At 43.5% G+C, this 459020-nt stretch overlaps 2 protein-coding genes across 9 annotated transcripts; one reads left to right on the top strand and one right to left on the bottom strand.

Annotated features, from left to right (window-relative positions):
* Positions 1–277: 277 nt before the first annotated feature.
* On the bottom strand, positions 278–270289 carry CUX1 (cut like homeobox 1). Of its 8 annotated transcripts, none has more exons than XM_030962485.1 (24): positions 270153–270289; positions 220452–220562; positions 165915–165962; positions 151939–152017; positions 137689–137826; positions 134234–134357; positions 132275–132351; positions 131471–131537; positions 101626–101674; positions 90099–90203; positions 87500–87688; positions 81907–81965; positions 76804–76852; positions 75711–75807; positions 73951–74622; positions 72932–72997; positions 71459–71560; positions 68434–69260; positions 66878–67043; positions 66163–66219; positions 48904–49206; positions 44479–44667; positions 38513–38777; positions 32108–32936 (listed from the first exon to the last, which is right to left on the bottom strand). In XM_030962485.1, exons 1-24 carry the CDS (start codon positions 270213–270215, stop codon positions 32246–32248), a joined length of 4593 nt encoding a protein of 1530 aa, XP_030818345.1. In that variant the 5' UTR covers positions 270216–270289; the 3' UTR covers positions 32108–32245. The 8 variants fall into 8 exon arrangements, with proteins under 8 accessions (XP_030818351.1, XP_030818345.1, XP_030818349.1 ...); XM_030962489.1 differs by having other exon boundaries at positions 73951–74316; XM_030962486.1 differs by lacking the exon at positions 270153–270289 and adding an exon at positions 268746–269218.
* Positions 270290–377755: 107466 nt separating this feature from the next.
* Positions 377756–400180, top strand: MYL10 (myosin light chain 10). The gene is made up of 7 exons (XM_030962416.1): positions 377756–377939; positions 386425–386511; positions 389187–389262; positions 390616–390720; positions 394140–394218; positions 399122–399170; positions 399909–400180. Exons 1-7 carry the CDS (start codon positions 377937–377939, stop codon positions 400005–400007), a joined length of 498 nt encoding a protein of 165 aa, XP_030818276.1. The 5' UTR covers positions 377756–377936; the 3' UTR covers positions 400008–400180.
* The last annotated feature ends 58840 nt before the right edge of the window (positions 400181–459020 follow it).

Genomic DNA, 459020 nt, shown 5'->3' with positions numbered 1-459020 from the left:
GGCTCAATTCCCGTGGTCCCTCCATCCCCAGAGGGTTCCTCAGGCCCCTGGGATGCTGGTGTTGATGGCAGCTGGGACGTGGCTGCAGCACATGGGGACAGAGGTCCTGCCCTCGCCGGCGCTGCGAGACATCGCTGCCTTTAGCTGCTGTAATGGGTTTCTAAAATTAGCTGCACACTCTGCCCTTGGACTCGAGCAGGACATTTCTCAGTTGTTTAATATCAAAAGTCCAAAAAAAAAAAGAAAAAAAAGGAAACAGAGCACAAAAGCCAGCCAGTCAATGCATGGCTAAGTTTATTTTATCACTTGTCCAACAGAACTCGACATCTATTTTAAGTCATTTATGAGGAGTACAAGTGTGAATAGCTGCAGAAGTTTTGCAATTCCAAGACACCACATACAGCTGCTAAAAAAAGCAATTTTAACCTTCCCAACAAAGCCTCAAAAAGCAGCCCACCCTTCCCTAGATCATGTTTCCCATCTACTGATTTCAGGCAGCTAAAGCTCATCTCCCCCAGACCTGAAGTTGATTGGTTTGTGCAGGGAGCCCCAGCCATGGCAGCATCACCCCCTCACTGCTTCCCTTCCACTTGGGCTCAGTTTTCCCTGTGCTGAGCAGGACAGGTGCAGCTTGGTCCCTCAGGGTTTATCCCTCCCTTCAATTTAGGAGTATTTTACATTTTGCCATTGGCCACAGCTCCTATAAATAAACCCTGGCTGCCCGTGGCAGATGTGAGGCCTTTCCCTGCCTGCACGCTCTGTTAGAGGCCCTGGCTCCCAGCAACTGGAATGGGAATGGATGGGAGTCTGCAATGAAATATTAATTGGGAGCAATGCTGCTCTGCTGTCTACAGAGGGAAATTTTAATTGAGGGCCACGTTAACAAGCTGATACCTTCCCTCACCATGTGGTCACAGCAGGAAGGAGAGATTGCTGGGACCTGCTCTTTTTAATTGGAGCACCTCCTATCACCTCTGTCTCCCCAAATCAACCCAAATTAGCAGCCCAGTGTTCATCACCCAGCAAACCCGATCACCAGCAGTTGCTTGATTTGACTTGTGGTTTCCTAAGAGGCAGAAACATCTCAGCAAGGAGAGTCTGGAGCATCCCTGTGAGGTCAGGCCTGACCAGCAGCACCTCCCTTCATGCCCTTTAAGTCCTCAGCTATTCCTAATTATTCCCAGACTGAAGGCTCCAGGTCAATAAAGGCATCTGTGAGTGCCCAGCAGAATGGGCAGGAGATCCCAGGGCTGGAGCAAAGCAGGAATTCTCAAATAGCACAGTAACACCTGACAATGCAAGTTCAGGAGGTTGCCTCTCCTCCCCATTTCTGGCTGGATTTAGCCCACCCAGTGCTGCACTGGGCTTCAAACAGGATGGAGAGAGATGTGGGTCTGGCAGGAGGGGAACTTCAGATCTTGCATTTCCCACGTGTTCTGCTAAGGACTGAGCTCTCTGAGGAAAGCATGGGAACTGCTGCAGCTCTCAGGGCTGGAAAATGATTCTCCCTTAGCTGAGGCTTTTAATTTCACGGGTGGGAGTTGGGGGGGATCACTGCCCTCATCCTACAAAGCAGAAAGCAAAGCACAGCAAAGCAGCGGGGACGGCTCCGGCTGTGTGTCCAGCTGTCACTGCCACATCCCAGGCACGTCCCCGTTCCTGTGGAACTCGTGGAGGTGGTCAGCATACCTGGGGAGAGGGCAGAGCCACGTTAAGCTGCAGCCAGCCCCAGGGTGCTCTGGCAGTGCCCCAAGGTGCTCGGGCAGCCCAGCACTGATTCCAAGGGGTCGTTCCTCGAGGACAAGCACCATGCTCTGCTCCAGCCATGGCCAGCAGGGAACTGGAGTCATGGCACGGGTCTGACACCCCCCAGGTCTCCAGGATCACATTTATAAACCTTTATTATAAACCTTGATCAGGATTCCTCCTGGGCAGGAGAGGCTTTGGAGAACACCCAACCGAACACCAGCAGTTGCCCCATTCTGTCAGCTTTTTCTCCCCCCCTCCCTCATTGGGTGTAAAGCCCAATTCACTGGCCTTGTTTCCAGCACTGGGGTGCCCAAAGAAATCTGCTGCAGACCACCAAGCCCCCCAGCAACCAAGCCCTGAGGCCGGGCTGGCCCAGCCTGTCCCCACTCACTTCTTAGCACAGAAGGCAGAGCAGTCCCGGCCCACGCTCTCGCTCCAGGCGGTTTTGTAGAGCACCTGCAAGGGAAGGAATGGGATCAGCTCTGCTCCCACCTCCATCCCAGCCCTCCTCACTGCACCCTGTGCCAGCCCAGCCCTGCCAGCCCATCCTGAGAGGCACTTGTGACATGGGTGTGCAGTGACAGGACAAAGGAACGGCTTCAAACGGATAGAGAGCAGGTTTAGATGGGAAATCAGGCAGGAATTCTTCCCAGGTTTAGATGGGAAATCAGGCAGGAATTCTTCCCTGGGAGGGTGGGCAGGCCCTGGCACAGGGTGCCCAGAGAAACTGGGGCTACCCCTGGATCCCTGGAAGTGCCCAAGGCCAGGCTGGACAGGGTTTGGAGCAGCCTGGGACAGTGGAAGGGGTCCCTGCCCACGGGTGGCACTGGAGGATTTTTAATGTCCCTTCCCACCCACACTGTGGTTCTGTGGTCACCAGCGTGGGGAACCCCAGAGTGCTGCAGGGCTTGCCCTCAGGAGGGTCAGGATGACCTTTCCCAGCGGGTTATTTTTACTGGGACAGTGCTGCTGTGGCTGGGGTGGTTTGGGACAAGGCTCAGGGCTGCACATGGATGGAGATGTATTTTTGGAACAGGCTTAAGGAAGGTCAGTGCTTGGCTGGGCTCCTTTTTGCCCTGGTGCCTCCGCGTTCCCATTGCAGAGCTGAGGTCTGAGGAGGCAGAGCTGGGGTTTGGGAGGAGGGAGAAGCCCTCCCATCCCCAGCTGATGGGTACAAGCCCTGGGGGTTTGTAAGCTGTTATCACCAGGGAATCTCCCTAACCACACAAACACTGCCAGCAAACCCAGACCAGGGTTAATTGAGTTAATTGAAGTCTCCTAGGATGAGTGGCAGAGATGTCACTCCCACTGTGGGGATGGAGGAGCAGGGGCTTCCTCCAGTCCCTGTGGCACACACAGCTCATCCCCAGCCAGGCAGTGCTGGATTTCAGGCTCTTTTGTGTCTAGATGATGTAAGATCATTCCAGCCATGTAATATTTATGAATTTTTTTTTTTTTTTTTTTGGGGTTAGAGCTTTAAAGTTTAATGATGTTTAACTTTTTATTTCCTTTGCTCCTTTCCTCACCAAAATAACTTTGAGAGCAGGACAGAAATATTGTTCTGATTTGGCTTTCATCTCACTTCCTCGTTTAATTATTGATGATTTGTTTGGCTTTCCTTTCCTCCCTGAAATGACAAATAAACTCCCAGAAACTGTGCAAGGATACAGGAGGAGTTTGCACTATGACAAACCAAACTCCCAGGAGATTTGGGCTGACTAAAGCCTCCATTCCTCCCAAACCTCTCTGCTTTCAACCCTAATGGGAAAACTTGAAAAGTGGAGAAAAATGGAGCCACAGGGCACGTCAGGAGCATGGGGAGAGCCAGAGCCCATCCGCGGAGAGGCAGCAAATGAACTCCACTGAGCTGGAGGTTAAGGATGCACCCAGGAATGGGATCCACATGGTCTAGAACCAGGTAGTGTGGGCTCAGGGCCATGTATTTTATTGTTAAAATCCCTTATGGTATTAGATTCATAATAATTAACCCAAATTTTGCTCCCCACTGAGCAGAAGCTTCCTTGGCAGCACATTAAACTCAGTGTGAGCTCCTGGCATGGCACCACCGCGAGCCCATGGCTGACCCCAGGAACAACCTGAGCACCCAGACAGCTCCCAGCTCCTGCCCTTGGGCAAGCCTGTGCCCACCCACGGTGGGATTTGCACCCTGTGAAGCCGAGGGGACGTCCCTTGGCATGTCCCTGTCCCCCTGCAGAGCCACCAACACAGCAGTGCAGCGCTCTGGCTTGGCACAGCGCCTCAAACCAGCCCAAACCCCCCCTGCAGGGGAGGACAGGATGTTTTATGTCAGTGCCCACCCCTGGGGGCCACCCCTCACCAGGAAGACGAGGCAGTGCAGGAGCAGGGTGTAGAAGAAGGCCACGGTCCGAGCGGTCTTGTTGGACAGGATGAGCCGTCCCTGTGGGAGAGCAGAATGGAAAAGCCCAGTTTAATGTGGTTCACTGGGAACCCCTCAAACAGCCCTGGAGAGACCCTGGGCAGGACTGGGAGCCTGTTCCTGCCAGACCCTGCACAGACATGCAGGGAGGTGGTGTTTGTGCCCAGCTCTGAGCAGGGATGCTCCTTCAGAGTGGCTGCACAAGTGCCTCAGCTCTCAGCACAAATGTGCCCAAACCAAGGGGGATTCAGGGCGGGCTTTCCCCCACTGAAAACCCTTCTGGGGGTTGATTCTGAGTTGCTTCAGCCCAGCTCTCTCCAGCAGCTCTCCCTGCTGCTGCTGTGCCAGCCCTGCCTCGGTGCCTGCTCCTCAGAGAAGCCCTGGCAGTAATTAAGCTTTGCTCATTTCTAATTCCTGAGCTCAAACAACTTTGTGATTTGCAGCATCCCCTCGCTGCCTCCTGAGCAGGGCACTGGAGCCAAGGCTGTGCTGGTGTCCCCTTGCTGTGGCTCTGCAATCTCTGTCCCCAAAGCTTTGCTCTCCACCCTTGCAGAGCCACCCCTCGGGGCTGGAAACCTGTGGGGTCAGGATGAATCTCCCTCTCCTCATTTTGGAGAGGCCTGAGCCCTTTTGGCACACCACACCAAGATCCCAGTGGGAAAACCTTCATGCCCATCCCTCCAAAAGCACGAAAATCAGGAGCAGCAGAGGAGTGGCTGGCACAGGACGGGTCCTGCCCTCCTTCACAGCCTCTCTTTATTCCTGCTGTAACCCAGGGACTCATTATGGACATAAGCACATTCCCCAAACACCAGGCAGGCTTTCCAGAGCTGGCATTAAAACCCACAGATCTCCCACCAAACCCATTCCGGGCTGAAATCGTCTTTGCTATTCACGGCCACGGCGGAGGCTGCTGGAACAAACAAGATTATGTTCTTAAATATTCCCAAGGAAGAACTCCCCTAAGTCAGTTTTTTTTGTGTGTGTGAATGCCTTTCATTAATTCTCCGTGGTGCTGGCACGCCACACAATCCATATTCATGTTGGCATTTGCTTGGGTTTTATGCAAATGACAGCTCTGCCTTTATTTACAGGATATCTCTGTGTTCTCTGCAGCCCCACGTTCATCTCCCCTGTGCTGGAGAGCTGGGGGTTAACTCAGCCAAAACCCCATCCTGAGCCTGCTGCTAATGCCACAAATTCCACTATAAGTCAGGTTTCCTCAATAATTTCCACATTTTTAGCTCAGAAAGTTCTACCCTAAGAGATGGCAGCTTGCAGTGGCAGCATCACCTCTGTGGCTCAGGCAAGGACCCTCTGCTGCTGCAGACACCACAGCTCCCCCAGGATTTCCCCTGATGCTTTTTTGGAAGGAAGAGCCAGAGCAGGAAGGAGCAGGGCTTGGGAAGGGGTTTTTAAGCAGAATGCAATGAGAAATCAATGTGTGGAGCAGAGATTTTCCCTGAAGTGCTGGACGCCCTGCAGCCCCTCACACTCCTCCTCCCCACATGTGTGGGGTGCTGGGGCTCTCTGGGGGTGCCCCCTATGCAGGAGGCTTTGCCCCTGGCTGGGGGTGCAGCCCTGAGCCCCACAGCATGTCACAAACCAGAGGAGAGGCGCTTGGAATCATAGAATAGAATCAGAATTGTGTGAGTTGGAAAAGACCTCAGAAATCCTTGAATCCAACCATCACTGCCAAGCCCAGCACTGAACCACGTCCCCAGGTGCCACATGTCCCTGTCCTTGAAATGCCCCTGGGGATGGTGATGCCACCACTGCTCTGGGCAGCAAGGGAGGGAAGGAATTGCTCCTGACCCAAATTCCAGCATGGCCAGTGTGCTCTGCACCCTGCCCAGGACAGCAGGGATGCTTCCCCTGCCCCAGAGCCCCATTCCCCTGCAGGCACTGGAATAAAAATCCCCTCAGCTCCCTCAGTGCTGGCAGAGCAGCCACTCACCATGCTCAGCGTGGCTTTATCCCAGGGACTGAGGCTCAGGTACTTCCTCTGGCGTTCCTACAAGGAAACCAGACAAGATTTTGAGGCTCAGAGGGCGAATTTGGGGTTTGCAAAACATGGAAGGAGCTGTGCGCCCCAGGATGGTCCTGTTTTCCCCTTCACCCCCATGTCACAGACATCTTTTATGAAAAATCCTTTCCTTAGGATTTTTCCTCCTGAGAAGCTGAGAGGCCTCAGGAACAAAATGTAAACATTGGTTATCTGCTGCTGTGGAATGCAACAGGTGGGTCTGTGATTGGTCTCATGTGGTTGTTTCTGATTAATGGCCAATCACAGTCAGCTGGCTCAGACTCTCTGTCCGAGCCACAAACCTTTGTTATCATTCTTTGCTATTCTATTCTTAGCCAGCCTTCTGATGAAATCCTTTCTTCTATTCTTTTAGTATAGTTTTAATGTAACATTTATCATAAAATAATAAACCAAGCCTTCTGAACCATGGAGTCAGATCCTCATCCCTTCCCTCATCCTCAGACCCCTGTGAACACGGTCACAGCCCCAGCCATCATTAGGGCACAGCGACTTTTATTTATTTGTTTTTGCTTTTGAAAGCAAAGGACATTTGAGCGTGTTTCATTCAATCAGAGCTCCCTGGATTTCATCTGGGCATGAAAGAGGGGCTGATGCAGAGGGAGGTGCTGGGAGCCTTGCATACCTTCCTGCTGAAGGAGGAGAAGGGGTCCAGGCGTTCCTCGTACTGGGAGGAGTAGCGCTGCTCCGTGTCATCCCTGCTGCTGCCCTGGGGGAGCAAAGGCAGGGTCAGAGCCACAGGGACACCCAGCACAAGGACAGAGCCCTGAGCTCCCCCATTTGGGAGAAAACACCCCCAAAAAATGGAGCAGCACAGAGCTGACCCACGGGGCTGACAGCATCTGTCTCCTTCAGAAAGGAGAAGCACAACAGGAGCTGTGGAACGAAGTCCTTTCTTCATAGGATTGTGGAATGGTTTTGGGTTGGTTTGTCTCAGTATTTTGGGCCCTTTCCATGAGATAATTGTCACCTGTGTCATCCTCACAGAGCTCACCTGGGCTACTGCAGATCCCACCCTGAATTCCTCTGCTGCTGGGCAGGCAGGAGGGAGACAAGAGGTTTAGGAGGAGGAAATCATTGCTCAAACACAGAGCTGTTATAGGCTGGGGAAGGGCAAGGAAAATGAAGAAAACCCCTTGAAAGAAGGGAAATATTAGGGTGGGTCCAGACAGGATGGATTTTATACTTCTCCTGTATAATTCCCCTTACACAGCCTCGGCTGCAGCGAGCCCCGAGGATGCTCCTGCAGCCTCCCTGCTTCTCCTTCCTCCACCTCTGCAAGAGCTGCAGATTCTACATCATTCCTGCCCAAATCCAGCCTGGGAAGAGCCCATGCTGCAGGCTCTGGCTCCTTGCTGCAGTGCTGATTCCCTGTGCCATGTCCCAGCCCAGCACCGCTTGCTCTGCACTCCCCGAGGCCTTTCTGGACCCGTTCCTACTGCAGAGAGCCCTGCCTGCTCCCATGGCTGGTTGTTACACCTCTGTGTAAACCTTTAGTAAGGCCTCACACACTGCAACCCGACCCTGGGGTCACAGTGATGAGCCCAGAGCCCGATTTAGGGGCGAGGAGCTGCCCCAGCCTGGCCAGTGCAGTGATCTTTGCTGAGTATTTTTAACGTGTCACATGTCCCATTAGGGGGTGAATTATGCAATCCCCTGCGCTGCTGCCACGGAGGGTTTTGCTCTTTAGCTCATGGCAATGGCATTCAGGGGTTGCCTTGTGGCAGAGGATAAACATGGAGATGATATTCCACAGGAGAAAGGGGAAAAAATGTCAGAGGGGACGACCTGGCGTCATCACGGGGACATAAAGAGAGGCACCAAATAAGGTCCCTCGAGCTGCAGGAGTTTCCCACCACCAAATGCTATTAAAATATCCCTCAACAAAACAGGCTCGGTGCAGGCAGCACAGAAAGGGGGGAAGGATGGCAGGGAATGGGTGTCCCCTCTGTGAGTGGCATTTCCAAGGAAAGCCCGAGGTCAGCAGAGCCTGGCTCTGACAGGGAAGTGCTGGCAGTGGAAATGAGCCTGAGCCTCCTGCAAACCCCCAGGGAGGAACCTCTGAGGGACACAGCACGAGCAGAGCAGGCTGCAGCAAAGTCTGGTCCCCCTTCCCAGCCTTCTCCTGGCATTACTGGGATTATTTTGGGCTAATTTCTTCTCTTTTGTCTTCTGGCTGCTCAGGGAGCAGCTCTCTCTGCTGGGTACAACAAGTTCAGGAATGAGCACAAGCGGGACAGGATGAATTATTTTCCAGGCTCTGCTGCAGGGGTTTATTGCAGGAGGTCCCAGTTTTTTGGTCAGGCAGAATTATCCCCACTTGCCAGCAGTGAGCATCAGAGGGGGGTGGAGCAGCTCTGTTAGGGAGGAAATTTGGGTTTCTGGCTTTGAAGATGCCAAAGATCCCTCAGCACTGCTCTAAACTGCCCTTTCCCACCCCACTTAGCTCCAACTCCCACGCAAGCTGCACATTGGAAATGTGCAATTTCTGTGTCTGGGTGCTGCCTGTTGTGTGAGCCCAGCCTGAGCAGGGACAGACAGACGGACAGGGGGACACTCACCCGGCCAGGGTAGCTCTGCAGGAACTTGATCTTCTCGTAGAGCTTGATGTTGTCAGCTCTGAGGGTGTCCAGCTCGCTCTGCAGGGCGTGCACCGTGTGCTGCAGCATCCTGTTCTCCTGCAGGGGTGGGGGGACAAACAATGGCATCCTGACAGGGGGGACAATGGCATCCTCACAGGGGGATCTGGGGCACCCTGACAGGGCTCAGTCCCCTTCACCCCAGGAATTAAACCCCCCTGGTTTGAACTCAAGCTGCTCCCTCATTAAAACTGCCCCAGGTGTGGCAGAAAGGGGCTCCCAGTCCTGACCAAGGAGCCCAAGAAGGGCTGGGGCAGCCAAGGTGGCTGAGGGGGGCTTTGGGATGGGCTGTGGCTCCCACAGGAGGTGCAGACACAGCCAGACAGCTTGGAACAGGTTATTTTGTGCTCTAGTTCCATTTATTACCCCGGAATGTATTCTCTACGTGCTTTTTCCATGGCACCCCCAAACACTGTGCCAGGGGCACAGGGATAAAAGGACAGAGGGGTTTGGAGCTGTCCTGGAGCTGCAGGAGCAGGGAAGGGCTGGGGCAGGCTTTGCACAGGGACAGAGGGACAGAGGGACACATGGACAGAGGGGTTTGGAGCTGTCCTGGAGCTGCAGCAGCAGGGAAGGGCTGGGGCAGGCTTTGCTGCTGCCCACAGCAGGATGTGTTTTCCTTTGGCCTGGCACACAGTTCCCTGCAGGCCAGCACAGCATCCAGCCCAGGCTGAGCCCCTGCAGCCCCCCAGCCCCCCCAGCAGGCTCCTCACCCCCTCCAGCTCCTGGTTCTTGGCCCTGAAGCGTTCCCTCTGGCTGGAGATGATGGAGAGCAGTGAGTCCACCTGGCCCTCAGGGAATGGGGTGCCAGGGGCTGCAGGGTGACCTGTGAACAAGGTTTGGTGTGAGACACGGCCTGGCAGATGCCCACCATCCACCCCAGGGTCCTCCTGCTGTGGGACCTTGGGGGCACCCAAACCAACCCAATTATTACAACATGGACTGCTATTTATCTATATATTGATCTTCTAAAATTTATTTTTGAGGACTCATCCTCAAAGTGGACAGGAAAACCAACTGCATTATTTGGTGCAACCCATGGCTGCCTTTCCCTCCCAGAATCTCTCCTCTGGCCTCTGCAGCAGCTGCAGCATTAAAATAAAACCCCAGAGCCACAATCCTCTCTCCCCTACCCTGACCCCTCATCCAACACCAGCTCGTTTTGCCCCATTTTTTGGGTGTCCCACATGGGTTGCCCCCCTTGCTGGGGCTCTGTGGGTGCCTGGGGGGCTGTGGCCATTCCCTCCCTGCTCTTCCTTCCTGGCAGTGGCATTCCCAGCCAAGCAGAAATGTGTCCCCAAGGCCATGACTCAGCCAGCTGCACCGAGCAGTTATTCACAGAGCAGGATGGGTGGCTGCAGCTTGTTTAGCTTGGTGGGACTGTTGCTGTGATAATGTTTATGTTGTGTTTTCAAAACCTTTCAAAACAAACAAAAAAAAAACCCAAGCAAAAATAAGAAAAAAAAAAAAGGAGAGGATTTTTTTTCCCCCAGAGGAACAAGGAGTTGTTATTTTTTTTTTTTGATTCATTTTCTCCTGCAGACCTCAGTGCAGGGGCTGATGTACAGGAAATGTTTCACTCTGTGGCTCTGGAGGGGTTTGGTGTGGGAAGAGCAGGAGCACAGAGCTCAGGGTGTTGGGCTCACCAGGCCTGGCACGTGCCTGCTGCACCCCTGCGAGGACCAAAGGATGGGCAAACCCTGCCCAGCATGGAGCACATCCCAGTGGGAGCCACCCTGAGCAGGGATGGCTCAGGAGCTGCCAGCCCTGGAGAGGTGACCCTGTTGTCATTATATTGCAGGGGTTCCGTGCTGTTATCTCCTTATCACAGAAGTTTCACACCTTTGTGGTGTTTCTCGTGGGCAGCTCCTCTGTGCTCTGACTCTTTCCTCTTCACAAAGCCACCAACTGACTCCAGTTCCCTTCCTACCCAGCCACCCCACTCTTTTATAGCATCTTCTTCTCACTGCTTACAGCTGTGGCCTGTTCAAGTCAGGCCTGCTGCTATCTTTGATAATTGACCCAGCTGCAACTCCTTAGGGGTAAGATTACTTTCTGCACCATCTTTATTTCGTTATAGTCTATCTCCCTCCACGTGCCAGCCCAGCCTGGCTCCCCCCTCACCATAGAACTGCGCCGTGGCCTCCTTGATGGGCTCGGGGATCCTCTCCAGCCCGGGGGTTGGGGCGCCCTGGGCAGCACAAACAGGAGAAATTCAACATTCCCCACCCACCCAAAGGGGCCTGGGCAGAGCAGCCCCTCCTGCAGCAGGATTGCCCCAGCTCCACCTCACACCCCAGCCTTGCCCAGGAAGGGCTGGAGGGTCCCTGGATGCCCCTGGTGCCACCCCCTCCCATGCCAGCACCGCCCCATGGCACCCATCTCTGCTGGGTGAATTGTCAGAAAGAAAAGGAAATAATAATAATAAAAATAACAATAACAACAACAATAATAATGTAGTTAAGAATAAATAATAATAAACATTAATAATAATTAATAGTGTTAAATAATAATAATAAATTGATAATGATACCAATAAATATTAATAATACGTGAATAATATAATTTAAAGATAACTAATTAATAATGAAATTAATAATAATAATAATAGATGAATAATACTAATTTTAAAATAACTAATTAATAACAATGATGATAGTCATAGTAGTAATAATAAAAATTAATTAAAAAAATAATAATAAACATTAATAATCATTAATAGTGATAAATAATAAGAAGAAATTGATAATGATAACAATAAATATTAATAATCGACAAATAATACTAATTTAAAGATAACTAATTAATAATGAAAATAATGAAAATAATGAAAATAATAATAATAATAATAATAATAATAATAATAATAATAATAATAATAATAATAATAATAACCACCAAAAAAATCCCCCAAAAACTGAAAACAAGAGGAGGTGAACATTCTCCCATGCTCCCACTGGGGAGAGGGAGGGGGGATGCATCCATCTCTGCTGGGCGAATTATCAGAAAGAAAAGGGAGGAAATGAATAATAATTAATAATACTTATTAATAATCCATAATATTAAAAAGTAGTAATTAAGACTAAATAATGATGATAATAAATATTAAGAAATAATAATAATAAATAAGAAATAGGGAGTAATAATAATAATAATAAAAAAAATAATAATAATAATAATAATAACAACAACAAACACAACCCCAAACCACAGAGACCAAGAGGAGGTGGACACTGTCCTCTGCCCCTGGGGGAGCTCAGAGCCCTGTGCCAGCTCGGGGCCAGCCCAGGGCCGTGGTACCTCAGCCTCAGGACGTGGCACAGCAGACAGGGCCTGGATGGTGCTCAGGTCGTGCTCCAGCTTGGCCACGAGCTCCTTCTGGGCAGCCAGGGCGGCCACAGCCTCGCTCAGCTGGATCTGCAGCTCGGCACAGCGCACTGCAAAACAGAGCCAGGGCTGTCACCCCCCCCAGCTGGGCCAGGGGACACCAAAGGGCTGAGAAACCCCACCCGGAGCACCAGACAGCTCAGAGCAGCCCCCCTGCTCTCTCCTCATGTCTGGGACCACAGCAGCAGTCCCGGCTCACTCATGACTTTTATTGTTTCATTTAATTTGTTTAGGGGTATTATGCTTTTAAAGGACCTTTTTTTAAGGCTTAGGGTGGTGTTATGGGCAGCAGGATGAGATACAGGGTAGGTTTTTAACTATCTTGTGGTGGCTTTTACTGCTGTGAGCACGCAGCGCTTGCCTACGTCAACAGCTGGACTAGTTATTAAAGAGAAGGGGAAAAAATAAAAAGTGTTAAACCATGAACCTTTCCATCCTGTGGAACAACCTGTCAGATGCTTCAGAATGAGAAAATGCACATTTGTCATGAAATGAAGGCATTCAGCAGCATTTTTAATACGTGTCTGGGGTAGTGGGATGTTGTTAATTTAATGTGGGGATGCCCAGGGTGGGTACAGTCCCAGTGCCACCTCCCAGTGCCAGAGGCAGCTGCCAGCACTGGCACAGCTGCCTCAAAGGCATCACCCGGGTGTTTTTGGTGCCCTGGCAGCATCCTGGGAGGCAGAGCAGGGGCACCTGGCGAGGGTTAAGGGAGCTGAGCCCATGAGCTGATCCCAGGTCTGGTCTGCACAGGAAAGGGGATGGAAGAGGCTCCCCTGGCTGTGGGGCTGGGAGAGGCTCTCACGGGGCAGATGGTGGGGTGGGGGCCTGGGGCAGGGTGGGGGACACCCCAGGAGGGGCTCAGGGGGATCAGTCCTGCCCCAGGCACGGGGCTGGGCCCTGCAGCCCCCGGCGTTCCCACTCTGCCAAGTTTCTACAAAGGATCCCTCTCTCTTCCCAGCTGCCCCCCAGAGTAAAACCCACACCCTAAACCACAACAGGCACTGCTGGAATGCTCCAGGAGCAGAACAAAAACCTCTTGTTCCCCTCACATAACCCCAGATGAGCCCAGATGTGGAGCAGTGAAGCTGCAGCTCCAGCGAGAGGCACGGGAGCAGCCCCTCAGGGCAGGCCCAGTGTTCCATTGGCAAATCCATCCCAAAACTGTCCTGCAGCAGCAATCGGCCTGGTTCACCTTTTCCCCCTGGCTGGAGAAGCTGCTCAGCCCCAGGTTCAGAGCTGGTGTTTTGCACTGCCAGCTCCTCCACTCTGGAGATGCAGGATCTGTCCCTCTGTGCCTGGATTTCCAGGTGGGTCAGAGCTCAGGGCCCATCTGTTCCAGTCCCTCCCTGATAATTCCTGTTGTAATTATTCCCCTAATTTCCAGACAGCTGGAAGGCAAAAAAAAATTCCTCATTTGTCAACAGCCAGGGAGAAAGAAGTGCAGGGGTTGCCTGGGGAGCAGCAAGGGCAGGCTGTCCTGCCCTCCCTGAGCCTTCAGACAAGGGGTGCAACGTGTGCACAGCTCAACTCCAGCTCTCCCAGTCCTGCCAGGCTGGGAAATGTTCCACACACCCCGAAACCAGCTGTGGATGGAGCTCCTTGCACAGAGAGGGATGCCCAGGACACAGGGCTGGATGGAAAGCAGCAGTGATGGAGGCTCAAAGTGATGCCCAAAGTGACACTGCTTTCCCAAGAATCAGGGTTTTGGCTGGAGCAAATTCCCCTTTTTTTGTAGATGTGGCACTTGGGGACATGGTAGTGATGGGGTAAGGATGATCTTAAAGGTCTTTACAACCTAAACAATAAGAAAGACAATTACTGTGTTGGTGTAATGGAATCTCAGTGGTTTGGGCTGGGAACAAACTTAAAGCCCATCTCATTCCATCCCCTGCCATGGGCAGGAACATTCCACCAGCCCAGGCTGCTCCAATCCCTGTCCAGCCTGGCCTTGGGCACTTCCAGGGATCCAGGGGCAGCCACAGCTTCTATGTGCCAGGGTCTGCCCACCCTCACAGGGAATAATTCCTTCCCAATTTCCAATCTAAACTTCGATTGAATAAACTTCTTTCAGTTTAAAGCCATTCCCCTTCCCCTGTTATTCAGAAGGACCAAGCCTCACTGCAGGGAAAGGGAGGTGGCACTTGCTTGGAACACAACACATGGATTTATTTTTTCCCCCTCTGCATATTTACATTTTAGAGCCCCCAATAAAAGACTCGGGATGGAGCAGTAGTTGTGCTAAAGGCACATCCCACTGGAGGTCAGTGTTTCTCCAGGAATGGGGAATCCCTGCCTGCTCCAAAACATGGGTGGCCTGATGCAAAATATTTGCATCAACAAGATTTGGAAAGAAGAAAACCTCTTCCCTACGGTTAATTATTCAATTGGCTGTGTTTTGAAATTGCATTAAAATGTAATTGGGAAGCTATTGCTGGCCAAACATGGGCTGGGGGGGCCCAATTCTGCAGGAGGCACTGCTGAGCATCCTGCCCAAGGTTCACCCCACCAGGAGCTTACCTGGGGCAGGAATTGTTCCCTGGCCTCTCACCCTGCCAAAAATCCTCTGCAGAGCTGAGCTTTGGAGCCTGCAGAAGGAGATCCAGAGTTCCTGCATCTCTCTCTCAATGATCCTTTTGGCTTCTGAGTTACATGGACTGAGTTCTTTCAATTTAAGAGAAAAAAGGGTCACCAAGGCTCTCAGTTTTAAAGGGATCTGCATCTTTCCTTCCTTCCCTGAGGTTTCACTCGGCCTTGCCCATGAAACCATCCATGGAAACAGAAAAGGCTGGAACCATTCTGACACTGAAAGCAACCAAGCACACAGAGCTTCCCTCTCATCTCCCTGCCAGTGTCACTCCTCACAGCTGGATTTTGGTTTTTTTTTTTTTTAATCATAACTTTCCCTTTTCACAGGGGCCGTGGCCACCCACGGGCTCAGCACTTCTGTGCCAGCAACTCTTCACCTGCAGCAGCAGGAGATGGGCTCTGCCAGAGCAGGGCAGCTCAGGCACTGGATCCAGCAAAAGGAATCTGCCTTTGTGCTCCCTGAGCTGCTGAGCCCTGCTCTGACCCCTCAGATGTGCAAATACCTCAAAGAGAAGAGAAGAGCTGCTGCAGAAGGTAGTGGGACAAAGAAGGTAAAGTCCTGGGGAAAATGGGTTTTAAACCAAATATCTTTAGCCTCAAACTCTGCCAGCTCTGGGTTTTAAAAGCCAGGCTGGCATTGCCATGGCCTTGTGAAGCAAAGAGCAGAAGTGCAGGGACTGGGCAGCCCCACACTGGCAGAAGCTCTGGTGCCACCCTGGCACACACAGGGCTGGTTCCCCTTTCTGATGCACAGAGAATCAGAAGCTGGGACTGGACTATTCCCACCCCTGGGAGTGCTCAGGGCCAGGCTGGATGGGGCTCTGAGCAACCTGCTCCAGTGGCAGTTGTCCCTGCCCATGGCAAGGGGTTGGGCTTGGTGATGGTAAAGGTTCCCTTCCAACCCAAACCATTTAATAATTCTATGACACCTTGCCAGACTCTGAATGAATCCTCAGAAAGAGCCTCTGCTCAAAGAAAATGCTCAGAAGAAATGCCTTTTCTGGGAATTCTGTGAGCCCAAGGGGGGGATGAATATTTCAGGAAATAACATCAAGGACCTGCATGGACAGGCCATGTGGTGGGACACACAGTGAAGAAACAAAACCCAAACTGAGAATAAAACATCGACACGAGTCTCACACTTGTGATCAGCCCAGTCAGTCTCTTGCCATTCCAAAGCTGCAGGTTAAACCCTTGGAGTGATTATTGAAGAGAACATTCCTGGCTGCTGGGGCAGAGCCTGGCAGATGCAGGGGCTCATCAGGAGTGCCCCTGAGCCAGGAGCCCAGAGCTGCCACACAGCAACAGCAACTCTGGCTCCTGGAACAAGCCCCAGCAACTGGGCTCCCTTGGCAAATCATCCAAAATAAACAGCATCTGTTTTCACAGATGGAGAAAATTAAGACATACTAGCAACTTGGTTTGAAGTTATAAGGCCAGACATAAATAAATGAGAGGCAATCTTTCCATAAGATGGTGGCTTGATTACTGAGGATACAGACAGATGAATAAATCACCTTGGGGTGAGATAGGCTGTAACTTGCTGCACATCCATGGGATCAGGGTAACTGCTCATGTGGATCCTCAGAGCCCTGAGGAAATGAGAGGTGAGTGCTGTAGCTGAAGGGATAGGGGTAGGAGCACACACATGGGCAGTTATGGCAAATTAGCTGATGCTCTGCAAGTTCACACCCTGATTTGCCTCGTGGAACTTTTTAATCTCCCTCCATTTACTGTCTGGCCTCCCTGAATTTACATAGCTGTAAAAAAAAAGAAAAAGAAAATGAAAACAAGCTGAGAAGTGATGTGGCACGCTCCCTTTGAAAAGTCAACTGAAGTGCATTGAAAGCCACTACTTCAAAGGTTTGAAGTCTATTTTATTGACTGGAAGGAAGATGATGGTGAGATAAGTAAACCTTGGAGTGCCTTGGCACCGAGGCTCAAAGCTGGAGACTCACTCAACACAAACAGGGGTGTCTGAGAGTGCCAGGGCACGGAGCAGAAGCCAAAGGAAGAAGCAGGAATCTGGGTCTGCCATGGACCCTTTGCTTTTTCCAGCTCTTTCACCTTTCCCCATCAACTGGGCCACTCCAGTTCATGACTGGACAGTTACAGCTGAGTTGAAATCATTGCTCTTCCCCATGAAAAAAAACGTGCCAAGACTTCTTGGCATTGCTCTCCAGGAGCCTTTCCAAGCCAACAAAGTCTTACCTCCGGCTCTGCCTGATGCCAGAGCTCCCAAGGTTCACACATAAACTCAGGCCCAATTTCAGGCTCTTGAAACACTTGGCATTTGGCTTTTAAGGAAGTCTGCAAAAGGCTGTTATTGCCCAAAGTCCTGGAGAATCAAGGGAGATGACTCGACCCTGACCCTGCTCTTTGTAGCTGGAGGGATGAGGAGCACACGATCCAAAGGCTGCAGATTCAGCCCTGCATGCACAACATGATTTTCTCTGCCTTCTTTTTTTGGTCTGTGAAGGTGCCCAGGCAGAAAGATCTGAGCCAAAACCCTTCCTGCAACAGGGAGGTTGTCAGAGGCCTTTCACCATTGCACAGCTTGATGGTCCCAGTTCTGTCTTGACCTTTTCATGGTGAGGGACAACATTTGAGGGACAACATTTCTGCCTGGCCAGAGTGTGTGGGAGTCACTCAATCCACCTCAGCTTCATGCAAAGCCTTTTCCTTGGGGCCACCACTGCTGGGAGCCGTCAGCAGGCTGAGGAACAGGACAAGGAGGCAGGGAATGATGGAATATTTCTCTCTACGAGTCACCAAAACCATGTCTGTGGGCTCTGAGGTGCAAATCTGCTCAGAAGGAAAGGCTGAAGAGGAGGTTGTAGGGCAAAAGCCCAGCTGAGCATCTCCCCTCCCATCAGGCCATGAAAAATCAGTGTCACTTGAAGGGACTGTACTGCTCCAACAATGTCCCCAGAGTAAATAAAGGTCAAGTGCTCCAGAGGTCTCATCAATGCAACAGAAACACAAAGGAATTGGAATTTTGGGACTTTTTAAAGCAACATTTGTAGAAATCTCCAGGGAGGGAGGAAAGGTCAGGCAGCTCCAAGAGTTCCTGAGTAGCCAGAATTCCTGGATTATTAACCTGGGAACCATCTCAGGCTGCAGTGCTGCCTCTGGGCTGTCCTGGTCCATCTGTACCTGCCACGAGGGCATTCCCTGACCAGTCCCTCTGAGGGCTTCTGAAAAGGCAGAAAAAGCAAGGAGAGGATGAAAAGAGAGGAATGATGACAACTCTAAAAGCCATCTGTGAATTCTAACATGATCTCCCTGTCTCCAGGCACAGGTACCAGGCCTGGAAAAGCTGCAGGAGTGCAGAGATGAGGTTCCTCTGCAGATACAGAGCTGTAAGAGAAGACATCAAGACCATCAGTGAGGTCCTTCAGGGATGAAGGAAGGACCTTCAGAAGATGAGCAGCTCCAGGCAGCAAGGGATGGCACTGGCACCAGTGAGGGCAGCAAGAACAGCCCTGCTCAGTTTCACTTCCATGTGCTGCCAAAGAGACAAGAGAAAACAGGGACAAGGAGAGAGCAGGTCATGTCCAACACCCTGAGAACAACATTTGAGACTTATCTGCCCAAGTGCCAAAGGAAGCACAAGGAAAAGCCCCAGCTGCCAAGCTCATCCCAACATCAGCATCCTTCTGAGCTCCTGCTGCCCTCTCCTCAGGGCCAGCAGGGAAAATGCCCTTGGGGAAGAGAGCAGGAGCCACCAAAGTGCAGCATGGCAGGACAAGGGGGGTGGTTTTCAGCTAAAAGAGGCTGATTCAGGTGGGTTCTAGGGAAGTTGTTATTTTTATGATGAGGGTGGTGAGCTCCTGGCACAGGGTGCCCAGAGCAGCTGTGGCTGCCCCTGGATCCCTGGAGGGTCCAAGGCCAGGCTGGATGGGGTTTGGAGCAGCCTGGGGCAGTGGGAGGTGTCCTTTACAGGTCCCTTCCAACCCAAACCGCTCCATGACTCTCTGGGGGCTCCCTCCTGTCACAGACATCTTTTATGGAAAATCCTTTCCTTAGGATTTTTCCTCCTGAGAAGCTGAGAGGCCTCAGAAACAGAATGTAAACATTGATTATCTGCTGCTGTGGAATGCAACAGGTGCATCTGTGATTGGCCTCATGTCGTTGTTTCTAATTAATGGCCAATCACAGCCCAGCTGGCTCAGACTCTCTGTCCAAGCCACCAGCCTTTGTTATCATTCTTGGCTATTCTATTCTTAGCCAGCCTTCTGATGAAATCCTTTCTTCTATTCTTCTAGTATAGTTTTAATATAATATATATAATAAAATAATAAATCAAGCTTTCTGAAACATGGAGTCAGATCCTCGTCTCTTCCCTCATCCTGGGATCCCTGTGAACACGGTCACACCCTCCCACCTCTCTGGCTTTCTCTGCCAGAAGAGGTGCAGCTGAGATTTCTTCTCCTTCTCCTGCTTTTCCCCCTTTCTTTTCACATTTTGAGGGCCTGCTGGGAAGGGAAGGTTTGAAGGATTTCTCCTTCCCCTTCCTCCTGGCCCAGGCACTCCAAAATAAACAGCTCCCAGCAAAGAAACCCAGCGCTGCTTAATAAATTCACCCTGTAAGGAGAGAGATTTCATACAAGAAGGGATTATTTCCAAGGGTACGAAGATAATTACATGGGTAACTTGGAAGAGTTCAAGAAAACAGTTTGAATTTTCTTATCAGTTTCCCATAGCTTGGAGCAAAAAGAAAATAAAATGCTGTGCTGTAATCAAATCATGTTTTCTGAAGCCCTCTGTTGGCAAGTACACAATTCCTTCACCACTTGCATTAAAACAGAAATACTGAGGAGAAAATGACAGCATTTCCAGATGGAAAGAAGTGGGGCTCTTCAGAAGCACCAGCTCCTTACCTGGTGGGAATATGTGAAAAAATATCCTTTTTCCCACTGAAACTCAACCTGGCTCTCACTATGGTGGAGCAGAACCTTGGCACTGAGGTGTGAACTTCCTCCTGCACCCAAGGATGCCACAAATGAGGAGTTTTCCCATCAGTCCAGCAAATCCCTCTAACATTTCCTATGCAAACCTCGCCCATCCAGCCCCAGCAGCAGCTCTGTCCCAGCAGGAACTCCCAGTGATGTCCCAGTTCAAACCAGTAAAGGTCTATGGGAAGACACAACATAAAATTTTTCCAAAAAAGAGAATTTTGACATCCTTTTGAAGGGCTGCCCCAATAAAGTTATGGTGGGAGATGCAGCTATCTCCATGGGAGGCCATAAATACCTGCTCCTGACCTCTTAATGCTTCCTCAGGGTTTGGGTTGCCTCCCTAACTTCCCAAAATTAACTTTGTGAGATTTGGGCTCGAGAGAACCACCTGGCTTTATCCCAAGATGCAAAATTCTGAATTACTGTGAGCCTTCTCCAGGTCAGTGCTTTCTCAAGTTTAACACACCCTTTGTCTATGACCACGTGTGGCATTTCAGGAGTTTCATGCTGACACCACCTGAAGAAAAGTGCAGGTTACAAATACACAAATTAACCTACCTGAGGCATGGCATTTAAAAAGTCTAGCTGTTTAGCATCAAGTTTAAAAAAAATTTAGGGTAAATTATACACCAGATAATACCATTTATAGCAATCAACACTTGGATTAGTTATTAAAGAGAAGGGGAAAAAATAAAAAGTGTTAAACCATGAACGTTTCCATCCTGTGGAACAACCTGTCAGATGCTTCAAAATGAGAAAATGCACATTTGTCATGAAATGGAGGCATTCAGCAGCATTTTTAATACATTTTGAGGAGAATTCCCCCACAACTGCAGAACTAAAGGTGGCAAAGACACAACTGGACACCAACATGGAGCTGCACGAAGTGGGGTGGGAAATCCCAGCCTGACTCCCTGCTCCCCAGCACAGAACCACAGCAAATATCCAACCTGGCCCTCCAAAACTCCTGTTCCACAGGAAACTCCAAATGGGGGCTCACGAGAGCCTGGTAGGAGAAATGTGTCAGGGATGTACTGCAGGGGATGGTGGAAAGCACGGCAGGTCCCCCAAAATAAACTTCAATTCACAAAAACCAGACATGAGCAGGGGAAAGAGAGCACCCAGGTAAGCACAGACACACACACATCCTCCACCTGACACCCAGAGCATCCAAAAAATGATTTCTTCCACTGCTTTTGAAAACATAATCCCACTGACAGATTCCAGCACCTGTTCCTTACCAAGCTCCTCACTCTGTAAATACTGAGAGTATTTATAGGAACATCCCATAAGGCACTAAAGGAGGAATTTATTTTCCTGTAAAGGATCTGTAAAAATAAACAGTGAGCCAAATACCTGGGAAAATTCTTTGACATTTTCATTTCTGAATCTAAAGCATTTCCAACCTCAGGTAACTGACTTTTTTTTTCCTTTTTAATGAGTTGATATGTTGCTGTGGTGCTCAAAGCAATCCCCCTTGGCAGTCTCAGACCCCAAATATGTATTTTCTGTCTGTGAAGCTGGGTGCCCACCTCACACTGACTGCAGCAGGAATGGCCACACTTGGATTTCACTGAGCATTTTGCACATCTAGCAGTTCAATATTTAAGATACTGGAACCACACACACACACTCCCCATAGAAACTGATATACAAAAAGTAAATTTTCCTCCCCTGGCCAAACACAAATCCCACCAAACCATCCCTGTGATCCCCGTGGGCATCACCAAAACCAGAAGCACAATGTAAATGTTTGCTGCTTGGACTCAGGTCTCACCTCAATAAAAGACAGCCCACACGGAATTGTGTTTGTATAAAAGATATTTACTTCAATTATCACACCTAGGGTGCTAGTGAATAATAATAATAATACATCGTGTGAGTTTCATACAGTGATATTGCTTCTCCATATCATATAGGGACCGTTGTACAGTGCTGAGAACAAACATTTTATGGCTAAACCAAACAAAGACAGAAACAATGCCTCTGCTGACGAGGGAGCGCTGCCCTGCACTGCCAGCCAGATAAACTCTTACTTTTTATGTTTAAACAAATACCAAGAAATAAAATGTTACAAAAGATGAGTCACAGCAACACAATGTGGGCTTCTCAAAGCTACTTGTACAAAAAAAATGACACTTTTTCTTTTTTTTTTTTGGTCAATTGGGTCTTTGTGAGGATCTTTTTTTTTTTTTTTTTTTAAAATCCGTGATTGTGAATATAACAAACAAGCTCTAAAAACATCTAAGACTTAGTGCGTTACAGAAAAAATATAAAATACTGCTAAAAATGTAAGACACCACAATACACTGGGGTAAAAACTGAGCTTATTATTAAAAAAAAAAAAAAAAAAGTTCTCAGGAAAAAGTACACCACTTTCTGTTCGAGTTCATCTTGTGCTGTGTTAGTAGTCGGGGCATTTCCAAGGTCTGCCCATTCTCATGGCAAGTAGTTATTGCACAAATGCAAAGAGTTAATTTTTTAATTAAAAAAAAAAAATGAAAAGGGACATGAGGGAAACAATTAAAAAAAGAAAAAAAAAAAGAAAAAGGAACAAAAAAGAACATCCCCCCCTCCCCAGCCTCCATCTGCTTTGGGATCAACATCCAAATTTGTATGTGTGACATTCTCACAGCATTTCCAGCAAGGAATGGGAGAAAATGCTTTTCACCACAGAAATGCATAGAGTATTCCAAGAGGAACAACCTTTTGTTTGGCAGAGCTGATCCAACACTTACACTAGGGCTTTCTTTACTCTCATTTTCAGTTTCTGTTTGGACTACACCAGAAGGAAAAAGAACCTGACGCAGGAAATTCGCCGGATGGTTTTTCCTTTTTTAAGTGGGACACCCTCGAAAGGCAAAGTGCAAATTTGCTTCCCAAGCCACAGAAGTGGCTGCTGTGCCCTACCCATCCTTCTCCTGCCTGGGTTTGGGGCTGCTCTGCTGCTCCCCAGGGCCACCTGGCCAGGGAAAAGCCTGTCTGAACACAGCAGCACAACTGAACCACCCCTGTGTGCCACACACAATGCACAAGGTGGATTTCCAGAGCTCACACTAGGAAAAGCTGCTGCTGCAAAAGGTGAATTATTATTTGAATTATTATTTTTTGCCTTTTCTTTCTTTAAATATTTTTTTTTTTCCTTGACCAGCTTTTGAATGAGAAGGAAATCAGCTCTGAATTCAGAAAGTCAAACATATGGCAACAAAGATGAACATCACAGGAAACCAGTCTCTCATTTTAAATGAACACTTGTGAGTTAATTGCAATGTGCTCTGACCAGGGGCTCCGTGTCTTTAGCAAATTCTCAGTAGAGGCTCTAGGAGGCTCAGGGTATTTTCTCTCTCTGTATATTTTAAGTCTCTTCTCTCACAACTGAGGCTTCTTATTCTCAGTCCTAAATTATTTTTAAAACTATTTAAATAATATTATTTATTAGGCATTTAGATAAAATACTTTTTTTTTTCTTAAAAAAAAAAAAAAAAAGATTGCTCTAGAAAACACAACTGGGGCACAATGATATGGATACTATGAGCCAACACCACCTGCTCCATCTCTAGGGTATCCCAAGCTTTCTCCAACATCCATTTAGGGGACAGCAACCTGGTCTAGTGGGAGAATCCCTGCCCAGGGCAGGGGGTTGGAACAGGACGAGCTTTAAGTTCCCTTCCAACCCAAACCAATGATATGTAAATACTCCTGTTGTGGTTCTATCCAACAAAAAACCCCAAACCTCAAAAAAGAAACTGTTACAAATGGATCTCATCAATAGGAAATATTGGATTGTTGTCCTAATCACAAAGCACCTCTGTGTATTTCACCTTCTGATGCTGCAGAGAGAGCGAGCTCGGGGAGGGAGGGCTGGGGGCGCCTGCTGTGCACAAACCCAAATAAATCCCAGCTGGAATGACTGCACAGGGCCTCACCCCCAGAGCCAGCAGGGCCCTGGCAGGGGCAGTGGGGACAGCAGCTGTGACTGGTGGCACAAAGGAGCTGCCACAGGGGTTTCTTGGACACTCGCAGACCTGTGAGTGCACAGGGCGGGACCGAGCCCTGCGAGCATCAGCTGCTGGGTGACAGCTCAGTCCTGTCCCAGGAACTGCTGGAAGGAACCCACAGGGATTTTCTTCTCTCCCAGGAGTGTGAATTGCCCTGAAGGAGAGCTCACCCTCAGTGGCTGTGGGACAGGAACCCCCCAGGCAGGGACCCAGAGTTTCTATTGCACAAAGACTGCTCACACAGTGCTGGATGTGCCTGGGGGCCAAGCACCTGCCAGTGCTGGGACACCGGGATGCTCCATCAGTGTTTGCTCCCCCCCAAAAATAAATGAAAAGAGTCTGGGAATGCTGCAAGCCAGATCACTGTGCTTCAGATTATTCTCCACGAAGAGATTAGGAAATAAGGCACATAGCTTTCCAAGTAGAGAAAGAGTCAATTTCAGGAAGCAAATCCTAAAGACTTAATGGGAAATGTGGCAACGTACAGGATTTTGATGATAATGCCTATGGAGTGAAAATAAAATAATTTCAAGCTCGACTAAAATCTTTCTCCCACAGAATAAAAGGAATGACCCATGAACTCCATCTCTCTAGAGAAGGTGAGAAGGAAATGGAAGCCCTGATCAAGGAAAAGGAAAAGTACAATGCAGATGTGACCTTGCCTATTCCCCACGCTCCTCCTTTCCAAACCAGATGCTCAAGTACTCCCTGTATCACCTGTACCAGCATCCAGAGGTAACCAGGTCCTTTGGAAACACTTTTAAAGCTAGTAATAACTTACCCACATATAAATAACACATCCAGACAGCACAAAGGGTCCAACACAAGCTAATAAAAGCCAGGGAAGTCTGATTGAAAGACTGATTGCAAAAATATTTTTCCTAGTTACTTGGAGACAAGATTGTACTTCAGAGCAAGTCAAGCGCCAAGTTTTATTTATTCTCTTGAAAGCACAGACACTCACCTTCCAAGAGGAGCTGCCTAACAGAAAATTTCTACCTCATTCCTACAAATACTTGAATTTTCAGCTAAGGGAGAGCAAGGCTGAGCTGCTTGCTTTAATTCCATACTTGGCTTGAATTTACTTCATCAGCTGGTTTTGTGATTGTTTTAAAAATGTCTTTACTGTCCACTGTACATTGATAAAGGAGAGAGCACTACATGTGTGCAAATATCTGGGATATGGACTTCCTGCAGGAGGCCAAACCTACAGACAAGGTTTGACCCCTCCTTTCCAATTCCTTGGCTCTTGCACATCTCAGACCCTTGGAATCATTTTTATGTATTCTGAGCATGATCTTCCCCATCCTCATTAGCTAAACCCATGCATCTCCAGCAGCCTGGTCTCTCCAGTGGCTAATCCCCTCTTTACAGCAGGGAATGGATCTGACAAGTGGGGAATGGCATCCTCTGCCCATTAAAATACATCTTGGTTTTAAGCCCTCACTCACCTACATCCCAAATGATTTCACAAATTCGGCTGCAGCCATTCTGCTGCAGCACTAAGACCAAGCACACAAATGCTAAATACACAGAGGGGCTTTTCCATCCTGGAATGATGCACAGAGACACATTCACAACTCCCAAAAATGCATATTAATTATCCTCACAGACAGAAGAGAACACAACTCTTCTTCTTGCTGCTAAGAGAGAGGCTGTGCTGTTGTGACACTCCCAGGAATTACACAGAACTGTGCAAAAATCAGGTGTGGCACCACAACAGCAGGAAATTCTGGGCATGATTCCCCATTCCCGAAGAACTTTGGATGAAGATTGTACCATGTATTACAAATATCTCTGGAATTCAATCAGAAAGCCAAAGACATCACAGGGGTATTCACTTTGCTGCACTGTTTTGTTATGATAAAGGATTCAGCTGCTCTCTGCACTCAGCTGGTTCAAAGTCCAAAGGAACTGAACTGATGTGATCAAACCAACAGATTTAATAATAGGAAATCTACAGAACTCTGGCTAAAATCTCCCACCACCACTGTGAGTAAAGCAAGCTTGAAACTGGCAGAATTGACCTTTATGGAAGAGCTGGACAAGGACAAAATACAACAATCTTAGTTTTTTAAAAGGAGGCTTTTCCTTTTAATGCACTTAGTGCCAGAAGATGTTTGTGAATAGCAATGAAAACGAAGTCCAGGAATCCCATCAGGGTTTTTTCCATTCACAAGAGTTGCAGAAACACAGATTTCACAGAGAGCCAAGGACTTTGGGATGGATATGGATATGGATGCCCAGGTTTGGGAAAAGCAGGTCCTGGGTTGTACCAGAGGATGCTGGCCAGGGGCTCACTAACAAAGTTCAATGAATGACTTTCTTCAACTGGAAAATGACCTTGTAACTAATAACTGCTATTAAATATGCCACAGTACCACTTGGCTGGGGGGAAATCATCCCTGAGGACAGAGATGGCACCACTTACACACCTGTTTTTAAGGCTTTCTGAAAACTTAAGTGCACAGGCCTAACGCTAATCTTCTCCAAAAGGATAAATTTCACGTTCAGAGCATAAAACCATTTTATCCTTGCATATTAATAGGGAAGGGTATAGTCCATGACCTGGTCATGTAGGACAAATCCGTCCCTAGGCATGGTTTAAAGAGCTTTTCTTGCTATAAAGTCCATTATTAACTATACTTTATATATGGCATAGTCAATATATCCTATAAAAGAGATGGGGAGGAAAGAAGAAATTGGTGAAATTATATTTCTACATTTTAGAGCTCAAATATATGTGAAGGAGACAGGGACTGCTACACCCCTTTTGAACTACAAAGGTTACATCAGAAAAGAAATTCAGATCTTGTACTTCTCATGCCAGTGATTCTCCTTGCAATTTAAAACCAGACTTTAAACTGCTGGGGGGTGTGGTGGGGGGGAAGTCTTTCCTTCGTACAGAATTTTTAAATTCTCAGAAAAGTTGATTGTATATGCAAGACAAAGAACATGTTGATGTTCACAGAACAGAAAGGGGAAGGCAGAACAACACAGGAATCAACCCAGTCCAATGTTTTATATGAGTTAAATTCAGGGATAAGAGGCTACAACCAGTGGGTCACACCAGGGCCAAAACTGCCACACACACTCAGGAAAGCCTTGACTTGGTTTAGGGAATGTTAAATCCAGTCCCCACCTAAGAACCAACATTCCTCCTTCTCCTCTTGTTCCTGAGTCTCCAAGAGGAGCTCTTGGAGAGAGCCACACTCGTGGCTGAAGACAGAGAACATCCAGTGGGTGAAGAGGAAATCAGAGAGAATTTCAGAAACTCCTTTGTAGGAAGAGACACAAATGGAACAAAAATAGTGCCCTCCATGTGCAGGTTAAAAATGTCAACACTCCACTTTCAGTCTGCAATAAACTGCCAAGCTATTGATCTCTCACAACCCTGCTAAAGGCACAGATTACTGTGGTATTTCATAAAACATTTTGGATCCAAGTGCAAAGTGTCCAAACCCAATTACTTTTTTTCATGTATTCTTATAATTTCTATATGGTCAAAATGTGATTTTTTAAAATGTTTCTAACCTGCCCTGTTTTTGCCAGGAGCATTCTTATTCATAAAAGCTTTAAGAATACTGGAAATTATTAATTTTAGAATGGAAGATTACAGACTTCTGACAGCAGCTGTGCTTGTAGGGACTGCAACCACTGCTAGTATTTTCCATTATTTCATCACATTAATTTGTGACATTTCCCTCAATTCTATTTTATGTCAATTTATCAGCTTTGCAGTTTGAATTACCACCACCATGATGCACTTCTCTAACTTACTATTTCTCCTGTTAAAGGATTGAAAAATAGGGACTTCTAAGTAATTGGATTGGAAAATATTGCATAGAATTCTGTGGTGTTCATGGTCCCCCTGCTCTACACCAATCCCATATCAACAAGTTACATAAAAATAATGCAGAGATCTTTTAGCTAATGAGAAAGGCACATACTTTTTTTCTTTTTAACTGTAATATAGATATTTCCTATTACAGCAAGGAGTTTATTACTAAAGGACTCACTAATTCATGATATGGGCAGAGTGCACTGATATGGGCTCCTGTAAAGGGTGGCTCTATTCATAGGCATTTCACTGATGAATAAATAAAATGGTCAAATTTTATGGCATCAAAAGCAACTGTAATTAAATGCATTTCTGCCAATAAACATCTACAATGCTGTTGTCTGAAATCTGTATCCTGAAAAATGGAAGTGTATTGACAATTCCACTGCATGACCCTTCTGCCAGGGGATACTCTTTCCTGGCTTTTAGCAAACAAAGCACGGCACTCTTTTTCCTTCTCTAATCATCCAGAGAGAAAAATCAACAATTTAACTGCAATATAAATGTATTTCTATTAAAACAGCCCTGGCCCTTCATGCACAGCATTGGTAAGAGCAAGGAACTGGAAACAGAGAGAGAAAATAAAATGCTTTTAAAGAACCTCAGGAAAAACAGAATCTGGCATGATGGATTTCCTGAAAACTGCCTGTGCTTTTATCCATCAGGAAAAGAAATGTCAGCAACAAGGGCTCTGCTGCCCTGGGAGATGAGCCCCATGTCATCCTTTCACACATTCCCTTCCCCTGGAATCAGCACCCAAGGGATGACAGCCACTGTGCTGCTCTTTGGCATTTCTTCTCCTTCAACTTTTTATTCTTTGAATTAAATTAAAAAAAAAGAAAAAGTTATTCCAAAGCACATTTTCCTCCTAAGGGTGAGTTCCAAATTGATCCCAACTATCTGTCACACCCTGCAGTGTAAGTTCAGCCTCTAAACTGGGGGGCCTTGGCCAGAAACACCAGCAGGTAACTCATGTCCAACCCGAGAACATCAGCAGTAGTTCAACTAACCCATCCTACTTTCCACTGGAACAGAAAAGCAGCTGTGACCTTGGCTAAACACTGGGACAAAGCCCAGGAGCATCTCTGAGCTCCAGGTCTAAGGGTGCTCCTTGGCCCAGGGGGACTCTGGGCAGGAGATCACCCCAACAGCATCTCAGCAGGCTAATCCACATTCAACACAGATCATTAAATATGAAACAGCAAAAGGAGCTAAGCCATTAATAAAGTGCCAAAAATATAGGAAATACTGACAGCATTTTATTTGATTAATTTTATAATAGATCCCAATGATAACGCCTGGCAGGATGGAGTGACTTCTGACTTCTGAACGCTGTCTTTAACCAGCAAAATTACATGACTCAAATGGAATAATGGAGCTTAGAATTAACAGTTAGTGTTATGAAAGAAAGATTTCCTCTCGGGCAAGCTACAGATATGCTTTTTAAAAATCATTACAGCATTAAAAACCGGGCGGACACTAAAGAATCCTAAAGAACTAGTGGAAACCTGAAAAGCAAACCAAAAATAAACAGGGGAAAAAAAAAAAAAAGAAGATATGTTTCAAGGCACTTACGTATTGCTTATTAAGAAGAGAGATTGACCTTAAGTGCTGCATTTGTGTGCGACCTGTGAATACAGTTCTGCTGTCGTACAATGCAGCCAGAGCTCTCAGTAAGCATCATGGAATGCAATCAGATAGACACAGGCACAAGAACAGTTTGGGGAATATTAACTTAAAAAACAAAATAAAATCATCAAACAGAAAAAAACCCCCTCACTATGGAGAAAGCTGAGAGTAACCACTTGACTGCATCCAGCACCTGGGTCTCAAATCAGCAGACAAGGACAGTAGGAACAGACTGGCAAGTGTATTGCCTAGAATTAATTAAAAAACCCAACCTGAACCAAACAACAACGAAGAAAAAAAAAAAAAAAACCAACAAAACAATTAAAGAACCTAAGAAAATATCTGCGTCTTCTGGGCAGAAGTTTTGCTCTCGGCTGGAGACGCAGCTCGTTGTGACTTGTACTAAGGTATGTGAACTCCTACCAGGACGTGCTTCTCCACGGAGCTGTGCTTTGGAAGTCAGACCAGGACACTGGACAGGTACAGAGAGGTCACCCTTGGCTTCACCCCATTCCCAGGCACTCGCCACGCTCCCAGCAGTGCTGCCACACCCTGGTGTCTGTCACTGCCACTGCCACTGTGTCTGCTCAGCACAGAAAGGGGCAGCTCTCTCTCCCTTCCTCAGCTTCAGTTTCGCACCACGAGTCCCCAGTTACCCAAGGAGGAATCCTGAAACAGCTAGCAGTGAAAATCAGAAATAAATCCCTGCCTTTCAGCCTCCTAGAGCCTTCTTTCCTTAGTCATGAGAAGGATGGATTTTAGTGTACTGATTCTTAAATTTGTGAAAACTTGCGCTAAGTGCTGCTGTCGCATGTTAAGAGACTGTAAATGAAATACATAAGTTCTAAAACATCATGCAAGAAATGTGGTTTCACATCTTACAGTCAAAAATCCTACTAATGAATTAATACAAGCACACTGAGGTGTAATATTGGGAACATACCTTTAAAGTCGGAACTCCTCTCCCCCATCCCTCCCTCCCCCAAAATCAGAAAAGTAATATTAATTAAACTTAAGAAGTAATGAATGCACCATTAAAGTGTCATCAAAAAGATGCTGACCTAAGACAAAAGTTCAATGATACACAATACGGTCAAAAAAGTCTTCAATCAATAATATACAGTATGACAACTACATCTTGTAAATTATACCCAATACTGCCGGCAGTCTATCCCTCTAAAGAATATTTGCCCCCTTTCATCCCTTCCTAACAATCAGATAATAAAATACAGCACCTATAAATAAGCAAAAAAAAATTATATATATATATATTTATATATATATATATATTCCGAAATCATCTATTGTTAGTTTTAAAGATATGGCAATAAAGGAGTCTAAATTAGCAAACTTGTAGAAGCCATAACTGATAAAACAGCTTATTGAAAAAAGGTGGCAGTAATGCACTCTATGTGTGCACAAGTACGTAAGAAAATACACAGACGTATAAAATTGCACGCACACACCCACGCACACACATCCTTCCACGCACCTCTATGCTCACGCATATACATATAGACAACAGGAGGAGTTAGAGACAAGTTAGAATTGGATTTGTACTTTGATCAGCCCTAACCTGTGCATAAAAGAATGGGAAAAGGCTGTAATTCTGCAGGGCAGAACGGGCCGCACTGGGACTCGAGAGCACGAAGGTTTTGGTTTCGAGCTTGGGCTGCTTCCACCCCGGTGAGAGCCCGTCTGGTCATTGCCATGTACTCTTTATCCACGCAAAAAAAGGAGCTTCCCACAACTAAAACGTATTTAAAATCAGTGCTCGTGGTGGGAAGAGAGTCAGTAAATGGCCACCAACAGCAGGAAAAGGGCTGGGTCTGCGGCAGCTCCAGTCCCTCTTAGTGGTGTGTGACAGCAATCGGACACGTGAACTGCATTCCCAAGGATTCCAGGTAAGCTGAATGTTGGGGATACGGGCTGGGCCCCCAAGTAGCAGGCTGAAATGTTACTGGCCAACGTTTTTGGAGCGATCTGTCTTTGCTGAAAGGAAATCCTGTACACTACGAACCAAGTGAAATGATCAAGTACATGCTGCTTCTAAGTTGTCTCCTAAACCTCCCAGATATGAGGTCTGATCAGCGTGCTCTGTGGTTAGAGGTTAAAAAGCAGATTATAAAATACCTAGATTCAGATTTTTTTTTTTTGTCCTGATTTGGCCTAAAATGGAGTGTATTAAACAAATTCTGGGCTGCAAAAGACCAGAATCAGTTAAAGCTATGAAACAATGTGCACTACGTGTCAATATTCTATTTCACTTACAAGAAAACACTAAGTCAGCTACCACAAATTAAGATATTTTCCTGATGTGACTTTTTTTTTTGTTTTGTTAAAAAATATGTGGAGTAAATGTGTTTTTTTTTAATTCAAAGTTTCAAACAACAAGATTCTTTTCTTTTCTTGAAAATATGTAGGAATCCAAACTAGTGTGTTTAGAGTCGGTTGACTGTGCAATCTCTTAGTGGCAACTGAACAGCTACAAAAAACTTTCTTTTTTTTTCTTTTTCTTGAAAAATCTCCCCTTTTTTCCTGGTTTAAGAAGATAATAGTGTATTATCGCTCTGTAGCCATTAGATGGCAGATAAAAAGCCCCCTTTTTATATGTGGGTTGATTTTTTTTAAGGATTTTTTTTTTTTTAGGTTTTTTTTTTTCCTGTTTTTCATTTTTTTAAAGCCCCACACCAAAGAGGAGGGCACAAGGCAAAGCTGTATGAGTTATTCCAGAAATTGTGGAAATCACTTAGGGCAATAATAAAAACACTTCAGGGTACAAAAAAGCTTGACTACACATTTCAGTTTTCTTCCTCGAAAACACAAACATAAATTGGGCTTAACGCTCCTTTTTTTTCATTTTTCCTTTTTTTTTTTTTTGATTTCTATATGCACCTTGGCCTATGGCGTTTTTGCCCTGTGGCCCGCAGGGCGGTTAAGTGCGAACACAATAAAACCAGTAGAGGTCCAGTTTGACTTCCCAGCTCTCCCGAGTTGGGCCAGTTTAATCTCAAAACTCCCACTCGACGGCCTCTTCCCGACTGGCGGCCTTCTCCAAGCGGTGGATGATGTTGTTCAAGTTGGCCGCTTTCTTTTTCCTCAGGGAGCTGTCTCGCGTGTTCCTGGAGCTCGCCGCCTCCGAGAAGCCGAACAAGCTCTGCAGGGAGTTGGATTTCTGCGAGCCTGCGCCCGGCGTCGAGCTCGTACTTGGCACACTGGAGGTTTTCTCTGAACTTTCTTTTGACTTGTAGGAGCTCTCCCCCGTAAGGACTGAGGTGGAGGCAGCTGAGGTAGAGGCATCCCCTTCCGTGGCAGAGTTTGGCGGTGTCTCCAGAGCGTCTCCCGGGCGCGGCGGTGCCGGCGGGGAGCTCTGGCGCGGCGCTCTGGGCCGGCCCTCGTCGTCGGTGTCCTCCAGGCTCTCGGGCTCCGCTCTCTCCGAGGGCCTGGCTCCTCGCAGTGCCTCTTCCCCCGCCTCGAAGGGCCCTCCCTGAGACTTGGCGGCCGCATTGCTGAACTCGTCCGCCTCCGGGCCGCTCGGCTTCCCCTCGGGAGGGCCCTCCGCGTCCACGCCGTCGCAGCTGTCCCCCTCGGAGCTGTGCGCCGCCCTGCTGCTTCTGGCCGAAGGGGAATCGCTCGACCCGGCCTGGCTCTGGCTCCCGGCTTGGATCTCCTCGATGAACAGCTCCCGGCGGATGCGGGACCTGCGAGAGAGGGGACAGGGGGTGAGTTCAGAGGAGGCAGCGAGGTTGGTTATGGCCGGCTGATTTGTACACAGCACAAATCACCAACGGGATGGGACTGCTGGGAACATGCCTTGAGCTGTTTGATTTTCCAGCATCAGTCCCATTACATGGTTATGACAATAGGAAGATGCCATAAGCTCACATCCCAGGCAGCAGACCAAGAATTCAATGTTACAACTCACTTTAAAAGTTTTTTGACCAATCTCACAAAGTAAAAGCACATTGACAGTAGTTCTATCCACGTACCTTTGGTTAAAACAATGCTTGCTTATTTCAAACACAATACCTGTTTGTAAGCCTTAAAACACAATGCCCACAGCTCCATTATTAAGCTTAGAACTTCCCAATACCTTGCTAGATAAACTTTTCTGCAGCTCAGGGAGTTATTCTAGACAAGCATTAATACACAGACCATTGTTCTATTTGTCCTTACTTTTCTACTTTTTACATAATTTTTCTGCTGACCAATCTCATGGCTGCTGCTTAGCTCTAATCACAGTTCTGCTATCTCTGAGGCCTGCCTTTTGCAGCTGTCCCAAAACCCTCTGATTTTATGGATTCCCACAGCTGGTGAGGGGCTTGGAGCACAAACCCTGTGAGGAACCCCTGAGGGAGCTGGGGGTGCTCAGCCTGGAGAAAAGGAGACGCAGGGGTGCCCTGATCACTCTACAACTCCCTGAAAGGTGCCTGTGCTCAGCTGGGGCTGGGCTCTTTCTCCAGGCAGCACTGACAGAACCAGGGCACACAGCCTCAAGCTGCATCAAGGGAAATATAGGTTGGATATCAGGAAAAAGTTTTTTTATCAGAAAGAGTGATAAAGTTCTGGAATGGCTGCCCGGGGAGGTGGTGGAGTCCCCATCCCTGGGTGTGTTTAACAAAGCCTGGATGTGGCACTGGGTGCCAGGGTTGAGTTGAGGTGTTGGGGCTGGGTTGGACTCGATGATCTTGAAGGTATCTTCCAACCTGGTCATTCTGTGAATTCTGTGAGTCTGCCAGGGTGGCAAGGAGACACCCACCTCCACTAAAAATGCCTTCCCACGCCACTAAAGACACCCTTTGTGGAATCATTAAGGCTGGAAAAGACTTCCGAGACCATCAAGTCCAATTTCCAACCAAGTACCACCAAACCCTACTGCCAAGTGCTGCACTGACCCATTGTTGAACGCTTCCAGGGGTGGGGACTCCACCACTTCCCTGGTGAGAAGTTAGTATTTTGAATAAAAAATATGAATACAATTTTAGGAGATCCAGAATGAAGTGGATTGTAAACACAAAACAATTCAGATTTCTATTAGAAATGATCCAGTCTGCTGAAACAAAAACCAGGAAAAAGCTGGACAAGCCCCTTGGTGTTCTCCTGGACAGTGAGGAGAAATGAAGATGAAACCAGGCCTGTTGTGCTAAAAGCACTGTGAGAAAGCCCAGCCTGTGACAGACTGCCAGTCTGGAGCCAGTCTGACTTCTGCCTCATTTTTTATTTAAAAAATCAATTTCAGAACATGAATAGTGACAAGCCAAGCAGTGCCTTTCATAGGAATGACTGCACTCCATGTGTGGGTAGAACTGCCTGGTGTGCAGGGACACCCCAAACACACCACTTCTACCATTTAACTCGGGCCTTCCTCCCTCCTCCTTCTCTGTTTAGGAGTTCCCAAAATCCTCACAAGTACAGAAAAGTTTATGGAATAACCTTAGGGTCTGGGCTAACCCCTTCTCTGTCCTGCTGCATCCATGGGAGAAGTGATGAACACCATTTAAATCCTAATTTATAACCAAGAGGGAGCCCCAGTGATCTGGGGTCAGGGATGGGACCACAGGCCTGGGGAGAGTTTACCAGAACTTACTATTTTTCACAGTGAAGATAAAAACCTCTTGGTTTCAGCCACAGGGAACTGCCAAGGGGCTGCAAACCACAAGTGACACGCTGTCCCAGCACTGATGGCTGTAAGGATTTTCTATTTTCCCTTAACTGTGCTGTGGAAGACAGCACACAATGGAAAAACATTCAGCTAAATAGAGAACACCACCTGAATACTGCTTTTGAAGCTATTGATCTTATTGACTTACTTGAAATGCAACAGAGAATTTCAGCAGTACTCGCTGACTCCACACTTCTGAAGGATTTAGGGGGTCTGTAATTTTCCCTAGGAGAATATTACTCACCTAACAGAAGCCCACAGGTGCTAACATTAATTTTCTATTACCATTAACTGCAGGCATCCTGCAACATCAATTATCAGGCTCTATTTATACCTAAAATCTCCCTGCATGGACATTGATCCAGAACATGGTGCTTCTGTAACATTCCCCAAGTCAGGAGAGGAGGCTGTAAGAGCTCTGTGCCTGCATGGCATTTAAAATACCTCAGCTCCAGCAGGTACTGAACCTCTCTGAGAATCTGACCACAGCCCTGCAAACATCAAACCCAAGTCTGTGGAAATCCCTGGAATTCACACCCAATATATTGCTGCTGGAATCTGGTCTGGCTCCTGATTAACATGGTAATTAAATTCTTATGGTAAAGAAGACCTGGTGACAGCAGCTAGAGGATTCCAGAGAGCATTCCTCTTGGGAAGGTGTTGGCCTTGACATCCACACACCCTGCTGGATTTCACCAGTGGAACAAAAAACATCAGAGATCTCCTGGGTGTTTGCTGCAGCTCCCCAGAGAAGCCTTCATGCAACATCAAAACCAGCACTGTGTAGAGTTCATTGAAAAACACACTCAGAATTTAGGGTCCAAGAGTGCTGGATTACAATTCTAGAAAGTCTGGTTTCATTCCTGATGTATCTGTAGTATAATTTCTATGGCATACTGAGTTTATTTGTCAGTTTCCACAGGTGAAGTGGGATAGAAATTCCTCTCTCCTGCTTTTTTCTACTGTTCTTAAGACATCAGAGCCTCTGATGTGTCCTGTATGTGCTTCACTAGTCCAAAGCAAGGGATATTCATTGTATATTCTGAGAGCTCTGTGACTGGTATGAATGCAAAGCCATAGACTTGGAGAAGCTTGCAGACATGTCAAAATCCTTTATACCCATTTATATTCTGAAGTGAATTATTTCTTTGCCTGCTGAGGATATTTTTTCCCAGTGTTTCTTTTTGCTGTAGGAAATAAATGCTAATGCTGACTTTCCATCTGGTGGATATAAAGGTAGATCCTGCTATAGCAACCACGTTTGGAAAGTGAGATTTGGGCTGAATCTGAAAGGAAAAGCATCACTACAGCAGGATTCCCAAGAGACAGCAAGACAAACTTGTCCAAATCTGTGCCCTCCCTTATCTAAAGCTACAGAAAAATGAGTATTAAAGCACAAGCAGATGGCCTGAGATGTGGAACTGCTTCTGTATAAAAAGTGTTCAGTTCGGAAAAGGAATGGCTGAGGGAGAGTAGGAAAGAGATAAAGTTAAGTGTGGCCTAGAGAAGACTGAAAGAAAGACCACCCATTTCTTGTAACATATGATCAGCAGAACAGTCAGACCCTGCTCCCCTCACAGAACATGGAACCTGTCCCTTTTCTGCAACACCCTCCACGTGATTTAAGAGAAATTCATGCATGACAGCTAACAAAGTTAGCGTCAAGGGGAACAAAAAACAGGTTTGTGTTTTGATTTTTCAGTGCTCAGAGCACACAGGGTGCCAAACAGGCTTGAAACAGCTTTTGAAAGCCCTGGAGTGTCCCAGCAGCACATCTGGGAGAGGCCCAGATCACTCAAAGCTCAGCCTTGTGCTGCCCCCAGTGTGCAGGGTTGGATTTTGTGTCCAGCTGTCAGCACCTCCTCCCCAGGAAGGTGGGACTGGAGGCACCCATCACACGCCCAGGCAGGGCTGGATCTGGTGCTAACGAGGGAGGTGACACCTGCCACCACAGGGAGGTGACACCTGCCACCAGCGCTCCCGCTCGTCTGCCCAAGTGAGAACAGCACATTTTGCTGTCAGGCCGAAGGGAACATATTTTCATAGGCATCCCTCCAACTCGTGTATAATTGCCTGCAAGTGGGAATTGGAAGAGGCCTGCATTTGAAGAACCCTGAGCAGTGAAAAGAGGCTGCATCTGTACTGAATTCAAGGCAGTGAAATCCAGTGTAAATATGATTACTTCATTTTTAAAAATTTTTGAATTGTTTACTATAAACATTATTTAACTATTGTGCATAATATTTCTGAGGTAGCTCATTAAACTCTGCTGCTTTTGCTTCAGCAACTTCCCTGGTAAAAGCTGAGAAGGGCTAAAGTGAAAAACCACCCTTTAAATGTTAGCAGTTTTTAAAAACAAACAAGTTTAGCAATCTGGACTAATTAGGAACATTACTGGCTCCGAGTGAAGGAGCAGAATAGTATTAAATCTGGTAGCTTAACTGTACCTGTTCAATATTCATTAGCACAAATTTCTTGGAGAAAAGTCTGCTGCATTAATTAGGACTTCCAATCCCAAGCACAGCTGATAATATGTTTATTCAAATCCCTATAATTCTTATGTGCTATTCCAGCCTTGTCTCTTTTTATCACTGTCTCTAGGCCAAAACCTGCTTCAGGGGCCCAAATGTGGAGAAGGTTCCTCCTCAAATGAGAGAGGAACTGAAGAGACCAACGTTTTATTTCAGTGCTGGTCTTTAATAATTTAAATCACACCAATGAAATAAATCATAGAATTTTGGAATGGTTTGGGTTGGAAGGGACCTAAAAGCTCACCTTGTTCCACCCCCTGCCATGTCAGGGACACATTCCACTGTCCCAGGCTGCTCCAAGCCCTGTTCAACCTGACCTTGGGCACTGCCAGAGATCCAGGGGCAGCCCCAGCTGCTCTGGGTACCCTGTGCCAGGGCCTGCCCACCCTCACAGGGAACAATTCCTTTCCAATATACTATCTATCCCTGTTCTCTGGCTGTTTAAAGCCATTCCCTCTTGTTTTGGCACTCCAGGCCCTTGTAAGAAGTCCCTCTCTGTGGCCACATCTGACTTCAGGGTTATTGGCTCTGTGTCCTTCAGGACTCCACGAAGCTTCCCAGAAACACAGCATGAACACTGTGCCTATTTTTCAGAGCTGGGTGACTCAAGACCTAAAAGAAAATCCTTTTTTTCTTCTGATGCAGAAAAATGACACAATGAAAGCAGGGCAATTCTGATGGCATCCAATAAAGGATGTTTCCAAGTCCCCTCCACCCAGTGACCCAGGGACAACACCCACCACACACCTGACACGCGTCTGTGCGTGTGCACATGTGAGTCAGAGCAGCCTGGCCTGCTGCAGTGCCTTTATAAATATTCATCAGTGGACATCTCTACATCCACGCCCACCCCAAAAGCCAGACTTTCTGTTTAAAAGCACCACTCACATCAATATGTGAGCACAGCTGCTCCTCAGGGATGACTTAAAATTAGTCTGGAGCATTAGCACTGTGTTAGTGAGAACCTCCCTGCTGTCAAAGCTGCTTGTTTTGCACAACCACCCAGCACAGTCTGCTGAGGCAGAGCAGCACCTGCCAAAGCCAAGCCAAGCCCAGCCCTCCCTGAGGAGCAGAGGTCACTCACCTGTAATTGTGGAACCAGTTGATCACGGTGCTGGTTTTCAAGTTGAGCTGCGTGGCGAGTTCCTCAATGGTTTTTGGTGATGGGTATGGCTTTTGCTGGTAGGCTCGTTTGAGAGCTTCCTTCTCCTCTGGTGCCAGCACCACCCTGGGCTTCTTGAGCTGGTGCTGGGGCTGGGGGCTGGCACCCTGGCTGTAGTCGATGCCAGCGGATGAGGACTCGCAGGACTGGCTGTCGCTGACGGAGCTGTGCCGCCGTTTCATGTAGGCTGAAAGAGAGGCACAGGGGGTCAAACCAGGATGAATACAAGTGCAGAATCAACGGATTCTTATCCATAAGGGTCTTTTTAACTTGGGTGTAAACTTGCTGCTGTGAGAAGGAAGGATGGGGAAAGTGTAGGGATAAACATGGAGATGGCAGGTGGGTGTCACAGACATGTTTTATGAAAAATCCTTTGGTTAGGATCTTCTGAGAAGTTGAGAGGCCTCAGAAACAAAATGTAAACAATGATTATCTGCTGCTGTGGAATGCACCAGGTGCATCTTTGATTGGTCTCATGTGGTTGTTTGTAATTAATGGCCAATCACTGTCCAGCTTAACTCCAGGATTAACTTAACACTTAACTCCACGATTCCCCTCCTCTTTCTCTTTAAAAACATCCCAAGATTTTTGCCTTGGTGTTTTTTTTTTCCTATATGGGGAGAAGAGGGAATATGGGACCAGTCAGAAGCTGCAGAACATCCCACTCAGTTGTGTGGGGCAGGTGGGTCTGCAAAGCTTTCAGAGGAAGCAGCTGTCTTGGACTCTCTGGTCAATCACAATATTTTATTATCATTCTTTTCTATTCCTTGCTAGCCTTCTGATGAAATCCTTTCTCTATTCTTTTAGTAGAGTTTTAATATATCATTTTCTTTTAATATAATATATATCATAAAATAATAAATCAGCCTTCTGAACATGGAGTCAAGATTCCTATCTCTTCCCTCGTCCTGGGACCCCTGTGAACACTGCCACAGGGATGGGCTGCTGGGAGGGGATGGGAAGGATGAGGTGCCACCAGAGACCAACTGAGGGGAGGATGCAAGAGGCAGAAAGAGAAGAAAAGAGGGTAAGTCAGCTGGAAACCTGCCAGAGTTTTCTGCCTTTACAATGAACGTGGGACACGAATGACAGGGTTCAGTTCACACGACTCATTTCACATTCACTCCTTCAAGAGGAGCAAACTCCCACACAGGGCCCTGACTGGGACAGTTGTGCTTCGTTTTGACTGAAAGGGGTTTGGTGGTTAAAACACTTCAGGTGTACACGGAGGTGTCTCTGACGTGAAGGCAAACATGACTGTGGAAGTGGAGCTGCAGCATTCCCAGCCTTCCCCAGCCATCTCCAACACACGATGGCGCCTGGAGCCCGGAGATGCCAGGGATGGGCTGAACAACCATCAGGCATTTGATGCCTTTGCCTACAGCTCTCTGCTGTGGCAGTGACAGGTTATGAAAGAAAAGCAGCCCCCAGCAGCCTCCTCCCCTACACAAAGCTCCTTCCAAAACACAGACACTTTCAAGAAAGCTCTCCCTGCGCTGATGGGCTCGGTGAGGCTGATGGCAGGAGCCTGTGATCCTGCCACTGACCTTCCTCCCTGACTGGGAGTGAATTATCCTGGCAAATTCCACAAGGAAGGAGTCCCAGCAAAGGCTGTCACTGACTTGACTGATTTACACTGGGCATGGAGAGGTGGGATTTACTGCACCTGGCAGTATCATGCACAAGCATTGCTAATGAGGGGGCTGAAAACAGCATATATAGATGAATCTTGTCAATAAAATATTTAATGGCTGTTAAATACCTTCTAGATATTTAAGAGTTTATGTATTCAAGAGCTAAAATTTGATAACCTCGGGTATTAAGTTCCAGATTACACCAGCCTGACATCAATCCAGGAGGCATTAAATCTCTAGGAGCCAGGAGCTCTGGTTGGAGCCAGGGACACTGTGGGGCCAGTCACACTGGTCAGCAACCAAATTCTTCAAAAATTCAATTTTTTCTCTCCCCACAGCTCTGCCTTCAGGCTGAGGCTGCACAGTGAATAAAAAATCAGTGCAATTAAATAAACTGCAGTGCTCAAACCCTGGCCAATGGCTCCTGGCAGGGCTCCCTCCAGGACTGGCTGGGTTTTCTGGCTCCAGTGGGCTCCAGCCCCTGCCCTCTCCATGGTGCCTCCAGTGGGACCTTTGGTACTGTGGCTTTACTATCATGGCAGTGAATTCTGAACGCACTCTGTAACCTTTGGGGGTATCTGCATGGCCCACATTTTGTTTTTCTTGAATATGACAGATTACCTGAGGATTGCCTACTGTGTAAGATCACTGATATGGAACACAACGTGAGCTGCTCGTGATCCATCACTCTGACGTGATACAGTCCTGCACACGTTTGAAATAACCATAAAAAACAAAGTGGTTTTTTTTTTTAATAAATCTCCTTTAAAAATCCACCTATTTAAGTTGTTCCAACCAGATGTAAAACTGCAAAAAATATGCATTATTTCAAGGTGACCCATTGGCCTTATTTTTGCAGTCTTCAAGGAACTGTTACAACCTTCAACCATGGAATTAATCATTCCAGCAAGATAATCTCATGTCTCCATAAGGTGTTTAATCTCAAAACTCCTTCCTGGGTGTTATTTCCAACTCGCATTGACCTGCAAACTACAGCCAAAGCTCCCTTGTTTCCTTGCACAGCAGAACAAGAGGCTGGAGGACAACATCCATCACCTCAGCAACGGGCAGCAGCTTCAAGGAGGCCCAAGACAAACCAGAACCTGGCATGGGAGATGTGACAGGGGCTCAGACCACCTCTGACTGGAGTTTCTGGAATTTGGTCAGGTGACAGAGTCAGCAGAAGACACACAGGGATCAGGATGGGTTGGATCTCCCTTTGTCTGCTCTCCACAGGATGGGATTTCTGGCAGGGCAGAGCTCCTGTCTTAAGCAGCAAAGGACAATCCAGAGCTGTGAGAGCTTGGGAAAAATGTCATTCCTTCCTCTGCTCCTGTAACCTCACACTGGCATCACACAAGGTGCACTGGCTCTCTCATGAGAATGGAACAAATGATAGAAAAGCACATATTTCATTGAAATACAAATAAAGAGGAGGATGTCCCACTGTTCTGTCAGAGCAATTGTTTTCTGGAGGATAATCTACTATCAGGACAAATTTCCATTGGGCCAAAGGCAGAACTAGCACTCAGACTTCTGGCTTTAATGCTGGTCTCTGGAAACTTAGATGACATTTTAAAAAGCTTTTCCATTTTTATTTTTATTTTTAAACATATGTGCCGTATGCAGAAAATGTAAGGAGATCATTCAGCACATTTGCAGTGACAGCAAGGCTCAAACTGCAATCCAAGTTGCAAACACACTTTATTTTTGGAGAAGTTTGATTTTTGTCTGTGACCAGTCTCCATTTCTCAGGAGATATATGAATAAAAAGGAAGCCCAGCTGTAATTTGGGCAAAGGTCTGGATCTGGGTCTGAGGCTGACTGAGTTCCACCTTTCACCCCCCAATCCACGTGTGCCCAGCTATGGATGCCACAGACACCACTGCACAGCTGCCCACTGAGATAAAACAGAGCCCCTTTTAATATAATTTCTACCTTATGTGGTATTGAACAAGATTATTAAAAAGTGAAATAATGGGGAAATAAAGGGAATTCAATTTTCTCCTGACAGCAGTGCTGCTCTGTGAGGAGTGCGATGCTCCAGCAGCCCAACGCCCCGGAGGTTATGGGAGGAATGAACATTTCCAAGGCAGGAAAGGTGTGCAAAAGTCTCAGCCTGGTGAGCATGAAGCCCCAGCTCCCTCCAAAGAGGTTGGTAAATGTACATTGCAAATTTTCAGAACCTCTTAAAAGGGACATTTATAGCACAAACTTCAGACTGGCGGAACAGAAAAAAAAAAAAAAAGAGATATGCAGTTCACCTTTATCATAATTATTAATTTACTCCCTTAATAAAATGTGGCAGAGAAATAATTGATAATAATGTTTCACTGGAAGCAGACCCAGTCGCATTGTTCTTTAACTGACATTAGCTGAAGGGAAAGTTAAATTCTTAATGTGGCTCTGGAGCAATTTAAAAGGTTAAATCACAGGATCCTTACCTGCATGAAAGGATTGTGCAGAAAATACAGGGCTGAATTCACTTTAGACTGCTCTGAGGACAGTACTTGCACAGTTCAGGAGCTCAGAGCAGAGTCTCAATGATTTATAGCCTTATCTCTATTCAGATGCCATCTACAGACCATATGTATTGCTCACTATTTGATAAGAATCCAGTTTAGAAAATCGTTTTGAAAGGATATTGTCAGTACTACTTTTAAATTATTTTTATTTTATTTTGCTGCATTATGGGCAATATTCTCTGTGAGGCTATAAAAATCCAGCTAGTTGACAATTTTATTCCTGCCATGTTTCTAATACAGCAAAACTCCTCATGATTCCCTTTGGTTTACAGTTGTAAGTGGGAAACCCAAGTGGATTTTACTCCCCATGGAAGATCATACACGTGCTAAGATACTGCACTGCTTTATTTTATACTGGTTACTGTGACAAGGGCTTGAATTCCTTCTTAAAAGCCTGCAAGACTATAATTTTCCCAGAAGCTCCCTCACTGCAATTTTAAATATAATCACCAAGTTCTTGATCAAATGTGTTAAATGCTTTCAGAACATCAGTCAACAGCAGAGCTTGCAGTGTACACGATTAATGATGTCTGTGCTAATATCATTAAGGGGTAGCTCCAGAGATGTATATATCATTAATTAGTTAACTGCTGATAATGGCAGCCCACGAGTCTCTCTTGTAAAATCACATGAACATACTAAAAACAGGGCTCTGAATTACCACTGGGTTTTAGTGATGAATTTAAAAAGGGGAGAGTTGGATAAATTTGCAGGATGTACTTCCTAAGATACCCAGTAACAAGTCAGAGCACTCACAGGTCCATCCCCATGACCCTGCTTTATGTGAGCATAACACAAATTTTATTTTATTAACACAATCACCTTACCCCTCACTATAAAGGCTTCAAATATCATTACTCTGCAATAGCCTTTTATAAAGGCTGCATTTTTCTCTCCTCCCAGCAGCCATCAGTGCAGGACTGGCAAGGAGCTTTCCCAGGAATCAATGCACAGTTCTTCCAGCCCAACATCTGTGACCAGCTGCAGCACTATTAACTAATAACCCAAACCCACATTTCTCATTTGGTAAGGCAAGTTATCAGTGATACACCAGGGCCTCAGTAATTAATCTATAGGAAAAAACAGCAATGATTCCCCAGCAGCTGGTGAATATTTAGGGTTTGGGGTTGGCTTTTTGTTGTGTGTCACAGACATCTTTTATGAAAAATCTTTTCCTTAAGATTTTTCCTCCTGAGAAGCTGAGAAGCTTCAGGAACCAAATGTAAACAATGATTATCTGCTGCTGTGGAATGCAACAGGTAGATTTTTGACTAACTCATGTTGGTTGTTGCTAATTAATGGCCAATCACAGTCCAGCTGGCTTGGACAGAGAGTCCGAGCCACAAGCCTTTGTTATCATTCTTTCTTTTTCTATTCTTAGCTAGCCTTCTGATGAAATCTTTTTTTCTATTCTTTTAGTATAGTTTTAATATAATATATATCATAAAATAATAAATCAAGCCTTCTGAAACATGGAGTCAGATCCTTGTGTCTTCCCTCATCCTCAGACCCCTGTGAACACGGTCACAGTTGTGTGTTTGTTTTCCTTTTATTTTGAGACGTATCTGCCTGAGCAAGCATCAAATAAAAGCTCCAAAAAAATCTGTGCTGAAGTCCTTTTGCATAAGCCTCATACCAGTGGATCAATGCTGCCTCTCCACTATTTCTGGAGGGTTCTAAAGCCAGGCTGAAGAGGGGAAGGTGTGAGGCAGCACTCTGCTCCTGTTACCTTTTTTCTCCATGCGCTTCATATCCATCAGCTTCTCCACGTTGTTGGGATCGTTGAGCCACAGCTGCATACGGACAAAGGGCTCCCTTCCCTTCAGACTCAGCTTGTGCCAGGGCTTGGGGCGAGCCAGCAGGTCTGAGACAGAGCCTTGGGTCAGCCCCAGGATTGTCTCCCCAAACAAACGCTGACCTGATGGGAAATTGAGAAGAGCATGAATTCGCTCAGCCGAGACACAGCGAAGAACACGAGATCATTCCTCAATTATTCTTACTTCAGAACTGCTTCAAAAACCCAGAAGAAACATTTAGGAGAATAAATGCTCTGCCCCCCACTAGAAGGGTAAATACTGAGCTTTAGTTTAATCCTCAGGATCTGCCTGGGATAAAGGGAGGAGCTCGACACGTTTGGGGAGCGGGACCTTACAGTGAAACAGTGTGCAAAAAATAAAATTAGGAGAGGAAAAATAAACTGAACTTCTAGCTAAGCAGGCAGCTTGTGAAAGCAGTGAGGCTACACAGCTCTTATGCAGGAGGGCAGTGCCACAGCTTTGTTCCAACAGGGCAATCCAAACATTTCCAGCAATCAGTGAACCAAGAGCAATGCAACCTCCCCCTTCAGCAATGGCCGTATAAATGTCCTCACAGAAACATGTATGGAATTTCTGTGCTGTGCTATCTGTGGGGATCTAACTGTGCCTTACCCACTAGAGATAATCAGAACTTGCAATACAATTTTTGTTTTACAATCTCTACAGTATTTCTAATTAAGAATAGTTAATTTTAGTTCTCTTACAAAATGCTGTCATCTGGCAGGGTAAAATCTGCAAATGCTTGACAGTGTACAGTGTTCATATGTGCATTGCTGACAATGATTTTATATGGGAAAAGCCTAACTTATCAAGGACTGGGGAAAATGCCTGTGCAGCTCAAACCCAACCACAGAGCTGATTTTCTAACCCCCTTCACTTCAGTGTTCTCCCTCAGCTGCACTGCCTTGATACCAACTTCTGTTGCAGGAGAGCCTGGAGTCACCAGAGCCATCAGGATTTAAGATACAAATGCTGCTGCCATGGGATTTTAAGGTAACCCAAAGATCTTTCCACAACCCCCAAATCTGGGGCTCAGGGTCTTGCTTCTGATCTGCAGCTTTTGAGTTTCCTCACTAACACACAACAGAACATTCTCCCTTCACGTCCCAGCACTTGCAGCCAGTGGTAACCAACAGATCCCTAAGGAACAATAGGGAGGAGTGGGGGTTCTGACCCCACAGCTCTGTAGGACAAGCCCAAGCCTGCAAAAGCACCAGCAGCTCTTCACAGCCTTCCCTGATCCTGACACAGACAGCCCATGGCCAATATCTGCTCTACAGACCCATCCCCTGCACTGAACTCCACGATTCCCCTCCTCTTTCTCTTTAGAAACATCCCAAGATTTTTGCCCTCGTGGGGTTTTTTTGCCTGTATGGGGAGAGGAGGGAATATGGGACCAGTCAGCAGGTGCAGAACATCCCACTCAGTTGTGTGGGGCAGGTGGGTCTGCAAAGCTTTCAGAGGAAGCAGCTGAGATAATGAGAGGCAGAGAGGGGAAAGGAGAACAGGGTTTAACATGACACTGCTAATAAGCTCCAAAACTAGCCCTGAAAACAGCTCCTACAGACTGAACAGAAACCTACATTCAGAATTCACTCAAGTTCCTGAGTAATAAGTGATTTGCCACTACCCTCAATATCAGGAAAATCAGACAAAAGAGGTAATTCAGGGGAAATTTTATCAATTTTATCTTTATGTTTTTATCATGTCTTGCTGGAGTAACCCGCTCCCTATTTGTATTTAAAAACATCAGCAAGGCCTCATCCATTTCCCTGTAAACCTGCCAGCTACTAACAAGATAACACAGCCACTTTAAAAATCTGCTTTTGTGTTGCCACACGAACAGGAGTATGGGCACAGATTTGCAAAAGGGTTGGGAATGAGCAGTGCTGGCAGTGCTGCTGAAGGAAATGAACCTTTAAACTACAGCCTAAAACTTAAAAATGCAAATGTGGAAGGAGGTAACATCATGTTCTCTAGGTGTTAAGAACAAAGCTAAAGATGTTTGTGTTGTTTATTTCATGTCAGGATATGGCAGGACAGGAGAAAACACCTGAAAGACTCCCAAGCTCAGGGGGAAGGTGTCAGAAATCATCCCTGGGAGGGAGCAGGTGTATCACGCTCCATATTCAGCACAGCACCAGTAATAACAGGAATATTTTTAAGCACAGGTTTCCTAAAACTCCTCCCCACCTTTCATGCCTGTTCCCACTGATGCAAATCCTAATGGATCTTTCATGGAAAGTCTTGATCCTTCCTACGAAATGCCCCATATGCCCTATCCTCAAACAGCTGAGCGCATCTGCTTCCCTCTGTGAGCTCCCCAGCAGGGAACCCTGAGGATACTCTGACTTTTGGGGCACATCTCAGTGTGAACAGTGTGCTGAAGGCACAGAACCTTCAGAGGATGGTTGGGTTGGAAAGGACCTTAAAGATGACCCAGCTCCTAGTGAAAGGAACACCTTCCACTGTCCCAGGCTGCTCCAAGCCCTGTCCAACCTGGCCTTGGACATTTCCAGGGATGGGGCAGCTGCTCTGGGAACCCTGTGCTGGGACCTCCCCACCCTCACAGGGAAGAATTCCTTCTTAACATCCCTTCTGAACCTACTCTGCTTCCCTTTGAAGCCATTCCCCTGACTGGTGAGGGGAGGAGAGACCCACGCAGCTCAGTCTGAATTGTTCTGTACAACTGTGGTCTCTGGCTGGTGACACTGGGACACCTCAGGCACCACCAGCTGCCTGTGACAGGTTCACAAGGCCCAGTGGCCTAAAGCAGAGAAACCTGTGCACCAGAAAACCTGGTGCACCAGCACACTGAGGGCACAAAAGGAGACATTGAAACTGGTTCCACACCTAATGCAGAGTTTGGGGCACATTTCCTGGCTCTTCTGCTGCTTTTTAGGCTTGTCAGCCACACTGTAGGAAAACAAAAATCATGGGAAATAAAAAAGACTAAGTAAAAATGGCATCAAAGCAAATGTAAACAATTTTTTTTTTCAAACCTCTCTGGAACACCAGAGCAGGTACAGCACTCAATAGCATTTTGCCCAAAAACCAGGGGCTTGGATCTGCAAACCCTTACCATGATTTGGGGCTTTATCTCTACCTTATCTCCACTGAACAAACAAGCACCATCTGCCCCAGCATTCCATGGGCAAGGAATTCTGCTGGGCTCAGTGGAACACAATCTCACTCAGGCTCTGTCAGCGATCAGGGTAATTTCCTTTTTTCCCCTCAAATTATATTAAATGAGAACTTAGAACCTCCCCCATCCCAGTATTTTCCCCCTTAAAAAATGTTTTAAGGAAATAACACATTATTCTGTGTCTAGATGAAAAGAGGCTTCCTCACATACTAAAATAGAGGAGTTTTTACTTTCATAGTCATCACGTTCAGATAATCTGGATTAAATTCTTCTCACATAATTAACATCATCAGTCTAAATCTAAACTTTTGATCCTATTTGTGGTGAAGGAAGAGAAACTCCTGGGGAGCACCAGCCATTCCCCTGAACACCTGATGCAGGTGGGATGAATCCCTTGCTCAGACCCAGAAGCGGGAGCAGGTAACACTGGGACAGCCTTACTGCCCTCCTGCCAGAGCCCTCAAAGGATCCCACAAACATTCCCCAAAGCCTTGGGAGGGAAGCAAGGGTTAAAGACATGAAGAACCAGAGATTTAGAGGCACAGTGACAGAATTAATGTGGATTTCCCATACTCACATCAGGTTATTCCCTGTGACTATTCCAAACAGGCATGGCAATAAAGGCAACAGCCAAAAACCCATCTGTAGGCAAAAGCAGCCTCAGCTTTGCACATCTCTAAGCAGAAGAACTGAGTGGCCCTGCACATTTATCTCAGGCTCATCTAAACCTCAGCTGAGTGTGGATTTTCCCTCCCAGCTCTGCAGGGACACTGTGCTCGTGCTTGTGGTGCACCTTCCTCTCCAACCATGCTGGGCTCCTCTACTTCACCCAAAATGGGCCTGGGATTTGCAAGTGTGGGGACAAAAGCCTTTCCTAAGGGATGATCTCTGTGGCTCTGGGGTTCTGGGGGTGCTGACAGCCTGCTGGACCCTGTTTTGGGAGGTGGGAGCAGTACCTGGCTGCTGAGCCAGGAGCAGAGCTTAGGAAGAACAAGGGTGTGATGGGATTTGGAGTGTGACAATCTGAAAGGAGTTTTCCACCAGTTTAAAAAGATTAGATATCTTTTTAGCAAATTAAAGCTTAGGCCAGAGTCAAACCCAGGCATTCTCACACACATCCACTGTAGCTAACAATAAAAAGATGAACACTTACACACGATTTTGGTCAAGAAATGAGAATAAAGAGATTTACCAAGATTGTTGTCCGTGAGCACTTCCTTGACCCTCTTGGTGATGCCATAGGTGTCCAGCTCAGGGGACATGGCCACCAGTTCTTGGATGCTGAGTGCAGAGTGGCCTGAGAGTGGCAGAGGGGTCGTGGATTGGGATTCAGATGCAGGTGGCTCACTGGATTCCTGGGATTTGCCATCCTTACTCGTCTCTATGGCAGGGCAGGGCTGCTGTACCAACTCAGTCAGGCTTTTCACTGATTCACTGGAACTCATGGGAGATTCAGGAGCAGGACTGCAACTGGCAGAAGTCTTTGGAGTACTTTCTGTAAGTAAAAAAAGAGAAAAAAGTCCCCACTTTAGCATAATTGTAATGTTTTGATTGCAGGATATTTAACTTTCCTCCTCATTTATATTCTACCTACTTAAAGAAATGCCTAAGTATGCAAAATGCTACTTGCTATGACTTGGGTACTAAAAAGCCTCTTTTTAAAAACAAGAATTATTTTCTAATTTTATCTTGAGTCGTCTCTGATTTCTTCTAAAGACAAGATGTACAAATACAAATAAAAATCAGGAAAAACTGGAGTGTAATAGTCTGTAAGTTTGCACGCAATTTCCTTGGTCAGGAAATCTGTTTTGCTTGTCACAACATTTTTATATAAGGATGGTTTTAAAGCTACCATTCTAGACTGGTTTAAACTTCCTTCTGTGACTTGTAAGAAATTCACTCAGCCACTATTTTGTTCTGTCAGTGAGGGATTTTCTACAACTGATACAACTCTCTATCTTGAGAGTGTTATTGATTTCATTTTGTTTCTTATCACACACATTGCATTTCTGCAATTCTCTTTGTCCAGAAATAACAAGATTAAAATACAGTTTGTAATTATGTTGTATTAATTAAAGTATTTGAGAATCCAACATAAAGATATTGAGTGGATCAGGAGACACCCAAATCTGTTATTGTGACACTTGGTTTAAAGAAAAGCTTTCCCAATCTGTTAATTTGCCAACAACAATAGGTTCTGTACAAAATGTTTCCCCCCAATAAATTTATCTCTCACAGAACGTACTGACTGAGCTTATTCAGAGATTCCAGACATCTGAGGGTACAGGCTGAACCTTTTTTAAAGCAACAACACAGAGGCAAGATGTTTTACAAGAATCATTCAGGAGATAAGGAACATGGGCGATTTCTCCACCCACAGCTTTTCCCATTTCTGTGGGGCTGCTTCCTCCTCCTTGCTGCCTCCCACCCATTACTTGCCAGGGTTTATGGCATGGATTCCACCCTCACACATCCCTGGCATGGATTCCAGCCTCACACATCCCTGGCTTTGGCTCCAGCTGCCTGCAGGAGGCTGACAGAGCTCTCAGCTGCTCAAGGAGGAGCCCAGAGTTTTTGGAGCCCTGCAGTGCCATTACAGAAGATTCTCAGGTCCCATCACCTCCCTGGTTTTTAAATTTGTTATCCAGAATATTGTCAGATCATTCCAGAGCATGCAGCCTGTGCAGCATGGAAACACATCCCAAATGCTGAAGGAAAAGTCAGGCCCAGTAGGAGCAGAGTGCAGAGGATAATGGTGTTTGTTGTTCAGGGTCCTGGGAGCTTCCCCATGCTGCATTCAAGAGCTTCCCTGACACACTCACTTGAAGCTGCTCTCTCAAACCTAAAAATCTGACTTTTTCCTTAGTGCTTTATGTGAGATGCAAAAGAGGAAGACAGCAAGTGAGGTGCATGTAAGTCTATAAGGTAAAGGGGATCCTACAAATCCTATTTCTTCTCTCTGCTCGCCCTGGGTCATCATACAACTGAACAGAAACCCTGGGAAATGTTATTTCTGTATCAGGAGCAGCAGAGGAATTGTACTGTAAATTTGCCCTGATTCACCCATGCGAGGGACCAATTTGGCAGATCATCCATCTTGTTCACTGTACACTGTCAGGGATGGCATGAATTCCCCACATGATAAACAGATTTCTTCTCAGGTCTGTGTCCTTTAACCCACAGCAAGGTCAAAATTATGGCTGCCTAGCTAATAAACTGCACAGCACTCGTTCAACTTCCCTCTAATTTTGTCCCTTGTGCCAGCTTATACAAATCTTACTGAATAACTGGAGCAGCTGCAAATTTCCTATACAATTCCTCATCTGTGCACAGTGAGCCACACACACACACAGGGGGAAAAAAAAGGACAAAATAATAAAAAAAACAAACCCAAAAACCAAACCAAACCCAACCACACAGGACTAAACAAAAGCATTTCTAATGCCTCCTTCTCCCTCTCCTTTCCCTGCCCAGCCTAATTATGAACACAACAAAGGTAATCTGTGTTATCATCTATCACTGAGATGCTCTCTGTTCCTCACATATTAGCTTATTTATTTTTTATATCACTCACCAAGAGCTTACTTGAATTTCATTTTTAAGACCAATCTGCTGCTCATTTACTCCAAAAGGTGGGATTATCTGAATCTAATTTTGGAAGGCAGTACAGATGACAAACTGCTTTTTTTCCCCACCAAAAGGCAAGTGTACAGTGATTTCAGGCGAGGCATTATGTACATGTACTACAAATAACTCAAAATATGTTCCCTATTCATTTTTAGCATTTTTCCCTTCTGGAAAAACATTTTCAAGATCACATAAATATTTGAGGAAAAGATCCATTATTTGGGACAGTAAATTCAATAATCAAATAATGCAAACATTTCCTGTTAATCTACTTAAAAAATTAAATAGACATTTAGAGTACAAGTGACTGCTGACAGAACAAAGGGGAAAATTGACTGTATTCACTATTCCAGATTTAACTGTCAATCCACAGCCATTTCACATGGTTTATGAAATAATTTGTCTGTATTCATTTCTCTCAAGTTCCTCACAAGACAAAGACACAAATTCAGGATATCTGAAAAATATACATTAAGATTTCCAAAGCAGCAATTGAACATTTCCAATGAAAACAATACATTGAAAGCTTATTTCTTTAAAACTTACTCTGCTTTTTTAACCCCAGACTGCTATGAAGAATAACACTAACTTAAAAGCAATCCAGTTTCTTAAAAGTAATATTCACTGGATGTTTTCACATTTGTGTTTAAGGAAGAAAGGACCATTTTGTCCATATAAAATAAAACTGTATTACAGAACAACCTGCAAACTCCATGGCCACCATTTATTGATGAAATTATTTCAATTAATTCCAGGTAAACTTTGCTATACCAAAGGGCTTTGTTTTCCAACAGCCTGCATCCAATATAAGATGTGAAGTAAAAGCTCCAAAGCTTCAAAAATGAGGTGCTGGAAGAGCTGGAGAGATCAAGAGCATCACCAGTGATAAGGTCATTGCAGAACCTGGGAAATTTTCAAGTTTTGGGCAGCCAAAGACATCAGTGGTGCCCTGAGCTTTAGAGAGGCTGGGAGAAACAGGGTGTCCCCAAAAATAACTTTATGGGAAGATGGTGACCATCAGACCCTGCATGTGATGAAGACACAGCTTAACATGACATTTTAAATGATAAAAAACCTCATGGAACTTCTGCACAATCATAGGCTGGTGTTGACAAATGCCATTAAAGATGCAAAGACAGCAGAAATGCACTTAAATCATCCAAAATTTTGAAGATGTAAGTAAAACTGAGCCATGAAAGGGTAAAGGTTCTACCAGCACTTTTTACATTATTAATTCAAATATAGTCTGGGGTATAGGGAAGTTAAGCCCTTCCAAGTGATTTTAGGGAGTACATTCAAATGTGCAGCATTTATAATAATTAAAAATGCAAATCAAGTACTAGAAGTGATGTCTGCAGAAATGGGGCAGCAAGCTGAAATGTCTGGCAAGTGGAATTGGGCCCCATTCATGGCCAAGACATGAAGAGAACCAAAGAGCAGCACTGGCTATTTCAGAGCTGATAACAGAGCTCAGAGAAAGCCCCTGCACTGAAGGGGAGCTGCCAGACTTTGGAGGTAAGTGCCTCTCCAGAAAGACAAATACACCTGATTCAGTCTGCCAGCACAGACAGCCCTGCTGGGGGACATGGCACTCCTGGAAGAGCACACAGGACTTATTCTTAAGTCAGGAAATTCTTCCCTTCTGTTTTTTTCTACAATAATAGAGAGGGATGCACAGTCTAAAATGAAGATGTATAAATGGGTGGAAACAAAGTCAACATTACACAAATATCTCCTGTTTTCTTTAAAATACCATTTTCTCAATATAAAATTGCTGCTTGAATGACCATCTAACTGCAACAAAACCCCAAACCATCATCACAGCCTGCCCTTTCCTTCCCCATCCCTTAGTAGCTGTTAAGAAACTAAACTAACTTTGCAAACAGCAAATAGGTCTGGAGTCTGAGTATTTTACAGACCTGGTTGAGAACCATAACAAACTAACTCTGCTTTAATTACACAAACAGAGAAAATCTTTTGTGGTCTTGCGTTCCTTGGCACAACGGATGAATCCAAATGCTGCTCTGGTCCCATCCATCCCCTGCACATTCCCCATAGCATCTGCCATGACAGTGTTTTGGAAAACGTGACCAAGTCTGAAATCAGAGTTCTTGTCTCAGTTCATTGATCACAGGTGGTTTTCCTGGACTCCAGATCTTCTGATTCTTCTCCAACACTTCCCCAGCCCATGTTGGGGTCAGGTCCCCAGTACTGGATCCTGGGACCTCAGCTGCTTGATTATTCTACTGATAGCCTGCACATCAGCTGGAAACACTCCCCCAACATTGTCTCAGCCTGACACCTCCCTCTGCTCCTGTTCTGCCATGGTCATGGGCAGAGTCTCTGCAGTGTGTAAGGAACCCCAGGCTGTGCAGGCTCCTCTCCTGAGCATCACCAGGTCTGCTGGAGTCAGGGGCATTTGGAACTGCAGGGCACTGCTCAAGGGGCACCATTTCTGTGATGTCCAGGAACTCTTCCCAAGCCCACAGCACACATCCAACAGGTGAAGCACAGCTCAGATCCACAGCACTCTTCAGCTGGAGGCTCCTTCTGAAGCTCAGGACATCTCAGATGCAAAGACCTGCAGGTGCCACCTGCTCCAAGCTCCCCAGAAGATCTGAGACATCTACAGGACGTGACACCAGTGCTGCTGTATCCCCTCCAAGGAGGCATTCAGTGACAGAGCAATGTTGAGACACAGATAAGGTTTCACCAGTCCCAGAGGCATCACATCTCCAGCACAGACAGATTCCTCCACTGCAACGTCTCCTGTGCATTTTGAGAGCTGCAGGTTTGCTGCTTTTGCTCAGACCCTGCCTCACCTCTGACAGCAAACTGGCTTTGCATCCACAGAGATTTGAACTAAAGCATCTGAATCTGTTAGCATAAAGCACAAGCCCACTCTCAGTCTGTCCTCCCAGCACATCTGTCCATCCACAGAGACACCCTGTACTCCTGGAGCTGCTGGGAGAGTAACCTGTTCAACCTTTGCTGCTAACACAGGCTCAGCTAATAAACTGCAAAAGGACTCACGGGGAATGAAGTACAGAACATGGCGAAGTTGAGGAAGACCATGCAAAACACAGAAGGTATTCAGGGGCCTCTAAAAGGATTATGAAAAATATTATATTCTAAAGACAGCAGGCAGACAACAGCTGCCTTAAGTTTCAGAGGGAAGTGGATTGAAAAAATGGATCCACTATAATTTTCAGAGACAAATCTCTGTAGTTTATCTGATCCACTATTTAAATTTCAATATACAGTCCTCTATCTGCAGTAATAATAACCTAAATTCCATTTAGTGTTCATTTGAGCAGTCAGGATAAAGTCATTTCTTATTATCTCCCCACTGTGTAAAAAACAGCTTGAAGGTAGGAAGTCAGCAAGCATTTTCACCAAAAAGTAATTATTGTAAGTGACATTTTTACTGCTGGCATGCCATAAGGCGAACTGCGCATTTGGAAGGACAAGTTGCTAAAACAAAATGACAGGGTACTCTGTGACATTCCAACGAGAACCCAAACATGATTTCACTGGTGCTTGCTTTGATGCACCACTTTTCCCACTGTCCAAAGCTCAGGTTTGTGCCAGCCCAGTCCCAGTTGGCTCCTGAGGAGCTGGGGGAACGGGCACATCCATGGGACTGGGGGCATCCCGCGCTCTGCTCGCTCCCAGATCAGCACATCAGTGGGCAAGATGAAAGCAGACAAATGTGGACAGGAGATTTCTCAGCAACCTCTTAAAAGAGCATTTGCTACTTCAGGGCTGCATTTACCTCCTCGTGCCGATGAGTTAATGGACAACAACAGGCCTGGCAGGTTGCCTGAGATCAAAGTGCCTCACACTGGGACTGGATTAGTTTCTGTTTCCCAATGATGAGGCTGCCCATTCCATCCAATTTGTAGACCAAAACCTGGTGAATGCTGCTCTGAGAATCAGGGCCTGGTCACACACAGCTGAGCAACATCCCCAGGACAACCCTAGTACTCAGCTTCCCAGGGTGTGAGAATTTCAGTGGAAGATTTCTTCCCTCCAACCTTCTATTTGATTTTACCTTTAGCTATGTCTGCCCTTGCAGGGTCTTAGCAGAGAATCACAGAATGATTTGGGTTGGGAGTGACCTTGAATCTCATCTGGCTCCACCCCCTGCCACGTGCAGGGACACCTTCCACTATCCCAGGTTGCTCGAAGCCTTGTCCAACCTGGCCTTGGACACCTCCATGGATGAGAAGAAATTAGCATTCTGAAGTTAATCTTTTAAAGCACCATAACAGCAACTCTCCTCACTAACAGTGGGTGCAGCACAAGCCTGAACTAGGCAATAAAGCTGAGCAGCACTTGTGGGAGAGCACTGTAACACATCCCTCTTCTAATTAAAGAAAATACCCGTGAAAGTGCCTTCTCCCAGGTAGTGCTTTTGGTGGATTTACTCTGAGTGAGTGAACCTTGCCTAGTCACAATTTGCAAATTGATGTGGCTCATGAAAATATGATCCTCCCTACAGTTATAAACTCCCCCAGTTCTGTGTAGGGAGTGCACAAAGCTCCCTGCAGTTTGCATCTCTAATGTCAAATATGTAGGTTGGTGCAGTTAGAGTTGTGAGCACTCACTGGAGTTGCCACCACTCTGACTCTGGAGAATTTGTTTGTTTGTTTGCTTCATAAATGTCGTAACTTTGGGGAAAATGTTATTTTGGGTCTTGGCTCAGAGGGAAATTTTATGTGGATGGGGGGAGGGATCAAAGGAAAAACCCCTTTAGGAAAGTGTGCAGATGCATGTGTGTCTGCACGGAAAGGGGAGGAACCAGCCTTGGTTAACTCTGCAATTACTGGGGCAATACAAAAATAAAGGTTCCCACTCTGCATATATGTTAAGTGTCAGGAGGACATAAAACTGAATAATCAGGGTAGATGTTAGAATTACCTGAAAAAACCTGCTTTTGAGTATTGCTGAAGGATTGCTGCAATTTAAGTTGTATTATTAATAATTGTTTTAGCTTTGTGCCTCTGTTAGAAAAATGTGTTTTCAGCTCTGGGAAGCAGAAGGAGCTGGAGAAACCAGATGAAGTTGAGAAAAGAACACGTAGGATGGGAGCTGGTGATAGACTCATGAGGAGAGATTTACAGCTGGATGTTTAAAACTTGGAGAAGTCGGGCAACCAATTCTCCCTTCAACAAACCTGCAGCCACAAACGCCTCTGAGTTTTAGAAATCCCACTGCTGTGCCCAAAGCTACGCCAAGACCTATTTTAAGGCTACATAAAGTGGAACCATCAGACTTCTACTGAGTTAGGAGGAGTGGGGAGCACAGATTGCTCTGAAGGGTGTCTGGAATCTTGTGCAGGAAGATACAACTGGAGTCAGTCAGTTCCAGTGAAATTTGTTCTGAGATCTGACTTTGGAGCAGACACACCAAGGCCTGACACAACACCACCCCTGCAGAAAACCCTCAGAGGAGAAGAATTAAAGGACATTTTTCGCAATAGCCTGGGGGGAAGATGAGGCCTCTGTAACCCTAAGCATTACTTTACAATAAAACACAGAGAAAAAAAAAAAGAAGGGGAAACTTAATAATTTTTTAGCTAGATTTAGACACACAGTTGAAAACATCACAGCAATGCACAGGTCAGGCCAACAGCCCCAAATTATCCTATGACTCTGTGATTCCTGAGCAAAAAGTGGGATCCTGGCATTGAAAAGTGAATTATGATTTTTTGGTTTTAGAGATGACTCTTAACCAATAAAAAACCCCTTTCTAAAAATACACTTTATTTTAAATTAGGTGATTAATGGCAGAATCATGGCTGCTTTAAAAGACATTGCTCTTCCAACTCTTCCAACCTCTACTTAATATTCAGATTTTTCTGTTTTTCTGTAACTTAGCTAGAAATCAATATTTAGAAATAACTGCTAGAAAATATTTTCAATAACCTTATTATTAAAGCAGCTTGTGTGCAGATGCTTTATTAAGGATTTTCTGAATGCTAAAACAAATATGTCATGGAAGCAATCAATCAAGATGCCACAACCCCACAGTGTTATATTTTTAGTATAATCAAGACAAACTTGTGCACAATACCTTTTGGAAAACAGAGGGAGAACCTCCACGAGGAGGTTCTGCTGCATTTTATGGCGCCTTTGTTGACTTGCTGACCTTGTGATTTGATGTGTGAAACCAACTTGCTTGAATGTGGCACCAATTTTATGACTGTTTGTTGTCCTCCTGTGTCAGGAGCCTGAGTGTGAAGGTATTTCCACACCCTCCTCTGAGATTTGAACCTCGTGTCTGCTCTGGAGCAGAGGCTGCAGCAGGATGCATATGTGCACTGTGCACTGCATTTAGAGACATCTCCCCCACTAAACAATGTGGACATTCCCTTGCCACAGGCAATGTCCACATGGGATGGATCCCAGGCTAATGACTGCCCTCTCTCCTTTCCCTTTTCCCTTTCCCTTTCCCCTTTTCTTTCCCTTTTCCCTTTTTTCCCTTTCCTTTCCTTTCCTTTCCTTTCCTTTCCTTTCCTTTCCTTTCCTTTCCTTTCCTTTCCTTTCCTTTCCTTTCCTTTCCTTTCCTTTCCTTTCCTTTCCTTTCCTTTCCTTTCCTTTCCTTTCCTTTCCTTTCCTTTCCTTTCCTTTCCTTTCCTTTCCTTTCCTTTCCTTTCCTTTCCTTTCCTTTCCTTCCATCAAGACCCTCCTTTTTTGGAGGAGTGCTGGGGAAAGTGCTGAAACAAAATGACATTTACATTGCACGCAACAATATTATAAAAGCTATTAAGGTACATTATTTTACACATCCTCATAATCTCTCCATACTGCTTTACTTAATTTGTGATAAAATTGTTGAGAAAGGGTACTTAATGTAGGACAGTCAGTAAAAGTAATTTATCATCTTCCCGCTTCGGTGCTCACGTTATCAGCGAACTCATTTTCTGCATTCATCATGCAATCAGCCTATTATTTGCATATTAATCAGGCAGTGGACCATGAAAGAGCTGCATCCCAGCCAAATGCTGCACTATCTCAGGAGGAACACTCAGTAATTATCATACATCAGTGTTATGATGTGGTAATTGATTATAACATCTTTCTGTTGCCCCTGGGGAGTCCCACTGCTAACCCAGCTTCAGGCATTCTGTGCAGATTTTTCTCTGAAAATTACAGAAACCATTGCTGTCCTTTTATTAATGTTTTTTACCTTTACAATAGACAGCTCTCTGAGCATTTCCAAGGTACTTTTGCCTTTTTCTTTCTTTTTATTTAATGAAACCTTCATTAGGGAAAACACCTGTCTTGGATCAAAAAAAGTAAAAAAACAACCAATCATCCCAATCAGTTTCCTCCAGAAAACCCAGTTGGGCTCCTTCATATTTGTCCTCTCTCTTTCAAGGTCTGGTGGCTTTTTAGGTGCTGCTGTTGCTTATATAATGCCCTTCCCCATCAAACACAACAAAATGTTGCCACTTCAATAGACAGTAATTGCAAAGTTCGCATAAAGGCAGTTAAGTTGCTTTATTTAGGTGCCAAATGAGAGGCTAATTTTGGTCCTCTCATAAAGGACAAATGAAACATCTGCCAGTTCAAACTTGTACTATTTTTAGGACCCGAGCTCCAGAGGGGTAAACCAGAGAAACAAACACTAACCACAGCTGTGGTTACACCATGGTCCATCTCACACCTCCTTGGTGTGGGAACCCATCCCAGGATCCCTTGGAAAACAGCAAGAAAAGGGGAGATGGCTCTCAGAAGGGACCACCTCATGCCAGAAAACAGAGAGGGATGCTTTGAAAAAAGCATGGAGGGACAGGACACAGGGAATGGCTTCCCACTGTCAGAGGGCAGGGATGGATGGGATATTGGGGAGGAATTGTTCCCTGTGAGGGTGAGGAGGCCCTGGCACAGGGTGGCCAGAGAAGCTGGGGCTGCCCCTGGATCCCTGGAAATGCTCCAGGTCAGGCTGGATGGGCATTGGAGCAACCTGGGCTAGTAGAAAGTGTCCCTGCCATGGTAGGGGTGGGACTGGATGGGCTTTAAGGTCCCTCCCAACCCAAATCACTCGGTGATTCTGTGAAAAGTTACCATCAGCAATAACTTTGACAAGTATAAATACTGAACATGTACTATCAGGCCTTTTTTACCTTTCTTGTTGTAATTGTATGTTCTCCTTTTATTGGTTTTTTAATTGGCTGTCTTTCTCTTTTCATTTTTATTTAAATTTGATCTCAAATCCACTTTGCTTTGTTTTCAATGCAAGTTGCATTTCTCATCAGATTTAAAATAATCACTGGATTCTTTCATTTCCTGTTTCTCTGAAAGGTTGTTGGCAAGTGAAAAAACCCTACATGCATCAAATGAGGTGAGACAAATTCCTAAGTTTCTCTCACACCCCAATGTAAAGGACAGGCTGGATGGTAACTTAGAAGACATTAATTTTCTGGTAATATTCTTTTTTTTTCATCTTGGGAATGATTTGCTATCAAGCAATATGTAACTCTATAATCAGAACAGGCTGTTTATGTTTCAAAGCTGCTGGGTGAGGAGGATTTCCATCCCCATTAGAAGATGGAAATAACAACCCGCACATTTGGTGCTCACACACCTTTTTCCCAGTATTTTGGGAAGAAAATAGCCCATTATCTGTTCTTTGAATTGAAAGCAAGGTAATTTTCATCCAGTGGAGGAGCATTTGGCAATTTGCTGAGCAGCAGCTGGGCTGTTGCCCAGGGAGGGCCGAGGGGACCGTGGCCATCTCCACCCCACCGATGGCCACGGGGCTGGACCTGCAGCCCCCTCCTTTTACCACCAGCAGCCAAAAGACCAACATGAACTTCTGCCAGCTGCCAGAGTCTTCTATCCCCACCAGAAAATCATCTGCTCCCTTTGGAGAAGTGCCTTTCCAAGCTCTTGTGCAGCTGCCAGCCCAGGGGGGACAGAGCCCGGCCGTCACCGCGGCTCCTGACCCCGCCTGGAGCTGCCCAGCCCCGGCCTCTCTGGGTGCCTGTGCTGCTCCAGTTAGGCTGGAATTTGCTTTTCCAATCTCTCAGCTCCTCGTTTTCCACCCAGCCCCTCTGTGGTTTGAGGTTGGCAGCGGGGAGGGGGTGAGGGCCCCTCCCCAGGGGAGGCCGCGTGTCTCCGAATGCGCACGCAGAGGGGAAGGAAAATGCTGGTAATTAATGAAGTGAAGTAATAAGTAATGAAATTAACAACAGTGGAATTTACAGAGCTCGACTACTCAATGGCCACGGTTTCTGTCCCTAACTACATCTCCTTTTTAACAGCTCTCATGCTAACTGCTACTCTGTGAACTACCTGAGAAGCCTGAGGCAATAATGGTCAGGAAAGTTTCTTTTTTTTTCACACAGCTTAAAAAACATCTTCATTTATTAATTCTGCTCTTTGAAAAGAAAGACTTGAAGGGTAAGGCATTGCCGTGCCTGGCTCAGTGCTGCTGAACAGCCACACTTGAACTCCTTGCTTGGGGATCTCACACTAAGGGGGAGTGAGTGTCAAGGACCCACATTCCCAAATTAACCACAAAAATAAAACCTAGCTGCAACCTGACTGGGTAACTTCTCCAAAACAAATGCTAGGAGTCCATAACTGCACTTAGGAGTGAATTAAATTTGCCTTCAGAATCCAGCACAGGTCTCCTCTTTGCTGTATTGACAGGAACATTGTAATTGAGTCACAAGGAGTATCAGCCTAGAAAACAGTACTCACTCCCTAATTTTGTGTTTTATTTTAGCCCTTCTAAAAGCCCTTTAACCTTTTTCACAACCTAGAAGTATCAGCCTTGATACTCACAAGGAGTATCAGCCTAGAAAACAGGGTTCACTCCCTGATTTTGTGTTTTATTTTAGCCCTTCTAAAAGCCCTTTAGCTCTTTTCACAGCAAAGCTGTGACCACAGTGAGGACAGAGCCGTCTTCTGCAAATTTAACCACTGGGTGGTTCCATGGACAGAGAAGAATACAACCAGGAGAGGAATTTCTCCACCAATACTGACTATTTGCAAACATCACTGATGGAAAAGGAGCAGGGCTGTGGGAGGCAGCCTGGGCAGGACAGGTCTCAGCAGGAAGCAGGAATGCCCAGCTGATGGCCAGGAATCAGAGCCAATCCTGTGTTCAGAATCAACTTGAGGCACTGACTCCATGCTGCATTCCCAGGCCCCAGTGAGGTGCCTTGACAGCAATTCTCCTGGTTTTATTGATACCAGAAAGGCTGCCAGGGAGCTTTTCATGGTCCAAATGTCAGGGAAATGGCACAGAAGATGATCACACACGTTACAGACAGACTACAACAGCTGCCCTTATGAGGAGCCAACTGATACCCTATGGTTTGAAATCAGCACAGCCACAGACAACTGCTCCTGAGCCCGATCCCAAACCACACAGAAAGAATGTGGAAACTTCACCAGGATGTGCCAGGGTGCTCCAGGGGTAAGCATGAAGGTAACTCTTTGGTGATGTAGTAGTTCAGCTCTGAACTTTAAAACCACATTTGCACCTAGCACAAATGGCCACAACTTTCTCAAGTCCAAGACTCAGTAATTGGTCATCAAACACAAAACATCTCTGCGAGGAATTCCTGCAGTCGGCTGTCTGAGCCATGTGATCTCCCTTCTCTTCCATTTCACAGACTACATTAACCACAAACATTTCATGTCATACATTTTTATTAACCTGGAATGCCAGCAAATGACTGCAAAACCATCTTTCTTTTTTTTTTTGATTCAACAACAAAAACCAGCTCCAATTTGGGAAGGTCTGTCAGCATCACTGCACCAATCATTTTGGTGATGTCACAGTGAAAGGATTCAGCTCTCCCTGTGCTAATCCCAACTGTGCTCTGGAGCACCATTGCACAGCTCTGTCCACCCAAACAAACCAGAACAATGCAAGAAAAGATGATAAAACACTGGGAGATGGGGGTAAGGGCTTCTCCTTTGCCACCACAAGGTTACTGAGCTCTTCTCAGAAGTACATCAGGATGGTGTTCCCAAAACTCGGCTCCCAGCCTGAAACATGCTCTCTCCCTACTTTGTTTCTCCAGTGTGACAGAATTCTCCTGGTACCAGGAAAATGGGAATATCCACCCAGCACACATGAATATCCACCTGCCCACTCAGCAGCTTCTGTACTGGCCAATGTTACAGGAATCTGTGTTACATAAATGAAAATACAGTGGATACCTGGCTCTGCCATCACGCCCCGATCTCTCTGTTAATATCATAACAACACAAAATCATCCCGAGGTTTTTCTGATTTGTGTTCCCAAGGGATGATAAGAAGTAATCTCCCCGTTGTTATTTTGAAAAGAAAGCTTTTATGCATATTTTAGTTGATCTAAATACAGTAGATCTCGGGTTTTTAAATCACCAGATAATACGCAATTATCTCAAGCTAGATTCTGATTTTGAAACAAGCTCTAATTAGCTCCCCATTTTATGCTGCTGTAATCCTTTCTTCAACTCCCATGAGTGTTACTATTGCTAAGCAGCATGAGGTTAGGAATGATGGATGATACCCAGAAAGGAAGACAAACAAAAGGGAAATTCAAAATCCCCTGAGATCACCCGCAGCTGTATCGGCAAATGAAGATTTCCACATTAGGTCATAAGACGACCCTTACAGAAACACACACCAAAAAGGCACGTCTTCTTCCCACTGAGTATTTGCAAGCCTTTAATGTAGTATAGAGAGAGTATATGTCCTTCACAGAGGATAAAGAAAAATGTGAATGTAAAAATTCAGCTTTCCTGAGAGCAGCCACGGACAGAATCAACAGCACCAAAAAGGAAACTCTGTCTCAATCTCCTATAGACACGCAGCACAAACCCCCGAAATAAAACCAACTAATAAAAGCTGTGCACAGTACAAGTATTTAGAGAAATATCTGAGTCTTCTCCTGGCACATGGCAACTGTTCAAACCCACCCTGGCTCCCATCAGCAGTAATGCAACTAAATAAGGGCCAAATTCATCAGGAAAAAATGCTGATGCAGTTGGGTGACACTAATTCAACTTTTTTTTCCATGTGATTTGGTCCATGCTTTTGACACATAAATCATTAAAAAGGCAGATTTACCCAAGGGCATTAGAGCATTTAGGTGGAAAGAAATACACAGAAAAAATGTTAGAAAAGGCACAGCAACACTATTTTTGACCACCTAGGGTACAGACACCGTTTTTGTGTAAAACATGTTCCTTCAAACTTGCACAAAATCACCAAGCCTTGAGAGAAGCTCACAGGGAGAAAATACAGGTATATACCTGGCTGTCATTTTGGTATGGGCTGTTTTTTATAAAATTCATGAATACAGCTTCCAAAGAAGAAAAGCAAGCCTGGCTTCCCTTTGCTATCTCAACAAATATATAAATATGTAAGATATATATATATATATATATATATATATATATATATATATATATATCATTATTTTTGTTTATCCATTCATTATATGAAACACTGATGGGCCCATCTGTCTACAAGTGAAAATGGAAAATTACTGGACAAAAGGTGAGATTTTCATGAATGAGGTGTTAATCAAAACTTCATGATCTAGAAGTGTAACTGACTGGGCTAGAAATCCAGAAAATCTTGCTGGTTTGACAGAATAGAGCCAAACAGTAATGAAAATACTCCCAGCTAATGAAAGTTTGAGTCGTTACTATGCATGTTGACACTCTGTACACTGAAGACCTTCTTGGCAAAGCACTCAGGAGCCACTGAGTGTATTAGTTTAATTTCACTTCTTTCCCTTCATGCATTCAACAAGTTCCCAGCCAATTATATTACACGGAAAAGGCTCCAGACCTTTCCTCGTTTCAAAATTGTTCTGATTAATTTCTGTTTTAAAATTACAAGTATACAACCTTCTCTGCCTTGATTTTCCTGGGAAATGTCTCAGAAGACCAGAAAATTGGAGTTCTCTCTCTCTCTCTCTTTTTTTTTTTCCTTCCTGCCCTGGAGTGATGGATCTTTCACAAATGCATAATTATTATTACCTTTTCCAAACTGTTTGCTGCATTTTTAATTACAGAACAGCTGTTAATAAAAGGAAATTACCAAACTGCCCTTCCTCATTCAAATAACTTGGTTTTTTGCTCTTTTGTTCTGCCTGGTGTCACAACCTTCCTTATGCCTTCACACAGAGAAAGGCACCAAGAAAAGAACATTTTGTACAACAATTCTATTTTTAATCCTCTGAGAGGAGGTAGAAAAGGGCACGAGCCCAATTTCTCATTTGTAAGTCGGCTTTAAGGAATGAAGGAGGACAATCATCAATAACATGATTTTATTAGCTGATAGGAACGTGTCACCTCACAAAATATTAGCTCAAGGGCAGGAACTGACAAATGACACTGGGAGTGTGGGAGGGAACAAAATATCCCAGCAGCAAAACTGAACTTCCTGAAGGAAATCACTTTCAGCTCCCAGCGATCCCCCCGGGAATCCAGAGGGTGGCTGGATTTTAATACTATGGGCTTGTCTTTCCATCTTTTATAATTAGAGCTAGTCATAAATATGAAGATTAGCAATAACAATGCAGCATTTCCCAGCTCCTCTGATTTCAAATTCCCCCTAAAATGGCTACAATTAATTACTCATATTTTCCACGCCGTCTCAGGCGTTTGTAACTGTGACACTCTTGCACGGCATTGATGCCACAAAAAAAGTACTCAATGGCATGTTTTTAATGAACCATCACAGGAAATTTCCATGTTCCCTAAATGCTTGGCTATAAGTAACAATAGGCCTATGATTGCAAATAATTTTCTCCCATTTTGGTTTTGTTTTCATGGCTTGTTTTTACTGGGGGCATTTTTTTTCCCTTTCTTTCACGTATTTATTTTCAACTGTTCTCCTTAAGAAAAACGTGGACTGAATATCATCACGAATTTTCTTCTAGTAAAATCTTTTAGAATGCAAAATAGTTTCCCCAGTAGAGAGAAAAAACCACTTTAGCTGGGATATTTAGAGTAAAGCCAGCGAGCTGCAGAAAAAAAGGAGTATTTCAGAATAGCAGAAAGGTGGAAGAAGAGCACAACCCTTCCCTGTCTGTGCCCTGAAATGCAGCAGTTCTCCAGCACAGGGCACTGGCTGTAAGCACAGAGCAGGGCACGGGTATTTTTCTGGAGTGTTTTACGTCAGTGAAGCATTTCATTGGTAAGAGGCTGTGTGGGTAGAGTTTGGTATCTAACAGCAGGAACACAGCTGTTCTCTCCTGTCCCAGCCTCCCTCCTATCCTGTGACCATCTCTAAAGCCTTCAGCCACTCACTTCCCTGACACTCAGCTTTGCTGCATCTGCTTTTTTATTTATTTTTATTTTTTGAAAATGAAAAGAACAAAAAAATAAGGTCAGCTGGGAATATTTAATGAAGCTTGAAACAGACGCAACGTGGTCTGTTCCCCACCTTTGGATTAACAAAGCAGATTTTGTGCAAAGGAGAGTGGAAAAAAACCTACCAGCAAGTGAGGCAGCTGCAGTATGTGGATCATATTACAAACCAAGGGCTTGTTTTACAGCCATTGTCACATGTCACATTGATAAGCTGAACTATGGCAAAAAAAAACCCCTTACAGAGCCAATGATCTCTAAGATCAGACAGAGTCTCTTTACCTAATATATGCAGCTAAATATGTGTGCTCCCTACATCTGCCATAGCAACAAGGAGAGAAGGAGGAATTAACTGCATTAATAAAAAAAACTGAAGGGACTCCTGTATGATACAACAAAATGTGAGAAACCTCTCAGCATCAAAGCAAACGCAACAAAAGCACAGAGAATTATTTCAGAGCAAATCATTGAAACCAGCTGATTACCTGAGCTTGCACATCCCTGCTGTAGGGAATCCTGTAATGATGTCACAGAGTGAAGGACTAGATAAGAGAGGAGAGGAAAATCAGGGAACAATAAAAGGAGATGCCAAACCACAAACTAAACAGTAAGCAGGCTCAACAAATAGCAAAGTGCTGATCTCTGCAAGGGCTCTCTGCTCAGTTAACTCATGGCACAGAAAGGGGCAGCCAGGCCAGGCTCCAGCCTGGCTCTTCTGTGTCAATAGGTACTAGGGGAAGAGACAGCCACAATAAAAGTGTCATTGCAACCCAGCATTCCCCCTTTAAAGCTCAGTTTTCCAGCTCACCTCCTGAGACAGCAATCGATATTCTCCCTGGAACAATCCAAATCCCCTGTGCAACCCTAGGAAACAGTGCACAACACTTTCCAGCTCTTTGGCCAAAATTTTTGGGATTGTGTGTCATATTCATGCCTAGATAATATCACCCTAATGAGGAACTTGATAACTGCTTCTTATCAATTACATATAAACGTTCATAAACATTCCCAGCATGTCCCCTTAGGGACTGGCTGGGCTGCCAGGGTGGGATGGTGCCACTTCCATAACGCCTGGACCAGCACTGGAGCAAGGCTGGCTTACTGTAAATTTAAAAAAAAATTTAAAAATACAGAAAATAGAAAAAGAAAAAAAAAATCTCCTCCTCCTCAACTCAAACAACATAGTGGAATTTTAATTACCTTGTCCTTGTTGCTGCCCTTGTGCAGGCAGGACACACTGTCCCAGCTCACCATTCAACCAGAGCTGCATACGAATAAATGGTTCTCGGCCTTTTTGGGTCAATTTGCTCCATGGCTTTGGCCTGGAGAGCATGTCACTGACACTTCCTTGGGACAGCCCCAATACCTGAAGTGAAGCAACCAAGAATGGCACGTTAACACACTGGCAGTGGAAACAGGGGGAATTTAAATAATTTTGGTTTTCTTTACTGTATCGCTCAAATTGTTCGTATATGGACAATTATAAAAGCTGTAAAAATTGGACAATTATAAAAACTGTATTCTGTGGATACTCAGATGGAAATGCTTTTCTTCCTGCCGTGTTGCCTTCTGAAGGAAGGTGAGTTTTTCCTGCAGGATCTGGGTGGCAGCAGCCTGGTGAGGGATTTGCATGCTTTTCATATATTGTGTCAAACAGTTTCATCAGTTTTAACAGGAAAAACATCGAGTCCAGGCACACACAGGCAGATGAAACAGGCAATGACTGGCATGTATTTTGTTCTCAAGCAAAAATAATTGGGACTTTTGAGACTAGGCCTATATTTGGTTGATTTTTGGGGGATGAATTATAACGATGTGTGTTTTCACCTGTAGCAGCGGCTGCTCCACATAAGTAAATATTTAAGAGTACAGCTGAATGCAGGGAGGAGGGGGGAGAATTTCAGACAGGCAGAATGCAATTACTTGTCTGGTATTCAGCACAGGTACAAGAGTTAAAAATCATACTTAATGAAAGCTGCCATGGGATCTTTAATGACCCCGAGAGGTCAGACTTTTCATTTTACATCTTAGTGAGAAGGTAATAGTGCGATGCCAGCTCCTATTACACTTTTATATTGATTCAACTCTTTATAGGGAGAAAAAACAACAAATGTCCAACACTTTTTACAGTCTGGGAGGGGTTTTCTGGTGGTTAGGGACCCTCAAAATCCCACGTGCTCAGTGCTTAGGGCTCACAACGTGAGAACTTCAGGGAGCCTTATCTGTAATCAAACATTGCTCTAAAACATCTCAGAGCACACTGAGGTACTGAGCACCAGGTATTAGAAATGACTTGGAATTCTTGACTTCAGACTAAGGAGAGTTAGGGGATTTTCCATGTGTTTGTTTTAATGCCCTTGTGCACATTTCCAAATAATAACGAAAGAGGAAAAATGCCCTTGTGTCCATAATCTTTGCTTATAACAAAGTTAAGACTCTCCAGTCATGACAATGGCATTACTCAAATATTCCACGAATTCATTACATTAAGCATGAAATATTGAGTCTCAGCAACGTTTGCTTCAGCTTTCAAGTTTTCTAAACTCGGGGCCCCATTCCTAATTCCAAGTGGCTGAAGCCAATCCCTGTATAAAAACCCTTGCAATTCCTACCGCACAGGGAAACTAACACTTTGTAAGTTTTGAAATACTTCTCACACGGAGCAAAACCATTTTTCCACAGGACCCCTCTGGCTCTGTAAGGAGCAGAGGGCACAATCACAACACTGGTGAAACAAGAGAGAACCACTTCTTTACCTTTTCCCCAAAGATCCTTTGGCAGATGCCATTCTTTGCTAGCTTTTCCTTGACCTGCCGCGTTAGCTCTATGGTATCCACCTCCTGGTACATATAAATCTCATACTGCTCGGGTGTCAGTGGAGGAACCGAAGGTTTGGATGGCTTGGACAAGGACACGATAGGGGATGAAGGGAGGGGGCTATTCTGTGGTGTCTCACTGCGACTCGCCCCAGTCATGCTCAATTCAGAACTCTGCGAGTACGGAGATTCCGCGTTTGGCCACTCTTTCCAATACTCGGAAGAAGACGGTCCTTGGAGCTGGCTACGATCTGGCCTAGTCTGATTGCTGACCTTTTCTTTTCCACCACTGGCTTCCTCAACTTTTATATCTTCAGGAAGAGCTGCATTTCTTCTCTCATGCTGCACAGTATTCCACCAATGGTCCTTCCAAACACCACCACGTCCCAACTCATTTTTAACATGCCTCAACATACCCTGGGCAGAATCACTTATTCCATGAAGCTCTAAAACAGGTGCCTCCTGAGGCTCCTTTTTGAGCCCAGAGAGGTTCTGCAATGCAGAGATACTGGAATCAGTGACAGATGAATGTTTCTTCAGGGATATGGCCAAAGGAGAATAGCTGGAAACCGAAGACATTGCAGGTGTAGACACTAGTTTGGGGGACAGGATAGAAATGTCAGCTTGAGATAGAGGTGGTGTTTTTAAGGCAGGTTCAAGGGCAGCCTGCTGTGCCTCCATTTCCCGTCGGGCTTGTTGCAGAATGGATCGAATTGCATCATCAGAATTGCCACTGCTAGAGGCAGAAGGCGGCTGAGCCGGCTCAGCTATGAAAAACAACCAAAAGACTAAATGCAACAGAGGAAAATGCTTTGTATTCAACACGTGCTACTGTAAACATTTCCCTGACAGGGAAAAAAACCAAACCAAACCAAACCAAAACGGGGCTGAAATACATTTCTGGATGGGAGGGAGGAGTTTTCACTAAGCAAAGATTTGCACTTTTCAAAATAATATAAGATTTCCAAAGTCCTTCACTGGAAAATTTTGAGAGTTGCCAAAGTGCTGGATGTTTGCACGCACAGACTCAGCTGCACAAGTCTGGGATCACTTGCCCTTCCACCATTGTAAAAATTTTCAAATAAATGCCTTTGAAAATCAACCCTTCACTTCTTCTTCCCCCACCCCCACATGGTCAATAACATTTTATAGCTGCATTTACAAAGTTATTTAACCTTTCACTTCACTCTTTTCTCCACAAATGAATTTAACACGCACTCAGAACTGAACACAGCTGCATTCACCCGGACAGACTATTACAGTATAAATAAGGTGAGACCTTTTAACTTCAAAACCACAACACACAAATTACAACAAAGACAGAACTTTAGGAATAGATGATCATCATTATTTCACTTGACAAACTAAATATGCTCCTGCTTCCTGTTTTCTTGTACCACGGTCCCAACCACTGAAATAAACAGCTCTACCAGAGCCAGGCTGACACCTGGCCATCACCCTCTCCCTTATCTGAAGCTCTAGGATGGAGTCACAGGTGCTTTCAGCAGAGATAAGCCCCAAATGCAGCATTCCAGTGGGGAACCAGCATTTGGGTGGCTGTGCTGCAGCAGTTGGGGATGAGCAGAGACTGGAACGTGGGTGGGGAATTATCTCTGCAGAGCCAGGAGGTTTTGCAATGGCATCTGCTTCTATTTCAGTCTCCACTGAGGTCCCCAGTGCTTGGAAACCAGTTCCTCTGAAAGCTGCTCTGCAGAGAACAGGCAAAGTGAGGCACCAGGTGGGAGCAGGGAACCCCACAGTGCAAGGAGTGGCCCCAAAGTGAAATAAGATTTCCAACACTCTGTGTACTCCAGTAATACTAAAACTCATCTGAATGCATTTCTGAATTTGCCTCCCTACATTCCTTCCTGCACACACATTAAAATACATGAAAAGCTAAGAAATAGGAAAAAAAGACAGTGAGACTATCTCTGCTGTTTTATCTGCTGGTTTCACAGAGAGTTTTGAGGCCAAATTAATATTTGAAAGGAAGTCTGAGACTCTCAGATGAAACATGCTACTGAGTAACATTCTTGCAGTTTCCTGCACAAAGCCCATATTTTTCTCTATGTAATAATTTCCTGCATAAAGTCATATTTAGATCATATGTTAACTAGTGTTTTATACTCTGCCATGAGATTAACTTAGTTTTCATTTGAAAGACAACTATCCAAAACTGTAAACCCATATTTACTTTAAAAAATGAAGCAGAAGTATGGCACAGTAATTTCTACTTCAGCCCAATAGCACTACTGGGAACTCTTAAAGCTGAGAGGGCCGTGAACTAGACAGAAATGTTAATTACATGACAGCATATAATGAGAAATTAGACTTATCTCAGGCTAAGAGGGATTTTTTGGGAAAGGGAATATGCTTTGGATTTGCCAGTTCATTCACTGAATACGTTCTGTAACCAAAAATAAAATCATCTAAGAGTCAGGACTGAGTGTGCCTATATGAGTACAGGATGTACCATGGTGCTGGGGCTGGTAATTGCTGCCTGGAGTGTGACCTTCACCCCAACAAATCCATCCAGCCCCTCTCCCATGCAGTTGTGTCCCTGGGGCCTGAGTGAGACCGAAGGGAAGAGAAAGCAGGAGCTGTTCCCTTCCAAGGAGCAAACTGGGAGAAGAAAGGATTCTGTAGGTTCCTCTCAGTGACTCCTGCAGGTCTGGAGGGCAGCCAGGAGCTCAGAGCTGTCTTTATCACAGGGATAAAGGTGTTCAGAAATCCTGCAGGGAGCAGGGCAGAGCAGAGACCCCACAACACTGGGACACGTGTGACCTTAACTTGGGACGTCTCAGAGACAGAAACAACTCCACTAAATAACAAGAAAAATCTCCAAAAAACTCTTCAAACCTACACTGAATCTTTTAAGAATATAATTAACTGACCAGAAAGCTCATGGCAATTGTTTTAATTAAATTCTGCAGTAAAAGCAGGCAGAGACAAAATGAGGCTGTACCTGTTTTCTGTACTTGCAGCTCCCTTTTGGCTTGTTCAAGGATGGATTTGATGGCTTCATCAGAGCCAGACTCTGCGGTTCGGATTCGGGTGGTTATGTTACCTGGGGAAGAAAACACAACTAATGACACCAGGAAAACTCTTATTTGGCTGTTTTTGTAACACAAACACACACTGTATGTGATACATGGCCAGCACAACCTGAGGACAACTTGCACAGGACCTTTACCAACATTTACATGACACAAAAAAAGTACTTAACATAATAAAAGCAAAATATCCTCGTTGTGCCTGTCTCTAGCTGCCCCAGAATGGTGAGAACACCAGAGGAAGAACTAGGTGGTCATATATTCCTTTTCTATGGTAACATATATAGATCTATTCTTTTTTCCTTTCCTTTTCTTTTTTTTTTTTTTTTTTTGGAGGGGAAGAGGAAACAGAAAGGGAAAAGAACCGGAGGGGAAAGGAAGAAAGCTAAAAAAGTAAGCCCAGGAATCAACTTAAAAATGGCATCAGCTGCTAGGCAAAGTAGAATGAGTATACATTCAGCCCAAAACAGAATTAAAAAGTAACTAGATAAAAATAATTTTTAACTTTCTAGAGGTTAATACATTAAGAGAAAGAGTCATTTAAATGCAGATACCATTTGAAGTACTCTCCAGCTAAGAGCTATTACTTGGTTGTTTGGTTTTGCTTCTCTTTTTTTTTGTTTTGCTTTTTGTTTTTTAACCTCTAAGGGGAAGAAAAGGAGGGAAAACTGTGAGTGCTACTGCACTTAACTGCATTTTCCATTATGAAATTATTTTTTGTAAGCAATTGAGGTAATTTGTGACTGGAGTCAAAATAACTACAGAGTTTTGATGCACCTGCCTTTGTTTTTCCTTCTCTCTGGTCTCACTAGAAGAAAATTTCTGGAACTAATCTATAACAAAAATGTGCAGACTTCCTGTTCAGTGGTAATTTATGGATCTGATGTTCACTTATCTTGTTGTCTATTTAATATATAATACTGAACTAAGCATCACACTAATTTAGCAGTGTATTAAAGTGGAATTTGTCAGCATAAGCCCCATGAGAAGAAAAAAGTAAGCCTAGAGCAGAAGCAGTATGCAATTGATGTTATAACGGTGCAACTTTCTCCCTCCAAAACCATAAAAATAGCAAAGAGAGCATTTCAATAGATCTGATGACTTTATAAAGCCACTTCCATCACTTCTCTCTCTCTCTTGATCTGTTTTGCAGGGGGGATGGGAGTGGAAGAACTATCCAAACAGGGTTACGTTAGTACAGCAGCAGCAGAATTAGAAAAAGCAAAGTGTTCATCTAACCCATGGTTTGTTTTATACTTACTGTCTGTTTTTCTATCAGATTCCAGGCCAGAATCAAACTGCACAGTTTTAAGGAAACACACAGCTAAAGCACACTCCACTTCCTAGGGATTGACTGCAAAGAAAAACACCTGCCTGTGACGTACCTTCAGCCCCATTTCTTCGTTTCGGTACTTCCTGAAATAGTCTGTTCAGGTTCTGGCCTGGATTCTCTGTTGAAAAACAAGTTTGGTAAGAACAAAACAATCAGGGGATGGTTGCTCTGACATCACGGGCTGTGTGACATGAGGAGCTGGCAGCCTGGCCCTGAGCTCTCCCAGCCCCTCGGGCCCCTGAGCAGGAGGAACTGGCTACTTGGGAAGAAGCAAGGCTGGCTGATTTGTTAATAAAGATTACAGCTATGTTCGGAAAGGAGATTAGACAGATATAAATAAATGTCTAGAGATACCAAAAATGAAGAGGTTAAAGATGGGCAGATAATCCCCTCAAGTACAATCATCAAAAGGAAGAACAGATTATAAATCTAACAGTGTGTGCTTCCAATTAAACAAAATCTAGGAAAACCCTGCCTGTCCTTTCCAATATTTCTTGACTGTAAACAACTTACTTTTCAGTTTCTCTAAATGTAAATCTCAGCCTTAAGATGAATCACATTGAAATGCATGTTACTTCTTAAAATCGCTGCCTTAAATATTCAAAGCTGCTTTAAACTGGGATTGTGTTTTAATTACTCATCTCATGCATCACCTACTCTACTTTGTCAGAACACTTTGGGGAAAAAACATAATCACACAAGACACAACAAAAGCCTGGTCTCAGTAAATAACCTCAAATAAAAACCCCCAAGTATTTCTGAGGGCTGATACCCCAAGTAGCTGCTGACCCTTCTGGCTCCATGCTGAGCTGTGGCATGGAGGGGTTGGCAAGTGAGGGCTGTGAGTGTCCCTGTTCCTCACTCCTGCTGACAGGCACCAACCAGTGGCTAAAAAAAGCATAAGCGCAGATACGAACCTGCCTGAGTGCTGCAGAGCTGAACTTGCTGCACCTGGCACCTGACCTGGGTGAGAGCAGCAGCAGCAGCAGTGCACAAACAGCCCTGGATGCAGAAGCTCCTGGTTTGGAATGTCTGGAACTAAGAGGAGTAGGGGGGCTGGGGAGCTCTTACCTCTTTGTCTGCCCTGGATGCTGCGAAGAGCCAGGATGTTCTGCTCGTCCGACAGGAACTGCTTCATCTTATGAAATGGCTCCTTGCCTCTCACAGTCAGTTTATTCCATGGCTTTGGCCGGGCCAGGATCTCACTCACAGACCCTTGTGACAGTCCCAACACATAATGTCCAAATATCCGCTGTCCAATATTGTGCTTGATCAACTGCTCTTTCACCTGACGTGCAATTTCGGCCGTGTCTATCTCCTCGCCTTCGGAGATGCTCCCAGCACTTTCTGACTGGCTGGGAGATGGGGCCATGCCATTTACATCCGGGCTTTGTTGTAATGGACTTTGGGAAGATATGGAGTTTGTGCTGTATGGACCTGTTGGAAAAATCATGCTTGTGCTTCCTGCTTCCTGCATTGCCTTGGAGTAGAAGGACTGCATTAGCTGTCGCTGGAGGAGAGAGTTTAGTGCAAATTTTCCTGTGGAGGCCAGGGGTAAGCTGGGGCTCGCCAGGGATGAGCTGAAAAAGTCTTGACTTAAACCCGTTGGTGAGAACTGGTGTGTACCATTAGTATTGGAAGCCTGCTCCCCCGCGTTGCGGAGCAACTGGGAAGGAGGGGAGGCCGGCAAGGTTGCAGGACGCTGACTCTCAGGCTGGTCTTTCCCTTTTCTCCTGGCTGACCCTACAAGGAAGGTCAAACATAATGCATTATGGGGGGTCAAAGAGGGAAAAACCAAGATAAAAAAATGCAAAGTTTGCCCCGCAAAGGGAAAAAGTGCAGATTGACATGGGCCAATGGAGTGGCAGTGGGAGTTTTGGTTTTTGTTTGTTTTTGCTTTGTTTTCATTTGTTGGGTTATTTTTTTTTTTTAATTTTTATTTTAAATTTTTTTTTTCCATGATTGAAAATTTTTAAGCCAAACAAGGCCCCCAAAACAAACAACATGCATTTCATGTTTGCACCTTTCTTGTATGTTGCAGCCTGGAGAATCCCCCTTACAGACATTAACACTAGAACAGTTACATGAAGTGCAGTGATACAGTTAAATAAATCCAGTTACAGACAGCAAGTCTCTCTGTTGTCTCTCATTCAAGATATGACTCATTGGACCTGACTGAACCCAAATGCAGCAAACATTTACATTTTGGAACAAACCAATTTGAATAAAGGAATAACCATTAGGTGGATGCACCAAGATCGCTCAGTTAAAAGTCATAAAACACTTCAGAATTCAGTAATCCCAGGGCCAGTGGCAACTTTTAACTTTCTTCCAGCTGCAAAAACCATCATTCAAGAATCTGGAAATTCCATGACTTGCCATTTAAAAAATGTGCACACAAGATGTAAAAGCCCACATTAGGAAAGCCAAACAGCAAACACACTTCGCTGGGAAGAAAGGATTTTGCTTTCCCAAGCTGACCTGCTGGTGGTATATCCAAGCGTATCAGACAGGGAGACTGTGATCTACATGCAAACACTTTGCATAACACTGTGTGTGGGGGAAAGAGATGGATTTGTTCCCAAAACAGAAGACAGCCTCAAACACTGGTACAGCCTGTAGTGCCTCTTCCCTAACCTCTACAGACTCTCTAACTTTTTACTTCATCATCCAGCCTATAAAACTACAGAAATCCAACGTTACGCAGTGTTCCTGTTGCTTCTCAATCCTCCTGCCATGCATGAGCTCAGACACTCAGGTCTCACTCAGCCCTCCCTCCCAACACAGGACAGCAGAGGCACCCAGAAGAGCCAAAATTCGGGTGGACCTACCGCTCAGGTCGCTGTTGGTGATGCGCAGCGTGGCGTTCTCCGACTGCAGCGAGCGGTTCTTCTCCAGCAGCAGCACCTCCAGGGGCTTGGATGCATCCTAAAGGAAACCAAAGGGGGAGGTTTGTTTCTCAAAGCACTGAGAATCTCACTCAAGTACTAAAAAGGATTTCAGAGGGAAAAAAATTTTAAAAAAGCCAAGTGTTTGGCTGGTCTCTGAGGGCAGTGAGGGAATTTGCTGGGCAGAGAGCAGCAGGAATCACTCCGGGCTCTGGTGGGAGCCATGGAACAGATTCACTGTTTAATTTTCATTGTAAATCATTCATCAATTCTGCATTATTTTGAGATGTGTAACGGAACATTTTCTTAATCCTACTTATTTTTAAAGGGTTCTGGCACACTTTCAGTTTAAAAGCTGTAGACTTCTTTTAATCTGATTAAAACAGGAGTTAAGATTATACTATTCCTTCAAGGTCAACTGACCCAAGCTAAGCATTTCCTTGACATGCAGAAACAGTTTGTTCAAAATAACATCAGTCAGAGAAACCTGCTATTTACTATCCCCTAAACATCTAACACATGATCATTAAAAATCCCATTGAAAATTAATCCCAGGATATCGATATTCAGTTTGGATTTCAGAAACAGGAATTTAATTCATAACCTTTAAACTGAAATAAGATTAATTTGCTGGAACAGCAGAGCTTTCTCGCTGCTCCAAGGTTTGTTTTCTTTTGTGAAAAGAAATTTTCAAGGCTAACAAATACTTAAAAATGCTGAAGTCCTTGCACAGTGTGCTGCCCGTATAACAACTCCAGTATCTTTAAATGACTCAACTTCACAACATTCTGGTTTACCCACTCCAGCACAGTTGAAATGTCACTTTGTCCTTGACCACTTAAATGAAATTAACAGGCAAAAAAAAAAGTCCAGTTCAGCTTTTTACATAAGAAAACATCAGGGAAAACAAGGATGGACCCAGAAGCCTCAACATCAACAGGAAACTGTCAATGTCAACAACAAGGAACTGCAAGACAAAATTTTTGTTAATCAGCTGAGCTACTGAATAAGTAAGAAAACAAAAGTAATTCAGTACCTGCGCACCAGAGCTTTCAGATGGTGCAAACTCCATGGATTTCAATATACTGTGGAAGGCAGAAAAAAGAAATTATTTTCTATTTCTCCCTTTCATAACAACTCCACTAATGAGCATTAACATTATCATGTGCTGTTCTCCAGTAACACCACAAGTGATGACAACTTTCCTTGCAGTAACACAATCTCCTAATGAATACAGAATAACTCGTCAAACCAGTTATTGGATAAGAAAATTTTCTTGAGCATCATCTAAATCATTCCATATGCAATCCCACCAGGCCAGTTTAAAGTGTAAATTTAAAGGTTAATAAGGATATAACATTTTAAGCTGTCAGAAACAATATAAATTTATCTGTGAAGCTGGAAGGGAATGAGGATGTTGTAGCAAAGCAGCAAAACAGGGGAGTCACCACTACAGTGCAGCACTTTAAAGAATATACACCAGCTCACCAGCAAGGAAAATATGCACAAATAATCCTCCCAACCAAGGCACTACAGGCTAAAAGGCAGTTTTTCATTTTAATAACCCCCTCATTCTATGGCAAAGGGAAGACAAAATGGCTCAATATTTCTTAAGAAATATGAAAGATCCAAATATTTATAAGTACATTAGGAGCAGAATCTGATAGTCTCATTGTCAATATTTTATACAAAGAGTGAGCGGTCAGAGGATGCCTCCCTTCAGAGGCTCTCAGTTAGAGCTGTGTCATCTGGCAAACCAGAATCTTACAGGAATCCAGACTTATTACTGTACTTTGTTGGATCATTTTTTTAAAACCAGCCTGCTGCAGGCAGGACATGAACTTCCTCAGACTGAAGCAATAAATGATTTCAGCTTCTTACTGTACAAAGACAACATTCATTTGGTGAAGAAAAACACATAAACACATATAGATGGTGTTTACACAGCATTTGTCATGTGTAAAACACCAAGAACTCTGTGAGCAGGAACAATCTGGTTAATCATACATTAAACTGTATTAAATGCTGTGGATCATGTATTAAAGGTTTTGGAATTGCCCCTGGATCTCTGGAGTGTCCAAGGCCAGGCTGGATGGAGCTGGGAGTAACCTGGGGTAGTGAAAGTGTCCCTGCCCATGGCAGGGGGTGGCACTGGATGAGCTTTAAGGTCTTTTCCAGCCCAAAACATTCAGTGATTCCATGAAATGTTGAAACAGAGATAAAAAAAGGCAGAAGTTCAGTATCAGGCACAGGAACTGTTTCTGGATGCCATGAGGAGTTAGCCAGGCACCCATTAACTGCCTGAACCTGTCCCTGGATTAATCCAGAGTTAGATGTGCATTAAGTGACACTCTGGAAATCAGGTCTCTGGGCCATTCAAGATCACTCAAAGTCATAGCAAACCCAAAGGAAAAAAAAAGGCATTCTGAGAAAGAGACCTCATGTATCTTACATCTGTACATACTCATTGCACACAGGGTTAATTCTGACAGGCATTCCTAAAATATAGTAATTAATGAAACCACAAATTTCTGGCAATCACTTTCATTACATGGCATCACTCAGTGTCATCTCTTGCCTGGCTGTAGGGTGGAGCCATCACCCCACACACAGCACATAAAGTGATGTTGTGAAGACTCTGTATGGGCACAACAGCTCAGCCACGTGCAAAATCAACTCTTTTGTGCTATCAGTGGACTTGTCCCAGTCAAGGGGACATGATGTGGACTAATGGCTCGAGTTCTCAAAGACCCTGACACCACTTGACACCACAGGTGTGTGACTCAGGTGGCAAATCCCCAAAAGCCAAAGTGTTTCTAGGCACAGCTCTGCATTCCAGGACTCCAAGGTACTGAGGGAGATAAATGCACAGAGACTCATCCAGGGAAAATCCCAGCCAGGTCTCTGTTCCCATGAATTCTGCAGGGAATGACCTCTGCAGCGACAGCCAGTCCTAATGCACATCCTCATGATGCCAAAATGAGGAGACTGATTTGAATTTCAAACCCAGTTTGAACAGTAAATTATCAGGTGGCAAACGTCCCATGGGAAATCCCATTTCGGCTCAGAGCACTTGTGACCCCACTTACCACACGTGGGTTTGCCATGGGGAGCAATCCAGCAGCATTCCAAACACCTTCCTTCCTCCTGGATGAGGCTAAACCAGAAAAAGCTGCTCTCTCCCAAAGGAGCAGGTGTGAGAGGTGCCCTGACCACACAGTGCTGCCCCCAGCACCAGGCTGACAATGGTTGGAAGCATGAACCTGGTTATGGTTATATTTGGTTCTCCACACCAAAAATCTGCCTCTAAAGCCCTGATCCTGTCATCTCTGTCCTTGCACAGGCTGATGCATTTTGGTTCTGAGCACCTGCTGCCAGCTGGCACCTTCAGGGAGGATCCTGAGCCTTGCAGCAGCTGCTTCCAGTGAGATTGGTGCAGGAAATGTGCATTCAAACCTTGGCTGGAAACCTACTGACCTCTGCCTACCTGAAGGGGATTCTTTGCTAACTGAATTAACTTTCTGACAATTTCACAGGTAATTTCCCTTACAGTTGAAACACAAAATATACTAAAAATCAAGCTGATGGCACCTCTAATTGCCCTAAGAGGAATATTCACTCCAGAAGGTTCATTTTTAAAAGAATGTAAAAGTTAAACATGTCAAAAATGACTCTCCAAATGTGTCACAAAAGACACATTCTCCTCAGGAAAATGAGGAAGCATAACGTTTCTTCTTTGGATTCCAGGAATATCTTTGCCCATGAGATCTTGACTCAATCTGTGGCTCAAGATCAGTTACCTGCTTTTTAAAGAAATGATCTTGTGACTTGAATCTGCACATCTAAGAAGACTTGAAAGATCTGACTGTAAAGCAAAGTGTGCATTGGGACAGCTCAACTTTCTGTTTGTCTGATCCGGACTGCAAAGGCAGCAGGGTCAGCCCTGTCGTGCTACTTGAGAGGGAGCAGAAGGCACACAGAGAGCTCTCAGATCTCAAAAATAGGTTTAGAAGCCATTGGGCACAAAAGCCAAGGCAGAAAGTGAAGAATTCTCCCATGCCAGATCTTGACATGGGCCCAGCTAAGTTCCTCCAGGTAGGGTAGGAGTTGGCTGATATTGAGACCCTCAGCCCTGCTTGCCTCTAACACCCCAGGAAGGGTTAAAGAAAATACATCAGTGCCAAAACACCTTAAAAATTAATTCTATTCCCGCTTTACTGACAAGATCTCTTTTCTCTAGGTGCAAATGTTACAAGCAGCTCATTTCTGTCAGTGTTGCAGGGCACAAGGCAGGTGCAGCAAGATTCAGTGTGAGGGCTGCAGATTTACAGCAGCAGACTTCTCCCAGCCTCATTTACAGCAAGTCTCAGTTCAGATCAGACTGTCACTGCCAGGGGATGCACACTGAGCCCTCAGCACACCACCTGGATTAGATGGAGCATGGGAATGCTGTGAAGCAGCTGCTTGGAGGATGCAGCATTGCAAACATCCTCAGTGCTCTCTCAGAGGGTCTCAACCCTCAGACCATCCCACAGGATGGTGATGGACCCCAGGGCCTTTACAAGCCAGATATCAATTCACAAATTAGGGATATAAAAGCTGGAAAACCTGGGAAAACAGGGTTCATTTACTGGCACCCAACCAGGGCCACTTCCAGCAGAATCTCCCACTTATTTCTCTGCAGGCTCATTCTGAGCAGAAGCACCATATGAAGCCTCCTGTGTCACAGCTTCTCTGAGCTGCCTTACCACCCCTGCCCTCATGTAAGTCAGTGTTGTAAAAAAAAACCAAATTAAAATATTGGTATTATCATCAGGAATACAGGGTTTGTAGTTAAAGCACAAATGCAAAGTAAGCTTAAATGAGCATATTCAACGAATATATTGGGTTCTAGGCACCTTAAGTCTGGCTTTAAAGCCTGGTCCTGTTGTATTAAACCTTTGCAATAAAGCAGGAAGGATTCAAAACTCATTTGTTGTTTCAGCACATTTACATTTAATATCTTATGCAAGAAGCTGGAAGGTTGTAGCCTTATTCCCATTCACTGAGGACATAAACTGGCTAAAACACTACACATGAGGACATGAACTGGATAAAACCTGAAGCTGTTCCCTTAACTCAGGAGAGGATGTGGATGTATTTACCCCTAATCACTAAATGATGATGCTATTTTGAGCCCAGGTAATAATCAGGTAAAATGACCAAATAAATGGTCAATTCATTTAATTCCAGTGAAAATTATACCCCTACATCAGGGTGTGCTGCAGCTGGTGGTGAACCAGAACCTCAGCCAGCGTGGCTTGAATAAATCAGCACCAGGGGTTGGGCAGTTGTGGGGCTTGCAAATCCAAATCTGCTTTCCATATTCTCCAGGGACGTGTAAACAAAAGCACATGACTACCAGCCTCATCTGAAATACCTCATTAAACCAGGGAATGGGTTATTTCAGCCTTTTTAAAACACACACAGAAATGCCAGAATGATGAAAGAAGAGATGGGAGTTTCTCGCAGTTATTTAAACCTTGACACTAAACATATTTCCAGTCAGAAAAGTTCTCTTCTGAACCTGACAGCTTATCTTGTTATAGTTTAAAATGAGGCTCTTTTAAGTCTCTTAAGAAAATCCCTTGAAATAGGAAGAAGCTGTTTGTGGCTTTAGTTTAAAACCACAATATATTAGCAAAAATATACAGTGAAACAAGCCCAGCATTAAACTGGTAAGTGCTGAGCACTGGCTGGCAGGAGCAGAGCAAAGGTACCATGGCCAAAGGCTCTGCATGTCATTTTTGGTCCACATTACCCTCAGCTGTTGGCTGGAGACTTTTAAAGAGTGGTCCACCTAAAACACCACAGATTTTGAAACTTTTTTCCCTTTGTGGACAATAGTTTCAGTGGCTTTTCTTCGTGGACATGTGTTTTATTTGCTATTGTGATCCTCTGCTGCAACAAAAAGGAGCACTCTCAGATACAGCAGTTCCACTGGTTCTGGATGCAATTTCTGCCAATATTCCCAATTTCCTCGTCTTTGTGGTTTTGACTGAATTTTTTATTGTTCCAAGAACACAGATTTGTGGCTTCATTTAACAAGTACTGTTCAACCAGAGTTTGTGAAAAAATCATGTAAGCATTTAACACTTACTTTAATTCTTTCTTAACCTCTTCATAATCAGCCTGTCCTTTCAGTTTTTCTTCCAGTTGCTTTAAAAGAAAGAACATGGATTTAATTATTTACATTGTTTTTTTTTCTGCAGGCTTTGAAAATCATCTTCAAATTATTCCATATATACAGCAGCGCACAAGTGAGGGTTAATGACTCATACCTAATTTACATATATTAGAAAACAAACTATAACCAATTAAACGTAAACACAATTATACCTCGCTCATCCTTTGTTTACAGAGTGCCAAGCATGACAGAATTCAGTGGGTCTCAATTTGGCTGCTTGCAATGTCACTGTCATGTGCTCAGGGAAGAGACTGGGGGATGAAGGTATTAAAAAAAAAATGGGGCAGCTGAAATTTTCAGGGAGATTGAGTAAACAAGCAGGATGCTTTGGCACACACTGTATTCTTAATAGGACAGTTCTTGATAACCTTATCTACATGATAAAAAGAGCAGACTGAAGAAGCTGTTGTTGACTGGAATGCTTTAGGCTTGCAAGGCTCCTACAGCACCTCAACAGCTGTACCAGAGGTTTTGCAAGCATTACTGACCACAGAGGGAGCACTGAGGCCACCCCAGCTGCTCTGCCCCACCCAGGGTGGCCTCAAAGGCTTCTCCTGGCTGTGAGGATGCCCCAAAGGCTGAACCAAACCCCCTGCCACCATCCAGAACGCAATGTCACACACTTGGACCTTACCCAGCTCCCACCAAAGTGCTCATCACTACGGGGTAAATGCTTCAGGAGGCCTAAAACATATTGATACATAATTGATGCAGTTATGTTGCTTGCAGAAGCCACATTAATTTCAATAATTTCTTTGCTTAGTGCAGGCACACCTGATCTAAGCAAAGAACAGAACTTACTGGCTTGCAACTTCCATGGATAAATTCAGGCTAACTCTGCTTCAGTTCATTTTTGGTGTTAAAATTGGCACAGAATCCCAAAGGTCACAGGAAACAGAAATAACACAAGGACATATCACCTCAAAGACAGAGAATCTACTTTGAAAAGGAAAGGAATATATGACATGAAAAAGAAAAATAGGACTTTATGTCCAGGAGAGGCTGCCTTCAGGGGAGAAGGGAATTCAAGATCCTATACCCACTCTGGGGCTGCTCTTTGGATGCAGGAGGAGGGCAGGGGAGGGCTGCTGGAACTTGGATAATTTTAGCAAAGCTGTTTAAAATGCAGCCCCACACAGCTGTGCAGCAGCCCAGCTATGGGGCATGGAGGCAGGGCTGGGGAAACAGAATTGGGAACCTGCTCCCTGTGCTGTCTTCCCTATAAAGTCAGTGTGTGGGTATCACAGAGCTGAACAAACCCCAAAATGATGCAGCACAGCAAATCCACGGACTGAGTCATCTCAGTAATTTAAATGAGGCTTCTTCAGATGCCAACAGCAGCATAGTGGGGCTTTGTGGGACCTCCAGCCATTCTGCCATTTTTAAAGGATTTCCTACCCAGCCCTTTGCAGCTCTCACACTGCTGACATGTCTGCCTTGCCATCAGCACAGCTGTTAAGGAGCAGTGACAAAGTGGACAGCCAGGTTACCAATCCACAGCCCTCTCAAGGCCCTGTTCCTGCTGTTTGCCACCACAGCCCAGCATCCTCAGCACTGCTGAGAGAGGAATCTCCTGCAGGAACAGCCAGGCTCAAGGAGCAACTCTTAATGGATCCCAGGAGCTGCTGCTCAGTGTGGAATTTGCACTCTCTGGGACACTGATGGAACAAGTGGCCTCTTAGAAAGGCCTCATGTCTTTTGTCATCAGTGGTTGTGCAGTCATTCAGTTGTGTTGAAAATAAAAATGAAGTGTCTGTTTTAGCTACAACCTTTTTTTTTTCACCTGGAATAAATACAGGGCAAGTTTTAGTAGTTTTTTCTGGTGTGTCCTGCCTTTCCAAATTCCAGTTATTGTCTGGAACTATAGGAAGCACTGACTTTGCTTTAGATAGCAGACACAGCGCTTCAGGAAAATCCTGCTTGATGTGACCAGGAAAATCCTACAAATAATAAAGATGTTGGAGGTTTTGACAATTTACAACACATGCTGAAATCTCATTATAGGGATGTACTGTGTAGTCTCAGGGCCTGAGATCTCACATTTTGAGGAGGATCAGCTACAACAGGCCATGAGCTCCAGCAGCTTTTCAAGCTGCAGCTCAACACTGAGCAAAACACAGTGACTTCAACAAGGTGGAATTTGTAGTGCATCAGGTCAGGCTGGAGAGGGATCTTTAAATGAAACCAGTGAGCCAGAGAGCCCTTGGTACTGGGAGGAGACTCAGCATCAGAGCTGAGCGTTTTCCAAGTGGTCACAGGCAAGGGGAGGACCTGCCAAACCCCAAGACATCCTTCTGCTCTCCTTGGTCTTGTCAGTCTGTCCTTCTGTCTCTGCAAATCCACTGCAATTCACCCTTTCCTTAACTCTGTGACTGGTAACATTTTGGGTCTGGAGCAGAGGAGCTTTTACAGCAGGAACAACTGGAAATTTATACCAGTTCTCAGTATAAAAAGGACCAGAAGAAATTTAAAACAAGCAATACCCTGGATTAATATGTTAGTTACTTATGCAAGGGTATGCCAAGGAAACAGTCTTTTGTAGAAACAGAGATAAACCACAAAAAAGCTAAAGATTCTCATTTTAATGGAATCTGTATTAAATGTAATTCTGTGCAGGGAAGTGCTATACCCTGGAATATCTAGGTACAAAACACAGGTAGAAAAATAAAGAAAAAGAAGAGATATTGACAAAATGCAGCTGTTTTGGACTCTCAGGTACTTGCTACAGCAGTATGACAACCAGCAATATTTTACTTTGGATTGTATAAAAAACACACACATCCATCATTCCCAAGTACCTAATACAGAGATTGTTGCCATGGAAAATCTGCACCTAAACATCTCCTTTAGTAAACAATATAAACTAACAACTGAGGATGCAGTGCCTGTGTAGAAACAGAACATTTAGGCACTTGGCATCTTCCCAGTCAATGACTGTTTTAAAATGTATTAGTATGGTAATTGTCTCCAAGAACCCTGTAAAATGCACAGAACATGGGATAACAAAGGTTCAAGCTGTGAGACAATCTGGAGGAACTAATATCTTGGACTAAATATCAACCTGGTTAATTCAGACAAAATATATTCCAATGACCTCCAACACACAAAAATGCAGGAGCCAGAGGGCAGAAGGAATGGACTGGTGGCTTTTCTGCATATTAAATTTGCAAATATCCCATGTTAAAGAATCACCTTGCATCTGTGGTGTGAATAAACCCATGTCAGAGCATGCAGAGATTGGGTCCCTCCTCATGTTATTTAGAAAATACAATCACTACTGTATTATTAACTGAACTGGCATAGGCAAATAGCAGGGGCTGTGTTGAGTGGCTTAAAACATTTCAATAACCATTAGATTAACATTGTAGTTCAGTTTAGAGTGATCAAGTCACATTACTGAATTTTAACTGGGTAGCAGAGACATTCTAGCACCCTGCCACAAAGGGTTAATACAATTAGAGTGAGAAAAGTCTTGTTACTAGAGGACATGTTTTGATTATTAGATCAGATGAAGATAAAGAAGCAATAATTTTGGAAGTATTTCTGTATTGTTTCATTAAGTCATAGAGTATTAAACAATTCCCCCAAGATACAGGTTGAGAACATTGCTTTAATTTGTGAAACTGTAAGTTGTTTTCTGTGGAGGCAACCATTAAAATCTCTGTTATTTCAGAAGCAATTCCTCCATAATAAAACAGGAGATCAGCACATTATCACTGAGATTTGGTGCTTTGTACAACCTGTGCCTGGCACAGGCTTTCCCAGCACTTTGGGGTGAAAGTAACTATTTGGAAATATTTTTATAGTTGCAATAAATAAGGTTAAAGAGGGTTGAAATGACTAAAACTTTATCAATAGAGGCACTACATCAGCCACTATCAACAGAAAGCTAAATACAGAGCATTAGCCAGGCAAGGCTATGAGAAAATGGAAGGAGATTACTGAAATGAAAATCAAAGACTTGCTCTGTCATTTCTATGATCCTACTCCCTTTGAAGTTAATGGCTAAACTAATACTGACCTCACCAGGAACATGCTTTATTCCAAGAAAATCTGTCAAGTGCAAGGATTCAAGATATTTTCTATCAGGCTTTATAAAAAAGTAAAATAAAAAAATCCCCTGAACATGGGTGTAGCCAGCAGAATGTGTCCCTCAAAACCAGGGCAGCTCCTTTCTCCCTCAATAAATGTGGTGCCCACATGGTGACAGGTGGGCAGGGAGTGATACTGTCAATGGAGTTACATAATAGGTGTCCTTTGCTCCACTGAATTTTCATAAAAATTCTGCAAAGCCAGCTTAAAGCATGCAGAAAACACTGACTGCAACACTTCAGCTTTCATTCCTAACAGGTCTCTCTCCATGTGAATTATGCTCCACCACAGCAAAACCAGTAACTGCTAGAAAATGTCAGAATTAGAGCAATTTGTAAGAGTTTCAATTGAACATTAAATCATTCTGATAGAGCAAAGCTGCCCACGCCACAGTCAGAGCTGAGTGGGAACTATCAGCCTCCTGCTCTCAGAACACTCTCAGACTATCAAACCTGCAGAACTACCAAGACTTTAATGGAACAGATAAATTTATCTTGTTTACACTTTGGAGCTCATAGGTGGTGGAACAATGAAGGAGACAGGAGTTACAGGAAACTGATTCATACCCCACGTCAGGAATCATTTCTCACGCTCACTCAGAGATCAGAACTGTGTGGGCTCAGCACAGGGAAAGTGAAACTGCCCAAGAGAGAGGTAAAAGGGTCATTCAGAGAATTCTTAGCTGCTCCTTCTGGTTCTAGCGCAGTGCTGCTCCTATGCAAATGAGTATAGGGCCAGATTGCTAATTAGAAATGGGAATTATTGTGCAGCAAATACACAGTTAAAAAAATTAAATAGTTATTGGTAACAATAAATAAAGAAATAATTATTATTTAAATAATTAAATTATTATTATATAAAAGCCTTCTCCATGTCCTGATTTTACTTGTTTCTATGCCCTAAATGATAAACTAAAATCTAAATGATACACTTCCCATTTCCAGTGGAGGGAACTGGAGGGGGTAGCAGGGACATTGAAAGATAAACCAATTCCTTGCAAATCTTCAATATGTATAACTGGGATGGGAATTAAAAGTTTGAAAATCTAAGAGGGATTTTCTGTGCTTTTTCAGTTTAACTGTTTCATTACATATCCATGCTCAATGTCTGCTGGGATTTGGTGGTGATTTTAATCCTAAAGGTAGCCTTGTCCAATGTGCAAAAATACATTTCAAAACAGTAAGGATTGGGCCATTTAGAACTTAAAAAAACTGTGATCCCTTAAAAGCAATATACCCAGGGGGTGGAATGGGATGGGTTTGAAGGTCCCTTCTAACTCAAACCATTCTGTGATTCCACGAATGCCACAGAAACCAGAACTCAGCCACACCCTGAAGGAGCCAATGGCTCAGGACCACAGGAAACCCCAATACCATCATCTCTGAGACATCCTTTGGGCACAACCAAACCTTACTTTGAGTGTGCTGTTCTTGGCTGTCAGCTGCTGCTCCAGCTGGGAGATTTGGCTGCTGGAGTTCTCCCTCAGCTTGGTGAGGCTGCCCTGGAGCCTCTGCACATCCTCGACGAGCTGCGCGATCTCGCGCTCCTTCGCCGCCAGCTCCACTTCCAGGCTGGAGCGGGTCAGCACCTCGATGGCCTGCTCCTGCAGGGAAAACACCATCAGGGCACAGAAAGGAAGGAAACAGGCAATTCCTCAATCTAGCACTCCTCTGACTGACATTGGGAATGTGGAAGATGGAATTTCCTACAGCCCAGGACAGCTCTCTGGGAAAGCACGGATAACAGAGGGAATAAATTTCCCTGTTTTGTAAGTGCACTGGAGAGATGCAGCAGTGAAAGTCAAAGGATTCTATTTAGATCTATTTATTATTAATAGCCCAAGTGCTTTGACAACTATGAAAATCTGTGCTTACAAAATACTAATCAGATAAAATATTCTGAAGTAATGGAGCAGAATTTCTTAATAAGGAACGGCAGAGCCATGTGCCTGTGGCTCTCTGCATGCACACTGCACGTTTCAGGCAAAATTGTCAAAAATTGCCCCAAACTGCTACTTCCAATGAACTTGATCCTTGCATGAAAATTGTTCACGTTAACATTATTGCAAGCATCCCTCTATGGGGAAGAAGAGAGATGTGACAGCTCTAAGACAAGGCCATTCTCCCTTTGGTCACCACTTTCAGAAATTCTCTTTCCTAAATCTTCCTTCTTCCAGTTTCCCACAGCTGTAAAATCTGTCCTCAAGTCTGGAACTTCCTCTCTGAACTGACTTCCTGGGAGGAGAAGGAATCAGAGAGGTCTTGAAGGAGGCAGATCCATTCAGGAGAGATAAAAGACTAATTGCACCATCTCTGTCTCCTCCTGTGCTGGGAGATTACAGCTGTGATGCACTGGGGAGCTCTGAGCCTCCTCCATGGATAAAGTGAGGAAGGCCTTGTGCCTGTATGGGGGGCAGGAGGCAGCCCAAGGAGGGGCACACGTTCCATTAAAGAGCCCAAAATGCATCTGACAAAGGTTAATGGCTGTTCCTCAGAAGCACCAGTGAAGGAGGAGAGAATCCATTCAGCAAGAGGCAGATGAAGATGGTGAGCACTAAACCAAAGTTCTGTGGTGAAAGAGCTGAGAATTCACCCCAGTGACACCCTGACAGCTGAAGGTGACACTGCAGCAGATTGAAATATACTCCATACCCTCTTTTCTGGGAATACAGGGACAACAAAATCCCCTTTTCCATATCTTCTAAACATTCAGCTTGATTCTCAGTGACTACACCCTGCTGCACTCACAGAAAGCTGCATGTACTAACAGCAGTTAACAACACTCTCCTATTACACTGAATTATACTTTTAACTTGAAAAAACCTCTAATTTGCTTGCATGAAACATCACAAGTTGTATAATCATCTGCTGCTTGTGCCTATTGAGACTAGAACGTAGAGTCTGAAATAAGATAGATAATGATCATTTTCATCCTGCAGTAGTTGTCATATTAAATATAAATGAAGTGCAGAAGTACTATTAAATACAAGAAAGACCTAATGTTAAAATAATGATAAGACTAGGACACGAGATAGGAAGAGGCAGGTAATTCAGAGTTACAAGTGATATTCAGGCTTTTTTTTTTGTTTTGCAGCCTACTTGCCTATCTTTGGTTGTATTAATAGACAACCAAACAGATCTGGAGGACTTATGGTTTGTTACTCATTCTCTGCAAATGATTTTTAAAGGCAGCCATGTGTTCCTCTGCTATCAGTGTCAAGCACGTATAAGGCTTGCAAAGAAAAAAAAAAGCAATGATTTCTTTTGTTTCTTAAATCTGCTGCTTAGAAGTAGACTAAATTTCACTTAATTGCGTATTTACATTTAAATACTCCTATTTCTCCTTTGGCAAACAAAAATCAAAATAATCTGGCTGCTCATCTGTGATACCTGCTCACCCAGGGCCAGCTGGAGCCCTGGAACAGACCCCCGTGCCTGCAGGTCCCATCAGCAGCCTTGGCTTTATTCACAACCACACAGAGGAGGCAACAAGCAGGAGTGCAGGGTATCTTCTCAGTTCTCCAGGGATTTATAGGTGCAATTCTCAGTTTAGATACAGCCAGTGAAAACTGGAGTGGTATCAAGTTTATTTCCAGTTTTTCTGATAGCCCAGATGGGGAGTTAGGAGAGGCAGGGAGCTCTGGGTGCCCTTGGGATGGAGCCACACCTCAGGGCCCCATGTGCTGATGGCCAGCAAGGCTCTCTTGCTGCCTCCATTTCTCCTCTGCTGATGCTCTCAGCCATGTGAAATGATTTCTGAGAGCTGTGCTGTCCACCTGGAGCAGGGTGTGATGGATCACCCCAGAGCCAAGTGACCTCTGTCCTTCCCCTGGTCTCCTCCAGCCACCAACCCCCTCAGAAGCTGAACCCCATCACAATCCCAAAGGAACATCGTTCCCTTTCAGTTAAAATATGACTTCAAACAGCTGTTTTTATAGCTGTGGGCATAAATTGAAGGAGCTGTACTGCAGGAATGTCAGAAACCTGTAAGAGTCAGTAAATATTTTCTCTCACCACATCAGGTGCCTTCTGGATCTGTGTTGCAAGTTGGAGAGATTTGTTAGCTGATGAGAGCTGCTCCCTTAAGGTCTCTGCCTCTCTCTGAGCCACCTCTGCCCTCTGAAGGAAATGAAAAGGGGTGAAAAGAGAAAGTACATTCAGTTTAACAACTGACAATTATTACAAGAACATTCATCAATTCATGCCTGACTGAATATAATTGATTTTCCTAAACACTCAACCTAATAAATGTTAGAAAAAAACATAGAATGTGATGGATTTTTATTTTAAACAGTACAAGGAAGAAATAATTGAGCGATTATGACAGTAATTTAACGCTAGGAGCAAGGAATCCCCTGCTGATACTAATGCTGCGGCCCACTGAATTTCCCAGACTGAATAAATACAAGTGGAAATGGAGTCTTTTTATTCAATTTCTTTCTATTCTCATAGACCAAGCAGATTTTATTGCAAGGCTCCTCATGGGAATAATTCTCACGGGTAAATGCAGAATTAAAAGATATTCTGACCACTCTCTCAAACACACATACAATGTTGTGGGCTGTCTTTCTACAGTAATTATTCCCTAAAACATGAATTGTTAGATTCTGTTCTTTCAGCAGGTCTATTTGTTCAACAATATTTAACCCTAAAGTGACAATTTTGCACAGCTCAGTTACCAGCTGCTGAGGATTTATGCAATAGTTGATAAGCCTCTGACTTGGCCACTGGTCAAAATGCCCATCTAAATATTGAATAGTGATAGAAAGGAGAAAGAATGATGAGGAAAAACTGTGTGTATGAGAGTTTGGGTAGAGACAGATGGATCAGTAACTTCAGGCAATAAATAGCAGCAAAGTCCTTTTCATAACTGTCTGTAAGCTTCTGTTAGAAATGGAACAAAACCTGGTTCTTTTACAATATACACTCCTCCTGGCAAGACTGTCTTCTCTCTTTTTAAAAAATGTATTTTATTGTTATAAAACCACACTGCTTTCCTCCTTGAGTAATCACTGCTTTTTGCCTGGGCTACTCCATGCAAATCATGCTGTGCTTTTAGAAAATAGCCAAAATAATTTTCTATCTCCACTTCCAAGACCTATCACCAATTCTACCAAACCCATCAGCTGCCACCAGTGACAGTCACAACTTTTCTTGACCAGCTGATGGATCCCTTCCTTCATGGAATGATGAATTCCCACTGCCATTTTTGAGCCACACAAACCTCTACAGACTCCTGGCTAATCCTTTGGAAAACCCAGGTCTAAAATCTAAATATAAATCTAAAATAGTGACTATAGAACATAGAGCAAATATAAAACCTGTAGTGAATACAAAATTATAGTTAATATAGAAGCTGTAGCAAATATGCAACTTATAGTAATATAAAACATAGCATGAATATAAAATCTATAGAAAATATAAAATCTATAGAAAATATGAATCCTACAGTGAACATAAGCCCTACAGCCCTGTGTGTGTGTGGTCTCTGACTTCCTCCCCAGTCAAAGCACTCTCTGCATGTTTAATCAATGAGTAACCTCACAGCAATCAAACACTAAATGCATCATCTGCGCTATTTGCTCACAACATTGTATTAAATGATTTTGCATAGGTTCTACAGCTGTAATTAAAATGTGATTGTAAAAAGTACAGTGACGTGGTTCCAATAATCAGAGCAGGGGACACAGCCTATTGTGTGCTTAGAAAATGTGGAAACAGCAGCAAAAAAAGGCACAAAAAGAGGGATTTATGTTGTTTATGTGGCTGATAATATTAGGATAAATACTGAGCTAACAATACACATTGAGATAAATTATTTTCTGGTACTTTATTAGATGTGCAGCTACATATATTGATCTAATAACTGCAGAACAACTCCAGCAAAGCAGGACAAGTTACTACACTGTGGCACTTGCTCTTCCATCTACTGCTGGATAAGTAATGGGTTTTGCAGCCTTGAGCAATTCTGCTGATGGCTTCCATTCAGTGCAGCATTGTTTGGAGAATCTATTCAGCTCGCATGCGAGCAAACCACAGAGGATATTGCTAATAGGTGCTACATCTGCATATACAGTGAGCTGTCAGCTGCCCTCTCTGCACAGCCTCCCCAGCCAATTCCCAACACCTGTTGTGATCCTCAGAATAATACCAGACAAGATTTCATACCAGGCATTGTTAAAAATACATCAGCACCAACTCTGGGCAATTCTATTTGGGAAATACTGGTCAATTCCCCTCTTTTTCCCCTGCTCTTTACAGAATGGAAGCTTTTTAGAGGCAGAATTACAGATGTGCTCAGTGTCTGGAAAGCACTTTTGGGTGCTATTGCAATGTAAATTATAAATGACACACAAAACCCTGTTAAAAGAATGCTAGTTTCAAATTTGAGCACTTACAAGTTTGGAAAAGCCAAGCCTGAGGCTGGTGCTCAGCCACCCTGTGTGAGGGTTCAGGAGTGGGATGGCACCACACAGGACCTGCTGTGGCTTTCCCAATGAGGTTTTCCCAATGAAATGCCCTGCTCCATCAGCTCTGAGAGAACATGGCTTGGTGAGTGATCTTCTCTTTGTCCTCTTGTTCCCTGTGTGATCTTCATCTGCTCCGAGCTAATCCCACTCCCCTCTGCCAAGGGCATTAACCCTTCCTCATGGGAGCTCTGCTGCACCACCAGAGGTGCTTCAGGACATGAAGGACTGCACTGCACAAGCCCTGTCAGGAGCTCTGTGGGCTCCTGGAGCCCTGGCACATCTCCCTGCATGGCAGCCCTGTCAGGAGCTCTGTGGGCTCCTGGAGCCCTGGCACATCTCCCTGCATGGCAGCCCAGGCTCCCAGCCTGGCAGGAGCTGCCCCTGCCCACACCTGCCCAGTGGCTGTGGTGCTGCTCCCCTGCCAGACCCTCTAGGTTTGCCCTTTCCACTGCCACCTCTCTCTGCTTGTCACTCTGTCCCCTTCCTAATTCATTCAGGAGCCCCATCTCTGTCCTCTCTTTGCTCCAGGGTGCCTTCATCTCCACGCAGGCAAACCCAGCTCATCCCTCACACGACCTAAAGAACATCCACAAACTTCCAGAATGAGCCTTACCCCCACGATTTCCTCCTTCCTCTTTTCCTCCTTTCTCTTTTCTCCTTCCTCTTTTCTTCCTCTTTTCCTCGTTGCTTCTTCTCCAAATGTCCTCACAAAAGGTCCTCCAAGTGCTCCTGTCCTGGTGTCTGTCCCCATGCCCTGCTCACCATGAACCCCTCTCCCTGTCCTGCTCCCGTGCTGATGTCTCCAGTCATGGCAGGGGCAGCCTGGGGAGTGTCTCCCCTCCTTGTGCCCCCCACAAGATCTCACATCACACCCAGAAAAAGCAGAACCTGCCTGGTGGATGCTCACCCAGCCAGAGCAGTGACTGCAGTGTGCCTGGGACAGGCACCAGCAGCAAAGCCTGAACAAATTCAAACCAGATTCTGCTGAGTTTCTGTGAACTCTTTTTTCCAGACTCTTATAGGCTGGCCAAACTTGAGGCTGGTTTTTTTAATTATTTTTTTTTAATTTTTCTACTTGAAGCAACAGAAGATACAACCCTGAGAAAAAAGGGAACCATCCCTCATCAAATCCCTTCTATTAAATCTGGGCACAGCAGGCTCCTCACCAAAACAGCAAGAAAAACTCGTAACATCTGAGAGAAAATGGATTTCCTTTTTCCTAATCTTGTTCTTAAAAATGGTTGAACAATTTTTCCTGAAGTGAGAAAAAAGAGAGCAGCCAGAGACAGGCGCCCAGTATGGAAAATGGCTACATCTGAGGAATCTTGCACAACTGCAAAGTTCACAAAACCTTCTGTTTGTGTGCAACTGTCCCACTTCAGCTGAGAAATACAGACAGATTCACAGAATTACAGAAAGGGTTTGGAAGGGAGCTTAAAGCCCATCCAGTGCCACTCCTGCCATGGCAGGGACACCTCCCACTGTCCCAGGTGCTCCCAGCCCCATCCAGCCTGGCCTTGGGCACTGCCAGGGATCCAGGGGCAGCCACAGCTGCTCTGGGCACCCTGTGCCAGGGCTCCCCACCCTGCCAGGGAACAATTCCTAATTCCCAATCTCCCATCCAGCCCTGCCCTCTGGCAGTGGGAAGTCATTCCCCCCTGTCCTGAAACTCCAGCCCTTGTCCCAAGTCCCTCTCCAGCTCCCCTGGAGCCCCTTTAGGTGCTGGATATTCCACAGCACAGCTGCTTTTCACCAGTCAGTGCTAAAACTCTTGGTTTCTTTCTCCCAAATCCTATGCACAGCCTAAAAAAAACCCTCAGTGACCACTGACAGTCACATTAATGGCCTTGATGAAGCTCATGCAAATCTAATATTACCCAAAATCCTATTTTTCAGCACAGTTCAGTTCTACAATTCCTCCTAATTCCTACACCACTGTTTTCCAGTACAGAACTACCTTCCTGGTAACAAAATATTTCAAAATAGTTCAATTTTCCTTCATAGAGCAGGTAAATATTGTACTGCTCACAGTGGAGCCAGGAGGTCATGATTGTAATGCTGCCGTGTGCTTTCCAATTAAAAATAGAAAAAAAAAAAGCCTTACACAATATATCCAGTTTAAATTATTCTCCTTGTTTCCTGACAAGATAATGAATAGCATGAACTGAGTGCTCTTCTACTTACAGTAAAATGTTAATTTGATCAAAGACCAGTGGTGTGAACAGCAAAATGAGATACTAATGTGAAAAAAAATGTATAACCTTTCCCTTAAAGTTCCACCAGCCCAACTCTATTTCCTTATTCCATGCTAAATTCAGTGCTGTATGTGGGAAAATCTTCCTATGGGCGAGGAGGGGGTATTATCACAAGTAATTCTGCTGCAGTTAATGAGCCTGGTTATGGCAGCAATCACCATGCTTGGAGCTGACATTCAGACTTGCAAGCTGCTGCAAAAGCTGTGTTTCGTGGACTACAACATCAATTAAAACACACTGGTTCAATGTGCTTTAATTTCCTAACTTTTCAGATATAAAAATTTGCTACAAAACCTTTAGATGGCCCTAACTTCCACAGAGCAGCAGCAAGGTTAGCAGAACATCAGGGACATGAAAGATTTTTCAGGGCTCTGGCATCTATTTTTTCCAACAATGGAGAAATACACGAAAAAAGGAAAAAACTCCACCAACCAGAAGAGGTTGGGCTGTCTTCATTCTTGTCTTCAGGCTATTGCACTTTCCTCTGTGTGCTGAAAGGCTGCCAGATAAATGTATTCCCAACTGATAGCCAGGCATTTGCAGGAAACCCATGTTTGCATGGAAATAATATTAACCATATTTTGCCTTTACACAGAACATCTCCCTGCAAGGATCTCAAATGCCCTTTGCAAAGGAAACATTTTTATTCCCATTTTACAGACAGTGAAATCCCAGGATTAAGTGAATGCCTTCATCTGCCATGAAGCAGTGTAACTTAACTGGATCCATGGATTTGGGCTGGGAGGGACCTTAAATCTCATCTCATTCCACTCCCTGCCAGGGCAGGGACACCTTCACTACCCCAGGGTGCTCCAAGCCCTGTCCAGCCTGGACTGGGGCACTTCCAGGGATGGGGCAATTCCAGGATGGAGCAATTCCAGGGATGGGGCAATTCCCCAGGGATGGGACATTTCCAGGGATGGGGCACTTCCAGGGATGGGGCAATTCCCCAGGGGATGGCACACAAAGAAAGCCCCCAGGCCACTGCCAAGGGAGTCAGAAATCCAAGCAAATCCTCTGGCAGGGTCTGTGCCAGCCTTGGTGCAATGCAGGAATGGAGGCAGGATGAATTCCTGTGGGAACCCAGGAAATTCCTCTGGCTGCCCTGGAGGACTTGAGACCCTGTCAGAGGGCTCAGAGACCTTGGCACAGAGCCCAAGACCCCTGTGCCTTTGATTTTGGCCCATGGAGCAAATTACCACCTTTATACGAAGAATTACAAGTTAAGAGAGTTTAAGTAGAATAATAGTTAGGTCGTCATGGGGTGAAAAATAGACTTTTGGGGTTTTAGAATGGGGGCTTGGGGTCCCAAGATGGAGGAATTTGGGTGTACCCTGTCCTTCTTCTTTCTTCTTCCTAGCCTCCATGTTCTGGGTGATGCTGGCACTTTTGGATTAGTTTAAGGTAGAAGCTCACTGTCTAACATAGGTGATAGGTATTGGGAAGTTATTGTAAATAGTGTACATGTAGTTTTTAGAATAAAAAGATAACACCAGTGTGCCTCAACCCAACCTGCCAGACAGACCTCAGCGGGTCAGAGAAAGAATTTTATAGATAAGAAACAATAAACAACCTTGAGAACGAGAACAGAAGAATCCTGACTCCTTCTTCGACAGCTGGGCTGGGAAAAGAGACTTGTACCTATCTCAGAGTCACTCTGACCAGCAGAGATTCTGAGAAATTCCCTTCCTGATGGATGTGCAAAGCCAAGGATGCCTCATCAAGGCTGTGGTGGTCGTAGCAAACCCTCCCCCTGAGCATCAGCACCACCTGTATTGTGCTGCACTTGTACTGCTGAGTGAAAAGGGGAATTTATTCCATCTGCTGCTCAAAACCATACATATTTTATGGCAATCTCACTTAGCAGGAATATCTTTTCGAACCATTTTCCAATGTGATTTGTTGGAGACAGGAAGGTGCCACACACAAGGAAATAAAAAATAATCTTGAGAGCAGCATTTCTGCTAAAACACCCTGGTGAGGTTTTCTTTCTACTTTTATAGCAGACACTGTTTTATGTATTTTAGTGGCAGTTTGGCTCCAAAAATTGCTTAAATTCACTAACTCTTCCTCTACAGACTTTAAACCCAACCCTACATTTCTGTGGAATAAATGATATTGATCCAGTCTAGATTCTTTAATAAAAGCTGCTATATTTTAGAAAGTACACTTTTCTTGATTTATTGGTATTGGAAGTTTCTATATTTGACTTTCTTTCCCCAGAAAAAATAAGAACTAGAAATCTGGGAGCGCTATCAGCACTGTGAAGATGGAAAGAAAACCAAAGGAAACATTTGGCTTTTCCAAAGGGATAACAGAAGAAAAAATAAATTAATTCTTCTTCTATAGCTTATACAACATAATCCACACACACACACAAAATCTCATGTTTTCTTTCTCTTACCACTCTCAGAATCTAAGGATACCTATACTTGAGTCTGCTTTTCAAATAAATTTCCTCCTCTTTCAGATTAAAATACAGCAACCCTAACGAAAGTTCTTCTCTTTTTGTTCTAAAAGTGAAAAAGCACCTTCTTCTTTGCAGGAAACTCAAATTACAAAGCTCATTAGATTTTATTTTTTTTAACTATGTGATCAATGCATAAAGGCAGAAAAGAGACCTGGACACATCAATGACTCAAAGCCACAAATTCAGACTCAGTATTAAAACCTTAAAATGAGCCCAGCTGTAATTTAAAAAAATTAAATGTATTCATATTAAATATAATATATTTAAATATTCAAATATATTTAAATATTTCTGTTTTCACAGCCTAGGAATTATTCTTCCCAACAAAAACCTCTGTTTTTCTCAGGCACAACTGGATGATTCCAGGTTCCTGGATGAAGTACAGAAAGAGAACAACAATTCATTTGAATAAATTTGTCGTCCCAAAAAATTTGTGACTTTGCTGCCATAAACACTGGAAAGGTGTAAACTTGAAAAGGTACAGGAAAGTGCTAACCATAAATATTTGTCTAAAATAAACAGTCACACAACTGTAACTGCTGTGAATGCAGGAATGTATACTGGAGCTTCATTAACTTCCCTGATTGGAAATTAGAATATTCTGGGAATCAAACAATAAAAAATTCAAAGATGCTGTATCCCAAACTATGATAAATCATTTATTTTGACAAGTACGGGTAGTTTAGTTTTAATTATTTATTCTTATACTTCGTAACATATCAGAAAATATGCAGTGATTTATTGTGCAAAATGAAATCTTAATAAAATGAGTCCCTTCACCAAACTACAGCATTATTAAATCTTCATGGAAATGCAGGGGGAACTCTGGGTTATGTTATCAAGTTTTGTCATTGAGCTGCTGGGTTAATAAAGTGAAAAGGAGCCCTTCCTATTTGGCTTTATTGTGCCTTCAGTAGGAACTGAGCCCCAGAGTCCCACAGCCCTGGGGATGAGCAGAGGATGGACAGAAATGGGCAGAAATGGACAGGGATGGACAGAAATGGACAGAAAAGGACAGAGATTCTGCACCATGGCTCTCCTGAGCCTGGACATGATGGAATTGCACCTTTCACCATGAATCCAAAGGGGGTTTTGGCTTCAGACCCCACACCCTTCCTAAAGCCCCATGGCAGGAGCTAACAGCTCCCCTCCAGGCAGCTGCAGCTGGACCAGACATTTAATGCACTATTCTTGTCTTTTTTAGATAAAAAACCCTCTCAGGACTTTCCAAGGGAAGGGTTACACCCACATCACCCTCACAGGGGGTGTAGCTTGGTGCACTCTGATCTCTGCCAGCCAGAATGGAGCAGCCCTGCCATAAAACCCCACTCAAGATTGTGGATTAATGGCACTGAGCACCTGGATGAGCAGCTGAGAAGAAAGGGGCTGTCACCTCCCCTCATCTGCAGCACCCAGTGAGGGATTAATTTCTCTCACTGTTATGTTTTGTGGGAAAATTCAGTTTACACCTTGTGTTAATGACACAATGGAGAGGGAGGGAGCTTTGTGGTCACTACACCTCCCTCTCTCTGAGCAGAAAATTGCAAAGCTCACTGGCATTTAAAGGCAATTATTCTGATGAGCCAGTAATTTGTTCTGGGGTTGGTATTAAGTAGCCCAGAAAGCTCCTGCATGAAAAAACTTGAGGATCCAAGTGAGAAAAAGCATTGGGAGAAGAGAGATGATGGAGCTGAAGGTAAGAATGGTCCCTGCTTCACCCCACAGGACACAGGGCTGGGAGCCACCACATCAGCTCTGTCCCTGTGGATTTGATCATTTTTATGGACACCTGGGCCAAGGTCAGGGGGCACATCCACCCTCCTGTTCCCTGGAGAGGGAAAGGCATTCCCCACCCCCCAGGAGCCAGAGAGGAACAGCAAGGGAAGTTCTGAAGTGCCAGGTCTGGATTTAAAAAGGGAGATAACTGGGAAGGGCATTTTCAAGAAGTGTCAGATATATAAAAATCTACACTAATTTCTTATTCCCATATTTTTAGTGGAAATCTGTGCTCTGAATCCCAGTCATTTGGGTCAGTGCTAATTCCAGAGCAGCAAAACATCACATCCACATCAGCAAGGCAGGCCCTGAGCAAAGCAGGAGTCGTGCTGAGCACTACTCTTTAAAGGTAGCCTTAATAATGGGGAATGAGCACTTACTGAAATGGTAAAAGGAAATGTTAATTTAACTATTAAATACATAATTAGGTTAAGTACTTGTTTCTGCAATTGTAACACTTCAGCCTGATGCAAACTCACTTTCTGGCCTGTGCAATAGATTTAATTTCTTCCAGTAATTTTTATTTTTTTTTCAACTATGAAGAGGTAAAACACAGCAATTGCTGCTACAAAGATTAGATAGAATTCATCAAAGTGCTTTATAAAGGTAAAGCATCACACAAGGCAAAGACTCTATGGGCAGCAAATGAGCTGAGGCACTGTAGCAGCTCCTGCTCCTCTCCAGGTGAACCTGCCCTTCAAGGTATAATCCATTTTTGGAGACAATAAGGAATTTAGAAATACTGTTCTTTGACTATAGCCCCCTTTAGACTGAGGGAAAAAACCAACTACTGGGTAAATCATTGCAAAGTGTACTGCCTTTGCAAAAATCACAAAATAATTCTACCAAAACATTTTTAACACCTACATAATTTCTAAAAAGTCTACATATTTTCAAATAATTACTAGCACTTTCATAAATATTTAATGCTGTCTACAAAAGTTCTTTGACAGAACTAAAAACCCACTGTACAAACACCACTTTGCTTCTACTGACTAAACAATGTGCACATTACTGTGCACACAACTTACAAATATGATTTTGGCTTCAGTAAAACATTAAGATGCTGGAGTGTGTCCAGGGAAGGGAATGGAGCTGGGGAAGGGTCTGGGGCGCCAGGAGTGGCTGAGGGAGGTGGGGGAGCTCAGCCTGGGGGAAAAAAGGCTCAGGGGGGATCTTCTCTCTTCCTAAAACTCCCTGGAAGGAGGCTTTAGGTGAGGGTTGGGCTCTGCTCCCAGGTTACAAGTGATAAGGCACAAGGAAACAGCCTCAGGATGCTCCAAGGGAGGTTTAGGTTGGATATCAGGGAAAATCTCTTCTCTGAAAGGATTGTCCTGCCCAGGGCAGTCCCCATCCCTGGAGGGATTTTAATCCCTGTGGATGTGGCACTGGGGGACATGGGTTAGTGGTGGCCTTGGCAGTGCTGGGTGATGGTTGGACTGGGTGATCTTGGAGGGCTTTTCCAGTGGAAATGATTCTGTGATTTGTATTTTTCCAGTTTTCCAAGAACTAATATAAAGGCCAACAGCACTTGTTGCAGCCTTGACAGCTGCAGCAGGGGAGTGTGGGGGCTGAAAGCTGATCTGGCAAAAGGGAAAAGACAAAACAAAACAGCAGCTGGAGCAGGGGGTACATTTTCAACAGATCAGTGACCTGGTCTGGCTCACACAACCACTGCTGACAGCAGGACCCAGGGAGGGGAAGGAGCTGCCACTATTCCCCCTGGAAGGGAGCTGCTCTAAGGCAAACTCCAGCTGGATTATAAATCCATAGCCTGGGAGATTGGAGATTGCAATCTCTGGTGGTACCTGGCAGAGGGATTCATGAAGCTCACTGATAAGCAAATCCTGGCTGAGCTTTTCCCTCTGTGAAACCAGCAGCCAGTGGCTTGTGGAATTTCCATTATCATGGAATCCATACACATCTCCTCCAACACCCCACTCACTCAGAAGGGTTCTCTGCAAGGCTGGTGGGTTTGGGTTTGTTAAAACTCAGTGTTTCTGCCACTCATGCCAGGAGTGCGTGCACTGGGAGGGGTGGCCAGAGAGACATTTTTTCACAGCCCAAATTAATATCTGCAGGAACAAATGGCAATTTCTTTGTGGTCCTGCACAGAAAGAACAGTCTGACCCAACCCTTGCTAAAAATTAATATGCCAATAAAACATAGCAGAAAAGGAAGGGGGAAAAAAGTCTGGAGAAGTCCCCAAACCTGCACTCCTGCCACAGCCACAGGGCAAAGGCTCTTTAATTTGGGCAAATCTGCATGTCTGAGTAGAGGCCAACATGATGGATTTAGAAACATAAAGCCAAGAATAACTACAGTGGGAAACTTAAGTTTAAATTATTAGAAGGTAAATATATGGCAAGCACTGCTCTACTGTGCACACAATCCTTGCAGAGCATCCCTAAAGAGCTGTATTTTGCTCAAAATTTGCATATTTTCTTACTCCACACAGTTATGACTGCAAAATGCACATAAAAGAACTGTCGTGAAATCCAAAAGAGAATTAAAAAAGAATAATCAAAGTCACACTTAGAATTTTATGGGGGATTCAATTAAAATCCTACCTGATTTGCTCTTTCAAGGTCTGTCATGATCATCTCGATTTCATCAGCCCTGGGAGAACAAGAGAGCAGAAGTTTTGTTATTACACAGAGAATGGCTGCTGCACGAGCTCAGGCACAGCAACAGGCACACAAACACCAATATTTATTGTCAATATTCATTTGTAAAAGGACACAGTAGCACTGAGCCCATCTCCTGACTGGTGAGACCCTCTGCAGTTTTCTGGACCACTCTGCAAATCTCTAATTCCTTTGCCTGTCCCTCTTTTTGCAATGCAATAGGAAAATTGATATTTGAGCATATTCATTGGATCTTTGAAGGTCCTACTCCCCAAAATTCCAGGCAGTGTCATCTTTCCTACATGTATAGGTGCTTCCCAAGTGATAATTATGGAGAAGTCAAAGACTGCAGTTCTTCAGTCAACTCCCCACATATACAAGACCAACCAGCTACTCTTCTGTTTCAGTGTGCCCAGAAGTTTGGTTCTTAATTTGGCCAAAAAAAAAAAAAAAAAAAGAATATCAAGAGGTCAAAGAGACCAAGAAATTCAATTTTACGTTACATGGAAAGGAGGGTTTTTTTGACATGAATTTATCAAACTCTAAATTTAGACCCCTAATGCACTTTGCAAAGTTGAACTGCAAAGTCAAAGGGCTGAAAACTATAAAAATATTCAAGGGAAAAAAAGATCCTTCAGATCTTTGTGTTAGGGAGCAGCTCCCAGACCTGACCCCTTAAAAATCAGCATTTTCTAATACTTCGCTCACGCAAATGGAGCCAATCCTTAAGCAATCTTTTCTTATCTTCATGCTCAATCATGGGCAAATATTTCCCACTCATGCTCACCTGGGAAAGGTACCAGGAGAAAGAGCTGACAGCCCTAAAGAATGTTCTGTATCAATATAATAAGACAGATTATTCTCCCCAGACATTTTGCCTGTCTTGTATGCCTGAACCATATGGAAGCAATAAACACTGTCCTCATCTCCTCTGAACAGCAGCTTTACCAGCAAGTCCTTTTGCAATCTGCCAACACCATAATGTCTGGTTTTTGTTTTTAATCTGCAGCAGATCATTATCAGTAAAAGCTGTGAAATACTGGAATTCCCTTCCCCTGCCCATGCAGAAAAGTCAGGGTTTGTTTTTCTGCTGATTCTCACAGAAGATCCATTTCCCTGTGCAGGTGTTTGTTAGGAAAGATGGTTAATTGAAGTACATCAGGGTTCTGGCACACTCCACACTGGATCATTACAGTGAATATTGACTTATTCCTCAACAGCATTTTAGGCTTTTGGGTGTACACTTAGGGAAATGCAGCAAAAGATCATAATAAGTAAATGTGCATGTATATAAATTAATGGAAAATTATTTTTAATTACAGCCTTTAATGTTGTTGGGGCAACATGAACTGCCTTCTGAAAAGATCTTTTGGACAATAATGGAAAACAGATTAACATGTGTTTTCTTGTGCAGGAGAAGCTAATGTGCTCTCACACTGGGCAGAAATCCTGCACACCATGTTTTGAATTAATAATAAATAATGGTCATTACTTACTGAACTGAACTGAACAACCACTGCCTGGGCAAAAAAAGGATTCAAGGGAGAAGCCACAAGGCTGACCCAGGCACATTAACATCAGCCTGCAATAACACTTTCCATCTCTTTAGCCTCTGCAGTTGTGAAACATCTTTTGTTTTAGACTCCAGGCCCAAAAAAACCTTATTAACCCACTTCTGGAAATGACAGCATTTCATGTGAAAAAGATGTCCCAAAGCCCATGCAAGTGACCCCACTGTGTATCTGTAACAGAGAGAAGAGGGAAGAGAGCATCCCAACACACCAAAAAGATGCTTCCCAGCATTTCACAAATATTTTTAGCCAGGATAGTTTAAGGATCCTCTTTATACAAGCTTCTGCATTCGGGCTCAATTTATGTGTGAATGCCTCAGGTTATATGGAGCCAGTAAATGATGTCTGGGTTATGTCAGAGAGCAGAGCTGGGAATGTCCCACCCCATGCTGCCTGCAGAAGCCAATGCAGCTTCCTCTCCTTCTCTGGAGGGTGAGGAAAACACTAAAATCCCTGCATTTCCACCCAAACAGAGGGGGCAGGTATCAGCCAAAGGTCTGGAACAACACAGCACCTGGGAGGAGTGAAAGATTTGGAAGCAAAAACTCCTGGGATTGAGAGAGGGAGATTGCAAAGGTGGGGTTTGAGCTCAGCCAGGGAAACTCTTCTTTTTTCTGGCAGAAAGGAAGATGACTCTGATGGAGAAAAGATGAGTGGGTAGGGGGGAAAAGTGTGAGGGAGTCTGCACAATCCAAGGACCTTCAGCCACCTTGAAATGGGCAAGGTGAGGGGAGCCAAAAGTTGGGAAACTGGAAAAGACAGAGGAGCAAGGCAAGGAACAGAGGGATATCCAAGGCCAGTGGACCAAGGGGAGAGGGGCTCAAAAGAGCACTAAAGCTCAAGAGCACTAAACTCAAAAGCACCCTGAGCCAGAGGAAAGGTGGGTGGCTGCCAGGGAAACACAAGATGGTGACGGAAAAATAAGGTAAAAAGACTCAACCCTGCATTTAAAATGGAGAGAAATATTAATACTGGTATTTGTGTCCCATTTTGGCCGGGGTCAGGATTTAAGAGCTCTATTACAGCACTGGGATACACAGCCAATTACAAAAAAAAAAGGCAACTGAGGATATAGAATGCCATAAAAATGACATTTGTGCCCTTCAGCGTGCGCAGATAATTCTGACTGAATCCAGGAAAGTGTCAAACTGTAGCCAAAGGCAAAATTGTCCCTTTGTCCTTGTATCCAGACACACCAGCTGACTGATCCTCAACTCCCCTTCCCCTCCTACATTTTTTCTCCCAAGCTTTCCAGCACACCTAATAAAAGGATGCAACATCTCCAAAAAAATTCAAGTGAACACCTCCAGCCTAGAGTCTGCACACAGATGGAGTGTAATGCTGCAACCATAAATGCAATCCTTAAGTAAAGTAATGAATTAAATTACTCTGTATTCTTTCCTAGCACAAGTGTCAACAGCATTCAGGAGAATCTTCAAAAGGAATTCAGGCTTTTCATTTTAAAAGCTTGACTACCACATCAGTAGCTGGCACTCAGCAGCCTAAAATCACTTATTTGAGAAAGTCTCTAATAGCTGCATTCACTGTTTGCTTAGCACAAGTATTTATTATAAAATAAATTACAGTTCTCACACCTTTTATGCACTCACAGAAACAACCTGCATTGATTTATTGTTTACAAAGGACTGTGTCAAATTCAGACCTGTCAGGCACGAGGCAGCTCTGCCTGGCTCACTGAGTGAGTCCCACACAGGTCATTTTTGATGTGTTCACCCTCTGCTACATTTGCTCATTTTCAGCCTTTCCTATTTCAATATTCCTCTTTATTTCAATGGAACAACTTGGCAGGCAAAGCATCACCCAGCTCTGGGCTTGTCCTGCAGGCTTGCACTGAAAATCTGACGGGAATCTTGAAGGGAACTTGGAAGGGACCTTGGAAAATCACTTTGTTCCATCCCTGCCATGGGCAGGAACCTTCCACCAGCCCAGGTTGCTCCAAGCCCCAGTGTCCAGCCTGGCCTTGGGCACTGCCAGGGATGCAGGGGCAGCCCCAGCTGCTCTGGGCACCCTGCGCCAGGACCTGCCCACCCTGCCAGGGAACAATTCCTTCACCTAATCAACAAATTTGTGGTTATCCAGAATCTATCTGTGACAAAGTCACCCCATGTGAACTAAGCTGACTTTTAGGAACCAGAGATCTGATTATTTCACTTTTTACTTTCTTTATTCCTGAAGGAACACACACCTTGGCCCCTCATGAGTGTCTCAATTTCCCCATCACCCCAAGAGATAGAGGCAAGGAGAAAAGTTTTTTCTTCAGATAGATACAGAGAACAAGGGTAATTAATAACATGGAGATATTTTGCTAAAATAGACTGATATTTATGGTGGGTTACACCAGATTTCCACATTGCAACCCAACATCAATCAGGGCTTGGTCAAGGGTGATACTTTGTAAACGTTAACACAGATCATGAGAAAAAGAGTGGGGAAAATCTGTTTTCAGGAATAAATGTTATCTACCCAGTGTTTTTGCATTCCACAGATAATAGAATCATTTATCTGATCCAGTTTCTTGTAATCTCTGTGGTAGAGGAAAAGTAATCATGTAAGCAAGACAGTTCTTCAGGGTGTATTACAGCTTGTTCTAAGTTTCAACATTTTCAGACTAAGGAATTTAGGAAATCAAATTTTAAGCCCAAGCATTTGGAGCTACAAAATCAGCACTACCATGTAAAAAGAATCTGAACTGTTGGAACAGCACGACCATGAAATATTCTATTATTTCTTCTCTCAGTACTGTGTTTGAAGTGAGAAACAAAATGCATTAAAAGCTATGGATTTTACAAGGTATAAGCTTTTACCAGTCATGAAACAGCCCTCAAAGCTAACATGCCATCTATAAAAAACAACTTAAGGAGCTGGGAAAAAAACCCAAACCACCCCACTTTTCAATTCAATTGCTTTGGGGAAATCAAAAGTGCAGAAAGGCTCGATTTTCATTTTAAGATCAAGAAAACAGATTAGGTTTGAAGAGCATAACAAGTCAGCAAATTCAAGGGTTGGTAACAGGGAAGAAGCTCAGTTCCTCTTCTAAATAAAATTAAATCAGATGAAAACCCTCAACATCACAAAGTTATTCACGTGCAAGCAAGAAGAATCTGGACTTCATGATTAAAACCCAGTTGATCCAAGCCCTTCATTTAGCTACTAGCTTAAAGAGGCAGAAACAATTCCTTTTTTATTAACATGACAAGTGAATGGTTTGCCAAATCTTGTGGCTACAGCCCCCTAAACATTCAAACTTACTCAACCTTGAAGGAAACTGCTGTTGGATTCTTTATACATGGAAGGACTGAAAAATACAGATGACACTTTGGAAATTGCAGTCAGTGGCGTGGCCAAGAAACTTCCCTACCAGGGCAGATTAATACTTTGGTTTGGCAAAAAACAAACAACATTTTTTTCCCACACATTTGTTTTCTTTAAAAACATGTAAAAGTTTACTAGTCAGAGCAAACGGTATATGGAGCCAGTGGGGCTTGTTAAAATGTTCTAATTACCCAAACATTTACGCAGGCAATTTCAAACTAAAAGCAGACATTATCAACTAATGTGCATTTATGTTTAATTAAGGAAAAAAAAAAGAAAAAAAATCCTCCTTGTAACATATATCTGTGATCAGCATAGAGCAGATTTTGGCCAAATTAGGTAAACAGCTCAGCCTCTTAAAATTACAGGCAGTGTAACCCAGCACTTGGCCAGCACAAGGCAAAAAATGTGAGGTTATTTGGGATATTTGGGAAGGGAAGGAAAGAAGAACAGGGGCCAAAGCATTTAAAGAAAGGAAAAAAAAAAGAGCAAAAGGCAGTGCAGTGAATTTTTTTCAGGTTTCAATGAAATTTTTATCAGGGAAGGTTCCTGGTTCTAGGAAGCAATTTCGGATCACTAAACAATGGCAGAATTGCCTGCAGCCCAATGATCACGGCATTCACTCAGGGCACAAGAGCATTCCAGCATTTGAATATTCAATTTTATTTTTTCTTTAAGCAAAGCAGAGGGAAGACAAATTCCCTACCCACATTCAAACCACTTCCTAAGCTCTGCTGTGGATGCCCTCATCTAATCCCTGCTCCTCAGTGACCTGCCCAGGTGCCCAGGATTTGTTGCCTGATTTCTAGGAAAGAAAAAAACAACAAACACTATCCTAGAAAGTTTCCAAAGGAAGATAATATTAAACCCCACTAATTGTATATTTTGGCATTTTATTAGTATCACTGTACATACACTTACATGTTTTTTTTAGAATTCATAATTATTCCAATCCAACAAACATCCACAGAGGATAAATTCACCTTTACTTCCAGTACAAGATGGAATAATAGGCAGAAGGGTTGTACAAAGAACAAAATAAAAAGTGATTTCAGCATAACATGTCAAAGGGGAAGATGTCACACACCTTTTAGTGCTAAGTTCTCAAATCTACTTTTCAAATTGCAAGAGCTATAGGTTAATATTTTCTTTCAGAGCAACCCCCTAAGGATCTTCAGATCAGATAATCCTTTTTCCAGTGTCATATAAATCCAGGCCTCTTGTAAAAGAATTTCTCTGTTCAGGGATTCATAAATCCACCAAGTTTAGTAATGAACTGGGGGTTTCCTTTCCTAGGAACTCAATTGAAGGAAAAAATCCCCTCTCTGCTAAGCAGTGAGAGACTGGAGGCTTTAAATTGAGAGATCAAAGGCAGGCTGGGTTCAGGTGCTCCAGTGATTACACCCAACGTCATCTGCACTAATCTGGGAGTGGGAAATGTCCACTGGACACTGCCCAGACTCCTCTGTGCAGACACCCTGCACTAAATCAAGTTCCTCCCTTGGCAAAAAGCAGAGAGCGCCAAGGCTTTTCCCATCTTTTTTTTTGTTGTTTTATTAGAATTCATCCTGGTTTCCTCTCGCCGCCCCCACGCACAGATCCAGCCTGGGGAAATAAATCTCAGGGAAAGATTCCTCATTAAGCACACCAGGATCAAGCAGCCACACCAGCTGCAGGTATGATCTCCAAATAATCCAGGTGAAAGGTGGCAAGTATTCAAATATTCAATATCAAATATTGAAAAAGGTTAAAGAAACTGCTTATAAAGACCAAGATACTGAGCAGTACCCCAACAAAACAAGAATCTTCTCAATCACTAGAAAGAAAAGACCCTATAGAATAAAACAACTTTCACTCCATATGGAAAGTGCTTTCCAAGAAAACCTGAACAGCACTTTGTTTTCTCTTCATGTTTTAAGTCAGGATTTCAAGGATAAGACAATCGTGTTTGCAATTAGAAAATTTTAAAGACAACAGAAATCAGCTTTATTCCAGTGATACACAAGGGAGCAGTTTCTAAAGATCATCAGTGTTTTCTTAATCATTTCTGGAGAGAAATTGATATGACTGACATTAATTGATATGCTCAGTAAAAGGCAAAGAGGAAAAATAAGAATTATATGTAACAGACAGCATCAACTCCCAGCACCCCAGAGCTGTAATTCCCACAGTGTCACACACACACAACCTTGGCACACTTGGCAAACCAGAGAACACTTAATGTAAGCAGCTGGAAGAAAGAAAAGATGTATTGCTTGGATTAAAAAAAACCCCAATATATAAACAGATGATCCATCTTTTTTATTTGATGGCAATACTATTTTCCTATGTGGCACATATTTGCACATGTTGCACCATGGTCAGTATGAATTTTGGCTCCCCAGACTGTTCAACCCTTCATTTAAAAAACTCTTACTCAGCTCTCACTGTGTTATTCTCTCCCTGAGAACAGATCTCTTGTGAACTCCATGACCAGCAGTCATGCTGCACATCACAAAAAGGAAAAGAAATTGAATAAATTATTTTTTCCCGATCAAATCTTTTTCTTTTACAGTGTGCTTTTGCTTCACCCTGCAACGCCCTGTGAGTAGCATTAAAGTCAGAAATTAGGAGTGTCCAGATTTGGATCATTCTGGGTTTCCTCCCAACTCAGAGCACTGGTCCCAATCCTTTGGGCCACAGAGGAGTTCAAAGAAGGTGCTGAAACTCAAGACAATTTTTGCACCTGAAATTTGCAGAAAGAAATAACCTTGTCTCAAAATCCATTTCCACCAAGTCCTGAGGGAGCTGGTGGGAAATGTGGAACCCCTGGAGCTGTGGGCAGGTTCTCCTGCAGGTGCTGCACTGGGACACAAGCAGAGACCCTGCAACTCCACTCTGCTGTGATCCTTCTGACCTGCCTTTGTGGACATGGAGAAGAGCAAGGAAGAACATTCTGACCTTTAATTTTTCATGTATGTATCATGCCAGAATCCCACCCTCACTGAGGCCCTGAGGTTGAGGTGCTGCAGCAGCACCAGCCCAGCAGATTTGCAGGATGGAGTCCTTGGGGTGGGGAACAAAACCTGCAGGTTGTGCCAAGTGTTTGTGCTCAGATTCAGACAAATATTGCCAGCATTGCCAGCTTGCCCTGGGAAGCAGGAGCCACTCCTGATGTGACAGAATTTCCTGACAACGTGAGATGCCATGGATGCAGCAAACTCCCAATTTCCTCGTGCCTCATGGTACAAATTGAAAGAGCTTTCTGCAATTCCCCTCTCCTGACTTCAGCTGATTCAATAACACAGCAGAATTTAAACACAGGCACCCTTCCCTCTCCCCTCCTTGCACACACAGCATATCAAACCCATGGAATTACTCCTGACTTGGCCTTGAGCAGCCAACACGATGTCAATTTTACATGTTTTATAAAGCAACAGCATGTAGAAAGCAACTCAAATGCAGGTCATATCAAGCATGTGACCCACAGAGCAATCAAAGACTGCCTGAAACTGTCATTCAAGGTTCAATCAGCTTCTTGCAGGAAAAATGAAACATCTGTGGCCCAGAGAATTAAGTTATGTATTGCATAATTCATCTGGTGTCTGCCACAGCAGCCATTTTAATGCTCTAGTGATAAACATGTTTGATTATTTTTGTTTTGTTTCCTGTCGCCTCCATGGTATTTCTATTTATCCACCCATACCACAATGCAGAATGGAGATAACAAATATACAAACCAGTGTTATAGTCAGCTGATAAGATGTGGGAAATCAGCAGCCTTATTAATCACATCAAGGCAAGAGCACTGTTAAACCTTGTGTTCCCTGCAACTGTCCTCATTTGGGGTCTTTTGGGTACACTCTGTAGTTAGATTTGCTGATGAAATCATTGTTTCCCAAGGATCCAAACATTTGGATTGAGCTTTAGAGGTTTTTCTATTAGGAAAGCTGCTCTCCTCATACACAAAGCAAGTTTCTTGCTGGTTCCCAGGTTTTTCCTCTCCTCAGTTCTTTCTGATCCTGACACAAGCAGAACAAATGGGCATCTCTCACCAGACACTGGATCCTTCTCCATTCACTTATTCCACTGGTGGGTTTGTGGTCCACGCTGGCAGAAACCCTAGTTCACCCTTTGCAAGTCATTTTGGGATGTGATTGTTTTATAAATGGTAACGTAGTTCACTTTACTCCCAAATCTGTAAATCCTGACACCTTCCCAGCTGCCCTGCACCTCCCTGATTTCCAGAACATTTCCCTGATTTCCTCCCTGATTTCCAGAACACATTCCTGCAGGGCAGGTGGGGATTTGGAGGCTCTGGGTCCATACCCTGCTCTCTGGGGTTTATTCCCCTTGCCAGGAGTTGAGCATTTGAGCAGTCTGCTCACAAGAGCTTCAGCTGGCAGTTAATTTGTTCCCCAATTAAACATCATCTGAGGGAGATTTAATAGACATGGGTGATAGTGATTTACTCCAAAAAGCAGCTTTGAACAGGCTGCTGTAAGAAACCAAGGAGCAGCCTCTGAAGTGGGGGAGTCAGGTGGGTTCTGCCCCATTTTTGTGACTGAATCTATGGGATTCCTGCAGTGAGGAAATCCTCCCTGCACAGAGCAGCTCTGCTGGAGCAGTTTCACCTGACAGCCAGAGCTGCTTCCTGAGGTGCTGCTGGTGGAGGTGAGTCAGGGATAACAAACATCCTCCCCAAACCCCAGGCCAAACAAAGCCCTGCTTCCCACTGACTGTTCCCATAAAGTTGTTTAGACAGCACCTACTGTACCAATATCAGCTGTGCCATCTGGGCTTTTTTAGCTGCCCCCCATTGCTGCTTCCTCTTGCAACATCTCCCTCACCCCTGAGCGTCCCCTCTTCACCTCCCACCCACAAATTGTAGGAAATACAAATTAAAGCCACTCTCCAGACATGGCTGATCAACCTGCAGCCCTCAAATGGGTTATTTTGCCTGCCTTATTTTTCCTCCCATTCCCAGCTCCACCAGAGCTCCCCGTGCCGGGGATTTCTAATGCTGTTAATTACTGCCGAAGTCAATCAGCAGCTTCCAAGTTAATTTAGGAGGGGAACTGATGAGCTCCAAGCAGGCTGGCAGTAAAACAGAGCACAGGCTCCTGGAAGCTCCATTTCCTTTGGAAACTGGGATAAACCCTGTGGTCCTGCAGGGCTGTGGATGCTGCTCTGCTCCCAGGGCACAGCAGCACAACCTGCCAGGTTTTCAGAACTTGCCCCCACCCTTTTCTTTAATTTTACTTGAAAAAAACCATATAACAAAGTATAAAACAAAAACTTCCTAAAAGAGCAAATCTTATTAATTCTGCCTCTACGGCTTCTACAAGCTCTTTTACAATTGTTTATCCAACTAACTAAATAACAGAATTTCTTTTTACATCCAATATTTAATAATAGTTATAACAGTAGAAGTAGTAATATTAATAGTAGAAGTAGTAGTAGTTTGATATTTGGAAAATAAAGACCCTGCAATAATTTACCTATTTTTACTTATGGAGTTAAAATAGATGATTTAGCCAAATTTAGAAATCTTAATTGCAGGCATCTTAAGTGTCATTCTCTTTTATTGGAATGGCAGTATTTTAGATTGAACAATCAGCAGGAGGAATTGTCTGTGCTTTGATTAAAGATCCTCTAAAAATACACACAAATATTTAAATTTACTTAATAATATCACTGCAGTTTCAATGTGTAAAATAAGCACAAATATCTTGTCAAGGATATGGGAGGGATTGCTGGCTTTTGTTTTGTTTTGTTTTTATTAGAATCACCATGTCACATTTGAAAAATCCCTTTAGGTTTTGAGCAGTTGCAACCCTAAAATGAACAATCTTCCCTCATACTACACCACTGCCAAAATCACAGATTTCTGTATGTTTGTTTTCTTTAGAGCACAAACAACCTCAAAAAATTGGAGACTGTTCAGAATTCATATTCCAGATTAATCTTTAGGAGCTTCTTTCCAGAGACACTCAGCATCTCCTCCTTAACCACAGAGAGAGCTGAGGAGCTCAGTAATTTGGAAAAATTAGGTATTGATTGATTTCTGCCCTTATTCCCCTTATTTATTCTGCATCTTTGTCCATCACTGTAAGAACCCATAAAAGCTTTTCTCTAACTCCCCCCTGTTTATATTCAGTACAACAGCTTTAAGTCAGTTTGAAAATGAGAGAGCACAGGCAGAATTCTGTGTGCAGGTGTCACTGCCCAGGCACAGATCAAAGGGAAATTACTGGTTCCCAGCAGAGCAGGGACAGACCCCAGGGACCTGAGCAGGGATAAGGGGCAACACCCCACCCCAAGAAGGGAAAGGCAGAACTGTTCCAATCCCAGCCCAAAGGCTCAAGTTCACTGAATTATCTGTGCCTTTACCCAGTCTGACGTGGAACTGGTGCTGTGCTGTGTAAGACAACATCCTGCACGGCCTTTTGAAGGATTTATTGCCAGGAAACACAATGAATGTGTCCACCAGGCCAATCATCTCCAATTTACTATTTCTTCCCAAGCTACTGATGTATGACTCCAAGCACATGAACCAACAGGCACTCAACACAACAATATCCTGCCTTCATTGTCAAACCACCTGTAGCACCTGGACAGTGGTTTATAGCATTATTTAGGGATGGAATCTGCATTAAAATGCAACCTTTTGCCTTTCTCAGTGTAAAGGACATGCATGTTGTGCAAAAGAAAAGCGCTGCAGAAACACAGCTTTAAAGGATGTATTTGGAGGATGCTTTAGATCCTCTTGGCTTAGAAGTGAACACAGGTGATGTGCCCATTCTCTGTTAGCTCCTCAAGCAAGTTATTTCCTTCTGGCTATTGAAAATAGCATTACATGGTCTTTGATAAAGGCAGCTGATGTCCTTCTATTCAATAAAGGGAATGAAAATTGCAAAAAGCACGATAGACATGTGTGTATTCTATATTTTGAGTAGGTTTTACTTTTCCCAGGAGCTATGCTGAAGATTAACAACCAGGATGATTGCTGTATTTATAATAATGTATTCAATTACCAATATGGTTTTTTCTCTTCCCAATTTGTTCCAGCTTTGCTCTGAATGGAGACACCACTCCTGTCAAATGGCAATCATGTCAGCACTTTGCAGCTTCACTTCAGAGCTATCAACAGCATCAATCTTGCTGACCCCAGTGACAAAGCACCAAAAAAAAAGCAGAAGGAAACAAAGGAGGGAATGTGAGACCACAGAGCACGGAAAACAAACCAGGGTAAGGAGAACAGGCAGGTGTTGTCCAAACCTGCCCAAGTTCAATATCACTTCATGTGGGCAGGGCCCTGAGACAGAGAGCAACCTCCTGGGTTTCAGAGGAAGAAATTGCCTCATTCCTTCTCCTTTCCCTTCACTCTGTGGGACACCCAAAAAGCAGGCTCAGCCCCCAGAGCCCCCAGGAGCTGGTCAAGGAGCTGGATGACAATTTGGCACTGACCTCTTGCTGTGCTGGAGCTTCCCTCAAGCCTCCTGTGCCAGCAGGTTTTGTTTTCACATCTCTGCTGAATATTTAACTCTGCTCATTTTTTTCCAACTTTAGCATCCAGTTTTATTGGATTGTGAGGGATGCTCACTAATAGGACTGACAGATTGCCTGTCTACACAGAATCCAAACTAGACAGCAAAATTACTTTAAATAGTTCTCCATGGCAAACCCCAGCAACACCAGGTATGACTGCAAGCCCTTGGAGGACAACAGAGCAGGATTTTCTAATTTAACCTTTTAAAATGTTATTTGCAGAAATACTTTTCAAATTCTTTATTTCCCTTTCAGTAGTTGTTGAGACTTTAAAATGCTGCTGAAATAAAACAGCCTCAGGCTTGACTAATGCAGTACTCCATGGTTAGGAACTATTTGATTATTCTGGTTTGACAGTTAATAGAACAGATTTAGTATTTCTATAGAAGGGGAGTTTGAACTGGAAATATTAGTTTTGTGTTGCTAATGACAATTCCTCAACATTTCTACTACAGCAGAGTCCTTGAGTGGATGAAAAAACATCTTTCCTACATAAACAAACAGCTGTAGGAGAGAAGGGAAGTAAGGAAATGCCAACCAACCTTTTGGATTTGCCTGGTTTTTGCTGCAGGGTTAATTCTGCAACCAACAGGTCTCAGAGCCAGCATTTGCTCACTGAGTAATTTCACTCTGCTCAGACCCTCGGTGCCAAACACTGTCCCTGCTGCTCCTGGAGCTGGGGAGGTGCAAAGGTAACCCTGCAACCCTGTCTGCTGTCCCACCTGCACCCAAACTCCTCAGGTGTGGCTCCTCTGCCCAGCTGTGGAGCCCCAGGACTGAGCCATGGGTTCAGCTCCTGGAGGAGGAGGCTGGAACCAGGCACAGCCATGGAGCAGGACAATCCCCCCTTCTCTTCCCAAAGCACACAGTTTGTCCCAGCAGTCCTGTGCTGTGTGTGTAAAACTTTGGAACTTCCCAAAAAGAGCTGGTTTAGTCTTGGCTCAGCTCCTTTTATGGCACTGGGTAGTAAATCATTGTTCCAGGGAACCTCACTTTGCTCCTCCAGGGCTCTGCAAACACTGAGGATGGAGCTCTCTGGCTCTGTCTCCTTCCTCATCACGTTTCCTGGTGGCTGCAGCACCTTCCCAAGCCATGGGCTGAAGCTTTCAGCAGGAGTTTAGCTGATGTTATGACTGAAATAAAAGGTGTGGGAGGAGAGGTCTGTATGGGCAGGATGCACAAATACATTGTAAGGCTCACAAATTTAATCCAGGCATGTTTTTTATTAAATTTGTTCCAAGAAATGGTCAATAATTAAGTCTTCCACAGGCCCCTGTAGGTTGTTTAAGGGTACTGAACACAGCTAAACTTACTCAGTCCCACTGCTATGGAGGTAGAAGGTGCAAGGGATCAGGAATTAACTAGAGACAACGTGAGTGTAAATGATAAATAATAAAAGTTTAGCTCACACAGACACCAGACAATATGTTGACTGAAAAACAGCAACAAAAAGTGTTAAGTTGATCCACCATACACTGCACAGAAGGATTGTTAAACACTGCCCTGGGTGAGGACAGGCACGTGCCTGGCAGGTCCCACCACTGCCAGCTCCCTTGATGGCAAGGCAGTGACAGAAATCAATCCAACAGGCAGCAAGACAAATAAGTCATCTGTATCACAGCTAAAATATGGTGTTGATCAATAACAGAAAATGAACTCGCACTCCTTTGCCAAGAAAATAGATTATTTAATCAGAGTACAGACAGATAGAGATGTTACATAATCAAAAAAATAGCTCGTGCTGCTATATTTAGTGGCCACTCTCTTTTAGAGAGGAGGGCAAAAGTACAGCCATTATCAGCTACCAGCCCTCTGCTGAAATGGTTTTCTGATGAGTTAAGCTGGTCAGACATGCTTAACACCATGATATTGTATATTTAAAACTTCAACAACTATGACAGCACAAAGGCAACAAACAGGAAAAAGACAAGGGAGTCACAGCTGTCCTATGGACAGAAATCCTCAGAGTTAAAAGGATCAAGTCCCAGCCAGAGCTTATACACCAGGGGATCTCCAGCAGCCATTTCTAACTTGCACACTACCTGGAGTTTTCCATCAAAGGATGGAACATTAGTACAGCACATTTGCAGTTTATGACTGGCTGCCTTTCACAGTTATTGCTGTGATTTCTTAGCAATAACCAGTGGAATTGCAGGAATTTGCAGAACAGACAGAAAATCACTGATCAGGACCATCAGCACAGAGCTCATTTGATAGCACTGCAGCCTGCCTGGCCATGGCACAGCTGAGAGAGAGCCTTCCTCCACCCCTGAGATCACAGGGTCTTCATCAGCAGCTCAAAGGGAAGTCTGGCCACGGATATTCCCCCAGATGGGAACAACTGCACCATCAACAGGATCATCTCTCCCCCAGCTTCCCCACCCAAAAATAAACACTGGGAAAAAGAGGGACATTAATGCTGAAGCCGAGCACCTCTAGTTTTTATGGTTTCAGGTACAGAAAAATTCAAGTAAGGCACCAGAAAAACCAACAGTTAAACTAAAAGCTTCCACCCTTTTACATAAAAGTGGAAGAAAACTCCCTGTTCTGAACTGGAACATGGATAAAAAGAACATTTGGTAGAATAGCCAGTGATTAACCTTGGTAACCACCATTTATTTTATTGTTTTAGGGTTCAAACCCAACAATGAGTTACAGAAATTGGGAATTACATGAGGTTTATAGAGCTGCTTCACATGGGTGTGCAGCCACAGCAGCTCTTGTTTAAAGCAGTCCTGGAAGGTGGTGATTCTGCAGGACCAAAGCTTTGCCATGTATTTTTCCCTGGGATATCCAGTTTACACATCCAAAGGAAGCAAAAACTTCATGAACACATAAAATTCTTGGTGAGCATTTTAGAGAGATAAGAAAACAAACTGTCTAAACAGGGATCAAAGATGCTGCTTCAGTGTAAAATACATTAAAGACCCCTCAAATGTTCAGGAAAGCCAGAGAGGAAAGAAAGCACTATGCCCATTAATACTACCACTAATAAAAGATAATTATAGCTGGCTCCAAATGTTAACAATTTAATAGTTACAGGATCTAAGTACTGTAAATGACTAACGCAGGCAGCAAATGTATTTGCAGCAGAGTGCAAAACAAAGCCCTTAAAAGTAGATAGCTCTGGGAAAGGAAGGATAAACTGCTTTATAACATCAGCTCTGAGCACATGACATGAAGAAGGGCTCTGTAGTATCTTCCTTTGGTGAGTGGTGACAAGAACATGCCCTTGATTTACCAAGATGATGAAAACCCAATAATGCCCAATTTGGGAGTGCCAGATACCTGCATGATTCCAACAGCAGTGTTGGATCTTTACTGTTCTTATCGGAATGATACATGATGGGTGATTTTTTTCTATTTGTACAAGAAGTCACAGCATACTTCCAGACTTCATCCATATGAAAAGCCAAGGAAAGACTGCTGATGAATTTAAGTGACTACAAACTGGAATAAGCAACAAAACTGCTGATTATTTACTACCTAAAACTTCCAGGTTACATTCTCCTGCCAGAAATTGTGTTGAGTAATGCTTTCATTCGATTTGCTCACGATGTTCTCTGTTGATGAATGTATCTGATTTCATGTAAATGTGATTAAATAAATCAGACAGGGTAAGGCTGTATTGAGTCTCAAGAGGCTCTAATTCAAGATGTGCAATACTTGCCCCAATAAGCACAACTGAGCTAAACCTTGTGCATTATTACCTCCTTAACCTCAAAAACCCTCTGGTTGCCTCATTGCTGTTAACATGGGTGTAACAGCAATTTTGGCATAAATTGCCCATACTGATTCCAAGGTATGTGAGGACTGAAGAGGAGGGGATGGGAAATGAAAAGGAGAAATAAAGAAGGTGGGAAAATTCCTTCAAAACATCCTGACTTCCTTGGAGCTCCCAGCTCCTGGCACACAGAGGGAGCAGGTAACATGGAGTGAGTGCTGGGGCTGACATTTGCAGGTAGCAGAAATCCAAGGGAACAGCTCTGAAACCAAGGCTGTTGATCATCAGTTGTCTACACGTGATGCTACAAGTCTGATCTTACACAGTACAAGTGTTAGACCCTCACCTGCCACGCAGAGTTCAGGTCACACCAATATCTGAGCAAGGAACATCAGCCAAAGAACACAGGGAGCCCATGCCACATATTCCTTGTAAATTAAAAAAGGCTTTTTGGAAAGGTATTAGATGCACGATTCAGAGCAGGAACTGCGTCTGCAAGTGGCAATGCTGCCTTGTTCTGTTAGTCCCCACCAAACTTCTACTCTGCCATGTGCAAAATTATCCTGCAGGTGACAAGGTTGTCACTTCCAGCACAACTATCCTACAAAACTGGGTTTCCAGGCTCTAGGGAATGAAGGATATGGGGACTTTTCCTGACTGTCATTTACTCTCAAGTTCAGACCAAAGCCCTCACTTCTCCTACAGCAGATCAGCACAGAATCACAGAATGGCTTGGGTTGGAAGAGTCCTCAAAGATCATCTCATTCCATCCCCCTGCCATGGGCAGGGACACCTTCCATCTGCTCAGGGCCTGGTCCAACCCAGCCTTGAACACTTGGGTCACTTTTTGTTCATGCCAGGTGCACCTTCTGCCAGAAGGCAGGAATTTTATCCCTTTGAGTCAGTTCCTAGACCTCTCCTAGGGTTTGGCAGAGAGGTGAAGGATCCCACAGCCTACACACATTGTGGGAACAACCCCTGGAATTGTAGCCCATGGCTGGAGCTCTTCCCACCCAAGGAACAGCTCCTGCCACCAAGGCAAGGCTGAGTTTGTATTTAACCAATGGATTAGGGCTCATCCATACCCCAAAAGGGTTTGTTTGCTCTACTGCAGACAAGTTCTGATATGAACTGGCAGACAATGCACTGGCTGAATGCTGGAACAAAGAGGCTGTTGGTGTCTCCAGCAAGTTAGGGACAACACTAAACAACTCCACTTGTAAGCAGAACATTATTTTCCCTGATATCATACACAGAAGCTGCTGTTTAATTAAAACTAAGCTGCTTAAGCCATTAAACTGGCAAATGGCTGTACCAAATGACTTGTCATTGTTAGCATTCCAGCAGCAGGAGTTGTTTGTTGTCACTCAGATGGCAACTTCCAATGCTAATTCACATTTCCCAACTGGCTCCACAGATCTAAACCAGCCCAGGACAGGGAAGTTATTAAAAGTGCTGCTGCACATTACCAAGGAGTACCTTCTTCAAAGACACCCACATCGTGTACTCTGCTGCAATTTAACTATTTCAAACTTCTGCCCTAGAAATATGAGCCATTCCAGGCACTCACTTGCATTTTAAAAAGAAGAACAATCACTTCTGTATCAACTCTGGCTTTGAGCCCCAAGTTTAAGCAAGTCCAGATACAGCCTCCTGATTTAGATCTTGCAGATCTCAGCATCAAAATCTATAATAAAAAGCATAATCTACTACAGCAGCTACTTTATTCTGATTACATGCAACTAAAAAAATAAAAATAAATTTTAAAAAAATCAACATTTTATCTCGGGTCAGTAACAAAAAAAAAAAATCATTCTGGCTTTGCAGACAACCTTCAATGCCATGGACAGTGATCATCCAGGAATCCAAGTGGAGACATTCCAAAGGACTCTGTTTGCTTATCACTTGGATTTGGGTCAAGACAGGGAGCACCAGGCAGAGGTGTCTCTGGAACACATGGCAGGACACTCTGCCTCTTCTCCTCTGCAATCTTTCCCTAACTGGGAAGGACTGTGGTGAGGAACAGAAATGGTTAAATTGAATTTGTCCATCTTTTTACTTCCTGTGAGTCATGTTCCTCAACTCTACCAGTCTGCATATAAAAATCTGCTACAACAATAAATGATATTTCCACTTTGGCTCAGTAAAAGCAGAGGACTCCCACAATAAAGCACACACAGATAAAACAATGAAAAAAGGGTAAAATGATTAAAACTGCCCATCCCAGTGCCCTGAGATGGGGCAGTCAGTGGTAACACAGAATTAATTTTATGGCAGATGCCATTTGCATCCTTTTCCTTTGGTGTGGTCTCCAGGAAAGAAGAATATTTCCATTTACCACAGAATGACCTAATGGATGTCCAAATGAATGATCAGCAAATGCATTTTATGTGCTTCTATTTATGTACCTTTATTTTCACAGCTACAATGCAAGCACCAGAGCAGCACTTCCACTTTCCTACCCAAGGGCTCAAAGACTGCCCACATTAATGAAGTCTGGCCTTACCCTGTGTGCCCTCTGCACATATGGCACAACTGAGTCATCCCCCTTGGTTTAGGTAGTGTGCTTAACACAACAAAAATAAGATGTAGAGCTAATTACCACTACAGCAATAAAAACAGGAGTGTCCTTTTCATAAGCCAGTCTCAAACCAAATTCCTATCAAAATCCAGTGTTTTTTTATAGAAATGAAATTAATAGATACCTAGAATTACTGAATGAACCAACAGGATCACTCTGCATTTAGCAACAAGCCTTGAAAACCTTAATCTTGTGAGTCAGTAATAACAGTGGAGGAAGCCAAGCCAATCTTAGGTCTATAATAATAAGACAAGCTGTTTAAAAGACCTCCTCTGAAACAAATGTGTAAATGTCTCACCAAGGCTGAGATGCTGATTTAAGATTAGACAGTGTAAATGTACTTATTTTGGTATCAGTAAAGAACAACTTGTGTTTCTCATTCACAAAGGTTTAAGGCAAATGGTTTAACAGCACTTGAGCACAAGCTCCTAAGTCTTTCTCCAAATGCCATTGACACCTCCGCCTGTCCTGTGCCCCAGCTAATTCTCTGTTTTATCCTACTTCTCTGTTCTATCCTCTGTTCTATTCTCTCATCTGTTCTATCACAATTTAAATACATAAGGCTCCTTCTTCATTATCAAAGTTCAACCTACAAATACAAATTTTCCCTTGACAAAATCCTGCTAAGGTCCCCGATGAGGCCAGTCCTGGCTGTGACACTGCAGCCAAAAAGAACCCAAAGGCTACACAGAGAGACAGGGGAGGATTTTGAGAGCAATATTCCTCCAGATAGTGCATTAGGAGTGGTGTTGTTTCAGAAGTGAAGGACTGATACAGAAAAGCTGATGATCAGCACTGCAGCATTAACTGAGGAAAAGCAAAATTATTATTGCCACAACTACAGAAGAGTAAAAAGTCCAGACATTAAACCAAGTCAGGTGAAGAGGCAGCTTTACAGCAGATGAAATTCAACACTGGCAAACATGTACTAATGCCCTGAAGAGTATTTGGGCTACTTTTCTCCACCTCCAGGCCCTCCACTTCTCACTAGGTAAATCAGGAGATGGACTAATAGAACATCCACATCTAGTTAAGATCACATTCCAAACAGAGCAAAATCCCCTTGGATGGACTACAATGATTCACTGCATGAACAGCTAAATGATCCAATCTGGAAGAGCAGGAACCTATGGCAAATTCATCTCCATGATGCATTACAGAGCTGATTTAATCTTTTTTTCCCTCTCTGGCCATCGAGCCTGGGTTGTTATCAGAGCCCAGACAGTGGGCAAGACAGGGTCCTTTTATCCACTACAGAATGACTGCAGCGTTGTTGAGCCCAGGAAAAGGGAACAGCCTCAAAAATTCCCATTTTTAAAAGAGGGAAAACATATGCAAGATAATTTTGGGAGTCAAAACCCCAGCTGTGTGGGTGCATCTGGAACCTTCATCCCATGTGTGTTAATCTACAGGGAAATGAAGTGCTACAGCCTGGGTAAGGCAGGGGTTAATTCCAACTGCTGTCGAATGCCCCAAGTCTGTGCTCTGTTCATCAGAGCATTAAATCTGAAAGCTCAAGAGAGTAGTGCAGCCGTGCTGCAAGGGCTATGTTATAAAGTTCTGCATTAAAAATTCATATCCTAGGCTTGCCACAGTACTCTGCTCTGGCTGAAAGGAGAGCTGGCGGGGAAATATTAGACACCCCACTGTCTTTCTGGCAATTGGAGACATTCCTCAACAAACAGCACCTCAGGAAGGGAATGAAAGGGCAAACAAACCGTGAAACAAATCAATGAGTTCAATTATCTCTCTCTCTCTCGGAAAGGAAACTTTTCATTTTTAAGGCTGTTTCATGAAATCTTTTAATGACGGCCCTGCACACGGGTGCTGGGCACTGTGGCTGCAGAGCTGGCTGCTTGGCAGGCCTTTTTATTTGTTTTACATGAGACACAGATTCCCAAACACAGAGGGTGAAACAGAGAGCAGGGTACAGGGATCTCTCTGCAGAACAAGAACTCTGCTTACCCTTTACATTACCACGACCACGTGGGATAAGAGGCTGTAGAAATTGTTCCCACTTTCCCTGAAGTGTCTCCAGCAAAGAGTGAATTTAGATTTATTAAGATGGTTAGTTACTCCATGGTTAAGTTATGTGCTCCTCACCACTGGTTAAGGCTGTGTGCATTTCACAGCGATTTATGGCAGCCCAACTGGTGGATGACACAGTTCACAGTGATGGAAATGGGTGGTATACATTTATGAAAGCCATATGTGCCCCTCAGGTTATCTGTCTGATGTATTCAGGCAGGTTAATAATCCCCATCCCATAAATGAGGAAATACATAGGAAATGAAACATCAGTAAATACAATTTCTTGAGGAAACCATGCAAAAAAAAAAAGTTACCTGCTCACAATCCTCCCCTGCAACTCTGCCTAGCACCAACTGTAATAGAAAGATTCCCTTTTCCCAGAGCTGAATTTTGACTCAAAGGAAGGGAAAGGAAGAAAATAGAAACCACTGGACAAAAGTTGCCATGGCACTTCAGCTGTATTTTTATATATATGTGAATATATCTGGCTGTTATTATAGCTGAAAACCCAAGTGACTTCAGCCCAGCAATCTGGGTTTTGAGGTGCTCAGCCCCATGAGGAGGGGCAGGAGGGCAGAAATTCATCCAGAGGGTGCAGTCCCCAGGGAAGCCAGGAGATTTATGCCCAGCACAAAACAAATCAACACCAGACTAGCCTAAAGCCCCTCACTAATAAAAACCTGTGTGGGGGAGGGAATAAACTCCCACTATTCAGCTGAAAGTTCATTAGTTCCATGAAGGAATGAAGACAGGCTGGAGAACTGGTGATCACCAGTAACCAAAGATCAGCTATTAAAAGGCACTGAAAATCTGCTACAAAAGGTTAATAACCCCAAGGCAGTGCTTCAGTCAAATTTAATTTTTGCTTAAAATTTCTTACAAACAGGCACTTAGAGCTTGCAAGCAAGACTTGATCAGCTGGGGTTTATTCTGGGTTTCAAGCAGCTGCATCCAAGCAAAAGAGGGGAACCAGAAGTCCTTTCCTCTGTGCACTGCCTTGATTTCCCAGTTGTGATCCTTGCTGGTTGCCTTCCAGTGCTCCAGCCCCTGAGCAATCTCCCTGTGACTCAGTTTCTCAAAGTGTTAAAACTCTGAGAGGCAAAGCACAAAATCACAGCCTCTGCTCTGTTCTGCTCCTGCAGAAACACCAGAGAAGCGTTAAGGGTTAATAATCTCAGGCTTACAGGATTTGTGTATTATGCATTTGTTTATTTAATGCTTTACATGAATGCTAATGAAGTTATTAACAGGCCTGCATGTTGTCTATTGTTTTTCTTGGGTTTAGTGTCTGCACCATCCTGCCTTATCCCTTCTGTTCCACGAGCTGGCCAACACCCAGCTCTTCCAAATCCCTGAATCAGTGTTCTATCCTGGACTCTCAGCTTCCTGATCAAAGACAGTATTTTTTTAAGACTCATTTGTTTAAACATTATCTTTTAAAAAAATCTCCTCAAGATAAAGCAATTTTATTTCCCCCACACCAGATATCTTCTGTGACACAAAACTGCAATCCCACATGGCCTGATTGTCTTTTAATTAGATCAGAGATATGTAAATGAGACAATATTTCTTAGGTCCCTTTAAGTGATGTCTCCAGGAGGATCAGAGGGGGCTGAACCAGGCAGGACACGCTCCTCTGACATCCACACCCTCACACTGACCTGCCCTATGCTCCAACTGCTCCTCAGGAAAGTCTGATTTACTGGAAGCGCCACTGTTTTATGGCCTTATTGCTGCCAAAACTGCCCCAAGTCTGCAGATCAAAACCCCTTTTCTCCTGCAACCAGAGCATGGGGCAAATGCAGGGGTGCAGGTGCTGGGGTGACTCCTGCATGTCCAGTGCTGACACCTTCCTCCCAGCCCTGCCTCTGCCACAGACATGAGGAAAAGGGCTCAAAGGGAACTCAAAGAATTATATGGGATTGGGCAGGAGAAATAATTGGGAGTTTTAGAGCAGCGATGACCTGTACAGCAGTGCAGGCACAGGACTTCATTGTGTGGCCTTTACCCTGAGAAATGGGAAGACCCCTGAGCTCCCAACATCAACAGTATGAGCTGATGACACACATCAGAAATACTTTTTGTTTTTAAAGCAACTGTGGAAGGGATAATATCCCTGCTTCTGCAGTCAGGTGGCTGATAGATGAGGCATCACAGCAACTTTTTAAGGCAGGGATGGGTTCAGTTCTACCCACATTTAGGTGTAGATTTAATGAGATGCTGAGAAACCTTGCTAATGAGGAAACAGCATAGAGATACTTCCATAAGGCAAGCTGTGCCAGATGCAGCCTCTGACAGTGATGGCTCACACCTTCCTGTTCTTGGAAAAGGCAAACAAAAAACCCAAATGAAAGCACCGGGGGAATGTGAAAGTTGTCTGTATGAAGCAATATGGGATTGGGGAGCAAGGCTGCCAGCTCTCACAGCAAACACCTGGCTCTCCAAAGGGACAGAGGATCCAGGCAGAAGAAAGAGGCTGTTTGCCAGGACACAGAGTTTTAGTGCCTGGGATCTCACTGAGTTTCCTCAAGTTCCCTTCTCGTTCAGGACGTTCTCGTCTCTCTCAATAAATGAGGGAGCACACTGCACTTTCCTGACTCATTGCCTGCGTGGGAGTGGGAAAAGCAGCTGGAATCCATCCCTGGAGCACAAGGAGAGTTTCCAGCACACACCAGGGCAGGAAATCACCCATTAAACACATGGCCAGGTAGAGACCAGCACTGCAGCACCTGTCAGTTTAACTCAGCAGCTCCTGCAGAGCTCTGCTTTGGGGTGGGAATGGGTAACCCCACAGGGCAGGGCCCCATTGGAAACAGCTGAACCATTTGTTTTTGATGATCCCAGGGTTTCTCTGCTCCCCCTGCCATCCCAGCCCTGCAGGAGCTGGAGCAGGCACAGCCACGTGCCCTCCTGCTGTCACAGACAAGGCCCCTCCAGGAAGCAGTTCTGCACCAAAATAACTCTGTTGATTTGCTACTTTGCATTGAAAAAAAATTAAAAAAAGAGACTGTTGTAATTTGCAGACACACATGAAAGAGCTGTGTGCAATCCAGGCTCAGCTGACTGGCAGCTGCATGCCCAAGGACCCTGTCCCTGCTGGGGGCAGATGTGCCTCTGGCAGGAGGTTTTCCTTCCCTCTGACTCTCTCCTCTTCTTCCTCACACAGCCCTCCCAGGCACCTTCAAAGTTCAGCTACAGGTAAAAGGAGGCGGTGAGATGGCTCAAAAAGCTGCAATGTCCTTTGGCTGGCCTCACAGGAAAGCCAATCCCTGCTGGAGGTTGGGATTGCAGAGCACACTCGTGGTCCCTCTGTTCCTGGACCCAGCAGCTGCACCAGCCTGGAGAGCAAGTGGGGACAGACAGGACAGGGACACAGGGACACTCCTGCCCCTTGTCACTTCACACAGATCCTCTCCACGCAGCTCCATTCCCATGGAGAAGCCCTGGCTGCACCCATGGCTGGGATGACCCCCAGCCTGGCTGGCACAGGAGCCAAAGTGCTTTGCATTTATTTAAAGATTTCCATCTAAGGATCTCATGTCAACCCAAGGTTACAGATAACAGGGTGATGACTAGAATATGCTGGAATACCCTAAGGCTATGTTTTTCTACTTTAGGTTGTTAAATAACACCAGCTTTTAGGCTATGGTAGAAAAAGGAACTGAACAGTCTCACTGGAGGTTAAAACACAAACAAAATAAAAGCCCTGAGAGGACCTAGGGCACTTTGGTGCTGTCAGACAGTTACATTAACTAATTTGCAAGCATTACAAGTCTAACAAAAGAGGCAAGAGAGCCCAGCTACAGCACGAACTCCTACTGACTCCAATGGCTCCATTTATATGGAGTTCTCAGAAATGCAGCCTTAGAAATGAAAAATGAAAATAAATAACCCTTTTGTCAGTTTGTGGTCTATCATTTGCATGTCTGCATATTTCTAGACTCCAGCCAAGGCTTGACTGTTGCCTTTGGGCATTAACCACACTCCTTGTGCCTCAGTTTCCCTATCAAAAGTAAAGGTTAATGCCAAGTGCTTTAGGAACACTGAATTCTTGTCCCATACAACTTTGCAGCTTTTCTGGTGTGACGGCAGGCTGAACCAAAAATGTGACAAAAAAGGTCTGGTTTGCACATGGGCCCTCAAACCCTCTTTCACACCAAAGCTTTTGGTCAAAATAAGAAGCAGATCTCCAAAGTGTTTCCATTCATCTTCACTTGTAGATTTTTAAGGAAAATATTAATGTTATAATGGTGACTTTCAGCCTAGTGATTTTGCATAAGGCACAGTTAAAACTTTGAACCTCATATGTTAAATGCAGACAGAGCTTACTGTAAGATTCAAACCATTCAATTTTTCTTTTCTTTTTTTTTTTAATTTAAAAAACCAGTTCCCTGTAACATCTTCCCTGGTTTTTCATCCCCTCCTTGCCACCAATCTGGGGTTTCACTGGTGGCAGCAGGATTAGGAAACTGAGGGAAAAACTCTGAAAAGAGACATGGCTTATGAAGTTCTCCATCTCCTGTTTTTAGGGGAATCACTTTAAATACAGCAATAATTCCAAAGCTGAGCATTAGAAGTTAATGACTCATCAAAGGAACAGGAAATAGGAAACTTTAAGACCTTAAAGGCACAGCAAATAAAAGCTATTTCATGTCATGTCCAACACCACCACCCTAGCTACAGTACTTCAGGCTCAATGGGGGAAAGCAGCATTAAGAACATTTATCACAGTAATTATGTGATGCTGGAGGGAGCACAACTTTATTTTTTATTCAGTTTGACCCAGAGCACCATCAAAATGGAAGACTACAAACATCTGAGAAGTGATATATTGGCACCAGCCAGCACTTAAACAAGAAAGATTTGTTTAAAAAAAAGTAAATAATTCAATTCTCACTGTATATTGGGAATTATTCTCCTGAAGTCCAAGTTAACTGCGATTTGCCCCAATCTAATAGAAGATTTCACATGAATACTTCAACTCCACCATGTAACTCCAGGCAGAAATAACTCTTCAGGAATTCTCTAAAACTTCTGGTCCCCTGTCTCCTAATCCTGCACTCCTTCCATGCTGAACAGCACATCTGCAGAACTTTATTCTACACTGCTGCCTGAAGGACAGGTCTGTTTGATAATGTGCAAGAAAAGCACAGTTTACCCCAAAGAGCCAAAAACCACAGGCATCTCCTCCTGTTCCCATTGTCCTCCTGTGTCATCCTTAGCTGTGTTGCCAAAATAAACAATAATCAGTCTGATCTATGGAAGGACAACAATTCTCTGCCCATATACTGCAGGCAAAATGTTTTTCTACAAGTTATTGAAAGTAGCTGTGTTTGGATGACTGCTTCAGTAAATATGAAAAGCTCCCTCTCCACTGCATTCCTGTGCTACTTTTAGAAGGACAAAAAGTCTGAATCTTACAGAAAATCCACTGGTAGTGACTGACAACCTTAACCTAAACATTTTCTGGTTTGTGTTGTTTATGAAGGTTTTTTTATTGCAGAACTGGGGGGCGTGAGGGGGGAGTGGGCAGTACCAGAAATCCTCACAAGACTACTTAAAGCTGGCTGGTGAAAATGGAGCATTTCAGTGAAATTCGATATTTTCTTTCATCAAAGGCAGGGAGCCTCAACCCACATGTTAACAGTAATGTAACAAGCCTACTGTATGTGCTGCAACCCAAGGTCCTTTTCCAATTAGAATTCATTTAGGTTGGGGGAGAGCAGGGGTCGGAGCAAAGAGGTGGCTCTGGAATTGATCTAAAACTGGAATCCAACCATTCCAGCTGGGAATCCCAAGCACTTGCTTGGATTCTGCAGCAAAGCAGAAGTGAAAGAGCACTGTTAGAGAGAACAGTTTGTCCCTGGAAAACTGAGGAAATGTATACAGAATGGTTTTTTTTCTACAAAGAAAGAAAGTAAAAGGAAAGTCTGTTGCAGTAGGAAAAAAACCAAACAACCCCAATATTCTTTAATTTTGCTGAAACTCAAGTCAGAGTTTGCTTTTCAGTTCCAGGTCTGATAGAATCTCCAGATCAAACTCATTAGTGCTGGTTAAAGCCAGTTTTGCTGATAGAAATGTGTGGGACAGCAAACAAAATCAGTGTCAGGCCTCGAGAGAGAGGATGTGCCTCTTTAATTGAAAAAGGCAGAGTAATCATTCATTTATTTAACCCAGAGATGATTATAATCTGAAAACCTTGAAATCCTCTTACACAACAACTGTTTTGGCAAGCCCCTCTGTGTTCCAACAAATATTAAACTGTGCTTGCCATTTGTCTAAGGAATCTTGTATTAATAAACATGAAGAAGAACACTTTTACCTCCCACACTCAATGACAGAAGAAAACAAAGACCAGCTGTATTCATCAATGGATCCTTGTTCTGCACATAAAGGCTAATTACATTTTACTTCAAGCCTACACATGGAAAACTTTGCTCCTGCCATCTTGTCAAAGGCAGCTTCTGATATTCCAGCTGACAGACTGCAATGACTGCACATAATAAACTTCTTTTTGTCATTAACACCTTCAGTGCCCGGCCCGGGGCTGTGCTGGGGCTCAGGGAAGGGGCAGGGGCAGCCCACACCCACCTGCTGGGAATTCTGTACGTGGGGATGACAGAATTGCACTGGAAATTTTCATTCCAGCCACTGATCTCATCTGAAGGTGCCTGCCTGTGCCTCTGTCCCTCCCTTTGCACGTAGAGTACTTTGAATGGGACATTGTGAATAGATAAAACAAACAAGTTGACATAATGATTCCCCACTTTTCAGATCACCACAACTGGGCTCCAGGATAAAATCCAGACTCCTTAATGCTGATAATGAAGACTTCTCACTCTGTATTTCTTCTGCTTCTTGGGCGTTTTTTGCCTCGTTTGAAAGTTTCAAAGTTTCAAGTAGTTGAAAGACAGCTTTATTCTGAGACTGAAAATCTTAAAAGTACTGTTAGCTTTTAAATATTGACAATTATCTGTTTTTTTTCCTGAAGGCACTCCAATTCATCTGCATCAAATAAGCGTCTGTAAAACTAACAATTCTGGCCTAAGATAAAAATCACATGTTTTTAAAACATAAAATTAAAATTGGCAATACAAGTAGCTTTTCAGACTTAGATCAAAAGAGGGCTTCTTTTAAGAAAAGAATCAAACTGTCTTTCACCCTTTTTATTGGTGTTTTTTCAGCCTTTCTCCCAGTTTTTACAATTAAAATAGATGACTCAATTTCACTGTCTACATTCAGTTCCCTTTTCATGTTCTTCTAGATTTCCATATTGCAAAATTTGGACTACAAACACTACAGACAACTGTTGTTATGCAAGAACTATTCCTGCCATAAATATCCAAAACAATGATAAAATATTTCTGCTGTTATTAGGACCTACAAGTTTGTTTTCACAGTACATTAGTCTGGGACATAAAGCACAAGCTTAATGTCTGCTTCAGGATTCAGCTCCATGACCATTATATTCCAGACCCAGTCTCCATAATCATTCTGCTACAGAACACAATAAACATCTTGTTACTGCAGATGCTACTAATTTTATGTAATTCTATATAAATTAGGTAAGAGTCACTCTCAAGATCATATAAAACCCAAATATTTCTGTGTGAATCTCCCCAAAAGGTTGAGATTAGAAATGCAAACAAATATTTTAGAGAACAGATTTTGCTCAGTGTAAGATAAATTACAGCACTTAGGGAAATAGTATTAAAAAATGAAGCACTCTGCAAATAAACACATTAAAAAGGGTGAGAGGTTATTAGGTTCAGTGCCTACAATCACTGATCTCTGCAGTCCCAGAAGTGACTGCAACATGAAATAACAACAACAATATCAGTTATGAGCAGGAAAAAACAAAGTCAATCTGCAGGAATTTAAGGCTCCATCTGAACCAGCTTTTGTTTACATCCCTCAGAGAGGGATGAATCAATGAAGGAACAAAAATACTTTTGATCCCTTTGCATGGAACTCATCCTACATGGAGCTGAAAGGAAACTGGACTTCCAGAGCCAGACCAAAATTCACCTGAAAGATTATCCTGAAGGACACAAAACGTGTTTAAACTCCAAGTGCTGATTCTTAAAACTACCATGGGCTGAATTTTGGGAACTCTAGCTGGGCTCCCCACATCCTCAGTGGGGAATCAGATCCTCAACAGCCACAGAACACCACAGGGTAAGAAATTTAAAACTGGTGCCAGTTTGACTGGTTTTTAACCCTGGGCAGTGGGCACAGAGAGGTGACTTTGAGTCCCAGCCCTTCCCCTGAGTGTCCCAACCATCTGAAATGGCTGCTTCATTCCCATCCCATTTCCAGACACTGAAATGACTCTTTGTGCTTAATCCCACTGATCATGAGAATTCCTTCTCATTATTAACTTTCCTAAAATATGAAGAGTTCAAAAGAAACCAGCAGCAGTCTGTCTCTTTTGTTGTTCCCTGCCCTGATGGTTAATAAAACCACAGGATAATTGGAAACAGTAGCTATTAACAAGACAAGAATATATATTTTTAAGACTACCTTCATGTTCTACTTGAAAACAAGGAAAATCTGCCCAAAATGCTGCTCTCTGTAATTAGGGTTGAACCTGGCAGAACAAGGACTATTACCCCAAAAGCAGAAAGAACCAGGGTGCCTAAGAATCAAACAGAAATCCTTTACTAAATGAAGCTTTGTTTTCACCAAGATGGGAAGATCACAATGAATACCTTATTTCTGAAGCTGCTCTATTTCTAAATAAAATACAAGAGCCATACAGAGTAAGAGATACACAGATAAAGCACCTGAGAATGAAACCAGGAACGCAGCAGTGTGTGTGCCAGAAGTGTCTTGTTGGGGAGAAGAAAATATAAAAACTAATAATCTCTCCATAGGAGGCCAAATTATGACCATGTTTTCCAAAAACTTGGATGTCTGAGCCTCCCTCATCTCATCTCTCTCCAACAGACAGATGCAAAACAAAAAAATCAGTGATACCCTGAAGGAAGACACAGAAAGAAAACAGAGAAATCTTACTTTGCAGTAGTTTCTTCATCGTATTTTGTTTTCAGATCAAATAGTTCTGTCCTGGTTTTTTCCAAGGCTAAAAGGCATAAACATGAAGCATTACAGTACTGAAATAGCAGTATTCAGTCATAAATAAGGCTGTACATCTCCTGATGAAAAAAAAATAAAGCTATACATCTCCTTGGCTTTATCCTTCTACCTAGGCAAACCATTATGGCTTAGATAAAACCAAAGGGTTTTGACTTTTTTCACAATTTCTTACAGTATTTCTGTTACATTGCAAAAATTTCCAGTTTCTGCTTAACCAAGGTAGACATTATTAGTTTCTTATTAAGCTGGTTAAATTGCTTATTCCTTTGAAATATTTATTGCAGTAGTTCAAGGAATAAAATTTCTTCTGTTCTCATAGTAAACAAAGCCAAATGTGTCCAGACCTGGAATTTTGAAGTGTACAGAGATGAAAATTAATAGCAAGTCATAGCAACAGGCAAGAAATGGGCTTCACACAGCTCAGTACAGATATTTATCAGAGTTTGGACATGTGTGGAAGCAGAATACACATGAAGGGTAACTTCCATGGCCTGCTGTAATTCCATGGTGCTCTGTGTGTGCTCCATGGCCTTGTCCCTGTTATTTGCCAATGACCGCCGCAACAGGAGTGTTTGCTGTGATTCACAAAGCACATCTGAGCTCTGCTGGACCTCCCTGCACGCCAAGAGCTGCTTCACACCCAGTCCTGACACACCCCCAAGGATCCCTGTCCTCTCACCTCACCCTCATCACCCCGAAAAGGTCACTAAAGCCATGCCAAACCTGTTTGCAGAGCTTGAACTTTGTGTTCGGCTTCCTCCAGCTTCGAGGCTGTCGACATCTGGGTCTCCTGCAATTTTCTGTCAAGAGGAAAGGAGAGGTGAGAGCAGAGCAAACAACTCATCTGTGCCTTGCAGATTTGGGGGATGGAGCCATTAAATGTCTCAACTGGAATGAGACAACTGCCAACACCACACAGGCTCTGAGGTGCTTCCGTGGGACCCATAAATGCTGTCACATTGTGAGATGCTGCTCCTACTTTGTGGTCCCACTTATTAAAATTTTAACAGTGTAGCCACCTCATAACATAAGCTGTGAATGTTATAAAGAGTTGACTGCTATATAAATGACAACTTCAGTGGAAGGTTTTCTTGAGCATAATTTGTTTTGGAAATGTCACACACATTGAGAAAATTGTCACCAAGCACCCTCTGTTGTACAAAGTTAGTACAAGAAGAATGATACATTTCCATTTTAGTGTCATAATGAAGGAATTTGTTGCCATAACTGATAGAGTGAATAGATGCAGCAGCTGTTTCATCAGAGCTGTAATGGGTGCCAAATGCAGCAATATTATTAGCTACTCTTTAAGAAAACACACATATTTCAAAACAAACCTCACAGTGATATTTTCTATAGAACAGGAGCAAAACTTTAATATGCTCACATTTCTTACGTCCACAGGCAACGTTTTCTTGTTTGTGTCAGTTAAACTCATTTTTACATCATCTGGCCAGGCAGCCACTGCACTCCTTGCTAAGGGCCAGGCTGCAGGAGTTATAAAACTCATCTTTGAAAGGAGCTGCTCCAACATCTCCCAGGAGCCGTGCTTTTTACAACACTGCTTTTAGGATATTCTGCAGATCTCAGAATTGTGAAATGGCTTATGAAACTACCAGCATCCTGCCTGCACTCCATAGGGTGCACAAATTCCTCCTCCAACACTGCTGACCAGGTTAATAACTATTTATAGCAAGAATCATGTGTCAGTTCCCTTCATACTGAACCATATACTTTGAGACCTCAAAACCTCTCTTACATACATTTTATTTGCCTTCCATGACCTGCCATTTTGTTTTATTTTTAAGTACTTTGAAATTGCAGTTTGCTTACAAGCTGCTTATCAAATAGCAGCCACAGGTATTGATGAATCAAAAAAGAAGCTTTGCATTCACTGGTAGATTCTCCTCATTCAGCCCTGAATTTAAACAACCAACCCTCCAAGTAAAAAGCTCACGTGAACTGAAGGTTTTCCACGCTGTGTTGAACACATTATAGCTTCAGTGTTATTGCTCCATGGGAGAAATAAATTCTCCAGGCAGGGAATGCAGCCTGAAAGAACTCCCTCTTTAGCCCCTTGGTTTTCTCCTGTCTGATTTATTTGCCCACCAACCTAAAGATTCAAATGCTCCCTGCTCATTTACAAAAGATCAGAAATGCATCCAAAATGTGGGTTTTTTTTTTTAATTTGATAGAAAATAATGAAATCCCTTCTTAATTTTGGCACATAGGAAGATGCTAACCTTCCCAGGATAATTCAGGAAGACATGCCTGGTCTCAGGCATTGCCAGGGGAGCAGGGGTGGTGCATCCTGGCCCTGGCTGTGGGTGCAGTGGCTCATCTGCCCCAGCCCAGGACTGCAGAGCCTGTGACACACAGGAATTGCCCTGGTTAATGGAGACAGATGGGTGTCCCAGAGCCAGAGAGGAATAAATGCAGGTGTGCACCCTCCTGAATGTGACACCCACCACCACATCACAATCTGTCCCAGTTTCACTTCCACACTCTCCTGACTTGTTTTCCTGGGCAAAGCTGAGGATCAAATGATCCTGAGTCAAACGCATAAATCCCAGAATCACTCAATGGATCAGCTGTCTCCAGCCACCAGTCCTGGCTGGGAAGATTAAACAGAAAAATACCTCTCTGCTCCTCCCCAACACCCAGACACACACACACACTCACCTCTCCTTCTCTGCAAAATCATTTTGTAACTTTTGTTCCTTTTCAAGGGCTATGTTCTCTGCTTGGTTCTTCAGGGTCTGTTCATATTCTCGGATTTTCTCCTTAAGTGCTTTTATTGTAACCTCTGCAGGAAAACAATGGGGGAAGAATGAGTTTACACAGCTCCACGTGGTTCCACAACACAAGGCTTCCTTTACCCTGTAGGCTCAGTGTGTTTTAAACTTTAGCTCTTCAACTCTGACACAAAATCAATGGATATGAGTCCCTTTGGAGACCTTTTACTCCCTAAATGTTAAATTGAACTTTAAGTGTTTAGGTTGAGAAGGATCAATGGAGTTTGCTGGAAAGCAGAGTGAAGAAGGTTCCTCTAACATGAATTTTTTTTAAAAAAAGAAGGGAAAAAAAATCAATTGTAAAATATAATATCACCTTATTGACTAGCCTAAAATTAGCTGAGTGCTGAGAGAAGATTAATAAAGTCCCAGTGCAGGTTTAAGTATGCATTTACACACAGGACACTTCATTCACCTGACTGTGCTCATGCACTAAGAGGCAGTTCCACCACGGTTCATGCACAGATGCAATCTCACACTAACTGAACACATCTCTGGGATACAGCTCTGTTAGGATCCAACTGCTGCATTCACAGCAGGCACTGGAGCTCTGCATGTCCCAGTTGCTGTCGCTGCCTCGTCCTCCACCCCTGGGTTTACACACAAACATTGACAATTTTAACTTTCTGAGACACTTGAAAGTTAAACCACAGAATTTGCAGAACCCTTCCTTAGGATAAAGGAGCTCTCCTGTATTTCCCCATGCCCAGCAGTGGATGGGAGCAGATGCAGAAACCTGCAGAGCTACAGCTCAGCATCTCCTTACGTGCCCTGATCTGTTCCTACGTGAAAGCCCTGTGATCCCACCCACAGGAAAGGACTGAATCCTTATAGGGCTCACAAGAGCAAAAGCAGCACATCCACTAGAGTATGCTTTGTAACAATAATGGAATTTGGAAAAAGACTTGGACTGCCAGAAGACTCACAGCAGCAACACAGTTCAGAGTATTCACACCAGGATGCAGGGGGGGTTAAAGACATCAGCTTATTAACAGAGACCATTAATAATGCTTGAGGAAAAAATAAAAACTTTTGGATGTGAAAAGTTTCATATTTTGCAGAAACATCTTAGGAAGACAAACCCTGATATGAAAAATAAGCCCTATGGGCTTGGGAGAAAAAAACCTCAATAATATCACACAAACCCACACATAATCTTTTCAAAATCCTGATGTAGAGAGTTGAGCAGGGAGCTGTGAAGCAGACAGGAGGTAGCTGGTGACATGATCTGCTGTCTGGGCACTACCAAAGGCAGCTTGAGCCACTGTGACCACAAAAAAGGGGGAAAGAGTGGTAAAAATGCTTGCCAGCAAAGCAGCTGCCTCTGCCTGAAGGAGCAGGGTTTTGCTGGCTGTGCAGAAATCAGCTGAGGCTCATTACTGAGTAACAAGCCGTGAAAAGGACACGTCACCTCTTTTTTTTTCTTCAGCAAAGGGAAATTCTTCCCTGAGATCTGGGAAGTCATACAAATCCTGATCTCTTCCTGAATAAGCAAAGGATGCTCCTTTGCACTGACAGTAGGATGCTGCTCCTGTGGGCAAAAGGGGCTGCACTCCCTCCTGGGACACCTCTGCTCCAGGTTGTTTGTATTTTATACAAACACCGTTATATTTTTCAGATACAAATCTACAAAAATATTCTGGTATATGGAGAAGAAGAGAGCAAAATAATCTCACAGAAATGCACCTTGACTAAGTTTCAATGTCTGATTTTAAAAGAAAACAAAACAACGAAAACTAACACAAGAAGTGCACGAACATGGGGGAAACATAACTTTTGTAATAAAATCTGATTTTACCTTTAAGCACCTAACAATAGATGTGCTGGACAAGTACAGCTGAATCCTCTACATTGCTTGAAGCACTAAGTACCTTCTTCAGTGCTCAGGTCAGCTACAGCTTGTCAGGCACTGCCATTTATACCAGTTTTGGAAGAAGTTCTTACAGGCACCGTAGAGCTCATACCAACCCTCCAAACAAAGAGATTAACTGATCAAAGCACCCTCAGCTAACAACAGCCTTTTCCCTGGATAGCTTATTAATCCCTGTTTGAAACTGAGAGTAAAACCACTGCACTGGAGTGAAAAACAACACGAAGGCTACAGTGGGGAAATGGAAAGGAAGTTCCAGCACACCAGGGAAAATCTAAAATGTCAGTTATGAGCGGTTGTAGCAAAAAACTCTACAAGTCAAGAGCTTTTCCACTTTGTGGGATGAACCCCTATGTCATGCTTGGATGTACTGGATGGACAGCCTCAGGAAAACTCTGCACAGTGAACTGCAATGATTGTACACTTCCAGCAAAAAATACAGCTTTGCTTAGAGCATTACAGTTCCAACATGACATCTCCTGCCCAAATCCTGGCATGCTGATACCTGTCCTCTCCAGGGGTCACACCCTCTACATTAAAAAAAATAAATATTTCAAAAAATATAACTGCATAGATGTTCCCTCAGCAAAAAATGACATTTAACAAAATGAACTTAGTTGCTAACACAGCCTTCAAACGTTACTTGGGTGCAACAGTTCCATAATATAAAAATTCCATTAAAATATCCATTTTTCCAAATGGCAAGACAATTTACCTTACTACCATCCAGAACTGGACATTAAAGATGGAAATCTTCATGGATGGGCAATAAAGTGTACGGCTAAGAATTTTTTTTTCCTGGTGCAGGAAACTGAATCACAAGAAAACTTAAGCAGTCTTAAAGCCAACAGGCTTTAAATCTCATTGAGATTTTCATGTATTTTCATGTACTTTAGACTCATTAAAACTTAAATAATTTAACAGTAATAGCTTGTATTTACATTGCTCTGTGGATGGTCTCCAGAGTAAAAATAAAGTGCATATGCTGAATGTACTCCAGTAGTACATTTAGATAAGTAAAAACAGTACAGAAAAAGTTCCATTTTGTACAGGTTCATATGTGGATATAAAATGCTGATTTTTCGTGTTTGTCTGTGCAAGCTGCACATCCTGCAAGCACCAACACCCACATTCAGCCTGATGTCAGTACCAGCACTGCCTCTCACAAAATGTCACAAATAACGTCAGTCAGGTGTAATTTTCAGTGCTGAAGGCTACAACCAAATATGCAGAATAACAACTCCATCCTCTGATTTGCTGCTACAGTAAATGGAACTTTCAAGAAATCCAAAGAATCTGCCCAAAGCCCATCTCCACACACAAATCCAGAAGTGGTCCTAATAGACTACTGCACTTTCTCTACTGAATTTCAATACTACTGTCACCTCTACCTTTGAGAAATAAAACCAAATTCAATCCCTGTCTTCAAATTTCAGTGTGCATTAAGAGCTGATAATGTGGTTGCAACCTACCCTGATTTTTCACCTCGGCGAATTCTTTGTTGTATTCCTCCAGAGTTTCCCTAAGTTTCTGGTTTTCTGTTTCAATATCGTGCATGCGTTGAACCTTCAGCTGAAGCTGCTGTCCCAAATCCAAGGCTGGGACCGGATCTGAAAAAGAAACAGTAAAATAAAATCAAAAAAAAAGAAAAGAAACAGTAAAATAAAATAAAATAAATGAAATTAAAAAAATAAAAAGGAACACTTCTGTGACCCAAGCAGTTCAGAGCACAAATGCCCTTTTTTCTCCGTTTTGGTGCCAGCAGGGCCCTTCTTTGAATTATTAGACCTGCACATTCCTCACATTGTATATCCTACAAACTTAAAAAAAAATTATTTAATTCTATCTATGTTCCCTTTAAATACAGAGTCAGGCTGAGAGGGCTGGGGGTGTTCAGCCAGGAGAAGAAAAAGCTCTGGGGAGACCTTGAAACCCCTTCCAGTGCCTCAAAGGGGCTCCAAGAGAGCTGGAGAGGGACTTGGGACAAGGACCTGGAGTGACAGGACAAGGGGAATGGCTTCCCACTGCCAGAGGGCAGGGATGGATGGGAGATTGGGAAAAAATTCGTGGCTGTGAGGGTGCTGAGGTCCCAGCACAACTTGTCCCGGCTGTAGCTGCCCCCAGATCCCTGGAAGTGTCCAAAGCCAGGCTGGACAGGGCTTGGAGCAGCCTGGGATAATGGAAGGTGCCCCTGGCTATAGCAGGGGATGGAACGGGATGAGCTTTAAGGTCTCTTCCAACCCAAACCATTCTGTAAGTCCGTGAAATTTTGACACAGCTTCTCCATCCTGGCAATAATCTGTCAGTTACTGTTCCTCACTCTGCTTGTGCAGGAGTGAATTTCTGAAGCAAACTGTGCCTCCTGCACAGCAGAGCTCAAACAAGTTCTGTGACCATAGAGATTTGAGTGGTATTTTTTCTAATTGACAGATCAATAACAATCAGAAATGTTGTGTGGATGTAATCAATTCCACGAACCTTGGGTTTGGATCTCTCTTTCTCTTGCACTATTAATCAAATGTCCTCTCAGTATTAATTCTCTGATATTCATCCCCTTCTGGTAAAGAGAGTTCTCAGCACACACCTGACATGTACATGTGTGATTTATTCTGGGATTTCTTCCCAGTCAGGATAGGAAAACTCTGGAGTGTGATGGACTTATAAAAGATTATTGAATATATTTCTGCTATGGGCGCCAGCATCTCTTGTGAAATGGCTGCAAAGATTTAGTCTCCTGTTGAGGAATGCTAAACACCAAACTCAGTGGATCAACAACAGTATATATTAGGGAGTTCACTTAATTTTCAACCACCACAGTCATTAATTTTTCAGACCACCCTCAGTTCCAGTCTCTGGAAACACATAATAAGTCTATTGTACCTCTGTTAACACATTAAGCATGAGCCTGTGTGTTTTTTCAATATGCCAGCGTTGTTGCATAGTTTATAAAAGAATAGCACTGGGTTATGTTGAACTCAGAGACATTCTAAGTAGCAGCCTGCTGCATTTTGTTACTTGGGTTCTTCAACAGCTTATGGCATTACCCTGTTCATAATACAAAATCTAGGTTGCTTGTCATCTGTTCTCTGTACATACATAGTTTATGACTACATAGCTTTTTCATTTATGCTTTTTAGGCCAAATACTTTTCGTTATTATTATCTGTATTAAAATATTTATAATAAATCAAACTTAAAATGTTATTGTGGCAGAGACAGGGGGGTACAGGTAAGGAATTAAATAGAGAGCTGAAGTGGCAGCAGTAGCACGAGCTGGAGGCTCTGCGGTATTTATGGATGGTCCTATTACGGTGTGGGCTGTCACAACATTCCCCTGCTCCCATGGAGGTCCCTGACCTTCCTCTGCAAGGACCATTTTGTCACACTCCTGCAGCTCAGCATCCCCCAAAGAGCCAGCCTGGGACATTCATCTGCTGAGCACAAAGAAAGGCCGGATTGTCTCACTCTGGCCACGTCTGAAATTGTTACAGAAACCACGGATCCTATCGGGCCTGGGATCTTAAACTTCAGCTGTGGGTATTTCTGTGAAATAGTGATGAAAGAAACTGAACTTGACAAAATTGTGGGTGCACTTTCCCCCACCCTCATTTTAACATTCTAAAAAGCCAGGACACGCACAAGAGGTATTTTGCTCCTAATACACAGGGCTTTTTATATTGAAATCAGCAAAGAATTAAAAGACAAAAATAACATGGGCATTATAAAGTGAATAATGACTAAATCTTTAGTCAAATTTGCAATCCCTGAGAAGCATTGTGTACAAAATGAAAATGCTTGCAATCTCATAATTATTCATCAGGACATGTATATTTAATTTAGCTCTATTAAAGGTTAATGTTCAAGTAGCAAAACAGCGTCAGAACAAACAAAATGTAAAAAAAGTCTCTGTGCATTAAACTTCAAACTTCACTAGAGCCTATTTGAAGGACTAATGGCCTGCAGCCACCAAATACTGCTGGAGGACATGTAAAAAAAATCCATGGGTGAAGCACCTCTTAGACTTAATTTTTATAAACTGCATTAAAGAAAACTAATCGTTGTATGACAATAAAATGACCAACCAAGACATTTCGGGCTGAGAGAAAAATCGTTTCTCATGGCAAGTTCCAACGTGCTCTTTTAGCTTGAAAAGCCTAAAAACCTGTTATTTCTGGAGTATTTATAAACACCAATTAACCTGAAACAAGTATAAACCTTAGAGTCACAATGGCTTTTTTCCTACCTGAGTGGAGCGGATTAAAAATAAATAAAAATACTCTCCTTTTCCCAACACATGCATGCATGGAAAAGCATACCTTTTTATATTAACCAGGTTTGCAAAGTATGTTTCATGTCATTTAACAGGAGGTCACTGAATTTTTAAACAAGCAATGGACCAAAACTTTCATTTCATTACACAAACAACAGGCATGCACGGCTCAAAAAAATCAACTGGCCCTGGCTTACAGAGAGAGGCAGCAAAGGAAATGCCCTTTCTGTGGTCTGTAAGAGAGAAAAATCACCTCGCTGAACACTGAAATATGGAAACCTCATCATACATTATTCCCTTGCTTTGAATTTTCTCTTGTGAAATTCCAGAATCCCTGCTGGGCACAGGATAAATAAAAAAAAAAAAAAAAAGAGAAAATTAGTAAAAGGGATCTGATCATCCAGAACTTGAAGAAGCATTTTGCAAGATCATTACTGCCTAAGAGTAGACTGAGATGTCTATTTTTACACTAAATTTAGTGCATTTTTTCCTCCTGCTTCCTATTCTGCTTGTTTTTCCTAATCCACTTGTTGCATGCTATACCCACAGAGAAGCCCCTTGCATCCTGTACTTGCAGGCAGCCCAGCACATCTGGATCCGATCCCTGACGAGGTTTCCTCCACGCCACCAGAGCAGAAACAGAAACTGCCGAATTTCCAACCCTGCAGAGCCCGTTCCTGCCTCTCCTTCCCCAGGACTGCAGAGCTCTGGGCGCATCCCTGCTCACTGCTGGCACACACCTCACTGTGCCCTGGCAGAGGAGCCTCTGTACCCACGAAGGAGGAGGATGGACACGTCTCAGTGGACACAGACATGAAAACAATTAATGTTACAAATGTGAAGTGATTTTTACAGCAGTTAATACTTCACATCAAGCGAGCTGGTGAGACACAGCCACAGCAACACCTCTCAGGCTGTTCTCCCACCACGCACATGCCCTGACGATGAATCTTTTTTCAGCAGCAGGGCAAGGGAACCTTTTTTTTTTCTGCTGCTGTTTAGGTATGTAAGTACTGACTTCACAAACAATTTTACAAGAAACACTAAGATTGATTTTGCCTGAATTACGCATTACACGAGGCAGCCCCTCATCACCCTGGGTGCAGTTTTGAGCATCACAATGTAAGAAAGATTTAAAGCTGTTAGAGAGTGTCCAAAGGAGGGACAGCAGACAGTGAAGGGTCAGAAGGGGCCGAACAAGGACTGGCTGAGGGCACTTGGTTTGTTCAGCTGGAGGAGACTGAGGGGAGACTCATTGGGGTGTGCAGCTCTGATCTTGGCTCTCTATGACCAGGGACAGCAGGAGGGAATGGCTGGAGCTGTGTATGGGGACGTTCAGGTTGGATATCAAGAGGAAGCTCTTCCCCCAGAGGGTGCTGGGCACTGCCCAGGCTCTGCCGTGAATGGGCATGGCCCGAGGCTGCCAGAGCTCCAGGAGCCTTTGGACAATGCTCTCAGGGATGCCCAGGGTGGGATAACTGGGACCAGTTGGACTGATGATCCTTGCGGGCCCCTTCCAGCCCAGGATATTCAGTGACTCTCCACTCCAACCCCCACCCCACATCGCTCATCCCAAACCCACCCTCAATCCCCGAGTTACAGCAGGGCCATCGCTGACCGCCTGCACTTCCCAAGTGAATTTTGCTGAAGAACCTGCATTCCTCGCCCATCCTGCGAGCTGAGGAAGGCACAGCTCCCAGTGCCAGCAATCCCATCCCGTGTTTACACCGCGGGCGCTCTCGCAGCCTTGCCCTCCCCGATCATTACGGCCGAAATGGCCACGGCTGCCCCCGTGCCCCTCGCCCGCTGCCATCCCACTCCCGCCCGCCTTCCTTTTCGCCAGGGCACTCTGGGCTAATGTAATCATACGATTACATAATTAACCCAGCTGTCTCATTAAGAAAATCAACTGGAATTCAGGGCATAATTAGTCATACAGCAATTAGCATGCTGATGAGCAACTGATGAAAAGCTGTCTCGATATAGAGTATGCTGGGACCACCCTCGTTATTTAAGGAGAGGGGGGAAAAGCCCACCTCGGCTTATGGAAAAGGAGCTCCTGCGGGACAGGGAATGTTTAAAGTTTATGTTTAACCCTTCGGCCGTGGCCGTCGCTGCCGCGAGGGGTGAGGACCCCCGACAACACCGAAGGGTTTGCCAAACGGAGTGGAAAAACTGTGTCATTGTTTAAATGTACAATTTGTAGTGCGCAGGGCCAAATTACCCTCTCTCCCCATATATATTTATACAAATATATATGTTTAAGCCCAGGGCTGCGGAGCGCTGCTGGGCGGGAGCAGTCCTGAGGAACGGGCTCTGACAGCCCCGCCGGGAGGGAGCACCGGGACCCCGGAGGAACCGCCGGAGGAACGGCCCGGAGCTGCTGCCCGGACTCCGGGAGGGAATACAGGGACCCCCAAAGGGACTGTCCGGACCCCCAGAGGTGCTGTCCGGACCCCCAATGGGGCTATCGAGACCCCGGAATGACCGCCCGGAGCCCGGAGGAACCCCCAGCACACCCGGCCGGCCCCGGCCCGGAGCGCGGCGGGGAGAGCGGCAAAGCCCGGCCTGGACCGCAGCGCGGGCGGATCGGGCGGCGGCCGCGGGCGCCGGTGCGGTGCCCGGGGGCTCCTCACACGCTGTAAAATCACCACAAACGGGGCCTTTCCATACGGTGAGACCCCCACGGATGGGCCAGGGGCTGCACGAGAGCACAGCGCTCTGCTCTGCGCTGCCCGAGGTTTGTTCTCGGCTTATTGGTGAAATACATTCATAGAAATCACAGCATCAGAATGGTTTTGGTTGGAAGGGACCTTAAAGCTCATCTTGTTCCATCCCCTACCATGGGCAGGGACACCTTCCACTAGCCCAGGCTGATCCAAGCCCTCTCCAACCTGGCCTTGCACACTTCCAGGGGCAGCCACAGCTTCTCTGTGCCAGGGCCTCAGCACCCTCCCAGAGAACAATTCCTTCCTAATATCTAAATTAAACCTCTTCTCTTTTCCTTTGAATCTATTCCTTTGGTATCATAACTTGGAGCTCCTAAAGAGCCTCTTCCAAAACAAAGGACTTGCCTTTTAATAACCCCCCCTTCCTCCCTCTTCATTTACAGGCCTGTAACACTGGAAACGATAAGAAAGCAAGTTATGAAACAGTGCCAGAACTACAGGGGCAATTAATAATTTATATCACTGGAAATGTGTTTCCTAAGGTTGGGATCTAAAAATAATTCAAGGAAGGCAACGCGTCTCTTTCAACGCGACTGAATTTCTGCTGCCCAAACCCTGCTGTAAGCAAAGCTCTCGGTGATCACTCACCAGAAACGCCCACACAAAACGATAAGGGAGGGGAAAAAATAATAATCCTCCTAAAACACAACTTTATTAACGCGATTTAACTTTTTCAAAGAGCCACGAGTTCAGCCCCGCTGTCACAATACTTCGGTCGTGAAGTAAAAGAAGTTTTTTCTTGTTCCTAAATGCAACTCTGCTCGTTGCAGGGATTGTTCCTGCTGGAGAATGATCCCTGGATTACAGACCCTGAAAAACTCCACGAGCTTCTGATGTAGTAACTGCTTTCGTGGGAGACTGCATGTCTGAAAATAATCTGAAAATGTGTTTTAGAAAAAATAATAATTACATTGTAGCTTTTGAATATTCAAACACCTCACAGCATACTTAATTAATTCATTAATTATTCCCCAGAAATTTCAGGGGTAAATTGAAATAGCCTAGAGAGACTGAGACAAAGATTTCATGGAATAAATGATAGCTTTGCTCCCGTTCCCCTATGACTCTGGTAGCCCAGGGACAGAAGAGTTATAGCCGTAATTCCATTTGAAACAAAGCTCATCATCTCTCCAACTCCTCACTTCATAAAAACCATGAAAAGGTTCTACCTTCAATCAAGAATTATACATATTTTCTTACTCTCCCATCCCACAGGGCTGGGATCTGTGACTTCCTTTTATTTTTTCCCCCCACTTTCTAACAGCATTCTCCTCACCCTCCGGCTGTCAGAGCGTTCTGTGCAGGCTGAACCGGGGAATTCAAAGTGCCCACAAGAGGGTGAGGGACTCCAATTTTCCTTACCAGAAAAAAAGAAAAAAAGAAGAGAAAAAAGCCGAATCCCAAATTCTGCCGACCTCTGGAAGCAGCAAAGGCAGAGTGATGGGACCCCCCTGCGTGGGGACGGGGGAGTGGCAGCAGACCGGCGCCTTTCCTCCCCATTAATCACGGCACGAGTTCCCCAAAGCTCGCAGGGTTAAATGAAACAGCACGGGATGGTGTGCAGGCAATGTGACCACAATCATACAGATCCCTCCCGGAGTGTGGTCCTTACGTCTTGTGGGCTATTATTTAAAAACATCCTTTATTTATCACCCGGCTCGGGAATGGTTACTGCCAGAAAGATGCCCCAGATTGAGATGCATCACTATCCTAGAGTCAAGTAAAATCACGTAAGGCAGAGTAAATGATCGACTCCTTCACAAACTGCACTGCAGTTCCCTCTATTTTCAAAGGAGTAACCAAAGTAAATCCTCAGAAAAGTTTTAAATATTAAACGTGGGGTTTGCATAATAGGTAGGGCAGTATTTGATGGCGCTTTGTCAGCTGAAAAAGAACCTAATGAGTTACAAGAGAAGCCACTGCAACTGAAAAGGCTCCAGTTTGATTGTTAGTGTTCTAGTAATGGCCCAGGACACTGGAATTTCTGCTCACACTTCGAGCTCAGTGCAAAGGACGGTTACAGAAAAAACACTTGTACTTCAAGTTTCACTTCTACTTTGAGATTATAACAGAAAAAAGAGCCTTCTCCTATGTTTGAAAGCATTTCTGCTATATTCATCCCTTCTTTCTCCTGAAAGCTTCTGAACAGACTTAGCAATAAACCCTCTGAAAGCTGGGGTTTATTCTAATTCCAGTTCACATTCCTGCACCCGAGAAAGTCCAATACTCCCCCTCCCTAGCACGCTCTGCCTTTTGCTCCAGTCAGGGGCCTTGGGGCTGCTCTAAACCTCTCCCTGCAGCAACATCTTCCCAAGGGCTGCGGTGACACCCTGCAGGTGAGCACAGCCCCTTCCCACAGGGATATCTGCTGGGATATCTCCTTCTGCCCAACATTCTTCCTGCCCCTATTCACGGCATCCTTCCCCTTATCTGCACCTCCCCTCTTCCTTCCGTGCCTCCAGCCTACCAAGTAAAATAGGGCTTGACAACCACACAATAAATTTTTTAAAGTGAATGCTTTAGGGATATTTCTTCCTCTGAATATTTATTCCGGCTTTTACAAAGGAATTTATCCAATTATTAATTCAACAAGAAAAACTAGAGAAAAAAAAAGCAAGCATGTGATCAGACAAGCCCAACTTCAAGCCACATATTCAGGTAACAGAAATATTTTCAGTTATTTTGACACGGGTTTCAAAACAGAAGGATAAAGTGAATGAGTTCTAAAGATGGGAACTGGCCAGGACTTTGTGCTCCATCTCAAAATAGCTGTGTAACACTAACAGTGCTGCCCTACCACCGTGCACACATCCCCAACTGCACGTTGTGCAGTGGCTCGGGATTCCAGCCCCACGGGGAAGGAGGCTGAAGTGATTTTCAGCTACTTGTACATTCCTCAGCACTGGACTGCCGAGGCTGGAGCAGCATCCCGGGAGATTCGGGATATTCTAGAAAACCAAACGGTGGCAGCTCGGCCCCTCTGAGAACTCTGCTCAAATCTCCCCTCTCCAGTCCTTTAAACTGTCCCTCTCACTCCCACTCCTTGAAGATTTGCAGAACAGTTTGGGGAGAATCACTGAATTTCTACTGTCCATAATTTTTTAAGGTACAGACTGAGATTGCAGATTTTCCTGTTTGTGCAACTTTTTCTTTTTACCTGTTCTAAACACGCAGGTGAAACATCAAGGATTTTGGCTTCAGATGGGATCCACTCAGCAGCTAAATCTCTGCCTGCAGCCACGGGGGTTTATGGCTTTTCACTCTTTCCAGTATTAACGATGCTCAATTTTCTGCCTAATTTTATCAGATTTTCAAGTGTGTTTAGAAAGACACCCGACTGCTGCGTTTGAGGGGTGTCTGTGCCACTTCTGTGTCTGTGAGCAAGTTCATTTTGCTTCCTTTCCCCGTGAGAGTACTCACTGTAATATTGTTTTCCTTTCCCTCTAAGGCTGAGAAAAGGCACATTATGAATATGCATTTCCCTTGTACAGTCTGGGGCAGCAAATCCATAAACTTGTTCATTTTATGGGTCTGTCCTTTGTTTTAGTCTAACATATTTTATTAAGAAAGAGGTGACAGTTTTGACATGTATTATTAACAAATGAGGAACTGCCTAAAATTTTTCACACTGCAATGATACCAAACATTTCTCAAAAATGGTCTGTGCTGTTCAGCCTCGATGTACCACAAACTCAAGGTTTACTATGACCTGGTCTTGCTCTTTAGACAGTTTTGCCAACCAATTAACCATCATCTCAGACAAGAGTACTCTTAGTATTAACTTTTTCAAGGTATTTTTTCCTATTCTGCTTTGGGATGTGCTTAAAAGTCCCTCAGAGTGAACCTCTTTTCCCTCACCTCTCTTATTTATCCCCTAAATTTACATTCACCCAGCTCTCCCTACAGGCAGAAAAGGCTGGGGGTACCCAAGTTGAAATTTTAGCACATCATGAGTCATCTGGGTCTGTAAAAGTCTTTATTATACAGACTTTCTTACCATTAACCTTTCTGCTTAACATTACACTTTCCCAAAAAATCCAAACATGTCACAGGATGTACACAAACACAACAACTTCATACACATTTATCACCTCCAACATAAGCAGCAGATAATTTTTCTGGGAGAAAAAACCCCCAACGAAATCCAAAATCAAACCTGTTTTTCTCTTGCATCACCTTTAACCTCAGGACATTGATCAAATTCACCTTAAATGAAATTTTCTCACAGCCCAAACAGCAGTGCAAGTCTGAAGAGGGTTGTGAGTTATAAATAATCAAAAGGCAAAGGCTGATAAATGTCTGATTATTTGCAAGCACTGCAAATAAATTTCCTTTCTGCCTTCAGAAGTAATTCCCTTGCACTTTTTTAGTGTTTTACTGATCATTTATTCAAAAAGAAATTTGTGCTTTCTCAGGTAAAGCATTCCTTGGAAAAAGAACACTCTATGCAGGGCAGTTGGAATTTGCAAAGCTGAACTGGGGCTGTGTGTAGACTAAAATACAACATGTAGTGAGATGCGTGGAAAACTCCTTTGGAAGGAGCCTGCTCCTCCTTCAAACCCCTTTGTGAGACACAGCCCCTACGGCTGGGTGTGCAATTTATGATGGCAAGGAGCAAGGGAAAGATAAAATTTCCACTTCAGCCATCTTTCACTGTTATTGCTTTTGATTGTTTTGACAGGGCACATTAAAAAAAAATCTTATTTTTACCTTCTCTGTTTTTTGTTATACTTCCCTTCGACAGCAGGTCCTCTGAGCTAAAGCCCACAGCACACACATTATATAGCACCCAATCTGATCACAGCACAGACCCAGGAAGAGTCTCCAATAAAACCACACACATCCCCTTTTACACCCCCAGAGTCGTTTGGTTTCCTGACCAATTTTCTCATTCCCATTAAGGAGAAACGAAACCCATTTCTGGCTCAGCCCTGGAAGGCAGCACAGCCCCTCCAAACGAAGAACAAACAGTTTGCATTAACCTTCCCTCACTCTCAAATGTCCATATGCTGAAAAAACTCTGTGTTTTCCTGTTCTCCAGACTGAACCCAACTGGGTTTAATTGTGCCACATCCAGAGAGCAGATTTGTGTTTAAAGGCAGAATTGTTTCTCTGCCTACACAGGAGCAATACTGAGACAAAATACTGAGCAAATCCAGCGTGGCACTGGGCTGTAACTGCAGTGATCCCTTGCAGAAAGAACACTCTATTAACCAATTTATCCAGACACTGACACCTGGCATTCCCTTGGTCTCCACATTTGAACTTTTACTTGCAAATTACACCAAAGTTTTGTTTTTAAAAAAAAATAAAGTAGTGAACACAGTTCCTTTTTGAAATAAAAATATTTAGCATTTTTAATGCTTACTATTTTTCCTTTAAAGATTTAGGAGAAAAAAAAAAAAGAAAATTATTTTGAATATACTGTTTCTGCAAGGCAACACCACTCCTCCAAACACACAACAAGGCTCCAATTTCGCTTTAAGTGCTTGCAAGATTAAGACCCTAAAAGCCAAGGGTGTTAACATAATACACTTATTTTATAAAACTGGAGACAAAGGAATCTTGAACAGATGGAAGAAGGCTTCCTCAAAACACAGACCCAACCTCCCTTTACTTCAAAATAAATATATTCACATTATTTTTAAAGGTAAGTTGTGACAACCTTGTTGATTAGTGCAATTCATGTGGCAGGATTCACTTTTCCCTTGCTCTGTATTGCATACTGAAAATAAGGCAATTAAATGAGAAAATTAATTCCATTAATTAAAAATGTTCAGTCTCGAGCAAGACAGAATGATCTGAGCTGTATGAATGTACATAAACCAAAATGTTTTCCTTGACATGTGCTTTCCTTTAAGAAGGATAAATTTCGCAGCACAAAGCAATGATAATGCTATTTTAACAGCATCATAAAGCTGGAGAGAGATATAAAAAAGGTCTGTTTTATCTTTTAAAGAGAAGCCCCCTGATGTACATAGGAAAATTTACAAGTAAAATACCACCCTTCCCACAAATTCCTTACTGGTGAGCCTGAGTGAAAACTCTGGTCAGGTCAGGAAAGAAAATGATTAAACTTTGCCGAATCCATAAAGCACTGTAGCTGGAGTTTCAATACAGATCATTTTATAGTAAAATTAAAATAGAAGCCCTTTTTAATTATATAAAGTGTGCACATTATTACTGAGGAGAGAAATACACGCTTTCCTCAAGAACCATAAAATTGGCTGCTGGGAATTAGACTTCAGCTGCAATTATTATATGGTCCTATAAAGGATATTGAAAGTCTGATAAAATTGCACCCTTGTCATGTAACAGCGATGCTTAATGCTAAATAACCACTCTGCAGCATTCCAGGCATAGCTTCCCCCAAACATCATCCTCCCTTCTCACACCAAAAAGAAAACACAGCAGCATTGGGGAGCTAAAAGTGTACCTAAATATTTGAAATACCAAATGAACAGGTCAAAAGATATGTAAAGCCACATGGAGGCAAAGCAGCACATGTGATAAATGAATACTGATGGGTGTTTATAAAGAAGAGCTCTCCATGGATACCCACCCAACCCTCCATGGACACTGCCCAGCCCTCCATGGATACTGCCCAACCTAGCAGACTACACAGGATGAGAAGGAAAAAAAAAAAAGAGCAACACAATGAAGCAGAGTGACAAAGAGCAGCGCCATACATTCCTAATGGCTGTTCTCCTTCTCCTTGCAGCGTGTGTTGTAAACTGTGAGTATTTGTTACGTGCAAGCAGCTACAGGAGACTGACTGGACACCTCTTGGAGAACCTGGAATTTACTTCTACCTCAGACCTCCAGGTAAGAGCATAGACATAAAACCTGGAGGTATTTCTCATCCCACGGACTCCACTGCACTCCCAACTCAGCCAGGCTGAAGATTTTATGTATATTAAGAATATCAAAGAAATATTTCTGTGACAGGTGACATAAGGCACGCGCAGGGGACGGCAGGGCAGGAGAGAGGCTGTGGGGTGTGGGAGCAGGGCTGTAAATTTTGCTCCTGCATATGAAAGAAAAGAGAAAATTCTTTCTCCTACAAAGAAGTCCTGACAAAGTCCCTCACCATTTCATATAAATCCTGGTGGGTGGGATATAAATCCTACCTTCTCCTCAAGGCTTGGTCTGATCTGCTGCTCAGATCCCAGCACCTGTGATGTGCCAGGCTTCAGCAAGAAGCCTCTGCACAAGAGCACACCAAGGATCCCACACAGCTCTTGTTTGACACCACTTCTCAGTCGTGAAAGAAGCCAGACTGTTCCAACTCAAACCTACTCAGCTTCCTACCAAATTATGGCAGGAAGCTGCAGCGAGTGTTAGTGTGGAGATGCAGGGGCTGCAGTGCCTCTCCCCAGCGCTCATGCTGGACTCCCAGGCTGCAGATATTTGGGAATGTTTCCATGGGGGGGGTTTCTTTCCAAGCCAGAGCTCTGGGTGCCCATCCCAGGCCCAGACTGCTCGTGCCAGGCAGACTGCCCGTGACAACTGGGACCCTCTCCGAGTTATCCACTCCCCCCATGGCATGAGGGGGGCAAAGGGAGCTGTTCTGTGCTCAGCAGAATGTTACTGAGAGTCTGAGCAGGAAATAAGTGAAGGAAAACTCACAGACCACAGCTGACTAATCTAAAAACAACATTTCCAAGGCATTTCCATTTTTTTTGTGGCCCGGGAAGACCATAGTGAGTCCCTGCATCCCTACACTGGGCACTGCTCAACTATGAATGGGACAGCATAAAAAAATACATTTGTTGGCTCACACTGAGCATCTGAAAATAATGACCTTTCAACTAGTTAATCATTAAACTAAAACATTAAAAATTTAATTTTTATTTGAAGCATGCATGAAATGCGCTCCTTAAATGGTAAAACCAGTAAAGGCCAGGGTACTATGAAGGCTTAAAAGTGTTTAAAAGTATTAATTACACCTCAAAACCCCTTGTGAGGTATTTTAAATATTATGTATATATAATGTTAAGGTTTTATAAAACTATAAAATGACACACAGAGTCATGTGCCAGCAACTCAGTCAGGCCAAGATGTGGCAGTGGAGACTTGGGCTCCTCACCCCCTCTCAGCTGTGGGTACAGCTGCAAAAAGAAAAATCTGCTCAGGCAGTTATTTATTTACCACTGGGGAAAACAAAAAAAATCAACTCCCAAAATGTAAAAAGAAATGAACTGAAACCAAATGCCAAACAAAGAAAGTTCATATGCCAAACAAAAGGGAAGTTGAAAACACATACAATAAAGGCCTTTGAATAAAATTTATGATCACACTTACACTGCAGAGAACTGAAATTTGGTAGTGATTTACTTTTCAGTGAGGCTTTTTCTTTTGTTTTTCTTGGAAGGGATGAAAAGTTTTCTCTATTCTTTAAAAGTACAAATATTGCTTTTTCTTCGAGATGCTTTTTTTTTTTGTTAAAATTGTCTGAACCCTCTAACGAACAAAATACTGAGGAACACAGAGTATCATAATAATATAAATTGATTAATAGAAACATTGACATGTAGATGCAATGAGAAGTCCTGAAATGTGCCACAGTTACAGTTTTCTCCATTAGAAACAATGCAGGAGTCTGTCAGTTCCAGAACAAAGCCATTGCTCGTATTTCCCTTATTAAAGGTAGGAAAAATGCCCAGTAGCATTCACACAAACATGAACCATTAGTTTCTCAGAATAAGGGAATAATTAGCTTACCTGGAACATCAATTAATCTCTTATAAACATTCAAGAAGGCTGCCTCTGCTTCTTTGCTTCGTTTACCCAATGCATCAATCTAAAAGGGGAGATGAGAAAAGAAGCTTTAAGACTTGTTCCAATACAACTCTCACACTCAGAGCTATAAATATAAATTAATAATTTCATGTAAAACTAGTAAGCACATAAAAAAGTGAACCCAGTCTCCTGTATAGCTCCTATAGAAGCAGTCTGTTCCTGCTACATTTGTACTGAATATAAAGTCCATTTTTCAGCCCAATAACAAGCATCAATATTTTCATGACCACTCCTGCCTGTTGTGATTCTTTACTTTAAATCTTTGTAAAAAGCCTGGTACTTGCCAGGCAGATTCTCTGCTCAACAACTGTTTTCCTTTACCACTTATTGAGAATCTAGCACAGCAAACGGAACTGCAGCCACTTCTGATGTCCCACTCTGCCTTTATTGTGGTAAATAGATTTTTCTATTATTTCCAATAAGCCCGTGAGGAGATGGAAAAAGGAACTTGTTGAGCACCCTGTGATACTTAAGACTAAATAACTGTGACTCTTCTACATGCAAAGAAGTTTTCTAATACAGCTCAGGCACAGCCTGCACTCCTGAGCTCCTCTGACCAGCTTCTCCTTGTGTTCTGTAACATACACAATACTCATCTAAGAATTTATTTTTATCATTTTATTATTTTCCCCCTACGTCTGTATTTTCATCTAAAACTCCATTGAACAAGGAAAGGCAGCTTAACAGCTCCAAGAATAAAATACCTATTCCACAGCAATTTTTTTCTGTAAACATGTATTTTCCTATTGTAGTAGAAAGCAGAGGATTTTCTATTGCTTCATATTGACAATAAACAACCAAACTGACTCAGGATCAGATCCAGTGATTTAATACTCCAAAGCAGAGGGACAGAAAGGGAAACAGGAAAGCCTGACACAGCTCTGTGGCAGCTTACCCAAATCAGGAAACCAAAGGCACGGAGATTATCGTTCCCATATTTTAATAAAAGGCAAGGAAGGATCTGAAGAACTGCGGATACAAAGGCCTGATATCAATTCTTCTGTGTATTTGAAAGGCACTGAATATTATGGAACCATTTAAAGGTGCGGACGTCACCGCGGCCTAAAAAAAGGAAGGCCCTGTCTGAAAAACGTCCTTGAATTCTTTCTCTACATTATTGATTCATAGATAAGGCAGAAACAATGGCCAGAGTTTACTGTATCTGTATTTCAGGAAAGTATCTGATATTTTATTCTGCAGGAGGGGGATTTGCAGCACTGGGAAGCGTGTGACCAAGGCAGGGCTTTGCCAGCGCTCGGGCTTGGGAAGTGCTGCGTGCCCGGGAGAGGAAGAGGAGGGGAGATAAAGCAGGAGGGTGCTGTGGGGTCAGCCCTGGTGCCACTTGTGTTTACTTTGTCCTGAAATGCCTCTGTGATGAGAAGGGAAAGATTTGGGAAGGGAGAGGGGGCAATTAAATAAAGCAGGGAGTGGGAGCGCAGCGCGGGACAGAGCACGGCTGGTGCGGATCAACTCACGGCTGGAAAGGGACTTGTCGGGATCATCACAGGCAGGATTAAGGCCACAAAACCAAAGGACAATCTTAGAAATCACACAGAAGCACAATGCACAAGGTATAAGCCAAGAAAAGGCCTGGAGGGGAGGAGGGGTCAAGGAGGGAAATAAGGACACGGGCAGCGGCCGCGCAGCGTTTGGCAGCAGCAGTGAGAAAATCTTGGGAGATACGGAGAGAGGCTGGGAAGAGATGAGTTCTGGCAACACAATACAAGGCTGTACTTAAAGAAATAAACCAAATTCCTATTCCACTTACATCCCCCCAGGATCTGCATTAATTTATGGAGATGGGTGGAGGTGTGGTGTAACTGACACCTGACCTATTTAGAGCTTATCAAAGGGTATTGGAAAAGTGATAAATGAGCATCAGATGTTGAAGTGATGGAGGATGTGGAGAGCAGATATAAATTCTCAAGAAGAGCTGGCCATGCTGCTCTTTCAGAGTTTATCAAGAAAGACCACAGAAAGGCACTGGAATCTCCCAGGGCATCTGATCTGCCACAGAGCAAGGGATTGATGGTTGTGAATATCCCACTTAATAATCTGAATTTGAGCAATCACAGATGGACTGATGCTCATTAGGGAAGGAGAACAGAAGCAATTCGGAGAGAACATTTTCACACGAGGAGAAGCTGAAATGAGCCTGTGGAACAAAGTGCCAAAGGCAGGGAGGCCCTGGGATGTGTAAATCCATGCTGGGGAGTGTCAGGCACCGCTCGGGGATGGGGTGAGAAGGAAGGGGCACCACCAGGGACACTTGTGCAGTTGAGCTGTTTCATGGGTGCACAGAGACTCTCAGAAGGCCAAAGCACACCATATGTTACACTTCTGGACTTCAACGTTTCCCACATACAATTTTCTCTCGCTGCTGCTAGGCAGAGAGCAGCCAAATTTAAATTACTATTATTAAATACAATTAGCATTACAGCACTGATTCTGTACTGTATTTTGAAAAATTCATTTGTCCCTTTTATGAAAAGCAAAGCACTTAAAATGCTTCTATTTCTGGGAAATAACAGGATGGATTTGTTTTCCTATTACAGTTTTTCCACATTTTAATAAAGAGCATTTGTACTTTTATTCTCTCTAAGTATTACAGAAGGTATGGTTTATTTGCTTCTTACCAGTTATAGAGTGATGGAAATATAAACCAGATTTGAAACAACATCTTGCAAGGAGATCAGAGACTTTCCAAAGGAAGCAGTTTGTAAATCACAGGTATTTTACACCTTTTTTCGCCCTCAAATTCAAAACCAGAATTCCAAACAATCCCACTAGGCAGAAATATGGTTTTATGTTTTAGTTGTTAAAAAAAATAAATCAACCTGTCTGGTTTAAAGTTCTACTAAAAATGAGCACTGCAACTATATCTTAAAATAAAATTCAGAAAAAGCACTGTGACAACTTTAACTGGAATAAAAAAATAATTAGGCATGCCAACACCCAGGTGCATAAGGAAATAAGGAAATATGGGAGGAAAAAGACATCAAAAATAGCGAAATATAAATGAAGTCCAGAGAGAGAGGAAACAGAGCACTGAAATGACATAGAAATATTTGGAAGTTCACTGAAAATTTTTCAAATCAAAGTAAAATTGTTTTAGGAGCCAGCAAGGCTGAGCTGCAATCAGCTCACATTAAAACTGTTGAACTACGTTATAAAACTCTTGCTGAACATTTTTATTTGACTCTAAAAACTTCAGGGACCCTGAAAAAAGTCAACTTATAATTACACTCGCGTTGTCTTGACACGAGCTTAGCTCCAAATCTTAATTTATCTAAACCAGGCCCCATTATGTCTTCTCTGAGCAGAAAGAAACAACAGTGACCTCTGTATTCCCCACCACCCCCATAAACATATGTTCACTTTTAAGTTTTGGCATCCTATTTGTCTTGATAATACCACTGGCGCTGCAGTGAGATAACAGAACTGAGACACCAGGAATCCTCCCTGCTCAGCACAGCCTTCATCTCCCTCTTCATCCCTAAAACATCACCAGAGCTACGTGGAGGAGCTGCAGCCAGACTGGGCTGAGACCAGTCCTCCCTTTATCCACCTTGTTTTCCCAGGTCAAGAGCTCTCCTGAGTTGATGCTCAGGGTACCAAGATCACCCTGGAGATTGAGTGTCTCCCCTTCCCCTCCACAATCGTCTCCTTCCAACCTGCCATGAAGATCTCCATGGTCTGATCCCACTCTGCCTTTGCTGTCTGACACTTGCTCCCCCAAAAACATGGACAGCCTAGTTCAGGAGTACTTGGTCCCAGTCTCACACCCACTGCACCTGGCTGAAATCAAAGTATCATCAATGAACTGCACAGATTTATCTCCACATTTACTGAAGCACCACAAATCTGGCACCCAGGCCAGGGAAGGTGCTGAACTCAGGTTTATCTGAATGTTGCCTCTTTCAGCTCTGTCCAGCCAAGTTCAGAAGCACAGAAGCAAAGCCTGTGGCTTTAGTTTGGGATCTGTCAGTTTTTATGCAGTAGGAGATTTCAGCATTAATTCAAGTCTGATGTTTAGTGCCCCACAACCTCCTGAGCAGGGGTCTGCAGGGCTGGGATGCTCTGGGCTGTATGAACCTGGTATTGCCTCATGGGCTGCAGTCGGACTGAAGGATGCACACCTCTGCTGCTGAATTTAAAGATGGAACAGGATGCAAGGAAGCTGGACTGGAAGCCAGATGCCAGCACATCCTGCACTGACACTTGAATTCTCTGAACTGAGGGGAATCAGCACTTGAACACATCTCTGAGCACGAGACTGGCCCATGTGCTGCTCCTCTTGGATCCACTTGGATCATTCAGCACAGCTGGGATGCTGCACTCAGCACCCCAAAGACAGCTCCTTTGTGAGGGTTCCCAGTGCTGTGTCTGTCTGGCATTACCAAAGCCCTGGTGATTTACTCTCAGTGCCACAAACACAAATGTTCACACAACTGTGCTAAATATGAACTTTGCAGTCCCAGCTCTTCCACTGATCCTCATAGTTCTCCACTTCGGTTCCCACTCTTGTTAACCACCTTAACATGTCTTTTACTATCCTGCACATAATCTGGAACTAATTTATCAAGTAAAAATAAATTATTTAAAAGAGAAGTTATTTTTCTGTTCTGATTTTTAATAAATGGATGCCTTAAGGAGACACCCATCCCTTTTCCCTTTACACGTCTTCTGTCGTATTGTTTTGCATCACGAAGTTTTTCCATTTGTCTTCAATTACTACAAGTTACCAAAACACCATTAAGAACTGGAAGAATCATATGAGACAAAGGCAAAAGCATGAGAACAACTCATTAAAGCATCCCTCTTTTTAAGCCATGCTGTATTCTTGAATAACTACCTTGGAATCAAATGGTGGCTATAGCAGGAATATTAATGCATCAGTCTTGCTTTGAAGCCTTTAAATACAGTTGGCTTAATTTCCCTTTCTCAATACCAAGAGATATCTATATTAATAAGTACATTTATAAAAATAACATTGTAATTTACAAATTAATAAAAATTTATTCACTGTGCCTGTTAGTTTATTTTGCCACTGACAAAAGAAAAAGTAAAAAATTCTTATTTTTAGTTTTGTTGCAATTAAAACAGTTTGGAAGCAAAATTATAAAGAATTTATTTCTGTGCAGTTGCTTAAGGCATATGGCGTGGATTTTAGCTGGGCTATAAATTCTTTAACAGAATTAAGGACTTCACAGTGGATCCAACACCAATCTGTTTAACAAAGCTGCTTGGGTTGGGACAGAGGTACCAGGAAAGAGCCTGGGAAGGGCATGCCTGCCTCACCAACTTTGTTGGTTTAACCTCAAGTTAAGCAGAGAGCTTTAGGAAAGACTCAAACACCTCAACTTTTCAATTCTGCTCCCTCCACTGTGAAACAGCTGCAACCTTGAACCCTTAAAACCTCCTTTTCCTTTCATGCCCAGATAAATCCTGATTTTCCCAGACAAACAACGCTGCCATCCCCTGAGCAATGTTCTCACAGGACAGCTTCTTGCTGCTTTTCCAATCTTTGATCTTCCTTCCCAGTAAAACAGCCCAGCCCAACATGTGCCTGCAGATATTGACAGCAGAGCCACAGCTCTGATTAAATTCTGTTTGCCACCCTGCCTTTAGATCAGCAGCTGTGCTGTCCCTGCTGGACCTCTCCTGGAGCCTTGGATAACCCACCTGCCTCCCTCCTCACCTCCCTCTGCATTTCAGAGCAGGTTTCCCAGCTCCTGCTCTCACCCAGCTCCCACCCCATCCGTGGGGCAGGCAGGGAGCAGCCCTGCTCCCTCCTCCTGCTGCTGGAGTGTGATTCAGCTCAGTGGCTCGGTGAACAACTAAGGAAGGAGAGGAAGAATTTATTTTCCATTGTGCTGGTAAACTGAACTGACTCATGCTGTGCATTTGCTGGGCTCAGCACGAGGGAGGAGGTGGAACCCAGAGCTGGGGCAAGGACACCCCATGGCATGGGTCCCTCATCTCTGCACAGATCAGCAGGAACAGCACGAAACCAGTGACAAGAATGGATGGCACAAGGGGGCTCAGAGTGCCAAATGTTACCAAAATCTTTTTTATCAATCAATCTTTACAGTATGAAAGTGGATTAACTTTGTTCATGTCTATATTAGTTCATTTTATACACTCTGATGTAATGACACGTTACAATTTTCCTGGAGGCTTTGGTGTTTTTCGTGCTCAAGTAAAACAAATCAAAGGACAGCCTGGTCCTGGAAATAAGGACTTTGCTCATGGAAGGATAAAGGATATTCCTGAACACCAAGCTAATGCCAACATCTCAGACTCTCTGACACTTTATTCAAACCCTCACAGTGTTTGGTGTCACAAACCAGTAACTCCAGCAACCAGGGATGCCTGGATCCTGTATTTGTGGAAATAAGGTTGATTTGCAATATTTTACTCCAATTAGTAAGTGTGCGTGCTAGTGATTAGTTAAATTGTGTTGTATCTGAATTTTAAGGGGTGTAAAAACCTTGTGTGAAACCAGATATGGGGTGCCCCAATTTGGCTGCACAATGAATAATTATTTATCTATGTAATTATTGAATGAGTAATTATTTACCTTTGTAATTCTACATTTTGCATCCCAGCCTCTCTCCTCAAGTCAGCACAGGCCAGTTGTGAATTTTCTTAATGCCAAAAGGGTAAAACAAAGAGGTGACCTCTGAACAGGGGACACAACCTTCCCCCAAAACTGAAGGAAGATCTTTCTAGTGAATAAATCAGCGAATCATTTGTTCTGTCACCAAAGAGGGAGATGTCAGAGCTTGCCACTTCTGATCCTCGAGGTTCTGGGAGAGCACAAGGATGGAGAACAACTCTGGCCAGGCCAGCCCAGCCATGTTTGGGAAATGGGGCAGGGAGGAAGGGGAGAAATCCAGGACAGAGCAGCCTGGGCCACCCCACATCACCCCCAGCTTCCCAGCAGCAGGAGCCAAATGTGAGTGGTGCCCTCACCTGCCCATGCACCTCTCCTCCAGGCGCTGACCTGGAACCCACAATCACTCCTCTCCCCCATGGATGATCCAAACTTCTGTTTAGGTATTTTTAAAAAAATTAGGTCAGAGGAATCTGTTCAAGAAGGAGCTCATTAACTACCTTTGTGCCATAAATACCAAGATGCACCCTTTTCCTTGTGTTTTGAACTGAAATCACCCTCTTGCTTCTCTTTTCTGACACAGCAAGACCAGACACCAGCTTGTATAGAGCCTCATAGTAATAAAAATAAAATAGTGATAAAAATCTGTAATAAACAGAGGTAATTCTGTAATAAATACAGAGATAATTCTGTATTTGGAGAAACAGGGACTCAGCAGAATACCTCGCCCAGCCCAGCCCTCCCATCCCCATTCCTTCCAGCACACTTCAAGCTCTCTTTTTTTTCTCCTGAGGATGAGAAGACACTCCTGACCCTGTGAGCTGCACCAGTGCTGCCTGTCGGAATCCTGAATAAACTGAATTTCCCACCACTGTTCCCGTTGCCCCCGAGCGCGTGGCAGCGGCACAGACAGCCCACCAGCTGCCAACAGGAATTTCAGCACTTTGTCAATTATGTAAAAATAAGAGGATTTGGGCTGATCCTCCCCAAAGTTACCCTGGTAGTCTCTGCTGTCTTGGTACAACTTGCCTGCAAGTTGGAGAGGAACCTGCAAGGGAAGGTGCACGGTGTCTGTCACTGCCTCTGGTGGGATGGGTAAGGTTTGGGACTTTGCCTGTTATCCCCACAGCTCAGAGCTGTCCCAGCAAGGAAAAGGGGATTATTGATATAATATTGATATAAAGGAAAAGGATATTATTGCTATAATAAGAGAGGCTCTGTATCTGAGAGTCTCTGCAGTTCTGTCCCTCCCCTGCAGGTCAGTGTCTCCTCTTGGGGATGCTTTTGGCCCTGCAGCAGCCACGCCATGTGCTCAGCAGGGAGAGCTCATCTGCCTGTGAGATGCTGGAGTATATTTAAATCACCTTCCTCAGGAAAGATGTTGTTTAAACTGCAATCAAGCCAGCCAAAAATAAATAAATAATCATTTACACACTTCTGTAAACAAAGAAATGAAAGCACTGTGGAGCTGCTGTTACCCCAAGAGTGGGTCACGACCTCTTCCTGCTTTGGGGAACGGAACTGAGATGAAAAGTGGACTTTAAAAGAGAATTAACTGCCAAAAACATTCACTTTTGGTAAATAGAAGGTTTTGATGATACTTCCATTGGAAAGCAGGGAGGCTCTGGGCCCAAACACGAGCGCTGGATTTTGATGTATGCTGTTGACTTCCCCAACACAGAGCAATTTGTAATAGCTTTGCCACGCTGTTGTTTTCAAAGCTCCTGCTACATAACAAGCATTTATTTCTGACCACAAAATTACATTTATTCAACAGAAAGCAGCTCAGGGTCTTTAAGAGGTTAACTTCTGGAGTGCTTGGCTGCTCTCCAGCCTCCCTACGAGCATCAGTGCTAACGCAAGGCACACAACAGCACCCAGGCTGGCCGTGATTAATAGAGTGCTGAACACGCTGCTTTCCACATACACACACTTTTCATTCCCTTGCTTCCATAGATCATGGACTTATCCTCAAAATATCTGACTGAAATTGAATTTGGCTTCTCTCTCAACCGTTCATTTCCTATGTTATGCAAGGTTATATCCTTTTCTGCATGAGCAGAACCAAACCAGCTGCAGCTTTTGAGAAGAAAATGTGTTTTCAATTATGAAGTTGGCCTGAATATTGAACCACAGTTCTACTGCTGCTCTAATTGAGCCATCATGGAGTGAATGTACAGGAAAGAAATTGTATTAATTAGGTTTGGATATTTAACATAAGGAAATTAAAGGGGGTAAAATAGAAAAAATATGAGTATCAGCTCAGGAATAATCTCTCAAAATGCAGAAGGAACGTTAAGTCTGAAGTGGTTTAGGCACACACATTATTAGAGTACTCCTTCAAAGACATGATTAGTAGTTCCAGCACATCAAACTGATTTTCAGCTTCTGTTGTCTGCATATGGAAAATTATTAAATTACTGACTGACCAAATTAATAGTTTAAAGAGCAATTCAGCTGAGTGGGGAGCCAGAGTGGTCTCATCAGAATGGCAATACCCTTAAAAGTACTTGCTCTGGGAGAAGAATATGAGAAATGGCTTTCACAGACATCAAGTCCAGCATGTTGTTTTGGAGTCTGTGCCTTAGAGGGTTCTCCAAATGAGGGATTACTGCATTACTGTTGGACAGTGCTCTTATGCCACATGAAAAGAATGCTAATGACCTCAGGAAATCCTTTCCCAGCCTTAAAATATCTGTCTGATGACTTCACAAATACAGATTCCAACATTAGACTTCCATACCACAACTTCAGTTCTGTGAATTAACATAGTCCAATAACATCCTTACTTTTTAATTTTTTTTTTCAGATTTCATGTACAAATATCCATCCACTGATGTACCCATGGTAAAGCACAATAACCTACCCAAAACACAGCTTATTCAGACAGCTGATGGCAGGGATGCCTTGCTAATTATATATAATAATCATGTCATGATTGCATGGTGAAGCTCTTTAACCTTTCCTGATTCTGTCCTGTATTTAGCCCAGCATAGGGAGAGGGAACCATTAATAAGTTGCATCCTCAAGTTAATGGCAAGGAAAAGGAAAAGCAAGACAGAGATTTAAGATCAAAATGACAGGAATTTTACACTTCTGAAATTAATGACTTTTAACTGTCTTGCTCACAATAGCATATTTACACCACCCAGACCTTAAATCTTCCAGGGAAGGCAGAGAAGTTACCCACAGATTTCAAAAGAACAGTACCATCAGCTCTGAAGCAGACACAACATTCTGTTAAATTAGAAAACTGCCTTCAAATTTCCATTAAGATCCTAAATAAGGAAAAAGTACTATAATAAAACTATTCTCCAGTGATGAATTAATAGGGGCTCATGCTGAACTAGGAATGCATTTGAAAATTTGTAGTATGCTAAATTCCATTTCATAGTGCTTTTACTTTAACTCTTATCATAAAAAATCCAGTTACTTAACGCACTCAGATCTATACAAAAAAAGTTATTTCCAAGTACTAATGGAAACTGAATATTTGATAACTGGAACAGTTGTAATCTGAATGGATGAGATAAATAACTAAGGAATACAGAATGTTCTGCTTTGTCCGGTATTTATAAATTCATATGATATAAAGGGAAAATACTGGGGGGAAGTATCAACATTCCATGCTGAAACTGAAGAGAAAAATTGGCTAAAGTGACCTGTGGGTTTGTTAAAAAAAGCCAACTGGCCCCAGGTTTACCAGCAGCTCCCATAAATCGTGTTTGGGAGGGGACATAAATACCTGAGCTTAACTTCCCCTCTCTCCAAGTCACGTCAGGCTCACCCAGGCACAGTTCAAGGACAGTTTAAGTCAACCTGAGCTGACACATTTGTGCTGCTCCTGTCCCTGGCTTTGCTCTCCTGGCCTCTCCCCTGCACTGAGCTGCTGCTCTGAACCCACCTGGTGGGAAACTAAGCCAGCAAAAAGAGGGGGAAAACCCAGCTTTGTGCTGAATGTGGGCTCACAGCAGAAAAAGTGCTGAGGAAGGCAGGGGTGGGGAGCAGGAACACAGCAATATCCATGTAAAGCTGCTTAAACACCTGGGCTTATCTGAGCTGCCTCCATCCTCTGACCTGCTGGCCCTCCCTGGAGCCCAGAGCCCTGTGGACAGTTCAGCCCACGTGGGATTGGCAAAAGCCCATTTCCCTTCTGATGTGGAGTCCAGTTTGTTATTCCATGCCAAAAGCTCCTAATTCTGTCCAACAGCAGAGTTTGGGCAAAGGATGAGGCAGCAGCAGCAGTGGGGGGTGGACACAGGAGTCAGAGGGAGACTCCAACAGGGAAATGGAGAATTTGCATCAGGCAAGAACCTTTATCCTCAGCCCTGAGTGAGCAGCTGGGGGTGCCCCAAAGCTCCACATTCCCACCCACCATGCCTGTGGAGGCGGCTCCTACAGCATTCCCCACTCCTGCTCCAGGACACTCACCCTCCAGCAAAGGGGCCCTAAAATACATTTACTCTCACCACTTCACTTGCCTCTGTTTTATTTATTCACTGCTGTTGATCTTTTTTTTAAAAAAACCCAAAATCATAGAATCACTGAAAGGTTTGGGTTGGAAGGGACCTTAAAGCCCATCCTGTTCCACCTCCCTTGTGCACCTTCCACTAGAGCAGGTTACTCAGAGCCCCATCCAGCCCGGCCTTGAACACTTCCAGGGACAAATGTGGGGCTGAAAACTGATGTCTGTGGAGTAAAATAGGGGAACCTCTTGCCCTATTCCTCCTCCCTGCTCACATCCCATCCCACAGGTACTGTGTGACCAAAAGGTCCCTCTGCCAGCTCCTGCCAGGACATTAAATATCACCTGCCAGGTAATAAATTATTGCCAGGCAGTCCCAGGGGGCTGCTGAGGTCAGTGTCTGTTCCCAGCAGTGCTGCTCCTGAGCCTCTCAAGGGACAGGAATTGAGGCATCTCCTGTGGATTTGAAATGGAGAGAAGCCTATTTGCTCAACAAAGCTTGTTTTTGAGATACCCAGAGCAGTTATCTCCTGGTGTTTTAGAGAGTCAGCCTTAACAACAACCAGAAACCAGATCTATATCCTGAACAATCAAATATAACTCAACAGAACAGGCTCATATCCTTGGTATTTTGATTTGTCTCCAAAACAAGATACAGTAATTACATCTATAATCAAATACCATAATTCACAGTTTAATGTGGTGCATTTATGTAGTCAATCATGATTAGTTCAGGTTTTTTAGGTTTCTGAAACCCAGTCTCAATTAGGGAGACTGGAATCACCAGCTCAGAGATTCAGCAGCACAATCTTTTAATGTATTTGTGCTTCATTTACGTAACAGGGGATTACAACAGCAAATTTTACTCTGGTGAGGTTGAATTGATACCAAAATAAACTTCACTTTTATATCAGAGAAGCAAAACTAAAGGAGAGGAGTGTGTGTGAGCCATGCCAAGGTAACAGGGAGCTGTCTCCACCAGGGAAGATCTAATGGAAGAATCTCCTTCACTGTAGCCAAATTTAAATTTATGCTTTTTACTTGATCCTCAGACATTCCCTTCATTAAAGAACAGTGCTGAAAGCACACATGCACTTTTCAGTCAGTGCATTGCAAGCTTGAAACTGAAGTGAAAAGGTTCTGAAAGCACTGCAATGCACTCAGAGCAATTTTAAAGTGTAAATTTCCATTGGCAAACGGACTCACACAAGTCATTCTTTGTTCTCACAAATGTCTGTTGGATATATCAAGGACAAAGTTATCCTGTTTATTTATTTATTTCTACCAATACTTGGGAAATCAGGTTGTAAAACAAAAAGTACCATGCTGCTTTGAAATGAGGGATTATTACCTGGTTGGGACACAGATTTAGCAGGATGTAGAGGTGATCAGGATTGCAAGCCTCACTAAAACCCCTATCCTGCAAACATGCTCCTGAACTTCCCTGTGCTGATGGGACTGCCACAATCTAAAGTCAGTGAACAGCTCATGGGCTGAGGAAGTGCTGGAACACAATTCTTGAAGGGCAGAGCTGTGTGATGTGGATCAGTGTGAGCTCAAGCTTCCATCCAGCACCCCAGGCAGGCACGGAGTTTTACAAGGACAAATTTAATTCCCACCCTCCCTCCCTGATGCTTCCTGAGCAGCACAACCACAGCTCAAATGGAAAACTCTAATTGGCCCAGCTGCCTTTGCCTGTAGAAACCCCTCAGAATAACAACAGTTGGCTTCTAAACTCCTGAGCACTCTGCTGGTGTGTTCTGTGAGGGGAAACCCAAGTGGGAGCCAGCAGTGGGGCTGAAGCCTCTGCAGCCTCTCCAACAAACCCCTGCCAACCCAAGGTTTTCCCTCATCCCTCTGCAATACAATGTTTTACGGCTGAAAAGCTTTGCAGGGAGAACAATTTGCAGTATTTTGGTGTTTTATGAGGGCACTGCACTGCATTCATTAACAGCTCAAGCTGTAGGGTCAGTGAGGCCCAGTGAGCTGGATGGGCCACCTGGGTCCCTGCCACGGTGACAGAGGGTCAGAGCAAAGAGATGTGACCAGTTTAGATTGTCCAGCACAAACCCTGAATCACAGAATGACCTCGGTTGGAAGGGACCTTAAGGATCTTCTTGTTCCACACCACTGCCATGGGAAGGGACATGTTCCTCTATCCCAGGCTGTCAGTGTTGTCACCTTATTGCAGGGGTTCCACACTGTTGTCTTCTCATCACGAAAGTTCCACACCTTGGTGTTTCTCGTGGGCATCTCCTCAGAGCTCTGACTCTTTGTTCTCCACAAAGCAGCCAACAAACTCCAACTCCCTTCCCAACCAGCCACCCCACTCTTTTATAGCATCTTCTCATTGGTCACAGCTGTGGCCTGGTAAAGTCAGGCCCGCTCCTAATCTTTGATAATTGACCCAGCTGCAACTCCTTAGGGGTAAGATTACTTTCTACATTATCTTTATTTTCTTATATTCTATGCCCCTACAGCTCAGAGCCCCATCCAACCTCGTTTTAAACACTCTCAGGGATGAGGCAGCTACAGCTTGTCTGGACAACGTGTGCCAAGGCCTCCCCACCCTCACGGGAAAGCATTTCTTCCCAATATCCAATCTAAACCTGTTCTTTCTCAGTTTGAAGCCATTTCCCCTTGTCCTGTCCTGCTCTTGTAAAACCTCCCTCTCCATCTTTCAGGCTCCCTTCAGGTGCTGACATTCCCTGCACACACAAAATGCAAAGGGCTGAGCCCTGAGGGCTCTGTGGCCACACCAGGCTCATGTGAAGCAGCACTGAAAACGTGATAAGAAGCAGAAGCAGCTCTTACCTCTCCCTGGAAACTCTTCAGTAATGGAGCTACCTGTTTGCGCAGGTCCTGGAAGACACAAGCAGGATATGCCATCAGAAACACTGGGAAGGACAAGTCATCATCGTGTTTTTCCTGATGTTATTTTCAGTTCTCAAGTGTTACTTCAATTCTGGTTGTGTTTTCTGGGAGATTTGATGAAAACAGAATTATACCTGGAGTTCACTTTGAGCAGGTGTGAATTTCCAGTTTGACATACACCTGCATGTGCTGCAAATGGTAATAATTATCCAAACTGTGAGGGGCTGGCTAAGCACTGAATGCCTTCAGTCCTCTAATTCAGCTGAAACATGAATGAGATTAGTAGTAAATGTCTCTATCTACCTCCACAGCAGTGACACCTCTGAACTAATGCCAAGGAAATTCCCACAAATGGAAGCCAGGCTTAAAGGAAGATGATTCTGGACCATCGTTTCAACTACAAGTGTTGCCATTTTGAAAAATCTCTGGTTTATTTATTATTTTCCCAAGAGTGTTCTGGCTTTAGTCATCAGAGAACTGGAGCTCATGGAAGATGACAAGTATTATTTGTTAGTTTCTGTATAACTCTACATTTCTTCTTCCAAATTACAACACACTCAGTGCTACAAAATTCATTAAAACACTGCCCACAAAATCACTCTAAAGGTTTATAGCATATTTTTACTTAGCAACTGAGATAATTTAGGACAAAAAAGGTACATTTACTGTACATAAAATTTTCTATGGCTTCGCCTCTAAGCTGGTTTGGGTCTAATTCACTTACAAATTCAAGAATTCTTATTATGTGTGTGCCTGAAGAATAAAATCCAGTAACTTTGCAGAGGCCACTATTAGTCATGCATAGCCAAGATGCTGCATTCCTGCTTTTGCCACTGACAAGGCACAAACAGCCACTTCATGGTGCACTTCCAGCTGGAAGAGGATTAAAGCAATAACCTGAAGCTCCATCACCTGGGAGGGCAGCACTGATGCTGCTGCAGGGAAAGGGGGATTTCCCATTGGTGGAGATTTCCAAGGCTCAGCTGAGCAGAACTAGTGCTAAAGGAGTGCTACAGACCCATTTTTAAGGCCAGGTGAGATTTGCTCAGACTCTGGACAACCCCTCCAATTCTCCTTCAATGCTCTGGTAACATTGCCCACGACTAGAACAGTCACCATGAAATTTTCCTCCCTCCACACAGGCCACAGTCCCTGAGCTACCTGAACCTCATGCAGGGGGTCACAAAGACATCTTTGAAGCATTTTCTCTATATACAAAAGGGTCTGTTGAGGCCTGAAGCTTTTCAGAAAAGAAGGTGACCTTAAAAAGTTGGGAAATTCTCTTTTCCAACACATTTACTTACACATGTACAGTCATGCAACATATTGGATGTTAAACCACTCACCAAAACACTCTCAGCCTTGGGTTTAATCTGATTTTCCTGAAGGAAAAGTAGGCTTTTGAGAGAAGTGATTTTTGTCATTTAAATGACAAGTCATGCAGAGAGTTGGAGTATCAGGAGTTCTCCCACTCCCTGAGAAATGGCTTAGGGGGCCCAAGGCAAATGAAGCTATCAAAGACAAATGATCAGTCAAATTTCACTTGCGACATGGTTATTGCACTAAAATACAGCTTAATCCCCATCAAGTCAAGGATAATATTGCAGCTTTCTGAGCTGCCTCTTTGGACTGAACCAAACTGTGCTTCTGTTCTTAGGCCAAGCCAAGTCACCCCAATGTGTCCTGATAAATCCTGCTGCCTGTTTTGGGACACAAAAAGGTTGGACACTGTCCTTGTGGATCCCAAACATCTACAAATTGCACTTCTACCAAAGCAAACCGGCAGGTTGAGCAGCTTTTCCCCACTCCTTGCCTTCTCAGGGAGACCTGAGGGCTGTGCACATTTTAGAACGTGTTTTCTTTGTAACCTGATGATGCTGACATTGAAAAAAGTAACAATAACCACTGATGGCAAAATAAATGCCCACATTCAAGGCCAAAATCTGGCAGAGGCAGTTTTAGTGCCCAGTGAAATTACAAACAGAATTAGATTTACAGCCTGGATACCGGCACCCTTTATAAAATCAGGGAAAATTACATCATCCAAGCAAAACAACTTTTCTTGAAATAAAAATCTCAGCTGGTTGAAAATCACTGGGTTTAGGGCTTTTGTCCCTGATATTGCCTCTGAATTTACTGACTTGTTTGGCACCAGCCAGAAAAGTGATGTCAGAAGTGAAAGCAGAAATACAGGAGATGTAATCCCAGATCCAGAGGCAGGAGAATGTCATCCTTGCTCCTGTGGCCATGGCAAGCCCTAGCCAAGATCCTGCTATTTAACTGCCTCCTCTGGCACATCCTGACTTCTGAAAGACAGGATTTGCAGCACTTTTTATTTCAGGATATAAACTATGTCAGGACTTCACCTTCATATTCATCTTGAATAATGAGGGATGTTGTTGTTGGCTGTTTGTAGCAGCAGAGAGGGAGAGAAGCAGGGTGGAGAGGAATAGAGGGAGCATCTCAAGGCCATGAAAACAGAAACAAAAAGGGAGAAAACTTTTCAAGTGAATTAATTTAGTCAATTCAGGATGCTAAACACTAATCCCAGCAATCAGAACGTTACCAAGCAAAATTCATCATGGGAAAACATGCTTGATTCAGACAGCAGCTTGTGCTGGGAGTAAAACTGCTTTTAAAATATTTCCTGAGAGAGGAGAAGGCAGCTCAGGGTGATCTGGCTCCATTGGCAAGCAATGGCTTATCCCACTGCAATCCATTTGGGGCAATCCCAGGACACATCAGAGCACACACCTGAATGGGGTAAATGCTTTGACAACTTGAAATCCTCACAATAACCTGAAATCTGTTGCAGCTGAACAATTGAGACAGAGCAAACAGGCCAGGAAAGGGAACTGCAGCAATGTGAGCCAGTGTTTTAAACTCAGCTCCATGCAGGTGAGTGGATAAATGGCACACACCACAGCAAAAGGCATAAACACCTTTTTCACACCAGTTTTTCTTTTCTCCCCTCTTTTCCTGCCTTGCCTTTGGAAAGAGTTTATAGGAAAGAGTTTATAGGGTGCTTTTATAATTCCTTCCTCAGCAGAACAACATCAAAACTTGAGACAGCTCACAACCAAAGGGAAATAAAAATAAACAGACAGAAGTCAAGAATACATATGCCTCAAGTCACAGCTCTGCTGGGGAGATTTATTTTTGGCAGTTTGGAAAATTTTCTCATCAGACTTTGTCTCAAAATATTACACTGAACTTCAAACAGAATTTTACCTTCTTTACACTAAATTGAACAGGAAGAAGGACGTTCAGTTCAGACCCAGGGGAATCTGCAGTGTTGGTTAGCAAGGACACTGGGTGATTTATTATCTGTTTAAAGTGTGGTGGCCTTTACTGCCTGGGCTGTGATCAAAACAGGAAAAGCATCCAGGCTCCAGTCCCTCACAGAGCTACCAAAACACTGCAGCCAAGCAGAACAGCTGAAAAGGATCCATGCAAATGAACATTAAAACAAATTGTAATTTATCAACACAAACACACTGAAATATTTGGGTATAGGAATACAATCCCATTATTAGCCTACTTTTCCATGCCATCTAAATACATGCATTCTTCCTCTCTGGATGATTTATCAGGAGTAGAGCAGTTTTCTGAAAAGGGCTCTATCACAGACAAACTCAGTATCTGATGAAGAGCCCATGAATGAGCATGCTGTATCATTATCTGAATCAAATCTGATGGCTGAAAGCTAATACAGCATTTCCTCTTTACAAGAGTAAAAACAATGAGTTTATATTTTGATCAAGTAGCTAAACAATGAAATCTGAATCCACATAATTTTTAACTCCCTTTCCATTCTCATTAAAAATAACTCCCCGGAAAATAAACCAAGAATAAATCTGTGTTAAAATCCTGGGCAACAAATGTGTCTTTCTGACAACTAAACTACATTATTTATCTAGATCTTAATACCCTGTGTAGAGTACAAAGGACACAGCAATGGCCAGGCTACCAATGCTGTATTTGTAATTTACTTGAGGTCTGAAGCTACACAAGCACCCTCTGATCTCCTCACAGGCTGCTCCATCTCATTTCCCTCCCAAATGCTTATCTCTAAATGTCACAACAAGAGCCCTCTGACCTCAGTTTGATAAATTGTCCCAGCAGATCTGAGCTTGACCTACACACCTTTATCATGTGCACAAGCACTGTGCCCCGTGAAAGAACCCAGCCCCAAACCCTGGGTGAACATTCCAGCGTGGGGCTCCCTGGCCACACTTCCCACCAATTGTTGTGTATTCTGTCTGCTGGAGCCAGGCAGGGGCTGGGGAATGTCCCTGTGTCTGGCACAGGGATCCTAATGAGGAACAGCCCGTGGGTGACATCACCAGTTCAGCTGTCACAAACCATTCTGGAGCAGCCTCATCATGGGAGATGCTGTGGATTCCCCTTCCCCTCCTGTGTGCCTTTCCCTGTCTGCCCACGTGGAATAAAGCACTGAACTGCCCTGTGCTCTGAACTAGCAGGGGCTGGACAGCCTGACCCCACATTCTTTCTCGTAAGAACTTTAAAAAAGAAAGAAAAAGAAAAAAAACCAACTCAGGATAACCTCCAGACAGCCCCCAGGGTGTACTGGCTGTGCAGGGGGGTGTTTGTAATTCCATCAACACCTAACATTTCCCATCCCTGGACATGTTCAAGGCCAGGTTGGATGGAGCTTGGAGCAATCTGGGCTAGTGGAAGGTGTCCCTACCCATGGCAGGGGTGGAATGAGATGAGATTTAAGGTCCCTTCCACCCCAAATCATTCCATGATAAGAAATAGCCCAGCTGAGGGGGAGCTCTCCTGCCAAAAACTGTGCCAGGTTTATGCCCCTCTCCCCAGAGGCAGCATGCTGGGAGGGTGGATGTCTGCTCCTAGGGACTGGGAGGATGTTTATCCCTCACAACCAGGGCTCTGCACACTCCATCCACCCCACTATTATCTCCAGAATGTTGCTGAGCTTCCCATAAACTCAGCTGAAAGGGGGAGAGGTGAGAGGGAGCCAAGCACGAAGGATTTGGGAAGAACGCTGGCATCAACTTCTGAGGTGTGTTTGATTATTGTGTACTTCAAGGACACAACTTGTCACCATGAAACACACAAATCAGCAAGTTAACCATAATTAGGAGTAAGCAGTTCTGCTGGTTAATTAGAGAGAGGCAGCAAGCACAGATGCTTCGCCCTGCTATGGGGAAATGCGTGAAGGGGTCGGGATCACTCAGACACCTACCAGTGCAAAATACCAGATTTAAATATTCTTTCTTTGTATTATGAAAAAATACAGAGTATTCTATTTTTTTTCCACCGGAAATCCTGAGCACATGTGATTGGGGGTGTACTAAAGGAAACATTTAAGTCTTTATATTTAATTAGTTCCAGCAAGTTCGACTTTGCTTTAATCTGAAAGAGATGAAACTGAAATCCCAGCTAGTTGTTCAAACAGGTATTATACAGTAGCTTAGATGACTTACTTAATTCCTAAAATATAAGGCAAAGTAAATCATATGAGTAAACAATTTGTTGCTCAATTTACACTTTGATTTAATGAGATATAAAACCTCTTATTGCTTAAGGCTGCTGAAGTATTTACTTGAAATCCAATCATTAAAGAATGAATCACAATCATATCAATCTTCTGAGATATTTTTAGTTATTTCAATACACTAACATGCCAGTGTTTTCTCTGTACAAAAAACCACTCTTTTTAAGTCACATTTATAGATATGTTTCAACCTAGCACAATGATAAATAAAAAATCTTGATTTACAGTAGCAAAACGTACACCACAGTACTTTCAGAAATATTTCAAGCTCACAGATCTTGTGCAAATTCCATTAGCTTTAATTATTTATTAGCAGTAGATTTAGATTACTGTTCTTGACCTATTTTTCAGTGTATGGACCCACCCAGCAAGAAGTGAAAAAATATTCCATTTGTGAAGGGCTGATTTAGTGAGTGCAGATTTCAGCCTGGAGTGGAACACTGAGCAAAACCCTGGGCACTGTAATTCAGAGAGGTTCCAAAGTAGGGCCTGCAGAATAAACACTGATAGAGGTTTCCTTGAAAAGAGACAGAATTTTTGCTGTTTGACCACTTCAGACAATTTTGCAAGACTTGCAGCCATGTGACAATCCCAAGGGAAGGGACAGCAGACCCATGGAGAAATTCCAAGAGTTTCTTTGTGGAAATTCCCTGGTGGGTCCAACTCAGCCATGGGGAGAGGGGTGAAGAGGGAGAATTTTGGGGCTGGTCCTGTGACCCCTTGCAGTGGCAAGGTGCAAAGTGTGCTCTTCCCAAGCTGGGCAAAACAGAGATTCTGGGAAGGAGCCTCCTCACTGGGCTGGGACTTTGCTTTCAGTGGAATTTGCCTGAGTCTTAATGGAATCCTCTTATGGTTTCTTCCAAGTTCAAATAAACAAAAAGCTCACAGGTTTACTCTGGGCCTGTGCAGCCACATCCAAACAGCCTGGGGACCTTCACAACTGTTTAAAAAGAGAGGAACTGTTGCACCATATATATGTATGGAAGTGTGTGTATATATACACACATACACTGTGCAGAAGAGAAAAAAGATTTTTAAAACTAATTTTACAAGTTAACATGGGTGAACTGAGCTTTTTAGCATCATGTGGCAAGCCTGGTATCATTCATAAAGCAGTGAGTTAACAGTGGCTACGAAAGACATTGAGCAGGAACTCTGCAGAACTTTAAAAGTAGAGAGTTGCAAGGAAACAAAAAAATTAGTTCAAACAAAAATGATTCAGGTGGAGCTTTGGAAGGAGGTAATTCTAATGAAATGAAAGCCTGGCCACTAAAATTCCAGAAGGGAAAAAAAGGAAAGGATGACTTGAGTAACAGTTCACCAATACACACAGAAAATCAAGCACCACTTTTAACAAACATTAATTTAAAAAGCTTCCCACTGGACAGTGGCTTCATGGAGATTGTCCCTCTTGCTCTCTGGTTAAACCCAGTGCTGAAGGCTTGAGGTGACACCAAACATGCCATGACAGACCCTTATCATGGGAAAAACCACGTCTGCATCATCCCAGGTCAGCAGAACTCCTTATTTGTGTAATAAAAACCCATCTGATACATGAAATAAATATTTCAGAACTTCTGAGGTGCACTGTTCTTGCCAGCAGGACAATCACATGGCAAAACCAGGAATGGCCATTCCTAGCTTAGGCCAGGATCCCTACACAGAGCAAAGATAATTGGAGCTTTATTAAGTACCTGCAGATGTTATTGGATGAGCCCATCTGTCCAATAAAATGGGAAATAAACTGACTGCTTAGTTGTGCAACCCAATATAGTTTTACATCCCCAAAAACCAGCCTCACCAACATTTGTCAAATTTTAACCAGAACTGCTCTGCCCCTCCATAAATTCCATGTTGTTCCACAAGCTCTCTGCCCCTGTGATTTGTGTCTTGCAGTGAAAGAGGTCCTGAACACTCCTCCCAAATCACACCCTGCAGCATTCCATCTTCCATCCACTGTATTTCCCACTCTGAAAGTCTATAGAGAAAGTATTCCTGACTCTCCCCTGGTTATCCACAATTACAGCCTGAACATCAGAGGTTTCTCTGCAGTGTAAAATGGGGAACTTCTGAAAAAAGGTAATTATTATGAGCCCTAAAAAATTAACGTGTCTAATGAGAGGCTAATGACAGGGGCCACGACTGCAGAAGAGGCACCTAAGTGCTGTGGTCCAATTAACAACACCAGTTCAAACACAGCCTAATGCTTCACATGGTGGATTTAGACAGAAGAATATTTAATGTGAAACCATAATTGCAGCTGTAATTTTCCATATTCCCTCCCCACAAGCAGGGCTGGAACCAGAGTGCATCCTACTGCATCCTGGGATGGTGGGTCAGGAGCTGGAGCTGTCTGCCAGCACTGGGCTCCTGGGACTGGGATTTCTCCTCAGGCTCAAGGAAAAGATGGGTCCAACCATTCAGAAATCATGAATCCCAATGTACTGCTTCATTTAGGAAAAGTGAGATTACTAAAAACCACTCATGTTTTAAAACCTGGTATTGATTTCCAGAATGCAAGGATCTTGCTTTGAAGTTTCCAAGAAGAATAATTCTGTGTTAAATATAATACTGAGGAGCCAGGCTCATCCTCAGGGATCCTTACAGGATGTGGACTGGGGAGGAGGTGCTGCTGGGACATCGGGTATTGCAAAATTGTTTTCCTTACTTATCTTTTGCACAGAGATTACAAATGTAGCTGTGAGCAGCCCGTGCATTAATCACACTCTGACATACCTGCATGTAAGAACACAGGTGTATTTACTGATTTCTATCATTACACTCAGCCTTTTACTTTGATTTCAATGCAAGAAAATCCAATACTATGCAATCCACTACTAATCTTTTTATAAGATTTTCTTCTTAATCTTGATCCTGACCATGCAGTTTTATTCCAAAGCCAGTTGCTCCTACAGGAAACAAGTTGTTTCATGAGGACTTGAGTAAAAAGTCCTGCAAATACATGTCCTATATTTATTAAAACTCTCATGACCATCATCTCTGCTGTCTTTATGTTCTTTGTGACTTTTTCCATGCAGGGAGTGACTGGCTGTGGGTTCAGTGCAGCTAACATGATAACTTCAGATTCCAACAAAGATGAGAAATTCAAAGGGGAAAAAAAAAATAAAATTGACAACCTCAAAAACATCAGGATACAGACCCAAAGGTTTTTACTACATCTAATTTAGCATACCTGGTAAAAACACCTTGAAATTACTCTGTCATCTTGCTGACCTAAATAAAAAAACACAGCACAGAGCTTTTCATGTTGCTTCAGTGAGTGAAGCAATTCGGAGAAAACAAACTTTTGCTGCCTTTACACTTCCTGGCAAAACTCCTAAGGAAACAGGCTCAGGCCCATAATGCACATGCTTTGGGAGCACACAGTAGATAGAAATGAATCATCCAGATGAAAGAAAGCAAGAGCTCACTACAGCCTTATTCAATACATTTACTGTTTGTTCGTTGAACTTCAGAAATAAAAAACCCACATAAAGCTTTGGAGCAGCAGCATCCCCTCACAAGTGTAACATATACTCTCAGCTGGGATTAATTCCCAAATTCATGTGCTGAACTGTGAACTGTTCCAGTGTTCAGAGGGGGTGGGGAGAGAAAGGAGATAAAAAGAGCAGGGAAAGGAGCCCAGAGGATGGAAGATGAGGAAGGGAGACACAGGGAGCTGGAGCTGAAGCACAATCAGCTCGATGGCAGATTAAAATGAGGCACACTTGTATAATAATAAATCAGCAGAATTAATACAGGCTTATCTTCTACCAACTTAGAAGGGGGAGGTGACAAATTGCACTTGAGGACAAACAGTTTGACTGTTGCCAGCATAAGCTGAGTGTCTATAGGAAATGGCTAAATTTAGACAGCCAGCTTTTGATGAGAGCAACGGAAATTAATTCAAGTTTTTTGTCTGTGGTTTGTGTTTTGTTTTGTTTTTTTAAAGAGCTCTAGAATGTTACTCATCTCTTGAAACTCTTACCAAAAGAAGAGACTTCATAATGTACCATCCTCCCTGCCTACTCCCTCCTACTCTCCCCCCTATAAAAGGAAGAATTGCTCCTTTGGGCTACAGCAATTTAGGAACTTAATGCAGTTTAACAAATTCCCTATCTCTTGGCTGGAGCTGTTTGGCTCTGACAGATGAATCAGAGAAGTCCATAAACGTCTGGAGGATTCCTACAGACTTTTTCTTGCATGACTATATATGGCAACTACAGATCCAGTTATCTGCCATCGTTTTAACCTAAGCTTCAAACTTTTTACCTTACTCCTGGCTTTGTAGCAAACTTCCCTCAGCTGCAGCACTGCTAAATTAGACATAAACTGACAACTACTTTTCTCAAAAGTATTTTCCCACTCATTTCAAGGCAGTAAAAAAAAACTTGAATTAAGATACACTTAAGTAAAAATTCACTTTTGTCAGTGCCTCTTGCCTCTCAGCAATACATTTGTGTGAGGGGTGACCCAGACTGTGATGCTGTGGAGCTCATGCTCTCATTCACACTGTCCTGCTGTCATTGAAGGTGGACCTCAGCAAACAGCAGATGTTTTTCATCACTTATTACCTGAAATACCAAAGTTACACCAAGTGCCATGAGAAGTCAAGCACCAACTGGCAACAGAGGCAAAATCCACACTTAAAAAAAAAAAAAAAGTCAAAACTGCCCGAGTGATGTACAGAGGGACTTACAAAAGAATTCCAGAAATGCCTGCAACACCCTATATCCAGAGAAATACTCAATAAACTTCTCCCTATCACCATCTTTTATACATCTGATCATTTTTACAAGATGCTGAAGTGTTCACATCAAAGCCAGCACGTGAAACAATACCAAAGGCTTTTAGCTGCATCCAAAGCAAAGGGTACACCAAGTTCAAGCACCTTCTTTAAGATAAATATTCCTAACATGCCTCAAAATGGACATCCAGGGCCACTGAGGGCTCAGGGCAAGAGCTCCTCAAAGCCAGGAGTGAAACAGGGTGAGCTAAACTGAAAGACTGGAAGCCAACACTGAGTTTTGGATGCAGAAACCACTACAGGGCTCACTTTTAAATGACATTTTAAGCAAATATCCAAAGCCAGCCTCTTCCTGGGCAAGATTTGTATTTGTACAAATAATGGCCCTGGTGAAACCTCAGCAGATGATGAAGGTTGCTCTGAACCGTGGGGCAGAGGCACAGAGGGCTGAGAGCTGCCAACACAAAATATAAGCACGGTCATGCTCCGGCTGCTGAAACACTCCTAGGAAATGCAGACAAAATAGTGAAAGAAAAAGCTACTGTTCAGAGGAGATTGTATCTTACCCAGCTGCTTATTAACACCGTGCAGTTCAAACAAGTTATTTTAAATTCTTGAAGGCACGCCGTGTCTGGAAATGCAGTGTTTGAATAAGCACTCCTAAGACCCAAAGCATATCAGGTTTTCCCACCTGACTACAGCCTTAGTGCTGATATTTCTAAATCAGGGAGCTCCCTCCTTGCCAGGTCAGGATAGACACTAAGGATCACCATGAGGGGGGCAAAAAAGGTAAAATTGGGCAAGTGACATCATAGAATCTCTGAATTGGTATCGATTAATCAAGCAATTTATCTGATTTTATAACTTCCATTTATTGGATCCTGATAATCCACTTATAAAAATATGTAATTGTTCATTTTTAAAATTGATTTTGGAATGGCTTGTGCAGCATTTGCTGGTCCATCACACCCGAGGACTGAGATATTCACCCATGCCAGTGGTCCATCAAAACAGACAAGATCATTTCTGACGCTGCTCCCGAAGTTTGTACAAGAACAAGGAAACATTTCGGTGCCATCATCAGATAGTGGAGGCATAAACAACTGTTAGCACCTCTGGGGAGGGAGCAGGTATCACCCAGCTGCATTCCAGCAGTGGTTTTTCCTTAGGGCAGATGTAGGGAAAGCACTGCAGACAGAAACTCCTGCCGGGTCAAGCCCCAGCTGTGGGTGTGACTGCACAGACCAGCTCCCTGCACTGCCACCTGATTTTTTCCAGCCATGTCAGACCCAGAATGTGAAATTTTAGGGTGGTTCTCCCTGCTGGATGAGCTGCCAGGGCTGAGCAGGGATTCCTCAGCCTTGCTGGCCACTCAGCAGAGCCCTGCTGCTCCCTGTTCCCCCAAACCCAGGCTCAGCACCTCCTCCTGACCAGGAGTTCACTTTTGGGATAAAGAGCCCATTAGTGGGATCCAAACCAGCCAAGGTCATTCCCCCCATAAACAACTTGTCCAGTATTTCCTCAAGGACTTTGCCCTCTCTCATTTTTCTGCCCCATTTTTTAAACTGATCCTTGGGAGCATTTCCCATTGAAAAGCAGCACACTGAAGTGTGTGTTATGTCCCTCAAACATAAATATTTGCCAGATTGTCATACAAAAATACTTCATAATCTTTGCAGTAAATGGGTAAAATGCAAAAACTTAGTTTGCAACAGCATGAAACACTCCTGAAAGTGTGAAAATTATTGCTTATTTTCATGTAAGCTGGAGTATTAAAGTATAAATCACACTGTTTACATTAACTGATCAGAAGAATTCCCGTTGATTCGAGTAGGAAGCTGGAATTATTCACATTTTTTTCTCAACCCGGGTCTGTTAACTAATAGCTTTTTCACCCCTTATCAGCTGCACAAACAACAATGGATTTTAAATCAACTAAATGAGCTGTGAACTTCTCCTAAATGGGGGGCACATAATTTAAGGCAGCCCAGGAAGTTTTGCAGGAGTCAGGAGGGCTCCTCAGAGGGGCACATGTGGAGAGAGTTAAAGCTTCAAACCGCTATTTTCTCCCCCTTTACTCAAGTGTCAGCTGTGATAAGCCAAAATTAACAACCCTACACTGAACCACTTCAAATGAAGGGAAAAAAAAATTTCTTCTTGCTATTCTAAGTATTTTAAGTTGCATATGAGCACGGTGGCTAAATATAGACAGTGACAACAAGAGACAGCATTGTCCCTTTGGGCACATTGAATATTATCTCAGAATTCCCATCTTCCTGGGCTGAGCCTCCAGTGTTCGGCTGGGGCTTTTTTTTTTTTGGTTGTTTTTCTTATTTAGCAAAACTTGTATTAACCCCTACTTCGTTTTAGCTGGAGCAGTTTAACAAAAAGTGTATTTAAGGGGGAAAGAAAAGGGAAATCCTGATTCTGCAAAAGCACTAGAAAGCTTTCCAATAATTTCCCTGCGTTAGTGCACTTAGAGCAGATGCCTCTGCTTTCAGAGAGAACTGTCACTCTGTTTTTATAAATAGGAGGGCATCAATATGAAGCTTTTACAGCTTATAAACCACGAAGCCAAGCCGGTATCTTTGGACATAAAATTGTCTTTTTCTCCAAAAGTCATGCGCTTCACTTCCAGGTTTCAATCAGAAGTGTAAGGGACAAAATCAATAATTACTCGTTTCAAAACACTTCCTAGGAGTGCAGCTACATCATCTGGAAAGCAGCAGACTCACATGAGCCTTTAATATTGAACAGGAGCAGACTTTCAGAGGACACAGCTGCTCCTGACTTCTGCAGTATTTAAATACCACTGAGTGACACAAACGTTTCTGCTTAATGTACCCAGTGCACTCAGAACATTGACAACACTTCATTTGTAAGCCAGCTTCTATATAAAGTTTAATTTTTAAAGCCATCTATAAATTATCAATGACATCTGTTCTGAAAAATGTCAATTCCTATTCCTTAGGCTGGCAGAATCCATCTATTTTGTGTAACGTCCTCTTCATATTTGAGCAATTTTAAAGCTCTATTGACATATGGTTTTCAGGGGAGATATTGCTCTTGTAGGATTTCGTTATTAAGACAAGTCTTGCTCTAATGGAAGGATGACAATAAATACACAGAGCTGTTCTGGACTATATCCCCTGCCTCTGACTCCCAAAGGTTTGAGGAGTGACAGCCCCAAAACCCCCATAAATACCCCAGTGCAAGGCTCCCCTTCCACGTCACACAAACCCACAGTGACAAGAGCCAGCAGCTGCAGAAACCAGTTTGTACTTAATCTCCTGATCAATAAAGTGTGGGGGCGTCATCATCACTAATTCCTGCAACTCATTTATTCCTGCAACTCATTTACTGTGACAATGTACAAGCATGGGGCTGTCACCACGGACCCATCCCCTCAGCCAAACCCTGATTTTGCCTTTTCCAGTCCACCTCATTGTACAACACAGGCACAATTTAGCACATCAGTCTTTCTTCAGCTGTTGGGCACTAACACTATGGCTTGTTAAAATGCAATTAGGGTTGTTTTTATGCCCTTATGATGTTATAAAAGGGGGGATAAAAATAATTTTCAAATGTCCACAGACATCTTCCAAACCTTGTACAACACGCACTGCTTCCACTTTTTAAAGAATACACACATTAAAAATATCTCATCTTTGTTTTCAAGTCTAATACACTCTTTTTGCCAATTTTCATTCCCTCACCAGTAACTTCCCAAGTCCCTGTCTCAGAGGCATCCCCTAAAATCAAAAATAGGTTTCAAGAAAGTCTAATCTTGAAGCAACGATTGCACCACGTGCTTTGGTTCTGTATGAACACATAAACTGTCACCAAATCCTCTGACAATATTTGTCATTCAGCAGCAAAACAGAAACTGCCTGCTTGTGACTCTGTAATTGTGGAGCAGCGTCTGCTGGATGCTGAAATCCTGCTTTCTGGTCATGGCAAACATAAATCAAGGGAAAAAAAAACCTGCTCTATTAAATCTATTTGCTCTGGGAGAACAGGGATTTATCATCCTGTAAAACAAGTGGTCAATAAGATTCAGAAGTGCTTAGAACAGATCTTGATGAATCAGGATGCCACAGGTGACGTTGAAATTGTATTTGAAAGCAGAAAGGTGAATGCTCTATTTATTTCAGTCTATAGACAGGCTGGGGATTAAAAGCATCACAAACATAGTAGGATTTTCCCTCTGTATCCCCTCGGGGAGGATCCTTAACAGACTGTCCCAAGGGGCAAAAGCAGTAAGAGAGGACACAGGGCTGTTTTAAGTAAATCTAAAATGGATATTCTTTAGAGAGCCATCACAGAAGAAACGGTTTGCAGGAGTTTTTCAACACCACAGAAACCCTGAGCGACTGCAAAAACCAAGTTTCAGCAGCAGCAGGAGCAGGTCAGGTCCAGGGGCCCCGCAGGGAAGCCTTGAGTCGGAGACAATTCCCAGGGAATCCCATTAATGACTCGGGAACGCTGGGCATAATCCCTGCTCACATCACATGATGATCCCCAACACAAAAGGGAGCTTGGTTTCTCACCCAGGACAAGAATTTAGTCCCAAAGGACAGAAAGGAAGCTTAAATAGCACAACCACATAATTAATAAGGAAATGAATATAGGTGTATTGTAATGGCAACTTTGGGAGTTGTTAAATTAACCACAGACTAATCCCTTTTTTTTTTTTGTTTCTGAACAGAGGAATCCAATTCTGCTGCTTTATATATTTGAATGTTGTTCCAGCAACTTATTGTGCGGCATCAACATCCTTCCCTAGCACAATGAGCAGCTTTAGTGCAGACACAGAACACTCCCCAAATGATAAAAACTCGGATCTGCCACGGCACGCAGCCAGCCAGAGGCTGGGCTCGGATGGCCAAGCTGCATCTGGTTTCACTTTCCAGTAACAAAACAAAACTCACAGGCACCATTCATTATCTACGAGGTCCAACAGCAAGGCTTTCAAATACACTTTCAGAACTAATTAAATGCTTGTTTAAAGCTGAAGTGAATGTAAATACTAAAGTGAAAGTGAACTGATTAACTTGCAGCGTTTTGTGCCTGATTATCTCGGTGAAGAATGAGCCCCTGGCACTCCGGCCTTGCGCTGGAGGATCAATTTCCTGTTCACATCAAGGCTGCTGAGAAAACCTTCCCCACGTTTGATTCGACTTCAATTCAAGTGTCTGCTTTGCCTTGGACACAGAGAATGTTTTCTGACTGGGTAGGATGTTTTGAATTTAGGGGCTAAACGGTGTCACCTTTGCCATTAGAGTTGAGCCAAAATTCAAGGATGCTCAAGGCAGCCAGACCTCCCTCCTTGTCACCTTTGCCATTAGACATTAGGTTCCACAACACCTCCTTTGGGTTTGAGTTTTAACTCACACTGGTGAGATCTACTCGTCCTCTGCATTCGATGTGGCTGAGGAGGGAAATGAGATTCATAAGCTGCAGCCTTCATTCAGTTCCAAAGTATTATCTAGTAGCTAAAAAAAGACATCATTTGCTCCTACTACTGTTCCTTTTGCCAGTTCCTTATAAAGCCAGCCTGTCTTGCATCTTTGATGTCAGGAACTCTGTATTTTAAGTCCTGTAACAATCATACATTGTTTATTTCTGTGCTTCTTTCACACAAAGGTGAAAATTCCTAAATTTTGTAAACTCCTATTATAATAACACAAAGAAAAATCCAGAGGACACTCGAGCTCTCTCTGTGCTGGCCTGTGCCAGGCGAGGATGCAGCCTTGTATCAGACAGGATATAAGAGCCCAGACAGATGCAGTCTGAGGGAGAGGTACAACCAAAGAGCATTCAAAGGGAAAATAGGAGAGGCTGCCTCTCCCGAGAGCCAGGAGACATTTTTACACAGCATTCTTTGCTGGGAACATCACGGGATAAAAAAAAATAAATGAGTCCAGTGTTTGCACTTCCATAGATATCCAGTTTCAGGCTGTGACAGAAGAGGCAGCACAACCCAAATTCAAAGCACTGCTAACAGCACCCGCTGCTCTTTTATTGTGATTGTTACAAGTCACATTAGTATAAATTTGTGAAGTGTTTTAACACTTTTTCATTTGAGCTTAATTAATTTTCATAGGAGTTTCAGCTTAATTAATTTTCATAGAAGTTCAAGCTTACTTAATTTTCATAGAAGTTTGCCAATTTTCTCATTTGTTGTTGAAATCACAACACGACTTTTCCATATGCAAGGCAAATATAATAATATCAGCTCAAAAAGTCATTTTTGGACTTGTTTTTGTATTTCACAACCAAAAGTACTTCCAGTGTAAACTGTTAACCGAAGCTCTGACAAGTTTTATTATAAATATTCCCAGCTTTAAAGAGAAATTTGAATATATTCACTTAGTGTATGTTCAAGACAGTTTAGGTCTGACAGCTTCAGATTATGCCTCATTTATATGGAGCAGTGATCAAACTCGTTAATATGTGAGAGAACTGAAGAGGCAGAGGATTGTGAATCAAACAGCATGAGCAAAGTTGTCGAGGAACATGAATAGCTTATGAGGATTTGCTTAAGGTGATAGTTTTCATGGTCCCCCGTGCCAAGGTCTGTGGGGGAGATGAAGAAGCAGGGAGGAGGAGGAGGGAGCAGCGCTGCCTTAAGGCGAGGAGGAAGCTCTTAATCTGCCCATAATTCACCCCATGTGCTACCAGAGATAGGACCCTCTCCCCTCAGCCAGGGTGAGCCATTTGACAGGACAGGTAAAGCCTGCTCACAACTTTCTCCTCTTGGCTTTCCCTCTGCCAAGTGTTGTCTGTGCCACAACGGCTCAATAATTTAAGAAGCGTTCGTGCAGGGGGAAATCAAATCTCACTGTGAAGCAGCATCTCCTTAAGATTCATTTAATCTTCTGATAACACAAGCTGTGCATGCACAATCACTGAAGATGATAATCTCCTGTATGTAACACTAAGTCTGCTATTATTCCATTTATTAAAAAGTGCTATAATAATGTTTTGTGCATACATGTACTAAAAAGACAAGTGGATTAGGTGATGGAAATTCAGGGTGCTTCTTCCTTACAGAGGATGGCTGCCTAATACCTCCACTTTCTAATGTACAGACATGGTTTAGCATGTTTTGTATGAGAGCTCTGCCAACAGCAGCTCCTCCAGCAAGAGCCAGAGGCCCCCACACCTCTGATTTTGGGGAAAGGATAACCTCAGATCACAGACATGCTCAACTTGTTATCAGTTGTTCTTTTTCCTAAGTAAATAAATCATCAGTAGATGCAACTTATTGGGGAAAAGGGAAGGGAAGGGAAGGGAAGGGAAGGGAAGGGAAGGGAAGGGAAGGGAAGGGAAGGGAGGGGAGGGGGGAGGGAAGGGAAGGGGAAGGGGAGGGAGGGGAAGGGGAGGAAGGAGAGGAAGGAAGGAAGGAGAGGAAGGAAGGAGAGGAAGGAAGGAGAGGAAGGAGAGGAAGGAGAGGAAGGAAGGAAGGAAGGAAGGAAGGAAGGAAGGAAGGAAGGAAGGAAGGAAGGAAGGAAGGAAGGAAGGAAGGAAGGAAGAAAGAAAGAAAGAAAGAAAGAAAGAAAGAAAGAAAGAAAGAAAGAAAGAAAGAAAGAAAGAAAGAAAGAAAGAAAGAAAGAAAGAAAGAAAGAAAGAAAGAGAATTTTTTTCTTCTAAGTGGGAGAACACCAGGCTTATTTTAGCACCAAAAATATCTGTTTATTTCTTCATGTCATCTCTGTGAACTTTGAGGAAGCAGAGTTGTAGTTAAACACAACACATGCCCAAGTGCAAGTTACTTCTGTTCTGTGTGTGCAGATCTCCTGATCCTCCTCTGCTTTCTCTCCCACTATTCCCTCAGCTGAAGTGAACCCTGGCTGCATTAGCACAATATTCCTTGGGGCAAGAGCCAGTAAATAAAGTTTATTAACATCCCTCAGCACTGACTTCAAACCACTGTGGGCTCTTGCTCACCTGTGGGCTGATCCCACTTCTGCAGCTGCTGATGCAGAAATCTCCACCTGACCACTCTTTTCTACCAGAAAGTTCATGGTTATCACATCTTGAATTTTTCAGACAAGTGATACTTAGAAACTACTGACAAAAGGCCACTTCTAAATTACTCTGATGGCAGCTTTCTCATTACACAAGCTGTGTAAAGCTGGTCCCAGCAGGTTCTTTTAACCACACTTACTGGAGACAGCTTTTCTGCTGAATTTTCCTGCTCAAGCTCCACAGTACAAACTGCTAGAAACTGGTTCCAGGTAACTTATTAAACACCACAGTTGATCTATGTGAAATGGCTTTCCCAACCATCTTAACCTTTTGTGACCTTTCCTGTCCTTGTCAATGGCCACACTGAGTTCCAGCCCTGCTCTCTGGGTGTTCTCAGTGCTTTCTCTCTCTTAGCAGCGCTGCAGGGCCACACAAATTGCTGTAATGTGCCATTTCCTGACATTAAGCCAAAAGGGGGAAAGTAAAGGGCAGGATTTCTGATGTATTTCTTCACTGTTTTGAATACAAGCTATCAGCAGGACAACCAGAAAAATTAGGGTACTATTACATTAGGGTACTATTAAATTAACCAACTCAGATTCTTAACCTGGTATTTTGTTCCAGCAACCTCACTGCTTTATAAAAAATATAGTTTATTATAGTCAAGAGTCAAGGTATGCAATATATAGAATATTATACTGCATAATATCACATATATTATATTATATTATATTATATTATATTATATTATATTATATTATATTATATTATATTATATTATATTATATTATATTATATTATATTATATTATATTATATTATATCATAATCATATCTAATTATATATAATATACAATATATAATATTATGTAATATGTAATATATAATATTATTTATATGTATGTGTGTATGTATATATATATATATATATATATATATATATATATATATATATATGTAGTAGGATATACAGAACTTTAAGGACACCAAGACTGAGTAAGTAGCAATCTCTCATGCTTCCAAGGGAAAAAAGAATTTTGAAAGCATGACATCATTTTTTAGAGTAAGAGGTCTTTTGAAAATTAGTACTAAAAATTTAATCCTATGATCTACACAATTTGGTTTTGAACAATTAACGTCTCATATGAAATAGCTGCTGTTTTGAGCTGGAAGCCCATGTATTTTAACTGTGTGTCAGTAACATGATTTATCATAGAAGGATTGTGAAAAGCCAAATACTCATTCTGCCAATAGCAGCAGCATTTTGAAGTCCAGCAATGGCCTCACACCCACAAGCTGTGGAGGACAGACCTGGCTGTGATCCCTCCCTTCAGCCTCCTGTTTTCTTCCTCTTTCCGCTTTTAAATAGAGCTTAAAGTGACTCTTGATCCAAATATTACATGTAAACCTTAGCAGAGAACATTTAGAAGTGGTAATTACTAACCATTTCCCTCAATAATTAGCTTATAAAAAGGTGTATTTTTAATGTGGATTGCCAAACTCTCCACTAATCATCTCACACCACTTCCCCACAGTAACAATTATTGAAAAACAGTTTAAAAACGCATAAACAAGAGCGTTTAGCACTCATTTACTTTAGACCAAATGTCAATAAAACCTCAAGACACTGCGGACTGGCTGTGTTCAGAAACCCAAAGCAAAGAAACAGCTGGGGCTGGGCTGGAGCTGCCTGTTTAACTCCAAACCATCGCTGCTTTCCCCAGTGCTGCCACTTTTCCCAGCTTTCCAGGACCTCACCTCCAGCAGCACCAGGGAAGGAAGCCCAGGCTGCCAGAGCACGCTGGGACAGGAGGAAGAGCCAAGAACTTCTGTGTTTATCCTGCTCAGTTGTTCCCAGAGTTTCTGCAGCCTTTTCCCATCTCCAGCACACCTGGAAAAATAGGTTTGGGTTTCCTCCAGCTCTGGCTTTGTCCTGGGAAGAGCAGCAGTGCTGCCTCTGCTGGGGCTGAGGAGGGGAAGGTGGAGGGAGCTGAAAGGCAGCTCTATATCCAGTACACACACAGCAATTTGTTACTGTGAAAAACCATCTGTTTCTCGGTATTACAATCCTCAGAGGGGAAATTATAGCTAGCGTTCAACATAAAACATCAATTTAAACCATCAACTATTCATAATTTCAATTCTTTATTGGAAACCAAGGACATAAATGTCAGGGAATAAAGCAATATTTCTTTTATTAACTGTTCCATTCATCTGGCTATTAAATAAAACCAGGACCTTAATAAATAGCATTAGCCTTTGTACTGACAGCCACCCCAACTAGCACCATAATTCTAAATAAAATGCATTATATTTCTTGTTTCAAAGTAAAAATCAGGATTAAAAAGCATTTCAAAACATATGCAGAGAGTGTTTTTGCAGTGTTGCTGCTCCTGTGTGGTTAAATGCTTTAACAAACAATGCTACCAAATAACCCCCCCCTACATTTATCTGCAAGTTTCCAGTCAACCACCTCCCCCCGATGATATCCTACAACATTAATATTACTAAAGAACAGAAAGGATTCCAGCACTGATGCTGCTGCCTGTTGCCAAATGGAATTATTAATTTAATCCCCTGCTCCCAGATACGATGCCTGCTACAAAAAATAATAACAATAGTAGTAACATTAAAAGGAGTGGGTGGGTGGAGAGTGGGAGAAAGGAAGAATGGCAGAGACAGGGAATGTGTTCTTCATACAGCCTGTCATCACTCTTTACTAATGGCACAAAAGTCTGTATTTATGTTGACAGTTATAGAGTATTTCTGCAGTTTGGTATTTAGGAGTTACACACAAAAATCCTGGACTCCCAACAGCCTGGGACAGGGAATGCAGAATCTGTTTGTAATTCTGTTTGTGGAAATGCAGACAGATCTGCATCTGCTGCCAGCTTGATGGAGAGCTGCAAAACTGAACTTTGTGTGATTAGATAAGGCTATTGGGGAGCTTCCCTGCACCTTCGAGGAAAAGGAGAATTCTCTGAGAGCTGAGGAGTCCTGAGAAGTCCACAGACTCACTATTAATGTTCAGATAATTGTCCATTATTCCTCCTTAAGAATAGCTCCCCTGCTCTTAGCACGACCAGCATGGGGTACTCAAGAACACCATTACAGGGGAAAGGAAGCACAACTGTAATCAAAACAATGATTACTATCACCTTCATTTAAATGCAGAGTGAGAAATGAATACAAAAATATTCACTTGAAAGTGAAAGCTAAGAAATTAACTTTTTCCCCATGGACATCAGAAACCTAACCTCAAAACCAGGAATTACTTGTAAATTTTTTACATCCCTTTAGAGCACACATTAGTTTCTCCTTCTGCATTTAAATGAAGGCAATGGTAATCATTGTTTTGATTACAACTGTGTTTCCTTCCACCCAAAATGGGGTTCTTAAGGACCCCATGCTGGCAGTTTTAAGAGCAGGAGAGCTGTTCTTAAGAAGTAGTAATGGACAATTATTGCAAGTGTTAGCAGTGAATCCATGGACTCTATTGGTCCCCCCATCTAATTAATGCAGCATTTCCCTACAATTCCTCCCAACTCCACACACAATAAAATCCATCATGCCAACATTAAGAAAAAAAAAAAACCAGCGTGATTAAAATACACTTGTCATTGTGATAGGATAAAAACATCTTTCTGCTTCTTGTAAGGTTTATTTATGAAGATGGAACCAGGAGTGTAAAGTCAGAATTGGAGCATAACCATGAAGTTTATACTGAATTTTCATAAATGAAAACTGATAAATGCCTGAACTCTCCTCACATCCTAACTTCAGCACATCTTCTATTGTCTTCAGTCATTTCCAGCAGCCTTAAATCCTTTAACCTTATCCTTATTCTGTGTCCTGGTAAATGGCCACCACCTCCTCCTCCTCCTCCTCCTCAGTTTCACCACCCTCTTGCACTCCTAGCCCTGAGCTGTGTCCCAATTCATTGTGCCTGGGCACACTAAAACTTCCTCACATGAAATTCCTGCCTGCTGTTTCTGATGGAAACAGCCTCCCCAGCTGCCCACAGCAGGACTGAGTTCTGCTGAGGAGGGATATCCAGCAATGTCCTGGTTTGGGGATGATGCTCAGACTATTAAAGCCTTTTTTGTTTTACTAACCCCAATCCCACCTGCTTCCCAACACAACTAGGCAACACCAATTGCAGCAGAAATTCCTATTCTACATCTCAAACAGTTAGAAATTGGGTTTTTGAGGGCAAGTAATGCTCAGGCTCATTAGCCAGGGTTAAACACCAGCCACAGGGTTAAAGCAGAGTATTACAATCCAAGGAATTGCTGTGGTGCTGTCCCAGGGAGAACTGACACCTACCAGAGCTGGGCTTTTCCTCCAGGTACCTCCTCCAAGCTTTGTGATAGCTGATTATCAAATTTCACCTCCTAACAGCACCTTTCCTGTAAGCACTGGGCAGCAAATGATACTTCAGGAATTGTCAGCATGTCTAGTTAGCCCAGTTTAATAAGAAACTTCATTTCCTTACAGTACCTACTGCTAGCATTCCCCAGAAAGTTATCAATTCTGCCCTCCCACCCCTTGTCTTCATCAATTATGATCAACGAGCTCCTGAATAAATGCAGACACATCCACAGTCCAACCAGGGTTGCAATCCACACAGTCAGGATGTATTTACATCAGTGAATTCAGTAAATCCAATCACAGTGTCAGTAGCACCACCACAGACTTGACTCTGCACATTTTTAAGGAGTAAAAATCAGGGCAATCAAGTTCTGTCACACCTTGTTACTGCTGCTTTCAGGTTTCCTGGCATGTATTGAGCACAGAGCTGGGCAGAGCCCTGGGATGCTGCTCACAGTGGGGATGCCTTGTGCAAAATGCACAGTGAGATGGACACAGGGGAAAGGGGCCAAAAAAGGGGAAGGATTGTGTCAAACATCAAGGATTGTAAAAATGTACTCCAAAATTTAGATAGCTGTAGGGGAAAAAAAGCCTCTGGTCATAGCCAAAAGCAGTGAACAAATATGGGAGATTTTACAGTGGGAATTTATTCTGAACTCCAAATGAGGAAGGCTGGGGAGAGGGGTTTGTGAGACAGAACTCAAAACAACAGAGTAACAAATTCACAAAACTGGTAGATCACAAACCTAAGGGGGAGAGAAGTTAAGCAAGAGCTTACCAGAATCTTAAATAGCAGCAATTAAAGACAAGTCCAAACCTAAAGAGAAGGAGTGTGAAAAGGGCCCAGTGGTTAAAGCAAAGCTCTTCCCTGACCTCAAATGAAAGGGATGAAACACTTGGGTGAGACTGCAAGAATAAACATACAGCATAAACGTTTGGAAATGAAATCAGAAGTGTTCCAGCACAGAATGGGAAAAAACCAGCAAGAAATCCAATAAGCAGCAAGAAACACATTTGATAGATAAAGAAACAGTGGAATGACAAGGAAAGGGACCCCTGGCAGATCATAAAGTGGAAAAGGGACATCAAGAGCACAAGGGATGTCTTTTTACATCAGTTTTTACTAGGAGACCTGTCAGTAGATGGATAACATGAGGAGAAAAGAGGGGAGGGCTTCATCAAACTTTATCTGGAACAGATTACAAAGATGTCAATTAAAGGGTTTAGGTATTTTCAGACTGGCTTGGCTTCATAAACTTTGTCACTGTGTGGTGCTGAAAAACTGGCAAATCATTCAAGACATTTGTTGTTACCTTTAAAAGGACCTAAAAAGGCCAAGTATACAGCACATTTTTAGAGTGACAGAAAAAGGAGCAGAGGACAGGGAGGGCTGGGCAATTCCTCAGCAATCAAGGAAAATTAACATGAATCACCACCTGCTTATAAGCACCTAGAGGAAACCCCATTAGCAGCTTTAAATTGTCAAAAAACCAACTTGTTAAAACAAGTTAAAACTGATCTCCTTCTTTGAGATGCTAAGGAGCTTGAAGGACTGAGGAAAAACCAGGGAATGCCACAATTTGAGCTGAGGGAGGCTTCAGTGAAGTCTTGCTGAGCACACCCTGCAGGAAGGTGAGGAAACCTGCTCTGGACCACAAAGCAGCACAGTGAGATGTTATCAGCAGGAGTTTATCAAACCCTTTGGTGTGTAGGGAGAGGTTCTTGCCTGGATCTGCCCCACCCCACTGTCCCCAATAGCCCTGTGACAGATAAAGTTATTTAATCTGCAGAGAACAGGAGCCTGGTGTGTATAGCAACAGTGATATGAGGGGATTACAGTTCCAAGGGAACTTCACAAACTGAAAAAATCAACAGAAACCCCAACAAGCACAAAAAAACCCTAAACCCTAAGATTTAATATAAATGTTTAGTGTAAAAGACTGCACTTGAGCAGGAACAACTGGGTACTCAGCAGTTTAAAAAAAGAAAAGTAGTGGTAATGCTGGATCACAAGTTGAACATGACTCAACAGTGTCCTTCTGTTTCAAAGGAGGGAGATATCGTTCTGAGAAGAGCAAACCCACACAGAAAGCCAATAAGATGTGAAATAATTCTTCTGCTCTAGTGAGTGTTGGACAAAATCTTCCAGCTGAGGCTTTGCTGGCTTTGGGTATTGCATTTCAAAACTGATATAGCTCAATTTGAGAACCTCCAGAGCAGTGGAAATGATCAGAGAGGCCCAGGAAGCTTCGTCTGCAGGCAAGGCAAGGCAGGAGGGGAGCTCAGCCTGCTCAGGAATCAGGAAAATGAAACCAGCTTTTCTGGCAGGAGCACAAACCAGACAAGGAAGGAACAGGGGCAGTTCTGGGACGCAGGAGAAACTGGGTAACAAAGCACAGGATGCTTCTAAATAATCCCTGGTTAAAATCATCAAAAGAATGCTGGTTTGGGAAAGAGTAAATGATGGAGAAAATGGGATTTCAAATATAAGATATTGCTCTAAAGAGATAGGTGGCAACATGAACTCCATGTTATGGACAGAGCACAGAGAAAGGTGATGGCTTGTGAAGGCTGGCCTAGAACAGAGGCTGGACAGAGTTAAAGAATAAGGTTTATTGATTAAAAGACCTCAATGGATGCACCTTGGGCAGCACGAGAACCAAAATGGTCCCAAAATGCACGAGCAGTCACAGGGTCTCTCACTTTATAAGTTCTGCTCCATTTGCATCTTGGAGTTCATTGTCCAGTTCCAGCTTTAGCCCGTGCAGTCCCACCCTGCTTGTTTCTCTCTCTTCAATTCACCATTATTTATGTTCTTGGGCCTGAGATCTGCATCAGCTGTCCTTGGTGCCCAGCTGGAGCAGGAATTGTTTTGTCTCCCTGCTCTGTGCAGAGCTCACCATCCCATAATGTGAAGCTCAGAACTACACACTAAAGCAGCACAGAATGTGAAAAATAGAAAAGCTAAAACTTCAGGCATCAAAGGAACTAAGGAACTAAAGGAACTAACTAACACATCACTGAGGCTCAGGAATGAGGCTGCTCTGTCATGGAAGATAAAAGCACCAGAAACAATTGTGTGTGACCCTCCATCAACAGGGGAATTAAAGGTTAAGCAGACATCTGCCAGGTACAGCTGATGGACCATGGAACCTGAGTTCTGTCCAGCTTTTCTCCAAAAAAATCAAGCTGAGCCTCCATTTAACACATGTGGTAATGCAAGGTGCTGATTCCTCTCTGCTCCACCCAAAGTGTGTTCTGCACACCCTGAACATCCCTGGCAGGTCATTCAAGATAAACACTAAACCAAGCAGCCCAAAATTACAGAGACCTTTTTTTTTTTTGGACTTTACTAAAAAGTCATGCAGAAAAGTCCAACAGAAGGATGAACCTAACTTCCCCTCTCCACAGAAACTGAAATAAATGCTTAAACACCTGGAATTATGGAGCAAGGTCCTCTTTTCTCTACTTGATTCCTACTCACTCCCTATATTGGTGTTTCCAATTTCTACCACTAAAGTGGAAGTTAATTCCTCAAGCACAAGATGAAGCTCATTTATTTTCTCCCAAATGCTCCTTTTTAAAAGCATTTCACATTGCTTGGAGGAAGGCTTTATATCCCAAAATTCATCACCGTGATGGGAGGCTTGCAATTTCTCATGCCTTGCTCAAACAGGAATGACTTCTTTTTTTTTAATTGGAAGAGAAAATGAATTTATTTGTTTTGAAAGCATTAATGTTTTAAATCTGGCAGGGAAAACTGCCTGAACCTATTTGCTCTCAGCTAAGCAACAAATAATTTGGACTTGGACCTGCAGTCACGTACAGGGAAGATGCAGGGGAAGAATATGCACTTTTGGCAGGAATCAAGGCCATTAAGGAGTGGGAAGCTTCATGCTTCTTTGATACTTTCTACATTTAAAAAACCTGAAGTAAAATTGAAACAATTGCTTCAGTCATACAGGAAGAAAATCAAGACTAATGGTGCATTGAATTCTAGGCACTTTTTTTGGAATATTCCATTCAGAGCAAAAGGAATATGTTCTAAAATTTGAAAAAAAAAGCGGGGGGGGAGCCCACCAGGTCTGTTTTTAAGGTGGTTTTGTTGTTGTTTTGTGTTGAGGGGTTTTTTTTAAGTAGAAGCAGAAAAAGACCTCTAATCTTCTCCATTTCATAAAACATGGTTTTCCACTCTGGTGTGGACAATCCATTTCCTCCTAGAGTCTGGGGACATCCTAAACAGCAAAAATCTCATTTTCCTTTGCTTCCAACCTAGACCTTTCCAGTCAGTGCTCTATCTCCCAGGACCAGCATTAGGAGTAACATTATTTGCACAAAGTGCTTCTTGGGTCACTTTTTGTTTTCATTACCTTGAGCTGACCTGAAGCTGCATGGCCAGAATTCACCTTTTGTCCTGCTTTGGTAAACCCGGGTGCCAGGCTATAAACCCCTCCTGCAGATAATTCTCAATGTGTGGATGGAAAATTGAATAATTTTAGAGACAACTGAAGTGAAACTTTTAGAATGTTTAGTACTAAAAAGCATTTCAACACGGTTTTATTGCACAACTGAAAAGCCTGTGAAAAATTAAACAAGAAGCTGACTCATGCACCTGTATAATGACAAGAAGAAGCTCCTGTTTGATTTCTGCATTTTGAGCCAAAGCATATGAAGCCATAAAAACAAAGCAGCTCCTTGCAACAGGCTCCTAATGAAGCTGGGACTGTCTTCCCCTCTCACTTTGCAAAGCTGCTTTCACAACGAAGCCTTTGGGATTCTGGCACAGAACTTGCTCTGAACTATAAAATTCTGAGCATGATTTAACATGAAAATCTGAGGACATCATGGCTTTTGGAGGCTTCCTATATGAAGCTGTAATTTCCTACAGCTCCTTGTTGGGAAAAGAGAGGCTGTGATTCTTCACTCCTGCTCGTAGGACAAGAGGAATGGCCACGTTACTGTGTATGAATTCTCTCCACTTCCCCTTCCTCTCTCCCCTGCTGCTGGTTATTGTCATCACTGACTGAGATAATACACGCTGGCATTTTTAGGAACACAAAAATATTTATAAAATCTGCCCTAATTACAGCCTCCCAGAACTACCTGCCTTCCCTCCTTTCTCTCAAGACCTCTCTGCTAACTGGGTTTTCTGCATTTTCCAGGACCTTGTTCAGCACCTCTGGTGGGACTGCTAATGCTGCTGTGAAGAAAACTAATTTCCTTCTAAGAAAAAAAGCATTCAAGTCTCTTTTAAATGCCAGAATAATAAGAGCTGCTTTGTGATCTTCAGATGAGCATGAGAGATCCATGTAGCTCTCTGCAATAAAGCAGGAAGGAATAGATACCCCTACAAACTAACCAGCAGGTTAAAAGACAGGAATTTGAAGTTTTTGCTAACATACCGGCTTTGATCCTGAACAACAACAACAAAAAAACTGGTTTACAGAATATTAATAGATGCATCTTCCATGTGTGCAGGGAAGTGTTTTACTTGCCAGCACAACACAGGTAGTGTAACATGAATATCTATAACTATGTCAAATTTAACATGCAAACAGCTTTTTTAGGCAGTGAATTAATGGCCAAGGAGAGACACTGAAGACTCCATTTACTTATAAAATTCAAAGACTCTAGAGAGCAAAAGCTTGGAAAAAAATAACCCCATGACATGTCTTAGCCAAGCTGAGCATTGAAGGCACTGCAAACTTAACTCCAAGAGATCAGCACTTCTGCTGTAGGTTTTCCACATAAACCAAACTCTAGCAGATGAGAAACTACTGCTGACATAATGAATCTATCCCCAAAATCAGGAAAAAAAACCCCTTCCTTGAAATCATGCCCATTTTTGTGAAGCTCCTTCAAGCAATTAAACCCACCTTAATTTGAGACCCACACAGGATGGGACTGTAAAATGATATTTCATTTGGGGCTTCAGAGCAGAATATAGACACAATTTCTAAAAGGAGATAAGCTCTTAATGGAAGGAGTTGTGAGTGCTTTCTAAACTTTCATTCTCTCCCTAATCAGTATCAAGAATAAGTGAAATCAGAGGTGGGGTCACTGCTCCAGGGAAGCCCCTTTCCCAGAAAGAAAATTATCCCAGAATACATAATGCAGGAAAAAACCTCATGTGACACCTCCAGCAATGCCTACAACCCCCTTCTATCTCAGCCTTTTTGTGAAAAGAGGATCCATTTAACAGAACATACCTGCTATTCCTGAGCCACTCCAATTCCAAAAGGAAAAATAATGCATTAATCTCCCATGCATGTGGTAGGACCTGGGAGGCCATTTAGGAATCTTTCCTGAAGAAAAGTGCTCTATAAATATAAAATATGTAATTGACACCTCAATGACCCTATCATGGGGAGCTATTGTGGGGAAGTCTCTTCTCCAGCTGCATAGAAGCAGTTTCCATCATCTTTCTTGGTACAGAAAGAATAAGTTTTCATCATCATTGAAAAGAATGTACTTTTTAGGGATATCAATTCAGAAAACTGCTTGATGCCCTTTAAATTTTGATTGTAATAGCCTTTTTGTAATTATATATACATTTTTATTGGAGTATTTGAAATGCTATTGAAGATGAGATGAACAGCAGTTAAAAGAGAATGAAATCAATATGGTTATCTATGCAGGTAATCAGATAATTTTTTTTAAGGCTTCTTCTTTTAACTATAAGGATTTGGAGTGTTTTGGGGTTTTTTTTGTTGTTGTTGTTGTTTTTGTTTGTTTGTTCATTTGTTTTTGTTTTGCACAAGGTAAAATTTCTGTTCTAAGCCACCTCATGTCATAAAATTTCCTGAATAGCACAGCTCTGTATCACATAACAGAGAAGTATTTGATAAAACAGAACTGAAGAAGATACCAGAAAAATAATTAATCTCATTAAGAGACCTTAAAAATGAGGCCCCTTGCACACTGGAAAAGGAAGTGATGTTCAAACACAGGTTTCTTCAGTAATAACAAAATAATGTGCAAGTAATTAGGATTTTGGTGTTTATTGCTGTATGTCAGCATGTTAAGTACTCCCACTATAAATGCTCTCAGAATCACTAAAAGGATCTTTTCCACAAATGAAACACATTTTTAAGTGAGCCTCAATATCACTGCTAGAAAAAATCTGCTTGGCACAAGGACTGGGATTATACAGAAAGAGGAAAACTCCTACAAATTTCAACTGACAAAGAAACATGATTTTAATAAAAAGGGGATTTGCTTGAGAAATTGTCCTTTTATCAGCAGTAAAAGTGCTGCAATTTTAAGATGTTGCTCAATCATTTTAAGATTTTAGGAAACTGTTTGAAAGTACTCTCTAATAAAAATATAACCAATAATAGAAGGATGTTGTAGCAACTAAAAGGGTATTAAAATTGTGCTTTTGTTAGTTCTAAGTTAAGGAACAATGGCAGGATTAGCAGGAAACTATTACGAAATTAATCTGATTAATGCCTTATAAATAATGAAGCTGTACTTAAAAGGGTCCACAAGCTCCACCATGTCAGAACATGGGTCTAACCCATGATGCAAGACTAAAAAGGAGGATATTTTCCCTACTAATTAAACAGCAAAAACTGAATCCTCCCAAAAATCAAGTAAGAACAAACAGGGAAGGGAAAATAACAGTATGACTTGTAAAAACACAATAAAATTAACTGCAACCAACTCCACCCTCCTCATAATCAGTCTCAGAGGAAAGAGCAAGACTTTATTCTTGTTGTGTTGCACACTATCATAATTTCTCCTCACACAAAGACCTCTTCCCCCTGATTTTTTTTTTTTGTTAGAAGGATGCAAAACCCTTCTGGGCAGAGCACCAGCATGGGCAGGAGAAGGACACAAGGGACAGCACAACCTTCACCCAGCTCTCTTCAAAACCACAGACAAAAATCCATTTTGTTATTTCAGGTCCATTTTAGGGACCATGGTAAAACCCAGTTCAATGCTGCTCATGTCTTCCTTGCTAAAATAAGTCTAAAATCAGTGATTACAGTGATCATTACAACTCCAGTGAAATGAGCTGGGATAAAGCTGGCAGACCAATTTCCAGTGTGAATGCTGGTCCCAGTGCTGAATGAATCTTGGTGGTGCTATTCAGTTTGGCCCTGGCTCTAAAACACCTACTGTGGGACTGGAAAAAAACCCAAACAAACAAACCCAAACCACCTCAACAACCTTTTCTTTACTAAAAAAGTAAAGCAAGATTTGTTGTGAAGAGTAAAATCATAGAATCACAGATGGTTTGGGTTTAAAACCATCTTGTTTCACCCCCTTCCTCCAGCCCAGGTTGCTCCAAGGCCTGTCCCACCTGGCCTTTCCCCTCCTGCTCCATTACTACCAAAATTATATTTTACATTGTAACTGTTATTCAGGATCCTAAAAAATAAGGCTGATTTTGAACAACACTCATAATAAATGACATCTACCCAAATTCACTTTCTGAATAAACCAAAATCAGGGAAAACAATTTAAAAGTTCCCACTACTGTAATCCCATTTAAACCCAGATCTTTGACAGCACTGGTCTAAATTTGCTTGGAAAGAATTGGGATTTTACAACAAGAAATTACTCTGAGTCATGGAAGGTAAAAATTGCAGAATGCCACTTACCAGAAAAAACCATCCTGGTGCCACATTGCTGCCTCTTTGGGCATGGGCCAGATGCAAAAAGGAGGAGGTGTAAAGGGGGTGGGTGTATATATATGTGTGTATATATATATATAAAGACTATTTCTTTATAGGGTATTGCTGTTGTGCCAATCAAGAAAAGTGCAAATATTTAATTTTGGAAAGTTTTGCAGAGTAAGAATTTTACATTTCATGTCCATGGACTTCATCAGCCCTGGCTAAGGACAGGGTGAAAATCCATGGTAGTTACAGTAGTTATGTCATGTTCATTAATGGTACTTATAAGTCATAATCAAAGTACAAAATTTATTTTTTGCAGTTGGAATTAGACCAAAATATTAATCCTAAGGATGGTACCTGGGAACTTCAAGTCAAGCTACAACTATAAAAACCCATCAGCAAATGTGTTTCAGTGAACTCCTAACATAACCAATCTTCTTGTCAAAACCACTATCTACCACTGAATTAAAATACCCAATGATCTGGCCCTGGAGCAAATGTTTGGAGAAATCCAGGGGAACACATTAATTCACTTCCCCATATCAGATTATTAATAGGTGACAAACCAGGAACTCATTATGGCAGTGAAACAAGTTTAGGAAGAGATAATCACATTAGCTGAATACTCAGAGATAAAAGCTGGATCAGATTGGCTGGGCAGGATCTCAGGAGCCCAGAGCATGGAAATGCCTCCTGTTAGAGCCCTCATCCCAGTCAAGGTGTTCCAGAGCACATCCAAAAACTCCAAAACTAAAACTCCAAAACTAAAAATCCAAACCCTAAAAATCCAAAACTACAGATCCAAAAATGCCGGGGTTACCCAGGCTATGCCTCTGCCACCTGCACTGCAACACTGAAAGCTGAGAAATAATTTGAAATGCGTTATTCCGTCATGTAGATTAACTCAGAAATTTCTTGTCTCGATTGCCTTTAACTCCCTGAATTTGGTTGTGGAATGTTTGAGAAAATGATTCAAGAGAAGCCAAAAAAAGAAATGAACTATTTAAATATGGAACCAGGTATTTGTTTGGAACCAGGACAGCAAATGCAACAGTCTGAAAGGTCCCATAAGGCAAGTGATGGAGAAGAAGGAAAAGCTGGGATTTTTGAAGATATTTTAATTTGCAGCACTGACTTAATCCCCAACAAGAACCTTCATTTAAGTGCAGACACAATTTTGATCAATCTAATGATGATCTTCGTGGGTTTTCCCCCCTTTGACCTATGTTAAACTATATTAAAACCAAGCACAACTCCAGACCTCCTCTATTTCCATGGTGTCCCTGCAATAATCAGATGAGAATTTTCTGGGATGATCCTTCACTCTCCTCACAACAGCAATTTAGCCAAAAAAAAAACAGAATAAGAGACAGAAATGACAGAAGAAGCAGAAAAACTGTGCAAAACCAGTGATTTTGCTACGAGAAGTTAGGACTTGCCACCTGAAATTAGTGGGAGCTGTGAAGTGGCATTGGTGACAAGGGGAATGCAGTAATTGGGGTTGATTTCCTGGAGCTGAGCCAGAGCTCTGTGAGTTAATTACAGCTCTGGAGGGAGCAGGGACACTTCCCAGAGGTGCAGGGACACTTCCTAATGGAGCAGGGACACTTCCCAGTGCTGCAGGGACACCAAGGAGCAGTGACCTGCAGGAATTCTGCGAGACAGGAAAGGCAGCAGAATCTTCCTGCTCGGCCCATTACAGGAAATCCACACAGAAATTTGGAGTTAAATGGGATAGGAGGGAGGAGAATACTCAGCCTGACAGGAAATAAAAAAGGGTCATCATTCACCCACTAAAACAAGTCACTTGGAGCCCAAATTCAACAAGATTCTTATCACTAACCCTTGATTTTAACCAGTAGTGTTTAATTAATTTGGCAGAGCTACACAATGCCTTCCTGAGTGATATCCAGCTCCCCTCTTGGGTTCCTTCTGTAATCATTTCCTTTGATTAACTTGACTGTATTTACTCAAATTAACCCGTGTATTTCATACATGTTGCAACAAATTAGAAGAGAAGAATTAAAAAGCAGCCTGCCAACTTAAAAACTGAGTAAGTGGAACTCCTTGAATTAAAGCAGACAGAGTTATTAGCTGATTATTATATGGAAAATGTTCAGAAGAAAGAACATGCCCTTTCCATTTTCATTTTGTATTACTAGTGATTACATGATATATCTTAAATTATAATTTGAGGTAAAACTATGATTAAAAATAATTTAAATATTGCACAACAAGTTAATTGCTCTGGAATTTCTTCATCTTTGTTCCTGTTCTTTGATTCAAAGATCCTGTGTTCAGGGTACCTGATCCAGGAGTCTCACCTGAGGTGGGGGCCAGGACGCTCAAGCACTTCCCTTTGTGGCCTTTACCACAGCAGGGGACAAGGGGACACCATCAGGTGACACTTTTACATAGCCCACATCTGCTGCAAAGCAAATTCCTGTGTGCTCTGGGGCAGAGCTGCATGGCAGCTCCCCTTTCCCACAAAACTTTTCAGAATTAAAAAGGAAAAACAGAATAAAGGAAATGACCAACCCTCTCCCAGCCATCAAAACTGGGTGAAGTACAAAGAAGGGGAGGTGGAAACCAGAGCCTGCTTGGTCACTGCCACAAACCAAATGGGTTTAATCACAAATCCTTGTGTTTTCAGAGTTAGACTGACTTTCTGAAAGAGTCCAAAAAAGTCTTCATAACTTAAGTTATAATTCAGGAGGTGTTCACCTTAAAGCCATAATCCCCCTTTGCACTGCAAGTGGAAAAGCTTTTCCAAAGGAAGGCACCTCCTGGATCAGAGTTAACCCTCTGTGCAGGGCATGGAGAGCTCTTGTTTAATTCCACAGCATCACTTCAGCAAAGGGATCCCGACCCAAACCCTCAGCAAATCCAGATCCTCAACCCAAACCTCTTCTCAGGCAATTTCCTTCACTGTGGAACGAGCTGTCTGGGAGAACCATTCGCAGTTAAAACTTTATCAGAACATCTTCCTGTGAAAAGCCATTTTGGTCACCTGGAACTTCAAGACAGCTCTTTTATGAGAACCTTTCCCCAAAAACCTCTGCTTGGGGAATACTGCACTTCCAGCTTGGAGGCCAGTAACAGGCTTGCACATGATAAGATGGAGCCAACCCAGAATGAGGCAGTTGGTGAAATTCAGGAGTCCTGTTAGGACCTGCTCGCTGCAGTCGATGAGAAAAGCAAGAACTTCAGGCAACTTTCTGCAGTTGGGGTCAAATCAGGGGAAAGGAGAAGCTGTGAGCTTGGCTGAGTTTTTCAATGCAACCACAGAGAATTGGGCTCCTCAGAGAGAAGGAATAAAAGGGGAGAAACCATCACAGCCCAGGAGCTCTACTGAAAGTACTTCTGTTCAGTTTTTATCCTGCAGGATCTGGCTCTTGAGAAACACGTTACACAAGCATGTGCAAATAATCCCACACAGCATTCCTGATCCCTTTGCCAGTCTTTAACTAAATACCTGACTTTTAAGCACAAACAGGTATAAAACTACCTGCAAGCAAGGGAGAAGGGTACCTGGGCAGTGCAGGGTGAGACCATGTCCTGCAGCAGCACTGCAGCTTGATCTGCTTGACCCAGCACAGAGATTCTACCCAGAGGTTTGTTTTTCCAGTTTTTCCTCTGCTGTGCCTTTCTACTTTGCTACTTTACTTGGATTTAAGAGAACCAGCCAGAATAAGTACAAACTGGAGTATTATAAACTAACTTCTGGTATAAATAAGCCACCAAAATTACTCAGAACTACCGACCTGACAGAAAAATACTAAAAATTCAACTATCTCCATGGAAAGAGAATACCACCATCAATCTTGCAGACAAAACAAAACAAAAAACAAAAATAAAATGTTAAGCTGTTAAATCTCTGGTAAGAGACAAACCCATAAGAGACTCATGATGATGCTGATCTGATTAGTTGGAATCACTAAAGAGTTGAGGGAAGAGATGGACAAAAAAGAGAGGCCAACCAGGAGGAAGTGCTCCACTTTCATGAGAAACAGATTTTCTTTGTCCATTCGGTTCTCAAACCTCTGCTCATCCTCACTCACCATTCTTAAGAGAGAAGGAATTACCTTGTCCTGCAAACCATGGAAAATTCCACATCTTTGCAGATGAAATCTCTGCTTGGAACTGGCTGTTTTCCACAGCAGTCAGTGCTGCATTCTTTGGCAGGGGAAGGGTTAATTACCACTGGTGGTCAGCAAATCAAAGTTTCATCCTCCAGGCATTTGCAATCCATACCAATGACAGTGCTTCTTGCAGACAGGTCCTTAGAAAGTCCTGTGTGACCCTTCCTGCTCCTCAGCAATGGGAGGAGAATGAAACAAAAGGAGCTCCTGCCTGGTTCTTACAGTGCCAGAATTAAACACATGGAACTGTAACCTATAATAATTCTAACAGCACACTAAACACAGACAATAAACATTCAGTGTCATACAAAACTTGTGCTGCCATCCCTGGCAGAATTTCCCCAGCACAGAAATGTCCTGGATGTGAACTGTTCCTCACAGAAAGTTCCCTTTTGATCCCACTGTCATCTCAACCCCTGCTCAATAATCGGGAAAATCCAGCTCCTCTAAACATTTCTCCTTCACAGGGAAGGTTTTTTGGGAATTCCTTGGTTTCCTCTATTGCCAGGTCCAACCTAAGGACCAGAATAAACACAGAATACTCAAATAGTGTTCAGGAGTCCCAGCAGAAGAGTTTGTCTTAAAAGTCCAAACGAGATTTTCCGGATACAGATTCAGAGATTTCTTCCTCCAAAAGAAAGTGTCAGAGGATATGGGGCAGAAAGCATTTTACTGGCATCACTGAGGATAGATTTGATACAAATCCACGTAAGTGGGCAAGAATCTACCATCAGCCATTAATATAAAAACTTAAGAGTCAATTCAAAGTAAACAACAAGCCAGCAAACTCTGTACAACAAAATATAAAATTTATACAACTAGGAAGTTTCCTCAAAGTAATTAAGATGCTTTCCACAATAAAAAGGATTGAATATTTTTGGTAAATTCCAGATTTTATAGATTATCAACCCTAAGAATTTAATTTTGAAGAAAATAACTGATATTGTGTGGAGAATAACCTGGTTTTTACTGTTCTCACCAACTTATCATGAACCACCTCCTAATTAGCTCATGCATAAGAAACACAATAGAAAGGTGCAGCTGAAATTTTAAAAGCCTGAAGATTTACTGATGGCAAGACCAGAGCTTTCCAACAATCTGCTCTGTCTGCCAAGTGTTTATCTATAAAGCATTTTAGTGTTTATCTAGAAAGCATTTTACAAATATTAAAGCAATAGCTACTGCTCTCTTCTCCTTCAGACAGACTCACTATGTCACGTTGTACATAAAAATGTGACATTTACCCCCCACTTCAGCAGAAAATACAACACTCCACAAGAGTTATTGAAGAATCAAGATACTCATACAGAAAAAGGTAGTTTTGTTATCTCAGTATGTCACCAAAAAGCAATTTTACACTGAACAGAAATACAAAAAAAGGGAAATAATAGAAAAATACGCACTTAAAAAAAAAACCTTAAATGTTTAGACTGTTTGACCTTTCCCAGTCTTTCCTCACAGGAAGCAGTCTGTGTTGTAGTACACCTAATTTAATTTTCTGTTTCCTCCTTTCTGCTCTTAAATACTAAAGAAAAACCAAACAGCATCATAGGGCAGATCTACCATTGCTTAACAAGCATGACACACCTGCCCCAGTAAAAACAACTCCTGTTCCTCAGAATTCTGGGAAACTGTTCAGGATATTTTTAGAGTATTGATAAGTGAATAATCTTTGGGTGAAAGAATTCCAATTAAAGAGCAATTGTTTTCCTTTCTGGGAATTTGCTGGTACCAGTCTAGGAACCCCACCCAGGGGCTTTGGGAGTTGTTTTTTCTTCCTTAGTCATCCATCTTTGGAAAGCCTCCAACCAAAGATCCCAACCTCAAAGACCCTGATTTTAAAAAGATACATTTCATTATATTTATCTGCTAAGCCCCTTTATTTTTTTTTAAATCCACCCACTGCTATTAAGAAAAGCCACTAGAAGTCTCAGAAATAGCTCTGTTTCAAATATTTAAATCCCTTTCTCTTATTTTGGCTCCAGAATGTTCAGCTCATAAAGTGACTGCACTGGAGACCAAACACCAAGGTGTCTTTTTACTCAGTCTTTTATTAAACAAACACCATTCTGCTGCTGGCACCAGTGATTGCAGATCGCTGTATAAAATCCTTACTACAAACACAGGATTTGTTCCTAAACAAGAAGGGAGGGAAAGAGGAGCAGCAGCAGAATAGTTCCAAATAAACCTCCTTGCCATTTGGAACCCAGGTTGCACTGACGTTTTCAAGCCAATTTTTTAGTTTTTAGCTGTCAACACAGGAGAAAACGTGCAAGTTTTACTAATAGACACTTCAATATTGTGTCCAAGAGTCTTAAATAATTGAATTAAACCCCAGGATGGTTCAAGCACAACATATCTACCAGTTATCCCTTCATTATCTTCTCTAGTCAATAAATGCAGCTGTTGAATGTTCTGAACTTTAATTCCAACATTAGATTCTGATTCCTGGCACAAATTTTACATGATTGAACAATATTAAAGCATGGAACACACTAGGTTTTATGTAATATATAAATTATAACATATCTAACAACAGGCAAATCTTTCCATAAGATTGGGTTATTGGAATACTAATTGCCAATTTTCCTACTCTGAGAGCAAGAAGAAAATCAGTACACTGGTAAAATTAAATTATTCGTTTCAATAAAAAAATACTTTATTTCTTAACAGCAGAGATTTGGCAATAAGATTTCATATAACATCATTTACACCTGATTGTATTTCACTTCCAATTTTTTTAATCCTGCAAGGTACAAAGCAAATACTTATGAAAGGGACACACAGCCAATGCCAAAGTTTCAATTATAGCCTTTCCTATTTGGCAGCAGCAAGTCAGGACTTGTGGGCCTTGTTCTCTCCTTTCAGATCATTGCTGAGGGAAGAAAGAAACCTGGAGATGCTGCTGGCATTTAAATACCTACTTATCCTTAAATGCTGCAGATGATGCTGTGGATGATGCCAAGCATCAACAAGGGAAAATCCCCACTTTTTCACCCTCTTTTACAGAGCTGAAAATAACACAAACCATCAAAGAACTATTACTGGGAAAAGTCAACTTACAAGTGTTCAAATTTTGTCTGTTTTTTCATGTTGCTCTCCCCATCCCCATCTTCCAGGGTCATATGTGCAGGTATAAAGTAGGGGTGTGTTTTAAAAAGTTACACTCTGAAAGGATTGTGTAATTTAAAGAAGTTAAATGCAGAAAACAGACAACAATGCCCCAAATCCCCCAAAATATCAACCCTCATCTGTGTTCTAAAGCAGGAAGGTATTTGAAAAAGGAAACAGAATGTGCCTAAAAACTTTCCGCGTGATCATTGTAGTAATAAAGGGATTTTTAGAAAAGTTATCCACATATTTCATCCAAGGTTTGTGACTAGACAATCTCTGTTCTAAGGTCACAGAAATGAGTGTTATCAGATTTATCAAAATGCCCCTACCCAATGAAAGCTGCTACTGTTCCTGAACAGCAGTCTAACAACATGCTCTCTGCCAACTCCTCTGTCTCCCAAAATACTTCTAATATTTCAAAAGCTTACCAACAAAATATGTTGTCTCTTTCATCTTTTATTAAAAAAAAATAAAAGGTATGCAGAAATCTTTTCTTTCCTTCTTCCATAATTACACTGATTTGGAAAATAGAACAGCAATATTTAATTTTGGACCAGCAACAGGTTTTAAGAGTGAGTACCCCACAAGACATGCCATCTACTCTTACATATTTTACCCAGTTACTGCTCACTTAAAAAATTCCTTACCAGTTGCTATTTTCTAAGACTTATTTATATGTATTCACACATCTAAAAATGTGCCAGCACTATTGTTGAGACAGAATTCAGTGGAAAAGCCTGTCCATTGGAGGGATTCTGTAGCCCACTTGCTCCAAGGCACTATCACCAGTTTCATCTTTGAGTAGAGCTCCTTTTATTGTGTGTACATACACATAAATATCTATATGCAAATATGCACACAGAGAACATCTGAGTGCCTTTTTGCCAGCTCACAGTTGGAGAATTCCAACAGAAATTTAAAGAAACAACATGAATTCACAGATTACTTTCTTTAATAAGTAATCCTGAAGGCTGGGTTTGGTTTTTTTAGAGCAAGTTATCACTTCTGGGAGATCTGCAGGCAGCATCCCCCACAGCAGATGGGGTGAGGGTAGAAGGCTCTGGAGATGCAGCTGAGCATCCAACGGCGTGGTGCTCACACCCCTCACGCCTCACACCCTGTGCTGACCCAGGACAAAGGGCTCTGGCACCAGAGAGCCACTGTTTTAAGTGTAAAGACACTCCTTTTTGGCAAACACTAAGTGATCAGTGGAGTTTGTCTTTCTGTGGCACCATCCATGGGGAAGGAGCCCTCCTGCACTAATCTCGCTAATCTCCGGAGCAGGGGGAATTTATTAAAAATGCTATTTAGACAGACAGGCTTCTCTGCAAGTCTGCTACACAGGCTCATCAAACTCATTAAACCCAGCTTTGAATCCCAGGCTTGGGAGTGTAATCCCTTTTAAGAAGCCTGCTAGACTAGGCTGAGAGAATAAAAATATGGGAGTTACTGAACTGAAAGGTGCTCGAGCAGAGCTCAGCTCGTGGCCAGTGTGGGAGATGGACACCCCAACTTGGGCAGCACCAGTGCCATGCTGCTGCCACCACTGGGCAGGGAGTAATGTCCTTGGAAGCTACAAACAGATGTTGTGTCTTCTACCTCAATAGCTGGAAGGATGTTGACCTGCTGCAGCATCAACCCTCAGCCTCTCCCACTCCCTCCCCTTGTCATCTGTATTGTATGAAGGTAAAAATGATGTGTTATTTAAAGAAGTAAATGCAGCTGGCACAGCACAAAATTGGTGACTGTCCTTCATGGAGGAACAGGAGATGGGTGGCTGGAGCGCTCTCAGGATCTTTTGCTGGTCAGAGTGACCCCGAGAAATGTTAAAAGTCTCTTTTCCCAGCCTGGCCCTTGAAGAAGGAGTCAGAGCTCTTCAGTTCTCAGTCTCAAGGTTGTTTATTGTATCTTATCTACAAAAACTTTTCTCCTGCCCTGCCAAGGTCCATCCAGCAGGACAGTTCCAGGCACCTGCCTGCCCCTGGGGCAGTGTTATGTCTTTATACTAAAAACTACATGTACAATAGGTATTCCCAATACCCATCACCTATGTTGGACAGTGAGCTTCTGCTCTAAACCAATCCAAAAGTGCCAACATCACAGCAGAAGATGGAGGCCAAGAAGAAGGAGAAGGAGAAAGGCTGGACACGCCCAGTTCCCTCCATCTTGCCTCCTGAACCCCCATTCTAAAAACCCCAAAATCTACTTTTCTACCCTGTGATAATTTCACTATTATTCTACCTAAAGTGTTGTGGTTTGCAGATCTTCATCTAAGGTTGGTAATTTGCTCCATGGGTCATAATCAAACCCACAGGGCTTCTGAGCCCCCTGGCAGGGCTCTTGGCCATTCTGACAGCCAGAGGGATGCCCTGGGTTCTGACAGAGTGCCACCTCCTGCTGGCAGTGTTTGGGTGGGCAAGGTGAGCTCTCATACCATTCCACTCTGCCTTGGAAAAATCCTCCCTGGGAGCTCTAAAATGCTGTGTCCCCTTTGGATGCCCCAATACCTGACCTTCATCTCCATGCACAGGTGTAAAGCAGCTGATTTTCAAGTTTCCTGCTGCCTACAAAGCTGCTGTTGCACATGGGGAGTCTGGAAAAAACCAAAGTGAGTGCTGAGGCTGTGAGGAGACAATGAGCAACGCCACATACATTGTACTTAGAGAGAGAAAAGCAAAACTGCAACTTGAAAAGGCTGCAAGATGTAGCGAGAGGTTCTCTGCACAGCACAGCCCAGCAGCAGGCTGCCTTGGGGAGTTCTGCTCGGGAAATCATGGCATTGGGATGTTTTTAATCACCCCAGAGTGCAGGACTGCAAACTGCTGGGCACCTTGTGTCCTCTCCACTGACCTTCAGCTGAAGGACTGCAAGAGAAAAGCCATGGCACTGAACTGCAGCCTCCTGATTGCTGTGTTTTTAGCTAAATACAACAGCCTGTAACTTCAAAATGCCACCAGGAGACTGGATACAAAGCTTCCTAGCACAGTGACTAGACAAAATGTAAAATAAAATGAAATTAGAAGGTTCCCTATGGGGTCAGAGCAGTAAAACTGATTCTGATTAAGTTGCATTACCAGATAGAAGCAGGATCTCAATAATTTACAGCCAGAGACAGGATAAGTGTCCATTAGTATTAGTGTCTATGGATGTACACTTTCTATTTTTCCACATTTTTAAGGCCTCTGAGACCATGTCTGGGCCTCCAGCTTTCCCTCTTCCTGGCTCCAAACCATTGAAGTAAAACCCTTTCCCCCCAGGCAGAAGAGGAGCCTTCCTCATTAGCATCCTCTCCACCCCCAAAGGGTGGGTGAGGAAGAATGCAGAATTATTTGAAATCAATCTGGACACAGTAAATGGTCTCTAATGGTATCTAGAACACAAAATTCAGGATAATTTGAAAAAGTTATGAGGTTGGACATGATCCAAATTCAGATGAGCACAGCACAGCAGGATGTTCTGCAGACGTGTCAGTGACTCTTAAGTTTAGCAGTCCCTGATTTTTTTTTTTGTTTATTTTTCATATTCCTTTCAGCACCAGCAATCTTGGGAAGGGCACACATGAAGCCAAACCAAGAAGTACTAAAGGAAACAAAAAAAATAAGCCAGATCAATGCTTACAGAAACCTGAACTCATTATATTAATTGTGTCTAAACCTCCATCATTGTGTTCTTGGCCATTTTCCCTTGGAGAACCACTGCAGAGTGGCTGCTCTCACTTTGTGCCTCCTCCACTAATGAGCAGCCTCATGCCACTTCAATGCCTCTTCCCTCCCAGGAATCATTACCTCAAGAGTTAGAACTAATTTGACAAAAATCTGTTCTGCACCATCATCCCCAGGTTCTGGAGGTTTAAAGAAACCATTGAAGGCACTTGCTGACAGGTCAGGACAGCTCTCCATCAGTCTCCAACAAAAAACAGATGAGTAAGAACATCTGGGTAGAGGTTTGGACTCTTTTTTATTAATAACTGCTTTATATTCAAGGTACCTACACTTTCCCATGTACATTTTTGAAGGGATGGTACCAAGTTACTCCTCTTGCTCCCTCAAATTCCAGATACAGGGATTTTTCAGGCTGTGAGTACAATGAAATAACACATAAATCATCAGAAAACAAACCAGCAAGCCTGCAGTGATGGTTGTTCTTTACTGTGTCCCCAGTTTTGGGGTGGGCAGGACATCCCAGCAGTGGTTCTGATTCCCTTGGGATGCACTGGGATCATCTCCTTGTCTTTTACCTCTCCCTGGTGCTTTCAGGGAGTGAGGATGGAGGAAAGGAGCTGCCAGACACTCCTGCAGCTGATGAGCAGCAGCCACCCAAGAGGTGCTCGCATGATTTTGTGTATAGAGAGCTTGTAAAGCACTTTGGGAAGCTGAGGGATGAAAAGGACTATATAAATGTAAGATATTATTATTATTAAACCAGTGATCTGACAAGAAGAGACAGCTCTTCAAATCTCTACAACAGCTTGAGCTGAAGAGATCAGGGAGTCCAATTTGAAAAAATAATAATTTGAAACGAATTGGAGGATTAGAAGTGGCAGCTCTTTTGTGGATTCTCCATGGCAGGTAAATTTAGTAGGCTACTTTAATTTTGCATCGTTTTAACTCCTGGCAATGTCCTGTGCATTGAATCTGACAGAGAGACAGAGTGTTTGAAGCTGTCGTGGCTACATTTTAGTCTCCCAATTTTACAATCAGTGTTTGAATCTGCTACTACAACTCTGGGTACAGAGATCAGAGGCTTATCAAAGAGGCATCCATTTCAAAGACAAGCAGCAGCTTTGACTTCATTCCTTCAATGCTTAAAATTCCTGAAAAAGCAGATGAGCATACCACAAAACAGGTCTGAAGGAAATCTCTCTATCGGCTGTAAACCTATTTCAGTATTAATTTTTTAAGGATCTATTTTGGTCTCAAGTAAAATGAGTGTGTTTAGCAGAGATAATCCTCTCAACAGGTGAGCTTAATATATGCCTTTTCCTGTGACTGACTGAAAGAACATTTTAAACTTATTGCTTTTTCAAGCATTAATTGAAGAACTACTTCAACCAGTTAGCTGATTTTGTTGAAATCTTTTTTTAGACTAATAATGTCTTCCCTTTCCTAACAAAGCAGCACTTCATTTCTTTATTGCTGCCCTCATTTTACCTGCATGGATGAACCAAGGGCACTGTGGGAAGCAACATGTGCACTTTGCAGTAAGATGCCAGGGTTTAAAGGCGTATCACAAATGTTTCAGCATTCCCATGAATGATAATATGGAAGTGAACCTGGGTGATTTTCTACCTTCTCATCTCACACACAATGCCTGCCATGGAGACCATTACCTAGTCCTTGGAACCAAGTGCCTGGTTGAGTTTTACTAGAAAGCAAAAAAAGTGATTTGGGAAGCTGATCCCAGTTCCTGCAGCTGAGCACTGCCCAGCCCAGGAAGGCCCTGAAAAGCTCATGAGGGAGCAGTGGATGGTTTCCCACAGCCAATGGACAGTTTCCCAAAAAGCACTGGATATATTCTCAATGGCTAGAGCTTCCCAAGGAGCAAGGGATGATGTTTGCAGACAGTCAAGCATGCAGGCATTGCAGGCAGGATAACCTGGCTCCTACCAGGTGTGGGAACCCAGCACATCCCTCTGGCTGTCTAGGACAGCCAAGACCCGTGCCAGGGGGCTCAGAGACCCTGGCACAGAGCCCAAAACACCTGGGTGGGTTTGATTATGACCCATGGAGCAAATCACCAACCTTGGATGAAGATCTGCAAGCCACAACAGTTTAAGTAGAACAATAGTGAAGTTATCACAGGGGGAAAAAGTAGATTTTGGGGTTTTTGGTATGGGGGTTCAGGAGGCAAGATGGAGGGATCTGGGTGTGTCCAGCCTTTCTCCTTCTTCTTCTTCTTGGCCTCCATCTTCTGCTGTGATGTTGGCACTTACAGATTGGTTTAGAGTAGAAGCTCACTGTCTAACATAGGTGATGGGTATTGGAAAGGAATTGTAAACATTGTGCATGTAGTTTTTAGTATAAAGACATAACACTGCCCTGGGGGCAGGCAGAGTGCCTGGAACTGTCCTGCTGGATGGACCTCGGCAGGGCAGGAAAAAATTTTTTATAGATAAGAAACAATAAACAACCTTGAGACTGAGAAATGAAGAGCTCTGACTCCTTCTTCAAGGGCCAGGCTGGGGAAAGAGACTTTTGAACTTTTCTTGGGTTCACTCTGACCAGCAGAGATCCCAACAGCCAGGCAGGGCAGGTGAGTGCAGCCCCAAACCCACCTCTGGCTCCTTGTTTTCACTCACTGATTGACCCATCCCAGTCCTTCAGCACCTCATCAGCAGGAATTAGGGGCAGAGGGGATAATCAGCAACAGGTTAATTTGTCTGATTAAGGCCTGGGAGATGTGGCACTGGGTGCAGCAAAGTCCCAGCTTGAAAGGAGCCGCCTGTGCTGCCAAGGAAGGAATTAAAGCTGCCTTTGAAAGCCATGGCCATGCCAGTTTAGCACAGCTCCACTGCAGGTGTGGACATGCCCCAAAGTGCACAGAAAGTGCTGAAGAGTTGGGCTCAAATGGCTTCTGACAAACAGGACTCAGGAGTTTGAACACTTTGGGGCGTTTTTGAGAGCACTCCCGGCGCCCTCTCGCAGAGGATGAAAGGTTTGGATTAAAAGCAGCTTTGAACCTGCAGAATGTTTGGAGAATGTTTTCCTCAGAGCAGCTCGTCTATCAGCATTCAGCCCAGCAACACAAGTTTCTTTTGCAATGTTTTATTAAAAGGACCTTGGTGCCCACACACACAAGCACTGACAAATCTGAGATATTCTAAAAAATAATTTAAATTACTGGGTTTTTACCCAGTAGGAAACAAAGCACAGAGAAAACCACAGCAGAAGCTTTTTATGAGATGTGATGGTGCTGGATCTACCATCCAAGTCCACACTGCTTTCATTTAGGAACTGAGCATTTTTCATTGCTTTCTCCATTTCAGAGAACCACAAGAAAACCACTTTGGGGCAGACGTGTCTCAAGTTTGGGTCCTTTAACAGCTTCAATCTTAATAAGTAATAATAGAATCATGGGATGGGGTGGGTTGGAAGGGACATTAAAGCTCATCCAGTTCCACAGGGGCAGAGACACCTTCCACTATCTAGGTTGTTCCAACCCATCCAACCTGGCCTTGGACACTTCCAGGGATGGGGAACACAACCCCAGTGTCCCAGGGTGACAAGAATGAAGAAATCTGTCCCAAGGTATCCCCAGAGCTCCTTCCCAACTCCTCATCCTTCCTGTTCAACACTGGCCTAGTGCTGCTGCTTCTGAAGAAAAACTTCCTTTTTAAAAAGTCACTGGATGTTCAATAGATAAATAACCACCTCTGTACTTAAAAAGTGCAGAACTGTGGCCATAAATAAGCATTAGTGCTTCAAAAATTGTGAAACCACAGCTTTATGGTTTTAAACAGAGACAAGGTGGAATCCTGAATGGTGGCAATGTATTTCAGATGAAAGCTTTCAAGGAGATGAGGAATAGTTACAGGAGCTGGAACCTGAGTAACTACAGTTGCATTAAATTATTCCATCTGCAAGTCCATTAAAAATTGTTAATGGTTTTGTATGGCTTTTATATTTATTGGGTGGGTTTATTCCTATGTGAGTCATACATATTTATTACCACAGGCCAGATAATGGTTATTAATAAAACTTCTTTTATTTGCATACTGTCTTGATGCTGCCCTAAATATTTACAACTGGTCTATAAAATATAAAGAATCCTCAAAAATTCTAAATAGCACCAGGGATGCATCACAACTTTGCTTTTTGTACTTTATTACTTTTTTTGTGTTTTGCTTTTTCAAAACTGGAAAAAACCCTCAGCCTGGTAAATCCATTTCTTTTCTCAAGTCAAAAAAAGCACTAATTCTTTCAAAGCTTTAAAGCACTATTTGTCTGGAGGAAGTGAGAAGAGATCCAAAGTTAAAGCAGGCTGTTTTTTTATAATTAAGAAAATACATATATTTCTACACATAATTATGAACAGTAACAAAAGCTCAGTATTAAAATAGGTCCACTGAATCCCTGGAATTGTGCCTGCCAACTAAAACACCTACTATGAATTTAGTAATGGGTTATGCAAACATAAATTACAAGGCCAGACGTTTTAAAAGGAAAAAAGGTGATTTATTGTCACACTGGAGACATGGCAGGATAGAAGCACAATTTCATTTTTCCATATATTCATCAACACTGCAGATGTGTTAATGCAAAAAGAATTCCAAAATAAAAATTACTCTCAACTGCTCTAATTCTCATCTGTCATTTAATTTACTTTAAAATTGTTACCAGGAAGCATTTTTTTGCTTTAAGCAAGCAAAACACACTCAAAATTCCTGGAAGAAAATAGGTTTTAAGAGCATTTTACAGACATTCCTCCCCTTAAAAATCAACTTCATCCAAAACTGACAACAACAGAGTGGCCCTGCAGAAACCTGGGACATTTGGGAGGGTGTTTAATAGAAAAGCTTCAAACTATCATTTGTACTTTGGGGATTTGGTTTGTGAGTATTTTTACTCCCCATATTAATAGTTTCTGGTTTTCTTTCAAGCAGATCCAACTATTCACTTATCCACTGTCAGAGCAACAAGAATCTCTCCTAACTGGCAACTCCTAACTCTGTTAAAAGAGTTATTTGTGACAATATTGTGATTTTAATGAGAACAATATGTTCCTTTAATTACACCTGAGTCACTTTGAGGTGGTGCAGATGAGCTTACAGACAAAATAAAAAAGGAAAAATACTAAGTGAAGATGTTTAATTATTTCTTCACTTGGTAAATACACATAAGAAGGAAGAGCAGGGATATTGATGCCTGTTATTTTTGTAATTCTTGAAAATAAGTCAAACTATTGAAAATAAGTCAAACTATTGAAAATAAGTCAAACTAATTTTTTAAAATCTTGAAAATAAGTCAAACTTATTAGTTATTATTGTTCAGAGGAAATTTAGGAACTGAACTTCAGACTCGCTTTGTGAGTGATCTCCATACAAATTCCAAGTTTTATGCTTAGCTTAGCTAAAATAGAAAGTAAGAATGGCTGGTAATTGTTGGTACCACAGTGAGAAAAATCTCCATTATTTCAACTAAAAAACTGACAATATTTTCCCTTAAAAGCCAGTCAATGCTACATCAATAAATCAGATTATATCTTAATGCACACTACATAAAGTCCAACCATCCTGCAGGAGGAAGGATGACAAAATGCTCTGTCAGACTCAGGTTTTTTCCTTGAGTTGTGACCTTGAAAAGGTTCTCCTCTTTCAGCCCTCACCCCCAAGCCTCCCCTGCTCTGGCCACTTTCCAACTGGGTCAGCCCTGCAAGGTCCAGGCCCAGGCAAGAAGAGCCAGGGAAAAAGAAAAACAAACTGTTTGCTTTGCCTCCTTTCAGCCCCAGCGACAGCAGAACCTCACTGCAGCATCAAAGGCTTAACAAGAGAGATTAACTTGTAAATATTTGCTTACAAGTGTGTCCCTTTGTAAAGCACAGTAATACCCCAAATATCCCCTTTTCTCCTTTTCTGCAATGGAAAATGCTGCACCCTTGGCATTGCTGAAATCCACTACCTGCAGCCAAGGCTGGGAGAAGAAAAGTGAATTTTTCAGCTCTCAAGAATGCTCAACCAGGAAATGCCCAAATGAAAGAAATCTGCATTACTAACAGCAAGTGATTTCAGAGGAATTAATTTGTTCAACTGCTCCAATGAGCTTGGTTGCATCAGATGTGTCCCCCTCTTGAATATTTTTGGAGCTCCTGAATAAAGTAATTGCCTATATATTTTCAGATGTACAAGAAGACTTTTGAGGTAAATGTGTTGTAGGAAATTGATTTAAGAGTATCTTGAAAGCAAATGGAGTAAGAGTAACTCAAAGTGGCATAAGTCATGTGGTTTCAGAAAAATGCTTTAAATTAAACTTCTCTGCCCAAAAACACAACACAGTCTGCAGGTCAGGGGAGCTCCTTTCCTGGGTTTCAGACCTTTCAAATGGAGTTTGAAAACCATAAACTATGAAATCCTACACAGCAATAATCCCCAAAATATGGCCTCATTTGCTAAAAAGACTTTCTCAAGGCCTGTTATTCCCAAATAAATTGCACAGATTCTGCTGCCACCCTGCCCTGCTGGGAACAGCACAATTTAAGACAATAAAGACAATTATTAAAAAAAAATAAATTAATGAAGTTTACTGGGTATGGTAGGAATGGTCAATGGAGATCAGTTTTAGGAGAATCCTAGAAAAATACAACTGTGAATTATAATTGTTTTAGTGTCCTCTCACTTCCAATAAAAAGGCAGCAAGAGATCATAATATAGAAATAGATGTTAGAAACAGTGATGGGTTTCCTGTGAACAAAGAGATTATGCTAAAGTGAAATATGCATTAAATAATCCATCCAGGATAAGGTTGGACCTGATTTAACCCCTCTGACTCCACAAGACTGGTGTTTAGGTCACATTTAAAGATATGGAAATAGATTTTATTACTTTTCTGGAAAAGTCACATAATAATAATAATAATAATAATAATAATAATAATAATATACTTCTCCATTTAGCTTTTGAAATGCCAAGCTCATGTAGTACAAATTATCATAAAAATCATTTACCTGGCAAACAAAGCTCTTAAGAATAAAAACATGGGAAGACAGGACATGGCACCTAAATATTATCCTAAAGGAGAGGTATTCATCAAAGGGGGAAAAAAGAGAAAACTGGGAGGGAAAGGGAAAAAAAAATAAAAAAAGGAAAGAAGAGGGGAAAAAAAAAGAAGGAAAGTGGGAAAAGGAAAAAGGAGGGGGGAAGGAAAAAAGAAAACAATAAAAGGAGTGGAACAACCCAGCTGTAGATGGCAGCAAATCAATATTCACCCCTCTGTACACAGACACTGAGAACATCAATTATCCTCAGACAGACTGTGTGTTTTCAGTAGATTTTGTTATCATTTCCACTTTGTCACACAGACTAGACCAAAGTTGACTGAGCAAAGTCTCTGGGAATCAACATTACCCACAATTCTGAAGATTCTGCTCTCATTTCAAGAACTAATTCAAGCAGCAGATTTATTTAAATTTTTTTTACCCTTAATTATATTATATTTTGCTGTAGAGACTGGCTATTTCAATAGAATAGTCCAGAAACACTGGGGACAAAGAATTTGAGAATTTTGCACTTTGAAAAACGGAGCCCTTCCATAATAACTTAATTTCCTTTAGTTCCTTATGACTTACAATTATAATATTTTTTTAAAAGGTTGTGGATCTTAAAGATATGCATCACTTTGACACACAACATGAGGAATAAAACCATTACTTGTGTAACAGAAGATTTTACAGGCATTTTTCTCTCTCTTTGGGGCACTGCAGAACTGATGGAGCAGGATGGGGATTGCTTGGGTGACACTGATGGAAAACAGCTTTGATGTAGGCAGGTAAATGTCATTTATTTGAGATGAACCAAGGGCTCAGGTCAGCAGGCTACCCCTCCACACAGTCAGTGTTCAGGTATTATTTTGTTTTCTAGCACTTTCTCATATTTCATTTTCCAGAGCATCCTTCTTTGAGAATTTACGTTTCTGTGCTTAGAGGTTCTCCCACATCCCTCCATAACTCTGCCCACTGAACTTTTCATCTGCTTTACAGGATTCTGGTGGGAATTTGGGCATTTAAAGGTAATCTTGACTTTCTCAATCTCACCAGCTGAATTCATTTACAACCCAGAAACTGCAAAGGGCAAAACCAGCGAGGAATCACTCATTCAAATTTATTATTTTATCCATCAGGATAAAAACCAGGGCCCACAGCAAAAGAGCAAGCTCCTGTCTCTAATTCTGGCACCTCACACCTGCCTGATTTTGTAGAGCTCATGATCTCCCATTACAAAATTAGTTGTTTATTTCATTTCCCAAGAGCAGCTGACCCAGGTCCCCCAGGCTGGGCTTTTGTCTTGTGACCCCTGTAATAACCCCACAGCTCAATATTACCTGGCTTACCTGGCCAAATCCTAGAGAAAAGCAATGGAGAGTTACAGGTTAAACAGGCTTAAAAGTGAAAGTATTAGATAAGCTTTTCAATGTTTAAAACAGAAATAAGTAAGCAAAAAGTGGTTACTGAACGAAGAATCTGGGTAAAAACAAAAGCAACATTAGGAACTACCTACACTTCATGCCAAAAATTATTAACCTGTGCACCTGGAATTTTTTAGAGACTAAAAAAACCCCAATTCTCAAAGATGGCAATTCAAGCATTCTGTTATATACACCAGAATTGACATATGAGGACAGGAGTAAGTAAAACAAGAATTTCACAGAGGTTAAAATACCCCAGAAATACCACAGTTGGTCACAACAGTTCAGGATTTGTCACTGTAAGAAAATAATCATCTGATGGAGGCTGGCAATTCACATGATATATTTGGAGATGTCTTCCAAGTAACAGTCATGTAAAATTGATGTTTCAAGTAATCTCCTGACCAGGCTCAGCCTTCCACAGTAGCTGCTCAGGGGGAAACAAATTGAGACTGAAAATACTCCAAAACATCTATGAGCAGCAGGTCTGACATGACCTCCTAAAAGGTGTGAGGAGGTAAAGAATATTTTTGCAATAACAGGTTAAGAACCCTTTCTGAAAGTTTCTGCACAACCACTGCTGAATTTTCTGTTCACGTGAAGTTCCCAAACATGAGATCCTTCTTCCCAGAGTCATCTCCCAGTATGCCAAGACAGAAATAGTATTTTAACATTTTTAAATACCAAAAGCCTTAGGGACATTCCTCCAAACATGAAAACATTGTATTGCTTTTTTTGCAGCAATTTGATAATTTGCAAAGAAGGCAGAAATGACCCAAAAAGATCTGTCACAACTTTTAAAGGAAAAAGAAACAGAAATCTCCTCAACTTCATTAGCAATTTCTGGAATCCTTTTCTGCTGCACAGGAGATAACTTTCAAGGGGATATTATGGAAAGTCTAGAGGCAGCAATGAATAGGAAAGTCAAGGCAATCCACACTTGTCTCCTGATTTATGGTGGGACTGGCAAGGGCAGAGGAAAAGAGATGCTGGCACAGCCCAAACCAGGGATGCAGGCACAATACAACACAAAATGGAAAGTACATTTCTGAAACAAATAGTTACATTTAACAATTCCATCTTTGTGGCTTTGTTTCTTCTTTTAATGCCAAGAAAGTTGTTACTTCATTGTGGAAATTGAAATTGAGCTGTACACTGGGTTTTTTATCTAGCTGAAGAACATTCTGCATCCAGGCTGGTTTTCTCCCACAGAACTCTTTAATTATGAAAAAGAGCACACTGGTTGTTTTAGAAATTTAAATGTATCAGTTTGGAGATGCCATTGTCCCCCTGTGCATTCCCTGTCCACCTCAAGGATGTTTCCCATCCTGGGGAGGTTTCCAGACAAAGCTGCAGTTGCTGATCCCTCCTCCTGATTTCCAACTGCCCCCAAAACTGCTGAAGTTTTGAGAAATATTCACAGACCTCCCTGCTTTTTTGGGGGTGCAAAAAACAACTGAAGGTGAACACACACTGCACAAGCTGTAAGTTTTGTGTGAGGAGGAAATCCACTGCAGTTTTCCAGCTGGACACCCCCACCACCACAGCAAATCCCTTGGACAGGACAGACCTTCCACATCTGAGCTCCCTCCATGCCCCTGGGGATAAAAACTACATCTCAGGTTGGTTACAGCTGCCTGTTCCTACAGTTCAGATACTTCCTTCTAATTCTTTGATCCCTTTTTCATTCTTAGTCAGAGGAAGTAGAAGTTGCTCTTCAGAAATAAAGCTGCAGAAGAGCACCACGGCAGAGAAGGCAGACAAAGAAAGAACCCAAAATTTCATGCAAAGTTCTAAAGGAATGTGGTTTCATAGGGGTCCCAGGACAAAGATGAGGATGTAGAACCTAGCAGAGATCCCAATTTCCTCAAACATTGGGGATGTTCAGAGTGTTGTTTTTGAATAAATAAAACTCATGTATTCTGGAAGAGAATAGAGGCTACAGAATTGTATTTTGTAAAATAATATTTAAAACCTTCCCATCCAATGATATAACTTCTGTATCCTCCTTACTAGACAGGACTAATTGCCTATCATTTCCCACTATATATCTTAAAGTAATTACAAGAGGATCTGTTTGAGTATATTCTTTCACTTCTCTCCTTCCTCCTTTTCTTCCCAATACTTTGCAAAGGGAATCAACTCATCCTCTCACAGCTCCTGAACTCACTCTTCAAATTCTTTTACACCTTTTAAAAAGTCCTGCACTCCCCAAATTCTCTTTTCTCCAAAGAGAACTGATTTCTGCCCCAAAAAGCCTCCTCAGGACACCAGATAAACAACACTGCCTCTTCCCCAGGAGTCCCTCCTGCTCCCCCTGTCTGGGTCAGCATCCCCAGGGATGCAGGGCAGCATCCCCAGGATGTTTAGTGATTATCACTGTGAGAAGCTGTTGAGATGTAATGGGCATGAGATAAGGGGGGAGGAGTGAGGGAAGGAGCAGCACTGGTTTGAAGAAGCCTTTCCATGGCCACAGCCTGAAACCATGAGAGCCTTGTGGGGGTTAAAGGTGATTTCTTCAGAGCCTGCACAGCTCCCAGGGACCTCCTGCTCTCCCCAGAGCCTGGGGGAGCCCTCCCACCCAAAGCCCAGCTCCAACACCATTCCCAACACCAAACCATCCACGTTTTCCCTGCCAGGCTCTCACCCTGCTGGTACTTTCCCTTCTCCCCTCCCTCCTGACCCCTCAGATCCCAAACAAATGCACTTCACTCCTTCCCAAGCTCTGCAAGCCTTTTCCAAAGCCCAGTTGTCCACTCTCCTTAATCCCCACAAGTCCTGGCACTTTCATCTTCTCAGGCTTCAGATGAACGAGAATCTGAGGTGCCAAGGGATTTGCAGACAAGTCCTGCTCTGCTCTCTGGGGTGTTTATGTAAACCCAGAGAAATGCCCTGGGTGTGACAGAACCATCACCAAGAAAAACCCTGGGCCTGCCACAGAGAGACAGAGCCCCTGAGAGCAGAGCAGGACAGACCCCAAAGAGCTGCATCCCCTGGGATGCAGGGCAGCATCTGCTGCTGGAGAAGCAGCACTGAAGGTTGGGAGAGCTGCCTGCTGCTTCCCTCCCAGGAAGAGCCTTGGAAGGAGTTGGTGCTGGCAGATCAGTTATCTGGAACTGGCTTTGAAATGCCACAACATTCCTGGATGAACAGATTGCTGGCAATCAGCAGGGGAAAAAAATACCCAAATCCACAAAACAAACAGAGGAGCCAGCCAGCCCTGAGCACTGCTCTGCTTTCAGCAGGGAACCAAGTGAGATTATCTGTAGGTTTGAGGTGACTGCTCATGAGGAGTTTAAGCACTCCCAGTTTCTCACACATCATATTCACCTCTCCCAGTTTCCCCACTGGTTTTACCCCTGCTTTTGCCCCACACCTGTCCTCCCAGGGGAGCTTGGCTCAGCCCTGACCTTGTTGTGTTTCCAGTGAAATCAACAGTGAAACTTAATGTGATTTTTGATGGAAAAATGAGCATCTTTGAAGTTATGCCCTTGATATAGATTTATTTAGGCAGCAAAATGTCACTTTCTGCATCCAAGCGCTCTGAGAGCTTGGACTGGTGAAGAATTTTTTTTTGCAATTCTCCAGGTTTCACATTATTATATAATTTAGAGCAAGCCTGTTTGAAGGCCAGTGTTGATGCTTCCTCTAAAAACATCAATCCACATTTCAGTATTTACAGAATGCAAAAGCTCCCTGATGAGGAAAACATCAGAAATAAGCAGATAAGGACCTGGCAATAAATACAAGAAAATTATAGAAATAAACATTAAGAAGAAATCATCACTTCTACATGCCTAAGACCACCTACTACAGCAAGAGACTGGGACAGCTTTTCTCCTTACCTCTGGAGTGTTTTTCTTGAACTCACGACTTTGCTCAATAAGTTTTTTCCTGGACTGCTCACTTTCATCTTGCCGGTTCGCCAATATTGTTGCTGTGGTATCGAGCTCCCTCTGTAAAGAAAAATAAACATAAACAAAATAAACAAAACAAACAAACACCCACAAAAAAACCCAAAACAAGCAAAAAAAAAGGGAAAAAAGGAGAAAAACACGGAAATTCAGTCAGAGCTCTGCTTGTCACAGAAATAAAAAAACCCAAAACCCCTCATACATCCATCATGTTATTGGGAATATAAGATGGAAGGGCTAGGGAGCAGCACAGAACAAGCACCAGGCTTCCAGAGATCTGACCTCCTGGATAACAGCAAATGAAGGGCTACAGCCTTTTACATTCCATCTTGCAACCAAAACATCACCATTTTTCTCAAAACTATTCATGGTTCTACCCCAGCATGACACAGGACAGGAGCAATGGCACACAATATACACCTCCTAATAAATTCCCAAGTCCAGTGAAGGTTGCAGATCTTGGACATACTCAAATCAGGTTTATTTTCACCTGCCTGCTCTTTTTAAAGATCCTGGTTTTTCTCATTTTGAGTTATGCTACTAGAAAAATTTATTAATTCAAATATTGGTTAACCTTATACTTGAATCTGGACTGGTTACACCTCAGTCACTCTTAATTTCTGATGACATACTGTATATAATTCCATATATTCCACTGTATATATATGTATATAATTCCATACTGCCACTGCAGTGCTCTTTTCCCTTTAAGTCTTGCCTTATTTGAATACAAAATTATCTTTTTGGAATCTATTCCTCCAATAGCAGGTATGTCCATTTCTTCTCCAAAACACATATTTTTTTAAGCACCTGATGAATGCCAGAGTATTTTCCAATGGTTTCCACTGAGCTGAAGCACAGCCCCCACTGTTTTCCAGCTTTTTCCAAGTGTTTTATCCCCATCCCAATTCCTCCACTCAGTGCTGTGCCTCCAAATGTCACCATAACAGATTGAACGGGTCACTTATCAGTGCATAAACCAACAACACTCGATCTTCTGTGTCACTTTGTGCCTCTTCTGCAGTATTTCCACATAAAATGAAAAAATAAAGGCAAACCTCTCCATTCAGCTACAGACATCGTTCCCCAAGTCACCGTGAGAAACAAGAATTCATAGAAGAAATCTGGCACTGTTTTATCCTCTTATTGATTCGAAAAGAGAAAAACCTGACTGTGAGAAAAGTTCACGAAAAGTGAGAACAATGTGCTAGAGCAAGTCTACCTTCACCTCATGCCTCTGCCAGGGTGCCTCCATCCTGCCTGCAAAACTCCCAATATTCTCCAGTTTTCTACCAGAAATTTGCCACACTTCTGGAATTTGTTCATAACTCAGCCGCCTGTAAGGGACCAAAAGCACAAGCCTGGGACCTCCTGTCAGGTCTTATACCAGACCCCAAAGAGGTGGGCAAGTTGCTGACTTGTTACTTGATACAAACACTACCATCTAAATACTCTGAAAAAGCCTAATTCCTAATTTTAGATACAGTTTTGAATGGTTAAATCCTGGATGGATGGACATGTCTCTTATGGAACTCCACAATTTGACCTTTGCATGGAAAATACAAAACCTTTTGAGTTCCCAACTCAAGAGGACCAATATTTTTTCCCCTTTTAGGTTTATTAGCAAAAAATTAAGATTTTTTAATAAATATATGGACCATAGTTATCCTAATCCTTGGAAACCAGCTCAATATGACAAATGGATTTGAAGCTAAGCAGCGTGCTGGAACCAGTGACCTAAATATTGACACTGAAATGCTTAAAAATCCTTCTATATCTGACTTTGGGTAAAGAAACAGGGCAACATGTCCACCAGATCTTGGTTTGGAATTCTGTAACATATGTGAAATCTATTGCAGAAAAGTGGGAAATACTTAACAGTTGGATAAACCACATTTGAAATTCATCCCAGCTAAGTTTATGCAAGAAAAAAGAGCAACAGAAACCAATGTGGTTAAGCAGAACTATAAAGAGCAATATAACGGCTAAGCAGAAGGCTTTTAAAAAATATAAACAATCTGGTACGGCCAGAAACTTGGAAAACTATATTTAAAAAGGAAGCACACATTTAGAGCCAAGCAAAGAAAACACAAATCATGAAGTAAGAGGGAATTTCAGTGGAGGAAAGAACCAAGTGCTTTGGTTTCTGATTTCAATCCCTAGCAAGGAACCTGAGCAATGGAAAAGCAAGGCTTTTAAAGACCTGTGCTTCCAAGTTTAGAGACAAGAAAGAAAAAGAACTGGATAAAAAAAGAAATAAATTCCATATTTTGTGCTACCATGAAGAGTCAGGGAGCAAATGACAAAGGAATTTCTCACCTCACTGCCTGATTGATACCAGTGCCATGGTGCACTTACACCAGGCTCCTTCCCTTTACCTTCTGAATTCCTTCTGGGACAGCTCTGATCATTCCTCCCCACAAAATATTTCCTCCTGTGACATATCAGGCACAGCTCACCACTCCACTGAGCTCTGGCTCTGGAGCTCCACATCTTGCGCTGATGAGCAACTGAGAGTGTGAGATTGAATTCCAGCTGAGGAGCAGCAGGTATCTAATCCCATGATCTGATACAAAAGAAGGTATTAAATCTTCAAGCCATGGCATAGTTAATAAGACCCAAATCAAAACTGTTTGGAAAATTGCTAATCTTTTCTTCCTTACTTGATATGAGCAGTGTACAGTGCAAGTTTCATTTATTTAAACCTAATAATAGATACAGGTTTATCACCCACAAGGACTAATGGTGGATTTTTCATACTTTTGTGATTTAATCTCATGAGATAGCCCAATCTTAAAAAAAAAATTAATGTGGCCAATGCATTATTTCTGCAAGCAAGCTCATTTTAAGGAGCAAATAGTAGTAACATCAATATTTCAGACCTGAGTGCATTGTAACACTCAGACAAAAACACTTCCCCAAGCTTTGCAATCACTCCCCAAGTGATAACAAGTAAAAGCAGACATAATTCTGCACAGAGAGATGTGTGTTGGAGAGTCAAAAAGAGGAGCCCATGTCTCAGTATCATCCTTCATCCTTCCCTTTGAAATCAAAGGGGCTCCAATGAAAAGCAAACAAAAACCAGGGCTCAAAGGTGTTGCAGCAGTGACCTGGCTGTGGAAAGGATTCAAAGCCTGGGAGCTTCAGTTCTGAAGCTGATGATTCAACACTGGCTAATGAACTTTGTGGCCCAAAAGAGCCACCTGCAGAAAGGGAGCCACTGCTTGGAGCACATCTTGAGAGAACAAGCAAGACCATTATCCCTCCCCCTGCCCCAAAGTCCCATCGATTTAGGGCAGGCACAGTTCAGAGATAACTAAAGAACTCTCTCCAGGGTTTCTACTTTGACCCATTTCAGTAAATTTACTGGGGGTGGGAGGGAGGCAGTGGGAGGAGAGGAGACAAGAAAGTCTTATGCTCCTGAGTGTGGGAGTCATTAGAAACAGTCCCCAGAAAACAAACATTAAAAGCTTTCTTTCAGGCAGTATAGAAATAAAAAAACTAAAACTAGGAGGGTCAATCCACTATGCAGTGTAACAACAATCACCTTGGAGTGAATTTGTGCTCTCTTAACTCGCGTGCTTCCAGACCCTGTTGGGCTCCCTGCTCATCCTGCCTCTGTCACCCCAGGGTGATGTGGCTGCACGGGACCCACCAGAGCAGAGGGATCCTGCTGAAAACATCTCATCCTTCCCTTCCCACCTTCTGCCCTGAACCAGCTCCCTGTGCAGGGCCAGCTGTGCCCACAGGAGTGGCACCATTGCAGCAGGGAGGTGGGAAAGCCCAGCTGGAGTGAGGGGGCTGTGGAATCCCCCTTTTGGCACCAGCCTGCAATTAGCATGACCCTAAGTAATTATGAAACTGCAGGCTCACTGCAGGCGAGTTTCAAGGTTGTTTTCCTTTGCTGCTGACATGTCTTTGCCTACCAGATGCATTCTTTGATAATCACCCAGCAGCAGGTCTGCACCACTGACCAGTTAAACACAACAAGGCCTTTCCTTTCCATTATAAGATTCAAGTCAGCTCTTCCTTGCCTGAGACCTGGGAGCTGCTGGGTGGCTGCTCTCAAAGGTGAATCCTAAAAATTACTCACTTAGGAAAACAATTTTGGAAAGAAACTGAACTTGCTTTGCTATTTACGAAGTTTCTGTTCCCTCAGCCACTTCTAACAGTTACTGGCCACTGCCCTGCCATGGGCATGTCACAACCAAAGAAACCACCACGCTTCAGCACCCCAATTCCCCCAAAAGCTGCTCCAACAACCAGAACTAGTCCTGAGTCTCTGCTTTGAGCCAGTACTCCCATGGCCCACATGGAAGAAGTGACAAAAACCTGTAATAACCATCTATAAGTGCTGTGACAACTGTTTCCCAAACTTTTGTAAATCTCCCATATTTAAATGTTTAATCCTTGCTGCATTTACCACAAAGCTCCTACAGTGGAGCAAGAAACACATATCACAAGTTTAAGACAAACTTGATTATTTATTCCCTGGTAGGCTTCCAGACATGGATGTAAAGCCTAAGCTGTGCCTTTGAAAGCCTTAAGCATGGCTGCAGAGATTGACAAGACACCAAAAAGAATTTTTTCAGAGGAAAGATGGTCAAGCATTGAAATGGGCTGCCCAGGGAGGTGGTGGAGTCCCCACCCCTGGAAAGGCTGAAGAAACAACTGGACATGGCACTCAGCGCTCTGGTTTAGTTGGATTTGATGATCTCAGAGGTCTTTTCCAACCTTAATGATTCTGGGATTCACCATAAACTCATTTTACTTATTACAACGACCAACACAAACCACAACTTCATGTAGATTAGGAATTTTCTACCAGTAAATGTAGCATTAACCACTTCCCCTGAAATCCTGTTTCTGTGTACTTAAGGTATTTCCCTTTATCACCAGTTCAACCAGCTCCCCAGTCTACTGATAATCTGCTACTGAAAGGAATTTTCAGAAGTTTCATTTCTGTTTTCATCCTCTCACAGGAGTGCATTTGTCAGATCTATCAAAGCTCTCAATGTAGCTTTTTGCAATTTTTAATTTCCTATTAGAGGAAAATTTCCTGGTGCCAGGATGACACCAATGTAGAAGCATCTGGCACAACTCTGCACACTCACAGCCTACTTGTCTTGGGGAAATTTTACATTTCCCTGACTGCCCCATGAAGCAATCCACCCTTCAGCCTCAAAACCCCATCGTTTGCACCTATCCAGAAACCAATATACCAATTATATAAGTATTTCAAAATATTTCAGAAATTATAAACTGCTTTGCAAGCTTGGTGTGTTACTCTGGAAAAACAAAGCCATGTTCACCTGATAAAGCTCTAGATTATGACTGGGGGAGAAACCAGAGCTGACATTGGGAATTTTTATTAATGTCTGTTTTGACTGTAAAAGGCCAGTCCCAGTTCTGAGCTGAAAGTGCTTAGAAAGGTAAAACATTGTAAGGATTCTGTGAGCAGAGCTTGTGCCATCCTTGCTGTAAAGGCCCTTCCTAAAACACGCAAAAGGAAAGACCAAACAGTCCAACAAGAGCACAACATTCAAGAACCACAATCCCATCTTACACCTCAGCAGTGACTGCTGGAGAAACAACAAAGAGCAGAACACCTGTAATTTACACTCCCAGAGGAAGGGAAAAATAGTAAAAACCCACAAGCATTAAAACACATCTCTTAGGAAGCATTTTGCCACTTGGCAAACTGATGCAAGTACCTTTCACACGCAGAATTAGTTAGAAAATTTCAATAAACACATTTTATTCCGCATACTGAAGTAATTTGACTCCAAGTAAGTTTTTAAACAAGCTTTAACTGGAACAAATTTAGGGCTCTACTCAATGCTTTTGGGACAGGGAGTCAACGTGTGTGGTGGCCACTGCACAGAACAAAGAGAGCAAGAACAGAGGTGCCAATGGAGCCATCAAGAAAATTATCTTAATTAGCAGGCTACTAAAAAAAAAAAAAGTAGGAAAAAAAAAGAAAAAGCAATAAGAAAGGGTGTTGTGGCTTTGTCTGCTCACAAGAACAGCCAGTGCCACAAATGTAGGCAGAGCCTATGAAACTATCTTGCAAGAGGTGAAAGGTAGTACTGGCTTTTCAAAAGGAGCTGCAATCAGCAGAAAAAAGCCACACAGATATTGATGCCAGCAACAAATGCACTGTGAGGGGAAAAGCTTGGCAGTGCCAGAGTTGAGATGATTATTCCTGTCTTTTCTTCTGCACCTTGAATTCAAAACTTTTTAGAAAATGCAAAGAGCTGGAGACTATCCAATGCCAAAGGTCTGTACTGAACAAACCTTTTCTCTCACTCAAGAAAATAATGAAACATTGCCTATTTGCTTCAAAAAGTAGTTTTTCTTCTTCCAGCATTATTTACTCCCTTTCCATCCTCCTCAAACCCAGGTGCAGAATGACTGCACAAGTCCCAGGTACAAGGGTCTGCTCACAGCGGCACCAGGTGGGTGATGTGAAGTAAGAAATAAGGCTCAGGCTTAATTCACAGCACCCTCAACCTTCACCCCAAAGCTCCTCTCCTCTTCCTCTTGCCCAGTTTCTACCCCAGAGCATCACTAATCCCTTTGTTCCCACCAGGTCCATCCTCACCTCAGCAGCACCACTCACCTTGGGCTGAGCACTGGGTGAGCTAAAACCCACCTGGAGAGGGTGGATTTTCCCAGAGGCAGCAGCACTCCCTGCCCCAGAAATTCCACAGTGTGAAACCACCAGCTTCCATTACCTCACCCAAAACCCACAGCTGAGACTCAATACCCAGCAGAAAATCTGTCAGCAAAACCCACTCCACAGTTCCTTAACACTCTGCTTAATTTTGCATTGCAGTTCATCACACTTTGGACATAAATTTCCTAAAAAGTGAAATTTGTGAGTGTAAAAAGTGAGTGTTTGCTGGGGAGAGGGCTCCCTTGGTTTTGCAAGCACAGCACATCCCCAGCCAGCCACAGCTCCCGTCCTGCTGGGGAGCTGCCTACAGCTTCACCCACTTCCCACAGCACCATTTCACACTCTTCCACTTCAAAACAAAAGTTCAGACCCATTGCTTCAATACCCACAACAGAAAAAAACCCAAAAAGTAATGAGTTAATTTAAGTGTTGCTGCAGTGAGGCTCCCCAGAAGGGAGGATTTCAGATGGATATAGCAAGGGGACAGTGGGAAGTGCTGAGGGCTGCTCCAGCTTGGAGCAATCTGCTCACCCACCATGCACTGGCTGTGGTGTAAAATCACATTACAACCCTGTGAACACCTGCTCAACTGCCCTGTGCTGGCTTTCTACAGCTAAAATTAAGTTCATCGTGTACACACTGGTTAATCACTGTGAAAGAAACAAAAAAATGCCTTAGCTTAATATGTGTGACTTTAAGGGCAGCTACAGGGTGGTGGGGATTCAAACTGCATCTTCTTCTGCCAAATGAAATAAATTATGGGAAACCAAAGGAAAAACTCACTGCTGCTTGCACAGCCCTTGCCTGGGCCAGACCCAGTGCCAAGTCCATCTGCTTGGTCTCCTGTCTGGCTGGTTGATCAGAGGCTGACCAAAGCACAAAGCCAATGGCCATGCTGACCACAGCTCTGACCACACCACAGCAGCCAACTACCCATGGCTGAAATGGCCACAGAGAACATAAAAACCAGTCTGGAGATGATGGTCTCAGCAGGCCAGGCTGTCCTTCCCATCCCCTCCACTTCTGTCACAGGCAGCAGGGACAGGAGGAATGTCCCCTGTCCCCTCCTCAGCCCTCCACACACACAGGGGATGGAGAAGGACACTGAGGGAGAACAGACAGCTCCACCACAAACTACTGAATGCACTACTCTTGCCATTTGTCTGAAGCCCAAATGCAGCAGCCCATGCTCAGGAGGAAGGAGATTATTCTGCCATTTTGTAATAACACACCTTCAGCAAATGTCTTACTTCCAAGAAAGATCAGATTCATGAGCTACCTTAAATAATTCTTTTGACCACAGATCAAAGTAAAACCTAGTCTTAAAGGAGTAGTTTAAGTATCAGAAAGTTCAACTCTTTAACTAAACTCTGTTACATCATTTAAAGGATTGGGTTACTCTGTTTCCAGCCTGAACTGTGCTGGTAAATGAAGCATGACCAGGCTTTAAGCAAGACACGTCCTGTAACACAGCCCAGGATTTATAACTTGCTATACAGGTTGCCATCAATAAATCAATAATTTATATACACACACAGGTGTGTTTCAGTGGGAGTTATGGGAACTTGCTGTTTGAAAAAGAAAAAAATAAACAAACTCAAGATTTTTTATTTTTATTCTAAATGAAAACGAACTCATTGCTCCGAACTCATTGCTCAGCTTTTAGTCAGCTTTTCCCAACTCCTAACTGTGCTGTCTTCTAGAACAAAAATTCACAATTGTTATTTGATTAAATATGTTATTAGTTTTAATTTTTTTAACAAGGTTAACCATTACAGACTGAGTCCATCCCAGCCACCACTCAATAATCCTTCAGCCTACAAATGGAATTTCCAATCTCAAAGCTACTTCAACTGTTTCCTAACATTGGGATATAAAATATTTACCAACAAAAGTATAAATACACACTGAAAAAGCAACCTAAAAATACTTTTAAAACCACATTTCAACACAGTAATTCCTTTAGGGATGGGAAAAAATTACCACGGACTTGAACTAATCACCTCGTGTTTTGCTCCCTTTTCATGTTTTTGGGCATTGCAGAAATGGGATAATGGATGAATAAACTATCCTACCATGACAAATATGGTTTGGAAAGATGGGGCTAGGCATAACTTGGAATTTTCTGTTGTTATAAGTTTAAAATCCTAAACCACAGGCATGTGCACTAGGGAAAACCTATAAAACATATAATGGAAGTGCTTCCCTTCTAGCAGGCCCAATTTCACCTCCATTTTTACTGCTGATCCAGGGACACATTTAAATTCTGATTTTTTCCTTCACTGGAGGTCTTTGCTCCCTGCTCAGCAGCCCCACAGAGCAGTGGGCACGGGACAGGGACACAGAGGAAGCTGGATGGGGAACTTGTGTTAAGAAATCAGTAGTAACAAAAACAAGATCAGAAGAAAATTACTGGCAAATGAAATTGCTGTTTGATAAACAATTTAAGCAGGAAGAGTATTTGGCAGAGGGTTTCCAGGGAACGGTCCTTGACTCCTGACTAACATGCTTCCTCCCTTGGTCTGAGTTTGTTGACTTTCTGGGCACTGCTGTAAGGTTTAGGCAGTTTCCCATGATGGGAAAAAATACAGCTTTTTTTGAGAAGTTGCCTGTGAATGCAATTGGGGGATGTTTTCTAAAAAATTATAGATATAAATAGGAAACAAGAAAGCAACAATTTCTTTATTTAGGCTTTTCCTACTACTAAAAAGTCCCATTTAGGCATCTTAGTATCCTTTCTGATCTAAATCCCAAACATTGACTCAGTTTGGCATGACAACACACGATGAGAAACGTCTATCTGGCATTTAATGCCAATAGCAAACGTGACATATTTTGGACAATTACAGAAAAGACCAGATTTTGAAGCCTTTCAGAGATTTTTTTACAGCTTTTTCTGTTTAATCTGGATGACTACAGTCCAGCATAAATAGATACCAAGCCCACTTCACACTGAAGTGAAATCAAGAGGCAGAGGCGGTGGAATGCAGAATGCCTTTTCTAGGTGTTTCCCAACAACATATTGCAGTACTTAGTTAAGCTCATTTTCTGTGACATGAAAAGGAAAATAGCAGAATTGACTCATGAAGTAAAATTAGCTGGTGTGCAGTCACAAGGAGGCTGGATTGGAGCTGACAGCAGCCAGAACTGCATTTAACAAAAACTAACATGCTTCATGCTAATAATGGTGCTGGTTCAGAGCCACAAGGACTATTCTCTGTATTTTTAACATGGACTGACTGTTTTTAAACCAACATTTCTAATAGCATACCCTAAACTGTACATCAGGAAATATTTAAAGACCTTCCAGAAGTGATGCATTAAGAAAGGCATTTATAAAAGAGTTTTTAAACACTGCAAATCTGGCATTTCCAATCAGGAGATGCCTCCAAGAAGGCACCAAGCCGTGGACAGCCAATATCTACTTGTTCCATGATCACAACTAAGGTAGACAGGACAGCTAAAACACTTTTTTAACCAGGCAAAAAAAAAAATGTTTGGTGATAATTTACAGAATTCCTCCACTATTCACTGTAACAAATCACCCCAGAATGAAAACAACAGATTTAGCTGCAGTGGCACTGTCAACCTCGCTATGATACACTGGCACTAAAAAGTCCTTAATTTTGGCTATCAAATACAATTTCAATTTCCTGCACTTTAGGGCAGTAAAAACAATTCTGTGAAGACTCTGTGTTTACAATCCCGCAGTAAAGAATGCAGCTGTCTCAATCAGTGCTGATTGTCTGTTAATTAGCTCAGTTTTACAAGCTGATGGAACAGATTACTTCATTCCCTCCCCACGCTCAGAAAGAGACTACAAATACAGTTCTCTCCAATACAGTAATTTTTGCTTCCCATCAGTTTGGGGAGGTAGATGATGTGATCTTGTTACCAAGAAATCATTTATGTTTGTGTCTTTGCCAGCAATTTTCAGTCCATATATAAATACACACACATCTCTCTATCCTCTATGAAAACTGAAATAAAGAGCACCACTCCCTAACAAAATGGAAATACCTCCCCTCTCTTTTGCTGTGGCTGAAACCAAGTAGATGATCTTCAAGGTGCCCTCCAACCCAACTGTTTTATGATTCTAGGATTATCAGAATCCTTTAGGAACAAAAGTCAGGTTCTCATGAACAATTCCCTATCTATATGATGTATTTGATCAGAAACACATTTCTGACCCCAAACCAGCACTGAATTTTGTGACTTAGAGCAGCAAACTGCAGGTTTTTAGTGAAGAGCCTGAAGTTGCTGCTGCCATTCTCCATCCCCACGTGCTTTTTCAGCAAACCACAAATAAATAGCTGGATTACCTCTGAGCTGCTCTCTCAGACTCACTGCCTCTAGTACCTCCATCATTTATCTAGACACTCTTGAAGAGAAGCCAAATTTTAGCTTTCAAATATGCAGACAAGAGGTTGGACACCCTCATCCAAATGCCAGCAAACACTTCTGCTGAGAAAACTGATGGAACACTATAAAGCCCCAGGCCTGACAATATGAAACTGATCCAAAAATGCCTTTTTTGAGATGACACAACATGCTACACATTGTATCAAACAACAGAGGTTTCACTTAGAAACTGATTTTCTTTCTTGCTCAGTTTAAATCCTTCATGATTAAGAAAAGACAAAAAAAAGATGTAGCTAAAGAACATCTATGTATTTAAAAGAAAACTAATTTCTGGGTGTACATGTAGCTACTAAGCTTATTGCAAAAGCAGCAAGTGAACAAATATGAAACTCCACAAAACCATGGAATTATCAGATCACCAGAGCTGGGTTTTGGCAGTGTATCTGGGTGATCAGTACAAAGGATAATCTAAATAAAAGAGTAATTTTTTTCTACACAAAGATATCTGTAGACATCTGCTCTAACAGCAGCATCCCAGAGAGCTCTCAAGGATTTTCAGATTTCAGTACACAAAAAAATGTGAGAATTTCATTTTTGCATTATGGACAGGCTTGGATCCAAAGCAGATGAGTGAGAACACCTTGCAGAAAATTCTCTGGATCCACAGAAGCAGCACTGGGGGAAGAGAAAGCCTGAAATGCAGCAGTCACCTCAGGTTAGAGATGTAAACCTGGGCAATGAGGGAACCAAGACCAACAACCACCAGCTAATGCCTGAGTATTTCTCCAGCTACAGTTTTCCACTTAAGTTTAGCTAAATCATATTTCTCAACCCTATAAACACTTCTTTCACAACACCTAGCAAAAAGACATTCAGAATATTATCCTGGCTTCCCAAAGTTCTTCTGCAGACCAGAATAAAAATGGAGGGGAGGGCCATGTTATGTTTTGTTGGGAGGTTGGTTGGTTGTATATTTTCTAAATAAAGGTTTTATTCTGATCTTTCTTTGGTGTGTTTTGTTGTCTGTCCCATTCTGAGAGCTGCCTTACCTTAGACCTGAGGACACCTTGGCTTTGCCTCCAAACACCAAACAAAACACCTTGGCTGAACATGCAGCATCAAGTGCTGCATTTACATCCCTGACTTCTGCTGCCACTCCAACGCTTCCTTGGCTCTCACGTGCCAGGGCACAGACAGTTACAGCCCTGGGAAGTTTCAGCAGAGTTCCTCTTGAACTGCTGCCATCGCCTTGGCTGCCTGGCATTGCGACATCCCAGTTGCATCCCATCCCTTCCCACACGGGGAGGAGGCAGAGGTGTGAGAACTGGGGACCAGGGCTTGGGGCTCCAGGGGAATCCAGCCAGGCACCCACAGGAATGTTCAATTCCTGCTAGAAAACAGCAATTTGGGGAGGGATAGCTGGCTGCTGTTTGATGTCAACACAGCAGTGCTGGTGATTCCTCAGCATCATCTCTGTCTGTTTGAGTTACGTGACTGTAAATCAATCTTTAATCTTTGTGCTCCATGTGCAGCCATCCACCTGCAACTGCAGACAAAAAATCCCCAAAGGACTTGCCAGCCTTTCCTCAATCTCCCTCAGCACTCAGCAGGACACTGTTTAGGGTTGATGTGGCTCAGGTTTGCTGTGGGATGGACCCTGAAACGCTGGGAAATGTTTGGGAAGGAGCAAAGCTTGTTACCTCAGCTACTTCTCCAGGGCACCACCATTACAGAAGCTACAAGGCAAAACAAACACCTACACACACTTTCCTATTTTTGTGTAAAGCCTCACTTGATCTGCTGCTCTATCCTCCATGCTTTGTATTTGACACATTTCTAGACAGATAGATTATGCTTTAAAAAACTGTCCATGATAAAAGGGGAGAGGGTGAGGTTGGGAATTATGCTTTCAAAGCAGTACAGTTTCTTCTGTGTCTCTGCCCAGACAGTAACAGAGATAGCAAAAATCATCAACAACTAGATGAGAAATAGACTCCTAGATGAGAAAGAGACTCCTCCTTGCCCATCCATTCACAGGGACTGCAGTGCCCTGCACTGCTGGTGCTGCTCCCCCATTGCCACGGGTAGAGGATATTTAGAGAAATGATGCAAAATGCCTTTCCTTCTTTTGACACTCCTGCAGAGTGCCCTAATCTTGTGCTTTAATCCAGCCCTTTGTGGGTAAAGAATAAAGCTACTGCTGCATTTTTATACTGCACATCAGTAAAAAAAACCAAACAAATATGCAAATATACAAAGCCCTAAATAGTCAGTCAAAACAGAATGACAAAATTACACATTACTTCTGCCATTACATGCTCTCCTTTACCATATGTCTAAGGTAAGCAAATGCCACCTACATAATGGATTCAGCCCTGGAGTAAGGCTGGACTGCCAAGGCTGGTGAACCTGAGGTAACACTCCATCACTTATTTACTGCATCTCTAAAGCATTTCAGATTCTAAGCTGAATATATATTTCACACAGTACCAAAACTTTTAAATATCCACAGGAAGATTTCATTTTTATAGGCAATAAACATTAAATCTAAAGGACTGGAACATAAAAAGTGTTTTAATACCATATAAATCACCTTTCCCTAGACAGAATAAATCTCTGAAGGTTTTAAGAACTGCAATATAAATTTTTATGGCAAATTATCTACATAGGAATTACTTGCACGAGATGCACTTTCACTTCTCCCTCTCATTTGCATAGTGCTGACAATCTTTTCAATCAAAACCTTCAATCCAATTTGGGAAGTCCAGAACACAATGTGCACCAAGCTGGGCTAAATGCTGGGTGGTTGGATCCTCCTCCTTTTCATCAGGAATTTTCCAGCTGCTGCTCCCTCTGTCAAATTTTGCACAGGTAACAACAGCAATAAGTAAAAATTAAGGCTTAGATGAGTAGCTACGTCCTTGTGCAAAGCATTTGTTGACTTTACTAACACGGGGACATTCTGTAAGGTCTGGCAACTGAGAGCTCATGTCACACTGCAAGCAACACTCTGCTAAAGCAAAAAGTGGCCCAGTCTGAACTGGGAGGTCTGAATTAAGGAGGAATAGCCAAAATCATTCTTTGGGATGCTCAGAAGGGGCATTTTCATTGCAAAAATGGTACAGTACTGAGAGGTCATGGTGGGGGATATTCATGTGTGGGGAGCCCCATCTCTGCTAGGACAGGGACACTGTGGGTGCCAGGCCCTCCTCAGGCAGGACACTGAGCATCCTGCTGGAGATTCCTCCCATCCAATGTGCCCACAATGGTTGGATCTCTCCTTTGGATGCCTCCAAAGGAACCCAGACCCTTCAGGAGAAGGGAGATGACACCTTCAGTCAAGGTTTAACAGCTGTGACTTCCAGCTAACCAGTTAATAACCACAGAAGGTGAGAGGCTGAGTATTTTTCCTGGTGAAACAATAAGAGTTCACTCCCCAGAGCTTCTGTCCTGGCCTCTTGGCACAAACACTTGCTCATGACTGAAGCACAAACATGCACAAGATGTGCAATTCCTGAGTCTCCAATCCTCAAAGGACGGGCTCCCTAGAGGTGTGGTGTACCACTGTTACCAAAAATACCTGGGTTTATTCACCATTATAGCAAAAAATGTGCTGACAAGGACTCTCACAGAAACAGCCAGAATTAGTTCTTGGAAAACCTCCTGCTGCCATGGAGTCAGGTCTGAAACCTGCTCAGGACTTCACCAAATCCTCCCCTCAGGGGAAATCAGGGTACAGACAAAGTTAAAGCACCTGAAGAACAGCAAAGTCACAAGCAGAAAAAAAGAAAAGTTAAAAAAGTTTTTAAAAAGTAGGAAGTTTGCAAAGAGATCTAAGAATAGCACTGCTTTATTTCCAATGTATATTTCCCTTAGAAAATATTTTCAGGACTTCTGTCCTACCAATCAAATTAAGATAACAGAGCTGAGGAAGAAACACAAGTCAGTTCCCAGATGGTTTCCTATGCTTCAAAGGTATTTATTTAATAAGTACCATGTATGGATAAAATGAGATCATCAGCCCAGTCATAAGATGGTTCTCCCAATTTTTAATGAAGCCCTGCGGTGTGTGATTTACAGAGTGATGGTTGGTGCACACTGACTGCAGGAAGCAGCAGCCCCAAGACTCAGAGGGTGGGAGATTCCTGCTCCAGGAGGGGAGGGAAGACACCACTGAAATCCATAAACATCAGGGACTTGCAAAATTAAAAATGACAGGGTCATTTCCAAGACACAGAGTTCTGGCCAATGAAATGAGCTATTTGCTTTCTATCTGATGAAGGAGTGAAGTGACATAAAGCTTTGCTCTATATGATTTCACAAGCTTTTATTACTTTCCTGAATTATCTTTGAATCTAGAGGATGGAATATTATTTTCTTTTGAAATATCAGGTTGTTGCTAGTCTTCCCACTTGTACAATCCACAAAACCTATTAACATTTTCAGTAATTAATGCTAATACTTGAGAAAAAAAGCCATTGTGTTAAGAAATGCTTTAACAAGATCAAGAAAGAAAACAAGTGCTTCTCAGACTGTACATAATTTATTTTGCTACATAATTATTTTTTCCACAAAAAACCAAGCAAAGACCACATATCACTGTGTTCAGCACTCATCTCTTTCCTCTCTTTCCCCACAAGTGCAAATTTTACAAAAACATTTATTTTCTTCACCACAGAAAACTAAACACTTACACAGACCAGTTCCTCTCCAAACTTCTCTTTTGGGGGAAAAAAGAGAGGGGGAAAAGAACTTTTGGGCTTTTCCCTGCCATATTCCTAAACAGTTTGATAACCAGATTTTTCTTTTAATACTTTGAATCTAGGCTTAATTTATTTAACTGGGGCCCTGCAAGGATGAGTTTCAAATGCTCCAGGATCACAAATATTTTTATTTAAGGCCCAGAGTGATGCAGCTTTGCCAGGGGGATATCAAGGCTGGCTCACCTGGCTCTTCAAACAGTGCAAGGGCTCTTGGATGAGTTCAGCACACAGGACCAAGAACCAGGACTTCACTTTCAGTCAGGCTGATGAACTTAATCATACTGGAACCAAGACACACTGAACTGGAAAGTCTGACTCAAGTTGTGGCTTCTTTCCCAAACAGATCATGAAAGAATATTCAGCCCTAAACTTAGAGCAGCTCAACTATGTATTTTATAGGATATTTATCTATGAATCAGCAGATCACAGACTCAAAGGCCAGACATTCTTCCCACTCCAGCCTTTAGTCATTTGATCAGGAGAGCCAAGAAAGAACATGCTGAAGAAGTTTATACCAGTTCTTTTCAGAGGGAAAAAAATTAAAGGGTTAAAAAAATTAAATAAATAAGGAAACCAGCAAGCCTGAAGCTAGCAAATAAGAGAAATTCCAACAGGAAGAAGCAGGGATCTGGAATGCCAAGGCAAACCACGCTCGCTGCTTTGGGGTGGGGTGGAGGGCATCTCTAAAATAATTACCTTTTAAGTAGGTTGAGCTCACTGTCAAACCCCCTGGATAAAGCACACAACCAAAAGGCAAGTAAATTCTTTGGAAAATGAATAATTTTCATTGTGAACTGAAAGTTGAACAAAGGTTGGCTACATGGGTCAGAAGGGGCCCTTTAAGCCCACAGAATTCACAAGAATTGCAGAGCACAAGCTGCACTTGACAGATGTGGCTCTGTTCCTCCAGCCCCTCTCCTCACATAAACTCACTGCATTCCTTCACCACAGTGAGGGGTTTCCCTCACAGTAAAAGAAAAAAATAAAATCCACACACTATTGTACATCCTGCTATAATTTGGCAACAGAAGGTGGCACAGACCCCTCAGCATTTTGGGAAGTAAATTGTTTCTGTCCACTAAAATACGATTTTAGTGTTGTAAATTAGAGCCATTTGAACTTAAAACATCGCTGAAAATTAATGCAAACCTAAGGCTGCCCACAGGCACCCCCAGCAGCTGGGAAGTGGCTCCTGAGTGTGGCTGTGCACACTCTGTGTCTGGATGGAGATTGCAGGGACCAGGGCTGGCTGTGCCCAAGTGTCCCCAGCAACACCACAACTGCAGTGTGGGCCCAGAAGGACAGGACACAACTCCAACACTGGCACCTTCCTCAGCTCCTTACCCTAAAATAATGTGGGTGTTTGTGGAAAACTGCAATCCAAAGCCTAAACCACAAGGCCTTTCTGGATGGTGCTGACAAGACCAGAGCATCTGCTGGCAAAGCTTAATGAGTTCCCCCAAAGCTACACACAAACCTCATCTGTAAAACAAATTTTTTTTCCCTTCTGGGTCAGTTCTGCAGCTGACTTTTCCACAGAGTTTGCCCCTAAGGAATGCCTGAGCTGCAAGGAGGAGGGATGGAGATGCATGGCATAAACATGAATGTGCTGTGAGAGGACTCTGCAGCTCTGAACTTCAAACATGTTGCCCCATGGAAAGGATGAAATTTTTAATTCTAATCCCACCTCTGAAAAGATAAGGTTTGCAGTGCCATCAAAACCCAGACAGGATACCCAGTGACTTCTGGGCAACTCATCTGGTGTGGGAAGGTCTGCTGAACCCTATGATCAAACTCCATTATTGCTCTTCAAATCCATGCAGTAACTTTTCCTCAAGCAGAATTTCTCCCACATGCAGCAGCCTGAAGGTAACATCCCCTGGTTCTAAAGAACAACCCAAATGCTTCATCCCCTCCCTACACACCATGGAACACTCCAGACTTCAGGTAACATCACAGACCCAGCAAAAACAACCTTAAGTCTCCCTGGCACAGGCATGTATTTTGGATATAACAAGAGGATTAGAAGCTCTTGCTAAGATTCAGGGTGTGCTGTTCAGCACTTTTAAAATACATATTATCATCTAAAGAAAGCCATATTTCTGAGTGAGTAATGACACACTCTGCCCTTGGACAGCTTCCAGCTCTGGGCTGGGGCTCTGAGGATGAGTTCCTGGCCAGGCTCAACCCTAGATGGCACTGCTTATCACTGCTTGGCACGCTCCTGCTGCCGGTGCCCTGCCAAGGAACACACTCATCACAGCCACGTTGTGCACCAAAGGTACACACTGACACCTCAGCACCTGCAGGGCTGCTGAGCACTGTCCTGGCAGAGGGACACTGTGTCACTGACACCTCCCAGCGCTGCCAGCACCTCCGCATGGCTGTGACTGTGACTGGGGACAGCCACAGCTCAGCCCAGCTGAGCACACTGAGATCTGCTCCTCATACCTGCCTTTAGCACAAATGTTAAAAGGGATCGACTTTCTAGAAAGTCCATGAATAAACTCCCAAATTATTTCTTAAATATTCCACTGCTAAAAATTACCATCACAAAATATAAGAACTCTGATATTACAGATCCCCCAACACTGCTCTTTTCAGTATAGCAGAAGGTGCAGGAGCAGTATTATTTTCAATATATTTTACTCAAACACATGCCAGAATTATCCTATCTAAACCACTGTGAAAAATTAAAACAAGATTTGATCACGGTTATTTTCAGAATACCCCATGAGTGGCTGATGCTTTTCAGGTAACACAGTTATAGTCTCCATGCTAATCCCTCCTCCTCCCCCCTCTTCCTTTTTTAAATAGTTGTTCACTTTTCTACAGAAGCAAAGGATTTTGTCATTTCAGGACAGACTCTAGGGTTCTCATTATTTTCTGCAGAAAACTCTGAAGTAGGAACGAACAAATCCTCTCCTGTTGCTGCCCTGAAAGTATCTCAACTCCAGCTGACAGCACAGGGCTCTGCCCTCCAATTTGAAAACGTCCCCTCATCCCTGGGTATGCAGCACCAGCAGCACTGGGCACCATCTGAGGAAAAAGGGAATTTGTTGTTCCCCCATCACATGCAAAAATTGAGAAAAGGAACTTAGTGTGATGCTTTTTATAACCCATGATGTTGTTAAACTGTCAGAGATTATTATAATTTCAGATAGATTTGATAATAGTTTTGACACACAAACACAGGTACTTTTTTGTTTTCAGGAGATTTGAAATGACAAATCCACCCCACTGTCAGTTCATGGTCTTGCCTCTCTCCTCTGATTTATTTACTTATTTCTGCTGTCAGTGAGCCAAGCACTGGAGAACAACTGTAAGGGTGACCCTGTAAATAGGGGGGGACTGGGACTTGCTGGAAAACAAATCAGGAATGCTCAGTGCTCCCTTCACATGTTCATCACCATCCCACCCTCTGCACTTCAACATTACCCTTCAGCAAGGGGGTTTTGTTACCAGCAAAGAAATCTGGTAAGGAAAAGGACATTATACTCTGGTTCAATACCAGGATTAGCACCAAGATGCTGACAGGGGACTCTGTTTTAAGTGCCAAATTCAGGTGATAATTCTCAGTTTCACTGCGCACAAAGTCCTTTTAAGATTTGATAAAGGTGGCCCTCAAATAGTTAAAACAGCCCTCAAACATGGCAGGGAAGTATTCCAAAGGTTGATAACTGACAGTGCTGTTTAAGAACTGAAGTTTGAGAATTACAGTGAAATTTTAAGGAGCTGATTGCTGTTCTTTCCCATAAAACCAGAAAGTGGATTGAGTTAAAGTCCTTCCAGAGAGCAGGGTGAATTCACAAACAAGTCAATATCCCTCTTCCTCAGAAAAACTAATTAAAAGATGAATTGGCACTACTGAGCTCTAGGGAGAGGTTTAATGATCCAACTTAAAATATCTGGTTAAAGGAGATATTCTGTTTACAGAAAGATCCCAGGGTTTCTTGGTTTTTCTTTTCCTTCTTTTTTTTTTAGGAGTCTCACACCTACATTAAAACATAACATGATCTCCCTTCATAATTAACACTGGAGTGGCAAAGTCAGAATTTACTTCATCCAAAGCAGGCACTGTTTTTTAAGCCCTGTTTACAAGGTCACTAGATTTATCTGGGTGGATGGCTGCCCCAGTGACCTCACAACACCATGGAGCAACCCATGTCCAAATATGAATGGAAAATATGAAACAATGTGGAATATCTCCTACTGCTTGCATCTAAATCAAGAAATAGAGAAAAGTCAAGCAACAAAGGACAAGTTTTTTATTTGACTAGAGCACAGACAAAAAAGGCATCGTTAAAACAAAAGAAAAAAATGGCACTAGATACACATCACCTAGCAGGAAATCCTGCCAGATAGCATCTGCTATACAAAACTGGGATTTTTCACTGCAACTACATCATTTGCATAGGTTGCCTTCAAAAAAGAAGATCTTTCAAGAAAAATAATGTTATCCCTACCTGGCCCAGTGCACTGCACATTGCAGGGCAAAGAAAAAAAAGAAAAGGATTCCTCTGACAATTAAAAAAAAATAGTTTTTTTTTTAAATCCCTAATGCTTTATATTTCAGCACAAGAATGTGCTCAGTTTAACTACAAAGATAAGGAGAAGTTGAGAAACCTGTTTACATTTTTGCCTTTGCACAACCCTGTGCATGAGCAGCCCAGCAATAGTAAGGAAAGTAACTCGTCACAAACAGCTCGAGCCTGCCAGCAACAAAAATTAATGGGAAGGCAAGGATTTTCTTTTGATGTTGGAAAGACTCCAGTAAAAACTGGTTTGTACATGGGAACATGGTGTCAGACTAGAAGAGAATCAGCTTGTCTGACTTGTGGTTTTCTTGACAACATTCATCTTCTCTTGGCCTGATAGAGAGCAATTAGTGCTTGTCAGTTGAATCATGTGTTATTAAGATCATTCAGGCATTTTTTAATTATGATTACCTAAACAGACAGCAAAAGAAATTCTCAAGCAACTCTAACAATCCACTTCCTTTTCAGATGCTTCCAAGTCTTTTCTCCTTTAATGTTTTAGAGTATGGTGTTGGATTTTACCTGCAAAGACCTCGGTACCTTTTCCATTTTAAATACAATTTTAGAAAAGGCTCTGTAGCCTAAAATCCGTGCACTATCACTTCACCAGATGCTCTGAATAATTATTTTTTTTCCAGTTAAAAAGTAGATCCGTCTTCTCTAAAGTAAGCTGCTCTGTGTGCCAAGACTTGTTTTAGAACACCTAAAACAATGCCTAGTAAGTTTATAAAGATAGCGCATTCCTAATACATACTGCTTTCTTTCACCATCGCAGATTTCCAGTCAGGATATGAACAGTGTCAGGAATGACATCATTCTTGGGTGGTGTTTCAAACTCCTCCCCAAAGAAAATGGTTCCTTATCACTGACTTGGACAGTTTTTCCCACTGTAAAGAAAGCTAAAAGCAAGACAAGACTAGACATAAAGTTTCTAGTTATTTAAATTCCAGCTATCAGAGTAATTGGATTTTATAGATTTTGCACAGATGAGATCAGGACAGCTTCCATCCTAGGTTTGAGCTTAGAACACCACTTTTAGAGCAACACTATTGTTTCTTCCCTTTGGCATTTCTCCCTTCTCTTTATCAGGGGATTTTTTAAGTTCCTAAATTAACATTTCCTTTTTTTTTCTCCCTGCTTGCTGCAAGCCTTGGCCCCCAGAACTCGCAAGCTCTTCTTGCTGTACCATCTGCTCCTGCACGAGGCCAGCCAAGGGCCTGCACAGCATCATTTGGGAATTGGGAAATTAAGGTCCCAATTCAGTGGAAACCCTGATATCCCTGTGAAACACTGCTCAGTGCTCTGGTGAGTTGTGCATTTCCTCTGCATGAGAGGCTGTGTTAAAAGGAACACACATTTCCAAACAAACAGGGTAAATATTTAGCGTGTACCTTGATTTTAATAGGCATCAAAATCCTGCTCCTAAAATGAATGATATTCAAGTATCTATTACCAATTCCCAGGAGTACATCTAATGAAGGATCCTTGAGGATTTTTCTTTTTGGAAAGATTCTTCACATTTGTTTGCAGCAACAGCAGGAAAACAGAAAAGGCGCAAGATGACTCTGCCTGTATCAACACCATATTTAATACCATATTTAAGGGGGTAGAGTCTCATACAGGGAATAGCCAATATTTTGGGAAGAAAACAGATGATAACAGCCAATTTCCTGGAGTGGAACAGATGCAAGGTAATGCCACATATTCTAATAAACACCTAAAAGCTTATTAAATGGGAACTGGGCAGATGAAGGATGAAGGGACTACTCTGCACTTGGAGAAAAAAAAATAATCTGCAATTCTTAGGATTATTTGAATTTAATTTTGGTTCTCTTATGAGCTCTGGTTCCAGTATATTACATGTCTCATTCTTCCATTGGGGAGAATCTTACAGACTAGTTCTGAGGTACTGTGGAGAAAAAAGGAAATTACTCATTTTTGGCTCAGCTCAGAGCAGACCATTATTTGCAGGTTTATGAACTATTATGGAAATATAAAGGCTGAAAAAGGTAATGCTGACCAAACCACTTAAATCCCCAAGTACTATTGCTGATCCCTGGGAAAGCAGATAGAAGAATAAAGAAACATCCAAGACTGCCATCATCTTAGTTTCTGTTTGCTGGCCAAGTTTATAAAAAAATCAGCATTCTGCTTCCTAAATTAAAAAGCTGAGTGAATCCTTTTGCTGCAACAGCTGATCATTATCCACAGTAACTACCATCATCAACATCAGATTGGATATATTCAAGTCATTGTTAAATAGGTTTGAAAAACCTAGAAATGAGAAGAAACAGGAGTTTTTACCTTGGATTCAGCATCCCTTAGTAACAGGCTATTCTGAGGAACCTGATGTCCCCATTTCATTACTCAGCCTGTGCCTACCTTTAATAACTTCTCCTACTCATGGGTGATATAGTATTTTTATACAAGGTTTGTCTTTTGCATAGACTTGAAATATTTATATGTTAAAAAAAATCATAGGAATAGAAATTTCCTGCAAGATGCTGCTTTATGGTTTAAATAATTTAGGCCTATGATAACTACACCTAGAAACAGTGCACACGTGAAAGTTACAGAATTATTTTTTTATTTAGGAAGAAACTACTCCTGGAATGACACCTTCTACCAAAGCCGGCAGAAATGTGTACTCAGGATACTCAAGTCACTTAAATTCTTATTTCTAGAACAAAGCATAACATTAAATATGAACAGCAAGACAACAATTTAGCTGCTGCAGGGAGTTTCTGGATCAAAATGTCTTGTAATTTTTGGTTAAGAACTTTCTGCTCTCTGCAAGAGGGCTAAATGACAAAGAAACACGCTCCATGGTTTAAACACTGAGCTTGGCAGACAAACACACACACAACGCTCTCACTCTGTGCTGCCAAACCTATTTTGAGTCAAAACCTCAAGCTCTCTGCAATGCTGTCCAGTAATGCCACCTTTGAGCAAACTGGTCCTTAATACAGTGGTGGGGCTTGATTATAAGATAAAATTCCCCCCCTGCCTTTTCCTGTCAATATTCACTCCCTTTGGCTACCAGTAAAACACTTGAGCAAACCAATTCCTGCTGAAACAAATTATATTGCTCAGAAATTCTTCATTTGCAAGATATAAAGAGCTGTGCCTGATGTTACCTCCCCCAATGGTAAACCCAACTCACCTTCTGTTAATTAAACCCAGCTGTAACAAATACTTCAACTCCCTACTCAAAACTATTTCTGTTCTCCAGAAAATTGCCTAATATTTGCTGTCATCCCTCCAGAAGCTCCTCCCAATCTTTCTTAGAGAAATTACCAAAAGCATGTCAAGTATACAACAACTGTGAACCCTACAGTCTATAATTCCCCTACTTTTCCTGTTCATTAGGCACTTTTAGTTAGTTGTTTAGTATGTTATACATCCTTGTTTCCAGTCCTCCTCCTCCTGCTGCTGCAGATAATCCACTGATGTTGATATAATGCACAAATACCATCAGTCACATCAGTTTGTGCTGCTGCCTTGAATGCTGCAGCAGAACTCTCCAGGATGCCACTTAGATTAGCCCAGGACGTTCAGGGGATGGCTCAAGGGCAGCCACCTTGCTGCTCATTTAGGGGGGTCACACACAAACCCCATGAGCAGGTTCTGCCCCCTTGAGCAGCCTGGCTCCCAGGGGATCTGAGCACACCAGAACTCGCAGCTCCCAGAGTATCAACAGAGGCAAACACTCACTTTGGATTATTTAATGCACACAAATTCATCCCTCATTTTAACAAAATGCACCCAAGTCAGAATATCTGTAATAAAGTGCACTCTAAGAAATAAAGTCAATTTGATACCATGTGCTGATTTATCTGGAACAACACAGGACCTTAAAGTACAGCAGAATATTTCCATTTACAAATAAAAAAAGTCACTCCTTGAGCACTATTTCTACGATTTTCACTAGATTCATTTGGCAGCAATGTGTTCCTAAGGTGGCAACCAACCCCCAAAAAAGTGAGGTACGCAGAGATAACGGAAAAAGATAAGAGACATTTTTCTCCTCTTACTTTACACTCACAGGAGCTGCAGCACAGGCACAGCTCCCTGCCTTGAAACTCCTCTGCACCACAACAGTGGAGAGAACTGCATTTAAGAAAATGTAATTACAAGACCACAGAGAACAAAAGAACTGACTAGAAGGCAAAATTCTCAATGCTGGAGATGTCTGTGTTCGTTGTGTGAAGCAGAGTCGGGCTCTTGGCTCAGGACAGACACTGGAGAGAGCTGAGGGTGAAGGAAAAGCTTCACTCATGTTGCCATAAATGCCACCCTGCATAAACATGCAAAAGCATCTGCTAATCCCATGTTGGTTGAAAAATATATTAAGATTATTCAAAATTTTGAGCTGCCATTTTTTACATACTTTATTATTTTAAATATTTTATTTAATATTTGATTTAATATTTATATTAATTTTTTACTATTTTATTTAATATTTTTACCTAATCTTTAAAAAATTATTTAATCTTTTAAAAATTAGTGTTTTTTAAGAGTCCAGACAGATCCTTCTCAATAATCTATAGGATTCACTAAAAGAGCACAATTATTTGAGCATTCCTCAAGAATTTTAACATATAGTTTCATAGAAAAAAAGAAATTTATACAAGTAAACTTCTGAGAAAGTACTGAAATAGATTTGGGGTTTTTTTCCCCCTTCCTTCCTCTTTGCAAAGGGTAGAAAGGAGAATTTGTGCATTGTGCTTGTCTGAAAATTTGACACCAAATTTGGAAGAGGTTCAAATTCACCTGTTAACCAGCTAGAGCACGAGATGTATGAACACACAGAGAAGCCTTGTCCCAATTTAAAAACTACTGCTTTCAAAATAATTTGCTTACATATATAATTTATTTGCAGTGCCATCAAGAGCAGCTAAGTTGAGGCAGGCACGCAGAGCTCGCTCTGCAGCCTTCTGGTAGGTATAATTTAGCAGTCTGAAAGGAGTCCTCTAACTAATTTTGAAATGTTAAGCACAACCTCTTGAAATCTAAAGAAAACAGTGAAGCAAAGATAATCAACATAAGTATTTCTTTCACAGCTGAGAATCAGGCAAGTCTACATCAGCCCCATAAGAAAACTCCACTGTATTTGACAGAAAACCCAGAAATTTGAGCAGTATAGAATAAATGGATGGTCTTACTGACTAAAATGAATGACACCAAACATACCCACCAGCTAAAAATACAGCAAGTCATCTGAAAATATATGCCAAGAATCTTCACAGTACCCTACTACCCCCCACACTAATCCATCCCCCCTCCTCCCATGTTACTGTAAAAATTTCGGCAGTTTTTAGGGTCTGGGATCCTTCACTGGCTTCATTAGGATCCACAGATGTTCCTAAAATGTGTTAAAAAAAGAAATCCAAGTAATTAAATATCTGACTCTGTGTTTTCTTTAATAATAAATGCTTCTGCCGAAAGCAGAATTAATTCTAAGGATGACTAAAAGCCTTAAATATTAAGGGCATGAAGCCTGTCACTTTACTGTATTTATATTAAAGACTGAATCACCAAAATTAAAATATTACTGAGTTTATGGGAAGAAGCCATTACTTATTCTTACCTAGAGAATATCAACCAACAAATCCACATCTCCCACTGCCAAAGAAAAACCATCCAATGACCGGGAGCATCATTTTATTCACCTCAAGACATTATTATTTGAAAACATTTATTCCTGCATTGCAAAACACAGAACTTAACTTCCTCATCACTTGATAAAACCATTCTAAATCTGTTCTAAAAGGGCCCTACAATGAAAAATCTAAGCATGCAGCCAGCTGAGCTGTAAGAACAGGCACGAAGGGTTGGAAATTTTATTCCTTGGTATGGGACAATAGTTGGGCAGATATCCAACAGCTCTGCAATTTATTTTTACGAAGGGGGCGAAAAAATAGCAAGGCAGAAGAAGATGGGGGGGGGAAATGTTTCAGGGATTTGCTTCAGAAATAGCAAAGATCAAGACCAAAGAAATCCAAAGTTTGGCAGGGAGAAGGGGACAGGTGGTGGAACATGCAATGCATTGAAGGACCTCAGCAGCAAAACCAATTTTCTAGCAAATAGAGGGACAGCAGAAAAAACCCCTGTGATTTCCAACCTTAGGAAAAAGAGGGAATATACCTTCCTGTGCTGTGAACAGAGTGAGTTTCAAATTAATGCACAGTTCCCATGAAAATTACAGATTTCCAGAAGACCTGATCACTTTTATGTAAACAAGTGGCAATATAAAAGTCTGAACTGACCTGCATCACCGTTACTCATTTGCCATGGAGGAAATGGTGTTTTCCTTACTGGAAAGGGAGAAAAAGAAAAGAAAAAGACAGCACATCCTGAGGGAAAAAAAAAAAAAAAAAGGGGCACCTCTTGTGCTAAGTATTATTAGAAAATAGATAAACATTAAAGTGAGTTACAGTTGGAAAAAATATGCAAAGAATACTTTAAAGGCTGCACAGCATCACAATTCTATAAACAAGTAATGAGAAAGAAATAGCTGATTTCTGAAAACCAGGCAGTTGTTCTCAGCAGCAGACTGTATTTTTTACTTCCTAAGCATGGTCCAAATCACACAAACTCTCAGATTCTTCAATACTTCTTTCAAAAGCAGTTTGCTGTAAGAATCATTAACCCTAATTCTTTACACTATTGCTGTCTGATGACAAAACCAGCAAAATGCTTGGAAAGGGCAAAGAATGGGAGAATGGGCAATACCTGCTGGATGTGATGCAAAGCTGATTATTAGAATTTTTCAGCTGGAAATCAGCTGGGGGGGTTCCAGCAGCTGGGGGGGTTTCCAGCACATCTGGAGGGGTTCCAGCATATCTGGGGGGGGTTCCAGCACATCTGGGCACTGCATGGCCCTGCAGCTCCAGGCCATCAGGAGCTGCCACGGGATCCCAGAGGGATCCAGGAGGCCTCTGGATGCTGCTGGATCTGCAGGCATTAGCAGAGCCATGGTGTCCATGTCTGAGCAGGGCAAACACAGCATCAAACAAGACACAAAAATTTAATGGATCAGGGAAGAGGAGAGCAGAGCCCTCCTTTCCCAAGCTGCCTCTCTGCACTTTGCAAATGTCTTTTTGTGGTCAAGTCGAGGGTAAAAGCTCCACCATGTGGGAGAAGCTTAGCACTAGCCCAGGTGAAGGTGGTGTTTACTCCAGGGAGCATCCAGGGAGCATTGTCCTGGCAGGTGGCACACAGCAGCAGGGCCACCAGGACACCCACAGCCCCTGCAGAGCCAGGGAAGCTCCCCAGCCATAAACACCCCGTGACATTCATTCATTTAGAGCACATTGTCACTGCTCTGGGTACCCACACAACATTAATACCTGTCAATTACGAAAATGAGGGAGGCTCAGAACACTTCCTATGCTTTTGTTTTGTGAAGGAGTAACTTTTTCCAGGGCCATGAATAATACTTGGTGCTGTATGACTGAAAACAGTGAATAATAGCAAAAAAAGGAACTGTTCCATGTTCCAGTGAAGAGACAGGCTGCCAAAACAAACATATTATGGCTGCAAAGGAAAGTAATGTGTCTGTAATTTTAAACTCTGTCCACTTTAGTAGTTCAAAAAGTTTTTATCTCACCCAAACAACAGAAGCAGTAAAACACAGCACAGAACCTGCATGAACGGGCCTGTATTGTGTGTGTGGTGGTGGGGAGCAGCAGACAATTCAAATAAAATTATACCTGTGAAATTTCAAGATAAATCTACCTTCAAAGCCCAATAAAGTTATGCTACACAAGCAGGATATTAATTCTAAGCAATTAGGAAAAATATTTTAATAGGAATACTACCTAGTATTTTATTCTCACAAGTAGTCACCTAATTCATTGGTGATCCCCACCCCCCCAAAAAAAATATATTCGATAATAATCTTAAAAATAATATCAGAAAAAACGACAATATTTCAGGATTGCATTTATACACCAGTAAGAGGGAAGAAGCATTAAGTATTCTTCAGCATCAGAGCAACCAATCTTAAAAGTGTATTTTAAAAGAAAATAATTAGGGAAAATATCTTAGTTGCAGAATTTAAACATATTCACTACAAGTTTTTTAAAAACAAGAGCCTAATCAGCATACAGGGACTGGGGTTTCAGCAGTGACTACAGATTTTGCAGGTGCTTTTCAGTAGCTCCATTTGAACAGCTCCTCTATTTATCCAGTTGATTAAGCACATGTTGGGAGCAAGGCAGTGCTGCTGTCAGGGTGTGCATTTGGGAGATGCTTCCCAACACTGCCCAGATCCAGAAATTCCCATTTTCCAGCCTCATTATTTAAGCACACACATGGCATCACCAGGGAGGGGTCCAACACACTGGGGCCCCAATGCAGTGAGACAGCAGAGCATGGAATGGTCATTCCTAAACAGCCAAAGCTCCAGGAAATGCTGCATTCAATCTCGATTTGATTTTGGTTTTATAAATATGGGTATCAAGATCTGGGAGATGGCATCCTGAGGGGGCTGTGACCCTGGGGACCAGTGGCAGGTCCCATCTTGCTCTGCAGCAGCCACAGCCCTTTCCTGACCCTTTCCATCACCCCAGCTCCCCATCCATGCCTGCGTTTCTCCCAGGGAGCAGAGCAGGCACGGAGATGTGCCCTGCCCAGTGCGGGGTACACCCCTGGCACCTGCTTGGCCAGGCCACACCAACAGCTCCTCTGTCCCCCACCACACCCAGGGCTTCCCAAGGCAGGTGGATGAGGCAGCCCAGCCCCAAGGAGCCAGTCAGTGGTGGCCAGGAGCCCGGCAGAGCCAGGAGCCATCCTGCCCTGCGTGTGCAGCTCGCGGAGGCACCGCGGTTAGCGGGCAGATCGAGACAGGTTCCAAGCCTTTGGAGAGGTGCTCTGCAGTTTTCAACACTGACATGACAAGCTGGCCTGGAGCCACCAGCAGCAAACCTCGCTGGGGAATCACATAACGCAGAGCTCAGGGTGCTGAGACAGACACCCAGGCACCCAGCAGGGACAAACACCTCTGGTGTCCCCTGACTGCTGGACACCCCCACGGCGAGATCCCCATCTGTGACACCACCCCCAACAAGCCCTCCCTCTCCAAACCTCCTCCCTGGAGCCTGCTCCAGGCTGCTAAGTAGGTTGATTTTCAAGTATTTAATATCCAGTCGGATATTCAGCACTCTGGGTGGGAAAGTGGGGGGGTGGGAGGGAGGGATAAAAATCAGGCTCTGTCATCGCTCCCAAGAGCGACTCTTATACCCACACAGGCAGTTGGCATCAGCCAACCGTATCTCTGAATTTATGCTAATTCTGTCACTCATCATTACCAGTCAGTCACTCCGAAACCAGCTCTCTGGGAAACACCCCAGTTAGGCTCTATCCTTCCTGAGGAAGGATGAAGATAAATTTTAAGAACTATTTTTTCTTCAATAAAGCTGAAACAGAGCTGAAGTTCTTGAAGCTGGTAGAAAAGGACTGTTCTAATAAACACATCACACAAGCACCTGGTTTTTTTCAAAGACAAACTATCTTTTCAAAAGTAACTGAAACATTTTAAATGTCTATGAGCTAAGGCCACTTTCACCAGACATATCCCTCTCAACCATCTGACTTTTAGAGTCAAATCACCTCAGCTGGCTGCTCCAGGACCATTAATTTGGAGAACTGCACTCTGAGGTCAGCTAATGGCCCTGCCTCATCCACGCAGGATTTAGGTGTCTTTGTTTTCACAGCACAGAGCATCATTTCATCAAAGCTCTTACACAGCCATGCTCCATTTTAAATTCATGTTTCCCTTTCATCTACACATCCCTCCACAGTGAGCTCCTTCTCCAGACATGAGTGTCCTCGCTGCATTCCCTGGAAAATGCTGTTTCCCACAACATCCCACCTGCCCCTACTGCTTTTATTTGCCCAGAGAACAGTTATGCACCACTTCACTCTTGCTAAGTTTATCACCATGGACAGTCCTCATCTATCACTCTTATCAACAGGGGTGGAACTGTCCTGCTCCACAGCAGCCATGGAATGGGCAATGCCTCTCATGCCCAAGGGAACAGAGTTCCAGTGCCTCATCCCAGAGCTGGAGGTGATGGACCCAGCTGGCAGCTCCATCACAAGGGCACTCTTTTGAAATTTCCTTCCTGTTTAGTAACACAGGAACTTCTCTGTATTAAGAATATGAATGGTATAAAGAGTGTTAACTAAAGCATTGGTGAAATATATGGGGGAAAGCCTGCAAAACAAACAATTTACACATACAAAAAACCTGTGTGGCTATCTGGATAAAATGCCTCCATGCACACGGAATAGGACACAATCAGAGATACATAAACCTATTTTATGTCTCATCTCAGGAATTACCATCATGCCAGAATCTGCAGTGGAACTGGAGCAAGCTCAAGAGACATACATGTTGAAACCACCACCAGTACCTCATACAGCAGTGAAATACTCACTAAAGATTTGCCATCTAAATACTGACTTGCACTGATCAGACTTAACTTGTCAGATGTCTAATGATCCCAGAACAAGGCAATATATCCATAATCACTGATTTCAGTGGTCTGTAAGTTTTGGACTCAATACACCAAGCACTGGGACATGTTTTATTTATATGCTCAGTGGCTATAGAGCAGAATCATGTCATTGTTCAAACTGCTTAATCTGTCTCAGCATTTAAAATTAAAGTTGAAAAGAACCACTAGTGCTTTTAACTGTCCTTAAATTACATTAATTGCGTTGTTAAGCACTTTAACAGCCTTATGAAGGCAGCTAAGTAAATCACTGCTCAAAAGTAAGCCTGTACAAGCACCTCCCCAGCTCCACACAAAGGACAGAGCTGTTGATGCCCCAACCTGAAGAATGAGGATCTCCCATTCATGAGAAATCAAAGAAGAGGCTACTTTTACCCTTTGCCCAGACAATTTCTATGTCAGCATCCACTGCTGGAACATTAATATATTGTGTGCACAGAGAGCACTCAAGTTATGCTGTCATGATTCTATTTACACCCTGTCCTGCCAGCAGGCAACTGATGTCATACACCTGTATACAACAGAAAAATTCCCAGCCTAGAAATTTCTGCTGGCAAGAGATCAACAGGCTGTAATGAGCACTGAAAACAAACTATCCAGCCTTCAGCCAGAGCTCGCTGATCTCTGCCTGAACTATGGCACACGGCTAAAACTTCACTGCTCCAAGAGCAAAGATGTCACTGCCAGGTTCAGCAACACACTGAACAAACTTAGTGCTGGTGACCACAAACTTTGGATTTTTAGATCTACAGGCTCTCTCTTTGGGATGTGCTTTCTATGTCCCATGTAACTGGAGAATGTACAGGTGTGGTGGTCAAACAACTCGACAGAAGTATTTTTGTGCATTATAAATAAGCACACCTGTACTGACATGCAGAACGTGGAACTTGCACAAAATAGCAGCCAAATTCTTACAGCAACGACAGGCACAAGCTGAACCAAATACAGATCAGATTTTTTTAAGAATTGCAATGGTATATATATCTCTCACATATATATATATCCAGAGATACTTGATATACCGAGAAGAAACAATGGAATTAAATAAAGCAATGTGAAAGTTTTGAGCCATCTGTATATATCCATGCTGAGTATCAAACCATCTGTATTATATTCTTAGATCAGCTAAAGCAAACCACTGGCACCAGTGCCAAGATTGGCAGCAGAGACGATTTGGACTGCCACCAAGGAGAACGAGCTACCATGCCTTTTAGAATAAATTTTATAGCAAACACCAAAAGGGTTGATCAACACAGATTATCACAGCTACAACAAGCCAACTAGTTTAAAAAACAGCCTTTGCCATCCCACAGTGTTTGATTTTATGCTGTATGATAAACTCTACTCCTAAAAAGGAAATTCAGCTTCTCACTGTCCCGGTCCCGCAGGGAAATGGCTCAAACCACTCCAGCAGGTTTTGCACAAGAGCACCAAGCACCTGCACAAGGTGACACCAAGCCCATACCCCACACCAGTGACTGCAGGAGTTCACAGCCATATTCAAGGACACCAGAACCCTACAGGAGTCAGGTGAGAGGTAACTGCACCCCAAACCGAACCCTCAGCAGCATTTTCTGAGGTACATCCTTGGAAGGTACATCCTGCTCCAGTGTGGGACAAGGCTTGGCTTCCTTCATTTGAGAGACACCAGGAGCACCAAGTGACCCACACTCATTTACTTCATCTTCTCCAAGCCCAGTCTCCAGCATTCTACAGCACCCCACTCGTCCCAGGAAATTTCATCAATCCTTTGAAGTCTAGCCTAAATTTCACAGGCAAAAATGCCAAAATATCCTTGACGATCAAGTTGCTGATGTAAAGAACATTGGCTAACCCCAATAATTTTATTTTCATATTTTAAAAGAGCCCAAAAATAACTATTCACCACCTTTTCCTCTGCTTGAGATTTTGAGAACAACCCGCCTACCAAAGAGTGTAATTCTCTTAGCACTAAGAATTTTGCATGGGTGGAACTCTTTAGCAAAAAGTGATGATAAATAACACCTCCTCAATCCTGCAATCTCCAGAAACAGTTTACAAGAACTAATACATTAGGCTGATTTGCAATGTTAAACTAGAATTTCCCAACCCTCTGATGTCCACCTGAAGCATGCCCGGGGAGACATCAAGATCAAGGGAGCACAACACGAAGTTCAACTGTCTGAGGATCTTCCTTCCCCTCTACCTTCGCTCTTGTGGGAATATCTAAGTCTGTGATAAGTTTGTGTGTGGAGAACTAGCAGATATAACACATTGCCACATCCTGAAAGCTCATCCATCACCCCTCCAACAGCCTCACAGGACCCTTGCTCTGCTGGGAAGAACAACACCAGCCTGAAGCTGAAGGTACGACCCTCTAATGACAGATTTTTTTTTTCAGCATTCACACAGCACTTAGGTGTTAAGTCAGCAAAATTAAGCAGCATTTTTTCAACCCTGTGTACAGTTTATGTGCAAATGCTGTTAATTGATAAAAAAACTGTGTACACAGGTTCAAGAACTTGCCTGCACGTTCTTGTTACCTCTAGACCTGCCATACAAAGGCCCACACACGCTTCCATCAATGAAATGGGTCACATACGATTTTTTTTAAACTTATGCATACACTCAATGCAAAGCACCTTCTGAAGAGTCCAATAAAGGTATCAAAGAACAGCAGAATAATATCCTTTCCCCAATAAAACATATTTGCACTTTGAACTATGCATATTGTTTAACTCCATTCGGAATCCTATTATGAGAAACTTATTTTATGAGGCTGCCAAAAAGCCTGGTTACCAGAAGCATAATCACAGTAAGCAATAAAGGCTGACATGGAGGATATTTCTAGGCAATTACAGCAGGTGTTTTAAAGACATAAAGCTGCAGAGTTATAAATCTATTTAGAGCCACAAACACAGAGAAAGTAAAAGGCAACCAGAAGGTTCAAACTCGCACAGCAGACAAATACTGTTCCTCTTCCCCTGCAGAATACAGAGGCTGCAGGAACAAGTCCACAGTGAATTTCAGCAAGTCAGAAGAAAAGAATATAAAATGCTGAGGTACAACAATCACTGCAAAATGAGTGTAGTGCCTTCAAAGGAGGATGCAGCATACATATATATATATATATATATATATATATAAAAGATACAAAGCCCAAAAAAATCTTATCACTTAAGGACTGCTAGATTGCTTTAAAAATGTTGGTTTTTTTCGACTCAGTTAAGCAGGATATAATGTCTTCTGTTGCATGAAGACGTTTGAAAAGACAGTCTAATAGGGGGTGTCTACAAAAACTAAAGTTGTAGATGTGACAAATCCTATTCAAACACTTGCATATGAGCCATTTCTACAATGCAGAATTGGTGGAGGGAACTCAGGGAGAGCTGACTTGCCAACACAACACGTAACTTTACGGAATGATTGCTGGTTATCACAGTTGCATAAGCCAAGAGACAACACCAACTATAAATATGACTACCAGCTATTCCACACAACCCCAAGCGTCCTGCCAAGCCCTCCTTCATGTTCTCTCTCACACAGACAAAGGCCTCAAAGCCATGGGACATCTGCCAGGGAAACAAATGAAGTTAAAAAACCAGAAGAACATGAACATGTACTAACCTAAACTTGTGTGTTCTTTCTTCCCAATTCCTCCCCCTACAAAGACGACGTCTCAGCTTACTGTACTCTTTTCCTTCTCCCAACCAGTCTTAACTCTTGGACCAATGTTTTAAAGTTTCCCTACCTTTGAAAAAATAATGTTCAGTTCTTAAATGTTTTGCCAGATCTGGACCACACCCTGCCCTCTCCCAAAATCTTGGTTGTTTGTCTCCTATTGCACATAATCAATTATAGCCCTTTCAGGTTTGTATTTTGCATGGTGGGAGCTGATCCAGAAAGGAGATTGTGCTTGTGTGAGCTTGTGTGTTTACACAAACACACACACACTCACACGTACACACACCTTGACAGAACTGTTTTGTCTCTACAGAACTTAAGTGGATTTTCCTGAAACTGAGTTTTTCACTCGTAAGCAGATAAGCACTTGATAGAAAAAAAGCAGCTGAAAATTTGACTCTTACCAGGTCATGCAAATCACTTAAAACACAAAAGGCAAGAGCAGAACCCCCATCATTCTATCACCACAAGAAGTGGGAATCAATCATAAGCAATAACTACAGAAAAATGCACAGAGACACCCAGCAGACCTCTCCAGCTCTGCTGTACATTTCCCTGTCCCCGTTGTTCCTCCCGGATTCAGTGTCAGGCACCAGCTCGGATGTTTGACAAAAAAGGGATGCGGCAGATTGCCCACCAGCCGCAGCGTGTGCTGCCAAGTGAGAAATACAAGCTTGGAAACAGGCTGGAGATTCCAGCCAGGACAGCAAGGCTCAGAGCATCACACCAGTGACATAACTGAGCGTGGTAGGGAGAGGCTGGAGGGGACGTGGGAAGTTATTGCATGAAATAACTCTGCAGTGCATGCAAAGGAGCTGTTTTCAGTACCCAGCAAGACAACTACATCATTTGGGATTGCCAAGAAATAGCTGCAGCTTTCTTCTTTCTGATTTTTCTTTTTCAACTAAGTCAAACAGCTAAATCCCCTTTACTATTCAAATGTGAATTTTCCAGCATAACTTCCCTGTGGATGTTCTGTACCTAAATTTTCTTTATTAGCTACAGAAAGTGACAATCAGCTTTCAGAGCACTTGGCACAACAAGGATCACCCTGGGTCTAGTTCACAACAACTTTGGGCTCCTACAACATTAGAAAAGAAAGTTTACATCCTAGAAAAGACAAGAATCATCTTGTTAATTTGTTTGGTACAACAGTGTGAACAGCACATGTAGACAAATACTCAATTTGTCTTCAGACAGTTTTTAGAAGACAGACATTTTATCAGCGGATCTGTTAACACTTTCCTTCAGAAAATATGTTTCGCCTGCCAGCAAACAAACAACAAAATAATGTGTCATATCTGTAAAATGAGGGAGAGAAATAATCAAGATTAGCTTCAAAGTGTTGCAATAAAACAACAATAATCAAAGGCTGGAACACAGAACTCGTGTTTCAGCCGTGTGCTCACAACCTCACATTTGCTCTTTTGCTCTGTAGTACCTGCAGACACGGTGGCATTACACGGTGATTCTCTCCAGTTCTGCTATTTAACAATAACCAGGGGAATGTGATGCTCATGAACCCAGCGTGCCGTGGGTTGGAAGGCACTGCTGGAAACCAAAGCACCTCACACAGGCTGTGCTACACCCAGATGATCCCAAAAGGCAAATCAGCTCCACGCTGGGAAAGGCACCCGGAGATGGTGCTGCTTGTTCCAACCCTTCCCAAGTCAAGAAACACCACTGCAACTGATTTACCCACTAACTTAAACTACAGGAAAAAAACTGCAAAATTCTGTTCTCTTCTGTTTAACTTGACATAATAACTGCTAAATAAGTTCTCTATTTTGAATTCAGGGGTACAGAGGAAACTTTAACCAGCAAACACTACATGGGAGTACTTTGAGTGGGGCTTCCAAGATCCTAAAAACATTTTTAGTAAGCTCCATAAATTGTAGTTCTAATTAAGGATTAAATTTGGAGACTAAACACCTCTTTATTTGAGGGCAGGGAGGCTTAAATCTTTTTGTATTAATGCTGAGCTATATCATCTGATATTTTTGCTATGACCAACCTATAAAACCTGTCAGCTTCACTCAGTTTACACAGGACTTTAATTATGTTTAACTAGAATCTGAATGATCTAATTACTTAACATCTTACAGCACAAACTACTGAGGACATCTGGTTGAGCAACTGGCAAAGGAGTCGGGGAAATAAAACCACTCTTGTGTACCCTGATCAGGACCCCTGCAAACAGCTCTCCCTCCAGACAGCTTCCTTCTTCCATCCCACTTGAAATTTCTGCTGCCTGAAAACAGCTCTGCAAGAACAAATCATCCACCAGCTCCAAGGAAATAGTCAGGAGGAGAAAAACTCTTAGTGCCATGAGCAGGATGATGGGACTTAGAAGAAGTTTTTCATTTTGCTTTGTTCATCATCAGGTGAAAATCTAGATCATGCTCTTGGCCTCTCTGGGCTCCTTCTCCCACCATTCTCCAGGAACTGAGACATGGGGGATCACCCTGAGCACAAAACCACTAAAACTGGTGTCAGCTTACTTACATCATGAAGCTCTCACACCTGCAAGCCTTGAAGATTTTAAAGTGTTTAACCTCTAAGGGAGCAGATCTTAGTAAAACCAGGGAAAACTCCACTGGGGGGACTATGAAGTCACACAGAGAGCCCTGAGGTTAAACTGGGAATAAGCAGCAATATGAGCTGAGGATCCTTTTGGTCACGAACGCTTAAATGGTTTCCACAATGTCAGCCTTGGTCAGAGTCTTTCCCCTGGCCTGGCTCCCTGCCAGGGTGATATCACACTTCATACCTGAGGACTGTTCAAAGAAAAGGGTGCCCAAAACACAGGAAGCTGCTGTCATGACCCATATTGAGCAGACAAGCTCCCACTTTAATCTCTTTGCCTTGAAACCGCAGCGTGCTCACCCAACACATTAACCTGATGTGGTCAAAGAAGAAATAAAACCTGAAAGTTCTGGTTAAAAACCCAGCTAAATCTGTTGTTTTCTGTCTTTACTTTTCCTTAATGAACAGATGGAAACCAGCAATAACCATCTGGGTAAAGCAGCAATAGCTGTAAAGCACAATAATTCCACAAAAATACACTAACAGGGTCACTTAAGTGTTTCTCTAATTGTCTCTTGCCCGTGACCTTTTTCAAAGATCTCGGATGAAAAAACAAAACCAAACCAACTTATGAAAGATCCTTTGGCATCTCTGACAGAGTCACAATTTGATTTTGTATCCTGGGGAAATTCCACTTGGGGAACAATATTCTGCCTTCCCAGATTCCCCCCTACTTCCCCCCGACCTCCCAGGAAGAACATCCAGCTTTCCATGCTCCACGACAAAACTGATTATCCCTGAACGAGCAGTAAAACTAAACCATTCCTGTACGTGCAATGCAGCAAATGTTTTGGAATCCTTCAAGATCAAAGCCACTCTATTAATAAACTTATATTTTTATATTCCTTGCAGCTGAAAAATCCAATTAAAACACTACAGTGACCTTTTAGCAGAGAACGACTGTCACAGTGAGGACAGGATCAGAAGACACCCGAAGCAGAGTTCCAGCAAAAATGGGATAGACAGGAAAAGAGACTCTTGCAGTTGTTTTACTTCAGTCACTGGGGTGGTAAAGGGTGGCCTAATTCAATAGGAAGATCTGAGAGGCTTTTATTAGGTCTCCCAAGTAGTGTAACTGACAGTTAAACAAACAAAGTGTCAGGCCTTAAGTCAGCATTTAGAAAGTAAATTTATAATGAAGAGCTGACAATCAAGACACTGTACAAAGGGGCTGCTGCCAACCAACAACTTAAAAAAAAATAAAAAGGCAGCTAGATATGGAATGAATATTTCTTACCATTGAAATTAACTTCACAACTGGTTGGTAAAATGATTACAACAAATAAATAGGGCACAAAACACTACGAAGTGTGACTGCAGTTTGCCATGACATCCCTGGAAGCAAGGCAGGAGCACTGGATCCCAGCCCAGCAGCAGTGGCTGTGCTCTCCCACACCAGGAATTCCCACTGCCTCACTGGCTCCCATCTCATCCACCTCATGCACAAAACCAAAATGCACCAAAAAATGCAAACTAACACACAGAGCCATCATCACCTGGTATCAGGAGCTTTCACACTGGCAGGAGAAAGCCTCTAACCCCAATTCCTGCCATCACCTTTCACCAGCCAGGATGCTGGCAGCTATCAGGGGTGCAAACCAGGAGCTGGAGACACAACAACCTTTGGCACACAGGCAGCAGCCAAGCACAGAAAGCACCTTTCCAACCCGGCAGGCTGTGCTGGATGGCCAAGCACAGAGTGCTGATGTCCCAAGGTAACTTTTCAGCCCTTGCAGTGAAGTTAATTTTTAAGAAGATGGCACGTACAACAGCTCTGGGGCACAGTGACCACTTTCTAAGATCCTGAAATCAATCAGAACTATTAAATTCTTCTGCTAATCCCAGTTAAAGTAGGTTTTCACAGTTCCAATTTTAGACTTCAAGTTCTATTTACAGGACAGAAAATCCCAGATAGTGACACTAATCAAGTTTTACTTAGCTTGGCATATTAAAGAACTAACTATTCTCAGGATATGCCAGAACATCTCAGATGCTAACAGATTTTAATTTATCATCTGAACCAAGCTGATCACAGCACAGTGTGTGTGATGTTTTAATAATTTTTGCTGTATTTAACACATCACTCCAAGAAAAAAATCCCACACAGTTCTGGTCTCACTAGCTGATGGCCTGGAGCACAGCAAAGGCCTCACAAAGAGAAAAATGTGGATCACAAATTGTACAGAAGAACTCAGCTGTTACAATAAAACTTTCCAGCCCTGGGACTGACCAAAACTCTGCCTGCTCTTAAAAGAAAACATGAAACCACCTCCTCCTCATGAGCATGGAAACAGCAAACCATTGGACATAAAACTGAGAGCAGCGCTTAGTAAAACAGTTTAATTTGATTCAAATCCTGACCTAAACTAGGGAATTAATCCTCAGTCCTGCAGGGTTGAAGCACTGTCAGTAACACTGATGGCACCAAGTCTGGCAGGACCAGGAAAGTACAAAAATAAAATTCTTACAAAGTACAGAATAAATTCTTACAGAACAATTCTTCCCTCCTTACTGTCTGCTTCATCTTGGGAAGCAAAAGCACAGCACCCCCTGAGCTCTCCCCTACAGGGCCACAAATATCCACTCACTTTTGGGAGGAATAAAAAAGAGATATTCTGAATTTCAAATGGTAATTAGGAGTATAAAGTACATTTGCCTAAGAAAACAGACAAACGTGTAGTGAACAGAGGCAGAGAGATGAGCAGAGGACACAATATGAGCAAGCTGCCCTTTTCCAGCATCCCAAGAATTTCGAAAGCAACACTCCATGCCAAAGAAAATGTGCAGAAACCTATAAGCAAAAGAAAACTAGAGCTCCTGAAAGAGGCAGGGCAGAGCTGGAAGAAGGGAAGGGAGGAGAAACCAGCGCACTCAACTGTATTTTTTAAATCCATGAAAGACTTGCACTCACCTAAAAGAAACTGAGGTTACAATTGTGTAAACAGCTCAGCACAAAAGTCTCTCCACAGAAAATCAATTGCAAGACTACTGGCTCCTTGTTTTTAAATGTTTAATATCATCCCATCCCCACAATTAATATCAGAACAGCAACTATACTCATACCAGACATACCAAACCAAAGCTGAGCTTTATCAATATGAACACACACAGATCTGCAGCAGAAAAACAGATATGTAGTTCACTGACAAAATTAACATTCTCGTGTTTCAGATCCTAGACAAAGGATACATTTTATTTATGGATGAAAATGAAACAAACATCTTTAAGTGACAACATGATACAAATTTACTTTGACATGAACATGCAATAAAACGTGTAAACACCCAATAAAAATAAAATGAAAAATAATTACAGACAAGACACAAGTATAAATTTTATTGAGCTACTGCGACAACATTTGTGTGTCACATCAACAAAATAACAAGAAACTGAATGGAATTGATTTGAAACATAAGATAAAGGCAAAGATGAGAGGCTGCTGGACTGGGATGGAGAGATTCATTCATCTTTGCTCTCAACTTAACCCTGGGCTGGGCAGAAAGGGCAGCTCCTTCGGCCAAGCTCAGCCAGAAACTCTGACTACACACAAGCTAAAACTTCATCCCATGCAGCAATGCTCACTGGGTGTTGTGCTGAACAGGGATAAAGTTTATCCACCTTTGCCAAGCTCAGGGGGCCAGGAGCACAGCCCCAGCATGGAGCAGGACACAAGCAGGAGATGGATATTCCTGATGGCACAAGCAGCACAGATAAAGCAAACCCCCAACCCCACTGACAGCCCAAGCAGGCTGCTGGTACACTACAGAGCCTGGGTAATTTGGATAAAAGGGAAAAGTTCAAAGAAAAGGTTTCAAGCTAGCCCATGCTATGTGTTTGGTGAGTTATGAATTTCAGCCTTCAAGTACAGGTGCAGCACATCATGTAAGGACTGCTCTGCACATCTCCTCTCTCTCCTCTCTTTGGCCATCCAGGCGGCTCCAAGGCTCCCTGTTACTGCCCTTAAAACTTACTGTCCTTAAAACCACCCTACTGCCCTTAAAACCACCAGAGTGTGGCTTGGGATGGAGGATCCTCCCTGCCCCTGCCTGGCAGAGCCTGGCCTGTCCTGCTGGAACAGGGAGCTGTTTCAAACCTTGGGCTGAAGCTTGAAATGATGCAACCACAAACTGCTGAATTTTTAATTCAATGTTCATATAGCTGGCTGCCTATAATGTAAATTTTAAACAGCCTTCAATATACAGAGAAATCTGAAAAGAAACTTGATAAATTGTACATTACACCAAACAACAGAGAGGTATGTTTTAAAGTAAGAGGGTGTCTATGTATGAGTAACTCTAAATTATAACTTTATAACCAAGTGCAAGAAACAATTTTTCCAGTGATTTAGTACCAATCATCCTCAATATTCTTTTAGGACAACCAACACTTTTTTCACATTTATTTCTGTAGAAATTGTTTTCAGCAACAGCCTGAAAATCACCTACAAATCAGCACATTTAAAATATTGAGAACTAAGGTGCAGAAAATGTAACCACTGAGTCTTTATCCACAAGACAAAATTAAGTAGCAGCAAAACCCAACAGTAACTGCCAAGTCACAATCTTGTATCTCAAAGAGGGGCTGGGAGCACTCACAGTGTATCCCAGATGGAGAAGCAAACCAGAGCAGGCAAGGGAGGTGTTCAGGGCATGGGCAGCTCCTGGCAGTGGTTCTGCAACTCCCAGCTCATCTGAGAGTCACTGCCACCTCCTGACTGTGCTCACACTGAATCTGAAGCAGTCCAAGGCTCTGGGTGTCAGCACCACTGCCCAAGGTGATGCTCACATACAGACATTTTTGAAGGGCTGATACACACCAGCTTCACCTCAGCCTTGCTAAGAGAAATCTTTCATTTTCTTTAGAATATTGGTTCAGCAACACCATGAAACCACAAACACCTACCAGAGACACTGAGAGCAGAAGGAGCAAGATTTAACCCATGAAACTTCCACTGCATCTCATCATCTGCAACACTCCCTTTTGGCTTTGCAGTTTTGTTTCTACAGGAATAAGCCAGGGCATTTCTACACAAAACATACAAGCTTTTGCCATCTAAGATATACCTAGTCTGAGTCTTCATTAAAAAAAAAAAAATTAAAAAAAAGGCAAAAGCGATGAAATTCCCTGGATTTTTTGCCCTCTCCTTTTTTTTTTTCAGTAAGAACAATGAGAATGCTTCTCCTATTCATAATACCTGAGAATATGATGCAGGTGGATAGAAAGCTACCAGGAAACACAAACCCTTGATTGTCACAGGGCAACACTAAAATCTGCCAGTACACTCTGAAGTCACACCATCACCTCAGCATCTCATGGACAGATTTTCCCAGGATGTTCCCACAAGGACAGCCTGGAGGCAAACCCCAGGTGATCTAAGGTGAGCAAGGTCAGGTGAGCTGGATTTGGTGGCAACACTACAGCCAGGCATTTGTTGGGAGACTCATCACAGTGCCCTGTACACTGCCTAATATTTATATAAAGGCTAAAATAAGCTCTCTTCTCCCAACTGTACTGCAGGAAGTTTCATTTCCAAGTCCTAGGTTTATGCTCGCTCCTTACCTCCTTCCTTTCTTCACCACTTCCCTCTACCCCTCCACTCCTTTAAGCAGTGTCACTTCCCCCACACCACTTGTTTTAATTTTTACTTCCCTCTAACATTGCTGCCCTCAGCCAGTCACACATGAGCCACAGACAGAAACCAACATTTCTCAGCAAGGAAAGACCTCTGCAATGTGTCAGTACTGCTCCTGCACACACCCTCCCCAAGCCCACAAAAGCAATCCCACGGTGACGAGACAGAGCAGCAGTGCTGGACCATCCCACCTCCACAGCTCCAGGGATGGGATAAAATGTTTCCAGGAATCAGACCATGGCTTGGTCTCACCTGAATTCCCATGTGCAGTGCACACCTGGGCTCACCTATACAAAATCACTGGGTTCAGCAAGAGGAATGGTCGCGTTCCTATGGGATTTGTGCAGCCATTTAGCCATATTTTATTCTATCATTCACAGAAAGCTTGTGCTGGCACTCCAGATGCTGCAGTCTCCAGGCTTGCTCATTCACTAAGGTACATTTCCACACAAAAGAGCAGAACCACAGGATCTGCTCAGCTCTGATGTATGAACTCCTCTGAAAAGCCTCTGAGACAGCCATGGCCTACATCCGTACGTGCCTCAAAGTGCTCACAACCAGACACACAAAGATATGGGGGAATTCAAAGCATCTACACACAGCAGCTTAAAATACTTCTGTGCATCTGCTTTTGAGCCTTTCAAAAATGAGTAATCTTCACCTCTGTCTTCCCAGAGCAGATCACTGGGGTCCATGAGGAGGAGGAGGAGGATGAGCAGCACCCCAGCTGCCCTCCCTGCTCCCCAGGAAAGGCAGCACAGCTCCAGCCCCCACAGAAACTTCCTTATTGCCCCAACTGCCGACAAAGAAATCAAATTATTTCAAGGCAAGGGGGCAAGTGAATTGCCAGGGAGGCAAAAAGCTGTTAGAATTAGTGTGACAGGCTCCAGCTGCAAACCCCTGCCTGCTGTGACACACACAGGAGCTGTCAGGCACCTCCCGGCTTTAACACCTTCATACCAAAAATTATCTTTATTCAGGGTAAATGTTTAACTCTGCTAAGTCACATGAGGTGCAAATAACAGTAAGAACTGCAGTGGCTTTCTAGAGACAGAACAGAAGCACAACCAGGGTACAGTGGTGGATCTGCTGCAAATTCCTCACTGCCTAGTGCTTTCCTGGAAATCCACATTACTGTTGGACAGGAGTGGAGACCTTTGTTACATCCAACAACCAACACCCAACTGTGTTTAATCTTTTATAAAAACTTAACATCCAACAATCTGTCTGCATTCCACGTTCTGCACAATCCAACCAGTGCAATAGCCTGTATTTTCTTCATTATAACTGCCACTAAAGGCAGAAATCACTGATTTGCCTTGTCAAACCAGAGACAACAAAAACAAGCTGAGAACATATGTCACAAAATGAGTAGGATTTATCTTATGTTCACTAATTTAAGGGCACTATTTCTGACTGTGAGGTCCAAGTTTCTCCCATCTCTCCTGGTACATTCAACACCATGTGTGAGCACTCCAGAACAAGTCTCTTCATCCAACGTTCCTTGTCTTCTGCAAACAATCCCATTTCAGCTTTCCCCCTCTCATCCTCAAATCTTTCTCCCCACTCCCCCATTCCAGCAGAGAGAAACACTGTCACTATATTCCCAATACAGAAAACATTGTATTTTTTATGGGAAAGAACCAAGCACAGGTGCAGGAAAAACCTGGATACACAAGATGGGAACTTACCACCCAGCTTACATTGAAAAGCTTACAAGTGCACACTGCCTGCTTGGTGCCTTAAAAAATACCACGGCATCCACATATGTGTTTGTTCTCTACCCAATAAATAAACTGCCTTTATTCTCAGCCTCAGTGTGATCAAACTGAAACTCTGGATGATGCATTTTTCTACATCCACTTTTTGCATTACAAATCAGCTTGCAAATAAAGAATAACTGTTCACTGGAATTTTAGACCGCATGTAATTTCTTCTCTAGAAAATGTTTCACCCATTACTTATTTTGTATTGTTACATACAGCCAACCAGTGTGATTTTTCTTCAGAAAACTCCCAACCATTACCATATCCCAAATATTCCCTACTGCACTTCTCAGTACATCATCCAGTTAACCACAAACTTGGCACTAGAGCAGAGTGACCGAAGCAGGCAGTGACTCTGCCACATTTCTGATGGGCATTATTTCATTGCAGGAATAGAACAAGGGATAGAAAAGCTCTCAGAGATTTATTCCCAAGGAACAGAACTCAAGGAATCCTATGAAAGACAAGTTCTCGTGCCAGAAGTACATCAAGGGCCTTTCTTCTGGTATGTCACGTGTGGTGGGTGTCCAGGGACATCACGCTGAGCACCACAAGCTGCCAAAGCTTTCCTGCTGTGATTGCTCTCAGAGTATCTTGGCAGCAGTGCCCTGGCTTTGCCATCCCTCCCTTCCTGCAGGAACACGCAGCTGCTTTCACCTCTCCGAGCAGCTGAGGGGAGCAGAAACATGGCTACAGCAGCTGGAGACTTTTCTCCACATTCAGCTACCACTATAAAGAGAGAACCACCGAATACTTTTAGGACAGAAACAATTCTACAATGACCTGCACAGATACCCAAATTAAACACTCAGACCTAATCACTAATTCCACTTCTGATGAAGCATACAAACTCCTTCACACATCAGCTTGTGCTCTGGTACCATCAGACCCAACTAAACAATGCCAACAACTCCACCTGTTTCTAATTCAGTAACAGAAGTACTTCAGTATTTAAAAGCTATTCATTACAACTTAGTTTTTCCAGATTTTGTTGCAGATTTTTTAAGATCAGTGGTTTACCCTAAGCAATTAGTCACAGCCTGCACAGAACTAATATTCTATCCTTACTTTAATCATATATGATGCAATACCAGAATGAGATTTTAAAAAACAAACACATTAGCAAGACTTGCCTTTAGATTTTCACTGCCCAACTTGATGGTAACGAGTTCTGCCATTCTGCTCAAAAACAATAAGAAACTGTACTTTTTATCAGAATGTGAGCCTGTCCTAAAAAGCTACAATTACATTTTGAGAACTTGTGTTTATTGACAAAATAACTACAGATAGTTTAAGTTTTCAAAGGGTATTAACTTCTTCCATTTGTCCTCAGAGCTGTGGCTCAAGCTGGACTTACTCCTGCTGGTCAGAGAGACCAGCTGCCTCCTCTGATGTTGATATATACACCCATATTCAGAAATATTAAGCGAGCTGTCAGGGAGAGCTGCATGCTGTGCCCATGGGAACACGACGCTCCTTTTCCTGTGCTCCAGCAAAAGGTTGTTTTTAGAGTGAAGGTGATGGGGACACCAAAAACTACAAACAAACCAGGACCACAGAACAGCAGGTTACCTTCACGCTGCTGATCTGATTCCAATCACACAACTGCTTCCAGACAGGACGTGCAGCTCTGACTGGAGGGCAGCAGCATTTCTCCAGTGATTTCACCTGCAGTTACTGCCACAGTACTCACTGCTTGCAAGGGGCTGTTTTCTCTGAGCACTGCAACTCCCTCCCCATCAAACATGGGTCCAGCTACCACCACACAACACACTGAGGCAGCAATGCCATGCCTATTCCAGTTTCTCCAGGAGTCATGCCAGCCTTTGCCACAGAAAAGGGTTAATGTTCAGCTGCGTGCCTCGCAGGTACAGTCTCCAGTGAAGAGCCCCGTTTGATACCTGTAGGAAGCTGCCATTTTTGCATCTCATATTCCATTTGTGAACAGACCTTTTTGTTCTTTAATCCAAGTTCTGAATTATTTAATCCTGTCTCCAACACTTGAAACATCTTTCCCTATAAACAAGGGGTTATTTAGCGAAAGGAAATAAATAATTTAAAAAGTCAGACCCTAAAGTGTTCCTGGCTCTGTTTTTAATTAATATTGATACAATCTGGAGAAACCTGCTGCTTAATATTACAAGGCAGGTCGAAGCTCATCAACAGTTAAACATCTCCTTCTAACAGAAGGTGGAAGAGGAAGTTGGGAGCAGCCGGGTACGCGGCGCTGGCTGCCAGCGATCCGGGACTGCCCAGTCCCAGCTCCTCACAACTTTCTCATGCACACTGAGCTTCAAAGCCCTCACACCCTGAGCTCCACGAGCTGGAGTTCTGCAGGGCTCAGGTGGAATTGTGTTAAGCATAAATCCTCCAGGCTTTCGTGCTGGAACAGAGCGTACGCGGAAGTATTTTTATTTTCTACAATTCCACGCTTGAAATACGTCAGGGCAAGAGAAGGACGGGGACGGAGGGAGGCATGGACACTTCTGTGGGACTGGACTTCATCCCTGGGAATGATAGTTTTTATAGCACATTGCTTCATCTGCAAGTGGGAGTAAATATTACACGACTTCTTGGTGCAGATGGGTGGGTAAAAAATAATAAAAAGCTAATTTGAAACAAATTAACTATTCTGCATAGGGAGGAAGGTATTCTCTCCCTCGCCGGTCACTCCAGGGCTCTCTGCAGACAGAGTGCATGCAAAGTTAACAAACTCTGTGCTGCTCATAGCCTGCCTGCTGAACCTGCCAACAGGTGAACAGCCTCGATCCGCAGCACGGATAAATAATCACCAGTACTCTAAAGCAGGTAATGAATATTGTTCAAACAACTCTAAGCTGGCGTTACCAGAATGCTTCAAAGGAGAAGCTACAAGCTGTTCAAGTCAGACTGTCACATTTAGTCTGCAAAAACGAGATTAAGGTTTGTACAGTGATACTCCACAACAGGTTTTACAGTATGCACAGAAATTAAATTATGATAAAAGTGAGCTATTTTTTACTAAAAACAGAATAGAACAATCTATCAAAATGCCATTTGGCTGTGTTCATTACATTTTAGAATTTAATTTACATGATAGATACTTTAGCATAATATGTTTTAATCAATAAGCATTTCTGAAGGCTTTATTTTTATAGGCAATATTTAGACTTGTTCACCGTTAAATGTAACGCCACGGCCGCGATGTTCAGAGCGTTTATTTTCCTATGCTAAGCAAGTACAGCCACACGTACACAGAGGCAAAAGCAAAAGTCCACAATTAGAGATGTCAGACCTTGTTTAACTACATCTTAATTTAATCCATTTTATTTTATACAATTCTACATCTGGATCTCATTTTCTGTATTCCTGTAGGTATTCCGGGTCACTATTAAGAACCCTTTCAAGTTAGCAAAGTTCAGCCAAGTCTACCTTAATCCAAAACCTTTAAAAGAAACAATAAAACGCGAAAGGGGCTGGAAGACGACAGAGAAACCTGAAACAAAACGCTACTTTACCCCACCTCCTAATGCACCTGAAAGTCGGAAGGGACCGGCCTCTCAGCACAGATCCCACGCAGCACTTCCCCTTTCGGGGGCTGCTGGGGTGGGAGTTTTGAATATTTTAGATATATATATATATATATATATCGCTCCGCACGCCCGGCCGAGGGGAAGGGAGGCGGCAGGACCCGGGTCCCGCTGCCGGCCCCCTGCGAGCATCCATCCCCTCACCTCCAGCGGGAATGCGGCTCTGCCCAGCATCAGCGCACCATCCCTCCGCCTGCCGCAGCCTCCGGCCGGCTCCACCGCCGCCTCCGCGGGGGCCAGGGTGGGCAGCCGCCGGCTTTCGAGCCAATTTATTTAAACGGGAGGCAGCGGCGGGTTCGGAGAGGCAGGGCAGCGCCTTCCTGCGCCAATCAACTGGGAGACACGCGTGTTGCAATCCCATTCACGGCGGGAGCAGCACCGATACAGCGTCTGACAACCCCCCCGGCCCGCCCCGGCCTTATCTGTAGCCCGGCAACTCAATTAAACCGTGGGGCCGCAATTCCCCCGGGGACGCTCCCCCGGGGCAGGGGGAGGGAGGCCGGTCTGCGAGGACTTTCCCTCGCAGGAAACGGCACTTCTGGGCTCTCCCGAGCCAGCACAGTAAAGCATCAATATTCCGCTCATCTGTCAGATCCTGGACAGCAGGAGAGGCTGGAGAGCCCGTGAATTATGTAACGTGCCCTCCCGCCGCCGCGGGGAGATGCGGCCGCGATGCCCCCCGCCGGCCGGGACGCCCCCGCGCCCCTCCCCGCGCCCGGCGCTGCCGCTGCCCTCCCGAGCCCCCCTCTCCGCGCACCGGGCGCTCGCCCCTTCCCACCCACCCCGCGGGACCCTCCGCCGCTCGCTCGCTCCCTCGCTGCCGGCCGGTGTCCCCGCGTCCCCTCCCCTGGCGGCCCGGCGCGGTGCCCGCGGCGGTCGCAGGGCGGCGGCCGGAGCCCCGCGCCCGGCGGAGCGGAGCGGAGCAGAGCGGAGCGAGGGCCGGCACCCCGCGGCGGCGGCGGGGAGCGCCCGCCCGCCCGGCCGGCACCACAGCGCCACCAGCCCCCGCCGCTCCGCGCCTGCACCGCCAGCCCGCCCGGCGCCCCCACACAAAGTCCCAGCACTCGGTAAACTTTCCCCGGCTCCCGGCGGAGGAAAAGCGGCGGGGACGCGGCGGCGGGAAGGAGGCAGGCAGCGGGGAGGGAGAGGGAGGAGGCGGGCGGGGGATGAGCGGCGGCCGCCGGGAGTCCCGCCGCGCCCGCCGCCCCGCACGGCCCCGCCGCCGGGGGGGAGCGCGGAGCGGGGAAAGAGCAGCCCGGGACGGAGCGGGCGAAGCGGCGACAGCCCCGGCAGCGGCGGCTCCGGCGCCATCTTGGGCTGATCGATGAATTGAACAAAGAGGATCAATTTCCGATGGGGCCGGTGATCGATGGCGGGGGGGGCGGAGGGAGCGGAGCGCCGCGGCCGGGCGGAGCGGGGGGTTCCCTTTAGGCGGCGCGGGCCGGCAGCGGGAGGAGGAGGGGGAGGCCGGGCCCGAGGGAAGGCGGAGAAGGGAGGGAGGGGGGGTCCGGCGGCGCGGCCCGGCCGGTGCGGCGAGCGGGGGAGCCTGACCTGCAGCTGCTGTAAATCAAAGCGCTTCCAATATTGAAACATCGATCCCACATTGGCCGCCATCTTGAGACATATTGAGACAGAGTGAGCGGCTGATAGAGAGAGAGGGGCTGGAGTTCAGGAGCCGGGAGGGAGGGGGAGGGAGGGAGGGAGGGAGAGAGGGAGGGAGCCGGCGGGAGGGGGAGGAGGGGCGGGGGGGCAAGGGGGAGGGAGGCGGGCAGGGAGCGCCCAAATCCCGGCCTGGAGCCCGCCCGGAACACGGACTCAGCCCGCGCGCTCCCGTGGGGGGTGGTGGGGGGGAAGGGGCGCCGCGCCCGCGCGCTCACGGCGACCCCGCACCCCCGGGGACAGCGCGGGGAAGGCACGCGGGACGCGCGGGGACAGCGCGCGGCCGTGCGGGGACAAGCGCGCGGAGCGCGCGCACGCGCGGGGCGATGCGGGGACAGCGGCGCGGGGCGGGGGAACGCGGGGACAGCGGTGCCGGGAGGTGCGGGGGGACACGGCACCGCGGGGATGGCGGGCCGGGGGGATGCGGGGCGGGGCGGGGACAGCCGCGCGGTGCGGGAGGGGTGCGGATTCATGGCAGCGCATCGCCCGGCGAGTGGTGCCCGGAGCGGCGGCGCGGGGGAAGCCCGCTTGGGGAGCCGCGGGGCTAAAATTAGCCAAGTGCCGAGAGTTTAGGGGAAACAACAATGAAAAAGTGCATCGGGGGCAGCGGGTTGCCGGTGTCCGGGGCGGTCCGGGAGCGCCTGGAACGGGATTTCTTCAGCGCGGACAGGCGCTCCCTGCCAGGGCCGGTGCCGCCGGCCGCTGCCGAGGGGACACGGATCGCACGGAGGTTGGAAAATCAGATCCCAGCCCCGCGCAGGATAGCCATAGAAACGGAGATTAAAAGGATGGAATAATTTATTTTGTTCTAAACAATAATGTTGCTATAAATACGAACATTTTCCTTGTTCCCTTCCTGAAAAGCACAGAACATTTTAGCAGGCTCATCTCCTAACAAAACAAACCAGCCTTCAGATACCTTGCACCCCTCGAAATCATTCCCTGTTTTTACTGGGAAATGGGTAAACTCACGGTCTGTACCTGTCCCCTCTGGAATCAATAAACTGCACGGTATTTTTCCAAATACAGCTACTTTTGCTGTTTTACACTTCATCTGTAAAAGGAAAATCTCTTCCCCCCCCAAGTGAGCGATTGTAGATTTTTTCTCAAATTGTATTTGATCACCGAGTGAATTGAGTGCTTGCTCAAGTCCGTGGGCTGACTGCTTGGAAATGGCTCTGCCTGTCTTTGGAGAAGTTACGGCAGAGACAGCAGAGACACCGGCAGAGCAATTGCCACAGATTATTTCCCAATCTGCTGCCGGCCTCCTTTGGAAGAACACCATCATTTCAGCCTCCATTTCCACTTTTTGCTGAGGCTGCTGCTTACAAAGATACTAATTGCGATGGCGGGTTTTATGTTAATGGTTCCACGTAATGATCAGCCCGGCGACTCCAGACCTTCACATTGTTGGTTGGCTGTGCTGGGAATAAAACTAATGGCATTTGGTTATGAACATGTCAGACCTCTACGTGGTGATCTAAACTGGGGGCCCAATGAGACCGAAATCCAAGAGCCTCCCCATGACTGCCGTGGGGCTGGACCCAGGGATGCCCTTGGAGAAGGAAATTCCTTCTCCCCCAGAAGTGCCAGGCTTTGAGGGAGGGCAGCTCCTTGCTGAGATGATGCTGGAGAGGACTGGGGTGCCTGGCTGGGGTACCCCCTGCTCTGGGGACAGGGTGTGGGGTGCTCGGAGCGACAGCCGGGGATGGAGCTGCACGAGCCTCCGAATTCTGACTAACGCCGTAACCGGTTTGGTAGCTCTAAAATAGGATTTTAATCCTGGGAAGCATCATTTCACATTCCAGTGATCTAATCAAAATCCTTTCCTCTAATCTCTCCATGGTCCCCCCTTTCTAGATGAAAGAGGCTGGAGTTCCTGTCTTCACCCTTTCTCCGCTGCCTCCCTGTTCTACCAGTCTGTTCTGTGTCCAGGCAACTGCAAAAAGACATTTCAAAGGCTCCTGCCGTGCCATGTAGATGTTTTCTCTTGTTAGTTTGGACTGCAGGTGTGTAAGCCTCAAGGATGAAGTATCGTGGTGCTGTTTTAGGTTCGGGGCACACAGTCATGGCACAATAAATCACATAGGAACGCTCCGCTTTGAACGCGAGCGCACAGAAAAGGGAAAAGAAAAAAGCATCTGACCTGAATCATTTTCTGGAAACACATCTGGTTAAAATCCAAAGTTTTAAATTGAGTAATATTTTAAAATACATTTGGTAGGTATTAAATTACAGTGTTATATCTGGTAGTATTTATGATACTAATGTGTTAAGCGGAGGTTTATATCTGTCAAGAAATATGAATGATTGTCATATGGGGTAACAAATGAATCCTGATATAAATAACATTTTATGATATTTTTAACATTATTGTAGTCTTTCTTTTTTTGCAGAAGTTACATTATTGCCAATTTGAAATAAAAGCTCTGTGGCTGCATACCAAAGCTTTTAGCTATGTAATTTTGAATAAGTATAAGCAGTACGGCTGATTTGGGGAATTACTGAGAAACCTTAACTCTGCTGGAAGACAAATGCTGAGCACCTATAATTCCTATTGTCTTCCATGCAGGATCAAGTCCCTCGTTTGCCATTTTGTGTGGCAGCAAGCCCAAGGAAATCTTGCTTGACAGCTCTGTTTTCTCAAAGTGCTGCATTTCTTCGGGCTGGATTCTGCAAAGATCCTGCAGGCTACGGAGCTCCTTGGAGCAAGTGATAATGTGCTTTGTGTTCCTGCTGAAATGTACCTGTGTACAGTGGGAGAGGGAGCTTGGGAAACTGGGTGCACCCTGGCAAGAAGATGGTTAGAATAAAGTTTTCCTGGATTTTTATGTTTTGAGGAATCATTCTCATCTGTTCGTTTGAAGAAGGTTTTTCTAAAGTTGGATTTGATCTGTGTAAATGCTAACTTCTTTCAATGGGCACTAATAGAGCACTGAAGAAGGAAGCACAGTGGATTTGAAGTTTAAATCTCAGATGGTGGCAGCAACTAGTACTACTTGATACATCCAAAAATAATTTTAAGTATGTTGTACAGATTTCTTTTTAGGAATTGGGTGAAAATCACATTAATATTTGTTGCCTGTTAATGTCATAAGATGTCACTGATGCAGCTCTTTAATGAACATATTTGCACTTCGGACTATCACAGAAAATTATTCTTGTGATTCTTAATGTCATCATCTGGAATACTGAGGAAAATTGATCTTTATTCCAAAGGTCCCAAACTTGGGAACAGTTCCCTAGCACGGCTGCTGCCCTGGGCATCAGTCTGCATTCATGAGGATATTTTGGACAATGAGTCCAGTATTGATCACTGCACTTGGGCTTCTCTTTGCCTTAATGAACCTGGTTGATTTTCTTGGCCAGGACACTGAAAGATGAGGTGCTGCTTCTCCCAGCACCTGTAACTTTTGGGTCTCTTCTCCAAGGATTCTTGTGGTTTTTTTCTTCTCATTTTCATGTAAACTGACTCCCAGATTTCTATCAGTGCCCCTAAAAGAATTCCTTCAGAGCCTTCTCTCCCCCTGTCTGCTCCTTATCCAGCCCCTTCCCTCCTCACTTCATGGTTCTCATCTTTCCATTTTCTTCAGCTGATTCTTGTCCCTGGCTGCCTGTGCCTGCTGGAAAGGAGCTCCTCATTCCAAAATCCCAGCTCTCTCCACTGTGGAAGTGCCCTTCTGTTCACCTTAAATTGGATTTGGGATATCCTTTACTGCTCTGTGCCATTGCACAGCGAGATTCCACAGGGATGGCAGGAAACAGAGACTGCCAAACAGATAATTTATGTTCCTGGGAGATTTAGTCCAAATTAAGATCAAAACTCATATATGTCTTCCAAATCACAGATTTTTTTTTTCCAATTATTGTCAATGACTCTAATTCTGCTTGATTTATATCCCTGGTAGTAGCCAGAGGTTTTGCAGCACATAAATTGCCTGAGGGTTTGGCCAGTGATGTGGATGCTGTGACATGTAGAAGCTCAGGAAAGCCCCTGAGCAGAAAATGGTTGGAAACAGGGAAAATAGCAGGGAGAAATGTCCCCCATGCCTGCACACCATTACCTGGGTGTCCAGCTGTGGTGCTCAGCTGGATGGACTCTTGTTTTCTCAACCAACATGGCAATTCCCACATTCTTTGGTAAATTGGGAAAGTTTTAGTAGAAATCATATAGATGGCAGCACACATGATCCAAGCACAAAATCCTGTGATTTCTGTTAGCCTGTGAGCAGTGCACAGCCACAGATGCACTCTGGCAGGTGGAAGAGAAGAAAGCAATTCTCACAGAGGGCAGGGAAAGCAGCCACAATTAAAAGCAAAATAAATTTGCTTGGTGTGGTTACTTGCTGGTTAACTCTGGAGACGTTTATGAGGATCCAGCATAACCCACAACAGACCTTCCTTGAGGATTTGTGGATTAACCCACACCAACACAAACATGGGATGGCACTGCAGGGGTGTCTCTGCAGGAGTTACTGAAGACCCCAGAAGAGCTCCCCCATTTCTCTCAAACAGCTGCTTTTCTCACCAAATGTTCCATCCAGATGCATGGTGATGTTTTGGCCAACATCTGGAACAGCAGAAAGAATTAGAGGAGGAAAGGATCTATTGGGTTATGCATTCCCTGGAGCTGGAGTGAATAAATTTGATACTGATTTCTCTCAGGGTATGGTTCACCCCAGTTTTAATTTGTCAGCATTGTCCTTGCCTTCTCATCCTCTATCCCATGCACAGGATGGTACCAAAGCCAGGATTTTGTTGGATGGGAGGCAAATTGAGTCATTTTCTGGCCTCATGCTCCATGCAGCACTCTTCTCTCTGACTTAGGCTGGTCTTGATTTGGGAATTCAGCTTTCCTGCCCCCTAAAGGGATCAGCAGACGAGTTAGTAGGTTATATTCCCAAGAAAAAATTCCCACCTTTTTTCTCACTTGAAATGTTTTTTCAATTCTCACTTTCATGTGTTTTACTTTTTACTGGTTTCTCTTAGAAGTTTGGGGGTTGGGTTTTGCACATCCTTTTTTTTTTTGGTGGTATTTAGCTTTTGCTATTCCTATCATGAACCCTCACCCACTTCTTGCAGCCACTTCCTCACTTCAGGTTCTTGCTGTTCCCCTCTGCCTCCCTGCTCAGGTCCATTTTGGCCATGCTTTTCCTCCACTAACTCTGTCCCAGCCAGGGATTTCTCCCAGTTTCTGCTGAATCTTCAGCTCCAATATGCCACATTTTACTTCAGAAGCCTGCATTATTAGTTTAAATGCTTTTTTGTGTTCTGAACCTCACCTGGGCTTATCCTGTTTGTTTGTGCCACTCTGGCAGTGGCAGGAGGGGTGGTTCAGTGGCTGTGGCTGGGGACAGCAGCTGTGGCTGGCTGCTGGCACAGGGCTCTTCGTGACATGAAAGGATCCCTGGATCCTCCCTCAGTTTCTCCATTCTGTGCAGCACCAGTGGGCACTGGGAGATCAAAATCTCGTGGTGGCTGTGGGGTACCTCGAGGGTTGCAGGGCAGAGGAGGAGGAGAAGTACAAATAAAGCAGCTCAGAGCTGCTCCCTCACCTCCAGTTCCCCTTTCCTTCCCTTCCACAGAAGTGCTGAGTGCAGAGCTGAGCTGCCCTGGCAAAGGAAGGAGAAGAAAGGTTTTTCTTTCACTTTCCAAACACAAACGCTTCACGTGGGACGGAAGAAGGGAACATCCCTCTGCTCCTCTCCTCCAGCTGGGCTTTCTGCTCCCATTGTCCCCCCCACAATGGGTGGTCATGTCCCCCATGGGCACCTGAATTGTGATCTGAATTGTGGTGGTTTGGGTGTCTGAGGTGGTTTGTCCTCCAATAATGAGGGTGAGGTTTCATTTGGGGAAGCACATCTTTTCTTAGAAATGAGAACACTGTGACTGACTTAGCACAACTGTGATTTTCTGCAAACACAACTGTGTTTGGGGTGGTTGCATGCGAATGCTGGGGAAGGAGAAACAGTAATTCTGAATTAATGCACAAAGGGAGAAAATAGACTCCCTTAGAGGAAGCCCTGAGTTCACTGCAGCTGCCACATGCTGGCAAAACTGATGCTGTGTCCCACAGGAAACATTTCAGTGTGGAGAACCTCCTGTTTGAAGAGATCATACCTGTGCCTGTTGTGACACATGAGTGAGCCAAAGTGCTTGGGGGAGCACATCAATCCATTCTTTCTTTAGCAACATGTATGGAATAAATTGGGTTTTTCTCCCCCTGGTGTTGCATCATTTCCTATTTGGTGTCCAGATGGTGACAGATTACAAAACAGGGGGAAAAATATCCATGTAATATTTTGTATCTAAACATTACCTTCATCTTTGAAATAAAGAGATCCAGTTTTATTCTGGCCATGATTCTCTACATTTATGTGCTGGCCCTTGTCTGCATCTGCTTGGCATTATCCTGGATTGGGGCTTTAACCTGCTATGAATCCAAAGAAATTATACAGAATTGATGGGATCAGTGTGAATTTCCAGGGGTGTAGGCTAGTGCAGACTCCATCCTATTAATCTTATTGTGTTCTTTCTGTAAATAACAAGCTGGATTCAGCCCAACAAGAGTAAAACAAATTGGAAGCATTCATAAAGAGAAGTAAATGGCTTTAAGATGTAAGAATAACGTATTGGTGGGTTGTCTCCAAGAATCCAGTTTTTAAAGGTACCAAAGCACACACAAAACTTTAGTTTAATGTGTTCTTAAGTGGCTGCTGTGTGGGGCTGGCTGCTGAGGCAGGGCCATGGGCATAAGACCTGCTTTCATGAAGGGATTATATAAAAAAAGCAACAACTGCAAGAAGGAGAAAAATGTTCAAGGGCAGCCAACCTGGAGGAAACAAATATAATTTAGTTGTGTGAAGTGTTTATAAATGCAGTTTATGAACATGTATGAAGGAGTAATTTTTTACTTTTCAGACTGCAACTGTAACACAGAAAATAAACAATTGCTTATTTGTCCTTTTCAGGGACTTTTAGAGAATACTTTCCCGTTTGGCTATGTGTTTTGACCTGCTTTTTCCTGTTTAATAGCTTGTTATTCTGTTGATTATTTCAGAATAGCTTTTTGTGTGTGCTCTTCTTTATTTGTGATTGATAGGAAAACATTTACATGATTTATCTGAAAGTGGAAATTGATTTTAAATTTTGTTCAAAGTTTCAGACTTCTACATGCGTGGGCTACCAAATTTGATCTATCAGTCTCACTCCTTGGTTCTCTTGCATCATCAGAATAAATGAGAAATGACACAGAATGCCTGGAATTGCAATAATGCAGTGTAACAGAACTGACTATCAAGCTTCATATATAGATTAGATTAATGCATAAATCTAATTTGATATTTTACATTACTGAGCTAATATTTTACAGATGTAATGCCAAGTTGTTAAGTAAATGAAAATCACGGAGAGTCCAATTCTGAAAGGATTACTCAGGCAAAAATCCCTGCAGTCAGAGGGAGTATTGCCTGAACGAAGTCTGCAAAATTAGAACTAGAGCCATATTCCCCAAACAGACAAGCAGATTTATCTGTGAGATCTGCCCAGGAGTTGAATTCTTGTAACAATGAAAGATATATAGGGAAAACGAGCAAGTAGGTAACCTGAAATATAAGGAGGGACTGATAAGATCTGAGCAAGCACTTGTGTGGTTGGTGATGTCAACAGGAGCCCAAGTTGTTTTAATAAACTTGTTCATAGTTGTCCTATAGTGTGTTTTATATACTGAAGTACATAGATCACGTAAGAGTTTAACAAGAAGAGGATTCATATTAAATTTGCACATAAAATACCTCCATGAAATATGTGAAATGCTTTTCTTTTTTTTATATGATTCCAATAAAACATCTATCATAAAACTCTGCCCTCCTGCTTCTTCATATCCAGTTTCAGCTGTTGCTTTGTGTTTAGACTTGGAGCTCATGACACTTGGCAGATATAATTGTGGGGCACTTCTAATTGGTGAAGAAAGACCCTGGCTCTGCTTGCTCACTGGTGGGGTATAAATCAGCAGGAACCCCACCAGAGCTGGTGAAATGTTGCATCTCTGCAAGAGGCTGTTGGGCCAAGTGATATAAATGCTTGCAGCTCCTGTGGAACGTGCAGTCTCGTGGCTGTTTACAGCTGCTCAGGGTCTGCCCCACTGGCTCGGATGGAGCAAAGCCAGGGATGATTCCTGCCCTTTACCATGAGTTTTGCTCAGCGTTTTGCACTGTAAATTCTCCTGACTCTTGCTGCCAAGCTCGGCTCCCTCCTTCACAGTTTCATACTCTGAGTGTGAACTGATACTGGTGGAAATCCAAGGGTAAAAAAGTGGTGAGTACAAAGCACAAATCTGTAGCCTGGATCTGAGAGGAACAGCTTGACCACAGAGGAAGTTATTTGCACAAAAAGTATTCAAACAGATACGCACGGTTTACATGTGTTTAGTAAATCTTGTCTGAAAACTAGAACCAGCTGTATGGTGTGTGGAGGCCCCGAGCCCAGCCCCTCCTGAGCACTGCTTCCTACATGTGGATGATACATTTCCAGTCACTTTTTCCATCTTTTAATTTGGGGGCTGTTAGGGACTGAAACACGAGGAGAGTGATTTCCATCTCGGTCTGTGGCGCTTGTCAGCATCCTCAGGTATCTGTTCAGAGCCCCTGCTTGGGGAAACATCCCCAACAAACCCTTCCCTCCTTCCCTCCACCTGCAGCCCAGGTAGGGCACAAACCCCCCGTGGTAGCTCAGGGGCATGAAGGAGCTTTTCATGCCAGGCTTGCCATACTCCCAGGGCATTACCCTGCATGACAGCAGCGAAATCGATGGAGCCGCTCGGGTTCACTCCTAAATGAGAGATAAACCAGGCCTGAAAGCTAAATTTGCATGCCAGATTAAGAAAGTTGTAGATGCAAGCAAGATCTTTTTCCTTTTTTTCCCCCTTCTTTGTGTGTGTGTGTGTCTAACTATGCAACAAATTTTGTAGCTGAAATTTACATACTTCTTGATTCATGAAATTATGAGCAGCTGCTATTTTGCTACATTCTTAAATTGAAAAGGCAGCGAAGAAAAGAACAGACACATTAGGCAAACTCCATCTGCCCCTCATGTCTATCACTTCCCTTCACTCTCTCCTTTGCCAAACAGGATACAATGGCATAATCAGATGTCTTGGTTTGCCTGGGAGAGTCCCCAAATTCATATAGCTGTCGCCTAAGATGGGATTTTTGTTTTTCAGACAACTTCTTGACATGGTCTCTTGTTCCCCCCCTGAAACGTGGATACATATTTACAGAGGAAACAGCAGAGCACAAAAAAGCTACAGGGAGAGAATAACCTTCAAGGTGGTTTACAGGCTTCTGGAGGTTCCTGGAAGTGTTCAGAGATCATCTTAGGGACCTAAGGGTCACTGAGAATTAAGAAGCTTTCCTATTTATTTTTTTTTCTCCCATGTTTCTATTCAAATTACAGCATGGAAAGATTTTGGGGTGAGAGGATAAAATACAGGATTCATAAATAGAACAAATGGGGTTCACTCCACCCTTTGCCATGACTCTGAGCAAATCCAATCCGCAGGTAGCTCCATGCTTGGAGAGAGGAGCTCTCTTTGGAGATGAGAACTTCTGTTCTAGAAGTCTGGCCCTTACCTCACACTAAATGCCACCTTACAGATCATAACACTACATTTCATCATGATGCAAATGTTCTAATTTTCCAGTTTTGAATTAAAAGATGGAAGCTCAGAATTTTAGACCTATTTAACACCTGGTTAAACACTTAACAAACTAGTAACAGCTGAGTGCATCCCTGTTAAGTGGAGTTTTTTCCTTTTTGTTGCCCCACTTAAGAAACAGTCATTGTCATTCAGTCTCATTAACATAAATAGGTTCCCTAGGAGATGTCCCATTAAAGTGGCCATCCCTATTAAGCATGTCCCAATTAAGTAGTGTTTATTGTATGGCAGGTTCCAGACCTCAAAGCAGAATAATTTTCAGTTCCTAGAGGGAAAAAAATAAGTCAAAGAAATTACATATTTAAAAAAGGCTTAAATTGATACAAACTGATAAGAGCCCAAAAATGAAAAATGAGGGCTGACACTTCAGCCTTTTGTTTACCCTGTAATGCTGCTTTTCTGGTTTTGAGTTAAGAATGTAGCCTACACCCTAACTATGAATTTCTTGGCTTTGATTTGATTGTGTCATAACTTAATGTTTTATGACTTACAATCACATTAGTCATAGGAGTCACTCAAGTTTAGAGATGATGGAAAAGACATAGGGGATGGACAAATCCATACTGGGGAATAGTCTTGTGACTGAAGCAGTGGGCTGGGACCAAGCTCGCTGTCCAGGCCTGTGCCAAACGGTTCTGCCTCGCTGAGAGCACAACTGCAAGGCTCTGTTCACAGCACTATTTACATACCTGAGCAGACATTTCAATATTATTTTGTGTGCTCCTGTGCATACATAATCTAGTTTGCTCTTAATTAAGGTGGATTTAAGTCGGGGGCTTATTCAAGGTGTTAAGAGACAAGCTCTGGAAAATCTTCCTGCGTTGGCTGGGGATGATACAACTCAGTGTCTGCTGCCAAAGGCTACCCCTTATCCCCCAAATTATATTAGTGTCAGCCACTTCAGCATAAAATCCAGGTCTTTAGCACAAACCTGCCTTCAAAGAGCTGAAATTACCTGCCTTGATTTTGTCTCAAAGCAGGGGAGAAGTGAGCAGGTTCTCCTGTCTGTGTCGTGTGACCTCCAACGCAGAGACCGAGCAGAGGAGGAGGAGGAGGAGGAGGAAGAGGGAGAGAATTAATGCCATCTTCAACAATTGAAGAGAGAGCAGCACATTTACACTTTCTGCCAGGGCATTTGCACCTGCAGGAACAAGACATCCCTCGTGTAGCTTTACCCCAAATTAGACAACTTGTCCTTCCTCTGAAGGAGAAGTTTGTACCTGGGTGGAGCTCAATAAATAAATAATAAATCATGTTCCAGGGCCACAAACTGAAATCTCATCATGACAGGACCTCCAGAATTTCCCTCAGTACAGGTAAAAATGGAAATGCAACAGATTCAAAGCTTGTCAGAAAATGGAACTTGATGTGTACAGCGAGATGACTTCTCTGCATCACCTTGTTTTGGTGTTTCAGAGAAACAGACAGTTTGAGTCATGTCAACTTATTTTCTTTATTTAACAGAATAACAGAATCATTTAAGTTGGAAAAGGACTTTGAATCCAGGTGTAAACCCAAAGTGCCAAGCCCACCATTAAACCATGTCCCTAAGCTCCATGCCTGGAAGCTTTCATGCTTCCCTGAAAAGCAATGTACAACTATTAAATACTTTTCCTTGCTCTCAAGAGTAATTTTTTTTTAAAGAATTATCCCTGGAGTACAGTTTCATATCAAAAGATGTGATTTGCACAATGGTACACAAGTGGTTCACACATTTTAATACACAACCCACACTCTGAAGAACCTTAAGATTCCTTGCATTAAATAAGAGGCACAGTACTTCAAAACAAGGGTTTGTGAGTAGGTGGTAAACTTTTTTCTGGGTCACTGAGTAGCAACTGGGTGCTTTGAAAGCATCTTGCAGGAGCCAGGTAAGCTGTGGTTGAGAGATGCAGGTGTCCTACTGTGGTCAAATCACAAAGACTTCTATCCTTAAGGCACTAAAGCACTTACACCTGGTATCCTCATATCTTACTTCCAGTAAATAGGTGTAGAACAATGTGGCTTTGTAGTGCCCAGCAATAATATCAGGAGCTGGCAGCAAAAGGCTCTGAGAGTCTTTGCAGAGTTTGCTGGAGCCCTATATCACTGTGAGCAGGAGAAATGGTTCAGTCCCAGTGCTCAGGGGTTCATCTCAGAACCAAAATCCCTGGCTGGGTGTGAAACTCCAAAGCCTGCATGGCCAGGGTGAGGATCAGCAGGGGAAGTTCTCTCTCACTTCTCAGTGTCTGGTTTGAGGACAGAGGCTGTGCTCACAGCTGTACCCATCTGCAGGGAGTGCAAAACCAAGCTCCAAAGAGCTGCTGCCCTGAAGACAGCTTCAAACTCAGATCTGAGCTTGATGTTTTGGCTCCCTAATTCACCTGCTCTTTGTTGAACAGCAATGCTGTAACAGCACTTGCTAAGCTCTAAGTAGAAGTGGTGTCAGTATTTCTGGTGTGAGACCATTGGTGTGGAGTTTACAATTGTCCAGGACATCCAAAGCAGGAGCCCAGGGCAGCAGAGGAAAACTCCAAAGGGCCCTGGTGCAGAAAGGAAAGCCCAGCCATGCACCTGTGTGAGACTCAAGTGTATTCTTTCAGCTCTGACACAAATCAACTGCAGGGCACTTTGACACATCCCAGCCTTTCAGAGTGTATTTTTTGAGCTCAGCTCATTATCTGAGCCTCCATTCAGATGCTCTCAGCACAGATGCCTTCCTCATCAGCTCTGCACTAAAACATACAGTAAGTGAAATTCTGCCATATGTTAATACATATGTTTCAGTTTCAATAAGCATTTGATGCAGGGCTGTTTTTATTTTTTTTTTCCCAGGCAACAGAAATTACAGAGTTTATACTATTACCTTCCCTCTTTATTTAAATGTACTAGTGAGCTTAAATAAACTAATTAAAGTAAGGTTAGCTACGTGCAGCATAACCTGTCACAATGGTGGAAACATGTATTGATTCTTAATGGTTCAGCATTTATCTGGTTGGTCCAAACCAGCTGGGGATGGCAGAGTCAAACTGTCTGAGATTTTCTGTGATGTTGTAAAATGATGGAGAGGCAGATAGCCTGGAGAAAAGGTGTAACCGGGATTTTCACTTCATCCCCACCTCAAATTTTCCCATCTGGCATATCACAACATAATGATGTGAGTGATGTCATCAAACTGGGAGAGAGCATCTGAATGGGGCAGTTTTCTCCTTTACTGAACTTTGTAATCTGGCCACAAATTGTAATTAGCAAGTGTCTACAGTTTATTCCTGGCAGAGCCTCAGTCCATTTTGCACGGGCTGGAATCAGTCTGTTTAGCCACGATGATTCTTTTTGTTTGTTTGTTTGCAAATAAACTCTTGGAAAGATCCTGGGCACATTATGAGATTTACAGATCAGTTGCTCTGCACAAGCACAGTGCTTTTACAGCAGTGCAATACCTCTGAGTAATGCTTTTGATTTAACTAGAGCTACCCTAGATTTGCACCATTGTAGGAGCCAGATTAGGCCCCATAACTCTTGCACACAGACTTGAAAGCATCCAAGCAGTTATGAATGAGAGCAGCATTTGCAAGATAGAACAAAGAAAAACAAGCCAAAAAAAATCCAAGTTACATCAGCTTTGCCTGCTGGATTCTTTGCTTTACAGCTAGAGAAATATCCAGGCAGACCCTCAGCTAGCAGAAGCTGGCACAGCTTTGTTAAAAATCAGTGGAGCTTTGCTGATTTATATCAGCTGAGAATCACTATCTGCCCCAATGACAAAATGAGGCATTGAAACAGAGTGGGAAGGCAATAGGGTTTATCTATGGTTACAGCATTAAAGCAGCATCATAAGATAAACTAATTCTGTGTAAAGCTTTCAAAAAAAAAAAAAAAAAAGAAGGTGTCTGTGGGGCTACAGCACTGACTTGGCTTTTTAGTGTTAGCTTCTGATCCCTGTGCCAAGACTGGCATCTTCCCTTCCCTCAACAAATCAGCTTTGCTGCTGCAAACTCTTCATTGACTGCCAATGCTGTGCTCCCAATAATTTACCACGATTGGGAAACGTCTCTGCTTTCACTCTGCACAAGACAGTTTGCTCCTGCATGCCTGGATCTGTTCAGTTACTTACTTTATGAACTTTATTAAAAAGAATCAAAGGATTCTTTTCGGTTCATTTTTCATAAAATGTCTCAAGCATTTGATAAATAAATAATCTTCTACTTAAAATGGGCATGAATTCCCTAAAGACTCAGTGTTACAAGCAGGTATGTGCCAAGCCCAGCTCTCCTCCAGGGGGATGCATATATCTATATACCTGTAATTATAGGCTGATAATTATATCATTCCCTCTATGTATATCATCATTTGTGAAGAACTCGGTAAGCTGGCAACACAGAAGGGCGGGACTGTATCATAAGCTAATAAAAAAAAGCAATTATATTTTCTTTCTGATCCAGTTCTCACCTTCAGAGTGAGATTGGGGCATTGTGCAATAAGTGAGAAATGAGGAACCTCGGAACACTTGGAAGCAAGATAAGCATCCAAATGCCTGACTCTGTCATTCAGAGCTCAGCTGAACTGTTTCACTCAGGAAATTATGGGCTGCCATGGGAACAAAGGTCCCTTCCCAGATTACCAAAAGGAGTCTGAAGTGGGTCAGAAATGCTATAAGAATAGGCTTTCAAATGGCATTTATATTATTTCCCAGGTTAATACATGTTTGAATCTAAGCACTGAAGCTAATGTGAGCAACGTCATTTCAGCTTTATGCAACTCCTCCCTGCTGTACATGCAGTTCACCCCCAAAATGAATCCTGGGAGAAGCTCTCTCCACAGTCCAGCCTGTATATCTCACCTCCTGTTTTATAATAACTTTGCAAACAGCTCAAATAGGGACAATTTGTCATGTGTGTTGATGCAGAACCCTGCAGAAGATGCTTTTAGAGCTGACATATCAGAAATCACAAAATTTTACATAAGCCTTAAAAATTCAATAAATTATGAACAAGTGCTTTTGTTTTCTAATTTACAGTGTTCATGCAAGTCTCTAATTCCTTTCCAAGATGCACAGCAGTGTGTCCTCAGTTGAACCCTCCTGTACACCCACTATCTTACCTCCAAATCCTTGGGATGGCTCATCCCCTGAAAGGCCTGGAAACAGAGCCCAGTGCTGGGGTAGGATTGAGCCTCCAGTACCTAAACCAGAAATTGAACAAATTTAGGCATGTGGGAGATCATTTAGTTGTGCAGAATGAAAGCACCAAAGTTTCTCAATTCTGGTGAATTATTGGTAGCACAGCACTGGCACTCACTGCCAAAATTGTGTTGATTTGTCAAAGGAGGAAGAGAAGCCAATCCTGGCAGAAGAATTCTGTGCCATGGAAAAGAGTGAAAGGCAGTGTTGTACTTTTACAAACAGTCTGTCCTTAGAGCTCTAAGATAATTTTTTTTGGAGGTTCAAATACTGGGAGCACAGATCACCAAACTCTCTGCACAATTTATTGCAGCTTTCTGTCCCTGTGTCCCAGGCAGAACTGCTTTACAAGTGAAATGAAAATGACTGGAGTGGGACAAAGTAGATCCAAGCTCTCTGTTTGAAGCTGTGCTGGTTATCTCACTCCTAAGGTCCTACTCAGCAGAAACCAAATCAGTATCATCAGAGAGTTTATTTGCACTGGAGTCTCTGTGGCTGTTGCACACTCCTGAGAGCACTGAGGGATGCTTTTCCTATTGTGTCACTATTACTGCTTTGTCCTGCAACCAGAAAAATCATAAATGAAACGTGGCTCAATCCTAAAGGTTCTGCCTCTGGTTCAGCAGAGGGCAAATCCCGAATTAAACACCCAAGCATCAGGGAGGCTCCTCATCAACTCATAGCTGAGCATGTGCTTGTAGCTTTGCTGTCAGAAATGTTGGTGATGGGAGGTTTGAATGAGGCTCAAATCAAGTTTCTGCTTTGGGTGATCTGTCCTCTATTCAAGAAGGTGCCTGAAGGGAGAATGCACAGAGAAGCAACAAAGGTGCCCGAATTTTGGAAGTGGTAGGACCCCCTCCCTCACACGGTTGTAGTCCATAACAAGCTGACAAGGATGACCCCAGCTGTACCTGCAAACAGGTTCTGTGTGTTTCCTTCACCTTTGGAAAGGTTTCTCCCCAAAGAGCTGCCCATGTTCAGTTCATACCTGTGTTTGTGGGCTTGTGCAGTGGTGTGTGTGAAAGGGAACACTCAGCCACTCCTGAGTGCTGCAAAAGTGAAATGGGTCCATTTTCCCTGCCTTTGACAAAAATGATTGCCATGCTTTTCTACACCTCACAGATAATTAATATATCAAAGGACTCTGAAAGCCTATGCTTGGAAAATAAACAGTTCTCACTGAGGAATATGTCCACAGCCCTACAGAAAAAAAAAATCTTGTTTGGATAATATTAAAGTCTGAAGGACTGAAAGTTGGCTGTTGCATGCAATAGAGTAATTCAGTGACTGAGAGAAGTCTGTGTGATAACATCTGCTGAGAGTGGTGTACTGTCAATTCAGAGCACACCAGGAGAGGTACTGAAGTGGGTTTTATTTGAGAGAGGTTTTTTTTACTCTTTGTGTCAATAAACCTAAGTTGGCCTAAAATAACTTAAAATCTTTCAAAGGAATATGGTAGGCATATACTTGTTACCCTCCCAGAAGTAAATATGATACTCACTGAACAGGAGTTAAATACTGTGCTGGAACAGGGCTCACGTGTTCTTGTTCTATAAAACTCTGGTTTTTGCTCCCTCCCATCTACAGGGTAGTAGAAAATGCCACAGCAGCACTTTCCTGGTGTTCTATGGTCAAGGACACTAAATGTCTTCACAAGCAGGAATGAATATTGGCAAAGAAAGAGCTCTGTAAAAAGGTTAGGAATTACTATGACAGCATAACGCAGGGAGAAAAAAAAATCAGATTCAGTTAATTAAGAAAGTTTGTGAAGTGTCCCAAGTTGTATTTATTTCTTTGTTCAAAGTAGATTAGATTAGTAGTATTCATTAGAGTTTAAGAGATATTAAACAACCTAGAGCTCCTGTTGAGTTTATAGTGGTAATAATTCCTAGAAAAATGCATATAGTCACCATAAATATGGAATATTAATGTGCTATTCTACTCTTGAAAAGGAATAATACACATCCTAAAATACCAAAGTTTTGGGGGCTGTCAGTATTTTTAGTAAACTGACTAAAATTTGGCTGCAAAAATTGGCTATTGTAGAGTCAGTGCAGGTCTGGAGAAGTGAGACAGCATTTGCACATCTCCTGTCTCATGAGCAAAATGATGAGTGTTCTCCTCAGGTACATCTGGTGCTTTTTAGTTTTCAGCTGTCCAAATTCAGTTAACCAAGTCGGGTACAATCCACCCCTTTATTAAATCACTTATTCAATGAAACTGTTCCAGGCCAAATGAGCTTCCTTTGCATGGCACTAACAATTCAGCATTTTTAGCAGAAGTAAAGGAGCGAGGAGTGAATACTTGGAGAAATAACTGTGTTTTGTGCAAAGCTCTCTCTGCAATTCCCTCCTGCGGTGGTGGCAGGAGAGAAGGATAGAAATCTATCTGCTCCCAAGGTGAATTGCTTGAGAATCTCATCTTAATAGGGTGGGAGCATTGCAGGATGGGGAAGGTGAGAAGTTTCTTGCATTTCTGAGGGCTAGTCTGGGCTAATTCCTTTGTGCTTGTCGGGAGGTATCAATTCCTGAACAGGGAGTTTCCTTTCTCTTTCCTATGACTCGTCAGGACGGTGCCTACACGTTTAACATATCTACATACGGGCTGACTTCCCCGCCTGCTTGGTGCCTACTGGCCCCACTCCCTTATCTAATCAAGGTTCAATCAAAGTTAATTAGGGATCTAGTTTTCTGTTCCTGCATTAGGCGTAAAGCAAAAGAAGCTCCTGGGCATATCTGATCAAGGAGCTGATCTGTGTTATAACTATGTAATAACTGGCACAACTGTGTAATTACAATACAGCCCTATCTCAGGTTACATCATTATCATTATGCTTAACACTGAAACAAAGTGTGGTTATCATGATTGGTGTCAACACATTTGTGATGTGCCACCCAGGAAGGGGAGGATATACACATGTCACCCAAGCCCTGCTTGAGCCTGGAAAAAAGTTTGTTCCCGAGCACAGGGCATAAAGAGAAAAAGAAATGCACAGAACAGTGACTATTGGGGGTTAAATTTAACCTTCCTTTACCCTTCCTCTTCCCTCCCTCAGCCAAGACTTTCACTTGTCAATGAGGACTTGACTCTGCAGTCGCTGATAATAAAATGTAATCTACCTCCGGGTGTCTGTAGTCTATTTCCACAGGGGAGAGATCTGCAAACTTCCAAGAGCAGTGTTAACTCAAAGGCTTTGCATTGAGAATGTATTTTTTAGTTCTACTTTTCTGCTTAAATGATAGTTTAATGAACTAATATGTATCTATAAATAGGAGATGCCGTGGAACTTGTAAGAAGTGCAATTCACTTGAAGGAAAGCCAGCACTGAAAATACAATTTCTGCATCTTCTGCTTCTTGCTGAGATGAGTTATAAAATATTAGAAAAGCCATATTGCACAGCTTTTAGCCACTAATATTTATGTGCAGTCTTAAATATCAACAGCTTCAGCCATTTTTTGTTAATGCTAGGTCTGGATGTGATTTCTTAGCTAAAGACAGCTTCCTTAGCTTACGTCATATCATGGCATCTGGTATCTCTAATTGGAATCATTTTCATAATAACCATGAGCAATATACATTACCATCTAAATATGAAGGCTGACTGCAATACAGACTTGTCTACAGCTTTTTAAGTATCCAGGATCCTGTCCAAAGCCCCTTGGACTCGAGGGAAAGACTCCTGCTGATGTGTCTTATCTAAATTAGGTGCAATGTATCAAAAAACTCTCCTAGACTCCATGTAGGAAACCAGAAATCTATTCAATAATAATAAGTTTCAGTGCAATTCTGTCAAACCCCTCCCAAGGTGGTGTCCCTCTGTGTCACTAAATCAGGCCTAATTCAGTCAGGATTTAGATACTTGCACAACTTGAAATGCCAGAGTAGCTCTGCAGATTTTTAGGGAAGTTCAAGGTATTCAGTAGGTTGTCTCTCACTAGTTCACTACTTATGAGTGCTTAATTGTTAAAAAAAATTTACTGTTTCATTAGTAGTAATAGAAAATTACCTAATTCATACAGAAACACATGCTTAATACTAATTTTTATGGTGGTATGATGTTGTTTTGAATGAATTTCAGGAAAAACTTGCACCTATGTAACAATCATAAATTTCTAAGGTATCCACAGCCAAAGTTTACAGCCACTCATTTAGCAGTAGACATTTATGTTATGTTCCAAGTGTGATGTTTTTTATTCATCACAATCAGCAGTTCTCAATAAAATAAAAAATACCTATTCAATTCACCTCAACCTGGAGAGTTTCTCCAAAAAGGACAAGAAATCCTACTGTGAAATTAAAGGGAAAATAAGGGATTAGAGTCACCTAACAACTGCATGCACAGAGTTTGTTTAAACTGAAATTTTACATAAAAAGGTGCAAATGCTTTTAAAGAGAACCATCCCAGATTGCATTTTCTTGCTCTCTCATATAATTGGAAACAGCTTTGATTTCAAAGGGAAAATCAGACAATTATTTTATAATGAGAGGTGTGGTCTAGCGATTCGAGCATCAGACTGGCAGCCAAAAACCACTGGAGTTTTAATCCTGGCTCTGACACTGACACCATCTACTGCCTTGGGCTAATCACCATGGGTTTGACTGAGATCTGCTCCCTGTGGCTGCAGGAGGCAGGGACAGCTGCAGAATTCCTGATTCAGAGCTCCAGAGGTGAGCAAGAACCTTCCTTGTGCTGCTCCCAGCCCCTGCCCAGCACGTCCCTGAGCTGAAGGGCACCAGCCCTGACCAGAGGAAGACATTAAACCCACACAATTTCACCTCGGGCAAGCTGAGGTTCAGGAAAGCCATAGCTGCTAAGTGCTGTCAATAAAAGCTTTAAAAGCTCTTTGCATAAGCATATTTGAGTAGGTCTGTGCTTTGAAGAAAGCCTGCTGCTTAGGTCGAGGGATGAGTAAAGCCAGTCTTGCCTTTAGAACACTCCCGACACCTGGGGAGATTTTTATTTCCTTTAAGCACCTTGTAGTTAAATTTTTAGTCATTGTTGTCTTTCTTCCTGTGTTCACCCATCCCCCAGTGACCCCCAGCTTTTCCCTGTCCTTAGCTTCTCACTACAGTTCCTCCTGTCTCATTGAATTGTCTGATTTCTTACCCTTGATTAATACAAACACAGACAAAACCCACATCCTTGGGGATTTTAATTGGAAGGTTGATAGCCTTTTCTTCTCTGCTTGTACATTTTCCATTGCTTCAGCTTCCTTGAGGTCCACAGACAGATTTTCAATCTCCCCTCACATTCACCATCATGTTCCTGATCTTTGCTTGCTTGGGGCTTGACTCCTTCTAATATAAATGTTAGGCATCTTGCCATTTCAGATGACAGATCAGCTCTTTGATGTGTCTAATTATGATGGAGAGGGGGCAGAGAAAGCAGGACCTCCTAAAGCCAGGATAAATTTGCTGTCCATATCAACTCTGAGCAGCAACGTGTCCCTCTGCTTCCCCTCTGGTATGTGACAGCACACTGGCCTCAAATCCTGCTCAAACTAAAAGAGTTCCATGAACATCCTGCACAAAGGAAGATTTTACTTTTGAACATTTTTGATTTGAAAGAGGAAATCTGGCAGCAGCCAGGATGCCAGAATGATGGGGAGGGGTAGCAGAATGGGGAGTTCCACCCCAACTTTGCATGGCAAAAGCAGAGGTGGCTGACTGAAAGCAATCCAGTGAGAGAACCTTGTTCCTCCACCTCACCTCTCTCTCCCTTTGTTGCCTGCACAGAGTAGCTAGCAGCAAACTGACACTCAGTATTTACGTTGGTGCTTTGCAAAAGTCATCAAATTCAACCCCCCAACACATTTCTACCCTGAATTTTCAGTTTGGTTTTAGGGATGCTGCTCAGAGAGAACAGCTGTGCTGCTCTGAGGGCCGGAAGCTTTGGAGCACAGCAGGCTTCAGTCACTTCTCTGGCTCTGAAGTCATTGAGACAATTTCAGGGCATCCCATACCAAGTTCTTCCACTTCAGTTAAGAACCAAACCTGTGGTGAAGCAGGAATGTGGGACTCACTCTGGAGTTTGTGACAAGCAGAGCTGAATTCAGCTCTCCGCTGATGTTCAGGACCTTACCATCATCCCTCTCTATGTCTGGGGAGAAGCCCTTGCTTGGTAGAAGGGAGAGAAGATTGGATAGGCCATTTAAGACTGAGACCTGTCTAAGGGCTGTACTGCTGAGCTGCACAGTTTCTCTGGCACATATTTATCCACAGAACCCATGTACAGCTTCTACCTGTGCTGCAGAGATGTGGCTGCCCTGCTCAGACCAGGGCTTAGCTGAGTTCTGTGCTTTATAAACATGAAAGACCATGGTCCCAGCCCTGAGGTACTTGAAGTCATTAGGAAATCTCACAGACACTTCTTAATATGAATTTATTGTTGATCTGTCTGCCCCAGAGCTTGAAATTCTTTATCTGCCAAACAGGCATAGCAGGAGTTTCAGCATTTCTTCCCATTATAATACCCAGGTAATATGCTTCAAACCTGACCCATAATGATCATCTCTGAGAAGAAAGTTTGGTTTAGTCTTCCTCCTATTCAGCATTCAGCCCTTGATCTTTCTACCAAAATGGGAAATCAGTACTAGTGAAATGAACACCGATCAACACTGACAAAACCTTTCACCTCTTTTCTTGTGAGGTAAGATGGGTTGAGCAAAGTCTTGAGTGGAAATGTTCCTCCAGCCTCTCTTACCCCTTCACTTTCCAGAGCAAATGCAGAAACCTGCTTTAAATGAAGCAGCCCTGAGGTGAAGGGAAGCAATATTCCAGTGTGCAGTGACAGTCTGAAAGGCAGCAGGGAAGGGGATCTCTGTGCAGCAGCACTGGAAGGAGAGCAGGGAACATCTATCAATATTTACTGAGCAGCATTGCTTTTCCATTTGGTGTTTCTCAGCCCTTCCTCTTCACAGAGCCCTGCCCTGTAATGGCTTTGTCATTATTTCTGCGCATTGCCAAGCAAGAAACCCAGTTTCTAGGTCTGATCTTTGTTGACAGGGCTGAGGAAGATTGTGGAAGCCTTTCTCTCCATGGGTTCTCTCTACACACCCTAGAGAGGAGATAAACAGTTTCTGAAAGCATGTCCACCCTACAGAAAGGTCACCAGAGTCCTGGGGAAGATGAATAAATGGGGGTTCATCAAGGCTGTGTAGTAACATGGGAAGGGACCTCTTCCAAGAAAAATATTGCCAAAAAATTCTTAACAGTGGCAATTTCAGAGGAACTGGAGGTAGGCAGGTGATGTTCTGGGTTGTCATTTTTCACACAGTGCAGCACAGTCCAATCACTTCTACAGGTGTATTTTTTTAACAGTTTTGTGTGCATCAAGTGCTTGTCACTGTGTACCCTGTGACCTGTGGGACGTGCTGATTGAGGCTGTAGGAGAATATATCCCTGTCACCTTATCTTCCATATACAGTCAGCTGTCTTTTGGATTCACTTGGAGCTGTGAGTTTGGGCATGATTTTGCTTTAGTTATTTTATGCCAACTCTATCACCTTAATATTTATTGTTTTGGCTCTGGACAGTAGAGCTAAATAATGTGTTATAAACTTTGAGTATCCTCCTAGTGTTTCATACATCTTTTGGGGTCTGATATACTGAGACTCTTAGTCCAACAGTATTTACTTCACTATAAAGTAGGAAAAATCTACCAGGAAAACCAGCAGGAGTCCAACTAGAGCAGTGGAAAAATCTTCTCTTTAGGTTTTCCATTCCCTGATTTAGGCTGGGCTAGCTACATTGCCATGTATGTTCTTTCTAAGTAGATTCCATACATTCGATGTGTACACACAGATACATGCAGACACACAGTGTAGGGCATTATCCTAAATTGCAAAATCAAATTACCTGCGCTAATATTCATTTAAAGACGCAATGTTAAATAGTCGTGTTGCTGGAAAGAGAGGGGAAAATGTCTGAAATGGACTGATGCAATTTTGTCAGATTATCATAAACTCCCAAAGCTAAGCTACAAGAATAGCTGATCCTGACAGATGCTTGCGGTTGGAGTGCCCACATAGGGAGAAGTCTGATTATGTGTCGGGTGGGAGGCAAAAAGACAGAAGAAAGTTGATTTGCTTTATCCTGTCAATCTAATGATTCACTTTGCAGGTCACACTTTATCTACACACAGTGTTTATTTAGACAATGAAACCATCAGTGTCATTGATAGAATCTAACACGCCAACAGAGATATTTTACTTTCTTGGTATTTTTTATTGTTCCTGGAGTATGCAATCCTGCCACAGAAGTCTTTTTATGGAAATAATATTTTGTTATAAGCACTATCACCGTGTATTGTAATTATTATTTTGTTTTACCCTGCCCACACACAAAACTGTTTGCATTATATTCCATTGAAAGATACATTTTAAGTTCTCTCTGGTAGTCATGAATAATGTAAATTGACAAGAACTATTATGGAGGCAGGTAGACAAAGAAACAGAAAGTTAAGTGGTTTCCTTTCTTTTTATGGCAGAGTGACATTTACCTGTAAGTGCATTTGATTTTAACACAATAGGATGAGTCTCTGCTGTGCTGGATTAGGATTGAGGCATGCGGAGGAGTTCAGATAAAGAGTGGGCACTGAGAAATGCCCTCGCCAGACCTCTCCAGGGAGGGTACTTCAGCAGCAATAGCATGTCAGAATGTCTTTTTTTTTTAAGTCCTTGCATCCAGCTGACAAAATCTTTCCTTGTTTCTGTATCTGTAATTCCAAGAGATCTCTCAGTGCTTCCCACAGCTGTCTAATACTTTGTGCTTGTCACATCACTTTCCAAAAAGGGGTCAATGTCACTTTCCCACCCTGACAGACAGAAAATCCAAGGGAAAGAGAAGCTGTAGATGAATGAGGGTCACTTGGAGGCCCAGGACCAGCTCTTCCGGTGTGCGTACCCATGGCCCAGACTGGTACTGCCTCTCACATTCCAGCTACAAATTTCATCAGTTCCCCTTTTCCTCAGACTTGCCAGAACTGCACTAGTTGGGTCTAACTCTCCCGCAGTTACACTGAATTTAAATCAGAAATAACTCCAGTGGGTTGGATTCTCACTTTTGCAAATGGGTGTTCCCCCTAAAACCAGTAAAGCTCATTTTTAGGTCTGAGAAGGTGTAGCTGCTCTCACATCTATGAACATCCCACTAAGCATAAAATACTTTATTTCTCTAGTGTGACACATTTACCACCCGCCCCAGGCCAGCTTTTCCCTGCAGTGTAACTTTCCATGTCCTCAAGGTTACACTGGGTAAGAGGTACAAAAGCCACTCAACCCTTGTCTCCAGTAAAAACCCAACCAACCAAATAAACAAAAGCAAACAAAACCCCAAATAGGCATCACACCGTGATGGAGACATTCCCTCCCCTAGGGGAGTCACAGGTCTGCAAGTGGAGAGCTGAGGTCCTTTGGGAGAGCTGACATCCCTCTGCTTTTACAGAGGAGCAGAAAGGATGACTGTGGTTCAATCTGCCCATATTCCTTGAAGGAAAAACTTCAGAGAACATTGTCCAGGCTGCCTCCCAGAGCTTTTCTACTTTTGTGATCTCTTCTTTAAGTTTCTGTGCAGGAGCAGGACAGGCTGTGGCTGATGACAAATGTGACCTGTCCCACCGAGTTATTGTCGCTCGCTGTGGGGGATGAGCTTTTGCAGTCCTCTGGTTCCTGGTGACGTAGTGCAGGGTGCACACACACCACAGTTGTGTCTTGGGGCTTCAAATGCCTTTATCTATGTCATGCATTGGCTTTTACAGTTTGCTATGAATCACTGATGCCTGCTGGGAACACATACCCGCTTCTGGTTATTTTTATTACAATGTTATAATGGGCACAAGGACACTTAAAAGTGGAGCAACCGAGCATCTCTTGGTAGCCAGTGATGTGCAACTCTCCTGGGATGCCTGAGAACACTGAGTTGTGCTGCTGAACTGTCTTACTATAGTGAAAAGAAATTAATTCCAAGATAGTGAGTGTGCTGTATAGTAACTCTACTTATGTGAATGATGGAAGAGTAGCTAGAGCCCTGTATCAAGTCCTGGAATATGGGCTCAGAGCCCTTCCTAAGCTGCAGGTTTCCTCAATGAGGGTGGATCAGCCATTTAGACATTCTGGTTATATTTCAGCTGTGGCACAGCTCTCCCTGTTACATGATTCCATGTCCTGGGATGTCCAGGAACTAGGCTGGAAAGTTTTGTAGCTGCCTTCTAGCCAGAATCCCTTGGTCTGCTGGCTTTCTCACCAGCAGTAAATCAATGGGCAGAGCATGAGTGTCAGGATCTCCTTCTGATAGAAACTGAGACATAGCTTGGAAAAACACCTGGACAGCAGGTGAAGAAAAAGGGATTAAAGGCATGTTGGGTTATTACACCATGTTGATGTTGTGTGGTAATGCCAGGATGAGTACATTAAAACATGTAAAAAATCCAATATGAGGGGCAAAGGGAACATATAAACCCCAAGTTTGTTAATAACTTGCTTGTGAAAGGAGTGAAGGTTTCAACTTTGAAGGTCACAGTATTTGAAGGATAAATATTTCTGTTCTCAGATAGAGAAACAGAGAGCAAAGAAACCAGCCTGAGAACTGCTGGGCACTCAGCTCCTTTGATATGAGGGTTTAGTGTTGGTGGTGATTCCTTAAATGTTTGTTATGGGCTGTGAGCATGTTAGAAAGACATCAAGATGCTCAGAAAAAACAATAAAGGGAATGGCTGAAACAAACAATACTTGATATGAAATACCAATATAATCTGGAGTTCTATTAGCTCTGGAGCTCTCAGAGCTTGGGCTTCATCACCTCCAGTTTAGAAGATCAGAAACAAGAGAAGAACTGATTTGTTCACAGCACACGGCCAGCAAATGGTAGAATTGGGACTAGAAACCAAGTATTTTTAATCTTTGCAGGAAGTAAACAAATAGGTTTGTGATAGTTTCAAAAGACATGGCTACAAGAGGACTTGAAATAACTGAACTCTGTTTTCTAACTCCATTGCACAGGCTTTGGCCAGGTCTTTGAATTCTGCTTTGTGCTTTAATTCTCCTGTGCCACTGCACAGAAAGTGACAGTCACTTTTACAGGAAAATGTTAAGCCCAAACTCTGCCTTTGGGTACAGAAGGAAATTGCAGAGAAGAGAAGCCACCGTGTCCAGCTGATTGGGATAGTGGCCATGTGCCAGACATCATCTCTTGTGGTAATAATTCCTTCCCAATGGCAGCCTGAGCTATTTGCCTGTCATGATTTGTCTTTTTTGTGCTTGGGGAATGCTGGCTGACCTTTGTCTTTGATGTTGCTCGACCCTTTCCTTGCAATAGGGCAGTTCAGGAGGCCATGACCACATCTGCTTTGGCTGGTTCTGTTATCAATTAATTTGTCCTGCCACATCAAAGAACAGAGATAAAGCTGTAGCATTTCCTTACCACAGATTTTTATCTTCACTCCCCAGTTCACCTCACAACACACGCACCTTCCACCTCCACAGCAAGCGGAGAGAGAGAGAGACAGACACAGAAAGAAGCTGAAATGATATCCTAATAGCCCCCCTCGAGTGCTGATGGCACCTGGGTCTTTGTGTGCTGAGCCTTACACCCACTTCCAATCTGGCCTGGCCACAGCCAGGCAGTTGCTTACTCCCCCAACAAGTTATTTGTTTTTCTCTCTAGACAAATCAGTGATGTTAGAATGACAAATAGCAGTTATAGCTTTGCACTTAGCTGAGTATAATTTCAGCCCATCAGTACCATCTGTCTCCTTTCTTGGGCTGCAGCTCCATTAAGTGACAGTCAGAGATCCTCAAGGACAAAGAGCCCAACTCACAGGGACAGATATTTGAGGGGTCAGAATCTGTGACTCTTTGCCCTCTGTGGTTTGTTCCAGTGATGACCCAGAGAAAATGAAGGTGGGACATGGAACCTAACCCAGATTCAAACTTCCTGAGCTGTGCCATGCTGAGCCTCGATTCTCTTTGTCCAGGAATTCTGTGCTGAGATTGGTACTAAACACCATCCAAACTTATCTGAAGAGTTGCTGGGGTGGTGATGTTTTTTTGGCTTTGGGACAGCAGTCAGGCTTATTTCTAGGAAATTTTGTGTTCATTTACTACAAGTCATAGAAGAGATAAGAAAATGCCTCTGCATAGTAGGTATTTAGTATTAATATTATTGATATTAATACTAAACTTTAGTAGTAATAAATTAACCTAATCTGTTTGTGATAATCTCACCTTGTAGTTCTTGAACTGCCTTGTTTTCTGAAGAGCAATCCCTCTTGTCTCGTGGCACTCACCAGGAAAAAAGATGCTTAGTGAAGATTCCAATCTCTGTCAAATTTTAGGAGAAGATTGCTTCTATCCTGATTAGGTCTTTCCCTGTCTCCAGAAGCATCCTCTTGTCCATTTATCACCTTTCAAAGTTCCTTGTTCCCATTCTGTATGAAGTTCAAACCCCTCTTCTTGTCTACACTGTCTGTCAGTAATTTATCTGTCATCTCCTCTGTCTCTGCCTCCTGTTCACCATGTGCCCTGTGGAAACCTGGCCACAGAAAATAAAGTGAGGCATTTTAAAGAGTTTTTGGAATTACTGTAAGGTGGCTCTGTCACAGTGAAGTAAAAATGCCAAAGTAAAGTACTGGGCTATGAGCAATAAGCCAAAAGGAAACACCAGTGAAAAGGATTTGTCTGCACAAATATAAAATAATTTGTTCATAGTCTTTGGGCACTCTCCTTTTAAGAGCTTAATTCCTATTTAATCACACCAAAAAATGATCAGATTTGCAAAGCACTCAATTTGCTGAGCACAGTCAGAGTGTTATGTGTGTATGAAAATCTGATCCTTCTGTCACCAGACATGCTGGGGACAGGGTAGGGCAGCACCTGGGATCTGTATTCCAGCTTTGGCTTCATGTCCTCAGACTTTCCTGATTTAGTTGATTTCTCTACAGACTTGTTTTCTTTCTTCTTTCTTTCTTTCTTTCTTTCTTTCTTTCTTTCTTTCTTTCTTTCTTTCTTTCTTTCTTTCTTTCTTTCTTTCTTTCTTTCTTTCTTTCTTTCTTTCTTTCTTTCTTTCTTTCTTTCTTTCTTTCTTTCTTTCTTCCTTCTTTCTTTCTTTCCTTTCTTCCTTCCTTCCTTCCTTCCTTCCTTCCTTCCTTCCTTCCTTCCTTCCTTCCTTCCTTCCTTCCTTCCTTCCTTCCTTCCTTCCTTCCTTCCTTCCTTCCTTCCTTCCTTCCTTCCTTCCTTCCTTCCTTCCTTCCTTCCTTCCTTCCTTCCTTCCTTCCTTCCTTCCTTCCTTCCTTCCTTCCTTCCTTCCTTCCTTCCTTCCTTCCCTTCCCTGCCCTTCCCTTCCCTTCCCTTCCCTTCCTGCCCTGCCCTGCCCTTCCCTTCCTTCCCTTCCTTCCCTTCCCTTCCTTCCCTTCCCTTCCCTTCCCCTTCCCTTCCCTTCCCCCTTCCTTCCTTCCCCTTCCCTTCCTTCCCTTCCCTTCCCTTCCCTTCCCTTCCCTTCCCTTCCCTTCCTTCCTTCCCTTCCCTTCCCTTCCCTTCCCTTCCCTTCTTTCCTTTTCTTCCTTTTCTTCCTTTTCTTCCTTCTTTTCTTTCTTCTTTTCTTTCTTTTTCTTTCTCTCTCTCTCTCTTTCTCTCTTCTTTCTCTCTCTTTCTCTCTTTCTTTTCTTGTTTATCATGTTTTCTGAGGACTAATTTGATCACATCCCAAAACATGGAAAAGGTTGGCTTTGGAACCATTTTGCATATGCAATGAAAAAGCCCAGTCTTCCCCACTGTGGCTGGGAATGTCCTTCTCTCTCATTGACTAAAGGCCCTGTGTACCTTGCAGGATCAGTTGCATTCAAAAACCTGTCCTTTCAAATTTGTTTAGGTAAAGTGCAGAGTGCAGATGATTCCCAGAATAGCTCTTCTGGCTTCATTTGGAATGACAGCAAAAACAAATCTGGACTTGGCTTTTCATCTCAATGGAAGGGCATAGGAGAAGCAGTGAGAATATGTCATTGTTTGTAAAGGACAACGTTACATGAGAGCAAGCACAGGAGAGAGGCAGGAGAAAGAGATTTTTCCTCTCTGCTAAATAAGGGCCATTTTGAGGTGTGTGAGGACAGCAGGGGTCAGCGAGTGCTGGAACTGACTCTGAACTTCTGGCTGAACAATCTCCTGGAACTAAAACCAAGAATGCCTTTATCTTCAGCAACCTGCCGGGAGATGTTCCACAGCCAGCTTTCTCCACAAGAGCCAGGTTACAGTGTCTGTACATGACAGCAACTGAAGCAAAAGCTTTTGTCTTTTAAAACAGACTGGCTCACACACAGCAGAGTAGACTCAAGCCTGATATTTAATATCAAACACAGAGCAAGAACCCCTTTGTAACACAAGAGCCATAAACCATGAGATTATTTGCCACATAAGAGGGAGAAGGTGGGCGCAGGTCTTCACACACCGTGGCTAATTAGAACAGGAACAGATGAGTCACAGGAATTAGAATTCCTTCAGTAAGGATCTGCTATGCACACTGGTCTGTTTTACCTACCAGGTACTACCTGAGCCACTTTCCACCATGAACTCAGTCTGTTTGGCAGACACTCCTTCAGCCTCACCTCTTCCCCGTCTTAGGAAGGGAGGAAAGGCTGAGGTCCCCATTTGCCAGAGAGGTGCTTGAACTCAACTTCCACATCAATTGCCTGCATACACAGTCAGTGTCAGAACCAGAAATAAAGTCCAGGAGTCCTGATTCTTAGTCCTCTCCCATCAGCCACATTCTCCTGAGCTTGCTTTACCTGCATATCAGGGATTTTGTGGGCAACTACACAGACAGAGAACAGATTGCCCTCAAATGGGGTCTTCAATCACTCAACTTTTATCACTGAGAGACAGTAGCTTCCCTCCCTACCTCCTTGAAAAGCTTTTAAAATAAACACAGGTACATTAGAACAACAGCCCTTCAAAAAGGGTCCCTTCCTCCCCCTTACCTTCCTTGCTCTCCTGTCATTAAGCAGAGCAGAGCCATCCTTACATGTGACATTTGGACACATTGACTTAAACTATTTACTTTAAGCTTTTCTTCCTCCCATTTAGGATCATTTTCATTCATTTTTCAAGTGTTTCAAAATTTCTTTCCCCAAATCCCTAGACCAGGTGATTCAGAATGAAGCAATGGGACTTGTGCCATTCTGATAAAAGCACAACCCAGAAGCTTCCCTACTTTTCCCACAGCCCTCTTCTGTTTACTCCTTAACTCACTAATTATGCTGACAAAAGGAAAACACAGCAGGAGTCATAAAGGAAATATCACCTTTAAAGGCCAGTTCTATTTCTTTACCACAGATACTACCTTGCTGGTTAAGCCATTGAGTAATTGTGTTCTGGGCTTAGAGTCAGGGTCAGATTCTGGTTTGAAACTTATCAATAAAAACAACCACTCCAGGGCAAACTTTCATAAATATTCTTGTTTTCAAGCCAGTGTGCTCTGCTGCTTGAGGATCCTTTCCTAAACCAAATCCTAACCCAGAATTACCACATTAATGTCAGTAGAACTGACAGGTGACAAAGTTCAGGCTTGGAACTCCCTCACAAGGGTTCTCTCTCTCTCCCAGCAGTGGAAAGCACTGAGCAGCTTTAGCACAACCCTCCTGACTTACACTCCCTGCTCAGCAGAAGCCTAGGAGCTTTGCTGGGTAGGTTGAAGATGCAGAGGCACAGATGTGTGGGTGAAGTAAGGATGTGCTGTGCTGCTGTGGATCCTGCAGTGGCAAGGACTGAACAAAGATCTACTTACTACTCTCTTATCATGATCTTGGGCAAGACATTCTCTCTATCAGACCTTTTGTTGTGGTTGTTGTTCTCTCATTCTTATCTGTCTTGCTTAATGGCAGCAGGAATATTTTGGACATTTCCTCAAGTTCTGTATTAGCTCCACCTAAGGAAAATCTAAGCCACCTCTTTTCAGAGTACACAAAAAGTGGTACAGAGGGAAAGATTCAGGGATGAAGGAACAGCTGAGTGATGTCAAGTGATGTTCCCATTACAGAATGGTCACATCAGTTGTTGGGTAACTGGAACTGCAGTTTGTGGCACTCCTGGGACACAACTCACAATAAAGTTAAGGCTTTTTCTGTGCATATAGTTTGAATTAGGGGAAATGCTCAAAATATATAAACAGGAACTAGTCTTGCAGAGAAGATAAGCTTTGGAGTAAGGGGGCTGTCTCTTGCAATCTGTATTTAGTGTCTACTGCAGTGGGGACTAATCTCATGTTGGGCCTCTGGATCCTGGGCCTCTCTTAATGTGTGTACTGCTGTAATGCACAGAACTACTTCCTTCCATTGACTGTCTTTTTGTTGCATTGTTTTATGTAATTGAGTCCCTTTTTCATCCAGAAGCCAAAAAGTGATTATTGGAGATTGCCAGCTCCAGACTTGAATTGTTTCATTCAGGAAGTTAATTAAAATCAACCCACCTCTTCAGAAAACATTTTCGAATACAGTGTGGATGCTTCTTTCATCTCTGTGTTACTCTTTTTTTTTTTTTTTTTTTTAATCAGTACTCCTTAAATCATGGAAATAACTTGGCAAAGGAGCTGAATTACAAGAAAAATCAGTTAGGAACGTAGGTAAAGGCACATAATAGGTCTTTAGAGGAGAGGAATGAATTTAATTGAGTGAAAGCTCAGAAAACCCAAAAGTAAACTCAGGGTCATCAGCATGCTTCTTTCACTTATCCCTCAGTTGCACTTCATAGATCCAGGCTTCCTTTTGCTCTGCTGTTATCACACTTTCCTTTTGCTGTGATTTATTAACTGTGGAACTGTCAAATTATGAAACTGAGGTTCTAGAAATACTTATTAATGTTTGAGAAATTCATTTCACACTTGAATACTTTTTCTAACACTTACTAATGTCCCTCATTTTGGTCATGTGGGTCTGCAGGGCAAGAAAACAAGGTATCTTATTATATATTTAGCATGTGGAGATGAAGGATGAAAAAAAAAGTATTTTGAAACCCCCTCAAACATCTCAGCAGCCTTATGCATTTGGTCCTTGTGCTGCTGTATGTGGTGGCTGTGCACAAGCAGGGCAATGTCTGTACATTCAGTGACACCATTCCAGCTCCCTTTCAGTCACTATTAAGAAAGCACTTCTAATCCCCTCTGAGAAGCTCGAACATAAAATTCCTTTCATGCCAGTTTTGTCTTCCTCAATTTGGTGAACACTGACCTTCCCCCTGTGATTCCAGTGGAACTTGTAATTCAAAAGGCATTTCTGTTTATTATTACCCTGTTAGTGTACAAGAATCATCAGGGATGCCAGTACTGCTCAGGCAACAAGGTTACTCACTGAGCACTCTGTTGCAGCTTTGTACAGCAAACAGAAATACAGAGGCCATAGATAAATTATGATTACTTTACTCACTATTTAATAAGAATAATGAGCCAAAAACAATCACTGAATAATTACTTGCCTCAAGATCCTTTGCCACACTTATTTCCCACACAAGGTTTTCCAATGGAAATTCATTAAAAAAGTAGAAACAAAGGCCACCAAAAATGTCAAAGTTTATGAATTTGCTCTTACAGGACTGGAACATTTCTACCTCTTGACACTCAGTTTTGAAATGTGTTATGTTACAACAGTATCAAATTTAACAGTTCTGACTGGTATAGTCTTACTTAAAAGGAGGTTTTCCTTCAAAATATAATTTTGCACAGAATACTGAGCTCTATGTTTCCATCAGCATTAAAGAAGTCAAGTTTTGTATTTAACCTAATCTGCTCAAAGTAGTCCTATTACCCTCATACTTAGAGAGACATCATCTGATAGGAAATGGCTGCAATACCTCCAGCTTTCCTAAAATACTGACAGTTTCAACCGTTTCTTAAGAAATACTCACTGGGGACTGCAGCTCGAAACACACTTCTGTTTTAAAATGTGACCATCTTCTTTAGCTTAAATGGGGCACTCCTTACAACTAAAGCAGTGGTGTTGCTGGCCACCCAAAGGCCAGCCAGAGAAAGGAGTGACCACCAGATATTTTTCCTTGAGATGCCTCTCCACAGTGCTTTTTCCCCTTTGCTACCTCACTGGTTCCACCTATGATTTCTAAATGACCATAACATCCTTTCCTCAGGCAAGTATTTCATGCCAGCATTGGGAACATTGTTTTTTCAAAGGAAACTCCAGTAATATTTATAGTCTTTCACATTTGGTAAACTGCTCCTGATGAAAACAGTGTGCAGCAGAAGCACCTTCTCCAATGCACAGGTGTCCACTGCATGCTCAAATGATCAGACTTCATGATAAAAGGAAAAAACCCCCACCTTTTTGGCAGAAGTAACATGGAAGACATAATTAATTTTTTTACCTGCAATAAGAGGAGTGAATTCTGGTCTTGCTTAATCCAGCACAGCAGCTGACAGTGGGGTGGGCTGGAGTGTTTGCTCTGCTGTCTCTTCTGTTTAAGCTGAGGACAAGAAAAAAAGTTAATGCAACAGTGAATCCTTGCTGGGACCTGACCCTGACTGCAGCTCTGCCCCGCAGATCTGCAGGCCCCTCAGTGCCCGTGTTTTCAAACCCGATAATATGTTAGGGCTTAATTTTGGTATGTTGGAAAATGCTCATGTGTGAGGGTAACCCCCCTCTAAATTCTGTACACACAAATGCAGCAGCTCTTTCAGATCAGCGTGTGCTCATTTCAAAATTTGTCATTCAGCACCTCTCCTCTTTCTTTGCTACTGCCCTTCTGTAGACTTGAAAACTAGTGCCATGTGGAAGTGCCCCAGTTACATCAGCTAAAACTACAATTTCTTCCTTAAGCTGTATACACTGGTTAATATTCCCTTTGCAGATAATTCTGCTTTTGATAAATGCAACTTAATTTTTGTGTGGAACAAGTTCTGAAATACTATCTCCATGGGTATTTTTAAACTTGTCAGGTCTGTTCTACAAATCATTTATTTGTTTTAATGTTTCTAAGCATCCCTGAATCTAAAAGCATTTCATAGATACATTCCCCTGACCATTTCACTAATAATTATTTAGCTCCTAATTAATATTTCCCTTTCACAGAACCAGAAACTGAGATGCAGGTATCTGAGAGAAGTGCAATTGTTTTTAGAAGCATAATTGCATTCTTATTTCTAGAACTCACCTTGCTGAGGGCTCAGCTCTTCTAAAAAAAGCTGTCTACAAGGGTCAGAAAGAAGCTATTAAATTGCCTGACACCTATTAATCTACTCCTCTTTTAGGTCCATAGCTGTGAACTGAGCTCATTGAAATAAAATCTCTCATACTTGTGAGATCATGTGTTAGAAAATCAGTCCTGGTGTGCCCAAAGAGTTGGCCCCACATTACATTATTTCCTTATACAAACAGTAACTAAATACTTCCCACCCCCCCCCCCCCCAATCCACTGTATTTTATATTAGGGAAATGCAACAGGAAAGAACAAAAGTAAAATTCCCATTTGTGAAAGCACAGCATGTGCAACTTCACTGCAACAGGCAGCAAAAGGTCTAAGAGCAAAAAAAAGGACTACTGAGACCTGCACACAGAGAGTTTCTCATAAATTAGCTCAGAAAACCAAAGGTAGAGCACTGCATGGTAGAGAAGGCTTGAAGCACAAAATATTTTGAAAGCCCTTTAGCAATATTAAAATTCTGCTCAGAAACAACTACTGTAATGTGATTTTTGCCCTCTCCTTGCTTGCAAATCAACTGTGCAGCCATTGTCTTTGTTAAAAATTTTCAAAACTCTAAAAAAATGGATTTAGTTCCCACCCTGGAAAAATGAAGAGAAGTGCTTAATGCATTGGTGTTGAGGCACAAAGTGCATTTGTTGTGCTGCTGAATGTAACTCGATCTGAACCAAGGCAGGAGAATGAACACTTCGCAGCCCCTGATGGATTTCAGATTTATTAGACACTGGAATGTTTTTTTTCCCCTTGTCTATAAGAACATGGTGTGTAAGATGATAAAGGGCAGGAATAAAGGGAGCAGATATTGTAGCCTTAAAATTAAAAGAACTGTTTCTAGATTTTGGAAGTGTCAATGTATGAAAAAGCAGCCTAAATAGAGGTGTTGCATTATTCAGTACACTTTTCTCTTGGAAAGAAAAACATTCTGCAACCACTGACAAAGCTATGGACGTGTGACTAATACTACTTTTATTTTCCTATATGGAGAAAAACCCCATCACAAAGCCTAAATGGAATATTTATGCTGTAAGATAATACACTCGTACCTGTAAATTATGAGTACAAGTTGTAATAATTCATCCTTAGTTTCATTACTCATGCACTATGGATCTTTCAAGATTAGGGATGGATTTGTTATGCCACTACATTCCAGTATATGTTTTCCCTTTTTAACCCTCTCTCTCTTCTCTGGCACACACATCCTGTACAGTAGGAGCAAATTTCTTTGCACCAACACATACAGGCTGTATGAGCTACACAGAACTGGCATCCCTTTCAAAGGACACATTAATGATCCATTTTATGATGTTAACCAGGCTGAAAAAAAATTAGCTCAGGGCAGAGGGGATATAATTTCAAATAAATTTGGAGGAAAGTTTCCTATTCGGAGAAGAGCTCCAAGGTGTAACATTAATAAAATGCTGTTGCAGTCTAATGTTACAGGATAGCTCTCTTGAGCTTCCAGGATGGGAACCACAATGGTCTGCTTGTATAGCAGGAGTTCTGTTCCAGTATCTATGCATGGCTTTATAAAAGGGAATAGCAAAAGTCTGGAATGAATTGCTTCAAAGATTAGAATTCCCATGAAAATATAAACAAAAAAACCTATTCACTGAAAGTGAAGTTATGTTTAATATATAAGCAGAGGAATAAACAAGATCTGTTCTATTTTTGACTGTGTATTTTAAGTGTCTGAAAGTGATGTACATCTGACAGAGATGACAAGGCCAAGGAGACAGTTTGGTCCAGGGTTCTGAGCACTGCCACTCCAGGCTCTGCTGGGGTCTGCTACTGAGTTATTGTGTAATCTTGGCTGAGTCATTTAAATTCTTTATGCTCTGATTTCACCAGTCTGTAAAATAGGTGTAATCCTCCCCCATTTACCTCAGACAGTAAAAATATCTATAAAACATCTTAGATGACATGATATGTTCAGGCAAATTTCACTTCAGTAAAACTTTCTCTTTATGAGCTGTATTTGACCACAGATCTTTTTGTCCTGCAAATCTCTGCCCCCAGACACACACATACACAGCCATGTCACAGTCACCTGAAAGATGAGAAGATCATGCCTTTACTGTGAAATCAAAACCATCATTCTGCTGCTAAGGCTGCAGAAATTGTATTAACTTTAAGTCTTTTCAAAGACCAAATCTTTCTTGTCTTAATCAAGTGAGAAGTCCCAGTAAAAATCAGTAGGGTACTTCAAGCCATTAAGGAAAGCAGGATCTGGCCTCTTGTAGAGCATTGAGGTAAACCAGACACACTAGTGGAGTTTGCATTGGACAGTTCTCAATTAGAATGTCAAGATTTATAGTGTATTTTATCCGGTTTTCATTCTCCACTGCTCAGTTTAACTTTTGACCTATGGTTATTGGCAGAAGAGGGCTCGTCCCAGAGGGCCATTAGTCCCTTCCAAAGAGGCCTTCTTAGAAGTGCCAAGAAAGAGGGTGGGAAACAGGTCTCTTTGTAACAGGACCCCTCCTCTGAAATGCCCACCATCCATAGGATAGTCAGTCTACAAGAAAACAGAAGATCCCGCTGGATTTTCTGCACTAAGGAAAGGTCTTGCATTGTTCCTTTTCCCTCCTGTCCTGCCAAAAGATCAGATGGAAACAAGTCCTGTAGAAAGGGTAAAAATTAATTGTGTCCAAAAATCTGCATAGAGTCAGAGTAAAAGAAAATGGAGGAGATAAATACAGGGAACATATGCTGATATATAAGAGATATAGTAAGGTGTGGCATCCAGGGGTTCTCCAGGGGGCTGGAGTTCATAAAGCTCTCAGCCAACATGGGACACAGCATCCTTACCAACATATGATAGAAGAACATGAGTTGCAGATACATCCTTGATTTTGAATGAAAAAAAAATGGGGATAAATAGATTTAGCCAGGTTGGATAATCTCTGCTCAATGCATTCCCTTCAAAAAGGGAGATGAGAGCTGTGCTGAAGGGGAGTCTGCTGGCGTGTAACTGGAACAGCTTCTGAAGGCAAAACCTTTTGGCTGATAAAAATATCAAACAGAATCAATGATCTTGCTGTAGGACTGTGCTGGTGAGACAAAATAAGGGCAGTGCTGTAAATGTGGAGGGCCAGAGTATTCCAGGGGAAAGCTCATACGATCCTGGGCATTCCAAAATTAGGAATGAAATGTAATAGGATTCAAATCGGGCTGCATGGTTGGAGATTAATGACAACAATGCTCTGTGGTGAGCAAGATGCTCCTCGGATGAAGATGTCCTTACAGCAGGGAGGTTCTCCAAGGGCCTTCCCATGGACACAGGGGCACAAAAATAACCCAGCTTGCTTTAGGATAGAGCCAGCATCATTTGCAAAAGGGATTATATAATGTAGTTGCCTCTAACAACAGAGGACTAGTCTGATGAACCAGAAGGCCCCTTCCAGTCCTATTGTTCTTGCTATTCCCAAAGTTAAATTAACACCAACCTTGCCTGGCAACATTGTCCCTGTGCCTGTGGAGAAGGAGTTTGCCCTGAAGCTCCTGGGATGAGATTTCTCTGTAAATGGGAATTGAAAACCCTGTAAATGGGAACCAGAAGAGGTGCTAGGTTTGTAATTTAAAAAACCCAATAAAAACAATAGAATGGAACTAAATCCTCCTGCTTAGTGGCACAGAAAGGCCTGTGAGGACACAAGACCAGCCTTAAATCCCCCTCAGAGCAGCTCATGGCTGACAACACAGCACCAGTCCCCTCACAGGGCACCCACGGTCCTCTGACAGCCTGAAGCCATTGGGGCAGAAACAGCAAGACTGGGAAAATTACTTTTTTTTAGACAGCAGGAATTGAGTGACAGTTTCCCACCTTTTTCCCCCAGGTTGGCCTTCTCACAGCTATCCCGGCCTGTCAGGATGTCAGGGCCTCCATACCCCAACAAACCCTGGACTGGGAGGAATCTCTCCCACCTATATCATATATATAATATATAACATATATGTATATACACATTTTTTAATATAATATGTGTGACATGAGGTGAAATTCAGCTGTGCAGGGCTCCTGATTGGCACCACCATTGCTGAGGGAAGGAGGCGCAGCCCTGAGCACGGCTGAGGCCTGGCCGCCGCCATGAGGGCACTGCTACCACCTCAGAGGAACAAAGCTGAGTTAAAATGATACCAAAATGGGGTAACACAGCCCAGGGTCTGTGGGGTAGTGGCACGGCCTCTGAGTCTGTCTTCAGTGCATGATTTTAAGGTGTAGAGCTGCTCAAGCTGAGTAACAAAATGGAGGCAAAGCTGTTTGACTGCCTGAGAGCCGGCAGCACCATCGGAGCACACAGCCCAGAGCAAAGGAGGGTGAGTGAAGTTACAGCAATTTAAAATGTGTGGGAATAGAAATTCCCCTTCCCTAACTTCCCAACCCTGTGGAGCTGAGGAGAGGCACTTGGTCTTGCAGGACTCTGCCCTGCCAAGAGTGAATGTCAGTGCCTCACTTTTAGGAGCGTCCCTTGTGCTTCCTTGTCACTGTCACTCCTGCTCCAGAAGCTGGGTCTGCAAGGTGGAGGTGGCGTTTTGACCTATGTATATCTTTTCCTGGAAAAGTATGATTAGAGAACCTTTAGAATCAAATTGGGAGCCTTTAGAAATGACCAGCTGGCATGTGGGTTCCAGGGTAGTACCTGAACCATCGGCTGGCACAGGCTTAAGCTGTGGGACAGGAGGCAGGAGCAGGGTGGGGATGGATGTCCCCCTCCATCTTCTCTCTCCATCTTCTCTCATCTCCAGAACAGCAACAGCAGCTTGGGAAGGGGCTGTTGTAAAGACACACGTGTTTGCCAGGTGACATGTCCCTGGAGGGGAGCTGCAGGGGGATAAACTGAGGATATTTTTCTCCTGGGAATAGGAGCCCCAGCCACCAGAAGGTGCCAGGTCCCAGCTTTCTATTGAAAATCCCAGTGTGGTTCAGCAATGCCCCAGTTTGCTCACGAGACACAGAGCAGAGCCCACCTACTCATTCCTCTGCACAGCCATCCAGCGATAATGACTTTCAGTCAATGGCGTAGCTTGGAACAGATGCCTGGAGGTGAAAGGATCTGTATTCCATTACTAGCCCCTTCAACTAGCCAGGGTCCCCCAGGTTAAATATTTTTAGCAACAGCTTGTTTACATGTCAAACTTGTCAATGAGCTTCTGGGGCACTGCTGCCACAAAGCTGTGTTGGTGGCAGCCTGTAAGCTTTCTCTATGCATGGAGATAATGCCTTCTAAAGGGCTTGTCAGATATTTTCTTCCTACCGTGTCACAGGAGCAAGACTAATTTCAAAGAAATGCTCTTTATTTCTACTTAAAACTGCTAAAGAAAATATCCAGCACTGTCTTTTTTCTTGTCATCTGTTCGACAAGTGTCTCATAAAACAAATTGAGAGGTTTAAATCTCTGAGACAAAAATCAATAAGAGGATAAGTAAAGAATAGGAGGAAGTCAGCAGGCTGAGATTTATTTCATTGGAAATGTTTTTTCAATGGATTTACTAATAAATCTAAAGTGGCTGGTGCAGCTGCCTTTGATATGCAGTATCTCCTTTACTTAGATGGAAGCTGCACATGAAAAGGAGCTTTGAATACTGATTTTTACAAGGGTGTAAATCAGCAAAGCCCCACACGTTACATGTACCACCAGCATCTGCTTCAGGTAGACATTAAGAAAAAGGATTTGGTTTTGTGCCAGAGTTTTCCTCTGTAGCTTTGCCATTTCTTGTTTAATGTATTGCAATATTTGTGATCAGGTCCTTGCTGGGCTGGACACTGAATAATTCAATGTAATAAAATCATCTCTGTCCCAAAGAGTTGATGGAGTTTCAAGGGTAGGAAATGGCATTGAAATAACAAATATGGGCTGACCACAAGTGAAATCACAGGGAATGAAGTTTGTGATGGTGGAACTGAGCTGTGGTATCTCTTGTAAATCTGCTCCAGTGAGTACTTCCCTTGTGGTGATGGGAAACTGGGAAAATTTTAAATTAAATGAATGATTCGAAACACACTTACAGATAAGGAAAATGAAATAAACTCTTGAAGCAGTCCAGAGCAGGTCAGCCTGGAATGCCTACCAGTTATAACAGGGTTCCAGGAAGAAGGGATGCTCTCCTGGGTGACAATAATAATGGTTGTCACTGAAATGCCTGCACTTTGATGTGGACAGGAAGCAAGGGAAGAGACTGCACCCCAGTCCTGAATGCTTTCCCACCCTGCTGCACACTGGCCCTGAGTGTGAGCTTTTCCAAAAGCCCCTTGGATGAAGAGGAAGCTATAATGAGCTCCTTGTTGAGTAATAGGAGTGGTTTGCTCCAGTTGGCACACATGACAGATGGCTGTGGGTAGGGAGCGAGTTGCTGGGGTCTGTGTATGTGCATATGTGCTAGGAGGGGTTCCAGGATGGTTCCATGGCTCACCATTCTATTTCAAATTAAACAAATAGTCCTGGATGCTTTTACAATGTCAGATGGGAAATCAGCCAGAAACTAGCTGATATCTTATTGTTCCTTGTTCTTCAATCGATTCTGCATTTTTCAAAGGATTTCTCTGCACAGAACATGTATCAGAACATGGTTAAGCTACGTTGTTCCAGTTCACAAATTTGATGTTAGGAAGAAATGTTGGAAGTGAGAGTAAATCAACAGAAATGGCCATTTTCATCCCCTTATATGGCTTTTCTCAAGTCAACATGAGAAACATTTCACAGCTAACTGTGAAAACTGGCACCTCATTACCTACTTTATTATTTCTTATGACTTATTAAGGGTTATTATCATTGTTCATTATCCTTTTTGATAGTGCCTACTCTGGCTATCCTATCGTGTTATTACTGGGTAGTAGCAGCAAACTCTTACATTTAGGTCACTTTAACAGCTTGTATTTAAAGATTCCCATGGATATTAGTCTGAAGGGTGCAACCAGTGCTGTGATTTGCACAAGGTTCTGAAAATGGAAGCAGGGAAAATGTGGAATGAAATCTGTGTGTGGTTTTATGCTAAATGAGTGTGTCATGGAGCCATACGCACTGGGGGGTTGAACTGAAGTTGCATGACCTACCTAAAATCTGTAATTTCCATAATTTTTGAACTCCCTGTATTGCATCAACACAGTGCAGATATGTTTATGCACATCATAGAAAATCACACACATGTTATTGGGAAAAGTCAGACAACCTTCATAGTAGACAGTGCTGCCGCTGTTTTCCATAACACACATTCACAGTTGAAATTGGGATAATTATTCCCTATGTCACAGAGCTTTAAGAATATATTATATGTTTACAGATGGGTTTCACCATGAATTCACCATTTTAAATGTCATAAAGTGATGGCCATATTTCATACAACCCCTAATTCCATACCACACATGCAAAGAGGGCAGAACAGTTCTCCACAGCAGGCAGGTGTGACCTCCATCTCTTTGAGAAGGATGAGGAGAATTGACAAAATCTATCTTGTGAGTCATCAGCACAGCTAGAATCAGAACCAAGCTTTCAGTGTCAGCTTTTGTCAAAACCTGCCCAGCAGTGTGTCATGATGAGGACTGGGCAGACCTCCTCCCAAGCCAGGAGCAGAACCCTTTATGTTTTGGCAGTTTGCACACGTGGATTTGTTTCTCAGATTCTCCACGATGCCTGCAGAGGGAAAAGGCTGCACTCTGTGCTTCACATCTCACCACATCATCTCCACATCATGATGTCCTGTCTGGTCTGCATTCAAAATCTACCATCCATGACCTGATCCTGTTCGATCTCTTGCGAGATCAAAGTCTCAGGAACTTGAAAGACACACAATGGCATGATTTATCCTCAGGGGAGCACGATGGCTTCTGAAATTGCCTTCTCCCCTGGATGCCACACACTGTCCCCCTGCCCAGAAGATGGAAATACTGATTTTGTTTCTGATCTGGCTTGTGTAAATATATGTGGGAGAATAGCAAATGTCATTGCACAAGGACACAGAGCAAGAAGTTGCAGGGAAGAAGGGATATTAACTCTTCCATTCTTTTAGATTTCCAGGCTGCAGGATAATCCTACAAAATTAAATAATATGATCAGGATTTCCCCCTTTCCTCTTGACCTGACTTTTAAGCTAGGGCTAAGAATTGCAGCACATTTCTTTTCCCAAAGCAAAACACAATCCTGGATAAAAGTCAGTTTAGTTGAAAGAAAAAAGTAAAACAAAAATAGATCTTTTCCATAAACAAAGCTGCTTTCCATTTTGCTAACATAAACAGGCAGATGCATTAAGAGATCATGCCACCCAGGCCCTGGAAAAAGAAGCAAGGAAATGTATTTCTGAGTATTTTTCTGAAGGTGCAAGGATGGCTGAGCCTAAGGCAAACTGAGCAGGAGGACAAAGCTTTATAGAGAGGGAAGCTTTACAGACAGGGAAGCTTTACAGTTTCACCTGAGACTCAGGAGAGCTACACTTCCATAGATTAGGCCAAATGCAGCATCATCTCCTTCCTGAATGAAATCTCTACCTTTTACAGGCACCTGTGCACTTGGTAGGTTCCATATTCTCACTGAAATAGAGGGTTTTGCAGCAGTCTGTGGTTGTGCAAACAAATTCAGGTCTCTGGGCATGGAACTGGGCAAGTACTGGCAAAAAAAGCCTTTCAGAAATGCAAGTCTCACCTTTGCAGACTGAGGGGCTATCATAAGTGATCTCTATGTGAATGAAACCCCCCTCCCCAAAACAAGGGTGTGAAGCAAGAGAAATGAGAAATGAGTGGTGTCCTAATTATGGGCTGTTTTTTCTCACAACCAAGTTGAAATCAGGCAGCTGGGATAGACCCTATTATGTTGGAGCCCACATTTTTTACTCTTCTCTCTCACTTGAAGAGAAATTGGTGAGAAATTCATCCATCTCAACTGAAAGATCCACATTCTACTTAAGCCATCAAAATAATTTTTTTGTACTTGTCTGGAGATACCCACTCTAGATATGTACAGTCTGTAGGCATCTGTATTTAAGTTATGCTTTGCAATAAATCACACCCAGGAGATGTTGCAGCCTTCCGATAGGGCTTGGTTGTGATACTTTTCATGTGCTGCAGAGCACAGCTCTTCCCAAGGTCCTCCCAGAACCCCTTTTGTTGTGCTTGCTTGCTCTAAAATCTCTGGTTCTCTTACTCAAAGCAATGTGCTAATATCAATCTCCCAACCAGACACTGCAGGGCAAATTCTGCCTTCAGGCATCCTGCATTTGATTAAAAGCAGGGTGTGCAAAGCTCTTCCAGGGCTTGGTACCATTTCTGATTCAGGTCAATTTAACAGACAATGAATATACCCAGTGCAAAACCGGCTTCTTCTGCTTTGGCTTATACCAGAAAGGAAGATTTGGTGTTTGCTTTCAATATTTGGATTCAGCCTAAACATATGTCCAGTGACTCAAATGTTACTTCTTCAAACTGTCTCTTTGGAAAACTACCTTCAGGATCTCAATAGAACAGAATTATTTCTGCATTTTCTTGCTTCCTCTTGGGTCATAAATGCAGCAAGAAGGGCCTTCTGCAGAAGACTTTACCCCTCAGTACAAGAAGTTCAAGTCTATGTGCAAATGAAAAATATTCTAGCCAATATTCCATATCTAGGTTGTTTTGTTTCTCATCCCCCATGTTCCCCTCCCGTCTGAGAAGAGGATCTGGTTCAGCTTTTGCAGGAAGTATCTTTGGGGTTGTAATTTCTCTGATTTTTGGTAATTTTTAGGTACATCTACAGCTTGTCTCAAAAAATAAGTGCATGGAAAGAACTAGTTTAGATTATTTTATCCTTTCTGCTACTTTTTGCTCCTTTACCCCCTTATTCCTTTATCCTTCCCTGTTCCTCCACAGCTGCCATTAAGAACAAGTCAGTGACTCACAAAGGCACATTTTCACTCATTCACTACATCACAGCCCTCCACGCTCACCCACCCCAGGGTTCCGTGACGCTTGATCTCTGCCACCAGGAGCATCCAATTCTGCGGCCAGCGCTAAGGCCAAAGGGAACTCTACAAACCAGTTATTCTCTGTTTCCCCCAGGAACAAAACTGTGGCGATGTTACTGCCCTCTAAAGATGTGTGGATCAGCATTAAAGTGCTGACCTGTTCAACACTTCTGGCACCCTTTGAACTGGGGAGCTTTGAAGCCAAGGCTGTAACGAACTCGTGTATAATAAGCTGCTGCCCCATGCCAGGCAAGGCAGAGGTATCAGGGACTGATGGAAGCTTTTGAAGGCACAAAATGCTATTAAAAACTGCGAGGGACTAGAGAAAAGGAGACAGTGAAAAACAAATCTCCCTTCCATGCAGCGATACGTCTAACTTTGGCAAGTTAGAACTAGGGTCACTAAAGCAGATTTAAAGCTTAAAAATTTTGGGGTGCCTGGCTTATGGTTTTGGCTTTTCAGCTCCTGTTGAAACTGGTGCTCTACTGGGAGACAGTTCAGTTCAGGGCTTTCCTTACCTTTCTGCACCAGTAAGTTGTTGGGGAAGGGAGAACCAGTCTGCATAGCAATAATTATTATCAATTGTATTGTGCTTTTTATCTTCAAAGTGCTTTACAGACACAAACTAATTATTCCTCTGCAACACCCCTGTGAAGAAGATGGTAAGTATCATTATCTCTGTTTTACCAATGGGGAGACTGAGCCAGAGCATTTAAGTGATTAGCCTGGGGCCACAGGGGCAGTTAGTGTCAGGGCTGGGAATGCAGGAGTGTCTCTGCTCCCAGTCAGCACCAGGCAACATATCTCTTTAGTAGGAACAAAAGGGAACCTTTCTCCAGACTTGGAACCTAAAAGAAGCTCATTTTTTTTGGCAAGGGATTATAAACTCTTTCTTTAAAATGTAATCATAATTGGAAAAAAGACTGTGGAGTAAGGGCACTGAAGAGGGTTGAAAGCCAGCTTTATTTCTGCTTTATAGGTAATCCTAGAATCTGGAAATTTGGGAAAATTCCTGGAAAATTTATGCAGGGGATGTAGAGTTCTATTTTAAGAGGGGGGAAAAGTGACATATTTGAAATTTCCCATGGAAGGAAAAGTAGATTATAATAATTTTTAAATATCAAAATGTTTCATTACAGACGTTTTCAAAATGAAACTGAACCTGAAAGTCTGTGCTCTGAAGTTCTCAGTTCAGACATGGCTTGAGGGCTTTTAAATTCCTCCATGCCTATGGGCTCTCAGTGAGGTTCTCAGGGCTTCCACAGGAATGTTACAGCAGAGCCCTGCAGTGCCTCTATTCTAGCCCGTGACAAAAACAGACCTTTTTAGAAACCATCAATAGCTTGGCACTATTTGCACTGGAACAGAAAAGGAGCAGGAATGGTTGGAGGTCCAGATGGGAAGCACTCTGTCCTGTTCTAGATCTGTGACCCTGAGTGACATTCCATCACAGGGGACACTGCCTCCCTCACTCAGGGACCTCAGAGTTAAGGATTAGGGACACTGGGAAGGAACAGACACACTCAGAGCTCCCTTTTCCACGAGATTTCCTTTGGCCTGGTTATGAGCCTTAGGAACTGAAAGGCAATCACAAACCTCCTGCCTAAGGAGGAGCTGAGTTTTCAGGGCAGGAGAGTAGGAATAAAAGGCATCCTTTTACACCAAGCTTTACACTTTGGTTTGGAATCAAGAGCTAATGGACAACACAAGACCTTTTTGCACATCTCATCTCACAGTACCTAAGAGGGACTAGAACCTGGAAAAAGAACAATACCCAGCACTGAGTTGGGGCAATGCTTTTCACACAGCCCTTGTTCCTTTTCAATCTGAAACACTGAGCCAGATCCTCAAACACTCACAAGCTGCCATGAGGGCTGGATCTTCTAAAGAGCTCTGTAGCCCACCAGCTTGGCGCTTGTTTAAATCTAGGCAGTGATTTTGGTGCCTAAATGGGAGCTGAGCCCTTTTGCAAACCTGCTTCTGATCGTGCATGCTGAGCTGCTCTGCAAATCCTGGCTATCATTGCTCTGCATTCTTCTACTTCCTGGTTGTGAGCTGTGCTGGGAGCAAAACTATCAAAGCACCACAAGGAAACCACTCCTGCTATAATCAGGAAGCATAAAAAATCTCAGGAACCAAACTGTTCAGCCTCTATTACTATTTGGGCAATGTCTGTACCTCTGGTACTTCTTTATGCTTACATATATCAAGGCTATGTGATGGCAGGTACTATAAACCCCCTCTAAAACAGAGACAATCCCAGCACTGAATAGTTTATAATCAAAATAGAAGATGAGGCAGAAAGTGTGTGCAACAGATGGACAGATCTGGCATAAGGAATCCACGGGGTAAGTGTTCTAGTGAGTGCCTCCAGTTTGCAGAGCAGAAAAGAGCAGTCAAGGATAAGCTTTGCTGCTTACCTTACCTGACCCCTAAACCTTTTGAGATTTACCCACAACAATTAATTATTCCTTTGACTGGCCAAGATGATTCACAGCTGCTCATGCCATCCCAAAGCTCAAGATCTAAGTAAATGTATTGAAATTAGTGGTGGCTTCATTCCAGGAAACTTGCATTTACTTTTGATTCAAAGAAGCTCCGCACCCTTCCCACTTCTTGTTTCTTCCCTCTTCCAGCCCTCAGCAAATGTGGAGCTCTACAGCTTCAATCTAATAGTAGTTGAGACTCAGGAATGGGAGTCATGAGATCTGAGTCCTATTCCTGTCTCTAATACAGGGCGGTTTTCAGTGAGTCACTTCCCCTCTGTCTTACTCAATATCCTTGTTTGTAAATGGGGTTAACAATACTGACCCATCTCACGGAAAAGTTGTGAGTTCATTAATATCTATGAGCATTGCAGTAGCTGACATTCTTGAGCATCTCCTTGGCTTTGGTAGCTCTGTGTCTGCCGCTATCCATGTACTTGTGTGGTGCCTAGGAAGTTCAGGTGGTAATAATGGGACTGTTATGGACTGTTAGGGGGCTCTGAATTGACTTCAACTCCTTGATAACTAATATTGCCAGGAGGGCAGACAAGAGGAAAAGCAGAAGTTAACTCAGTTCTCATTTGCTAGAGGGTGTACCAGCTCCTTACACAAAATACTCACTCTGGTGTTTACCATTATAATGCTGTCTGCAATTTCCCAGGCACCTTCCTCTTCAGGATCAGTCTGGTTTCAAGTACAGACCCACCCTCATTTCAGTCCTGACCTGAGCTGTTGTCTCCATTTGGTAGATGCCAATGCAGAGTTGCAAATAGGTGAAGCCACTCATCAGGCTCACTCACTGTCAGCTGTCTGGGACAATCTTCCCTTGATGACACTCATTGCACAAAGACCCTTCACTCCTCCCCTTTGATATTTTAGTCATTTATGAGAACTAGAAATTATCAATGCCAGACTTTAGCAAGTTGAAAACAGACATTTCAGACTTTTAAATAACACTGTCTTTGAAGCCCTGATCTCACTTCTTCATTCATAGGACAGGAACCTACATCTTTCAGAGAGAGCCCCGTTCTCCCTTCAGCAAAGTCTCTCCCAGTAAAAGCTGACACTGTATCCATCACTACCTGCCTTATATAAGGTTTTTCCATATTGGGTCAGTGGGCTAGACAGCTTGGAAGTTTGCTTTAGTGAACTGTACACAAGTCTTTTGAACAGAGACTGTTGGTGGGCTGGGAGGGCTTGAGGATGGCTCAGTCCAGTGTCTGTCCAACCCCTCCACTTGTAGGAAGCTAGAGGAAAATTCTTTGGGGTTCTCAAAAAGACTGAAACCCCTCACTTTTTCCAGGAAGGAGCAGGTTTGTGTGTATTGCATTGCTGGTCAGGCCTTTCTGGTTACTTCTCTTTCCTCTGAGGCTGCCACCCAGCAGCCTCGGCTGGCTGGTAGCTCCAGCAGCTGCACCCTCAACTGGAGTGTCTCCTCTTGATGGAGAGGCTGACAGACCTCAAGAAAGGAAAGGGATGCTGCAGAATCATCACCTGCCTGCAGGACACACAAGAAGGGAGTGAGGGCTTTGACTTCCCAAAGCAACCCTGACAAAACTGTGGAGAGAAAGGAGAATCACAAGGAGAAAAGGCAGGTAGAGGAACTAAAACTGGTGGTTTGGGTCTCTACCCAGCCCAAGAGAAACCACAGTGCTTTTCTTCTGACAGTGACTCCCTGTGTAGAATTGTGGTCCTTAAACACTGGGGATTTGAAGCTGCATGCAGGAAGATACAGGAGGCAACCCTGACATGGCAGAGTATGTGTGTGGTCCTTGTTGAAAAAGTGTATGAGGCAAAAATAAGCAAATGTAACAGATTATTTTCCTTTGACTAGATCTTGCTGGTTTTACCATCTTACTTCTAGGCTTGCCATATACAAAAAATTCACAGACTTGTAGGATGGTTTGGACTGGCAGTGACTTTTAAAGGTCGTCTAATCCAACCCTTCTGCCATAGGCAGGGACAACCTGCACTAGATCAGTTTGCTCAAAGCCCATCCAACCTGGCCTTGAACACTTTCCTTGATGGAGCATCCACAACTCATCTCTGGTTTCCAAAGCCAGGCCCACAGCTGTGGTACCCCTGCAGCAGGCAGGGGCACAGGGCTGTTCAAGGGGCTCCACGAGCAAGGGACTGATTTGTGAGTACCCAGTGCCAGGGACACACACAGCTGTGCTGCAGGAATGGGCATTTGGCTCTGCTCCTCTCACCTACCTTTCCCTCCTCAGTGTGACTGGCACTGCTCAGCTTCTGTGCCCACAACCTGGGCACATTTCCAGCCCATTATTAGTCACCTTATGTCCATGTACTTGAGATCAACTGCCCCAGTCTTCCCTTATCTTTTTTCCTTTATCACATGTTATTTGGAAGGCAAACTTTGCGAGAAGGATCATGTCTAGCTTAAATTTCTTCATTGCATAGCACATAAGAAGCATTAATAATAGCAGCAGTATAATAAATCACAGCATCACAGCAACACATGAGTTAATGTTCCCTAAAATCCTATGTCAGCTTATTGAATTACAAGCAAACATATTTGATACATGAACTAAAGGACTCATGTACTTGCCAAGGCTCAAGGCCAATTCACAGATTCACATCTCTCTCTGACACTGCTGCTCATTGTATACCACCCCACAGCAGTGTAGGGTGGTCATTGTTTCCCTATACCTGGTGCTAGAGCTGTTAACAGCTACAAGAAATGCACCCAAAGAGAAGAGCTAGAACTTGGTTTAAAGGAAGCACTAGTTTTAAAGAAGTTTTGCATATTTAATGTTTTCAAGTTTGGCTTTGGGATGTCAGCATTTTGGAATTGTGGAAGAGGGCCTTACGGTTTATATTTCATCCACTCAGAAATAGAAGACTCTGCATTCTCAAGGAATTTCAAAGAATTTCTACTGGTATAAACCACTGTAACTCTGCTTATTTGAAAGAGGAAGGAGACAAGAAGGATGTCCTGGTGAGGGGTAGGTTAATCCCCCTGGGGTTGTCAGACTGATGAACTATTCCCTGTTTTGCTACAGATTTCTTGTGTGACCTTGGGCAAATCACTCTCCCTCTCAATATCACAGTTTCCCATCTGTAAACTGGTGAGAGCAACAACCGCCCTGCCCCAGAGGGGTGTTTGGAGGATAAATATGTTACAGGCTTGGAGCTGCCGGAGCGCAATAGTGACAAGGTTCCGACAAATCCTGAAGATAGATAGAAGCTGACAATCAGGCAGACTGCTATTAGCAGCTGATTCATTCTCTCTGCTTAATGCATATTTTTAGCAGGCTGTTATTGACTAGACAGGCATACAAGTCTGTCAATTAACAGTGTTATAATAAACTAAATCTCTGCACCAGTAGCCCTTGCAGGGTGAATTCAGAACTCCTCAACCCTGTGGCACCACACCTGCAATACTAATAAAGGGTGAATATTTTCCTATAAGTCAAGTGGAGATGCCATGTGCTGTGTCCAGGCACAATGGGCATTTCCACCAAGGGGTTCTGAGCAGCTTTGTGTGCAGTATACTGACAATTAAGGAGTCTTAGGTGGCCACGGATTTATTACAATGTGTTCATAAACCCTTGTCAAGGCACCATCTCAATACAATCATGGCCAGACATTCCAGTGATTGGTGCTTAGATCCCCTCTTGCAAACTGCAATATGATCAGGGAACACTGCTTAATTGTATTTCTTTTACAAAGTGATGAAATGTAAAGCTCTGCTCCCAGCTCGCTGGCTGGCACAGGAGTCTCAGCAAATATGTGATTCTCACACTGCAGCTGGACTCTAATGACATGAAAGGTGCTAATGCAATGCAACTGGAACCTTTAATTATCCTGGTGACTAATAGGAAATCTCTCAAAGAGTCCAGGAGAAAGGGTCTTATTCTTCACAGAGAGTTCTCTGAACTGTGCTTAGAAACGGGGACAGACAAATGGCAAATCTAAATAGACTTGAGTCCCAGAGCTGCAGTGTCTGGGAGAAGGTTTCTCTTTCCTTTGGCAATTAGCTTGTCAGACATTGTAAGTAGAGAGAGGGAGAATAACACTGGACCATTACTGAGTTACAAGAATTGGTACCTAAACTTGTTCCACATCCAGCAGGTAACTGGCTAAACCTGCTGATGAAACAAAAAGATCTGGATTGACTTTGAATGTGTTTGTGCTAAAGGAAGAGAAAGAGTGACAGACAGACAGCTGTCTCCCACTTCCTAATTGAGTGGTGACTGCCAGATCTTAATGTACCTTGGGGATCATTTCTGTTTGATACAGACTTTCAGATCCTATTTCTTAAACTTTCTTTATCAAAAATCTTTTTATTGCTGAAGCATCCAAGCTGAAAACCATGCAGGCCACATTGCCTGGATTTTATGGAGAAATGCACAATGTATGTAGGGTTGGGTAGTTTGTCACGTTACTCAGTGCTGTTGCTGCCTGGTTTTCAGACTGATGCAGATTCAGCCTTGTGTCACCATCAGCTACATCAATTTTTCTCCACTAATTATGTCAACCACGGATAGAAAGGGAACAAGGGCTAATATGACTTATATGATATTACCTGGCAGCTCAGAGGTAGGAGTAGTCTGCAGACATAAGAGGAAAACTGTGTCTGTGTCTTTATTCACCCTTTCTCTCAAGCCCTTGACAAAACTTGGCAGTGCTGGATAATACACAGCAGTTACAGGGATTTTAAGGACAGAATAAATCACTTTCCTGAAGAAATTAAAAAATCAATGCCATTATTCAAACCATGGAATTTAATCCATGCCCCAGATATTACAGAAGTTAGGGAGCTGTTGAGCTGCTGAAGGAGCCCTGGTGGTGCTGAGAGCATTAGGGGTCAAGGCAGAGGGACAAATGCAGATCAAGCCTTTCCTCTCACATCGTGTTCCTGTGGCATGGCACAATTGCACTGCAGCAGTGCAGTGTGTGTGTGTGTAAGGCATTGTGTGAGTGTGTAAGGGTGTGCAAGGGTGTGTGTGAGTGTGCAGCTGTGTGCACATTCGTGTCTGTGCATGGACTATTTCACTGCCAGGTTCACAACTGTGCCATGCAGGGCATGGCCTTGGATTTCTCAGGTGAAAATGCTGCTGTGCTCCCTTAAACTACAGCAAACCAAAATAAGAGATTCCCTGTGCATTCAAAATCACCTTCTGCCAGCCAGTTCTAGTCATGAGCCCCCCAAAATGCAGAAGGAGCTCCATCAGTGCCTTTGAAGCCTGTAAATGTATTGTTGCTGCCACCATACAAGCCCAGGCAGTCCTAAGTCTGTTACTTCTCTCTGTTCCTGCTCTTCTGGTTAAATGCACCTGGGAATAAGTAATTGTTAATATCATAAAAAATTCATCATAAACAAATGGGATGGGCAAGCCACCTGAGCAAATGCTGGGGAAATGAGTTAAAAAACCCTGAGATTGGTATAATTGGTAGTGAACTTCTTGGGATCAGGATGAAAGCTGCGTATTTTATATGAAAGTAGAAGAGGGGACAGGCACTGTGTGTACCTGGAGAGAGAGAAAGCATTCCATGTGTAACTGTGGCTTGGCAAGAGCATGGGCACTGTTGTTAGAAACACACAGAACAGATCACTGGCAGAGCAGAGGAGTGATGTGATAAGAAATTTAAAGGCCAATTTTAAATCTCTCGCAGCGATCTCTGATTTACATCAGTGCAAACAAGGGCAGAGACATGGCCTAAGTCAGAGCTGTAGGCATTGTTCAAATGTCTCGGTTGTTTTGTTTTTGTTTTGTTTCCTATATAGATAAAAGATAAAGAAAGCATATATTCTTTGTTAAATAATGCTCAGTGCTAAGGGACTTTCCAGGTCCTAAAGCTGAGGCGGAACGAGTTTGCTTACATGTGGAATTGCAGCTGATCCAAGAGCACAGAAAATAAACAGTGCACGCTCCTCCATCCCTTGAACCCTGTGAGCGACTTTTGTGGTTATCATTCCCTTTGCTGTTGCCTTATCTCTTGCCATGTTTACAGGATTCACCTTGTCTGCTGCCCAGAGCCTCCTGCCAATCACAGAGGATCTGGGAGCACAGGGAGAGAGAGGTTGGATAAGTGCAACCCTTGGAGTGGCGGCGGCTCTTTGATAGCACCAAACACCACGGTGAGGGGACAACAAATGGCAATGTCAGTGGGACTGTGCAGGGCTGGGAATTAAAGAGCCCTGTTGTAACGGTGTGCTGAGCAGGGAGGCCATTAACCAGAGGGAGTGTGTGCATGGGAGACCCACTGAGGGATCTGATACTCGGTGTTGCTGCGGGTTTCCAGACAGACTCAACTGCAGCATGATTAGATTTAGACCATTTCTTCTTTGTCGTTCCATTAGCAAGCAATAAAGCATGATGAATGTGCATGAGAAAAACTAGATCTGAGCTCTAAGGCACCCAATCATCTCTGCAAACCTCGACCCTTCCAGGGCAGATCAGAGACTTCAACCACTGCCTTGTTTTTTTTTTATTTCCTGACTGGGTCAGAGACAGTTGTTATTATGGATGCCCAGCATTTGCACCATGGTGGAGTTGCCCACTGGTGGCAGCCTCTTCCAGACTGTTGGCCAATCTCTGTTACCATTCTGTCACTCCTGTCATGGTCCCAAATGGATAATGCACACACCAAGCTGTAAACACATCTCTTAGCAATTAAGTGTCCTGGCTAGAAAACAACCCAATGGCAATATTACATAAATTTAAGTTGCCCAGGAGGTAATCCCATTTTCTTATTTGGCTGCCTATCATTTTATAATTGAATGTCAAGAAGTTCTTGTCATTGCTGCACGTTACATTTGTGTAACAACGAAGCGGCCGCCAAATGGCTGCAAATCAAAAAGCACATTGAGCCTAATCCTAGGAACTACAGAGCCAGTCAACCCAAGCAGTATTTGGTAACCCTAAAATAACTCTGAGAAGTTAAAAGTGAGAAATGTCTGCTAAGATAGAAATATGTTCTACATTGTAAACAAAAGTGAAAAAATGCAACTTGCAAATGTTTGCCTGAAGATCTCTGGGTGCTGCTGCGTGTGCTTCACTTTGTGTTTGTAACAAAGAACATTCTCCAACCAGCTTGAACCACTGCAGCATTGCTCTTGTACACTATGGAATTTGGATTTCTTTTTGGATTGCAACCTTTTCTGTTGTTTGCTTAAACACCTAGCTATTGACATAAGTAATTTAGCTGTAAATCTCCACTTTCCTGGGAAAAAAGTCCTTCAAAGGCTGCTTAAGTGCTTAAAACCATGGCGTCGATACTCTCACAAGGTCGTAAAACTCAGAGGAAAATAACCCAAAACCCTTTAATTTAATTTGGAAGTTACAATGTTTTCTCAGTTTCATGATTTTTGGTGAGCTTGACCCATTTAGAATGCTTCAGCTTTGCTGTACCCCGTGATGTAGACAGGCTCTGCAAGATGGGTCCAAACAGCCTCTTAAAGGCCATTTATTAGTTCTCCTTTCCATTGTCCTCCCTTTTGTTGAATGCATTTAATTAATTATTTTTACCTGGTCTTTCTGCCTGTATTTTTTTTTTTCTAGAAATACTAATGGATTTAGGGCACCAATAAAATATTCTTCAATTTTAAAACTGGAAGATGAAAACCAGCATAATGAACTTGCCACTTCCTTAAAGTTCTGGTAACTTGGGTGTGATCTGATGGTACAGAATGATTCATGGGATAAAATTATAGACTTATGCAGGTGTGTACAAGAGCCTGGGTGGGGTGTAGTCAAACAGGGAATTTTATATGTCAATAAACATGGGCATGTGGTATAAAGAAACTGTACTACCTTCAAAAAACCCTTATTTTATTTTATTTTTATTTGATAAGGACAAATTGAATGACCAGAATGGTCAAATATAGACATTGCTTTCCTTGCAGAGTCCAACAGAGATAGTCTAACTCTAAGCAGGTGGAACCTGGGTCTGATTCTTAGCAAATGTGCAGCTCATGCTGGATACTCATTCCTGAAGTCTGGTTTTATTGGAACTGGATGACATGGAAGAGCTTTTCTCTTGCTTGATGAATATTTGTTGGGAGCCTGGTCCTGCTGGATCAAGAGAAAAAGCTCTGCCCCTGTGAGCAGGGAGCTGCAATCTCACACCTGATCAGTGCCAGATACAGTGAAGGTCAGAAGGCCAAAGGTTGAGAAATCTGGCTTGCAAAGCAAATAGAAATGTTTCTGTTTGCAGACAGAAATGCTGACTGTACACAGAGCCACAGGAACTTCCAAACCACAAGAATTGCCTCTCTCTGCTTCCCTCTTCATCTTCTTTTCCTCCACAACCAACCTTTTCTCTTTCTTGCCACTGTTGGCCTGAAATTCTTCTTGCCTGAAGCCCCTGCTGTCTGAGACAGCCTACACACGTCTGCCTGAACTCCTCTGCTGCTTTCAGACTTTGTTAGAAGAGAGATTTTTAAAAAAGAGACACGAACTTGGAAGCTGGTATAAAGTTATACAGCTCTGCTGAAATCAGGGGAGTTAGGCAAATAAGAATTTTTCAAATGTCAGGGACAAATGTTTTGCTTTTTTCCCTTCATGCAGTTTCTCTCTCTGTGGTTTGTTATCATTCAGCTCTACAAAGCTTTGTTTAACTCTAGGAAAGGCCACAGGAGTTGGAATTAGATCCAATTTTGTTTGAACAGGAGTGTGTGGCTAAGGCTGGGCCTTTGAAAAGGGTGCATTATACACTCTGGAGGTTTGGGGAGATCATTGTAACTATTGCTTGAGGGTCAGACAGTACCAGACTCATTCTTCTCTTGTAACATCTTACTCCAGAGACAAGTCCCATTTGCCACAGTAAAGGAGTATCCATAGGAGTAGGAAGGATATCTGTCACCTGTGCTAAGAGAACCCTAAGTGAGGTGTGTTTTATGGGATGCACAGGGACCACAGATGGTTCTTCTGTATTAACCATTATCCTTCTATGCTCCAACACTCTCCAGATCATGACTAGAGCTGTATGTTGGGCCTTGGGAGTTCATGGGCTCCTTAGCAAGGAGATGACAGAAAATTATTCTACTTTGTACCAGCCAGGTGTAGTTTTTGGGCTCTTCACTAAGTTGGGCTGGGTGGAAGAGTGTGTTCATCTACAGCAGCAGATCAGCATTTCCTGATACCTGGACACCTTCTGCCAAGGAGAAGAGATGAGGTGCTGGAGGACACAAGTTTTAGAAGTACAGATCTCTTCACATGTCACTGCTACCAACCCAGCATAAATCCAGCATAAATCTATTCATGTGAGTATAATGCCCACCCCAGACTGTCCAGAAAACAAAATCAGAATGCAGTACTTTTTCTGCGTAAATAGCCAGCAATTCCTGAGGAAATGGGTCCCAGATTTCCCTATGAATTGGGGCCTTAAGTTCTGACATAGGGAGCTATTCATGGAGGAAATTCTAATTGAGTCAGGTTGTGCTTTTTCCACAAATTGTTTACCCTCTGTCTGGGTCTTTGCTGGATTCCTGAAGGGACCTGTGTTGCACCCAGGTGCTGTGGGGGTAAGGCAGATTTAGGTGAGCCCTCTTTGCAAGCAGAAGTCAAATTCTAAGGGTAGGAAACGTGTCTATGGTCCATAAGAGGGAAAGATCATATGGTCACCATCTGGGGCTCAGGGATGGCTCTCTGCACTGAAATAGCAGTCGCTGTGCCTTGCTGTGTTTCCACAACAGCAACCAAATTGGTGACATTGGAGAAAATTAATGCCACCTGTCCACTAATTTCCTGATTATTTGCTATACATGCTCCAGTGTTTTTAAAAAGAGAGACTGCAACATAATGGATCTGTAATCTCATCTCTGACAGGTTTGTGTTGAAGTCAGTGGAGTTATCCTGGTGTAATCTAAGTTAAAAGGAAGGAACAGGCCCTGTACTCTATGTTGAAATTCTCTCATGAAACGCTTCCCAGAAATATCAAAGAATATTAAAGTTCTTTGGGAGCAGGGACTCTCTCATACTGTGTGTGAACAGTGGCCAACACAATGGGGCTTGCTTTTGGCAGAGACCTCTAGGAGCTGCAGCAGTGCGTGTAGTAACACCTAACTACACCTCCAAGACATGGTGCAGGGAAGTACATCGTGTTAACTCAGTTGAGTGCCTGCCTAACCTGTGATTTAGAGGGGCCCCTCCCTCCGTGTTCAAAGGAGGAAATGAAATCTTCCCCAGGGAAGAAGGATTCCGACCTTTCAGGGTCTGTGTGTATCGGCTCCGGGGGAGGAGCAGCAATAAGGACGCTTGGGTTCAGCTCCCCAGTTTGGCTACCTGGCCTTTGGCAAATCACTTAATTACTCTGGTTTACAATTGCCCAATTGTCATAATAATTCTTTTCTTTCCCATAGCAGGGTGGGGATGGACAGAAGGAAAGCACATTCTTCCTACATTTATGATTACAGAGTGCTTTAAAGTGCTCTGGAGAAATGGCAAAGGGACAGGAAGACACCACATCCATCTCTGCTAGCTTGTCCCTAAAAGCATTCACTTAGAGGGCAGGCTTGCTCACTGCCTTCAGTGGCAACTCTGCAAGGACACAGTTGCTTAAGGTAACCTTTTCCAAAGCATCCCAATGAGCATCCCAAATCCCTTTGAAAGTGAAGGAATCTCAGACTTTGCATTGCAGAAATACACCTGAGCCCACATTGCATTTGAAAACATCTGCGTCAATTTTTTTTTCCCCACTTGAAGAGTGTGAAATTCTAGGGCCATCAATTGATGCAAGGAATTTAACACTCATAATAGTAAAAGCTAGAAAATGAACATACCATAACTGACATGTCACTGAGCAAAGTTTTCTCTTTATTGTAAAGATCATATCGAAACCCTCTGCAGACTTGCCTGATTCACTAGCCATGAAATCTTGGTCTCATCCTTTGATCTTTCTTCAGATACTTCTTCATGTAAGAATAAGGCAGACTGCCTTGGCATGCCTCCAGCAGAGAGAGACTAAGGGAATTTCAGTGCTTCTCTGGGCTAATTAGCCACTTGCAGGACCCCAGAGAAGTGTAATCCACAGTTTGCCTTCACTACATCCATTCCTCTAAAAGCTGGATCTTGGGCTTTACTTCAGCACTGTGACTCGTCAGGCTGACAGAGATTTCTAATTCCGAATTACAATAAACCGCCAGCAAGGCCCAGTTCTCAGGGAAGAGTCATTGTATGGAAATAGGTGAACAGTGTCTAAGGAGGTGTGTAGACACCTAAAGTATTGGATGCTATGGAAGTATTAACTTCTTTCTTCTCTTATTTCACTCTGTGGGCTGCACAGGGTGTCTCAGGAAGGGAAAAGGGAAAAACAGATAAACTGTCTGTGGCAAAAGCTGCATTCCATACCCTGAACCTCCAGAACACAATTTTTTTCCTTCCTGCCTCTAAGTTATTTTTCTTTCTTGCTGTATATCTAACTCCCAGGAAAGATCTTGCTGATTCAGCCTGAACCCTTTTCTGTTGAGTCACCTTCTTTAGCTTCCAAATTAAAAGGCCAATAATTGCCTGCATATGAAGATTTAGACAATTGCTGCCTTTTAACCTCAGCATGAGCTGTATGTGAATTTCCTGCTGTTCTGTGTGAAAAGCCTAATTTAGGAGACATTGTAGTTAGAGACCAAACTATTGGATGAGCTGTTCTTCCCTCCATACATGGAGCCAAGGCTCCAGACATCCAGGTCCCCCTGTGCAAGATAAACCCTGCTGGAATGCTGCATTCCACACCAAACACTTCTCAGGAAAGCTAGGATCTGATGCCAGATCCCAGCTGCAGCTAGGAGCAGGAATGTATCTAACATCAGGCAAAGGACAACCTGGCCCTTTTTGCTGTGAGCTCTTTGCATCTCACATCTTCCATCCAGTGCTTGCTGAACCTCTCTGCCTTTCTGAGCCCCAAATACCAGAGCTGCCCTAAAACTTTGCTGAGCCCAACACAAATCTGTCCTCAGCAGCAGCATCTGCCTCTCCTGGCTGTCCTCCTGGGTAATCTGACAGTGCTTCCCCTTCCCAGGTCTCTGCCTTTCCTTCCTGTGCTCTCTCAAGCCCGCTGCTGTGATCACTTCCTCCTGCTAAAGCCTGATTCCTCTTGTTTCTGCTCTAGTCAGCCAATACTTATTGTTCTCAAGGGACATTGATGCAGAACATGACCCTCCTTCTATAACCCCTTCACAGTCTCTTGCTGCTGCCTTGTGTTGGGACAGGCAATGCTGCCATCTCCAATGGGAAGTGGGAGGAAGGACATGTTTAAAACACGGAACAAAGAAGAGTTCCAGTTTGAGTTGGTACCTTATTTCTCTCTGCCTGTGTTCCCTGATCAGATTAACACATGTGGCATTTCTCTTCCTGCCCTTGGTACTATGCAGACAAGGGAGGCAGGGTGGTGTGTTAGGGTCGTGTCAGGATGCAGCAGGCACTGTCTGCTCCCAAAGACACAGGGAACTGACAGGGACAATGTGGCTGCAAGGTCAGGGTCCTCACCAGCCAGGGCCCATCCCACAGCCCTCAAGGGAGGCAGGCACGGCTGGCCTGGGAGTGGCAGCCAACCTCAACCTGGAGCCCAGAGCATCAGACAATTTTGTGGAGATGTGGCAGGTCTGACCTCAAGCCAGGAAGTGAATCCACAGGTCAGGATCAGGCCTAGCAAGGCTAATAATGGTCAAGCACAGCCCACTTATCACCAGGTAGGTCCACAGTGATGAGCTTGGCCTGAGGTCAAGCTGGGAAATTAGTGGGTCAAGATCAACAAGCTCCCTGGACAGGTACAGGCACTTCTGTGTGTGAGCTTTGCTCATTTGGTGACTAAAGACCCAGAGCTGAACTTCAGTGAAGCTCCTGACCATGGGCAGAGGGTGGAGGCTGCAGGTCAGATTGATTAGGGCCATTAACACTTATTAGTGCTCTCAGATCCCTTATAGACAGGGCTCTATATATTTCTGGCTCTGCCATTGACTTCCAGGTGATCTTGAACCCCTCCTTTGTGCTTCTCCATCTTACCCAAGTTTAAGCTGGAAGGATGTGCAGGACTGTCTTCTTCTCCAAAGCTTCAAATTAGTAAATAGGAGCAGTGAATGTAGCATTATTTTTCAGTATGCTTGTAATTGCAAGATGTGCACCTATTAGCAGCATGGGAGTCACAGTAGCTCCACCACACAAGAATCTTTTATTGTTCACATGAGTAGCTTCTCATATTTTCCTCTAACAAGCTTCTGAGTATTTCCGGCAGAATTCCTGTGAGATTAAACATCATATAAAATGTATTTGTCTCACACAAGATATGACTTGCTTTTGAACCATCAGCAATCATCCCAGCAATTGCTAGGATACAACTGCATTTTTTTATTGTTATTACTATTTTTCCATTTTCTGTCCTGGATCTTGTAAGCCACCAGTCCTATCACTAATTATGCTAACAAGGTTCTGAGGTTGATTTAGAGGCTCTGTTATAATGCCAGCCTCTCAGTTTACATCTCAAGTATCGGCATGTTTATTGTAGATGTCTCTTAAGAGAAGCTACTTTTTCCAGGCTTGTATGAGGAGTGAGAGCAGGAGCCAGAGTTGGAGGGGAGTAGTGCAAAATGACACGCAGAAATGAGAAAAAGCAAATATCTGCTGCATCTGCATCCTTCTGGCAAAAGGACCGGCACTGCCACTGCACACAGAGGTTTGTCTGGAGCTTCTCACAGACACCTAATGTTCAATATTGTAGAATTTTCCCCCAAATACAGACCAAACAGACTCCTGAAAGCAGAGTTCACTCCTGAGGGCCAGCCCCCTGTTTGGTGTGTTGATAACTTCTCAGGGCTGATGTGTGTGTATTAGTCACCCTTGCTGGTTCATTGCTGATCTGAACGACAGAGGTTAAATAATTGCAAAAGCAGGGCTGATGTCATCATGGCGCCTGACTGGAGCTGCTGCTTGGAACTGCTGAGAGAGATGGATTTGCTTTGCTTTTGCCCAGGAAAGGTGTCACACTGGGTAGGGGTTCTCAGCCTCCCTCAGCCCCACAGTCCAGTGCACAGTGTCTGAGTGCCTGAGTCACCCCCACCTTCCCCAGCCGCTCACAACAGCACCGTGAGGAGCTCAGCTGGGCACAGCAGCTTCCCTCTGCACTCCTCCTCCTCCCTGCTTCTCCCTATTCCCCCCAGTCTACAGGGATCCTGGGCACTTCTGAAAATCAGATGTATGAACAAGGCCCTCCTGTGTACGCTGTACCAGGTGTGCAGGCCCCAGCACACAAGTCAGGATCTGTTTTGTTGTGTGTACATGGAGATTTTGCTTGTACAGACCTGTTCTACTGACCATATCATGTGTGTATCACAGATAAGCTGGGCATGTATCATGTAGCCTTGTGAGTGTAGATGGGCCTTTTTAACTTACTGTTCAACACTGAGAATATGTCTTGGCTCTGTATGAGAGATAAAAACTAAAGACAGAGCCTGCCCTAAAGAGTTTGTACTCTAAATGTCAGACAGAGAAAAGACAGGATGCGCTGTGGTGAGAGAGACTTCTGATGTGTTTGTAATTTAAATAGGAAAAACCCCCTAAACTTGCTTCACAGGAAAAGAGTGCATGCCTGTTTGTTTTTAAGAGGACTTGAGAAAAGAAAAAGTAACAGTTTTATGACAGTTTGCTGGGGGTGAGGCTTCTTTTAACACCTGCACTGAAGCTCAGGAGAAGGAACTGGGTGTACACGCCTGTGTGGTCTGGAGTGTCTGTGCCTATTGTTCCTCTGTTCGCTGAGTGAAATTCAGTTCTGGCTTCTGAGGGCGCAACTTGTAGCTGACACCAGGGCTGCCTTTATTGGCACATGTGCCAATCCCTTTACTCCTTGAGCTCTTCCCTGTGGCTCTGTTGCGTTTGCCTGCTCTGTGTCTAATCCCTGTCTTGTGTTGTGTTTTATGCTTTTAATGAGAAGGGATAGACAGCAAAGCAAAACTTTCATGCTGTGATCATAGAAGAGAAGCTATTTATTTCTGTGTTTCATGTGATGCCATGAAAACAGTCAGCAGTCTTACAGGAGAGCTCTGTAGGATCCACGGCACCTTTGCTGATGCCAGCTGACACTCTGTAGCACGTGCCCCTTAGACTGCTGTTCCGCATCCTCAGGCTGTGGAATCAGAAATTAGTAGTGCAAGGGGCACATTTTATCCTTTTTTAGGTGCACAGGTTTCCAGGTCTAAAACTTCTTAAATTCTGACTAGGACTTGTCAACATTTTTATTATACATGTACACATTTGTATTTTAGGAAAATGAAGTGCTGGGTGTGGGTATGTGCTAATGCTAAAAAGGAAACACAACCATATGAAGCTTCCTAAAGCCTTATATTAAAATACCAGAAGGGTTTGACTGGGTTGTAGAGGTATGTGGAAAAGCCTTGGTCCACCTTGCTGCTAAAAACAGACACTCCCCTGGATTTATTTCAAAGTGGTCAGGATCACAGGTGTAAGCAGGAAAGTTCTGTGGGCCACACCACCTTAGTGAGATTGTCACAGCTAGAGAGTCCCTTGTGACACTGGGATTTAATTTCACCCAGGAAGCTGTTTCAGGGCACTGGAGCCTGTCAGAAGTTTGAATTCCCTCAGTGGTGTCTGTCTTGTCAGCTTGAACCTTCAGGAGACAGTAAAGGCCCAAACCCCAGCTTGTTCAAACTGTCTTCGCACTGACTTGGTTTTACCGGGAGAGAGACTCAGTTTCCCTGATCTGAATTTTCCTCCACAGCTCCAGAGGAAGTGTGAGCACAGCTAGGACTCTTTCTGTGGAACAGAAACAGGATTGAACTCAGGATTCAGCAGTGTCCTGAAATTGTGTGCTTATAGGACTCCAGACCAATCATACTGCAAATTTAATGATTATTTCAGCAACAACATCCTGATTACCTGGGGGGGAGTAAAAAATAATGCAGTGATACCTGCAGAACACAGGGCAGGTCCCTGACCCCTCAGAGCTGGCCATTTCCAGCTGCTGTGCCAAAGTACAGCTGGTTTGGTGTGGTTATGGCAGAGAGCACACAACAGTCCAAAGTCCCCATGGGAAGCTCTGGTTACAGCCCCTCATCCAGCTGAGCTGGATCTGCCCAGGAAAAGGTGGAACCAAGCCCTCCTTGCCTGTCTCCAGCTGCAGCCTGGCAGTCAGACCCACTGTTCCACTTTGGGTACAACCAAAGGAGCTTTGTGGCTGGGCTTAGCTGGAATCTGGGCTGCTCTGGCCACTGCATCTCTTCTGCATCCTGAGCAGGATAATCACCCACCTTGGAAAGAGCTACGTGATTAAGGGAAGAATGCCCTTTTGAAGGAGCAATTTAAAGAAATGTCATTTCCCTTAGCAAATCATCTATTTTTTTGGTCCTTATGTTCTCATCTACTACCCTTGAATATACAATTCAGTCCTGTAGGCTTCAATTTGTTACTGAAAATAGTGCTTATGATCAGTTTTGATACTTTTTCAATATATTTTTAAAGGAAGTCATAAGACTCTTTACATGAATAACTGGAATTAACCTTCATTTGTGCCTTAATTTGAAGTTCAAACTTAACATAATCAATATTTTGTGGTCTACTGCAATCTGTTCAAGTCCGTTTATCCAAGGAAATTATTTGTTCCCCTTCTGCATTTGAGGTAGAAGTGGACATAATTAATTCCACAAACTATAAGAAATTCAGAGAACCAGGACTCTGAATATAAAGCAATATACCATGTCCAAATTCAATACTTGTGAAGTGCATGCAGACCTCACTTAATTTTTAGCATATAACATACAAAGTATTTCTCAGCAAAGTGTTTCAGTTCAGCTTTTGTGCAATTTTAGCTCCTTTGTGAAGCCTGTTTCCCCCCCTGAGTGAAGGTGATTGTATCAGGTGAAAATGGTCATATTTGCTGACATCAGACACTGAATGACTGAACAGAGTTCATGTTGTTGTCATGAGGTGTTTTTGGATGAGCTACATTTATAACCACGTAATTTGCTACCAATGTTTCATTGTAATTTACCCTCTAGAGAATTCATCATGTCATAAACTTCAGTAGGTACGAGATCAGTTCATTCTAATTTTAAGATTGTATCATAAGAAACATTTAGCACATTGTGAAATAAATCCAAGAGGCATTTAATCACCACAAGTCTGTCATGCTCATCTTTGTCATCCTTAACAAACTTAAAAACTGCAACTGGGCAATTCTCAGCTAATGTAAAAAGTAACATCTCATGGCTTTAACTGCAAGCCAGACAGATGATCATCTTGTGGGGACATGCCTCAACATTTCTGTGCACTGGAGGTTGACAAAATGATAGAGCTTCCGTGAGGCTGAAACTCTTGGCAGCTAAGGAGAAGTGATTGAAAACTTTGATTACACAGCTCTCAAGATCAAATGATTGTTTGATCAAATGCTTATTTATAAAATAATTTGCTGTGTTTTACAGAATATGAGGATGCTTATTTTGCTCCCAGCTAATTGCCCAGCTAATTTTCCTGTAATTTATTGATGGCAATGTGTCAAAAAACTAACATTAGTCTTATTAGGCAACAGTGAATTACAAAGCTCAGACTATTTGACTTTTTCAATACTTCTTACATTTTCAGATATTCTCATACAGTTTCACTGTTGCCTTCAATAACAATAGAATAGATTTGTTTGTTACTGTACAGCTGAGAGAAAAATTATTATCAGAATACCTCATTATTTCCACAGTTTGAGAATTTGTGTGTGCAAGAGTAATGCTAGTGCAAATCACTTAGAGCTAGTCAAACTTATTTTTGCATGTTGTGTTACTATGCTATGTTTAAAATTTGCAATTAATTTTTTGAGAAAGCAGAAGTTCTTGCTTTTGAGTGAGTGGATGGAATTTGATCTCGTACAAAGTGGGCAGAAGATCTGAAACATTCTGCTCAAATATAGTTCCAGTTAAGTCAGTCAGCAGCATCCCTGTGGGAGTGAGTACCCACACTGAGTCTCCAGGTTGTTCTCGGCTCTCACACTCGCTGTGGCACAATCTCCAAGCAGTAAGAGCAGTGTAGGAGTTTACTCCATTCTCCCTCAGTTCTCCTGTGAAATTATAACTGGGTTTTTGTGCTAAACTCAAATGCAGCCGTTTCCCTTTTGGTTTCCACCATACACTTCTGATTTTACCTTTTGTAATGCTTTTAAGAAGCTCGGTGCAACACCAGCAATGCAATAGAGAAAATCTTTTTAGTGAGTAACACAGCAGCTGCTGTGCTCCAGAGCAAACTCAGTTTCTGTACTGCTAGGCTTCAGTAACAATTTCTGAAAAAGCTCTGGGAAGACCTTAACCTGAAAACATCCCCACATCTGCTCTCTTCTGCTTCAAGATCTTGTGTTACTGCCCTGTGACTTAGTCCTGCTTTGAGCAGGATTCTGCAGAAGGGATCTCTGAGGTCTCTCCTAACCCAAGTGCAATGACCCTTTTCACTGATCTTCTGCAATAAAAGTCATCAGTACCTGTGTACGTGGCTTAACAAAACTTTCAAACTCCATGGTGGCTTAGAAAAGTTCCAGCTCAACAGGAAGCCGAGTCCTCACTTTAGATTCCTCATTTAGCTTTTTACTTCCCAAGGGCTGGAGATAAAATTGAAGCTGGATATGCAAAATTCCCACCACAGTGATGAGTTGGCCCCACAGCATCCCCTCAGGTTATCTGTGGAGAAACTGGAAACAAAACCCAGACGGACCTTCTTTATAGGGTTTGGGTTCCTGGAGTGGCTTGATTTTGCTCAGACTTCTGATCTTTTGGGAAAACTGGATCTGGGTGAGCTCAGCTCTACATTCAGGTGTAGCATTATGTGTCATGCACATCTAATCAGATACATGGGTTTGTGTATTTTTTTTTCTCTTGCAGCTGGTAAAAATCAAAGGATAGTAAAACGAGACTGACAGCAGATGTAAGAACCCAAAGCATTTTGAAATGGGACAAACTGGGTGTGGGGAGAGATGTAAAATGGGGGCAAATGTGATAATTTTCAGGGCTGTGCAAGAGAGGCAGAGAAACCCCTTGGGGCAGGGGTAAAGTCATCATCGCATTAAGTGAATAGTCTGTTGTGATTGCTCTCTGATGTGAAATAGAGTGAAAAATGACAGGATTTTTTCCCTTTAATTTATTGGAAATGTGAATGACTCAGTCTTTCTTTAACGTATTTTGTATCTGGTTTATTCGGTGTGTGCTCTGGATAAACAGAGTTTTCTGTTTTCCTGCTCCTGGAGATTTTGCTTCTTGCAAAAGAAGCACTTCTTCACTTTTTTTTTTTTTCCTCCCTTTTTCTGAAAGTAGAGCTTTGGATGAAATGTTGCCATAACATTTCTGGTATCAGAAATTTACTAAGTTCATTGCCTTGAGCCAGGTACAATTAAACTCCAGAACTCCTCAGAGTCACTCAAAAGGTTCTGCTCATGAGAACTGTATCTAAGCTTCTCTTCCCAGCTCGTTCCCTGAAAAGCAAGAATTCTTCCAAATCTTGCTAAGCTCCTGTCCTCTTGCCCACCAGAGGATGTAGCTGCCTGCAAGCATCTGAAAGGCTGAGTTTGTGAATCACAGCACGCTGTGGTCAGCTGTGAGCCAGCCTGCAGAGCTCCTGGGAGCTGGGCAAGGTGGGACTCACGTGGCTCTCGCAGATGGAAGCGACCTCTGGGCCAGCCCTTGCTGTCCACTCCAATGTAACAGAGCTGAACAAGCTCAGCAGCCCTAAATTCTGTGTCCAGCTCTGATTTTTGGGGTAGAAATCAGATGACATGCAGCTTAAGGCTTGAGTTTGTGTTTAATTAGGGGATTATCTCAAATCTGAAATGGAGCTGCTTTGAAGCGTGTGAACCAAAGCTAGATAAAGACTCCCACAAACCCCTGCACACTGGAAATTTATAGGGTTCGCCCTGTATTTATTTGCTGTGGCTCAGTTGGAGGTGAAAGGTAGAGCTCAGCTGCCACAGCTGGACTTTTTTTTCTGGTGCACGTTTCTTTCTGCAGGCTGCTCTAATTTGTTTGTGGAGCAGATCATCTGGAATCAGATTGGCCGGAGCTGGAACCGCTCCGCTCCCTTAGCAAACACACGAGGTCTGGAGAGGTGTCTGCCTGCATGGAACGAAACGAGCTGACTGGCACTTTAGCATTCCCCTGTGTAGGAGCGTCTTAGGAGTACGACACTTAATTATTATTAACATTCTAATTGGCCTGTGCGAGCGCGGATGGTACAGAGGATGCGTTCCACACTTTCCAACCTGAAACCAAGCAGAGCCTGCATCTCCTTCAATTCCAATCAGCCGCTTACAGTAGCAAAACCCTAAACGGAGGGGAGAGGGGAAAAAAAAAAAAAAAGTAACTATTTTAAGGAAACATTAACGGGAAAAGAACACCCTGCGAAGGTCTGCAGATAAGAATGGTAAGAATTGTTCCCTCCGAGCGGTACAGCCCGTCCCGTGTGCCAGCGGGCGGGAGGACATTAGCCCTTAATGGGAGACATTAGGGCTTTAAATCAGGCCCGCTCCTCCCGGGCGCGGGGCCGGCGCTGCCGCAGCGCCTCGCCGGCGGCTCCGCTCGCCACGCCGCTCCTCGCCAGCGGCTTGCCACCACCTAGTGCCGTCCCTGGGAACTGCCCGCGCCGCCTGGCCTCTGCCACAGCCCGGGAAGGGAGAACTGCTCATTTAACAGCAGCAGGAGCGGCCGCAGCAGCAGCGCGGTGCGGCTCTCTGCAGCAGCAGCGGCGATGCTCGCGGGGTTACCGGGGTCGTGTCCTTGCACACCTTGCGGACAGAGAAGCACCCTGGAAAGCATTGGCTGTAGTTTCCAGCAAGGTGTTTGCCTCACTGGGTGGCTGCCAGTGACAAGGAGTTCTGCAGGGTGCAGGGGCTTTTTTGATGCATCCTTGGCTGTCTGCTGGAGAGCAAATACCGTTCTTACAAACTCACGCCCTGGAAAAACACAAAAGAAACTGTCAACTTAAAATAGTTTCGTCTCTGTGCAGGCCTTCTCTCTGATAGACCTAATCTGACCATTCAGCTGTATTTACATCTCTCTCCTGCTGAGATATACTAAAAACACAAGCATTTTCTTCTGCATTTAACTTAACACTAATCCTAAAAACATCCCGTCCTTTCATACTTTGGAGTAAAAAAAGTAAAAGAAAGTAAAAAAGGTAAAAAAAGTTTAAAAATCCCCTTCTCAATCTGCTTCTTCCTAGTAGCCATCCTCTTCCTCCTGTTCGACTTAGAAATCGCCCTACTCCTCCCGCTACCATGAGCCACCCAACTACAATCTCCTACCACCGCCCTAACCTTTCATACTACAGGAATTATTTCTACAACTTTTACCCTTGTTAAGAACAGCACACTGAGCTGTTTTCACAGAAATCAGGGAGACTGAGCTACTCTCACAATCGAGTTTAGGGTGCCAGGATCTGACCTAAGGTCATCTTGCTAATGGAGTTAGCGCTGCTTTGGCAGCACCAGTCTTCTCTCTACATATTGCAAAAAACACTTGAACTCAGCCTCTAAAAGGTGCTGAGCAGCTAAAGTTCCCACCAAAGCCAGTGACTGCTGGATTTGTCCCATGTCAGTCCAGACTCTGCTCATCATGTTTATTTGACAGGCAATAACCTTTTTATTGAACCCAGCACATTACACTGATGATCCACTCGTCAGCAAATATGATTGCAATAATCACTTGGTATTTATTTAACAGCCAATTGCTGTCTTTTGGGAAAGAGTCAATTTACATAGTTCCAAATTAAAATTAATACATTTTGTAATGGTTTTTTAATAAAAGCCAAGGTAGGGGGCTTGTCTGCTGGTGAGAGGTGAGGGTGGGAGACCAGGAATCTGCATGCAGTACTTGGTTTTGCCACTCACTTGCTGGATGACCTTGGGCAAATCACTTTGCTGCCACATTCTTTTTATTCCCTTGTAAAACTGGTATAATAGTACCCTGGTGCCACGAAGCTTAATTACTGTTTGTAAAGGATTTCAACCTCCCCAGCAAGGAGCTGCATGAATTCCCCCATTGCAGCCTGCTGACCCTGGCTGCAGGAAATGCATGCAGCTGTTTTTCTGCAGGGATGTCTAGCTAGAAACACATTTGAGGCCAGTGAAGTATCTTTCTTTTAAGATAAAAGAAAACCTTCTTCCTCCTACGCTCACCACCAATGTCAGAACTTCCTATTGCTTTTAAGTGCAAAGTCTCATTTTCTCTGAATATATGTATTCAGGAGCCTGGCCAACCCTCCTTGGTATCGATTCCCATTGATGAGGCATGTAGGAATTCTTTTCCCATCCCCAGCCTGGGCTTTCCTCATGTGATAGCATCAGACTCTCACTCCTTGTCCTGTTTCTTTCCTCTCCCTCTCCCACTCCTCCTTAGGAATATAAAGCACTTCAGAAATGGGACTGGGTTTGCAATAAGTTACTTTAATTGGATTTTTTTTTTTGGGGGGTATTGGTATGCACAGGTTATCTTTAAATGATTTACTGATGTACTGCCAAGCACTGCTCATTTAACCTCCTTCCTGCTCCCTTTGTGTATGGATTCCTCTAACGATACTGGCAAACAATCTTTTAGAGAGCGTGCCACACATTTCTGCAGTGAAAATCCCAAATGGAAAGCTACAGACACTGCCACTGCAGGGATGGCACGTCCCAGTCTCACAGCTTTTGGCATTCAGTCTCCAGAGACCTGCTGGGCACCCAGCACCTTGCAGGGTGGGCTCTCACCCACCCCCAGCCCCAGGAAGGTAAAGGGGAGCCTTTCTTTCCTTTCTGCTTCTTTTTTATTCTTTTCCTTTTTCCTTTTTTTTTCCCCTCCCTGTGATCGTTGAGCCACTCCGACGTGAATTTATGTGTGTAATCATCTGTGTTGTAATTGGCAGCCTGGCATATGAGTCACTAACCAAATTAACTGAAGTTTCCTTTGGGGAAAAATGTAATCAGTTACTACACTCAGATACATTGCACCAAATTAACTCTTGCTGTTTGTACGGGTTTGGGCTGAGCTGCCTGATGGTTTCCTTCCCCAAAACACAGGGGAGAAGGCCAAGAACAGAGAAGGGTCAAAAGCCCCAGGGATGGGGATTTCTTTCTAAAATAGCTCCTGGAATGTAATTTACAGTAGTTTCTACCATAAGAGTTCAAAAATCACAAATAATATTTGCCCCATACGACGAGATTGACTTTAAAATCAGTAAGATGGAAAACACAGACGTTTTGCTTGTTTGGGGCATTTAGGGCTTCACCATGTGAGCTTATGTTTGCAACTCAAATTATCAGGCCTCTACTTTCAGTGGGAAAGCAAGCTGAGATATTCATAGAATCACATGATTCAAGAAGCTGGAGCTTTAAAAAAAAATCCACTATTGCAGAACTAAGAGTAAGCTGGTCAGAGTTAGCAACACAGCACTTGTTTGGTTTTTGTCTGCACTGAAATCTATTTGGTGCCCAAATCTAAGCAGCACTGTGGAAATAATTGATAATAATTTTTTGGTTTGCTGGCTGAATAAAAAAAATCAATAAAAACTTTAGGTGGAATGAAATATTTTATTTAATCTGAAATGAAACAACAACTTAAAAATATTTTTCTCTAAGAAAAAAATCAGATGCCTAAATTTAAACTATCTTCATCTTTCAAGAGTTTCTTCCCCAAGTCTCGTAAATAGATCCAGTTGAGCTTGATCGGCAACTGTCAGAATAAAAAATATTCTTCTAAACAGGTCAGAAGGGCTGACCCAAGAGATCTGGTCTAGTGGGTGGCTGAGGTGATGGAAGACTCAAAAAAGTGGTAATTGCTGCTTTATAGTGTCAGGGGCCCAGCTATACAAACATGTAGGTACCAATTCTTCAGTTTTAGCCACTGGAGCTTTGGTATCTGGAATTTTTGGCTTTCATTTCTTGAGGAATGTAGAACTTCTCACTGAAGTGTTGATGGAAGGTAAATCCATGAACCAGTATGAAGGGATGTGGAAGGAGGTAATGGTGACTGAGGGACCAGGACAGCTTCCAGGAGGAGCCTCCAGCCCCTGTCCTGGGACATCCAACCACAGCCCCCTGGACAATTCAGATTTTCTTGTGTCTTCTGTGTAGGACTGAACTTGGCCAGTTAGAGAAAAACCATGTGCGGAGCCCTGTGGAAGAGGGAGGAGGAAGGCTGCTTGGAGAACATAACCATGCTGGGCAAAATCTGTAAGTCAGGCACAACCCTCCACACTGCTCAGGGGATGCCCTACAGCACCTGGAGGTATAAGCAGAAGATTAAAAAATTTTGGCCCTTGCTCCCACTGAAGTCAGTGAGCTGGTGCAGTGCAACTGAAGTTGTGACACCTGCTTTCATTTTAACCTTAAACTCTCTTCAAAAAGATTCTGAAAAGGTGTAGGATTTTTCTTTTTTTTTTTCTTTATTTTCTTTCTTCCTTGCTGCCCCTGCAGAAATATAGCACAGGTGTCTCAGTACCACTGGGATTCTTTAGCATGACTCTGACTTCTGAGTACACTAATATTTCCTTTCTTTTTCATGTTCTCAATTTTTTCCCTTCATATATTTATTTTAATAGCTTGAACAATCTATTTTTGCAGTTGGAAGAATGCAAAATTCAATTTATCTCACAGAACACCTAAAATGAATTCAGGCAGAAAGGGGGTGGTGGAAGATTTAGGTCCTGACTGTAAGCTTTTGACTGGAGCCATTTGTCATTTTGCTTCACGGATTGGAGCAATGAAGGTTTTATAGTGTGAGCCCTGGGAGTGACAGAGCTGGGTGTGATTTCCCACTGTTGTGAAGGGTTCACAAGCAGCCTGTGCAAATCCACACCTACCTGAGACTGGTGTGGAGAGGGGTTGGGTTGGACACAGCCCTACTCTCATCCTCTGTCCTGGGTGTGGAATCAGCTGGGGATGAGCACTGGGATCACCTGGGCTGCCCATGGATCCCAACATCCTGCACACAGCACATTCCTGGGAGCTGCTCCATGCCCTGACTCAGGTCTGCAGGATGCTCACTGGTACCTTAGTGCTGCAGAGATCAGAGGGAATCACCTCCTGGAGGTGTGGTCGGTGCTGGAATTGTGTGAGGCCAAGCTGGGTGTCCGTTCCAATCTTTTAGGGCACTGTCTGGGATCACAGGGCTGAACAATCGTTTCAAGGGGTTCTGTCACTCTCTGCCTCCTGCTAAATGGTGACAGCAATTTCAGCTGGGGAGATCAGCTTGCTGGGGCAAAGAACCTGTGGAGTCTGGCTTTAGTGGAGCTCAGGGCTGGGCATATCTTCATGGGGCTACCAGAAATCCTCTCTGGAGAAGCCTTGGAAGGAGCAGGTGTTGAGGGTGAGTTGGTTCTTTCAGCCAAAGCAGAACTTCCCCAAAATGCCTTTTCAATGGGAAATGGAGCACAGAGAGCAGTGATGCTCTGATGGTGGGGATGCTTTTTGGCTGCTCTAGGAGTGGGGGAGCTGGGTGTGCAGACTCCTGATCCTTCCAGTCAGTTTCCACAAGTCTCTGCTTGTCAACACCCCCTTTCCCAAAGTTATTTCTCTTCCTGTCTGTTGCTGAGGGCTCTTGGATCCAAACACACTGCATCAGTTCTCACCTGCCATAGAAACCAGCACTGCTGTAGTAAGTGGGTGGGCTTCACTGCTCAGAGCTTCAGCTGGGCTGGGGACCTGGGCCAGGCCTGACTCCTGCCATGGCTGCACAGTCACTGGGAGCTCTGGAGGGACTGCAGGGACACCTTCGTGCCTTGGTGATCACAGGACACTGGTGATGGCACAACATCAGCCAGACATCCCCCTGATGCACTTCCTTCCCCTGACAGTGGCCAAGGGCCTGGCCCCAGCACATCACTGCCAAACCAAGCACCCCAAACCCTCCCACTTGTACGGAGAGCAGGGGATGGAGGCAGAGCCAGGGAACAAGAAGGAAATGCCTGGGAAGTGCTCTGTTGCTCACACAACCTCTGTCAGGCTGCAGCCTCCAGCCTGCTCTGTCTGGGTGTTTGTCAGGATGTGTGAGGTGCCCCAAGCTGTGAGGGGACAGGGATGTGCCAGCTGATCCTGCCCAAAGTGGCTGCAGTTTCCCTTTTCCTCTGCCTCTGCACTATTAGAATTATGCCAGAGCTGCAGAAAGATCTTTGAGACGTGAATTGTAATCGATGCAAGGCAAAATTTGCACTTGGAGTGGTATAAATAGTGCATAAATATCCTTCTTGCTGTCTGCACTGAGGTGAGTCTTGTCTTCAGAGCTTCCACTGTTTTTATTGCCTTTTCCCCCTCCCTTCACAATACTGAATTGACTGACTTTATCTTGGCACTTTCTGTGTCTCGCCAAAAGAACAAACTCAAAATAGCTTTCCAGGGTGCATTTTGGATGGTTTTTTTCTGTGCCACTGAAAGAAGAGATGGTTGTTCCAAAGAATGCAATTTATTTTACCCACTTTCATCCTGAGTTTATACATGGGCCATTAGCTGCCAGCTGAGTGGTAAATGGTGGAGGTAATGCCTACATCTTGGATCCACTTGCTCCAAAAGCTTTTCCCTTCTCCCTAGCTGTGGTTATGAGCTAGCAAAACTCACTTAAACCTTTTCCACCAGCAGAATTAACTTCCATTAATGTTACGAATGCTTCAGGCAAAAGAGCATTAGTCTGTTACACCTCCTCTGAGAGGCCTCCTCTGCGGGGTTGAACAGGTTGAATGACAAAGCAGCCATTTAAAAACCTGTCTGAAGACCCTTCACCAAGAAAGGGGAGTTTTGTAGCTAAGTTGTTTGGGAAGTGGAAAGTCTCAGTGCAATTCCCAGATATTCAGGAGTCTTTTGGCATCAATCTGGAATCTGCAATCTCCGGTTTTTCTGACCCACATCTTTTTTTGTAGCACCTTTTTTCCATGAGTGGCAATGGTGGTGGAAAATGGAGACCTTAATCTCCCTGAACTCTGATGATTTGGGTATGAAAAGGGAACCTTCTTGTGCCTTCCCTGCCGTTATTTAGAGTAGGAGACCTGACCTCAAACATGAGCACAAAGTGCAGCACAAATATGAAATGTAAATGATTTTCAGCATCTTGTAATCTCTTGTCCATGTAAGTTCAAGTTAACTGGTGTTGGTGCAGTGACTGCAATCTCATCCTGCACCTTTGTAGGTTGGGTTTCTGTGCAGGTCCCAGTGAATTTCTGCATGGTTACAGAATCCTCAGGAGCAGGCAGAGCCTACTTTACTTAGTAATGGAGTAGGTTGTGAACAGGTCTGTTGTTGAAGCATTTATTGTTTTTCAACTTAAGTTATGGTTTCATATAAATAATATATGTAGCTAGTCAATGCTTGGGAAATGCATTCTTTTCCTTGTGAAATATTTATGGACTTCAGTGCCTACTAAGTACCCAGTCAATTTTGAGAATACAGCTCTAGTGAGAAGGCTTGGTTGCCTTTAAAGTCTTGGCCAGGGTGGGACAGACCTGTTAGCTGAGAGATACTGGAAATCTGATTTTTTACCTATTGATTTGTCCCCCTCCTTCCCCCTCTCTGTGTGGGATCTGTCCATGCCCCCTCAGATTTGAAAATGGAATTAATATTGGTGGAGTTTTTGTACTGACAGAAAAGACAATGGAATCCTCTATATCAGTAGGGAACATGTATGGTATGACCTGGTAAAAAACATAATTCACACTGAAATAGAAATCTGCTGGGATGTTCACCTGTCAATCAAATAATAAAATTATTGGAATATTTTCTATAACAAATTAGAACCTCTAAAATGCTGTCACTATTCACATGTGGTGATATTTTTCCCAGTGCAGAATTCCCATATGTGGCTTCTGCATTTCTCACGTCTTCTGAGGGAAAATGAGAATTACCCCAGATATGGATTTACTGGTGGGATTGTCCAGAGTGATTTGGGATCATCTGAGACCCTCTGGGAGCTCTCCAGCCTGGGGAGGGATGTTCCTATGGAAAAACTGGTGATTTAGGACAAAGAAAAAACATGCTCAGCCTTTACCTCAGGTAATAATTCAGCCTCCTGATTCACTGTTGGGAATTATCATCTTTTTGTCACAGGGCTCTGTCTGCTCTTAGGCTGGATGACAAGACTTTGGAATACATGAGACTTCAAACAAGTGGACACCTGAATTTTATTTTCTTTTTTTTTCAAGAAATCAGCACGTCAGCACTTGAAACCGGCGCTCGGGGTATAGTGGTGGGTGGGGACTTTGAGGGACAGGAGCAGAGATGGCTGAAAATCTGCCATGATGGAATTCAGTCCTGAAAAATCCACCCTGAACCCAACAAACTTGCAAATCTGTTTGAACTGATTCGAGTCATCTGAACCATTTAAATAAAATTTAATTTTGTTTTGTTTTAATTGTCCAGCTCTGACTCCTGCAGGCTGGAGCTGCCAGCACTGCCACAGACCAATGACAAGCTGCTTTTGCAACACTTACTGCAGTTTCCTGCTCTGGTGGCCTGTGAATGGGTGATTTTTATTTTTATTTTTGCTTAATAAACAGCCCTCACGTATCTGTCTGAAAGCCACACCATTAAAGCCTTAACTCAGCAATCTAAAATGACGTATTTTTCCCCCTTACCTACATGTCAAATCATAAACATCAGCCTCAGTAATAAATATTTCTATTTTATATGTATATTTTTATGCCTTTATCCCAGTTGGATTTTCAAGGCTAAGGGCTTCAGTGTGAGATCCTTGCCGCATGTTTAACAAACAAATAGTGAAAAATACGGTATGCTGATGTGGAGATTATTATACATAAATCATTGAAAAATGCTTTTTTTGAGAGGAGAGAATCACAAAAAGAGTCATTGACCTGAATAAAAGAAGCTCAGCTGTACTCCAGAGAATTTGCCATTTTCGATACATGTTAGTGCTTGCTAACAATTGTAATTTATTAATCCTGTTCTCTCTTCTTTTCCTCCATACTTGCACATTTGATTTTTACTGTAAGCAAGAATTGTATTTATTTTCTAAGAGTGCAAATTGATCTTGTGGTCACTGATAAACACTAAAAGCTACTTGATAGTCAAGATAATCTCTCAAAAGGCCCATAACCAAAGTAGGTAGAAAAGACCTCCTCACTAGATCATTCAATTTTAATATTTCTAAGAGAAAAAGCACTATTTGCATCCTGAAACAGAGCCAAGGATATTCTGCCTGATTTGCAGGTCATAACTCTGCTCATGGTCTGTTTGGAAACAGAAGCTCCCTGCTTGTGCAAATTGATGGAGCTCTGCTGCCCCAAATGAAATACAGCCAGGATGCAGAGCAGGGAGAGGATCTTTTTCATAATATCTGCAAAACCAGGATGTCTGTTTTGCTATTTAAATGGGAGCTGAGCCCTTGGAAATTGTGTTTCTCATGCAGAGAAACCAGAAACAGTTTAGAGAGCCCAGGTACCTTATTTTTACTTCCATATCTAATGTACCTGTAATGCAGAGATGTTGTGCAGGAACTATCAGGAACTGCTTCCACCCTTTGACATCCCAAAGCTTTCAACTCATGAATTTATATCCATGTACAGGATATAAAAAAAAATATATATCTAGATATAGATAGATAGATAGATAGATAGATAGATAGATAGATAGATGGATGGATGTAGGCACTTCACATACCTACCTACACCATGTGATTGTCTTTCTCCTCAAGTCACTGTTTTCCACATTTTTGGAGTATTTTATGCAGCCAGAACTGAATTCTGCCAAAGACAGGACAGGAATTACACAGAGTCCAGCGTGAGGTAATCTTACCTCAGTAAATATCCAGTTCTGATCTGTAAGCACCAGATGTGTGTGTGAAATAGAAGGTTTCTCTCTCCCAACACTTATTCCAGGTACCTGTAGAATTGCCTTTGAATTCAGCTGCAAGCTCAGCACCATGTTTTGTTTTATTTAACAAATGTTGACTTATTTTTTTTAAATAAGAGCTGTTTTCTTCCTTTTTCTTTCTTTGACAACTTACTCAGAATTTGTCTGAGGAGGTTTTTTTTTGATGTCTTCCTTGAGTATGTTGTAAATTTACTGACAGAAGGAACTGAGTATTTATCTGCTCATTAGGTCTTGGGGTTCCCCCTCATTTGCAGCCATTCTCTCTGAAGGTGGGCTCAGATCTGCCTGCCACTCCACTCAAATTTTAAATCTTACTCAGGTTCAGTAAGTGCTGAGCAAAGCTTAGTTCCTCCCTAGTCTGGAAATGATTTTTTCCTCTGTTATGTGGTTAAGATGAGATCCTTACTTGCTAGAGCACCAGTCTCCCCCCATTGCTCCTCTTCAGTGCCTGTAAAAAGTATTGGGGGGAAAAGAGATGAAATAAACCAGCATGCAAAGAGAAATATGTGGTATATTTCTGTCATATATTTTAGTAAAGTCTTAATGTGGACACAAGAGTATCTGTCTTTGTAGATAAATTTCTGTATTCTTAGCATTTATTGAATCAGCAATGTCCCCATCCATTATGTAACAGGAGCAGCTGGTCAGCCTTTAATGTGATGTACAGTTTCCTTTCCTCCTCATAGTAATGACAGAAAAATGCCATTATTCTTCAGCACCTTTTAGATAATATTCTTTCAGATTGTCATCCTTACTTCTATGTAAATGCAGACCTTAGTTTGGAAGAATTAGCTTTGAGTAAAGCATTATTTTATACTAGTAGGGTTGGGAAAGAGCTTCTTTCCAAAAGGGAACTTGAACAAGTTAAAGAAACTTTTGTCAGCATCATCCCTCCTGTGTGCCTGAGCAGTTTTGGAAAGAGGGATCTAATTATTGGCCTCAGCCAAAGAAAGTGAGCTGAAAGTCTGTATTTTACAATCCTCTTCTCCACCATACAATCCTCTTCTCTGACCCTCTGAGAAAACCTGCCACAGCCTCCCTCAATACTGGGACATCAGAGGAGTCTCTGGCACATTTCCAGATTATGCCTTCCTTCCCTTCTCTCTGGATTTATTTATTATGTATGTTGGGGAAAATGTGACGCTAGAGAAAATTTCATGTTGGTGATTCGAAGCCTTTCTTGCTGAGAGCTCCCTGATTTCCACTCACCTGGTGCATCCCACAGAGGTTTGCAGTTACTCACCCACCGTGAGGAGCAGTCAGCAGCTGAAGGGAGCTCTGTTCTCCAGCAGCAAAGGGATCATCTGCTCCCAGCTCTGCAAGGACCTTGCACAATTCCTGCCAGTTTCTCTCCAAGACTAGGAACAAAAAAATCAACAAACAGCAATGTACAAAAGGCAGAGCAGCAGCTCAGGGGCCTTTCCTGTGTGGGCTCCTGCTTCTCTCAATGATGGTTTAGTGTAAGGAACATATATTATATTCTCTATTAAACAAGCAAACAAACCTAATGACACTTTTTGGGAGATTATTGGAGTTTGGAATTTGATTCACAGCCTGGTAACGTATGAGAAAATGCTTCTCATTCTGTGTGTATTGTTTTGGGGTTTTTTCCCTTAGATTTGGTGTCAGTGGCAACCCCAAGTGAGGCAGACATTAAATGTCTGGTATCAGACCAAGGACTCTCTTCTAGAATGCTGAGTAAAGCTGGCTAGAAAGCAAAACCTGTTTTAGGGAAAATGGGGATGGTTTTAGAGTTTTTGTCTCATCAAAATGAAAATAAGAAGGAAGGAAGAGCAAGTGAGCAAACAGGTTCAGCTCCCAGCATGCCAAAGCCTGAGGATATTTCTATAGGATGCAGGAGACCAGGGTTCATGTTTATGGTCTAAAACACTTCCTTGAGTGGGATCAATCTGTTGAGCACAATTGCTCTTGTTGGGTTGGTCCTGACTTCATAAAAATCCCATTTCTTGGGGCAGAGGAGAGAGGATGACCCCAAGATTGAGATATTTGCAGTGGCTGTGGAAAGACTGTGTCAGATCCTTGCTCTGCTTTATTTGGAGCCAACTCAACCTTTCCTGTATCACATGGTGTAAATCCACATCACCAGGGAATGTGCTGACCACTGGCCCTGCTGGGATCCTTTCCCAATCAGATTTTGTCCATCAGTCTCAAGCTAAGCAGGAAGATTCTTCACAGAAAGCTTTTTGTGAAAATGATGTGTTTCCTGCAAAACGTTTCAGTTCTGAGAAATCAGGATTTTCTTTCCCTCTGCCCCCCCAAAGGAATGGAAAAAACCGAAACCCCTCTAGTTGGAAAATGCCTGACTAACACCAGCACTGAGCTCTGATGAGGTCAATTGCCCACTTGCCTCCTTCCAGCATTTGTGTCTTTTTATTTCAAAACAGCTTGAGAGCTGCTCTTCTGGCAGGAAATTGCAAAAAAGCCAAGGCTGCATTTAAATTCAGCTGCAGCTTGCACCGAGGGCAGTTTTGAAATAATCTTTATATAGAAGATGTTGTCTCAACTACCTATTGAACATATTGAACCTCCCCCATGCCTAATCTCCCTGCTTTGCACAAAACATTAAATTTATCTCATAAACACCAGAACCTGTACCTAAGAAAGAGGCCTGGAAAAAGCAGCTTTAGCAATAGAAGCAATAAGTCCATCCCAGAGGGACTTTCACTGTCACATGATGACTAACTGGGAATGTGTATGCTGAGAAGGGAGGGAAGAACTGATAAGGGGGTCAGAGAGGTTGAAAATACAGATTTTATTGGCATTAGAAATGTGACCACTATAAGCAGCATGTCCAGGGATCAGCTTTCCTAGACAGCAGATTACTGGTTGTATTCCTACCTCTGCTGTTGGTCTCTTGAAGAGTTCTCAGATAAATAACCTTCCCCTTTGTGCTGCTGTTTCCCTCACTGTAAAGTGCTGTCAGAGATGTTTGTTGCCTTTGTAAAGCACTTTGAGTTCCATGGGCAAAAGGGAGGTGTTAGAGTTGCTGTTAGTTCCAAAAGGGAAAAAGCTGTAAAACTGGGGAGGTCTGAAGTCAACCTTATTTTTCTGTGTCTTTTTCCTCTTAGTAATATTTTATCTTTTGGGAAGAAACTGCTGGTTGCAAACTAGTGAGCTTACAAGCGGCCAACAGCTTTGACTTCTGAGTCAAGAGTGAAACTTTCCTGTGGCTGAGTTGTGTGCAGGTGGATGGAAAGTCATTTTCAGGGGACACAGCGTGACAATTCTCTGGGTGTCCCAGTGGAAAGCAGGGTCAGGGGCAAGCCAGGGATGCTGAGCTCGGAGTCAGATGTTCAGATCCCTCACCAACACTGTCCTGTGGCTGGTCACAGGATTTCTCCTGGCACAGGGGCTGTCCTGGGATACATCTCCTCTCTGTGTACTCCAGATCCCCAGCCCTGGGCATGTGCTCACTCTGCTCCCTCCTTCAGGTTATTGCATTCAGCCCCCCAGGAGGCAGTGCCCATCCTCAGAGGCTTCTCTGTGCACAGCCAGGGCAGGCACAAACAAGAAATATGCTTTGTTCATGAGTAACAACAGACTGAAACAAAAATAAGGTGTATTAAATAGAAATAATATAATACATAAAAAGTCCTCCACATTTTTGCCATTTCCTATACACAAATTACTGCATTTAGGTCACAATAATAAAAAAAAAGCATACCAGCATACCTTGGAGCTCTCATTACTGCCATGGCCTCACAGCAAGCAATACTACAGCCAAAGCAGCTGTATTTGGAGACTTTGTTCTGCCATTTGATTCCTAAACAGATTTTTCATGACCAAATTAGAGAATGAAACAAACAACTATTCAGGAAGGCTTGTTATTGAATGAGGTTCTACAATCCAGTGCCACAGCTTATGGTCCATATGGAAGCCCAGCTGAGAAATCCAGCACTGCTTTATCAGCAAAGCTGCAAATATTTACAGAGAACAGAAGTCAAATGGGAAGGACTGTCTGATCCAAGCTATGCATGTGTGTAACTGCCCAAAGCATGAAAACAACAGGTTTTTCTCAATTTTTCTTGCTGTATGGGTGGTCCCCAGTGTTATCCATAAATAATCTTTTTTTTTTAAACTTTGTACAGGATAAAGAGGATAATAACCGTACCAGCTTCACCAGCCCGTGGAGAGAACAGCTGAAGAGAGCATGTGAAATTGCTGTGATGAATAGCAGAAGAGGGGAAGGCTTCTGGCAGTGAGAGAGATCTAAGCAGCACATCAGGCCAGGAAGCAAAACGAGAGAGAACTTTTTTGGCTAGGATTGAATTAGGAGTGGTGGATGGTGTTAAAGAACAGAAAGCCAACAGGTTCTCCGTGCAAAAGAAAACCAAAGAAAAATGAATGCATCAAAATACGTGATTTAAACCTCGTCTAAATTAAGGAAGAAACACTAAAGTGCTGTTCTGAAGAAAGAGCTTGAACTCATTTAAACCTTGTCTAAATTAAGGAAGAAACACTTAAGTGCTGATCCAAAGAAGGAGCTTGAACTGAATCAGAGAAAAGAGATTCTAAAACAGTAACAGAGAACCTTCCTCCTCTTTAGAGACAGTGAAAGAGAAAATAGCATGTGCCTTCCTATTAAAAATGTGTCTTTCCAAGGAGAAAAGGCTTGAAACGTGAATACTTCAAAGATATTAACCTCAGTGTGCTCTAGATAACTCTTGCAGTGATGGGCAGCAATAATTGTGTCAGAACACTTGAAAACAGTGACCAGGAAGCCTCTGTTCCAGAGGCAGGACCAAGCTGTTCTGTCTGCCTAGGACAGTGACCACATTGCTGCTGTAAAGATGGGATGTGTGCAAACCACACCTGCAGCGCCCCAGCCTCCCCAGTGCCTCCAGGAGCTGCTGAAGATCCAGGCCCCTCAGCCCAAGGAGGTCCAAGCTGATTGACCCCTTCAGCTGCAGATGCCTCTGGACTGTTGGCAGGACTTGCCAAGCTGAAGTCTGCCTCTGGCCACACACCACACTCACCTTGTGAAGGCCTCAGGCTGGTTTGAATCCCTGCTACCAGCAGCAATCCAAATGTTAAAGATTAGCACGCTGGATAAATATTAACAGAATTTCAGGCCAACAGCTCAGCAGTGACACACTGCTTTGTGCTGAGATTTTTTTTCCTGATCTGTAGCTGTCAGGTGTGTGAGCTTGTGTCAGCAGCCTCTTCTCCATTTCACTAATGACAGCTGTAAACCTCCTCTATCAACAAGCTGGCTTAAGCCATGACATGAGTGCCTTTGCTGTCTCTGTATGCTTAGCAATCTCTTTCTCCTGCTCAGAAAGTTCTGGAAGCTCACATACATCGTGGTGGGACACTGACTCCACTGCTGCCTGAGTGATGAACTATCACAGTTGAGACAGCCACAATACACAGAATGCCATCACACAATTTTGGAAGGCTTTAAGCATTCACCCAAACAGAGTAACACCACACCTCATCAGAAGGCTGCAAGCATCTGCCCTTCCTGTTCTCTAGCCCAACCCTTTCTACCCCTCATGGTTCATGCACTGCACCTGTGTGCCCTCTGTTCCCCTGGGTGGTTGCTCAGTGCACCTGGGCACTCCATGGCTCATTGCTTTCAATGCTGCTCTCCTGCTTCTCACAGCTGCACCCATTGGGGATGAGGCTCAGGCACTCCCCCACTCCCAATCACCCCAAACTGTCTGCCCACAATGAACATATGTCAGGAAAAAAATGGTAAAAAACCATTTTCCATCAGAGGCACTAGAAAAGTGCAGGAGAGCCTTTCCTCAGGTTGCTCAACAGCAATCAGCATGATGTTGTTTAGGTCATTCTTCCACTGAAGTTTCCTCAGTCAATAAGCATGGGAAGTAACTTTCCCATTAGAATATTGGTGGAGCTCGTGTAGGTGACAGTGTGGCCAATCCTGGACTGCAATTTCAATATATTGGATCTTCTCTGAGAGAGGCCTACAACTTCTGGGTAAGTACATTACCAGTAGAGGCATCTGTACACCATACACAGAAAGTATTATGCATTTCAGAATACACTTGATTTTTAAGTAGTTCTTGAACTCCCAAGTGCTTAAATCACTTCTGAAAGTAAAATGGTGACTCTTGAGTCAGAAGCTTTTGAAAGTATTATCCTCTGTGTTTTCCAGTTGTGCTCCTCTTCAAGCACTTAAGTGATTTTTAAAGACACTGATCACCCACAGGTTGTGTTGCTGTTCCTGACAGTTGTGAGCAGTCAGCACCTCTGGAGAAGTTGAGAAATTTGGTGCCTCAGTTCATTTGCCTGGATTTTAAAACTGTGGCCTCTGCTTTTATTGACTTTTGAGACAGGTGAAGTTGATAAAGTGAACAATATAAAAAGTGCAGCAGAGCATTAAAAAGCAGGAAAGATGATGAGAAGAGATTGCAGCCAAGATTAAAAGACAGGATTTCATTGGGATGTTTTCCTTATGCCAAGACTTCCTTTTTATTGCCTTTTTTTCCCCTTCATGTGGAGTTGCACTGAAAAAGCTGCATCCTGACTCTCCCACACCCCTGTATTTTATCATAGTCAGTGATGCACATCCCTGTAAAAAGCACCTTAAATATTTTTGCAGTTAAATGTCACCTGGCTTGGTGGAAGCAGAAGCCTTACATACAGGGCTCATAGGAATGAATAATTTTATAATTTATAATCTCTGCAGCTCCCCCTTGCCTGGCCCTATTCTTATCCTGAACCTAGCCAGGGTCTGTCCCTGCAGTCACTTGGACAAGTCCCTGAAGTCACCTGGGTTGGAGGATTGGTGCCACCCCACACTGCTCTGGTGTCCAGTTCTGCTCTGGGTCGGTGTCTCTGGCTGCAGTTCCTCCTGCTCAGGCTCCTCTGAGGCTCTGCAGGTTTCATATTTGATGTTGGAGGTCTGGACAATGCTCGGCTCTCCTAAGTTACACAGGGTCAGACCTGGTTAGCTGCTGGATGGAATGACCTCCAAGGAAAACACCTGCAAGAGGTGTGATGGAGATTCCAGAGGTGGCTCAGTTCCCTCACTCAGGGTTGAACTGGTCTCTCCAGGCCCAGAAAGTGCAGAACTGTCAGAGATGACAACTTCCAAAGGTCAGGGCAGGATGGAAAACCAATGTCTGTTTGTTTTCTTTGCAAGGGCATGAGGAAAGTTCCTGCCCTAGAAACAAGGCGCCTCTGGTGTGATTAAAGAAGTCAACAAAACTTTGCTTCTTTAAAACTGGGAAATCACTCTTTGAAAAGATCACACCTATGGGATTCCAGCAGGTCAGAAAACATCCTTAGACTACAGATTCTTAATTTCTCTCCTGCACTCTGGCCATGCAGTCACATTCCCTGCCCACAGGATCAGTCTGTGCAGTGCTAAAAATGCTTCTACCTGCCTTCCTGACACTGCTTATCTAGGAACTGTTCTACACTCTGTGGAGTGAGGAGAACAACTACTGAAAGGTATTTTTCCCAACCAGGATTAAAGCAATTACTTCCTGTTCATGGCCAATTGTTTCAAGTGTCACTTAGAAGAGGGGTAGGAGCAATCAGGTCCATTGGAGACCTGAAACAATCTGTGGCTTGTCTTAGATTGTCACATACCTGGTGAACTTGGAATGAAATCCTGATTCTTGTTTTATCAAAACTGGTTTGCTCTTTCATCATTTGAGGTCAAACTTTCTTTTTGCTTAGCACTTTTTCTAAGTGCCCAAATAGTAGTGGATGAGAGTCCTGTAACATAAATTTTCAACCTCTTTGGGCACTTTCCTATGTATTACACCTGGTTCAAAACTTCAACTCTTTAAATGAGAAAAGATGCTGTGGTTCCTCCTACTAAAACTGGTCATTGATCTCACTATCATCAGATTTACTCCTGTGAAATACCTTTCTCAAATCAGCATGTTGTTGCAATAACATGTCCTAAGGTGAAATCTACTTCTAAAGTAGATTTTTTTCTTCGTGAAGGAGAACTTTTTGCTGATATTCCTCACTTGCACAGTCTATTGATCATTAATTTATTGCATCTTTCTGTGGGACAGTGCTGAATGCAGGCTGGATTATAAGGTATTGAGTCACTGTTCATTACTGATTTATTGAAGCCTGTAATGGGAACAGAATGAAACAGTGCTAAGCCTGTTTGAAACTAAAGTCAAATGAATGTAAAGCATATGCTCAATGTAAGTGCCTCTTTAATGTTGTCCTTACAGAAGGATGGATTTCACACCCTTAAGGATTTTGCCTTAAATCATAGGGGTCAAAATTCAGGGTTTGTTTCAATGAATCAGTCAGGGCAGTAGAAATGAGCTATTTCTGATCTCCCACTGATGGCACTTCCCCTGCAGACAAGCACTTGGTGCTCCATCTCATCTGCTGCTTCTCTTGGTCAGTGCTGCAGTTCTTCATGTACATTTTTGCCAGGTGCAGCTGGAATTGCCACTTCCTATTTGAGAGGAGAAGGGGGGGAGTAAGTACAATTTCTAGATTTTTTGTGGGTTTAGGCATCTTCATGACAGCTTTACTGAGCTTGCTCATATTATGCTCTTCCTGGCATTTCCTCCTTTTGAAGTCATTAAAACCAATTTCATATTTATAAATAAAGTGTCCTAATGCATCTAATATATGATGAGGTCTGGCTGCTGCCTGATTTTCTTTTTAATGTTTACACCAGGTGCATCTTGCTTTCAAGGAACCAAGCAATGAATAAATTTAACAGATATTTCTTTTAATTAGCCCCCAAAGAGCTGACAATGAAAAACACTATCAGAAACATTCTAGTGCTTTAGAAAATATAAGACTTCTTCACAAAGCCTCTACACAGAATTACAGAACAGCAATAAAATCATCACTTGCATGCAGAAATAGATTGTTTACACAGGGATCTCTTATGAACTGGCATTTATTATGATTAACTTCTAATCACACAAACATTTCCACACATGCATCTGAGCAGAGCCACTGAAATCAGTGGGACAACTCTGCTGCCTGACATTAGGTACAGGCATTAAAGTTTGTGGGATTAGAGCTCCATTTGTGTGTATCTCTAAGAGCTTTGCCTTCTCTCAAAAGGGGGAAGGAAAATTTATATTCCAGATTGGTGTAATTACTGTAGGACATACAATATTGGCAAACTAGATTCTCTGAATGTCTGCAACATTTCAAAGTAGTTTAAGATAGAGGCTAGAGGCTGACAGTTTCTTATTCTGACTTACATTCTGCCCCCTCTGCTTTTGATTCTGCATTCAGAGCTGCCACAAGAATGTCAGCACTGCAATAAATATGCATTTATGTAGCACCTTTTTTTTTTGAAGTTTTCTAAACACTTTACAGACAGCCCTTTATATTCACAGATCTCAAAGTATTTTAGAAATCTCTGTTAGTATTGTTTTCTTCCTTTTACTGAGGGAGCAATGGGTGTGTTTCCAGGGGAGCAACTGATCCAGGAGCTAGTGCTTTCAAATTAGCTAAATTAAGTTCTCTTATGAAAATTTTCTCCAAAAGGTCTCAAGTGACTCTGAGGAAAAACATGAAGTTTTTATTTCCATCTTTCAGTGTGCTGGTATAGGCAGGATTACACAGGGCTAATAAAGCTCATGTGTGACAAGAGTCAGCCCAGAAAATTCCTGTCAGCCAGACACACAGTTATTGTGTCTGCCCTATGGTTGGGATATTGGGAAAAAAATCCAAGAATCCTGGCTCCAGAGTTGTTTGTTGTAGGTAGATCATGGGGTTGAGGGATACGCTGATTCTGCACTGACTCTCTCCCACAGGTCAGTGTTACACGTGGCTTTGGGGGAGACTGAATTTACATCCTGGAGTCTGTTTTTGGCGTCTGGTTTGTCTGTGTTGCAGTTTAATTGTCCCCAGGCTATCCAGATCATAGAGCTATCCAAAATATCCTTAAAACCTGGAGCCCTGGGCAGGGGAGAGCAAGGACCTGCATGTGGATCTGCAGGAACCAGCCTTTGGTGGCTGCTGCTCTGCTCTCAGGTGGCACATCCCAGGACCCATAGTCCTTCTTTGAGGAGTCACAGTCCCCAGGTAAGGAGTGTACAGATCATCCCATTGTATTGATCCTATCCCTGAAAGAGCCAGTTGAGGAAAAATCCTCCCTTGTCTCCCCCAGCCACATGGAAATTCCTTCATTAGAGACCACTATAAAGCTACAAAAATATTCTCTTCCAGCAACATATTCCCCATAATGTTGTTATGGGAAGTGCCTTAAAAGTGGCAATCAGTTCTTCTTTGAAGTCATTAACAACCAAAAATGAGTGCAGGAGTCATGAGAGGGCTGGAAATAGGAGAAGATTTAAAGTGCATCTCTCACATGTGCTCCAGCAGAGAGGAGGAAAGAGATCCAATTGCTTTCTTACCCTTGGAATTTCTCTGTTGGTTTTAATAGTCTGATACCCTAATGACAAACTCCACACACACTCTGGGGTATGTTCTCAGCTAAATCCATGGGGATACATGTCTGTAATACTCATTAACGTCAAGGAGCATTAGGAGGAACATAAATCTTTGCTCACTAAGATGTGAATCTAGACTCTGATGTTCACCACACAGCATCAGCTGCTGACTGAAGAATAAGAGGAATTCCAGCACCTAGAAAGTCTCCTTGAGAGTTCCTAGACTAAACAATCAATCCAGCCAAAAAAAATCAGGGATGAAATTTCTACTCCACACTTTTGGTTGAAAACACCAGCTGTGATATGGAGTGATGCATATCCAACAGGCAGGCTCCAGCTCACACAGGAAGTCCATAAAATCCCTGTGAATCCCCAGCTGGCTAGACAAGCTCTCTAGTTCCACCAGAAACCCTGGAAAATAGATAAGCAGTGCATTTCTCAGTTAATTGTTAGTGCCATACAGCCCAGGAAAACATCACACTATGCACATACATAAAGAGGAATTTTGATGCCAAGAAATTAGAACTACTCTATAACAGACTTCTGATTTGTGATTTCTTTGGCACCAAGCCTAACACAAAATCACTGTGATTTCCAACTACAAATATTTTTGGAACCACCAGACTTGGTCCCATGTGTATGTTAAATGAAATGAATGTTCAAAATCCACAATAAAAGTCCAGAGGGGAGACTCCGATTAGAATATTAACATTAATCTTAGGAAGTCACTAGGAACCATTCAAGCTATAATAATAAATTGCAATAAAGAAGGAATATAAGGGCTTTTTTTGCTGTCTGTTCAGTAAGCAGGTGTTACTGGGAACACTCTAATCTACACAGCACAGAAGTGAAGTGGTTGCCCTTAAATTTTCCAGTTGTGTAAAATAAATAAATGACATTACCATAATATGTACAACAATCCCTCTTATAGGAGCTTAAGTGTAGCTCAGGGACTGGTGCCGATACTGAGATAACGTCATGCAGCTCCCCAGGAGAAGACTGGAAAGTTTTCAGAAGCAATCCTTCTCTCAACAGCTCCAGGGGCAGGAGCAGGAGCCTGAATTAGCTCCTAGTTTGTGGTGAGAGCCATTGGGCCACTTGCTGGTGACAGAACCCCTGGAACTCACCCTGGGAAGTGACAGATGTAAGGACATGCTGCTGTCATGCTACTCCAGCAAGGGGCTGAGCTGTGCTGTTCTGACTTGCTACCTGGACTGAACTTCAATGTTATTTGGATCCAGGTTGAAATCTTTAAGTTTAAATCTCTGAATTGCACCTTAGCAGCAGTGGTTTGAATGTCAAAATGAATGGTCACTTCCAAAAGCAGCTTCCTTTGACTTGTGGCAGTTAATCAGGACTTCTCAGCTCTGTCACCCAGATGATATGGATATATATCTTCAGTGTTAAACCTTTGTGTTTAGAAGCTTTCACCACCATTTCTAACATGGCAATAAAACTGTGCTTCTCAGCTTACAATCTTGGCTTGCAAAATTCAGGAATAAGAATGATCAGGAGGTGAACTAAACCAAACCAAACCTTTGACTTTGATTGGAATATTTTTAGGTTTGGTGTTCTGAAATTTAAGTGGTGACAGAAAAAGTTTCTTGCTATCATTAGAAAATTGGACTCAAGTGGGACTAGCACATGATTCATTCTATTTTCACAAATAGGTGAGAAATGAGGTGTACAGGAATTTCCTAATTCAGTAAAGCGCTGCTTTCCAGTTCAGGCAGTGGCTCCCAGTGGTGAACATATTTCTTTTGTTCTGGAGAAGTCATTTTTCACACCCGGCTATTTTGTGGTGTTCACCGGACTTCTGATGCAACTCAGATTCCAGGAAGTCTGGGAGCTCCCAAAGCAAAGTCTGCTCTGCAGGATCTGTAGCTCAGCAGCAACAGCAAGGACTTGGAAGCTACTCCATGCTGATCTGGATCATTGATTGAATATTTTGGGATTCACTCAGAGCTTGTCAGGAAACAAACTCCAACCCTGAAATGCAAAGCATCAAGACTCCTCAAGGAACTTTTTTGATCACACTTATCAAGCAATTCACAAAGAACTGACCAAATTCTGGCTTTGGTGTGTTTGTGTGTCCCTGTGAGGAGTTTTCTGTGTGCAGCCTCACAGAGCAGCAAAATTGTCCTTCCAGGTATGACACTGCTCTATTAATAGTCTATGAGGTACTAGGAGCACATGAAAGACACTTCAGATGACTCTTGAATAATGAATCAGTATCTGCTCTGAAACTGGACCCCAAGTAGGGAATAGGATGTGCCTGTGAGAGATTATTTTGGGGCCATATGGTTTCTCACTCTGCTCCACCCTCCTTTTCAGGAAACTAACAAGTCCCAGCACCCTGTACCCATTGCAGAGGGATATGGGCATCTTCTGGGAGCAGACTTTGTTGGGCTGTTAGGAATTTTGTTCTTTCCTAACAGATAACTGCTCTGCTAATGCCTCCTGACCTGTCTTTGTGGAAAACACTTGTGCAGGAAGAAGCCCTTATGCACCAATTCTTGTCTTTATCCTACAAATAAGTTGCTGGCTTTTCTCTTCACCACTCTGCTTTTATCTCCTGTCTGTCCTGTCTGACACATCTCTCCTGCTGGCTGCTGGTGGGACAAGCCTGTGATTTGTTCCAAGCAAACACATGTGCACAGTTCCCACCATTGTGTGGTCTCCTGCTCTGAACTTACCTGTGGGTGTTTACTTTGGTGCCGTGACCTGGTATTTTGTAGCTCTGTATCTTTTTTTCCTCCTTCCTTGATATTTTGTTCCCCTCAGCCACGATAACTCTTCGTCAGAAGCTGCTGCATTTCTGCTTTGATCATATAGAATGCACTGTATAGCCTCGGGTAACACAGTGCTGCTTCACACAGATGAAATAGCTACAAACCCTCTTAGAAGTGGGGTTTAAAAAGGGATACCAGTGAAATCAGATCCCTCTAGCTGGACAGCAGTCTGATAGCAGAACAAGGGCTGTTGTGGTATTTGGCAGCCAGACAGTCTTTATTGTTATTAGATGAAACAAAGCTTGTGATCTTTAGTCCTTGACCTTCACTGCAGCAGCACACTCTTAATCAGACCTTAATTTAACACCTAACATGGGCACAGAAAGGCCCAGCCATGGGCTGCTGGTTTAATTACAAATAGCTGATATCATCCAAACCAATTTAACCTCATAGCTGTGTGCTGGGCACGGGATGGGAATCGCAGCGCAATCCAGCACCCAACAGAAACAAACAGCAATGGGCTGCTCAAAGTTTTGTTTGTTCACTTAAAAAAGAAATAATCACTCCTCTGGATACTTTGCAGGTGATGTTAAAACCTTTTCAGAGAGAGCTGGAATCAGCATGATTTACTAAGTCTCTTTGCCCTTTATGCTTTCACTCTGGCATTTTAGGTATTTCTAATATTTAAAGATCAAACCTCCTGCTGATGGCATTCTCCCATGCACATTCATGGGATCTGTTGCTGTGCAGTAGCATCTGTGTAGCTGGGTAAGAAGGAATATTTATGTGTTTCATGATAAGATTTTCACATTTTGCTGCTGCTTTGTGCTCAGTTCTTCACAAACTGACACAATATTTATTTTTGACATTTAAATCTGAACAGTCATATTTTTACATGTTTTGACACAAAATTTGGTCTCTTTCTGATTTAGCCTGAAAATCTGAAAACATCCAGTCTTCTTTCAGAAACAGGATTGTTTTGATTAATCAGGTTTCACTCAAATTTTTTTCACCAAAACCACCATCAGCAAACCAAATAAACAACAAACATTGTAAATAGTCTGCAGCTTTTTAGTGAAATCCCAAATTTTCTCTGAAATCTCAGTTAAGTACACAAAGATTGTTGCAAGCATCATAGGTTTGCTTGAAAGAGATTGCCTTGAGTTTGCAAGAAGTGAATATCTACCTCTGGCAGGGCACCTCAACAAAAACACTAATGAATAAAAATGATGTAAAATATTAATGAGCAGCCAGAGCTTGGTCTCTGGGATGGAGAAAACAGAGGTTCCACTGTCAGTGTTTGTCACTGGCTGGCTGAAACTTAGCTTGAATCATGTTGTTTCATTCTATAGATGAACTCTGGTGGCCCTTAATGAGGTCGGGCAAGAAATTAACATTCTGTGTGTTCTGTCCTACCTGTCTGCAAGAGGACACATCCCCTGTGGCAGGGCTGGCAGAGCAGGACCGGTGCCAGCACACTGGTCACCTGTGTCCCCATCGCTGCTGGAGGTGGATCTGCCCTGGGACACTGGGCAGGAACAGGCAGGCACTGGGATCTGCACATTGTGCCCGTGGAAAGGTGAGTGGGGATTGCCTGACACTCTCAGTAGGAAGCTTCTTACTTCTACTCTGCACAGACATGAAGGACTTCTCAAGATGTAAGAATCAAGCCCCAAGATTTCAGGATGAAAGGAATTTAAAATCAAAATGAACCCAAAACCTCCAAGGGAAGTTCTGAATAAAATTTCTTCTGTTGCAGAGGAAAGCAGGACCTTGCCCATGGAAATGCTTTTGTGCTTTAAAGGCCAGATCACAGAACATCTTCTCTGGTGCTCTCAGGGGCTGTTTGAATGTGAGTTCCAGCTGGACTGGTGAGTACATGTTGATCCCCACTGTCCCAGCTTTGGAAGGGGACAAGGCCTTTGTGAGTTTAGCTCTCAGTTTGGTTTCTACATGGTGACTGCTGTGTAGTCATGTTCTGCTTCACTTTGCACAAACTTTCCATTGTAGCCCCCTTACACTGACTGAGCTTTGGCTGAGACAAAAGAAGGACTGCTAGTGTCAGAGCCATGGTGGGACAAGGTTTAATCTCCAGCTGATGCTGTACTTACCCAAAATCAATATGAACAGCAGGCTGTCACTGCAACTGGAAAGAGACTCTCTATGACAGGCTTATGCTTTTTTAAAAACTATTTCAGTTTATCTTGTGCAGCTCTTTTGTATAGGTAATTCTTTCTGTTGCAGGGTCTGCTGAAATGTTCCCAGGCCTGGCTGGAGGATCAGTGTTGCTTTAAAACCTGAATAAACACTTACACGCCCTGGTAGCTTCAGATCCAGTAGCCAGAACAAATGACATTTTGCATGAATTCTTCCAAGTGAATTGCTCTGTGACCACTGTAGGCTTTTGAGTTTTTGACTCATGATATAGAGATCTGCTAAAGCTTTCCTTGAAGAGCTCTGAAATGCCCTTCTTTCACCACCACGATTGTTTCCCCAGTCAGTGCAGTTAGCTGGGAGCCCAGTATGGTTTCACTACTCCTGTGAGTTATGTTTTGACTTGGGGTTTGGACTTTTTTTGTGATTGAATGTTTTTACAGGGCTCCCTGTGACCTCATGCGAGGGCAATCGCTGTGTTGATTTGCAGGAATGTAGATGGGCCTGCAGAAATGTCAGGGTCTCCCATTAAGATGTTTCTTTCACCTCAGCAGGGGGACTGGGTTACTGGAGTGTTGTTACTAGGATGCCCTGCAGTCAGGAGCGCAGCACGAGAGCACAATTGCCCTGATGTATTCCAGCAGCATGGTGTTAATGTGCCACTGCTTCTCGGGATTTCAGCACCAAGGCATCACTTCTGTGCATTACAATAACACAGGCAAGTGGGCTTCTGCTCTAGGAAAACAGCACCAGCCCCTGCAGCCCTTTGTGCACTGGGGTAGCAGGATACAACCAGCAATTTCCCATTGTGCCTGGATGCAGGATTTGCTCTCAGAGTTCTGGATGCAGGACCTGCTCTGAGAGTCCTGGATGCAGGACCTGCTCACAGAGTCCTGGATGCAGGACAAGCTCTCAAAGTCCTGCAGAGCCTTTTTCACCTTTTCCCTCTGAGGACTGGATCCCAGCTCATTGGAAGTCAGCAGCACACTCCCATTGCTCTGGGATACCTCTGGAAGAAGTTGGGTCAGTGTTGCATTTCCCTCTTTCACAGTGCCTAAACATTTGCAATAACATTCCCAGAGTGCAGTGAATGTTCTGTAAATGCACTCATATATGTGCAGTGCAATGTGGGTGCACTCACAGAACATGTTTTGACTGCAGTTCTCTTTCTGTTGGCATTTGTCTGTACCATCTGATGAGTATTTGCTCTACAAAGGCACCTAAAAGAGCAATTATATTTTCCAGAAAGTCTTAGAAGTTCTCTTTATGGGCAGGTATTTGTTATGCTGGGGATTGAACTCTTGCAAAGAAAGCAAAGTTTCAGCTTTCTTGATAAAGGAAAGCAGCACACCTTGTTCATGTTTTTCCTGATATTTTTGTGATTCTTATAATGCTTAGTGCTCTTCTTAGGTGTGGAGTTCCCAAAGCTGGATGGTTAGAGAATCTTAGCTTGTGTGAAACTCAAACCAGGAATTTTTGAGCTTTCATTATTGTAGAGAAAAGCTTGGGGGAAAAAATGCATATGGAAAACAAATACCAGAATGGAAAAAAGGAAGCCAAAGTCATGAGCCAAATTGATGCAATATTGTGGCATAGAGACTAATTTAGTCCCAGGTTCTCAATGAAAACTGCTGCTTATTCAGCAAACTAAAAATGTTTTTAATTTTATTGCCTTAAGTATATTTAATCCAACATCAAAATGGTTTTGCTTATTTATTTGTCACAAATATTGCACCCTATATGAAAACATAAATTTTCATTAGGAGTCAATTTGATACAAAATTAAATACTAGCCTTATTCAGAGGTACTTGTATATCCATGTGGGTGTGTGGGTGTCAGTTTGTGTCTATGTCTTCTTATTTTGAGTTAATACTGGTATTTTCATGCCTGATTCATGATTTTTGAATGCTTGAGCTTGGCAGCACTGAACATCTGCCTTAATTGTGGGTACCAAGCTTCTTTGAAATTCTCACCTAAATTCAAAAATTTCAGCCATAAAAAATAATCCTGGACCAGACAAGCCACTTGCCAAATGCTGGGCTATAAATTACAGCCATTTCTTTTTATTACAGAGTTATACAGTAAATAAAATAAACCCCAAACACCTAAACCCACAAATCTAATTACACCAAATGTGCTCCTCATCCAAAGCTGAGCTCTGAGCTCAGCCTAGCCCCAGATTGGCCTAATGGTTTAGCTGCAAACTAAACTTCTGTAAAAACAGAAGCTGAAATAGCAACACAACAGTAATGCTGTATTAGCCCTCTAGGGAAGTATCTAAATAAGCAGTAAAAGTAATGAAATAGCATTTATAGCCTTTGTGTCATAAATGCATTATTTGTAAATAAAAGCAAAGCAGGTTCACTGTGGTAAACTGGCAGAGGTTTGCTCCCAGTTCTGCTCCCAGCTCTGCTGGGCAGCCCCTGGGATGGATCCAAGCTGGGAATGAAGGGATCAGGAACAGCCCTGAGCACTGGGCTCATCCCCCAGCATGGGCAGCAGTGAGGGGGGATCCTGCCCCTCTCCTGTGCTCTGGTGGGGCTCCCACCTGGACCTGCTGGAGGAGGCCAGCCACAAAAATGCTCTGAGGGCTGAAAAACTTCACCTGAACAAACCCAACTCCATCAGGAAAGGCTGATGGAGTTGGGGTTTTTCAACCTGGTGAAGGCTCCAAGGAGACCTAATTGTGGCCTTTTGGTACTTAAAGGGGATTTATAAGAATGTTGGGGTAAAACCCTTTAGCAGGTCCTGTTGTCACCATGTAACACAAGGAGTGCTTTGTCTTCAGCAGTGCTTGAGGGCAGGGAGAAGGGATTCTACTTTCCTAGCACAGGAGGATAGAGCTGTGCACATTTGCATGCACTTTGCATTTTCCTGGTAAATGTCCCTGCACTTTGAAAAGTTTAGCCCAGGAAGACACCTAAGAAAAATCAATTTTTATGGAATTTATACTCAGTGTGTGAATCTTGTTCCAGGAGGCCTTTTAGAGATGGTCATCTCCATGCATTTGTTTGTTTTGCTTCATAACATGAGCCAGGAGTTGTGTCTTGTTTACTGACTATACCTGGCATAGCCACAGGCTAAATTTGCAAGAGAGAGAAAAAAAAGGTGGAGGCATTAATTGTTCATTACAAAGAGCAAAAAATTGTAACTAATCATGGCACAGCACTGCTGCTAATGCATTTGATACCTCCCTCAACCCCCCCCAAACCATATGGGGGTTTAAAATGTAAATACAATTTGTAATTGAGAGCAGCATTTTATTACTTGCTTTTAAGAGGCACAGGACGCCTGTAACCCTCAATATGAAATTTCCGCTGGCTGGAAATAAATTCAGCTCCGTGTTTTGTTTTTATTCCTGCCTGGGAAAGGTAAGGGCCGGTCTGCAAGCGCTCAGGCTCTCACTCAACACCCAGGGAGAAGTGGCTGGGAGCTGTGGTTTCCAGTCACACACTGCCTTCCTCACAAGCAGCCACACAGCAGAATAAATCCTCTGAGATGCTGAGAGCTGCTGAGCTACCACAGCCTGGGCTGGAGGCAGTGGAGCTGCAGGCACCCAGCCCTTGTATTGTATTTGTGGGGTGCCCCATGGCAGGAAGGAATGATGAATCTGATTCTATGTTCTTAGAAGGCGAATTTATTATTTTATGATACTATATTATATTAAAGAACACTATACTAAACTATACTAAAGGATACTGACAGAAGGCAAAAAAGATAATAAGAAAACTCATGACTCCTTCCAGAGCCTTGACACAGCTTCACCCCGATTGGCCAGTAAGTCAAATTCACATGAGCAATGAAACCACATGAACAACAACTCACATGAAACTAATGAAACAATCACCTGTTGGATAAACAATCTCCAAACACATTCCACATGTGAGCACAACACAGGAGAAGTAAATGAGATAAGAATTTGTTTTCATTTTTCTCTGAGGCTTCTCAGCTTTCCAGGAGAAAAGCCTGGGCAAAGAGATTTTTTGGAAAATATGATTGTGACACCCTTGCCTGGATTTGTTCCTTTCCAGGACTGTGCTGTCCTGCAGGGAGGTCATTCTGCCCCTGCACTGGGCACTGCTGAGGGCACACCTGGAGTGCTGTGTCCAGCTCTGGCCCCTCAGCTTGGGAAGGACCTTGAGGGGCTGGAGCACATCCAGAGGAGGCAACGAGGCTGGAGAGGGGCTGGGAGCACAAACCCTGTGAGGAACCACTGAGGGAGCTGGGGGTGCTCAGCCTGGAGAAAAGGAGACTCAGGGGTGACATTATCACTTTACAGCTCCTGAAAGGTGCCTGTGCTCAGCTGGGGCTGGGCTCTTTCTCCAGCAGCACTGACAGACCCAGAGGACACAGTCTTCAGCTGTGCCAAGGGAAATATAGGTTGGATATTAGGAAAAAGTTTTTTACTGAAAGGGTGATAAAGTTCTGGAATTGTCTGCCAGGGGGGTGGTGGAGTCCCCATCCCTGGATGTGTTTAACAAAGCCTGGATGTGGCACTGGGTGCCAGGGTTTAGTTGAGGGGTTGGGGCTGGGTTGGACTCGATGACCTTGAAAGTCTCTTCCAACCTGGTCATTCTGTGAATTCTGTGAAAAGCAGCTTTCACTGCTGGGTGCAATTATCTTTCTATCAGCCTTGCAATAGCACCCCAGAAATGAGGTTGTGGGCTTGGGGTCGGTTGTATTGAGTGCTGCACAACTGTGGGACAAGGAACAAGCTCCTGGCACAGGGAGAGGCAGATGTGAGTGCAAGGCAAGTGACAAGAAAAATATACAGAAAAAGGATGTGGGGCATTTTTCATCTTCTGTGATGTGGGAGATGTCACAAGGATATATGATTTATAGTTAGATCCTTTAGGGAACTAAACACTCAGGCTGTATTTGACTTAAATTAACCGTAGCAGGATTCCACTTCAAACTTTCAGGATTTTAGCAGGTTTGGGAATGCAAAGTTCTTAAATGGAGATGAAGGATTTAGAATGGCACCACCAAAGATTGTTACTCGTGGGTACCTCTGTCAGCCTGAAAATAATCCCCTCACACTTCCTGTTCTCTTTTCTGTCAGCTCTGGGAAGCAGCATGGAAACAGATCCTCATAAAGAGCACAATAATCCTGCCCTGCAGCTCCTGCAGGACATTGGCAGGGAAAGGAAAAAAAGGAATTTATTCACATTTTGGCTGGAACGACTGGTGACCTCCACCTATGGAGAAGTCAGGAATGTCCAGAAAATAAAAGCGCAGTGAGGGTACAGGGATTTAAGCAAAGATGGGGAAAAACCTCTGGATTTTGAGGTAAGCCATTACACCAGCTCATGTGCTGGTTGCTCACTTGTAAAAAGGACAGTTCAGGGCAAAGTGGACATTTCCACAAGAACTGTAGGGGAAGGTTTAGGAAACTGTTCAAGCATGGGTGTTCCTGGGCAGAAGAATTCACATCTCTCATAGAATTATTAGGACTTATTTTTCAAGAAGGTGAATCATGTCCCACAGTTCTAGGAAAAATACAGAAGATAATCAAAATAAAACTGAGAGTGAAATATGTACTGCTGTGAATGGACTAGGCTGCAATAATACAAGTTTTGAGACCTTGTGAGGTGCCTCATGCCTCACAGGGTTTAACTGTCATATATTCTTCTCTGAGAAATCCAGAAAGTATTAATTGTAAGAGTAAAAGGAAGGCAGCCATGCCACTGCCTGCCACTTCAGTGAATACAAACTCATGATGCTACTTCAAGACTTCTCGGCTGAATTAATGTGTAGGACATAATAACAGCCATGCTGAGAGTGAAATATTCCCTCTCTCATTAGAAACCACTTCTATTCTTGTTGAGCTGTATCCTCCCACCTTCATCTGCTCTGGGTTCTATCCAACATTATTTACAATAATTGTATCCACCTTCGCTGTTGGATTTCTCAAAGGAATTGTGGCTAAGAGGGATAAAAGACGTCTACACACTCAGTGGCTTTTTCCTCAAACAAATCAGGAAGTCAAGCATGGTTTACAAGGAGAAAGAGCTACTTGAAGAGCTCTGGGGTGTATTTTTTTTAACCACTTAACGTTGCAGGACACCTCGACATCCTATCTTATACACGAGGAACTAAAATTGTACATTCTTTCAAGTAGATAAGTGAGTTGATTAAAAAATCCCTGAGTATCCAAGAGCTCCTACTGAAATCTCAGGATACATAGCACATTCCTTGACCTAAAGACTGGAGTGAGGTAATGTAGGAGTAATGTACCCAAAGTTTGTCCTTTCTACCATGATCTGTCAGCTTGCTGGTAAGAAGCAAACTGTCCAGGACAGGTGTGGAGTGATGACTGGATTTGCTAAAGGCAGTTCTTTGCACCTCTATTAGCCTTGAATATTTGTCTGTTTCCTTATATAAAAAATAAAATTATAAACACCAAAAGCAGGATGACATGCAACTGATGCCTCCTTGCACAGAAACTCTTTGCATGTCACACTGACAAACACCAAAATGCAAATGACCTCTCTCTCATCAGTAACCCACATTTATCCACGTGGGTTCCTCCAGAATTTCACAGCTACAGTGGCTGAATGAGTGAAGAGGGGTTGGTCACATATAAACACATAAAACAAGAGATAAAAATAGGGTTGAAACAGACTGTACATTTACCTGCCTCGCTGAAGTGGGCACTCAGCAGGCAAAAGAGTATCTGGATTAATGAGGTTAATGAAAATTGGATTTCCTTGTGCCTGGCATATTTAAGAACCTTGGGTTAGGAGTTCACAGCAAACTTGCCTGGGCGGGGCTTTGTTTGCTTCTGTGCTCTCAATAACTGATACATACGTGTAATCAGTGAGTTCTGAAGGCCATCCTTATGTCTGAAAGTGAACACAGAGAATTTCCTGGGTTATTTTGCATTTTCCCTTTCAATACAGAATGAGTTCACTGCCTGTCGTTAATGGGAGGGAGAATTACTCACCATAAGAAAAGTAAAAAACTTGAAAAAGGTGGCTATTTGTTAATTGTGTCTCCTGAGGAGCTTGTTAAGTTTTTGGCTCCCTGTGGGAAGTTCTGGTGCCTCTGCAGTCATTGCCCTTCCCTCTATTCCAGCTGCTGGTGGAAATTAGGCTGGGAGCCACAGTTATTCATGGTAAGCATCTTCCAGTTTAGATTCCAAATATTTTTCCTTTCCCAAAGGAGATTTTCCTCAGTGCATTGCTCTGTACCTTTTCAGCGAGGAGCTGCACGATGTCCACCCCCAGCTGTGCTGAGCAGCACCATGGAAGTGCCTTTCCCAAATTATTTTGAGGACAGAGTGTGTTCTCAGTGTCCCCCCTGTGCAGGGACCTGGCTCCAGCTCACCCTGCAGCTGCCTGGGCTCTGGTGGAAGAGAGGAGCCAACAGCCTTTCCCTTCTGCACTTGCTTTCCTCAGCAAGGAGCAGCTTCCACCCCTGCTGAGGGGACAGCAGATGGTTTGTGGAGCAGTGTCACCACAACCTGCAACCCTCTGGTGAAGGATGTACCTTGACCTGTTGCCTGCTCCTCCTTTCAGGAGAGATTTTGGTTTCTAGAAGCCTTGGTCTTGACTTCTACTAAGGTACAATGTGTGTCAAGTTTGTTTCTTACAAAAGTTCAACCCTCTGTGCACCCAGATCATTTCAGCTTTGTCTGTTCTCATGTTCTAGGCTTTAGGCTTTGGGATTTAGGGAGTCTCTGTATGGCCAGGATGTTCATGGCTCAGATTGCTTTTAAACCAAAAAGCTCAAGTTAAAGATATTTCCTTCACAGACAAGGGAGGAAGACTAATTCCTCAAAGAGTAATTCAGCCCACCTGAGAGGCAATTATTACAGTTTATTGTTATTTTTCAAACCTTGTGTCCTCTAAAACATGACATTTGGGGTGTGGGGTCCTGCTTTTGGGATACTTGTATGGACTAAATGGGAATATGCCAATGTGTCTGAGTGTGGCATTTGCATTTCCTCCTGTTTGAGTGACTGTAGTGTGTATTTTCAAACTACCAGGGGATTTTGTGTTGCATTTCTGAGCACATTGGGGTTGGCTCACATGCATACATAACTAATGTCTGCGTTTTGAAGTGCCAGGAATATAAAATGGGTTAGCAGGAGAACTGAGTCGAGCAGCAGGTCGAGGCATGTCACAACAGGGTAATCCATCCCACAGAACAAGGATAGCTTGGGGGGCCCTAAGTTAAAAGAACCTGATTAGTCTCAGCTCAGAGTAAGGATTAGCACAGACTGGCAAAGGCAGGAGCAAAGACACTCAGGCACAACTCAGTGTTTGATCTGTGGGTTCGACCCACAGCACCAAGGCACTCAGGCAGAAAGTCCCCAGTGTGAGGGTTGAAGGTGCTGAAGCATCATTGTGCATGTCTGTCTGTTTTCTGAAGACTTTTACAGGATGTTCTCAGCTCTTCTCAGAGCTGGTCACTGTCGTGGTCCCACCTGGAGGTCCTTTAGTGGCAGGATGTGCTGTCACCCACTGTGACCACTGAGCCTCCACTGCCAGGCCAGTCCTCCCTCCTGCACACTGCACCTGCAGCTCCTGCACTGCAGGGGAGCCACAGCTTCCAGCACTATGGACAAGCAGATCTTCAAAGCTCCTTTCCAACCCAAACCATCCCATGACTCTGAATGCTGCCAAGGGTCCAGATGCTGTCCTCAGTCTCAGGATGGTCAGTCCCAAATAATCCCACTTTCTCTAAGAGGTGACAATGGGTCTATGCTGTTGTTTGTGAGGTCAGAATATGGCACCTTTCTTACGTGCTGTGTTCCTTTTCATTATTTTAATTCAGGTTTAGGCATGTGGGCTGTTTCATTAGCACAAACAGGGGAGGTTGTTACTATGCCATGTGATGATTCCCCCGTAATGATTTTTTAGAAAAGTGCCAAAGGATTGAATTAGGAACTTGTGACATTTACAAAAAGTTGTTAAATGCCTTTGTGGCTCCTGGATTTACAGCTACTGTGCTGGAGGGATATTGCCATGTTCTACATTCAACATCTGCAGAGCAGTGCCAACCTACTATATCCATAATTTCCAAAGTGACTATTTCAGCTGGCATTTTCCACTGCATTTAAATTCTTGAATTGTCCCTCATTTGGCAGTCCTTTTTCTAGTGCTTTTATGGATGGTGTAGCCTAAAATCTGTGCTGTATTCTGAGGTGGTACTGCTGCCTGTGTCCTATTCCACTCTGTGTGTGTTTGCAATGGAGCATCACTGGCTCCAAATCTCTGTGTGATGTGACCCAGCCAACTCTGAGGCTCATTTGCAATGAAACCGCAAACACCTGCCATGAATTTAGTCACTGGGTCAATATTTAGACACTATTGTCTGTAAACAAAATTGGATTTTGCTATGCTGAATTTTTTTCAGGGGAGGTAGAACCTTACATTGTAAAATTTCAGGTGAAGGGTTCCAATTGCTCACCCCAAAATTTTAGGAAGCTCCACACCATATTGTAAATATTTGAAAAAATGATGCATGTGTGTTGGTATAGACAGAAATTACAAATGCAGAAGATTAATTTAGAAAATAAAATCTCATCCTAACAGAAAATGGCATAGTAGATCCCATCAAAAGTTAAGTGAAAGACAGAAATATTCAGGTAAAATTTCTGACAGGGAGAACCATTTGTCAGGCCTTGTTCCTTTATTCTTTGAAAGTTTTAAGTGAATGTAATTCCTTTCTATGGGGATACCTGGCCAGAATGTTGGCAGATGTCTAAACCTCACCTGGCTTCCCAGAGCTCTTTATCTTTCCTTTAACCTCCCTCCACTCCTGACTTCGGCTTTGCTAAACCTGAACTTCTCAGCAGGGTTTCTGGCCAGGAAGAACAGGCTTTGTCAGCACAAACTAATTACATTCTCATCAAATCCTATCTTGCAGCAATAATGTAGTGATCTGTCCCACTGCTTCCAAGGCCCCCAAACAATCCATGCAGAGATGGAATGACCAGCAGCACAAAGTGGGAGTGCAGGATGTGCTGGAGTGTGGAATGTGAGGCTTAGTCCACTGACCACCCTCAGAGTCCCTCAGAGTCATTGGGGGCTGAATTCTGTCACTGAGGAAGCCACGGCTTCAGTTGGTTTGGCCAACCACCATCAATACAAGATAATATTAATAATAATCACAACAGCAATGCTTAGAAATAGGTTCTAGCTCAACCAGAATGTATAGGCTTGAAACTGGTATATAAAACTCTATGGCCTGTGTTAGAGAGGAGAGGAGGTTAGAGATGGTTTTTTTAATGGATTTGTCTGTAAAACTCTAGTAGAAAGTACAGAGGGTTTCATTATAATCTATCAGCTCAATTATTTTGGTAACTGCTGGGTGTCCTGTTTTGGTTCTGCTGGATGGATTCATCACCAGAACAAACTATTTTCACCTGTTGTTGCCCAACAATCCATTTTCACCTGTTGTTTATTTCACAAATGAGGCTCATGCCTGCTTTTTCCACTGAGGACCTGGGCAGAATAAAGTAGCCAGGGAATAAAGAATTAATGCAAAAGGCTGGGTTTTTGCTGCCTTGTGCAGTAGCCTTGTCTAGGACAGACTTCCCATTGGGCCTATAGATGCAATTTTGTGCTTCTGCTCCCTGTCTGTGGAACAAGGAAGGAATAACAGTGTGTTTCAAACTTGTGGGTGCATTGGGAAGATAGATTCAGCCTTGGTTTTGAAATACACATCTACTGTGGTAATTAGAACAATACAATAGCAAATAAAAACAGGAAGGAGAAAACTACCTAAGCCACAAAAGGATTTGTTTGATGTGCAGCAAATGAGATATGGGACCACAGACTACGTGAAGAAGTAAAGAGAAATACTGAACAGCTGCTTTGCTCCACAGTCCTTCAAAATGAAATGACATCCTGCAGGAAAACCAGAGCAGGCTCCTTTACTGCCCAGGAGGGCACAGCTAAGGTTACAGGGACTGTAACAGGGTTGTCATTTCCTTACTCCCAGGAGCTGCATTTTCCAACTTGATGGCTTTCCTAAAGTAATTGCTCTTTATGTGATGATTTTGTAGAGCCTGACTCTTGCTAGTGTAAATCAGGAGGAACTCTCAGCAAATCCAACCAGGTGATCTCAGTGCAAAAATTTTGGGAGGCACAGCAGAATCAGGAGTGCTCAGTCTGTAACCTTCTTCTCCAAATTCTGCAACAATTGCCCCATGCTGGAATGGCAAGTAGGTATCAGATGAAAACACAAAACAATGACAACAGTGCATTTCTCAGTAGCCACATCATATTATGTCATTGATGTCAGGTTGAGTTATATTAGTCTGCTTTTCATTATGTTGTGTTATGCCTTTTGACATAAGGCAACACACTGTAAGTAACATAAAGTGACCTCCAAGTATAAAAGAGTACACAGTTTTTGTCAGATTAGATAGTGGCTATGAATTCTCAGAGAGGGAGGGGTAGCTCAGAGAAGGGGGTTTGCATTTACTGTCCTGAACAACAAATGCACAGAACTTAATTAACAGTTACAGCAGCCCTGGCTGTTTCCAAAACAGTGTTTGTATCTCTGCTCAATGGAGAGAGGAGGTTCACAGTGGGATTTGCACTTTTTAATTTATCTAAAATTCTGCAGAGGTGTCTGTAATAGCTTCTTCTCTGTACCTGTACTGCAGGAGCTTTGTACACAGTGAACATAAGGCTCGTTTGCCGGAGGTTTGCTTTGTTGCCAGGCTCCAAAATTCAGTATTGAGACCAGACTTCCTGAGCAGCATGGGGTAACCTGTCCCCTGTATGAAGAATTTCATCAGCTACTGAGAGAACAACTGTAAGGAGAAAAGAAAGGGGCATCATCGTGGCTCCTAAAAGAACAGGACCTTCTGAAAAATTTAAGCTGATTGAGGAAAAGTGGGTGGTTCAAGTTGCTAATTTTCTCTGGAGGGTTTGAAATCCACCTTAGCTTGGTGGTTGTGCCTGAGGGCTCTACTGGAATTAGCTGATGTTCTCCCTTTAGTGCTTGGTTTATACTCCTGACCCAGAGTCTGCTCAGCTCCAGGGCTTGCACAGAACCTGGAGTCCTTTGGTGTGAAGGATGGAATGCTGCTCTCCTAAAGGTCAGGGCATTGTCCCCACCTATTGGCAGGATGTTCCCAAGCCTTATTAACTGCCACGGGTGTTCTTCTGAAGGCATCCCCTCAAAGGCAGGCCAGGAGACCCTCTGTGGGCAGGAGCACAGTCATGTTGTGGTATAAAGTTGGTCTCAAAACCTGCAATAACCGGAATAGCCCCAATACTTCCAGAAATACTCATCACACATTTCCTGCATAGCATATTCAGCATTAGTGGATTTTTTCTATCTGCAAAAAAAGGCCACATTCCATTTGGCACTGCTTCTGGCATCCCATCTCCCCACAAGGATTGTCCCAGGACCTGTCATCTGCCTTTTTAGATCCTGAATGTTGTACAGATCAGAAACATTCTCATGATCAGTCTCAAAGCTGGAAATTGCAAAGGCACCTGAATACTTTTGATGTGGGCTTCCTGAGCAGTAATAGATGTGGAATCTCACTTAAAAAGGTCTTTTAAGATTAAAATTTAACATTACTAACAGGAATAAAGTGTAACATTTTGTGTGAAAATGCTGCACAGGTGAGCACTTAGAACAGCAGAGGAAACCAGAATCCAATGTGTCAAGTGCAGTTTTCTTTATCATTTCTCCATCTATAAATCTGGCATAAATTATTATTTACCTAATTTCCAGGTACACAACAGTCCTTTAAGGTGTGTATGGTATGGTGCCCTTGTTCATTAGGCCATTAAATATCAGAGAATGAGCAGCTGCCTCTCCTGAGCAGAGCAATAAAGCAGCTCCTCTTTCCACCCTGCCAAGAGACCTGTGCAATCAGACCCCTGTGACACCGACACCCACAGGGCTCTGCAGGACTGCACAGCTCTGCCTTGAAGTATCAATTCATGGCATCAGAGAGTCCAGAATTAAACATGAAACATTCTGCTAATCCTTGTTAAGTTGACAAAGAAAGCTGTTGCCCTGTACTTGATCAGCTCCTAAAGAAAGTGTTCCCCTTGGTAGGACATCAGACTGTGCTCGTGGCCAGACACAGAGACTCAGCTCTGGAAATTCTCACTGAGATTTGCAGCCAGGCTGCATCTCAGGAGACTTCTATTATTATTTTCCTTACTAATAAATCATTATGTTGTCTCCTTCACAGCACAGAGAGTTCAAATAAACCTGTCCCTGTGACAATCTGATTTTCTGAAGGAGTGTCCTGTTCTGTTGAGTCATGTGAGAGGAAAATACAAAGAAGTAGAAAGACAGATCAAAAAGGGGTAGCAGAAGGGGCCCTGGAGGCAGACTTAAGTTTGGTATTTAATATTTCAGGTAAAATATTCACTTAGCATCAATTATCTTGTTGGGCTCTTTTTTTATTTTTTTTTTTTCCAAATGAAATTGCTTTCTGAATCAGCCAGCTCTCTAATTACCAGATTGAATGATTGAAATTTTTAGGGCAATTAAATTCAAGCCTTTCTTTTTCAGTCCTTATGTTATTCCCCCCTTCTCTCCCTCCCCTCTCCAGTCTGGAGCCTTTCTATAATTTGGAGGCAGTTGCAGAAGCAAGCAGACCTTTAAAGCCAAGATGTATGTCTCCCTTAATTCCTCTGTGGATTTGTTTCACAGACTAAGCAGAGAGGGTTCTGGTCTCTCAGGACATGTGCATTACAAACACACTGCATTGTGTGGGTTTTATCCCAATGTGTCATGTCATTTAAAAACAGCTTGGAAGGATTCATTTAATATAGAAATTCTGTGAAAAGATAAAGATCAATGCAGAAAATACAGGCACTATTGGAAAATGCCTGCAGATCAAGCTACGAGACTAAGGAGCAAATTGATAATAACAATGGTGATTGATGGTATACTAGATAAGAGAAAACAAAACTCCCAATAAAACAATACAGAAGTCTGTTAACAGAGCTGCTAGGAGAAAACCATGAAATGGCTGGGTGAAAGGATAAGGATTCTTCCAAGAAAGGACACAAAATTCACAGGTTGGAATCCCAGGCCCAGATGACAAAGCTGCTGCTCATTTGTCTTTATTGTTGGAATTAGGGCATTAATCCTGCAGAATGAGTAACCACATTCTCACATGAAGGTTTGTGAGCTGTTCTGTGGATTTTAGTGGGACTATTCCTCCCTAAAAGTTAAGTGGATTCTTAACAGCTTTGATGAATCAGGATCTAACCCAGTGAACATGACACATCTTTGTCACAATGAACCTTGGAAACCGTGTAGGATTTCCCTCAGAAACCTCACTCTGAGTTTTTCAGGTTTCCAGACCCAGCCTAGGACACAAACCTGGGGCTGCTCTCCAGCAGGCACTTGCAGGCAGAGGGACTGAGGGATTTCTTTTCATGCTTTGTTACACTGGGAATTGGTATAATGTCACTAAACCAGAACAATGAACACCAGGCTACCTTCCAACGTGCATCCACGGCCACTTCACTAAAGCCAGATGAGCTGCATTATGCCTGTTTATTACTTAATTATCCCTGTAGGTGTTTGAGGTGCCCCACAACAGCTAAAGCAGTCCTTGCCCTGAAAAGCACGCAGTCAGGTCTAAGATTAGAGATGACAGCACTGCAAGGGCTGGACCTGGAGAAAGAACAAGGTTCTTGTTCAACCAGAAACTTGAATGCACATCTGTCTCAAAGTTCAGTTAATTGATTGAGCACTGCTCTGACTCAAGGTTGGGATTACTGCTGGAGAGAATAATTTCAGATGCAGCTTCCTGAAAAACCTACTGTTTCTGCTGAATTGAATGTTCTGATGTTCCTGTATGGATACTCTGAGAGACACAGAGATCAGACCTTTAGGAACCATGATTTCATGTCAGTGGAATTTTGCAATTTCATAGTGGTTAATGTTTTGGCTCATTGCAGTAATTCCAATGGGATGGAATGTGTATTAATGTCCATGAGCATTCCCTGGGAGACACAGCCCCTGTGGCTCCTACGCTGCCTCCTGTTCCCTTCCTGCTCCCACTGCCACATTCATTACCACACACCTTCTTCTTTCATGCTTTGAAGTCCATGACTCTCCACCACTTTGCAGTATTTTGGGATATGGCCCCCCTTGTATTTGTGGGGTTCCCAGATGGAGGAAGGAATGATGAATCTGACTCCATATTCTTAGAAGGCAAATTTATTATTTTATGATACCATATTATATTAAAATACCATATTATATTATATTACACCATATTATATTATACCATACTATGCCAAACTATACTAAAGAATACAGAAAAGATACTTACAGAAGGCTAGAATATACTAATGAAAAACTCGTGACTCTTTCCAGAGCCTCAACACAATTTGGCACTGATTAGCCAATGAGTGAAAACACTCACACCAGAAACCAATGAAATAATCACCTGTTGGTAAACAATCTCCAACCACATTCCAAAGCAGCAAAACACAGGAGAAGCAAATGAGATAATATTGTTTTCCTTTTTCTCTGAGCCTTCTCAGCTTCCCAGGAGAAGAATCCTGGGCAAGGAGATTTTTCCAGAAAATATGCTGGTAACAGCCTCAGACTTCAGGCATGTTTATAGGTTCAGGGAAAAGAGACCTGTCCTGAGTCCCTTTATTGCCATCTGCAGAGAGGTGCTTTTCCACCCTCCAGGTATAGATGCAGTTCTGCAGAGCCTCAGATGTTTTGCTGGAGCTCTGAATGCCTGCACCAGGCTCTGGGGCTACTGAAGTGGCCAGGATTTATTGCTGGTTTCCCCAGCATTTTCTCAAGGATTGTGTTTCCCTTCCTGCTTTTTCAAGATGCCATGTCCACTTAAAATCTTCCAGTGCATGCCCTGTGTTCATTATTTAGCAGTACATGGGAAAACCCCTTCAGCTCAAGCTTGCTGTGAGTGCTGTACAATTGTATCCCAACTGCCTCCTCTACTTATCTGCTGCATTATTTCTGTGAAAGCAAAAGCTGTGCATGGAACAGATGCTTGGAATGGTATTGGGATCCAATTACTGCACTTTTCCAACCTTACATCTATTGTCTAAACTTGGAGCAGGCATATTTTTATTCCTTGGTGACACTATATAAAGAGACAATTGGCATTGTGTTTGTTGGCTGACAGGTTGGCAGAGGAGGGGTGGAAGGAGCAGCAGCACCATGGTAGGTTTTATCCTTCCCCATGTCTGTTTATCTCTGTATTTCTTTCTGACTCTTATGATTCAAACAGAGCAGAAATGATCACACAGCATCCCATGAAATCTCATTGTAGTATCACATCCAGAATGCTGATATACCCCACAGGGTGAGCTGGGAACTCCCAAGGACTGCTCTGCATGTATTTCACAAACGAGGAAGGCACAGAATATAGATGGAATTGCAGAAAGGAAGAGCTTGTGCAGCTCTGTCCCCCATTCACACACCTGGCACGGCTGGTGTGAGATAGAATTAAGATCTGCTGTGGTGTGATGGGGACTGAGGGAAAGGGATTTCTCTGGAACTGTGTCTGTGCTGCTCTTGTGACCATGAGGAGAAGTAGGAAGCTCTGTAGAAATTTCTGTGTCTTGTCTTTGCCCTGTTCACTGTTGGCTTCTAGCTCTGGGACTCCACCAGCCACCTCACTTGGTATGATTCCAAGGAGCAAAGAACTCCTGCCAAAGGAACTGTGGGCAGATCTTTGTCTCCTGCAAATTCAGAGGAATGACTACAACAGTATTAGGGGAAAAAAAGAGCAGGTGATTTTGTCTTTGTTTATTTTGCTCCTTTTTTCAGGTCCTTTTCAGGCTGTCTAAAATCAATGCTGCCCTGTGGCTCCCTGGGGCTATGGAATATTTTATTGTGGAGAACACCAGAGAGGGAGTTGTATATGAAAAGGTTTCTCAAAGCTTAGTTCAAACTTGATCCTATTTAAGCAGGTGATGAATGTGATCCACGTGCTGTTCTGAGCAGGGCAAAACCACGTTGAATGGCATTTCCAAAATCCATGCACAAAACAGGTTCCAGTTTCAGCCAGTGCCAGCCCAGTGTCAGTGGTTTCACATTAATCATGTTCCTCACCAGTGCTTCAGAGGGGACCTTGTGCTGATTATGCCTCTTCAGGTGTGGATTTACAGGTTTCCTTTTAATCAGCCTCGGTAAAGTCTAAGCCAGCCCTTTTGTGGGTGGGGGACAAGTGCTGGGTCTTAGCTTTTCTTTTTCGCCTTTTTTATTTTTTTTTTCCCAAGATTTCACTTATTAGTTTTTTCCCTGCCTGCTTAGTTCAATGACACACCAACACTCACTGATGTTTGAAGATATTCCAGGACATTCTGTGATGAAATGCTTAAGTTGGGAGACGTGAAAATATAGTGAGAGACTTGTCTGTCTCCTCGCTCCCAGCTCAACTGACGATTCTCTGTGGTGGTTCTTTTCATTGTGCCTTTTGTTTTGGGAAAATCTCTTCTGAGGTACCTTACTATACAGGGACACATGAAACAGATTTAAAATGGAAAGAAAAAAATAGCCTTAATGAAAGAAAGCTGAAGAATATCTTTACATAAGGAAGTGATCATTTTTTATTAATCAGAGGGAAATGTATATGTAATTATGCTAGATGAACTCTGTGGGGAGGTTTTTTTCTCTCTTTATGATGTCTTAAGGGATTTATAAATATTACAGAGGTTTTATAGCATCATAATATTTCAGATGTGCAGTAAAGCTACTTTCAAAGGATTAGTGCAGACAAAGCAGCATAGTAAAAAATAATTACAAGTCAGCCAGTGCTACTAGGCTCTGACATCCAGGGCTGATGACAGTGAGAGAGACAGGGTTCAGGGAGATAATTTTTCTAACAAGAGCAGACCACACAAGTGCTGTGGAATGGAGTTCTGAGAACTGTCTATGGCCCTCTGTTAATTCCAGGGAATTTCAGACAAGTTGGGTCTGTGATGTCTCCCTGCATGCTCTGTGCTGGTGGGCAGCAGGAAGGACAGTGGCACAAGGAAGGAGAGGGAAGCCTTTTTCTTATTCCCAAACATCCCCGTGTTTGCTCAGTTCCAGTGACACCTTGTAGCACATTTCTGTTTGCTGAGGGGAGCAGTGTGCCCAAAAATAGCCTGCATCCTGCTCAGATGTGCTCTGTAGGCTGGAATGTGCCACCTGCACTGAGAGCAGCACCGACCGCAGCACGGCCACGGTGACTGAGCCTGGCAGCTGGAACGGGGCTGCTGGTGGCACTGCTGCCATGGCTCTGTGTCTGACAGTGTGTGTGACACTGTGTGTGTGACACTGTGTGTGTGACAGCTCTGGGAGTGTCCCTGTGTGTGTGACAGTGTGTGTGTGACAGCCGTGGGAGTGTCCCTGTGTGTGTGATTGTGTGTGTGTCAGAGTGTGTGTGTGACAGCCCTGGGAGTGTCCCTGTGTGTGTGACAGTGTGTGTGTGACAGTGTGTGTGTGACAGTGTGTGTGTGACACTGTGTGTGTGACAGTGTGTGTGTGTGTGTGACAGCCCTGGGAGTGTCCCTGTGTGTGTGTGTGTGTGTGACACTGTGTGTGTGACAGTGTGTGTGTGACACTGTGTGTGTGATAGTGTGTGACAGTGTGTGTGTGACAGCCCTGGGAGTGTCCCTGTGTGTGTGACAGTGTGTGTGTGACACTGTGTGTGTGACAGTGTGTGACAGTGTGTGTGTGACAGCCCTGGGAGTTTCCCTGTGTGTGTGTGACAGTATGTGTGTGTGTCAGAGTGTGTGTGTGTGTGTGTCAGTGTGTGTGGCAGCCCTGGGCATGTCCCTGTGTGTGTGTGTGTGTGTGTGTATCTGTGTGTGTCCATGTGTCCGTGTGTGTGTGTGTGACAGCCCTGGGAGAGTGTGTGTGTGTGTGTCCATGTGTGTGTGACTGTGTGTCCGTGTGTATGTTCGTGTATGTGTGTGTGTGTGTGTGTGTGTCCATGTGTCTGTCCATGTGTGTGACAGCCCCATGTGTGCACACAGGGACTGCTCATCTCTTCACATGAAGGAGAAGAAGATTTGCTGGGTTGGGAAAAGCAGCTGTTGAATTTCGGCCCATCTGTTGTGTTTTGGCCCAGCTGTTGAATTTGGGCTTTTCAAGGTGGAGGAGCCTGTGGCTGGAGAGGCTGGGGAGGCTCTGCTGCTCTGGGATGAGTTTGGGAGACAAGACCTTCCCTCTGTGTGTCTGCAGGAGGGGAAGGAGCCTGTGACAGGGAAGGGTTTCTGTGGGGAGGAGGAGAACACTGGAGTGTCCGGAGTGAGAAGCAGGGAGGCTGCAGGCCAAGAGATTTCTGTATCTAGCAGGGATCAAAGGTGTGTCTGTGTGGGTGTGTGCAGCCTGGGACTACACACGAAATGGAGTGAGGACGAGAAGGGAGGGGTCTGTTTGTGACTGCAGAGCAGGTAATAAAAAGATCTTCTCTTTCTCACTTCTGATAACATGGTTTATTTGAATGATCTGAGGCTGCTGCCTGTTTGAAATGCAAATTGTGCCCTTAGAGCAGTTTGTGTTGCTTACTCCTCTAGACTGTTCCCTCCAAGGCATGCACTTGGGTTGGCCTTGTGCTGCTCACCTGCCATGGAAAGGACCTCAACCCCTCTAAAAAACAGTGACTTGTCCATAGCTGAGATGTTTGGTGCAGATCCAGTGTAAATTATCTCAGCAGAGCAAACCTGTGAGACAAAAATCAACAAATATCCTGTCCCATGCTGCAGCAATCCCTTGTCCAGGCCTGAGATGCAACTTCTGATTCAGAAGCTGTATTTGATGATAACAGAAATTTGAAGACAGGAAATGTCAGCACCGAGATCCCAGAGTGGATGAAAAACAAGGAGAGAGTGTGATGGATGAAAAAGTAATAGTAACTGAGAGTTGACATCATACAGTGGATCACAGCAGGGGACAAAGTCTGAGCAAAATGATGGATGATTCTGTCTTTTCTGTAGTTGTACATGTAGTTGCAGAGGAAGGAAGTACAAAATGTGAAACAGTAAAAACCTGGTGATATCTTATGTCTACTTTGTCCTGGACTGAATAAACACTTAAGGGTACAGCAGGCTCTTAACAGTGTCCACTGCTGATTCTCCCTGCAGGGCTCTCTCCCTGCTTATCCACTGAGCTGTCTCTGGTAGAAAAATTAGAAGACACAATAAGTGGCTGAGTAGGGAAGTGTTTCTGCTTGTGTTTTTGACTTGGCTGTCAGGAACACCACACTGTGTTATCGTTAATTATTAAGAGCATTTTCTGAGGGGCTTAGAACATGGTGGGCTAAACAAGGGAGTGACCTCCCTAAACCTCTCCAAACCAACCCAAACCACACCAAACCAAACCAAACCAAACCAAACCAAACAACCAAACCAAACCAAACCAAAGCTGCGGCTTGTGGCAGAGTGCTGCCCATCTCTCCTGACTGACAAGGGAGATGTTCCTGTGCTGCAGGAAATGCCAGGTGGAGGTTGGTTACTTCCTACTTACTGAAGGGTACAAGTGTGCCCCTGAGCAACCACTGAGGGACCTTGCTCACCCTGCTGCATCTTGCCTGGTTTTCCATATTTTTCTTGGTTGCCTGCAAAATGCACTGAGGGGTGGAGATGATAAAGCTCTGCAATAATCCAGTGTCATGGATCTGCTCTAGCATCACCTCTTTATGAATTTATCAGGGCACACAATGCCTCATGTTCTGAAGTAAGAACAAGGTATTTTCATCTCCTTCCTCCTTTGTATATAGAGGCAGAAACTGGTTCCCCACCCCCTTTTCTTCTAGGTCACCCTGAAATCAAATTTCCTTCTGGTTCCCTTGAATATCACCCCCCTCCCACCTTTGCAACATATAAAAAATGGATCCCTTTTCTTACATCCAGAGAGGCAAAGGCCACACACACTGATTGTCTCTGCCTGCCTGTGTCCCTGCACACCCTGGTTCTTTGGGGCTCCCTAGCACTGCCAGAAAGGAGAAATATAAAGAACCTCAGTGAGGGAAACTCAGCTCAAAGAAAATGTCTGGTACAACAGAGTTTTCTTGGGACCAGATTTTGGTCTGGTTCCATTTCTTCATTTAAAGCCTCTAAAACAAACCAAAACCAAACAAACAAAACAACAACAAAAAAAGACCCTTTAAACTCCAGGCTAATTGAAAGAGTGCTAACACTGGAAAGACAGATGAGTGATATGCGACAAGCCTGTGGTTTCTCCTCTAAAGTGAAGTGTTGTTTTCTTCACAATGGGATGATTAATACTCTCAGGCAGGAATATTAATAGGCTTGTTCAGTTGTTGCAACATTCTTCCCACTGCTGTGCTATTGAGGCCTCGGAATCTGAGCCCAGGGGACCCTCAGCTCTTCAGTTTCTCATCTGGCACGTTTTGTATGTCACTCTCACAGCACGTGTTGCAATGAGAGCTGCTCTATCTTTGCAAAGTGCAGCCTGGCACACTTTGGTTTCAAGAGTGGGGAAATCAAGGCAGGCAGAAGTGATGTGTCAGTCACCCACTTTCTCCTCTGTGGGTCACCTACTAAATCCTTGACATCTTAGAAGCCATATGTTTGCTCAGCTCTGTGATGTTCCTTTTAATATGTCATTCTTTCAGGGAGAGACTCTGGAGTCAGAACCATAATCGTGTTCATTAAAAAATTCTGGAGTGTTTGGAATTGTCAGACAGCAGCACAGAACTATTCTATTCTGAGTTATTCTTTTCTGTTCTCTTAGAGCTGTCTTTTAATTCAAGTTACCCACGAAAAAACAATGAACTCTGTTCTGTTCCTGCTCCACCTACTTCTGTCTCAGCCTTCCCCCTCATAGCACCTCCCTGCCCACACCCTGTGTAAAATTGGGGCGCAGTTCTCTCTGTGATTATGAATTTTCTGGCTTTTTAGGGCAGGTAAGCTGCATTCTCAGTACTGGGAACTGGTAATCCAAGATGCTCTGTGTTGGATGCTACAAGACAGTTTGAACCTGGTGACGGAAACCAACCCCAGCTGGCAGCTGTTCATGGGCCCCTGTGAAATGTATTGGTGGTCTCAGCCCCCTCTTATTTATGAGTAGGTCATAAATAGGATCCATATCCAGACCTTCTGCAGAAAAACTAAAAATTGATTGAGCATCATGGGCACTGATGTCCTCTGTCATCCCTGGAGACAACAAACCAGAGAGTAACTGTGAACAAATATGTTAAGGTGAATTTTTCTAGTACTTCTTCTAGGCTGGAAGTAAATTATTTTTAAGGTCCCACCCAACCCAAAACATTCTATGATCTTGGGATGCTACAATATTGTTTCCTGTATAATCAGTTTTCAATCTTCTTTGCCTTGAAAAGAACTTCACTAATGTACAGAAGCTTATTGCGTGGTTTTTTACTTACTGGTCTGCTTTTAATTGATACTGAGCTGCAGCTTTTGCATTTATCTGATCCTTCCTTGCAGCTATGGTTCTTGCTAGAAGCCCTACAATCCAGACAACCCAATAAACTGGGAATGATGGAGGAATTGCCAGTGTTTGACATTTAGAAGAGCTGGACCCCACTGCCCATGGCTGTGGTGACAGCTGAAAAAATGCAGAAGGTTTGCTAGCATGGGGAATATTTATCAGGCTGAGCATGGATGCTGTGTTTGGCCCCAGCAGAACAGAGCATGAGGAGGGCAAAGCCTGTGTTGTGTCCAGCAGGAGCCCAGCAGAACCAGCCCCACTGCCCTGCCCAAGCCCCCAGCCCTGCTGTCCCCCGCAGCGGGCAGGGCTCTCCCCTGGGTAACATCTGCTTCCCCTTTACCTCAGGGAACAAATCCATGGAAATACATAGGATTGTTCTGAATATTTCCATTCGATCTGGAAGTGTTGAAAGCCTCCTCCAGGCACCTCACGTTATGTGGAAGATTGCCCATTACTGCTCAAAATAACACTTATTTCATGTGGAGGAGGAGGAGGGAATCTGTTTATTCCAAAATCAATATTTCTACATTCATTAAACATTCCACTTATTAACTTCTTTTTTCCATGCCTGTGGTGGCATTCTATACTTGTTTTTATCCTCACTACAAGTATATTTTTCACTTAATTTCCATTCCTATTTCCAGATTTTAGTTCTTTGAATTAGCTGATAGGAGCTTGACAGGTCTGGAGTGTGGGTATGTGGAAGAGTGTCTAACATTGCCCTAATTTCCCCCCTTCCATATCCTGGGATCTAAACCAGGGTGGCTGAGTGCAGAAATCTGCCTGGCAAATTAAATTGATCAGACAATGTATGCTTCAAACAGAGTCAAGTGGGAATATTTTCTTGAGCTGCTCTGCTCCTCAGGATATTTGAAATCAGTATTGAATTTGAACTTTCACAGGCTTTTTTATTTTGATGAAAGGAGACAGTAGAAGTTGCCTTCTGTTTCATGCAGAATAGCCCAAACTAAGTAAGACTAATTTTCTGTGACACGAGAACCAGGTGGGACTATGATAATGAAGTTTAAAAGTAAAAATGATAAAGAAAAAAGTAATCTGTCTGGAAGGGAACTCAAAAGGCATTGCAGCTCATTATCCTGCCCCAAGTAAGGATAACGCTGTGGTTAAAACACTTCTGTAATCCTTTGGAATCACAGGTTTTATTCTTTACTGCAGAACAAGAACTATATTGTCTTAGGCAAGCTGGTTGGGCCCTTATTCAAAGATATTTAATGAAGCCTAGTTCTGACTGATTTTTAGTGAGCATTAGATTCTTAGATATCATTGTAGCTCTTTCCCCAGTCTTGCTCTGTCTCAGCCTCCAGACTTAAGAATGGTGATAAAAGCAGTCCCGCCCTTTCATTTGAGATGATTATCTTGAATATTAAAATAACATGGTCTGGTAAGGTACTGCACTGCAGTGCCATAGGTTGGTGCAGGAATAGAGACTCCAGGAGTAGAAGGTGTTCCTGCTTGGGAAGGATTAATCTGTTCTGTCAGTGCTGGTCCAGACCAAGCAGATTTCTAAACATTTCTGTGTGAGTAGGAAATGATATAACTTCCCCTTCTAGTTCCTGAGCTGAGTCTTCATGCAGGGCCTTGTTTGGAGTCTGGCTGCCAGTCCCAGCATGGGAACTGGGAAGAGGGAGCCCTTGGAGGCACTTACCTGAATTCTGGAATTTCTTGAGAACAGCAGGCAGGGAATTCCAGCTCATATCTTCAAGTGACACCACTGCACACCAAGGGCTGTCACCCCTGAGCTCTGCAGAGCCAGTGTGGAAGGGGAGAGGTCCCTGTGTGACATGGCCTGGGATCCTTTGAGGTGGAGGTGACCCTGCCCAAGGAACAGGCAGCTCCTGGGGGAGCCAGCAGCGCACCAGGCAGGATGCTGAGCCACACTTTGGGTCCCTCACCTTTTTAAAGGCAGCACAGTGATGAACTGTCCTGGTTTGTCTGAGCTGTCAGGTCCCAGGACACAGCAGGGAGTGACAAAAACCCTCAATCTGTTAATAAGGCAGCAATTTTATCCCTTGTATAAATATATATATATATATTTCAATCATATATATATCTAAATCTATCTGTCTATAAGATTGAGTTTTTAAACCTTGTAATAACAAAGAACAATCCTCTTGTATTACTTGACTGTGTAGTTTTTACCTTCTGTTGAAGATGTAATTTGTTTTCATGGGTGCTTGACAGACAAAGGAACATATATTTGATCTTCTTATTTGTATTACAGGCTCCCAAAAAGGCAAAGAAGAAGATAGAAGGTGGTTCCAATGTTTTCTCTATGTTTGAACAAACCCAGATCCAGGAGTTCAAAGAGGTTGGTCACTACTCTGCTGTTCTCTATAGTCTCCTGTTATTGCTAATGAACAACATAGGTTTTGTTTGTAATCCTTATTCAATTCTCCATCTGCTTTAATAGAACACACAGTTGTTTTCTGAATCATCCCTGTGGTTTTGGCTGGTAGATCATTTTCCTTGTGTGTTTGTTTGTTCTTTCATTCTTTCTTTCTTTACTTCCCTCACTCACTCCCCTGTTTCGCTCTAGACTTATTTGAAAAGCACCCAAGCCCCCACCCCAAAATAAAGGAATAGCATCATCTCATCCACTTCAGCCCTGATTCAGGAAAACACTTGAGCACATGTTTAAAGTTAAGTGGTATTTTAAATAAGAATAGTCTCTTATGTGCTCAAGTATTGTCCTGAATAGAGATGCCAGGCTGAACCAGGGCTTTCATTCCTGCTCTGTTCCACAACAGCAACAGAAAATATTTGTCTGTGCCCTTCTAAAGCTGCCCACAAAGGAGAAATGAAAATGCCAAGAAGCCCTCAGCTTTCTCCACAAATGCCAATAAAAAAAGACAACGTGGAGATGAAGTAAGCAACTTTCAGCTCCCAAGGGATTTGGTGTTCCAGGCACTGTAGGTTCTTTGACCAGTTACCTGTGAGATGGTAAAACTGATGGGTGGCCTAAGAGCTGGAGAATATAAAAGACAGATAATCTGTTTGATGAGTTTCTGCTCTTTTTCTGTGGGGACAATCTAGAGAGTCCATGAGACCATCACATTCTTCACTGGTTTGTCATGTTAAATTACTGTTTTTTTCCCCCATTTTTTCTAACTCATGTCTCCAAAGCAACTTCCAGGATGATAAATGTCTGCTGTTTCATTTTGTGCTTTCACATGGCTTTCAAGTTTACTTTTTTAAGGATTCCCACCAGGAAAGCTCAGTGATAGACAAGACCAAACCCAAGGCAAGACCTGGGAAAATGACCCAGCTAAATTCATTGGAATCACTAATCATTTCCCCACAGTCAATGGAAACATGTTTGACTCTCTTCTCACACTTCTTCTCCATATCCTTGGAACCTCGATTTATTTTCTCCGAGAATCACTGTTTGAAGATGGACCAACACAAAAAACTGGACAGAATGCCATTATTTGATCTTCTCTAAATATGATAATACCAGGAGCATTTCTAAGGGGATGGTGGCAGAATAATGGCAAAGGCATGAGGCAGTGGAGTGGTCGAGTGAAACCCAAAACCATGTTGTGTCTAAGAACTGCATATCTGGGACACATATTTCTGAAAACCTGGTTTGGATTAGAGTATTTTTATCTAGAGATTTCAACCAGCTCATCAGCAAATGTTTCAGCATTGCCGTTATGTTATTTAAAATTCATCCATTACAGTGCCTGATGCTCTTCCTGTCTCCTGTGAGCTGCCTGGGTTTGGCTTTGCTCTTCATATCTTCTTTCTCTTTTGCTTCCAAATTATGGGGAATCACCATTTAAAGCAAGGGCAAAACATCTCTAAAGAGTTGGGATTAATTTTTTTGTAAAGGGATGGTTTGGAAGGTAAATATAAGATTATGAAGATAATGAATGGAGCCTCATGGGCAAACTGGGCTGTGAGCAGTGAGGCTTTGCAAGAAACTGGAGGAGAAAATACCTGAAGATATGTGGGGATATCTTGCTCATGGAAAGAAATGCACCCTGTAGGGCAACAGACTTTAAAACTCTGCAAGTTACTGCAATCTCAGGGGAACACTATCTGAAGAAAGAATAATTCCTGGCCATTGCAAAGATACTGTCCCATATTGATGTGCCTGTCAGAGAGATAACCAGCTTCAGAGTCATGCCAGGATCAACTCATATTCCCCATGGCATGACCAGGGGAATTTCAGGTCATTAAAATCTTTCCTAAGTGTGATGGCAGCCAAGAGATGGACCCACAAATGGGTAAACAGATAGATGAGCAGTTAGCTGTCTTGGTAAACAATGGTTAGAGCACACCAAGTCTGTGTTGGCTGAAAATGAAAAAAACAACTGTTTTTATCTATCAAAAGTTAAATTTTGCCTGACAAGGGTATTTAAGGTCAGCACATCAGTGTCAGTCAGAGCACACAGCGCAGTCTCAAAGATGCAGTGTATTGGAAAAAAGGGAAAAAAACTTTGAATAAACAATCTTATGGAACTTACATTTCTCTGTACTTTTGAAAGTTCAGCTATCTCTGTGTGATGGATCATTCTAAGGCCCAGGAGGAATCGACTTCAGGTTGATAGCAGAGAGATATCCACAGAAATGAAATGTTTTACAGAAACATTTCAGCCTCATTCAAAGAATGGGGTATGGGGAAGGTATAAACACAGAGCAAACTCTGGCTAAATCTGCCCTGACTAAAGCCTCCCTAATTCAAGCTTTTATGGGTTAAGGGCTGAATGGCTGGAGCTGCCAGCGTTGGCTTCAGCCCAATGCACGCTGCACTGAGCATTAATTTAGTAAGAAGAAGTTTGGGTGGGTTTAATTAAGCCCCTTGCCAAGATACAGTAATGTGTTGAAAGTGAGGAAAGTGCAATGATGTGGAGGAATCAAAGGAAGTTAAATATTCCTTTTTACAGCATGAATATCATCCTCCCATGGACTGATGTGTGTGACTGGAGCACTGTTCTGTGCAATGGAAATGGCAATTCCTGTTCCTTTTCCCTCCCACAGGCTTTCACCATCATGGATCAGAACAGGGATGGCTTTATTGACAAAGCAGACTTGAGAGACACATTTGCTGCACTAGGTAAACTAACAATTCAATACTTAAGAGATATGCTGTCTCAATTTCAAGCACAGAAGAAAGGTTGGTATTAGAATGACAGTGGGGGAAGACATGAGACACCCAGGGGGCAAAAGGAAACCTGTTCTGTTTGACCTTCCTCCCTGTGGTGGTTGGGATCTCACTGCAGAGCTCCAGCTGGAAAGTGTCCTGAGCAGGGAGTGGAATGAAGGTCTGATCCCACCCCTGCAACTATTTCAGAAGAAGCCCACCCAAGCAGGGGTCCATGCCAGGCATTTCTGATTTGCCTCTGAACCCAGGCTTTTTCATCTGGGAGCCATGGAATATGCACTGATTAGCACTGCAGTCATGGACTAGCTGCCCCTCTGCCCACACAAACCCAGGAGGGCTCCATGTGAAGTTCTGTGCTGCTGGGAGTTTGTGTGGGGTGAAATGTCCATGTCATGAGATTAGGTATTGTCCATTCCATGGCTATCACAACCTTGATGATATCAAACAGATTAGAGCAAATCTTCCCAAGGAAAGAAAAAATTCAAGCGCTCATGATCCCAAACCTGGAGTTGTATCCTTCTTGCAGCATTTGAGGCTTGAACAGTGATGTAGGCATTTGGGCTTTTGCCATCTGGAGCTTATTAAAAAGAGCTTGATAAGAATCTTTAGTGCTCCCCGGGGTGGAATCAGACGCCAGCAGAGTCAGTGCAAGGAGCAGAAGCTCCTGAACTCTTTATTGTGACAATGAGGTTTGCAAACTTTGGCCTGTAGCTACTGTTACCCTGAAATATTTATTTCTTAAGGCCAAGTTCTGCTATCTTTCCTGTTCAGTGAAGCCTTTCAATGCCTATAAAGTACATTCACAGCAAATTACCACTCAATTTGAGGAGGGTTGCCAGGGTCTAAATTCTCATCAATAGGGCTGCACAAGGATGGGGAAGGGATCTCATCCATCTGCCCTCTACTCAGAGAGGTGTCTCCATATCCAGGAGGGCAAAGACTGAGACCTTGGATTCACTTCAGTCACTTTGATCTCTGCTATATTAATATCAGTGCGGCCCATATTTCACCTGAGGTAAAAAAAAAAAGCCCTAACTCAAAAAGCAGTTTATTTGGAAGTTCCCCTTCTCTCGTCCACTGCTGGCCATGTCTGTGTTATTTATCCTTCTTGCTCCTTCAGTCACCCTTTGATCTCAGAGCCAGCTCTGCCAATTTCTTTTTCACTGGGGTATTTGGGAGTTGTGTTCTACCATGTTATTAGCAAAGTTGCACAGAGCCCTGAGCTCCCCAGTGGGAGGAGATGAATGGGAATCGTTTTTTGAAACACAATTTGTGATTTATTATGAAAAATGATCTCTGCTGCAGGTCGTCTGAATGTCAAGAATGAAGAGCTTGAAGACATGGTGAAGGAGGCGCCAGGTCCTATTAACTTCACTGTCTTCCTTACTATGTTTGGGGAAAAGCTGAAAGGTAAGTACCTCTGGGGGATTGGAGAGGTATCTGTCAAAGATCCTCAGCACTGAAATATCTCAGCACCTTGCAAATTACAATAATGTCTCCACAGAACAATGCTTAGAGGCAAGGAGGGATCTCCAGTTTTGCAGACAGAGGGGAAGAATGAAAGGCTGAGGGATGGTGCAGAGGACAATTCAAAGGTGTGATTTAGCTTACACAAGCTAACATGAAAGGGCTGAGTTGGGGTCCAGAAAGTGATGAAACCTCAGCAGCCTGGAGCACGGTGCAGGGGAGTTATTCACCATCAGAAGGCTCCTGGGCTGAACTCATGCTCATGCTCTAGTCATAACACACCCAGTGTTAGCTGGTTTTAAGTATTTCTAAAAAACCCACCCTTTTTGCACTCCTTTGTCACATTAAGCAAACATGGGCTCCCTCATTTTCTGTATTAACTGTAACTCAGAGGCCCAGCCTCAGTGTCACTTGAGGTGATTTTGCTATTAGGTGAAGATTTCACTGAATAACCCTTAATGGAGTGGATAAATTGAAATAATTAAATTTCAGTGGATTTACAATGATAAGGGAGAGCGATTTTACCCATTGCCACAGAATATATAGGGAACATTGTGGGAAGTTCAGGAAATGTGGGTAGTAAATTTGCTGTGTGAGCTGGTAATTTAGTCATGTTTCCTCTCCAGTTAATGGATGGAAACTGCAAGAGGGGGGATGTGAGGCCAAGACAGAACTCCAGTCATCTTCCTACAGGCATAAGAGAAAGGTGAAAGCCTTCAAAGCAGGGCTGGCCTTAGCCAAGCACATTCCAGAAGTTTGTAAAAATAACTAATGAATAGAAAAATGGAAAAATCCGATCCTATCTTCTTAAAAACATTTATTGTTTGGTTGATGGACTCCGGCTTTGTATTGCTAAACACAATTCTAGTGAAGGGTTTTCTATGCTTGGAATAGAAAACAGAGAGGTCTGAAAGAAAGAGTTCATGTAGCTGGTTCTGGAAGAAAGACACTCTTGCTAAAGAGGGCAGGAAGTCTGGGAAGCACGAGGGGTGGTGGAGAAGGCTGACTGAGGAGGGGATTTTACTGCCCAAACATCAACCTGTGTGTGGTACCTCCACCAGGGCATTCCAGGAGTCTTCTGGCAGGGTAGGGAGTGCTCTCCTCCATATTCTTTCTCCTGGGATATGTGAATGTTTGTTGTGGGGTGCCCTGCTGCCCATTCCAATTGTGAGCATGGAAATGAGCTCTTCCTCCTCTCCCCTCTTCCTCCTCTCCCCTCTTCCCCCTTGCTCCATAGAGTTGCTGGAGCTGGCAAAGCCTCTGGCCCTGCCAATCCTGTGGTCTAAAAGCAGAGCCAGCACAGGAAGGTGAATGGCAAAGCAGAGCCCTCTTGTCTGCAGGTTTCCTGTTGGCTACTAGCAAAGGAGGAGGGTTTTTTTAATTTCCATTTGGTGAAGGGAAAATCACAGCTGTGCTTGTCATGCCCTTCTGGTTGGGTTTGTCATGCAAAGGAAGCAGAGCCAAAAGACTGCACATTCCCAATCAAAACTAATTGGGATGAAGAGCCTTTGTAGTGCAATTAGAAAGGGAGAAAGGGCTAGAGGAAGTGGATATGGCAATTTTGCAACACTCTTTATTAGCTAAGTACCACTCAGAGAATTTGGTGAAAGGTGCTTTCTAAGTAAAATTTGTTGTGCTATAATTGATTTCTGTCATAAAGGGGAAGCTGGGATTTTCAGGATGAGCTTTAGCTTTGTATGTTGAGATTATGATGCCAGATGAACAGCTAACAAAACTCGGTTTATGTTAATGCCAACCACATGGAGCTGCTTCTACAGGGAGTCAGAATAATACAATTTGTACAGAAAACAGAGATGCCGCACATCAAAGAAACCACTTTATTTACCAGCTAATCAATAAAGAATGCCTGCTGCATTGCTTCTCTTCAAAGCCAAAGTCCAAGGATATGACAGAGTAGAAAATGTAAAACACAGTAAGGAAAAAAAATTCCCCCCCACAGCGGTGACTACTTAAAATGCAGCCCTCTCCTCGGAGCTGGGGGATGTTTCTCTTCATGGGACAATCCAAACACTCATTAAACACCAATGCTCTTTGTATTGATCACAGATTCATTGCAGTTTGAATATACTGCCTACAGCTTGGCAAAAATAATGTACATGGCCATTGTGTGGCAAGGAGGAGGCCGCATAGCCCGAGGTGTGTTCACTATTGTACCCTGCAGGATCCTGCTAATCCTTGTGAAATCTTTCAAACAAAGCAAACTGTGAAGGCATCAGGAGTGTCTGTAGAGCAGGGAACCTTGGCTGGGTTCTGTTCTGGTTCTACTTCTGCCAAACTTTGAAACAAACTTTGAATCCTCAACCCCTTTGTGTTGTATCCTTTTTTAATCAGTCTTTCAGCATACCAAATAGCTTCATTTTGTCCATGGAATCAGTTCATCTGCTTGTAAATTTGGTTTCCTACAGTTACAAAGATTTGTATTGTGTATACTACAGGAATATTTTGAAATATTGGGGAACAGTCAGGAACAGAGTACACAGTGTATCCTTTGGTGTGGGTTGAAAATGAGTCTACTCAGAATCTGCAGCATTACAGAATAGTCAGAAGCCCCAGCCAAGATTAAGGCACTATGAAAACGAGTCCCTGACACAAATGTTTTCCAGTCTAAAGAGATGGGATAGATAATGGAAGGAAGAAAAGGAAGACCATTACAATAATTTTACTGCTGGGAACAGAAGGACAGGGATATTAAAGTCATACCAAAAATCTGTGCCCCAGCTAAGAGCAGAAGCAAAATCTTGTAGCCACAGTCTAATTCTTTAAACCATCCTGTTTCTGTAAGTAACACTTAATGAAGAGACACTTAAGGGGAAGGGCACAATGGGATTTAAGTGCAGATCCCCATCTCAGATTGATCATCCTGTTTCCATTGCATTCCATTGGCATTTGGATTTTATGATGAGCTCCATTTCCCTTAGTGAGGGAAATAACCTCTTCTCTATATGGCCAAGAACAAGTAACATCAAAAAGTGTTTTTACAGGGAACGTACAGTGCAAGATTAAAGGAAGCCAGTGAGGGAAACAGTTTGTTATATTTTCATTTCTGAAAGCCACTAATCCTCTGGGTACTGATATTGGAGACCAGTTCCTGGAAGTTTTCTCTCCTGCAGACATAGAATAGATATGAGTTATTATTTTTAAGCTTCTGAGCATTGAACTATTCACCTCTATTGTTTATCTGACATGACAAATGCTGCCGACTCAGGGAACCTTTGTCTTCAAACCCACAACTGCAGAATTCTCCATTTTGCACTGTTTTCAAGCGAATGTAATTACTTAGCAAGTATTCTGCAGCCAGAGAAATACATCCAGGCTTCTAAATTATATTTCATTAATTTTAGGCACGGATCCAGAAGAAACCATTCTGAATGCTTTTAAGATTTTCGACCCAGAAGGAAAAGGCCGCATAAAGGCAGACTAGTAAGTTTATTTCCAATCTTTTAGAAGAATAACAACAATAATAATAATTGCAGAGTTTTAAAGAACTGCTTAAAAGCTGCATTTTTCACAGTATTTTAAGAGGCAGAGAAACATTTAGCTTTGTAAGACAGAGTTAAAAGTCTGGACTGTTGTATCAATGTATTTGTATACCAAAAAGAGATGTTATTGTCTTCAGACATTGCAAGAGCCAACGGAAATATAATCACATGTAGGCCATTAGATAGCCTCTTTTTGAAGGTCTGGATATAAATCGACACATGACTCTTTGTAAATTAACTCCATATGTAAAATTAAAATGAATGTCTGGTGCCTAACTCTCAGTGCTTGACTAAAATGGGAAAGCTACTCCCCTCTTTAAAAAAGTGATCAATTTAATTAACTCTGAGACATGGTTTTAGTGCTGGACATTTTCCTTTTTATGTGTTTATCATTTGAGCCTTCTGCTTCTAGAAATAATTTGCTGTAAAATTCCACTAGATACAGTGAGAGCCAAACCAAATAATACTATTAATAATCTGGCAATTATTGTCAATATGGCTATTTTTAAATAAAGAGGCAGAACTTAATTTGTATTCATATCCTGTTGCACCAACAAAGCAATGTAAAAGGACTTTAAGAGGTATTTGCACAAATGCAAACCCTCCTTGCACTGCCAGAATGGTGCAAGCAGGACTTTCAGGTAGGTGAGATAAATGATATCAGATCAGGACAGGGGATGAGGAGATTGGACCTATTGCTCCAGAAAATTGTTTTATGTACCTAGATTTATGCATATGTTTAAATTTGTTCATATGCTGAAATTTCCTGGTGAATTTGGGGTCTGTACTTCCACTGCAGCAGCCCTTTCAGGTAGATTTTATAAAGCATGATATGTATAGGAAATCTATCAGGGACCCATGAGTTACAAAATTGTATTTACATCAATTATTGGTGCTTATATTGTGATAGCCTCTGACCAAGAGCCCTGTGGAAATTTCCAAGACATTATCTGCAATAATTGATGAAAGTTAGTTGAAAATGCAAGATTCATGTACAATATTTCTTTCCTTTACCAAGGTGGTTTTCTATGGCAGTACCCCAGTGGGTCTGAGAACTTTTGCAATATGCAAAATAAGAGAGACAGTCTTTTGAGTAAGAACTTCCAAATTAATTAAAACACAAGTGGATATAGCAATCAATCAGAAGGAACAGAGGGTTAAGAGCTGTCCTGATGGGTTTGAGGTTAACATCACCCAAAGAGCTTGGGAAGAACTGTCAGGGGATCATATCAGGAGTGACTCAAACAACAGAATTAATGTAGCCTTTTGCCAAATAGGGCAGATCACACAGTAGTGAAATCACAGCCATGAAATACGAACTTCTGATACTCCAGAACCCATGAAATGTTATATTTCCCACCACTATCTGTAACAATATCCTGCATACAAAATCTGTAGCTTGCCACCCTGTGTCCAGCTCTACATTCCTTGGATGCTGGAAGCCAGTTGCAGTTTGGGGCGAATTAGGAATGCAGTATCACACTTCAAAATGAAGATGAGAGAGAAATATTTTATTTTTCCTTGATGGAAAAGGTCAACCTTGTCCCCACCCCCACTGCACAGCTAACATTAGACAATTGTTTTATTTCATCACCACAACAGAGCATAATGTTTACTTATTAGACCCGAGGGTAATGTTGATCATTACAGAACAAACCATTAAATCAATTCAGTGGATGTCTTTGAGGTTTAACTTCTATTCATATGCTTCCAAAATGTAGACATTTGAAGTTTTGAAATAATTTTTCTGTTGGCTCATGCAGCCATTTCAATGCGACAGTTAATGCTAATAAATAATATTTCTCCGTATTAAAAAATCCTGGAATGTTTCTCTCAAAACCCAGTCATGCTGACCTTTTAATCAGAACGTCATTTTTATGTTCATGGAGTTAACATCCTTCTGGGGATTTTTATGTCTCTTCCCTCTGCGTGTTTTCACCTCTAGTCTGGAAATGACTCACTTAGTCCATGTGATGGTAGCTGGGATGGAGCCTTCTAACCTTTCCAGAAGCTCCAGGAGTTTAGAACTTACTTCCAAATTCAATGACAGACTTTGTTTGTCTGCATCATTATACCACACATAAAACCCTTCCCACAGCATGATGTCAAAAAGAGAAAAAGCTCCCAGTCCCATTCTCAGCTGGTGTAAACTGGGGCAGTGTTTGGAAAGGTTGGATGATTCAGTCCCAAATGCCACTCTTGGGGCAGAGTGAGTCAGGCCAACACCAACTGTGCCTGATGCTGAGGCCAATGAAACTTTTCAGATTTGGGCCAAATGGAAATGGACCCAGGGGGATGGAAGAGGTCCCAGGCATGCTGGGCTTTGGAGGTGTTTGGCTGAGCTGGAGATGATTCTCCCCATTGCTGTAGAGCTCTGCTCCTTCCCACTCACCTGGTTTCCTCCAAGACAGCACTGTAGAAAAGGCAAACCCAGAGGAAAACCAAAAATGTCCCATAGATTTCATAGATAATTTTTAAAAAGGCTTTTAAAATATCAAAATGCAACAAGATATTTGTAAATATAGAAGGAATTGATGTGAGCCAGGACAAGGGATAACATTTAGACTCCTAAGTCAAGGTAAATGGATTTTTTTTTTTGAAGGGGGGTTTGGTTTGGTTTTTGAAGTATTTTTTGAGAAGAATATAAGATTTCTAAAGAAAACAAGATACAAAACCCAAAAAGTACATAATTTCTGGCTTTGGAAATGGTGAGTGTTTGTTTCCCTATAAAATAAATAATGGAAAATGTGCATAGATCCTTTAGTCAGTCCTTCTTCCTTGTGAGTGTGCCAGAGCCTACTGGGCTGTGCATCAGAAGATTATAATTAGATATTTGATCTTTTCTTTTCCCCTAAATACTTTAAGCATGTGAATAAAAGACACACAGTGCCCAGTTCTCTTTTTAATTCAGGCTTGTTTGCAATGAAGTTTATTTGTGACTTCTGACAAAACTGCTGTAAGTGCTTCCTTCTATTCACCGAGCTCCTTCCTGGATCACACTTCCATTTGCATTTGCTAATTCTGTTTGTCCAGGGCATATATATCCAATAATCCATATATATCCAATATATCCAATAATTTGTGCTGAGGGGAATGATGTCTCTACTCTTGCACCCGCTGATCATTTGAGAATTTGCCTTCAAAATCAGTCACATACCAAATACCAAATGGCCAGAGGAACAGAACAGAAACAGAAACTTGAGACAAAGAGATGAAGAAACTTAGCTAACTACAGAGAATGGTGAAGTAATAGAGGAAAAATATACCCAATAGCTTAAGCCCTGTCTGTTCCCAAAGCTTACACAGATTTTTTCACACTTGTCCCTCTTCATGGTTTTCAATTTTCCCTTTCTGGGCTTTCAAATGTGCATTTATACCAATAAGAGCTGCAAAAGTGTCTGTGCCCCTGCCACAGACTGGGATGTGTAGCCTTTTCCTGGAAAAAATCACATTTGTCAGAGCTGTGAATGCCATTGTAGCTTTGCCACCCAAACTCTACTTCTGTCTGGGGGATTTTTCTCATGTGCAGAAAGGGAGGTTTTACTGTTTGGCCTGAACATCTGCATCCATAGTAGGTGAATTTTGCTCCCCTGCAAGTGTTCCTGTTCAGGCATGATTTCTATTATAAATAGTTTTAAATATTCCATTTAAAAAGCAGAAATGACTTCTTCTAGAAGAGCTGCCGCTCTCACTCCCCCCACAACAAATTCTTGAAAAAAACAGCCTTTTTTCAAATCCACAAACCAAACCAGATTTCTATATTTGCCTCAGCTTTTGTTTTTGTCCAACAGACTGCTCACCTGTTATCACAGCTTTACAGTTTGTTTTACTGCTCCAGAGCTGTGTCTGATAATGTATAAATACATTTGGTAGTGACAAAAGGAGACAACTCTGCCTCTTCAGCGTGAATGAAAACTGTGAGATTAATATAGGAATTCTTCTACAGGAAGAGGAAATTATTGGTGTTATTGAAGGGATGTTTATGTGAATCTAAGTGAGTTTATACTGGTGGATGTCCCAGCACATGGTGCATGTGCTGCCCTCAGTACATGAGAAACTGGGGGAGGTATAGAGATATTTTATGTACAAGGGTTAGACTAGAAGCAAAAATAATTCTTCCTGGCTTTTCTATTCACCTCTAAACTTAGGTACAAAAAAAAATTACATGCTCGACTGCCCTCCCACAATGGGTTTAAAACAGAGGGTAAATCAGCTGAGAGTCTGCCCCCAAAAGATTCTCTTTGATGTAATTGCACGGGATGCAGATTGTGTGTGGGATAAGCTCCGTGTTCCAGTGCTGTGACTCCAGATCAAGACAGGGCACCGTGAAATACAGCAGGGCTCATGCAGCTCCACAGCTCCTCTGGGAATGGCTGCATGCAAATAAAGCATTCTCCAGTGGTGACTGGCAATAGAGGCTCGAGTTTTCTTTCAAGTCCTCTTTCTCATTTCATGCTCTGTTCCTTTCATCCTCAGATTTTACAGAAAATATTCTCTCTTTTGGTTTTGTTAAGCGATCCAAACTTTAAGCAGCAAGTTAGGAAACCTACCATTTTAGGTTAAGATAAGCCTACAAAATTGCTGTATTTCAATTACAGTAATAACCTTAAACAATTTTAAACCTCTATAAAGTGTCACAAAAGAGAAATAAGTTGGCAGAGCGAGGCATTGACACTGATGGGTGCCCACAGAAAATCTCTTACAATATCATGTAAGGATTAACAGCTCTAATTTATGCGGTCACACAGATTTTCTTTCATGCAACTTCAGGAGGGATCTTGCCATCTGAATTGTCATGTGCCATTATCACCCTTTAATCAGGTTATTTCGTTTTATTTGAACAGCATCAAAGAAATGCTCATGACACAGGCAGACCGGTTCAGTCAAGAAGAGGTAAGGAACTTTATTCAAAACAGGAATCCAGCTCCTGTTCAGCACTAAGTCCTTGCCCCTCTTTAAATGCATGAATTTAGCTGAAATCCAGCCTGAGAGGAGGTTGATGCCAGCTCTGGCAATTAGAAACAATTCAAAGCATCTCTTCTGAAGAGCTCCATGGCTAAATCAAAGTCAAATAGATTCTTTGGACTCCCATCCAAGTGCAAGTGTGGCCTATCTCGTGCTGCTCCTCCCCATGGGCAGCTGGGCAATTGATTTACTGGAGTCCAAGTGGATTTGGGTGGGGACTGTGTTCTGGTTTCCATTTCTGTGAGTTACTTGGTCTGAAATCTGAAATGAGGTACTGACTTGGTGGTTTTGTGAGAGACTGAGCATGGATTCTGCTGGTTGGGAGGAATTTAGGGGGACTTTATTTTCAGAAGAGGAGATGGAGTGGAGCTGGACAGACTGGACAGTCTGTTCCAGTCAGAACAGAGACTGGACTGGACATTTATCGACCAGGGCTTATCTGGGTTTCAGGGAGAGTTCTTTTCAACAGGGAACTTGTGGGATTCTAGCAGGACTTTATTAACCAGTAATGTTCCAACTTTGGTTTCAACTTTACCGAGCCCAAGGAAAACTTCTCCATGTTGGTTAAAAGACCAGGGCAGCAGGGAGCTGAGCTGGGTGTAAAATGAAAAGCTGTTCATGTTGCTGTCCCACAGTCTGTGATACTTCTCTCTCTTTGTTTGGCAGATCAACCAGATGTTTGCTGCTTTCCCTCCAGATGTCTCTGGAAACCTTGATTATAAGAACCTCTGCTATGTTATCACCCATGGTGAGGAGAAAGACTGAGAGCAAAGAGAGGAGCTTCTCCTGAGGTGATGCACCCACTTATTTCATGATGTTCGCATGTACAATCATCCAGGATGTGAAACCACATGGTCATTGAAGAGAACCAATAAAATAACTGAAAATAGATTAAAGTTATTTAATGCTCCTGTTTTTATAAAATATCAAAATACCAATTTTGTGAGGGTTTTTCCCCCCATCTTTTTTTTTTCCTGTCAGTGGTTTGAAATGGAATTTTCTTGATGAACTGGTGCTTTTGTGAATTATTGACAAACCTAATGTTCACCAGATGGTCCATTGGGCACTGCAGTCTTACTGAACCTCTTGTCTTTTATACATAAGCTCCATGTATTAATTGAGAATTCCTCTAGCTTATTGCACCAGGAAGAGTGTCTGACAAATAGAATTATGTTCCATTCCACAGCCCCTAGCAATGGAAGTGTAAATAAAACAATCTTAAGTTCTTGTGAATATGCAATATGCCCTCCCGTTCTCAGTGATGTGGCCAGTTCCTGAAACCACTTGACTCATTTGCTTTGGTGCAAAAGAGCAGAAACAGTGGAATATTGGCTGTTTTTCTCATGGTAAAGTTCACCTAGGTGCACTGAGAATGCAGGAATAATGAATTTCCTCCTTCAGAGACATCTTTATTATGTGGAGGAGGTTGTCCATGACACAACTTTAACACCTGGTGTGTCACCTTTGGCCATCATCCTTGGGTTTCAGGTGAGACACACACACCAAGGATGTGTTTGGCCAAAGATCATCAAGTCTAGGGACAAAGAGGACAATTTGGGAACTGCAGCCCATGAAAGCAGATTACCTCTCACTTTTCTAATCCAAGAGCAGCCTGGGTTTTAAATGGGCTACAGTTTCTTGTATTTAGACTTCTAGGAACAGGACATATTCTGCCTATGTGGAATATTGCATGAACAGTTCCTGCGTGGGAGGCAGAAGGATGCTGCAGCCAAAGGAAAACAAGCTTCTGCTGTTTTAACAGCTCATGAAAATGCTTTCCTTGTGCATCAGTGCTGCTGGAGCCACAGTCCCACAGACACTGAGAGGAAGAAACAAGCCACTTATTTTCTGTTTCCATCTTCTTAGGCTTTGTAGGAAGAGAACTTGAGGGCAATGTGCTGAATTCTGCCCTCATCAAGAGGAGCAGAAATTCCATGAGAAAGCTCTAACATCTGCATGATTCAGGGATCTGACATTCACCCCTACCTGCATTTTCTGATGTTCCAGCAAAATCCTGCACTCTGTGCACTTCAGTAATAGAGAACAACTGGATTGAGAAGGCTCTTAGCACACAGAAAATTAATAAAACAAACTTCCCCTTGCCCCTGTGTGCAAAAGCTGTGTGAACATTCCTGCACCAGCACTGTTTTTCCAGTATAACAAGTTGATTCCAAATTTTATCCAGAAGGAATTATCTCTTTTAAATAAAGCAGTGGACGCAGCTGGGGAAAAACTCACTCCTTCCCTGCAGGAATCTTGCTGGAGATGTGGACAAGGCTTTAGCTCTTTGCCACCTGTTCCTGTAAGAACTGAAGCATCACCCAGAGCTGTCCCTCCCAACACCAGGAGCAGCCTTACTGGGCTTTGGTGACTCAGAAATCTTTTTGCACTACAAGAGTCCACAGGACCTGCCTTTCCACCTCCTGAGCTTTCCTGGACAAGCCCAGCTTTTACCACTGGTTTTTCTCCCCAGAATGTTTTTCCTCACAGGTCTATGACCACTGTCCACGGGATGGGGTTGTAGATTGGCACTGGGAGGTCATGGAGGTTGAGGATTTTCTGTTCACACAATCAAAAAGGTGATTTATGTATTGAGCTTCTGCTTTAGGCTCTTCTGCAGACCCAAGCAAGTGACAGCTCCTCTCAGCAAAGAACTGAGCTGCTCATGGGGGTGGATGGGGTTTCATTTGCAGACCTAATTTGGAAATGATTTGAGAAGTGGGTCTGTAAAATGCTCCTTTGTGGCACAAACACATGTACAAAGTGTAATGCTACCTTGCATAAGCCCCACAAAATCATATTTCCCACTGAGTACTGAGCTGCAGTCACTCAGGCATCAGATGTCAGAGAGTGCTTATGGTTTTTACACTGTGAAGATTTCAGAATGAGGCTGAAGAGGAGATGAAACAGCACTCAGGCTTACCTTTGGCCTTCAATCCAGAGAGATTTACTTTTTTTCATGCAAGCTGGTAGGCAAAAACGTTGGAGGATAATGCTCTTGAAAGATGAGGTCAGACTTTTCCATCAAAGCACAGTTTTTGATGAGTACTTTTTCATCTGTAACTGTTGCATGACTTCTTCCAGTGCAGTTTCTGTGACTTCTCAGGCTGATGGGAGCCTGATCTGAGCAGTTCCACGTTCTCCCCTCCCTCTAGTCAGCACTAGGGTTCAAACACACATAGCAGGTGCTGACTGAGAAGAAACCTCTTTGCTCCCTAAATTTCCTTTCTGGACTCTGGGAACTGACATCTCTCCCTCTTTAGTTCTGCCTTGTTTGGATCTTGCTGAGGTCACTTTACCTTGCCCTGCTGCAGGCTCCCTCACACCCGCAGATGGGGCAGGGGCAGGTAGCAGTGGGGAGGATGGAAAGCAGGACCACCTGAGCATGGATTAGGTTGACCCAGGCTTTACCATGAGGAGAGGTTTTGGATTGCAATTTGAAGCAAATCACTTGATTGCTCTTACTTACCTTGAGCAACCTGGGCAACTTTTTTGGAGGAAGCTAAACCAGAGGCTCTGCTTGGAATTCAGTCCAAATTCCCTTTGGTTCCTGGTGGGACCAAACCAGGGTGCAGCTGTGATGCCCTGCAGCACCAAACAGTGAAGCACCACCAGGGTGCTCCCAACCACCAGAGCCCTGCAGACCCTCTGAAGTGGTTTGTGGCTGTGCAGAGCCCCAGGTTCCATCTGACCCTGTGTGCCCTCAGGCTTTTTGCAGTTCGGCTCCTTCCTTGTTGCTGCACTTTTATCTTGATTCAAAACCCATTTCTTACTTTTTTTTTCCTGTCTTTTACCCCAGAATTATGGCACATCAAGGGCAGTGCAGCTGAGGAGCCTGTTGCAGACTGCTTGAGGAGATCTTTGGATTGGGCTATGCCACCAATCTGGTTGTACCTTGGACCCTTGGACAATTTGGGGTTGTCATGCTTCTCCTTCTATAAAAGGGAAGGACATATGTTCAGATAAGCATCATGAAAATATTCAAGGTTCAAAACAAGCCTGTATCAACCCCAATTTAATTTCAATCTCCACTTTCACAAGGGGACGTAGGGCTGTGCTCATGGGGTTTGGATGCAGATTCGAATAACCAAAGGGAACAAAGAGCAACGATTAATTCCACAAAACAGATTTTCACCAAGCATCATTAAAACGATCAGATGGGAAATGAACTTGCATGAACCCTGGCAGTTGCTCTTCAGTGTCAGCCCTTTCACAAACAATTACTATTTGGATGGGAAAAAACAAAGAAGCAGGGTAGAATTGATAATGTATTTTATTAACTCTTGCAAGTTTAATCCCCTAAACCTTTCTGAAACCTTGTGAAAGGGGAGAGCAGCCTTTGAAATAGACTGCAGAGAAAGGTTCTCATGAGTTCCCCCAGTTTGTTGTTCTGCTTAGAGGCAGGATTGTTGTTACAAACGTTTGTCTGACCTGCCTAAACCTTGTAGGTAGCCTCAAGTCCAAAGCTAGCCTTAGATTTATGCATTTTTTCCCCCTAACCTAAATCTTTCTGTCTGCAAATTAAGCCAATTTCATCCTTTGCATCCTCTCTGTAATGACGTTAGCACAGTGGAAGCCTGTTTAGTTTTCTTTTTTTCAATAATCTTTTTCCAACTTTTCCTCCCAGTAATCTTTTCTCCACTCCTGATTTTTCTTGCTCTCTTCAGGATTACCTTAAATTTGTGCACATTTTGTTTTTAAACATCATATGCCAACTTGGACACAAAATTCCAGCACCAGCAAGATCGGAATAATTATTTCAGAGGTTGGTTGTCTGTAAAAAGCCAAACAAACCAATTCCCCCCTGTGATTCAGCAGCACTGAAGGTTATGAATGTTTCTAGGCAATGTGGATAGAAGTTTATTCCAGACCTCTCTTCCTTAATAACTGCTTGTTTCTGATCCCCCTGTAGCTTCTTCTGTCTATCCCAGAACTTCCTCAGATCTGATTCCCTGTGCCTCTGTTACCTTGGTAATGTGCCAGCAGGGGTTATCTGAGGACACTGAATTTTCACAAATGTTAACGAGGTGTAGATTGTCTGGAGCCTCCTTTTTCTATTTGAAAACAATGCCAAGAGCATTAAACATTTTCCTCAATGAGCTGGGTGATGGGACTGAGTGCAACAAATCCGTGCTCTTCCCAGCAGTGTCCATGCACAGGATGAGAGGCAATGGACATGTTGGAGTAAGGAAAGCCCCTTTAAACTCTTGGATTTTGAACGTGGTCAGATATCAGCACAGCTTGGCCAGATGGGTTGTGGAGCTCCCAAATATTGCTGGAGCTATCCCAAACCCAGCTGGATTTGGCCCTGGGAATCCTGATGCTGCTCTGAGCAAGAGGTTTGGTCTGGACAATCTCCTGGGGTGCCTTCCCACTGCAAAGCCCTGAGATGCTGATGTTACTGGTGTCAGCCCTGTTAGCACAGCCCAGGGAACACTGCCCTTGCTCTGGGGTGACACCTGATCCTTCTGTGCTGCACTTTGAACCCCAGATCCCTCCTAAGCAGCTACACCCTGACCAGTTACTGACCATTACTCCTTGAATTTTACTTTCTTCTAACAGGTAACAACCTGCACTGATCTTTAGTTCCTTCTCATTGGCTTTCTATCTCCTTTAATTTAAAGCTGTTCTGAATTCTATCCCAATCCTCCAAACTCCACATCAACTGCTGTACCTTATAGCCCATCAGCCAAAATTTTTGTATATTCTCTGTTTCACCCTCCAAAATGTTAATATGGAACAGTATCTGACTCTGGGACAGTCTCATGCTCCTCGTTTTCCCTCTCCCTTGTCATCTTGAAATGATTTTATCAATGCTAATTCACATTGGACATGTTTTAACTGTACTCAGGGGCACTGGTCTTTAACCTGCCTGCAGCTACAAAGTTCAGCACTTTTGGGCTTCACCTCATTTTCTCCTCAGTCTGTTTGAATTCAGGTGGTCACCAGCAGGATGTCCATGAGCCACATCTCCCTGAGCCAGCCTGTGACAATGCTTGTGCCCAAGTGTGGAGGGACAGAATGTAAGAGAATAGTGCAGAAGGCAATCTCACACCTGAGGGGTTGCAGCTGCACTAATCACCAAAGATTAGGAACAGGCCTGCCCTTAACAGGCCACAGCTGTGTCCAATAAGAAGATGAGTGCTACAAAGGAGTGGATTAGCTGGGTGAGAAGAAAGTTGGAGTTTGTTGGCTGTGCTGTGAAGAAGAAGGAATCAGTGCTGTGAGGAGATGCCCATGAGAAATCACCAACAAGGTATGGAACTTTTACAATAAGATGACAACACCCAAGAAGAGGGGATTTCCCTCTGTGGATGGGGAAGAAACAACTTCAATCCAGCTGGGTTATATGCAAGAGTAAATCCACTTGGATTCCTGGAGGGGAGCCCATGGCTTGCACCAGGAAATTTCTAAATCCCACAGACTGTGAACCCAGGACAGGAGGTCCCAGCTGATGAAGGAACACTTTGGGATGCTGGTGCTGTGCAGAGCTCTCTGTCCAGCTGCAGCATCTTCCCTGCTGTGGAACCACTTCCCAAACTCAAGAGTTTGGGAGCCACAGGAAGGAGCCAGAATCTGGATCCTTGAAGCAAATGTGGGCACAATATTTGAAACAACAGTTTCCTGACATACAGACCTGGGAAGTTTTATCAGGTTATGGAAGTTGGGGGATTCTCATGGGCATTGAGTTCACTTTGGCCACTTGGATGTGGTGGAGATTCAAGGAGGCTCCTCTCTGCAGGACTTCTCTTCTGAGGCTGAAGGGAGAGAGGTCTTTGAACAGGGATTTTGTGGCATTTAAGCTCCCCTCTCCTCTGATTCGGCCCCTGCAAGCATCTGTCCAACCCCAGTGGTTGTAAAGCAGGAGCCCAGGAATGCTAACTCAGGTATTTAGGGTCAAGCATGGCAATACCTCCTTGAGTCCTTATCTGGTGAACCGCTGCCATTTGTTACTGTACCTTTCAGTTTAAATAATTGCTTAATGTGCCTGTTGACCTGAGGAACATAAATTTTTTTGCAAAATATATGAGCAAGCTTGTGTTTGGTCAGCTGCTTCAGCAGGAATACAGAGCTCAGGTGCCAGGCCAGGCAGGAATTTTTTTTGTAGTGATTAAAAGACAGCAGCTGCCCTTTCCTGGGGTAAGAGGATTTATGTAAAAGTGAGGGGAGATCCAAACAGCCTTGTCCCTTTAAGGTTTGGAAGCTGCAGGTACCACCACAGCTGTGATGAGTAGAAAGTTCATGACCAGAGAGTAGGGTGGGATGGGGAGAGGCTTCCTCTAACAGGCCAGAAAGAGATAAATTTCCATGAATTTCCTGGTAAACCAGTGCCTTTAAGATATCAATGTAAAAAGGACGCAGATTAAATAGCAGCCAGAAAGGGTTGGTTTTTTTGTTTTTTTTGTTTTTTTTTTTTGTAGAGCAAGCATTAGCCAGTTTCAGCAAGGATCATGCCTCTCCCCAACCAGGCTGAGAGTGCAAAGGCTGTGACAGAGCTTAATGCTTGGAAAAATAATCCTGGTGTGAACCAAGTGCTGAAGCAGTACAAGTATCCGTATTTTGTCTGGAATTGTAAAAAGCCTTATGGAAATACCAGTGATTTCTTTTTAAATTGGTGTTACAATTCACCCAGCTTTGTACAAACAGGTAATGCTGAAATACAGTGTGTTACTGCCCTGGAAAAGGTGGAAAAATCCAGTTTTGTTCCAAGGTGAAACACTTATGTGGCAGTGTGGGCAGACCCCTGAGGCTGTCACAGCCTGGCTGCTGGCAGTGACCCCCCCCTTCAGTGTCCTCTCTGCTGTGGCACCAAATGCCACCAGGTTTTACCTTCCCACACTGAGCTACAGCCACCAGCTGTGGGCTCTGGCCAGGGCCCCTCTCCCTGAGGTGAATGTGAGCTTTTCCACTTGTATTTGTACATTAAACTGCAGCATCATGATCCGTGAGAAATATTTTCAGGCTTGCCAAATTCAAATCCTGATTTGTTAACTACTGTAATGCCTTTGAGCTGCTGCTGAAGACAACTGGCAAGTTTTTAATGCAACATGTTCGTAAACCTGTTTCTTAGCTCCAGTGTTTCTGTACCTTGGGAGATAAAACAGGGGGAGGCACCAGGAGCTGTCCCACAGCTGGAGCTCCTCCAGCCCCACAGGTTCATTAACAGGGGGCTGTTAATGCCAAGAGGCTGCCAGAGAGGATGAGGAGAGCTCATCCCAGGGCTGCTCCATGTCCTGCCCTGTCCCTGCTCCAGCACAGCCCAGGTGGGGCTGAGCCCTTGGCATGCCAAGGTAAGCTGCTGGTTTTTTCCAAGGAGGATTTTAATTAGGGGGTTGGAGGCCTTGGAACAGCCCTGGGATTGTGCCTGGGGAATGGGTTCTTTGGGGAGGAGGGACGGGAAGGTTGTGGGGGTTTTGTTGTTTTGTCTTCCCTTGGCTGTGAGTGACTTTCAGCGCCCTGTTTAGTCAGCTGTGGCTGATTATATAAAGTAACCCCCTGGCTTTTCATATAACACAGAAAGCTTATCACCTTTTCCAGCCACTACAACACTCATTAAAGGCCCTGGAAAAACAACCACCTGCTTTTACTGCTGGAGATCTCCTGTGTTTTGTGCTGCTGGGATGGGTGAAGCCCTGGGGTGCTGGGCAGTGTGTCCTCATGGCAGGGCCTCTCCAGGCTACCTGGCTGAAGGAGGGAAAAAGAATATTCCTTATTTTTATTCCAGATGGATCCCTCTAGTTATGTTTAAAACTCCAGGCAAAGCAGTGCAAAAAATGGAGCAGAGCTCCTCAAAGCCCTGCTGTCATTGGTTTTCCATGTTAGGACTGGGAGGAAAAGAGGCCTAGGCCGGTTTCACTGCTGTGGGTGTTGGTGGCATTTTGTGGGAAGACTGACGTGAGGAACAGGATTTTTGGTGCTTTTGCTGCATTCAGTGTAGTGAGGGACAGATCAGAGGCCACTTCAGTCCTCTGAACTACTTCCTTGAAGATGTCACCCCTCCTCTCATGACCACGGTGCTGGTGGCTAAATTCACCAAATAACTCTGGAACACTGAATGTGTCCAGTCATTCAGAACTCCTGTGGCATCACTCAGTGCAAGTACCAAGGCATATTTCTTGAACTTTGGGTTAAAAATAAAGCCCCAGCACTGTGTAGGAGCATGAGGGGCTCTGAGGAAGTGCCCCTCAGCCCTGCTGGCTCCCTGTGGGCAGAAAGGGGCAGGAATGAGTTTGGGAGCAGCTGATGGAGAAGAGGCTGAGGCACAGCTTCAGCTGCTCTCACCAAGACAAGAGCAGATGTTCCCAATAAAACATTGGCTCCTCAGATGTGGGTGCCTGGCTGATAGCAAACAGCAGGAGGGCCCTGTGCTGTGAGACCACAATGAAGGCTGGGGTGGATTCTCTTGTGTCTCATAAACACTTGAGTTTTGTGGAGCCCTTGAGTGCATCTTTGTCCTTCACCCAGCTGCCTGCGCTGTGAAACCCACAGGAACTCCATATCTTTGAAAGCTCTCCCACTCTGTCAGGCCTGGCTGGAGTTTGCATGTGGTTATTAGAGCAGAGGACAGGCAAGTGCATGTTTTATTGTTCTCCATCCCCCCCCAGTGTGCTTTTTCATGTGTGTGCATATATCCTGCCACTCCCAAATCAATTTGCTGTTGAATCCTTGCTTTAGTGTAATTTAACTGGCAGGGTTGGGAACTTGGAGGTTTTCTTTTTCTTCTGAGTTGTTTCTCTCTACTGTTTTACGAATATTCCGTTGCTCAATAACGGGAGGTGGAAAATGAAATCCCAAGATCATCTTTTAAAGGATGTTAATGACCATGAATGTAACCAATATAGTTAATAACAGTCCAGGCAGAGATGGAAGACCATTCCCTTCTTTTGAATAAGGACCAACAGAGCTTTCTGATTATCCCTGCTAGAGAGGGATCTGGATATTAAAGGATAAGTCATGCTAAGTATTTCCTTCTTAGACTCCTTATTCATTTATGCCTACTGGGTTTTGTCATCTTTAAAGGTGTTGTTTAGCCTGGTTTGAATTACTTTAAACCAAAAAGTTTTAAAAGACAGCTCTTCAATCCATGGAGATGTTTGCTAAATCCCTTTATTAAAGGGATGGTATTTTTCATCTTTAAGCAACATTTGGAAACAAAAGTAAGAATTATTCTGAATTTGAAGTGTGAAAGGGAGGGATGGAGACTTCAGATTTCAGAAAGCTCTTGGTGGAAGGGGTAGCATGTGTTTGGTTTTCTTGTGCTTTTCTGAGTTATACCTTGGGAGGCTCAACAATGATGTACCATGTCATGGATCCCAGCATGGAATTCTTAGGAGGGGAAAAAAATACATTTTTTTGTTCCATAAAGCAAAATCCAGTAGAAACTCCCCGTATTTTACCCCTGGAGCAATGCGAAGATAAGAAAGTATTGGGCAGAGGGAGAAACAAAGCCCTTTGGCTAAAGAGGCTGTTGCCTCCAGCTTCCTCTCAGCTCCACCTCTTTCCTTTGTCCCTGTGTTCCTCAGTCTCCTCCTCCAGCCTAGCTGCCTCTTAACCTCATTAATACTTTGCTTTGATGGTCTTAAATTCTTGACAATTTATTCCAGATGTTTGCTACTTTGAGTGAAATAGATTTCCCAAATTTCCTGTTTACTCTTAATGTCTTTTGTCTTTTTCTGCTTTGAAAGTGTGACATTTTTTTTTAACCTCTTAGCAATCCAGACATGTTAGTTCACTGTTCCACCCCCTCTTCCTCCTGGCATCTCCTAAAGTTTGTGGTGCTTTCCACAGAATGCACACCCCTTTTTTTTGTTGTCTTCTTGTGGGGCAATCTTGATCTTTTTCACCTTCCTTAATTCTGCACAGATGAAAGTCTGACTCAAAAGTTTCTTAGGTGTGTTTGGTGTTGCCTTTTTTCCACTGTGTGTGCACACCCAGAGGAGAGCAAGAAAATTATGGAGAGAGAAAATAAAAAATTCCTACTTTTTGACAGGCTCCAGACCAAATACCCTTCAAACATGGGTCTTGCTTGTTCCTTCAGGTGCTTTCCATGAATTACCTGGAGAGCTTTGAGCAGACAGAGTGGGCTGGCACTGCTCCTTGTGTTGCCTGAGGTGTAGAAATTGTGGCTGCTGTTAACAGGGTTGGCACAATTCCCTGCACCAGGAGTGCAGTTGGAGCAGCACAAGTGACCTGGGAATGGCTGTGCTGTTGGAAGTTCCCCTTATAGCAATAAAAATGTGTCCATTTTAAAGTGGGTGTATGGCTTTAATTATTCTGTTGTTTTCTTTAAAAATAAAACCAAAAACGAAACAAATCTGTAATTGAAGCAGGTTTTCAAGTACAAAAGCTATGCCTAGACCAGGCCTTAGGCCTCAGTCTTGCAGACACTTTCACAGGTGCTTAACTTTACCATTATGAGTAATCCTATTGATTTTCAGCAGCACTGCTCAGGCAATAAAGAGTGGATTTGTATGATCTGGGGCTTACCATGGGGTATATCAGAAGTCACTTTTCTGAAATTAATGATTACAGGGGTGTAAGAGGAATGTCCAGCCCAGGATTTAGTTAAAATTAATAAGAGTTTTGCTTGTAGGCTTCCTTTGAAGTATTTAGCTGTCCAGTCTGCTCCTTTGTCTGCTACATCTTAAAGGCCAGACATTTTTTTGACTTTTGTTATGATAACCTTCAGAATAAATATTCAGGTAGGACTTGGTGTACTGTGACTTTCTATCTCTTGGCCACTTGTAACATTCCATGGAGACTCTTCCAAGTGTCAGTGCCTTTACAATGTCATTTTTGTGATGTCTGTCTGACACTGACTGAGCTCATTTCCAGCCTCTGGATCTCTCTTTTCCATCCAGTTGCCTGTTTTCATGAAACTTGTGGCAACGTGACAGCTCTGAAACTCCTGTCTCGCTCTCAAATTGGGCTGAAAGCAACCAACTCATTCCCAAGTTATTAGAGATGCATGCTCATGCACACCATGATCATATATATGCAGTGTTTTTGAAGGAAGTCAGGCAGAAAAAATAAAAAGTGATTTGATTAGGGATAGATGCATTATAACGTTTCATGAGCTTGAAAAAAAATTACTTTTCTGTACGGCTGGTCTTGCAAACAGGCTTTACCCCAGCGTATCTCTTACCCCTCTTAACAGAAACAGGCATAAGGCTGCTATTTATGCAAAATATTAGGGAAGGATTTGCCTTTTGAGGGTGCTGGGCACTTCCCAGGCTCCCCAGGGAATGGGCACAGCCCTGAGGCTGCCAGAGCTCCAGGGCAGTTTGGACAATGCTCCAGGGGTGCCCAGGGTGGGATTGTTGGGTGTCTGTGCAGGCCCAGGGGCTGCACTGGGTGATCCTTGAGGGTCCCTTCCAGCTCAGGATATTCAGTGTTTCTATAACATAGAGATGGACAAACCTTTTTGGAAGCAACAGAAGGAAAATTCCCCTTTTCTGTATTTCAACAATATAAATGTACGCTTGGCACCAGGGCTGAGAGGGCTGTGCCAGTTGCTAACACGGTGTGTGAGTAATTTCTGCTCAGGTGCTTGCTGGAGAGGGAAATCTTTGAGTTCTTAGAGAAATACTGGGGGGAAATGGCCCTGTTGTGTTAAAGCCCCGGGAATCTGACATCCCAGCCAGCTTTGTCCCAGCTGCTTGTGCAGCAAACCACCAAAGGGAACAGGGATTTGACTCCATCCAGCCTGTCTTCCCCTTTAAAAGGATAATTTCAATTTAAGGAATTTCAAAAAAAGGAAAAGAAGAACAACACAACCCCCTCCCTGGTACTGAGGTCAGGAAGAGAACATCCAGCTTCAGCATTCATGGAGGGAATGTTCTGAATGGCTGCAGAGCCTTGTGCTGCACTGAGCGCTGCAACCCCAGCTCCCCAACTGCTGTTCATGCTGCAGTTGTGCAGGGAATGCCTCAGCTTTGCCTGGCAAGAACCTCAACTGCAAATTTTGCAGAAATTGTGGTGAATTTCCACTGAGCTCAGCAGGAGCAGGTGAGCACAGGCTCGCTTGGATCCTGCCCTTTGGCACTGTGGGATACACTGGGGAACGAGGTGAAGACTAAACATCCCAAATTCTGTCACTGACTCAATAAACTCTTAAACAAGTTGCTTTTGCCCTTGTACATCTGATTTTCTCTGGAATAATTGTGGCACTTTGTTAGGATTCCTGGCACTGTCCAAGTGGGTGCTTTGCAGGAGCCTTCAATACCCCCAGGAACTGCCAGGAAGATGTTGATAACTTGAATATCCATTATTTTCCTGGCCTGTGTGGAATTTCCTTATCCAAATCCAATCTGTATTTAAGTTCACGGGACAAATGTCAAAAATTCAAGCTCTGGAAATGCTGCTTCTTTCTTGCTGTTCAGCTGCTGGTGTCGTTCTGCCTCTGTTTTGGGGACATCTGTGGGGCTTTGGAAAGGGATAAAGGCTACAGTTGGCTTTTCTCCCTCCTGTAGGTTGTAAGACCAGATTTCTGGGTGCTACCAGGAGTCCTGTACCTTCCCCAGGGAGAAGGGTGGGATTTTTAGGTCTTGGACAGCCCCAGGGGCTGCTGCCATTGCTTTACTCCTTCTGAGTGTTGTTCTTGGCGCGCTGCTACTGCCAGGACCTGGGGCTCCAGCTCAGCCCCAGCTGGCTTAGATGCCTTTTTTGCAGCTCTCTGGTCACACAGTTGTTCACTGCAAAGCTGGGACATGGGAGATGGGGCACTACTTGTCTTAATTTCTTTTCTCCTCTTCGTTGGCTGTTCACCATTTTGGAGATGAGTATAAAGGGAGACACACTGTGCAGAAATAATGTTTGTTTTGGGAATGATCCTCGAGGTATTCTTTCAGGCATAGCCTTTGGTTATGATTAACTAAAGATTAGGACTGAACAGTGTGTCCATGTGAGGCCAAACCAATGAATTTGGGTTGGAAGGCACCAACCTCCTGTGAGAAGATCTGGTGAAACTGGAGGTTGGGGCAGAAAAATGTCTTTATTGGGTTCTTGCAGCTATGCAGCTGTTCTAGGATTTTGCTGTTAGCCTGAAAAATAATTAGTTTTCTATCTCTTAAATTCAGCCCAGGTCCTGCCTGCAAGGAGCAGGATCAGCCAACATTCCCCATGCAGGACCTTCCTCTGTCCTGTGTCATTTGGTAAAACAACAGATTCTGGTGGAATCTCCCATGCTGGTTACAAAACACTCACAATGGGCATTGAAACACTCTGAATTTGCTAATGTGTCTCTTCATAACTTTTATGTCTAGAAGCCCCAGCTGTGATCTGGGCCTTGTTGTGTGAGATGTTATGCAAATACATATTTTGTACAAACAGGATGATGAAACCACATGGAAAACTTCATAATCAAAGCAGAAAAAAGAGCAACAGGGGAAAGAAAAAGAGCAACAGGAGAAAGAAAAAGACCACATGGAGCTGCTTCTTCAGGGCCATGTGGTGGGCCACTGGCAGTGGGTCTCCTGGGTTCCAGGCTGGTCCTTATCTGCCAGGGCATCCTGCCTCTTCCCAGCCACCCCTGTGCCTTCCCAGAGCTCCTTTAAACTCTGCTGCAGAGCTGCAGCACTGAGGGGGTTCAGATAATTCAATTTTCCCCTGGTTTGTCAATCTGCTGCCCTCCCCAGAGCCCTGTGGCTGCTCTGTGCTGCTGGGAACTGAGCTGGGCTTGTTTGGTTTCCAGAGAGGAGATGGAGCAGAGCTGGGATGCTGCAATGAACCCTAGGGATGCCATCCCAAAAACAACTTGTGGTCACATGCCAGGCTTACCTGGCTTTAAATTGTGTCCAACTGCTTGAGCCAGGCAACTAAATACTTCTGAAGCTTATTAAATTAACCAGGTAGACCAAGGCAATATACAAGGTACACAGGCCAAAGAAAGCATTGTGGGTGTGACCTTTTGAAGGAGAATTATAGTTGCTGCTGATCAGGCTGTTACAGTAAATGTGGTGTCAGTGTTTCCATATTGGTCTCTTCTTTTTTTTTTCTTTCTTTTTTCCCTGTGTGAAAAGGTTTGCACCTCATGAAAAGGTTTTCATGTGCTGTGAAATGCAACGTGAAACCACTGGATCTTTGTTACCCAAAGAACCTGATCTTTGTGTTACCCAAAGAATCTGTGCTGCTTCTATAGGGAAGGAACAGCTTTAAAATTGGGATTGGAACCAAATTTTGGGGGGAATTCAGCTCATGCTTGATTCTCCCTGTTGTGAAAAGCATTTCCTTTGGTTCAGCACTGGAGAGGTGACAATCCCAGGGTCAGGTACCCCTGTGTGGCTCAGCTCTGGGGACACAAACAGCTTTGCAGTGTTTGTGGTTTGTCCTGCTGAGGGGTGGCTGGGATAAGGGCAGGATGCTGCTGCATCCCCACAAAGGGCTCTGTTACTGGGCAGGCTCTGGCTCAGCCCACACAAACGTGCAGCACTTGATTAATCACCTTCATTATGGTCATTTTCTCACCCAGGCAAGAGCAGGGCACTGTGCAGAACCAGCCTCCCTTTGTTTCCCCTGGAACTGCCAACCTGTTCCCCCAGGCCACACCTCCTTTCTAATTTGAGTGACAAAATCAGGGAAAAACTGGTTTGCATCTTGCTCTTCCATCCGCCTGGGCATGTCTGGGGATCCCTAAGAATGACTGAATTCAGTGGTTTGAACCATTTTCTTTTTTTTTTATTGCACACCTCCCACAATAACTCCGAAGCAGCTTCATAATGGAAATGCTGACACGACTGGATCGCCTCAGCCCCGGGAGTGTGTTCCACCTTCTATTGTTTGCCTTGGCCTCTGTAAATTGTGTATTGCCTCAGTTTAATTGGTTAATTTAATAAACTTCTGCAGTGCTGTATCAGTTGCCTGGCTTAGCTTTTATCCACCAGGCTGATGAAGAAAGTATAAGTTTCAAAAGCTTTCCTGTATGAAGTTAATCAAATAAAAGGTATCTCCGACTATACTTTGCATGTATGTCTTGGAAGGATGGCTTGAATTGATACGTTTTTACAATTAAAGCATTTAACAAAACCCTCTAAAAATCTTTGTGTAGCTTAAAAAAAGGGAATATTACATTTAAGGCTGTGCAGTGCTTCAGAAGCCACATGTGAGTGATACTGTGATAGATGAGCAATGCACTGGTTGACTCTCACAATTAAAAGGCAAATATCATAAACATTTTAAATTTTTGGAAGTGAGTGTCATTTATCACAATACTTTATGCCAAATGGTATTTTAGATGGACACTTGTGACTGCAGAAGAAGGGAGAAAAGTGGGGAAAACACAACAGAAATGGTCAGAGGGTTTTATGGAATGGAGCCTTGCCCTCCAGCCATGTGTGAGGTTTGGATGACCTGCTCTGATTTTCTGGTTCTGGCTGAGCAGATCCTTTAACTCCTCTCTGCTTTGTTCCCAGTTTTTCCCATTCTGGGAGTCTCATCAATTCCAGTTTGGAGATTTGGGGCTCGCATGCTGCAGCGGGGCTTTTCCTTCCCTGAGCTGGAGTAACAAAGCTCAGTCCTCACCCTGTGGGTGCAGCCAAGCCTCTGGCAGGGAGGCAGAGAGCCCTGCAGAGGCCCCATGTGAGGGATTGTTTGTCTGTGCTCAGCACAGCCACGCAGCCCAACGCGCATGTAACATGAGCCCATCTTTATCTATTTTAATCCACAGCTCCAGCATCCCAAGATTTAGGGGTATTCATCTATCAGGAGTGATTTAGATATACTTGATCATGCCTCAGGGCAGGGGGACAGCCTAGGTTACTTCGTGATATCCCTTCCAGCCCTGCTTTTTTATGACTCTATTAGATCTGACAACAACAGAATCGTGTACTTTGTTCCAAAGGCTCTGTCCATTAATTAGTACTTTGTGGTGCACAGCTCCTCTTCCCTTGAGGAGCTCTAAGAGGTTGACAAGTGCTAATTAAGTCCTACAAGAACTGGTGTGTTGGGTAATTATTATTTTACAGGTAGAGAAACTGAGGTGCAAATGTAACCCACAGGAAGTTTTGGGACAGAGTCTCACTTTGGTGCTTAGCATTTTAGCCGCTTAAAATTCTGGCTGGGCTGTGCCTCTGGGCTGCTGTGCATAGAGAATAAGGTGGTGTTTCCCTCCTCCTGCCCACATCTGAGCCAGTCAAGGCTGTAATGGGCTCACCAGCCAGCTTTCGGCTGCATCAGCGTCAGAGGGGCACTGCTGGTAAAATGAATCTGGCCTGTGTGCCAAAAATAAGTTTATTTTTTCTCTATTCCATAATTCTTGGACTTGCAGAATTACACTGGCTTTAAAGGGGAGCTGCCCCAGAGCCTTGAATCAGGCCCCTTGTACGAGAGGGAGGAAACCTCTTGCAGTCCAGGCCATTTGAGTGTAATTTTCAATCAAACATTTGCCAGTATAATTAGCCTGCTTCAGCGTTCTCTGGCGCGGAGTGACGCAGCCAAGTGGCATCTGAGAACCCTTGACGAGGAAAGGGGCTAATTAGTTTAGCTCTGGGTCAACAGCACCTCAGGAGCCAGCCTGGGTCTCTGCCTGGGTTGCTGCTGTTTGAAGTTCTCTGCTCAGTCAGCAGTGCCTGCTAAAGGAGGGTCTCTGTGTGGCTGAAGAGTTTCTTCTGTCATCGCCCATTCCTGTCTTTCCATCTGTGATATTGCACCCCTAAGAGAGATGACATGTGGCGTTCACATTTTCTGGAAAAATCCCTTTGCCCAGGTTTTTCCTCCTGGGAAGCTGAGAAGCCTCAGAACAAAAAGGAAAACAATAATTATCTCATTTGCTTATCCTGTGTTTTGCTGCTTTGGAATGTGGTTGGAGATTGTTTATCCAACTGATCATTGTTTGATTGGTTTCTGCTGTGAATTATTTTGACTCAATGACCAATCAGGGCCAAGCTGTGTTGGGACTCTGAAGAGGTTCATGAGTTTTCATTATTATCTTTTAGCCTTCTGTCAGCATCCTTTCTGTATTCTTTAGTATAGTTTAGTTTAGCATTCTTTAATATAATATAGTATCATAAAATAATAAATCAGCCTTCTGAGAACGTGGAGTCAGATTCACCATTCCATCCCTCGTCTAGGGGCAATGCAAATACAATAATGACAGGTGCTGGTTTTTCCATGCTGCTTTTCCTGTGTCTTCTGCATCTCACAACACCTGTTTGCAAGGTTAGGTTTTGTGTAGATTTCCAGGAAAGCTCACCAATTCCAAAAATAATATTTAGTGTCCTTAATCAAATTCGGTCCCGAAGACTCAGTGATTCCATTGACTTCTTCGGGTCTGTGAAATCTGCACAGGGATCTGTATTTGATCAGCTGTGGATTCTGATCCAGCAAATTTCATTCTACCACACCAACCCTCAAACCTCCCATTTGTAGATCATCCAGCTGAATTCCCACCTTAGGTCTGTGCTCACAATTAAAGATCAATTTTAGGAAAGCCCCTCCCTGCTCCACCTGAAACACCCATTAAATGTTGGCAAACCAGGAATGCAGACCTGAGAGTACAAATTCCAGGGTGGTAGCAGATTTATCCTTGATGTGCTGCAGAGGGGCTGGTTAGACAAGTTGAACTCCAATTAGCAGCTTTCATGTGATGGCAATTTTGTCTTGCTGCCTCTGTCCAGCCCTGTCACGCTGCTGCACATCAATCCCTCCCCTCCTGCAGGGTGTGGTCCCCATTTGCACGCTGTAATTTGTGGTGTAAACTGCTGCTCAGTTTAACAGGACCCCATTTGCCAGTCCAGGCTGTGCCTTGGTGAGAGGGTGAGGTGCCTACAGCAACCAGGAGGGTTTTCCCCATTCACACACGGTCTCTGGTAATCCCACAAGCTGGGAAGTGATGCAGCTTTGCAGGGCAGCACAGGCTGGGAGGGAATGGGCTGCTTTATCAGGAGGACAGGAGGAAGTGGTGGGAATGAGCCCCAGAGATGTTTCTGCCTCGTTTGTTCTCCCTGATGAAGAAGTTTTCTGGACTAGGGCTACGCATTTGGGTTTTGCAAGTAATCTTGTCCCAAACTGTGCTGGACATGCAGGTGTCCCTGTGCTGTGTGAGGGTCCTGCCAGAGCAGCCACACCATGACTGGGCAGATCACACCCACAGTGCTGCACAGCCCCTGTGCAGTGCCCATTTTTGGGGAGTTCTGCCATCTTAGAAAAACTCTTTTTGTGGTTGGGAACATCTCTCCCTGTACTGGATGTTTCAGAAATCGAGCTCCTTTTCTTGCAGAGGTGGCTCTGCAGAATGCAAGAAAGGGTAGCTGGCATCTCCCAGCTCTTTCCAAGGAAGCAATCCCAGCCTGTTCTGCTGGAGAGGGATGGAGAAGCATTGGGAGCAAGTAACAGTCCACGTTTTCCCTATGATTTCAAGCCAAAAAGGCTTTTGAGTGGACATTAGCAATGAATCCTCCCCCTTCTCCACTCCTTGTGGGCCAAACCTCCTAAACCTGTCCCACTCTGTTGTGTGTCCAAATCTGGAGCCTCCTCCCACCAGGACAGGCTGCATTTTATGGCTCTGCAGGAGGATGGGACCACTAAGGGAAGGTTCAGTGGCCAAGGGCTGCAGTTCAGAGCCCAGCTGAGCAGACTGAGCAGTCCCCAGCTGCTAAGAGAGCAAATCAGTGAGCAGAAATGTCACTGAGCATTGCCAAAATGGCCACAAGCTTGTTCACAAGCTCCTGTCCCAGCAGGCTGGGCATGGACAAAATCTGCCTTCCACAGCAGCTTTGTGTTTCCCAGAATGAAACAAAATCTGTTGGATTGTCCCTGATCTTACCAGCAACTGGTGCAGTTTTGTCTCCAGCAAGAATTCCTCCAGTTTCCTAATTACAGTGGTCTTGATACTGGTAGGCACAAATTTTCCTGGAAGAGGCAGTGAGGAGTTGAAATGCTGCAGGGAATGAACAGGCAGAGCAGCCTGCTCCAAAAGGCTGCAAGGAAAATGTTTCTTAAAAAGCTCCTTGGATTCTGGAGGGATGGTGATAGTAGTGAAGGGACCAAAAAGGGGAATTTTGTTCAGGTTGAATCAAATGCTGTTTGACTCAATACATAATGCTTGCTTTCATTAAAGTGCCTGCAGTTTTTTCTTGTTAATTGAAATTAATTTATTAATTTCGGTTTGAAAATGTGTAAGCACTTTCAGGCTGATGACTTTTATTTTTTCAGCTGAAGTGACAAATCCAACATAAATTTGCAATTTATATACCTGTTTTATTTGGGCTGGGATAAAAGTTAGAGCTGAGAAACTCTGCCTGCTTCTGATCTGGACAACACCTTCTGCCTAAGGATGCTTTCATTCATGAATAAAGGGATAAATAAGGGGAATCAAAGCCCAGGGAAGCAGTAGATACTCTGTGAGGGCTGAGGATTTCTCACAAAGAAAGAAAAATTGAAAAAAATGGGCAGTGCAGATATGTTGAACAAAATCTTTTGTCCTTGTGCAAGGTTTTCTTATGATTTCTGTGATGGTCCTGCTTGCTGAATTGTCTGTAACAGGGGTGAGCTTCTGTACGTTACCTGAGCTGGAGATTTGCATAAATAATAATGTATATTTTAAAAAGTGTGGGGGCAGCAGAGGAGTAGGAGACCTGACCACTCCAAATCACCATTTCCAATCCATCTTCATCCTTTACCTTCTAGCCAGTGGTGGGAATGAGGTCCCAGTTGCTTATTTAGGAGCCTTCAACCCCCAAAATGGTGCCCAGCCTATTTTTTTTAAGCTAAAATAAAGGGTCCCTTTTTTGCCTTTGTAAAACCAAGAATGAAAAGGTGAAGTATTATTTAGTTGTCCATAACAACAATATTTTCTTCTTGCAAAAGGACAACAGGAAAAGTTTACAACACTAATTGTCAGTGGAAGCAATTTTCTAAAAAGAGAGGTCTGGGCTCAGCTGTTTAAATGTTTACTTGCTGGTGCTTGATTAAAAGCTAATGAGAGAAGTATGATTTTATGTAGTTTCTAAATCTGTGAAATCTGGTGTCACTCAAGGATTGAGCTTGTAATTATATACCATGTGTGGGAAAAGTCCTATTGACAGTCCTCACTGATGTCCAAAGAAACAGCTGGAGTCAGTGTAAACATGGGACTCTGTGGAAAGGATAACTTGCTGGGGGCCTGTGGGATTTTTCTCTAATTCATATTAAAATTTATAAAACAAGTATGGTGTATTAATAGATCATATTTGTAAGTTGCTATATAAACAAGTCCATAAATATATATTACCTATATATTAATTTGACCTCATAAACAAAACGAATGAGCTGAAACTTGAATTCCTGCTTCCTGAACTACTTTTTCTCTGCTGGAAATCTGGAAGCTTTGGGGTCTCTCCTGAGAGAGGCAGAACATTTTTCTGGAAGATGTTCAGAACTCAAGTGTAGATAACCAAGTAAAAGTTGGATTATCAAAAGCCTGTGTCGAGTTTAGGGTTTAATAACGCTGAGACTTTTCTGGAAGCTGCTGTTGTGGGGTGTCCAAGTGCAAACCCAGCTCCAGAGCTCCAGCTCTGGTGCCATCCTGAGTCCGTGCAGGGAAATGCCTTCCCCAAGGGCTCTCCATGCAAGCCGAGCTTTGGAGCCTCTCTCCACAAAGAACTTGTGTTGCAAAGCTTCAGCAATGACTGAATGTGCATTTCTGCTGTACTTTAAGACACTTCCTCCTGTCTGGAAATCTTCCACTGAGCCCCTAAAGGCACGGAATAAAAAAGAAGGTAAAAATCAGTTGGTGAAGGATGGGAAGGGCAGGGGAAATATTATTCTGCAGGAAATCAAAATGCACTGACCTTCTACAAATCCAGAGCAGGAGAAGAGTTTGCCAGTGACTACCTAGATGGGGAGAGCAATGGTATAATCACCAAAGCCATTTTGAAACACATTTCTAAATAAAAAAGCGTTTTGTGCAGTTGCAGTAATTACTGGTTGCTCTCTTGCAATAGCCTGGAGAAAAGTAACTCATGCGTTTGACAGCAAACATGAATCTGCTTGTAAAAGTGAGGGCAATGTTAGGCTTGTGTGAGCTTGAGCTCCTCAGAGCAGCCCAGGAAGCAGAACAGGCAGCAAGTCACAACTCAGGGCCTTGACTGCAGTCAAGGGCAGTTTGTTGGGATTAAATCCTACAGGGGGAAAGCCCTGCTCATTTCCATCAGCATGGGCACGTTACACCTGAGACCCCAAAAAGCACAGGGATGTTTGGAATTGTCACAGCAGTGCTGCTGTGGAAAAACACGGCTCGGTTTCTTGGGAAAGCTGGCTCTTGCTGTGCAAGATGGTGATTTGAGATTGTTGTCCACACCTCTGGTTTGGGTTTGCCTCTGACTTGTAACTTCTGTCCCATCCTGGGATTCCTGTAGGAGGAAAGATGATTTATTCATGAGGGTGAAAAGAGGGAGGATTGGGAAAAATCGTGCAAATAGTAAAAATTTCAAAAAAGCAAACAAAAACGTGATTCAGTTGGCTTCTTGCTTTGCATGTGCTTACCCTGATTATTCCATCCAGTGAATTTGCAGGCATGAATTTTCAGGAGTATTTATTGGAAAGGCTTATAAGGAAATACAGCAAAGCTTGCACAGGGAGTGAATTAATTTCAAGAAGCTCTTGTGTGTTGCTGATTCTCTTTTATACAGGGACAGAGACACATTACGTGACCACCCAAAATTTCTACTTTGGCAATTTGAATATTTTTGATTTTGCTTGGGCATTGGGAAGTTACAAATAGCAAATATCAGTTTATAAATTCTTCCTGAACTGTGGAAAAATTCCTCAAATGAAAGCTGGGGGGGAAAAGCCCTACTGACTTGTTGAAGATGAGGTGTATAAAGTCTACTGGGAATTATAATTTATGCTATAGAAATTACACATCTGATCTTTCCCCATTTTTCATTTGCATCACAAAGTGCAAAACACAGCTCAAATATCCCAAACTTCCTAATTGCTGGTCAATTTAAAATTTTCTATTTACAGGATGAGTGTTTCGCTCCAGTTCTGGAGGAACAAGCAGATTTTGCTTGTGTTTACAGAGACAGAAGCTCTGCTGCCTGTTGGATCTATCCATGTGGATAGAGAAGGGCAGTGGGAGTGAGAAATGAACCCTTTTCTCCCTAACAGGGCTGAGCAAAATCCTTTTGGAGCAGGATGTTCATCTTCTTTGTGCTTGTGCTCTCTGATGTTATTTCTAGCTGCCTCCTGCACTGTGTAGGATTGCTCAGTCCCTGGCATTACCTCAGTTATTAATATGACAATTTCCTGATAGATTGTTTATCAAAGAAAATATTATGTCAATAATGTCTAAAAGCTGTAGCAACCCTGCTCCCAGCCCCGAGATGTAAATACTCTGTTATCTCATGGCACAGCCTTAAATGACGCCACACATCTTGAAATAACATGTTCCAATGTGTCAGAGGAAGAGATTGTTAAAGCCTTTGCCTTATATTACGTGCCTGCTAGCAAATGGGTGGTGAGAGACCCAGAGTTTAATTTTTCTTTTTTCTCTCTCTCTCTCTTTTTTTTAATGTCTATTAGGCAGATCATGCAACTATCTAAACACAGTTCTGGAAAACCTGTTTGCTGGCTTACTCACAGCCCCAAATGGCTTTGAGTTGCAAGAGTGTGGTGCCTAACCCTTCAGGGGAAAAGAAAAACAGAGCAAACCCAACCCAGTGCACCTTCTAGAACAACATCTTCCGAATTTGTGAAGACTGGGGGGGAGGAGGGAAGGGAAAAATGGTCTGTGTGTGAAACCACGAATTATATTATGTCTGCCAAACCCCTTTGAGAATTGGACCAACTGTCGGTTCAAATGATTTGTGCTTATCCAAACTTTACTCATCAAAGGTTTTTATGAGTTCACTTTGGCAATGGTTGTGTTTTTCCATGTGGTGAAATCATACACCTGGAAAACATGCAGCCAAAATGGTGTGGAGCCTGAATAACTCCCCTTGTTCTCCAAATGCTCTTGAGTTTTAAGCATCATGGTAGTTAAAGTGTTTGTGGTCCTATAAAATTTGTACAACTTTACAGTAAACCTGACTCTTGCATAACCCCCTTGGCCACATGATTGGCAGCTTGGTTGTGATCTTGTAACACAAAAGGGAACCAATATTGGGCTTTAGTTTTTTACTGTACAAAGGTAAGAAAGCTGAAAATCTTTACCTTGGTACAAGCTGTGCATGGTGGCACGGAAAACACCCTGCAAAGAGGCAGCCTAGGAATAATCCTGTTTTATGGTGTGCTTCACTAACAGTGCACAGAGCCCCATCCAAAAGCAGTTCTGGTGTGGACAGGAGCCACCAAGATGATTGCACTTCCCACAAGTGATGGGGAGAGGCTGATGGAAGATACCAGCAAAAAATCCAAGAGGAAGGGAATGCCAACAGCAGCTTGATGTTGACCTTGAAGTCACCCTGAGCAGTCTGTCTGTTGTTTCTTGCAGCCTGCAGCCAAGCCAGTTATGTTGCCCTCCTCATTTGCAAGTTGGGCCCTCCTGGGACTTGTTTTGAGGCCAGGCTGCCTCTCCCGTGGGCAGGAGGGAGCAGCAGAGCTGGGGAGGAGCAGGAATGGTGGGATTGCTGTGGGCTGGCTGCTGTGCCTCATGCCTGTGCTGGCTCCAGACGTGGCGCAGGAGAACACCAGGCTGTGGGACTGGCAGCAGAGGGGAGGGCTCTGACCTGTGACTGAGCAAACGTTCCAGGATCTTGGTGGCAATTTGTGGCTTTGGCAACCTCAGGGTTAATCCCATTGGCATTTTGGGCACTGGGGAGGGTCTCTGAGCATGGATGAAGATGTGCAACACTTTCTGTTTAACTGGAAGTCGTCCTTCCCTGGCTGTGTAATGGGTTTTTTCCCAGCTGTAATTAAGCTGCAGTTGTCTAAAAAAAAGGGTGCAGCATAATTCTCAAAATGGCATCATGAAACAAAAGATACATTAAAGTGATGTAACAAATCCAGGGAAGTTGCAAAGAATTCAGGCTACAGTGAGCATCAGTTTCTCGCCTGCAATGCCCAGTCACTTGTCTTTCTGTTTACACAACAAAATAGCCTGAAGAGAGTTAATATGTTTAGAAAACGGCACTTGTGTGTTTTTCTAAAGGGAAACTCAGCAAATTGATGTGACTCAACAAATTGAGGATACAGAGCCGACCACAGCTCTGGTGAAGCCATGTGCAGATGGGTTTGAAGGGCACTGGCCTCTGGCCAGGGGGAGCACAGGCCACTGAGCTGATGCTGTGCTCAGGGATGGGGATCCCAGGCGTGGAGCCTCAGCACTGCAGAGCTCTGCCACTGGGGCCTCGGAAATGGCAGGGATTAAACATAATAGGGGCAGCCTAAAAAGGAATTTAAAAGAATGGGAATGGCTTAATGCAAAAGCCATGAATAATGGTGCCTGAAACACCCGAGCTATTAGTTCACTTCCCAGCAGTGAACCTGGGCACAAATCTGGGCTGCTCCTGCCTGCTGCAATATAAAGGTCTTTGTTCTTGCCTTTATATAGCAAGACACCACCTAATATCCAGGCAGCCTTGTGTGTTTTATGCACACATCTAATTTAGTTGTTAAATATTGCTCCAAAACTCACACGTACACCAAATAACCGCGTATTGTCAAACTGGTTTGGAATCCGTAAAGAAGGGGTGCTTGGGAAGGGTTGGAAGCTGAAGAATTAAAGAGCATTCCTTTTCATTTAGTGACCTTGTAATATGTTAGGAGGAGAAAGAATGAGCCTGGTGGCTCACTGGGGTCCTGTTTCCTCTGTTGACCTGGGGTGGGTGGAGCAGGATGGTGAAAGTGTCCCCAAGCCCTGGAAAGAAAAGTCATGGGACAGAGTTGTTGGGTTCACCACCCAGGCTGTTTTCTCCATTTCAAATACATATTAGTGCTTCTTCCCCTGAAGCTTTAACCTCACAGCCCTGAGGAAAGCCTTCCTTGAAGGGTCTCACTGCTGTGAGGTGTGGGACCCCTCCTGTGGTGTCCTGAGGCTGTGGTGGGTTTGGGAGGCTCTGGGGTCCCAGGGGTGATCCAGGGAAAGGAACAGCGGTGAATTACCATGGAATCTCAATAAGGGCCAGAACCCTTGGGTTGCCAGAAACCTGAGGGGTGTTCATGAATATCAGTGCTGAGATGATGATTTTCTATTCTTTTTTCATGGTGTCTCCTATTGCATTAGGGCAGGAGTCCACCACCAGGGAAAACCCCAAAGGCCCAGCCCTGAGGAGCCAGCAAAGTTAAACAGCTCACACATGAGCTGCCCTGAAAGCAGAGGGGAGGGGAAGATGCTGTTCATTTGTGATGAGTTGTTAACTGGGAGTCACTTTGCCATGTGCTCGTGGGAGAGCCCAAGGAGGAGGCTTTGAGGACAGCCCATGGAGCTCCCACTGCTCCCCCTCCTAACCAGGCTGCAGCATGGAAAGCTGATCCTGCTGTGAAAGCACCACATGTTGGAAGTCTGCCATATTTTATGGGGAATTCTGAGGAAAAATGCTCAGTCTGTGCCCTCGTGTCCCTCTGCACTGTGGGGACAGCCACTGCTTCCCTACTACATGGGAGGGTTTGCAGAAATTATTCTCATTATTATTTTTATCATCATTATTATTTCCTAGGTGTTTGGGATGCTGGAGTGATGGGGAAACCTGCCCCAGCCTTGGGTGATGGGTACAGTGGGTTTGGGGAGTTCTTCCCCAGTGAGCAGAGGTTTCTCTGCCTGCTGTGGGGGTTTTTCAGAATTACAAATTGCAGCTCTGTGGCTGTGGCCACCCCCAGGCTGGTTTAGCTCCTGCTGAAGCTGTGCCCTGTTCCTCACCTCCACATCCTCTCGCTGCCCAGCCAATTCCCCACAGAGCTTTTCCCAGAGGCTGCAGAAAAGTTCCTCTGCAGCTTCAGTTCTCAGGTGCCCACTACAGATATGTTAAATACAGAAATTAAAAACATCCTCCCTGCTCCTGTCCTCCCCCAGATCGTCTGGAGCACCCATCACATGACCTCCTGCTGGCTGGGGTGGTGATGCAAGGATAGGGATTACTGCTGCTTGCAGGAATTGCATAGCAGCCCCAGCCATGTATTATAATTTTGTGCTGCTTGGCGCCAACACAGTAATCTCTGTGATAGCCTTAGGAGCAGCTTTGCCACGAGATCTTAGCTGTGATATCTTGTCTCCCTGTGAAAGTGCTGAATTAAACAAGTGTTTGCAAATTTTCATGAATGTGAAATTCTATTCTCCCCTGAACAAAAGTGGGGAGCTTTCTTGAATCTGTGGAAATGACAGATGAGGAGGAATCCTGTGGTTAAAGAGTCTGTCCTTTTAAAATACCCTACTCTCTGTTACTTTTGTTTTTCTGAGAGAGATAATAGTTCTAAAAATTCCAGCATTATGGTTCAATATGTTCTGAGGGGAAAAGATCTGTAAATCTTTTGTTATGACCCCAGGAAATTTGCTCTGTAGGTCCCAAAGGTGAGCACCTGCCCTGTACTTCACTGAGTGAAGGACGTGAAGTTTATTAAGCCTGTCCTGTTGTTGACTTTATGACTCTGATGTCACTCAAATTGCCAAGTTCTTTGTATTAACATGATAATTTCTACCTGTATTGATAGACAATTATAAATGCAACTGCACTATATCACATGATGCTAAATATGTGATTCATCCTTTGTTTCTTGTGAAAACCTGGATCTCCTGCCTTCCCAGGCTGTCTCTAATTTAGGGACTATGAGCTTAAGGCATCAAGATCTGCTCTGCTCTATCTGTGGTTGTCACAAGGAAGTGGATTCCTCACCCAGTGAGGGGAAGAGCCTCCCTCCAACCTGTAACTCCACTGGGGAGGTGCCACAGCCAAATTCTCCTGTACCTTTGGCTCCTGTGAGGACAGTGGGTACATTCCTCCATTTAATGTGTATTTAGAGCAGTGCTGCCTTAAGATCAAAAGAATTACTCTGGATTTGTACCAGGAGTAGCTAAACATGGAATCATACATAATTCCCAAGCACATTTGTCTTGCAAGAGCCACACCTGATCTGCCTCCGAGCTCTTATTTACATGAGACATCCTGGCTGTGTTGGGAACATCTGGGGTGGGGCTGCTCTCTGCCAGGGTGGGCAGAGCCTGGACCCCACCTCTCTGTGCCCTCTGTGGATCCTCAGACAGCAGGAGCATCCCTCTGCTGGGCTGTGCATTTCTGTGGTCGTGGCACCAACCTGCTTTATCCCTGAACACAATGGGCTCGAATCCTGCACAAGAAAGACGTGTCTAGGATGTTTCCAGGATGTGTACATCAGTGATGCATGTGTAGTTTCTAGCACAGAGAGGATTAGAATAAATGCATTCTTAGCAGATACTGTTTTAATCTTCCAAGCTAAACTTAGATCTCGGACACCTGTCTCTGCAGCAGTCTGTCTCTTGAACTCATGAATTTTGTGCACAGCTGTCAGTGCTGTATGTGGGGTTCTCTCTTTTCAGCTGGCTCTATTCCCAGTTGGCTGAAAAGTAGGAGCCTGTCTTAGAAAGAGAATTTCCACTCCTGCATACTTTGATGGAAACAAGAAGATATAAAACAAGATTTAATGACCTAGGGTTTTTTTTTTTTTGAACCATTTATTAGCTGTTCTGTACATACTCAGTCTCTGGGGAACTAAGTTACATATTATGATAAGTATAGAGTGCCTGTTCCCTATGGACTTTGTTTCATGATTTATGTGGATAAAATAAAGCACATAAACCACATAAATTATCTTGGATAGCTTACTTTGAAATAGGACTCTGGGAAGTGCCACGAGGTGGCCAGATGAAATGCTGACCTGAATCAGTGGTGCTAAAATGGGCTCAGCATCTCCTGGCACTGCCAAGCCCTTTCTGTAACTCTGAGATTGAAGGTTACAAAAGGATGAGAAGGTTTGTTCTTGGGAGATACATCCACCTGTGTCATCTTCATTCCTTGGGGACTGAGGGGATGAGATGTGTCACAAATGGAATGGCTTCACCAGGAGCTTAGTGCTGAGAGGTGTCTGCAGAGTTTTGCAATGTGGTTGACTGGAATTGGACTTCAGTGGGTCCCTTCCAACTCAGGACATTCTATGGTTCTGTGACTGTCTCAGTTTTTTTTTCTCTGAGAATTGCTCTCTTTGGATGGGAACCAAAGCAAAGCTGCCCAAAATGAAGAGTTGCCTGGTTGGATCTGCAGTTTCTGTGGGCCTTGCTTGTCTGCCTTGAGAACCTTCAGCCCTCCAGGCTGGGTCACCTCAGCTGGAGCTCCAGACAAAAGTCCAATTCAACCTTCTCAAAAGCAGGAGTAGTTGTGTGTTCCTGCTCAGAGGGAAATCTCCTTCTCAGATTGTTTGCAGAATTTAAGGAGCCTGGTGCTTTATGAGGGAAAGGTAAAAGCCAGGCCTTGTCCTCTGTGGGCAGTAACAGGGATGCATTTCCAGGGGAAGGCATTTCCAGGGAGAGCTCATGTGGATGGAGATCAGGTTTGCAGAGGTACAAATATCTGAGATTTTTTACCAAGGAGCCATCCTGTGAGGAGTAACAGGGAAGTGGAAACAGGGCCCAAAATGTCCAGTGCCACTTTCTGCACAACGTGAGCCAGGCTTGGAGGATGTGGCAAAGCTGGAAGGGCTGGCAGGTTTAGCTGTGCTGGGTTGTGTGGTGGTTCCAGTTGTGGGTTTCTCTGGGTCTGGATTGAAGGCACTTGAGACAGTAGTTCATATTTGGACTCCAGTGTTTATTTTTTCTTATCAGTAAAACAGTCTCACTACTGTGAGTTCAGCAGCTTTTCATTAGAAGGCACAAAATGGCCAACAAGCTCTTGGTACAAGGTCTTTTAAGACTAAACTATCCAGTTAGGAACTGACACCTAGATTATTTTCCCTTTTAACCCAATAACTGATCCCAAAGAGCCCCCAATGCAGACTTCTCTGCCCAATTACAAAATGCCACCCAAACCCATGAAGAAGTAGGAAGAAGAAGCATGAAGAAGAAACCCAGGATGACACCCTGTGCCCTCCATCTTGCTTCCAATCCACAACATGCTAAAAATCCCAAAACCTCAATTTCTCACCAAGTGATACACCTACACTGCTCTCTATATTTCACACTTTTGTGGATTCTAGTCTATCTCGAAGTCTAGGAAACTTTCTCCATGAATGAGGGTCAAAGTCAGTGCTCCCCTGGGGGTCAGGGCACCCCAGAGCAGACAGAGAAATATTCCCAGTGCCCTGGGATTCCACTCTGGAAATGGAGATTTCAGTGCTGAGAAAACATAACTGTTTTTCTCTCTTCTCTTTGCATATTTTCTGTGATAGCACCGTGGGCACAGCAACCCTTTTGGGGAAGCAGAAAGCAGGGCCTGCCCTGGCTGAGCACGAGCCCAGCTCCACGGGGAAGGTGCCAGCCCCAGCCCTGTATCCTCCCTGGAAAAGAGAAGCAGCAACTGGAGGAATTTGGCTGGTGTTAGATGATACACCTACAGCAGCAGATAATGATTTGATCAATCGGCAGCCTTGTCAGATCAGACCCCAGATAAGGTGGCTTCGTGCCAGGAGCTGGATCAGAGAGACTTTGTTTGATGTTATCAGAGCACAATTAGGTTACATGCTTTGCTCCGTGGCACAGGCCAAGTGCTGGCAACCAGGAGGTGAATTTACCTGCCCTGGGAGGCCTGGGCACACCTGGCACCTCTGGTCACCCTCTGCCATGGCTGGGAGTTGCAGAAGGGGTGGCAGGAGGGCACCCTACAGTTCCTGCCCAGGTTTTGGTTCCTGTCAGCCAGCAGATGAGAGAACAAGTAGATTCAGTTTCAGGAGACCTCAGGGCTTAGTAAAAAAGAAAGCTCAAAGGAATTACTCTGTAGAAGAGTAAAATACCAGGTGTAACATGTAGCTAATTATGCCACTGGTTTACAGGATGGATTTTAAATGTTTCTTTCTGAAAAGCCTGAAAGGAAAAAAAAATCAAAGGGGAAAGATTGAAAAACAAGTATGAGAAGATATAAAACAAGATTTATATCTAAATAATTTCCTCTAATTGCTGTTAGAAGACATTAATTTTCCTTTTGATGCTCCACTTTACCTTAGGCTTTGCTGTACCTGCCAGGATGGCAGGGAGTCAAAGAGGATTAGCTCAGCAGCTCTCTGCCTTAGTAGCCTCTGTAAAAGATTTAGCAATGGGAAGAATATACAGGTTTTAAAAAAAATCTTAATTTAAACAGGCCAACGTCAACCTTCGTTTATCCCGTGCAATCATGATGACTTCACCAGCATCCTATGGGTACGAATGAGGTAGAACCTGGGTTCAGAGTGCCAGGGGGGTGTGTGTTGCTTTTTTAAAATACAGAAGTACCAGGTGTACCTGTGGCTGCAGAGGTGTCAGTGGTGGTTTCAAAATAATTTCAAGTGGGAAACGTTTTGTCCATACAGCCAGCCAGCCTAAAGACCAGCACCAATTAAGGTCTGCCTAAATCTTGGTCTGGAAAAGCCTTAAGTAATGTAATGCTCAGGGATGAGCCACCCCTTTGCCAAGAGGGGGACTCTGCCTGGGGAGAATCCAGGCAGAAGCAATATGATAATATTTAATTTGCCCAGATTTTTATAACCTTTTTGTTCTGGTTTGCACATGTGTGGGCCATCTCTCTGTATCTAGGGTGGCATTTGGGCTGTGATTCCCCTGTTGTGCCTTTTTCTGTCTCCTCCATCTGAAGATTGCGCAATTTTCTCAGCAGAGACTGGGAGCGCAGAGGTTGCAACTCCCTTCAGAGTTTGCTGGCTGAGCCTGAGCCTGGCACTGCTGCCAGCTGGGTGGGTCAGATGCTTTTTCTTTCACCTCTTGCCTTGTCAGAACTGTTCAGTCTAAGGGCACTTCTTGATCTCTGAGTGCACCTGAAATGTAGGATTGCTTTTGGTGGTTGTGGCAGCCACTTCCCAGCTTGGCTCAGAGGCACCGCTGGCTTTGACGGGAGTGGGAAAGTCCACATTCCTCAGGCTGTGCTGAATATCTCAGCCTGGAAGTGTTGTTTATCAAAACTTCTCTGAGATGAACCTTGCGGTAATTCTCCATTAATTTATTTCCTCCAGTTATTACAATGAGTTCTGCTCAGGGGTATCCTAGAAAACCACTTGGAAGCACCAGAGGAGAGAAATGAAGTGCGGTTGGCTGGAAGGAGCACCCTACGCCACATCACAAGACTTGATCTCTTCTTTTCCCACTGCTTTAATCTATTCTGTTCTCTGTGTAGGGCTTAAACAAAAGTTACCTAAGAAGATCCTGTCTCTTTGTTTTTATCCTGCATATCATTTTGTAGGAGGCAGCAATTCCTGAACACAGCTCACAGCTCAGCAGCGGTGCAGATGGGCCTTCTGGGTGAACAATAAAACCAGTGCAGAAATAATGAGCCTCCAAAGCTGCTTTTAAATTGCAGGTTGAAGTTATGAATAAGTCCCCTCCTTCAGATGGAAATATAGAAATATATAGTGTGTATTAACTGTCCAGTTCACTAAGGGCATGGTTTTCATGAGAGTCATTCTCCTTTAAGCACTAATAAATACCCAGGCTGTCCAAAGGAGTTTTAAGTGTGTTGAAGACAGACACTGGTTGCTGAGCTCTTCTAAAAATCTGGTCCCACTAAATCAAGAGCAGACAGTCTCTCTTATTCATCTCCTTGTCTGGTGGTGGTTAAACAAATGCTTTTGAGTCTGAGGAACATTAAAATTCTGCAGCTTCCATAAATGACTTTGATTTCAAGATGAACAACGAGATGTTCCAATCAAAACCAAAACCACTGCAGAATGTAGCATTTGAAGGAAGCTGTGCTAATTTCTTCAGAAACAAATGTAGAAGTCAGTAACATGAAACAGCTGACCACGAGCCAGATGCTGCAGAGTGATAACAAGGAGTGCAGGAAGCCCCCAATAGCTTTGGCTTTCCAGAGAACTCGAAGATCCATATGTGTACCTTTAGGGCTAGAACTCCTCCACTACATGCAGTGGTGCTCCAGACACAAAAGTAAGAGCAGACTCTGCTTGCAGACACCAGGGAGTGAGCACCTCCTCCTGTGGGGAGTCCTACATTTGTCCCTTTGAATATCAAGTTAGGAATTCAGTTATTTTGCACGAAAAGCAGCTACAGAGTACAGTTGATAATAACTAAAATACTTCCATCTGCTTTGATATGTTTCATGAATTCCCCTTGTCATCATATTTAGAATAAGCTCACAACCCCCTACCAAAATTACAAAATAACTACTCAAGGAAACATGTATTATTTTCTATTCTGCATTCCTGCTCAAGAAACTATTCAGTGCCCCCAAATATGACCGTGCCCTCTCTTAAATCCATTGCATCTTGCCTGTATTCTGACCCACTGCACACTCTTTAATCACAATTTGACCAAATTTGACACTGAGTAATGGTGCAGACTCTGAACCAAGGAACAGTGGTTGGAATCTTAAGCAATAGCAGAGTTACTGTGACTTTCTCATATCAGACATGTTCTGCTGAAGACGTCCTGTTCTGCTGTCAGGCTTTTCATTTTCAAAACAACAGATGAGTGTTTGGGAGTTGAGAGAAAGAAAACCAGTCTCCTACAGGAGATAAGATCTGATATAGAGACCTTGGAAAGAAAGTATGGCTAAATTTATGTCTGCTGGAGTGGCTGCTCTGTATCTTATTTATCATTTTTTACATTTATCCCAAAGTATATTTCTTGTTTCTCAAACAATTTTCTGCCACTAAAAAAAGTTCTTTCCAGTGAATTCAAGGAATGATTAAATATTATAAAAAATGGGCAGAATCTCATAGAAGCTCCTACCTGAGGTTTTATCTGTTGAGGGAGATGCTTTAAGCTGGTGATGTGTGACATTGAGGTTTCCTTGCACTGGAGGGTGGTGGCTGCAAATCCATCCCTTGAGGAGCCTTGTTCAGGGTGGGTCCTGTACAAAGGAAAGGGAATCAAAAGGGAATCACAGCCACGAGCCCCTGGGAATCCACGGGGGTTTTGTGCTCTGGTGTCACGCCTGGGATCATACACAAACCCTTGGGAAGGCAAAGGGCAGGAATTTGCCATTTTCCAGTGCTGCTCCGTGTCCCATCCAGCTGGAGGGTGCACGAGCAGCTCATCTCTGACATCCTGTGCGTGACCCCTTTGCTGGGGGAGGGAGGGGTGCTGGACTGGGAGCACTGGGAGGAAGACCTCACATTCCAGTAGATAGGAATGTGCTAATAGCACGTGTTCCTTTTTATCTTTTTTTTTTTTTTTTTTTTTTTTTTTAGGAGGGGCAGCCACCAATCTTTCTCAAAGCCAAACTCTCCGCAGGACTCGCCTTCCTTCCCATCTTTGAACATTATAACTATTATTTAATCTTTCAAAATAACACTGTGGCTGAAATCCCCACTCTCAGGATGCAGTGCTTCTCAGTCTTTATCCAGCCTGCAATATGGATCTTTTTTCCATATTTTTATACCACAAAAATGCTGTGCTATCTTTGAGCCCTTCTCTTTCAGAAATTTACCCCAGCTCCCCTCAGCTGATGACTTTATCCAGAGCCATGAACACTCATGACCTTTCAAAGTCAGTCCCAGGCTCTCTGAGTGACAAAAAACAAATTAGGGAGTGATTTGATTTGATTTTTAAGTAGAGGTTTATTTACTTGCCTGGGAGCCTGGGGCATAGCCAGGGAGAGACCCGAAGGTGTTCACAGCCCTGGTTGTGCCAGCTGTGCTAGACAGTGCTGCTGCCTTACATTAGAAAAACTTGATGATTAAAAAGAAACAGCTAGATATATCTAATTTAATAAGATACAACCCATGTGGATCATAAAAGGGAGATCATAGCTGATTAAAACTGCATGAATTGTTTTAAGTGCATTCCTCAATTTTTAGACTAGAACAAAGGAGATGACCTGATTTATCCTGGAGTATGGAGATAGATAAGAGCAACTACCTCGACTAGACTTTTCCTGTGCCAATTCAGGATTGTATATTTAAAAACTAGTCTGGACAAACACTAGGTGTGTGCCAAGGAGCAATGTTTCCATCACTTCCCTTGGAAGATTATTCCATACACTAATAGATCTTGTTGTCAGGAGGCTTTTTCTTACAGTCTAAATCATTCACCTCAAAGCATTAAGGAACTCAGGCAAGAGTCTAATGGGTTGGGGTTTTTCCCTTGTGCCCTGCTCCTCTCCAGTGTCTCCAGGCTGTAGGCATGGTACATGGAGCTGCTGCTGAGCTGGATTACCAAGAGTTTGGGAAGACTCTGTATGAAACAGGCTGCCCTGAAAGGCCAGCCTAGACACTGGTAAAAAATTGGCTTTTGGATGGAAAACAGAGGATGTTGCAACCAGGAAACAGTTCAGGATGGAGAGGTGTGGCAAGGTTCACTTTTAGCTACACTTTTGTTTCACTTGTACATTAAAATGGTCTTCACCCATTTTGGGGCTTGAAACAAATTGCTGTTGAGGCAAAAGGAGACCAGAGAGAGGAGGTTTTTCAGAATACCAGAGCAGTGCTTGACTGACCTGTCTGGGTGTCTGGCCTTACCCCCAGTCAGTCCCAGTTGTGGTGCAGGACCATCAGCCTTACCTGCTGTGGGTTATCTGTAAATAAACACAAGCAGAGCAGAAGTAGTTTGAATAAGCTGCCCTAATGTATTGGTCTGATAACAGATTTATGGGACTGTTTCCACTGCTGTGAATTGGCCCAGCTCCACTGACCGAATTAGGGCTGTGCACATTTACACCAGCAAGGATGTGGCTCATTGCATTTAATGTACCAGGAACTCTGGGGCCAAAAATAGCTGTGGATACCTTGAAAGGAAATGCCATGTGAAATGCTGACTGAGAACAAGGCTGTTGGGAGGAGGAGGAGGAGGAGGAGGGGAATGTTGGGGTGACTAATACTCTGCGGCCATCTGCACAAATTGGCAGCTGTAAAGTAAAGCAGCAAGGTTATTGCAGTATATATGTATATCTATAGATAGATACAGACATTGCAGCAATAAGTGTAAAGCATGGGGATATTCTGTGTGGAAGCATTCAGCATTAATCAGTGGGGAATGTGCAATAAAACACGTAGGCCATTGTGTGAGGGTTTAGTTCCCTCGTTACGGGGAGCGCGGCGCACGTCGGAGTGTGCGGAAGGGGCAGCGCAGGGCAACCAAAGTTATTCAAGGATTTGGGGAATGAATTCTAAAGAAAGATTAGCTAGGCTTGGCCTCTATAACTCTGAAACAAGAATTGTTGAGTTGAGCAGCTTGCTCAGGCACGGTGATACTGAATTGGGAGCTCAGGGAAATAATTCCTTATCTGAGCTCTTGGACAGACTTGCTGGAAGAAGCACCATGAAGGATTTGGAGGGTGAAGCTCCATCTCCCTGTCCTGAGGCTGACCCTGGATCCATGTGTGGGATTTGAGTGCAGGGATAGGTGAGAGAGCAGGGGGAGTTTAGGCACCTGAATTTCATTCCACTTTTGAAGTTACAGGATACTTTTCTGGTGTGGGAACTGAAAGAAAGTGAGACCGTGGCCCTGCTGAGGTTTGGTGGCGCTGGCTTTCACCAAGGCACTCCACATTCCTGGTTTTGTACTGGAGTCTGTCATTGGCTTTTCGGGATTTAAAAAGGGTGACCTTCAGGCCTGGCATCAGGTGTGTTTTTATTTTCAGCACATTGTAGCTTTCATTGTGGTATTTCCAGCTGGATTTTCTGGAAAGCTTTTTGGATAAGCCATCCTGGTTTAACCTTTCCATTTTGAGGACCTACTTTCAGCCTACCCTTATTATCCCTGAGAATCACACCAGGACATTTAACCTGTCCATGTCATCTTAGATCCTGTCTGTACAGTGAGAACAGAGATGCGTTTACAGTGCTGTGCTGATCTGGATATTTGTGACCATCTCCACACATGTGGAATTTGTGGTGCAATGAACACCTGAAAAGGGATTTGAAGTCTTTGGATTAAATGACCCATCTCCTGTAAAACACCCCACTGTGGTTTTTATGTTCCTCCTCATGATGAGCTGTCAGGGACACAGAGTCAGTGCCACTTGGCTGATGAAATGGCAGAACCCCAGTGCCAGCACCACTCATGGAGCAGCTTCCAGGGATCCTGCAGGGCGCAGCTCTGGGAGGGGCCTGGCACCAACACAGCCAGTGCTGCTGCTCCGTGATCAGCTGCTCATCCCAAGGCTCCAGAAATGCTCTGCCCATCACTGCGGGCTCCAGAGCCACTCAGGAAACTCCAGGAGATCCTCATCCACCTGCTGGGAGTCCTGTCCCAAGGCTGTATGGACAAGGCCTCCATGGCTTATTTGGTTTCCAGATTTCCATCTTGGCCATGATGGAAAATGCTGCCCTGGTCCAAAATTGTTCCACATGAAAGCCCAAGGCTCTGTCTGTTGTTCTGGGTGATTCCCACCATCCCCAGCCCTCTGCTGTCCCATGCAGCCCTAGGAAAGGCTCTCACAGAATTGTGTGGATGTTTTGGGGATCTGTAATTGCAGTAATTCCTGTACCACTCCATGGACAGGCAGGAATAAGTGTTTAATAATAATGGAAATACAGCAGTGTCTGCACATGAATCACAACTTACTGCTTCCAAGGCTGGTGGAAAGGAAGTTGATCTGAAATGGAGCCAGAACACACTGTTGGTGTTTTAGCTGGGGACTCTCTAAAAAATGTGCTCCTTTCTCAGGGCTGAAGGCTCCTGAGGAGCAGGAAGTGTGCTGCTGGCAGAGCCAGGCTGGAGTGAGCATGGGAGATGGTTTGGCATGAGCTGTTTGTCCTGGTGTGCCACTGGAAAAGAAATGATGGAGGTGTTCTCTGTGGTAGCCAGTCCCACCTCCCCTCTCAGGGTGTCTCTTGTGGTTAGGGGATGCAGACCACCCCTTTTAAGGTTCTTTTGTTTATTTTTATTTATTTATTTATTTTCTTTACCTCACAGTGGCCATTTCTGAGTTCAGCAAAGCTTCTCTGCAATCAAGGGAAGCCCAGACAGACTTTGGGTTCTTCCTGTGAGGGGCACCCAGCAAACCCATCCCATGATCTCCTGGGGTTAGCACTGCATGGTGAACTTCAGGTGTCTGGTCTTTACCTGGTTTTGAGGGGGTTTTTTCCATTTTGTTTTGGTTTTATACTTTTTTTCCCCCTTTAACCTCAGAATAGTTCAAATGTGTTAATTACTCCAAGGTAAAGGAGACATCTTTTAATGTGAAGGCTACCCCTGCACATGTGAAATATTTAACACTTGGTATGCTGAGACTTGCTCTTCAAAGCATTTTCATTAGCTCCAGGGGTAAATAATGTTTGGCAAGGATGATTTAGCAGGCACCAGAGGGAAGGTGCCACCAAACAAGGAAATCACTCAGACACCCCTCCAGTTTCCAAACTAATTTCAATACACCCCATGCACCTTGTTGTACTGTGCTGCTGAAACCTGGAAGGTGCAAAGGAGGGGCACACACTTTTTATTTTCACTTTTTATTTTTTTATTTTCTGATCTGTGTCCGTGGCAGGAATCTCATTTCATCTTATAAATTTTATTAGCATCCTTTAATATGTACCAAATATTCTACTGGCATTCACAGAAAGAAACCCACTAGATTAGATTGTAGAGGCGTGATTTGGGATGTGCATATGGTTAAATCCCTGATGTTTTCTTTACAAACTAATTCCTGGCCAATTTGGCTACGTGAGTCAAAGCCTTAAATGGCTCCCCAGCATTGAAACTTTGTGGAAAATTTTAGTCTCCTTGATGAAAGGCTGTATCCACAACACAGAGATCTTCAGAATCTCAGTGTAAGTGCAATGCTGAAGAGTTTGTTTCTTGGAAAAAAAAAAAAAGCTAGAATTAATGCCATAATAAAGCAGACAATTTAAATGCAAACTAAAAGGAAATTAATTTTAGGGGGATTTTTTTGATCTGCCGTTCCCAAGAAAAGTGCTTCTTTCATGGTTCAGAAATTCAAATACTGAAAAACTCAGGGGTTTGGCCAAAAATACTTTTGTTTTTAGGTATTTGGTTTTTCAGGAAAAATAGGACAAAAATTTTCCACACAAACCAACACTTTTCACAACCTTTCATGTTTCCTTGGAAATTTTCCTTGCAATTTGTTTTTGTTGGAGGAGTCGGGCTCCACCCGCCCCCGGGGAAGGATCGGCAGCCTTACCTGACTGGAGTCCTCAAAAGCGGGTTAATGCAAAGTTCCTGCACTTAGCTGAGCTCTGTGGGCAGGGGAGGGTTATCCTTAGCACCAGGCACGGATGTTCCTGGGTGTCCTTAACCCTTCTTTTCCCAACTTTTTGCTGTGGCACCCTCCCTGTTATCCCTGCCCTGCTGCCAGACGTGACTCTGGGCATCCCATGGGAGCTGTGCAGGGCTTGCAGGAGGGCTGGGGGTCCTGCCTGGGAGCTCTATCCCAGCTCAGCCTTGGAGGGGACCCCCAGGAATTCCCAGGGAGCCTCCCAGAGTGGTGTTTCTGTCAGTTCTGTGCCCCAGGGCAAGGCTGGCTCAGTCCCTGAGGGACAACAGGGTCTCAGCACAGGAGCTTTGCATTTCTGGGAGCTGGAGGGGAAAGGAGGAGCCAGGAGGGAATGCAGAGAGGATTGTTCTGCTGGGAAAGTTGTTCTGCAGGCAAAAATAAAAATTATGGCAGTCCCCAAAAGGTTTAAAGCTGTGGTTTTCCTGGAGGAGTTGTGGCTCCAAGGAGTTTCTGCTGTCCCTTGCAGGGTACAGAACAGGGTGCAGGTGTCATGCATGGAGATGTGTAGAAGGCAGCCTGTCCCCACGTGGGTTTGGTGACTGAAGAAGGGCTGTGGGGATTCCCAGGTGGATTTACCTGGGAGCTGGGCAGCAGGAGGGACAGCGTGTCCCTTATCCTGTGCTGATGCACAAGTGGCTGTGAGCCTGCAATGCCCCTCTCCCCCTTGTTCCCCATCCTCATCACCTGGCCCTAACACTGAGCTTTCCATGCCTGGATTCCCTCTGTGCTCCTTTGGCTTTATCCTGTCGGGCTCCAGGTTCCACAGTGTGTTGGGATGTTTGTCAGAAGCACCAAGATGTGCTATTTTTACAGAAAATCAATGGGGTTTAGCTATTAAGTGCTTTCACCTGAGTCTTTTGAACATGTCCCCCATCAATAACAAAACAAAAGCAGAACCCCATGTGTGAGGGGGTTTAAAAACTGGCTCTGTGCACAGGCCTGGCCCTGAGGAGGCAGGAGGGGCATGAGGACACAGCTGCAGCAGGAGCTGCATTAGCAGTGCAGGGATTTCCACCCAGAAAAGTTCACACTGCTCTTAAAACGTTTATTCTCACAAAGTGAGGGTGCTGCAGGAGCAAAACACTCAGCCTTTTAATGTCTTGTATAATTAAGGACCACTTTATTTTCTCTTTTTATTAATGACTTACCTTTAATGTTAGCCCGATGACACAGTTGTGTAATTTAATGTGAAATGTATTATTCAGCTCGCTGCTGCCTTACAGAAAGGTTTTGACAGGCTGGAAGGGGCTTGCTTTGAGGACAATAAACCATCTTTTTTATACATGTTGGGAAGAAACTTGAAGGAAGTGGGGTGGTTCTTTCAGTAGTTTGATGGGATTAATTTTTTTAAAAGAAAGTGTAGCTGAAGGAGAAAAATCCAGTAAAGGCCCTATCATAACAAAGGCCAATTAGTTGCTCAGTCCCCAAATCAGAGAAAGCATTTAGGCATATCCTTAAGTCTCACTGGGGACTTGCCTCAATGAAGCTTATGCTCTCTTGGCTAAACACTGAGTTTAAGCAATTATTTACCCTTTGCATAGTGAAATTTGGAGAAAGAGATACAGCATCTTTTATTAAACCAGTGTTTTGTAAGGCACACCAGCATGGCCTCTGTCTGTGCAAATGCCACTCAGAGGCAGCTGAAGAATAGCAGTTGCCTCAAGTTAAACAAATACAGGAATGTTCCTGTGATTTTGTTCAACTGGGGGGCAGAAATATTAATAATTAAATGGGCTACATGAAGAGGCTTCCTGTGGGAGCAAGCAATTTGATTCACTGACCCAGTCCTAAATTCCATTTGCTGAAGCAAAAAATCGTATAGGGAAAAAATGAGAGAAAGTTTGTAGCAGTCTTGTGCTTTAGACTCCCTTCCAAGTGAGTGAAAATGTGGAATCTTTTTTCTGGTGCCATTTTCTTAGGAAGCAGAGCCAGTGCAGTCAGCCTGTGGCGCTCAGTGTGACTCTGGATCTGATGGCTGATTTCTTCCAAACTGGATGGAGGTTTTGGCACAAAGCTGGCTCCTGTGGGATGAGGTGCCTGGGAAAGGAGAATTCCCAGATCCAGGTCAAGGTCTGCCATGGGAATCTCATCCCTGAGACACCAGAGCACACCTGGGGCACAGAGCAGAGGACACCTGGCCCAGGGTGAAGCCCTGGTGGGGAGGAGCACTCAGGCCATGGCTCACACCCTTGTGCAGGTGCTCTCCCAGTCCATTGCACTGGTTCCAGGCTGCCTCAGCTGCTGGCCTTGATCTCTGACTTCTATAAGGCAAGAGACTTAGCTGTACCTATGCAAAATCAGATTATTTTATCCATCCCTGCCTACATGACAGGGACAGATTCCTGAAAGAGAGTGCTTAGGAGCAGTTTAAATGCAGATTTCTGTCAAAACCCCAAATCTTTGGTACTGCATTGTCAATTCCTCCAGCACCCCAGCCATGATGAAGGTAATTTGTATTTCCCATAAACCTGGTCTTAGACTATCCATCCATCCCTGCAGTGTTCCCTACCTGGTTCTAGAGTATCCATCCATCCCTGGAGTGTTCCCAACCTGCATAGAGTATCCATCCATCCCTGCAGTGTTCCCTACCTGGTTCTAGAGTATCCATCCATCCCTGGAGTGTTCCTTACCTGCACAGTGTGTCCATCCATCCATCCCTGGAGTGTTCCTTACCTGCACAGTGTGTCCATCCATCCCTGGAGTGTTCCCTCCCTGCGTTCCAGCGGCCTCAGCCAAGGGGAGGATGCATTATTGCTCTTGTGCTCAGACTCAAGGAATGACCAAAGGTGCACAGAGGGATCACCTGAACACAAACACCCCCAGGAGGAGGTTAACCCCTAAACCACCAGGGTTTTTCTTCCTTCCTCCCTGCAAAAAGCAGATAATTTGGAGTCAAACACATAAAGGAGAGAAGAGAGGTCTGCACTTAGGGCAGTGTTTGCTGCTTGCCCTGCAGCACTCCCAGCCCTCCTGGAGCTGGATCCCAGGTATGTAGAGGCTGTGGAGAGAAGTTGGTCTCACATCTCATCTGCATCAGGCAGCACTGATATGCTTAAATTATGATCTCGCAATTAAAAACTGTATTAAAATCTTCTGCTGGTTCTGGAGTGGGAAGCTGTAGTAAATCAGATAGCTACATGGAGACTCTTAGACAAGTTACAAATTATTCATAACCAATTATGTAAATTCCTCTGGAGCTGTAATAGCAAAAAACATCCCAGAGCCCTGTACAAAAAGTGGGTTGGTTTGGGTACCCCCAGAGAAGGAGCAGCACTATTATTGTTTAAGTCTACTCTGTAAATGTGTTAATGGATCCACTCTGAAGTATCTGAGGGGAGAAAGAACAGACTCAACCTATTAACTGCCCATGTCCTAGTAATCATCGAATAAATTGACTTTTATTGTATCCAAAAGTAAGAAATCTTCTGGGATAAAAAACCTTTTGCTACTTGGCTGCTGATAATTGGAATCAACAACTCCAGGAATTAAGGAGGCTAGATCAGCTACATGCTTTTAAAATGATTTGTAGCTGATGTATTGCCAGTTATGCACTCCATGGGCTAATCTCTAATTGTATTTTCATGTATAGCTCTGGACTGAGTGGGTGATTTATTTGACACGTGGTTTGATCTACTCATCACCAGCCCTTCACATACAGGATTTGCCATTCCAGATTGAGCTCTTTGTCCAACAAGTCCCATGCCCTGCCTTTAGCAGTGGCTAAAAACACTCTTGCATGGCAAAGGGCTTGGCTGTGCTCGAAGTGCTGGTGGCAGGGATGGCTCTTGATGGCTGGGATGGCTCCTTGTGGCTGGGATGGCTCCTGGTGGCTGGGATGGATCCTGGTGGCAGGGATGGATCCTGGTGGCAGGGATGGCTCCTGGTGGCAGGGATGGATCCTGGTGGCAGGGATGGATCCTGGTGGCTGGAATGGCTCCTGGTGGCAGGGATGGCTCCTGGTGGCAGGGATGGATCCTGGTGGCTGGAATGGCTCCTGGTGGCAGGGGTGGATCCTGGTGGCAGGGATGGATCCTGGTGGCTGGAATGGCTCCTGGTGGCAGGGGTGGATCCTGGTGGCAGGGATGGCTCCTGGTGGCTGGGATGGATCCTGGTGGCTGGGATGGCTCCTGGTGGCTGGGATGGCTCTTGATGGCTGGGATGGATCCTGGTGGCTGGGATGGATCCTGGTGGCAGGGATGGATCCTGGTGGTCCCGTGGCCCTTCCCACTGCTCAGACACCCTCCTGGGGCCTGACCTCTGTGTGACAGTGACCAGGGCACATCCCAAGGCTGCTTCAGAGCCAGGAGTTGTTGCCTTTGTCAGTGGCTTGGGAGCCAAGAGGCAGCAGCAGGACCCTCCTGAGTGAGGAACCTGTGTGGGTTAGGCACCAGTTCAGAGGCCAGGAAACTTGGCCAGCTCTGCTGTGGGAGATATTGAATCACTCTCTCTCTCTCTCTCTCTCTTGAACTTGTTTCCACCCACTCCTTCTCTTGCATAATTAGCCTATAAGCTCTCCAGGGCAGGGACCATCTTTTTATAACCTGTTTTGTGTAACACCTAACACACAATGGGGTGCCAGTCTCACCTTAGGCCTGCAGGCACCACGCTGCTGTGGATAATTAGTATTTTTTTAGGCACCGCTGTAGTACAAATAACCAGGGTGTTTTGTTGTTGTTATTTATTCTTGGCCAAGGCCTGGTGAAGGCAGCAGATCACAGAGGACTGTGGACAGGCTGAGTTTAGAGAAGAGCAGACACGTGAGCTTGTGGTGAGGATGGAAGGGCTCTGCAGACCTCTGCTTTATTCCCAGCTCAGCTGCTTCTCAAGTTACTTTTTACTGTCCACTTCATTACTTCTCACCAAAGTTTCCTTGCTATGAAAAGTGTAATTAAGGCCCAACTCTTTTGTGAAGGCCTGCTAGAGGTTTGGCTAGAGCAGAAAGAGTAAGAAATTAGACATGGCAAATTCCATTTAATTGTTCCTTGCCCTTGCACAGAGCAGAGGATGTTCTTACAGCACTTCTGTAACGTGTTTTGCTGTGGGTGGGCAAAAGCTGGGAGAAATCACAGAAGATCAAGTGCCAAAGAGTGTGTGTGTGCTCATCTGACCAGCTGGGTGTGCATCACATGCGTGAGAAATGCCTCTTTTTTTTTTCTTTAAATTCACAGAACTGCTCTTTGTTTCCTTAATCTCACCGTGGATGGCTTCCTCTCTGCGTGCCCATGCTGTAATTCCCCCAGTAGACATCTGTCAGGAATACACAAAAACGAGCACAGCTTTGATGCAACAACAGAATCCTGGAAACTAATCAAGAAAAAAAAATTGCCCTTGTAAAACTGGGTCTGTAATTATTATGGGAGCCAAGATATCGAGATAATAAGGAGACAGCCCTAAATAACTTGGGGGAATTACAGAAGGTAATAATGTACTGCACCACTGCCAGACAGGGTTAGACAGACAGAGTGGCTTTGGGTTTTGGCCTGGGTTCTGCATTGTGTTAAGGCTGCTCCAGCACTGCCAGACCGAGGGAGGAGTGTGAGGAGAGGGGCTGTGCAGGCTCCTGCCTTGGGCTGAGCCTTCCTGGGCACCCCTGGGGGATCTGCAGCTCCTCACCCCCCTCATCCTGCAGCCTGGGGAGGCTCCAGCCCTGCCACACACCCCAGAGCTGCTGCAGAGTGAAACCTGCTCAGTTTGGGGGGATCAGCTTTCCCTTCCTAGGGCAGCTTAGCCTCAACATCTCCTACCCACGAGATGCTCCACTCTGTGCCAGCAAAGCTGCCCTGAGCACAGAAATCTCTGCAGCTGCCCCCCTGCAGTGTGATACCAGAGATGCAAAATAGGCAAAGGGTTACCAAAACCAAAAACAAAAAAACAACAAAAAAACCCCAAGCAAAAGTGTTGCTGTCTCTGAGGGAGGGAGTGTCAGCTCGGCTTTGCTGGTTATGGTAAACTGTTGTACACAAGCTCCTATCCTCAAACAGGAATCCCTGTGCCAGAAAGTCCATGTAGTCTTGGAAAACAGATGGTGTGGGAGCGAGCTAATCAGGAGTGGTTGCCCTGCTGCATTTGTGTGTTGCCAGAAGAGTCAAGCCAAGCTCCTGTTGCTTTTTCACAGCCACCTTCAGCAGGGCAGGAGCAGCCCGAATTCTCCTGCCGAGGAAACGCTGCCGGAGCCAGGCTGCTTCCAGCTCCTGAGAGCTCAGGCTTGGGCAGCTCAGCACTGTGGTGTAGACATATCCTTTGGGTGTAATAACAATAGAAAGATGAGATATGTCCTTTTCAGAGGGTTTGGAGCAACAGGGTGTTAAGATAATACAGGCAATCAAGCTCAAAATATATCTGGTGGTGGTTTCTAACCCCGCTGGTATTTCTCCTCGGGGTTCAGTGTGTTAGAAGAGATCAGGGGTGTGTTTTAAAGTATGCAGAACCCACAACCAGGAGTAAAGACTTCCAAGGATCTTAACACTCATTTAGGCAAACAGAAATCACTCTGTGCTACAAAGCTGCTCTGCAAACTGGGGGGCTGAACTCGTTTGGAAATTCAGCTTTTAGGTGCCATTGATTTGCTAATCATCAAGACAAGATCTCTGCATCTTTTTCAGCAAAGCAAATGCAATTTAAAGACACAAATCCCCACTTATATTATTAAACTTAATGTTTCTGTTTTGCAAGGATATTCCAGCTCCAGAATGGGGATGTAGAGCTGCTATCCCTTCGGGCTGACTTCAGTCCTCAAAACTGAATCTTAAACAACAACCTCTTCACTTCCCCACTTAACCTTGGAGATGCACTAAAATATTCTGTGCCTTCCTTAAACAGAAGAAGAAACCCCATGAGTTTCAGGTGTGTGAGCACTGAAAATCCCAGTGAATTCCACTGAAGAGTCCCCTGTATAGCAGCACTTTCCAGGGACACTTCCTACCTCTCCTTTAATGCCCTCGTACTCAGAACCTGGAGGAGCATAGCATGCTACTGCTAAGTGCTTTTAAATTAAGATTTTAAAAATTCTCCTGTGGTTGCCCCTGTTGATTACAAATCTGGGGGTTTCCCCACCCAAGACCCAGTGTTTTGGCTCCAGCACCCTCATCAGTTGTAATTACTGTGCCCTTTTACATGGAAAATGTGATCAACTTCAGCTCCTCTGAGCTGCTTCATCCACCTGCACCTGTGGCTATGGAGGGACTGGCTCATGCTGGAAATTCTGACTCTATCAGAAAGGCAATTATTAATCCTAGGAACTGCATTAAAAATATCTCCCTTTTTATTAGCACTATTAAGAGAAGTCTTATTCTTGATGATCTGCTAATCGCTTGTCATGTTAATTCCAATGTAAAGTATAAAAGCCCTTCTTTAGTTTGAGTCAAAATCATGTGTTTAAAGACACAGGAATAGAGTTGATGAATTAATGTGGTTGGTTGAGGGTAAATACGGCCAGGGTAGATCTCTTCACTCCCTGCTCTCTTTGAATCCTGTTTAATTCACACAGCAAAAAGGCCATACACACTTTGGATTTCAGTGGGCTGTGCTGAGCACAAATGGCCTTTGCAAATCAGGAGTTTGAGCTGAGCTTGGTGGGGTTTGTGTGGCACTTACCCTATTTTTGAGTTACTGTGGGTTAATAATTCCAACACTTCCTGTAAAATACATATTTGGATGGAAATAAAGGTTGAAAACATCCCTAAGGAGGGGGCATGATAAGTTCTGGCCGTGGTTTGTAATGGCAGATGGCCATACCTGAGTTCACACCTGGTTTGTGATGTGGGCTGTGATTTTACTGAATTTGAATGATTTGGAGAGTGAGAGAATTCTCTTATCAGGCACCCTGTGGACCTGATCTCAGATTGTCATTCCTTCCACACTGCTTGGTTCTGCCATGGCTGTTGCCTCGATCCTGAACAGTCTTGTAATACACAAATTATATTAGGAGGACAGGGATATAAATAATTAATTCTGGGCTGCTGGTATCAGCCAACTCTGCCTGCCCTGCATCCTGCCACAGCTCAGAGCAGGGCTGGGATTCTGCTGTGGCTTCAGATTCAACAAAAATCTGTCCTGATGAGACCAGGAGGAGCAACTCAAAAAGTGTGCTGGTTTAAATCCCTGCTTTTGGTACTTCAAATAAACTGAGGGTAAAAAGACAAAAGTTCATGGTGTCTGTGCACAAAGAGGAGAGGGAGACAGGAGCAGTTCCCAGGTCCTGCAGCAGCCCTGTAAGGCACTGAATGTTTGTCCTCCTCTGCAGCACCAGCTCAGAACCAGAGCCAGCATTCCCTGGCCCAAGTCCTGTGCTCAGGTTAAACCTGGCCTGGGAGCTGGGATGTCCAGATCAAGCATCACTTGTGACCTTGTTTCCATTGCCACTGCCCTGCCTGTGTCTGCTGGGCTGTCCCAAGTCCCTGTGTGCATCCCATGTCCCTGAGGCTCCTAAATCTGCTTGCATGGAGCAGAGGTGGGGCACAACAGCCCCTTTTGCAACCACCAGTTTCCCTGTCTCTGCTCCTGCCTGGGTGGCTCAGCAACCACAACTTTCATCATTAGCAGCCACTGGTGGGTCCCAGATTTATCCCTGTCACCACAAACCCTCTCTTTTGCTCCAGCTTTAGCAAGTGGCAACTCCCTTAATTACACATTTTTCTCTTCTCCACCCCAGCTACTGCATCCGGGGCTGGGGGAAGGCAGGGGAGAGCAAAAAGGAGGAATCAGAGGGGGAAAGTTAAGTGAAGAGCACTGTGGTCCATGCTGCTGGCTATAGCCTAACTGTTCCCTGCAGCACAGTTCAGCAGGAGCCCTGGCCAAGTGTGTTGCAGCTTAGGGCTGGATTCTGGGGCTTCCCCCACCTCTGTCCTTTTCTTCCTGCTCAGGGAGGCTGATAGTGTGACTCCCCTTCTCTGGCCTGCTTTGGGGTGAACCCAGCTTTGCCCTAAGCCCACCACCATCTCCTCAGGCATCCTCCAGCCCTGGCCGGGGCTTTCCAGGTCTCTTGTTCCTCCTTGCTCCTCTTTCTCTTTCCTTTGCTGCCCTCTATCCCCCAGCCTCGCTCTGCTGCCTGGCACATAAACCTCGAATTTGCTGCATAGGCAGAAAATCCTTTTGCACATGGATAGGTCAAAAAGAAGTGTAGCAATTTGCTTGAACATGTGCACGGGCACTATTAATGCAGATCAGTTGCAAGAAATAACGTAATACAGATTTGCCAACGTATGTATTGCATAAATGCTGACAGGTGCTGACAGAAGTGTGTGCGTAAACATTTAATAGCACTGTTAATTCATAGCACAACAGTTGCTGTTGGCATGGTTTGGAATTTATTATATTTTGCTATTTATTCCTAGTCAGCTTGTTGTCCATCATCCTCCCAGATGGCATGTCTGCCGCCATTCCTTCCTCCTCACATTTGCATGATGCTTTTCCTGGGAGGAAGGCAGGGTGGCTGAGAGCTCAAGTTGTGCTTGCAGGCTCCAAAGCCTCCTTTCTTGTTCAATATAAGCCCACTCAGTAACTGTGAAGAGTTCCCCTAATCTCTTTATATCTTAATTGCTCTCTGTGAATCGGGGGAAATAAATATTTCATTCCCTTATAGATGTGTTTCCCTATTCTGTTTTTCTTTTCTAATCTGTTCAGATCGCCGTGGTGAAAACCCAGCCCCACTGAATGCAAAGGCAAAACCACCACTGATTTCAGTCCAACAAAGATTCACCTTAACTGACTGCCTAAAAGTCTAAGATAATTATCAAGGCTCCTTTTACAGTCCCTGTCGAAAGACACTGGCACCTCCAGCATCAATCCACCCTCCTTGTCTCAGACAGATACCTTGGGAAGGGATGAATGGCCCTCCAGGGGTGCCAGTTTCCCTCTCCATTCACCACAGCAGAAAGTTCAAATCAAACTAACTTCTAGGTGGCTGTTTTTCAGTTGGGAGTGGCAGGGATGAGTCCTTGCGTTGTTGTAGTTCTGCTTCTCTCCCAGAGTTGGGATGTTCCCTGCTACAAGGATTTATTTATAGCTGGATCCACACTGGTGTGAGGTTTATCCCTCAGGTATCCCCCTGGGAACAGCACCCAGGTGGCCCTGGGCAGTGCCTGGCTCTGGCTGCAGGCTGGCACCCCTGTGCTGATCCGTGGCAGTTTTCAGGAGCAGCAGGAGGAGGTGTATGGATGCACTGAGCAGCCTTTAGCTGGGTATTGCCAAGGGAAAAACTGAACCAGCCCCAAGGTTTCACATTTGGCTTTTCTCAGTGGAAAAACTGGACAATATCAAATGACAGGAACAGCTTTCCAAAAACATTTTCTTTCCAGCACTGAGTGAGAGGAGCTTTTTCACTATTAATCTCCAAAGGTACACAGTAATTGGTCGTGTTTCAGGTGTGAGGGGCAGCAAATGGGGTCTCTGTGGATCTGCTCATGGTGGTCTTCAGAAACATGGGAATAATGAAAGGCCACGTGTGACAGCCTCTAGGACATGTTCCTCATTGTTTTCCCCCAAATTCGGGATGCTGCTTAGGAGGTGGCAATAACAAGGACAGTTGTTATTTTAGTTTCACCAGGAGCCCATAGGAGCTGCAGTGTGGCCTGGCTGTGGCAGGGAGTGGTGCTGCCAGGCCAGGGTGGCCAAAGGTGCTGAATCCCAGCCCTGAAGGCTGCTGGGGTGTCCTGCTGACAAGTGAGAGGGAGAGAACTTTCTTGGCTTCACCAGTCACCACACAGGAAAAGTCAACAAGGAGAAGAAAATAAAGGCCTTGTTCCTCTGAATTGTGAAAATTGTTTCCTCTGTGGGTGTAAATGGATGGGGGATATTCTGATTTATCAGGTAAGGATCTGCTCTAACGTGCAGTAAAAGCTTCAAGTTCTGGCTGTAAGTCAGGAGTTAGTCCTTTGGGTAGTCACAGAGGAGGTTTTGCAGGGGGATCAGAAGGTAGAGCCCTTGGGAAGCCCAGGAAAAATAAACATAGCCCAAAAAGCTGTGAGAGATTGTGTGACAGCCTCTGGTGAATGAGAAGTGACTGAACACCAGGTTTTTCTCTTTCACAGCCATAAACCCAGGCTAAGGAGCCTGTCCATTACATCTCTGCTGTGGTATCACTCCCCGTGTTTGACACTGCTCACATGATCTACGAACTGGGGCCTGGTTTTGATTTAGCACTGTTTATTAACTGAGCAGTGCTGACATATTTTAGTGCAACATATAAAATCTAAGGCTTTTTCTTAAGCTGAGGAAATGAGGTTATGTGACATTGATCCAAAATGGAGGGGAGTATTTTAGGTTTCATGTTAACAGACAAGGGAGCAGAGACAGGGGAAATGCAGTTTTTCTCCTGTCCTCCCTGCCAAGTCCTCTGCAAATGGGGCAGAAACACCAGGTTTCAGAAAAGTCTGGTGCAGATTTAAAACCAGCTGCAAATGGCTTTTGATCATTTTGTCATGTGTGTGAAAGATTTTAAGAATCAGTTTAAAACCTAAATTGAGACAATAAGAAATTCAAAATAATGTCTGAGCGAGTTATTCAGCTCTGAAAAGAGTTGGACACGAATGTCCCATGGCTACAGTGAAGGTACAAGATGTTGTCCCCATTAGATGGAAGAGGAAACTGAGGCCAGAAATGGGGGAATGGTGATTCAATGGGGAGAGAAGAGGTTGGTCCTTCAGATTTTAGGAATCCCACCGGTGCTAGGAATGTCGGCTAAGGATAACTGATTAAGGAAATCTTGAGCTTTCTGGCACAAAATAGTGATCTGCAGACAGGCAATGACAGGCCATTAATAGGCCTGGAAATATGGATTTGCATTAACTTTTGAGGTGTTTTGTAAGGCCCTTGGCTGCCTGTCAGAGCACTGAAGCTGGTGCATTGTTCCAGCACTGGAGTTGCTGCTGTTGGTGTGAGTCCAGAGCTGCTGTGGTTGTGCAACTCTCCCAAGTCCTTGCTTTTCTCCTGATTACCTCCTGAATGGAAGTCCTTTCCTTGGTCTTGATAACAGCTATTAAATTTGGCTGCACCCACTCAAGATTGCTGTGCTTCTTGGAAATAGGGCAGCGGTTGTGTAACTTCCATTCATCTGTCCATGCAGAGCAGTTAATTTCCATTATTGAGGTTTCCCAACATCATAAGAGAGTTGCATTAATGGGGCTTATCTGTGATAACCAGTGCAAACTAGTGCAGGAAAATCTGTGAACAGAGCCAGCCCTGTTTAATTCATCCTGGTGAGTGAACATTACACCATTACCCTCCACCAGCATCTCTGAGCTTCCTGCTCCTCCCACACCTCTCCTGACCTCTGTCAGGTGGTGCTTGGAACCCCACTGGCTGTACTTTGGTCCCTGTTTCAGCTGGAGCTGCCTGTAAGAGGTTCCCACCATCAGTGACTCTGGGATCTGAGCAAGCTGTGCTGCCATTCCACCAAATTCCCTCCATTCCCACCAGGAGTGTGGGGTTGCCCATTTCCCTCCTGCAGCCAGCCCAGAGCTCACTGGTGCATCTCCCCTGTCCCATCACTTTAGTCTCCCCAAGAAGAAGAGCTCAAGGAGCTCACATGTTGCCCCATGTAATCTCATTGCTAGCTGACATTTCTCCTCCTCCTCCACTCATTTATCCCAAATCCCTTCCTTTTCAGATCCCTTCATTTCCTCCTGCTCTTGCTTTTTAAGCCTTCTCTTATGTGACTTAGTGTCTAGAACAGTTTCCCTCTGTACTTCTCTCCCTTTTCAAATCCTTCCTTAAACCACAGCCACTTCAGCAAGTCCTCCTTTTCAGAGCAGTAATCCCCAGTTATGCCAGAGCCCACAAACATTATCTGGTGTCATGTCAAGCCTGTGCACAGCCTCTGAGGGAGGCTGGGCAGGTTTCTGAGAGGGAGCAGAGCTTCTAAATCCCTTTGAAATGGAACACAAATCAGGCACCTCGTTCCCTTTGGTGTCAAAGCCCTGTTCTTGTCCCAGGGCAGGGTGTGGATTTAGGGACAGGATGCAGCAGCACCATCCAGAGTGTGAGAGGTTTGTGTGGAACCACAAATCATTTGGATGTGTGAGTTAAGGGCATGTCCCCAGTGCTAAGATGGGCTGGTTTAGATGTGTCTCATGGGGCTGGTTCTTGCTCAGTTGTTCATTTCCAGATGTGAATTTTGAGAGAGGCAGAACTCACAAGGCTGTCTCCTGTTGGGGATCCCCCCACTGTCAGTCCCCATCTCTGTGTAAGTAACTGGGATTGCTCCCAATGGGATCAACAGCAGCAGGACTGTGGATGCTTTGCTTTTTGGTCACCAGCTGTGGAACAGGTTTGCTACCAGGGGCAATCCCTCTGTTGCCAGTGAGGCTGATGCTGTGAGAGTCCTGTACAAAAGTGACATTGAGCATCGTGGAAATGTCAGGAATACTTATCCTGCTGTGCTTCTCAAAGAGAAAGAGCTGGGATTTAAAATGAGGATAGTGTAGTCAAAAAGGGGTTTAGGACCAGGACTAGGCATGGGTGTGACTGCCTGTTGGTTGCTGTGTAGAGGGCAGAGCAGAGAAGTAATTGAGGGGGTGGAGAGTCTGCTCCTCCATTCCCAAAAAGCAGGGTGTTCACAGGGGCCCAGCAGGCCTGCACTGGGCTGGTGAAAACCCTGTGGTAAAACCTCTCTGAGGAGGTTCTCAGGTCTCAAGCCCTAAACATGTTATGAGCAATTCCATTTGCTCCTCATGCTGTGATTTCATTCCCAGCATTGTTAGGAGCAGCCTGTGAGTGGATGGGACTCCTGTGGCTGCTCCTGGTGCAGCTCCCAGGGGACTCTGCCTGATCAAAAGATAATGTGAACTGTCAGTCATGATCAGGCCTTAACGAGTGCTGGATTCAGCTCAGTTAGAAACCCCTCCCATGGCCATGTCTGTCCAGTGGAGTAAAACACTGGAAGGGGCTGTGGTCCACAAGCTGACACACTTTTGGGATGCATCCTCCTCCTTTAGAAAGATGAAAGGTAAAAGAAGGAGGAAAGGCTAATCCTGATCAATTGCCAGAATCATAAAATGCAGAGGGAGGGAAAGAGGAAGAAACCAGCTGTAAATGGAAAATCCAGCACAAAAACCCAGTGGAGCTGGGGATAAACCCAAGTCTGCAAGCTGCAGCCAGCTCCTGTGCCTTGAGGCTCCTTGCATGGGCTGGCTCCCTGCGTGGGGTGGCCAGGCTGGGGCTCTCAGCAGTGCCCTGTGAGCAGAGCAGGTCCTGGCAGCCCTGGGGACTGCGGGGTCACCTCCCCTCCTGCTGCCACGGGGACTGGGAGTGCCTCAGGGCTCCCCTGGAATCCCTGCCCGGGGCTGGGGGGCTGCAGGAGAGGAGGAGGAGGATGAGGATGGGTGACTGGAGAGGATGAGCACTGAGTGGGGACAGGCTTCCCATTCCAGCAGCTCTGGATTTATTTCTGTTCATTCACTGCAAGTCACAATCCATTCTCTTCATTTTCATTCTTCCATGCTGTGACACCCTTAAAATCCGTGGTACATTTAACTTTTTATTTCCATTTAATATCTTTTAAAGTGATCTAATGCAGACAGATTACAGACAGTGAGGGTTACTGTCCTTTGGTGGAAATACTCCGTTTAATAAAATATTGAGAGACAGACTGGCCCCTCCATGCATTAAAAAAGAAAGATATACTACATTTAGATGCTGTGGCAGTAAAACTTTATAGAGGTATCAATTTTGGACAGTCATAATCTCCTGAAGTTTTCAAATCACCTTGCAAAGGCAGCCAGCTCTCCTGGTTTGGAAATCAGAACCAGTTGTTTTTGCAGTTTGCAGTATTTAATGTAGATCTATGTAAATTGCTAGGGGAGGGGGAGGAGAAGAGTTTGATCTTAAAATATAATTTGGATTGTTCTCATCTTTTCTTGTAAAGGCTGTTTTGATCATTTGTTGCCACCTCCCAGTTTTCAAACATCTCAGTCTCAAAAAGTTCTGATACTTTTAAAGATAAGGATCAAAATTTATGTATTTTTGTCTCTTAGTTCTCATGCCTTTGACATTCAGGTTTGCAAACTTCCCCTATCAAAGGGCTTTAACATCTTCCTTTTCCTTTCCTTTTTTTTTTTTAAATTTTTTAAATGAAAATTGACATTCTCATTTAATAATGTGACTCTAGGTGCCAAGATTTTCAGAAAAAATGCCAAATAGCACAATACCTATGGGAATTTGCAACCTTATTATTAGTAATGGGTGCCTTTGCTTCTCTTCAAGCCTCCTGAGATTTTGTTGTTTCATCTAAATCCACCCAAATTCTGTGATCTTTAAAAGTGGGAAGAGTGGAAAAGTACCTCCTCAAGAGAAGAACTGATTACAAAGCATGGCTCTAATTTCCAGTTTGAAGCTCTTTAAATAGCAAATATTTTCAGGTGTAAGGTTTGGTTGCCTGAAATGTTGTTTTTTCCCCACTTTTTTTCTTGCTTTGCTGGTAAAATGAAGTATTTGATTTAACGTTATATGCCTGGAAAAAATAAAGCATTTAATTTACATTTTACAAGGCAGTTATTGCAGGTTAATTAAATATCAATTGAGTGTTATAGGCCATATTAAGATTTATTAATAACCCAGCAGATAAATCTCCTTGGAATTCAATTAAATGAAAATCACATAAAAATATATGTGCAGTTTTATTCATATAATACATAAAACTTGTGAATTATTGTGCAGCATTGTACAGTAAGTTGATTAATGGGAATTAATTGCTGAAATGGAGAAAAATCAATTTAAACTTCCTGTAGCAGCTATAAGAAGCTTGGTATTCTTGTCCCACACCCTTGGAAAGCTGAGTCTGTGTCGGCACTTGGACTCTCCCATAGGATGAGTTGGAATAAATGTGCTTCCTCTCCTCTCACCTGCTTTAGCTCAGCATTTTGGGCTCAGAGAAAAGAATTAGTCACTGTTGCCAGTGTGTTCTGTGGAGTTAATTGTGCCACTGGAGCTTTAGAGGTGACAAAAGGAGCTGGAGGGTGACACTGGTGGGTGTCCCTGGCACTGAGAGCACCCCTGGGCTTGTGCCCCGTGTCACAGGCAGGTCCCTGCTGGCCCCCAGGAGGATGAGGAGCTCTGGGGCTCTGATCCAGCAGATTTGGGAGCTTTTTGTCCTTTGGATGCTGTTCCCACTCTGTCCCAGTGCTCCCAAGGCAGTTCTGCCAGCCAGGCTGTGCAGAGCAGCGTGTGGGGCTTTAACCAGTCTGAAGGGAAAAATGGGTTGGATATTAGGAAAAGGTTTTTTACAGAAAGGGTGATAAAGTGATAAAGTTCTGGAATGATCTGCCCAGGGAGGTGGTGGAGTCACCATCCCTGGATGTGTTCAGAAAAAGCCTGATGTGGCACTGGGTGCCAGGGGTTTGTTGAGGTGTTGGGGCATGGACTTGATGATCTTGAAGGTCTCTTCCAACCCAGTCATTCTGTGAATTTTGTGAATTCTGTAAACCAGGATTAGTGAGGGGCTCAAGGCCCTTCTGGGAAGCAAAGCTTCTGACATCTCAGATGAGGTCCAGGAGCTTGTGAGAAACACTACTCACTTTCAAAAATGTAAAAGGTTTACTAAAACCTTATAAAAAATACAACAGAAGACTGAATAGAGAAAATATTACGGTGTTGGGAGCAGAGGATTTCTCCCACCTTGTGTTCATCCTCACAATGGAAGTTTCCATTGTGGAAACCTCAAGGGTTCCCCACAAAGGCCTTTTAACCCTTTAGCCCCTCCCAAAGTGCTGCCCATGGACTCCTTTGCTGTCCAGTGGTGGAGATAATCCCTTAAATCTTGATTTGGAGGTCAGGTGCTGCCATAGTAACAAAGTGACCCTCCCAAAAGTCCCAAACTCAGGTCAGCCCCTGGTAACAACACAAGGGGGTAAAACACAACTATAAATCTATAAAACTTCTCTTAACATATAAACATTATATTTGCCTTCTAATTGTGAGAGTCAACCATCACATTACTCATCTATCACAAGCTGGACTTGGAAAATATCTTCCCAATCGTCGCATGGGGCCTGGCCTGGTGCCATCTGCTCCCTGTGCATCCTGAGTTAAACACTGTCAATATGAGATTATGTTCCAATTACAGGACCAGACTGACTGGTTTAACTCCTACCATGAATCTATTTTGCTTTATTAGCATGCCCTGACTCTGTGACTGATGTACCAGACACCAAAAGAGATGGGCTCTGCCCAGAGGGCTTTGTCTCACAGGAACACGCCGGGAGAAGACCGAACGTGGCAGAAAATGCAGATGAATGAGTAACTCAGTCAAGATTTTCTTTTTAATTTGGGGATTCTTTGCTTGGTTTTGCGTTTGGCTTGAGTTTTAATATTGCTAAATTTGCTTCCTTCAGACGTTGCACAAGAACAGAGACTTCCAGAGAAACTCAAACAGGGTTAGGCATGTGGCTCTTTGAAGTGTGTGTGTTGGGGGTGAGCACTCCTGAGCATGGAAAACCAAGGGAGAACCCTGCTCCAGCTCACACAACAGCTCCAGCTAAGCCATGGCCCATCCTGGGGAAGTTTAGCCATGTTGAAAACACAAGCAGGTGTCAGTCCTTGCTCATCCTCCCTGCTCCTGCAGCAGAGATTGCCTGCATCTGTCTCCTCTGTGCTTCAGCTCTGCTTCTCCCTGCAATAGTTGTCAGGGATATTAGCATTAAATACTTACTGGCTGGCTTAACTAAGGGGTAAGATAGGATTTAATTTGTATGGCTGAAATCCAATTATATAATGGAGCCCCTGGGGGAAGCAGTTATACCTGCTGAATCTCTTGGATGAGTAATTGTGCACAAAGGCTCCTCTCCAGAAGTAGAAACAGATCTGAAATATTTTTTCTTTTCTCTTTTTTATTTTTGCTGCTGCTGTTACATAATAAGGCTGAGACCCTGAAAAGAAAAGCCAATGACAACCCAATGCAGTAGAAAGAATTAAAGCATTGCCAGGGGAAAACAAGTTATAATCTGATAAAATCAAGGATCTAACAGGAAGTCTGCAGCAGCATTAGCTTGGAGGAGCCAAAAGGCAGGGCAGCCAAAGGAAGCTTACTCATCTTTTTGGAAAATAGCACAGAGGCTTTGCTGTCTAACTTTCCCCCTATTTCTACCATGACCAGGGAAAGGGAATCCTCTGGTTGCTTTTGTTAAAGCTTGGGAGGTGAGTAGGTATTAAAAAAGCTGAGCAGCCAGCTGATTCAGATACATCTGAAAAATCCAGCACTTAACCACCTTTGAAAATCCCTTCTGCTTATCCTGCATGTCATCTGCACCCTGATAAGCATCAGACTCATAGGTGATGATGAGCAGGACAGGAACAAAAGCGTGATGAGGTTCCCAGCAAGGTTTATGAAAGCAGGCAAGCTTGTAAGGCATTAATCTCTGGGATAGTGCCGGGGCTTGACAACTCTCCCATCTGATATCTGCAGCAGCTCCAAATCCCACAAAGGAATTACTGAGGGACTGGGACTGAAGGCATCAGCCTGTTGTGCTTGTGCAAGGCTCCTCAGAGGTCAGAGTGCCAAAATTCATTCTATTTTTAAAAACAAAAAGCAAACTTTTATTCTTTTCTAATGAGCTCTGAGTGGAAAAAACAATTTCCTCAGTGTCTTTGATTCCAGGGCTACATGCAGATAAAATTGTGACTGCTTCCAGGCAGGGGAGGGAAGGCCAGAATTCCCGGTGGCACAGAGTGAGGACAGAGCCCTCAGCCTCGCTGCCTGGGCAGGGGTTTCAGTCCTTGCAGAACGCAGCTAAATCCTGGTGAGGCTCCACGAGGAGGGACCTGTTCCCAGCCTCGCAGCTCCACCCAGTGGCTCTTTTTTGGCAGGATAAATCCATAATTTCAGAGGCATCAAAACTTGTTGAGGCCAGCGCTGATGAACGGTGGAGATGCTCTGGGATGTGCATGAGGAATTGAGGGTGTATTTGTTTGTCACATTGTTAAAGTTGTCAGCTACCATTTGGATAATGGCAAAAAAACTGTAAAGAGACTTTTGGTGAATATAGAAAAATCAGAAATCTCATTATCCCCTTTCTTAACCCCTCCCAGCACAAGCGGAAGGGGGAATATAGTAGGGAACTGGTAATTTACACACTTCACCTTTTCAAATTCTCTGTGAGCAGATTGCAACAGTTTGGGCCAAACTTATTGTTATATGAGCTTAGTAATGAACTACCAAAAGAGCTGATTTCTGATCTGTAAGCTCATTTTAAAAAAGAATTCTCTTGCGAGTGTGAATTTAACTTGGCAGCTCTCACTGTATTGCTCCACTTTCCTTCCTGGGTAATTACCAGGACTAACAGGAAGCAAATTTTCATCATTTCTATCAAGGATGCCATGCTGAAACTTGCTGTTTCCAGGAGTATCAGGGCACTTGTAATTAAAATAAGCTTCTATTTGTGCATATGCACACTTTTATTCCAAGAACACTCAAGAGACGGGTACAGATTCACAGAACACAGAAGTGTGACATTAACAGTGTTTATTTTCAATTTGAGCTAGTATTGTAAAAATATCCCATTCCCCCAAGCTCAAGTGAAAACTGACATCTCAGTTGTGCATAATGTAAATTTACCAGCCTCTCTGCAAGTCTTAAAAATAGAGAAGCTGATAAACTGATAGAAACCACAGTTTTGCTGTGAATCTCCTGGAAGTGCCCGCCCCATCTGTGTGAGGAAAATATCATCTGTGAAATGCTGCTCCCAGATGGGCTGTGCAGCTCCAGTGCCATGCAAGGAGTTGAAATGACCTCTTCCTCCTGGAGTTCAAACGTTATTTAGCATAAATGCAGCCCCTAAGGCCTTCACTTGATGTTGCTCTCTGCCAGCACAGCAGCTGAACTTGGGCTTTAATCTGCTTTGTTTTGCCATTGGAGAGCTCTGTGGTAAGAGATTTGGAGTTACAAAATATATGAATTCCCACCTTTAAGGTTGTAGACATCACTTCTCCATCCATACAGTTAAAGGTAAATCAGCCTATGCCTTGTTAGGACAAAAGATCAGGGACTTTTCTTTTAGAGGGATAATATTTTGAAATAGATATTCAATATTCCACACGTAAAGAGTAACAGGAAGCATCTTGCAAAAGGCAGTTTTGGAAAAGGGATTTTTTTTTCTTTTTCTTTTTATTAAACCCTAAAACAGAGCAAGAACCTGCTGGGTTTTACTTGTCCTCCCCAAAACTATCACTGAAGAGCCCTTCAGTGTCTGAGCCAGGTAGAACCACCCCACCAAATGTCCAAGACCATGGCTCCCAGGCTGTGGAACAAAACTGGTTCACTGATTTTACCAACAAGGTGTTTTTTGGGCACCATCTCCCAGCTGAGCCTGTTCTCTCGTTCCCACAAGTCTCTGTGCAGTGGTGGCACCATGGCAATGAGGGAGGCCAGCAAGTCCTGTGTGTGTGCAGGGAAGGTTTCAAATGCCCATGGGACACAAATTAGCTGAGATTTTGGCATGGCAAGGCTATCACATCTTGCAGCCTGTGAGTTTTTCTCCTTCTCTGCTTCTGTACCAGGATTTCTGTGTTTGCAAAGCTCCTGCCAAAGGTCTGTGCAGGTTGTGAAGCTCCCTTCCCTGCACCAAGGGAAATACAGGTTAGA

Source organism: Camarhynchus parvulus, chromosome 19 (assembly GCF_901933205.1).
Source record: "Camarhynchus parvulus chromosome 19, STF_HiC, whole genome shotgun sequence".
NCBI classification, from domain to species: Eukaryota; Metazoa; Chordata; class Aves; order Passeriformes; family Thraupidae; genus Camarhynchus; species Camarhynchus parvulus.
The sequence above is the reverse complement of the archived record's forward strand: the minus strand, read 5'-3'. Positions and strand labels throughout refer to the sequence as shown.

What these genes read in the sequence shown, in the direction of transcription:
- CUX1 (XM_030962485.1), bottom strand. Translation starts at nt 270,215, where the DNA reads ATGGCGGCCAATGTGGGATCGATGTTTCAATATTGGAAGCGCTTTGAT. An exon ending in AGTTCAAGCTCTGCAAACAG is followed by an intron (nt 131,538 to 132,274) that starts GTTTGGCATGGC and finishes TATGCCTTTTAG; the next exon opens with CCTTGGAAAAAACCAGGACA. An exon ending in CACCAACAGCGACCTGAGCG is followed by an intron (nt 74,623 to 75,710) that starts GTAGGTCCACCC and finishes CCTTCCTTGTAG; the next exon opens with GGTCAGCCAGGAGAAAAGGG.
- MYL10 (XM_030962416.1), top strand. An exon ending in GTTTGGGGAAAAGCTGAAAG is followed by an intron (nt 390,721 to 394,139) that starts GTAAGTACCTCT and finishes CATTAATTTTAG; the next exon opens with GCACGGATCCAGAAGAAACC. An exon ending in GGCCGCATAAAGGCAGACTA is followed by an intron (nt 394,219 to 399,121) that starts GTAAGTTTATTT and finishes TTATTTGAACAG; the next exon opens with CATCAAAGAAATGCTCATGA.